We start from the raw sequence: 576,716 nt of genomic DNA, 5'->3' as shown, positions 1-576,716 counted from the left end.
ATTTTGGAATAGAGATTGGGGAATTAAATTCAAAGAGGAGAAAGAGATGGATTTCCTTTCAAGTGGCAAGAAGTGAAGAAAGGGTAAATGCTTTCCCACTGAACACAAAACCGCTAGTTTCCTGGCACTATGCTTGACAAGAAGTGATTTCTGACTCACTTGCTTAATTCTTTCGTATTTCAACAGAAAAGTCTTAGAGAAAGCCCAGGATCAAAAAAGCAAATAAACCAGGGAGCCAGAATGGGGTAGGTGAAGAAGGAATCTTAAGGCAGAAAAGTGAAGGTGTTGGAAAAGAAATGTTACATGAAATGAAAGTCACTTAGTCGTGTCTGACTCTTTGCGACCCCATGGACTGTACCCCATGGAATTCTGCAGGCCAGAATACTGGAGCGGGTAGTCTATCCCTTCTCCAGGGGATCTTCCCAACCTAGGGATCAAACCCCGGCCTCCTGCGTTGCAGCGGATTCTTTACCAGCTGAGCCACAAGGGAAGCCCATGTTACGTAGAAAATGTTATTTAGAAAATCTTATATGTAAAGTGAGAAATTCAGTAATACTGATCAGATTTTAGAGATCATCACTGGCTGAAAAGACAAAATGAGATGTGTCACTCCAAACTGAGTATTTGACTTCAAAAGTTAGCAGTAAAGAATGGAGGAATAAGCTACATTTGCAAAGATTAAGAAATTCCATTTCTACATTTTTTCAAACAGTTAATAAATTTGTAGGCTGGAAAAATACTCTGTCAATTTTGTCTTTGATCAGATAACCATCAAGAAAGGCTCCCAATTCAAGTTACATTGATTGAGACTTGAAACCTGAAAGGTTTCTTTTGCCTTTCTTTTGGGGGGGTGGTCCTTTTAATAATACAAAGGATTAGAAGTTAGGTATGACCCTCCAGAAAACTTTCTTTATGCTTTCATCAAATTCAAATATTTACTAAAATAAGTCACAAATGAAAAATGGTTAAAGGGGACTTCCCTAATGGTCCAGTGGTTAAGAATCCACTTACCAATGCGGGGGAAATGGGTTCGGCCCCTGGTCCAAGAACTAGGATCCCACATGCCGAAGGACAACTAAGCGCCCTAGAGCCCTAGGGCCTGTGGTCTGAAACGAGAGAAGCCACCACAATGAGAAGACCTGGCACTGCATCCAGAGAGTGGCCAAAAATAAAATTTTTGAAAAAATGTTAGAAGGTCAGCAGGTTCCTCTGAATACTTGTTTAAAGGGAATAATTCAGAGTAACACTGAGAATTAAAATCAATAAGAGGAAAAGATGTCAGATTCTGATAGCAACTGGCCTAATTATAAAGCATAGGGAGCCAGGCTGAGCAAAACCCCATTCAGGCTTCAGTTTATGGCAAGCCAAAGTTATAAAGTTTTATCCTTAACAAAAAACTAAGAAGATGCTTTTATTCCCCTTTTCCTACATCTGCCTGTTGTCTCAGGAACATGTTGTTGATCGATACTAATGAAAAAGCATAGCAGGAGCCTCTCCTACACCTTTAAGTGTGCTCTACAGGGCAAGAAAATTATTCTTCTAATTTCACACCCATCAACCTGTGTCCCTGTAAAGATCTGTGTGTTTTTTAATCTAGAAAAGTATCTGGGCTGCACAGGGAAGTCTGGGTGTGGCCTTGTCTGTTACCAGTTGTTGTTCAGTCGCTAAGTCATGTCTGACTCTTTGCAACCCATGGACTGCAGCACGCCAGGCTTCCCTGTCCTTCACTAACTCCTGGAGTTGGCTCAAACTCATGTCCATTGAGTCAGTGATGCCATCCAACTATCTCAACCTCTGTAGTCCCCTTCTCCTGTCCTCAATCTTCCCCAGCATCAAGCCTTTTCCAATGAGTTGGCTCTTTGCATCTGGTGGCCAAAGTATTGGAGCTTCAACTTCAGCATCAGTCCTTCCAATGAATATTCAGGGTTGATTTGCTTTAGGATTGACTGGTTTGATCTCTCTGCTGTCCACGGGACTCCAGCGGTGGCTCTTTAAAAGGAAATTGATCCGAGTGGAGATGAAAGCAGGAACAACTCTCAGGGACTGTACATTGGGGGATATTTTTTCAAATCCTGCATCAGCTTAAAAAAATCCGAGAACCAACCGGAATGGTAAAAGATGCTCCCCCCCCACCCCCGCCTTAAAGAACAGAAAATAATGTGTGATGGGAAGCAGGATTAGGCTACAACATCAAAGCATCCTACCCGCTCTAGTTGTCGAACATGGATTCACCATCACATGGTGGGTAGATAAGGAGACCTGCACCCTTAACACTCCTCTGATCTTCAGATGAGAATGGAATCTGGGCAGGTTTCATCTTGTTCAAGGATATGAAGAGAGATACATCTCCTCCCAAAGTCTGAAACTAGGATGGTTTTAAAAAATACTCTGGGACGACATACAAGGACAGCATTCAGATGATGAAGTGGGAGAAGTCTGAAGATTATCTCATGTCGAATCCATGTGAAAAATTCAGACAACTGTTTGGATTTCTCAACTTGCTTAAAGATGCCATAATCTCTACATAGTATCATAAAGAGAGAGAGCCTGAGATAAAAGGGGACTTGGGCCTGAGCAATGAAATTCAAGAAAGAGAAGATGGAATTGCTTTCAGGATGTTGAAACTGGGATGTAGAAGGTCTGCAAGAAATTAAAGACATGGTAGTAGAATTAAAATTAGCCTCAAAGGCAGGAGAAAGCAAAACAATGGCGCAGCAGCCAAGTTTGCGCATTTCCCAGAAAGGGCATGATCTGACGCCTACCTTCCTCTTTAGGCTCACTTTTTATCACTTGCCCCTCACTTCTTCAGCCACAGGTTTTGTTTTCTTTTTCTCAAATTCACCCACCTCTTTGCTTTCCGAGACAGCTGTTTCTTTGGGCCAGACTGAATACTGCCTTAGTCTTCACTTGGCTGAGTTCAAATCCCAGCCCAGTCTCCTCATCTGTAAATCTGATTGATAACAGAATCTTCTTTTCATTGTTGTCATGAGAGTTAAACGGACCATATATAGAACTTAACACAAAACTCAGTATGTAGCAAGTGTTCAATACACGTTAGGTAGTAGTAACACTAGTACAGGTATGGTGGAGTTTTCCTCCTCTATTAAGTTTCTTGCTTGAAAAGTGAAAGTGAAAGTGAAGTCGCTCAGTCGTGTCTGACTCTTTGCGGCCCCATGGACTGTAGCCCACCAGGCTTCTCTGTCCATGGGATTTTCCAGGCAAGAATATTGGAGTGGGTTGCCGTTTCTTGCTTACAAGACTATTAATAATAAATAGCTCCTTGAAAATAAAGATTTTGTTTTGTTTGTTTGTCCTCATCTAGCCTGCACCCAAAAGACATAGAAAATGATATAATAGGGTATTTCTTGAGTCCAAGAAGAGTTGTCTCTGCAGCATAAAGTTAACTGTATCCTACCTAAATTCACATTGAGACATACTCTAGAAAACTATTTGACTACCTAAATGAAGAAAATTTATCAAGCTTCTATATAAGGAAATAATAAGGAAAAAGTAACCTGTGGAAAATCCCATGGATGGAGGAGCCTGGTAGGCTGCAGTCCATGGGGTCGCTGAGAATCGGACACGACTGAGCGACTTCACTTTCACTTTTCACTTTCATGCATTGGAGAAGGAAATGGCAATCCACTCCAGTACTCTTGCCTGGAGAATCCCAGGGACAGGGGAGCCTGGTAGGCTGCCGTCTATGGGGTCGCACAGAGTCGGACACGACTGAAGCGACTTAGCAGCAGCAGCAGCAGCAACCTGTGAATAAACAACAAAGAATTACACTGGTGTCAAACTTCTTTAGGGCAACACTAAATGCCAAAAGGTGGTGAAGACCTCATAACAATTTTGAGAGAAAAGGTTGTGAATCAGGAATTTTATATCTTGTCAGTCTACCTTTTGTATGTGAAGGTAACAAAAATGCATCTTCAAATAGGAGAACTTAGAAAATATCAGCCATGTAAGCTTCATGGGAAAATGTCCCTTGAAGAAATAATTACCATCAATAGAAAGTCAGAATTAAATGTTTGAAGCTGGGAAAATAATTAATAAAAAATGATCAGCAATCTGCTCTGAAGTAAAATTAAGAGGGATCCAAATAATTGTAATGGTGGTGGTGGTTCAGTTGCTAAGTTGTGTCTGACTCTTGTGACCCCACGGACCGTAGCCTGCCAGGCTCCTCTGCCCATGGGATTTCCCAGGCAAGAATATTGGAGTTGGTTGCCGTTTGCTTCTCCAGGGGATTTTCCTGACCCAGGGGTCAAACGGGCGTCTCAAACCCATATTAACCTACACTACAGGTAAACTCTTTATTGCTGAGTCACCAGGAAAGCCCAATAATTGTAAACTTGTCCTGAAAGTGTTATAAATGAGAACTTTCTGCACAAAGGAAGATAAAACACTTTAATATAGAGTGATATGAATAATCTCCATCTATGAAACAACATTAACAGGGGCCATAATCTGAATGAAGGAAAAGAAATGGAAGTGTGTTAAACATTTTGCTTAAATTAGAGTAGCCAACAAATTACACTTCTTAATTCTAATAATTTCAAATTGTAGTTTAAAGAAAATATTTGAAAACTCAAAAGTAATTCATCAGAGAAAAGCAAAGTGGAAAAAAAGAAATGCTAACTTGGTTAGGAAAAAAAAAAAAGTAAAAAAAGGAGAGCTCAAGAAGGAAAAACAGAAAAAGGAAAGTAGACACAAACCAGAAAGAAAAACACCAATACAGTATACTAATGCATATATATGGAATTTGAAAGACGGTAATGATAACCCTATATGTGAGAAGAATAAGAGACACAGATGCATAGAACAGTCTTATGGACTCTAAGGGAGAAGGTGAGGGTGGGATGTTCTGAGAGAATAGCATTGAAACATGTATATTATCATATGTGAAACAGAACACCATTCCAGGTTCAATGCATGAGACAAATGCTCAGGGCTGGGGCAATGGGATGACCCAGAGGGATGGGATGGGGAGAGAGGTGGGAGGGGGTTCAGGATGGGGAACGCATGTAAACCCATGGCTGATTCATGTCAATGTATGGCAAAAACCACTACAATATTGTAAAGTAATTAGCCCCCAACTAAAATAAATAAATTTATTAAAAAATAAATAAATAAAATAAAGTAAACGTTTATATATTATAATTCTTATAATTTTTAATGTTTAACATAAATTTACATTGAAGGTGGTTTCAAAGAATTACTTAATAAAATACTTTGAAAAGCAAAAAAAAAAAAAAAAACAAAGAAAAAGGAAAGTAGACACAAACCAAATATAGTACTTGGAAGAGTGATTGTAAATGAGATAAATTCAGTTATTAAAGAGATCATGAAATTGATATGTAATGAAACCAAGTCCAGTTATCTACTGTTGACTAAAGACATACCTAAAATGAATCCAGGTAAAAAGTATAGCAAACACAAAAAGGAAAAAAAAGAGTTATAATATTAATAGGCTATATAGAATTTAATATAGCATCAAGTGGGACTATGAACAAAGACCACCATTTTTATTGTAAAAACTAAAAGATAATAGAGCACCAATTAACCTTTATGTTCCAAAATCAGTGGATCAAATAATGTGAAACTCACATTCTTAAAAATACATGGAGAAATTTACAGAAACATACCTATCTCAAAGTAGTTAAAGAGTAAATGATGATGTAGAAAAAATTAATAAAATGAGTAAGTTTATTTAAAAGGTACGTTTTGAACTATATTTCTACAATCTGAGTGTATGCCCTTTTCCAGGGAACATGGAACTTTAAGTATTATGTATTAAGCCACAAATAAAATCTCAAGTATCAAAACAAAGAAATAAAATAAATATAGAGGAAAAAAAGGCAATAGCTTTCCCAATTTATCACCAAGAAGCATTTAGAAAGTACAGTGGGAAAAGATCCTAATCACTAAAACAATCCTCAAATATAAACTGCCTGGGAATATGCTCCAAAATAAAAGTGCAGATGAAGAAAAAACATAAAAGTTCACTGAAGAATTTAAAATGGGATTTAAGTATATTGAGAATCAGATCCTGTTTGGAAGATCAGTTTAGTTCAGTCGCTCAGTCGCATCCGACTCTTTGCGACCCCACGGACTGCAGCACACCAGGCTTCCCTATCCGTCACCAACTCCTGGAGCTAACTCAAACTCATGTCCATTGAGTCAGTGATGCCATCCAACCATCTCATCCTCTGTCACCCACTTCTCCTCCCACCTTCAATCTTTCCCAGCATCAGGGTCTTTTCTAATGAGTCAGTTCTTTGCATCAGGTGGCCCAAGTATTGGAGTTTCAGCTTCAGCATCAGTCCTTCCAATGAAGATTCAGGATTGATTTCCTTTAGGATGGACTGGTTGGATCTCCTTGCTGTCCAAGGGACTCTCAAGAGTCTTCTCCAACTCCACAATTCAAAAGCATCAATTCTTCGGTGCTCAGCTTTCTTTATAGTCCAACTCTCCCTTCCATACAAGACTACTGGAAAAACCATACCTTTGACTAGATGGGCCTTTGTTGGCAAAGTAATGTCTGCTTTTTAATATGCTGTCTAGGTTTGTTATAACTTTTCTTCCAAGGAGCAAGCGTTTTTTAATTTCATGGCTGCAATCACCATCTGCAGTGATTTTGGAGCCCCCCAAAATAAAGTCTCTCACTGTTTCCACTGTTTCCCCATCTATTTGCCATGAAGTGATGGGACCAGAGGCCATAATCTTAGTTTTCTGAATGTTGAGTTTTAAGTCAACTTTTTCACCTCCTCTTAGAAGACATCTGTTTTTGCCTCAATAATCTGTAAGTCCAAAGCAATTTCAAAAAAACTACAATGAGATTTTGGGGGAACTTAAATGTCTTCTTTGGGGAAGAAAATGAGGAAAGAGCCAAGAAAATTGTGGAATCAAAGAGTAATTAGAAAGGAATAATGACAATGAGGATCACCCGTGCGTGGTAAGCTTAAGTATGTCCTGAGTGGAAATCAGAGGCAAGCTCAACAAGATGTGTAGGGAAGGAGTGAACCTTCAAGACACACAGTTCCAGGACCACACTTAGAGGACCATGGCCCCAGCCTGTGTTTCTCGAAGTGCCATTTCTGGGTCCTTATCCTGGCTTCCTTGGTGATTCAGATGGTAAAGAATCTGCCTGCAGTGCACAAGACCGAGGTTGGATCCCTGGGTTGGAAAGATCCCCTGGAGAAGGGAATGGAAACCCACTCCAGTATTCTTACCTGGAAAATCCCATGGACAGAGGAGCCTGGTGGGCTACAGTCCATGGGTTCTCAAGGAGTTGGGCACCACTGAGCAACTCACACACATGCACATCCTGTTACAGCATAGCCATGATCTTGCAATGTTAGAGGCTTCCCTGGTGGCTCAAATGGTAAAGAATCCACCTGCAGTGCAGTAGACCTGGGCTTGATCGCTGGATCAGGAAGATCCCCTGGAGAAAGGAATGGCAACCCATTCCAGTACTCTTGCCTGGAGAATCCCATGAACTAGAGGAGCCTGGCATCACAAAAAGAGTCCAACGCGACTGAGCGACTAACCCTGCACTACTCTCCTCCCCTTATCCTGATCTTTAATATGTAGCCATGACCTTGGATTACGCCATCTAGGCTTCTTCCCCCTGAGTCCAGATTCCTAAAATTGGACATCCAAGAAACTCCACTGTAGATGGGCAACTTTATTTATTGTATAACTTAGTTGCTATCTCAATACCTTATCTCTGCTGGTGGGAAACAGAACTTAGTCAATTCTCAGGAAACTCATTTCAGCATAAATCACCCAGTTCTAGATTTCACACCCTTCCTGTCTAGGCATCATTGAAGCTGGCTCAGCTACTATGAAAAACAACATGGAGGTTCCTGCCCAAAATAAAAATGAAACTACTATATCATCTAGCATTTCCATTTCTCCATATAAAGAGACATCTGCACTCCTGAAACAGAGTCACAGATGTAGAGAATGGACTTATGGACACAGTGGGAGAAAGAGGGTAGGGTGAATTGAGATAGTAGCACTGACATATATACACTACCTTGTAAAAAATAGCTAGTTAGTGGGGAACTGCTGTATAGCACAGGGAGCTCAGCTCACTGACCTGTGACAACCTAGAGGGATGGGAGGGAGGCTTAACAGGGAGGAGATATATGTATACTTGCAGCTGATTCATGTTCTTGCACAACAGAAACCGACACAACATTGTAAAGCAATTATCTTCCAATTAAAAATACATTTTAAAAGTAAATAAGTTACAAGAATGTATAGTGCAACACAGGGAAGATAGACAAGATTTTATAATAACTGTGATTGGAATATAACCTTTAAAAAGTGTGAATCACTAAGTTGTACACCTGAAACTTATATAATATTGTACATTAACTATACCTCAATAAAAATATATATTAAAAAGATAGAAATGCACTCCCATATTTATTGCAACATTATTCACAATAGCAAAGATATGGAGACACTCTAAGAGCCTGTCGATTAATGGGTTTAGAAGATGTGGCATACAAGCACAGTGGAGTCTTATTCGGCCATGAGAAGGAAGGAAAGCCTGCCACTGGCAACAACATGGATCGACCTTGAAAACAATATGCTAAGTGAGATAAGTCAGGCAGAAAAAGGCAAATGTTTGATATCACTTACCTGTGAAATTCAAAAAATGCCAGGCTTGTAAAAACAGAGTGGATTTGTGGTTACTAGGGGTTGTGAATGGGTGAATGGGAGAGACATTAAGGCTACAAACTAGCAACTGGCAGATAAATAAGTTCTAGAGCTCTAAAGTACAGTACAGTGGTTATAGACAACAATATTATAAATATCACTGTGGAGAGACCAGATCTTAACTATCCCCACCATGAGAAGAAATGATCATTATATATGTAGAGGTGTTAGCTAACGCTACAGTGGCCATTATACTGCAGTATGTAAATGTATCAGATCACATGTACACCTTAAACCTGATACAATGTTATATGCCAAATATACTTCAATTGAAAAACCTTCCCATCTTACTTTCTATTTTATGCGCTTTCTATTCCTCCTGTCTGTTTGCTTTTTTTTCCCCCTTCTTCTTGCCTTCTTTCAGGTTACTTTTTATTATTCCACTTTCATTCTTCTCTTACCTTGGAGATAAAAGTCAGAGGTTACGAGATATGAGATATATATCATATATATGTGATATGAGAATATGAAGGATATGAGAATATATCACATATTTATAATGTATCAAACACCTAATATTAGTTGATATTTTCACCCTCCTACTGAGAAAAGCAAAACCCATAGGACACTCTAAGTACTTGACTCCTTATCCATTGTTGATTCCATTCCATCTCGATTCTTTCTGTTTTAAAACTCACTAAGGGACTTGCCTGGTGGTCCAGTGGGTAAGACTTTGTGCTGCCAACATAGGGAGCCAGGGTTTGATCCCTGGTCAGGGAACTAGATCGCATCTGCTGCAACTAAGACCCAGTACAGCCAAATAAAAAATAAATAAATATTAAAAAAAATAAAACTCACTAAGGGACTCCCCCGGTGGTCAAGTGGCTAAGACTCCTCACTCCTAATGCAGGGGGCTCAGATTCCATCCCTGGTCAAGGAACTAGATCCCACATGCCACAACTAAAGATTCTACATGCCACAGCTAAAACCTGGCAAAGCCAAATAAATAAAATAAATATAAAAAAACCTTACTGAGACATTATCATTATTGATTTATAGAGTCAAAATTCATATAAATGTGCCCACATATTTATACACCTTTTATGTTTAAAAAAGGTTTCCGTATTTATATTCAAATAGCTACAAACCCAAGTTTTATGTTCCTTTGGGGTAAATGGATGAAGAAGAGTGTGACTTAAAAATCTTCAACTGTGTTTTGTAATCCTTTTGAATTTACAGCCTAGTCATTGTGAGCATTCCTGAGCCAAAATATAAAAGCCTGTAGTCTGACACATGGTGTGACAATGGGCCACCAAAGTAGTGATGAGGGTGACTCAGAAACTCAGGCACATAGGATGCTTTCATCTGGAATTGTGGGATTTTGTTTGAAGATGATCCTACTCTCCAGCACGTCATGCATCCTAATTAAAAATTAAATTCTAAAATTCTAAATTAAACTGATCTTCTTTTTGGATTCTGGAGAGTTTCTTTGAAATGCCCAGACAATCTCGAATATGACACATTCAAGGAAAGAATCACATAAATGAGATAAAGCAGTCAGCTCAAGGATCTGAGTGAAACACAACATTCTGCAGGCACTCGAGTGCTACCACCTGCTCACATTCAGCAGACGTTTAAAAAGGCAGGATTGGTAATGAAAAAGGTATGTGAGGGTACACAGTAGTCCATCTGTGAAATCAAGGAAGCATTTCTGATATTCTGCTAAATGTATTAATTCAGTTTAACATGGATGTCTTCATATTACTCTAGGCAACAGGCTTGAAGTTGCCAAGAGCATTAGAGGACCCAGCGCGTATGATCTAAAGATGTCTATAGATATCTGATACAGAAATGATGCTGTACACACTGCCTATCCTTTTAAGCCAATGGTAGTAGCAATGTTTTAGTGCAATGTGGTCCAATAGGCATGTAGTGTGGGCCTCACCTATAATTTAAATTTTCCTAGTAACCACTTTTAAAAAGTGAGAAAGAAATAGATGGAAACCATTTTAATTATGTATTTCCTTTAACTCAATTTATCCAAAATATTATAATTGCAACATCATTTCTTTATTGTCAAAAAGAAATCTCAAAATATTATATGTATTTTTCATATGGAATCTTCAAAATCTGGAGTGTATTATATATTTATCACACATCTCAAAGGAAAAAGTGTTAGTCGCTCAGTCATGTCTGACTCTTTGCAACCCCATGGACTGTGGCCTGCCAGACTCCTCTGTCCATGGAATTCTTCAGGCAAGAGTACTGGAGTGGGTAGCCAGTCCCTTCTCCAGAGGACTTTCCCGACCCAAGGATCGAACCTGCGTCTCCTGCATTGCTGGCAGATTCTTTACCATCTGAGCCACCTGGGAAGCCCTACACATCTCAAACTGATTACTAAATTTCACTAGAAATACTTGATTTTGTGTTTATAAAATTTGCAGTTGAAAAAGTAGATTCACATACTCAAGTTTTATCAAAATATATTTAAGGATTTTCCAAGAACTGAATTGAATACAGTTTTTTTGCACTTAAATTAACATTCAATAAAACAAAAAATTAAACTCTTCATTCCCTACCAGGCATATTTCAAGTACTCAACAGCCTCAGTCCAGGCCTGGACAGTCTTTGGAGCATCCAAAATCCTCTTAACCAAACAAGACTAATGAGACAAACCTACAAACAATGTTAGCCTTCTTGGGTCTGGGATCAACAGAGTGTACCAAGAAAAAGAAAGAAAGTGAAAGTCATTCAGTCATGTCCGACTCTTTGCAACCCCATGGAATAGTGCAGGGAATTCTCCAAGCCAGATTACTGGAGTAGGTAGCCTTTCCCTTCTCCAGGGGATCTTCCCAACCCAGGGATCAAACCCAGGTCTCCCACATTGCAAGCAGATTCTTAACCAGCTAAGCCACCAGGGAAGCCCAAGAATACTGGAGTGGGTAGCCATTCCCTTCTCCAGGGGATCTTACCCACCCAGGAATCGAACCAGGGTCTCCTGCATTGCAGGTGGATTCTTTACCCACTGAGCTACGAGGGAAGCCACAGAGTGTACTGATTGCCTGAAGTTCCTAATAATTCCCTTGTTACCACAGCACATCTATGAGTCGGCTTTTTTCCCCCCTCCCTGTGGCAAAATCAGATGATGTATGATGTGATTTTATTTAAAAACCTCTGCTGGAGCGCTAACACCATCCATGCTTTTTGAGCATCTTGCTTTTCCAGATTGCCTTGTGGATGATGTTTTAATTAGCAAAGCCCATTTGTAGATCCTCCTGCAAACATTAGGTCCTCTGCCATCTGAACCCATTTGAAAAGGCAAATGCCAGAACCTCCCCCACAGTCCAAACAGTTTGTGGACTCTGTCTAAATAGTCTGGTGTCCTAACCGCAACTGAGGAATTTGCTAGAGCATTAAAAGTACTGTAATGAAAATGTTGTCAGTCAGAGGCTGGGAGGGGAGGAGTGGAGTACTGCTAAGCCAGACGCTGGGGCTCTGGCAGGGCTGCAGGCAGTGTCAGGATCCTGGGATCAAAAGGTGATGGAGAGGCAGCTAATTGAAGAGCTCAACTCTGACATTTGTGGTTTCCTTTCTGTCCTTGGAATTTGGTACAGTCCTTTAGAACAGCTCCCTGGCCGGCTCTGGGGCCCTGCTGGAAGAGAGGGGGGGATTCCTGGAAGTTACAGAGGATAGGGGTTGGGTCCTTGTCTGCACATTTCTGGGGACCAGACTCATGACTTTTCATTGTCTTTACACCGGCCAATGCATGCTAACCAGTAGCTGGGCTCTCCCAGCCGAATTCAGTTTACACCTATGGTTAATGCAGATGCTTGGATAATTAAATAAGAAAAAAAGAGAGAGATGAAAGTGCACATAGAGGATGAAATAGCTGCGAAATGCTAAAATAACTGTAAACGTATTTCTCACCCAAATCACTTTACATAGTACTTGTGTTCTTGCTCATTCTGTTTGATGTATTATGTGAATGTTTCTCCTTATACCCTTCCTTGCACTTGATTCATTTCCCAGAGTCTGGATAAGATTTCACTCTTTGTTTTCTGGTCCTTAATATTATCATGCATAGAGGTGGTAGGGGCATTGAGAGGAAGAGACACTGCACGTGTGCTCAGTTGTGTAAGACTCTCTGCGGCCCCATGCACTATAGCCTTCCAGGCTCCTCTGTCCATGGGATTCTCCGGGCGAGGATATGAGAGTGGGTTGCCATTTCCTACTCCAGGGGATCTTCCCAAACCAGGGATCAAACCCACATCTCTTGTGTCTCCTTCATTGGCAGGCAGATTCTTAACTAGCACTATCTGGGAAGCCCAAAGAAGAGACAGAGAGGCTTATTTATGCCCAGGAAAGATGGAAGTCTTGATAGGGGGGAAACATTTGTTCCATTCCATTTTAATTGAGCACCTAATACATGAAATGGACAGAATGAAATGGACAGGGCAGGCAGAATGAAAACCACAATCACAGAAAACAAATCAAACTGACCACATGGACCACAGCTTTGTCTAACTCAATGAAACTATGAGCCATGCTGTGTAGGGCCACCCAAGATAGATGGGTCATGGTGGAGAGTTCTGACAAAACATGGTCCACTGGAGAAGGGAATGGCAAATCACTTCAGTATTCTTGCCTTGAGAACCCCATGAACAGTATGAAAGGGCAAAAGATATGACAGTGAAAGATGAACTCCCCAGGTCAGTAGATGCCCAATATGCTACTGGAGATGAGTGGAGAAATAACTCCAAAAAGAATGAAGAGACAGAGCCAAGGCAAAAACAACACCCAGTTGTGGATGTGACTGGTGATGGAAGAAAAGTCCAATGCTGTAAAGAACAATATTGCATAGGAATCTGGAATGTTAGGTCCATGAATCAAGGTAAATTAGAAATGGTCAAACAGGAGATGACAAGAATGAACATAAACATTTTAGGAATCAGTGACCTAAAATGGACTGGAATGGGCAAATTTAACTCAGATAACCATTATATCTACTATTGTGGGTAAGAATCCCCTAGAAGAAAGGGAGTAGCATTTATAGTCAACAAAAGAGTCTGAAATGCAGTACTTGGATGTAATCTCAAAAATGACAGAATGATCTCTGTTTGTTTCCAAGGCAAGCCATTCAATATCACAGTAATCCAAGTCTATGCCCCAACCAGTAATGCTGAAGAAACTGAAGTTGAATGATTCTATGAAGACCTACAAGACCTTCTAGAACTAACACCCCAAAAAGATGTCCTTTTCATCATAGGGGACTGGAATGCAAAAGTAGGAAGTCAAGAGATGCCTGGAGTAACAGGCAAGTTTGGCCTTGGAGTACAAAATGAAGCAGGGCAAAGGCTAACCGAGTTTTGCCAAGAGAATGCACTGGTCATAGCAGACACCCTCTTCCAACAACATAAGAGATGACTCTATACATGGACATCACCAGATGGTCAATACCAAAATCAGATTGATTACATTCTTTGCAGCCAAAGATGGAGAAGCTCTATACAGTCAGCAAAAACAAGACTGGGAGCTGACTGTGGCTCAGATCATGAACTCCTTATTGCCAAATTCAGACTAAAATTGAAGAAAGTGGGGAAAACCACTAGACCATTCAGGTATGACCTAAATCAAAACCCTTATGATTATACAGTGGAAGTGACAAATAGATTCAAGGGATTAGAGCTGATAGAGTGCCCGAAGAACTATGGACAGAGGTTCATGATATTGAACAGGAGGCAGGGATCAAGACCATCCTCAAGAGAAAGAAATGCTAAAAAGCAAAATGGTTATCTGAGGAGGCCTTACTAATAACTGAGAAAAGAAGAAAAGCTAAAGGCAAAGGAGAAAAGGAAAGATACACCCATTTGAATGCCGAGTTCCAAAAAATAATGAGAGATAAGAAAGGCTTCCTCAGTGATCAATGCAGAAAATAAAGGAAAACAAAAGAATGGGAAAGACTAGAGATCTCATCAAGAAAATTAGAGATACCAAGGGAACATTTCATGCAAAGATGGGCACAGTAAAGGACAGAAACAGTATAGACCTAACAGAAGCAGAAGATATTAAGAAGAAATAGCAAGAATACACAGAAGAACTGTATGAAAAAGATCTTCATGACCCAGATAATCATGATGGTGTGATCACTCACCTACAGCCAGGCATCCTGGAATGCGAAGTCAAGTGGGCCTTAGGAGCCATCACAATGAACAAAGCTAGTGGAGGTGATGGAATTCCAGTTGAGCTATTTTTAATCCTAAAAGATGCTGTGAAAGCGCTGCACTCAATATGCCAGCAAATTTGGAAAACTCAGCAGTAGCCACAGGACTGGAAAAGGTCAATTTTTATTCCAATACCAAAAAAGGTGATGCCAAAGAATGTTCAAACTACTGCACAATTGCATTCATCTCACATGCTAACAAAGTAATGCCCAAAATTCTGCAAGCCTGGCTTCAACAGTATGTGAACTGTGAACTTCCAGATGTCCAAGCTGGATTTAGAAAAGGCAGAGGAATCATAGATTAAATTGCCTACATCCATTGGATCATCAAGAAAGCAAGAGAGTTCCAGAAAAACATCTATTTCTGCTTTATTGACTACACCAAAGCCTTTGGCTGTGTGGATCACAACAAACTGGAAAATTCTTAAAGAGATGGAAGTACCAGACCACCTGACCTGCCTCCTGAGAAATCTGTATGCAGGTCAAGAAGCAACAGTTAGAACGGGACAATGGAACTTCAGACTGGTTCCAAATTGGGAAAGGAGTTTGTCAAGGCTGTATATTGTCACCCTGTTTATTTAACTTACATGCAGAGTACATCATGTGAAACATCAGACTGGATGAAGCACAAGCTGGAATCAAGATTGTTGGGAGAAATATCAATAACCTCAGATATGCAGATGACACCACCCTTATGGCAGAAAGCGAAGAAGAAGTTAAGAGCCTCTTATTGAAAGTGAATGAGGAGAGTGAAAAATTTGGCTTAAAACTCAACATTCAGAAAACTAAGATCATTGCATCTGGTCCCATCATTTTATAGCAAATAGATGGGGAAATAATGGAAACAGTGAGAGACTTTATTTTTTTGGGCTCCAAAATCACTGCAGATGGTATTGAAAGACGCTCCTTGGAAGAAAAGCTATGACCAACCTAGACAGCATATTAAAAAGCAGAGACATTACTTTGCCAACAAAGGTCCATCTAGTCAAAGCTATGGTTTTTCTGATAGTCACATATGGATATGAAAGTTGGAATATAAAGAAAGCTGAGCACTGAAGAAATGATGCTTTTGAACTGTAGTGTTGGAGAAAACTCTTGAGAGTCCTTTGGGCTGCAAGGAGATCCAACCAGTCAATCCTCAAGGAAATCAGTCCTGAATATTCACTGGAAGGACGGATGCTGAGGCTGAAACTCCAATACTTTGGCCACCTGATGTGAAGAACTGACTTATTTGAAACGACCCTGATACTGGGCAAGATTGAAGGCAGGAGGAGAAGGGGACGACAGAGGATGAGATGGTTGGGTGACATCACTGATTCGATGAACATGAGTTTGAGCAAGCTCTGGGAGTTGGTGATGAACAGGGAAGCCTGGCGTGCTGCAGTCCATGGGGTAGCAAAGAGTCGGACACGACTGAGTGACTGAACTGAACTGAATACATGGAACGTGAGAGGTACAAAAAGATACTGCTGCTGCTGCTAAGTCGCATCAGTCGTGTCCGACTCTGTGGAACCCCATAGATGGCAGCTCTCCAGGCTCCTCCATCCCTGGGATTCTCTAGGCAAGAACACTGGAGTGGGTTGCCATTTCCCTCTCCAATGCATGAAAGTGAAAAGTGAAAGTGAAGTCGCTCAGTCGTGTCCGACTCTTAGTGACCACATGGACTGCAGCCTACCAGGCACCTCTGTCCATGGGAGTTTCCAGGCAAGAGTACTGGAGTGGGTCCCCAGTGCCTTCTCCGACAGAAAGATAGGAGGTGATTTATCATTTGAGAGAGTCTTCAGCAGCCCACAAAATTCCGCCAACATTCAGAGTGAGTTCAAAAGCAGATTCTTCCCTAGTTAAGCTGCCAGATGAGAATGCTGGCTGACAGATACCTTGATTATTACCTTGTAAGCCTGAGCAAAGTTCACAGCTAGATGTGCCCAGATTCCTACCTGACAGAAACCATGAAATAAACCACCAGTGAGGGTGTGGTCATTTGTTTTGCAGCAATGAAAAACGAATGCTAAAGAAACTAAAACTTTGATGATTTCGAATTATCGTGCTGGAGAAGACTCTTAAGAGTACCTTGGACAGCATGGAGATCAAACCAGTCAATCCTAAAGGAAATCAACCCTGAATATTCATTGGAAGGACTGATGCTGAAACTGAAGCTCTAGTACTTTGGTCACCTGATGTGATTTGAATATTCATTGGATGGACTGATGCTGAAGCTGAAGCTCCAATACTTTGGTCACCTGATGTGATTCGAATATTCATTGGATGGACTGATGCTGAAGCTAAAGCTCCAATACCTTGGTCACCTAATACGAAGAGCCGATCCATTGGAAAAGACCCTGATGCTAAAAAAGATTGAGGGCAGGAGAAGAAGAGGGCAACAGAGGATGAGATGGTTGGACGGCATCATGGACATGAGTTTGAGCAAACTCCAGGAGACAGTGAAGGACAGGGAAGCCTGGCATGCTGCAGTCCATGAGGTCACAAAGAGTTGGACATGGCTTAACAACTGAACAACAACAAAGGAGGGTAGTTAGAAGACACTGAGCAAGACATTTCCTCTGCTCCTACCAGATCCCTTTCCAGTGTGCCACAGAACAGGCAGAGCAATGCCGCATTTTGTTTCTCCACGTGGGGTTGCTACATAATTTTATGACCTGTCCCTCCAGAAGCAACTGTGAGGCTCAGGCGTGCTACTAAGAAATGGTATCAGGCTACAATGAAGAGTGTTTATTCGCCAAGGTAAACGGGCTGTGGAATTTGTTGAATTATACTGAAGGAGAACTTGTGCTAGTTCTAACGAGTGTTTACCCACACTGCGATTCATAATAACCCCATGAGAAGTGTAAGCAAGTGACCTTCCATCGAAGATGAAAGAGGAAGTGGCTCCTCCAAGTGTCTTAGTCCATTCAGGCCGCTGTCGCAAAATACCTCAGACTTGGCAGCTTGTGAACGTGAGAAACTTCTCATAGTTCTGGAGGCTGGAAGTCTGAGATCAGGGTGCCAGCAGGGTTGGGTGAGCTACTGCATCTAAGTTGTGGATGTCTGTTGTATCCTCACCCGGGGGTCAGGGGCTGGGGAGCTCTCTAGAGTCTCATCCAAAAGGGTGTTAATGTCATTCATGGGAGCTTCACCTCCCATGGATTTGGCTGTGCCAGGTCTTAGCTGTGGCATGCACTCTTAGCTGTAGCGTGTGGGATCTAGTTCCCTGACCAGGGATTGAACCCAGACCCCCTGCTTTGGGAGCACGGAGTCTTAGCCACTGGACCAACAATACCTAATTTGTGTCAGTTTTTAAAAATAAAGCATAATTCACATAAAGTGCATATAATTTCAGTCTCTTTGACAAACGTATACAGCTGAGTGACCCTTACTCCTCCCAAGATGTCGTTTATTTGTTTTATTCCAGAGGAGCCCCACTGCCCCTTCCCAGTCATTCATCCTCAGAAAGAACCACTCATCTGGCTTTCCATTCAGCATAATGTTTTTAAGATTCATACATATGTATCATCAATAGTTCATTCCGTCTTACTACTGAGTAATATTCCATTGTATGATGATTCCATTCTTTGATTGATGATGGTGAGCAGTTTCAAGTCTAGGGCTACTGGGAATAAAGTTGCTTTGAACATCCTTGTACGAGGCTTTCTGTGGATGTATGTTTTCACTGCTTTTGGTAAATATCTAGAAATGAGATTTTTATCTCTTAAGGTAGAGATATGTTTCTAAGAAGTTCCCAGACAATTTTTAGTGACTATATGATTTGACTCTCCCACTAGCAGTACCTGTAGGAGAATCCCACTTGCTCCGCATCCTCTTCGGCATTGGGTGTGATCAATTATTTCCGTTTTAGCCATTTTACTGGTTGTGTGGTACCATCTTGTTGTGGTTTTCATTAGCATTTTCCAAATCACTAACAGTCTTGAGAGAACTTTTTCATGTACCTTTTTCCATTCTCTTGTCTTATTTTTCTCAGTATCTGTTCGAATCTTTTGCCCATTTTTATGAGGTCATTTGTGTTTTATTATTGAGCTGTAAAAGCTTTTATATATTGTGGATACAGACCCTTAGTGAAATATATGTGTTGTGAATATTTTCTTCCAATCTGTGGCTTGACCATTAATTTTCTTAATCGTTTCTTTGATGAGTCTAAGGTTTAAATTTTGGTGAAGTCCAATTTATCATTCTTTAATGGTTAGTGTTTTCTGTGTTCTCTCTTAAGAAATCTTTCCGTCTCTAGGTTGAGGAGAATTTTTTCCTTTTTTTTTTTTTTTAAGAAGCTTCAGAGTTCCAGTTTTTACCTTCAGATCTGTGATCCATCTTATATTAATTTGTGATATGTTGTGAGATAGGGATTAAGGTACTTTTTTATGATACAAAAGTCTGCTTGTTCCAGCCTCATTTGTTGAAGAGACTTTCCTTTTTTCATTGAATTGCTTTGGCCTTTTTGTCAAAAATGGTTTGACTGTGTACATGGACCTATTTGTGGGCTGTCGGTTCTGCTTCATCTGTCAGTCCTTTACATAATACTATGCTGTCTTGATTGTCATCAAGAGTAGAATCTTGAAGAGTGGAATAAGTGCTGCAACTCTTTTTTTTATAATTGTTTTCAGTAATTTGGCATGTCCGCAGAAATGTGGGGGCTTCCCAGGTGGCGCTAATGGTAAAGAATCCACCTGCCAATGCAGGAGATACAAGAGATGTGGGTTTGATCCCTGGGTTGGGAAGATCCCCTGGAGAAGGAAATGGCAACCCACTCCAGTATTCTTGCCTGGGAAATCCCACAGAAAGAGGAACCTGGAGGGCTGCAGCCCATGGGGATGCAAAGAGTCCAACACTACTGAGCGCATACACACACACATAGAAATTTTAGAGTTGCCTTCATTTCTACAAAATTTTTTTTTTTTTAAGTGTTTTCAGATACACAGGCTAGGTTTGGGAGAATTGCCATGTTACTGATATTGAGCCTTCCAATCCAAGCATACTATATCTTTCTAGTTATTTAGATTGTGTTTAATGCTTCTAGCAGTATTTTATATTTTATTTTATTGAATTACAGATGATTTATAATGTCTTAATTAAAATTTCTGCTGTAAAGCGAACTGATTCAGTTTTATATATTTTTAAAATTTATTTTATTTTAGTGCTCAGTTGTGTCCAGCTCTTTTTGATCCCATGAACTATAGCCTGCCAGGCTTGTGTGTCTGTGGGATTTTGCAGCCAAGAATACCGGAGTGGGTTGCCATTTCCTCCTCCAGGGGATTTTCCTGACCCAGGGATCAAACCTGGGTCTCCTGCATTAGAGGCAGATTCTTTACCATCTGAGCCACCAGAGAAGCCCATATATACATATATATTCTTTTTAATATTCTTTTCCATTGTGGTTTACCTCAGGATATTGAATGTAATTTCCTGCTTAACAGTGATTTATAGTTTTCCGGGTAGCAGTCTCTCACATCTTGTATTAAACTTATCTCTAGACATTGTACCTTTGGGGATATTTTGAAAATTATATTTTAACCCATTCTTTTATTTAGAATAGTTTCAGATGTATAGAAAAGTCACAAAGAAGGTACAAATTCCCTATGCCCTTGACTCCCTTTCTCTTACTGTTAACATCTTACATTTGTCACAGCCAAGAAACCAACACTGGGATATTATTGTGAACTAAACTCAGACTTTATTCAGATTTCATCCATTTTTCAACTAACAGCCTTTTTTCTGCTCCAGGTTACCATGTTACATTTACTTACAGATGTCTCTTCAATTTCTTTTCATTTTCAAAAATTTCTTAGTCTTTCTTTGTTTCTTGTGACCATGATAGTTTTAAAGAGTATTGGTTAGGTATTTAGCTGGATTTTCCTCAACTTGGGTGTGTCTGTTTTATGTTTGTTGGTTTTTTTCCCTCACTGTTAGACTGGGATTATAGGCTTTGAGGGGCTTCCAAGGTGGCTCAGTGATAAAGAAGCCACCTGCAAATGCAGGAGACTCTAGTTTGATCCCTGAGTTGGGAAGATCCCCTGGAGAAGGAGATGGCAACCCACCCCAGTATTCTTGCCTGGAGAATCCCATGGCCAGAGGAGCCTGGGTGGGCTACAGTCCATGGGGTTGCAAAAGAGTTGAACTTGACTAAACAACAACAATGGGCTTTTGGAAAGGAGGCTACAGGGGTAAAGCACTCTTCTCATCACATACCAGAGCCACATGTTATCAGTGAGACATCACTGGTGATGTCAACTTTGATCATCTAGCCAAAGAAGCCCCTGCCAAGCTCCTCCACTAAGTTACCTGCCTTTGCATGTGAAAGCACATTACCACTTTGAGGAGGCAGTACCTGCATAAATTATTGTGATTCTTCTGCAAAAAGAGATGTCTCTTCTCATTTATTTGTTTGTTTGTCCACTTATTAAGACCAGCATGGACTCATGGATCATTATTTTAGTTGGAGGGTTATAATCAAATCTTTACATTATTTTGTTATCAAATATTTCCAGCTTTGGCCACTGGGAGCTCTCTCAATATGGCTCCTGTGTCCTTGTCCTTTGTTTATTTTTTTTTAAGTATTTTCTTATTTTCTGGCCCTACAAGATTCCCTGGGATCTGCTATTTTCCCCCCAAGGAGGCTTGGTTCCTTTACCGGAGAAGAATAACTGGGTACTTTGTGTGCTCATGGCTACTCTGGTGATAACAGCCTCTAGGATCTCTCAGTGGACAGAGCTAAGAAATAACTGTAATCTTTTTCAGATTCTTTGCCCTTTTAGGTTATTACAAAATAATGAGTAGTTTCCTGTGCTAAGGATACTTTTATATGTATAACTGAGCTATATGTCTGAAACTCATACAGCTTCATAATCAACTGTACTTCAATTTTTAAAAAAGTATTCAGTCATTTTAAAATAAAAAATTCCGCATAAGACTAAAGGGTGATATAAAACATTAAGGTAAAACATGTGTTAGTGTTGCATTTGCATTTTTATGAAGTATGAATCACAAAGAAATAACATGTGCAGTTAAATTTCAGTTAACTCCCTTTTAAAAGTCTTGTTACCATGGCAATGCCAAGAGTGAGTTTTCACAGGATATAAGATATGGATTGTTTATTTTCACTTTTAAAAAATATTTTTACTGTAATGTTTTTGCACAGTGTAAGGCATATTTAAAATGCAATAACAAGGCCCTCACTTTACAGAAAGTGTTCAAGTAGGAAAGCAGAAGAAAACCAAATGATATTTAAAGCTGAAGGTTAAAATCATCTATTCTGCATTTGTTATGAGTTCTAGGTTTAAGATGCAGGTAGACACTTAAATGTTATCAATAACAAATGTGATAAAACAGTATTTTCAAGTTGAAATAGTATTTAGAGGTCCCAAATATGTCTTTTCTCAGTTCGGTTAGTTAGCTCCTAGGTTTGATATCTTAAAAGCAGTGGAAATAAAAACTACTAACAGGAAAAAAAAAAAGTAAGCACTCTGGAAATACACAGATCTGGAGACACACAGATCTAGAATCAATTCTGAATGCATCCATCTGTATCTATCTCGAGCTCAGCTGAGTTTGTAGCAGTGTCACCAACTCCAGGGCAGCACACTGGCTTCATTCTAGCTTGATTCCTTTGCTTTTTTAGACATTCCCTCTCCAACCGAGGGAAAATGGGCTCCAGCCAGCCACCAGCCACTGACTTATTTGTCCAGCCCAGTAGTCATGGAACACAATATCAGAGTTGGTAGCCAGCGTTAACCAGGAGAAACCACGTCCCCAACTGAAGTGTGGTGTTTGTGTACAGTTGTTTTGTCTTAGCCTCCCAGTTTTTAGTCAGAAGACTGTTTCCTGTTTGCAGGGCAGGAATAAAGATGCAGATGTAGAGAATGGATGTGTGGACGCAGCAGGGGAAGGGGAGGGTGAAATGAATTGGGAGAGTACCACTGACATATATATACTACCATGTGTAAAATAGATAGCTAGTGGGAACCTGCTGTTTAGCACAGGGAGCACAGCTTGGTGCTGTGATGACCCAGAAGGATGGGATGGGTAGGGGGGTTCAACAGCGAGGAGATAGATGTATACTTATGGCTGATTCACTTCATTGTACAGCAGAGACCAACACAACATTCTAAAGCAATTATACTTCAACTTTTTAAAATGTAAAAAAAAAGAAGACTGTTTTCCAAGGTTACTTATGTCCACCCCTTTTCCCCAGCCCCTTCAGTGAGGTTATGCTATACACTGATTCTCTGACTCCTATTTGATGTGTTGCTTAAAAGTTTTTGTTTTTGATTTTCATACATTAAAGTTCACTTTTTGTGTCATCAAGTTTGATGGGTTTTTTTTCATTTTTTAAGAAAAATTTAATTAAATGATAATTTCTTTACAGAATTTTGTGATTTTCTGTCATACATCAACAAGAATCAGCCATAGGTACACCCATGTCCCCTCCCTCCTGTCTCCCTCCCCATCCCACACTTCAACCTGTCAAGAGCCCCTGTTTGAGTTCCCTGAGTAATACAGCAAGTTCCCACTGACACAGATACATAGTGTCATTTAGTCACCACTGCAGAGCCATACATAATGATCCTTAAAAATTCCCCTAGGTGCCCCCTTTGTAATCAGCTGCTGCCTCTTTCCCCAAGGTCCTGGCACCCACTGATAGAGGGTTTTCCATCTGTGTAGTTTTGCCTTTTCCAGAATGTTGTATGAATGGACTCATGCATGGCCTGCCTTTCAGGCCGGTCGCTATATTGTGCACCTTGTAACATATAATATTGCATAGCAAATATGGTGGTTTAGTCGCTAAGTCATGTCCGGCTCTTGTGACCCCATGGACTGTAACCTGCCAGGCTCCTCCATCCATGGGATTCTCCAAGCAAGAATACTGGAGTGGGTTGCCATTTCCTTCTCCAATAGCAACTATGCTTCCATAAAAAAAAATAAACAAAAATGGTCTGGTTTACCTCTAATGGATTACAGGAGGATTAAATAAAATAATAACTTTGGGAAAAAAAAACACATGTTTAATATATACTGTTCATGGAGTTCTCGAGGCAAGAATACTGGAGTGGTTTGCCATTTCTTCTTCCAGTGGATCAGGTTTTGTCAGAACTCTCTACTATGACCTGTCCATCTTAGATGGCTCTGCACCACGTGGCTCATTGAGTTATACAAGCCCCTTCCACCACAGCAAGGCTGTGACCCATGAAGCGGGGGGCAGATACACGAAGTACAGCCACTGGCTCTAGTCTCTGACAGATTCACAGGAGGAAGCCAGTGGCCGCAGAGAACAGACCTCTCCCACTTACTGACCAACGGTCAGAGAACTGGATAGGGTGAGAGAACGGGGATGAGCTCTCCTTGTTGCTCAGTCACTCAGCCGTGTCCAGCTCTTTTGCAGCCTCGTGGACTGTAGCCCACCAGACTCCTCTGTCCCTGGAATTCTCCAGGCCAGAATCCTGGAGTGGGTAGCCATTCCCTTCCCCAGGGGATCTTCCTGACCTAGGGATTAAATCTAGGTCTCCCACATTGCAGGCATATTCTTTACCATCTGAGCCACTGGGGAAGCCCAATCAGATCTCTCTGGGACTTGGGAATTGATGTGATCCGTTTGCCTGGGTTCCATCTAGCTTCTTGCAGAGTCTTTTCTCTGCTGGGAGAATCTGACCACAGAGCTTATTAATTCTCTTCTTTTCCCTCCTGTGTCAATGATTCTTTGCCCACCATTCTACCTGCTGGGAATCTCTAACGAACCGCTGGCCTCATGAACTAATGGATTGTCCCCTTCTTATATCTCAGCTTCAAACTCATCCCCCCAGCAACCCGCTTTCCTGGGTAGTTGGTCTCTTGTTAACGCTGCCGATAGGTGGTGCTAGAGAGAGAATGAATTCCCAAGGAGGGAAGGGAGCTTCCGGCTTCCCCTCCTCTGAGCTGCTCTGACAGAACCTTCTTCTGCCTCAGAGCCATCGGCCCTGGCCGTGCCCCTGCCCCAGGGACCTGAGCATCTTTGCTTCTGCTGCCTGCACCTTCTTCCTTTGGCTTCATTCAGCTCAGGTGTGGAAGCTGCCTCCCCAACTGAGTGATCGATTTCTCTTAAAAATCCCATCCTTTGAAATTCCTTGTGTGAGCTCTGACTTCCTGACTGGATCCTGACAAGTAAAACTAGTTGAAAGCCCCCTCTTTCCCCCAAATCTCATTCCTTTAGCAGATGCCTCATCAGCACTTCAAAAGATTCTATATTTTAAGGAAAGATTTCTGTAAGTTTCATTATTATGTTTTGCTTTTAATTATTTTTTTATTGAAGTATATCTGCTTTACAATGTTGTGTTAGCTTTTGCAAAACAATGTTTTGTTAGTCAGCAAAGTGAACAAGCTCTACATACACACATGTCCCCTCTTTTTTGGATTTCCTTCCCATTTAGGTCACCATGGAGAACTGAGTAGAGGTCCCTGTGCTACACAGTAGGTTCTCGTTAGTTATCTGTTTTAGGCATAGTGTCAACAGTGTATATGTGTCAATAAAACACTTAATGCCTGTGATTCAGACCCGACAGTTTACCATGGGGTCAGCAATTTTCCTGTCTTTGGGAGCAGGGTACAAGTGGAAGGTGGCTATTTGGTTACCCTGAAGTGAACTTTCAGTTCTCTTTAATAACTATATCTCAGTCATGTCCACAAATAACACCATAAACTATAAAACAATATATGATAAATGTGTATTATAAACAGCCACTATTTTCCCCTAAAACATGGCAGAAAATAAATATAGATTAGTACATACATGCATGCATATGTAAATAATCATTTACAAATTCTTGGCTCCCTTCTCCTGACTCATGAATTTTATGTAATATATATAAACTTATATATATATATTATTTTTTGTATATATATTATGTATGTGTGTGTGTTAGTTATGTCTGACTCTTTGTGACCCCATGGACTGTAGCCCACCAGATTACTCTGTCCATGGGATTCTCCAGGCAAGAATACAGGAGTGGGTTGCCATTCCCTTCTCCAGGGGATCTTCCTGACCCAGGGATCGAACCCTGGTCTCCTGCATTGCAGGCAGAGTCTTTACCATCTGAGCCACCAGGGAAGCCCTTATATATTATATATATATATGTGTGTGTGTGTGTGTGTGTGTGTGTGTGTGTGTGTGTGTGTGTGTGTGTGTGTATACACACACACAAATAAACAAAAGCAAATAGACAGCAATAGCAACAAAATATGATTATTTCTATTTCCAGCTACTCCATTTTCTGGTATGCTTGGGGAATAAGGTTCAAGGTCATCATTTGATGCAGGAAGTTGACAAGACAGGCTCTGAGGCATCAGTGAGTTGCCCAGGTTACCCGGCTAGCAAGTGGTGGATGAGGCCGCCCGCCCCACCTCTGCACACACATTTCCTTGAAGCCCCGCTGCCCCTCCCCCCACCCGGCAGATTCCTGAGGTCTGGAGCATCCTTGAAAGAATGCATCTGCCCCTGACAGCCTGGAACCGGCGTTCAGCCTCCAGCTTAGTAACTCAGGACTTCGACCGTGAGTCTGGCCCTCTGTCCTTCGGCTTTCTCCCTCCCCTGAAGAGGAAAGCTATTTTCAACCCTCCATCTGTTTTGTGTTTAATGTGCAGAAAGGTTGCACACTTTCAGGGACCTTGTTCATAAGCAGTAGATTGTACAACGGTTTATTACACAAGCAGGGGTTTTTATTGCTGGCCTTTGTGGAATTGCCAACTGGGAGAACATAATGTGCTTAGCGGTCCCTATCAGGAAAAATGAGAAAGCATTAAATACCAGTCAGATTGTCAAGCATCAAAAAGTGGTAATCAAATCCAGAAACCCCCAGAGGATGGCTGGTGACAAGGATTTTTCTCATTAATAGTGTTTTTACATCCACAACCATTTCTCACAGCACTTACGTCACAGACAATATCCTATAGCAGTATACGAGATGTGTAACAATGGTGGAGTAAGTTTCAGACCTGGAATAACTCATGTGCTCTTCAAAATCAGACTCTGGTCAATGCAGAGCATCAAACTAGAATCCTGGAAAGAGCTCTGTCTGTCTGTCTGTCTCTCTCTCTCTATATATATATATATATGTATATATTTTATCACATCACAACGTTGGGAATGTCAGCTCTGTGGATAAGTGCTCAAGACTTAACCCCTGTCATATCCAGAGCCATACCCTCTGTATTCCTAGGATGGAATGTATCAAAATCATATATTTTACTACTGTTTTGTCCCCAACCACCTGATTGGGTAGAAAACTTATGCAAAGCATCCTAGAAAAATACTGTATCAGAATGGTCCCAGCTGTAACACTCCAGTGCCAGTGGTCATGGGTTACTTTTGCTCCTTTTCCTTAAAAGCTCAGACCATCACAGAGGTTTTTGCATAAAAGCTGATGGAGACCTCAGACTTGACATCAGAACTACTTAAAGAAGCCCCCCCCACCCCAGAGTAATTAGATAAGATCTGGAGATGGGCTAGAACATTGGCATACTTTTAAAATTCTCTCTGCGATTCTAATACAGAGCTCAGGTTGAGAACTGACCCAGCTACCTAATTTTACTGGGAGAGGAAATTGAGCCTGGAGGAGTTACCACCCCAAACAATGGATTTCCAGTACAGTGGTGGTTCTCTTGCTGTAGCACTATTGAACTTCATGTCCCAAATCTCATAACCCTTTATAAAAGCAACAGATCCAAATCTCTCCCCCTCCTCTCTTTCTTTTCCTGCAAATAGTTGTTGTTTAGTTACTAAGACGTGTCCAGCCCTATGGACTGCAACCCACCAGGCTCCAATCCTCTGTTGTGGGATTTCCCAGGCAAGAATACTGTGCGTTGCCATTTCCTTCTCCAGGGGATCTTCTCAACCCAGGGATTGAACCCGCGTCTCCTGCATCGGCAGGCCGATTCTTTACAACTGAGCCACCAAGGAAGCCCTCTTGCAAATAGACATGCTATAAATTGAGTTAGCAGCAGCCACTCAAGCCTCCCCCAGAATCCTCCAGGAGATGGAGGGGCCATAGAATCAGGGTGGAATTGTCAGGACCACAGGGAAAAGTGGCAAAAGGACTCATCTCTCTCCCCAGATGGAACGTGAAGAAGGGAGTGTTAAACATGAAGTAGATGCAGTCTTATTCTACATCTTTAGTCCATTATTAGAATCCTTGCCTGTTTGAACAAAACAGCCCTAGGTTATGCTTGAGTCCAGGCTTAGATATGAATGGTCAACCCCCCATCAGTTCCAAACATGTTCCAGATTGGACTTGACATGATCTGATCCCCTTATGCTCCAGATTGGTTCCACCAAAAGCCTTGTCCACACTTGCACCAACAGATCCTTTTTCAGGCTGAGGACCCCTAGCCTCTTCCCAAACCCACAGACCAGGCTCTGACTGCACTCCAGCTGCGTGTCGGCTAAACCGTGTGCTCCACCGATACACAGCTGATACCCAGGGGACGTTGTGTTGGTTGGTAGCCTTGGACTTCTCCGCTTAATCACCCCAGCTTTAATGCCACTTAAATCAGAATGTAAGCACTGCAGGAATCCCAGGAATCCAATGATAGAAACTGTATTTTTAGAGCCGTGAATGACTTGAGCGAGTGAAGCAGTGCAGTGACCGAAGCCTTCTCTGCAGTTTCCCATGATTTATCACAGGCGAGTTCATGGCAGGTTAAAATAATTGAATGCTGTGTTAGCCTACACACTGGCGCGGGTTACAGGGGGAGTCATTCGTAACATATTTGTCACAAAGCATAATTTGCCAAGATAGAACTCTGATCCACACGCCATTTTTTTTTTTTTCACCAAAACGACACAGTTGAAATACCTCCTTCGTGGAGGCTGGCTCCGTTTTCACAATGTCCGACCCCAAGCTACAGCTTCGGGGAAAAGGACGGAGGGAATGACTAGTCCGCCAAATAAAATGTAAGTATATCCTGACGGAGCACTCACTTGGACTGGGGGATGAAGGCAAATGCTCTTTCTGGGATGATTGTACCTTTGAGACTCTGCTAGGCAGTCTCTACCTGCCTCTGACTGTTCCTTCAATTTTCTTTTTCCTTCATGGTTTATTTTCCACTTTTCTCCTGCTCTGTTTTTTTCCTCTACTTATTAGCTGTGGCTCCCTGGGGAAGTAATGTTTGTACTCTGTAATCAAATGCTGTCCTGTGAAAGTGATAATTGCTCAGTCGTGTCCAACTCTTTGCGACCCCATGGACTATAGCCCACCGGGCCCCTCTGTCCATGGGATTCTTCAGGCAAGACTACCAGAGTGGGTTGCCATTCCCTTCTCCAGGTGATCTTCCCAACCCAGGGATTGAACCTATGTCTCCTGCATCGCAAGCAGATTCTTTACCATCTGAGGCACTAGGGAAGAACCTATCCTATGGGGAGAATAAAGATGAATTCTGTAGGATCAATGCAGCAGAGTGAGATCTTTTTCTTTTTTGTTGTTTTGGTTGTACATGTGGTGTGTGAGATCTTAATTCCCCAACCAGGGATCAAAGCTGCACTCCCTGAATTGGAAGTGTAGTGCCTTAACCACTGGACCACCAGAGAAGTCCCTAGAGCAAGATCTTGAACCCTTGGTGGGTCCACAGGGCCCCAGGTTCAGCTGTGTAAGAAGTGCAATGGTCCTTGTTTTTTGTTTTTATAAATGTACTGAATTTCTCTTCTGAGCTCCAGTATTTCTTAGTCATGGAGAGGCAACCTCAGTTGCCACAGTTTCTATCATTGGATTCCTGGGATTCCTGCAGTGCTTACATTCTGATTTAAATGGCATTAAAGCTGGGGTGATTAAGTGGAGAAGTCCAAGGCTACCAACCAACACAACGTCCCCTGGGTATCAGCTGTGTATCGGTGGAGCGCACAGTTTAGCCTCAGTCAAATCAGGGTGTTCTCAAGCAGGTCCGAGGGAGGCCAGGCTTCTGATTTGCCGTCTCCAGGACTGTCTGACTGCTACATCTCACCCCTCCTGGGGGATGCTGGGCTGCAGGGTGGTGGGAGGCCCCCGGGGCTCCTTTCCAGAGACCCCACCATCAGATCAGCTTCCCAGCTCCTCTAGCTCCCAGATCTGAAAAGTCTTATCAGGCCCAGATTAAGAGTTTCCCAGCTATCCATGTAGATTTCCCAATCTGGTTTATGCCGAAAGCCTGGGATTTGAGACTCGAAAGCTAAAAATATGACTCTTACGTTATCTCCACGTTGCTGGTTTTCCCTTCCCTGGAGCAGTGAAGACAGACAGCCTAGCTGCCCAGTGGGGAGAAAACACAGGGAATGCCACAGAAAACATGTGAGCACACGCCTCCTGGTGATTCCCCACCACAGTGACCAGGCACTGAGAGGCAGGCCTGGCATCCACAAAGGTGACCGCTGTCGACTCCAGGTACATTAGAGAAGCGATAAGAACACAGGCTGTGGAAGTCAGAGCCTGACTCCACGGTTTCCTGGCCCTGTGTCCTCGAACACGTTACCTAAGCTTTCTGAGTCTCTGCTTCCGCATCTACAAAACAGAGATTATAATAGCACCTACCTTACAAGGGACTCTGTGTATGCCTCACTCGTAAAATAATTCTGCTGTTATTACCACTGCTATGGACTCCTGTCTCTTAAAGCCATTGGAGTCAATGCCATCAACACAAGTCCCTGTTCACAGGGGAGGAAGGGGCTGCTGCTCCCCGGAGGTGGGATGGGGGCAGCGAGAGTCTTGGAAATGTAGCCCTTGGGGTAAAACCCGGGTAGTCCTCCGGGCTGGGTTCAGAAGGAATCTGCTGATGTCAGTCAAGCCTGGGCTGAGGTGCCGGCATGGAGAGGCAGATTCTCAGGGAGCAAGAGTTGGCATCAGAAGACGGATCCGTGCTTTCAGTGCAAGGGACATGAAAGAGACAGAGGGGGAGGGGGAGGCACAAAGTTGGAGGGAGGCTGGCCAAGTCTGTGCCAGGGGCTGTTCTGCTGACCTTGCTGGCAGCTGCTGGAGATCAGAACTCACCCTGCATCCCATCCCCAGCCCCCATCCCACCCCCGGAGATGTGAGTCGTGCAAGGGCTTTGCTGAGGGACGTGCTACTTGTGTGAGCCAGAACCAGATGGGAAACCAAGGGAGAGACAATGGTCCGGCAAGCGCCGTCTACGTAATATCATTCTGCAGCCCACCAAACTGATGAGAATGAAAAGATGGGGACCTCAGCCCTCCCACCTGCCCATCCCTGTGTCCCAGGGCCAGTCTGATCAGGACGACAGGACTGCAAGTCTGAAGTCAGGAGACCTGGACTGGAGATCCAGTCACATGGCCAGTGAGCCTCTGGCCTTGGACACACCCTTCACCACCTCTCTAGACCTGGGCACGGCCACCCACCCTCACCCCCCAGAAGGTGGGAGAGCTCTAGACAGCAGCTGCACTTGGGGAGAGCAATGTGACACTGTTAAAAGTGGGGCGCTTTGGAGCCAGAAGGATGTTAATGTGAATCCTGTCTTTGTCATTGACTAGATGTAAATATGGGCTTCCCTGGTGGCTCAAGATAGTAAAGAATCTGCCTGCAATGCCAGAGACCCAGATGGGTTTGATGCCTGGGTAGGGAAGCTCCCCCCAAAGAAGGGAGTGACTACCCACTCCAGTATTCTTGTAACTGTAAATATAGGACAGTTAATATATTTAATTTTTCAAAGCTTCACTTTCCTCATGCATAACAATGGGGATACTGATAATGCACTTCTGTGATTACTTAGAAAATTAAATTCAAGAATGTGTGCGAAGTGTTGGGTTCAGGACTGCTGAGACACTGAGGGCTTGATCATTCGTTGCCTGTATCAGTGTAGTAATCATTTAGAGGAACCATGGGTTCCTTCAGGGCTTCCCTGGTGGCTCAGACAAGAAAGAATCCATCTGCAATGTAGGAAACCCAGGTTCAATCCCTGTGTCAGGAAGATCCCCTAGAGAAGGGAATGGCAACCCAACCTGTATTGTTGCCTGGAGAATTCTAAGGACAGAGGAGCCTGACAGGCTACTACTGTCCATGGGGTCGCAAAGAGTTGGACATGACTGAGCGACTAACACTTTCACTTTCACACTTAGCTCAAGTTGGTGTGCCTGCTTCATTCACAGCCTCTTTGTGTCTGTGTTTTCTTTTTAATAAACATAAATGCTCCACACTAAAAAATAATGATGATACTATAAATCACTGGACTAGATCAAGGGTTGGCAAGTTTGCTGTAAAGAGCTGGATAGTAAGTAGCTTACACTTCCTGGGCCACATGTGGTCTCCATTGCATTTTCTTTTATTAGAGTTAATAAAAGAATAAAAGTTAATGCTTTTATTAGGGTTAGAGTAGAAGTAGGGTCAGACTCACACAGAGAATAAGAGTATTTGTTGGGATTGGGCAACAGTCACAACATAGAACATCTCAGTGGCTGAACACAGTTAGGAGGTATTTCTCAGGGGGGCTAACAGTAAAGAACCCACCTGCCAATGCAGGAGTTGTAAGAGACACAGGTTTGATCTCTGGGTTGGGAAGATCCCCTGGAGAAGGAAATGGCAACCCACTCCAGTATTCTTGCCTGGAGAATCCCATGGACAGAGGAGCCTGGTGGGCTACAGTCCATGGGGTCACAAAGAGTCGGACACGACTGAAAGTGACTTAGCACTGTCATGTCACAGTAAAACGTGAGTTGGGGGTCAGGGGGCATACACCACAAAGTCTTTTGGGGACCAAAAGTCCTTCCATCTTGTGGTTACCCATCCATCGGGAGGCCTCTGCAGGATGGAAGGGAAAGAGAGATGGACCCATATTAAGAGTGATTTAAAAATATACAAACCATTCTGTGCAGTGATGGACCTTGGCCTGATTCTACCCTGCAGGACATAGATCCCCCTCTCGTGGATTCGACCATCTATCTCTGAGTTTCCTTCTGAAGATGAAACAAACTTCTCTCTGATAAACCTTATTTTTCTCCATCCAAGTGGCCTAGCAACCACTCTATAAGGTCCCACACTCTCATGTGATCCTCATTTTCATACTTAGAACAGTCGTCAGGTTCAGCTTTTTTGTTAAATTTTATATGTAACATTACACAGAATTCTTTTGTGGACAGTTCTTAGTTGAGATGGTGTATTGTGTCCTGGAGAGTTGCTGTCACAAAGGACCACAAACTGAGTGACTTAAAATGATAGAAAATTATTCTCAGAGTTCTGGAGGCCAGGAGTCCAAAATCGGAGCATCGGCAGCATTGATTCCCTCTAGGGCTTCTGGGGGAGAGTCTGGTCCAGGCCTTTCTCCTAGCCCCCAGTGACACCAGCGGTCCTTGATGTCCTCCACTTGTAGATGCTTGACTCCAGTCTCTGCCTCCATCTCCACGTGGCTTTTCCCCGTGTCTCTGTGTTATCACAAGGCCATCTTCCTGTTAGATCAGGGCCCACTCTGACAGCCTCTTCTGGACTTGATGAAATCTGCAAAGACCCTGTTTCTGAATAAAATCATGTTCCCAGCTACTGGCGGTTAGCAGCTCAACGTATCTTTTTTGAAGTGTGGGGGTGTGGTGAACCATTCGGCCCATAGCAGGTGGCAATCAGCTCATGGTGGTGATCCATTCATATCTAAGAGCTATGAAATGTTAGAATGTTAGAAGCGGTGAGGATGGGCAAGGCTGCCCTGGTGTGTTTCAATATGAGAGGCCAAAAGGAGCTTCATTTTTTACCCTTCACTGTAAATTACAAAGAGAACAGTGCGATTAAAGCTGCCACCGTGGAGAGTGTAGAATTTTCCTTTTTGGAGTGTTTTTTTTTTTTTTTTTTATGGACATGGAACAATGAACTAGAAAATGTTGCACATTCTGTCCTCTCCTTCTATTTTCAACTTATAAAATGCTGTATTCAAAATACCGGAACAGTGAGGCTTGCGGTTACTAACAAAATTAAAAATAAAAGCAGAAAGCCCCACAGCGACCACGTCACCCCAAGAGGGAGGTGCAGGCTGGTGCCCTGGACAAGCAGTGGACTTTCTAGTGGATTCGCACCCCCTCCTGCAGAGGTCAGGATGGAAAGTCACGACCAGCTGGTTGTAATTCTGTCCTATTTTGAAACAGATGACAGAGACAACTAGCCCATTTCTCGGGTTGAGATTTATTTTCCTTCCTCAGTCTGAGTTCCAGAGACCCAACTTGCAAAGTAGAGAAGAGGGCAGAATATTTTCTTGGTGACCTCACCGCACTGCTGCCAGTGGAAAACCTACCCATATCCTAGAACTGGCCCGTGGGAATGGGTCCATACCATACCATCTTGAATATTCCAAAGCAGGACTTTTGTCTCTCTTCCAGAGTCTCATGCTCCCTTTTGTCTTTGCTCACCTTCGTGCATGCGTGCTATGTTGCTTCAGTTGTGTCCGGCTCTTTGAGACCCTGTGGACTGTAACCCTCCAGGCTCCTCCGTCTATGGGATTCTCCAGGCAAGAATACTGGAGTGGGTTGCCATTTCCTACTCCAGGAGATCTTCCTGACCAAGGAATCGAACCTGCATCTCTCCTTCACTGGCAGGCGGGTTCTTTAGCACTAGCGCTGCCAAGTCCACTTGCTCACCTTTAGTGGCACTTAAGACAGTCTTGTACTTACAAGTCACTTCTCTCCTCCTAAAGAGCACCCTCTTTAAATCTTGGTCTTATGACTCAAGAGGAAGAAGTCAGTGGAGAGAGGGAGACTTGAGGTGCTGGAGAAAAAGGAGAAGCTTAGGAATGGATCCTTCAGGAACCAGGAAGGACGGGGCAGAGGGCGAAGCTGGAATGTTCTCTGTCCTGCCCAGGACACCAAGCAGTAAGGAATCTCATGTCAGTTGCCCTGGAAGCCAGTTAACCCCTTCTATTGGGATGTAACCTCAGACCTAGAATACACCCGAGATGGCCCTCGCTACAGCTTCAGCTTCCCTGGTAGGTCGGATGGTAAGGAACCAGCCTGCAATGCAGGAGCCCCAAGTTTGACCCCTGGGTCGAGAAGATCCCCTGCAGAATGGGAATGACTACCCACTCCAGTCTGCTTGCCTGGAGAATTTCACAGCCAGAGCCTGAGCCTGGCAGGCTACAGTCCATGGGGTCACAAAGAATCAGACACGACCGAGTGACTTTCAGTCACTCTCACAGCTACCAGCGGGAGCGATGCACTTAACTTCTCTCTGCCTTAGGTTTCTCATCTGTTTGATGGGCTAAATAATAACCCTCATGCAATTGTTACTGGATCAAATATGATAAAGGATGGAGAGCACACAGCATGTAGCTAGCCTAGTGCAGTGGTTCCCAAACTTCCCAAATTCCCCCGCCTGAGAATTTTGATAGTGCAGATGCGGGTTGGAACCTGAGACTCTGTGTATTTGCCAAGCACAGAAATTCTTATATCCAGGGAAATTGGGGAAATGATGCTGTTACAATACCAGAAAGTCAATAAAGAGTACTTATTTTTACGGTACCATTTTCATCATCACAGGGTGATTCATTTAAACAAACAAGCTTATTATACATACAAGAAAGAATTAATAGACTAAGTCCTTAAGTTTTGGCAAGGATACATAAACCAGGGATTCTGATTCTGGCTCTAGCTGATAAAGTGCTCTGACCTTCAAAATGCTTTATCTCCACACCTCAGTTTCTTCATCTGTAAACTAGGTGGTTATTACTGGTTGCTGTTGTTGTTTAGTCACTCAGTGGCATCTGACTCTTTGTGACCCTGTGAACTGGAGCCCACCAGGCTCCCCTGTCCATGGGATTTCCCAGGCAAGGATACTGCAGTGGGTTGACATTTCCTTCTCCAGGGGATCTTCCCAATCCAGGGATCAAACCCAGGCCTCCTGCACTGCAGGCAGATTCTTTACCATCTGAGCTACAGGGAAGCTGAAAATAATGGATATACAGTAGCTGACACTCAGTAGGTCCCTCCCCTGTGAAAGATTTCCTTTCTTTTAAGCAATGGCTCAATTTCTTAAAAGAAAAAAAAAAAAAACTTTTAAAAACAGTTATCTAGGGACTTTCCTGGTCGTCCAGTAGTTAAGACATTTAGCTTCAAATGGAGGGATCATGGGTTCAATCCCTGGTCAGGGAACTGGAATGCTACAGGCCTTTTGGAGAGGTCAGAAATTAAAAAAAAAAGATTTTAAGAATTTTCAAGCAATTATCTAAACCCTTCCCTTCATTTAAACAGATGAAAGCAGAACTGTTTTGGTTCTCAGTTTGATGTGTATCTTTCTTCCCATCAAACTCCCCTACTAGCCCTTAAGTTACTTACTTCCATGGAGCTCTGTGCAACGTTTTAAAAAAAAAAATGCTGTCTTAAATAACAGAATGCTAACTGACCTTCAGCATTAAGATTTCTTGCTTTTCTCAAGTGTATCTTTTGGACACTGTATAAGCACAGTATAAGCCACTTAGGCTACCTACAGTGCACTCATATGATGGGGAGTCCTGCTGGAAGTCCTGGAGGAAAAGAAAGATCATTGAGCAATTTCTAGTTTGAGAAGAGTCTAGTTCGCTTGGACCCACCTTCAAGAACCCAGCCACAGGGCAAGCCAGAATTATAAACGAGTCACCTCGCAGTGTGCCTGGAAGGAAAGAGAAAAGGCGAACAACCTAGCCAGTCTCTATTACAGAGAGCAAGTACTTGTCCCCCAAACCTAGTGGCTCGATCTCTCTAGGCAGGAGAGAAAAGAGGGGCTTCACAAAGGGAAAATATAGGGCAATATGTGGACGAGGACAAAGAAAACTAATTCATGAAGGTCCTGAACCTCTGGTTTCCAGTGAAGGTGGCCCATCAGTGCCATGGAATCTGCATTATTAGCTGTTTTCCACCTTAGAAGAAAAGCAACAGAACTGGGAGGTTGTGGTTTTCGGGCAGAAAAAGTTCTGTCTTCAACTAGCAGACCATGTCTGGTTTCTCTCCGAATCTGTATTCTCATCCTCATTTCTCCCTGTTCCTAAATCTGTCTCTCCTATAGCACTCAGGCATAAGTTCCTAGGCAAAAACAAAAAATATGAGCCATGGCGTATTTACCATCACATTAAGAAGTATGAGTTTTCAAAGTATGATTTTTAATATTGTGATGGTTTTTCCCTGAGGAAGAGTATTTTCAAGTCAGATTATTTATCGCCAGGTGGTAAATAATAGTGAAAGTTAATGATACTTAACATTTCTCCTTCCTTCTTGCCAAGCCCCATTCTAAGTACCTTACCTATTAGGTCTTCTAACAACCTGTGCAGCAGGTCTCATTATTATTTTCCATATTTCACAGCCTTCGCAACTGAAACACAAGGAGGTTCAGTAGCTTAGCCAAGGTTGCACCACCATGACTGGAGCCAGAATTCCAACTAAAACGAGAACAAGTCTTAACCACGACAGTCAACAGTTTTGGGTGCCAAAAGCTGAACATCCCCTAAGAGTATTTCAGTGAGAAAGAGAGATAAGCCTGATTTTGCTCTCAATAATTGTTTTTTCTGTCAAAAATAGAACTTTGCAGTTTATTTGAACAGCAAAACATAATACTCCTGTTACCATGGCATTCCATTTTAGAAGATTTAGAGCGAGATATAAAAATACAAGTTCCTAGATACAAGTAAGCACCTTTTCCATGACAAGAAACCTTAACCCTTCCTTTCTACACTACTTGATACTAATTGAAAAAAAGTGTTTACTCATGTTCTCTTCAATGAGACATTTTAATCCCAATGACCTTTAGACTTTCTTTTTCTTGTGGAAACCTGCCATATTCCACTTTCTAAACTCTCAGAAAGTAATTTACCTCTTCTATCCTCCTCTTCCATCAACAGCCTCTTTAAAAGTGTAGTAGTCAACAGTGGCACCCCACTCCAGTACTCTTGCCTGGAAAATCCCATGGACGGAGGAGTCTGATAGGCTACAGTCCATGGGGTCGCTAAGAGTCGGACACGACTGAGCTTTCACTTTTCCCTTTCATGCACTGGAGAAGGAAATGGCAACCCACTGCAGTATTCTTGCCTGGAGAATCCTAGGCACGGCGGAGCCTGGTGGGCTGCCATCTATGGCGTCGCACAGAGTCGGACACGACTGAAGCGACTTAGCAGCAGCAGCAGCAGCAGCAGTCAACAGTGAATCCTCTGGAGTCAAATAGTCTTGAATGAAACAGCAGATCTATCACGTCCCAGTTATGTGACCTTGGGCTAGTTATGTGACCTCTGATTAGTTACCTCAACTGCAAAATAGAAATAATAGTTACTCATGGTTTGTGTTATCCCAGGTGGCGCTACTGGTAAAGAATCCACCCGCCAGTGAAGGAGACGTGGGTTCAGTCCTTGGGTTGGGAAGATCCCATGGAGCAGGAAATGGCTACCCACTCCAGTATTCTTGCCTGGGAAATCCCATGGACAGAGGAGCCTGGTGGGTTCCCATCCATGAGGTTGCAAAGAGTTGGACACAGTCAAGTGCATATACACACACTCTCTCTCTCTCTCTCTGTCTCTTATGGTATGATTGTCGTAAATCACTTGGAACAAATCCCTGGTACATACTGAGCTTTCAGTAAACTGTATCAGCAGCAGCAGCAGCATCCTTATCACCATCATCATCAGAACATATTGCTTAGACTTTACCAACAGAGACTTTCACGGAGCCCTTATCTATAATTCATTACCAACTACCCAGAGATATGCTAGCTGAATGGGAGGCAGAAATCACTTATAAAAGTAATCCTTCTTCTTGATAATTTTAAAGAAGAGAGTGAAAATACTGTTTGGACCACTAAGTCACCAGAATTGCCATTGTTCCCCAAACATGGTTCCAACCTTGGATTTTTAATACTTCATTTCTCATAGCAGTTTGAATCTGTCTCCCTTCATGAGCTTCTCTAGGATTGACTGACAGCAAGGCTGATTTCAACACAAGGAAGATGCTCATTAAATCGTAGAATAAGAGAGATAGAGAAAGATAAGAGTTGCAACTTCCAATAGTGAACTTTTTTTTGAGCCACACAACAGAAGGGTGTTACTGTTTGTTCAGTGTGAGATCAAGTAGGTACATACAACTCCAATGTGACCCCATTACTTTTATTAAATGCAGCATCTTAAAGAACTGCAAAAAGCCAAACCGTAAATCTGAGGACTCTGTCATTTTAAATTTGTGTTTGCAGCTGAAGTCAGCCACACCTCCTGGGGCTGGCCTTAAAATAATTCTTTTCTCAAAAAGTCACAGTATCCTGGCATTTAACAATAACACGAAAGAGCCCGAGCCTGGAGGAGTTGTTTGTTTTTGTAGGAGCAGAATCAACCCTCTTTTAATGAACACAAGGCTCGGCGCAGGTTCAGGGGTTTTATTCGGCTATTTTCTGAATCTCTCTCAAAGCTCAGCTTATGAAATTCTAGCGAGACCCTACCCACCACCCTCCCCAGCCGGGACACCCCTTCAGATTGCTGCTCACCCGCTCTGACTTCAGACAGACAGACAGAGACAGAGAGAGGGGCCGCGCTGACCAGAAGCGTCACCGCCTCTCACACTTGCTTTGTCCCCCGGCGCCCATGTCCTGGAAACAGCACACATGTCTCAGGCTCAGTGCCTACCTGATAGAACTTGAATGCTGAAGTGACAACAGCTCTGAGACAGAGCAGGGTCTGAGGCCCGCCCACCCCCTGTCTACTGAGGTGTAACAGATGCTTAAGCACCCCCTCCACTGCCGGAAGAAGGGGGTGGGGACAGAGAGACTGACAGGCAGGTGGCTGAGCATCACTCCAGGTGACCAGGCACTCAACCTGCATGCCCGGTTGGCACCAGGCCACCATCTCTACACTCTGTCCTCTTGGTTGACCCTGAAATGCTACTTTCCCAGCCAAGAATCTCGGCATGCCAGCCAGGCAGCCAGCAAACTGATGCCAAGGCTGTCCCTGGCAGAGGACTTGAAAAAGCGCAAACAACACCTTTGGACTCCCACCTGCTAGGCTCAGAGATACCTGTCCGTCCTACACCACCTGCGCCCTACACCAGGCATTATAGAGAGCGACAGAGAGGGGAGGGCTGGCCCCCCTCTGGCAGGTTCTAGTACATGAGATGGATGTTGAGAAATGGACAAGGATGATGAAACACCCCCTGCCATCTCAGTGCCCTGTGTGTCCCTGCTCTGGGCACAAAGTTAGCACAATTTAAGAGGTGTGGCTTTTCCTCCATGGCCTCTGGACCTCGCTGAATATTGAGGTCACCTGATACATAAGGGATCTCATGCTTCCTGAGCGTTAGGAAGGGAGTGGATGATTTCTGCCAATATGCAAGCTGCACTCCCAGGACCAGTTAAATCTCGGGGTTTACGATGACGTTCCTGCTGGCCAAGGGCCGGGTGGGGCCGGGAGCTGCATGGATTCCCCAGTTTGTATCCTGCTGCCTGGAACAGGATCCACCAGCGCTGTAGATTCAACAGACACCTGAAATGCCATTCCTCAGAATTGAGTCCACCACTCAAGTGGGGGCTTCCCAGACGGTACCCCCCAATTGCCACTTCAGGCCCCCCCCATCCTGAAGCAGTTCATCTTAGATCACTGGGATAAGGGTCCGCCTCTCAGAGGACAAATGAGAATGCTGGGAGGCAAAGCCCAGCACAGGAACAAGATCCCAGCTCAACAGGAAACATTTCTTAATTTTTTTAATACATTCTTTTTTAAAAAATATATTCTTTTCTATTATGTTTTATCATAGGATATTGAATATAGTTCCTTTTGCTATACATTAGGGCCTTGCTGTTTATCCATCCTATAAGTAATAGTTTGCATCTGCTAATCCCAGACTCCCAGTCCAGCCCTCTGCCTTCCCCCTACTCCCTCGGCAGCCATGAGTCTGTTCTCTGTGAGTCTGTTTCTGTTTTGTAGATAAGTTCATCTGTGTCACAGTTTAGATTCTACATATGAGTGATATCAAAAGGTGTCTGTCTTTCTCTTTCTGACTTACTTCACTTAGTATGATTAAATAGGAAGCAAATCCAAACGAGAGGGGATACATGTGTACGTGTGGCTGATTCATGTTGCTGTACAGCAGAAACTGACACAGCAGTGTAAAGCACTGCTTTATACTCCAATTTTTAAAAACATGTCATACGCATATGCCATGGAATACTTTTTGTTTAGTCACTGTTAGACTCTTTTGCAATCCCATGGACTGTAGCCCGTCAGGCTCCTCTGCCCATGGAATTCTCCAGACAAGAATACTGGGGTGGGTTGCCATTTCCTTCTCCAAGAGATCTTCCCCACCCAGGGATTGAACCCGGGGTCTCCTGCATTGCAGGCAGATTCTTTACCACTCAGCCACCAGGGAAGCCCAATGGAATACTACTCAGCTTTTTAAAAAAGGTAGGGGGATGAAATAATGCCATTTGCAGCCACATGGATGCTGTAGGAAGCGTTTCTTTATTCATTCCACTCCTGGACCTTAGGCAGGGGGTGCAGGTAGCAGATGGGGGCTGCTGCTCCTGGCAGCGTTGAGCATCTTGTCAGACCAGACCCCACAGAGTTGGATGTGGACCACAAGGTGTCTTTGCAGGTAAAGCACTGCTCTCTGTGGGAGTCACAGCCCGGCGGTGGGGGTGAAGAGCTCTCCAGGAGACGCAGGAAGGCGTGCTGCCCCCCTACAGGGCCCAGGACAGCACAGAGCTCCCCCTGACCTGCGTTCCCATCTGAGTGCTCTGAGGGCCCCTGAGGTTACTCCACTAATTCATGGAGGGCCATTAACCAGAGGTGACGCCTGACGCCACTGCAGAAGCAAAACAAGAATTCAGCTGCACCAAGCCCGTTGAAATGTTCAGACACACACAATTGCAAGAGCAAACGAGACCCCCAAATGCAGCAGTTCCGAGGGCAATTAGACTAAAAGCAAGAGATTAGGTTCGAATTTAGACTCTGCTGATTAGATATGAGAATGGAGCAAGTTGCCAGATAAAATACAGGAGGCCCTGTTAAACTTGAATTTCAAATAAATTTGAATAATCGTTTAAGGGTGCCCCACGTGATGTTTGCTAGATTTGGCCACCCTGGCACTCCAGAAGTTGAGGTTATCGGTTGTGAGGTAGATAATGGGGTGACCTTTGTCAGCGTTGATGTGACATCGAATAGAACTTTGGGCAGGTCTTTTCCTATGTGTGTGTCACTCCTGGAGACAGGAGCTATGTCCTTTGGAATTGTAACCCACAGTCCCTAATGCCCGGGCTATGAGCAGTGGTAGGTGAACTGTATGTTGAATTTGGTATAATGATTAAATGATGTTTAGGTGGCCTTTTGAGCAGGGCGCCTAAGGGGAAAAGTGGCTAAAAACAAGATTGCAAAGACTATGCAGCTCCCTGAAGGGTCTGCTCCTGGTTGTTCTCAGGAAGGAGTCCTGGGCTGGAATCAGACATGGCAGCAACGTGGAATCTGAACATTATCAGAGCAGAGGTGTGGGGGACGTTCACGATAGAGGATTAGTGATTAAGTGACAGTGTGACTCCCCTCCCCAGATTATGAAAATCATTTTTGTGTATTGGAAAACTGAAACAAAACAGTACAGAAAAATAGCGATTGAATTCATTCATAGCCTCACAACCTAGAGATAACCATAATTAACATGCAATTCTATGCTTACAGTATTTCTGGTAAGTATATACACATATAAGGACGTGTGTCCATATTTAGAAAATAAAACTCATACTTCATATATAATTTTTTATCTAGCCTTTTTCAAAATATTTTATTGTAAGCATTGTTCATGTCTTTAAATATTCTTTGAGTATGTAATAACCAAGTTTTCCAGTAACATTTACTAATTAATGCATCATTTCTCCAGTTTCTTGAACATTTTCTTCCATCATAGTCTTTTTTGTGGCTTTCTGTTCTCTCCTGTGGTGCTGTTTATCCTATGATATTACCAGGTTTTTCTGATGAGTGTAATCTTGTAAACAGTTTAGCCATGTCTCTGCATTGCTCCTCGTTTAAGTAAAATTGCCTGCATTTTTTCTTCTATGTTTTCAGATAATCTTCAGAATCACATTTCCAAGTTATAAAGTAATGTCATTTTGAAATCTGTTAGAAAAGCCTTAAAGTTACCTATTATTAGAGGGAAGAATTACATTTATAAAATAATATCTTTCCTTCTAGGAATAAAATTTTACTTTTCTTCCTTTCTTTACTACATTGTGATAAAGTTTGTTAATGTATTTTCTTACATAGACCCTTAATGTTTCTTTTACAATTCATTCCTAGCTATTCTGTGTATTTTTTATTCCTTTGAATAAATCTCTTTAAAAAAATGCTACTTGGGTTTTTGAAATTTTAAAATTGTCGTGGAGGCTTAGTTTGGGCTTCCCTTGTGGCTCAGCTGGTAAAGAATCTGCCCGTAGTGCGAGCGACCTGGGTTTGATCCCTGGGTTGGGAAGATCCCCTGGAGAAGGGAAAGGCTCCAGTATTTTGGCCTGGAGAATTCCATGGACTGTATAGTCCATGGGGTCGCAAAGAGTCGGGCACGACTGAGCGACTTCCACTTTGTGCTTATTTATTTTGTTTCACCCAGTGTTCTATGTAACTTTTTAGTCCGAGTAGATTTTTAGTAGATTCTCTTGATTTTCCAAGGAGAAAAATCCTTCATCACCTGGAAATGACAAGTTGGTCCTGTTGCCACTAAAGCTCACTCTCTTTTCAGTCATTGGTTTTATTGCTCTGGGTAGAACTTCCAAAAAATAGTGTGTTAATTGTGGTGACGGCAGATGTACCTGATTCCAATGAAAACTCCTCAGGTACTTCACCATTGCATGTAATCTCCACTGGGTTCAAACATATCCTTTTTTCTTACATCAAAAATTTTTTTGATTTGCTAATATTGGTATTTGATTCTATTTAATACGTTTTTTCTTATGATACTTAGAAGATTTCCACCCCCTGGCCTGTTTATGTAATATATTTTAATAGTAGCTTTAACACACCCTTTCATTTTTTAGAAGAAAATGCAGCTTGGCCTCGAATGTTATTTTTCGATGTCATATCAGACTCACATTCCTAATGTTTTCTCTCTGTACAATGGGAACAGAGTTTGTGTTTTTCTTCTCTCATGCTGTGGTTGTCAAGTTTTAGAACCAGGGTTAAGATAGCTTTACTAACTAGGAAGCTTCAGATCTTCTCCCCTTTCAAACAGTTTACAGAGTCCGAGAATTATCTGTTCTTAAAAGTTGGAAAAAATTGTTCATAAAAACATGTGAGTCAGGAGCCTTTTTTGGAGGTGAGCCTTTGACACTTTCAATTTCTTCCCTGTTTTTTTTTTTTTTTTTTTTTCTGTTCAGATCATCTGCGTTTATCCTGAGTCCCTTTTGGTCATTTCTGTTTTCCTAGAAAATCATTGATTTCATTGAGATTTTCAAATTGATTAGCATAGAGCAGTAACCTAGTGTTCTCTTACAATGCTTTTAAACTCTTGTCCATAACATCATTCCCTTGTGACTGATTTTGTACATTTATTTTTTCTCTCTTGTTTCATTAGCTGTGTTGTTTGTTCATGTTACTGGTCCAGTTACAATACTAATAAGGTCCAAATATTAGAACCATGGGTACAGATACTGACGAGGAGACTTGAGCATCTGTGGATTTTGGTCTCCACGGATGGTCATGGATCCAGTACCAAGGGATAGCTGTAGTTCAGAATACAGTTTTTCCCCTCAGAAGTACAACAGCTGTTTATACAATATCTTATCTTAATTTTATGAGATTGAGTTTGTGTTATTTTAACTGGCATTACTAATTTACAGGGTTGGTTGTTTTTTTTAAAGCATAGTATGGCTTTTTTAAATTATTTATTTATTTGGCTGTGCCAGTCTTAGTTGTGGCCTGGGAGATCTTTAGCTGTGGGATGTGGGATCTAGTTCCCTGACCAGGAATTGGACCAGGCCCCCTGCATTGAGACTGAGGACCACCAGGAAAGTCCCATAGTATGTTTAGATGATGTTATCCTAAAATTTCCACCTTGGGGAAGAAATGTACTAAGGTTGGCTAAATAAGTGTATCACCAGTTTGTATTAATATGTCATGAGCATTTTAAAATAAAGAGGATTCCCATCTTTAGGGCTCAAATTTGGTATGCTTATAATATCATTAATTTTAGTACTTAAATTCATTATAATCTTAATTATTTGTGACTTCCTTCATCTGTAAATGACCAAGAATAGTATATTATTGTGTTTCTATTCCTTTCTCCTTGTGTTTTTAATTGATGTTCTTTATTTGCTTTAATTTGATTTAATTTTCAGTTGTGTGTATGTGTTATATTTCATGGTGGAGCGTTCTTCTTGAAATATAGTAGGACATAATACTATTCCTTTTCTTCTGTGTAAAGTATTGCATCTTTCATTTTACTTCAGTATGAATATTTGCAATTATCTGTCTTTGTCAGTGTGGGTGAATCTTTCTCAGCTTTACTTTTAGCTGTTCTGAGTAATTTCACTTAAAATGCGTTGTCTTTAAGGAAATAGACTAATAATACCTCCTTCTTATAGCAGTTTTAAGGGTTCAGTGAGATAATACAATTAAAACTTGTGTAGTATTTGGCACATAGAAAATGCTCATGAAATACCAACTAATGCTAGCACTAAACAGCATACACTGAATTTTTCAAACAAAATGATAATTTAAGAATTGTAATCAAAGAGGATGGCCTATTTGATTTTATGGTCACATGGTTTATTTAGGCACTTAAAAAAATAAGTCTGTAACTTTTTAATAATTTTATTTATTTCTTTTTTTGGCTGTGCTAGGTCTTTGTTGCTGGGCTGGCTTTTCTCTAGTTGCAGAGAGCTGGGGCTATGCTCTAGTTTCTGTAGGAGGGCTTCTCATCGTCACGGCTTCTCTTGTTTCAGAGCACAGGCTCTAAGGGTGTGTGGGCTTCAGTAGTTGCAGCTCCTGGGCTCTAGAGCTCAGGCTCAGAAGTTGAGGCACACAGGCTTAGTTGCTCTGTGGCATGTGGGATCTTCCCAACCCAGGAACTGAACCCGTGTCTCTCGCATTGGCAGGAGGGTTCTTTACCACTGATCCACCAGGAAAGCCTTGTTTAGGCACTATTCCTGACATCTTTCTATTTTTTATACGCCCCTTGGTCTCTCCTTGCTTATTCACTTTACTTTCTCTCAAGTGTTCAGGTACTGTGATAAGTACTCTGAATGCTACTGTGAGCAAAATGTACTTGTCCTGACCTCAGGCAGCTTATACTCCAGCAGGCAGACACGGATGAAGTCATCCTTCAAACTACGTGAAATTCCAGCCACAGTTAGAGCTTCGATGTGCATCATGAAAGTAAAACCACAAGTGCCACCTTGGACTCGCGTAAACATTGGCAAGACACTTTTCATATATTACATCTCATGAGAGAGTGATGCTGGTAGAAGAGGTGTGTCTCAGTTGGGTGTGATGAAAGGATGGAGGGTTAATTCCTTCATGATAAACATCTATGCGTAAAATGTCACAGACAGCTCACTGCGATCTTTCATATTGGGATATAGAGAAATGTCGACTTCTGATGGATTTCACAATTTCCTGAATCTCCTTGGGAGTTTCAAAATTACATGAAGAAATTCCAGGATTGCCCTTGAGGGCCAAAGTGCCTTGCCTGGGAAATGTTGACCCTTGGGACTGCACAGCTGTTTGTAGGAGGACCGTCCTCTGCGTTGTGGAATGTCTAGTGACAATGCCAGACTCCTCTCACTAGACACCAGTAGCATCCACCCCCTCACAACCACAACCACTTCCAGGCATTGCTGTATTAACCATATCTTCTATTTTCTGTCGTTCTGATGCTTTGACCTCTGGGGTCTTGCTAACTCTGGAAATGTTCCTCCAAATACTGGTTAGCTAATTCTTATAAATAATAAACATGTCACCCACAGGCATACTTTTCAATTACAAATCCACCAAACCCGAGCCCACACTCCAACTACCTCTTGTATGGAATTCCCACACTTTAGGCCACTATCCATCTAGGTCTTCTCATTCCAGGACCAGGTATCAGACAATTAGGGACACCCCTGTGCCCCTAGAGTCTGGTGAAATGATTCACACTAAATCCAATTCTAAACCTGCTTACCCTGCCTCTCGTTCCTTCCCATGGAGACCCCAATAAAGGTACGACTCCATGGTTCCCCTTCTCCTTTTGTCCCCTGATTGACCCTGGTGCTTTCCCGATTGACCTCTCCCACCATGCTCTGCCCCCTCCCCTTGTGAACTGTGAGTAATAAACTGTCTTTTACAGACAATGTTTTCTGATCTTTTGGCCCTCTTGTACCTCAAATCTGCTATGAATGCATTAAATTTAAAGCAGTTCCCAAATGTCTTCTGGTGCAAAATTGCCCCAGGGTGAGAATGATTGGGTTAACTTGACACCTGAACAGCTGTATCTTTAAAAAAAAAAAAAAATTATCTAGGTGATATGAGAGCAACAAGTTTGGGGAAACTTAACCTTTAGAGTTTGTGGACAAAGCTTTGAGCTTGGCACTCAAAGCTCCATATAGCCTGACCCCTCCAGCATGAATTCTTTCTCCTCTTCTGTAAAACACTTTTCAGCTTTAGTCCTCTTGTTTTGTGACTGATCCTCAACTACATGCCGACGCCCTCACTTCCAAACTTTTGTCCTAAATACAGACCCCCACTTTTCTAAGACTTCTCAGACTTCTCATCTCATAGGTATTTTTAAAGTAGTGTTTGTTTATTGAGGGAATCAGCTCACCATGTCTTAATCTGGACACCTTTGAAACTGCTAAAACATTACTCTCATAATGCTTGATGAACCCTCATGCAAATGTTATTATCTTAACAGGTGGTGCTCGTGGTAAAGAACTCATCTGCAAGTGCAGGTGATGAGACACGGGATCAATCCCTGGGTCAGGAAGATCCCCTGGATGAGGGCATGGCAACCCATGCCAGTATTCTTGTCTGGAGAATCCCATGACAGAGGAGCCTGGGAGGCTACAGTTCATGGGGTACCAAAGAGTGAGACGTGACTGCAGTGACTTAGCACTTCGTGCAAATATGAGGCAGTCATTGCAAATTTGTACTCTCATCACACATGGCAAGCCACTTCTCACAGTTTACTAATTTTTAATAATTTAATTAATTTATTTATTTTTAATTTTTGGCTGCCTCACAGTTTAATTTTATGTCTGTATCTACGGTCATTTGATTCCTGTCTCCAGCATCAGACTGAAGGCTTCAAAGATGGAGTCTATTTTTGCATTATTTACCATGATGTCTGGCAGCAAACACTCAGTGATTAAATACAAGAATTGATTAATTAACCAATTAATTAATCACTACTTTATCTTGTCTTCTCAACATGATTTCAGACTCCTGCCGATTATTCCTTGGTTTCCACGCTTCCTTCCAACCTTATGAATATAGTTATGTTCAAATAGTACATATTGAAACAATAAATGGCAACTATTATCTAAACCACATTAGCGTTATCAGCTGTGCTTTACAGCAATGGTGCTACAGATGCCAACACTCATTTGTTTTATTTTTTTTAAATGGGCAAGCTCCCTTCAAACAACAACAAAAAAAACCCCAGCAATTGCATTTGAAAAGAGATATGATGTTATTTATGGCAGTTATGTCACTGCTTATCTAGAAAGGACAGGTTTAATTAAAACTGAGCATTGGTGCCTGAACCCAAAAACTATCCTCAAATTTGACAAATGTCTGTATTGTCAAGACACTTCCAAAAATTGAATGGAATTAGCAGAAAGTGTTCTCTGCTGTATTTATTTCTGTTTCCTACACAAAGATAGCCTGCACCCAAGGGGAAAAAAACAACATGTTTCCCCAGCTCCCTGTTTTTTCACCTCTCAGTGTGTGCATGCTCAGTCGAGTCCGACTCTTTGTGACCCCACGGACGGTAGCCCGCCAGGCTCCTCTGTCCATGGAATTCTCCAGGCAAGATTACTGGAGTAGGTTACCATTTCCTTCTCCAGGGTATCTTTACAACCCAGGGATCAAACTCGAATCTCTTGCATTTCCTGCATTGGCAGGCGGATTCTTTACCATGGTGCCACTGGGGAAGCCCCATATAGATATATGGGGGGCATGGATATAACTAGAGAGAAGGAAGAAAGAAACATACCAAACAAAAGCCAGATGGAGAATATACATCAGAAGAATTACTTTGCAAACAACAATACAAACAAACATTTATCCTCAGAGTCGAAGAATTTTTGATGGCATCTGTGAAGCTCAGAACTCGAAGAAGAGATACAGGATCAAAGGAGATGTGATGAGGCAACAGAGAGAGAAATAATGTGAGCTGAAAGAGTGCCAGGGAAAACGTGGACAAGAAAAAAAAAAAATCACTCCAGAAACCTTTTTGAAAAATCAGTTCAAAAACCCAGAATCTTCAGAGATCAAAATAAATATTGCTGAGTAAGACAGACATGAAGGACAGGCTTAGGAAAAGAAATGAACAAAATATGTGAAGAGGGCAGATAAAATGAGACATGGGGATAAATAAACAAGCACATGATGGGTGAATCCCCAAACGGAAACTAAACACATGAAGTAGATTTAAAATATTCAAATATACAAGAGAGGAACATTCTATAAAACAAAGGTAATTACGCATCTTATGATGGAAAGAGTATCCTGCGTCTCAAGAAGAATTGGTACAGGATAATCAACCAAAACATGCCTATTAAATCTGTTGTGCCTTGTTCATTACAGTTTCCTACAACATCCAGATCCTCGTCCATAGAGCTCTCCAACCCACCCTGAAAATAAATAAGCGAATAAAACACACATTTTTAAGAAGCTACCTACAGGTGTGAAAAAAAAATCTACCAGGGTTCAAAATCTCTACAGCAATGTATTTCTACAACTCCTCAGATACGAGAAAGGGCTATTCTTTGTGTTGTATAATGCATCTTGAGCCTAGCTTACACCTAATAGTTTGTACCTCTTACTCCGCACCCCTATATTACTCCATCTTTGGCAACCACTAGTTTGTTCTCTAAGTCCGTGAGTCTGCTGCCTTTTTGTTATAGCCACTAGTGTGTTGTATATGTTAGATTCCATATATAAGCAATGTCATATAGTATTTGTCTGTCTCTGACTTATTTCACTAAGCACAATACCGTCCAAGTCCATCCATGTTGTTGCAAGTGGTAAAATTTCATTCTTTGTATGGTTGAGTAGCATTCCATTGCGTATGTATACCACAGCTTCTTTATCCACTACACGGACACTTAGTTTGCTTTCACATCTTGGTAAATGTAAGTAGTGCCGCTACGAACATGGGAGTACTTGTATCTTTTCAAATTAGTGCCTTTGTGTTTTTAGATTTATACCTGGGAGTGGAACTGCTGTGTCATATGGTTGCTATATTTTTAGTTTTTTGAGACACCTCCATACTGTATTCCACAGTGGCTGAACCAGTGTACATTCCCACCAATAGTGTATGAGGGTTCCCTTTTCTCCACATCCTTGCCAATATGTGTTCTTTTTGATGATGGCAGGTATGAGATGACATCTCACTGTGGCTTTGATTTGTGTTTCTGTTTGGGTTTTCTTGTATGCACCTGTTGGTGTTTCTTAGTTACTGCTTTATTTTTTAATTCTAAGTATGGTATATATAAGGAAAAAAGAAAAACCTAGAGGATTCAGCACTGTGTTCTTCCTTGGATCTTCAGGTCCCAGCCAGTTTACCTTCTCTCATCTTTGACAGTCTTCTTGTGATTTTTTTATGTATAATCTCCAGGTCTTATCATTGTATTTGGCAGGGGGAATAGGAAAATGTACATCTATTCCATCTTCCTCAAAGTAGATGTCCAGGCTTTAATAGTTTACAAGTGTAAAATGTCAAAGTGTTCGACATCACAGAATAGTCAAGTAGAGAAAAACCATGTTCAGAAATCAGTAAGACTTCTTCAACAAATGTTTAATAATTACTTAACTAACTGGAAAAAGCAGAATTAGGCCTCTTCAGATATAATATTCCCAAATGAATTCCAGATAGATTAATTATATAGTTAGTTAATTAATTAATTATAAAACAAAGTCATATATAGGATAGAATAAAAGCACATTATATAATCAGGATAGGAATAAATTTGTAACATTTATACACAAATGATGGCTGTCTTTAAAATATAAATAATTCTTATAAATCACTAAGAAAAACATGAATACTCTAAGTAAAAAATTGTTAGAGAAAGTCCCAAAGAGATAATTTGCATAAAGGATACAAGTAGCTAACAAATACGAAAAAATACTCTTCTCAAATCAAGAAGGGGGTAATATCCAGAATATACAAACAGCTTGTACAGCTCCAAATCAGAAAAATAAGCAATCCAATCAAAAAATGGGCAGAAGACCTGAATAGACACTTTTCCAAAGAAGACATAGGACTTCCCTGTTGACTCGTAGTCAAGAATCTACCTGCCAGTGCAGGAGACATGAGTTCAATCCCTGGGTCAGAAAGATCCCTTGGCGAAGGGAATAACAACCCACTCCAGTATTCTTGCCTGGGAAATCCCATGGACAGAGGAGCCTGGTGGGCTACAGTCCATGGCGTCACAGAAGAGTTGGGCATGACTTAGCAACTAAACATCATAACAAAGAAGACATACAGATTAAAAGATACTCAACCTCACTAATTATTCAGTTCAGTTCAGTTGCTCAGTCATGGCTGACTCTTTGTGACCCCATGGACTGCAGGCTTCCTTGTCCATCACCAACTCCCAGAGCTTACTCAAACTCGTGTCCATCAAGTCGGTGATGTCATCCAACCATCTCATCATCTGTCACCCCCTTCTCTTCCCATCTTCAATCTTGCCCAGCATCAGGGTCTTTTCCAATGAGCCAGTTCTTCGCATCAGGTGGCCAAAGTATTGGAGTTTCAGCTTTAGCATCAGTCCTTCCAATGAATATTCAGGACTAATTTCCTTTAGGATTGACTGGTTGGATCTTCTTGCAGTCCAAGAGACTCTCAAGAGTCTTCTCCAACACCACAGTTCAAAGGCATCAGTTCTCCAGCACTCAGCTTTCTTTATAGTCCAACTCTCACATCCATACGTGATTACTGGAAAAACCATAGCTTTGACTAGATCGACCTTTGTTGGCAAAGTAATGTCTATGCTTTTTAATATGCTGTCTAGGTTGGTCATAGCTTTTCTTCCAAGAAGCAAGCGTCTTTTAATTTCATGGCTGCAGTCTCCATCTGCAGTGATTTTGGAGCCCCAAAGTAAAGTCTGTCCCTGTTTCTATTGTTTCCTCATCTATTTGCCATGAAGTGATGGGAACAGATGCCATGATCTTAGTTTTCTGAATGTTGAGTTTTAAGCCATCTTTTCCCTCTCCTCTTTCACTTTCATCAAGAGGCTCTTTAGTTCTTCTTTGCTTTCTGCCATAATGATGGTGTCATCTGCATATCTGATGTTATTGATATTTCTCCTGGCAATCTTGATTCCAGCTTGTGCTTCATCCAGTCCAGCATTTCACATGATGTACTCTGCATATAAGTTAAATAAACAGGGTGACAATATGCAGCCTTGATGTACTCCATTCCCAATTTGGAACCAGTCTGTTGTTCCATGTCCAGTTCTATCTGTTGCTTCTTGACCTGCATACAGATTTCTCAGGAGGCAGGTCAGGTGGTCTGGTATTCCCATCTCTTTAAGAATTTTCCACAGTTTGTTGTGATCCACACAGTCAAAGGCTTTGGTGTAGTCAATAAAGCAGAAGTAAATGTTTTTCTGGAACTCTTTTGCTTTCTCGATGATCCAGTGGATATTGGCAACTTGATCTATCGTTCTTTTGCCTTTTCTAAATCCAGCTTGAACATCTGAAAGTTCACGGTTCACATACTGTTGAAGCCTGGCTTGGAGAATTTTTAGCATTACTTTGCTAGCGTGTGAGATGAGTGCAATTGTGTTTGAGCATTCTTTAGCATTGCTTTTCTTTGGGATTGAAATGAAAGCTGACCTTTTCTGCCACTGCTGAGTTTTCCAAATTTTCTGGCATATTGAGTGCAGCACTTTCACAGCATCATCTTTTAGGATTTGAAATAGCTCAACTGGAATTCCTTCACCTCCACTAGCTTTGTTCGTAGTTAAGGCCCACTTGACTTTGCATTCCAGGATGTCTGGCTCTAGGTGAATGATCACACCATCGTGGTTATCTGGGTCATGAAGATCTTTTTTGTATAGCTCTTCTGTGTATTCTTGCCACCTCTTCTTAATAGCTTCTGCTTCTGTTAGGTCTAATTATTTCACTAATTATTATTAGAGAAATATAAATCAAAACAATAGCGAGATATCACCTCACACTAGTCAGAATGGTGATCAAAAAGTCTACAAATAACAAATGTTACCAAGGATATGGAGAAAAGGGAACCCTCATAATTAGCCCTTTAAATAAGATGAAAGTGACAAAACTTTAGATGAGTGCCCTATGCTGGGTACTAACTTCCAAATACAGTCATGGTAGGAACCACCTTAATACACTTTTTTGCAGAAACATTCCCAATAAGTGTCAAAAGTAACAAAGATCATTCCTTTTGACAGGATGATTCCACTTTGGGGAACTGACCCTAAAGAAAAGAAGATTAACGTAAAGATGAGTGGATAAGAGTGTTTATAATGTAAATATTAATAATGTAGGAAGTAGTGAAAAACTAGAGAATCCAATGATGAAAAATTGGTTAAAGAAACACTGGTATATTCACAGAAGAGAATACATTGGGGCTATTAAAAGCCATGTTATATAAGAATACTTAATGCCATGGGAAAACATTCATAATTCATCATGAAATAAAAAACAAAAAGTCAGTTACAAAGCAATTTAGACACTAATGCTATTTTAATAGGTTAAAAATGTCCAGAGAAATGCCAAATTGAGAAAATATATAAAATATCAGCATTTTAAAATTAGGTACTGCAGCTATGATTTTTATTCACCAGCTCTTTATATAGTTTCCTATTTCCAAAATATATTTTAATAGCATCCTTTTGTACTTAAAACAATCAATATATGTTAGAGATCTCTCATTCTTTGAGATGCTTAGTGGTGTCATCTGAGACATCAGCCTTTCTTAACTTTTGATACTGCTTTCTATAGCTTTTTGATTTTGATTTTTATGTTTGTTGCTTCATCACTACAAGATAGCTGTTGTACCTCCGGGCATCACACTAACACACCTGGTAGAAAGAAAGAGAAAGAGAGCCCACCTTCTGCCTCTCTACCTCATCCTCATCAGGACCGTTTCCCAGTAACCCCCTCAACAGACTTGTTTCCATCCCACATGCCAACAAAGGATGCTGATGAGAAAGTATTCAGTTTTCCAGACTGCAGAGTGAATGATGGCAAGAACGAAGAGGCTGGAAATGGATGCCATGTGAGCCAACTGCAGTTTTTCTACACAGTATTTTGTGTAGAAAATTAAAAGCATATTTTGCAGAGTGCGCTGATCGAATGCAGTGACAACCAAAAATGCAAGAAGTGTGTTTCGCAGGCCTTGGAAAGAGCATTTGTGACGTCGGACCATTAAAGAGAGTGAGGAGATGTACTTACAAATTATCCAGATTCTGATCCCTCTGTGGAGTGGGGGGAGGGTGCGACAGTGTATATTGGGTGTCTTTTTACTAAGAAAAGATGAGAAGGTTGATGTCAACCACATACGTCTGCACCATAAACTCTTCCACGGGCACTTTGTTGTAAGTGACAGGGAAAAGAGCTTTCAAGCTGTGTTTGGTTACATGAAACCTGAGTCAGCCATCCAGTGACTGCAAAAAAAAAGAAAAGTCATCGAAGAGTGGGATTGGTCGTAGGGCTGAAGGCAGCAAGCTGTCAGACAAAGAGGAAAGTCCGGAGGTCAGGAGATCTGAGGGATCCATCACCCTCTGCTGCTGTATAGCTGGGGTCCCTTGGACACATCATTTACTCTGACCAACTTCAGCCTCCTAATCTGTAAGATCAGAGAGTGGATGGAAAAGACCCCTCAAGCACTTTGAGCAGGAAATGACTGTTGTTGTTCAGTAGCTAAGTCATGTCCAACTCTTTGTGACCCCATGGAATGTAGCACATCAGGCTCCTCTCTTCTCCACTGTCTCCTGGAATTTGCTCAAGTTTATGTCCATTGAGTTGGTGATAATATCTAACCACCTCATATTATTCTGCCCTCTTCTGCTTTTGCTGTCAATCTTTCTCAGCATCAGGGTCTTTTCCAGTGAGTTAGCTCTTTGCATCAGGTAGCCAAAGTATTGGAGCCGCAGCTTCAGCATCAGTCCTTCCAATGAGTATTCAAGGTTGATTTCCCTTAGGATTGACTGATTTGGTCTCCTTGCAGGCCCAGAGACTCTCAAGAGTCTTCTCCAGCACCACCATTCGAAAGCATCAATTCTTTAGCGCTCAGCCTTCTTTATGGTCCAACTCTCACATCTGTACATGACAGAAACAGTAAAGACCTAATTGAAACAGAAAAGATTAAGAAGGGGTGGCAAGTATACACAGAACTGTACAAGATAGGAAATGACTAGATCCTATTCTAAATGATACCCTCTGAAAATGAATAACTACAAAGGTACTGAAGCACATAAAACTCCTCATTGTGAGCAGACAGGAGGAAACACAGAGAGGTCTGGAGAAAGAAATATGAGGAGTCATTGGCTCTGCTACATGGCACAATCCACAGGGGAAACAGAGCAGGTATAAAGCCTCAGAACGCAATAAAACTCTATAGATGTTATTTTTGTGCCATTGAAGAAATGGCTTAGCAGTGCAATCTATGGAAACCACACTCTAACTCAAGACTTGGCATCCTTGCAGATTTCATTTCACAAACTAGGAAAAAAAAAAAAACACGCTAAGAGTGAAACAAGTGATAATCAGGAAGTTATTACTGGTAGTTACTAAAATCTTTCAGTCTTGAAATCAGAGGCCATACAAGTAACCCGACATTGTCCCCATGGGAACATATCAACCTTCAGTTTTGAATAAAGGTGTTGGCCGTCAGTGTAGGCTGTGATAGAGTTGAAATTCTTCCTCCACTGCTTAGAACTGCGTTACTTAACCTCTCCGTACCTCCGGTTCTCACCTGTACAATGGGGAACAGCAATGGCACCCCCACCCACTGGGGAAAATTTAAAAATTTTAGTCTAATGCCTGGTCTCTAGATAGTTATTATCAGGTAGATTTTAATTCTTCAAATCAGTGAATTTGCAGCTAAGCTTATAAGCTGTTATGTACTTAGTAACTACTTGTGGCAGGCTTCTCAATTAGGGGAACAGAGTTTCTTCTCTGCAGAAAGGTACAGAAATGGCAGAAGTAGGCAGTTTACCATAAAGTTTGGGGAAGCTTTTAATAAAATTCATTCCAGAGCACATGTGCAGTTTTGCAAACAGTAGATGCCTAAGTCCTGAAAGTGTTAGTGGCTCAATCATGTCTGACTCTTTGCGACCCCATGGACTGTAGCCCACCAGGCTCCTCTGTCCATGGGATTCTCCAGGCAAGGGTACTGGAGTGGGTTGCCATGCCCTTCTCCAGGGGATCTTCCTAACTAAGGGATCGAACCTGGGTCTCCTGCATTGCAGGCAGACTTTTTACCATCTGAGCCACTAGGGAAGCCCTGCCTAAAATCCTCAGCTGCTCCCAAAGGCAGATATCTCTACCTCTGGGGAGAAGGCAGAGAACAAGAGAGAGATTCGGTCTGGAAAGAGCAGAAATAGAAATGTCCTTTTGGATTTGGCTTGGACTCTATCTTTTGGCAGACACTGACAATTTAACTGGAAATGGCCATAGAAACAAAATTGGAAGAGTTTCCAACTCTCATCTATTCCTGTTTTCCTTGTTGGAATCCTCTCTTGGGTGCTTAACAGGTGGTCTACTGCCAGACCCCAAATATGAGGTGTTAAAATAGACTTTCAAATCAGTGGGGGAAAGGCTGGGTTGTTCATTAAACAGTATTGAGACAGCTGGCGAACCATTTGGAAAAACAAAGTTAGAACCCGATCTCAAACCAAAATAAACCCCAAGCGGGTTAAATATTTAGAAATAAAGAGACATGAAAACATCAGAAGAAAATACAGGTGAATAACAACAGAGCAATATTATGGGAAAAGGCCTTATGACTATAATACTTAGCAGAAATTGTCACGGGAAACGTGATTGTTGAGTGCATAAAATATTTATAATATCCCTTTCTAAAAAAATACAGGTAAAATAAGGAAAACAGTAACTGAGGAACAAATAACTTCAAGATATCAACAACATAGAATCTCTCAGTACAGAATAAATTTTTTATAAATGAATTAGGAAGAGATGACCTGTCCCCTTCTCCTCCTACCCTAACGTGAGTGCTCAGTTGCCTCAGTCGTGTCTGACTCTTTGCAACCCAGTGGACTGCAGCTCACTAGGCTCCTCTGTCCTTGGGATTCTCCAGGCAAGAATACTGGAGTGGGTTGTCATTCCCGTCTCCAGAGGATCTTCCTGACCCAAAGATCAAACCTGGGTATCCTGCATTGCAGGCAGATTATTTACCGTCTGAGCCACTAGGGAAGACCAATGGCTGTAAAAAGAAGAAAGCCTTATGGCTAATAGACATGAAGAGAATTCAGCTGCACATGTAATCAGCTACTTTTCTTCTGTCAAGTTGTCCAAGCTTCAGGGCAACAACATTCTGTGTTGTTGATGAAAGCATCACTTGGTGACATGCAAGTGTACACATGGATGCTGGCAGGGTAAATAAAAACTTTGGAGACCTGGTGGGCCAATTAGATCATTTTTTTTTTTTAGAGAAAAGTCTTCGGCAACTTTTAATATTTATCCTTAGGAAACAATCAGGGACACACCTGGAAATTTAGATCAAAGATGTGCATTGCAGCAGAGTTGGCAATCGTAGTATAAAAAGTTAAGGAGATATCTGTCATTTAAGGTTGGCTAAGAATTAAGATTTAGTTTTCACAATGGAATATTCTGAAACTGTTTTTTGTTTTGTTTTGTTTTAGTGATGATAAAGGATGACATCCCAATTTAAAAATTATAAAACAGAAGTATAGTATGTCATATATATATATATGTCAACATTTTTATCTTGCTATATTTTAGGACATTAACGCACATAGTGGAAGAATATTGATGAACGATCCCTTATGGAATCTAAAAAGTAATGATACAAATGAACTTACTTACAAAACAGAAAGAGACTTGCAGACTTAAGAGAATGAATTTATGGTTGCCATGGGGGAACAATGTGGGGAAGGGACAGTTTGGGATGGACATGTACACACTGCTGCTATATTTTAAATGGACAACCATCAGAGACCTACTGTATCGCACAGGGAACCCTGCTCAATGTTATGTGGCAGCCTGGATGGGAGGGGAGTTTGGGGGAGAATGGATACATGTATATGTAAGGCTGAGTCCCTTCGCTATTCACCAAATCTATCACAACATTGTTTGTTAATCAGCTATACCCCAATAAAAAATAAAAAGTTTACAGTGAAAAAAAAAAACTCTACCCCTAAGACTCATTCTCCTCAGGATTGTCATGATCATGAAAAACAAGAAGGTGTCACAGACCAGGGGTGCCTGGGAGACACGACAACTACCCGACTACTACACTACACCCTGACCTGGATCCTGTAGCTGAAAGAGGACATCAGTGGGAAACTGATGAAATCCAAATAGAGCTTGGAGTTTAGTTAAGTGTAATTTATCAACATCAGGTTCTTGATTTTGACAAATGTACTGCAGTCATGGGATTCCCTGATAGCTCAGATGGTAAAGAATCTGCCTGCAAATAAAATTAAAAAAAAAAAAATCTGCCTGCAATGCAGGAGACCAGGGTTCAATCAATTCCTGGATCAGGAAGATCCCCTGGAGAAGGGAATGGCAGCCCACTCCAGTATTCTTGCCTGGGAGATCCCACGGACAGAGGAGCCTGGTGGGCTACAGTCCATGGACACAAATGAGCAACTTGACACACACATCAATATTGTATAATAAAGAATGATCACATTTAAAAATAAAGTGATATTATAGAAATTTATTTATGAACATGGAATACTGTGAAAAAAACAAATAATACAGCATAATTCTATTGAAATGGTTTTTACGTTGGTGGTTTGTTTTTGCTTAACTCTTATTTTCTAATTACAGAAATATGCATTATGTATAGGATACAGAATAAAGTTTAAAACATTCCTGACGGTGATCATGGGGTAGGTGCAGTTCTCAAACCTCTGGTCTCATGAGTTTGGATCCGGGGTTTTCTGGCCATGCACCTGCTCCTTGTAACTTTTGGGCCACAGAAAGTTCGTCTCTTCTGGTGATATATTTAAGTAAATATTCCATTATTCTAATTATGACCCAACATATCTTACCTTTGCTTAAGGCAGTCCATTCAAGACAGAAGGGTAAGGACCTCCCTGGCCGTCTAGTGGTTAGGACTCTAGCCAGGGGCCTGGGTTCCATCCATGGTCATAGGACTAAGATCCCCCAAGTCATGCGGCCAAAACAAAAACAAGATGGAAGGGTAAAATGTGAGTCTTGATGTAAGTAAAAAGAAAGAGAAAAAGCAGGAAACATTATTTCCTTCTGGGTTGGTTATTTATATGATTTTTCAGAGAAGATGACAACCAGCTGAATGAGAGAGAAAAAAAAAAGATCACTAAGCTCAAACACTGTTATTGGAAAACTGAAGACAAAAACGTAAATAACCATTTAGCCTATTTCATGTTGATCACATAATCACAGCCCTGCCATATTTGGAATAAATAGCCTACCATTTGAATGCAAATGTGACTGATAATTTATTACAATATTTTGGACATGGATCCATATCCTGCAATCTTTTCAGATGCTTGCCTTACCCAGAAATGAATTAGCTGGAGGGTTTCCAAGCTGTCATTTGGACTTAGAAGAATGTAAATACCACATGACAATTGAGTTCCCAGTAGCTTTTAAGTTCGTGGAAATCAGGCAACAGCAGATGAAAGTGTGTTCAGAAGCCCAGAGACCCATCTGCCCGCCTCCTACCCCCATGGGCCTCCCACTAGCATGGGCTGTGCTTCAAAATTAATTTCTGTGCATCTCTGAGACTTTATGGCTTTCAAGGGCTTTCTTCAGGAACACAATGGCTCATGTCTGCTTGGGGTTATAGACAAGCCACACCTATACAAGGCAGCCCTGGTGCCAGTAGACAGGTCAAGGAATGGAAAGAAGTGAATAGATTTGAGACACATTTAGAGACTAGACTCAGTGATTTTTTTGACTGCACATGGCATGCAGAACTTCCCCAGCCAGGGATCAAACCCATGCCCCCTGCTTTAGAAGCACGAAGTCTTAACCATTGGACCACCAGGGAAGTCCTAGACTCAGTGATTTTTGAAAATTGTTTGGATGCTACCAGTGAGAGAAAGGATAAAGGGTAAAGATGTTTTCAGTATTGGGCAATTGGGTGAGTAGGTGGGTACAGCTGCCAACTGCATATGAAACCGAGAAGGAAGAACTGGATTGGAGAGGATGATGGAGTCCACTTTGGCTTCAAGTGGACAAACCAAAGAAAGGTTGTCCAAGTGGAACTTTTCAATAGGGAATTGGTTGTGTGAAGACATAGAACTTTCACATGTGTCATGATTGAAAAATCACTTTTAAACAACAAGGGTTGGTAGGAACAGAAGGAATCTTATGTGGAAATAAGGAAAGAGCATAAGAGATGTCTTTAAAAGGGATAACCAATGAGGTCCTACTGTGTAGCACAGGGAACTCTGCTCAATGTTGTGTGGCAGCCTGGATGGAGGGGCATTGGGCAGAGAATGGATACATGTTTATGTACAGCTGAGCCCCTTCACTGTTCACCTAAAAACTCACAATATTGATAATCAGCTATAATCCAATATAAAACAGAAAGGTTTTTTTTTTAAAAAGAGAGCAGCCTAATAGAAAAATAAACATTATTTTTATCATCCAGACTCCTAAGCTCATTACAGGAATGAAGGGGCAAAGCAAGGTAAGTGGTATCACGGTTTCCTTCCCCTCTGCTGACCACCCCCTGGTTCCAGGCCAGTCAGTTCCTCACACCCATCTCCTGGAGGCTTGGGATGCTGAGTCCACCAGAGGACCTGGATTTCCCTTCAGATCAGTTGCTCAGTTGTGTCCGACTCTTTGTGACCCCATGGACTGCAGCACGCCAGGCTTCCCTGTCCATCACCAACTCCCGGAGCTTTCTCAAACTCATGTCCATCAAGTCGGTGATGTCATCCAACCATCTCATCATCTGTCGCCCCATTCTCCTCCCACCTTCAATCTTGCCCAGCATCAGAGTCTTTTCAGATGAGTCAGTTCTTCGCATCAGGTGGCCAAAGTATTGGAGTTTCAGCTTCAGCATCAGTCCTTCCAATGAATATTCAGGATTTCCCTACTCACCGGCAATTGCTAGGTACCTACAGTGTCTGTCCTATATCGTGCTAAGCTTCTGTTGGTCAATAGAAACCATCATATGGTTCCCCCTTCTCAGAACAGTCCAGATGCTTGGTCTGTTGCAAGGGCCCCTAGAACTGTAATTCTCCTGACAGCATGGAAGAACAAGACTGTCTTTGTTGAAAGCGTAGCTGAATTTGCTTCAAGAACACATGTAGATCTGGAAAAGATGGAAACAAGGCCACTCACTGTCCCTTCCCCTTTATTGTCACACATAATCAAGGCCCAACCATAAAGTCTCCGAGGGTGGTACTTTGCATTTGGCACCATCTGAGCTGAAGCTCAAATAGTGCCAGTTGTCACACACTTCTCAGATATCTTATTCAATAATAAGCCTGAATGCATTTGTCTACTTACTAGGAAGGCATGCATGCTCAGTTGCTAAGTCATGTCCAACTCTTTTGCGACCACGTGGGTTGTAGCCTACCAAACTCCTCTGTCCTTGGGATTTCCCAGACAAGAGTACTGGAATGGGTTGTCATTTCCTCTTCCAGGGGATCTTCCCAACCCAGGAATCAAACCCAAATCTTCTGTGTCCCCTGCATTGGCAGGCAGTGTCTTTACCACCGAGCCACCTGGGAAGCCCTACTTGTTAGGGAAAATGGAGTTAATAGTTAGACTTTGCAACAGGACAGGCAAGGACAGAAGAGGTTGCACAGCAACCACAGCTGACTGCTTGGTTTTGACACACCTGGGAAGAACCTCTTAGGGACCACTTGAAAGTAACTGATGAACAAAGGAGAGGAGGCTTTGTTCTTGCTTGAGCTCCAAGGATTAGAATTTGGGCACAGGTTGTTGTTGTTCAGTTGCCTAGTCATGTCTGACTCTTTGCGACCCCACGGGCTGCAGCACAGCAGGCCTCCCTGTCCCTCACCATCTCCCGAAGTTGTCCATTGCATCAGTGATGCCATCCAGCCATCTCATTCTCTGACGCCCTCTTCTCCTTCTGCCTTCAATCTTGTCCAACTTCAAAAACCCTATAACCAACCCGGGGCTGGTGAGGCCCAGAAACATTTGGACAACATGAGATAAGTAAACACATATTCAAATCCTTCTGGGAACCTGGGATAAGATCGTCTTGCTTTTGGGAAAAGAATACTTGTAACATGAAATAATCCTTGATGTTGATGTTTGACTTAAGATGACAATTTGATCAGCTTAGTAACTCCATCAAGAGCAAAAAATTCATATGCAGGAGATTATAGGAAAGCAGGAAGATTTAGTCTTTTGGCAGAAAGTATGGGAACCAGTCAGCCATGGCCGAGAAGTCAACAATCCCTAAGCAAGTTGTAAAATCAGTCTAAAAGCATGAGGAAATCTATGGACTATAGCACGCCAGGCATCCACTGTTTTCCACTACCTCCCCTAATTTGCTCAAATTCATCTCCATTGAGTCAGTGCTGATATCTAAGTCATACACAATTTAGCAGCTGAACAGCAGGAAGTCTTTGGTTATAGAGCTATAAAAGGTCTAACAAATTTATACCAAGTCAAGAAGAAGAAGATAAATTCACAAACTGAAATCAATTCTGGGAAGCATATCTATATAGATGGGTGTGCTAACACCCACTGTGCAACTGCTTTGTTTTCTCATGCTATAACAGAAATAAGCTGCCTAAAAAACAGCCAGATGGTTTTATTGAGTGCACCGAGCTTCTGCATCCAGTTACTACAAATCAGTTATGAGGAGGACAAAGCTGACTGTCAAAGGCACATTCTTAGTGGACAAATTCTTCTGCAACTCATCAAGCCCGAAAGTTTGTGCTTCTCAACTATAATGTGCCCTCAAATCATCTGAGGGGTATGGTTAAAATGCGGATTCTGATTCAGAAGGTCTGAAGCGGGACCTGAAATTTTATATCTCCAGATGATGCTGTTGGTTCATGTCACACACTAGCTAGTTGACGTTTCCTATAACTTCCCATAGATAGAGTAAAATCTCATTACCCTTTCCACTTCGAACTGTAAGGTGAAAATCAACAGCTATAGGGCAACAATTTCCCTTGTATTAGGCATGGATTTAATTCTAGGTCGCCTTCACATGAAGGATGAACCTTACCAATTATTACCAATTTAAATAAAATGAGATTGGTGTCAGCTGTTTGTCACCCCTGTAAAAAACCATGGTTTTTTACAACCATAACAGGTAACATGGTTGTAAATTGTTGTAACATGATTGTAAAACCTGTTGTGAGAGGCTGAATTTACTCAGACGTCCACAACTACCGGCACACTGTCCATGTTCAGCATTGAATTTCAGACCTGAAATTTCAAAACTCTGTGCCCTAGCAACTTGCAAAGTCAGATATACCCTTGGGAACCAAAATATAAACCTGAGACCAGTTTCTTTTTCTCTGTTAAATCACCAGATAGGAAGTTAGACTTAAGACTGAATTTGAATGAAAATCATTTGTGCACTCTTTTTTTCTATCTTCAAAAAATCAGATTTCTTACATCTTATATACTATCAGTTTCATGTCTGAAATACTTTTAAGTTTTTGTTAGATTTGAAATTCATTTGAATCTAGTGTTTTCATGATCATATAAGAATGATTCAGTTGGTTGCTGTTTCTTATTTCATCAGACTTCTAATCATGCCATGATACTGTTTTTAAGAATACCCAGGGGTTTCTACTACTGCCTTAGAGGGAAAGCTCAAATCTTCTCATTAAGGACTGCTTGTCACACACTAACTTACTTTTTTAGTCTCACATCTTTATGATCTAGAACCAGTTATAATCTTGAGTCACTGGTGGCCAAGTGCCTCGTTTGCTTTCTTCCTACTGTCCATTCATTTACCCTCCATACTATCTCGTTGGTGATGCTTTCCAGGCATGAGAGCCTCAGGCAGAATGAATCACCTTCCTCTACTCACAGAATCCTCTGCTCCCATCGTTGGCCCAGCAGAGATCTCACAGGTCCTCAAAAGTCATGGGTGTGACTGTCTTGTTGCAGGGACAGTGTTGATTGAGAATGAGAACAGGGACTATGCTTATTCCTCTTTCTAACTCTGGCATCTGAAGGAGAGCCTGGCATATATGCTTGAGAAATCTTTGGAAAAAAGGAGTTTTTAATAGTGAATTCTCAATGGCCTCTAGAAATGAGAGGACTGAGCATTCCTCTATGTGGTGGATCCGTCTTCTGTTTTAAATGTATAAGCTTATTTACTGGTTGTGAAATGAAGAGCACTGTAGTCTTTTAAAACTAAATCTTTCAACTTTAGAATGATTGGTTAAGCACGTGCCTTGTTCTGTTTTTTCTACATTTTTTAAATTTAATTACATATATATTTTTAACTTTTATTGAAATATTGTTGATTCACAGTGCTGAGTTAGTTTCAGCTGTAGAGCAAAGTGATTCAGTTATACACACACACACATACATATATATATTGTGTTGTGTGCTCGGTCGCCTTAGTTGTGACCAACTCTTTGCGACCCCAAGGACTGTAGCCCGCCAGGCTCCTCTGTCCATGGAATTCTCCAGACAAGAGTAGTGGAATGAGTAGCCATTCCCTTCTCCTGACCTAGCAAAAGCAAATTCTTTATCATCTGAGCCACTAGGGAATACACACACACACACACACACACACACACACACACACACACACACACACATATATTCTTTTCTTACATTATTTTCCATTGTTGCTTATTAGAAGATATTGAGTATAGTTCCCTGTGCTATACAGTAGGTCCTTGTTGTTTATTTTATATATAATAGTATGTACATTGTAATCCCAAACTCCTAATTTATCCGTCCCCCTTCTCCTCCCCTTTGGTAACCATGTTTGTGTTCTATGTCTCTGAATTTATTTCTGTTTTGTAAATAAGTTGATCACTATCATTTTTTTTTAGATTCCACATATAAGCTACATCATATGACACTTGTCTTTGTCTGGCTTACTTCATTGAGTTTGATGATCTCTAGGTCCATCCACATTGCTGCAGATGGCATTATTTCGTTCGTTCTTATGGCTGAGTAATATTCCATTGTGTATATGTCCCTCTCCCTGTCCAAATGTCCATAGAACCACCATTCTTCCATAAAGAAAAATTAGCAAAAAATAAGCATATACAGAAGGAGATTAACTGCGTGAAGGAAAAAAACCAACTCTGAGCACTTTCTGTTAAATGTAGTACTGACATATACTGAGATGGAGTTGATCCTTCTTATTTATGATTCCGTCTTTACGAATTTGCCTCCGAGCTAAAGTTTATTTGCATCCCCACCCCCCAATCAAGACTCAGGTGCTCTTACACTCACTGGAGGATGTGAGCAGATGTGAGGAGATGTCACCTGACAGGCGTGTTCCCCTGAGGTCAGCAGGGCAGCGTCCACCCTGTCCTCCTCTCTCAGCTCATTCTGTCAACAGTGCCCTGTTGCCATCCATTCAGTGCCACATGTTTGGCATCTGTGTGCCTTTTGCTTGTGACTTCATTGCTTAAAATGGTCCCCAAGCGTATGCCGAAGTGTCGTTCGGTGTCCCTAAGCACAGGAAAGCTGTGATGTGCGTTACAGGAAGAAGTAAGATAGGTTTCCTTCAGCCATGAGTTACGCCTCTGTTGGCCACAAGTTCAGTGTTAATGAATCCATGATATATAGGGTTCAGGTGTCTTTAAACAGATACACACAGTAAAACAAGGGAATGTACTAATTGTTTGACAAAAAGTTAGCAGCCACAGACTTTCAGGAACCTAACCCTGTACGTTTCCAAGAGCCATGGTTCAGTATTTGCTATTTTGGCATTCACTAGACTTTAAAAAACATCAGTACCATGAATGACAAGAATCAGCTGTCAACACAGATTAGCTGGTATGTGTCTGAAATTTGCCTCAAGATCATCCAGAAGAACAGAAGTAGTAATATAAATGAAACAGGTTATCTCTGAGTAACTCACTAAAGATGTCTGATAGATGTAAGAGGGTTCATTACACTATTCTCTCAGCTTTTGTATATATTTGAAATTGCCCATAACCAAAAGGTTTTATCCTTTAAAAAAAAAAGAGAAAGAGAGGGAAGAGCAGAAACCCAGGGGTGGCTTTTTCTTCAGGCATTAAAAAAAAGTCATTTCGTGTATTCTATAAAGAAATATAATTATTTAGAAGTAGGGTGAATTAAATTTCACATTCAGTATAAATGATCCAGGGCCACGTAAAGTTAATATATACAAATCCCCCAAAGCAAAAGACAGTGAACGAGTGTGGGCTTAATAAATTGTAAGTTAATATAGAAACTTCCATGAGGTTTTAGAAAGTGAAAAGAGAAAGGCAGGCGACATCTAAATAAAAGACCACCTTCTGCCATTTCATTGTACGAAAGCTTAGTTCCTAACCTTCACTCTTGTTTATCCTGTTAATAAACCTGCTTCAGGCTCCTGGGAGGGCTTTGGCCCCCTGCCCCAGCTTAGTCTCTGAAAGTTCAGAGCAGGTCAAGGGCAGGGACTAACACCCTGCTTTATCTCCACCAGTGTCCGCCGTGATGCCTCCGCTTGCGCTCAAGCCCCCTGACGCTAATTCAAATCACTTGTGCCAAGCTAAAGCCTCTCTATCATCCCATCCTTCCCCACCTCCTAACTGTGTTCTCCAAATGCATCCTGATGGTCTTCGAGCTCCAGGGACATTTCCCAGGATGAGGAAGGGCAGGGGAAACTAAAGGACCTCACAGCATAGACCCACACCACTTGTTGTAAAAAATGGAAGTATAGTTGATTTACAGTGTTGTGTTAATTTCTGCTGTACAGCAAAGTGATTCAGTTAGACTGAATATTCTGTTCCATTAATAGTTTATCAGAGGATATTGAATATGGTTCACTGTCCTATAGAGCAGGGCCTTGTTGTTTATCTGTTCTATATATACTAGTTTCCATCTGCTAACCTCAAAATTTCTCTTCTACCCTCTCCCAGCCCCCTCTCCGTTCACCACCAGTCTGTTCTCTATGTCCCTGATTCTGTTTCTATTTCTTAGATAAGTTCATTTGTGTCGTATTTTAGATTCCACATATGTGATAACATATGATATGTGTCTTTCTCTTTCTGACTTAACTTCCTGTAGTATGGTGATCTCTAATCCTTGGTTTTGTTTTGTTTTGCTGCACCACATGGCATATGAGATCCTAGTTCCCCCATCAGGGATTGAACCCACAGCCTATACATTGGAAGCATGTAGTGTTAACCACTGGACCGTCAGGAAAGTCCCAGTATGATGATCTCTAGTTGCATTTGTGTTGCTGCTAATGGCATTGTTTCATTCTTTTTATGGATGAGTAGTATTCCATTGTATATATGTACCACGTTTTCTTTATTCATTCATCTTTGATGGACATTTAGGTTATTTCCATGTCTTGGTTATTGTGAATAGTGCTGCTATGAACATAGGGGTGCATGTATGTTTTTTAATACAGTTTTTTCCAGATATATGCCCAGGAGCAGGATTGCTGGATCACATGGTAGTTCTATTTTCAGTTTTCTGAAGAACCTCTATACTGTTTCCTGTAGTGGCTGTACAAACTTACATTTCCACCAACAGCATAGGGGAGAACTACAGCACTTTTATCTGCTTTATAATTTGGATTTTGCACAAGATTTTGCAAGGGGGAAAATAATATTCTGCTTCTTAGGGAAAAAAAAAAAAAAAGAAAAGCCAAGCTTCTGAGTCCCATTATGTACTAAGGGCACCTGAGGGCTTGAACCTGGCTCAGTTCAGGTGAAAGACACACTTCCTTGGAATGTTTCATTCTATTTTCTTAGAGAAACCAGGCTCTTTTACAGTCCAGATTGGCATCAGGACCTGTGAGGTGCTTATCCTGATAGGTTTTTGGCCCAGAGCTGTATGTTCCAGGGTCTCCAGGCTGAGAAATATTTGGAGAATCTGAGACGTTTTTGATTCACCATGCTCGTTTCCATTTCTTGAGAGCCTTTTGTTTGCCCATCCTTGCACTAGTTTGTCATTGTTGTTCCGTCTCTAAGTAGTGTCTGGTTCATTGTGACCCCATAGACTACAGCACACCAGGCCTCCCTGTCCTCCACTATCTCTTGGAGTTTGCTCAAACTCATGTCCATTGAGTCGGTGATGCCAGTACTTCAATATCAGTACTTCTGAAAATATAAGACCCTAATAAGGCTTCTAGAAAAGGAAACAGACAATTAAATAATACCTAAGACCCTGATGTTGGGAAAGATTGAACGTAGGAGGAGAAGGGGATGACAGAGAATGAGATGATTGGATGGCATCACTGACTCAATGGACATGAGTTTGAGTAAACTCTGGGAGTTGGTGATGGACAGGGAGGCCTGGCCTGCTGCAGTCCATGGGGTCACAAAGAATCAGGCATGACTGATCGACTGAACTGAAATGAAATGAATATATGTTATATAGTATAGAATTTAGGAGCCCCAAGAATGCTGGAGTGAGTAGCCATTCCCTTCTCCAGAGGATCTTCCTGACCCAGGAATTGAACCCAGGTCTCCTGCATTGCAGACAGATTCTTTACCATCTGAGCCACCAGAGAAGCCCTAATATTTATGTTATAGAATATATAATTTATTATTCATTAATTTTGTTAAATGCATTAAAATACATAAAGTCAGGTAGTAAAAAGGTAAAGATAGAAAGAAATGCTGTCCAATAGAAGTTTTTGATTTCTACTAGCCAAATTTAAAAAGTAAGAGAAAAGTTGTGGGATTAATTCTAATAATTCATTTTAGAAGACCAAATATATCCAAAATATGGTCAACATGTCAAGATATTTTACACAATTATTTTCTCATATGAAATCACAAAGCCATTAAAAAAATTCTTTGAAACCCAACTATATTTGACAATTTCAGCATAATTCAGTGTGGATGCTAAATGTTCAATGGTTAAAGTGAAACTGGTAGTTCTACCAAATAATAAAATTGTTTAACAGGAAAATCATTTACACACCATCAGTTTTAAAATTTAAGTTAAAGACAATTAAAAATTCAGTGGCACTAGAAGCTGAAGCTCCAATACTTTGGCCACCTGCTGCAAAGAGCCAACTCACTGGAAAAGACCCTGATGCTAGGAAAGATTGAAGGCAGGAGGAGAAGGGGACGACAGAGGATGAGATGGTTGGATGGTACCACCGACTCAATGGACTTGAGTTTGAGCAAACTCCAGGAGATGGTGAAGGACGGGGAAGCCTGGCGTGCTGCAGTCCATGGAGTCACAAAGAGTAGGACATGACTTAGTGACTAAACAACAAAGTCGCATATCCAGTGCCCAGTAGCCATGTGTCTCCTGATCACCGCTTGGGACAGCAAAGCAGAAGAAGTTACCAGGTGGCTGGTGGGGCAGGGAGGCTGTTTCAGATAGAGAAGGCAGGAAGACCTTGTGTGGTGATGACACTCGCGCAGAGACGTGAATGGAATGGGAGAGTGAGTCTGCCGAGATGGGAGAGAACAGCATTCCAGGATAAGAGAAATAAAAATTGCAAAGGTCCTGAAAATGGAACCTTAAATCCTAACACATGTATAACCTCCAAGAGCACAATCTTAGGAATCTACTTGTTCTAAGAATGCCATCATGGTGCAATACCTCTTTGGTGCTTGGGGCACAGAGTTCCTGAAATATGCATTGTTTTCCCTTTCTGCGGTTCATTAGAACAAAACATGAGATTCATCTGTGTGATGAGAAGGAAGTGAACAGAGTCCAAGACCCTGTGTCTGGTCCCAGGACGGAGTCAGTCATCTCCCTCTGGCTTTGCGGTATGTGCCACTGAAGAGGAATCCAAAGAATGGACTTTCTGGTCACACCTGGCAGCGAGGTGCTGCTTGCTCTCAGCCCACCACTGTCCTTGAGAAGAGTTCCCAGTGGCCCTCTGCATTTAGCTAATCTCAGTGTTCTTTGCTCTCGGCAGTTTTCTGGACAGCTGACACCTTCAACAGTGATAATCAGAAGTAGGTTTCCAAACAGCGCTATTCATGGTCCATCCACTCAGAGCATCCGAGCCAATGGATGAAAGCCCTTCTTATCTCTGCTTTTTCTTAGGCAAGTTAGACAGAGGTGCATAAGCTGCTGAATAATCTCAACCAGGGACGAGAAGTCTAGAGGAACCAAAACACCAAGAGCTGAAAGGCCTCTCAAGTGGGGCCCATGCTCCAGGGCACGGAGCACACAGGGCTTAGGAGCAAAGTCAGGGAGCAGACTCTCTATCCACACTTCCTTATCCCTGTGCACAAAGCAAGATGCCTGAGTGTCTGCACAGTATTGCTGGAACAGATTAGAAAGATGGAAGGGTTTAAGATAGCAAAACTACATTTTCCATGGGTGATTGGTTGAAAGGTTTTTTTTTTCTTTTATCAAAATTGTATTTACTAATTAGTATTAATTAGAAGTTCAAAAACAGTGAAAAGAAGCTCAATATCACTAATTGTCAGGGAAAGGAAAAGCGAAACTAAATGAGGTGTGGCCTCACGCTTGTTAGAATGGCTTTCATTAAGAAGACCAGTGATAACAAGTGTTGGTGTGGATGTGGAGAAAAGGGGAGCCTGGGAACATTGCCAGTGGAAATGGAAACTGGTGCAACCTCTATGGAAACCAGAATGGAGCTTTCTCAAAAAATGAAAACTAGAACTACTGTATGATCCAGCAATCCCACCTCTGGGCATATGTCCAAAGGAAATAACATCATCCTCTCAAAGAGAGAGCTACACTCCCATGTTTCAGTTCAGTTCAGTTCAGTCGTTCAGTCGTGTCCGACTCTTTGCGACCCCATGAACTGCAGCACGCCAGGCCTCCCTGTCCATCACCAACTCCCTGAGTCCACCCAAACCCATGTCCATCGAGTCGGTGATGCCATCCAACCATCTCATCCTCTGTCATCCCCTTCTCCTCCTGCCCTCAATCTTCCCCAGCATCAGGGTCTTTTCAAATGAGTCAGCTCTTCGCATCAGGTGGCCAAAGTATTGGAGTTTCAGCTTCAACATCAGTCCTTCCAATGAACACCCAGGACTGATTTCCTTTAGGATGGACTGGTTGGATCTCCTTGCAGTCCAAGGGATTCTCAAAAGTCTTCTCCAACACCACAGTTCAAAAGCATCAATTCTTCGGCGCTCAGCTTTCTTTACAGCAGCACCTGTTCACAATAACCAACATGTGGACACAACCTAAGTGTCCATTGACAGGTAAATGGAAAGAAGTTGTGGTGCATATATACAATGGAATACTACTCAGCCAGAAAAAAGAAACAAAATTGGGTCATTTGTAGTGATGTGGATGCACCTAGAGTCTGTCATACAGAGTGAAGTCAGAATGAGAAAAATAAATATTGTATATTAACACATATGTATGGAATCTAGAAAAATTGTATGATGAACCTATTTGCTGGGCAGGAGTAAAGATGTAGACATAGAGAATGGAAATATGGACAGAGTGGGGGAAGGAGAGGGTGGGGTGAACTGGGAGAGTAGCTTTGACCTATATAGTGAAACTTAAAAGTGAAAGCGTTAGTCCCTCCGTCGTGTCTGACTCTTGGCAACTTCATGGACTGTAGCCCACCAGGCTCCTCTGTCCATAGAATTCTCCAGGCAATAATACTGGAGCGGTTGCCGTTCCCTTCTCCAGGGGATCATCCTGACCCAGGGATCGAACCCAGTTCTCCTGCATTGCAGGCAAATTCTTTACTGTCTGAGCCACCAATTAATGAATGGGCTAAAAGTCTGCCTGGTGATATTAAAGCCTGAGGATCTTAGTGAACATAGCAATAAATATAACAATGTGTATAACCCCATGGCTGCGAAATCTACTGGATACAGAACACTTTGCAGGGCTTGTGGTTTAAGGGGAGTCCTCAGGTTTGAGGAACAGAGATGATTAAGAGGAAGCAAGGCTGGAGGGAAGCATGTTTCAACACTGCATTTCCAAAGAGACCTTGAAACAGTCGTAAAATAGGACTAAGAAAGTTTCAAATTGTACCATTTTCTTTCATCTGGAGAGCTTTGGGGGATGTCTGGAATAGAACTGGGGGAGATAAAGCCGCCCCACTATATTGTCCCCACACTGTGCCATCCTCAAGCCACACCCCCAAGCTGGCACCGCCTGGGTTTGCTAAGGAATAACCATAGGACTGGGCACCTTTCTGAACAGCTGGAGGTCAAGTCCACATGCATGAAGGCCAGCCCAGAGGCCTTTGCCCCTGGGTTCCCAGATAGCGCGGATCTCTGTGACTTCACTCTGTATTGACCTACAGCAACCCAGCTGATATCATGCCAAGCCCTGCAGACCTACCAGGGTGACTCATTTAACGTTTGTAATCTTTGAAAGATGTAGTCTTTGAAAGAGGAGTTGCTCCATAAAGGAGTTAGAAAAGAACCAAGTCAGGAGTCCCTCTGGTCCCAACAATTTTATTATGGCCTGTGCTTTTACTTTCTTCCACTGGCTTCGTATCCACCCCCACACCTCCTCCCTGAGCTCCAAAAGTTAGACTCACACTGGAATAGTTTGCAAAACTCCAGTCTTTTCTGATTGGGTACATCTGAATGGAGCCGCCACCAGTGTCTTTACAAATGGCATTTCCATTAACATTTCTATTTCTGTCCATTCGGGGCACCTAAAGATTTCCCACCAAGATTTACATCGTCTATTTTAAGCAAGTGCTTTTAAAAAGCCAACGCACTGGCTAAGTTTAAATCTGACTTTCTCAAGGGATGCTTAAGAGAAATACACAAAGTTTTTTTTTTTTAAGAAAAAAAAAAAAAGAACCTTTGTAAGTTCAAAATAACATTCCAAAAGGAGTCACTAGAAAAACATTCAGGGGAAGAGAAAGAAAGATTTTTTTTTTTTCTCTTGTGTTTGGGGCAGTCCTGGCTTCATCCTCATGTTCTATGTTTGTTTTTTGATGCAGGAAAGTCAAATAGTCCTAAGAGTCAGATAATAATTGAAAGAAAAATGGGTTGTGCCTCTCATATCTAGGTTATGTACAACAGAGGGAGGAGTCAAGCCTGTCCGGACCCATTATTCAGTAGACCAGGTAGAAAGAGAAGATTTTGACAAACAGTGGATCAAAGGAAAGGCTTTGGAGAGTCTCTTAGATGTTAGATGACCAGCGTCAGAACCATTGCTCAACCATGCCAGCTGTAACTTTCCATCAGGCTGATGACCCACAATCTTCTGATGCCATCACCCTATGGAATGACTGATACACTTGGACAGCTGCCAGTCAGGAAGATCAGCCATGGATAATTCAGCAAAACTGAGAGCTGAGCTGATTGTTCTCCTAGGCATGGAGACAGACCTCAGCTAGCAAAGCAAGATGAATGGCATCTCAGTGAAAATTGAATTTTGCTGCTAAAACCAAAAAAGAAAAAAAACCTTTATAATTGTGGTCTAATCATAAAAAGTCTCAAAGTCTCAAAGAGGAGGTTTAGGGCTATATGGTGAGACCCTAGTGTCATCTTCCCTTCTCAAATGGTAAAGAATCTGGCTGCAGTGCAGGAGACCCAGGTTCCATCCCTGGGCTGGGAAGATCCCCTGGAGAAGGGAATGGCAACCCACTCCAGTATTCTTGCCCGGAGAAGTCCACGGGCAGAGAAGCCTGGCAGGCTACAGCCCATGGGGTCTCAAAGAGTCAGACACGACTGAGCAACAACACACACATACATACATATCGGTGTCATCGAGGTCCCAAGCTCTTAACTGTTTCCTCTGCCACCTTGAACACATGGTTTCCATTCTCCAGTTTACCTCATGGTCCCAGAGGCTGCCAGGTCACTATCCATCATGACTGCATTCCACATAGAAGGAGAAAGGAAACGGGGGTGGAGAGTGTGATCCCTTCTCTTTTAGATGTTCCAGGAGTCCCATGCAATGCTTCTATTGTGTGTTCTTGGCCGGTTTGGTCACATGGCCTTTAGGAGCCACAAAGGAGTTTCTACCTTGTAGTCTCTTCCATAAATAGAAACTAGGGTGAGTGCTCTCATATCTTCCAGGGGGTACCAACTTGCCTAAACTCAGTATTGTAGATTACAGAAGGCTTTTATGAATGTTGACTCACCCTCGGACATGAAAAAATAATCCAGAAATTTGAAAAGAAAGCCATTTTCCATGACCTATAATACATGGTAAATATTTAATCCTTAAAATAGTAGGCAAGAAGTATCTCCTGGGCTTCCTCCAGAAATGAATATGAAAAGATAGCCTGCGCTGTAGTCTAATAGAAATTGGGTGTCCAAAATTCACTTTTGAAGGAAAATGAGAAAACCACTGGCTTGTAGAGAAGCAGCCCATGTGCTAGCAGCATTCAGCCCCGGATACCCAGGTCTGCGTGATTCTACCCAGGATGGCTTAAGGGGTGCTAGTCTGGGTGGAAGTGAAAGGGTAAACAGAGATAGTAAAGCCTGTCCTGGGGGTGATTTTCATTAGCAAGCACGATGCCCCTAATTTGCTCAAAGTCTGTCGATTTCAAGCTGCGCCTTCCCCACTCCAATGGCAAGGCATGTTTGGAGGCAGTCTTGCTTTGGAAGCTTTTTCAGTGTTCCTACGCAACAAATGTCTACATGGCAGGTGCCACCGCCAGAGGCGGGCTGTATTCAGACACCTTTGCAAGAGTAATTTCTTCCCTGGATGTCTGCTCTAGGTTCTGAACTCTTGATTGAAAATACTCAGTGTGTCTTTTGGCTTTAATATTTCTTTTCATTTTAACACATGATACATACAAGGGTTCTTTCACACCAAAATATGTAATAATAAACATCAAGGACTTATTTGAGAATAACTGTATCCATTATTTATACACTATGGAAGGAAAAAAGAACATGGTCTTAAAACTATTATCTGCAATAAATATACCATTATCTGCAATAAATCCAGTAACTTGACTCTGATTGGAGTTTTTTAAAATATATTTTCCCATTTTTATTGAGATATGATTGACAAGATTGTAAGACATTCAAAGTGTAAATGTGATCATTTGATATACATATGCATTGTGAAAGGCTCCCCCTCATTGAGTAAATTAACCCATTCATCAGGTTTATATATTTATCTTTTTTTCTTTGGTGGTAGTGGGGGGCTTACATTTAAGTTCTATTTTGTAAAAGATTTTATTTATAGTTTGTTTGATTTTTGGCCACACTGGGTCTTTGTTGCTGTTCGGGCGTTCTCTAGTTGCAGAGAGCAAGGGCTACTCTTCATTGCAGTGCTCAGACTTCTCTCTCTGGTGGCCTCTCGTTCCAGAGCACAGGCTCTAGAACACAGGATCATAGTTGTGGTGCATGGACTTGGTTGCCCACAGAATGTGGGATCTTTCCTGGATCAGGGATTGAACCTGTGTCCCCTGCATTGGCAGGTGGATTCTTAACCACTGGACCACCAGGGACGTCCCTAAGTTTTACTCTTTTAGCAAATTTCAGTTACTCAGTACAGTGCTATCAACTGTAGTCACCATGTTATACATCAGGTCCTCAGACTCTATTCATCTTGTAACTAAAAGTTTGTACCTTTTACCATCTTTCCCCTATTTTCCCCACCCACCAGCCCCTGGCAACCACTTTTCTACTTTCTTTCTGGGTTCAAGTTTTTTGTTTTATGCTTTCAGGATCCTTATATTGACCCTCTGGTAGATAGATTTTTGATGTAATTGACAGGAAAGCCTCTCCATCTTGCTCTTTTCTGCCTCCTCCTCACTCCTCTGCCTAGAGGTCTGGTGCACATGAATAGGTTCAGGCACACAGTGAAATTGTGTGTCCAATTGTGTGTATTTGTGTGTTTGCATTGGGAGCAGGGTACCCATCAGACTCTCAGAGAGGTCTCTGGTGAACAGTGCAGACTTTCTCCAAGGCTAACCATGCAGGGTTGTCTCCTGTCTCCAAGTCTGCCGGGGACAGGAAGAGGAGGTATTTCAGATAGAGAAAGCAGCACTGTCTACCTGGTGGACTCCTGCTCAGCTTTAATATTCTAAAACAAAACTTGTCTTCTCTACAGAACCTTTTGACACCTCTAAGCAGATTTTGGGGGGGCGGTGCTGTGCTGTGCTGCCTGCACCTTATTTCATCATATCGTATTGTAATTACTTGTATGATTCTTCTTCCTATTTGTCTGTAAATTCTCTGAGGCTCAGATTGACTTTTCATGTTTGTATCAGCTAGTACGACAACCAGCCCGTTACAGTGTGTTCCCAGTGGGTGGCCAGGTGGGTGGTTGGATGAATGGTAAATGAGTGGGTGGGTGGGTGGATGAAGGATACATGGGTGGATGAATTGTGGGCATATGGGCAAATGAATGGATGGGTGGATGGATGGAAGAATGGATAAATAGGTGGATGGAGGGAGGGAGGGATGGGAAGCTGGCTAGATGAATGAATGGGTGGATAGATAGATGGATGGATGGAGTGAGTCTCTCCTTTTATTGCTAATTTTTCATTATTCATATATCCTAACCCTAACAGATCTGCCACTTCATTAACTCAGGGGTAACATTAATTGCAGTGCCTAATATTGCTGAATGTTCAGGCTTTAAAATAAACAATCCTGATTAATCAAACTTGGATTTCTGTTTTCTTTGGACAAATTCTAGAGCTGTAACTATATACATATTGTAAATGAGCCTCATTTGGTTCCTGAATAACAAAGGGAAGGGGGCTGCTATTCTCTTTGACTGGGGCTGTTTCATCCTTCTGCCTTTTTGGAGAAAGAAAACAACTTCCAGTCTCAGGCTTATTTGAATCTAGCACCATTTTTCACAAAATGTTTTTGTTTCGGCTACTTTACATGGCTCTCCATCAACTGTTGATACTCACTCCCCATCGTAATTGGATTTTAAAAACTGTCTGTCTCCATCCTGAGGTTTTGTTCATTTTTCAGCTTTGCAGTGCTGGCTTGCAGGTTGCAAATTTGTTTATGTCTAAGCTTTCTCCCAAGAGTTGATGAACTTTCCCTTCCCTGTTGATAAGCCGTGAAAGAGTGAAGAATTAGGAAAGGAAAGAGTTACCATCTCCCAAGCTGGGAGCTTGCCTGTCTAGCGTGGTGTTTGGATGAGGCTCCTTACTTGTGGAAATGGTGTGTTCCATGGGCAAAAATAGCTTTTTAAAAAAAGAACATCTTTGTACCCTCCTGAAGTCATCTCAGAATGAATTCAAGGTTTCTCATGAAACGGAAAAACCTTTATCACATCCAGAATGGGTCCTTGCATACTTGGCCATGCCACATTAAAGCCTAATCTCAGCAACATCAGGGTCCAGAAAAGGCTAATATAAGCTTAATGATGAGGTAATGAAAATGGAGGTCAGGGGCAGGATGCGGGCATGAGGAAGCAGGTCTAATATTTGGAACTACTTGATCATGGGGAAATCTCACTTGAGACCGTAAACTAACAAAAAGAAGCAAAAGAATGAAGTGAGCCTGAAAGAGAAAAAAATATTGTATATTAATGCACCTATGTGGTATACATAAAAATTGTTTAGATGATCTTATTTGCAAAGCAGAATAGACACACAGAGGTAGGAAGCAAATGTATGGATACCAAGGAGGGGGATGAACTGGGAGATTGGGATTAACATATACACACTACTATGTATAAAATAGATAACTGATGAGAACCTACTTTATAGCTTAGAGAACTCTTCTCAGTGCTCTGTGAGGACCTAAATGTGAAAGAAATAGGGAATACATGTATATGTATAACTGATTCATTTAGCTGTTCAGTAGAAACTAATATATTGTAAAGCAGTCATACTCCAATAAAAATTAATTAAAACATAAAATTAACAAGAACAAAAAACTGAAACAAATGAAAGGGCTGTTCCAACATGGGACCTTTCCCTTACTTGATTTTAAATTAAGCTCAAAGGAGACCACATTTTGAGTCTTAAATCAAAGCATGTTATGTTAGCTTCACATGAGAGTCAGCTAAAGAAAAGAGAAAGAGAAGGAAGGAAAAACAGAAAGAAGGGTGGTAAACAGAGGAGAAAAGTGAAAGTCGCTCAGTTATGTCCAGCTCTTTATGACCCCATGGACTGTGGGAAGAGAAGAGAAGTGAAAAGCAAAGGAGAAAAGGAAAGATATTCCCATCTGAATGCAGAGTTCCAAAGAATAGCAAGGAGAGATAAGAAAGCCTTCCTCAGCAATCAGTGCAAAGAAATAGAGGAAAACAACAGATTGGGAAAGACTAGAGATCTCTTCAAGAAAATTAGAGATGCCAAAGGAACATTTCATGCAAAGATAGGCTCGATAAAGGACAGAAATGGTATGGACCTAACAGAAGCAGAAGATATTAAGAAGAGGTGGCAAGAATACACAGAAGAACTGTACAAAAAAGATCTTCACGACCCAGATAATCACGATGGTGTGATCACTCACCTAGAGCCAGACATCCCGGAATGTGAAGTCAAGTGGGCCTTAGAAAGCATCACTATGAACAAAGCTAGTGGAGGTGATGGAATTCCATTGAGCTATTTCAAATCCTCAAGGGTGATGCTGTGAAAGTGCTGCACTCAATATGCCAGCAAATTTGGGAAACTCAGCAGTGGCCACAGGACTGGAAGAGGTCAGTCTTCATTCCAATCCCAAAGAAAGGCAATGCCAAAGAATGCTCAAACTACTGCACAATTGCACTCATCTCACATGCTAGTAAAGTAATGCTCAAAATTCTCCAAGCCAGGCTTCAGCAATACGTGAACCGTGAACTTCCAGATGTTCAAGCTTGTTTTAGAAAAGGCAGAGGAACCAGAGATCAAATTGCCAATATTTGCTGGATCATCGAAAAAGCAAGAGAGTTCCAGAAAAACATCTATTTCTGCTTTATTGACTATGCCAAAGCCTTTGACTGTGTGGATCACAATAAATTGTGGAAAATTCTGAAAGAGATGGGAATACCAGACCATCTGACCTGTCTCTTGAGAAACCTGTATGCAGGTCAGGAAGCAACAGTTCGAACTGGACATGGAACAACAGACTGGTTCCAAATAGGAAAAGGAGTCCGTCAAGGCTGTATATTGTCACCCTGCTTATTTAACTTATATGCAGAGTACATCATGAGAAACGCTGGGCTGGAAGAAACACAAGCTGGAATCAAGATTGCCGGGAGAAATATCAATAACCTCAGATATGCAGATGACACCACCCTTATGGCAGAAAGTGAAGAAGAACTAAAGAGCCTCTTGATGAAGGTGAAAGAGGAGAGTGAAAAAGTTGGCTTAAAGCTCAACGTTCAGAAAACTAAGATCATGGCATCTGGTCCCATCACTTCATAGGAAATAGATGGGGAAACAGTGGAAACAGTGTCAGACTTTATTTTGGGGGGCTCCAAAATCACTGCTGATGGTGATTGCAGCCATGAATTTAAAAGACGCTTACTCCTTGGAAGGAAGGTTATGGCCAACCTAGATAGCATATTGAAAAGCAGAGACATTACTTTGCCAACAAAAGTCTCTCTAGTCAAGGCTATGGTTTTTCCAGTGGTCATGTATGGATGTGAGAGTTGGACGGTGAAGAAAGCTGAGCGCCAAAGAATTGATGCTTTTGAAGTGTGGTGTTGGAGAAGACTCTTGAGAGTCCCTTGGACTGCAAGGAGATCCAATCAATCCATCCTAAAAGAGATCAATCCTGGGTGTTCATTGGAGGGTCTGATGTTGAAGCTGAAGCTCCAATACTTTGGGCACCTCATGCGAAGGGTTGACTCATTGGAAAAGACCCTAATGCTGGGTAGGATTGGGGGCGGGAGGAGAAGGGGACGACAGAGGATGAGATGGTGGGATGGCATAACCGACTCGATGGACATGGGTTTGGGTAGACTCCGGGAGTTGGTGATGGACAGAGAGGCCTGGCGTGCCTCAATTCATGGGGTCGCAAAGAGTCGGACACGACTGAGCAACTGAACTGAGCTGAACTGGACTGTGGCTGGGCAGACTCATCTATTCGTGGGATTCTCCAGGCAAGAATACTGGAGTGGGTTGCCATGCCCTTCTCCAAGGGATCTTCCCAATCTGGGGATGGAACCGGGGTCTCCTGCACCATAGGTGGACTCTCAGCCATCTGAGCTACAAGAGAAGCCCCCAAACAGAGAAGAGAAGATAAAGGAGAGAGAGGGAATTTCTGGACAAAAGAACCAGCACTTCCTTTGTTCCATGTTCTAGGCACTTCACTCATATTGGTTGTTTTAATCATAAATCCTCAAGGCCCGTGTTATTATTCTCTGTGAAGAAGTGATGCTCAGAGAGGTTGAGTAACTCACCCAGTCAACATAGCTAGCAGGAAGAGGAGCTTGGATTTGAACCTGAGCAGTCAGACTCCAGGGTCTGTGCCTTGTTGATGATGTGACTGCCCGTGTGGCTGAGGAGCCGGGAAAGCTGAGCTCTCCTGGCCCCAGGCTGACTGTTTACATCCCCACAACACTCATGTACTAAAACCTCACCCCCAGTGTGATGGTATTTGGAGGAGGGGCCTTGGGGGTGATGAGGTCATGAGGGTGGGGCCCTCACAAATGGGATTAGCGCCCTGATAAAAGAGACCCCAGGGAGCTCCTTCACCCCACTCCCCACATGAGAACAGTGGTTTATGGACCAGAAAGTGGGCTCTCACCAAATATACAATCTTCTGACACATTCATCCTGGACTTCCCAGCCTCCAGAACTGGGAGAAATAAATTTCTGTTGTTTGTGATCCACCTGGTCTGTGGTGACCTGTTACAGCAGCAGAAACAGACTGAGACATCATGGAATCCATCCCAAATCCCATTCAGAGTCCAGCCGCCTACATCCCTGCTGTGTACTCTCCACCCTCTTCTCACGCTGATGTCTCTTGATAACCCTTTTCTGATTTTCCAGGTCAGCTGGTCACCCCTCACCAACTATGAGCCCCACTTAAGTCTCCTGACCTATGTGACCTATCCTGTCCCCATGGGGCCTGATGCCCCTGCTGAGGCCACAAAATTCTCCATCCCACTGCTCATGCCTCCTACTCAGAGCAAGCCTGGCGTGAGCAGCTCACCTCCACATTTGTGTTAACTGATGGCATCCCATTGCTTCTCAGCCTTTTAGCTAAGATCAAGTGTAGTACCTAATGGAGTCCCAGAAAGAATGTAGCAAGATGAGTGTGTCTGAACTCTGAGCTGAGGACCCCAGAGTCCAACAGAAACCTAACCTTTGCAAGAACCTGGGGAAAATCTAATGCAATTGAGTTAGTTATCTGTGTGGATGTCCATGGTGGGGTTGGACGTGGATGCCGAATTGCATGGACACTTCCAATCTTGTGGCTGTCGAAAACTCAAGGTTTTGGCTACTCCAGTAAACTCTAGTCTTAGCAGTATTGATCATTGCAGTTGGACACGGCAGCACACAATACCTCCTTGAATAGACTATGAATATTCCCAGCCCTGAACATCTTCCTGGGCAAGACTATACTATATTGAAAATTTTTATTTTGTAGATAATCCTCTCTAAATAACTTTCCTCTCCTAAGAGTTCTAGTCTAATAATAGGCTTTCCTTCTAATTCAGAGGGCACAGTAGGGAAAGCCCTGGATTCCAGGTAAGTTGCTCTGGGATGGGGGTGTAGGGGTAGGGTAGTGGACATAGCAGTGTGATTCCCAAAGCCCCCAGATACTTGGAGTGGTGGGGGCTGATGCCTTTTACCTGAACCCCACTCAGAGATTTGGTCTCAGCCAAAGAGAATAACCTAAGGTCACATCCTCTTCATGGGCATCTCAGGTGGCTCAGTGGTAAAGAACCCTCCTGCCAATGCAGCCGATGTGGGTTCAATCCCTGGGTGGGGAAGATTCCCTGGAGAAGAAAATGGCAACCCACTCCAGTATTCTTGCCTGGAGAATCCCATGGACAGAAGAGCCTGGCAGGCTACAGTCCATGGGGTCGCAAAGAGTCGGACACAACTGAGCGACTAACACGCACACTCCTGGAGAAGGAAATGGCAACCCATCCCAATATTCTTGCCTGAGAAGTCCCACACACAGAGGAGTCTGGCGGGCTACAGCCCATGGGGCCTCAAAGAGTCAGACACAACTGAGCAAACACGCGCCCACACACTCACACACAAATACACACATGCCTTCTATGCCCAAACCTAACACTGTCAGAGTCTGTTTCCTGAGGATGCTGCCCCAGGACATGGAGACAGCAGGGTATAACAGCTTCTATGATGAGCAAGCTTGGAACTGAAGTTCAGCCCTGCAACTTTCTCAAAGCTTGATTCTGGGTGGGCGATGAAACCCCAGTAGCTCAGTTTTCCTCCAAAGTAAAACAAAAATAACGTCTGTTGTCGATTTGCTCATGGGTCACTGTGAAGAGTGAATGAGCTCATGTAGGTAAAGAATTTAGTCCAACAAAGAGCAGGTGTTCAGGAAACGTTCTTATCTTTTCTCCATTTCATCTCCACCTTTCCTGAAACAGACAAGACTGGGAGCCTCAGTTAAAAGGATGAGCCCTCGTGTCAATGGTTTTGTGAAATCAGCCTGGGTCCAAGCTCCTACGGCTAAATCAACGCTCCTTATCCTCAGGCTGCTGATAACCTGATCCGCTGCTTCCTGGTAGGATCCGTAACGCGGGAGGTCTTCTCTCTGGGTTGTCTCTGAACATCTGTGATTAGGGACAATTAGGGACCAGTGTGCCTGCCTGTCCTCTCCTTTCAGCTGAGGAGGAAGTCCTGATGGACTATTATCAGGGGCAAGACATCATCTGTCAGCCACAGTCTCAGGAATCCTCGGCTTGTTCAGACCCAGGACCAATCTCGCTACCTTTATCTGTGTTCCGAAAATGCCTCGGACTGTCTGCTTCCCACTGATACAAAATCTGGCATCTCCTTTTCTCAACAACCAGAAAAAGATTCTTCAAGAGCAAGAAAAACTAAGATAGGTGTTACAGAACGTTAAGGAAATCGGGAAAACCACATAGGGGACACAGTCGCCTCCAAGGAGCTTCCAAAATTCCAACAGGAAAGAGGGAATAAACATACATGTGAGAGACAAGCAAAACCCAAAACCATGGGCCTGTGATGGCTTGCACTCACCCTCCCTGCCAGCCACCCTCCCTGTCAGAACCCATCAGGACTCATGTGACACCTCCACAATTAAACATCCCTCTCTTCTCTGCCCGCTGCCTCCTGCCCTAGACAGAAGCAATTTCTTTACTATTTCCCTAGCAAATTGCAACATTATCACAACAGCATATATGTAACAGCTCACTGAAACACTCTGCTCTTTTCTAGATGCTTTGCTTTAAGTTTGGATGGCTGCATCCACTCTTGCATTTTTGGCTGGGGTGGGGGGGTTCTCTTCCACAGTGTTTTGTGCAAAATAGGTGCTCAGTCAATGTTTGCAAATGAGTGGCTGGGCTAGAAAAGACCAAGGGCCACAAGCAAAGGAAGGAAGGACAGATTTCCAGAGGAGGTGGGCTTTGTGAGACAGTTATTGAAGGAATGAGACAATATGTCCCTCCAGAGTAGGAGTTACAAACTGGAGTCCCAAGGGCCTGTTCAGCCCACCCATGAGTTTGCTGAGCCGGCATGCTTGCTGCTGTGAAATCTTCAAATCTGAAGGCCTGTGGTTAGTACGTGTATCCCCACTGAGCTGCAGTTCCCATCACTTCCTGTCTTCTCTCTGCATCTCTGGTATCTGCCCGGCTCCTAAGGCCATTAGAGTTTGTCTCCTGCTCTACAGCAGTCTGTCCATGATCGCTTTCCTCTTGGGAGCTAGGTCTTCCTGGCTAAAACACATGGAAGATGAAGGCAAGTGTGTGGTTCCCCTAATTTCTCTGCCATTCCCTTCAAGGTAGATTAAGATCTCTTCTTTCAGGGCCAAATACAGATCTGGAAAGAGAAGAGGCAAAGCAGTTACCGAGTCCCCCGGCCCCCACCTCCAATATAAGAAGGCTTTATTGCGTTTAATTCCCACAGCCATCTTCAAATTGGGTGTTCTTCAGAGACATCGCTTTGACAACAAAGGTCAGTCCAGTCAAAGCTATGGTTTTTCTAGTAGTCGTGTACGGATGTGAGAGTTGGACCATAAAGAAAGCTGAGCACTGAAGAACTGATGCTTTCAAAATGTGGTGCTGGAGAAGACTTTTGAGACTCCCTTTGACTGCAAGGAGATCAGACCAGTCAGTATTAAAGGAAATAAACCCTGAATATTCATTGGGAGGACTGATGCTGAAACTGGAGCTCCAATACTTTGGCCACCTGATGCAAAGAGCTGACTCATTGGAAAAGACACCGATACTGGGAGAGACTGAAGGCAGGAGGAGAAGGGGGCGACAGAGGATGAGATATTTGGAAGGCATCACCAGCTCAATGGACATGAGTTTGAACAAACTCCAGGAGATAGTGAAGGACAGGGGAACCTGGCATGCTGCAGTCCATTGGGTCACAAAGAGTCAGACATGACTGAGCGACTAAACAACAACAATGTCCCCATTTTATAGATGAAAAAACTGAGACTTGGAGATATTAAAAAAACTTGCTTGAAGCTACAGAGCTGGGACGTAGCCAAGCCAGAACTCAGACCTTGCACTGTGGGTCCCACATCCATCATCTAACCCCAGCTTGGAGGTGCCCAGGAGGAGCAGCAGCATAGAGCCTCCTTCATCACAGGCAGAGTCCTGGGAGGGAGCACGACATATGTCCTGAGCAACACAGGGTCTGCATGCAAGTAATTCCAGTTTATCTGCAGTAAGGCGGGTGAGCCATGGGCAGATAATCCAAAAATAGTTTCTCATTTTTCTTGGGATAAATATAACATTTTGGCAGCAAACACCCCTTTCAAAGTGTGTTTTGATTAGAGTTACACGAAAAGGCGCTTTTATTCTATGAGGATCTGCCAACTAACAGGCAAAAGGGGACCGAGGAGCGTGCCAGCCCGACCTTTCTCCTCCTGCCCACCAGCAGGAGGACTGTGTCCAGGACACAGAGCTGTCAGTGGAGGGACGCTGGGTGGATGTGGGCCACCTGGGCTTGGGCTGAGTCTGTGCCGCTCTTGAACTTGAAACCCAACTCAATCCTTCTCATTTCTTCAACACATTTCTTATTTTGATCCAGTTAGCAAGTGTCTTAGGAGAAGGCAATGGCACCCCACTCCAGTACTCTTGCCTGGAAAATCCCATGGATGGAGGAGCCTGGTAGGCTGCAGTTCATGGGGTCGCTAAGAGTCGGACACGACTGAGCGACTTCACTTTCACTTTTCACTTTCATGCACTGGAGAAGGAAATGGAAACCCACTCCAGTGTTCTTGCCTGGAGAATCCCAGGGACAGCAGAGCCTGGTGGGCTGCTATCTATGGGGTCGCACAGAGTCGGACACGACTGAGGTGACTTAGCAGTAGCAGCAAGTATCTTAGCCACAGCCCCAAGGCAAGTCTGGAGAGAACAGGATTTAGTCATCTAGAGCCCTTTGGTTTAAATATTAACCCTCCTCCTGATCAGAATTCCAGAGTCAGGAATTGAGATAATGAGATATTTGCCTATGAGTCAAGGTGTGCACCCAAAGCAGGAGGGACAGAAAGTGGTGGTGGGCAGTGTTCTATTTTAGCCTAGAAATTGGGTTTCCATGAATATGCTACTTCTGAAAATTAACAAGGATCTTGGAGACAATAGTGAGGCAATTTGAGTTGAGGGAACAGAGCTGAAGTTTGGAATCATGCAGACCTCTGTGATTTGGGACACCTCCCTTGGCTTTTCCTCGAATGCAAAATTCACTTATGGTGGGAACTCACAAAGGCAGCCAGCATGTAGGGAAGAATTGATTAAACAAGCGGTCTCCTTGAAGGTAGAGGGACCCTCCTGCTGTAGTACTTGTGGATGAATCTGGCTTTAAGATTTGTTGTTTAAGTTACTGATTTAGTGATGGACGGGTGGGTCTCTTTTCTTTCTTCCAAGTATCTGCAGTAGCTGAAAGAGAAATTAATAAACTGCCATGCAAAGAAAAGCAGGTTGTATCTTCCGAGCCCTTCGAACTCAAAACCCATGCTCTTCTGTCCCATTGTGAGATGTCGAGGCAAAAGTGATGACCAGCTGGGCAGAGAACACAGGGAGGGGAAGAGGCTGGAAGTGAGGCAGCCCCAGACCATCTGCTTCTGCGAGCACAGGCTCCACAGTTCGAGGTAACTGAAGTTGTCCAGTGCACACGAGACAGCCATTCTGCCTGTAGGAGCCAAACCAATGAGCACCATGTTTCTGTCTTTAAGATGAGATCTGAGCATTTACCATTAACATAATTATATTATTTTTAAATTTTATTTGTTTGACTGCATCAGGTCTTAGTTGTGTCATGTGGGCACTGTGGTTGTGGCATACAGGATCTAGTTCCCTAACCAGGGGTGAAACCTGGGCCCCCATTGGGAGCATGGAGTCTTAGCCACTGGACCACCAGGGAAGTCCCTAATATAGTCTTAGGGGAAGATTTATAGCCTTAGGAAGCCCCTAATTCTCACTTAGTAGTATTAGTGTTAGTCGCTCAATTATGTCTGACTCTGCAATCTCATGGACCATAGCCCTCCAGGATCCTCTGTCCATGGAATTCTTCAGGCAAGAATATTGGAGTGGGTTGCCATTCCCTTCTCACTTACTTGATCCTAATTGATACTCAGGAATAACTCAGCAATGGTCCAACAGGACTCAGTGATCCCATTTTACAGATAAGAAAAATTGAGATTCAGGAGAATCAAATGACTTTTCCAAGCACACCCAGTGTGTAACAATAGCGCCTCTCTGAGAATCTATTGTACTGAAAAGACGTATTCATATGCCTTGTACTTTCGTGAGGACAGAGGCTGTGTGTCTTATTCATGTTTGTGTCAAGCAGATGATACAGCTTTAGTAAGGATTTGTTGAAGGGATGGCTTTCCTATATATTATCCTCTGTGTGTGTGTGTGTGTGTGTGCGTGATCCTGCAGACTCAGTCTCTCAGTCATGTCTGACTCTGTAGCCCCATGGACTGTAGCCTACTATGCGTGTATTTGAAGAAGTCCAGTGTTGTGAATCACCATGCCTTCTCATCATTAGTAAGACAAATATTTATTTAGCTATATTAAAGAATCTTTTAGTACAAATGTTTCTACACAATCAGAATTCATCAATCATTTCAAAATCAATTGTTTTCTGACTTTCTAAATATAATTAAGAAGACTGAATTATAATTCTTTTTATTTTAATTAATTTGCATTGGAGTATAGTTGATTAACACTGTTGTATTAGCATTAGTTTCTGCTGTACTGCATAGCAAATCAGTTATACATATACATATATCCACACTTTTTTGGATTCTTTTCCTATATAGGCCATTACAGAGTATTGAGTTGAGTTCCCTGTGCTATACAGTAGGTTCTTATTAGTTATTTATTTTACATATAGTAGTATGTGTATGTCAATCCCAATCTCCCAATTTATCCCTCCCTTCTTTCCCCCTTGGTAACCATAGTTTGTTGTTTACATCTGTGATTCTGTTTCTGTTTTGTAAATAGGTTCATATGTACCATTTTTTAAGATTCCACATAAAGGTGATATCATTTTTTTTCTCTATCTGACTTACTTCCCTCAGCATGACAATCTCTAGGTCCATGATTCTTTGTAAGATATTGAAGTAACACCACCCAAAGGTCTATTTTGGCTTAAGCACACAGATTTAGGTGGGAATAAGATGAGATGTGGGTCAGCTGGGCACATCTTTGGAATTGAAGATGGCAGTTTCAGAATTTCATCTGTGAATAGTCCACCACTTCATAGTCCTCTAGGATAGTGTATTTTGGAAGAAGGAAGTTCTTTTCTGCCAAAAAAAAAAAATGTTCTGTGGTTCTTACATCAAGATAACTCTGTCAATCATCTTTAAACTCATCACCTTGATCTTTGGTTGTGTTCTCACCCATGTGCGATACTTTTGAATTGTGGTGCTGGAGAAAACTCTTGAGTCCCTTGGACTGCAAGGAGATCAAACCAGTCAATCCTAAAGGAAATCAACCCTGAATATTCCATTAGAAAGGACTGATGCTGAAGCTGAAGCTCTAATACCTTGGCCACCTGATTCAAAGAGACAACTCATTGGAAAAGACCCTGATACTGGGAAAGATTAAAGAAGGGGGCGGCTGAAGATGAGACGGTTAGATAGTGTCACCGACTCAATGGATAGAGTATGAGTAAACTCCAGGAGATGGTGAAGGACAGAGAAGCTTGGCATGCTGCAGTCCGTGGGGTCACAAAGAGTTGGACACAACTTAGCAACTGATCAACAACAACAAACAACAGCCTCATTTTAACTTAATCACCTCTTTAAAGACCCCTCTCTGGAGACAATCACATTCTGGTGTATGGACTGTTAAGGCTTCAACATATGAATGTTGAGAGGATACCATTCAGCCCATAACAGGAGAATATGTAAAAACGCCAAAATCAAGCTTCATTTTCATCACAAATTTTCTCAAGGCAGAGTTAGACATTAGACCCAGGAAAATGGAAAACTAAATACGTTTTCTAAAAAGCAGCCATATGCTGGTAAATGTTTAACTGCTATCTGTCATTGTGGTGGCATGATTTGTAGTATTTGACAGTGTCTGTGGTGTATATTCCTACTACCATCTATTTCAGTTAACACCGTGATGCCACTGAAGATGGAGTTGGGAAGATATGCATGCAAACAAACATCACAAACAGTCCGAGCTGACTCCAGCACACCTGCAGAGACTGGGATGGTGCAGGGATGTCATCTCATTGGGGCCAGGTTCCCTCTTCCACAGCTACCTCTGGTTTGAAGCCTCTCCTCATGCCCTACAATCTATTGGTTCTCTAATCTGTCAAACTGAAAATCTATGAATCAAAAGTTTTCCTTTCCCTCTCACCTGGACCCCAGATATTTTAATACCAATATACAAAATCCTTGATATAACTGATCTCAATTCTCCATACTGGGCAAATCACTAAATGGTCATGGAGGAAAAACAGATGTATAAGATTATTCCACAGTCTCCAAAAGGGAACCGATTTGTTAAGTCAGAAAAAATGCACCCCACTTCAATAACAGTCATTGAAGTAATTAGAGGTCACCTAATCTCTAATATGAATTTTCAACATTATTCAGGAAGATTTTATACTTATGGAGTTGGTCCTGAAAAGGAAGCAGTCAGAAAATACTTATTAGCAATTGAAAAATGACAGCTACATTTTAAAATTAATAAACGCAGCACATGTCAAATGGAACCTGTATAAAAACTGCATGATTTAATTATAGTACAAAATCAAGAAGTTTCCCTATTATTTGGGATATGAACACCAAGAAACACCTAAACTCAAATGACATTAAAGAGTTAAAATAAAAATATATAGAAAGATATCAGTTGCAGACAAAAACAAACGAAAAAATGCAGAGGTAGTAGTACTACCGACAAATAAAGACACAAGGTAAGAAGTGTTTAGTGACACAGATTATGTGCCAGTTACTGTTCCCTCAGCTATAAAATAGAGGAAATAATTAGTGATACTAAGAAAATAATGGAGAAAATAATAAGTTCTATTGGAATACTGAGATGATGCTTTAAAGTATTTAGTGCAATGCTCAGTTCAACAGCTCAATCGTGTCCGACTCTTTGCAACCTCATGGACTGCACCATGCCAGGCTTCCCTGTCCATCACCAACTCCCAGAGCTTGCTCAAACTCATGCCCATAGAGTCAGTGTTGCCATCCAACCATTTCATCATCTGTCATCCCCTTCTCCTCCTTCCTTCAGTCTTTCCCAGCATCAGGGTCTTTTCCAGGGAGTCAGCTGTTCGCATCAGGTGGCCAAAGTATTGGAGCTTCAGCTTCAGCATCAGTCCTTCCAATGAATATTCAGGACTGATTTCCTTTAGGACTGACAGGTTTGATCTCAGTTAGTATAATGCTACCTGGTACATAAAAAGAGTTAAATGACTGATGATTATGTGAAACAAGTGATATCATTGACCAATTTGTTCACAATTTATATCTCACCTTTGTTCTCCATTCCCATTTCTATGACCCTATCATAATCTCTCCTTAAATTTTTGATGGATTACAAAAGTAATCCACTATCTGCTCTCCTTGTCTCCAGTTTTACAAACTTCAATCCACCCTGCACAGATTAATCCTCTTAGAACACTATTTTTAGTATGCCATATTTTGGCTCAAAATTTATATACAAGATGAACTCCAAACTTTCCAGCTTTTTATTCAAAGCCCTTTAAAATCTTCCATGATCCCACCTTTATTTACAGGCTTATGCTGTGCTGCTTCCCTATATGAACTCTCCACCCCAGGAGTGTCTACATTTTCTACAGCCCTGAAACATAATTTAATCAGTTCTCTGTGTCTTTCTTTGTTCATATGTGTAGCCTTCCTCCACCTATTTCCATGTCAGCTGTCCCTGCTTCCACCCCTCCCTCCCAGCTAGATCTTCCTTTCTCCTCTTCGAATGCAGTCTAGCTCCTCCTACAAAGAAACGTTCCCCTTAGGATGTCCAAGGAATTAGGTGCTCTATTCTAATACTTAAATAAATCTCACTTTGTGTCATTATCATACATCATCAAATTCAAAAGTATTGATTGTAAGAGAAAATATCGTATGAACTACTAAGAAAGAGAAAAAACTTCCAAGTACGGTGTGATGTTTCGTTAGTTTTTTTTCTTTTCTTGGTTAAAGTATGGTTGATTTACAAATGTTGTGTTGGTTTCAGATGTTCAGCAGAGTGATTCAGATAGAGATAGAAATATTCCTTTTCAGATTCTTTTGCCTTCTAAGTTATTACAAAATCTTGAGCACAGTTCCCTGTGCTATCAGGGCTTCCCTGATAGCTCAGCTGGTAAAGAATCTGCTTGCAATGTGGGAGACCTGGGTTTCATCCCTGGGTTGGGAAGGTCCCCTGGAGAAGGGAAAGGCTACCCACTCCAGCATTCTGGCCTGGAGAATTCCATGGACTATACACTACATGGGGTAGCAACGAGTCAGACACAACTGATCGACTTTCACTCTCACTTTCCCTGTGCTATACAGTATGTCCTTGTTGGTTATTTATTTTATATAAAGTAGTAGTGTGTATATGTTAATCTCAAACTCTTAAGTTATACCTCCCCCTTTCCATTTTGCATTCCATTGATTTTTCTAATATTTGTTTATTTATTTATTTTTGGCTGTGTCAGGCCTTTGTTGTGGCACTAACTTCTCTCTGGTGATGGTGTGTGGGCTCAGTATTTGCCTTGAGGTATGTGGGATCTTAGTTTCCCAACCAGAGATCAAACCCGCATTCCCTGCATTGGAAGGCAGATTCTTAACCACTGGACCACTGGGGAAGTCCCTGCACCTCATTGATTCTTTAAGAGGTGTTATTTTTCGGGTGATGTGAAGCTGAAGCTCCAATACTTTGGCCACCTGATGTGAAGAGCTGACTCATTGGAAAAGATCCTGATGCTGGGAACAACTGAAGGCAAAAGGAGGAGGAGGCAGCAGAGGATGAGATGGTTAGATAACATCACTGATTCAATAGACATGAATCAGCAAACTCAGGGAGATAGTGAAGGACAGGGGAGCCTGGCGTGCTGCAGTCTGTGGGGTTGCAAAGAGTTGAACGCAACTGAATGACAGCAACAAAAGATAGAAAAATGTGCATCTTGGATTCAGTGAAATATAGTGGGAGATTCATACACACGTTCATTTACTCAGTACATATTTCCTGAGTAAATTTACTCAGTAAATATCACTACCATGTGCTCAGCACTGTACCAAGGATGTCCACAGACAATACAGACAAGGCATCTACATTCAAGCTCATACTTTGTTGTACCCATGCTTTTTACGGCCCTTACCCCCTAGAAAGGACGGTAAAGTTCTAAAGGTAGAAATTAATGGATTGCAATTTATGTCCCCTGGTAGGTAGTATTTCACATAATTTTGCACATAGTAGGCACTCTTAATATTTCAAGTGAGGTAATGAGTAAAAATGGGACAGTGGAGGACAAGGAGGCCTGGTGTGCTGCAGTCCATGGGGTCACAAAGAGTTGGACATGACTCAGTGACTGAACAACAAGGAGTAAAAATAGATGCGCATAATGTAATAAAGTCTGTTCTAAATTCAGACACAAGAGAATACACAGTCTGTTAAAGCTAATTAGCTTATAGGTCTTTCAGTGTGCATCTTTACAGGACTTCATTAGTCAGGAGGGAAAGATTCAAAAACTGGGTGAAGCAATCGTGTTGTATTGATGTGCCTGGGATCTGTCTCAAGGATTCACGGGGGTGGGAGGTGGAGTGCTGAGGAATACCAGAAAATTAGAATCAATGCATCATTCACACTGCTTTATGAAGTTACTTTCTCCCCAGTTATTTATAATAGCAAATCAGCGATCCTTGTTATTTGTTAATTTCAGAATTCTGGTTTTCGTTGTTTATGAGCCACCCTAGAGTCCACTATGTCTAGAAATTTGCCTTTGTCCTGGGGATTCAGTCACCTGGGCAGTCACCAAGCCAGGGGTGGGTGCAGGCTTTCCCCCAGCATCTCAGCCTCTCGTTACAGCTTTGTCCTTCTCCTCTTCAAGTTTCTTCAGGAACCTGAGGGTTCTCAGGTTTGTTAAGATACACCCCTTGAGAACAACCAGGGCCCACTGCAATCTTGATCAGCTGGGGATCCTCATTCTTGGAAGTTCTGAGCACACTCCTTGCAGCACTGAGCAAGGAGAGGACCGCGTAGGCTGCCAGCAATACTCCTTTATTCGATCAACAAACTTATAAAGAGGTTTACAATGTGCCTTAGTCTTAGGTGGCGATACACATACAGTGATGAATACACTGTCATGTGAATGTGATGCTTCCTTAAATGAGGACCATCCTTCAGAGAACCTTCATACTTTTCATTTAAAAAATTGATTTATGTTGTTTAGCTGGTAAAGAATCCGCCTGCCATGCGGGAGACCTGAGTTTGATCCCTGGGTTGAGAAGATCCCCTGGAAAAGGGAAAAGCTACCCACTCCAGTATTCTGGGCCTGGAGAATTCCATGGACTGTATAGTCCATGCACTTGCAAAGAGTCAGACACTACTGAGCGACTTTCACTTTCATGTGTTGTTTTTGGTTGTGCTGGGTCTTCATTGCTCCATGTGGGCTTTCTCTAGTTGGGGCGGGCACAGGGCTACTCTCTAGCTGTGGCGAGAGGGCTTCTCATTGCAGTGGCTTTTCTTGTTGCCAAGCATAGGCTCTGGGTGTGCTGGCTCAGTAGTTGCAGTGCATGGGCTTTCATGCCCCATAGCATGTGGGATCTTCCTGGACTAGGGATCGAACCCATGTCCCCTGCATTGACAGGCACATTATTAACCACTGGACCACCAAGGAAGTTCCTTACTTGGATTTTTGACCCTCCTAACCACCCAGTGTAACAGCCAGGAAACATCCCAGTCCCATTTCACAGATGAGAAAGGTGAGGCCCAGAGACATTCAGAGAACTGCCCAAACTCAGATGGCTACAGAGGCTTCCCAAACTAAAGCCTCTTGACTGTAAATCAAATGCTCTCTGCCAGATTATCATGTCAGGGATATCAGAGGGAATGGATGGAATTTCAGAGTAACTCCACAGAAGTCTTGGATGGCATTCTAGAAACATCACCCCCACCCCACAACGTCCAAACACAAAATCAGAGGATCACACCAAAGAGTGCCGGCTGAACTGGGCATCTGAAGGTCCAAGTGGCAATGACACACGGAAGGTTCTGTGCAAACCACATTAGTGATGGAAAGTGACTGGGAAATGTTCAATGTCCCTGAGAGTTTCATTCAAACCCTCTGCTCCTGTCTGTGGCTCAGCCTGACCAAAGAACTGCAGATGGCATGGACAGTGTCTGGGGCCAGTCTCGGGGTTGTGTTAAGACTGCAGGTTGGCCTCTCGCCACATTGGGCCTTGGCTCTGTCCTCCCGCAATGACCCTGGCCCATTTCGACTGGCTGAATTATTTAAATATTGTACATTGCTAGTTAATAGACACAACATATTGAAAGTTTTACAATCAAATATTTATGCTGCTCAAAAACATTTTCCATGATCTTTAAACAGCCATGTCATCTATTTATTTTCATTCTCTGATCTTTCTGTTTTGTATCAGAATCGGAGAATTTAGCCTATTTACCCAGAAGTAAATATTATGATGAAAACATGGGGCGGCTCAAAAGTAGACTTAGGAAAGTGCAGAAGTATTTTGTGTCAGTGTCAATTGCACAACAGCCCCTGCATGGTAATAAATTAAGACATTTCTTTGGGATGCTTGAAGAATGGAGATTAATGTTTCATGGCCGGACACTGCCTCCGTGATGGAGCAGCCTCCCCATCCTTTCTGTCCACTCACTCCTTTTGTAAAATGCAGAGAAAGTCTTCTGGGTCAGGGAGTGGCCATTTGGCGGTGACTTCAATCAATGAAATACACTGGATATGGAACCTGGGTCAGCAAGTAAGAGCTAACACTCAACCATCTGAAATCTTGTTTGGCAGCTGAAGGACATGCATCCCTCAGCTTGGTCCTCCTTTTTTTGCAGATACTCCTAACTTCTGAGTTCTTCTCCCTAACTCTGTCCTTGGTGATGCTTTATTAGGCCTGAAAGTTAGTCACCTTGTTTCAGGGGCAACTTCTCTCTGTCCTAGAGAGAGTCTAGCCAGTATCTCCTCATTACTGGGTTAGAGAGAAAGGCCCTCCTTGAATATCAGTGTCCTTTCCAAAAAATAGTCTTATAGATGCAAAGAAGGCACCAGAGAGTCAAAGGTCCAGGAACCATGGTCTCTGGGATGAGCCTCGAATCCCCATGTCTCACTTTGGGCTTAAAGTCTAATTTTGAGGGACTTCCCTGGTGGTCCAGTGGCTAAGACTCCTTGCTTCCAATGCAGGGGGTCTGGGTTTGATCCCTGGTCAGGGAACTAGATTCCCCGAGGCTGCAATTAGCAATCCCGAATGCTGCAACAAAGACTCGGTACAGCCAAATTTGAAAAAGAAAAAAATTTTAAAAAGATCTAATTTTGAACTTTTTGCTTGAAACTGGCTGCATATGCTCTCTATTTTGTGGGCTTCATTCCTCCACTAATATCTGACTTTTCCAAGCTCTGGCTAACCTCCCAATAAGCCTCTTACTTCTGTCTCACCCCTCTCTTCAAAGGGTTACCTGCAGCTCCCCATTCTGACTTACCAGGAATCTCATTAGACTTGGAGAAAGTAGTATACGGGGTTTAGTGAGGCAGACCCATGTCCTTACCCATCTCCTAACCTTGAATTTTGACTTCTGACCCTAAAAGAAGAAGATATAAGGTCAGACAATTGCCGTTAGAAATATATAAGAACTTACATAGATTATATGTAAAGTGCCTCATGCTATGTTTGGTCCAGACTGAGCGTTCATCAATTAAGTAGCAGTAACTATATTACTATTACTGTGTGAGGGACAGAGGCTCTGACTGCCTCCAAGATCTCCCAGATCTTGATTCCCCTAGTTACTTCCCAGTCCTAGCATGGCTTTTTTTCCAAGGATCTAAACATCAACTCTTAATCGGTGGCTCATAGCTACAAGAAAGCATAGAGATGGGACATAGGAAAGAAAGAGAACAAGAGAATAAAGAAAGATGGGAGGAGATGCAGGTTAGAGCATCCATCCTTTAGGAGAAATTACTCATTTTATTTAAAAAATCATAGTAAAGAGATGGTAAAGAAGAGAGGCCCCTTTCTTTTTTAAAAATAAAGTGTCATTTTAAATTTAAATGTATTTTTAATTGGGCGTCCCTGGTGGCTCAGACAGCAAAGAATCTGCCTGCAATGCAGGAGACCCAGGTTCAATCCCTGTGTTGGGAAGATCCTCTGGAGAAGGGAATGGCTACCGACTCCAGTATTCTTGCCTGGAAGAATTCCATGGACAGAGAAGCCTGGTGGGCTACACTCCATGAGGTTGCAAAGAGTCAGACAAGACTGAGCAACTAACACTTTCATGTTCACTTTATTTTTAATTGGAGGATAATTGCTTTGCAATACTATGTTGGTTTCTGCTGTGTCTCAACATGAATCAACCTTAAGTATACATATGTCCCCTCAGAGAGGAAAGATCTTTGTACAGAAAAAGTGGGATGAAAATGAGACAGGAGGGACCTTTCTGGGGGTCGTGGTTAAGACTTCACTTTCCAGTGCAGGTGGCACAGGGGTTTGATCCCTAGTCAGGGAGCTAAGATCCCACATGCAGCCTAAAAAACCATAATATAAAACAGAAACAATGTTGCAACAAATTCAATAAAGGCTTAAAAATATTTCACATCAAAACTCTTAAAAAAAAAAAAAAAGACTCAGGAACTTGAGAACAGAAAAGGCAGCCTGGGTCACGGAAGTCTTGGTTCCGTTCCCACTTGAGGGCCTGGACCGGGTCTGTTTCCACAGATCTCAGCTTCTTTGACTGTAAAATGAGATGGTGCCATTGCATTCATTCAACAGATGTTTAGCTTGGGGGCTTCCCAGGTGGCTTGGTGATAAAGAATCTGCCTGCCAATGCAGGAGACAGGAGATGCAGGTTTGATCCCTGGGTTGGGAAGATCCCCTGGAGGAGAGCATGGCAACCCACGCTAGTGTTCTTGCCTGGAGAATCCCATAGACAGAGGAGCCTGGTGGGCCACAGTCCAGGGGGTCGCAAAGCATCAGACACGACTGAGGGAGCATCAGTCTGAGTCAGTCAGTCATACTGAGCACCAGCTGTGGGCAAGGTGCAGTTCTAGGCACCAGGGTTGCAAAGAGGCACCGGAAAGACATGATTCCTGCTCAGGTGTTGGTAGCAGGGACGAAACAGATGCACAAACGGACAACCAGGTAACCAAATATGACCATTTCAATTAATGGTGAGGGACTGGAAAAAAGCAAAGCAGAGAAATTGATAGAGGCTGGGATGAGTGGGCTACCTAGGGGGAGATCAGAGAAGGACTTTGTATGGAGCTGATACCTGTGTGAGTGGAGTCCAGGCACGTGGAGACCCGGGAAAGGATGTTCCAGCCAGAAGGACACATCAGGCACTCCTAGTGCTGAAGAAAAAAGATGGAACGGTCAGCAGGGCCCACAGGAAGGAATCTTAATAGACAAGACTGCCTGTTGAGAGCTGTGGTCTTCACAGGGATGCTGCTGAGGTCATCAGACTCTGGGAAACAATAACCCCTCTCTCCCATCTCCCTGGAATCCATGCTAGAGCTCCACATTGGCCGGACACACCCAGAAGTCAAAGGACAAAGGAAATCTGTTAATGCCAGCCATGTTGGTTCACCTCCTGGACACTGCCTCCCCCCTGCACCCCACCCCAGAGTGGAGGGTTAGACAGTGGATGGAGGAGGAAGATCAGAGATGAAAAAACAAGGTATTAGAATATACCCAGAATGGCCATGATAAGGTGTGTGGTTTAATTCTGAGGACATTCGAAAGCCACTGGGGAGTTTTAAGTAAGGGCATACTATTTTTTTTTGTAAGATTTTTTTTTTTTTTGATGTGGACCGTTTTTAAAATCCTTACTGAATTTGTTACAATATTGCTTCTGTTTTATGTTTTGGTTTTGTGGCCTTGAGTCATGTGGCATCTTAACTCTCTGACCAGAGATCGAACCCACACCCCTTGCATTGGAAGGTGAAGTCTTGACCACTGGACCTCCAGGGAAGTCCCAGTAAAGGGGATGCTTTAAACTGATTTATGTTAAAAAGATTAATCCGGCTTCTGTGTGAGGAATCGACTTTTCATGGGCAAGACTAGAAGTTGGGAAGCTATTTACGAGGTTATTACACCATCAAAATAAAAATTTATGTTGGGGTGGTCTAGCGTGGTGGCTGAAGATAAAGAAAAATAAATAGATTCAGGAAATGTGCTGGAAAAAAAAAAAACATTTTAAAGGCAAGTTCTGCCATTGCCGTGAGATAAAGGAGACCCTTCTCCAACCCTGGTGGGAAATAAGAACATACATATACCCTCAGAGTTGCAAACGCTAGGACCTCAGCACTAGTGCCAAGTCATATGGCTTTTATAGTGCAAAGTGCATTGAGAGAAACGTGCCAGCTCTGTGCTGTCTTTATTTATAAGAAGGAGAGAGAAAATAAAGAATTTCCCGAGCCTGGCATGTAGAAAAATGATGTGTCTGGTGGACCTGATAAATAACAAATTGTAAAGTCTTCTAGTTTTATTGTTGGCATTGTCGTAAAGAACATGCTGTGCTTATTATCTGGTCAAAGGGATTTCATTCTTTGTGATGTTGAAGTGAGTTATAATCTTTACTAAACAAATAACGTCAGTAATTTTTAAATTCCACAGTCATGAATGTTTGTAGAATTTTTTTCCCCCTCTTTCTCTCTCTCTTTGATAGTTTTGTCAGATATCAGAAATGCTTTCACTGTGTTCCCAGATGTGGTATCATTTCCAGCTAAAGAGCTAAAATCCATCAGTGTCTCTAAAAACCCATCAGTGTCGCTTCAATCACAGGCTGTATCAGTGATGAGCAGCTTAAAGGCTGATGTCATAATACTGGATTGGCCAAAAAGTTTGTTTGGGTTTTTCCCAAAAGATATTACAAAAACCCGAACAAAGTTTTTGGCCAACCCAATACCAATCCCAAACCATTATTCATTCCTTGAGAAGTTCTGATGTTCCATAAATAGTCCTAGGTAGACTTAAATTTATATTCTTGTGGAAGACAGGCCTAGCATGTAGGTGGTCACAGATCAAAGAAAACTGTGGAAAGGTTTTTGGCTCATTTTGCAAATAACTTAGAACAAATGACTTAGGACAGTTGAGGGAACTGATCTTTTTTTTTTTTTTTTTGCAAAATGTATATATTCTAGTAGCTTTAAGAATAAAGAGTGTGTGAAGCACTTCAAGGCATAACTGAGGTCAAATCACAGCCTGCCTCTAAGTAACTGGATGGTCTTGGTCAAATCGCTTCACCTCTGAGCAGGACTGCTGGTACCCGGGTTTGATCCCTGGGTCAAGAAGATCTCTTAGAGAAGGGAATGATAACCCACTCCATTATTCTTGCCTGGAGAATTTCATGGACAGAGGAGCCTGGCAGGCTACAGTCCATGGGGTCACAAAGAGTTGGACACAACCGAGTGACTCTCTCTCCCTTTCACACACACACACACACACACACACACACACACACACACACACACACAGGTACATACACATGACTTTGTACACAGAAGTATGTATGTTGTACCCCAGATTCGGAAACCTTTCTGATGACAGTTGATCCCTCGGCATTTAGCACTTGGCTCTGTTCTCTGGCAGGTGCGGTGTGTGTTCAGCTTCAAGTCACCAGTCAGCCAACCCCACAGAGCAGCAGAAACAGTAAGGGGGACTCAAAACCCTTAGCGTTGTTAGTTGTAGCGTCACACATTTCCACGCAAGCAGATATTAATTTGCAGGGGTTTTTTTCCTTCTCAAACAGGGTAAGAAGAAAACTTCCAAAGTCTAAATGCCTCAAAACTGAATATTGTTCCCATTATTAGAATTCACTTAAGCATGGGTCATCCCACATTTGTATTTCCAGTGGAACCTTTAGAAAAAAAAAATCAGATACCGGCCAAGACAAACCTGCAACTCAAGGATCTGACTACAGCATCCCTGGCAATGGGTCCCCACCTGCCGGACCACAATCAGCTGTGAAGGAACAGTTTGGTCTGATGAAACCGGAGTTTAAAGGATGCTGAATTTTTCACTACTTGGGACTATCTCTGGCTAGTTTTTCCACAGAAAACAGTTATTCCAGAGTGACCGCGATTCACAGACTCTAATATGCAGCCTTTGTAGAGCACTATAATATGTGTGAGGTACTTCTCTGTACCTTAGTTTTGCCTATAAATGGGTTGGTCAATAAGGAATGCATGATTGTCAGTGTAGCCATCACCACCACCTTCATAGCCTTCTATGGGATGGGGGGACTCTCTTTATGGGGAAAATTGCCACTTGCCAGGCTCTGTCCTAAATGCTTTGTGTGTGTGTGTGTTAGTTGCTCAGTCATGTCCAACTCTTTGTGACCCTGTGGACCACAGCCACCAGGCTTCTCTGTCCATGGAATTCTCCAGGCAAGAATACTGGAGTGAGTAGCCATTCCCTCCTCCAGGGGGTCTTCCCAACCCAGGGATGGAACCCAGGTCTCCCGCATTGCAGGTGGATTCTTTATTGTTTGAGCCACCAGGGAAGCTCCCCGAGTGCTTTATATGTATCTATTTACTGATCAGATCTTTTCCATAACTTTTCGAACTGGATCTTCCTGTCTTACAGATGTGGACACTGAGGCACAGAGAACAGAGAGGTTAAGTAACTTGCTCGAAATCACACAGCTCGCAAAACATGGGGCCAAGGAATAACACTGAGGTATCCTACTCCAGAAGCCACATCTTTTGCCGTAACTAGCCCACGAGCCACTACCACCCCTGACACGAGGGAAAATGACACCGCCAGCAGCACCATGTCTCCATAACCTTTCCAAACCTAAACCTTGGCAGACGTGTAAATTTTACTGACTCTTCTGGGATTCACCTTTGGTCATTTTTAATAAATTTCATTTCAAACACACTGGAAGATACCCCAGCCTCATGTCACGAAAGGCTTCAACACACAGTTACCCTCCTTTAGCTTTAAAGGCTAATGTAACCAAATCCTGGGTTTTATGGATTTCTTTTTTTTGAAATGGGTCAGTACCAAGGTCAGTTCGTAATAAAGAATTTTCCAGAAGAAAAGCAGAAATTGGCAACGTACTGTAAGAAAATACTGCATGAGCCAGGAAGCAATGAAGAGATGTTTAAATTTTCCCTGACATGAATACTGACCACCCAGGGGAATAAAGAAAACACCTGTTGAAGCCCCGGGCATGTGGATACCCAGAGACTGAAACCGGAGCAGGCTTCTGAGTCACCTGTCAGACCAGAGACTACGTGAAAGAGGAGAGACACACAACTTAGAGAATGAACTTACGGTTGCTTGGGGAACCGTGTGGAGTGAGATGGGGGGAAGAGGGAGTTAGGGAGTTTGGGATGATCGTGTACACACTGCCGCTGTATTTAAATGGACGACCAACCAACAAGGGCCTACTGTATAGCTCAGGGAACTCTGATCAATGTTATTATGTGGCAGCCTGGATGGGCGGGGAGAATGAATACAGGTATATGTATGGCTGAGTCCCTTCCTATTAACGTGAAACTATCACAACATTGTTTGTTAAGGGGCTATACTCCAATACAAAATAAAAGTTTTTTTTTTTTTTTTTAAATTAAAGGCTGCATCAGCCAGTGAGAAGAACAGACACTCAGAAGCCTTGAGCCCCAAGCCCTGGTCTTGCCTCTACCTAGAGGGACAACTTCTTACGAACCAGAGACCCTCTTTTCTGCATCAATTATTTCAGCTGTCACAAAGTGTCTCAAATGACTCCCGGACTGTCTAAACTCAAGGGTTTTAAAAAGTGAAAAGTATATGTGTCCTTGGGGGGAAAGAAGCATGAAAATAGTGCAATTATAAGACAGGAAAATCTTATGGCAGGGAAGGGATGAAAAAGTGGAACACAGAGGATTTTTTATGGCAATGAAACTACTCTGTATGATGCTATAACGATGGGTCTGTGTCATCATGTTGTTGTTCAGTTGCTAAGTTGTGTCTGACTCTTTGTGACCCCATGAACTGCATCACACCAGGCTTCCCTGTCCTTCACTACCACCTGAAGTTTGCTCAAATTAATGTCCATTGAGTCAGTGATGATATCCAACTATCTCATCCTCTGTCACCCCCTTCTCCTCCTACCTTCAATCTTTCCCAGCATCAGGGTCTGTTCCAATGAGTCAACTCTTCACATCAGGTGGCCAAAGTATTGGAGCTTCAGCTTCAGCATCAGTCCTTCCAATGCATATTCAGGGTTGATTTCCTTTAGGATTGTGTCATTTCCTTTAGAACTGTGTCATTTGGGGCTTGTCCAAACCCTGAGAATGTACAACACCAAGGCTGAGCCCTCATGTGACCTGTAGACTCTGGGTTATAAGGATGATTCAATGGAGGGTCATCAGTAACAAACTGTAACAAATGCATCACTGTAGTGGAATGTTCAGGGGGAAAGCCATGTACATGAAGGAGCAAGGTGCTTACAGGAAATCTCGGTGCCATCCTCTTGATTTTACTGTGAACCACAAACTGCTCCAAAAAGTCTTCATAAAAACAAATCTTGCAAAAAGAAGACCACTGATGATCGCAGCCCCTGCCTGAACGTTGTGTGAGTTTTAGTCTGAGAGTTTCAGGAATCCATTGCTATCAAGCTAGTGTGCCTGTTCCAATCATATTCATAGGGCTTCCCTGGTGGCTCAGTGGGTAAGAATCCATCTGCCAATGCAGAAGACACAGGTTCAGTCCCTGGTTCAGGAAGATACCACATGCCTCGGAGCAACTAAGCCTGTGCACCTCCACTACTGAGCCTTTGCTCTAGAACCCAGGAGCCACAACTACTGAAGCCCCGTGCCCTGGAGCCTGTGCTCTGCAACAAGAGAAGCCACTGCAACGAGAAGCCCAAGACCACAACTAGAGAGAAGCCCGCACAACCCTGAAGGCCCAGCACAACCAAAAACAAATAAATCTTTTAAAAATCATCTTCATAAAGAGGAATTTTGTGGTAGAAGCATTTAGTGGATTTGAAAGTCCCTTGGCTATTTGCTGAAATGATTTGATTTCTTTTTTTAATTTCCTTTTACTGAGAGGAGCTGAAGATATTATGGGTTAATGAACCTCCCACCGTGAATGGTCTTGCCTATTGTCATCGCTGATTGCAACAGCGCTTGGGTTTCCCCCTTTTCAGACATTCTCACTTGGATCATACTGATTATAATAGTCAGATGTCAGTTCACCTGTTCCAACTTCCCGAGTAATATTTCTAAGGTGAGAGAAATGTCCTCCCTAGACTACATCCCTGAGAACTAAAAGCTCCCCTCCCTGATTCACAGCCCTGGAAACCAGGGATGAGATAGAGTTGAGGTTTGGAAAGCTCTTGACTGATTGGGGTCCAGGAGGAGTCCGTGCTGGCCCGCCCGCCCTGCCCTGCCCAGGTGGTGTGTCTCCGTTCCTTAGCCATGATAGGCGTCCAGGGTTAATGAGAGTAGACACGCATGATTTGTAAGGGCATCTGAAGCGGGTCAGGGATTTATGGACCTCCATTCTGTTTTCTGGGGAGCGGGGGAGATGGCAGGCAACTGAAGCAAAGGGAGGAGTTAGGAAACAGAATGTGACCAGTTGCAAAAAAAAAAAGATTTGGAAGAGAAAGCAGACTCCCACATCAGATCACACTTTATGAACCAGAAGCAGTTTCATCATCTCTGGAAAGTGTGTAAGGTTGTATCAGGCTCTGAATGGAGTGAATCAAAACCAAACAGTCCCTACACCAACCCCTGTTACAAAGACTACTTGAAAACCATCATTTAAGATGCCTTGGCAGAGATGAAGCCTCTCAGATATATCCAGAGCCCTCAAGAAATTCATAATATAGTTACAGAAGAGATGCTCAAAAACAAGAAACACTACTCTATAGACAATAATTCAGATACAAAGTATGTCAAAGAGCAGTTTATGACGACAGGAGTAATACAAGAAAATAGCAAAATAGAATGAAAGGAAAAATATTAGACAATGAGTTATAGATAAATGAAAATGACATTTCTGACCCCCAGTAGCTGAGAAACTAGAGAAGAGATTTTAATGTCAAAAACAATTGATAATACTCCTTGACAAATGCAACAACAGAGGTATAAGCAAGATACGAAAATAGCAAAGCAAAGGAGGGTGTGATTAATTCTGACTAGGACTGTCAGAGGTTTCCTGAATAAGGTAAAATTTGAATTTATTTTATTTTATGTTTTTTAGTTCTACCAGTTTATTGCTACCAACCCATCTCCCTCCACCCTCACGCACGCATGCTCAGTCATGTAACCCCATGGACTGCAGCCCACCAGGCTCCTCTGTCCATGGACTTTTCCAGGCAAGAATACTGGAGTGGGTTGCCATTTCCTTCTCCAATTTTTTTTTTAATTTTATTGGAGTATAATTGCCTTACAATATTGTATTAGTTTCTGCTATACAACAAGGTGAATCAGCTGCGTGTGTACATACATCCCCTCCCTCTTAAATCTCCCTCCCACCCACCCCCTCTCTCAGCCCTCTAGGTCATCACAGAGCACCAAGATGAGCTTTCTGTGGTAGACAGCAGGTTCCCACTGGCTATCTCTTACGCATGGTAGTGGATATATGTCAGTGCTACTCTCCCAGTTTGTCCATCCCACTCCTTCCCCCCTGCCTTGTCCACATGTCCATTCTCTACATCTATATCTCTATTCTTGCCCTGCAGATAGATTCATCAGCACCATTTTTCTAGATTCCTCATATATGCATTAATATACGATATTTGTTTTTCTCTTTCACTCTGTATGACAGACTCTAGGTCAATCCACATCACTACAAATGACCCAATTTCATTCCTTTTTATGGCTGAGTAGTATGTAGAATGTCTCTAGACAGAGAAAGGATTCTAGGCATTCTAGGTAATAGAGACAGGAAAGGAAGAAAGAGAGAAAAGACTCGGTGTTTTTAAAATCCTTTGTTACTGTGAGTGTACAGAGAATGAAGTAGGAAGAAAGGCAGGAAATAAAGTAAGAGTTAATGGGGACAGATTATGTGGGGTTTTCCATGTCATACTTAAGGGTGTGGACATTATCCTTTGGTGCTAGGGAGCCAAAGAAGGTTGTAGGTAGGAAACAGACTGATCCTGCTTATGACTTAGAAATATCACCTTAATGACAACATGGAGATGAATTGGAGCAGGGAAAGAGGAGAGGGACCACTCAAAAGACACTTGAAATATACCAGGAAAAAACCAAGGGGTGAGGGCTTGAAGTAAGGAAGAGACATGAGGAGCAAATTAAGGAGTAGATTAGGAGGTATTTAGGAGGAGAATGGAAAAAGCATGGTGAAAGATTGGGGGTGGGGAAAACACAGGGGTGTGGACGGTGAGCCATCACCCAAGCCAGAAACTCAGGGCTGGATCTGCCCTTCACTTGACAGGAACTGCCAGGAAAGGGATAGTTTTGTAGGGAAACTTGGCAAGAGGGAGTACAAGTTAGGTTTTGTACCTCTTATTTTCAAAGAAACCCCAGTGGAGAAGGCATTTGAATACATGAGAAAGGACCAACAATGCCTGATCCCTGAGAGAATCTATAGAGACAAAAACTGACAAGTGTCTATTGGACAAGTAGGTCATCACTTGTCATCTTGGTGCCCCTGCAGAATAGACAATTCAAAGGGGAATTGAAGAATTTGCACCATACCAATGGCACCCACCTAAGACTGAATGACGACCCTGAGTCCAGCTATGGGCAATGCGTTTCCATCCTCCATACCCTCCATGGCAAGCAAGTCACAGCAGTGCGACAGGCTCTTGCATATACCCTGGGCCAGGGACACCATCATGGCTTAAATTCAGCACCAACCAGCCTAATGGAGCTGAGATGACTGGAGAAGTTTGAGTCAAACACTGTTAGATGTACATTTTTTTTTAGAATTGAAGTATAGTTGTTGGCTTCCCTGGTAGGTCAGCTGGTAAAGAATCCACCTGCAATGCTAGAGACCCCGGTTTAATTCCTGGGTCGGGAAGATTCCCCTGGAGAAGGGATAGGCTGCCCACTCCAGTATTCTTGGGCTTCCCTGGTGACTCAGATGGTAAAGAGTCCACCTGCAATGCAGGAGACATGGGTTCGATCCCTGTGTTGGGAAGATCCCCTGGAGGAGGAAATGACAACCCTCTCCAGTATTCTTGCCTGGAGAATCCCCATGGACAGAGGAGCCTGGCAGGCTATATAGTCCATGACGTCTCAAAGAGTCAGACATGACTGAGCGACTAAGCACAGCACAGTTGATTTACAGAGTTGTGTTAATTTCTACTGTACAGCAAAGTGATTCAGCTACATATATATATATATATGTATGTATGTATGTATGTATATATACACATTCTTTTAATTTTTTTTCCATTATGGTTTATCATAGGATATTGAATATAGTTCCCCATGCTATACAATAGACCCTTGTTGTTTATACATTCCATGTATAATAACTTAACATCTGCTAAGCCCAAACCCCTCCCCCTTGGCAACCACAAGTCTGTTCTCTATATCTGTGAGTCTGTTTCTGCTTCATAGATACATCCATTTGTGTCCTATTTTAGATTCCACGTATAAGTGATATCATATAGTATTTATCTTTCTCTGTCTGACTTACTTCACTTAGTGTGATCATGTCTAGTTGCATTCATGCTGTTGCAAATGGCATTACTTTGTTCTTTTTATGGCTGCGTAATATTCCATTGTATATATACATCACATCTTCTTAATCCATTCATCTCTCAATGGACATTTATGTTGTTTCCATGTCCTCGCTGTTGTAAATCCTGCTGCTATGAATGTAGGGGAAGATGATGATGATGAGATGATGTTAGTTGTGATGTTAGATGATGTTAGATGATGTCACTCAGTTGTGTCCAACTTTGCAACCCCATGCACTGTAGCCCACCAGGCCCCTCTGTCCATGGCATTTCCCAAGCAAGAATACTGGAGTGGGTTGTCATTCCCTTCTCCAGGGGATCTTCCCGACTCAGGGATCAAACCTGAGTTTCCTGTATTGCAGGCTGATTCTTTACTGTCTGAGCCACCAGGGAAGCCCATAGGGGCCAGATGCACATTCTTTATTTCAGATCTATGCTCCTCCCCACCTCTTAAAGTGAGAGCAGCAAGGAAGAAGCATAAAAGGAGGCAAAACGCATATGCGTGACTTTTCAACACAGCGACCCTATTCTGCAAAAGTGCCCAACCCAGTTGCTCTAACTCTGAATTATCAAATTAGATTCCCTTGTCTTGGGCAGGGGTGAGACAGAGAAGGAAAGTTGAGAGGCATTGCTGGCAGGCAGAGGAAGAAGAAGGAGCTGTGACCGAAACTCTCAAATGAAACTACTTTCTTCATATTTGTTTAACTTAGAAGTTCTTCAGTCATGTCCAACTCTTTGCGACCCCATGGACTGTAGGCTGCCAGGTTCCTCCATCCATGGGATTTTCCAGGCAGGAACACTGGAATGGATTGCCATGTCCTTCTCCAATTGTTTAACTTAAAGTCTTTGTTTAAATCAGGCCAAAGTCCTTTTGTATTCACATTCATGAGAGAAAACAGGCTATGTTAATAGGGTGGTTCATATGAGTTCCATCTGAGATTTCATTACTGGTGTAATAATGACATGGGATTTCTGGTTTATTGGGAGTTTTGGGGGGTCCTGCCACTCTATTCCAGTCCTCAGAGATCCAGGATCATGTCTGCTTCATCTTTATAACCCCTAGAGTTCTAGAACACACTCTGTGCTTTATACACATTTCTGGAATTAAAACTGATAGGAAATTGAAAAATTGACAGGCAGAGGCTGAATTCCTTAAATAGGTCATTGGTAGTCCAGATTCATCCATCCCTTCTGGGATATACATAGAGACCCTTGGAGATCAGAGCACAGATGTCATCACAGGGGTTGCCAAGCAGAACCACACGAGTCTCCCTGAGCTCACACACGTTTTACTGGCCCCAGAGATTGATTTACCGGGAAGGCAATGGGGGTCCCCCAACTTGCACTGGAAGTATGGGTACCTAGAGGAGCTGGGAATTCTCTAGAGTTCCAGGTGGGAAAGGGAAGCCAGGTTGTAACTTGGAAACATTTCTGTGTTGCCATTTCTGGTCAGTTGACCGTGCATCTCAGAAGACTTGAATCACTCCAGGTCACAAAGGTAGCATAGATTCAAATGGAGATCTCCCTGGCAGCTCCTGTCTCTCCCTTACATCACATCACATCCCAGGCTCACTCCAGGCCTCAGGGGGAGAGCAAGTCGCCGGAGAAGTGCAGCCGCTGTGACCAAATTGCAAGACAGCCTTGGGGGCCTCCGGTGCTGTGTTAGACAGCCCGCTGCTCTCAAAACACGGCAGCCTGGAAGATCAGCTTCCCTCAGGACATCCCCTTTAAATTCCACCAAAAAAAATTTTTTTCTGTTTTGTTTCAGAAAAATTCTTGCATAGAAAGGGGGAAGGATGAGCTTCTATATGAGCATATTTATATCCATAGATATTCCATGCCATAGGCGGTATAAATCCCAGAGGGCAGGTGTCAGCAGCTCCACGCTCAGATGGGAAACTTAAGGAAGCCTATAGTTACTAGTATTTCTTAAACATACTCAAAAAAGAAACTACACTCCCAGACACACACACACACTCACACACATTCTCTCTCTCTTTTTCTCTCTCTTTCTCTCTGTCTCTCTCTCCCTCGCTCAGGCCTGAAGAGGAAAAACAATCTACTCCTGTCCAACTCATCTGGGTCAGGCAGACCCTTATCCCAACTTTCACTGCAAGAAGAGTTCTCTGCCAAGTTGCCATGTATCTCTCTTCAGCTCCACAACCCTCGGGATAAAAATCTGTTTGGCTTTTTTTTTTCTTTAATGTGCCTCAGAATAGTTTTTTCTCTACTCAGATAATTTAGCAACATTCCTTCTTCCACCAATCTCTCCCCTGTCGAGTACCTCCCTGCCACAGGCATCTCAAAGCTGGCCAGGGTTCTTCCAGGCCCTAGGGCATCTCTATTCCCAAATCTCCCTCCCCTTGACCTCTTTTCATTGACAATCAGGAGCCTGGGGTTCAACCAAGGACAAGAACATGCTGGTAGGGAAAGTGGTCACTTTGTGTCACAAGTAACATAATGCCACTATCCCCTATGTTCACATCTTAACCCTAGGAATCTGTATTTTCCATCACATGGCGAAGAAGAGTTAAAGAATGCATGTGGGGACTTCCCTTGCAGTCCAGTGGTTAAGACTCTGTGCTTCCAATGCATAGGGTGTGGGTTTGATCCCTGCTTGGGGAACTAAGTTCCCACATGCCACATGGCACAGCTGAAAAATGAAAAATAAATTTTTTGTTTGCTTCCATATTTGTTCCCTTTTAAAATGAATTATATTTGCATGCTCTTTACCTATTTTTTCTTTTTTCAAAAAAATATTTTTAATTGAAGGATGATTGCTTTACAATATTGTGTTGGCTTCCACCATACACCAGCATGAATCAGCCATAGGTATACATATGTCCCTTCTCTCCTAAACCTGCCTGCCACCTTCCACCCCATCCCAACCCTCTGGGTAAAATTAGCCAGTGGAAATGTACTGTATGACGCAGAAAGCTCAAATCCAGTGCACTACGATCACCTAAAAATATTTTTTTAATATTATAAAAAAAAAAGATGCAGGTGGAGTTAAGATTGATAATCAGCTGACCTTACCACAGGGTTTATCCAAGGTGGGCCCAGTATAATCCCAAGGTCCTTAAACATGGACGAGGGAGACAAAGGGGAGAGGGCAGGGCCATCTCACGTGAGAATAACTGGGCCCATCAAGATGACTTTGAACCTGAAGAAGCCACAAGACATAAAACATGGGCGCCCTCTAGAAGCTGGAAAGGGCAAGGAAACAGTTCTCCCCTAAATCTTCCGCAAGGGAAGGTGGGCCTGACAACACTGGGAGGTTAGTCAGGTGAGACCCACTGTGGACTTGGGACCACCGAAACTGCAAGATAATAAATCTGTGTTAAATGAAATTACTCAAGGTGTGATTTGTTCCAGCAAGACTAGGAGACTGAGGTCTTCTGCAGGAGCATGTTGCACAGAATCCGAGCTGCTCATGAGCTCATCCTCGGAAAACAGGCCTCTGGGGACAAAACTCTATCTCCAGGAGGAACAAAGACCCGACTGCTCTGCCTCTCTGATGTGTCAGGAGTCAGATGGTCTATTCCAGAAGACCTCAGTTATGCAAACTACTGGTCAGATCCCAAGGACCCTAGGATTTGGGCAAGGCCCAAACTCAGAGCATTACAGGTTGTCCCAGGAGCTATGGTCACATCAGGTCTTTATCTGTCACCCACTTATCTTGGAAGGGTTTCACACTCTAAGACAATAAGTAGGCATGTATGTAAATAACAGATGCTACTTCGAGGCCCACATGCATAGAACGTTGCAGATAAATTCAACCCAACGCTGTATGTGTATATAGTTTAGTTTTTATTTTCTGCGCTGCTAACAATTAAGCAAACTTCTTCAGGTCTTGAGAGCAGGTTTCGTTTACAGAGGCGCCTATCACACCTGGCACATTCTGGATGCGTAATCCCTCGGGGTCGGATTTTCCCGGAAGTGGATTTTCCCCTAAGGAAGGAGCGACTCCCTCCTGGGAAAAAAGTCAGTCTTTCCAACCCGAACCCAAGCCCAGCTCCGACATCCCTCTGCTCCCGAGACTCTCCCTCCTTCAACCCCGCCCAAGGGAAGGAAGCGCGCTTCAAAGGGCTTCCAACTCTTGCCTCTCCCCCTGGAGGGAGAGCGTTGAGCCCCGGCTGGATCTGCAGCCATTCTGACACAGGTTTGTCCAGAAAGAGCATATCCCAGAAAAATGAAAGCCGTTTCGTTTTCTCCGTGCACTTGTGTCCAGGGTTGATACCGGAACTGCGGGATGTTTGTTCTGTCTCTGCCTCTGCAGACAGGGAGAGAACGTGCGGACCCTGGGAACGCTGGGATCCTAGATTATTTGTCAGAGCGCCGCGCACCCCGAGAGCGCGGGAGCGCCCGTGTCCCCGTGGGGTGGGACACACCCACCGCCTACAGCTCCCCCCACCCCACCGCGTCCCCCAGGCTGCGAGCAAGGAAAGCCCCCTCTCTGGGGGCCCCCACCCTCCCACCTGTCCCGCCCACCTAAGCGCCCAGCGCCGCGCCCCTCCGCTCCCTTCCCCCACCAGCTCCGCCCCCCCGCCGCGCCCCCGCATCCCTGCCTCCTACCCGCGCGCAGCCAGAGTCCAGACCCGCTCCCGGGACTCCGGCGGCTGCGAGTCCCGGGCGCCGCTCGCTGCTCCTGATTGGTTGAGCTCCTGTCAGTAGTAAAAAAGGATCAGATAGCAAACTGGGGACCTTCATAAAGGCGTGGTGGGGATGCTCGAGGAGCGGGCAGCCTATGACATCAGCCGCGCACGCCTGGGATGCCCGCGGCGCCCGGCCCGACCCCGAGGAGGCGCAGGGTCCCGCCGGCCGAGAGCGCAGTAGCCCCGCTGCGGCGAGGGGGGAGCCGCCACTTTCCCGGGGACACGGGTTTCGGTCCCTGGCTGCCGCTGCACTCCTACCCAGGGGAGCTCGCGGAGAGTTGGATGAATTCTGGGTTGTTCACTGCGGTCAGCTGAGCTCCCGGGAGCCTGTTCCTGGTGGACATCAGGGGGCGTCTGGCTAAGGGACCAGCGGCTCTCTGAGACTCAACTCAACATGACACTCCTGGGGTCTGAGCACTCTTTGCTGATTAGGACCAAGTTCAGATCAGGTAGGGCAAAGACACCAAGCGTTCCTTCTTCAGCTCTTCCTCCTCTTCTACGTCTCAGCTGCACACTGCTTTCCAGTGCACGTTTCAGAGCCCGCCTTGGCTCCTGCACCTCTGTCCCCCAGAAGCACATTTGGGAAGTCAAGAATTTTATTAGCCTGGGGGGGTGGGGGGGTGGCTTTCATGTCTTCTGTTGTCAATGCTTTGAGCTGCAGAGCGTGGTTTGGTTTGTGAGAAGGCCAATCCTTTTATTTTTGTCTCTGTATCTGTGACTAGAAAAAAAAAATGGGGGAAGGGGGTGCATCCAAAAAGGAATAACCTTGAAAATGAGCTCATGGGGATTTCAGGTTTGAGAGCTGAGAAGTGTGAGAAGATGAACCTGGCACTGGGCATTACATACAGGAGCCACTTCAAATGTAGCTAATCCAAACAAATGTATTTCCCAAAAAAAGTCACTTGGGGAAAGTAAAAATAGCAAATTTGGAGCGTACCAAGTATTCAAAATGACATCACTGTAGGAAAAAAAAAAAAAGTCTAGTGCCACAGATATTTTTTCCCAAACCATCTGATATTTATAAATGGAGACTTTCCCCCCAAATTTCTGTCCCGATAGAGAAACTTCTCCGAGGACATTGAGGGAAGGTGAGTGGGGGAGGAGACGGGGCCTTGAACTGCCCCGCAAACAGGCTGGTGCGTGTACTCGCCCCTGAGAGATATTGGTGTGCGGGTCCGCACACTGAGACAGGGTCTTCAGTTCTTTCTCAGCAGCTCTGCGTAGAATATTGGTTTTAGAAAAGTGGTGACAAACTGCTCAATAAATGGTACAGCTTCTACCTAGAAGATACCATGTCTGCATGCTCAGTCGCTTCAGTCGTGACCGACTCTTTGCGACCCTGTGGACTATATCGTGCCAGGCTCCTCTGTCCATGGGATTCTCCAGGCAAGAATACTGGAGAGGGTTGCCATGCCCTCCTCCCAGGGATCTTCCTGACCCAGGGATGGACCCCGCACCTCCTGCATTGGGAGGCAGGTTCTTTACCACTACTGCCACCTGGGAAGCCCAGAAGATGCTGTGAGTTACTTTAAACTGTGATGTGAACATTTCCCATAACAGGTGTTATAAGGAAGCTGGCATAGTTTGCTAAGTTTTCCATAACCTTTCTACATGGGACCACTCAGCATGTCACTTGGAGGGAGGTTACAAAAAATGAGAAGAGTGGATGCTGTAAAGTAGGGCCCTCTGGGACCTCCTTAGGTGCCCCTGGCTTTTAGAAGTCTGTGGGATCCCATGGAGATTTTCTATGGCTCTGTACTGTCAAAGCAAGATAAAAACTTGAGAACTTAGGCTCAAGACAAAGTGCCCTGAAACAAGACTCAGCACCCTGAAGATCCGGGGCAAGTCTGCGAGGCACTAGGTTCTGCAGTGGGTTAATCCATCCTTTCCGTGGTGAGGTAAGGTGCTTGGTCCGTTAATCCACTAGAGGCACAGAGACACGGCCACCACTTCGCAATTTGGTCAGGACTGCAGGGCAACACTGCCACCTTTCTGAAGAACAGAGGATGTGAGTTTGTTCTGTGAGAAGCTCCACTCATTTCAGATGCACCCTCACCAGTTTCCTGTAGGGCCAGGGGAGGGCCTGGTTTGTCTCTGGATGGAATTGGGGATGTACTTGATAGTAGAATTTCAAAACAGGCTTGTCAAACGATGCTTCCTTCAGCTGCAGCGCAGAGGAGAATCAGATGGTTCTCCTAATTCCTGCCTTGGTGGGTTGGTGGAGTCCTGTGTCTCCCAGGCAGACCTTGCAGACCTGGACCCTGGAGCTTCTGAGAATTCCAATGGCAGCCTCATTTTTGTTGTTCTTGTTTTTTGTTTTTAACTTGGACAGGCTTTTGTGTCACTGAAAGGGCTGCTTTGGGAAAACGTGGTATCAAAGTAGACAAAGGCAGGCTTAGTCCTCTACCTTCGATAAACAGAGAAACAGAGGGTCTGAAAGTGGACAAAGTGGTTTGGTCGTCTGAGATGTAAGGAGTTGATGATGTCCTGAAAGATAGAGAAGAAGACAAACTGAATGGAAAACTAAGGAGACATAATTTTTATTATGTGATTATTCTTCCTGGAGATCGTTACCGCTGTAGCTGCAGGAACACAGAAGTCTGGCTGGCAGCATAAGAGCACAAGGGCCTCTTGAAGAGTCCTTGGTTTACTTTATGGCTAACAGTGGATCAAGAAGCCTCTTCTCTGTTTTGATTTCTCTCTCTCTCTTTCTCTCTTGTTTTCTTTTTTTTTCTTCTTCTTCTCCTTTTCTTTCACAAACTGCTCAAAATGTAAACTCATAAAACTCTATCTCACTGCTAATGTTTGCTTCCATAGTAGACTCTGGTGTATTTCATTGAAAATGTTTCAAAAAGCGAAGGAAACAAAATTGTTCTCTGATCATAGTAAGATGGTAGGACTGGTTTATAAGGGAGCAGATAACTGTTTCCACTCTGAAACTAACATTATGGTAACTGTTTCCAACTGACTTTCTATAAACTGTATTTGAGTGACCTTGTTATTGAACTGCAAAGTCTGCTACCAGAGCAGTAAGCTTGAAAGTTTACATGGACAAACATGTTTAGTGATCTAAATTCATCCTACTGAAATGCCAAACTCCCTGGGTTTTTAGCAGATACCTCTTCTTATCAGCTGCATAACCTGAAACCTCAGATAAATTATATAATTTTCTCTGCCTCAATTTGTTTCATTTGAATAATGAAAAGAATCATAGGATTGTTGTGACAAATGTAGTAATACAAGTAGAGCATTTTAAAAAAAATGCCTGGCACTTAGTAAGCCCACAAAAAGTACTGTTTTATTATTCATATTCATTTACAGGGTAGTCCTAGGTTTTTCAGTTTTTCTCTGTGACTCTTCGTTGCTTCATCTGTAAATGTCTAGATTGGGCTAGGTGATTTCTCCCACCCTTGAGAAACATTTTATGGTTCTGTGAAAATGCAAAGATTGGGAATAGGTAAAATTGTGATCAGGCTTTGTGTCAGTTGGGCATACATCACAGACAGTTTACTTAAGTGCCGTCATTTTAGTGTTGTTTTTGAATTAACCACATTTTATTGTATTTCATCTTCTAGTTGTTATGTCAATATCTGTAGTCAGTATCACTGTTGATAATTTTCCTCATTACCATAATCCTGTGCCAGTAAGACACAAGGACCCATATGTATGCACACACACACGCCATGCACAAAGGATCGAAAGGAGAGCGATAGGTCCATTAGTGGGTTTCCCTTTTAAAGAACTATTGTGTTTCTTTTGCTTTGTTCTCTTTTTCTCTTCTTCCCATTCAACCAGCTCATACAAAGGTGGACTCTGGTTTCTGCCATAACTTTAACTCTATCCCCCAGAAATTTAGGGTTGTCAAAATTTAGCAAATCAAAATGCAAGATGCCTAGTTGAATTTGAAATAAGCAAGGATTAATTTTTTAGCCTGTTGGCAATATGGAGCATATTTTCACCTAAACTGGACATTCTGCATTTTCTGTGGTAGCGGGGCTATAAAACTATGTATATTCACCAAGTTAAATTGGCCACTTCAGATCTCGTTTTTCTTCATCTACAAAATAGAGGATTCCAGTGGTTCATGTCTGCAGTTAGTTTTTATATTTTCCCAAATGAATAGCCCGAGTACTTTTGTAAAGTTTTGGTGACTATAAGCTTCATAAAAGCATCACTATGGCATTTTTTAACTGTCATATCCTTGGGGAACCAGACATAGAGTAGATGCTCAGTAAGTTTTTCTTGCGTGGATTGATGAAAAATTAACACCTGCCATCTTTATAATTTGTTGGTTTCGTTCAGTCACTAAATCGTGACTGACTCTTTTGTGACCCCACGGGCTGTAGCCTGCCAGGCTCCTCTGTCTATGGGATTTCCCAGGCAAGAATACTGGAGTAGGTTGCTATTTCCTTCTCCAGGGGATCTTCCCAATTCAGGGATAGAACCCACGTCTCCCGCTTTGGCAGGTGGGTTCTTTACCACTGAGCCACCAGGGAAGCCCTGACTTTATGATTAGCCCATTATTATTCTAAGATTATTCTGAAGGCAGTCTTTTCAATTGCTTCATATGTTCAGTGTTCTTTTCATAATTTGGTATTTTGCAAGAACAAAACACCATAGCCTGGGTAGCAAAACAACAGACATTTATTTTCTCTGGGGACTGAAAGTCCAACATTACCATCACGGTAATTTTCTGGTCAGAGTTCTCTCCCTGGCTTGCAGACGGTCGCTTTCTCACTGTGTCCTCACGTGGCAGAGAGAAAGACAGGCAGATAGACAGCGAGCTCTCTGATATCTTCGCACAAGGACCCTGATCTCATCACAAGGGCCCCACTATCGAGTCCTTGTCTAAACCTAATTATTCCCAAAGGCTTCATCTCCAAGGACATCCCTGGTGGTCCAGTGGTTAAGACTCCAGTCTCCCAATGCAGAGGATTCTGGTTTGATCCCTGGTCAGGAAACTAGATCCCGCATGCTGCAACTGAGACCCAGCCAGCCAAATAAGTAAAATAAATAAACCAAGTCTGTAAAAAAAAAATTTTTTTACTATCACATACAGAGGTTAGGGTTTCAGCATGTGAATTTGGTATGTGGTGGGTGGGTGGGGAGCACAGTTCAGTCCATAAGAACAGCTAAGGGTCACATACTTGTAGGTCCCAGAGGTTAGGATGTGGACATCTTTGGGGAAGGAGACATTATTCTGCCTGTGACAGTAGCAGCCACTATGCCATTCCTCACTGTAACCCCTCTACATGCGTCTATCCTACACACTGTGTTTTTCAGCCCTTTTCCCTGCATATGGATTATCCAGCCTTAATCCCATTGTTGTCTTCAGGGTGGTCCCCAGAAGACTCATTTCATAGTATGTTAAAGTTGTTCAGCAGGAAATTTGAGGGACCCAAGGACTTCCTTGGTGGTCCAGGCATTAAGACTTCACCTTCTAATGCAGGGGGTTCGCGTTCGATCCCTGGTTGGGGAACTACGATCCTACATGCCTCTCAGGCAAAAAAAACAAAACATAAGACAAAAGCAATATGGTAACAAACTCAATAAAGGCTTATAAAAAAAAATAACTCACATCAAAACAAAAAATGGAAAGAGGGAAGCAGAGTATAGTGAAAAATTAAATTGGATTTTTAATTGCAGAATTTCTGAAGACTTTACTATTTCTAATGTCAATTATGAGCTTCTAAAAGGCAGTGATTCCCAGCCATGTTTCACCTTTATTCATGCAGCACCTCAGAGGGTAAGTTTAGATGGACAGACATCATGGAAAATTTTTTCTGGACAGAGAGGCTCACAGTTTCTGAGCGTGATTTCTCTAATGGGGTTAATCTCTACACGTAGGTCACTGACAGGCCCTCTGCACCAGCCAAGTGTAAACTCTGATGCTTTTCCTTCCCCCATCTCACTCCTCAAACCTCTGTTATTTATTGTCACCAAGTGCCCCATCCCAGGAATATCCGTCAGAGGCTTATATATAATCCCTGTCCCCAAGGAGCTCACAGGCCACCTGGAAGGTGCTGAAAAATGCTATATGAGAGTTACATATTTATGCATTCATCCAACAGACATGCATGAATATCTCTTTCCTGTTGCCCTTGTAATGGAGACTGTGTTAGGAGCTGGGGGTCTGTTTGGGGAGCAAAAAAGACCTAGCCCATGTTCTCCGTGGGATGTTAGAGCCAACGTCTAATTCCCTGTGTGTGATTCCTTTAAGCTGTACCGTGTAAAAGCCCGTGTGACAACACAGTTAGCTGGATCCTAGAAGATGAGTGTATTTCAAGTCCTAAATAGGAATTTAAAATCTTTTATAAAAACTAGAGGAGGAGGACTTCCCTAATAGTCCAGTGGTTAAGAATTCGCCTTCCAATGCAGGGGAACGTAGGTTCAATCCCAGGTCAGGGAACTAAGATCCCACATGCTGCAGGCACCACAACCAGAGTGAAGCTGGTGCAATGCAGCCAAAAATAAGTAAATAAAATACAATTTTTTTAAAAGCTAGAGGAATATTCAGTCAGGCCACCTGCCTGAGACCATTACTTTCACCTCATATACTGGGGGGCGGTTGGCTTCCCTAGCATCTTCATTACCATGGCAACACCCCCAAATTCCCTTCCACACCAAACCTGCCTTATTATTGTCCATAGCTGTTACCACTACACCAGACACTAAACTTTTTACTTGGTCATTTGTTTATTTGTCCACGAGGGCAGGGATTTTTGTTTGTTCCTTCATTTTCACTGCTTTCTTCCCTGGCACCTAAAACAGTGATGGGCATAGATTAGGCACTGTTAAAAATGCCTTGAATGAATACGTTTTATTTTCCCACCAAAGACTATTCAGAAACAATAAAAGTAAACAGGGTATGTTTTTATATATTTTTAGGCATATTGGTGTCAAGGGTAGGGGCTTAAAACTAGAACAACAAAAGAAGAATGAGTGGCTATAAATACAGAATTCTGAAAAGTAGTTGTCTCTGGAGTGGGAGATGCAGGGAGAGTAGATACGGATGTGGTCCAAGGGAAGAGAAAGGTTATTGTGATGTTGGTTTTAGCTTGATTGGTGGTGACATGCATGCTGATTATTAAGCAAATGAATTAAGTTGAAAAATGCTTGCTTCTTGGAAGAAAAGCTATGACAAACCTAGACAGCGTATTAAAAAGCAGAGATATCACTTTGCCAACACAGGTCCTTATAGTCAAAGCTATGGTTTTTCCAGTAGTCATGTACAGATGTGAGAGTTAGTCCATAAAGAAGGCTGAGTGCTGAAGAATTGATGCTTTCAATTTGTGGTGCTGGAAAAGACTCTTGAGAGTCCCTTGGACTGCAAGAAGATCAAACCAGTCAATAGTAAAGGACATCAACCTTGAATATTCATTGGAAGGACTGATGCTAAAGCTGAAGCTCCATACTTTGGCCACCTGATGCGAAGAGCCAACTCACTGGAAAAGACCCTGATGCTAGGAAGGACTGGAGGCAAAAGGAGACGAGAACTGCAGAGGATGAGATGGTAAGATAGCATCACTGACTCAATGGACGTGAATCTGAGCAAACTCCGGGAGATAGTGAAGGACAGAGGAGCTGGGCATGCTGCAGTCCATGGAGTCAAAAAGAGTCAAACACAACTTAGTGGCTGAATGTTGTTACATTCATGGGTCAGTGGTGACAGTGTGACCTGTACTAAGGATAATAATGAATCCAAATTAGTGTACCTGGGATCTTTGGAAAAATAAAAATGTAAGTTTTTTAAGACCATAAAGAGTGGCCTTCCTCTTTTATCTGCTACAGTGCATGATAGACACAGTAAGATTTTGTCAAATTGGATTGAACCAGATTTGATGGTTTCTGATCTAATTGAGTTGAACCAGAGAATGAACAGAATTGCACAGCAGATGTCCAAGGCCTAAACTGGAGGGATAGGGTTTTATGTACCTCAGAAAAGCCGGACCTGAATAGGAGATGTTGGAGCATAAAGTAGTCTTTCATCTTCTTCATTCTCATGTGCCTAGCACGAGCTCAGTGGTCCTCTGTCAGATGCTGACCAGCTGTCTTGCATCTCTGCCCAGATCAGGAAGGTGAAGTCAGCAAGTGTATTTCCCAGGTACCAGCCTTTGAAGTCTCATGCCCGCTCTCCAGTGGGTAGAACTTAGAACTATGCAGGAGCCCACATACCCACTCTCTGACTCACAATCTTGGGAAAGTCAGCTCAGCTCACTGGGTACCTGTTTCCATGCTAGCAAGATGGTTCCTGCCATTTGTGAGGGAAAGACCTTTGTAGAACTATTGAGGCTTTCTTCTACATTCCTCATGTGAGAAGGGATTACTTGATCTGGTGGCTTGTGAACTGCGCAAGAGAGAGGCATGGAGTGGTGAGTTTGATAGACATAAATAGGATTTTTTTTAATTAGTTAATTTTTGGCTGCACTGGGTCTTTGTTGCTATGTACAGGCTTTCTCTAGTTGCAGCAAGTGGAGGCTACTCTCGAGTTGTGGTGGTGGGCTTCTCTTTGTGGTGGCTTCTCTCGTTGTGGAGCACAGGCTATAGAGCAAGGCTCAGTGGTCGCAGTGCATGGTCTTAGCTACTCCATGGCATGTGGAATCTTCCTGGACCAGGGATTGAACCCATGTCCCCAACATTAGCAGATGGATTCTTAACCACTGGACCACCAGGGAAGTCCTAAATATGATTTTTAAGACATCAGCAACAGCCATTAGCCAAATAACAGATTTTTGCAGTCTTATGATTTTAGTACTCGGATTTTCAGCTTTATTGAGCAGACAGCATTTGTTTAAATCAGCGATTTGCAGTCATTTCCATCCTGACATCATCCAGAATAGCTGATAACTCAAGCTTTACTTAACCAGGTTTGAACTGGTTTTTTAAAAAAAATTTTTTTTTTCAGTCACACTGCATGGCTTGTGGGATCTTAGTTCCCATACCTCCTTCAGTGAGAGTGCAGAATCCTGACTGCTGGACCACCAGAGAATTCTCTGAATTAGTATTTTTAGGTAAAACACAAGGGTCTCCAAATTTTGTTACAATAAGATGTATCGTTTATTCCCAGAAATTTAGAATAAATAAGGCTGATTCCTGACTTTAATTTTTACAGAGAGTAGCAAAGTGACCCCTGGAACCATTGAAGGAAGAATCATTTCTCTCTTTTCTCCTGTTAGTTGAAAGAAGATAAATTCTCCTATTCCCCTACAGATACTACTAAATACTTCTCTTACATTTCAGCCACTCCAGTTAATGTTTGCTGTATTCAGATAGCTTAGATCATTAGAGAAAGCGGTAGGATTCGAGCAGTAGAAGCAGTGGATTAAGCCACTGTAATATTGTAAAATGTATTTATTGGGGTCCCCCATCTAGAACCTCAGTCATCACTTGGTATGTGTAGCAATGGTCAGTGATTACAGCCTCTCAAATTCTCAGTATGTCTTGCCTGACATCTCAGTCTGAACTGCCACTCAAATAAGTTATCCAGCCCTCAATCTGCATCTCTTTCCCCTTGGACTCTTAAATGGTACAAAGTCATCAGTTCTTTCTCATTAAATATAGGCCAGTAGCTCCCAGGAATGTCCCTATTCCACAGATAATGACTTGAAAATACCGCATAAGCAGTTTTTTACTTTCCTATTTCCGGGAACTCTCCTTTCAGGGAGTCGTTCAATTTTTTTGTCCTCACGACTGGTTGGTCTGGCTTCTTATCTGAAGTAAAGTTCCACACGGAACTTTTTGATACTCAGTTTTACAGTGAGTAACTAATGAGGCATAAAATATTAGAAGACAATTTTCTTTAAATTTATTTATTTTTTAATTGAAGGGTAATTGCTTTATAGAATTGTTTTGGTTTCTGCCAAACATCAACATGAATCAACCATAGGTATATTTATGTCCCCTCCCTTTTCAACCTCCTTCCCACCTGTCTAGAAGACAGATTTAAATTTAGTGCCCTCCCCAAACACACAGAGAAATGTCAGTAAATGTTACATATTATCTCATTTCTTGATCAAATGGCAATTAAAAAGCATTCTTTTATTTTTTATATTTTTAAAATTTTTGTACCATTTTTAAGTTACTTTCCATTTATAGTTATTACAAAATACTGACTATATTCCTCCTGTTGTATAACACATCCTTGAGCCTGTTTTATACCCAGAAGTTTGTACCTCTTAATCCCCTACACCCATATATATGGCTTCTCCCCCTCTTCCCCACTGGCAACCACCAATTTGTTCTCTATATCTGTGAGTCTGCTTCTTTTTTTGTTATATTTTATGTATTATAGCTTGTTGTATTTTTTAGATCCCACATATCAGTGGTATCATACAGTATTTATCTTTCTCTGTATGACTTATTTCACTTAGCATAATACCCTCCAAGTCCATCCATGTTGCTGCAAGTGACAGATTTTCATTCTTCTTTATGGTTGAGTGATATTCCACTGTATGTAAATATCATGTCTTCTTCATCTATTTATCTTTATCCAGGTGTTGATGGACACTCTGGTTACTTCTGTATCTTGGCATTTATAGATAATAATATTGTGAATGTTGGGGTGTGTGTATCTTTTCATATTAGCATTTTGGGTTTTTTTAAATATATACCCAGGAGTGGAATTGCTGAATCATATGGTTGTTATATTTCTAGTGTTTTGAAGAACTTCCATACTATTTTCCACAGTGGAGGCACCAATTTATATTCCCACCAATAGTGCATGAGGGTTCCCTTTAAACAGAAACTACTTTGAAAGTTGAAATATTTTAAACTCAGCAAATTAGGGATCAAAACATACCACAAACTACCAGAAGTGTTCAAGCATAGAACAAAGTCTAAAAAGACCCATTCTCAGTGATGATCTCTGCATATCTAGACAATAAGTAATTTTTAATTTGTCTTATATTCTTTCTTATATTCCTATATTCCTTATTTTGATGATCTATTCAGTGTCTCCTGCATCTTCTGTAGTCATCAGGAATAACCTGGGTAATTCATAAATTAGCAGTGGGCTTTGCTTGCATGTTTATGTTTAAGCCATGGAGTCACAGGGGATAAAGATTCCTGATGGGAGGACCTGCTGAGTCAAGTTGGCTGAATACCTGGGAGGTTGAAGTTGTTATCAATTCCCACCAATCCAAGAGCATATTCACATTCAAACTACGACAGAGAAAACCTGGTCCCCAGCTGAGACTGAACACTGACAACCCCTCCGGTTAATTTATATTGGAAAATTCCAATATGTATGTTGTGATACACAGCCTGCCGTCTTGCTGACCTGGGTTCAGATTCTGGCTCCTCCGTTCCTGATCATGTGAACTGGAGCATGTTCTTCAAGCTCTCCACTTCTCCATCTGAGAACATGGGACCAAAAAATGTCTGCTCCATGGAAATTTTGTGTGGCTTTAGTGAAAAGGCCAATAAACAGCATTTGGTCTAGTACAAGGATGTGCTTATTGTTGTTGTTGTTCAGTTGCTAAGTCATGTCCGACTCTGCGACCCCAGGGGCTGCAGCACGCCAGGCTCCCCTACCCATGAGGTTGTCAAACTCATGTCCATTGAATGACTGATGCCATTCAACCATTTCTTCTTCTGCTGCCCCCTTCTCCTTTTGTCTTCACGTGCCTGTAGACTTCAACAAAGCTAGCAGTTTTATTCACAGATTAATATTCATGATTTTATCCTTACTTATACCCATATACTATAGGATGTTGTACAGTATTTTTAAATACCTTTAATATTATTATAAAATTTCATAGTGTTTCTAAATTACCAACCACTAGCCTCTGATGATTACGTCATAAGATTTGCTCTCCTCATTGCTTTCTTTTTTTAAGATATTTTTTAATGTGGACCATTTTTTAAATATTTATTTTTATTTGCTTGTTTATTTGTCTGTGCCGCATCTTAGTTACAGCATGTGGGATCTGGTTCCCTGACCAGGGATCGAACCCAGGCCCCTGTATTGAGAGTGTGGAGTTTTAGCCACTGGATCAACAGGGAAGTTCTTGGACCATTTTAATGTCTTTACTGAATTTGTTACAATATTGTTTCTGTCTTATGTTTTGGTTTTTTGGCTGTGAGTCATGTGGGATCTAAGCCCTGCCCCCACCCCCAGCTGGGAATCGAACCTGCACCATCTGCATTGGAAGATGAAGTCTTAACCCCTGGACAGCCAGGGAAGTCCTTCATTTCTTTTCAACCCCAGGTGGTGGTTGCGAGTAATACAGATAATCATTATCATTGTAGCATTTACAATATATTCTATAAATGTTTTATATACATACTATCACTTATTCCCTCTCTTTCAAAAAAAACTTTTTGAGGAAGACATTGTTATCATTTTCATTCTCCAGACAGAGGTGGTGGTTGTTCAGCTCAGGTCTTAATGTGTTTCTGGTGAGAGCCGGATCTTGTAAGGTTACCAGTCAGCTCTAAGGATGAGCATGGCTCATGGCTGTTCTTCCAGCTCCCCTGAGATCCCAGATCCTCCACCTTGACAACCGAAAATGTCATTCTGTCTAAAGCTGAAACCAAAGTGGAGAGCTCTGACCACAGGGAGCAGCGCCTGGGGTTCAGACAGCAGTCTGCTAAATTATAGCACCTTTTATTTTTATGGTGAATTAAACTCTCAAGTCGTTGTGCTTATATTTTCATAACAACTCTGTGAGATTGCAAAACTAGTCGTGCAGATGGAGGAGACCTGAGGATCAGGGGTGTTAAGAAATTTGCCCAACGTCACTTAGTAGATTTAGAACCAGAGCCTGGGCTCCGGGCTCCCAGAACCAAGTTGGCCACGTGATCCTCTGAGGAACGCACAGCCACGGGGAAGCACCGATGGTACAGAAATGGGTAGATTGCCTGGCTTTTTCAAAGCCAGTCACTGTCAACAAAATACATGGTCCTTCTGCTTAGAGCTGTTTTCGCATGAAGCAGCCATCTCCTCTGGCTTCAAGACAGAAAAGACTGAATTAGGAGAGGTGGAATTCAGCAAATTCTACTGAGAGGAGAGAGAACTGAATAGGCATAGAAACAAAGGAGCCTTTGGCTTTAGTAAAGCGCCACCCTCTGCAGAAGTTTCAGGTCTTAGCGCGTAGACTAGAACCCAGCACCATGGAATGTCCCAGAGACAGGAAATGTTCCAGCTAGAATACTGGAGTGGGTTGCCATTTCCTCCCCCAGGGGATCTTCCCAACCCAGGGATCAAACCTGCCTCTCTTACATCTCCTGCATTGGCAGCCATCTTCTTTACCACTTGTGCCACCAGGGAAGTCCTGAAATATTATGTTTGTTTCAAAACCTTGTTAAAAAAAAAAAAAAAAGCAGGGCCAAGATTATTTTCTAACATGTAAAAAAATTGTAATATACCTACATTTTATATTTTCCCTGTATCTCACAATGTTTTCCATGACGGGTGGGCACTGGCAGGCAGAAATGGGAGTTTCTTTCCTCCAGAACCCCCCCACCCCCAGCATCAGCTTTCAAGGAAAGCAGGTCAAACAGCAGGTGCTGGTCCACACAGGCCCCTCCCCGGGGCGTGAGTGCACTGTCTGCCTAATTCACTTGTGGCTGGAGGCCACGGAACACATAAACAGGCAGGGAAAGCCTCTGGGAGGAATCTTGATGCCCAAATGGAGCCATTTGTCTTCTGAAATGATTGTTTGAAATTGTTTATGTCAGTTGCTGAGTTGCTGTTCTGCGCTTCAGGGACCTGTTTGCGACAGAGGAAAAAATTTCCCCACGGCCGAGCGGGCAGAGCTCAGTGGGCAGTTCTGATGACATCGTGGCCCGAGGCCGGCTGGGCCTCCCCACACAGGGAGGACTTTGGGGACACGCACCACAGTCCTGTAGAGCCCCCCAAGAATGAGCTAGTGCTCACTGTTTACTGGGTACGGCTATTAGCACATCACATGTGTGTTATACTGAGTCCTCACAGCAGTCTGAGGGGGTGGTGCCTTGGCCCCCTGTCTGTCCCCCCACATTCACAGGTGGAGCACCCAGCCTCAAAGGACATCTCATAAAACTCCACGAGTAGTAAATGGAAAAGCTGGGACTTAGACACACCCACCTCTGGCTTCAGAGCCCACGTCTGTGACCCCTGCCCTGTACTGCTCTTCACAGGTATCTAGACCAGCCAGAGCTGGCTTCCTCATCCCATCCTCCCCCCACCGGAGAGCAGGTGAAGAGCGCCTTCTGTCCCCTTATTGACGTCGTCAGCCCCACGGGACGTCCACTCGAGGCCCGCGTTCCTCCTGTCTCTAGTGTCTTGAAATATTGTAACATAAAAAGCCTTCGGCTCTCAGACCTGGCAGCTGGCTGCGTGAAAGAGAATTCCTTTTGAGGCCTGAATTGGGCTTCTTCAAATGTTTTGACAAACTGAGAGCATGGTGCTTAGGGAAAGGGTGGCTTCGCAGTGTTTGTGTGAACGGACGTCATTCTCAAACAACTCGACTCTGTGCGTGAGGCTTAAGCATTGAAACAACCGTGTGGTCAGCCCAAGCTGGGGCTCTTGGCATGTGAACATGCCCATGGTTTTCTACCCGACACATGCCCAGTGCTGGAAGCTGACATGGATACCCGTGTGCCTCCTTCGTGTGTCTCGAAGGAAGCAGAGTCAGGACATCTTGTGAGGTGAAGAAAGAACTGTGGTGCCAGGTCCCCCCCTCTTCCCTGTGCTCATCCATGAGGACCGCTCAGGCTAGTCCAGGAGCCCCCAGGCCTCCCCTTCTCCGTCTGACCACAAAGGATTACTTCCATCACCTGATGGTCATTTTCTCCTCCTCTTTCTGGATGTCCCCAGACATGGATGGGTGGACGGTCCGCTTCTGTCCTTCTTGGTCACTGTGACCCCTTAGCTGCACATCAGTGTACAGAGTAACACGTGGCCAAGGGAACAGATATTATTGGTACCTGGACTCTGAAGATGAGGAGCAGGGTGTGCTCAGATGTCAACAGGACACAGGGAAATAATCCCTGGCTTTCAGCCTTGCTTGAGAAACTCGGCCAGGATTGGGGCAGTAACAGTGTAGACAACCTGGCCTAAAAGGCCACCTTCTCTCAGCTCTCATCAGCTTGTCTCCTCTGTACCAAATGGGTTGATGCCCGTGTACCCCAATCGAGACAACATCAGACCCACGAGTGATGCAGGCTGCTCCTGGGAGGGAAGTTTGTCCCAGAGTTGGAAAATACCAGGTCAGTTAGTTCAGTCACACACTCAGTTCAGTTCAGTTCAGTTCATTTCAGTCGCTCAGTCATGACCGACTCTTTGCGACCCTATGAATTGCAACACGCCAGGCCTCCCTGTCCATCACCAACTCCCGGAGTCCACCCAAACCCATGTCCATCGAGTCAATGATGCCATCCAACCATCTCATCCTCTGTCGTCCCCTTCTCCTCCTGCCTTCAATCTTTCATAGCATCAGGGTCTTTTCCAATGAGTCAGTTCTTCACATCAGGTGGCCAAAGTATTAGAGCTTCAACTTCAGCATCAGTCCTTCCTATAAATATTCAGTTCAGTTCAGTCACTCAGTCGTGTCTGACTCTTTGTGACCCCATGAACCGCAGCATGCCAGGCCTCCCTGTCCATCACCAACTCCCTGAGTCCACCCAAACCCATGTCCATCGAGTCGGTGATGCTATCTAGCCATCTCATCCTCTGTCGTCCCCTTCTCCTCCTGCCCTCAATCTTTCCCAGCATCAGGGTCTTTTCCAATGAGTCAGATCTTCACATTAGGTGGCCAAAGTATTGGAGTTTCAGCTTCAACATCAGTCCTTTCAATGAGCACCCAGGACTGATCTCCTTTAGGATGGACTGGTTGGATCTCCTTGCAGTCCAAGGGACTCTCAAGAGTCTTCTCCAACACCACATTTCAAAAGCGTCAATTCTTCAGCACTCAGCTTTCTTCACCGTCCAACTCTCATATCCATACATGACCACTGGAAAAACTTTATAGCCTTGACTAGACGGACCTTTGTTGGCAAAGTATTGTTTCTGCTTTTTAATATGCTATCTAGGTTGATCATAAATTTCCTTTCAAGGAGTAAGCGTCTTTTAATTTCATGGCTGCAATCACCATCTGCAGTGATTTTGGAGCCCCCCAAAATAAAGTCAGCCACTGTTTCTACTGTTTGCCCATCTATCTGCCATGAAGTGATGGGATTGGATGCCATGATCTTAGTTTTCTGAACGTTGAGCTTTAAGCCAACTTTTTCACTCTCCTCTTTCACTTTCATCAAGAGACTCTGTAGTTCTTCTTCACTTTCTGTCATAAGGGTGGTGTCATCTGCATATCTGAAGTTATTGATATTTCTCCCAGCAATCTTGATTCCAGCTTGTGCTTCCTCCAGCCCAGCGTTTCTCATGATGTACTCTGCATATAAGTTAAATAAGCAGGGTGACAATATACAGCCTTGATGTACTCCTTTTCCTATTTGGAACCAGTCTGTTGTTCCATGTCCAGTTCTAACTGTTGCTTCCTGACCTGCATACAGGTTTCTCAAGAGGCAGGTCAGGTGGTCTGGTATTCCCATCTCTTTCAGAATTTTCCAGTTTATTGTGATCCACACAGTCAAAGGCTTTGGCATAGTCACTAAAGCAGAAATAGATGTTTTTCTGGAACTCTCTTGCTTTCTCGATGATCCATCGGATGTTGGCAATTTGATCTCTGGTTCCTCTGCCTTTTCTAAAACCAGCTTGAACATCTGGAAGTTCACGGTTCATGTACTGCTGAAGCCTGGCTTGGAGAATTTTGAGCATTACTTTACTAGCGTGTGAGATGAGTGCAATTGTGCGGTAGTTTGAGCATTCTTTGGCATTGCCTTTCTTTGGGATTGGAATGAAAACTGACCTTTTCCAGTCCCGTGGCCACTGCTGAGTTTTCCATATTTGCTGGCGTATTGAGTGCAGCACTTTCACAGCATCATCTTTCAGGATTTGAAATAGCTCATCTGGAATTCCATCAGTTCCACTAGCTTTGTTCATAGTGATGCTTCCTAAGGCCCACTTGACTTCACATTCCAGGATTTCTGGCTCTAGGTGAGTGATCACACCATCGTGATTAACTGGGTCATGAAGAACTTTTTTGTTCAATTCTTCTGTGTATTCTTGCCACCTCTTCTTAATATCTTCTGCTTCTGTTAGGTCCCTACCATTTCTGTCCTTTATTGAGCCCATCTTTGCATGAAATGTTCCCTCGGTATCTCTAATTTTCTTGAAAAGATCTCTAGTCTTCCCCATTCTATTGTTTTCCTCTATTTCTTTGCATTGATCGCTGAAGAAGGCTTTCTTATCTCTCCTTGCTATTCTTTGGAACTCTGCATTCAAATGGGTATATCTTTCCTTTTCTCCTTTGCTTTTCGCTTCCCGTCTTTTCACAGCTATTTGTAAGGCCTCCTCAGACAGCCATTTTGCTTTTTTGCATTTCTTTTTCTTGGGGGTGGTCTTGATTCCTGTCTCCTGTACAATGTCACGAACCTCCATCCATAGTTCATCAGGCATTCTGTCTATCAGATCTAGTCCTTTAAATCTATTTCTCACTTCTACTGTATAGTCATAAAGGAACCCAGGTAAGACAGTAGGCACTGAAAGAGGGGATCAGGGGGCAGACAGGCTGAAATATTCAGGACTGATCACCTTTAGGATGGACTGGTTGGATCTCCTTGCAGTCCAAGGGACTCTCAAGAGTCTTCTCCAACACCACAGTTCAAAAGCATCAATTCTTCAGTGCTCAGCTTTCTTTACAGTCCAAGTGTCACATGCATACATGACTACTGGAAAACCATAGCTTTGACTAGATGGACCTTTGTTGGCAAAGTAATGTCTCTGCTTTTTAATATGCTGTCTAGGTTGGTCATAACTTTTCTTCCAAGGAGCAAGCATCTCTTAGTTTTATAGCTGCAGTCACCATCTGCAGTGATTTTGGAGCTCAAAAAAAATAAATTCTGTCAGTGTTTCCAATGTTTCCCCATCTATTTGCCATGTAGTGGCAGGTAGAGGAAAGGATTCTGTGGCAGGCCACCCATTGGGCAAGAAGAGAGCAGTTATTTCAACAGTCTATATCCGACAGTATCAGCTTCCAGCCCTGAACATCACTGAAACTTCCTGGAGTGGTCCTGCTTGTTACTTTCTTTCCTTTTTTTAAACATCTTATTTTTTTAAGTAAATATTTATTTATTTGACTGAGCCAGGTCTTAGTTGCAGCACGCGGGAATCTTTAGTTGCAGCATGCTAATTCTTAACTGAGGCATGTGGGATCTAGTTCCCTGACCAGGGATCGAACCTGGGCTCCCTGCATTGGGAGCCTGGAGTCTTAGCCACTGGACTACCAGAGAAGTCCCTTGCTTGTTACTTTCCACAAAACCCTCCACTAGCCTGTGTCCTTGAAGACAGTGATGTCAAAGTCAGGCGTTGTACCTGAAGGTCGGTTCCTTCAGGAATCGACCCAGCTAAACCCAGGGTGTGGTTGTTTTTTAGTTGCTCAGTCATGTCTGACTCGTTTCAACCCCATGGACTGTAGCCCCCCAGGCTCCTCTGTCCATGGGATTTCCCAGGCAAGAATCCTGGAGTGAGAAGCCATTTCCCCTCCAGCAGATCTTCCCAACCCAGGGATCAAACTCATGTCCCTGCATTGTGGGTGGATTCTTTCCTGCTGAGCCACCCAGGAAACCCAAAACCCAGGGCGGAGGTCAACAAAAAGAAGTTCAAGGCCTGCGTTACGGACAGATACGACTGCCCCTTCTGAGGGGAGAACCTGCAGCTGGCTGATGCTCTGCTATGTCCAGGGCTTGTGGTCCTTACCTGGCCCCACAGAGAGAAGATGCAACATTAACAACCCCTCAGAGATGTTTCCTGCAATATGCCTATCCCGGCTTCCTGGCTCTGCCAATGTCACGCTTTGCAGTATACGTTTCGACCACCTTTACAAACCCTGGGTCCGTACCTTAGGGATTTTGATTAGTGAACCAGGATTTAAAAATAGGTCCCAGAGTTCTGCTTGCTTGTCCTGGTAACTTTCCACCACCACCAGCTGTCCTTCTTCAATGCTAATCAGCAGGGAGCATCTTGGTTTGCAAACAGTAGAGAATTAAATAGAATTCTTGAACAAGCTTAAACAGAAAAGCTTATAAGCATACTGGGGTGTCTCATGGAACTCAGCAACAGGAATGTGGTTGATCCATAGAGGAGAATGGGCTGAAATTGGGGACTGGAACACCCTCCAACCCCACTCTCACTGGCTCTTTGCATCCCTGTCAGCCAGGTTCACCATCTGTCCAGTTCATGTGGTTGAAAATGGCCACTCCCCACAGCTCCAAAATAGACATCTGTCTCCCAGTCCTATTTCCAAAATTGCTAGGGAAAAACCCAGCCTGGCTGGGTGAGAGGCCATCCAGTGGGAACATCTTGGCTACACAAAACCCACCTCCTCCGTAGCAGATCAAAAGAGCATTGTCTTGTAATTCAGTGGAAAACCATTCAGAAGGCAACGGAAGGCAAGTATCACTTGCTTCTCATTTTCTCTTTTATCTTTCACTCTGTCAGAATCTCCCCCTTTCTCATCAGGGAAGCCAAGTCTTTTGGAAATGGAAATTACCCCTGCTCACATGTGGACATACACACATGCACGCGCGCGCACACAAACACACACACACACACACAAAGTAGGCTGTAGTTTAGTGAAATTGAAAGGTAGCGAATTAAGTGTCATGGGCTTAACAACTCCATTTATTTATTTGTTTAAGTTTCCTGGGAGAAAAGACCAGAAATGTCTCTCTAATTCAAAATGATGTGTCCCTTTCATCATATACCCGCAATTGTAATTGTTTAACATCTTTTCCCTCCTAGGCTATAAAATTTTCATAGGCAGAGCCTGTGACTGCTTTATTTGCAGCCGGATCTTTAATATCTAAAGTGGTATCTAGACGTTTAGGAAGAGATCAGTAAATATTGAGTGTATAAAATGAAGGATTGAACAATGTTAACCCACTCACCTTACTGCCAAGTTCTCGAATGAAAGCATTGCCTCAGAGGCCCCCGACAGCCCTACCAATTTTGCCACCAATAATTACAGTCACAATGCTTTATTTTTTGTCATTTTATTTTTATCTTTTTTTGCAAAAGCCTGGGGAAAGAAATTGTGACGTAAATTTGATTCAACTGTCTCTGTCTCTCCGTCTTCAATTAATTATCAAGACACAGTGATTCCTCTTTTCCATTTGTTTCTCAAATTTTACCTCTCCTCTCTGCTCTCACCACGTACATCTAAGTGAACTTTCTTACTTTGCTAATGGATCCTGATAAGGGTCTTCACACCAGCCCTGTCTCCCCCATTCATGTTATCACAAGATTATTTGTCCTAAAATCTCAATGTTACCAGATAACTCTGCTGCTCAAAAAATACCTTCTAGAACTATGGTATGACATCCCTTGTATGTAGAATCTGAAAAGAAATTATACAAATGAACTCACTTACAAAACAGAAAGAGACTCACAGACTTATGGTTGCCTACGCGGGGAGGGAAAGGCACAGTTAGGGCATTTGGAAAGGTCATGTATAGACTGCTCTATTTAAAATGAATAACCAACAAAGTGCTACTGTATAGCACATGGAACTCTACTCAATGTTATGTTAGCCTGGATGGGAGGAGCGTTTGGGGAAGAATGGATACATGTACAGGTATGGCTGAGACCCTTAGCTGTTCACGTGAAACTACTACACCATTGTTAATCAGCTGTACCCCAATACAAAATAAAAAGTTTAAAGTTTGAAAAAAATAGCCTTCTATCTTTCTACAGAATAAAGTCTGAGCAGTTCAGCATAGAATTCAAGGCTCTCTGTGCATGAACCCCACTTCCTTTTCCAGTCCCATCTCTTACCATCCCAAAGTAGGATCCCTCTCCTGGAACAAGGTGATATTCTGGGGTACACTCCATAGTGGGTGGAGCCTGATGCAGAAGTATAATGTGAGGCCCTTTGTTCAAAATGGTTACAATTTCAGGTGTTGACAGCACACTGTTCTAAGCACAGGGCCCTTCGTGGGATGCTGGTGGCAGGTGATACACCCACAAAGCTGGCCCTGGACAGCAGGCACCATGTTGATTCCATATTCTAGTTTTTAGTGCATGCTTCTTCCCTTGATCAGCAATTCCCTTTATCAGCCCTCTTTCTAGTAAGATTCTCCCTTGAAAAAGAAAAGGTTCTGTTCTTTTATCCTTGGTAGCCTCCTATGAATATGGATGCTTTAATCATGTGTTGCCTAACACTTTATTTCTCTGACTCATGTGTGGGTGTCTTCTCTTCCTCACTAGATTATTCACGCCTTAAATTACTGTGTATCACGGTCAGTGTCTGGAGACGCCTCAGCCAATAGCAAGGAACGACTGAATCCTTTTTGAGAGACTGAGTCGGTAGATTCATGCAAGAGAGCGTGATCCCCAAATTGGCCTGGGGCCCGTCAAGATTTCTGGGGTCTTTGTAAAGTGATAGGATTTGGGGTCACGTTTCCTTCTGGAGGTTCATTTCAAGACCCAGCATTTCACATCTGACTTCTTAAAACCATCGGTGGGGGACGGCTTTCTATCTTGCAGCCTTTTTCCTGCAGTTTGAACATAACGCTTAGAACTATTCCAAGACATGCCGCCTCATCTCATGGGGAAAACTCTTGAGATTAAGAAACATCTCAGCGGCTTGAATTTGGAGACATACAAAGACCCTGGTCAAAGATGAAGCCAAGGGTCATGAAATATTAACACTCCAAGGGACCTCCGGGATCACCAGCTCATCTTTCTTGTTTTAGTAGGAGGGAGCCGAGTTGTGGAGAGGTGAAGTATCTTTGACCGAGGTCACAGAGCTATTTCATGGGAAGAGCAGGGCCTGGTCCCCTGAACTCTCGTGTGACTTACAGGGGACATCCACTGATGTATTTCAGCAGACAGAGCTCTGGTGATCTTCTACTCGAAGTATTTTGCCTGTGTGCAAAGTAGAAGTTCAGTATAGATGCAAGTTAATTTTTGAATGCAGTTCATTTTGTTTTTCTCTGGGATTCTGGACTTTGACATCCATTAGCCAATATTCAAATGATTAAAAGAATTCGTGTTTAGACATAGGGCATGTTGCATATGCAGGACTTGAAAAAAGTATAGAGCAACGAGAGTAAAAGCAGCACTATGGGTCTCCGTCGATGAAAAGATGGCTCTCGGGGTTACCAAGGGATGCTGGTTGCTAAGTAGGGTTCAGAGGATTCTACTAGGAGCCAAGAGCCCATTGTAGGAAGATGATGCAGAAACAGAGCAACAGCCCACCACCATCTGCTGGTGAGAAAGGCTTCCTTCTGCTGCTGTTGCTAAGGAACCTGGGTGTGGTCCTCTGAATCCGAAGCTTTCCTGCATCTCCCGAGGCTTTATACCCCTGCAAGGAGGTTCAGTGGAGAAGGAAATGGCACCCCACTCCAGTCCTCTTGCCTGGAAAATCCCATGGACAGAGGAGCCTGGTAGGCTGCAGTCCATGGGGTCGCTAAGAGTCGGACACGACTGAGCGACTTCACTTTCACTTTTCACTTTCATGCATTGGAGAAGGAAATGGCAACCCACTCCAGTATTCTTGCCTGGAGAATCCCAGGGACGGGGCAGCCTGGTGGGCTACCGTCTATGGGGTCACACAGAGTCGGACACGACTGAAGTGACTTAGCAGCAGCAGCAGAAGAAAGATGGTTCTTTGGATAATGAATATATGGTTGGTTTAGTGAGTACCTGTCTTCTGTTTATCATTCAACTTCTTTGAGGTTTTTTTTTTTAATTTATTTCTCTTCCCACCCAAAAATAACTTATTAAATGTAAAATAAATACAAGTTAGGTTTTGATGTTTGTTATGTTTAAATACAAATTAATTTAAAATTTGGGGAAAAAGTCTTGTTAGTCCATGCATTCTGGGGTTCTTTTAGAAAATATGACCATTCTTAGAGGCTGTAGAGGTGATGGCAAGTTAGCTGCACAGAGACCATGGGTGAGGTGAGGCTAAGAGAGATTCACTTAAGAAAAATGGAGAATTTGGTAGGGAAAGAAAAAAAAGTTAAGTGGTGTAAGGGTAGAACAGAAAATCAATCAAATACCAATAATATGATGGTCTTAGGAAGCCATTGCTTCCATGGCAGCATAGGAATGGTGGGTAAGGATAAGGATGATGCTCTTTGTAATGATTTTTTTAGATGGACCAAATAAAAGTTTAATGCACAGATCCCAGCAATTTCTTTGGGATTCGTTGTGTGATACAACTGCATGGGCCCATGTCACATTCTGCTGCTGCTGCTGCTAAGTCACTTCAGTCGTGTCTGACTCTGTGCGACCCCATAGATGGCAGCTCACCAGGCTCCCCCATCCCTGGGATTCTCCAGGCAAGAACACTGGAGTGGGTTGCCATTTCCTTCTCCAATGCATGAAAGGAAAAGTGAAAGTGAAGTCGCTCAGTCGTGTCCGACTGTTCGCGACCCCATGGACTGCAGCCTACCAGGCTCCTCCGTCCATGGGCTTTTCCAGGTGAGAGTACTGGAGTGGGTTGCCATTGCCTTCTCCTATGTCACATTCTAGACAGAAAGTGATAAACAAGAATTCACAATTGCCAGAGAGTTGGGAGACACTAAGACACCAGGCCCATCTCTTGTTTCCTTTCTGGAGCAGGACCTCATATGCCCCTAACCTGACCTGTCTTTTACATTCTGCTAAATACATACGAACTGAGAGCCATCACTGGAGTACTCATACAGACACAAATACTCTTCTTAAAATAAAAAACTGAACCTCTGTCCTACTCTCTTTCTTCTTTACTTCCTCTTTCTACCTTTGGCCCATCTTTACTTTCTCTTCTTTTGTCTTCTCCCTTTTCTGATAACATGAGAAGTTCAGGACTGATTCAGACTCAGACTCCACTGGATTAAGCTTTCCCTGCCTGCCATCTGTAAACACGGCACTGTCTTGACTTGATATGTCACCTCTGCTGCTGATAGAAGCTACTGTTTTATTTTTCAATTCTTATTTTTTTAAATTGTGAAAGTATGAAGACACATTTACAGGAGACTTAGAAAATGCAGAACTATGTTATATATAGTTTCACTATATATTACAATTATTTATAAGTAGATAAAGTGAGATTTTTAGGTGGAATTTCAATATCAAACTCTCAAAAATTAATAGAATGAATATACAGAGAAGTAGAAGGATATGTGTGCAGGTGCTGCATAGTCGTGTTCAACTCTTTGCGACCCCATGGACGGTAGCGCGCCAGGCTCCTCTGTCCATGGGACTGTCCAGGCAAGAATACTGGAGTGGGTTGCCATGCCCTCCTCCAGGGGAGCTTCCCAACCCAGGGATCGAACCCGCATCTCTGACATCTCCTGCATTGGCAGGTGGATTCTTTACCACTAGCACCACATGGGAAGCCCAGAAGAATATAATAGACCTAAAAAGTTCTGTGAAGAAAAGCTTTTGTATACATATATATATATATATATATATATATATATATATATATAGTATATACAGTATAATATGTATGTATTTTAGAAATTTTATGAATTTTTGCCTAGCTAAAAAGTTTATGACATTCTGATTCCACTTGTTTGACTTAGTATGACCAGAATGTTAGATTTCTAATTTATGTTCACGCAAAACTTTGATACAGTTCCATGTATTTTGGCATCTAGTATTACTGCTGAAAGTCTAGAAAATGTATCCTTTTAGAAGCTACTTTTATTGTTTGAAACCCTGGACCCTTGTAATTACTTGGGAATCATTCTGAAGGCTTGGACTGGGTCATCTACACAAGTATTATGCAACTGGGGAGCTGAAGGTTTCCCAAATCAGACTCCCATGCCATACAAAATGTATATTTAAGTCAGAAATAAATCCAGCCTGTAAGCAAACAAAACAAAATATTGAAGTCAGACTATAAAGAAAGAGTAGAAACAGATTCAAAGGTATGTATGTAGTATATGACAAAATTGATATCTAAAATCCGTTTGATTAGAAATTATGTTAGAATAATTAGTTAACAATTTGTAAAAATAATGAAAACCTTTTTTAATACTATATACTAAATTTAATTCCAGATGCATTGCAAAGTCAGATACAAAACCCCAAATCTTAAAGATATAAGAACATTTAAATGAATATATAATCTGGAGATGAAAAGGATTTTCCGAAGTATACACCAAAGATAGAAATCATAAAAGAGCTTTTAAAAGGATTGTATATAGAAATGTTAAATGCAAAAAACCATTGCACTCAAAATTGAGTGGAAACTAAAACCCAGGGGAAATTTACAACATATGACTATGTTTAATGTGCTTCAGATAAAAATAGCTCTCCCAAAACTTATAAGAAAATGTAATGCCAATGGAAAACTTTGTAAAGAATGTTATCAGGTCATTCACAAAAGAAAAGATACTAATAATCAACAAATCTATGAAAATGTGTCTGACTTATTAAAAGGTATAATGGATACCAGTCAAATTAGTAAGGCTTTTTTTTTCTTTAATGGCATTAATAATAAGGATGTAATGAAATGGAAACCCTCCAATAGTCTCAGTACGAGTACAAATAGAATACATCACTTAGGCAGGAAGAAAAATTAAATGTACGATAAAAGGAGATTTGTTAAACAGATATTGGTGCATGACCAGATACTGTGCAGTCATTAAAAATGATGGTGTACAGATATACCCCTGACCCAAAAAAATGACAGTATATTACCAATGAAAAAGAAAGTCACAAAACAGTATGAAAATGTGGTCTTATTTTTTCACATAGTATATTTGCTTATTTCTATTTCTCAAACCTACTTTTTTCCTCAGAATTTCCTGGAATGTTTGTTAAAATATATTTCCTATATACTGCAGGACTATTGGACCATAGTCTCCAGGAAAGATCCCAAAGAGATACTGTTTTTTTTTTTTCCCCCCAGGCCCCAGGTGACTCTTGATATAAGATAAATCCTGATCTAAGCCAAGCTAATCTCTTCTTTTGCTTTGTATTAAACTGCGATCCAGAAAGATTCTGGAATCAGTCTAAACTACAGCTTCGTAGGAGCAGGGGATGGGGGTAGGAGTTGAAATTATATGTGCTACATTCCAGATGAGTAATCCTGTTTTAGAGCTCCAGGCTTGTTCAGACCAATATTATTAAATCAAATTCCCATCAGCCTCCTTCTATTTTGGTCGGACAGGTAACAGAACTTCCCTTCAGCTCCTCTGCTTCACATTCAGTAACAATCTTCCTTTGTTGATGGCAAATGGAAAGTTTTCCATTTCCACTGTTCCCTAGCAATGTGACATTTTCAAACAGTAGCACAAAACTCTTTAAATAGAAAAGATCCATTTCTACTCTATCGTGACTCAGTAACAGCCCCAGGATTCTTCTCAAACTTTCCTAAAAATGTCATCTTTGGGCTGGACTCAAGAGGAACATTTCAGCCAAGGAGACGCATTTTCCACTCTGTCAGGAATGAGCCAGCATGGGGTTGGAACATAAAGTGTTTTGTAATCCTCAGAAAAGCAATACTTCTCACCAAAACCATGGCAACAACTGTGTGATGCCGTCAGAGCCTGGGATCATTCAGGAGCCCCATCCTAACCAGAGACTCGGCTGAGCCATTCACCTGTGTTGGTGAGAATGGTACCCTACGTGACTGTTGCTATGGAGACACTATGGACAGTGATACTGAGCTGAAGGTCCCTTGTGCTGAGTTACTAAGAAAGCCGTGAGCATGAAACATGCCTCATGTTTTAGTGGCTTCTGATTCTTCATTTGAAAGGAAACCTTCCAGTGGAAGAAATACCTTAAAACATAGGGTTTAGTGTGGCAGAAGTTACCTTTTTATCATCCAGATTCTTTTATTTGAAATTTGCACCCATGAGGCTAAATTTTAGAGTCCAAAGTCTATGTGACAAGAGGAATGTCACTATATCCATCAATTTCTATATTTCCTTCCTCTTCTACCTGAAACTCTTGAGAGACGTGCCCAGCTGGACCTGGTCCTTCCCATCCCGGCTGGCTCTGCTCTGCTGGGCACAGACCACTGTCATGTTCTGGTTGCAACCCAGTGGTGTGTAGACATAGTCTAGCTACCATTTTAAAAAAATGTATTTTATTGAGGTATAGTTGATTTACAATGTGTTGATTTCTGCTCTCCAGCAAAGTGGATTCAGATATGTATATATATATGTAATATCTTCTTTTTCATACTGTTTCCCACAATGGTTTATCACAGGATATTGAATATAGTTCCCTGTGCTGTACAGTAGGACCTTGTTTTTTATCCATTCTTTATATACTAGTTTGCATCTACGAAGCCTAAAATCCCAATCCATCCCTTTCCTCAATACCCTTTGGCAACTGTCCTCTGTGTTTGGGAATCTGTTTCCTGTGTGTTTCCCCAACACATAGATGTGCTCATTTGTGTTGTATTTTAGATTCCACATATAAGTGATATCATATGCTATTTGCCTTTTTCTGACTGACTTCTCTCAGTGTGATAATCTCTAGGTCCACCCATGTTGCTGCAAATAGCAGTCTTTCGTTCTTTTTCATGGCTTAGTAATACTCCATTGTGTTTGTATACCACCGATTTATTTATCCGTTTATCTGTAGATGGTCCTTTAGGTTGTCTCCATATCTTGGCTACTGTGAATAGTACTTCTAGCTCCCATTCTTGAGTTGGGTGCCCAGTCTCAGTCCCAGCTGCATTCAGAGAACCTATTCCTGGTCTTGCACTATCCTTGACCCTGAAGTTTGTATATATTCTTTAATAATCTTAAACAGGATAACACTTCTCTGGCTGGTTAGGGTTCACACTTATAATTATAGAATATTAAAGGAATGTATCCCTTCTGCTTCCAGAGAGGTAGGTTCTTAAGGTGATGACAGAACTTGCTACTCACATCCTAAAATTCATTTGGGGGGTGGGTGGTGGGAAAGCAGGCTAGAGTAGTCAAGACACATTTATAAAAGAAGGTTGATATAAGATCCTCACTACCAGGCATGAAAATCTATGCTTAAGTCTAGAATAATTCAAATAATATAGAACTGGGACAGGAAAAGCCAGACAAATGAGAAAATCAGAATTGAGAGCCCAGAATTTCTGAATAAAGAAGCAACTTGACTAGTATAAACATCTGTGTTTGTACCAAGAAAACTAAGTTGGGCTAATTGTCAGTCTTGAAGAGAATTTAATATAGTAGAGCTGATATTTTTTATGATTAGATAAAAATCACTAAACTCAGTATTGTGTAGAAAGGAACAGCATGTACTGAGGATTCCTTCTTGTTCTAAACTTAATATCTTCTCAGATCTACTTATTGGTTCCTAGGCAATTTATGGAAATTTCTAGAATGACATAAATATTGCCTAACTCAAATTGGTCACAGTAATCACCATGCTTTATTTTAACATTCGGGGGACATATCACATTGTTTTTGATTATCTTGTTTTGTCCTTAAATGTAACATTGTAGAGATTTTTATTTTTTTAATAAAGAAACTTACTTAAAAAAAAAAAAAAGAAGCAACCTGAGTTAAACACAGGACTCTCAATTCTGATAACGATGACCAGAAGAATGCAAAACTAGAGAAAAAAATTGCTTTGTTTCTGAAAGCTGAGACAGATCAACACCTGAATGCCAGAACCATACAAGAACACATTGGGATGGTGTGGAAAAGACATCAAGCACTCCCTCCCTTTCATCTCCAAAGATAACCATATGGCCTCAAAGGAAGTGAAGAGAGAGCTCCATGGATACCTGTAGTGTGTAGCTGGTTGGATCTGGGAGCAGGAGTTAGGCTTGGACTGGAAAGCAATACTCTGGTCAGAGTATTTTTAGCTACAGTGGAGCAGTGGAGGTTTGCCAAGGGCTCTGGGGACACAGATGACCACAGCAAGCTGAAAGCAGGGAGGGCAGTGAAGCACGAAGAGACCGTCAGGGATGGAGGCCAGGCGGTAGCTAAGGACAGCTGTGTCCAGAGGTGCAGGCCACTGGTGGTACAGTTTTGGCCCCAGTGTCAAGACTCTCCCAGGTGCAGCAGGAAGCAGGCACAGAAAGGGATGTGGGCATTCAGTCTCCACCTCTAGCCTTGGAACTTTGCCAGACCTGGGGAAGAAGCCTCCCAGGGACAAATGCCACTGCCAGGATCATCCTGCCCTTGGCTGTCTGGTCTTTCCCTCTAGGCTTGGAGCGCTGAACCGACAGCCTGCCCACCAGTCCTTCACTGGAGAGAAGGACTACAGAAGCTCCCAGGTGACAAGAGGGGCAAAGCCAAGGGCGCTGGGTGACCAGCCATGCTTCGCTTAGCCAGTGAGAAGAACACGGTCCTTACAGTTTACCCAGCTAGTTACCATTTCTGATATACTCTAGTCGTTCTTGAATACCTTGATTTCCTTCTGATATCATTTCCCTTCAACCCGAAGAATTGCCCTAAGTATTTACTGTAGTCAAGTCTACTAGCAAACAAATTATCTGATTTTCTCCTTTACCTGAACTATCTTTATTTCACCTTCATTCCTAGAGGATATTCTATGTTCTGGGTTGATAGTTTTCTGTTTGGTTTTCATTTTGTTTTATTTTCTGGACTGTGATTTCTGCTGAGAAGTCTGTGGTTATTTAAATCAATGTTTTCCTTTATGTAATGTTTTGTTTTTCCTGGCTACTTTCAAGATTTTCTCCTTCTCTTTGGTTTTTAGCCATTGGATTATGATGAATCTAAGTGTGGTTTTTCTGTGACTATATCTGGTTTGGGGCTTGTTGAACTTTCTGAATCTGTAAATTTCTGTTTTTCACCAAATTTGGGGAGTTGTGGCAATTATTTATTTTTCTGCTCTCTTTCTGGGACTCTAATGAGCCGATTATTATATATAGATCAATTATATAGATCAAGTAGATCTAATGATCTAATTCATGCCTTTGAACTGTGGAGTTGAAGAAGGTTCTTAAGAGTCCCTTGGACTGCAAGGAGATCAAACCAGTCAATCCTAAAGTAAATCAATCCTGAATATTCATTGGAAGGGCTGAAGCTGAAGCTCCAGTACTTTGGCCACCTGATGTAAAGAGCTGACTCATTAGAAAAGGTGCTGGGAAAGATTGAAGGCAGGAGGAGAAGGAGATGACAGAGGATGAGATGGTTGGATGGCATCACTGACTCGACAGACATGAGTTTGAGCAAGCTCTGGGAGCTGGTGATGGACAGGGAAGCCTGGTGTGCTGCAGTCCATTTGGTTGCAAAGAGTCGGACACGACTGAGTGACTGAACTGAACTGAACTAAACTGAATGAGCTGATGTTGTTAACAGACTTTTTGATACTGGGGCGCAGGAACCTGAGGGTCTGACCACTTTTTTCATCATTTTCTCTCTCTCTTCTTCAGGGATGTGTTCAAGTGTACTGACTTGATATTCATTCTTTTTTTAGGCCTTTTGGTGAATCTTTTTACTTCAGATATTCTACTGTAAATCTTGTATTTCCATTTGATTCTGTTTTGTATGTTCAGTCCTAAGATGGAATCACATGAGACTGTTCAGTGAAGCACAGTCTAGCCTCCCAAAGGAACTGACAGCAATTCAGCAACATTGGTCTCTCCCATGAAGGTTGGCGAGAAGCCAATTCAAAACCCATAGCAACACCTTTAAACATTACCTGTCTTCATTACTCTTTTAGAATATCTTATTTTTTATGTTTATTTATTTATTTATTTTTGTGCTGGTCTTCCTTGTTGCATGGGCTTTTTCTCCAGTTGTGGCAAGTGGAGACTACTATTCCTTGCGGTGTGCAGGCTCCTCTTTGCAGTGGCTTCTCTTGTTGCGGAGCACAGGCTCTAGGGCTCTAGGGCTCAGTAGCTGCAACTCCCAGGCTCTAGAGCACAGGCTCAATAATTGAGGCACAGGCTTAGTTGCGCCACAGCACATGGGGTCTTCACAGATCAGAGACGGAACCTGTGTCTCCTGCATTGGCAGGCGAGTTCTTTACCACTGAGCCACCAGGGAAGCTTGTCTCAGCATATCTTATGACTGCATTTGCTCTAAAGCCTCACTGTGGAATAGTAAATGAACTTGGAAGAGCTGTATAGCCTTTCCATTTTTCTTCTCTCCATTCTAATTTTCTCTCCATAAAAGCAATGCTTGTTCTCTCTTTTCATTATAAGGTGATCAAACTAGTCTCTCTCTTTGAAAATTTCTGCTCTTTCCATTCTCATCCTGAACAGCTTAAACCCAGGAGTCAAGATGGCAAACTCTGAATCTCCCTGAGAAAATGTATATGTCCAAAGATAGATTCTTTTAGGGGGTTAAGTGAGAAGAGAAGAAGGAAATCATAAATATTACACTCATCTATCATATATGTAACTACTTACATACATAAATATATGTGATATATATGTAATCTACTTGTGCTGATAGTAACAGAAAGTTCCATAATTGATAGTTTGTACAATTTATAATGTTTTACATTTTCTAACCAAAACATGACTCTATTAGCCCTTCTCTGAATTTCCAGGTGAATTCCAGACTCTCATAATAGTACCATTTATTATTTTAATATTTATTTAACTTATTTATTTGGCTGTGCCAGGTCTTAGTTGTGGCACACGGGATCTTCCAGCTTCATTGTGACATATGAACTCTTAGTTGCAGCCTGAGGGATCTAGTTCCCTGAGCAGGGATCAAACCTGGGCTGCCAGTATTGGAAGCGTGGAGTCTTAGCCACTGGGCTTCCAGAAAAGTCCCAATACTACCATTTATTGATGATTTATGGTACCAGGCACTCTGCTAAACAACCTGCATACATGTTTTAATCAAACGATAGCAATCCCACAGGGCATTGTTCCCATTTACAACTGAAAAACCTGAGGATCAAAGAGGTTGAACAACTTGCCCAGAGTTATTCATCCAGGAAGGGGCAAGATGTGGCATTTGAACCCAGGTGACACTTTCGAGACCAAGCTTTCTTTACTCTGTCTCCTGTTTTGAAATCATGGCAGCATATGATGTTATGTATCTCCCAGGTAGCATAGCAGGGGGAGACAGAGTGTGATGCTGTGAAAATCATGTTCACTTCAAAGAGGAGACGAGACTTCTAGTCTCTGGTGGTCACTCACTTGCTGGAAAACCCTGCAACCCCTCAGCTTCTCTCATCCTTTCTTGTGCATGCCTACAACAAAATGCAAGTGTCCTTCACACACTTCAGACTTTCAAAACTGTTCTAGAAATAATATGAGAAGAGTGATCAGGCAAAAAAAGGTACGAGGCAAATAGAAGTGATCACAACCAGTCTTAGCCCAGCTCACATACTAACACTTTCTTTTCTAAGTTTTACAGTTACGACTCCAACAGAGAAGGACCCAAGAACAGCTGGCTAACCAAGGCATCGTACCACGTGAGTAGCTCTGTTTCTTATGGACTGGTCTATATGGGGGCGGCTGGGGGGTGGGGGCCGTGCGATTTGGGAGCTGGAAAGCACCTCACAGGTCATAATCCAATTTCAGGGATCAGGCTTCCCAGATCCTCACAGACTCTGGGTCAGCAGAAATCCAAGACCTTAGAGGCTTTGTCCCAAATGCTACTCACCTGCCAGGGCTTCCCTTTACTCATAGAGGTTTGTACCTAAAATTCCAGTGTAGTGGGTTTGATTACAGGAGAAACACAATTCTATGGGCCTCCATCCCCCTCTCCTATTTTTAGAATTGGATATAATCACTGTTCTTCCTGGAAGCATCACTTGTATCATCTTTCTCTCACCTCCTCGGTTTCACTTCTGTTTGAGTACTTGAGTCCACAATTAATTGAATATTATCAATTGCTTCCTTTCTGGAATAATGAGCAGCAATACCATTCTAGTATAAATGGTATAACGTTGAATTACTAGCCATCATTTGGGTCAAAGAAGAAGGATTATCCTATCTTTTAGAAGGTATATTTGAAATTTCCTACCTTGAAACATGAAAACTTCAAGTTTAGCAGTTGAAGCTACCTTCTGGTTAGCTATAAAAGCAGGAAAAGTACCAGATAAATGGAATTACAGTGTAAGCTCCTTTAGGTCATGCTTTCTAACTTCTTCCCACAGAAGTTAAATTTTTAAATTTTTTAATTAAAATTTTAAAAGTCAAAATCCATAATGACTCCTGCAGAAATCCAGGTCCTTGTCCAGACTGTGACTTCATAGTTAAGCATGCAACAAGCAAGCATTTGCCCTTGATTGAATGTCCTACAGTTAGTAACCTTGGTGCCCTGTGATCCAAAGTCTAAACATTTTAAGTATAGTCAGAAAAGAACTAAGAATATTTCAAGCTCTTTCCTTTGGGAATTCAGATGAAGTTCTTTGTTCATGGCTCAGCCCTACAAAGAATAAACAGCAGGTGACCTATGGCAGAACAACTTTTTTTAGTGATTTGCTAAACACAGAAGAAAGATCTCATCCTGCAACTGAGAGGCTGCTTCGATCAAATGTACAGTTAGAATGAGAAACCAAAGGCACTGTGTGGCCTGTTTCATCTTAGCCAGCCCAGCAAGGCAGGTGTTAAAACACAGGAGAGACCTGGAGTCTACAGGCTTCATGTCAGATAGACACATTGGTGCTCAAAGCCAAGCAGTCCTGTTGCAGATGTGTAAAATTGAGTTTCTTTAACCACCATCTCGAAGAATGATTCACTAACAGTGGAGTGTAGACAAGTGTCGATCCACCAGGATCCTCTCAGCAGACCACAGTCTCTACCACATGCCCTCAAATATAAGATGAATACGTCAGTTTCAGTGGGATTAAAATAATCAGTTCTTTCATGGGGGCTTCCCAGGTGGCTTAGAGGTAAAGAATCCACCTACCAGTGCAGGAGACTTGGGTTCGATCTCTGGGTCGAGAAGACCCTTTGGAAAGGAAATGGCAAGCCTCTCCAGTGTTCTTGCCTAGGAGATCCCAAGGACAGAGAAGCCTGGCTGGCCACAGTCCACGGGGTCCCACAGAGTTGGACACAACTTGGCAACTAAACAGTAACAACAGCAATCCTTCATGGGCATCTCTTTCCCTTAATTCTGGAAAGGCAATTGAAGTAGAGAGACCCAGTACCTTTACATCTGTTTGAGCTGTTCACAACCGATTTAAAGTTTAACCTACATGTTTAAATAATCCAAACCTGGGTCTTGCAGCTGCCATTTGGAGGAGAATAAAAAATTTTTTTGAGGTTTCTGGAGTTAAATTTCAGAAGTAAGACACCTAATAAAAACAGGAATGAATCCTATGGCACATTTTTACATAACACCCCTATGTAAGGCATACAAATTAAATGCCCATTTGCAGAGTAGGGTCCAATGAAGATAGAATATTTTGTTCTCCAGGATTTCCAGAATCAGGTAGTGTGAGGCTTCCCCAGTGGTTCAAATGGTAAAGAATCTGCCTGCAGAGCAGGAAAAATAGGTTCAATCCCTGGGTCAGGAAGATCCCCTGGAGAAGGGACTGGCAACTCACTCCAGTATTCTTGCCTGGAGACTCCCCATGGACAGAGCAGCCTGATGGGCTACAGTCCGTGGGATCCCAAAGAATTGGACACAACTAAGTGACTAACGCTTTCACTTTTTTTCACTTTTCTCCAGGATTTCCAGAATCAGATAGTGTATATATTAATGAAATACTGCTTAACAGAAATTTTGCACCCATAGCCCATTGTGTCTTGAAGACAGTTGCTGGGGAAAGTCCTATGAGTCATGCAGTAATGTTTCCTTTTTAATTCAGCAAAATGAGAATGGTATATTAAGCAGCATCAGTTTCCCATAGTCTTCAGCCACCTCCTCTCCAAGGGTGTCACTTCTGCGGTAGAAAATTGTCAAAGCTACAGCAGGTGCACCCAGCCCAGTGCAGGCCCAGCCCCTAGATCTCAGGGACTTAGCGCTCCTGGGGAAGCCGGACGCAGACAAGCCTCTGCACCTGCTGAGATGGGGAGCCCAGATGGTAGCCCCATCGACCCAGAGCCTAGGAAGCCGGACGCAGACAAGCCTCTGCACCTGCTGAGATGGGGAGCCCAGATGGTAGCCCCATCGACTCAGAGCTTAAACACCAGTCTCTTTACTCAGCCACCCCACCACCACCCGGCGCGCCAACGTGTGTAAAGGCAGTTGCTCCAGAGAAGGAAGCAAGAACTCACAGTCTCTGGGTCTTTTCTACTCAATCAGAGTCAACATATTTCATGATGACCCAGACTCTGTGCAGGGTGGTACGCTGGGCACTGTGGGGACCACTGTGAGCACGACTGTACTTTGTAGAGGCTCGAGATTTTAGGGGGAAAGATGACAAGAAACACAGAAGGTGGGACTATATTTCCCAAGAGAGCTTTTTATGTCTTCCTTCTATCATTTGAATTTTCTGAAGCGGAAGAAAAGAGGAAAGGAGAAAGAAAGGGAGTAAAACGGAGGGAAGCAAAGCCGATAGTCATTGGAGATCACCTAATTTGACGATTTTCGGGGTTTTTTAATAGTTAAATATATTGTCTGTTATGTGTGTATACACACACACACACACACACACACATATATATATATATATATACCGGCTGGAACAGGGTCCGGGGCCTCTGCCCCACTCACGCAGCCCCCCTCGCCCCTCTTAGATAACCCTGTTTCTCTTCCGCAGTGTCCTCTTCAAACAGAGTCTGAAAACCCTGCCCTAGTCCACGTCTCACTGTCTTTAACCCTCATGAAACAGAAATTGGAGAGGCCTCAGAGATGCTTCAAATATCCCAAAGCCAGAGCCCAAAGCGGTCGTATTTACAAACTTGAACCGCGAGACTTTAAATGCATGCACAGTAAAATGATAACACAGCCTCACGTTGTCCATAACACTGGAAATAACTGCAGTGCTCCCCCTGAATTTTCAAACTTGTTATAAAATGCTCAAGTGGAGAGCTGCTGGCCAGGTGAATTGTTCTTTGTCCTTCTGTTATTACCAGGTAGCCCTGCCAGTTTTAGTTTGTTCACAGAAACATCTGCTCTCCTTGGACAGAATTAGTCTTGAGCTGTACATAAGATTGACCCAAGGGCATTGCCCATTGCAAAAAGAAGAAATTGCAGTCCCCTCCTGTTGCAGCAGCTGAGGCCAAAACCTGCATCTCTTGATCCTGGAGTAGCAGCCAGCACAGAGCCCCTTTAAGCAGTACGAAAGTGCTCTCAGCCAGAAGTACACCCCCAGGCTGGCTTGTAAGATTGCTTTCACATTTATAGTATCAGTGGTGGAATTCACTTTTTCAAAAGAGTTGTGAAACCTGAGTGAACTAGCCTCTCGACATTAATGTAGAAATATTACTTTAAGAATTTATGATTCAGACTCCCTTCCAGAATCCCACCTCTGAATCTCAAGAGGAAAGTTTCAAATTGCCTACTTGTCACCATCAACTGGAATTCAGAAGCATGGCTCTGCCATTGTCCCCATCAGGCTCAAGGTTGCAAGAGGACATCAGGGTTCTCTTATTTTTTCTTGCTTTGGGACACAGCCCAACCTCCTATCCTTCCTGGACATCTGTGGGCAGGCTCAGGTCTGGTCATCATTTCTCATGCAGGTTTTCTCCACTACGTTCTTCTCTTTGGGCACCAGTCTCCTGGGTTGGAGTGTAAATGCTGTGGCACAGATGGTAAAAATCTGCCTGCAAAGCAGGAGTCGTGGGTTCGATCCCTGGGTGGGGAAGATCCCCTGGAGAAGGAAATGGCAACCCACTCCAATATTCTTGCCTGGAGAATCCAATGGACAGAGGAGCCTGGAGGGCTACAGTCCATGGGGTCACAAAAGAGTTGGACACGACTAACACATATCTCCTGAGTTGAATCTTAAATACTGTTTTATTCCACCCCCTTCAGAAGTCTTAGTGCAGAAAGAGAATCAGCTCTGAGTTTTCAATGAAAAAATAAAGTCATAGAGCAGTTCAGTAGATATTTTGACCATCTGTTGGGAGAAAAGCCCCATGGAACACAGAGGAGTTAGATGTGAATTCTATTTCAAAGAGCTTACTGTCTAGAATGTTCTCCCAATTCTCCTGCTTAGTTATGCCTGTTAGCAATATTAGACAATGTCTCACCACTACATGGAGTAGGTTTCTGGGAGACCTGAAGGAAAGAAATGACTTTCTCTCTCCTTCTGCTAGTACACTGGGGCTGATCTCTATGAATCCAGGGGAGAGAAGCAGGAACACTGAGTTGATTCTCCTGGAATCCAGCAAACAGCATTAGAGAACTGAAGTCGATTACAGAAGCCCAGGGGGTGCCCAAGAGGCTGCGACTTCTCCGCCAAGACTCAAAGAAAGCCCCGCTGGCCAGAAAGAAGCATCTGGGCAGCTTGGTTCCATGATCTGATGGATGTCGATGAATGGAAAGATACGATGAGCTGTGTGTGAATGGTCCTGCCTTTATTTGTTTTGCAGACTAATCCAGGCCTCCGCAGCCACATACTTAACGGCAAAGCCTTGGTAAATCCCTGAATTCTGTGGTCCTCCTCCTGAATAGCGAGAGGCGTCATGGGCTGGTTCCTGCACCCACAGCACACGCAGCTTCTTGATAGTTTTGAGAAGTTGGCGGGGCAGAGTCTTCCTTCCTTTCCTTGGTGCCTTCATCTGACTTGGCTTCTCCCCACAGCACCCACCTCCCCGGCCCCCCCACTGTTGGCTGTTTGAGCAGAACACGGCACAAGGGTTTCATCTTTCCCCCTTCCCTCCCTCCTAACATCTCAAATGTGGAGTGAGAAAAAAGCCTCCTCAGTTTTCATATCAAGCCCATTTGGGTCCAAAATCCTAACTTCTCTATTTCCCCCAACTCTTTCTTTCTATTTTCTAGTTCCTTGCTCCTTAGAAATTAGGGAACTAGTAATGCAGGCATCACGTGAATGTTATCTGTGGACCCTTCTGAGAAATTCCAGAGTATTCGTGTAGAAGGCATTGAATTCCCTAAGCATGCAAGCCAGGCTGTAATATTACAAAGTTCCATTGGGAAGAGGCAATCTTTTCAGACCCTCTAAGACTATCCTTTGGGTCCTGAATGGGCCATCTGTTGCCACCCTAAAGAGATGAGACAGTTTCCAAAGTATTAACCACACGTGCATAGCATGGATCCCATTTGTTGGAAGAAAAATACTCCTGGTCCAATTTGTCTTTAAAAGCAAAGCCAATGGACTTCCCTGGTGGTCCAGTGGTTAAGAATCTGCACTCCCAGTTCAGGAGGGTGCAGGTCTGATCCCTGGTTAGTGAGCTAAGATCTCCTATGCCACATAGCATGACCAAAAAAAAAAAAAGCTAAGTCAAGAGGACAAGCATTGCTGAACCTGTTTGTAAGTGGCAAACTGAGAACATGGGAAGACTCTCAGACTTGTTCAAGGCTGCACCAGAAATCGATGGCAAAGCACGGACAGAACCCAGAGGGATGGCTCCAAAACTTTAGTCACCAAAGACTTTTTTAATTATACCCATGACTGCTGTAGAGCTTGTATTTAAATCAGTTTTGTCTTCCTCCCCCCAAACCCCTATATATATGAATTATTATCCATATATCTGTCTTTGATTAATTAATGGCGTATAAACTTACCAACCAGTGCTTTTTGATGAGAACAAGCAGTTCTAAACCAAGTTGTTCTGCTTCTAGGGAGCAACTATCAAAAGCAGCAGTTTCATGAAACTAAGCAGCCTTTCTCTGGACAAACACACCCTTTTTCTTCAGCTTTTTGAAATACTGGGAAATTAGTCCTAGACATCAGGCACCCCTTTTTGAAGTCTCTGATTCCCATCTACAGATCAGGACCTACTAGCCATGGAAAGGCCTGAGAACCAGAATCCATCTAGGGGGCTTGTGCAAACACAGACCCCCTGTCCCTCCACCTCTCACCCAAGCTTTGGATTCTGTAGGTCTGGGTGGGGCCTGAAAATTAGTACTGTTGGCAGGTTTCCAGGTGATGCCAAAGATGCTGGTCCAGGGCCACACTTTGGGAACCACTGCCCCAGCTGCCACCCCAGATGCAGCCTCTTGGTCCTGACCCGCATACCAGAGGAGGAGCTGGGTTCTCCCCTCCAAGCCCAAGGGGAGAAGGCAGGCCCCGCCTCCATCATCAGAGCTGCCACCAGCCCCAGGCTCCTCTCCCTTACAGATTGTCAATGGCCCTCCAGCCTGTTTTCTCTTTTTTCCGGGTCCCTGTTGGAGGCAGGAGGTTAGAAGCAGGGGGCCACCGCAGGAGGTCTGTTCTTATCTTGGGATCTTTTCCTGAGCTCTAAGTAAGCAAATGTTTATACACACAGCTGACCCAAATTAGCTGGAGCTGCGGGGACAGAAATAGGAATAGCCCGTGACTAAACTCCTCATGGAGAACATGAATTCCCCTGTGAGAAGCGATTCATCTTCCTCCCAGGGGATGAGTGAGACGTGTGGCTGACTGAATTTACAACCGTATTTTAATTTGGAATCACATTGACTTATTTTTTTTTAATTTAGCAATCCAAATTCCTTTTTAAATCCTAAATGTCAATGTCCCTTAAATACAAAATGTTGCCATTTGATACTCCCAGGGCTGTCGGCAGAGGAGGTCCTTCGTGGATTTTCCAAAAAGTCAGTGTGGTGCGCGGGGATGCAGTTTGGCTTTCCTTGGCCCTTGAGGGGAGGGACTGAAACCCTCTTTTCTCTGGAATCCCAGAAAAGATACATGTCAATCACAGAGGCCATGGCAGGCCAAACCAGTGCCCCATGTAATATCCTTTAAGTCCTGGAAAGAAGAGCGTGGGGTACAACCCAGTGTGTGAATCTTTTTGGCTTCCTTCCCAAGTCCTTGCTGAATGGTCATAGCCTCTCTCACCCTGTGGCAGAAGGTTCCAGAAGACCATTATGCGCCTGGCATCAGAGAACTGGACTGTTCAGTCATTTCACAGGGGAATTGTTACCACCAAAGAGTGATGAATTGTAACTCCTCAGGCTAAGATACAAGAAATGCAGCATTTCATGGGAGAGTTAATAAGCTCCACTAACAAGAATCAAAAAGCCTCCGGGATAAGAGAAGCAGATAAATTCCCCCTAAACCCTAAGGCCAATTAAAACCAATTGAGTTTGGAATGTAAGAGCCATCTCAAGATAGATTCATGCTGTCCCTTTAGGGTTGCTTCTTAAGGAAAAAGTTGTGTCACTCTTTTTAACGACTTGGTAAGGAAGGCCACCCTAAAATCAACTCCTTTTCTGGATTATGGAAGGGATTAAGCCACATCAGTATATAATACCTAGGTGACCACCAGACTGTTGGACAGAGGTGAAGACCTATGGGTTCAGATGGTACAGACTCACCAGTTCCCAGTGGCCCTCAAGCAGATTTGTAGGATCTGGTGGCCTGGGGAAATGGTTTCAGAACTCCATCAGTATAAAGTGCAGCTGTGATCAAAGGCAAATAAAGACAAGCCTCCTGACTCAGGATGGGGGTCAGACCCAAGTCAGAGAAAATGTATGAGCAATGCAGCAGACCCGCACATTTTTCCAGAGCCACTGAGTCAGGGGACAAGGGAGGGGAAAGAGGCCTTTGAAAAGAGCAGAGTTGGCAGAGAGGTTCCTTTTAAGAGTGAAAAGCAGCAAAGAGAAACTGGAGGTGTTAGATCGATGGGAGATGTGGTGGTCAAGCAACAATTGATTTTTTTTCTCCTATAAAAAGGAAGCCCCTTAGTCTCTGGTCAAATTGAGGAGAAAAGGACTTGTCCAGTCCCCTTACCACAAGGCAGCCAGCTGGGACCAGTCTGCCTGTTCCGTTGGTCAACCCTGCAGTCGTTCAGGTGAGACAGGAAAGTCTAGAGAGAGATGCCTCAGTAGCTGCCCAACAACATCCTCAGGAGAGGATAATGGGCTTGACCAGCTGCCAGGACCAGAGTGGAGTCTCCCTTCTCTCCAACAAACCCGTCCAAGAGCTGGGTTCACATGTGGCGTGGTTTTGAGGCTGAATGAGACACACACTCACACGCATGCACATACTCACACGCATGCACATGCTCACACATTCACACACACAGCCCCAAGTGCCCATCTGGTTAAATATCTAATATTTTTTATGCCAGCCAAAGTTTGGAAGACTGTTTCCTTGCCTGCAGCTTGCGAGTTGACATCTGTTGAAGTAATATTAGAATTCTGGATCATGTGATCCACCCACTTGTCCAGACCTCCAGTCCAGGAGAATATTCGATGCAATTCTGCAACCACTGATCAACCTCATTACTTCTGATGAAAAGTTACCGTTTATGGCTCTGGGTTGTGATTGTTCCAGGGGATCAGGAAAGGCAACGAAAAGGCAGATTTTTGCAAAAGCTAAGTCAAAAGTTCATCACCGTGAGGCATTGCTGAGAGCTGGGAGGAGGAGAAGCAATAGGGTCATGGAGAGAAGGGAGGCTGGCGTCCGGTCCAGGTTATTTCTGGCTGCTGTGGACTATGATGGACCAATGCCCGTGTCTACTGGTTGTCAGTGTTTTGAGCATCACAACTGAAGAGAAGTTATATGGTCAGAGGATTTAGGCTCCTAGCCCTACCTGTGTGACCCTGGGCAAGTCAATCCCATTTCAGGGGCCTTAAGTTTCCCCATTATTTTACCATCTCCAAGGTCCCTTCCAGCCCTCAAAGTCTCATTCTGTGCTTCTCTCTCAACACTCTTTGGTTGCATGTTCTTGCCCGACCAGCCACCTACCTGACCCAAAAGGACAAGTCACCTCCCACAACATGGATCACAGCCCTTCCACTGACCTTGACCTCCACCCAGACTTCTGTGCTCAAGGGCAGGGCAAAGTCAAAGAGAGTGGTGGTCACCCCAGTCTCCCCATCTCCCTAAAACTAGAGCATCGCCTGTCCCCACCCCCGGGTCTGCCCCTCTTGGGATCTTGGAATGCCCTGTCTCTGCCACTTCTCTTTCTATCGCGTATTCTGCCCCCGCTGCTCCTCCTGTTTGAGGCTGACGTCCACCTTTTTCTGTGCCCTCCGGCCTCAGGGAAGCTGGTGACCTCCAGGCCTTTCCTCTTCAACTGCTTGTGGCCTGAAGAAGGCAATCACCTCCCCCCGGCCCCCGTGCACAGCTCAGCAAGCACACCAGCAAACACTGCCATGTTGCTCCGGGCCCCAAGGCCCCCTGCTTACTTCTATATCTTTCTGTTTCAGCCCTGAAAAGCCCACCTGAATTCCATGAACAAAGAAAACGTTTGGATAGTGACAAGGTAACTTTCTGCAAACTTCCCATCTTTCTGATCTCAGACTCCAGGCTGTGGATCTCCAGGTGCTAAGCTAGAGCGAATTTCTCCTACAATTGGCTGGTCCTCTCCCCCACACTGTGTGGAATCTTCCTCCTAGGCTCTGAAAACTGTGGAAATAGGATCAATGATGTTGGCTTTGAAACTGCTATTGGTGAGCTTTTTTAAAAAAGATGTCCCCAGTCTTTCTGATGTTGAATAGGGGCATCCCTGGAAGGAGTTTTCAGAGAGACGTGAAATGAGGTAGGTAAGGTGGGTTGGCAAGCTGGCCTCTCTTTCATGACAGGCATTTCTCAGTGACGATCAGATGGTTTTAAATCCAATTCAGTGGTAAGGTAAGGCCTGTAGATATGGGGCTTATTCAAGGCCATTTAAAGGCGAAAGTGTTTCCCTGGTGGCTCAGTGATAAAGAATCCTCCTGCCAGTGCAAGAGGTGCAGGTTCAATCCCTGGGTTGGGAAGATCCCCTGGAGAAGAAAATGACACCACACTCCAGCATTCTTGCCTGGAGAATCCCATGGTCAGAGGAGCCTGGTGGGCTACAGTCTGTGGGGTCGAATAAGTCAGATATGACTGAGTGACTAAACAACAACAGAAGGCTAAGGGAATTCTATTTATTTCTCTTTCTTTTAGCATTTGAGGGGGGAAATTAGCATGTACTCTGTACCCTCAGAGCAGGTCTCTGCAACTTGAATTTATCAATACTGTAAGTGCTAATTAGGGAGCATCAGCAGTGCACCAAAAGGAAGGCCAGCAGGTGCCCTTCTCCTGGGAGGTCACTGCTAGAGAATCCTAGCCTGGCAGCTAGTGAGGGGGTGGGGGAGCAGGAAGAGGGGCAGAGCCCCAGGACTCCCTAGAACTGCTCCTGGGAGGCTGTGCTTCCTGCCTGGAGGATAACTCCCTTTCATCAGAACTGGAGTGAGCCCCAGACCCCTCTTCGGGGGGCCAATTAAGAGACTCAATACAGTGAGATCAGAACCCAGAAATGAGGGCCCTGAAGTTCAGTTATGGCTCTGCCACAGCCCACACCGTCTCTGCAGACAACTCCATCACATAGTACGCCTGTAAGTGTCCTTGCAGCTTCAATGTGGGTCTCAATCTGCAGGATTCCCATTTTCACATCCTGAGAGAAAATGCAAGGGAGAAACAGGAGGAGAGCGTGTGTTGTCATGTTATACTGGATGGAATGAGGTTACATTTCATCTCTGACTCTAGTTAATTTGTGACTCTTTTACAAAATAAGATTGGCTATAATATAAGCAGCATGATGATATCAGTTTTATTAATATTTTATGAATAGGTACCTGTCTGCCCTTTAAGTTTGGAGCACTGAGATGGACCAAAGCTTTTGACCTCTTTATCTTATTTCTCCATCCTGAAATTACTAGAGAGGTTTTCATAAGTACTCCTTCATCAGAATATAGAACAGGGATATTTGCATGTTTCATTTGTAAGAAGGTAATACTTTTTCCTTTTGAGAGAAAAGGGGTTTTTTAAAGTTAAAATTAGATGATTCAGCTGTACGATACTGAGAGTTGAATTGATTCCACGATTGTGTCCGACAGGCTGAAGACACCCTGAAGCGCAAGGCAAGAAGCAGGTCTGACCGTGCAGCAGTGGTGAAAATGCACATACTCCAAGGTAGGGCTGCCCGAAATCATTAAACCAGTACCCGTCAGTGAGAAGGGAACACGGGCCATTGTTCAAGGTTCTTTGTCTCCGCACAGTGGCTGAGTCCACTTAGAAAGGAGCCCTTCCATTCTGAAGTGGTTTTTGAGCTGTCATCTAGTCATTCAAGGCCATGTAGATGGTCACATCGAGAAGCCATATGGTGGCCCAGAAGGTACCACACTTGGGGTCCAATCTGAGCTGCACCACTGCTCAGCTTTCTCTGAACACATAGGGAATGTTCAACATACATCAACTTTCTTTAAAATGTCCATCCTTCATACCAGTAATAAACATTTAGTTTCCAAAGGGTTTCCCTGGTGGCTCAGCAGTAAAGAATCTGCCTGCAAAGCAGGAGTCTCGGGTTCGATCCCTGGGTTGGGAAGATCCCCTGGAGGAGGGCATGGCAACTCACTCCAGTATTCTTGTCTGGAGAGTCCCATGGACAGAGGAGCCTGGCAGGCTACAGTCCATAGGGTCACAAGAGAGTCGAACACAATTGAAGCAACTGAGCATGCAAGTCTTACAAAATGATGTTTACTGAGGAGACCAGAAAACAAAACTATATTCACAGTCGAATTCAGGAAAGCAAAGTATATACATAAATTGTACTTATAGTCAGATTCTATGATGAGAAGATAAAGACCTAACAATAAATACTGTGTAAAGAATTAAGAAATACACCGAATTACTAAAAACAGTAGACTCTAAGTAGGGGAAATTTCCCAATGCTTTCATTTCTTTTGCATAATTTTTTAGCATTTTCTACACTTACAGCAATATATATATGTATAATAGTGCATAATCAAAAAAGGAATGTTATCTGTTGCATCATTACCGTCTTGAATTAAAATATCAGGCTATGAACCCCAAGAATCAGACACGACTGAGCAACTGAGCACACACACACATTAATAGGACAGTGGTACTGTGAGGTCTGGAAAGATCTCACCTAAATTTTCAGAGTTGAGCAGAAAGCGGCAAACTCTCATGGAACCCTAACTTCTGGTTCTGCCTTATTGCAACAACTGGCTTTCAAGACTCTCTTCCATGTTCTTGCACAGAAATAAGTCAGGGCCTCACCCAGAGAGGAGTAAAGAGTGATTTAGAGCTTGTCAGTGATCTTTCTCACCCTCCTAGTAATGAGAAGCTGAGCTGCCTGTTGGATATATTCATTTTTTTTAAATCTCTGTTTAATTAAATAACCGTTTTGTTGGATATATTCAATTTCTTAAATCCCTGTTTAATTAAATAACTGTTTCCCTCCAAAATTCTTCTCTTTTACAACCAGATCCGGACATTTGAATCAGTTAGTATCACAACCTCCACAGGTCTGAAGCCCTTAAGAAGTCATGCTATTGCAATTATTACAACTGGATTGGATTGTTTAGTCCCTTCAGTCATGTCTGACTCTTTTGCGACCCCATGGACTGTAGCCCACCAGGCTCCTCTATTCACGGGATTTCCCAGGCAAGAATACTGGAATGGGTTGCCATTTCCTTCTCCAGGGGCTCTTCTTGACCCAGGGATCAAACCTGTGTCTCCTGCATCTCCTATATTGCAGGCAGATTTTTTTTTTACCACTGAGCCACTAGGGAAGCCCCAATTATAACAACAGATAATATTTACTGCCAGCTCATCATGGGCCAGCCAGTACCCAGGACTCCTGCATTTCAGGTGGATTCTTTACCAGCTGAGCCACCAGGGAAGCCCATACAGACTGGATGGGCATGCAAATGCTATCTTTTAAAGTCAGTAAACAAGGCAGGCCCTGTGGACTGTTCGCTTACAGAATCGACAAATCACACGTTTTTCCCCCAAAATCCTCACAAAGCCAGTTCCTCTAACACTTCTATGCTCTTCAATTTGCCTTTATTTGGAAGTGTCTAGTCTTTGCTGCTAATCCATGTGAAATGAGGATGATTGCATCGAAAAATTATTAGGATGGTGGCCTACAATGTGTCAGAGTGTTTGGGTTACAGAAGCAAGAAACAGAATAAAAATAAAACCACAAAAATGACATCAAATTCTAGAGCCAATCCTCTTGATTTTAACCCCTCAGCCTCCACTGCAGAGAGATCAGTTCCAACTGCCCAGATGAAGCTGAAAAGAGCCCGTCTCGCAGATGACCTCAACGAAAAGATTGCTCTCCGGCCGGGGCCGCTGGAGCTGGTGGAGAAGAACATACTCCCTGTGGACTCCGCTGTGAAAGAGGCCATTAAAGGTAATTAGCACCAATGGCAGGCTTCCTCCGTGCTGGGATCTGAGGGCAGCCGTGGCTCTGAAGTGCTGGGGTTCTGGAGGGTGAAGGTGTCTCACTAAACAAGAGTCTATCCAGGGGTTACTGTTCCAGAATGTTCCCAGAAGTCCCAGGAACGAGGAAGAAATTCCTAGCCACCCACCTCCAACGTCAGGTTGACATAGACCAGAGTGGTTCTGGTTAAGCAGGTTGGGGAGCTGACTTGATTGTAAACCTCAGAACGTCTCCCGCATGGGGATCCATCACTCTGGATTCACGGCACTCCTTGGTTCCCTCTTTTAAAGGGGTGGAGACTGGCAGAATAGAAAGAGCACTGGACCTGAGTGGGAAGAACTGGGCGCTAAGCCCGGTTTGGGCTCTGTGGGCTGAAAAGTGTTAGTTCCTCAGTTGTGTCTGACTCTTTGCGACCGCATGGACTGTAGCCCGCCAGGCTCCTCTGTCCAGGGAATTGTCCAGACAAGAATACTGGAGTGGATAGCCATTTCCTTCTCCAGGGGATCTTCCCAACCCACGGATCGAACCCAGGTCTCCTACATTGCAAGCAGATTCTTTACTGTCTGAGTTACCAGGGAAGCCCCCCCCCCCAAAAAATATATATATACATAGATATATATATATACACACACACAAAATATATATTTAAAAAGCTGATCCTGTGTCACGAATATTACACATCCTTTTGTCCACATGTCCTTTACCTTTTTTTGTTTTGTTTCTGTCCTTTGTCTTTTGATTTTCTGTATAGTGTATTTTACCTGTAGCAGTTTTTAATTTCTGTATAGTTCAATCTCTTAATCTTTTTCTTTGGATTTCTGAATGTTATTGCTTACTGAAAACATTTCTTACCTCAAGAATGGAGTTATTCACCTATTCTGTTTTCTAACAGGTTTATACTTCATTTTTATATTTCAGTCTTTATGCTGAAATACGAAAGTATTTATACTTTTATATATGAGAGTGCATGGTTTAAGAGACAAGGTCTAGTTTTCTTTTTTCCACAATTTTAGTAGTTTATTTTATAATGTGTCTTGATCTCTGTCTTCACAAGGTTTTTTACATTGGCCTGATTTTTCTCATGTTTCTTGGCTACTCTTACAAGTTTCTGGTTGGTGAAATTTAGGATCAGTTTGTTATATGCCAACTTCAATCCTGTCAGAATGTTGTTCGGGATTGCAGTGAATTTATAGGTTAAGTTATAGTGAATTCATATGTTTAAATTATATGAACTCTTATGAGGCAAAAAGATAGTATCTCTTTTCACCTACACAAGCCTTTTTTCAAAAATTTCCCTTAGTAAGGTTTTCAAAAATAAATTCACATCAGTTATTGCTTGCATATGGGAAACCTATTAATTTTGCATATTTATTTTGTAACTGGAGCACTTGGAAGATTTTCTTAATAGTTGCATTTGAGCTTCTTTCTCTTTTCTAGGAACGTGGTACTACTGTCTTTCTTAATCATCCTTGTATTTCTGGAACTATTAAGAAAACTTTCTCATTTTATCTTAAATTGTTTGGTTATATAATCACATCATCTGCAAATAATGAAGATGTGCCTTTTGCTTTGTTTCTCCTTTCTGTCTGGAAGCACTGGCTGGTTGTTGAAAAGAAACATCATGGAATTATTAGTAAATTGCAAAATATTTTAAGTTACATGCAGTATATTCATAGCACAAATTATATATAATTTTGTTTATGAATTACCTATTTGTACTTGTAAATGATACATAAATGATAACAATCGAGTATATTATACAAGTCTAATAATATGTATATTTTATTATACATAAAATATACAGGTGTGTATCTAACCTATAAATTGTATGTATGTATTATATAAAGCACATATAATTTATATAACTTCACATTATGCAGTTTTATTATATAATTTAATAATTATTGATATATTACATAGTAGAAAATTATTATTATTGCTACATTGCCAGTGCTTCAAAAACAGTATTATAATGTTATATATTGGATTGGCCAAAAAGTTAGTCCAGTTTTATTTGTGATGTTGATGATAACACTTTTGTTTGAATCAGTGTTCCTTGGGAATTTCTCTTGTCATTCACCTCTAAATATGATACTGACTTTTGCTATAAACAGATATTCTAAGGAAGTGTTTGTTCTATTCCATTATTAAGAGTAGCTTGCAAGATGGATGCTTAGTTTTTAAAAATGCTTTCCACGTTCATGAAAAGATGACCATTTGAGTTTCTTTCTCTCTTCTAGGAATGTGGTACTACTATCTTTCTTGATCATCCTTGTATTTCTGGAAATAAATCCTACATGGATATTTTTCCCCTAGAAATTGCTAGCATTTTATTTGCAAATTTTACATCTCTTTTGTTATTAGTTGGGATAACAGAAGCTGCTAACAAAACCACAAAATTTCAGCTGCTTAACAACAGACGTTTATTTCTTATTTATAAACGGTCCAGAGAGGGTTTTCTTCTATGGCAAACCTTTCAGGCACACAGACTCCTTTGGTCTTGCTGCTCCATCATCCCCTAGCACAGAGGTGGCAAACTTAAAGAGCTAGGTAGTAAGCAAGCTCTCTGAGCTGTCACAGCGACTCAGCTCAGCCATCATAGTGGAAGAGGAGCCACAGGCAATACATAAACAAATGGGCATGGCTGTGTTCCAATAAAACTTTATTTAAAAAAACAGACAGCAGGCTCACCAGCTATAAATTTGCCAACCTTTGTCCTTCAGCCTTATCATCCTCCAAATCTAGCCAGAGAAGAGGAAAGAAAGGAACAGCAGTTTCACAGAAACATCTCTACACTATGGAAGGCGGAGGGGGATGCAAATTTTGATGAATAGCTTTTGGTCAAGAACCTGAACAAGAGTCATGCTGTGCGCACAGAAAAAAATAGCATCTGAGAGGCACTTGATATGCATCATTCGATACTGGTAGAATGTGTCAGTGTGGACAAAAGGAAGAGTCACAGATGACCAACCTCGGTTTCCCTGTTGGTTAGCTGGTTAAATGACAGCCATGTATCAAGATGGGGACTGTGAGCAGAGGAGCAGATCAGGGGAGAGAAGATGAATTCCTGTTTCATGTTGGAGCTGAGGGATCCACAGGAACTCAAGGGGCAGGGGTTCAGTAAGCAGGGGTTTCTACCGAACTAGACTGCAGAAGAAAGTCTTGGTCTAGAGCTACAGACTTAGAAGACTATGGGAATTTAAACTGGTGGACTTGCTGAGAGATCCCTTTCATGTATTCATTTCTTCATTTAATGTTTATGGAGCATCTTCTGTTTGTCAGGCACTATTCCAAGTGTTTGCGATGTATTAATGAACAAAACCTACAAAAATGTCTGCTCTAGCAGAGCTTATATTCTAGTACAGGAGACGTAAATGATCAGCAAAACCCGTAAATAATTATATATCCTAATAAAAAGTGGTAAATGCTGTGAAAATAGAAGTTGTGCAGGGTACAGAGTGCCCAGTAGAGGGTGGTTGCGGGGATGGAAGAAAGTATAAAAAGTGAAGAGAATAATGTATAAACAGAGGTAGGGATCTGTGAAGAATAAAGAGAAGGAAAAGCTAGAAAAAGATGGCAGATAAAGGTTCCTCATCATCAGCCTCTTTAGCGGCAGTCTTTCAACGTGCATGAATTTCTACCAGCAAGGCAGTGGCATCTTCAGTTCAGTTGCTCAGTCATGTCCGACTCTTTGCAACCCCATGGACCGCAGCATGCCAGGCTTCCCTGTCCATCACCAACTCCCAGAGCTTACTCAAACTCACGTCCATTGAGTCGGTGATGCCATCCAACCATCTCATCCTCTGTCATCCTCTTCTTCTCCCACCTTCAATCTTTCCCAGCATCAGGGTCTTTTCAAATTAGTGACATCTCATGACATCTTATGACAGGTCATAGGGACAGAGGAAGCTCCTCAGAGACCAGCTGTAGAAATAGCCCTCTGAGTAACCCTTCCAATGGCACTGATGGTCCCCACCCCCTCCTGGCTGTCACTTCTCTGGATCGCATCTTCCGCCCTCAGCAAAGCAGCAACTCAGGGTGGTGGTTTTCTGTGTATTGTTCTCCTGGCCTCTGTGTATTTTCCGTCCTTGGTCCACGCGCCTTTCCAGATGTGTTTACATTTTCCAGCTCCCTCCGCAGCTGTGCCTCTGTGTTTCTGCCAATCCCAGAGCGAAACTCTCACTGCTTTCCTCCCCACCATGTTTTATTCAAGGCCAATTTTTCTTCACCACGAAGATGAAATAAACTAGAACGTCTCGCAAGGAGGCTGTTGACAGGGAACCAGCCCCCACTGTGGGGTTTTTCTTCTCCTTGGCAGATGTCCCACCCTTGCCCTCAGCTGAGTGACTGTAGCAAATCTTCCCCCCTGCACCTTCCTCTCCTTTGGGGTGCCAGCCAACCATCACTCTTCCAGCCTGTAGGTTTATTTTCTGAGTCAGGTAGAAGTTTACAGATTCCAGCTGGAGGAAACTTAGGCTTGTGTGGGCTACAGGGATATGATGTGAAAGAAAAGGGGGCTTGTTTTTTATGTTCTTTTTTGTTTGTTTTGTTTTTTAATTTATTTATTTTTAGCTGGAGGATAATTGCTCTACAATACTGTGTTTTCTGCCGTACATCAACACGAATCAGCCAAAGGTATACATATGTCCCCCACTCCTTGGACCGTCCTCCCACCTCCTTCCCCATCCCACCCCTCTAGGTTGTCACAGAGCACCAGCTTTGGGTTCCCTGCATCATACAGCAAATTCCCACTGGCTATCTATTTTACATACGGTAATGTGTATGTTTCAGTGCTGCTCTCTCGATTTGTCCCACCCTCTCCTTCCCCCACTGTGTCCACAAGTCTGTTCTCTATGTCTACGTCTCCACTGCTGCCATGCAGATAAGTTCATCAGTACCATCTTTCTAGACTCCACATATATGCGTTAATATACAATATTTGTTTTTCTCTATCTGACTTACTTTACTCTATATAATTGGTTCTAGGTTCATCTACCTCATTAGAACTGACTCAAACGTGTTCCTTCTTTATGGCTGAGTAATATTCTACTGCATATAGGCACCACAGCTTCTTTATCCATTCATCTGTTGATGGACATCTAGGTTGCTTCCATGTCCTAGCTATGGTAAATACCAGGTTTTCTGATTTTACTGACACAAAAGGAGACTCGGGAGTGCCTCGTGGCTACATCTCACAGCCTACACCTGTTTTCCTATTTCTTCTACTTAGGCTCCACCAACAGCCTCTCTCTCTCTTAGGCCAGAACACTGAATGCAACAAATACGACATGATGAGGGAGTGATAACTTGTGAGACCAGAAGTTGTACACTGGCGTTGAGCCTGGCTTTGATCTGCTTATGTATGGTCATTGTCACTTCACACTCTCAGTTTGGAGAGCTCTTCTCCGAGCTTGTTAATCCTCTCTCTGGTCATCCGAGTATCTCCTTCGCTGCCAGAGCATCCCTTAGCTACCAAGGAAGCTGTTATTGTCCAGAGGCCTGGCTTCTGCTTGAGGAAACAAGAACTCTGGCTGGCTTTCCCAGCTATTTAGACAATAAAAGGGTCCTGGTGTCCTGCTCCAGTGGGCAAGCTCCTTCACTCTAGAGTGTCCTCATCTTTTCCTTGGATTCAGCCAGGCTTCCCGCCTGAGTGCCTGAATTCATTTTTTCAGGTGCTTTTAAAAAAATTGAACCTATGATTCAGAATGAAAAGAAAGTGAAAGTCACTCAGTCAGTCGTGCCTGACTCTTTGCGACCCCATGGACTGTAGCCCACCAAGCTCCTCTGTCCGTGGGATTCTCCAGGCATGAATACTGGAGTGGGTAGCCATTCCTTTCTCCAGGGGATCTTCCTGACCCAGGGATCGAACCTGGGTCTCGTGTATTACAGGTGGATTCTTTCATGATCTGAGCCATCATGGAAGCCTGATTCAGAATATACAGCCCCATTTTCAAAGATAAAGTCATTCTTTCTATCACTGTAACATTTCAGCACAGGAAGCAACATTTCTGTCCCTGGGGGATGGCCCAGAAATCATCCATTTACAAGTGTCATGTACATTTTTCTAAAAGATCCTACGATAGTCTTAGCTCACTTATAACCCCAAGGCTAAGACTTTATAATAAAACAAAACAAAAATTCTTGTTTACTAGAAATCCAGTCATTCTTCAGACTCTCTGGAAGTCTCAACACTCTCTAATAGTTAATTTTGAAGGCAAATAGACACTAACCATGGCCCGTAAACCAGATGGTGGGGTCATTTGTTTGGCAAAACTTTCTCATGACCAGAATCTATCATTCTATAATGAGAAAGGGTTTCCAAAGTGCAAATGATCCTCAGGGGAAAGAAACATGTGACAAATACTTTTCTGAGGAAGAGTCTAGAAAAGGTGGTGGGAAAAGAGAACCAGGAAGCCAGTAACTTTGGGGGTCGGGGATTGTCAGGGAGGAAATTTAGGGTGTTCTAAGATGATGCTAAAGTATCTTTACCCACCTAACAATCTTCTTTGTCCCTGGAGAATTGGTTTCGATAGTTGAGACAGGACAAGTGTTGATGTAGCTTATCTGTTTTTCCCAACTCCTGTAGTCCTTACCATCAGAGTCTGTCTAGAGACTTAAAGTCAATTTCTTTTTTTTTCCTTTTAAACTTTATTTTGTTTTGGAATATAGCCAGTTAACAATGTGGTAATAGTTTCAGGTAGACAGCAAAGGGATTCAGCCATATATACATATAATGAACATGTATACTGTAATATGTATGTATGTGAAGAGTCAGACACAACTGAGTGACTAAGCATATAGCACAGCACGCAGAAAGGAAAGTGTTGGTCTAGTCGCTCAGCCATGTCCTATTCTTTGCAACCCCATGCACTAGCCTGCCGGGTTCTTCTCTCCATGGGTTTTCCTAAGCAAGAATACTGGAGTGGGTTGCCATGCCCTTCTCCAGGGGATCTTCCTGACTCAGGGATGGAACCTGAGTCTCCCGCATTGCAGGCAGATTCTTTACCATCTGAGTCACAAGGGAAGTCCCTGGGTCAGGAAGATCCCCTGGAGAAGGGCATGGCAACCCACTGCAGTATTCTTGCCTGAAGAATCCCATGGATAGAGGAGCCTGATGGGCTACAGTCCATGGGGTCACAAAGAATCGGACATGACTGAACAACTAACACTTTCATTTTCATGTATATATATTCTCTCCCAATAAAGTCAATTTCTAAAGTGCCAGGAATTTGAGGTAAAGGAATGCTTGTTCCTCCAAAGTTCCATGTCCATCTATTCTCATCCTGAAGCCATCTGATCCCCTTCAAGAGCTTTGGGCTCCACGGTCTTTTTTGGACAGCTTAATCAGTCTCCTCCAGACTGTAGTAGCCTCAGTGTACAGGAACCTCTTTAGGCGGGAGCTGCATTTAAACTAGCTACTGGCACCTGACCACCTCCTCCTTCAGGAAGTGGATTTGGCTTCCGTCTCTTCCAGGAGGATGTTAGGAGAGGGTCTGACCGAGAATTAAAATAGCCGTCATGCGTGCACCAATCAGGCTTGCACACAGATAAGCGAGCGAGGTTCGTTCTCACGTTCCACCCCCTACATTCCAGCCCCTAGTGTGGGTCCAGAGGAAAGGTAACCAGGGCCCTGACTATCTTACTGTAATCTCGGAATTTTAAATGTTTATACAGAGGAAAGTCCAACTGACTCATTCATCTAATCACTTCCGAGAGAGAGAGAGAAAGAGGGGTAGGGGTGCGCCAAGGGGCCAGACTGAGATCCCCAAGAGGCCAGGCCTGGAGACAGCCCTGTGGGCATAGCTGGGGGGTGATGTCAGGACTTCCCGAAGCGAGTCCTTGTCATCACACGGCCCGACGTGTCTCCAGGGACAATAGCCAGCGCCCTACACTCCAGCAGCTCCCAGCGAGCCCCGGGAGATTGGAGCAGGGGCCCTGGGTCACAACACGGAGCCGATAGACTCTGCTTGTTCCTGCGGCAGCCAGATAAGGTGACCTCTGTCCCTCTTCACTGAGCCTGGCCTGAACCAGGCAGGAGAGGGGGACAGCGCACAGCCTTTCCTGTGATGTCCCTTGTGCTCTGGGGAAGGTCTACTTCACTTTCCCAGAATGAACCTCTCAGTGTTTCTGGCTCCAGAGTTGTGCTGACTTTTGCACAGCTAACCACAGGATCAACTGCCTCTTGGGTGGTCTTTTTTAAAATTTTTGATCATGGTGAACTTGAGACAAGCAGACACTCCTACCAAAACCAATAATAATAACAACAACAACAGCTAGAAATGATTGGACGCTTGTGTGTCAGGAACCTTGTGAGTAACATATAACATATGTCAAGCTCAATGCTTTTTTATTTTAAGAAAGCTATCTCATTGATTTTTTAAAATATCTATTTATTAATTTGGCTGCCCTGGATATTAGTTGTTGCATGCTGGGCTTCCCAGGTGGTGCTAGTAGTAAAGAATTTGCCTGCAATGCAGGAGACATAACAGACGTGTGTTCGATCCCTGGGTTGGGAAGATCCCCTGGAGGAGGGCTTGGCAATTGCCTGGAGAATCCCACGGACAGAGGAGCCTGGTGGGCTACAGCCCACGAGGTTGCAGAGTCAGACATGACTGAGTGTCTGAGCACGCACTCGCAGTGTCAGAGTGGAAAGGACATGCTGATTTATGACCACGACAGCAGGGCTCCACAGCCCTCCCACGCCTTCCCAGAGACAATGGCAACAAGACTGTCGTGATCCGCTGCCTCCTTTATTCTCACAGTCAGGGTGTCACGTTCGTTCCCTCAGACCTCAAAAACTCAAGCAAAAGATGTCATAAAGATGGAGCTGTCCTTAGCACACGTGTGGAAAAAGGGACACAGCTGATTTCTATGTCATCAGCCCCCCCTCACCCACCAACCTAGCAGGTCTTAACATGTTCCCGAAGCAACACACATCTGACCACCTCCCTGGAGGAAAATTGCTTTTGCCACCCCCTCTGCTGGGACTCTGAGCATCCGAAGGCTGGACCTGCAGTCTTAGCTCAATCTCTGGAGAACTGGGGCCAGCCTGGACCTTGTGATGACCTCCTCTACAAAACAGGGATGAGAGATTACAGTCCTTACTCCAACTTCCTGGGCCATTCTGAAGCCAAACACAAGTCGACCGTTTCTGTTACTGCTGCCACTGCTAAGCGGACTGCTGATTTGAACTACTATCTTGTGTGTTGAGGGGGGTGGTTGTTTGTTTTTTAGTGTTTGTTTATGTATTTGGCTGCGCTGGGCCTTAGTTGCACACAGGATCGTCGATCTTCATCACAGCACGAGGGATCTTTTTCATTGTGGCTTGTGAGATCTAGTTCCCTGACCAGGGATCAAGCCCAGGCCCCCTGCATCGGGAGCATGGAGTCTTAGCCACTGGACCACCCAGGGAATTCGCACAAACTACTATTTTCATCATTTGTTATCTTTCCACTTAAAATCATTGAAGGGGAGTAGTCACGGGGTAAGAGAAATTTTCTCTCTTTTTCCATCCCCACCCTTCTTAAAATATTTCTACGTGAGTTAGAACACTTGGACAACTTTGCGGTTTAGTTAATTCACTCTTGTTTGTATGAGTTTCGGATGTGATACTCTTGTGTGGGGTGGGGAGCTGGGAGGCAGGAGGTGAACTCTTTGTCACGTGAAGGGTCAGATCACACAGAGAAGATCTGTACCTGTTCAGACTGAAGGAAGTGGGGAGGGAATATAAGATGCTAAACTCGCCCATCGAGGGTCCTATTGGGCAGAGGAGGCTGACTGCCCCCGGGGGCTGGCACAGTCAGCGCTGGGCTCTCTGAGTCGGTGTGCACTCAGGCCCTGCACCAAGTAAACCCCAACAAAATGCTGTAATTTCTGGGGTTCAGTTCAGTTCAGTCGCTCAGTCGGTCTGACTCTTTGCGACCCCATGGACTGCAGCACGCCAGGCTCCCCTATCACCAACTCCCAGAGCTTGCTCAGACTCATGTCCATCAAGTCAGTGATGCCATCCAACCATCTCATCCTCTGTTGTCCCCTTGTCCTTCTGCCTTCAATCTTTCCCAGCATCAGGGTCTTTTCCAATGAGTCAGTTCTTCGCATCAGGTGGCCAAAGTATCAGAGCGTCAACTTCAGCATCAGTCCTTCTAATGAATATTCAGGACTGATTTCCTTTACAGTTGACTGGTTTGATCTCCTTGCTGCCCAAGGGACTCTTAAGAGTCTTCTCCAACTGTTCAAGAGTATCAATTCTTCGGCGCTCAGCCTTCTTTATGGTCCAACTCTCGCATCCATACATGGCTACTGGAAAGACCATAGCTTTGACTAGATGGACCTTTGGTGCAAAGGAATGTCCCTGCTTTTTAATTCACTATCTAAGTTGGTCATAGCTTTTCTTCCAAGGAGCAAGCCTCTTTTAATTTTATGGCTGCAATCACCATCTGCAGTGATTTTGGAGCCCAAGAAAATAAAGTCTGTCCCTGTATCTATTGTTTCCTCATCTATTTGCCATGAAGTGATGGGACCAGATACCATGATCTTCGTTTTTTGAATGTTGAGTTTTAAGCCAGTGAAGAAGGCTTAGTACCCACCCAACCCTGACTCCTGTGCCCAGCTGGTCCTGAATAACACATGCCATCTTTTAAACAGGGACAAAGCCTTCTTTAAAAAAGATACATGTATTTACTTCCTTGGCTGTGCCGGGTCTTGGTTGCAGCATGTGAGAGCTTCCATCTTTGTTGCAGGCACATGGGATTTGGTTCCTTGACCAGGGATCGAACCCAGGGCCCCTACACCAGGAGTGCAGAGTCTTAGCTACTGGACCACCAGGGAAGTCTCGGGACAAAGCTTTTGTTTAATTCCACCAATAGAAGTAGGAGTTGAAATGCCAGTGAAAACGTGGTTTCTAAAGTAAAGAAATTAACAATTGAGTTACAGTGGAAGCATATTCATAGAGGCTTCTGGAAGGACCTGCCTGGGAGGACCACAGAATCCCCTGGAGAATGGGAAAACGGTATAAAAATTCCTTCACATTGTGTGAAAACAACAAATTGAGCTTCTTTGCAGAACCCAGGGTTTGCCATGAGAAAAGAAGGGAGAGGGTGAGCTAACTCTGGACCCTTAAATAGAGGGTGGGGGCAGGGATGCGGTGGTCTGAGACCAAATGGGAGAGAAAAGTGACCCATGACTGCAAAGAAAAAGCGGACATTTGTCAAATAACCCTCTGTTAGAAAATGAATTGGTTTCTGATGCACATATAAAAAATATTGGCATGTATTTATTTCAGATAATACATGAACAGATGTTTTATATTCTTCTCTGCACTTTTCTATTATTTCATATTTTTATAGATACAAATAAGGGCCCTTTGGGGAATAAAAGTTGAAAACTAAAAGTTCCTATTAAGACAATGGAATACTGTGTAGCTGTTACCAAAAAATTGAGGCCGATCTCTATGTGTTCACATGCAAAGATCTCCAAGAAGCACTGTGGAGTTAAAAAAAATTTTTTTAAAAAGCAAGTTTCAGAACAGTCTATTTCACCCAGTCCTAACTGAATGAAGTGCTTTTCAAATCCGTGTGTGTCTTGCTATGTGGATAGAATTAAATCCAGAAGAAGAAATAAATCATTAATGAACGTGGGATTATTATATACCTTGTTATGTTCATTTCATATGGTATGAATTTTTATAAGTAAAAAAAATTACTTTTATAATCATAGAAAAGTGACATTGAGTTTTATAAGTAATCCTGGAAGCCGAGAAGCAGCAGTGCTGGTCCCCTAGCCTTTCCAGATTAGCAGGCTGCCCAGCGACTGGAGTTCTCACCTGCTCTGTGCTTGTCCGGTCTCCCTCCTGACTTGACGCTTGCGTGTCTGAGTGGGGGTCCGGGACACATGCCAGCAGCGGTGGCGATGACAAGCCCTAAACCACGTTTGTTCCATTACTTCCAGCTCCTTTCCAATCTCCCCAGTGAGAGCTCCTGTCTCTTATCTGCTCAGAGCTTGAGTCAAAAGTTCTTGTCAGTGTGATTGCGGAACACCGGGCTGGAAAACTTGCTGATAATACGTAAATTCCTTTCCAAGAGCTGTGCCTGCAAGCAGGTCAGGAGGGCTCTGGGGCCTCAGCACATTTTGTACTCTGCACTTGGATAATAAGAGAGGAGATCTGGCAACTAAGAAACGGGAGGGACATTCGAGGATGTTGCCACAGTTCCACCTGGTCTGGTAACCCCACTCCCCAAGCCCAGGCCTGGGTTCCCCTCCCGAGACCACGCAGGCTGCTGGGGAAGAATCTGAACATGTGCGAGTCACTGGGGATTTCCAAAATAGACACAAAGATAAGAGGAATAACAACAAAATCCAAAGAATAAAAAAAAAATTAATAAAGATCACGCTCCAGTTTCTGAGACACATTTACGGCTTTTTATAAACAGATATGCGTTTGTTGAATGGGGCTTCAGTACACCCTGGTGACATTAGGCCTCTTCTGACATTTAGAAATTTAAATTTAGGAGCTCCCCTGGCTTATCCTTAATAGCAAAGTTTGGAAAACATTTTGTGCCGGGTGCCTGCTTTGTATTTGAACACAATGCAAATGGCATGCTGTCACATCAACTTCACCTCTCCTCGTAAAGCCTGAGAGAGACAGGGGACCTTCTCCTCCAGTGGCCCACATTCTTTCCTTCATCTTCCCTGATTTAGCTTCAGAAAGATAGGGGTTCACATAACAAAATGTGCAGGAATGGATCAACACTAAGTAAATGTTGACAGGTGATAATAGACCTTTAGTATGTCACTCATTCCTCCCTGCGAAACATGCCACTTTTATAAATGCAAGGCCCCCTCTACGGAGTAAATCGAGGAGAGACCAAATCATTTAAAATATACCTTCACTCTTACCTTGGGCTTCCCTGGTGGCTCGGACAGTAAAGAATCTACCTGCAGTGCAGGAGACCTGGGTTCCTTAAACTGGGAACTCTGAAGGCAGCGGGTAGTGCTCTGAATGGGGGTAACTCCTGGAAGCACGTCTGCTGACCCAGTTCTTGGCTTCCCCTCCCTCAGGGAACCAGGTGACTTTCTCCAAGTCGGCAGATGCGTTTGCCTTTGAGGAGGACAGCAGCAGCGATGGGCTTTCTCCGGATCAGACTCGAGGGGAAGACCTCCAGGGCTCAGCGGTATCCCCCCCAGACACGAAAGCTACGGAGACCCCTTTGGCGGGTCCTCGCGGGACAGTCCAGGTAAACAAACCCCCTTCCAGCCTGCTTGTCTCTTCAGTCTTGAAATCATGGCTGCCGCGGCGGGTTTAGCCTAGAGACCCCAGAGATGTCTCTTCACGACGTATCGTCCTGTTGCTAACTCTCACCGTGTTCCGTTCAGGGTTCTGTGTGTGAGGGCAGGAGATTCCAGAAAACACCAAGGGAGAGAGTCCCCAGAAATGCGTCCTTCGACTTACATTTTCAGTATCTACTCGGCCAAGTAGATCTCTTTTATCTCTGTTTTTGCAGACAAGGTAGAAATGAGGCTCCCCAAGATTTGACAGTCCGTCGACAGTCTCCTGGAGAGAAAGGGCCACTGCAGGACTGGTTTCAAAGCCCACAGTCCTTCCTGTGATTGAGTTGCCCCTGTAGGATCTGGGGAGCAGGGGCAGGAGGTGGTGGTGGTGGTTGTTCAGTCGCTAAATCGTGTCCAACTCTTTGCGACCCCAAGAACTGCAGCACACCAGACTCCTCTGTCCTTCATTATCTCCAGAAGTTTGCTCAAATTCATGTCCACTGAGTCAGTGATGCTATTTAATTCATCTCATCCTCTGCTGCCCGCTTGTCCTCCTGCCCTCAATCTTTCCCAGCATCAGAATCTTTTCCAATGAGTTGGCTGTTCACATCAGGTGACCAAGTATTAGAGCTTCATCTTTAGCATCAGTCCTTCCAATGAATATTCAGGGTTGATTTCCTTTTAAGATTGACTGGTTTGACCTCCTTGCAGTCCAAGGCACTCTTAAGAGTATTCTCTAGCACCACAGTGGGAAAGCATTGATTCTTTGGTGCTCAGTCTTCTTTATGGTCCAAGTCTCACATCCATACTTGACTACTGGAAAAACTGATTGGCTAAAAAGCAGGAGCCCCAAGCTACTCCTGCCTTTAGCAGGCGTCCACCCGCCAAATCCTGCAAGGGCTGCCTCCAGCCCCAACCCAAACATAGCACTGCCCTCTTTCCGGACAAATCCACAGACTGTCCAGACATGATAAATATATGTTGTAAATACTATTAAAAGCACATTTATAAAGAACAGAATGATAGCTGTCAACAGCTACTGCCATGATTAAGCACTAGCTGTGTACTAGGACCAGTGCTAGGCACCTTGCAGGCATTTTCTATCAGATGTCACAGAGAAGGAACTGAGTTGGTGAGGCTGAGTAGCTGTGTGGCCCTGGGAGCACCACAGACCACCACCCCCCCAATCTCTGGAGCGGCCCCTCTAGAAGTCACACCCAGTCTTGATGGCACTCCCCTCTGCCTGGCAGGATGCTATTCCTGGAGCCCCCAGAGAAGATGAATGTGAGCGTCCACACAGGAGGTAGAGGAGGGGTCACATTCGTGTGACAGCGAGATGTGAATCTTCCACCACATCCCAGCTCTGGAGAGAATCCTCCACCCTCAGCCCCTTCCCTTCAGAAAGACCTCACTCCTCTTGGCCTCCAATTGTTCAATGACTTGAAATCAGATTATATATATATATATATATATGGCATATTTTTATTAACATGTATTATTTTATATGAGGCCTTCCTGGTTGCTCAGTGGTAAAGAACCTGCCTGCCAATGTAGGAGACAAAAGTGATGTGGGTTTAATCCCTGGGTCAGGAAGATCCCCTGGAGAAGGAAATGGTAACCCATTCCAGTATTCTTGCCTGGGAAATATCATGGATAAAGGAGCCTGATAGGCTACAGTCCATGAGGTTGAAAAAGAGTTGGGCGCAGCTTAACAACTGAGCATGCATTATTTTATATATTTTAATATATATATTGATATCTTATATCTTATTTTTATTATATATAGATATTTTGTATCTGTGTGCACTTTTAATTTTTAATTGAGGTATAATTGACATCTAACATTGTATTAATTTCAGGTGTTCACCACAACTGTTTGATACCATATATGTCATGAAATACACAATGTATACAGGATATACAATATCAAATGCAGGATATAATTGTTGGATATTATATCTAATGTATATATTGTGAAATATAACATATACATGTGACGTATAATAATACATGTGTGAATTATGTGTTTATTTCACAATATATATGATAGATACAATATATCATTGTGTGTATTGTGAAATGATCACCAGGATAACTCTAGTTAGCATCCATCTTCATATATAGTTACAAATTTTCTTTCTAGTGATGAGAGTCTTTAAGATCTAGTCTCTTAGGAACTTTCAAAGAGACCATGCAGTCTTGTTAACTGTGGTCATCATGCTGAACATAACACCCCCAGGATTTATTTATTGTATGTGTGTGTGTGTGTTAGTAGCTCAATCTGTCCAACTCTTTGCAACCCCATGGACTGTAGCCTGCCAGGCTCCTCAGTCCATGGAATGCTCCAGGCAAGAATACTGGAGTGGGCTGCCATTTCCTTTTCCAGAGGGTCTTCCATACCCAGGATTGAACCTGGGTCTCCTACATTGCAGACAGATTCTTTACTGCTGAGCCACCAGGAAAGTCCAGTTTATTGTATACCTGGATGTTTGTACTTTTTAAACCCATATTAGTTGAAAACATTTTTATACTGTAAAGCATGCAGGGATGAGAGACAGTTTCAGGAGTTATTTACCATGACCCTCTTTCCTGAAACTGCACTGTTACTGGTCACTGCCAGGCCCTTCTTCACTCCATCAGAGCAAATTCAAGGATGCCAGGAGGAAATGTGGACCGAGAGGGAGACAGAAGACAGAAAAAGCAGAGCCAAAAGAGCTGCATGTTTATTTTGCAAGAGTTCATAATCAAAGCATTCTTTCTTCCCTGCATCCCGAGCTTCTCTGCAGCCTAGCTTCTTTGATAACATCAAACAGTCCATCCGGCCATTTGTATTCTTATTGCTCTGATAGTAAATTCCTCAGCTTCTGATTTAAAGATGGTTTGGGGAGAAGACACACGCTTTTCTTTTTCCCCCTTGAAGTGGGGAAGAGGGGAATGAACACTGAGCAATGTCAGGCAAAATGCAAAAATCATTTTACATCAGTTAATCCAGCAGCCTCATGTGAGAAATGAGGGCATGGGCCCTGAGAGAAAAGGATGCTACAGACCTTTGACACATGCTCAGGCAAAGACTGGGCAGCTCAGGGGCCTTTTCTCAAAGTCATGGCATAGGATTGTTGGAGAGGAAGAGGATGCTGCGTTCATTCCAGCATCCTCTGCGTGTGGGAACGTGCCTCTCATGAAGGTTTTCCTGATGCTGCACAGATACACACATATATTTATATACACAGACATACACACAGACACACATGTATGCACACATAGACACACATGCAAAGGAATGTATATACGTACACATATGCACACATACATTACAGAGGCATACACAGAGACAGATATGTAGACACAGAGACACACATACACACACATGCCTACACACTTTCCTTCCATCTGCCAACCCCCTTCTCATCTAACCTTTTCATTGTCCTAACTTTCCCCCAAAATTCCTCCACTCATTCCTCCTGCTTCCTCTCTTTTTCAATCCCACTGTCAATTCCAACATTAGACCTCACTGCAGGTAGGTGGATCCCGCCCACAGGGTGACCAGAAGCCCCAGTTCGCCTAGACCAAGCCAGTTCTACACCTGTTGAATGGAATGATTGTTTACCATGCCTGCTTTCTCTCTTAAAAAGGGTCCTCAATTGGTTGAAAAATTATGTACTTGACTCCCCACCCACAGGGACAGAGTCTGAGGTTTTCCTCAGGTAAGAAGCTAGGGTTAACACGGCAGACCTGGGGGGTAAGGGTGGGTGCCTCCACTGCAACATTTCCATGTCACACAGTTTCTACTCCTGCCTCCTAATCAGGCTGAAATTTGGATTTTCAGGATCCAGAAAATGAGAGGAGTGACTCAGCCCCACAACCCAGCAACCAGCCAGACCCGGGCAAGCAGGGGCTTGGCTCCCTGGGCACCCCCATCCCTGTGCACACAGCCGTAAAGGTAGGATGGGCCAGCTTCCACGCCTGCCCGAGCACACAGCTCACGGGGCCAATGTGGGGCAGGGCGTGCTGAGTTAGGTCTGGCAACGGGGAGAGTCAGGTGACCGATAGATGGATCCAGTCCGCTGGGAGCATCGCTAGACAGGAAGTGGGCTATCAGTGTACATGGACCAAGATGCTCTTGCCCATCAGGGGTCTTCCTCATAGAAGAGAAGCGTCTGTGTCTCCTTTCTTTGGGCTCACAGTTCAGCCAGCAGGTTCCTGACTTGAAAGCCTTCAGTAGCTTAGCCTAGAGACAGACACTGGCTGCAATGCACACAGGGTTTGCACACACCATAACACACATATAGGACAGTGGCTTTTACACAAGGGAGGCCAGCCTGAAGGTCTTGCCTAAAGTAAAACCTCTGTCATTCAAGCCAGTCTCCCTGTGGACATAAAGATGAAGGGAGGGCTTACATTTGCAGGAGGCACAGAATAAGCAGGATCGCGTAGTTTGGGTTTAATTTTCTCAGCATTATATCTAACAGTTCACAAAGTACTTTCTCCTCAGTTAACTGGTAGTCATTTGACTTTTTTCATAATATTTTATCCCAAATAACTTCTCATTGACTTGGGGGCATATTAATATTTTCTCAGCTCTAAAGCTGGCACTTAATGCTGAGATGATTCTTAAGAATTACTTTTAAAAGCTTGTAAATTGAGTAAGAATCAGTGTTAAAGTAATGGCCCTACCATCCCCTCCACTGCATATACACAAAAGTGGTTTTCTTTTTTTTAATTTTATTTATTTATGGCTGTGCTGGTCTTCATTGCTGCATGGGATTTTCTCCAGTTGCGGAGAGTGAGAACTACTCTCTAGTTGCAGGGCGTGGGCTTCTCGTTGTGGTGGCTTCTCTTGTTGCAGCGCATGGGCTCTAGGGTGCTCAGGCTTCAGTAGGTGCAGCACGTGGGCTCAGTAGTTGTGACTCACAGGCTCTAGAGCACAGGCTCAATAGCCGTGGCCCTTGGGCTTAGTTGCTGTGGGATCTTCCTGGATCAGGGATCGAACCCATGTTTCCTGCACTGGCAGGCAGATTATTTACCACAGAGCCACCAAGGAAGCCCACAAAACTAGTTTTCATGTTCTGAATGGATGACAGGCATTTCTGATTCCCAAGAAAGCTCCCCAGACTGCAGTGGCTTAAACCCAGCCTACAATCCACTCTTCCCTGGTGGCTCAGCGGGGTAAAGTAATCCACCTGCCAATGCAGGAGACACAGGAGACCTAGGTTCGATCCCTGGGTTGGGAATATCCCCTGGAGAAGGGAACCCACTTCAGTATTCTGGCCTGGAGAATTCCATGGACTAGTCCATGGAGTCGCAAAGAGTCAGACATGACTGAGCAACTTTCACTTCACAACCCACTCAGCTCAACAGCTTTGAAATTATGTGGCTATTGGTGAATTTTGTTCATTACAGGTGGAGGGAGGAGACATATTGACTTGGGAGCGTATTAATATTTTAATATTAATATGATTCAGTGATTTCCACCATTGGGAGCAAAGAGAAATTATATTAATATTTCTACTGAGATGTTTAAATTTTGCCTAATGCAAATGAGTTGGAAAAAACCCTGATGCTGGGAAAGATTGAAGGCAGGAGGAGAAGGGGACGACAGAGGATGAGATGGTTGGATGGCATCACCAACTCAATAGACATGAGTTTGAGCAAGCTCCAGGAGTTGGTGATGGACAGGGAAGCCTGGTGTGCTGCAGTCCGTGGGGTTGCAAAGAGTCAGACGCAACTGAGTGAATGAACTGAACTGAATGCAAATGAGCAGAGCCTTCAGCCTCTTCGTACTAAGAAAGTGTAGTAATTGTCCTGAGAAAGGACAATCAATTTCAATGAAGAGTCATGTCAAAAATATGCAACTATACAGTTCCAGGTGTGCTTCTCATGTGGCGCTAGTGGTTAAAAAAAAAAACCCGTCTGCCAATGAAGGAGATGTAAGGGATGCAGGTTTGATTCTTGGGTTGGGAAGATCCCCTGGAGGAGGGCATGGCAGCCCACTCCAGTATTCTTGCCTGGAGAATCCCATGGACGGAGAATCCCATGGACAGGGAAGCCTGGCGGGCTCCAGTCCACGGGGTTGTATAGAGTCAGACATGACTGAGCAAATGAGCACAGCAGACATGAAAGTTCTGATGACTCAGAGTTCCGTGGGTTCAGTGGTCTATGCTCCTCACTATCCAGAGAAAATGGTCCGATTTACAATACTTTTGAATGCTCAGAGTCTCTGTGATAATAAGGCAACAAATAGAGAAGATGACTGAGCCCCTGATTTAGTTGCTTTAGACACAAGGCTGCAGCTTCCCCAGACAAGCAGGTCCTAGGAGGAGGGGGAGCAGGGCAGAGCTGACTGCAGGAGCTCGGGGGTAACTCTCCCAAGAACAGAAGGCTGACTCATTACCTGGAGCACTAACCCATCGATGAATGAGCAGGGAGGAGAGCCCATAGGAATCCTTGAGCTAAGTGTACAAGAAGAAGCCTTCCTGTGAAAACACACACACAAAAGGCTTTGGTGGACGGGCACGCTGAGTCAGAGAAAAGCAAATCCAATAGGTCGCCTTCAGATGTGTGTTTTGTGGTTAAAATGGGAAAGCTGCCCAGTGACAACCTGCCTGCCGGCTATTCAGGAGCTCCCTCTTCTGGACACTGCTGGTACCACACCTTCCCCCGCCAGCTTGTCCTCAGATCAAGACCCTTCCATCATCACATCCCTATTCATTTCAATCTTTTTTTTTTTGACAATCTTACTGCATTTTAATAATTTTTTAAATAAATTTATTTATTTTAGTTGGGGGCTAATTACTTTACAATATTGTAATAGTTTTTGCCATACATTGACATGAATCAGCCATGGGTTTACATGTGTTCCCCTTCCTGGACCCCCCACTCACCTCCCTCCCCATCCCATCCCTCTGGGTTATCCCATTGCCCCGGCCCTGAGCATTTGTCTCATGCATCGAACATGGAATGGTGTTCTGTTTCACATATGATAATATACATGTTTCAATGCTATTCTCCCAGAACGTCCCACCCTCACCTTCTCCCTCAGAGTCCATAAGACTGTTCTATGCATCTGTGTCTCTTATTCTGTCTCGCATATAGGGTTATCATTACACTTCCTAACACCATACACAAAAATAAACTCAAAATGGATTAAAGATCTAAACGTAAGACCAGAAACTATAAAACTCCTAGAGGAAAACATAGGCAAAACACTCTCCGACATAAATCACAGCAGGATCCTCCATGACCCACCTCCCAGAATATTGGAAATAAAAGCAAAAATAAACAAATGGGACCTAATTAAAATTAAAAGCTTTTGCACAACAAAGGAAACTATAAGCAAGGTGAAAAGACAGCCTTCAGAATGGGAGAAAATAATAGCAAATGAAGCTACAGACAAACAATTAATCTCAAAAATATACAAGCAACTTCTGCAGCTGAATTCCAGAAAAACAAATGACCCAATCAAAAAATGGGCCAAAGAGCTAAACAGACATTTCTCCAAAGAAGACATACAGATGGCCAACAAACACATGAAAAGATGCTCAACATCACTCATTATTAGAGAAATGCAAATCAAAACCACAATGAGGTATCATTTCACACCAGTCAAAATGGCTGCTATCCAAACGTCTACAAGCAATAAATGCTGGAGAGGGTGTGGAGAAAAGGGAACCCTCTTACACTGTTGGTGGGAATGCAAACTAGTACAGCCACTATGGAGAACAGTGTGGAGATTCCTTAAAAAACTGGGAATAGAACTGCCATATGACCCAGCAATCCCACTGCTGGGCATACACACCGAGGAAACCAGAATTGAAAGAGATGCGTGTACCCCAATGTTCATCGCAGCACTGTTTACAATAGCCAGGACATGGAAGCAACCTAGATGTCCATCAGCAGACGAATGGATAAGGAAGCTGTGGTACATATACACAATGGAATATTACTCAGCCATTAAAAAAAATACATTTGAATCGGCTCTATTGAGATGGATGAAACTGGAGCCCATTATACAGAGTGAAGTAAGCCAGAAAGAAAAACACCAATACAGTATACTAATGCATATATATGGAATTTGAAAGATGGTAACATTTCAATTTTCTATAATACAGTCAGGGATTGGAAATGTATTTTTTTTAACTGACTGAAACACAGACCTATTGCTTCTCAGTCTCTAGAGATCTTTGGATTTCAGGAACAGGTTATAAATATAATCACACTGTCCTTTGAAATCTTATTGTTCCAACAATATATTTTACCATCCTCCCATTGGTTACTGAGATCAAAAGTAGAGAACATTTTACCCAACTTGCAGGTCGGGGTCATTTAGATGTGGTAAAGTTGGATAACTATACCATGTTCAAAAATGTGTCTTCACTTCTAGGCCTCTGTCCTTAACTTTTTTCCAGGGTCCAAATCGTACACCATGATTGGTAACTTCTGGAAAGGTCTCAGCCTGGGCGATGTGTCCTTCCTGTAATCAGTAAAGAACATTTCGTTCAGAGGGTGTCACTTCCTGATCTTATATCAGGATTTGGTGGGAAGGGGAATTGATTTAGAAGCAACAAGAATCCACCTTTTGGGTTTTTAGACACAGCCTTAATTCCATCTTCTTTGATGTTGCTAATAAGTCAGATCATGAAGAGCTTCACTAAAGATGATGACACGTATACAGATGAAAGACCCTTCTTGGGACCTCCCTGGCGGCGCGATGGTTAGGACTTCCCCTTTCAACGTGGGGAGTGTGGGTTCAATCCCTGGTCGGGCAGCAAAGATCCCACATGCCTCACGACCAAAAAACCAAAACAGAAACAACAGTGCAACAGATTCAATAAAGACTTTAAAAATGGTCCACATCAAACTGCCTAAGGAGTGTCCGTCCTTTGCGATGTGTTTGCATGGATTTGTTTGTTAGGTATCTTAATGTCCAGGATCTCATTGTGCCTCCTGTCTTTGCTATATTGTGTGTCGGGGGTTCAAGAACATCCATCAGATAAAATCTAGAGATAATATTCCTGATGCCAAGCCATTCCCATCCACCACCTAAAAGCACATGCCGTCTCTCCATCCGCTTTGCAGTCCAAGTCCTTGAGCGACAACAAGAACCGCCACAAGAAGCCCAAGGACCCCAAGCCAAAGGTGAAGAAGCTCAAATACCACCAGTACATCCCCCCAGACCAGAAGGCAGAGAAGTCCCCTCCGCCCATGGACTCTGCCTATGCCCGGCTGCTCCAGCAGCAGCAGCTCTTCCTGCAGCTGCAGATCCTCAGCCAGCAGCAGCAGCACCGCTTCAGCTACCCCGGGCTGCACGCAGCTCCACTCAAGTAAGTCAGGCAAGCCCAGGGGGGTGGGGGGGCACCTGGGGATGGAGGCGGGGGGTGGGGGTGGTTGGTGCAGCACCTGGGGATGGAGGCTGGCTGTGGCTTCTCCATCAGAGGCCCCCAGGCCAGCCCCTGGGGCCCAGCGAGTCCCACACCACTCCACATCCCACACCACACCACGTCCAGCGAGTCTTCCCTACGCCACCAGACACCTCTCTGACACCAGCTGGTGGGGGAGGGGGTGTCTCACAGTTCAACTCAGTTCTGATGCCCTCTACCCAGAGACGGTGTTGGATTTCAGTCTCACAGCTTGAGGGCTTAGTCCCTCAAGACTGGCCCCTCGCCCTCCAGACACCAGTCACAAGTCCAAGTTGCCACCTGTCCTTCTGACAGACCAGCTATCGACTGGACATTCCAATAACCTCTTCCTTGGGTTCCAATTAATTTGCTAGAGTTGCTCACAGAACTCAGAGAAACATTTGACTTAGTAGACTACCAGTCTGTTGTAAAAACACATAACTCCTCATGGGAACAGCCAGATGGAAGAGAGGCTTGGGGCAGGGTACATGGAAGTCAGGCAGAGCATCCATGTCCCTCCAAATACACCACTCTCCCCAAATCTCCACCTGCTACACAACCCGGAAGCTCTCCGAACCCCATTCTTGTGGGTTTTTATAGAGGCTTCATTACATTATTGAGTAGATCATTGGCCATTGTGAATCAATTCAACCTCCAGCTTTTTCTCTTCCCTAGAGGTCAGGGGTGGGACTGAAAACTCCAACTCTCTAATCACATGGTTCAGTCTCCAGGCCACCAGCCTCCATGCATAAGTGGCTTCCAACAGTCACCTCGTTAGGATAACAACAGACAGCGTTTGTTCTCATGACTTAGGAAACCTCCACGGTTTTAGGAGCTGTGCCAGAAACCAGGATGAAGACCAAATATATACATTTCCTATTATAAATCCCAATGTCATATCCCCATACGTAAATTTGACTGTATTTTCAGTACCTCTTCTGTGTTTGTTTTACAGGGAACCAAATGAGCAGATGGCCAGAAATCCAAACGCTTCTTCAGCACCGTTGAGCAATACCCCTTTGTCTCCTGCCAAAAACAGCTTTTCTGGACAAACTGGTGTCTCTTCTCTCAAGCCAGGCCCACTCCCATCCAACCTAGATGATCTGAAGGTATAGGGTTTGGCATTATTTTGGTTTTTTAAAACAAATATTTTTAAAATATTTATGTGTTTATTTGGCTGTGCCGGGTCTTGGTTGCAGCATGCAGAATCTTTAGTTGCAGAGTGTGGGATCTAGTTCCCTGACCAGAGATGGAGCCCAGGTCCCCTGCATTGGGAGCACAGAGTCTTAGCCACTGGGCCATCAGGGAGGGCCCTGTTGTTCAGTCACTGAGTCGTGTGTGACCCTTTGTGACCCCATGAACTGTAGCACTCCAGGGTTCCCTGTCCTTCACCATCTCCCAGAGTTTGCTCAAACTCATCTCCATCGAGTTGGTGATGCCATCCAACATCTTATCCTCTGTCGTCCCCTTCTCCTCCTGCCCTCAACCTTTCCTAGCATCAGGGTCCTTTCCAATAGGTTGGCTCTTCACATCAGGTGGCCCAAAGTGTTAGAGTTTCATCTTCAGCATCAGTCCTTCCAGTGAATATTCAGGGTTGTTTTGTTTTAGGATTGGCTGGTTTGACTTAAAAATTCATCAATGATTAAAACACCAGTAAATGTATGAAAGAGGTGAATACAAATCTTTGTGCCAAGCAAGCCTGCACAGCATAATAGTCTGAAATTTAAAGTAAACTAGACTGAACAAGTATTCATTTTATTTTAGAATATGAGCTGCATTATTTAATAATGTAGTTTAAATTATTCAGTGCCAGAGCAGATTCTAAAAATAAATGTAGAACTCATTAATTTTAAGTAATTCTAAATTAAAACAATAACGAGTTGCCATTTTTCACTTTTTCAAACCAGTGAATATAAAAGAAAATGGTAAGACAACGCTAGCCAGGCTAAGGGGCTGAGAGCATATTTTATTGCTTGTGATATAGTCAGTAATTGCAATCCTTTTTAAGATAATTTTTTAAATAACTCTTAAGGTAATATATATTCACTGCTGAAATATGATAGTGTATAAAAAAGTATTTTAAAAGACAATTGACTCACAGATTCTATAGTATTTCCTTCTAGACTTAAAATATTTGTGAACATGTTTGGTTTTAAAATAATTATGTGAGTATACACTTCTGGCATGCTTTTCTATTTTATTTATCATGGACTTTTTCGTAACTTTTAATATTCAGTAAGGTTTTTCTTTTTAGTACTGGCATATCATTTTTCTACCTCATTGACCTCTGTCTATTGAAATTTTGCTTCCAAATTTTTGCTATTAAAAGTATAATTCGGGTACACATTTAATTTCTCTAATTATCTCCCCAGGCTGAATACACAGGAGTGGAACTCCTGAACCTAAACGCATGATTATTTTTGAAAGCTCTTAGTCCATGTTGCCACATTCCTGTCCTGAATGTTTGTGCCAATCTGTTCCCAGAAGGAGTGTGTTAGGGCAACACTCCTCAAGCCGGCACGTGCCCAGTGGTCCACCTGGGGCTCGTGGTCAAATGTAGATTCTGATTCGATAGGTGTGGCGAGGGCCCTGAGAGTCTGCATTTCTATCATAAGCTCCCAGATGCTGTCTGATGCTGCTGGGCCCACGGCCACACTCAGAATAGCAAGGTTTAAAAAGCTTTTTTTTTTTCATTAACATTTTTATGCAGTTATTTTTGCTGTTACTTCACTGACACAAAGTGTTATTATTCATTTCTTTGTCCATCTGGTGAACACAAAGCTATGTACATATTTATTTCTTGGAATACTAGCTAGTACTCAGATGTTATAGGTCATTTTTCTTTTAATTTTCTTAAAGTTTTTTTTTTTTTAATGTGGACCATTTTTCAGGTCTTTATTGAATTTGTTACAATATTGCTTCTGTTTTATCTTTTGGTGTTTTGGCCATGAGGCATGTGGCATCTTAGCCCCCCAACCAGGGATTGAACTTGCATTGGAAGGTGAAGTCTTAACCAATGTATTGCTAGGGAAGTCCCCATTTTTCTTTTAATTTTATCTTTTGTTTGTGAAGGGTTGGATCATGTCCATTACCCAGTTTTAGTTTGAGTGTCACTATTTTCCTTTGGATACACTGAACTTACTATTATTTTCCCTGTTTTTTTTTTTTAATGAGTTGGCTATTTGGATTTTCTCCCAGTATTTTTGACTTACAGTTTTCAGTTTTCTGGTCAGTATTTTTATTGTTAGTCTCTTAGCTTTGAGGTTCAAAGAGACCTTTTTGTACAAAACATCACAAGAATATCTCCCTATCGATTTCTGGCTGTTGTATGGAATTATTGACACTTAGGTATTTGATACATTTTCCATTTTGATTATAAAAGTAATATGCTGATGAGGGCTATTTTAGAAATGCAGATAAAGAGAACTGTTGTTAGAATTTTAGCCTATTTTTATCCAGACGTTTTCATCTGCAAGCAGAGGTTTAGATATATATACACATATACATATTTATAGGCTTCCCGTGGTAAAGAATCCACCTGCCAATGCATGAAACATGGATTTGATCCCTGGGACAGGAAGATCCCCTGGAGAAGGAAATGGCAACCCACTCCAGTATTCTTGCCTGGGAAATCCCATGGACAGAGGAGCCTGGTAGTCTACAGTCCGTGGGGTCGAAAAGAATAGGACACGACTGAGGTGACTAACACAACAGCAACAAACATTAATATATATAAATGTAGGGTTAAAATAATTACATGTGAATCCACATAATAATAAAGCAAGAACCTTGCACCAACAATTGCGAGGCCCTACTCCAAGCCCTTTACAAATCCTAAGCCATTTTCATCCCCACAAAAATGTGTAAGAGAGGTACTGTCACCCCACTTCACAGAGCCATCACTGAGCTGGGGGGGAGGTGGGGCCAGGATTTGAACTGACAGTCTCATCTCTGCACACACTTCTCTCAGTGTATGACTGTTATCCAGCCAGTCACTAAAATTAGGAGATTCATGGTAACGCAGAACCGTGATGCTCAAAGCCTGGTCCTGGCACCGACAGCATCCTCCAGGAATTTGTTCAAGACCCGGATTCTCAGTGCCCAGCCCAGACCTGCTGAATCAGGAACCCCATGGGGGGCATGGCTCTGCTCTAATGCGCTTGCCGGGTGTGCAGAAGATGGAGTGAGCAGGATGTTCACCAAGGGCACACAGGTCCTGGCATGTCAGGCTGCCCTGTGTTGTTGGTTGAGGGTTGATGTTTAAACCCAGGCAGGTACCAGCTTTCTCGCCTGTTAAGTGGGGGCAAGGACCAGGATGGGGGTTGCAAGGCAGTAGACCAGATAACCCCTGTGGTTCATCTGAGCTGGACATTTCTGTAATCTGAGACCATGAAAACATGGTGTATGATTTTTTTTTCAAATCATTAAAAATGTGCAAGATGATATCAAAATCGGAAACAAATAAGGGGACATGTTAGATTCCATTTGTGACATCTTAAAGCTGCCATAACAATACTTTAAAAAAGATTCTCACTAAGCAACACTAATGCCAGCCTGGTTCCTTCAGGTCTCTGAGTTAAGACAACAGCTTCGAATACGAGGTTTGCCCGTGTCTGGTACCAAGACGGCCCTCATGGACCGACTCCGGCCCTTCCAGGACTGCTCTGGGAACCCTGTGCCCAACTTTGGTGACATAACGACTGTCACCTTTCCGGTGACGCCCAGCAACGCGCTGCCCAGTTATCAGTCCTCCCCCTCCACGGGCGCCCTGTCCAACGGCTTCTACCACTTTGGCAGCACTAGCTCCAGCCCCCCGATCTCTCCCGCCTCATCTGACCTGTCGGTGGCGGGGTCCCTGCCGGACACCTTCAACGACGCCTCCCCATCCTTCGGCCTGCATCCCTCCCCGGTCCCCGCGTGCGCCGAGGAAACCCTCATGGGCAGTCTGAACGGCGGCTCCATGCTTCCGGAGCTGGACGGGCTGGACTCGGAGAAGGACAAGATGCTGGTGGAGAAGCAGAAGGTGATCAATGAGCTCACCTGGAAGCTCCAGCAGGAACAAAGGCAGGTGGAGGAGCTGAGGCTGCAGCTGCAGAAGCACAAGAGGAGCGGCTGTCCCGACAAGAAGCCGCCGCCCTTCCCGGGCGCCCCCATCAAGCAAGAAGACGCCATGTCCAGCTGTCCTTTCTCATCCCGGCAAACAGCCGTGAAAAGACAGAGCACCGGCTCGGAGGGCCAGCCGCCACCACCTCGCGAAGATGCTCAGCTCCTGCCCCTGGGGAGCACTCACTGTGCAGAGCCCTCGGGTCAGACCAACGTACTGTCTTCCACATTCCTCAGCCCGCAGTGCTCACCGCAGCATTCGCCCCTCGGGGCTGTGAAAAGCCCGCAGCACATCAGTTTGCCCCCATCGCCGAACAACCATTACTTCCTTCCCCCGTCATCAGGCGCCCAAGGAGAAGAACACAGGGTCTCCTCACCTGTCAGCAGCCAGGTGTGCACTGCACAGGTAAGAACTGGCCCCGTGCTCTTCCTGAAAGTGCGATGTGAATTTGCAACTGCTAAGGAGCTGACCTTGGAACTTTGCATGGGGAGGGTTTGCTAAAAGTCTGATAGTAACTCCCGGGCACCACGATCCACAAGCCTTTATGGTCGGACAAACTCACTTACGGGACAGGGATGGCAAACTTGTTCTGTAAAGAGCTAGATGATAAATGTTTTTTCTTTGTGGAATGTGCAATCTTTGTCACAGCCACTCAGCTCTACCTCTGGAACCCCAAAGCAGCCATAGATAACATGGTAAATGAATGTACATGGCCGTTCCAATAAAACTTTATTAACACAAACAAGCTGGGGTCCGGATTTGGCTCATGGGGCTGTTCCCAGGACCCCCTCAGTGTCAAGCTTTATTGTAGGCCAAACTAACTCATCAAGAGGGCCAAAGGGAAACTTGTCAGACCTTACTGTTCTCTCTGAGTAATGGTCTGTAAAGTGCAAATATTTACCTACTGTGTGCCAGGCTGTGTTCTAGTCTCTGGGCATTAGTGTTGAGCTAGCCAGACAAAAATCCCTATTCTCATGAGCAGATAGTAAGCAAAAGATCTAAGTAAAGTATTTAATGTATTAGAAGATGAAATATCTTACAGAGAAAAAGCAGAGAGGGGAGATGAGAAGTTTAGAAGTTTGAATAGAAGGCCCAGGGACATTTGAAGGGGGTAAAGGAGAAAACCTTGTAAGTGTTTGGGGTGAAGGCATTATAAGCAAAGGAGGAACAGCAAGTGCAAGGGCCCTGTTCTAGGAGCATGTGTGGGATAGTCCAGGACCAGAAAGAAGCTGGTGTGGCTGGGGCAGAATGAGGGGAGTTGTAGGGATGGCTCAGAAGAGTATCCGGTTCAAAGACTAGACCAAGGGGAGCATACAAGACTTCCTCTGTCCATGAAACCAAAGAATTATTAGGAAAGTCTAAGTGTCTTTGAGAAAGAAAATTCCGAAGGGAATAGGAAGAAGAATTAGTTGGATCCCTGCCATGTGCCAGGTATTAAGGGGCATGTACGGGACTTCCCTGGTGGTCCAGGGGCTAAGACTCCATGCTGCCAGTGCAGGAGGCTTGGGTTTGATCCCTGGTCAGTGAACTAGATCCCACAAGTTGCAACTACAAATCCCCTAGGCCACAACGAACATTGAAGATCTCACATGCTGAAACTAAGACCCAGAACAACAAAATCAATCTATCAATAAGTCAAAAAATAACAATAAGATAATCTTAAAAAAAAAAACACATTGTATTTTTTTAAAAAGAGTCAACTCATTAATTATGTGAATCAACTCATTAATTGTCAAAACAGCCTTACAAATTCCAATTTGTTATTCTTCACTATTGAGGAAAATAAGGCCCAGGGAGGTGAAGCCAGTTGCCCAAGGCCATGGCAACCAAGATTATCTGATACTATTAATAAAATGCACACCTCTTTCACATTGAATATTCTCTAGCCTGAGAATATGAGGCGTGATCATAGGTAATGCAGATACATTTTTGTGAACGCACCAGAGCAACACATTCACATGAAGGATGCTCACTCCTATGGCAGCACTCGGGGAGGAGCTGAAATTTAACATGGATTCTCATCCTCATGACAACAGGTGTCAATGTGGTGTCCACGGCATCAAAAGTAAAAATAGCTCTTGAAATACCTCTGGGCCAGAAGATGCTCAAGTGAAGGATATGGATTGTATCAAGAAGAACAACCATTTGTACAGTAATTGATGGCTTACAAAGCACTCTTTGAAGACATGAATGATTCCATGATAAAAAATAAATAAGTAAAAAGATAAAGAGCAATATAGGATAACATCACTGAGCAGCATGATGTTAAATGCTACACAGACCTTAGGGGAGTGGGTGTCGACCATGGAGGGCTAGAAGAGTCTGAGAGGACTTGCAAAGGGATTGGACTTGAGAAGAGGAATTGAAAGAGGAGAATCAGGAAAAGGTCATTGCATGTGAAAAAAGCATAAGCAAAATGTACAAGCTGTGACTGGATTAGCAGAATTTAAGTTCGCAGAGGGCTTCGCTGGTGGCCTAGTGGTAAATAATCCACCTACAATACAGGAGACGTGGGTTCGATCCCTGGGTTGGAAAGATCCCCTGAAGAAGGCCATGGCAACCCACTCCAGTATTCTTGCCTGGAGAATCCCATGCACAGAGGAGTCTGGTGGGCCACAGTCCATAGGGTCATAAAGAATCGAACCTGACTGAAGCAACTGAACACACACACGCAAGCTCACAGAGGGAAATGAATAATGCTTGACTGTGGAGGATCTTGAAGACTCACCCTGGTTAGATGTGGGGACCCTCCATTGTAGATGTGTGGAAACCATGGAGAGTTTGTGAGCAGGAGGTGAAATGTCCAAAGCCGTATTTGAGACCTTGGTGATAGCACTTAGGGAGGTTTGGAAAGATAAGACACCAGGGCAGGGATCAGCCATTTCATTTGTCCTTCTTCCTCTCCACAGAACTCAGGGGCACACGAGAGCCACCCTCCAAGCTTCTCTCCCCAGCCTCCCAGCCTTCACCCCCCTTTCTCTGGAGCCGCGGCAGACAGCAATCATGGTGCCGGGGGCAAACCTTCTCCCAAAAGCCCAGGTGTGCAGCAAAAGGTAGGAACCCAGGGAAAAGTTTAAGCTGGGAGCCAACTTGGCCTCTTCTCTCTCTGTGGCCCCTCTCCTCCCCGTGTTGAGGTTCAAACAGAAAGAAATGACATTTTGAATAGAAACAAGTCTACTTGAAAAGGACAGAAATGGATGTACAGATATAAGTGAGAGTATTCCAAGGCATCATTTCCTGGGTTCATCCCAGAAATTATGACAAGTAAAACGGCCTTGGTAGGTTTGCAAAAGAGCATGGCGAGCAGACCAAGTTCAGTGATGTTGAAGATTGGAGTCAGGGCGCATAGGGAAAAAAATGTGGAGAATGAGAGAAGCAGTGGATCCTTAGAAATGAATTGAGAGGTGCAGAAAGTTGGAGTCGCCGTGTAAAAGGGAGGAGATGACACTTGTCAGCAGGCGGGAGAATCAGAGAGGTAAAAGATGCAGGATATGGGGAATGCAAGGAGCAGTGGGAAGGTAATCAAAAAGGAGGCAGACTTTTATGTGGCAGCCTGGATGGGAAGGGGGCTTGGGAGAGAATGGATACATGTATATGTATGGCTGAGTCCCTTCACTGTTCACCTGAAACTATCACAGCATTGTCTGTTAATGAGTTATACCCCAATACAAAATAAAAAGTTCAAAAAAAATAAAATTAGTCTTAAAAAAAAAAAAGGTGGCAGACATGAGTTGACCATGACACAAAAGTGCTGCATGCCACAGGGCAGGGCATCCTTTGGGGACGGAGACTCTGTAATGTCCCAGGTACCCCCACAGAACACACTCACAGCACACAGGGCTGGCTTATGAAGAGACACTCCAGCAATATCTGCATATACACTCACTTAGGAATGAAACGGGCTTCCCTGGTGGCTTAGATGGTAAAGAATCTGCCATCAATCCGAGAGACCTAGGTTTGATCCCTAGTTTGGCAAGATCCCCTGGAGAAGGGAACGGCTACCCACTCCAGTATTCTTGCCTGGGAAATCTCCCATGGACAGAGGAGCCTGAAGGGCAACAGTCCATGGGGTGCAAAGAGTTGGATATGATTGAGCAACTAACACTTTCACTTAGGAATGACACAGGCTATTACTCTGGAAATGCCTGGGTTGATGGAGCTCTTTGTAGTTGGACTGGACAGACACTTTGCTTCATTTTCTTTTCTCATCTCGCTTTCTCCCAACAGACAGGGTGCACCTTAGAGGAGGGGAATGAATTTCTGAGGCTCTTATCCTGAGATGCCTCCAGCATTGCGTCCACAGTGATGTCCTGTTGTTGATATATATCTGTAACATATCTGTGATGTATATTTAAGCCCCAGCTCTTTTTTTCCCTTTAATCAATTTTTTCTACAGTTGAGTCTATAGTTTCTAAAACAGGAGCTATATACAATGTCTGATGCATGGATTGATCGTCTTTCTCTGAATTTTACTCACGCAGATGGCGGGTCTGCACTCTTCTGATAAGGCAGGGCCAAAGTTTCCAATTCCATCCCCAACTTTTTCCAAGTCCACTTCTGCAGTTTCAGAAATAACCCAGCCGCCATCCTACGAAGATGCAGTGAAGCAGGTAAGCGCACGATTTGATCTTCATGGAAGAACAGACTGACTCAGGGCATGTTGTTTTATATGATGTGGCTTCACGCATATAGATTCTGTTGCCTCCCCCCGCCGGAACAAACAGACTGTCCGGATGCTCACTGTGGAGAAGCGTGGTGTGTATAGAGACGCTGTGTGAGGCAGAGAGAGAAGAGGTTGACTTAGCACCCAAATGCCCAGACTTGGTGCCAGCTGCCACTGCCACAAACACTGGTCAAGAATTCAACTCCTCTTCTATGAAATGAAGACGATATCTACTGGATAAGGGTTCTAGATGACATAGCATTGATCACATTGTCCTGACACAAGATACATACTCAAACATTAATATATGAGAGTAATTGCTGGGATAACTGTTTCTAAGGCTCTTGCTAGCTTCAAAACTCAGTGATCCCAGGGACTGAGATCTGTGTATGCCTTTGTCCTCCTCATCCCCATCCCCTGGTCTCTGTAAACATCAAATGGATCCTTTGTGGTTTCAAAAGAAAAGAAGAGGGCCAGGCAAAGTGGACCTCCACAGACAGAGTTTACTTAACTCAGGTGAGCCAGAGGGGAAGATGTGTTCACTACAAGTGCAATGGGGAGCCAGAGAAACGGGAGCCACATCCTCAGCACCCAAACGGGAGGCAGGTCCAAGTCACTTCATTTCTTATTTTCTTTATTTGGGTCCTTTCTTCTTGGTGGGCCAAAGGTTTGCCAATTTTGTTCACTGAAAGAACCAGCTCTTGGATTTATTGATTTTTTTCTGTTGTTATTTCATCTCTATCTTATGTAATTCCTCTCTGATCTTTAATGTCCTTCCTTCTGCTGAGTTTAGGTTTTGTTTGCTCTATTTCTAATTGTTTTTTTTTTTTTTTTTCCCAGCCCCCTTCCTTAATTGCTTTTTTTTTGGCCATGCTGCATGGCATGAGAGATCTGATTCCCCAACCAGGGATAAGACCCACACCCTCTGTATTGGGAGTGCAGAGTCTTAACCGTTGGACCACCAGGGAAGTCCCTCTAACTGTTTCAGATGACAGGTTAGGTTGTTCATTTGAGATTCTTCTTATTCTGTTGAAGAATTTTGGTATCCCTATCGTTCTCTTAAGAACTGTTTTCGCTGCATCCCATAGATTTTGCATGCTTGTGTTTTTATTGACATTTGTCTCTCAGTTCAGTTCAGTCATGTCTGACTCTTTTTGACCCCATGGACTGCAACATGCCAGGCTTCCCTGTCCATCACCAACTCCCAGAGCTTGCTCAGACTCATGTCCATCAAGCCGGTGATGCCATCCAACCATCTCATCCTCTGTTGCCCTCTTCTCCCTCTGCCTTCAATCTTTCGCAGCATCAGGGTCTTTTCCAATGAGTCAGTTCTTTGCATCATGTGGCCAAAGTATTGGAATTTCAGCTTCAACATCCGTCCTTCCAATGAATATTCAGGACTGATTTCCTTTAGGATGGACTGGTTGGCTCTCCTTGCAGTCCAAGGGACTCTCAAGAGTCGTCTCCAACAACACAGTTCCAAAGCATCAATTCTTCAGCACTCAGCTTTCTTTATAGTCCAACTTTTAGACTAAGTCCAACTTTTCTTTGTCTCTAGGTATCTTTTAATTTCCTCTTTGATTTCATCACTGACCAATTCGTGTTTTAGTAGCATGTTGTTTAGCTTCCACATAAGCATTTTTTTTCATTGCTTTTCCTCTGATTAATTTCTAGTTTCATGCCATTGAGATCAGAAAAGATGCTTCATTGTTGAGACTTATTTTGTGTCCTAGCCAAGTCACTTCAAAGTGATAAATGATGGCCACACTATTTATATAATAAGGTGTCCATCTCCTGGAATGGAAACTTCTCAAACAACTGAATTTTCTCTGAATGACTCTGGGCTAGAGATCATTCTGCCTCCTTTCCCCCTCTTCTCTTGTTGTGGCAGATTGTTTTATTTAGTAGTTATCCTGTCCAAAAATGCATGCTACCAAAACCTTTAGCCAGTTATGTTCATATTCACGAAGGCCAAAAGGTGGAACCAACCCAAATGTTCATTGAAGGATGAATGGATAAAGGAAATATGTATTCTATACATACAATGAATATTGTGCCTGCATGCTAAGTTGCTTCAGTCATGTCTGACTCTGTGCAACCTCATAGACTATACCCTGCCAGCCTCCTCTGTCCATGGGATTCTCCAGGCAAGAATACTGGAGTGGGTTGCCATGCCCTCCTCCAGGGGATCTTCCCCATCCAGGGATTGAACCCAAGTCTTTTATAGTCTCCTGCATTGCCAGGTGGGTTCTTTATCACTAGGGCCACCTGGGAAGCCCCACAATGAATATTACTCGGAATTAATAAGGAAGGAGATTCTGAACCCTGCTGCAACATAGATGAACCTTGAAGACATTATACTAAGTAAGATAAGCCAGCCATAAAGGGAAAGACACTGTGAAAGTGAACGTGGCTCAGTCATGTCTGACTCTTTGTGACCCCATCGTGGTCTATACAGTCCATGGAATTCTCCAGCCCAGAATACTGGAGTGGGTAGCCTATGCCTTCTGCAGCAGATCTTCCCGACCCAGGAATCAAACCGGGGTGTCCTGCATTGCAGGTGGATTCTTTACCAACTGAGCTGTTAGGAAAGCCCCAAAGATACTGTATCAGTCCACTTATATGAGATATCTAGAGTCATCAAATCCAGTGACAGAAAACAGAACAGTGGTGTCCAGGAGCTGTAGGGATGAGGGGATGGGGAGTTAGTGTTTAATGGGGTCAGAGTTTCAGTTTTGCAAGATGAAAAAGTTCCAGAGCTGAACGGTGGTGCCAGTTGCACAACCACGTGAATGAACTTAATGCATTTGCATACTATACTCTGAAATGGTTAAGATGGTAAATTTTTATGTTGTTTGTAGTTTACCACAATTAAAAAAAAAAAGACACTGCTAACCAAACCTAATTCAAAAACCTGTCATACTGCTTCCAATGATTTCCTACAGAAGCAGTCACTACGTTTTAATTTCTCTGTTCTCCTTTGGTTAATTGGCAACAGCAAATGACCCGGAGCCAGCAGATGGATGAACTCCTGGATGTCCTCATTGAAAGTGGAGGTAAGATATCAGGATGCTCTGCCCCTGTATGCACTCTAGGGTGTGGACTCTTAGGGCCAAGGTCAGATGCTCATTGTGAGTTGGACCAAAGAGCCATGTTGGGGTGGAGCGTCCCTGCCTCTGAGCCTCCTGTCCATGTTTGGAGCAGATAAAAGAAGTCCTAGAGGGTGATCCCTCATCACCTTTGTCCCATTGTTCTCAGAAAACTTTTCAGCAATTGTTTTAACAGTTTTCATCTTTCAGCTTGGTCCTTGTTTTCCTAAATGTTTTTCCTGCTAAACCATTTCCCCTACTGTTCTAATCCCAATGTCCCTCTCCTCTTAATTATGAGAAGGAAGCAGGTAAAGCAAGTTTGTGCTACCTACTCAAAATGAATCTCCCACCGATGGGCCCTTCATGTTCACACATCATTCAAGCAGTGACAGTGATCAATGTGTTCTTTTTGGCCTCCTTTTAAGTCATTCATTTATTTCTTTTTAAACAGTTAGATAGTTGTGCCTAAAATTTGAAAGCACACAAGTGACTATGATCATGTGAGGAGAATGTGTGGATAGAAAGAAAAGACTCCATATTGGAGCCCTTAAGTTGTTGTTGTTTTTCAGTCCCTAAGTCGTGTCCAACTCTTTGCCATCCCATGGACTACAGGATGCCAGGCTTCCTTGTCCTTCACTCTCTCCCTGAGTTTGCTCAAACTCATGACCATTGAGTCAGTGATGCCATCCAATCATCTCATCCTCTATCATTTCCTTCTCTTCCTACCTTCAATCTTTCACAGCATCAAGGTCTTTTCCAATGAGTCAGCTCTTTGCATCAGGTGGCTGAAGAGCTTCAGCATCAGTCCTTCCAATGAGTATTCAGCGTTGATTTCCTTTAGGATTGGTTTGATCTCCTTGCTGTCCAGGGGGCTCTCAAGAGTCTTCTCTAACACCATAGTTCAAAAGCATCAATTCTTCAGTGCTGAGCACTTAAATGACAGCATTGAAAGTTTCAGAGAGAAAGTGGCCAGGCATCGGACTAGGTCCATCGCTGAACAAGGCAAAGTCTCCACCTTTGGGGGTTTGCTCCCTGGCAAGAGAGATGAGCACCATGCAAGGAAACAGGCAGTTCCTCCCTTGTAACAAGAGAGAAGAAGAAAAACATGGGCACAGGTGTCTGTACCGTTGTTAAGTTTCATGATGGAAAGATGAGCAGGTTCCTATCAGACACCATTATATTTTGTATTTAAACTTTTTATTTTGTATTGGGGTATAGCCGACTAACAACGTTGTGAAAGTTTCAGGTGAACAGCAAAGGGACTCAGCCATGGATATACATGTATCCATTCTCCCCCAAATTCCCCTCCCATCCTGGCTGCCACACGATAACACTGATCAGAGTTCCCTGTGCTATACAGTAGGTCCTTGTTGATTACCCACTTGAAATATAGCAGTGAAGACACCCTTATGTTTTTAATGAAGTATGTGGAAGGTCTGCAAACAGGGTGTGGGAGTGTAGCCTGGGAAATTCCAGGAAAGAAGAACAGTGATGAATGGATCACAAGAAGCAGTGGTAGGATCGCCCTCTCTCTGTGCCTGAGTGCATGCGTGCTAAGTCACGTCAGTCGTGTCTGACTCTTTGTGACCCTATGGACTGTAGCCCGCCAGGCTCCTCCAGGGGACCTTCCCGACCTAGGGATTCAACTGCGTCTTTTACATCTTACAACGGAGATGGCCGGTTCTTTACCACTAGCAGGTTCTTTACCACTAGCGCCACCTGGGAAGCCCCCTACTGGGCAGTATTAAGTGCTGACTCTAGGGTTGACATCATGAATTTAAAAATGAACTGGGCAACTTCATTGTGCAATTTTTTTCTTAAAAGTCCAGCCAATCCTGGAAGGACTCGGAGAAAACAGACAGTCAGATTCATCCAGGTGTGGGTTTGTTGCCAAGGGAGTACGGTGATGGAAGAAAAGGGCAGGGGGATTGAGGACGTATGTGAGAGCAATTAGAGAGGTGGATCAAGGGTACAGACTGCACAGGAAAAGAAGCGAAAGCCAGGAAATTGCCTGGTGCTCCAGTGGCCGTGATGCCCACTGCAGGGAAGGCAGGTTCGATCTCTGGTTCAGGGAACTAAGATCCCACATGCCGCATGTAGTGGCCAAAATAAATAAAAACCAGAAGGAGCTGATGGATAGTGATAAAATCATGGAGTCGGTAGACTGGAGTGACTCAAAATGGCTGAGAATTTGTTGTCATAGGGTCCTTATGAAGTGAACCTAAGGAGTGGGAGGCAATGGACAGGGAATTGGAAATGGTGATTGAAACTGAACTTTCAGAGGATGCAGTGTTTGGGGCCACAAAGTCCAGGGTGTGTCCAGCAGAGTGGCAATGGCTGCATCACTTGCATTGAGGGGGATGGGGTGTCAGGGAACGGAGAGGCCCCCATGGACTACATGTCACTTCCGGGATGCTGAAGTCACGGAGAATGACAGGAGTTGAAGTGGAAGAGAGGCAGTGAACCGAGGAGTAGTTTTTGGTGGATGAGGAGGAGGGACCAGGAGACGGGGGGCGGGGGCGGACACTGAGAGCAGGGTGACCTTCAAAACCACTGAAGAGTTATAAGGAGGAGGAGTAACGATCAGACGGTGGTGGCAAGAAAGGACCTGAGGACTCATCTGGCTGAGCAGAAAAGAGCCCCCAGTGAGGTTATAGTGAGGATGCAGTGTCTTCAGGGGCAGCCAAGTGTCAGTGAAGGAGCAGGTAAAAGCACCTGCTTTGAGCGTCTGATAATTGCAGAGTGGAATTTCCAGCAAGAGAGGGTTTGGGGAGAGACCCAAAGGAAGAACTTTCAATATACAGAGTGGTTTAGGGGTGAGACCAGGTGAAGAGCCACAACCCAAGAAGCATGGCCATCTCCTTCTGTAAGTCATTCATTCATTCCAAAGATTCATTTCAGTGAATGAGTCTTTGGTCAATTTTTGAATGATCAATTTTTGAATGATCACGATCGATTGGAAGCAATTGAACAATTCCCGTTGTGTTTTACCAACAGAAATGCCCGCTGATGCCAGAGAGGATCATTCATGTCTTCACAGAGTCCCAAAGATCCCTGGGTCTTCTCGAAGCCCCACTGGTGCCCTCCCCAAGTCCTCGGCAGCCTTTGAACCAGCGTCCACAGGAGGCCAGCTCTCCTTTGACCACTTCGGTGCTGACAGCGACGAGCACCTGGAAGTCTTATTAAATTCCCAGAGCCCCTTGGGGAAGGTGAGCGACACCACCCTTCTGAAAATCGGGAGTGAGGAGCCTCCTTTCGACGGGATGATGGATGGATTCTCAGGGAAGGCTGCGGAAGACCTCTTCAACGCACACGAGATCCTGCCAGGCCCCCTGTCCCCCATGCAGACTCAGTTTTCACCCTCCTCTGTGGACAGCAGTGGGCTGCCCTTAAGCTTCACAGAATCTCCTTGGGAAAGCATGGAATGGCTGGACCTCACGCCGCCCAGCTCCGCCCCAAGCTTCAGCTCCCTATCTACCGGGGGCCCCAGCATCTTCAACATTGATTTCCTGGATGTCACGGATCTCAATCTGAATTCCCCCATGGACCTCCACCTACAGCAGTGGTAAATGCCTGATGAAGTGCTAAGGAAGGCCAAGAGGAATCCCACTGGGGAAAGCACATGACCACAAATATTTAGATTCTCCCAAAGAAGGAGGAGCTGGAAGAGGAGGAGGAGGGGAAGAAGAGGGAGGAGGAAGAAGGGGAGGAGGAGCTGGAGAGAATGAAAAACAAGCATGGAGACTTTTGTAACAACCAGCAAGAACAAACAGGAGTCTTTTTTTTTAATAGATGGATAGTGTAATATTTGCCAACATTCAGTGACTGTTATTGATTTTAGCAATGCTTTCAAAATTATGTTTTTTCAGATCAAGAATGCAAAAAAAAATGTTTCTTCCAATGCCTTTCAAACACTAATCTTTTTTTCTAGCTTGTATTTTTTTCAGGCACTGTCGGGGCATAATCTCACTTTGTAAGCTTTTCTCATGAATCTGTTCCTCTTGCCGTGGAAAGAAGTTGTAAGCTCTCTGGGGAACACACAGAAGCCAGTCCTTCAAAGGTGATGGAAGTCGTACCCCTGGAGGCTGCTTCTCCTGTCTCCATCACCAGCCTTTCAAAATAGAGGTCAGGCCCAGTGTCAGGTTCTTAAGGCAGAACAGAGGGACAGGACCAATCCATTATCAGGGAAGTGGAGTGAACTCAGTATCCCTTGGCCACAAAGCTACAGTGACCCCAACCCTGTACCCAGGACTCCATGTGGTCACTGATAACAACCGACCTACCTTTGGCCCAAAGAACCCCACCTGAAATTTCGCTTTCTTAACCAGTGGCCGGATCACTGTCACTGTCTCTGTGGTGATGTGTGTGCTCGGTCGCTCAGGTGATTGCTTCCGACTCTATGTGACCCCCCAGGCTATAGCCCGCCAGACTCCTCCGTCCGTGGGATTTCCCAGGCAAGAATACTGGAGTGGGTTGCCATGTCCTCCTCCAGGGGATCTTCCCAACCCAGGGATCGAATTTGGGTCTCCTACATTGGCAGGTGGATTCTTTACCACTGAGCCACCTGGGAATCCCCACCATGGTGTTGAGCATTGTGAAACAGGAGAGACCCTAAAGCGAGAAGAGAGACAAAACCTCCTGCCGTTCTCCAGCACAACCTCCTTTAGTGTCAAAGACTAGAGACAACCATGTAAGCAAATCAGAAGTATCTCTCTGGTCTCAAGAAACTGTTATCAGGAATAATCCAGATAGCACATATGATGGGAATAAACACAGTGGGTTACTATTCATATAACACGGTGATTATTTATGGACGTTTGGCTTCTCTTTTTATTTTCTTATTGGAAGGAGGGGTCCACCTCCATTATCTTTCTCTCACTCTACTTTTCTTTCAAACTTTCCATCCTTTCTTTTTCCTCTTTTGAAGATCTTCCTTTCTCTGCCCCAACGTTGGGAGAAGAGGATTTCACCCATTTACCAGCTGTCGTACTGCTGATAAAACCATACGTTAAAAGGCTCAAAGTCAAGGTTCTCCCAGGTAACTCATTCTCCATCTGCATGATAACTTGCTGTAAAAGAAAGTCAAAAGAAAGAAATCAAAGGAAAGAAACCAATGATTCCGTCCATCAGTCATGAAGCTGTCCCTACCCTCATTTGGTTGGCAATCTCTGATTTGGGTTGCTCTGGGGAAAACCGGAAATCGTTACGTTGTAAAGGTAAATACAAAGTATAGTTCCAAGGAAAGAGTATTTTAGGTCTGGGTTTCTGAAAGAAAACACAATCGCACGTCGAAAAGGATGGAAGGAAAAAAAGACGATGGTCTTGTGTGCATTCCTCGCCACTTCCCCTGCTTTTGCTGGGAGTTGAAAACTTAAATTGCAGAATCGTCTCTAAGGCTCACTGTGGTTCTAATGCATGGATTCATAGTGTTGCATGCTGTAGAAGGTAGCTCTGGCTGTTTTTATTTTTTATTTAAATCACTAAGGCACTGTTTTCTTCTTTTGTAAAAAAAAAATGTTCACTGTGCACTTATGGAGAAAATAACCAAACATGTTGTGATTTTAGAAGTTCTCTTTTTGGAAAAAAAAAAAAAAAGATTTAGAAGTCATTCCATTGTTAACATGTTAACATGTGTGAACACAGAGTGTTTTTGGTGATTGCTACTCTGAAAGCTGCCGCATCTTACTGGGGGGGTGAGGAGGGGAGGAGGGGAATATATATATTATATATATATATATACACACACACATATGCATGTATGTATAGATATATACATATGTATATGTATGTGTGTCTATAGGTATGTGTGGATATGTGTATCCATATATACACATCCATATGAACATATACATACACATGTGTGTATGTGTGTGTATCTTCAAGGCAGTGCAACAGAGTTCTATACCAAAAGCCTTTAAGCCTCCATCTGCTGTGAAATGATCTTGGCCTTTCTCACTGCGAGTTCCCGATTCATCACCCAGACTACAAGTTGCTTCTATGTATGACTCAAGGCTCCAACCCAGTGACGCACAGTCACCTGCTTACGATGAACAAGCCCGTCTCGACAGTGACTGTGAGGTGAAAAGACAGAGAGCATTCACCTTTGGTCACTGGAAAGGTACTGCCTTCTCTCACAGAGAGCAGCGGTGGAAGACGACAGTCGTTTTACATTCCTTCATCTGCCTTGTGCTTTAAAAGAGCCACACGGTACATTTTCCACTTTGCTTTGATGTCTGTCATCAAAACCAAAGATCCTGAGGGGAAAATTGCCATCTCTTCTTTGATGATGAAGCTATGGGGAAGAAAACCTTCCTGACACATTCCTCACCTTTGTGTTCCTCAGACGTTGACATTTTTGGGGGATCTTGACAAAGCTCGCTGGTCAGTCCGTTTCTCATGTGCCAAGTTGTGTGAATTTTTTAATGTTATTTTTATCCCCCTTCCTTTGGAAAACAACCTCACAGCAATCTCTGAGACTCTGGTCTGAGTGTCAATTATTTTTTTCCCTTTGGGTATTTCTGTCTGAAGGGCTAGACTTGGCTAGGAGGCCTCTGTCTTTGTAAGACTATCCATTTTCATTGGGATATTTTTAGGCTGTTTTCTGGCACTGACATATACGCCTCACAGTTAACAAAAGATATTTGCTGCTACAAACCAGCACACAACCCAGAGCAGACTCCTGGATCATTGCTTTCAACCTCCACCCACAGCCCCCACCCACCACATTCACGCTCTCTTTCCATAGATCAGATGTGAGATTTGAAAGATAAAACTGAGGATAATTGGGAAAAGCTTGATGAAGCTGGTTGCTGCCTGATCATCTGTGTTAATTCATGTTTCCTATAAGGGATTTTTTTTTTTAAGTTCTTTTAAACTCTTAATTGTGTCTTCTATTCTGGTGACAAATTGGCCATGACTAAAAGAAGTACAGAGACTTAAGAAGATGGCCATGGTCAAGTTTCTTAAGGCTCTTAGGGCTTGAAACTGACCACATGTGGTCCTCTCAAGACCCCCAGGACTACCCTGTGGTAAAGCAGACCAGCAGACATTTGCAGCTGCTCCCAACTCTGGCACAGTCCTGTGGGTTCACCCTTATCCAATGGATTCAGGAAGTTCCTTTGTGCAAATACTTCCATTAAGCCTGTGCTCAGTAGAAGCCCTGCTTCTAACAGTGTTATTGCTGCTGCTGCTGCTAAGTCGCTATTGAGATGACGCATATTCTACTATAAGGAAAGGGAGAGGAAGGGGGAAAGGAAAGAAGGAAGGACGGAAAGAAGGAGGAAAGGAAGGAAGGTCAGGTCACAGCCTCTCAGTTCAGCTGAGACATTATGTTATGAAAAGGAAATCAAAAAGCTTGGGATGAGAGACCATTCTCTCCATGAAGTGATCGCCCCGACAGATAAGGAAAACAGGAGAGTCTTCAGTGGAACAGTCAAGGGTCTGTGAACTGGTGGCCTTTGCCATCCAGAAACATTTATTTCCAATCTGAAAAAAAGAGGGGGGATCAAAAACCTACCCCAAGCATTCAAGACAGTCTTTTCTAAAGACCTCTTGAAGAGGTGTCTATCACCTCTTCTAGAAACCAGTGCTGATTTGACCAAAAACTCCTGCGTCAGATTTACTCATCCAGTAGATAATAACTTGATTTCTCACCTGTGCAGAGCACATCCTCTGTCCCAGATGTCCAGTACCACGTAGACTCTGCACAGATGATTCCGATCTTGAGGGACTGGGAGGTTGCAAGAACACTGGTAATTTCCAAGTCTTCCAACCAGAATCCCTTTACCTATGATGACAAGGGATTCTTCGTTTTCCTAAAGGGGAGGGGGCTTTTTAGCTAAAACCTATGCTCATGCTGACATTTTTTTTCTTCTGTGATCAAACAGCAGCAACATATGACTTAGATGTCTTTCTACCACTTAAAACATCTGTTTGAGCTTTTAGGATTTGTCTTCATTGCCAGATACAGAAACCTTTTGAAAATCAGAGAAGGATAAAGGAAACATTATTATTATTATTATTTTGTCCCGTGCCTTCATCTTGATCTTCAGAACAAGCTCTCTGGACACAAGGGACACTTACAGTGTAGGGTGTCCATGGAGAGCCTCTATCTTTTAGGGAAAAAAAGCTGCAGGATTGTGAGGGCAGCTTGGCCCCCCTTTTGGGCTTGGCTGTGGTCCACAGATGCACCAAGTTTGCTGTCAGCTGTGAGAGAACTCAGAGTGAAAGAGTCTGGAGTCTTAAGTTTTCTTATAAATCCAGTGGAAACCAGCAGGGCGGTTGAGATGCAGAAACTTAACTAGCGCTTTATTAGATGATATTACTAGACACACAAGACAGTGCTGTAAGCTAGAGAGCTGCTCAGCATGGTGAGGAGCTGGGTTTGATTCTGGAATCCACATTTTCAGAGGAGCCCTGGCTAGGGTGAGACTATGCATTAGGAAATGATTTTAAGACAGGAAGAGATCCGAGAAAAATTTCTCTATTACCTCCCAGGGAAATTGCTGTAGACTCACTGGGTTCGATAACATGAAGAAGTTCCCTTCTGATGGTAGGAGTTGGTGGAATCTAAGTTTCTAGAGTTCTATGGATTAAGACAAACTCCTGGTGGTCTCTTGCACTTAACTTCAATCACCTCTGGCCTTGTGAGCTCCCTGTGTGTGCTTTAACAGCTCCGGAGGGTTTATGGGAGAAGGTCGTAGAATGATGGGGATTCTGGAGGCTGCTGTAACGTTTTCCAAAGGAAGAGAACCCACGCTGCTCCCCAGAGTTCTCTCCAACGTGCCTGCAGCGAGGAAAGAGGGCAGTGCACAGCTGGGTGCTTGAAATCCTGCCTCCTGGAAACACAAAGAGGCACTTTGCAAAGAAATCCAAAGAGCCAGCATATGTTCTCTGCAGGGACCCCGTGTGGTGGAGCTTTCACGTCGGCTCCTTCACTCAACTATACATAACTAGGAAGAAATGTGGGTGACCAGGAAGAGAAAAGAAGCAATGGCTAAATACCAAAGTTAGCATGTGTTCTTTTTTAAAAAATACGTGTATATTTTTAAATAAAATGTTTATTTTAGAGAGAGATGAAAGCTTTTTTTCTTGACTATGCAATGTACCAGGCATTGTGCTGTTACTTTGTAAAATCCCCACAATGGTACCATGAAACAGCATTATGATCACCCCCAGTTTACAGATGAAGAAACTGAGTCTGGAAAGGCTGAGTTAATCACTTAAGGTTACACATCTGAAACTTGGCAGAACCAGTGATCACACTTTACTTATCTGCAGTGCTTCTGATCTCATACACTGTACATCTCACTCACACTAACCAAATGAGGACATTAGTGAGCATACAGTTATGTATATGCTATTAAAATACACGCAGTAAGTTGTGAATTAGTTTGATAAATCACTGGTGCCCTCCTTATTCTACAGAAATAAGAACTTCAGGGGAAATTCAACATACTGAATTCGGTACAGAAGAAATGATGGGATGATGGTAGGGTTTGGAGTGAAAGTAGTAACTTAAGATTCCTTAATAAACCAGCCAAGTAGATGGTGACTCGACTAAGAACAACAGCTGTAGGAATAGAGAATAAGGTAGATTTGAAACATGTTAATAGAATGAAAAGTATGGGACTTTTCATTCTATCATGAGATGGGAACAGCAAAGGAGAGAGAGGTTTCAGGTCTGGGCGAGAGAGGTGGATGTCCATGTGTGCGTGCTAAGTTGCTTCAGTCATGTCTGACTCTTTGTGGCTCCATGGACTGTAACCCACCAGGCTCCTCTGTTCTGGGGTTCTCCAGGCAAGAATACTGGAGTGGATTGCCATGCCCTCCTCCAGGGGATCTTCCCCACCCAGGATCGAATCCACATCTCTTAAGTCTCCTGCATTGGCAGGCGGGTTTTTTTTTTATCACTAGCACCACCTGGAAAGCCCAGGTGAATGTCCAATGTGTGTTAATTCCATTCACAGAAGCAAAAGGCCGGAGTGAGTAACCTTAATACTAAAAATTGTGAATCTGAGTGTCTGTCGCCTATAGGACACTCAAGTCAAAAGCATTCACTAGAGAGGTCTGGAGCTCAGGGTCCTTTGCACAGAGATTTACAGATGGGAGATACCCGCATTCGGAAGATCACTGAAATCATGAGGATGGCTGTGACCTACACAACCTGTGGAGTGAAAAGGGGATGCCGAGGACCACCAACACGGTTCGCTATTGGCAGAGGGAAGGAAGGGGCGGGACTAGGAAACCAGGAAGAAGACCGGAAGAAGGAAGTATCCCAGGCTCCAAGGTGGGAGAAAGAGGGAGTCTTCAATGCTGCTTAGTGCTGCTGTTTCTGTAAGGTAAGGAACAAAGAGTACTGTTTGACTTAATAATAAGGAGGTGGTTGGTCGGTAACCAAGGTGAGAGCAACATGGGTGCAGTAGTAAAGCCAAATGGATGTGGACCAAGGAATTGAAAGGCAATGAAGAGGCCGTTCCCTGGTGGCCTAGTGGTTATGATTCCGGGCTTTCACTGCCTTGGTCGGGGAACTGTGACCCCACAGGTCATGTGCAGTGTGGCCAAAAAAAAAAAAAAATGGTGGGGGGGGATGAGAAAATGGAGACTGAATCCTGGCATCGCCTTTCAAGGGGCATGGCCATGTGAGGAAGAAGATGCACAAGACCACAGAGCAGACAGAAATTTAAAGGACTGATTTTTCAAGAGGAGAGCTATTTGAGCTAATTTTAAATAAGAATGAGAATTAGCTAGTACACACAAGAGAGAAAGTGGTAGGGATCCATGCACATCTGTATCACCTTTTATTTATCCACTCTACTGTTGATGGACACTTCAGTTGTTTCCAGTTTTTGACGATTGGAAATGTTGCTGATACAAACATCCTAGCACGTGTGTTTTGGTACAGACATTACCAAATTTTTTTTTTTTTAATTTGTTTTTTGGCTGAGTTTTGCATCATGTGGAATCTTAATTCCCCAACCAGGGATTGAACCCATGCCCCTTGCAGTGGAAGCACAGAGTCTTAATCACTGAATCACCAGGAAAGTCTCCTTACATTTTTGTTGAACAACTGTTGAATCATGGTGTTTGCCTACCATTAAGTCCTAGCCAATGATGTAAAAACAGCTTTCTGAGGGGCTTGTCCACATCCCCCTCCCATCAAAATACATGAGCTTCAGCTGAGCTATGTCCCCACCAACACTTGGTTTTGCCTGTCTTTTTCAGTTTTAGCCATGCTGTGGATGTGTTTTGGTATTCCCTGTAAAATCGCCTGGCATAGATTGGATGACTAATAGGTTCAGCAACTTTTCATATTTCTGTGGTAAGGTGACCGTTCAGGTCCCCTGTCCATTTTTCCTTTAAGTTTCCTGCCTTTTTCCTGTTGTATTGCAGAACTAACTCTTGACGTATTCTGGAGTTGAGTCTTTATATGGTTTTTGTAAGTAACTTCTCCCACTCTAAGGATTCCTTTTTTATTCTCTTTATGGTATTATCTCATAAACCAGTCTTTTATTGTTAAGTAATATGATTTATAATGATTTCCTTTAAGGAGAGAATTTTTGATATCATGTTTAAGGAATCCTTCCCTACCCCAAGATCCTATAGAAAATCTTCTCACTTGTTCTTTTTTTTGAGTTTTATTTCTCTTGGGAATAATAATTTTTTTAGAGAATGGGTGGCTGATAAAACTTTTCAGTTCATTGCAGGTTTAAAAACGCCTTATTTTTCACCCTTGTTTGTGAATGTTAGACCAGATGCAGTTTTTGAGTCCCATTTGAGTTACAACCTGTTTCCATTGAGCTCTGTAAATATTGCTCGGAATTTTATTACACTGTTGCAAAAAGGAAGCTTGAGGGAATCAGCTTTTCTTCAGAGAGAAACTTCTTTTCTCTGAACAGTACTTATATACATTTATATCTAGCTTCGTATTTGTATTGTTGTGGTGGTTTTATTTTAATTTGCTTATTGATGTATAGTGAGTTTACAGTGTGTAAGTTCCTGCTGTGTACAGCAAAGTGATTCACTTATACATATACTATATACACATTCTTTTTTACATTATTTTCCATTATGGTTTATCATAGGATACTGACTATACTTCCTTGTGAAATACAATAGGACCTTGTTGTTTATCCATTCCATATATAAAATCTTATATCTGCTAACCCCAGACTCCTACTCCACCCCTCACCCAATCACCGCTGCCACCCCTTGGCCTTGGTGGTTGTTTAGATTGAGGTGTAATTAACATATAATATTATATTAGTTTCAGGAGTACAGTGTAATGATGTGATGTTTGTACATACTGCAAAATGATCACCACAGTAAGTCTAGTTAACATCCATGCCACACAAATTACATTTATTTCCTATGATTAGAACTTTTAAGATCTACTGTCTTAGCAACTTTCAAATATACCATACTGTATGTATCTACCTGTGAAATTTAGAAATTTTACCCAGTTACTTCTGGGGCCCCCACCTCTACCTGCTGCAGTAGTAGTTTCTGGCACTTGATGAATGATTTCAAGTTTGATTTGGGCCTTTCTGCAGCTGTGCAAAATATCTTTTCAAGAATTTCCATGCTATTTTCTTCTTCCTCATCTACTCTGGAAATGCTATTACATATATATTTTTCAATGTTCTGAGAAAGATTCCACGTCTCTGCCTTTCCCCTTTCTTTCATGGAATTACCTCCTTCTTTCCTTTGAATTTTTGGAGATTTCTTCCAGCCCATCCTGGAATGGACCAGTCTGGCTTCGGGCAGTGGCAAATCTGTTATTTCCTGCTTTTATTGAGTTTCATTAGTTTAGAAGTCATGTGTTTCTTATCCAAGAACTCTTCCTTGTTTAAGATGGCTCTTTTTCATGGCAGCCCACTCCTGTCATATTAAAGCAGTGTTCTCTCTGTTCTCACCAGGAATACAAATTAGACTTTAAAAATATATTTCCCTTACTTCCTGCTTAACTTTTTCACTGGAGGACAGTTCTCTGAATTCTTAGATTAGCCTCCCTGTTTTATGGAGGTAATAACCTGTAATAACAGCACAAGCATTTGAACTAGAAAAACCTGGGTTGGCATCTCAGTGGTGATGCATGAATGACTCTTCACAGAAACCCTCTGAGCTTTGATTTAGTCGATGGGTGTAATAAAAGCCTCATCCTAAAGTTCTTTTAAGGATTAAATAAGATGATGTATGTTGAAAGAATCTGCCTGCAATGCAGGAGACCCCGGTTCTATTCCTGGGTTGGGAAGATCCCCTGCAGAAGGGATAGGCTACCCTACCCACTCCAGTATTCTTGGGCTTCCCTGGTGGCTCAGCTGGTAAAAACATCCACCTTCAATGCAGGAGACTTGAGTTCGATCCCTGGGTTAGGAAGATCTCCTGGAGAAGAGAATGGCTACCCACTCTAGTATTCGGGCCTGGAGAATTCCGGGGACTGTATAGACCACGACGGGGTCGCAAAGAGTCAGACATGACTGAGCTACTTTCACTTTCACTTTTAGCTATATGACTTATTGGGCTTTCCTGGTGGCTCAAATGACAAAGAATCTGCCTGCAATGCAGGAGACCTAGGTTTGATCCCTGGGTCAGGAAGATACCCTGAGTATAGAATGGCTATCCACTCCTATATTCTTGCCTGGAGAACTCCATGGACAGAGGAACCTGGCAGGCTACAATCCATGGGGTCACAAAGAGTTGGACATGAGTGAACAACTAATACTATATGATTTATTATTATTATTTTCATTGTATCTTGCCATCATCATTGTAGTCATCATCTTTATCATCATCTTCACTATTATATTTAATTACTGATTTTTTTCTGTTTGTTCATTCTCAGGTAGAGAGGGGTCTGATTAGTCAGGATTTGGTGGCTGAGATGGTGGGGGAGGTGGTCTATCAGAGATGATGTTGGTCTCCATTTAATTTCCCTCAAGAGGTTACCACATATAGTAACTTTTTCTTGGCCAGTTCTTCCCTGACTCAGAAATCACTGGTACCATTTTTTTTTCCTGTAAGAAAAAATTTATTATCATTAATATATTAAATAATAATGACCACTTCCTTAGTTTCAATGTAGCAAACATTTCACCTGTGTGCATTACTGTGTTTGTTTAATCTTCATAACAATCTTGCAAAGTAGGAACTGTGGGTGTAATGGTGACCAGCAGAGACAAGGTTCTTGCCTTCATTTTCCAGAGGAAGCAACTGAGTTACTAGGGAATTTGAGTTATTTGTCTTGGATCACTCAGTAAGTGACCAAGCCAAGACTGAGCCTGGGTTTGTTGGCCATGTTGTGTTGCTTCATTAAAATTTGACACGGTTGCCATGAGAACTTACTGCATAAGGTTCTCAATTCTTTCCATCTCAGTTTTCCATTTCCATTATACATATTCCTTATCATAATCAACACTTGTTGAACGTCTTCTATATACCAGGTCTTATTTTGGGCAAGAAGAGGTACAAGATGAAGTCTCTACTCTTAAGGTTGAGGTCTCCTATCTAATGACTGCTGCCATTTTCTGCCAAGATAGCAAGTGGGATCTTTCCCTAATTTCCATGAGTGAAATAGAATTTCTCTGATGTGTGTGTGTGTGTATTTGAGTTATTTCAAAAATGATATTGGAGGAAGAAATGAGTCAAAGCTACTGGCTCTAGTTAACTTTTTGGTCCCCCAAACTGAATTTAAAATTTACTCTAAATAAAGAGAATTAACAAATGAAGGAGCTTAGATGAAAATACAGTTGAATATTTCTACCCTTTGGGGATAGAGTAGGCTTTGTAAGCATTAAACTAGAGGCATAAAACATAAAGGAAAAGATGGATGGCTTTGACCATATTGAAAATGTAAAATTCCTAGAAGACAAAAATCAACATTAGAGATTTTAAAGGGGGAAGGTCAAACTAAAGGAAATATCTGACATAAGATAACAATAGCATTCGTGTAGTTAAGATAACTAAAGGGCTTTTTTAAATCAATAAGATAATATGGAGCCCCATAAGAGAAAACCAGGCTGAGGACATGCAGAAGTGAGCAGTTAACTGAAGAAGAAGTGCTCATAGCCTTGAAACGTGAGACACATTTTTACTATGATAAAGAAGAAAACCCCTGCAAATTAAAAGAGCACTATAATGCTATTTCTCAGCTATTCATCAGGCAAGATTATTAAAAGTGGTAATATCCCATGTAGGTCAGGGTGTAGGCAGAATAGGACATTTATGCGTGGTAGGTGGGCCTGCAAAATGTTTCCATTTTTTAATCTAGAGGATAATTTGGCAACACAAGAATAATTTGAAAACATGACACACTGTGATGCAGAAATTCTTTTTTTAAATTGAACCATAATTGATTAACAATGTTGTGTTAGTTTCAGGTGTACAGCAAAATGATTCCATTTTATATATGTGTGTGTGTATATATATATATATGTATATATGTATGTGTGTGTGTACTCAGTGGTATCTGACTCTTTGTGACCCCATGGACTGTAGCCTGCCAGGCTCCTCTATTCATGGAATTTTCCAGGCAAGATTATTGGAGAAGGTCACCTCCAGGGGATCTTCCCAACCCAGAGATTGAACCTATGTCTCTTGAATCTCCTGAATTGGCAGGCGGATTCTTTGCCACTATGCCCCCTGGGAAGCCCATATATATGTACACACACACACACACACATATTTTTTTCCGTTTCTTTTCCGTTATAGGTTATTACAGAATACTGAATATAGTTCCCTGTGCTATATAGGAGTTGATTCTCTATTTTATAGATGTGTGTATCTGCTAATCCCAAACTCCTAATTTATCCCTCCCCCACCCCCTTTCCCCTTTGATAACCACTAGTTTTTTCTCTGTTTCTGTGAGTCTGTTTCTGTTTTGTAGATAAGTTCATCTGTCTCATACTTTAGATTCCACATATAAGTGATATCATATGGTATTTTTGCCCTGTATTTTGAATTCTGTTCTCCAGACCAGTAGTGTCCAGTGGAACTGTCAGTGATGATGTAGCTGTTCTGTTTGACACTATCGAATATGGCAGACACTTGCTACGTGTGGTTTGGGGGTATTTGAAATGTGGCTAGTGTCACTGAGGAACTAAATTTCTAATTTCATTGAATTTAATTTAAATTTAAATAACCACATGTCTTTTGTGACTTCCGAGTTGGACAGGGCAGCTCCAGCCAATGCTGGGGCACAGAATGAAGTGCTAAAGCTAATTCAGGGGCTTCCAAGTGGAATATCAGATTTCAGAGGAAAGGGATCTCAGATAAATAGTACTACATTATTGAAGCAAGTAAGAAGCCCCTATTTTTGTTGGTCAAAGCAAGTCATGTGGTCACATTTAAGGTCCACAGGAGCAGGAAGTGTAACCCTTCCATAGATCAAAATCAGGGATATAAGAAGTAGAATGTTCTTTCTTTCTCTTCCCCTTCCTTCTTCTCCTTGTCCTTTCTTCCCTCCTCCCTCACCTTCCTCCCCCTTCCCCTCTCCTGCCTCCCTCTCTCCTTCTCCCCCTTTTTATCTTCTTCTTCAAATGCGCTTAATTGAAACTTTCAGTCCATTCTTCTGGTGGTAGAAATCAAATTTCAGGTAATTTGGGGCTTCTTCATTCAACACCTCAGCCATCGCTGCCTTCTCCTTATCTTTGTTGCCAACAGCATCACGTCCAGCTCTTTTGGTACCTTTGCAGGCCCTTGTAGCACACACGTTTACTGCACGTGGCACTGTGTTTTGGGCACTCCAGGTCCTCCATGTGGAGGGTCTCTGTGACCTTTGCTATATGACCCATAGCTATATAATCTACCTGTCTCCAACCTGCCTGGTCTCTACTTAAATTGTGACCCTGGAAAGGGCACAGGGCAAGTCGCTTTCTTAGAGATTCCTTCTGTAGTAGTCAGCTTAGACTCAGTGATGCTGCAGTAACAAACAGTCCACTAACCTCTGACTTACAACAACAAAGGTATTGTTTTTTCACTCCAAGTGGATCACCATGACTCTGATCCACAGCAGCTCCCAATTGCTCATTGCTGGTCTCATGGGAGTGTGAAGAAAGAAGAGGGTGGATCACAAAATGACTCTTAAAGCTTCTACTCTGAAGTGGCATAAATCTCCTCTGTGCATATTCTATGTCCCGGGAAAAAAATCATGTGATTGATCTTGACCTCAAAGAGAAGAGGAAGTAAAGTCCCTTCCTATGGAGATAGGCAGTGACATTTTTGAACAATAATAAAATCAGCACATTCATCATCTACTTTTCCTCTCCCTGTCTCCTCCCCCACTCCCCTATTGGCATCTTCAGTATCCCACAGCTTGGGGGTTCTTTCTCTAGAATATATGGGGTAGGATACTCTTCAAACGCTGCTATTTATGGCATAGACATAAACATTCCAAAGCCCGTAATCTTCAAACTCAAAAACCCCCTTTTTTAAAAAAAACTCTATTCTCTCACATGTGTTTCTGAAGTCTGCTTTGAGAGATGAAAAGATTTGACACTCCTTTCTCTTTTTTCTGCAGTGTCATCCCCTCCCTGGGGTAGGAAGCAGAAAAAGCCCTGGCTGCTTCTTGAATGGAGGAAAAGCTCATAGGAGAACAGAAACTTGTGAAGAAACCATCAGTTAATAACATATTATTAGACCACAGTCTAGCAGGGTAGGCTGTCTTTTGAGGAGAAGCAGATCAGAACTGAAATATCTCAGCCTTGAAGGCAGAGGCTGACATGATATTGGAGTTGTCTACCAGAGTTCTGGAGGACAAGTGCTGTCAACTAGAACTTTCTGAGATAATAGGAATCTTCTAATTCTGTGCTGTTCAACACAGCAACCCCCTTGTCACGTGGGGCTATGAAGCCCTTAAAATGTGGCTAGGGTGATGGAGGAACTAAATTTTATTGCTTTTAACTTTAAAATTTTTTAATTGGAGGATAGTATTTTTATTTTTTTAAAAAGACTTTTATTTTTGGCTGTTTGGGGTTGTTGTTGCTGCACGGTCTTTTCTCTATTGCCGGGAAGTGGGTACCACCCTTTGTTGTGTTGGGCACTATGCAGACTTCTCATTGCGATGGCAGAGCTCGGACTCTACCGGCCTCAGATTTCAGTAGTTGTGACACATGGGCTCAGTAGTTACAGCTCCCAGGCGCCAGAGCACAGGCTCAATGATTGTGGCAACAGGGCTTAGTTGTTCCGCAGTATGAGGGATCTTCCCAGATCAGGGATCAAACCTGTGATTCCTGCATTGGCAGGCAGATTCTTTACCATTGAGCCACCAGGGAAGCCCCAATGTTTTTCAGTTATTTTTTTCATTTTTAGGCTGCACCAGGTGGCTTGCAGGGATCTTAGTTCCCTGACCAGGTATCGAACTTGTGCCCCCTGCAGTGGAAGTACAGAGTCTTAACCACCGGACCACCAGGGAAGTCCTGAGGAATTCAATTTTAAATTTTAATTTCAATAGCCATGTGCTGCTGGTGACTACTATACTGGACACTGTAGACATTACGGGAGACAGTGCTACTATTAATAAAAGTCACCCAGTGTCCTTACTGCCTCACTATTATTTATACATATAAAAACGTGCTGTGACTTGGTTTTTAAAAAAATTCTCAAAATGGAAATAACTTTAGTTTGTAGAAAAATTATATTGACATTATAGGCATAACTCCGTTGGTTAAAAGCAAATAACTTTATTAATTGGCTAGAGCTGCTGACCTAATAAGCTGAGGCTAAATTCACAATTTAATTAAAGATTTCATGTTCATTCAGCCAAGACATGCCTCAAACCATCTTTTGTTCAGCTGGTCAGCAAGATACTTAAAACCGTATGTAGGACATCTTGCGACTATAATCAACCTATGCAAAATATCCCATTGCAAAAAAAAAGTTCTTTCATTTGTCAGACTAGTAATTCTGCTGTAGGAATAGCATTTTTCTCTATTGCACTCATGCTAATCTTATTTGTAGTAAATGAAGAGGACATAATGTACTATATAGAAATTTAGATGTTACTTGATGGTTGATAATTTAGCAAATAGATCTCTAACTTTGCTATCTCTCAAGCGGTATTATTTCTCTATTGGAGATGAGAAAGCTGACTTAGAGAGGGTATGTACTTTCTCCCTAAGGTTATATAACTGGTATTTGGAGTTCTAATAGATACTCATATCTCTTTGATCCAAAGACCCTCCCACCCAACACACTGCTCTTACTTGGTAGATGATGATAAAACCTAACTGAAGTCACCATTGTTTTCCAAAGGATAAAGGCTGCAGAAAGTCATGACCCCTTTTCAAAAGCCAACTGATGCTAATGTGCCGCCACCATGTGGGATGCTGCTGGTCAGCCACAGCTGATGGCACTTGGTCTTCAGCGGTAGAAGGGACATGAGGCTGGAGTCTAAGCCACACAAGAAAGTGATCCTGGTCAAACTGGAACCCGTGATCATGATGCCACTATCATTTTATTGGCTTCTGGTTACACTAGGTTTGTTGAAAAGCAAGCATCACATTTCTGGGATATATGCTACACCTGGTGCAAATCTGCCCGACACTCTTGCCCCAAGCTTAACCCTGGCCCTCAGTGTTAATCATCTGCAGCTTTATGAGCCATGTTCTTGCAGGCATGTCTTCCTCCTGGGAATTCAAAGCAGCAATGCCTCACGTTCTCTTAAAATACAAACAGGTAGTTGCCAGAAAGGAGGAGGGTGGGAGGCAGTGGGTGAAAGAGGTGAAGGGGATTAAAAGGCACAAATCTCCAGTTACATGTCAGTTGTTCAGTTGCTCAGTCCTGTTGGACTCTTTGCAACATAAGGGATATGGTCAGTAACATTGTAATAGCTTTGTGTGGAGACAGTTGGTTACTAGATTTATGGTGGTGATCGTTTCATAATGCATGCAAGTGTCAAATCATCATGTAAAACACCTGAAGTATTAGTCCCTCAGTCCTGTCTGACTCCTTGCGACCTGGTAGACTGCAGCCCACCAGGCACCTCTGTCCATGGAATTCTCCAGGCAAGAATACTGGAGTGGGTAGCCATTCCCTTCTCCAAGGAATATTCCCAACCCAGGGACTGAACCCAGGTCTCCTGCATTGCAGGCAGACTCTTTACCCTCTGAGCCACCAGGGAAGCCCAGTACACCTGAAACTGACATGTTATTGTACATGCCTGTATTTCATTAAAAAGAAAAAAGAAGGCAATGGATACTCCTTATTTGCTGTTGTATTCTCGGTTCCATTTTGCTATTTCTAAAGCAGGAAAACCTTTTCCTTCCTAGAACGCTGAAGAGCAGAGCCGCTGGCCCCACGTGGACACCCGGGACCGTGGCGAGGTGGGCGCCGGGCGCGGAACTACAAGCCCCAGAATGCACGGCGCCCTCCGCACAGGCGCAGCGGGACCCCCTCCCCCCCACCGCCCCGGGCCAGCCGGTCAGCGGCCAGCCTGCGGAGACCCGGGTCCCGCGCCGTAGCGGGGCTGGGGGCAGCGGCCGGGGCGGACCCGGCGGCGGCGCCCAGGGCGGCCCGGGCGTGGCCATGAGGGCTCCGCGGCTGCACGAGGAGTAGGCGGTGGAGCCCCCGGGAGGGAGCCGCGCGCGGGCCAGACGGCTCGGGAGGCTCCGCAGTGCCGCCGCCCGGGAGGCTCGGCGCGGGAGCCATGTAACCCTGCGGCGGGCTCCGGGCTGCTTCGTCCTTCCCAGCTCCGGGCTAGCGCGCCAGCGGGGCCACCATGAAGAAGCAGTTCAACCGCATGCGCCAGCTGGCCAACCAGACGGTGGGCAGGTAGGTCACCCGCGGGCCGGGCGCTCGGCGGAGCTGTATCCCCCCGCGCGCGCAGGTAGGTGATGGAGCGGGCGCGCCGGCCCCCGCCGGTCCTCTCTCCTCTAGCTCCGGGCTCCGCTCGCAGGCGCGACCTCTCCTCCCCGAACTTCTCTTGGACCCCCGAGCCATTCTGGAGCTCGGCCCGCCGCTCCGGGGCTCCGGTTGCCAAGCGCGAAGAATGACGCATCCTTTACCTGCGTCCCCATCTGCCCCTTCACCTCGTCCTCCCTGCCCCCCCCGTCCCCCCCCGCTGGGACTCCCTTCTCCCTCTGGCACCAGAGCGTCCTGGAAACAGGTGTTCGCTCTGATGGTGCTGGAGGCCGCCGACCCGCGGTCGCTCTTCGAAGATGCCCCTCCTGCTTCGAGTTCGGGGCTCCTCGAGGGGTCCGGGGGCGCGGGGAGGTGGGGAGTGTTGGGCCTGGTGGGTCGGCTTGACAGAGCTGAGCCTGCCTCTCCGGGGGCTCTGGCTGTGCGAGATGCTGAATCTCTTTTCCTGGCCGGGTTTGTCGAGGCGTTAGGTGTCGGGGAGAGACCGGTAGGGGTGGGGGCCGCGGGGCAGGGAAGGTGCTGGTGGAATGGCGCGGCAGTAGCTCGGTCCTGAGACTGATTTCAGTGGCGGTGGGGAGGAGGGTGGCGGTGAAGGCTGCAGAGGAGGAGGCCCAACTCCTCTGGAAGATGAGATAAGCAGAAGATCACAGCCAGGTGTGTGTGTGTGGGGACCCCGGGGGGGGGGGGAACCCCGGCCCCAGAGTTGGAAAGAACCGAATCCTAGGAAAGCGCAAGACCCCGCCGCCGGCTGTCATCACCAAGAAAATGGGCTACATTTGGGCTAGTGTCTCCTGAGGCCGCTGTGTGGGGTGCCGGCGTCTATTCCTGTTACATAAGGGTTCCGGTGGGTCTCTTCCCAAGCTCTGCACACAGACTGATTCGGTAGAGAGGGTTTTTCGTGAAACTTATGTCCCTGGAGAGAAATTTCCGTTGCTTCTGTGGCCAAGGAATTTGGGTGTGCTGTCTTAAGGCCTGTGAAAAGCAGAGAACCGAGTCTTGGGTGCATTTCAAGTAGAAGCTCAACACCTGGAGGGCCCTTCACTTGGTTTACCAAGAAACCGAATACCTTTCTTGGGTGGGAAATGGAGCCCCAACTGGCATCTGGCCAGTCGGGAGTGGGGACCTCCCTGGGGGACACTGAACACCCTTGTAAGCACACTGCCCTAATTACGGTGGGCATTTGAGGGCAGGGGGGTGCAGGCAGCTTGTTAGGCTTCCAGATGGCTCCCAAGCAACCATGTCTAAAATGGACTTGGATGCATTTTCCTTTTTCCCAAACACATGTGCTTTCACAAGGGGGAGAATTTATGAATAGCAGAGTCAGATTAGCCCAAATTTCTGGCATGGTATTGCCACAGATAGAGCCTCACGTGGGCTGCCTTTGAGTATGTTGGATGCAGACACTGTGTTTTCCTGTCTGGGTCATTTAGCAGATGACGGTCCAGTTGACCTGTCTGTAGTGATTGACTTCTGCATCACCCCAGGGGCTGGCATGGGTCTTCAGGTCTTCACACCAGACCAACCACGTGACCGGGGACCCATAACCTTAGACCTGGATCTCCCTTCTCACTTGGTCTTGAGGTTCCACTTCGGTCATCAAAGCAAAATGTTAGCAAGGTGTTCATGCTTTTTCCCCGGTACTCCTAAAACACAGCTGTCTCTTTTCAGGACTTGTTTCAAAGTAGGAAGATTTACTACAAACCTTGGGCATAAAACCTGATTTCCAGCCTCATCCATGGATGGAATGACCAAGGGAGAATGGAGGTTGGGTTTCAGAATAGGTACCAGGTGGTCTTACTAATTTGAAAGCATATTCTTGGAGCTCCAAGCAGCTGGTCACTAAGAGGTACTTTCCACTTGTGTATGGAGACGCTGGTGGTTGCTGGTGCGTGGATGAATTCTGACTCTTTATCAGGTGGCCTGGGGACCAGCCCGCTATTGTCTGCATCCGTTTTGATGACATTCTGAGTTGAGGGAACCTTTTAGGGCAAAAACTAGTTTGTGTTATTTTGCTGCTGGAAAGCGTCCAGTGGCCTTTCATTGCACTGAGTGCCCCAAATCTTTCCAGGGGCCTACAAGACCCAGCCAAACTTGACTCCCTCCTGGTCTTTTCATTCTCATTCTGTTCCGCCCACCCCTCCTACTCTGTGCTCCATCGACGGCAGCCTTCCTTGCGCCAGATGCACCAAGCTCATTTCTATCTGGGGATCTTGCTCCAGGTGTTTCCCACTTACCCTGCTTGGCTGAGGGTCTGCTCTTCCTGCATGCCTCTTCCTCTTCATCCAGGTCTTTGCTCAAAGACCTTTGAGAAGCCCCCCTCCCCTCTTCCCGCTCTGCCCATCATCTTGTTCATTTTTGTCACAGCACTCATCACTCTTTGAAATGCTCTTCTTTTTCATTTTTTTGATTTCTTACAAGCACAAAACTGTAGAATGTACGGACTGCCATTGTATGCTCAGTGTGTATAGTGCAATGCCTTCTAGGCAGTTGGTGCTCAGTTCATGGTATTGATTAATCTAGTTGACCGTGGGGTCCATGCAGGTAAATAAACGGGGGCAGCCTTCACTTTCTCTTCCGGAGAATGTACCAAGGCATGATCCTAACTCTGCCTCTTAATTTCTTGACTCGGTAGAAGCAGTGGGATTGGATGCTTGGAATTTAGGTGTGGGGTTGGTGGACCACCTATTGGTGATGCTTTAACAAGCCACTGGATGCTTGCCCTGTGTGTCTTTGAAAGGAGGACATTCTTGTCTTTGAGGGAGGGCTAAGAGATGGGTTGGACGGTGGTCCTACCTCTTGGTATCTCACCCGGCTTGCCTTCTGTAAGTTGTAAGTTCTGGATGTCTTCTGAATGTAAAACTGCCAGGGATCAAATCCAGTCTCTTTAACAATGAGGAAATGCTGTACTTACACATACCTTATGGAGTTAGCAGTATTTTCTCTTGAAGTGAGTACTTCTCCGTAGAGAGGGTGCCAGCAACTGGGAAAAGTTTCAAGCCCACTGCAGTTAACTAGGAAAAGTGTTGTCTCCTACTTGGTCTGCTTCTCCCATCTGTGCACACATTCCTTCTCCTCTCTGTTCACTTCAGCCCATCTTTTGGGAAGCATCTCTCGACTTTCCAGACTGTACCACCAAGTGCCTGGTGGTTCCAGGTAGCACTGGCTTTCGAGTGGGATGGATCTGGCTGGTTGGTTACTGACTACAGGATCTTGAGCTGGGCTCTGCTGCTTAGTTTCCTCATCTGCATAATGGGCATAATAAGGGTTGTGCTGAGGTGATGTAATAGGGAAGGACCTTGTGTATTCTATGACAAATTCATCACTAAAGGGATGTTGCCTGTAAGCTTAAATTACACATAAGGACCCATCTCTGGGAGTCCTGCCCCCCAGGTCATGAGCATTAAGCCAAAATACCTTTGTTTAGCTTCCAGGAAACTTCCTGATTAGGCCCACCTGTGAATGACTGCAGGGAGGAAGAAATTAACACATCCCCTCTAGAGGCTAACCCAAACCAAGAAATGTTTAACTTTACTGTCCCCCCTCTTTTTTTTTTTTTAAGTATTAATATAAAAGAAGCCTGAATTCTGACTCAGGTGAGATGGTTCTTTGGGACACGAGTCCACCATCTTCTTGGTTTGCTGGCTTTCCAAATAAAGTCACTATTCCTTGCTCCGACAGCTCATCTCTCCATTTATTGGCCTCTTGTGTGGCGAGCAGTACAAGCTTGGACTGAGTGCCAGTGATGTGGTGATTGTGGCAATGAGGTCATGGGATTACCCCCAGAAAGCACCCAGAACCATGCTCAGCCAGGGTATGCTTCATAAATAGTAGCCACAAGTACCTTTGGGCCAATGCTGTTCCTGGCTTGTATGCTCATTCTTTCATTAACCCAGTAAATGCCTATTGGATGACCGCTATTTGCCAGGCTCTGTGCTGGTTCATGAACTGTTGCCATGCAGAGTAAAACCCATTTCTCTTGTGTACTGTAATTTTTATCTTGTCTCATTTACCTTTCCCAGTAGACTTTAAGCTCCCTGCAGGCAGGGACACCTGTCCTAATGCCTGGCATATAGTCAGTTCTCTGAAATTCTTTGGCAACTGAATACATAAGTGAGTGAGAGATCCTGGTGTCATAGACAAGGATGCGAGAGGCTCCAGACATGGCCCCTCTCTCCTTTTGGGATGGTGATGGGTGTACCGATGCATAAGCACAGCTGCACTCCTGGGCTTTGGAAGGATGGAGCAGGAGTTACGGGAGGAATCAGTTCATGTTGACTTAGGATACCAGGTTTTTTACCTTCAGGAGAGTCTTGGTTGCTGGGGTGAGAGGCACTCTGAAAGACATAGAGTATTTTTTCTGCAAATGGAATGTGGTTTATGTTGGGTGGAAATAGAGCCCTGAGCTGAGATTTAGAGACCTGCTAGGTGACCCAGAAGATAGAAGTAAAACTAGCCTTCCTAGTGGCTCAGACGGTAAAGAAGCTGCCTGCAATGCAGGAAACCTGAGTTTGATCCCTGGGTCAAGAAGATCCCTATGGAGAAGAGAATGGCTACCCACTCCAGTATTCTTGCCTGAAGAATTCCATGGACAGAGGAGCCTGGCAGGCTACAGTTCATGGGGTCACAAAAGTGTTGGACACAACTGAGCAACTAACACACTAGGTGACTGAGAAAATGGAGGTAAAACTGGCACCTTGACTTGGTGAGGAGGAGGTTTCTTCAGTCTCCAGTGACGGGTGGTGGACATCATAGCAGCCCCTGCCTTAGATGTCTATTAAGAGTTAAAGGGAGCATGGTTTATGTCGAGTACCCAGGAAATGGTTGGTGAGGCTCCTTGTGCCCATTCAGTCCTCTGAAGACACTGGCTCCCGAGTGTAAAGGGCTCCTCAGACGCCCACAGCCACCGACCAGTGATGGCTGTCATTGGGCTCTGTGCTAAGTTGCATCAGTCGTGTCCAACTTTTTGTGACCCCATGAACCATAGCCCACCAGGCTCCTCTGTCCATGGGATTCTCCAGGCAAGAATACTGGAGTGGGTTGCCATTTCTTTCTCCAGGGGATCCTCCTGACCCAGGAATTGGACCCCCATCTCTTATATCTCCTGCATTGGCAGGTGCCACCTGGGAAGCCCTCAGTGCTCGTGTGCAAAACGGGGTGATGTTCAAGGGACTCGAGAGTAGACAAGGAACTCTGGAAGTGTGGGAGGGAGCAAGTCCAGTTGGGTTGGATTCTTTGGTTCTTGAAGCTCTGAGTTGGGGGAGTGGAAGGTCAAGTTTGGTCTGCACAGCCCCGTCTTCCACTCCTAGACTGCTCAGCCTGCCACCTTGAGCAGGCTTGGTTTCTGGTGCAGATCTGGGTGGGCTGAGCATCACTGCTGCTGTGCAGCTCTCAGGATGCCACTGCCGCTGCCAGTGGTACCCAGATAGATGCCGAGGATGCAGCCGCCTCCAGGAGCACTGGTGCTGCAGACATCTTGGCTTGAGCCAAAGCAGCCAAGACCAGCAAGGATCTTTTCCTTGAAGGTGTCTCTGAGACACTACTTTGCCCATCAGCAGGCCTTCTAAGAGCCATGGCCCAGTTGATAGGGTGTCACGGAAAAGTCAGAACCAACTCCAGGTTAGTCATCGGACTCTTTTGCTCCTGCTTATATTTCCCTGTGTCTTTCTGTTATGCAGCAGGGCTGGGCAGACCCAAACCTGTCCCCCAAGGAGCACTGTGCATGTTTGTAAGGTCTCAGAGTGAAGTTTTTCATTAATTTTATGGAAGCCTGTTGTCAGGCCACCTGCTGCGGTGTGTGTGTGACAGAGAAACAGAATGTACTCACCGACGGATGAGCAGGCTAGCAGATCTGGAACGTATTTTCTGCTTGAGTCTTCCAGGCTCCTCACTATGCAGACCTGCCAGCTTGCAGCCTCGGGCTGGGCTGCTCTGCGTTTTCAGGACTTCCTGCAGGACTCTGTTCTCCCAGACCTGCTAGTCATCGCCAGGGAACCATTCTTCTCAGCAGCAGATAATGACTCCCCCTCCCATTGTCTATCCAGCAAAGAAATGTATCATGATGGGTGATAAGGACTGTTTCTCCTCTAGACAAAGTGAATCAGTAGCTGAGCAAAATAGTCATTCAGTTGAAGGTTGTTTCTTTTAAAGGGGATTAGTAAGGAACTCTTGATCTCTTTTAATAATAATCAAGAGATTCAAATGCTATATTGATAATGACAACATGTATTTCCAATGCTATATTGATGACAATGGGAAATAATACAGTTAAGCTTCAACTCTGCATGGAGTTAGTGGTAGTTTGGAGAGAAGTGCCAGGAGACGGGTAGTAGGGGAGAGTTAGGGCCCTCCCGTTGGGTACAGAGAGTCCCAGCAAGCTGGCACCTGACACACCGCTGCCTTTGGGAAGTGTGTGGCTGTCTAGCAATTTTAAACTCTCCTTTCTGTCCAGGAAGCAGATGTTTTTGCTTTCATTTTCCAACTTCAGAGTTTATTTTTAGGATAAATGTTTATTTTCCCACAGAATTCAATTTACTTTTTTTTAAACTTTTTGGTTGTGTAGATGATACTTGTTTATTGTAGAAAAGTTACAAACTTGAGGGTGGGGAAAAAAAAAAATCATCAATTTCACTACCTGGAGCGACTTCATGGGTGGTGCAGTGGTTAAGACTCCCCACTTCCACTGCAGGGGGCTCGGGTTCAATCCCTGGTGGGGAGCTTAGATCCTGCCTGCCACGTGGTGTGGCCAGAAAACAGAACAGAAACCCCCCCAAACCGGTAATCTGACTACCTGGAGACCACAGTAAGATTTTGGATATAGTCTTCCAAGCTTTTAATTAGGTATATTTCTATTCTTAAAGACATAGAGACCATTGGCTGTGTACTTTTTGCAAACTGTCTTTTCCCCCTTTGTGTTACATTTTTAATATCATCCCATGTCAGTAGCTGTATTTACAGCATGATTTTTCAAAGCCATGTAATGTTATATTAGAGTCCACCGATTTCCTTTGATAATCATGTAGCAAATTTTTCCTATGGGTTTACTTTCCTAGGATGAAGCCTTAGGAATGGAATTTCTGGAGCAAAGAATAAGTGAGTTTTTAAGACTGTGTGAGTGTATGTTTCATATATATGAATCGCATACACATTTTCTGTTTTCATCCTCAGAAGAATTATTAATTTCTTCTCCCCAACTCTGTCAGTAACTAATTTTATGACTTTGTTAGTTACCTGAATAAAACCAAAACCTCTTTTTTCCCCTCAAATTTCTAGTGAGGCTGAGCATTTTGTATGTCTACTGGATGTTTGTGGCCTTTTCTGAGTTGTCTGCATAGGTCTTTGCCCCATTTCTTTACAGTCATGTTCATGACTATTTTTTATTGATTTTAAGGTCATTGCTAGTATATTAAGTATATACACTTTGTCTTATGCCATGCACTCTCCCTATAGCTTTCTCTGCCTTTGATATTTTGTTTTATGTCATTTTTAATATTTCATGACCTCAAGTATATCAATTTATGGTTTGTGCTTTAAATGTTATGCTTTGGAACCCTTTTCCTAGCCTAAGATTACATAAATATTGATACATTTTCATTACCATTTATATAATTTTATTTTGCCACCAGATCTTTTATTTGTCACATTCTGTGATTTTGGTGTGTGACATCACATGGGTGTCACGTTTAGTTTTTGTTTCTAAACAGTTGTTGTTGTTCAGTTGCTAAGTTGTTTCTGACTCTTGGCGATGCCATGAACTGCAGTATGCCAGGCTCCTCTGTCCTTCACTCTCTCCCAGAGTTCATGTCCATTGAATCAGTGATGCTATCTAACCTCTCATCCTCTCTTGTCCCCTTTTCCTCCTGCCCTCAGTGTTTTCCAGCATCAGGGTCTTTTCCAGTGAGTCAGCTCTTCACATCAGGTGGCCACAGTACTGGAGCTTCAGCAGCAGTCCTTCAATGAGTATTCAGGGTTGATTTCCTTTAGGATGGACTGGTTGGATCTCCTTGCAGTCCAAGGGACTCTCAAGAGTCTGCTGCTGCTGCTGCTGCTAAGTCGCTTCAGTCGTGTCCGACTCTGTGCGACCCCATAGATGGCAGCCCATCAGGCTCCACCGTCCCTGGAATTCTCCAGGCAAGAGTACTGGAGTGGGGTGCCATTGCCTTCTCCCAAGAGTCTTCTACAGCACCACAGTTCAAAAGCATCAATCCTTTGGCACTGAGCAGGGATTTAATGTGGGCTCTGCTGCCCAGGTGAACAGGAGTGGATGGGTACATCCCATCCTTTGGGCAGGAGTACAGTGGAGTTGGTCTGGGCCCCTCATCCTAGCTTCATCTGGGGCAACTCCTTGGCTTGACAATTAGGACTCAACAGCTTTGCCTAAAGATCTTGTGCCTTAATCACAGCTAATTACAAATAGCTTCCTTATTAAAAAAAATGTTGATTATATTCTTTTGGCATTGCTCACTGGTGTATTCTTAGTATGTTTTAAAATGTATGCATTTATATATGGAATCTGAAAGATGGTAACGATAACCCTATATGCGAGACAGAATGAGAGACACAGATGCATGGAACAATTTTATGGACTCTGAGGGAGAAGGTGAGGGTGGGTCGTTCTGGGAGAATGGCATTGAGACATGTGTATTGTCATATGTGAAACAGAGCACCATTCCATGTTCGATGCATGTGACAAGGGCTCGGGGCCGGGGCAGTGGGATGATCCAGAGGGATGGGAGGGGGAGGGAGGTGGGTGGGGGGTTCGGGAAGGGGAACACATGTAAACCCATGGCTGATTCTTGTCAATGTATGGCAAAAACTATTACAATATTGTAAAGTAATTAGCCCCCAAGTAAAATAAATAAATTTATAAAAAAAAAAAAAAGTATGCCTTAAGTTGGAGGAAATTGACAATTTTGCAGTATTTAGTATGATGACAATTCTTTCTGTCTGGGAATGACATGTTTATTCAAGTTTGTTTATGATCCTATCATCTAGTTTTTGTCTACAAAGGTCCTGAATAATCTTGCTTTTATGTTTAGGTAATTGTTATTGTCATTACTGTAGCCTTAATGGTTGGAGTCTTTTGTTAACTGATATTTTCTTACTCTTTATTATTGGGATGTAGGAAAGTTGTCAATTCTTGTATAAGTATCTTAATCACCTTCATCCAAACTTTCTCATTGTTTATAAGTACTTTAACAGAAATTGAGTGTATTGAGTTTTCCAAGTAGTAATCATATTTTCTACAAAGAGTAATTTTGTTTCTTCCTCTCCAGTATTATACTTATCATATTTTCTTGTCTGATTGCATTGTCTAGGACTTATAGAACAGTGTTAAACTACTGATGTATATATAGTGAAATGTGAACTTCCCTGTCTTATTATCTTTGGAAATGCATGATAATTGGTTTGAGAGACTTTGTTTTTTAATCATGTTACATGTGGCATAAATTTATTATTTTGAATTTTTCTTTGGCACTGAAGTTAAATTTGACTATATTGTCATGGTCTTTAGAGGTAATCATGTATTTTTCTCCTTTAATTTGTTACTATATTCACTCAATAATTTATGCCATAGATATGTATTGAGCACTTACTATGTTCCAGGCATTGTTTTCTGCGCTGGTGATTCACCAATGTTAGTTCCTCCAGTTCCTACACATGAAGACCTTGTGTTTTACATTCTTGAGCCTCAGTAGATTTTCTAGTATTGAGCTCTCCCTGCCTTCCCGCAACTGATCTTATTTGACTGTGTTTGCTAGTTATTTTCATACAATGCTAGGTTTAGTTGTTTAGGATTTGGGCATTCAGTATTCCTATGTGTTCTTTTGTTGCTAAGTCTTATCCAACTCTTTGTGACCCCAGGTACTGCAGGACTCCAGGCTCCTCTGTCTGTGGGATTTCCCAGGCAAGAATACTGGAGTTGGTTGCTGTTTCCTCCTCTAGGACATCTTCCCAACCTAGGAATCAAACACATGTCTCCCGCATTGGCCGGTGGATTCTTTACCACTGAGCCATAACATTGTTAAAACAGCCTATTCACTTCTTTTCCTGTGCAATAGTGGGGTAAGGAATTACTTGTTCTTTGAAGGTTGAAAACACCTTTCCAGGACAGTTTTTGGAGATGGCTCTTTGGCAGCTTTCCTAGTTTCTTCAGTGATCACTGGGCTGTTTATGTTTTCTGTCTTTTCCTGAGTCATTTTAGTAACCTGTGTTATAGAAAAGCATTCATTTTTTTAATGATTTTAAAACTCAATAGAATCTATGAGTATATAGTCATACCTCCTTTGTCAGCCAAATTTGCATTTCCCTCTTTTCATCTGGACTAGCTTTGCCAGGGGTTTTCCTTCTTCCCGTACCCCACATGCACCTCTGTGATGGTGGAGGATGTGATGAATCATGGTGATTCTTTATGGAGGTGACACATGTCACTTGCGCTCACAGCCAGTGGCTAGAGCAAATCACCTGCCCCACCCCACTAGAGCTGGGACAAGGAAAGGCAGTCCCTCATGGACCTGGAAAAGGAGAACCACAAAAGCCACAGCTCTGTCTCTTGTCACCAAGGACCGAGCAGTGTCTTTTATAGGCTTTATTTTTATTGACTCACGGCAGCAATACTTTGGCCATCTGATGTAAAGAGCTGACTCATTGGAAAAGACCCTGATGCTGGGAAAGATTGAGGGCAGGAGGAGAAGAGGGCAACAGAGGATGAGATGGTTGGATGGCATCACTGACTCAATGGACATGAGTTTGACCAAACTCCGGGAGATAGTGAAGGACAGGGAAGCCTGGCGTGCTGCAGTCCATGGGGTCGCAAAGAGTGGGACATGACTTAGCGATTGAACACAACAACATGGAAGCATGGCTAGAAATTGGGTGCTATTTGTAGTTCCATTTTGTGGAAGTAACAGACTAAGACAGGAGCAGACCACATCAGAGCTATGGCCTAAGTAGGTCAAGTGCAGGCAAATGCTCCCCTCTCATTTGCTCTCTCCTGAAGGTGGATCTCTGTAGCCTCTGGGTCCCTCCTGTTACTTCAGTTTAGGTGGCTCTGGAAATGCTAATGAACTGTTCTTGACATGAATAAAAATAACACTGTCACATTCATTCAAGGTATTCGAGTGTCTTGTTGGTAGCCATCCACAAAGAGCATACTATGAACATCTGCCAATAGAAAATTCTTCATTTTGTTTCCTGACTGCAGTTTTACCAGAAAGGATAAGGAGAGTGAGTGCCCTTTGAAAGTACTATTTTTTTAAAGCTCTGTATTGAAAGAAAACCAGTTTCTGTATCTGCAAAAGCCTCTACCAATTTCTACATGACAAATAAACTGGGCAGGGACCTTTACAAAACGAATGCTATAGAAAAGCATTCATTTTTTTATGATTTTAAAACTTAGTAGAATCTATGAGTATATAGTCATATCTTGTTTGTCATATCAGGGAAATGAAAAGCGGACCGAACATTTATTATTTTATCATTTGCTTATGGATACTGTTTTGGAGCTTCCCTGGTGGCTCAGATGGTAAAGAATCTGCCTGCAATGCAGGAGACATGGGTTCAATCCCTGGGACGGGAAGAACCCCCTCAGGAGGAAATGGCAACCACTCCAATATTCTTGCCTGGAGAATCCCATGGACAGAGGAGCCTGGTGGGCTGCAAAGAGTCAGACAAGACTGAAGCGACTTGGCATGGGATGGATACCGCTGGAATTGCAGACACAAGCTTTGTGTGCATAGCTGCTCTCCGTGGTGTGTGTCCTGTGTCTTGCAGCAGACACTTGAATGTACTTTACAGATGTTCCTGCTTCATCTTCACAACTCTTCAGAATAGTTACTGAAGTAGCAGGAGGGGCCCTGAGGCTGCAGAGATCCACCCTCAGGAGATACCCCCAGTGTTTGCACAAGTCTCCAAGCAGGTGAGCGTGTGATGCTTCTGGGTGCAGAGTTGGTAAGGAAGAACAGCAGTTCAGATTTGCTCCCGAATTTGCTGGTTATGACACTGATGTTCTTTATTGCTATACTTTGAGTCTGGGCTTCCCTGGTAGCTCAGACGGTAAAGAATCTGCCTGCAATACAGGAGACCCGGGTTCGATCTCTGCATCGGGAAGATCCCCTGGAGAAAGGAGTGGCTACCCACTCCAGTCTTCTTGCTTGGAGAATTCCATGGACAGAGGAGCCTGGTGGGCTACAGTCCATGGGGTCACAAAGAGTCAGATACTACTGAGGGACTAACACTTTAACTTTTCACTTTGAGTCTGCAGGAGGGAAAAAATTGGAAAACCTTTAAGTGTCTAACGTTAGTGGGATGACTAATTTCTGGCCCATCTATACAGTTGTAACAATCTTAGTGTTTCCCTAAAGTTCAAAAAAATGTAACGACTTGGGAGAAATGTTTAAGATAAGGAAACAGGATACAGAAGGCATACAGAGTTGAGACTGTACAGTTTTTTTTGTTTTTTGTTTTGTAAAGAGTACATAGGACAGACTGGAAGGAAATCAGGAAAGCCTGGACAGTTCAGCATGCAGTGTTTATCTCTGGGTAGGATTAGGAGTGGTTTGGTTTCTTGCTGCTTGCACTTTATAAAAATCTCCAAATTCTTTAAAAATAAACACTAAAAAAAAAAAAAAATCAAACCCTTTCAAAGTGCGCAAATGTAAAATGTAGCTGAAAATTCTCATGTGATACTGTTAAGTCTGGGGCCCTGGAAGGTCTGAATAGAAATGTTTGAAGTTCTTCTCAGCCTTGATTTTCAAACATGGGAAACATCTTATCTTCATACTCTGGAAGGGACCTGATGTCAGATCTCATTTTACAGAACAGAATAGTCATCTTTTAGGAAGTAATCGGCTAATAGCCTTTGCGCGTGGCTACTTTTGAAAGACACATCACATTTTGAAACTTGGTCTGCATGGCTTGGAACTGAAGTCTAGTGGATCCCTGTGACCAGTGGGGGTTCTCTGGTTGCGGCAGTAAGAAGAGCTAATTTAAGCCAAAATGAGGCTTTGGAAAGGAAAAGGGCAGCTCAGAAAATCAACGGAGTGACCAGGTGCAGGGGCCACAGGACAGCCCTGCAGAGGCCACCTTCGGAAAGGTTACTTCCCTGTAAATGAGCTTATTTACAAAACAGAAGCAGATCCACAGACTTAGCAAACAAACTGAAGGTTACCGAAAGGGAAAAAGGGAGGTGGATAAATTAGGGATTTGGGAAAAACATATACACATTACTATATTTAAAATAGGTAACCAATAAGGATCTACTGTATAGCGCAGAGAACTCTACTCAATATTTTGTAATAACCTATATGGGGAAAGAATCTAGAAAGTATATATATACACACACACGAATAGGGCTTCCCAGGTGGCACTAGTGGTAAATCCAGCCAATGCAGGATTGACCCAAGGTTCGATCCCTGGGTTGCGGAGATCCCCTGGAGGAGGGCATGGCAACCCATTCCACTATTCTTGCCTGGAGAATCCTATGGAAAGAGGAGCCTGGAGGGCTGCAGACCATGGAGTTCCAAAGAGTTGGACACAACTGAAGTGACTTAGCATGCCCATATACACACACACACACAGAGATATTAAACTATATAAATGTATAACTGAATCACTTTGCTGTACACCTGAAACTAACACAACATTGTTAATCAACTGTACTTCAATTTAAAAAATTTTTTTTAAAAAGAGGGTTAGTTCCCAGTTGTTTTCTGTCTGTCATTGGGCCACTCAGGATTCCATTGCAGAAGAGAGTCTGATTGGCTTGGTGTGGGTCATGTGACCTGGCCAACCCTTTGGGGACAGAGGAAGGGTAAGGAGTTGACTACATCACATCGCGTGTCCACACAGACCAACTGGGGAGAGGCAGTTCCCCAAAGGAAAACCAGAGGCTTCTACCCAAAGGATCAAGAAAGGATGGTGGCCATTCAGTCCACTCAGATGGTTGACTAGACTCTAATCAGTGACATCAAAGACTCAACCTCGGTCACTTCACCAGGGAACTGTGACCTTAGCAGTGACCTGGATAGCTTGTTTCCTGGTATTCTGGCATTCAAAGAGGTCATTCCTCACTCCTCCATGTCCAGTCAGTTCCTCCAAATTTCTTTGTGAATCAGAATTTATGTATGTTACTTCATTCCTGTATCTTTTTTTAAAACTTTTTATTTTAAATTGGAGTATAGCCGGTTAACAGTGTTGTGATAGTTTCAGGTGGACAGCAAAGGGACTCAGCTGTATGCATACATGTATCCATTCTTCCCCTAAACTCCCTTCCCATCCAGGCTGCCACATAACATGGAGCAGAATTCCCCGTGCTGTACAGTAGGTCCTTGTTGGTCATCCATTTTAAATACAGTGGTGTGTACATGTCCATCCCAACATTCCTGATTCTTCCTTGTCATCTGTGTTCCTACCGTTGCCTACTGCAGCATCCTCTTTATGTATATTCTCGCCTGGGATCTCTCCTCTCTGGCTTCCTGCAACACAGGACAGATAATATGTTTGAATTCATGGACAGAAGAATGTCTTTTTCCTTCTTTATCAAGTTTTGTTCTGTGGGAAAAAAAATCCCCGGACTGCAAGGAATGTGGCACGCTGTCGATTCTTCTTTGAGACTTACAATCCGTATTTCTATTTAAGGTTCTCAAGTTCCGCAGTAAAGAAAACTGGATCACTTGTATCACCTTGAGTGCTTTTCATTACAGTAGCAGATGTCAGTTCAGAGAGCCTTAGTAAGGAGACTTTGCTTCAGGTGAAGGTGTGTGCACAGGTAGGCACCCTGAGCACAGGGTCCCTGTGTCTTTCTCACCATTTCTCTTTGCTTTGCCTTCACCTGCATCTTGGCTTTTTTTCATGGTCAAAATACAGCTGCTAGCAGCAACTGAGGTGGTTTGTCTTCATGCTCATGAACCCACGAGAGGACATGGGAGAGAGATGCTTGGGTCTGAATGTTTGTGTTCCCCCCAAATTCATATTGAAGTCCTGACCCTCAAGGTGGTGGTTTGGGAGGTGGGGCCTTTTGAAGTTAATTAGATCATGAAGACAGAGCCACTGTGAATGGGATTAGTGCTCTTATAAAGGCATCCCTGGAGGGTCTTCCCTGATGGTCCAGTAGTTAAGACTCTTGAGTTTCCAGTGCAAAGGATGCAGATTCGATCCCTGATCAGGGAGCTGAGATCCTACATGCAATGTGGTGCAGCCAAAAGAATCCCCCGAAAGCTCCCTTGCCCCCTCCACCACATGAGGACTCAAGGAGAAGGCATCATCATAAAGCAGATCAGCTGTTGCCTTGACCATGGACTTGCCAGTTTCTAGAACTGGGAGACATTTCTACTGATGTGAAGCCATTTGAATCCCTAAGGCATCCTGTTTCAGCAGCCCCAAAATGATTAGAGACAAGTGGAGCAGTCCCAAGGGTCCCAGTCATGGGATAAGAGTCCTCTCCTCTTGCCTAAGGCAGTTTATATGCATGTGCTCAGTCCTGTCTGACTCCTTGTGACCCCATGGACCGTAGCCCGCCAGGTTCCTCTGTTTATGGGATTTCCCAGGCAAGAATACTGGAGTGGGTTGCCATTTCCTTCTCCAGGGGATCTTCCCAACCCAGGGATCGAACCCAGGTCTTCTGCATTGCAGGCGGATTCTTTACTGTCTGAGGCACTAGGGAAGCCCAAGAATACTGGAGTGGGTTGCCGTTTCCTCCTCCAGGGATTAAACCTGCATCTCCTATATCTCCTGCATTGACAGGCAAGTTCTTTTCCCTGAGCAGCCTGTGAAGCATATTTACATGTTTTCCATTGACTTACCATGTGCCTGAGGGAGGAGGTGCCGTGGGCTGGTGGGCTCAAGCCTGCATCTTTGACTTGGTCCCTAGCAGGGGAGGCAGGATTGTGATGACTAGTGTCACGGAGACCCCTGGGAGTAGAGATGGAGTGCCCCATGGGAGAGGGATGGGTACTTGTCCAGAAGGGAGGAGGGAGAGGGCATCTGGGTAGACACTCAGACTGCAGCTAGGTTGAACCCAGCATTTTGAATGTGAAAACCATTTTTTCAGGGGCCACCCATGCTTCAAACTAGAGTTTTTAGACTGTCGTTGGAAGTGGGGGTCAGAGAAGTTCAACTCTTAACCTTGGTGATGTTTTCGCCTTGAGTCAGAATGTTGTTGCTTCTGCTTTGTATTTGTCAGGGCCCTTCTTCCGTATTCCAGAGCTCTGGTTCGTATCGACATATGAAACATGGTGTACTGTATCAGCATGATAGTTCAGCTTATAGTCTGTGGACCCCAGCGCCATGTCTGGAATCTAGGAGGGGCTCAGAAGCTGGGAGGTTCATTCTCAGAGCTCAATTCGGATGCCACCCCGATCTGTCTCTCCCCACGATCGTGTCTTTGTGCTTCCACACGCTCTGCTTCTTCTGTACAAGTTCTCGCATCCTGCTCTGATCTCCAGTTGCTGTCAGTTCTGTTTATCTCACTGGACTGGACGCTATGCCTTTGCAGGGATCCAGGCTGATACCTCTTTGTCCGGAGCTGTCCCAGGTGCTGTGCAAACAGCAGGAGCAGGCGCTTCTCAACGAGGTGGCAGTGAGGCAGCATGTGCTTTTCTAACAGGTGTCAGAATGGAATTTTTGAGTCCCCTAAATTGAGATTTTCTATGCTAAATGTTTAGCCAGAGGCTTGTGGTTGTGCCTTCCTGATCGCCAGGATTTTACTCTGCAAGCAAAAAAATAGGACATGGCTTTAAAATTGGTCCCTAGTAAGTATAATGTCTTTAATTTGAAAGTATGATTTTCCATAAGCCAGACCCGGGCCATTGCGTTGTCATATTTGCAAAGAGGAATGTGTAGGCGTGGAAATGTATTGAGTAAAGAAGTCATTCGTTAAACAGACAACTATTGACTGCCTGCTGTCATGGTAGGTGACAGGTAGGTGACAGGTGGGTTCATGGGAAGCAGATACTGAGAGTAGCCCACAGAGTGGTTATTAGGAAGTGCTCTTAACATCAGCAGGTGTGGAGGAAGTGAATGCAAACAGGACTTGGCAGAGGAGAAATGAAGCCTTGATGCAGTCCCAGGAAAGGTCTCAGCTGAATTCCCCTGTTAGGTTGGTGTCTGGAGCTCGAGTGTCTCTTCAGAGTCGTCCTTGGTTGGGGGGAAGGCATTGAGCCATTTTTTATCGCTGTATTGATCAGTCATTGGAATCGCACCTTTCGCTGGAACACAGGGTGACTTTCAGCCCGAGCAGTGTCAGAGGGTAGACTGCTGAAGGTGGTCACGTGGCTGCATTCCTACGAGATGTGGAGTATAGCTTTCATTTTTGAAGAGGAGTCTGGTGTCCACTGTACCTACCAGGTGCCAGGTCCTCTGCTGGAAACATGAGCGTGAGGAGGAGAGCACTTAAACCAGGACAGTGGGTGGTGTCTTGGGTGACAGGTCAGTTGTTCATGGCATCCTGAGAACATAATGGTGTTTGGATGGAGTGAGGTTTGAAAGTATGTCGTGGAAGCTGAGACCTGAAGGACGAGGCATTTCTAGCAGGATAAGGGAGTGGAAATGCCAAGGGATGTAGAGTGTAGCACCGCAAGGAAGTCAAATAAATTCTCTGTGTTTGGAATGTCATTGGCAGTCGGAGTAAGGCTTAGACTGTCTAATTTACTGTCCAAACTGGGACACTTCTGAGACTGATTGCATAATTCAGTGCCAGGGACAGCAGGGCAAAGCCTGGGCACACATTGTATGGACATCCTACTTTTGTCATGACTCAACGAATTTGGATTTTATACAAGGACCAGAGGTAAATTGCTGAGTAAATTACCAAATCATTGGACCTCTTTCCACACTTCTGGGGTCATGACCAGGGTTCTGATGTCGAATTCCCACAGGTTTGGATCTTGCCTCCATCCCTTAACGATTTGTAAAATCTTGGACGTGTCACTTAGGCTCAGTCAGCCTCAATTGTCTTATTTGCAAAATGGGTATATTAATAATTGCCACGATATTTTATGATTTTTAAATGATAAAATATATTTTATGATATGATAAAATATGATGAAGTATGATATTTTAAATGAATTAGTAGACACACAGTACTTGAAATAGTTTCTGGGACAGTATAAGCCAGCAGTAAGTGCAAGATGCTGCTATTATTTTAAACATGGGAGGAGATTGGGTTTTAGGCTAATCGCTCTGGATGCAGGATGGGAAACCAAATGGAGAGGGGAGCAAGCCTAGGGCAGAGGGACCAGTGAGGAGATGACGCTATTGAACTTGGAGACCAGGTAAGTCATTCAAGCCAGGTGATGGCCACCTGGATCAGATCTGTGGTCATGAAGAGGGGAGATGTGGAGAGATTAGAAGTAGTTAAGTTGTTGACTTGGGGACCTTGGTAGAACTTGAGGGAGCAGCCGGAGATAAAGCTGCCCTGAGGTTTGGGATTGGGGCAAAGGGTGGGCAGTCCTGCCAGTCACTGAGAAACACAAGGGGAAGATGTTCCAGTGGGCATCTGGGTCTGGAGGTCAGGAGGAGGTCTAGTGGTGATGGAGTTAGGAGTCCTCAGCGGGTGGGTGGAATCGAAGTGTTGAATCTGGGTGGGGAGGTGGGGGGGGTGTTGCTAAGAAAGAGGGCTGCAGAGGAATGTCCTGAGGAACCTCAGGAAATAATAGATGGTGTGGGGGTGAAGGGATTACACTGGAGCCCCCATTTTAGCTCAGAGTTACAACGGAGAAAGTCTTGCTCCACCTACTTTGTCAGTTCTTATGGCTTCTGTAATCAATTATCACACACCCAGGTGGGAGGGGGGTTTAAAATAACAGATTGTTGTTTTCTGACAGTTCTAAAGGCTACTGAGTCAAAATCCAGGGTATAGTCAGGGCCATGCTCTCTCTGAAGGCTCTGGGGAGGATAGATCCCTTGCTGTGATGTAATGAAGAGTATCTCCTTTTCAGGGCTTCCCTGGTGGCCCACAGGTAAAGAACCTGCCTGCCAATGCAGGAGACTCGGGTTCCATCCCTGGGTCGGGAAGATCCCCTGGAGAAGGACGTGGCAACCTACTGCAGTATTCTTGTCTGGGAAATCCTGTGGACTGAGGAGCCTAGAGGGCTACAGTTATTGGGGTCGCAAAAGAATCGAATCCAACGTGACTTAGTGACTAAACCACCACCACCATCTCCTTTTCATCTGTTTCTGACAGGAAGCTTCAAAAATCCATGGAATTTCTTGAGTTAATCATTGTGCTTTCTTATGTTAATGAGGTGACCTTGATGGGCCCCTAGATGGCTTTCAGGATGAGGGCTGGTCTCCAGGAAGGCAAACCTTGTGATTGAAGGGTTGGAACATTGGGCCAGCACAACGTCTGGGGAGGAGAGAGGAGCTGGGGATCCAGTGCTGTGGCCAGTGACTCAATCCATCCTGTCTGTGTGATCAACTGCTGCTGCTGCAAAGTCGCTTCAGTCGTGTCCGACTCTGTGCGACCCCATAGACGGCAGCCCATCAGGCTCCACCGTCCCTGGGATTCTCCAGGCAAGAATACTGGAGTGGATTGCCATTTCCTTCTCCAGTGCATGAAAGGGAAAAGTGAAAGTGAAGTCGCTCAGTCGTGTCCGACTCTTAGCGACCCCATGGACTGTAGCCTACCAGGCTCCTCCGTCCATGGGATTTTCCAGGCAAGAGTACTGGAGTGGGGCTGTGTGATCAAACTCATGTATAATCTCTGGACAGTGGAGCTCAGTAGAGCTTCCTAGATGGGAACATATTGAGGTGCTGGGGGCACCTATTTCCACCAGAAGAGGACATGGAAACCCAGCATCTCCCCCCGTCCCACACCTTGCCCTGTGTACTCCTTTCATCTGGTTGTTCCCGAGTTGTATCCTTCTTTATTTTATTGAGCTATAGTTGATTTACAGTGTTGTGTGTTTAATTTCTGCTGTGCAGCAAAGTGACTCAGTTATACACATGTATATTCTTTTCCATGTTCTTTTCCATTATGGCTTATCCCAGGATATTGAATACGGTTCCCTGTGCTCTACAGTAGGGCCTTGTTATTTATTCATCCTATATGTAATAGTTTGCATCTGCTAATCCCAACTGAGTTGTTTCCATCATACATATACACAAAGCTGTAATCCTAAAAGGAACGCTTTCAGGGAGTTTCTGTGAGTCATTCTGAGAAATGATCCCACCTAAGGGAGATGGGGGAAGCCCTGAATTTGCAGCCAGCTGGGCAGATCATGGGTGGCTTGGGGACACCCAAAACTGGGGCTGGCACCGGAAGTAGGGGAAATCTTGTGTAGCCCTCTGTCCTTAATGTCTGGGGTCTGCTCTGACTTTGGGTAGTTAGCGTCAGAATGGAATTGAACTGCAGGACATCTGGTTGGTACCAGGGAGCAGTGTCACAACTTTCTCTTAACTTCTGGTGTTGCCAGCAATCCTTGGTGTTATTAATACTTGGGTTGTAGACACACTTCTCTAATTTCTACTGCTGTCATCACATGGCATTATCACTGACTCTGTCTCTTCTCATTTTCTTTTAAGTACACCAGTCATATTGGGTTAAGGGTCCACCTATCCCAGCACTCAGTCATTTTTGACTCTTTTCTTCTAAGTCTGTGTTTCTGTGTAGGCTTCTCTGGTAGCTCAGCTGGTAAAGAATCCGCCTGCAATGCAGGAGACCCTGGTTCAATTTCTGGGTCCAGAAGATCTGCTGGAGAAGGGGTAAGCTACCCACTTGAGTATTCTTGGGCTTCCCTTGTGGCCCAGCTGGTAAAAAGAATCTGCCTGCAATGTTTGATCCCTGGGTTGGGAAGATCCCCTGGAGAAGGGAATGGCTACTCATGCCAGTATTCTGGCCTGGAGAATTCCGTGGACTATATAGTCCACGGGGTCGCAAAGAATTGGACACGACTGAGCAACTTTCACTTTCACCATGGACTGTAACCCACCAGGCTCCTCTGTCCATGAAATTTCCCAGGCAAGAATACTGGAGTGGGTTGCCATTTCCTACTCCAGGGGATCTCCCTGACCCAAGGATCAAACCCACATCTCTTGTGTCTCCTGCATTGGCAGATGGATTCTTTACCACTAGCGCCACCTAGGAAGCCCATGAAAGTGAAAGAGAAGTCGCTCAGTGTCCGACTCTTTGTGACCCCATGGAGTGTAGCCTACCAGGCTCCTCTGTCCATGGGATTTTCCAGGCAAGAATACTGGAGTGAGTTGCCGTTTCCTTCTCCAGGGGATCTTCCCGACCCAGGGATCGAACCCAGGTCTCCCGCATTGTAGGCAAATGCTTTACCGTCTGAGCCACCAGGGAGCCCGTACCCCCAACATAGCCTCCTCTTAGGTGAATTACACCTACAACAACCCTATTCCCAGCTAAGGTCACATTCTGACTGTAACTTCTGCGGGGGTGGGGGTGGGGTTGTTTGTGACACAGTTCAGTCAACAAAACCAATGAAACACATATTTATCCTTCAACAAGGATAAAAAGGTTTAACCATATTTTTGTGCCAAGCTTAGTGGTGGGGGCAGTGAGCCCAACAAAGATGATACGTCTAGATGAACAGTGAGTTTCTCCAGCACCATTTATTAAAAAAAACCCTATCCTTTCCCCATTACATTGCAGTGTTCTCCTTGTCATAAATCAGTTGATAGTACATGTGGGTCTGGATTCGTCTGCTGGCCATAGTTTGTTGACCCTGCAGTAGGTTGTCATGGACTTCTAGCTTGGGAGGGAGAGTGGTGGCACCACTTTGGGTACCTGGGTTCACACTTCTGGGCCTCAGGGAGTTCAACGCCAGTAGGTGTGTGGAGCTCCAGTAAAACCATACTCTATTTAATAAACCATTATTGTTAATTATTCATGGAAAGAAACCAAGGTCTAGAATGCAAGCCATTTGCAAATCAGGATAGATTGTCTCATCACTTTATGTCTTGAGCAGAAGTGATGAGAGCTGACAGAAGTGATGAGAGCTGAACAAAGACAATTGGGTACAGCATTAGAGCCAGAGAAAAGATATCTTAGATATTAAAATACTGGTTTTCTTGGCCACCCTCCTTGCCTGGTGACTCCATCTTTCTCTTCCAAGGCACATCTGTGACTCAGAGGCTGGACTTAGGAAATGTTAGGTCTATGAAAGAGGCAGTTGTTCTGCACGAGGTAATGTCAAAGCCAATAAGAGGTGCTGGATCAATTGTGTTTTCTTAAAGTATCAGGAAGGCAGGTTACTGGGTAGACCTTTTTCCTGATCTGCTGTGCTGCATGGGTAGATTCTTCTTTCTAAATTCTTTCATCTGTATAGTCTCATAACTCAGAAATCTGCTGTGGTTCAGTACCAACTTAGTGTAGACTCTCTAGTTATAATGTTCTGTCTGGCACTTTTGACCCTGGAGATAAGCAGCAGCATTGGTTCCTTGGGAGGGCCTGATTGTCTTTATGATAATAGGAATCTTCAGAACTCCAGGCTTCTTTAATACTTCCAGTCAACTTGCAGACTATTGAACCCTCTTAAAGTATTTGCCGGAGAGCTCAGTGCCTGTAACTGAGGCAGTACACTCTGCCATCGTGGGTGACTCAACAAGGCCAGTTGGTACCTTATGCATTCTTTACTGTCCAACTTGAATGAGCCCCACGCGCACCACCCCCATGGCTCCCTCTGAATCCTGTTGTTATCAGATCAGTTTCTTCTGTCTTTCTCCAAAACAAGAGTACTTCATTTTTCTGTTTTCCTAAAACTGCCTCATCCCTAGCGCTTTCACTAATCTCACCTTCTACTTCCTATAGAAAGCTGATGCTCTATCAGATGAATAAGATGGCCATGACTTTCCACTGTGAAAGTCAAGACTTCCTCTGTCTGTAGCCTCTCTACCTTCTCACCTGTTCCAGCAGAGGAGGAACTCTTCTCATCTTCTTTCTGTCCTTGCATCTGTGCTTTGGGTCTCATCCCTAGAACCTTACTGTGTTATCAAGTCTCCCTTCTTTCCCCTGTATATTTAATTACTCTTTCAAATAGTTTGTTCCATCAACAATGAAGGTGTTCGATCCCTTCCATCTCAACAATAAAATTTCCCCTGATATTCCCTCCGCAATGACTTACCTCTTGTCTTTTAAAGCCAGACTTTTGGGAAAGATGCTTGTATTCACAGTCTCTGTTGCTTTGCCTCCTCTTTTTTGGTAATTATAAATAAATTTTTTTACTGAAGTATAGTTGATTTACAGTGTTGTGCCAGTCTCTGATGTACAGCTAAGTGTTATACACACATATACATTTTTTTTTACTTTCTTTCCATCATAGTTTATCATAGGATATTGAATATAGTTCCCTATGCTATACAGTAGGACCTTGTTTATCCATCCTATATATAATAGTTTGCATCTTCGAAAACTCCCAGTTCACCTTCTTACACCCTCTTCCCCCTCGGCAACCACAAGTCTGTTCTCTATGTATGTCTGTGAGTCTGTTGTTGTTTCATAGATAGGTTCATTTGTGGCATATTTTAAATTCCACATATCAGTAATATCATATGATAGTTGTCTTTTTCTGACTGACTTCACTCAGTATGATCATTTCTAGGTCCATCCATGATGCTGCAAACGCCTTTGCCCCCTCTTCACTGTGTATCCCTCTGCCTGGCCTCTGGTCCTGTTCCTTACCCACATCCCTCTGCCTGAACTCAGTGAGGTACCAAAAAGGTGCCAGACTCCATATGGCTAAATCCACTGACATCTCTGAGTCTTTACTATTTAACCTTTCAGCAGCCTTGGTTGATCACTTTTCCCTGAAGTGCTTTTTTTTCTCTCCCTTGGCTTCAGTGCTAGGATATTCTGCTGCGATTCTTCCTGTTTTTCTGGCCATTCCTTATCTGTCTCCATTGCAGGAAATAATGGATTTCCTCGTGGATTCTATGGTCTTTCCCTATGCAATTTCCTTCACACCCTTGGCTTCTGTGACCACTCTCTGCAGATGACTGAGTTCACGTAAGCCGTCTTGGAGCTGCCAGTGGTGAAGCCCCAGGTCCTTAATACACTGTGGAAAAGTTTGAATTTTGGGTGGAGGAATAATACAGTTTTATTGACATTTTTAAAAGATTAGTCTTTCTGATGTGTGCAGAATACTTAGTAGAGAGACACAAATGGAAGCAGGGAAACCTTTTAGGAAGCTAATATCCAGAAAAGAGGTCATGGGGGCCTCATTAGGTGTTCAGATGTGCCTTAAACACAACATTTCTAAGGCCTATTTCATGGTCTTCTTCCCAGGCCTCCATATTGTCATGTCTGCCATCACCATCCACCCAGTTGGGTGGGTTAGAGACATTGACCACACCTGTTTTGGTCTATTCCCAGCTACTAAAACAAAATACCATAGACTGGAGCTCTTATCAACAATAGACATTTACTTCTCATAGTTGTGGAGCATGAAAGTCCGAGATCACGGTAGTAGCATGGTCTGGTTCTGGTAAAACCCCTCTTCCTTTTCATAGCTGGCACCTTCTCTCTGTGTCCTCACATTGTGGAAGGAGCTCAGGGGTCTCTCTGGAGCTTCTTTTATAAGAACATTTATGTTGGGCATGGAGGCACTACTCTCATGACCAAATCAATTTCCAAAGATTTCATCCCCTGATACTATCATCTCTGAGAGTGAGGATTTAAACATTGAATTTTAGGGGTCAGTTCAGTTCAGTCGCTCAGTCGTGTCTAACACTTTGCGACCCCATGGGCTGCAGCACACCAGGCCTCCCTGTCCATCACCAACTCCCAGAGCTTGCTCAAACTCATGTCCATTGAGTTGGTGATGCCATCCAACCATCTCATCCTCTGTCGTCCCCTTCTCCTCCTGCCTTCAATCTTTCCCAGCATCAGGGTCTTTTCAAATGAGTCAGTTCTTCCCATCAGGTGGCCAAAGTATTGGAGTTTCATCTTCAGCATCAGTCCTTCCAATGAATATTTAGGACTGATTTCTTTTAGGATGGACTGGTTGGATCTCCTTGCTGTCCAAGGGACTCTCAAGAGTCTTCTCCAACACGACAGTTCAAAAGCATCAATTCTTCGGTGCTCACCTTTCTTTATACTCCAACTCTCACATCCATACATGACTACTGGAAAAACCATAGCTTTGACTAGATGGACCTTTGTTGGAAAAGTTAAAAGCTTTTTAATATGCTGTCTAGGTTGGTCATGGCATTTCTTCCAAGGAGGAAGCATCTTTTAATTTCATGGCTGCAGTCAGCATCTGCAGTGATTTTGGAGCCCCCCAAAATAGTCTCTCACTGTTTCCATTGTTTCCCCATCTGTTTGCCATGAAGTGATGGACCAGATGCCATGATCTTAGTTTTCTGAATGTTGAGTTTTAAGCCAAAAGTTTCTGAATGTTGAGTTTAAGCCCTCTTCCAATAACACAGAGAAGACTCTACACATGGACATCACCAGATGGTCAATACTGAAATCAGATCAATTATATTATTTGCAGCCAAAGATGTAGAAGCTCTATACAGTCAGCAAAAACAAGACCAGGAGCTGACTGTGGCTCAGATCATGAACTCCTTACTGCAAAATTCAGACTTAAATTGAAGAAAGTAGAGAAAACCACTAGACCATTCAGGTATGACCTAAATCAAATCCCTTATGATTATACAGTGGAAGTGGCAAATAGATTCAAGGTATTTGATTTGATAGAGTGCCTGAAGAACTATGGATGGAAGTTTGTGACATTGTTCAGGAGGCAGTGATCAAGACCATCCCCAAGAAAAAGAAGTGCACAAAGGCAAAATGGTTGTCTGAGGAGGCCTTCCAGATAGCTGAGAAAAGAAGAGAAGCCAAAGGCAAAAGAGAAAAGGAAAGATATGCCCATTTGAATGCAGAGTTCGAAAGAATAGCAAGGAGAGATAAGAAAGCCTTCCTCAGTGATGAATTTAGGGGTCGGTCAGTCAGTTCAGTCGCTCAGTCATGTCTAACTCTTTGCCACCCCATGAACCGCAGCACACCAGGCCTCCCTCTCCATCACCAACTCCTGGAGTCCACCCAAACCCATGTCCATTGAGTCAGTGATGCCATCCAACCATCTCATCCTCTGTCGTCCCCTTCTCCTCCTGCCCTCAATCTTTCCCAGCATCAGGGTCTTTTCAATTGAGTCAGCTCTTTGCATCAGGTGGCCAAAGTATTGGAGTTTCAGCTTCAACATCAGTCCTTCCAATGAACACCCAGGACTGATCTCCTTTAGGATGGACTGGTTGGATCTCCTTGCAGTCCAAGGGACTCTCAAGAGTCTTCTCCAACACCACAGTTCAAAAGCATCAATTCTTCGGTGCTCAGCTTTCTTTATAGTCCAACTCTTACATCCATACATGACCACTGGAAAAACCATAGTCTTGACTAGACGGACCTTTGTTGGCAAAGTAATGTCTCTGCTTTTTGATATGCTATCTAGGTTGGTCATAACATTCCTTCCAAGGAGTAAGCGTCTTTTAATTTCATGGCTGCAGTCACCATCTGCAGTGATTTTGGAGCCCACAAAAATAAAGTCAGCCACTGTTTCCCCATCTATCTGCCATGAAGTGATGGGACCGGATGCCATGATCTTAGTTTTCTGAATGTTGAGCTTTAAGCTACCATTTTCACTCTCCTCTTTCAGTTTCATCAAGAGGCTCTTTAGTTCTTCTTCACTTTCTGCCATAAGGGTGGTGTCATCTGCATATCTGAGGTTATTGATATTTCTCCCGGCAATCTTGATTCCAGCTTGTGCTTCCTCCAGCCCAGCGTTTTTCATGATGTACTCTGCATATAAGTTAAATAAGCGGGGTGACAATATACAGCCTTGACGTACTCCTTTTCCTATTTGGAACCAGTCTGTTTTTCCATGTCAAGTTCTAACTGTTGCTTCCTGACCTGCATACAGGTTTCCCAAGAGGCAGGTCAGGTGGTCTGGTATTCCCATCTCTTTCAGAATTTTCCAGTTTATTGTGATCCACACAGTCAAAGGCTTTGGTGTAGTCAATAAAGCAGAAATAGATGTTTTTCTGGAACTCTCTTGCCTTTTCGATGATCCATCGGATGTTGGCAATTTGATCTCTGGTTCCTCTGCCTTTTCTGAAACCGACATTCAAATCCTAGCATCACTTTCCCTTTCAATTCAGTTAGGCACTCTGACCCTCTTTCAGCCTGTTTCTTACAAGTAGCCTGAGTAATCTTCACAATGCACATCTGACGTCACCCCCACGCTGATTCCTTTCAGTGCTTTCCCACTGCTCTGAGAATAGTGAACCTCATACAAGGTTCTTCATGGTCTGGCCTTGATGTCCATTCCTGACGTCCTTTCCCACCTGCCTCCTTCTGCTTCTCCACCGCTCTGCCTTCCACCTGAGTCATTCTCTGCCAGCCCAACTACTGTTGCCTGTGTATCTCCTGTTCTTCCAGAATCTTGGCTAAAATACCACTTTTGGTGAAGACTTCCCATAAGATTTGACCCCAATTTAGGTCAATCGTCTTTTTTGTTAGTATAGAGTTTGATTTCTTTCCTTTTTGTAGGCTAATCTTAGTTTGCAAATATATGTTATTTATAGAGTCATTTGGGGCTTCCCCAGGAGCTCAGCTGGTAAAGAATCCGCCTGCAATGCAGGAGACCCCAGTTTGATTCTTGGGTCAGGAAGATCAACTGGAGACGGGATAGGCTACCCATTACAGTATTCTTGGGCTTCCCTGGTGGCTCAGCTGGTAAAGAATCTGCCTGCAATGTGAGAGACCTGTGTTCGATCCCTGGGTTGGGAAGATCCCCTAGAGAAGGGAACGGCTACTCACTCCAGTTTTCTGGCCTGGAGAAGTCCATGGACTGTATAGTCCCTGGGATTGCAAAGAGTCGGACATGACTGAGTGACTCTCACTTCATTTATAGAGTCATTTGATTGCTGTTTTTTTAATGACATTTTATGAACATGGCTATGTTCATTGGAGTTCTCCAGAGAAACAGAACCAATTGGATGTATATGTGTAGAAAAGAGAGAAATTTACTTTAAGGAATTGGCTAATGTGATTGTTGGATCTGGTAAGTCTGAAATCTGTGGGGCAGGGCAAATAAACTGGAGACCCAGGCAAAGGTTGATGTTGCCGTCTTGGGTCTGAAGACAGTCTGGGAGCAGAATTCATCCTTCCTCAGAGGAACTCAGGATTTTCTGTAAAGGCCCTCAATTCTGTAAAGGAGATGGCCTACTCACATTGGAGAGTGCTGTAGACTGAATGTGTCTTCCCCATATTCTTTTGTTTAAACTTATTTCTCAAAATGGTGATCTTTGAAATAGAAGCCTTTGGGAGGTGATTAGGTCATGAGGGTGAAGCCCTCATGAATGGGATGAGTGCTGTTATAAAAAGATCCCAGAGAAATCCTCCCCTTCTGTTGTGTGAGGACACAGGGAAAAGACAGCAGAACCACGAAGTGGGCTCTCTCCAGACATGGACTATGCCAGTACCTTGATCTTGGACTTCCCAGCCTCTAGAACTTTTAGAGATAAATTCCTGTTGTTTTTAAGCCACTTAGTTTAGGTTGTTCTGTTATAGCTGCCCAAATGGATTCAGAGGGTAATCTGCTTGGCTTCAAGTCTACCGATTTAAATTTTATTCACATCTTAAAAATACCTTCACTACAATACCTAGACTGTTGTTTAACCCAAAACTCAATACCATAGCCAAACCAAGTTGACACATAAAATTAACCATCACAGGGACCATGTCTGTTTGACCCCATCATTGCATCCTCATTGCCTGTCACAGTGCATGATATGTAGAAGGCATTCGATAAATATCAATTATGTAGCTTTGGGAGTGTTAGATTTCTAGATTTTCTACCTATAGCCAATGCCAGTGGGAGTGATGTCTTGTGGCTGCATGCACTGCTCTTTAGAGTAATTCTTTGTGTTCTTTCTAAAGTATATTATTGATAAACCCTTTCCTGATTCAACAGATCCCTTTAACAAATTTGCCTCTTTATAATTCATTTGTAATCCCCTCTTAGATTGTTTCTTTACCAGTTCTTTTAAAGAGTCTGATAAAGAAGTCCTGTCAGCCATTTGACTTAATTGTTTGATTTCCTCTTCTCTGGTCTTCCTCTTTCTGCCTTTTCTCTCTGTTCTTGAGTGCAGTAACCAGTGCACCAACTTCATTCCCAGTGTCATTGGACCGTGACTTGACTTAAGGATGTGGTTGCATTTAAATTTCCCAAGGCGCTTACATTTTATTGGCATTGTTGGCTACAGCAGCACATCATGCTGATTTTTCTGTTTCTAAAATCAAACTTGTCATTCTGGCCCTGTCTCCAGAGTTTTCTGTTTCCGTCAGGGGTGCCAGACACCAAGACGAGAAAGCTGGGAGTCATCCTTGTCTTTTCCACCCCCACTCTCCCCACTCACTTCCAAGATTCTTTGGATTCTTTCTTGATATGGTCCCTCAAAATGGTCCTTTTATTTTTCCGTGTCTTCTTGCGAGGATTCCTGGGCCTGTGCCATGGTAATAGATTTATCACTGGTGCTCCTCGCGCTGTTCTTTTCCCGCTTTCCATTGTAACCACCGGTGTCAGGTGAGCCTTCTGACGTATTAATATTACCTTGAATACGTTCTCTTCTCCCCAACTTTCAATACCCAGTCACTACCTTGAAACCTGTTGATTAGTCCTTCCTGCAAACTGTTTATGGAATACAAACTTTATTTCTTTTCTTTATTGGATGTTATAATCACACCAAAGTCTCCTCTCTTTAATTGAGGCTTTTGCACTATGTTTTTCCTCTCCCTGGAATGTTCTGCCTCCTCTGCAAGTATTTCCCTACATTTAGTAAAGCTTTGCCCACATGCCACCTTCTTGATAGAGCCTCTCTTGACCACGTCCTGCAATTGCAGTCCCAGTGCTGCAGCATTCATGCTAGCACTTATCACTTACTTACTCTACTTGTGTGTTATGTTTATTTTCTTTCTCTCCCCAACCCCACTCCTCACTGTCATATAAGGCCCTCAGAGGCAGAGATTTTGGTGTATTCATTCACTGATTATCTTGTTGTCTAAAAGTGTGCCTGTAAAATAGTTGGCACTCAATAAATATTAGAATAAATGAATAAAAGCAAATGTGTGTGTGTGTGCTTAGTCGCTCAGTCATGGCCAACTCTTGCAGCCTCATAGACTGTAACTTGCCAGGCTCCTCTGTCCATGGGATTATCCAGGCAAGAATACTGGAGTGGGTTGCCATTTCCTTGTCCAGGCGGTCTTCCCGACCCAGGAATTGAACCCAGATCTCCTGAATTTCAGGCAGATTCTTTACCAACTGAGTTACAAGGGTGCCAGCCTTTAAATGAAGAGCTTGCCCTACAATTTGGACCTCCTGTGTGGCAGCAAAGAAGTATTGGTTGTTTGGGCTGTGGGGGTTTGAGATTTTGAAGAGATTTGAAGTCTTTTCATAAGTATTTATTTGAATGCTTTCCTTCTTGACATCAAAGAGCAATGGGCCTTTTTGCTCTGATTGCTAAATTCTCATAGGCCAAGGAACTTATCTTATGTCTTGAGATGCTCTGCCAAGATGTTCAGCTTACATGCTGTCTGGTGCTGGTAACAGGAGTAGATGCTTCCTTTCCTTGATTCTCTGCTCTGAGCTCAGACTCTCAGCTCTGTCCCTCTTCAGTTTATTTAGGGATCGGCAAGATTCTTAAATCTTTACTTTTCACACTGTTTTGAACCTAATGTCTTGTAACTCAAATTTCTTGTCCTTATTGGTAATATTTCCCGGGTCTGAACACAGATGTAACACATCTTCCTTTATACTGTTACTGTGAGAAATCGACAAGGCATGGTTAAATTATCTTCTAGGTCTCGTCTCATTGCTAATTGCCTTGGGACCTTGGGCAAGTCACTTTACCTCTGGAGGCTTCAAGCTGCCCTCCTATATAATGCAGGAATCAAACTGAGTGCCCTGTAAATTCTTCTTTTTCCAGCAGCTAACCAAGAAAAAAAAAAAACCTATGAAATTTGTTATATTTTTTCCCCTTGGATAGGGAGCTATTCCAGACTGCTCTCATCTGGTGTTTTGCTTAATTTGCAGACAATGATTAATTTACACACAAGCTTAGCCTGTATCCCTTGGCGACACTTAGCAACCGGGAAAGAGGTTTGGTCAGGTTGTTTAAAGGGACATTATCCCATGTCTTAGAGCAGAGAATGGAGGGCAAAGTTGATTTATTTAGGGACACATCTTTTGACTTTACAGTGACTTTTCTTTCAATGTGTTATACGCCCCTGGCTTTGGTTTTCTGCCCCCACTGCCCCCTTCCCCCCAGCCCGGCTTGTCCAGTTTTAGTGAATCCTTCCAGAGGTTTATTTCTATTTGCTTTCTTAATTATTTGTTTAGCAGTTCTGATATTCCAGACATGGTCCTAAATTCATGCCATATCTTACTTCATTCTTTCACAGCTCTTGTGAGACAGGGCTAGTGTCTGCTTCTACACATTCAGGAAAGCATCTTGAGGTCACAGTCAGTGACCAAGCCCAGTGGGCAGAGCCTGGCTGACTGCGTGTTTACCTCTTGCATCATTTATTCCTTAATTTCACCAAAGTGAAGCGGTAAGGACAGATTTTAATCCATAAAGTTGAACAATAATCAGTATCAAGGCTGCAGAGAACAGAGAGCTTTATCTGGGGTCTTAAGAATTGTGATTGGGGGGGTATATAGATTTGGATAAAAAAATATTCTGAGGAAGAGGAGCAATCAGGGATTTATAAAGACAAAACCCATGAGGTTGTTCAAGAACTGTGATTGAGGGACTTCCCTGGTGGTCCAGAGGCTAAGACTCTGTGCTCCCACTGCAGGGGGCCAGGGTTTGATCCCTAGTCCGGGAACGCGATCCCACATGCCACAACTGAAGGACCCATGTGCTGCAACCAAGACCCAGTGCAGTCAGTCAAATAAATAAGTATTATAAAAAGAACTATAATTGACGTTGATGGAAAAGGGGAATATTTGTCCTTAAGGGCTTGGGTGTCAAGAGTTATTTTAGGGTTGTTGTTGTTTAGTCAGTAAGTTGTGTCCAACTCTTTGCGACCCATGGACCGCAGCACGCCAGGCTCCCCTGTCCTACACTGTCTCCCAGAGTTTGCTCAGATTCATGTCCATTGAGGTGGTAATGCTATCTAACCATCTTATCCTCTGTCACCCACTTCTTCTGCTCTCAATCTTTCCCAGCATCATGGTCCTTTCTAAGAAGTCAGCTCTTTGCATCAGGTAGCCGAAGTATTTAGAACTTCAGCTCCAGTATCAGTCCTTCCAGTGAATATTCAGGGTTGATTTCCTTTAGGATTGACGGGTTTGATCTCCTTGCTGTCCAGGGGACTCTCAAGAGTCTTCTCCAGCACCACAGTTTGAAAGCATCAATTCGTCAGCACTTGGCCTTCTTTATGGTCCAACTCGCACATCCATACGTGACTACTGGAAAAGCCATAACTTTGACTGTAGGGACCTTTGTCAGCAAAGTGATGGATCTGGTACATATCTGGGCAGGTGTTCTGGATGTCTAAAAAAGAAAGTGGTCACAGTTCAGATTCCATCTGGGCTGAGATGTGTGTAAGTTTTCCTTTCTCAGTGGCCTCCTGGGCATCATCACCTGGTCCTGTTCATCCTCTTTGACTTCTCATCCTCCTCACCTCCTTTGGAGGAGGTGGAAGCACTTACTAAACAGCCAGGGGCTGTTCATCCCCTGCCCACCAACTCTCAGCCACTCACTTCCTTACCTTGATCTTTTCCTCCTCTGTTCTTCCAAGTGTCTGACTGACAGTACGCTCCTAGGAACTAACCAAACATAGAGGTCAGGTTCACATTCTCTGCATGAAGAATAGAGCTGCTCTGAAGTGCTGCAGCATTGGACACTAGTCGTGCGAAACTAAAATCCTGCACCAGGTTGTGAATTTCACTTATTCATCCAACTAGTAGAGTGTCTGCTGTCTCTGGAGCTGGGTTGACCTTGAGAATACAATATAGTCTTTTCCCTCAAGGAATTTATTTTCTAGTAAAAGTGATCTTCTCAGAAGAGGTATAACATTTGGGTGTTTGAGACCAATTGAAATCAGTGAGAAATAGACAACTTGGGGAAACATCAAATACATTCTTTTTAAGTTTCTTTTATAATGCTGTGGTGTCCCTTTTTTAATAATCATGTAAATACATAATATATAATTTTGTTTTTTCCTATCATAATATTTGGTGTATTAGGTTTTATAAGTGTGGTTTATTCTAATCATTGAAGGTTTAATTGCTTCTAATTATTACAAATTTTTGGTTACTAAGGAGACTGAAAGGCAGGCTTGCTTAGAGGGTTGGAAATGTCTGAAAAATTAGATGCATTTTTCTTCATTCCAGATTATGGTGTGTGTGTGTGTTTGTGAGAGAGAGAGAAATTTATTATTAATTCATTCTGATCCGGAGAAAAGAGAACGTCCCACAGAAACCCTTCTGTCTTCCGGCTGTAGTCTTTTGCAAGTTTAATTTACAAAGAACTTACCAAAGCAGAGGAGATTTTCAGCTAACCTGTAAATGACCCATTGGTGGCAATCAGTATGAAAAAATTGGAAAAGCCCACACAAATCGTGATCATTTTATAATATATAGAAGTATTGAATCGCTATATCTTACACCAGGACCTAACAAAGCATTGTAGGTCATTTAACTTCAAAAACAAACTCATAGAAAGAGAGATCGGATTTGTGGTTACCAGAGGTAAGGGTGAGGGGAATTAAATGAAAATGATCAAAAGGTATAAACTTCCAGTTATAAATAAATACTAGGAATGTAATGTACAACATGGTAAAGATAATTAACACTACTGTGTTTTATATGAACATTGTTGAGAGTAAATCCTAAGAGTTCTCATCACAAGGAAAATTTTTCTTTTTTTGTTTTATTTTGTATCTATGAGATATAGATGTTCAGTAAACTTATTGTAATCACTTCACAATGTATGCAAGTGAAATCACTATGCTGCTGCTGCTGCTAAGTCACTTCAGTCGTGTCCGACTCTGTGCGACCCCATAGACGGCAGCCCATCAGGCTCTGCCGTCCCTGAGATTCTCCAGGCAAGAACACTGGAGTGGGTTGCCATTTCCTTCTCCAATGCATGAAAGTGAAAAGTGAAAGTGAAGTCGCTCAGTCGTGTCTGACTCTTCGGGACCCCATGGACTGCAGCCTACCAGGCTCCTCCATCCATGGGATTTTCCAGGCAAGAGTACTGGAGTGGGTTGCCATTGCCTTCTCCTATACACCTTAAACTTATATAGTGCTGTATGCCAATTATATCAATAAAACTGGAAGAAAAAAAAATTGAGTAGAGGCTTACTAAAACCCTTAAGAACAAGAAAAGAAAGCTGTGTGTGTGTGTGCTGAGGAGACTCCCAAGAGTCACTTGGACAGCAAGGAGATCAAACCAATCAATCTTAAGGGTAATCAACCCTGAATATTCATTGGAAGGACTGATGCTGAAACTGAAGCTCCAGTATTTGGTCACCTCTTACAAATAGCGGACTCAATGGAAAAGTCGCTGATGCTGGGAAAGATTGAGGGCAGAAGGAGAAGAGGGCATCAGAGAACGAGATGGCTGGACGGCATCATTGATGCAATGGACATGAACTTGGGCAAACTCCGGGAAATGGTGAGGGACAGGGAGGCCTGATGTGCTGCAGTCCATGGGGTTGCAAAGAGTCAGACACAACTGGGTGTAAATAAACTCATGAGGATGATGACATTGTTTACCTTGTTCATCACTTTGTGCTCTGTGCATCTTAATCTTTGTACATAATGGGCTCTCAAAGTGTTTTTTTTTCAGTTTATTGAGTTATAATTGACTTATTAAGTATTTATTAAGTTGATTAATGTGACATAGAACTCTCCTATTGAGTCACCAGATATTTATCCATCCCTGGGAATTGGTGATGGACAGAGAAGCCTGGCATGCTGCAGTCCATGGGGTCGCAAAGAGTCAGACACAACTTAGTGACTGAATTGAGGCTGCTTCAGTTTGTGACAACCTTATTTCTAAAGCTGTATAAGTACTCCTTTCAGTGTAGAAAATGTCAGTGGTGTATTTCCTCTGTGTAAGATATGAAACTAGCCCCTGGGTAGTGTGCAAGACCCAAGGTTCAGAGGATGGTTGGAAATAAATAGAAGACAGAGTCTCTGGATTTAAAAATCTATTTACAAAAAAACATATCTAAAAATAGGTTAGTGAAAACTTTTGACCTTGTTTCTAGGCTTGCTTTTTCACCCTTTTTTTCAGAGTCGTGGTGCAGGGAGATGGTGCAAGTTATTTGTAGGGAAAACCTTCAGCTGGCAAATGAATGGGTGAATTTTAGGACCTGTGGAGGCTTAACTAAAAGATTTCAGACTTAGATCTGTCTAGGTAGACATGAAAATCTTTACTGTTTTTCATTTACTAATTTTAAATTGAGAAGCAAATACATAAACTTGGTAACTTTTAAAAAAATGCAAAAAGAAAAATGTAAGCGTTTTCCCAACTGTTTGGCTCCCAGGTTCCCTTTTGCAGAGGCAGTAGCCCTTAACAGTACCCAGTTTGCCATAAACCTTTTTGAAAAGCATATGCATTCATGCTTTACACATATGTCTGTACATCCTTACATGTATTAGCCCATATCAGTGTGTTGTGCCTTTTTATGACTGTGTAGTATCTTGTTACGGGCTTCCCAGGTGGCTCTAGAGGTAAAGAATCCACCTGTCAATGCAGGAGACAGGGGTTCAGTCTTTGGCTGGGGAAGATCCCTGGAGGAGGGCTTGGTAACCCACTCCAGTATTCTTGCCTGGAGAATCCCATGGACAGAGGAGCCTGGTGGGCTACAGTCCATAGGGTCACAAAGAGTCAGACATGACTGGAGCGACTTAGCATGCACACAAGTATCTTATTACACAGATTATGTAATAGTGCATTTATTCAGTCTCCTATGGAAAAATATTTTAGGCTGAAAATAGAATTTATTTGAAATGGGAAAGATGTGTTTCAAAGAAGTAGTAATGTAAGTTATTTTTTTTGCAGTGTTTCTGGTTACCTTGACAACCGGAGACACCTTCAAATGCCATGCCATCTCTCCTAACGCCATGCTTGAATAGAAGTGACAGAAATAGAAGGAGTGAAAAGGCTAGACTGGGGTCTGCTTAAAATAATTTCAACAGGGGAACGTTTTTATGGTGTGTTTCCTATAGTGGTTTTAACTAGGCAGGTGTAATTCCTCATATTGTTGCTTATGCTACAAAGTAGTTTCATGTAATCTTCTCTCATTCAAGGGAGAACTTGTATCCTGCTAGAATGGATCTGAGAATTCTCTGTCATGGTCTTTTCAGGTTGTTTCAGGTTAACCCACGAGGTAATGCTGAGCTGACAGAGTCATCATTGAAGTGGCCCGCTGTGTTACCTGGGCTTTATCCCATTCTGAACTACATCTTTATTATCCAGCTTTAGCACAGTGTACTGCAGCACAGTTTGATTTATCTCATTGGATACAGGAAGTTCTTTAAAATAATACTAGGGAAACCAGTACCGACTGGTTTGCTACAAGGTATGCTTGGACATACCAGGGGGAAAAAAGTGAATTAGATCACAATTGGTGAGTGAAGGGGTGATGTCTGTAGAGTGTGGTTGTTGCACTGTTGCCAAGGCAGTTTTCCCAGCATGTTAATGATTTTTTGTAGTTGTTATTTTTATTTTTTAGTTTATTTTTTTATTGTAGAGTTGGTTTACAGTATAGTGTTGGTTTCAGGGATCCAGCACAGCAATTAAGTTATATATATATGTGTGTGTATAATTGAATTATATTTATATGTATTTATATATATAAATATGTACAGGGGTGTGTGTATTGTTTTTCAGATTCTTTTCCCTTATAGGTTATTACCAAATAGTTCCCTGTGCTATAAGTAAGTCCTTATAGTTGTTTATCTGTCTTTTATATAGTTCTTATATATAGTAGTGTGTATAAATTCATCCCAAACTCCTCATTTATCCCCTTTGGTATCCATAAGTTTGTTATCTATGTCTGTGAGTTTGTTTCTGATTTTTAAATAAGTTCATTTGTATCATTTTTTTTTTTTTAAGATTCCACATATAAGTAACTTTATATGATGTTTGTCTTCTCTCTCTGATTTAGTTCACTTAATATGACCATCTCTAGGACCATCCATATTGTTTCCAATGTCATTATCTCATTCTTTTTTATGGCAGAAGGTGATCTTGTATAAAGTCAGGTATCAGATTGCTTCTTGTTCCCTGCTGTGTGCAGTAAGAATAGAATGGAAAATGGGGAAACTCATATTCATGTTTTTTGAGGTACAGCCTAGAAATCTTTCTGTTCGATGTTATATTAATGGTAACTTTGAATCAAAGGGTAGAAGTGCCATTTTTTCAAGTAGCCATCTTCCCGGGCACTTCCTGTTCTGCCTTTTTTTGGGTGTCAATTTCCAGCCTTTGAAATGGTTTGTTATCTCTGCATGGAAACTCTCTGTGCTTCTTCAGTCACCTTGTCAGCAGCACCAACCCACTCATTTCTCACTTCTTATTAAATTTGTTGATTGGGTATGAAACATGAATATCCGTCAAGTATTCTTGCTAATACATTTTTCCTGCAGTTCCTGCCAAAGCTTGCCTTTTTTTTTTTTTTTTAAAGTCAGAAGCTACTTCTGGAAATTAATTACCAAGTTCTCTGGGAAAGTTACTCAAACCTGTATCAGCACACTTAGATGTCTCTGAAACCCTGGTGTGCTTCACCATCTCTACTAGATTCTGAGATCCATGAGGGCAGAGACAGTTCTACCTCTCTTTTTTTTTTTTAAATAAATATTTACTTATTTGTTTACTTGGCTGTGCCAGGTCTTAGTTGTGGCATGCGGAGTCTTCAGTTGTGGCATGTTTGATCTAGTTCCCTGACCAGGAATTGAACCCGGGCCCCGCTGCATTGGGAGCACAGAGTCTTAGCCATTGGACCACCAGAGAAGTCCCCAGAGATGGTTCTTATTGGGCAATATCCTATGTTTCTGGAAGGAACACAAAATACATGTTTGTTTATCAAAAATAAATGTTGACTGCATTCAGATTCTAGCCTGCAAAAGGACATTCAGAATCTAGGTGCAGAGAGCATTAAAAATACAGCTTTTATGTTGTCACGAGAATGAGTTATTTCTAGGGTTTGCAGGTCAGGGAACTTTCCCTGAGGTTTCTGTGCATGGACTTTTCATAGCCTGTCTCATGTGCTTTACAGAGTCCATTCGGAAGCGTTTGGGAGAAGAGAGCTGGGGGAGCCGGCACTCCCCCTGCCCCTGTGCCTTCTTCCTTGTTCTGTGCATCACCCACCTTTCCAGCCTGAGCTTGGTGCTCCCAGTGCTTGACACTCGGCACTGCTTCTAACCCTGCTTGGCTTGTTCCCCTGAATCTGATTTTCTGGTTTGAATCCTGGTTGCTGCCTGGAACCGGATCTCTCTGGCTTCTGATGTTAATTCAGTAACAGTCTTTCCTTCCAATTTTTGTTGTTTTTTGTTTTTAAGCCCTTGTGTTTTCACCTTGTCTGGCTCCAGTGAACCCTGAGTTGACTGATCATTAAGAAACAAACTCACAGACATAGAGAACGGATTTGTGGTTGGTGGGGAGGTGGGGGCGGGTGAAGGGATGGATTGGAAGTTTGGGGTTCGCAGATGCAAAGTTTTATAATATATATAGAATGAATAAATAACAGGGTCATATTGTACTGCACTGGGAACTATATTCAATATCCTGTAATAAACCATAATGGAAAAGAATATAAAAAAAGAATGTGTGTGTGTGTGTGTGTGTGTGTGTGTATAACTGAATCTCTTTGCACAGCAGAAATTAACACAGCATTGTAAATCAGCTACAATTAAAAAAGAGGGGGACTTCCCTGCCCGTCCAGTGGTTGAGACTCCGTGCTTCCACTGCAGGGGGCATGGATTTGAACCCTGGTGGAGAACTAGATTCCACATGCCAAGCACAACCAAGGGGAAAAAAAAGAGTTGCCCAAACCCAGGCTCTCAAAGGGTCTGATGATAACATTTAACTGTATTTGCCAGTTATTGGCTTTTGAAAATATTAATTCCTGCTATGTCCAAAAACATGATGATGGCACTTATAAATGATGTGCAACATTTTCTCATGTATTCCTTTGCTTCCTTTTTTCCAGGCAGCATTTGATGCTGCTTGATCAAGGATGACAAGCTTGTCCACAATGTGCTGGTATGAGCGTATGACTCTGAGATGATTCAGTGTGTCTGTTAGTGAAATGTTCCTTTTATCCAAGATGGAACAAAGTTGCCCATAAAAGAGCATTCAGATTGTCCTTATGCTTCGTCAAGGGACCATATTCACTTCTGCTTGCTAGGAAGGAAGTTGGTAAGCATTGCCAAAGTGAAATGTCATGGACATATAATGACTTGTCATGGGATAAGTCAAATATAAATATAAAATGATCCAATTGTGGAGTCAAGGAAGCTCAAGAGAATATGTTCCAGCCAGCTGTGTTTTAGAGTCAAGGGCATGAAGGCTTAGATGGTTGATAAGAGTTGCCCAAGACCCACCCCAGAGCTGACAGGCAAGGAGCCTGGCCTGAGTTGGGCTTTCATAATGACAGTTATGCATAGCCAGTTGCTTTTCACTGCTGTCTTATATGTTGATGGAATGTAAATAAGCCAGAGGCATGAGTAGAGCCCTGTTTTTTCTTTTAGAAAATTGCAGTTGTCTTAGTTTCACTGACCCGTTTGGGATCCTTTGCCTTCTCATATTGCAATATAGTCGATTAACAATATTGTGATAATTTCAGGTGGACAGCAAAGCAGCTCAGCCATACATATACATGTATCCATTCTCTCCCAAACACTGCTCCTATCCAGGCTGCCACATAACATTGAACAGAGTTCCCTATGCTATATGGTAGGTCCTTGTTGGTTATCCACTTTAAATATAAAAGTGTGTACATGGCCATCCGAGACTCCCTAACTATCCCTTCCCCAGATTCTGCCTCCTGGCTACCGTAAGTTCATTCTCTAAATTGGTGAGTCTGTTTCTATTTCATAAATGAGTTCACTTGTATCATTTCTTTTTAGATTCATCATATAAGGCATGTCATATTATATTTATGATATTTTTCCTTCTTGGTCTGACTTACTTCACTCAGCATGACCGTCTCTAAGAAGCTACTTCTAGTCGTTGAGACTCATGCATATCACAGAGAGCTTGGAACCTGGGTAGAAATCAGAGGAGCTGGATTTTATTTGCCACTTTGGCTTTTGAACACTTGTGATACGTGATTTTTAATAGGAAACATGCCTTTTGTCTTTGTTCCTAGAGCTTCTAAATATATATTTAGAACTCCTAAAACCATTGGACTTTCCCAGGTGGTAACAGTGGTAAAGGTGTCTGGATATTCAGAATAAGCCCCTTTCAACCACACCTGAGCTTATGTAAGTGAGGAGATTTTTGGAAAGCATCTGGAGCCTGGGGGCTGTTTGGCAGAGCAAAACCAGTCCTGTGATTGGAGGGTTAGAACTTTCTATCCCACCACCTTAACCTCCAGGGAGAGGAGAGGGGCTGGAGGTTGAATCCATTGCCTATGGCCAGTGGTTGACTCAGTCATGACAATGTAATGAAGCCTCCACGTTGCCCCAGAAGGACTGGGTTTGGACAGCCCCTGGGGTGGTGAACAGATGGGAGTGTTGGGAGGATGGCACCCTTAGAGAGGTCATGGAAGAAGCTCTGGGCTCTTCATACCTTGCCCTGTGCATTGCTTCCACTCTGCTGTTCCTGAGTTAAATACTCTAAACCAGCATCTAGTGAGTACAGGTGACCCTTGAACAATGAGTTCAAACTGTGTGGGTCCACTTACATGTGGACTCTTTCAATAAATACTCGAGTACTATACAGTCTACTCCTGCGACTGGTTGAATCCTCGGGGGCAGAGTTGCAGGTAAGATGGCCAACTCTGGGACTTGAGCATCCTCAGATTTGGGTCTCAGGGCAGGTCCTGGAACCAACCCCCTGTGTCGTTCAAGGGTCAACCATAAAATGTTTTCCTGAATTCTGCGAGCCCTCTAGCCAATTGATCGAACCTAAGGAGGGGATCATGGGATCCCTGGATCTGTAGCAGGTTGGTCCAAAGCAGGGGACAACCTGGACTTGGGGGTTGGCATCTGAAGTGGTGGCGGGGAGTGTTGGTAGTGCAGTGTCGTGGGACTGAGCCCTGCATCTGTGGGATCTGACATCATCTCCAAGTGTCAGAGTGGAGTTGTAGGAAACCTGGCTGGTGTTGCAGACGATTGCTTGGTGGAGTGGAAGGAACCCACGCATGCACATGGGAACTGGAATCAGCATTCTGCCAGTGCCTCAGCTTTTGTGAGTCATTTCCACTCTGCTCACGGGTAAAATGAGAGGGTTGGATGTGTCCCTCTGTAGGATCCCTCCCAGCTGTCTAGTTTCTGTGCTCAGGCATCCATGCAGGGTGAGCCCAAACAGCATCTCCAGCATCGCAGGAAGCACAGCCCTCAAGTCCTCAGGTCCCTCCCTTGAGGGTTTTCTCAGCTATGTGCATAGGCTGGTAGCTCCCCTATCTCCTCTCTCAGGGTCTCTCCTGCTCAACTGGCCATCAGAATCAGCTTGGGTTGCATGTAAGAGAGAAGTCTTAAATGGTAGAGCTTTAAACAAAATGGAAGCCTTGAAAAAGGCAGAAGCTTATTTATCTCCTGCAGAGAAGGCTAGAAGGTAGGGAGGACGTAAGCTCTCACCCCAGAACTCTTTCTCAGGGCTCCCTCATGCAGGTGATTGTTCTTACCTTCTAAACAGAAGAAGTTAATTCCTTTCTAAATAGATGAAGTCTATGGGAAAGAACTTCCCAGAAATCAGATTGTGCATCCTTTTTGTCTGCATCTCCTTGGCCTCAGATGGGCACCGTCTAAGTCAGAGGGCGGTGGTTGTTGTTCAGTCCTTTTGCCTTCAGTCTTTCCCAGCATCAGGGTCTTTTTCAATGAATCGGCTATTTGCATCAGGTGGCCAAACTCTTGGAGCTTCAGCATCAGTCCTTCCAATTCAGGGTTGATTTCCTTTAGGATTGACTGATTTGATCTCCTTGCAGTCCAGTAGACCACGTTTTGCCAGAACTCTCCCCTATGACCCGTCCATCTTGGGTGGTCCTGCACAGCACAAGCCCCTTTGCCACGACAAGGCTGTGATCCATGAAGAGACAGAGGGCTGTTAGGTAGTGTAATCTTTTAGGTGGGGTGGAGTGGAGTATGCCCTGCAGAAAATCTATGGTTATAAAGATGAGCTTGTCTTATCAGTTTCTTTGTGCTGCCTTTATTCGATTCTGGCTTCAAGGAAGGCATTGGGCCCTACTTCCGCTGTTCTTTGTAGGAGTTTGAGGAGATAGGATGGAAGTGGCCTGTGCTCAGCTTGCCTGCAAGATTATCTGAAATGTGTGAACTGTTTGCTTTATCTTAGGGGGCAGTGATCATGTGGAAGATAGATTTTACATTCTGGTTAAGTATATTTCACCAGCAAGTCTTTGCTTGTAGAGACTTTTTGTCTATTTGAGTGATTTTTATGTTTCTGGCAATTTTTTAAAACTCTCCATTTCCATTCACAGTATTTGTCATTTGCGTCTTTCTTGGTTTTTCTTGATGAGTTTTCCCAGGGGCTTGTCTGTTTCTTGTCTCTTCAAAGAACCCATATTAGCTTTGGTTAATTCCCTCTGTTGCTTATGTTATCTTTTTCCCTTTAAGTTTATATACATCATGATCATGACTGTCTTGGTGACCATGAAGGCACAACTGCAAGCTGACAGCTAACATTTAGCGTGTCTGCTCAGTTGGTCAGTTGTGTCTGACTCTTTGCAACCCCATGGACTGTAGCCCGCCAGGCTTCTCTGTCCACGGAATTTTCCAGGCAAGAATACTGGAGTGGGTTGCCATTTCCTTCTCCAGGCACAACTACAAGCCTACAGCTAAATATTTAGCATGTGTGCTTAGCTGCTCAGTCGTGTGTGACTCTTTGCAACCCCGTTGACTGTAGCCTGCCAGGCTTCTCTGTCCACAGAATTTTCCAGGCAAGAATACTGGAGTGGGTTGCCATTTCCTTCTCTAGGGGATATTCCCAACCCAGGGATTGAACCCGTGACTTTGGCATCTTCGGCATTGGCAGGCAGATTCTTTACCACTGCGCCACCTGGGAATCCCATTTATATACATATATATGTATATATAAACATATATAAATGTATTATTTATAAATATATATAATATATAAATTATATTAATTTATAATTATATAAACATATATGTGTATAATATACATAAATAGTGCTCAGTCTTGTCCGACTCTGCAACCCCATAAACTGTAGCCTGCCAGACTCCTCTGTCCATGGGATTTTCCAGGCAAGAATACTGGAGTGGGTTGCCGTTTCCTACGCCAGGGGATCTTCCTGACCCAGGGATTGAACCCGTGTCTCTAGTGTCTCCTGTATTGGCAGATGAATTCTTTACCCCTAGCACCATGAGGAAAGCATATAAGTTATTTATAATATATATTATTTATAAATACTTTTATATTCATATATATATTTATACATATAATAAATGTATACATATATACTTATAAGTAATACATTTGTGTATGTTTACATATACATCTATATATAATGCATTCATATTATATGTGTATTTTTCTCCATGCTGTTGGTCTCCTTCTGCTGTACTTGTTTATTTATTTTCTGGCTACAGGAGTGGGAGTTGTCACACTGTCTGTGGGGGCTGCCTCTGGAGCTGTTAGGGCAGATGAAACCCACAGTCTGTTAGACCTGGCAGGGAAATGTCCTTCCTCTCTGCTTCCCTGTAGGTAGCCTGAGAGCAATGATTTTCTGCTGTTTTTTGAAAAGCAGCCAGACTATATATAGAGCTCTCCCGGAAGTGGGTCCTGAGCAGTGGTGAAGTAGGCACAGTTTAGTTGTGCTTTCCCATCCCCTCTTCACTGTCTTCCACAGTCAATTCTTATTCAGAAGGTATTTTAGGGATCGCCAGGATCTTGAAACTTTTTAAAAAGCCGTGATGAAATAGAGGTCACGGAAGTGGGTTCTGAGCTCAGGCTGGGTTCATTATCTGCCTCTTCAAGCTTTGTGACCTTGGGCTGGTTCTCTGCACTCACTAACCCTCCATTTCCCCATCAATAAAATGATGTTATTAATAGTCCCCACCTCAGGGTTTGTTAGGAAAGTTAAACGAATGTCAAGTTTTAATATACTGCTCAGTCAGCTTCAGCTCTTTGCAACCCCATGGACTGTAGCCCACGAGGCTCCTCTGTCCATGGGATTCTCCAGGCAAGAATGCTGGAGTGGGTTGCCATTTCCTCTTCCAAGGCATCTTCCCAACCCAGGAATCAAACCTGGGTCTCCCGCATTGCAGGTGGATTCTTTACCATCTCAGCCACCAGGGAAGCACTTAGTGGGGACTTAATAAATGCCTGTTTGTTTTGGTGGTGGTGGTGTTTTTTTTTTAATGAATTAAGATATGATTATGCATTCTCTGCATTTTCTACATCTCTCTGTGCCTTCTGCAGACTTTGAGATTTACTTTCTGTAATTTGTATTCTGAAAATAACCTATCATTAGAAGTATAATGACGATACTCTTTTCAAGCAAATCTTCCTCTACTTCTTGCCAGACTTAAAAAAAGTTGCCTCACTTCTCTGAACCTCGTTGCCCTACTGCTCATTAGTAGCAAAGCCATTTCTCCAGAATCCTATGGAGACCTCTGTCCCCACTTCCTGCTTATTTTCCTGGAAGCTTGTTCTTATTCAGGGACCTGGTTAAGTCCTCCCTGAGGGAGCCCTGCAGTGACTAAGGATCTCTAGTAGAGGATAGTGTCTGAAGCCACCAAAGGATTGGATGTTTCATCGTGGTATTTTAGGCATCGCCCCCTCAGCATTTTGAAGGTGTAAGGAATGAACTGCCTTGAAATATCAAATGTCACCTCTGATGAAACTCAGGAGCTTAATGAAATGTGAATCCAGACCCCATCAGAAAAGGAAAGTTTATTCTTTTGAGAAGCCAGCATTAGCTTGAGCTTGGGAGGAGGAACAGGAGTAAGTCTTCCGCCAAGTCTGTAGTAAGCCTTTGACTGTATTAGCCCACAGTATGTGGGCACAGGGATCTCATGAATGGAAGGTTCTGAGCACTTCTGCTATTGTAAAAACACTGGAGTCAGCCAGATGGAGGAACTGTGTATACAGCAGCTGTATCTTACCCCCTTTCTTTTCCTGCCTTGCCCTCGGCTAGTTGTGACGGGGCTGTGAAATCCCCCAAGCAGAGCCCCCTCCTTCTCCACCACTTTGGTGCCCAGAAGGCAGGACTAGGAGTGTCCGTGTGGCACTGCATGGGGTGTAACTATTTCAGCGGGGATCCTGTAGGTGTGCAAGGATTCCTTTCACGGCTCTAGCATCGGGTCAAATAAAGCCGCCCTCCAGGCCCCTTTTCCATAGTTGGAGCTCTCAGCCTGTGATATTGTGATTTGTAATAAAAATATTTGTAATAAAGAATATAATATTTGTAATAAGAAATTTAGTCTTGGTTTTCTTTCTGGCACAGAACTTTTAAAACCCTTGGAATTTCCGAAATAATGAGAGCTGTAAAGGTATCTTCTCGCTTTTTTAGCTTGTTGTGTGAATGAGGTAACTTTGGGATGGCACCTGAGGATGGGGCTGGTTGCCAGGGGAACCAGCCCTGTGGTTAGAGGGTTGGAACTTTCAGCCCCACCCCTGACCTCTGGGGAAGAGAAGAGTCTGGAGGTAGTAGATCATCACTGGCCAACGAGCTAATCAGTCATGCCTGTGTAATGAAGTCTCCATAAAAACCCAAAAGGATGGGGTTGAGAGAGCTCCTGGGTTGGTGAACAGGTGGAGGTTCTGGGTGGGATAGCGAACTCAGAGTGTGCAAGCTCTGCATCCTTTCCTCACCTCTCCTGCACTTCTTCCATCTGGCTGCTCCTGAGTTCTGTCCTTTTATGGTAAACTGGTAATCTGGTGCAATTGGAAAGAAGGAGAAAGAGAAGAGATTACATTACCAAGAATAGGAATGAAACAGGAAATATAACTGAGAACGTCTGGGTTGATCCCCACAAGCAGTTTCATGGTTGTGTATTCCTCCGATGATGGGAATTCTTGTTTCTTCCTCTCCACCATCTCCTAATCCGTCACTTGCCTGCTAACCTCTCAGGCTCTCTTCAGTCCTTCCATCTGGGAAATGCTGGGGTTGGGTGGACAGCATGTTCTTTCTCTCGACACATGAACACTTATTAAAGGTCTGCAGAATGGTCGTGCTTGCAGAATTGCTTTAAAGGTCACTGAGTCCAATTTCCTCACTTAACAGATGAGGAAACTTGGAGAAGCTGAGATTCTTCCCTGGAGAACCAACAGCTTAGCCAGAAGCCAGGACCCCTGCTTTCGGATCCCATTACACCACGTTTCTGAAACTCCTTGACCTAGTTAAGTGAAATCACGCTTGTCATGCACAGGTATTTCCCCTGAAAATTTGTAAGCTCTAATGTCATTCACTGAGCCAACTCAAAATATTTGCATCTCAACCCGAGAACTGACATAACATTTACATGTCTTCTTCTGCTAAGTGTATTTGCATAAAATAGAATTATTATATTATGCCAGTTTCTTCCCATTTTACCTCTCATTGACAGTCATTTTAGTACCAAGAAAGTAGATGGTTCTAGAATCTTCTCAAAGCCATCTCTAAGACCAAGAAAGCTGGAGATACGTGAATCCTTGAAAACTATGGAAATTTTGCATTAAAATATAAATCCTTGGATAACCAGCAAGGACATGCAGTATAGCACATGAAACTCTACTCAGTGTTTTGTGGCAACATGGATGGGAGGGGAGTTTGGAGGAAAATGGTTACGTGTATATGTATGGCTGAGTCCCTTTGCTGTTCAGCTGAAACTATCACAAAATTGTTAATTGGCTATACCCCAATACAAAATAAAAAGTTTAAAGTTTGAAATTAAAATATATATATATATAAATGCTGGAGGATTCTAGAGAGAAGCCTATCTGAGTCCAGGTCCCTTATTTTTTATGTGGACTAGTATGGTGAAGTGGAGAAGGAAATGGCAACCCACTCCAGTATTCTTGCCTGGAGAATCCCAGGGACGGGGGAGCCTGGTGGGCTGCCGTCTATGGGGTCGCACAGAGTCGGACACGACTGGAGCGACTTAGCAGCACCAGCAGCAGCAATGACCTACTTAGTTCTTAGCACAGTAGGACATGACTGGGTGACTTCACTTTCACTTTTCACTTTCCTGTATTGGAGAAGGAAATGGCAACCCACTCCAGTATTCTTGCCTGGAGAATCCCAGGGACGGGGGAGCCTGGTGGGCTGCCGTCTATGGGGTCGCACAGAGTCGGACACGACTGAAGCGACTTAGCAGCAGCAGTATGGTGAAGCATGGTGACCATTCTGGTTATCTAGGAGTGTGGTATAACAAACCAGCCCCACTCTAGTGGTCTACAATGGCATGGCATGGCATGGCTCAGCTCATATGAAGCTGTGAGCCATGAGTCCTTCATTTGAAGGACTGTTGCTGAAGCTGCAGTTCTTTGGCCACCTGATATGAAGAGCCGACTCATTGGAAAAGACCCCAATGCTTGGAAGATTGAGGGCAAAAGGAGACGGGGGCAGCAAAGGATGAGATGATTAGATAGCATCACCGACCTAGTGAATTTGAGCAAACTCCAGGAGATAGTGGAGGATAGAGGAGCCTGGCGTGCTGCAGTCCATGGGGTCACAAAGAGTTGAACATGACTTAGAGACTGAACAAAGTAACAATGATGTTTTCTTCTTGCATCTGCTCTTGGGCAAGGCTCAGAGGGTTCAGCTCATTTCTGTTGCACTCAGTGTCAGCTGTGGCCATTCAGATGCTGAGGCCTGCTCACCTGTCCGGATGCCTTTGCTTGGAAAAGTACCCCCCCCACACATACACACCAACCCCTAACCTTGAGAGCATCATTGGAGCCCTTGTCTGCGTAGTTCACAGCATCAGCCTGGACCATGGTCTGCCTGGCTTCACTTATGGCTGCACCTCTACCCGGGACCCTTCACAGTGTGGCTTGGGAAGGACCCCAGAAGAGAGGCTACAGGCCCAAATATCAGTGTTTTGTCTGGATGGGCACACATTTGGAATACCACTGATCATGGCAAAATAATATCTTATTGGTCCTTCTAAGCCCTGCCTGACCAGCACTGCCAAGGGCAGGAGGCCAGGGAAGTGTAAACCCATGTTTGTGGCTCCGGTCCTCTCACTGTAGGGAATTGTGTCCAAAATCCTGCCCCCTGGACTCTGGGGCTGACCTCCCCATATAAAATCTGCCAGTCACACCAGAGCTGGGCACCAGGGTATTCTGTCATTTTCAGTGTCACATACTGGCCCCTTGGAGAGCGGTACTTCCAAGCCACTTTCCGTTGGACTGGACCACAGGTTTATTTTTAAAACCATGCCCAAACCGTAGACCAGAAAAAGACCTTGGCAAGTCATTGAGTCCAGGCTTTAACTTCAGAGAGAATCACACTTAAAGTCCACCCCAGAGAACCTTTCCGCAATGACAGGTATCCTGGAAATTGCCCCCATGGATGGCTTGGAATCTGTTCATCTTGAGCTGATAAATCCCTTCATGTTCAGGAAGCACATCAGGTCTTGTTCTGAACATCACTAGACCCTGGTCTCTGACAAACACAGACCCCAAACTGTGAGCAGAGGAGAGCATGAGAATCATACAGTGTTTGTTACTCTCTTCTGCAGCCCTGAGATCATGTTGTAATCCATCCTTAAAACCATGAAGGTCCACAGCACTCAGAGTTCAGTGACCATAAGGGGGTAAAGGTAGAAGATGCAGGATGGGCTCCCATGGGGTCTGCCAGGGCGGCTAAACCAAGTCACATCACCAGGGCACTTAACAATGGAAGTTTATTTTCTCCTAATTTCAGAGGCTAGAAGCCCCCAAATCATGGTGTCTGTGGAGTTGGTTCCTTCTGAGGCCCCTCTCCCTGGCTTGCAGACAGCCATCTCCTCCCTGTGTCCTCACATGGTCATCCCGTATGCAGATCAGCGGCATTAATCACACTCACAGTTTTGTGCTACCATCACCACCATCCATCCTTTCACGGAAGTCCTCATCTAGCAAAACTGAAACTCTGTATCCCTGAAACAGTAACTCCCTCGTAACCCCTGGTAACCACCTTTGCAATACATTTTACAATACTTACACTGTTCACTGTAGAAGAATTAGAATATTTAACACAAGGGAAGAACACAGGGCTCACAACACCTTGACATATACCTTAGCATATTCCTTTTGCCTCTGAGTTGGGGCTTCCTTGGTGGCTCAGTGGTAAAGAATCCACCTGCCGGTGCAGGAGATACATGTTTGATCTCTGGGTCAGGAAGATCCCCTGGAGAAGGAAATGGCAACCCACCCCAGTATTCTTGCCTGGGAAATCCTATGGAGAGAGGAGCCTGGTGGGCTACAGTCAGGGCAAGGAGTCGGACACGACTTAGTGACTAAACAACAGCATCCATATATGTATATATATGTGTTTCTTACTGCATGTACTGGTTTATAGCTTCTAACTTCTTGCTTAATATATCAATACCTTTGCATGTCAAATATGTCATCATTTTTAATACTTACCTGAAAGTCCATCCGTTTAAACAATCCCTTTTCATTTTGGGGGGCAATTCTTTGGATTTTTTCCAGTATATCCATGTTCCAAAGGGCCAGAGACAAAAAATTAAGTATAAACGTAGACCTCCATTCAGCAATGCTCTGATAACTTTCTTACAGCTCAGTGTTTGTCTACATCCTCAGTTATTTCTTGGGGAAGAGTTCCTCCTTTTAAGTTACCTGGAGAAACATTTTCTCTATGTTCAGGCTTTTAAAAGATATTGCTTATGACTGAGACGTTTTGCTGTGCACCTGAAACTAGCATATCATTGTTAATCAGCTGTGTTAGTGTGTTAGTTGCTCAGTTGTGTGTGACTCTGTGACCCCAGATTGCCTTCAGTGAAGATAGAACCATTTCGTGCTTACAACAGCTGTGGGTCGACACACCTGCATTCCCTGACTCAGGTAACCTTGTCCCTTAAAAACGAAAATCATAAGTGGATGTGGCTTCAAAAAATCAAGTTGTAGAGAAGGACTTATCACGAAAAGGTACCAGCCCTCTTACTCTGATCCCACGCCCAGGCCTGCTCTCTGAAGACAGTTTGGTTTGTTTTTTTTTTTTTAAATAACTTTTATTTTTGGCTGTGCTGGGTCTTGGTGTGTGCAAGCTTTCGCTAATTGTGGCAAGCAGGCTTCTCATTGCGGTGGCTTCTCTTGTTGAGGAGCACAGACTTCCGTAGCTGTGGTGCAAGGGCTTAGTCACCCCACAGCATATGGGATCTTCCCAGACCAGGGATTGAACCCTGCATTGGTAGGAGGATTCTTAACCACTGAGGCATCAGAGAAGGCCATGGAGACAGCTACTTTTAATGGCTTCTGTATTTAATTCCTAAGTCACTTGTCCCCACACCTGTAAATAACATGCTTGTACTGTTGGTTCTTTCTCATACATGTGCACACACACACAGTTTCCTTCCTATTGGGGAGATGAGGTTTTGATTCTATGAAACCACCTGCCTCCTCCTGCATTACCATTTTTTAAATTGTTATAACAAACCGCATTTTACTTATGTTTAAACCTCTGCAGGTGCCACAGTGGTGTGGTTTCTCTTGTATGGCTTTAGTGAACCTGATTTAGCTCTCTTTCTCAGCTCTTTTCTTCTCCCTCTTTTTCCTTTCTTTCCCTTCTTTCCTTCCTCTTTTTCTCTTTTTCACATCTCAAAGACTGATAAAATGTACATTCATTGTCTCCTGTAATCCCCATAATTACATACTCTATGCTTTGATCATGGGTTGAGTCTAAAAGTCAAGTCAAATACTTCTTTTGTAGCTACTTAAATATTGTTCTTGCAGAGCCCAGTAACATGTCGATATTTCATGCTCTGTGGTTCCAACAAAGTTATCTACTCAGATCAAGGAGACTTTGCCTAGTGCCAAGGTTAAATGAATACTCTTCTGTTATGTTTTACAAATGAGTTGATCATGCATCACTTTACTTCAATTCGTATTGTTTTTTTTGATTCATATTTGAATCCTGTCTTTCTTGGGCACTTTTCCTACAATTTTTTTGGGATTATCTTGTTTCTTCTTATTGGGAGAATCAAATGCCTTCATACCTTCCAACTTACTCATTCCATCTGTTATCCTGTTTGCTCTCTTAATCTTTGAGACCACTGAGTTATGACTTGGATTTACTGCTCACCAAGCTTCCTGAGGGTCTGACATCTGGGATTTCCTCTTGCTGGTCTCAAGTTTATTTCTATCATTTTTTGCTGGATTGAAGTTTTATCCTTATTTTTTTCCTGGAGTGCATCCTTAAGGAGTTTTCTCAGAAAGAGGTAACCTCCTTTTCTGGTTCTAAAAATGATTTTATTTTGCCTCTGTTCTTGACTGATAAGTTACCATAATAAAAATTTTTTTAGATTGAAATGGATTTTCACTCAGAACTTTGGAATTGGTCTGTGGTAGTCTATCATCAGTTATTTCTGATAAATTCTGCTGACGGTCTGATTGTTGCAACTCGATAGCTTCCTCTTCCCTGACAGCCTTTTAGGATCTCTTTGTTTTATTGTGTCCTTTACAGTCCAGGCACTAGTAGTTTGAGGGCTTGGGCGTCTCTTTCGCTCTAGGAATTTTCCTCTCTCTCTTTCTCTCTCACTAATTTCCCATTCTGTTGTTTCCATCGTTGTCCCCTGGGAACTTCTATAGGGCTTACTTCCAGAAATCTCTCGGGTGTTCTAATTGGTCTTATTTTCATAGCTTTCTATGTTTTTAATAGGTGTCTTTTTCTTCTTGAAGGTCTCAGAATAAACTAGTTAATAAAGTTTTTTCTTTCTCAATTTAAGCATTGTCTGTGCCTTGTTTTGAAAATACAGCTTTGTCCTGGCATTAGAATAACTTGGCCACATGTGTCTCCTCTCTCTTATTCCCAAGACATGATTTTCTTCTCGTTAACCTACTTCTCTTTATTTAGTTGCCTTTTCTTGGTGCAGAGGGAATGCCTTTCGTGGTTGCTCTGCCACTTTGGGCTGTCTCCCTTGTTTCTGTTGGGCAAATCCTACCCAACCGTCAGTACCTGCTGATGCTACCTCCTTTGGAAGTCTTTCTCAGTAATTCTCACACCACCACCCCCCACGTGTATTCATGTTCAGACTGGTAGTTAATGAAGATTCTCAGTGAAAAATTAATAATTGCTGTACTGATTTTAAGATGGAGGGGACTATGGACAATTTCAGGAATATCAAATAATTGTACTTTTAATCAGAATAAGCTATAGGATGAGACCCTCTGCAGCCAGTATGTTGAGCTGAGATTGTATTGAGCTTAGTAATATAAAAATCCACTTTGAATGGCTTTGAAAAGAGTTGATTTCTCTCAAAAATAAGTCCAAGTGTAAATGGTGGGTGGAGTTGTATCAGTGATTCAGTCATGTCAAGCCAGCATCTCTGCAGTTCTGACAATTCTCCACAGTTACGAAACAGCTGCTACCACTCCTGCCATCATGTCTGCATTCAAAGCAGGAAGAGGAGAAAGAGCTTGACAGCTGTACCCTCTTCATTCTTATCAGGAAAGTAGAGCTTTTCCAGATGACTCCAAAGCACACTTCTGCTTTTGTCTTATAGCCTAGAACCAGGACACATGGGTATTCCTAATTTCAGGAGAAACTGGGACAGTTTTGGCCTCCCACCTTCTTTGGTGACAGATAGCAAAGGAGCAGAGGTGGGGATGGGCTTTAGGAGAGAGCCAGTTAGCAGAGTCTGCCAGAAGGAGCAAGTCTGAGTAGGGAAAGCCACTGTGCCCGATTGTATCAAAGATGGCACTGCATTTTAATGAGCGTTTATAGAGCGCATGCTGTGCCTAAGTGCTTTGCTGGTGCTGAGCATGATAGGAGTCCCAGGGGTGCTTGTTTGGTGAACAAGTGAAAATTAGATGTGCCTGCAGCATAGAGTGTATCAGGCAGGCAGGGTTGGAAGGGATTGGTATGAAGAGCAGGAGATGCCTGGGCATGGAAGATGGGGGCAGTTTGGGGACCTTGAGGAGATAAATTTGTTGACTCAGCAGGATTTTCTAGAGGAGATGGGGGGCGACAGGATGAGATGGTTGGAGGGCATCACTGACTCAATGGACATGAGTTTGAGCAAACTCCGGGAGATAGTGCAGGACAGGGAAGCCTGGGGTCAGAGAGTCAGATACAACTTAGTGACTAACAGTATAATACACCAAAGCATAGTCCTGGACCCACAGTATCAGCATTACTTTCAAACTTGTTAGAAATGCCAATTCTCCACTCCCAGCCAGACCTGTTGAATTAGAACTTCTGGGAGTGAGCTCCAGCAATCTGCTTTAAGAAGCCCTCCAGGAGGAGGGAGCCAAGATGGTGCAGGAGGAAGTGGACGTGGAGTACATCTCTCTCTGTGGATTCATCAAGAATACATCTTCAGATGCAACAGTTTTGAAAGAACACCAGCTGAATGCTAGCAGGAGTGCTGCTGATACTGTGGGTGCAGGACTATGCTTTGGTGTTTTAGTACTGTTAGTCACTAAGTCATATCTGACTCTTTGCAACCCCGTGGACTGCAGCCCACCAGGCTCCTCTGTCCATTGGGTTTTCCAGGCAAGAATACTGGAACGGGTAGCCATTCCCTTCTCCAGGGGATCTTCCTGACCCAGGGACTGAACCCAGGTCTCCTGCATTGTAGGCAGATTCTTTACCATCTGAGCCACCAGGGGCTTCATATTATACTAAGATGATGACTTAATTTAGAGTTGACTTAATTTTAAAAAATTGGAGATAATAACATCTTCTGCCTTAAAAAAAAAAAAGTGATTGATTGTATTCACTATATTTTCTGTATACTTCATGACTGGGCATTTGAAGCCTCACTGTCTCAGGAGAGACTGCCCCTCCCAGGCCTGGCTGATTCCTGGAGAGAGCAGACAATTTGCCTGCAAGCACATCTTTGATAGGCAAACAACCAATCACGAATCCATACCTCCACTCACCTGTTTTCAGGCTCCTGTAGTCTGGACACTTCTCCTACCTCTGAATCACCGCAGGTTCAGGTACTGGACTGTTAGGGACCCTCCATAGCCCAACCCATGTGTGCTCAGTTGTGACCGACTCCTTGTGACCGCATGGACTGTAGCCCGCCAGGCTCCTCTGCTCATGGGATTTTGCAGGCAAGAGCGGGTTGCCATTTCCTCCTCCAGGGAATCTTTTCCGCTGAGCCACCAGGGAAGGCCTGTAATGAGACTATCCCTGCTTTAAAGGCAGCTTCACTCAGTGACTTCTGTAGTGACAGCTGAGAATCATTGCTTGGCTCTCTGTCCACTAAATGTCTCTCTGTGACGAGGCTGGAACTCCAAGGCAGCATGTCAGGGAAGATCTCCAACACATCCGTAGTGAACGTTTTCTTCACTGTCATACTCTGCACTCAGGGTGTGGTTGCAAACTGGTGTTATGTGAACTATATTTTTATAGATTTAGAAAATGAGAAGTTGGCTAAGCCATTTAATTTCCTACAGGATGTCTCAGAGCCTTTAATACTTTAGTAAGACTCTGTTAATGGATAATATAACCTTCAGTATTTCCTAACATTTTTTCCACAGAGACTTTTTCTTTGGAGTGTCTAATAACTATTTTTGCATAGAACACATTCTGTGACCTGACAAGCTCAAGTATGACACTGGCGACAGTCAGGATTTTTGTGGGTGGTGGTGATGATTCTCCTAAACCCCTAAGGAGAACAGTGCACCATTTTTAGATCCATTTGCCCAAGGCTCAGTTTTGCACTAGTCTCTTGATGTAAAAAATAAAAAGACGTGACTTGTACTCAGGTGTCACCTACACAGTGCCTATCACTCTGTAGAATGACTCACCCTCTGAAAACGGTAGTGTTCATTGTCTTAGTAGTGAACAATACTCTTTCGTTTACAAAGGTGAGACCCAAATTACCAGGCTTCCTAAAATTAGCATCACCTTTTAGCCCACCACCTTGCTTGAGTCAGTCTTGAGTGCTCTGTTGAAGTCCTTCATGTGTAATGGAGGAAGGCTCTGGCGAGTGGACAGTCCGGCTAAGCAACCTCCAATCAATTCAATATTGATCAGTCTTCCCAGGTCAGCACAGCATTCTAGGAGTTTCTTAAATGCTTTTGATTTCCAAATAAGTGTGTGACCCCACACTTTAAGAGCAAAATTTGTCTCCAGCACAAGATCCTTTTCTTTAAAGGAGTTTGCTGCTGGCTTATCAATTATGTACTTACATTGTTTTGATTGGTTTTTATTTTATGTGCAGTTGAACTGTGAGTAATTAGTTAGCAATCAAGATGCCCTAAAACTCAGCTCTTACTTTTAAAGAAAAAGTGGTAATATCTTTAAAGAAAATGTTTATAATGTCACAGTTTATGTATATTGCATGTATTATATATTTATTACATATAAAACATATGTATATATGAAGTGAAGTGAAAGTCTCTCTGTCATGTCCGACTCTTTGCAACCCCATGGACTGTAGCCCACCAGGCTCAGTCCATGGAATTCTTCAGGCAAGAATACTGGAGTGGGTTGCCATTCCCTTCTCCAGTATATGTATATAAACTTGCATAAATGAGTCCAATAATCCCAGAAGACTAAAAATAAACAAAAAATATCCATTAGATTCCCTATATTCTGGCTTAAATATATATGTGTGTGTATAATTATATATGTGTATGTATATAAATCATTTATGCAAGGAACCATTTATGCAAGTTTATGCTTAATACTTGGTGCTTAATTTTTTATATTATTTATTGTTTGATACATAGATTACCTGTATTTTCATATGTATATTCTGAAACATGTTAAAGCTATGAATGTACTATACAAATTCAGAACCAGAACACTAACAATTATGTTGGAGCTACCTGTTTATCCTTTTCAAATCCCACCCCTTTTCCTTTTCTAGAGATAACCACCATTTGAAATGCATTGTTTTTTGTTTTATTATATGTGTATTCATCCTATAACAATATGTCGTTTAGTAGTTTTTAGCTTTGAGCCTTATGAAAATCATATCAAAGTAGTCTTTTTTTTGCCCCAATCACTGTACTTATTAGATTCATCAATGTTGTTTTGGGTAAATTTTATTTAACTATTTTTATTAATGTATTAATATATAGTATAACATTATGTAAATATATGCCAGTTTTTTATTCTCTTCTTGATGACCTTTTCCCCCTAATTTTTTGTGTAACCAAAAAAAAAAGAAAAATCTGCTGAATATTTTGAAAATGTCTCCTGATAAACGCCCAGGGGTTTCTGTAGGACAGCATTTTTAAAAGGCAGAGTCCCAACCCGTAGCTGGTACGACAAAAATGGTATGGACCTAACAGAAGCAGAAGGTATTAAAAAGCGGTGGCAAGAATACACAGAAGAACTATACAAAAGAAATCTTCACAACCCACATAATCACGATGGTGTGATCACTCACCTAGAGCCAGACCTCCTGGAATGTGAAGTCATGTGGGCCTTAGGAAGCATCACTACAAATAAAGCTAGTGGAGGTGATGGGATTCCAATTGAGCTATTTCAAATCCTAAAAGATGATGCTGTGAAAATGCTGTAGTCAATATGCCAGCAAATTTGGAAAACTCAGCAGTGGCCACAGAACTGGAAAAGGTCAGTTTTCATTCCAATCCCAAAGAAAGGCGATGCCAAAGAATGCTCAAACTACCACACAATTGCACTCATCTCACATGCTAGCAGAATAATGCTCAAAATTCTCCGAGCTAGGCTTCAACAGTACGTGAACCATGAACTTCCAGATGTTCAAGCTGGTTTTAGAAAAGACAGAGGAGGAACCAGAGATCACATTACCACCATCTTTTGGATCAAGATGAAAAGCAAAAGAGTTCCAGAAAAACATCTGCTACTGCTTTATTGACTATGCCAAAGCCTTTGACTGTGTGGATAACAACAAACATGGAAAATTCTTCAAGAGATGGGAATACCAGACCACCTGACCTGCCTCCTAAGAAATCTATATTCAGGTCAGGAAGCAACAGTTAGAACTGGACATGGAATAACAGACTGGTTCCAAATCGGGAAAGGAGTATATCAAGGCTGTATATTGTCACCCGGCTTATTTAACTTACATGCAGAGTAGATCATGAGAAATGCTGGACTGGAGGAAGCACAAGCTGGAATCAAGATTGCCGGGAGAAATATCAATAACCTCAGATATTCAGATGGCACTACACTTATGGCAGAAAGCAAAGAAGAACTAAAGAGCCTCTTGATGAAGGTGAAAGAGGAGAGTGAAAAAGTTGGCTTAAAACTCAACATTCAGAAAACTAAGGTCATGGCATCTGGTCCCATCACTTCCTGGCAAATAGATGGGGAAACAGTGGAAACAGTGACAGACTTTATTTTTCTGGGCTCAGTGATTTTTCACTGCAGATGGTGACTGCAGCCATGATTTTAAAAGACGCTTGCTCCTTGGAAGAAAAGTTACGACCAACCTCAGTTCAGTTCAGTCGCTCAGTTGTGTCCGACTCTCTGCGACCCCATGAATTGCAGCACGCCAGGCCTCTCTGTCCATCACCAACTCCCGGAGTCTACCCAAACCCATGTTCATCGAGTCGGTGATGCCATCCAACCATCTCATCCTCTGTCGTCCCCTTCTCCTCCCGCACCCAATCCTACCCAGCATTAGGGTCTTTTCCAATGAGTCAACCCTTCACATGAGGTGACCAAAGTATTGAAGCTTCAGCTTCAACATCAGACCTTCCAATGAACACCCAGGATTGATCTCTTTTAGGATGGATTGATTGGATCTCCTTGCAGTCCAAGAAACTCTCAAGAGTCTTCTCCAACACCACAGTTCAAAAGCATCAATTCTGCGGCACTCAGCTTTCTTCACCGTCCAACTCTCACATCCATACATGACCACTGGAAAAACCATAGTCTTGACTAGATGGACTTTTGTTGGCAAAGTAATGTCTCTGCTCTTAAACGTGCTATCTAGGTTGGCCATAACCTTCCTTCCAAGTAGTAAGCGTCTTTTAATTTCATGGCTGCAGTCACCATCAGCAGTGATTCTGGAGCCCAAAAAAGTAAAGTCTGACACTGTTTCCACTGTTTCCCCATCTATTTCCCATGGAGTGATGGGACCAGATGCCATGATCTTAGTTTTCTGAACGTTGAGCTTTAAGCCAACTTTTTCACTCTTCTCCTTCACCTTCATCAAGAGGCTCTTTAGTTCTTCTTCACTTTCTGCCATAAGGGTGGTGTCATCCGCATATCTGAGGTTATTGATATTTCTCCCGGCAATCTTGATTCCAGCTTGTGTTTCTTCCAGCCCAGCGTTTCTCATGATGTACTCTGCATGTAAGTTAAATAAGCAGGGTGACAATATACAGCCTTGACGTACTCCTTTTCCTATTTGGAACCAGTCTGTTGTTCCATGTCCAGTTCTAACTGTTGCTTCCTGACCTGCATACAGGTTCCTCAAGAGACAGGTCAGATGGTCTGGTATTCCCATCTCTTTCAGAATTTTCCACAGTTTATTGTGATCCACACAGTCAAAGGCTTTGGCATAGTCAATAAAGCAGAAATAGATGTTTTTCTGGAACTCTCTTGCTTTTTCGATGATCCAGCGGATATTGGCAATTTGATCTCTGGTTCCTCTGCCTTTTCTAAAACCAGCTTGAACATCTGGAAGTTCACGGTTCACGTATTGCTGAAGCCTGGCTTGGAGAATTTTGAGCATTACTTTACTAGCATGTGAGATGAGTGCAATTGTGCGGTAGTTTGAGCATTCTTTGGCATTGCCTTTCTTTGGGATTGGAACGAAGACTGACCTCTTCCAGTCCTGTGGCCACTGCTGAGTTTTCCAAATTTGCTGGCATATCAAGTGCAGCACTTTCACAGCATCACCTTTTAGGATTTGAAATAGCTCAACTGGAATTCCATCACCTCCACTAGCTTTGTTCGTAGTGATGCTTTCTAAGGCCCACTTGACTTCACATTCCAAGATGTCTGGCTCTAGGTGAGTGATTACACCATCATGATTATCTGTGTCGTGAAGATCTTTTTTGTACAGTTCTTCTGTGTATTCTTGCCACCTCTTCTTAATATCTTCTGCTTCTGTTAGGTCCATACCATTTCTGTCCTTTTTCGAGCCTATCTTTGCATGAAATGTTCCCTTGGTATCTCTAATTTTCTTGAAGAGGTCTCTAGTCTTTCCCAATCTGTTGTTTTCCTCTATTTCTTTGCACTGATCGCTGAGGAAGGCTTTCTTATCTCTCCTTGCTATTCTTTGGAACTCTGCATTCAGATGAGAATATCTTTCCTTTTCTCCTTTGCTTTTCGCTTCTCTTCTCTTCCCAGCTATCTGTAAGGCCTCCTCAGACAGCCATTTTGCTTTTTTGCATTTCTTTTCCATGGGGATTTTCTTGATCCCTGTCTCCTGTACAATGTCACGAACCTCTGTCCATAGTTCATCAGGCATTCTGTCTATCAGGTCTAGTCCCTTAAATCTATTTGTCACTTCCACTGTATACTCATAAGGGATTTGATCTAGGTCATACCTGAATGGTCTAGTGGTTTTCCCTACTTTCTTCAATTTAAGTCTGAATTTGGCAATAAGCAGTTCATGATCTGAGCCACAGTCTGCTCCCGGTCTTGTTTTTGCTGACTGTATAGAGCTTCTCCATCTTTGGCTGCAAAGAATATAATCAATCTGATTTTGGTGTTGACCATCTGGTGATGTCCACGTGTAGAGTCTTCTCTTGTGTTGTTGGAATAGGGTGTTTGCTATGACCAGTGCTTTCTCGTGGCAAAACTCTATTAGCCTTTGCCCTGCTTCATTCTGTACTCCAAGGCCAAACCTGCCTGTTACGCCAGGTGTTTCTTGACTTCCTACTTTTGCATTCCAGTCCCCTATAATGAAAAGGACATCTTTTTTGGGTGTTAGTCCTAGAAGGTCTTGTAGGTCTTCATAGAATTGTTCAACTTCAGCTTCTTCGGCGTTACTGGTCGGGGCATAGACTTGGATTACCGTGATATTGAATGGTTTGCCTTGGAAGCGAACAGAAATCATTCTGTCGTTTTTGAGATTGCATCCAAGTACTGCATTTTGGACTCTTTTGTTGACCATGATGGCTACTCCATTTCTTCTAAGGGATTCTTGCCCACAGTAGTAGATATAATGGTCATCTGAGTTAAATTCACCCATTCCAGTCCATCTTAGTTCACTGATTCCTAGAATGTCAACGTTCACTCTTGCCATCTCCTGTTTGACCACTTCCAGTTTGCCTTGATTCATGGACCTAACATTCCAGGTTCCTATGCTTATTAAAAACCAGAGATATTACTTTGCCAACAAAGGTCTGTCTAGTCAAAGATATGATTTTTCCAGTAGTCATGTATGGATGTGAGAGTTCGACTATAAAGAAAGCTGAGCTCTGAAGAATTAATGCTTTTGAACTATGGTGTTGGAGAAGACTCTTGAGAGTCCCTTGGACAGCAAGGAGATCCAACCAGTCCATCCTAAAGGAAATCAGTCCTGAGCATTCATTGGAAGGACTGATGCTGAAGCTGAAATTCCAATACTTTGGCCACCAGATGCAAAGAACTGACTCATTTGAGAAGATCCTGATGCTGGGAAAGATTGAAGGCAGGAGGAGAAGGGGACGACAGAGGATAAGATGGTTGGATGGCATCCCCGACTCAATGGACATGAGTTTGAGTAAATTCTGGGAGTTAGTGATGGACAGGAAGGCCTGGCGTGCTGCAGTCTATGGGATTGCAAAGAGTTGGACATGACTGAGCAACTGAACTGAACTGAACCCATTAGTGATAGTGAAGTTAATATAGTGAACACAGTAGAAAATATTAGAAAATATTTTAGCAGAACAATGCTTACTAAAATATTATTGTAATAGGCATTGTTCTGTTAAAAGATGTTTCATTTGGGTACCAGATAAGGGCACGTGGCCTTTTTCACTGAGCATAATGTCTTTAAATACCTATCCATGTGTCAATAGATCCACTTGTGTCAATAGATCCTTCCTACTTATTGTTGAGTGTTTGTTGTTGTTCAGTTGCTAAGTTGTGTCTGACTCTTTGCAACCCCATAAACTGCAGGACTACCTGGCTTCCTTATCCTTCACTATCTCCTGGAGTTTGCTCAAATTCATGTCCATTGAGTTGGTGATGCTATCTAACCATCTCATCCTTTGCTTCCCTCTTCTCCTTTTGCCGTCAAACTTTCCCAGCATCAACCTTTCCCACTCGGCTTCCCTCATATCTCAGTTGGTGAGGAATCCACCTGCAACCCAGGAGACCCTGGTTCAGTTCTGGGTTGGGAAGATCCACTGGAGAAGCAATAGGCTACCCACTCCAGTATTCTTGGGCTTCCCTTGTGGCTTAGCTGGTAAAGAATCCGCCTGCAAGGCGGGAGACCTGGGTTTGATCCCTGGGTTGGGGAGATCCCCTGGAGAAGGGAAAGGATACCCACTCTATTCTGTGCCTGGAGAATTCCATGGACTGTATTGTCCATGGGGTCACAAAGAGTCGGACACAACTGAGTGACTTTCACTCACTTTTCCCAGCATTGAAGTCTTTTCCATTGAGTCATCTCTTCACATCAGGTGACCAAAGTATTGGAACTTCATCATCAGTCCTTCCAATGATATTCAAGATTGATTTCCTTTAGGATTGACTGAGTATTTTACAAATTGTTGAGTGTGTTCCTTTATTAATCCACTCACCAGATGAAGGACATTTAGGATGTTTGCTTGTTACACATAAAGTGTCTATGAACGTTTATGAGGGTTTTTTAGGGGGGAACATAAATTTCATTTCTATAGAATGGGATTGCTGGGTCATGTGGCAAGTGTATGTTCAAGTTCATAAAAAACTACTAAGCTGTTTTCCACAGTGACTGTTCCGTTTTCCATTGCCCTACCCTCAGCTATGTGAAAGGATTCCAGTTGTTCCACATCTTCTCCAGAACTTGATATAGTCAGGTTTTTGCATTTTTTGTTATTATTTTGTTAGATTGATTGTGTTATCTCATTGAATGTTAATTTGCATTTTCCTAGTGCATACTGATGTTGAACAATTTTTCTTGTGCTTATTTGCCATTTATTCATCTCCTTTGATAAAGTTTCTGTTCAAAAATTCTGTAAAGCAATTATCCTTCAACTAAAAAATAAATTTAAAAAAGTTTCTGTTTGGATATTTTTGCCCATTTTGTAACAGGATTTTTTTTACTGTTGAATTGGAGAGTTCTGCATATATTCTGGATACAGTTCCTTTGTGTGAACTACAAATGTTGAAATATTTCTTCTTTCAGTGGATTGTCTTTTCATTTTTTAGAAGTGCCTTTCACAGAGCAGAAGCTTTTAATTTAGATGCAGTCTAATGTATCCTTTTTTTTTTCTGTTATGGATCATGCTTTTGATATTTCTAAGAACTCATCGCCTAACCCCAAGGTCAAAGATACTTTCTCATGTTTTCTTCAAAAGTTTTAAGTCTCTTGTTTTGTATTTATGTCTGTGAACCTTTATGAATTTTTATATATGATGTGATGTATGGGACAAAGGTCATATTTTTTTATATGAATGTCCAATTTTACCAGCATAGTTTGTTAAAAAGAGTCTTCTTCCTCTTTACATCTTTGTCAGAAATCAGTTGCTTATATCATCTAGGTCCATTTTCCTTATTCTGTCCCATTGATCTGTTTTTCTGTCCTTTCACTACCATATTCTTTTGATTACTTAGTTTTATAGTAAGTCTTAAAATTGAATGAGTACTGCAAATTTATTCTTTCTAAAAATTGTTTTGTATATTTTACTTCCTTTGCAGTTTCGTATTGATTTTAGATTGTTTGTATCTACAACAAATCCTTTTGGAATTTTGATTTGGATTGTATTTAATCATAACTAATTTTGTGAATATTGATATCTTTATTGTGTTGAGTGTTCCAGTCCACAAACACAGTATTTCTCCCTTGATGTAGATTTTTTATTTCTTTCATAAGTATTTTATAGTTTTCAACATGTACTTTCTGTGCCTATATATTTATAAATTTATACCTAAGTATTTTATTTTTCAAAGCAGTTGTTAATAGTATTTTATTTTTAATACTAATGTATATTCATTGCTAGTATATAGAAATAAAACTTATTTTTGTTTGTTTACTTTCTGTCCTATAACCTTGCTGAATTCATTGGCTCTAGGAATTTTTTTTTTCTTGGTAAATTCCTTGGTATTTTCTACATAAACAAACATGTCATCTGCAAATAGGGACATTTTAACTTGTTCCTTTCATATCTGTATGTTTTTTATTTCCTTTATTGCGCTAAGCAAAACTTCTAGCACTATACTGAATGAGTATTGAGTACAAACTTGGATCAAGGCATCTATATCATGAGGAATACTGGTTTATAGTTAGCTGGGTTTTTTTTGTTTTTTTTGTTTTTTTTTTCCTGTTTTTTGTGTCTGGTTTTGGTATCAAAGGAATATTACCTTCATAAAATCAGTTGGGAAGTATTTTCTCCTCTTCTGTATTCTGGAAGAGATTATGTAGAATCAGTGCTAATTCTTCATTAAATATTTAGTAAAGTTCTCTTGTGAAGTCTCTGGATCTGAATTTTTTTCCAAGATTTTTAATAGTACAGATTCAATTTCTTAATAGTTACAGGGCTATTTAGATTATTTCTTTCACATTGAGTGTATTGTAATTTGTTTTTAAGTACATTAGTCCATTTCATGTAACTTGTCAAATTTACGTGTATGTGGTTAATTGTTCAAAGGCATCCTTTTGAAATCTACAGGATTTTGTAGTGATATTTCCTGTTTCATTCCTATTCTGTCTTCTCTTTCTTACTGTTTTCAGTTGTGCTAGAGGTTTTTTCAGCTGTATTCTCAAAGAACCAGTGCTTTGTTTCTTGGTTTTCTCTGTTACTATTTGGTTTTAGACTTCTTTATTTCTGCCCTTTATGATTTCATTCCTTCTGCTTGCTCTGGGCTTATTTTTGGTCTTCTTTTATAAGTTGTTGCATTAGAGGTTGCTCATTTGAAAATGTTTCTCTTTTCTAATGTATTATTTTAGTGCTATAAAATTTCCTCCCAGCACTGCTTTGGCTGTGTCTGCCATTTTAATATATTACATTTTCATTTTTATTCAGTTCGTTAGTTTTTTTCCTTTGAGACTTTCTCTGTTCCAGGAATTATTTAGAAACATTCTGTTTAGTGTCTGAGTGTTTGGATATTTTCTTCTTATCCTTCTGTTAGTGATAAGAGAATATGCTGTATATGATTCCAGTTCTTTCAGACTAGTAATGTTATGAACCCAGATGTTGTGTATCTTGGTATATGTACTGGAAAAGAATATTCTGCTGACGTTGGTTGGAGTGTTCTTCTATAAGTGTCTAATTCTTTTGTGGCGGTTGTGGTTTAGTCTCTAAGTTGTGTCCGACTCTTGTGACCTATGGACTGTAGCCTGCCAGACTCCTCTGTCCATGGGATTTTCCAGGCAAGTATACTGGAGTGAAAGAAAAGTGAAAGTCATTTAGTCGTATCTGACTCTTTGCAACCCCGTGGACTATACAGTCCATGGAATTCTCCAGGCCAGAATACTGGAGTGGGTAGCCTTTCCCTCCTCCCTAACCCAGGGATTGAGCCCAGGTCTCCTGCATTGCAGGCAGGAGCCACAAGGGAATCCCAAGAATACTGGAGTGGGTAGCCTATCCCTTCTCCAGCAGATCTTCCAGACCCAGGAATCAAACCAGGGTCTCCTGCATTGCAGACAGATTCTTTACTGACTGAACTACCAGGGAAGCCCCTGGAATTATGTTCATATATACTCTTGCTGATTTTTTTTTTTCCTAGATGGTCAGTTGTTGAGAGAAGAAATATTGAAGTAAGCCCCTGGAATTATGTTCATATATACTCTTGCTGATTTTTTTTTTCTAGATGGTCAGTTGTTGAGAGAAGAAATATTGAAGTCTCTACGTGCGTTTGTACTTTCCTTCTCATATTTTGCAGCTTTGTAGTTTAGTGCATACACATTCAAGATGCTGTGTCTTCTTGTGGATTAATGCTTTTATCATTATATTCTCCTCTATATTTCTGGTCATTTTCTGTATTCTGAATCTACTTTATCTGCTATTAATACTGCCACTTTTGCTTTCTTTTGATCAATGTTTGCATGATATCTTTTCCTATCCTTTTACCTTCAGCCTACCCATATCATATTTGAAATGAGATTCTTGTGGCCCACATGATTTCTTTCAGTCTACTCTTGTCACTGTCTTTTGATTGGCATATTTATTAGGCCATTTGCATTTAATATAATTATGAATATGTTAAGGCTTAAGCCTGCCATTTAATTTTTTGTATTATGTCTGTCCTTTTTGTTTGTTTGTTTTAATTGTTTTGTGTTCTTTTTCTTTCTTTTCTGTGGGTTAGTTTATATTTTGATTTTTTTGAGTGTGCTTCTTTGTGCTTTGCTCCAGGAAGATTTGCATTTTCCCCTGATGCTGAGACAGGGATTGCTAACAGGTTGGGACACTCCAACCAGCATCCAGGTTCTTTCCCCGAAAGTGTTAACCTCTGGTTTCAGCTCCCCACTTTCTGGGGCGGGGGGTGCCTCATACTAGTGGCCAGATCTCAGTGGTGACATTTGCATTTGTCACCAGGACGCAGCGCTTCCTCTGTCTTTGCTGTTGATCAATCTGTGCCACGTTTGCTTGTTTGGGGGAGACCAAGGGGAATGGGTGGGGAAACCTACTTAATTCTTTTAACTGAAAGAAGAATACCTGGAGGCAGAAAAGGTGTGTTTGTTGTGCTTCATCTAGGTTTCCACACAGTAGCGGGAGACCCCTCAGAGCCTCGTTTACCATGTTTTTGCTGGAAATGCTGGTTACTTGATGTTCCTTGTCAATCCCAGTACTGCCTACATTTTCTCTTGTTAGAAATCATTGCTGTTGATGCAAGCTGGTGTATCCAGGATGGAGAGACAACAAGGTCCTACTGTGTGGCACCAGAAACTGTGTTCAGTATCCTGTAATAAACCACAAGTGGAGAGGAATATGAAAGAATGTGCATAGATGTATAACTGAATCACTTGATAAGTGGAGAGGGCGGGGAGTAATTATGAGACCATATTCCTAGGTCTTGTTTTTTAACTGATATGTGTCTCCATTTTCGCTTTAGGGCCGAGAAGACTGAAGTTCTGAGCGAAGACCTTCTTCAGGTAAGGTTGTCACTGGCCCGTAACTCATAGATGTCAAAGACATCTTCCCTTTTACAGCCAAACCCTTCCCGATGTTGTTCAGACTCTCCACTGCTCCTCTCCCAGTCTGTTTAGAGATGCAGCTTTTTCTCTTTACGATAACACCCTGCATGGTGCACAGCAGTCTCAGTGGGACTTTTCAGGAGACATGTGAAGGCATTTCACCGCACGGTTAGCAGAGCGTATCCGAGTCTGTGATCCCCTCCTTTCCTCTCCCGCATTGGACGTTGTCTCTGCAGAAACAAGGCTCAGTCTTGTCCCTGGACTATCCAGACCCACGACCCCACTTCTAACCTCACCTCACCCGGGGGCCATGCCCCCCGCTCTGTCCGCAGGTAGAGAAGCGGCTGGAGCTGGTGAAGCAGGTCTCCCACAGCACACACAAGAAGCTCACGGCATGTCTGCAGGGCCAGCAAGGGGCCGAGGCTGACAAGCGCTCTGTAAGTGCCTTCCCAGCCCCAGGGGAGGTGGAATTTGCCTGCTGACTGCCCGGCCAGTGTTTGAGAATCAGACCCCTGCCTGAAGCACCTCCACCCTCACTAAGATGTGGTCCCCATCCTTGTCCTCCCCAGACTGGGGCAGCCCCCGAGGAGAGCAGGACGGGCTTAGATCCCACTGCTAAGGAGGCTGCCACCTTTCCCTTACCCCTGCTGCTCATCTACAGGTTCCATTTGCCTCCATAGTATCTTAAGAGCGCGTGGAAAAAAAAATTACACTGTGATTTTGGGGGTTATAAGGGACCTATAAAGGTTCTTGTGAAGACCATTTTTGCTGCAATGATGCAGTCAGGATAACATGATGCACAACAGGGCTCCAGGGTCTCTGTCTAGAACCTGCACTAGTGCTGAAGGCATAGCATCATGCAGCTCCACTGGGCAGTCCTTGGGGTAGGTGATCCTGAAGGTTCACTTCCCTCTTGACCCCTACCTCCCTCAAATCCAACAGAGATGAAAAGATACTCTTTTTTTAAAAAAAAAAATCTTATTAATATTAGTTTGTTTTTTGTTTGTCTACTGTGCTCAGTTGCTCTTTGAGACCTCATGGACTGTCACCCACCAGGCTCCTCTGTCTGGGGTATCCCAGGCAAGAATACTGGGTTGCCATTTCCTACTCTGGGGGATCTTCCCAACCCAGGAATCTAACCTGCATCTCCTGCATTGGCAGACAGGTTCTTTACCACTGAGCCACCAGGGAATCCCCCCAAAAAGATATTCATAAGTGTTCACTTGGCTTTGTTCCAGGGGAGGGACAGTCTAGGGGGCTTCTTTCCTCCTTAAGTTGACGATCAATGTGTCTGGTGTCTGTCTGATTTTCTCTGATTGGGAATTCTTATTGACGTCTCTTCCTGGTGGTTGCCCTGAGCCCCCCAGCTCTGTTGACCTTGCCTCTCTTGGCTATCCTGATGCGTCCTCCCAGCTCACACTGCAGACCACTCTGCTTGCTCCTTCAATCATTCCATCTTCTCCTCCCAGCCCTGGTTTCTTCTTTCTTAACTTTCCCAGCAGGAACCACTGATGTGTGGTAGAAATAAAATGTTTACAGCTTTGCAGAGTGTCTATGGAAGTAATTCGATGTGTATTGGGGATTTCAGCAAGGGGAGCCTGACAGTCGTCCCCCTTGTCAACCGCCAGTCTGTTCTCTGTCCACAAGTCTGTTTTTGTGTCCTCTTTTAGACTCCACATTTAAGTGATATAGCATATGGTATTTGTCTTCCTCTGTCTGACTTCACGAAGAGTGATAAACTCTAGGTCCATCCATGGTGCTACAGATGGTGTAACTTTCCTCTTTTATGACTGATTGGTATTCCTTTGTATATATGTACCACGTCTTGATCTATTGTCTGTTGATGGACATTTAGATTGTTTCCATGTCCTGGCTACTGCGGCTAGCCAGGCCAGCAGCATCTTACTGTTTGATTCTCAGCTCAGATGCCACCTTCTCAGTGCAGCTTCTCCCACCATCTGATGTGTTTGCTCCCTCCCCAAGTCATACCCCCTGATTCCACGTTCTTCCTAGCACATGTTATTCTCTAAAATCGCTGTGCTCCTTCATCTTCTCCCGTGTCTGTTCCCAGTCCTGGTATGTGAGCTCCATAGGAGCAGGGATCTTCTCTTCCCATCACGGCTGCATCCTTAATGACTCTAATGGGGCCTGCCACGTGGAGGCAGCACTAAAAATAGATGTGTGACGACTGGATGGCCCATGAGTATTTTAGGCACAGGACTTGCCCAACGCATCAAGCCAATTTGAATCTTTCCTATTCTTTTCGTTTAAAACCTTTATTTAATTTGTTACAGTATTGCTTCTGCTTTATGTTTTGGTTTTTTGGCTCCAAGGCATGTGGGATCTTAGTTCCCTGATCAAGGATCAAACCTACATGCCCTGCATTGGAAGGTGGATTCTTAACCACTGGACCACCAGGCAAGTCCCAAATCTTTCCTGTTCTTCACAGAAGCAATTTAGGTTGATGGTTCTGAGTTTAAGTGCAAGGATATGACTCTCTGAGCCTGAAGCCCAGCTCTGCTGTTTCCAAATTTTGCCTGACAGTAAGGAAGTCAGTTACCTCTATAAGCCTTGGTTTTCTCACTTGGAAAATGGTAGTAACAGTGAATCCCTACCCAGTAAGATTGTTTGAGAGTTCTGTGAGATCATTCATGTAAATGCTTAGCATGGTGCTTGACCTAAGTACATAGTAAAGAAACAGCTGTTATTATGGCCCCGTCGTTGGTCCAGAATCACCACTGAGAACTGCTGAGCCCCAGGAAACAAGTGTGCCTGGATTAGAGGATAGTAGACAGCAGTTTTCAGAGATGGGGCTGTGTGTGAGCATGTGTGTGTATGTTTGGGAAGCAGGGTAGATATTAGAATGAGACTTTTTGTCTCTGAGTCATCCTACAAACTGCTGCTTCTGCCCAAGATAATTTTGGAGAGAACAGTCTTCTCAGACAAGTCAGATCGACTGCTTGCAAACCCTGGAACGTTCTGTGTCCCCTTCTTTAACTCTTAAGCATCTCTTGGCACTCCAGAATCAGGAGGAAGTGTATTTTAATAGCTTCCCTTTGACCTGGAAAGCCACTGGTCAGGGTGAAGCTTGCTAAGATCTCTTTCAGTTCAGTTCAGTCGCTCAGTCGTGTCTGACTCTTTGTGACGACATGAACCGCAGCACGCCAGGCCTCCCTGTCCATCACTAACTCCCTAGGTCCACCCAAACCCATGTCCATCGAGTCGGTGATGCCATCCAGCCATCTCATCCTCTGTAGTCCCCTTCTCCTCCTTCCCTCAATCTTTCCCAGCATCAGGGTCTTTTCCAATGAGTCAGCTCTTTGCATCAGGTGGCCAAAGTATTTGAGTTTCAGCTTCAACATCAGTCCTTCCAATGAACACCCAGGATTGATCTTTAGGATGGACTGGTTGGATTTCCTTGCAGTCCAAGGGACTCTCAAGAGTCTTCTCCAACACCACAGTTCAAAAGCATCAATTCTTCAGCACTCAGCTTTCTTTATAGTACAACTTTCACATCCATACATGACCACTGAAAAAACCATAGCCTTGACTAGACGGACCTTTGTTGGCAAAGTAATGTCTCTGCTTTTTAATATGCTATCTAGGTTGGTCATAACTTTCCTTCCAAGGAGTAAGCTTCTTTTAATTTCATGGCAGCAGTCACCATCTGCAGTGATTTTGGAGCCCAGAAAAAGAAAGTCAGCCACTGTTTCCACTGTTTCCCCATCTATCTGTCATGAAGTGATGGGACCCGATGCCATGATCTTAGTTTTCTGAATGTTGAGCTTTAAGCCACCATTTTCACTCTCCTCTTTCAGTTTCATCAAGAGGCTTTTTAGTTCTTCTTCACTTTCTGCCATAAAGGTGGAGTCATCTGCATATCTGAGGTTACTGATATTTCTCCTGGCAATCTTGATTCCAGCTTGTGATTCCTCCAGCCCAGCGTTTCTCATGATGTACTCTGCATATAAGTTAAATAAGCAGGGTGACAATATACAGCCTTGACGGACTCCTTTTCCTATTTGGAACCAGTCTGTTGTTCCATGTCCAGTTCTAACTGTTGCTTCCCGACCTGCATACAGATTTCTCAAGAGGCAGGTCAGGTGGTCTGGTATTCCCATCTTTCAGAATTCTCCACAGTTTATCGTGATCCACACAGTCAAAGGCTTTGGCATAGTCAATGAAGCAGATATAGATGTTTTTCTGGTACTCTCTTGCTTTTTTGATGATCCATCGGATGTTGGCAATTTGATCTCTGGTTCCTCTGCCCTTTCTAAAACCAGCTTGAACATCTGGAAGTTCACGGTTCACGTATTGCTGAAGCCTGGCTTGGAGAATTTTAAGCATTACTTTACTAGTGTGTGAGATGAGTGCAATTGTGCAGTAGTTTGAGCATTCTTTGGCATTGCCTTTCTTTGGGATTGGAATGAAAACTGACCTTTTCCAGTCCTGTGGCCACTGCTGAGTTTTCCATGTTTGCTGGCATATTGAGTGCAGCACTTTCACAGCATCATCTTTTAGGATTTGAAATAGCTCAACTGGAACTCCATGACCTCCACTAGCTTTGTTCGTAGTGATGCTTCCTAAGGCCCACTTGACTTCACATTCCAGGATTTCTGGCTCTAGGTGAGTGATCACACCATCGTGATTGTCTGGGTCATGAAGAACTTTTTTGTTCAATTCTTCTGTGTATTCTTGCCACCTCTTTTTAATGTCTTCTGCTTCTGTTAGGTCCCTACCATTTCTGTCCTTTATTGAGCCCATCTTTGCATGAAATGTTCCCTCGGTATCTCTAATTTTCTTGAAAAGATCTCTAGTCTTTCCCATTCTATTGTTTTCCTCTATTTCTTTGCATTGATCGCTGAGGAAGACTTTCTTATCTCTCCTTGCTATTCTTTGGAACTCTGCATTCAAATGGGTATATCTTTCCTTTTCTCCTTTGCTTTTTGGTTCTCTTCTTTTCGCAGGTATTTGTACGGCCTCCTCAGACAGCCATTTTGCTTTTTTACATTTCTTTTTCTTGGGGATGGTCTTGATTCTTGTCTCCTGTACAATGTCACAAACCTCCATCCATAGTTCATCAGGTATTCTGTCTATCATATCTAGTCCTTTAAATCTATTTCTCATTTCTACTGTGTAGTCATAAGGGATTTGATTTAGATTATACCTGAATGGTCTAGTGGTTTTCTCCACTTTCTTCAATTTCAGTCTGAATTTGGCAATAAGGAGTTCATGATCTGAGCCACAGTCCGCTCCCAGTCTTGTTTTTGCTGACTGTACAGAGCTTCTCCATCTTTGCCTGCAAAGAATATAATCAGTCTGATTTTGATGTTGAACGTCTGGTGATGTCCATGTGTAGAGTCTTCTTTTGTGTTGTTGGAAGAGGGTGTTTGCTATGACCAATGCGTTCTCTTGGCAAAACTCGATTAGCCTTTGCCCTGCTTCATTCTGTACTTCAAGGCCAAATTTGCCTGTTATTCCAGGTGTTTCTTGAGTTCCTACTTTTGCATTCCAGTCCCCTATGATGAAAAGGACATCTTTTTTGGGTGTTAGTTCTAGAAGGTCTTGTAGGTCTTCATAGAACTGTTCAACTTCAGCTTCTTCAGTGTTACTGGTCGGGGCATAGACTTGAATTACTGTGATATTGAATGGTTTGCCTTGAAAATGAACAGAGATCATTCTGCCATTTTTGAGATTGCATCCAAATACTGCATTTTGGACTCTTTTGTTGACTATGATGGCTACTCCATTTCTTCTAAGCAATTCCTGCCCACAATACTAGATATAATGGTCATCTAAGTTAAATTCACCCATTCCAGTCCATCTTAGTTCACTGATTCCTAGAATGTCGATGTTCACTCTTGTCATCTCTTGTTTGACCACTTCCAATTTGCCCTGATTCATGGACTTAACATTCCAGGTTCCTGTGCAATATTACTCTTCACAGCATCGAATCTTGCTTCTATCACCAGTCCCATTCACAACTGCATGTTGTTTTTGCTTTGGCTCCATCCCTTCATTCTTTCTGGACTTATTTCTCCACCGATCTCCAGTAGCATATTGGGCTCCTACTGACCTGCGGAGTTCATCTTTCAGTGTCCTATCTTTTTGCCTTTTCATACTGTTCATGGGGTTCTCAAGGCAAGAATACTGAAGTGGTTTGCCATTCCCTTCTACAGTGGACCACATTCTGTCAGACCTCTTCACCATGACCCGTCCGTCTTGGGTGGCCCCACGTGGCGTGGCTTAGTTTCATTGAGTTAGACAAGGCTGTAGTCCATGTGATCAGATTGGCTAGTTGTCCGTGACTGTAGTTTCAGCCTGTCTGCCCCCTGATCCCCTCTCTCAGTGCCCACCGTCTTACCTTGGTTTCTCCTACCTTGGACACGGGGTCTCTCTTCATGGCTGCTCCAATAAAGCCCGGCCGCTGCCCCTTACCTTGGACTCGCAGTAGCTCCTCTTGACCGCCGCCCCTGACTTCGGGCGTGGGGTAGCTCCTCTCGGCTGCTGCCCCTGACCTCCGGCCCAGGGTAGCTCCTCTCTGCTGCCACCCCTGACCTCCGGCCTGGGGTAGCTCCTCTCAGCCACGCTTAAGATCTCACCTGGGCACTAATGGTCCCTGGTGGCTCAGATGGTAAAGATTCTGCCTATAATGCAGGAGACAAAAGAGATGCAGTTTTGATATCCGGGTCGGGAAGATACCCCGGAGAAGGGATTGACAACCCACTCCAGTATTCTTGCCTGGAGAATTCCATGGACAGAGGAGCTTGGTGGGCTACAGTCTATGGGGTCACAAAGAGTTGGACACAACTGAGCGACTAACACAGTAGTCCCTGGAATATTATGTGGTTCTTTCAACCTGGATCTTTGTCAGCCAGAGAATGGTGGCTTTTCTAGACATACGGACAGTTGGATCCTTCAAAGTCTCAATATCCTTCTAAGTGAAGCGAGGGTGAGCAGAGGTTGGGAAAGAGAGCAAGTAATATCTCAGAAACAGGTAGGCATTAGGGTAAATTAATCAGCACGGTGCCCTGTGTCTACTGAGCCCTCAGCTTTTCCTTTTGTCTTAGAAAATTTCTTTAGGAATAGAAGTAATAATTTGGAGTCTGTTGTGAGTTGTAGTCCATTAACGTCTTCTGTTCACCGGCCTTTGGTTATAGATTGTCACTTACTCATTTTTGACATGAAGAAATAACCCATTTCTTCTTTTCTTTGTTTTCTTTTGGTAGCTTCCTTTTAATTTCTTGATTCTTTTCTTCTCTTAGCTTCTGGACTCTTACAGCACCTACACAAGCAAAATCTCACTAATTGAGGTTTTACCCCTTCAACACCAGTGCCCTTGAAATCCACGCGCCCACAAGGCCCTCAGTGTCTCCTCCACAGCAAATCCTTTCTTAGGAGCATCACCTGGTCCACAGACACAGACCCTGTCTTGTGACCATTACACCATCAGTACAAGACTTGTTTAAATGTTGTCATCATCATTCAATGATCTGTGTAGCTGTTAAAAGAAAAAAAAACCAGGATGAGGAAGTTCTGTCTACATCTTGATAGGAAATGACATGAACGATATCTATATGTGAAAAGGAAAATGAAGTGTAGGGTTGGGTATATCGTGTGCTGACAGTGTGAGGGGAAAAATGTGTCCATTAAAAACGGAGACACACTCACATACATAATTGGATCTTCTTAGAACACTTATGGAAGGAGACACAGAAAGCTGATCACTGTCATGATTTCTGGAGACAGATACCAAGTGGCTGAGGGTTAAGGATGGAAGAAGACGTTCTGCTTTTCTTTCTTTTCTTTTTTAACCATTTTAGACATTTCTCTAAAATGTGCTCTAAGTAACTTCTTTTGAACGGTGAGGGGGGGAGCAGATTCTCTCCAAAGATACTGTTACTGTGCCTTTAATTAAATCTCTGGAAACCTGGACCCAATAGCTTTGTAGGACAGCTACAAAGTGGTATTTAAGTTTGGACATATTAGTTCTTGGTTGCCTGGTCTCATTTTTACCCAGAAGAATCTCTCATTTTATGTGAAATGGTGGGGTAACAGGATTATTCCTCGAGTGAAAGGCATCTGACTGGGAAGTGGTACCTGGGTAGGTAGGCACCCCATTCACGGAGGTTAGATGTCCTCTCTGAGGGCAGGGAGGGAACTGTGGCTTGGACCCATCCAGGGTATCCTGGATTTTCCTGGGCTGGAGAGCAATAATCTCTCAGGTGTCCTGGTCTCTCCTCCTCCTGGAGCCCCAGGAACTCCATCCCATTCTTGGGGTCGACCTGTCTCCTGTGATTTTTCCCTGGAGGTACCTAGAGCCTGCCAGTATCCTGGGAATGTTCAAACCAGACTCCTAAAAATCCACCTCCATCTTGGTTCCTCTCTCATGTCATCCAGTTTCCTGTTTCAGGATTGAGTTATTTTAAACAGATCATGCTGTTCTTAAACAAGCCCCCAGTGAATCCCCTGGAATCCAACTCCAGTGCCTACCTCCGGCTAGTGAGGACCTGCACAATCTAGCCTCCACCTCCTCCCTGACTGCTCCCCCATCACTCACTTAGCTCCAGTCATGCTGATCTCCTGGGGATAGATGCTGAGCTGGCCAGGTAGCCCACGCCCAGACCTTTGCACCTGCCATTTCTTTGCCTGGAATGTTCTGTCCCAGGTCATCTGGAGGCTTGGTTGACTTTCTCTCCCTTCAGGGTGCTTTGTAAAGGCACCCTCTCTGGGGGTGGGTCTTTTCTCATCACCGCTCCCTCGCCACAGCTGTCCACTCTGCTTGTTGTCCTGCTTTCTGTTGCCCGCACAGCACTTCCAACTCGTGAAACAGTCTCCTTCATAGTGTCTGTGTTTAGTATTTGTCTCCCTGCCCTGGGATGTAAGCTCTGTGAAAGCAGCGTCTGGTCTCAGTCATCACAGCTGTGGTACCCAGGTAGGTAGGCACCCTGTTCACTCTGGGGAGGAAGTGAGTGACAGCTGAGGGTCTCTGGGTCCTGAGGCAAAGGCTGTGGGATGGGAGGGGGTCTGTGTGGCGGTGTGGACTGGAAGATCTAAGGAGATCCAGTTGTTCTCACCTTGTTGTTCTCAGCGTGTGCTGGATGGTTTAGGCTCAGGAAGGACAGGGCTTGTCCACACTTAGTAAGGAGGGAAGATGTATCATTCTGTGATCATAGATTGTTCTGCCTTTCTGCCTCCCTCCTCCTCTCTCTCCATCGCTTCCCACGTAACATAAAACTTACCATTTTAACTATTTTAAGTGACATTTAGTGCAGGGACAGGATTGCGCAGCTACCACCATGATCTACTTCCAGAGCATTTCTGTCTCCCCAAAAGGAAACCCCGCAGTCATCAATTAATCCCCTCCCCCGCAGCTCTTCAGGTCAGTTCAGTTGCTCAGTCGTGTCTGACTCTTTGCGACCCCATGGACTGCAGCACACCAGGCCTCCTTGTCCACCACCAACTCCCAGAGTTTACTCAAAGTCATGTCCATTGAGTCAGTGATACCATCCAACCATCTCATCCTCTGTCGTCCCCTTCTCCTCCTGCCTTCAATCTTTCCCAGCATCAGGGACTTTTCAAATGAGTCAGTTCTTCACATCAAGTGGCCAAAGTATTGGAGTTCCCCACCCCAGCTCTTAACCACAAATCTAGCTCCTGTCCCTATGAATTTGTTTATTCTGGCGATCTTATATAAATAGAATCATACATCGTGTGCCCATATTGTCTGGCGATGCCTTCAGGGTTCATCCACATTGTAGCCTGTGTCAGGACTTCATTCTCTTTTTACGGCTGTGTAATAGTTCCTTTGCATGGATAGACTGCATTGTGTTTCTTTACTCACCCGTTGATGGACATTGGTGCTGTTTCTACCTTTTGGCTATTGTGCATTGGGCTGCTCTTCACATCATGCATGTTTTTATTCAGCCATCTGTTTCAGAGTATTTTGGGTACATACCCAAGAGTGGAATTGCCGGGCCATATGGTAATTTTGTTTAACTTATTGAAATACTGCCAAACTGTTCCCCAGTGCTGGACTGTTTTACATCTCTTCCGGCAAAGCATGAAGGTTCCAATTTCTCCACATGCTCACCAATATTTATTTTATGTATCCAAAAATATATATTATTAATATTATGATAGCCATCCTAGTGGGAGTGAGGTGGTATCTCACTGCAGCTTTCATTTGGTTTCCTTAATGACTAATGATGTTGAGCATCTTTTCATGTGCTTATTGGCCATTTTATATATTCTTTGGAGTCTGCCTTATTTTGATGATTACTTTGTTTGCATTGTAATTCAAGGTGAACATTTTCTCTCTTTCTTGACCATAAGCTGCCTTGTTTATAAATTAGGGCTAATATACTTCTTAAGAAAGAGATTGATTTCTAATTAAAGCATGGCTCAAGTCTTTAGCATAATTTTGAAATCTTCCCTGTTTTTCCCTGTTGCTATCCTACTAGATTTTAAAATGCAGCATGTAAACCTTAGCCTTATTTTCCAAATTAGCAAATTTTGTTTTAATTTTCTGAATTTTCACATCTCTGAGCCTAACTCACCTTTGTATCCTCTGAATTTTTAGGTTTTATACATATTTTAAAGTCAATTTGTTTCTTAGCTAACAGAGTATCTAGGCAAGTATTTGACTTCTCACTATTTTCGTGTAAGTGGGTGACTGTTGAAGTCATTTTCATTACCACATTCTTTTTTCCTTTTCAGAAAAAATTGCCTTTGACAACACTGGCTCAGTGTCTGATGGAAGGGTCAGCTATCCTGGGAGATGACACACTTCTTGGGTAAGGAGATACCACGCATGGGTTCGTGCCAAATCTGGGAAAGTCCCTGTCCTTAAAGAGGGGACGAGCACATCTCAGCAAGGCACTGAGGACACTGAAGCCTGGCTGGGGGCTGGATGGGAAAGAAGGAACGGTGGCCAGTGAGAAATTGAGCCCCTGGGCCCCGGAGTCATAGTGTCTGGGCAGGAGGCAGCTCCCAAGGGGAAAAACTAACATAAAACTGTAGGGACTTCCCTGGCTGCCCAGTGGTTAGGACTCCATGCTTCCACTGCAGGGGGCGTAGGTTTGATCCCCAGTTGGGGAACCAAGACCCCATGTGCCATGAGGCGTGGCCAAAAAAAAAAAAGGTTGAAGGGCACTCGAAATCCCTCGGGCCCCAGCAGAAGCAATATGAAATCTCTCTGTGTCAGATGTCAGAACTTATAGGATTCCCAGAAGAACAACCCTTGCTGATTTTGAGCTCACAATAAAAACAAACTAAAAATAGAAGCATCGTGAGAGAGGGTCAGCAGGCACAGCTGATGGGAGAATCGGACCCTAAGAGCTAAAAATACTCGGACGGCATGAAAGGAAATGGACAGTAATTACATTTAAAGTGAAATTTAAAAATTTAATAAACACAAATTCTTGACCAAAAAAAATCAAATAATACAAGGGGAAAAAAGAAGAGGCAGAATCAAAGGAAACCAAATAGAACTTTCAAAAATTCAAATCATGTTTATTATACTTTAAAAACTTACTTGAGAGAAACTGGAAGTTGCACACAGATATGGAAACTGGTGACCTTGAAAACATATCTGGAGTCACCACGAGAATGACCAGAATAAAGTACAGTTCCTTTGGGTTTTCCTGTAAGAGCTTACAGAAAATCCTGAATGAAAGTCTTGGCCGACCCAATAGAAGCACTAAGGATCCAGGCAACATTAAGTGGAGAAACTCAAGTGGCAGGTTATAAATATAGAGCATTAATGTATAGTAGTTGCTCCTGAAGAAGAAAATAGAAGGGTAAGTTTATGGTTGAATTTTCCTTTTAAAGATTTGAAGAAAAGCATGAGTCTTCAGATTGAAGGAGCACAAAAAGTCCTGACTGCTGCTGCTACTGCTGCTAAGTCGCTTCAGTAGTGTCCGACTCTGTGCGACCCCATAGACAGCAGCCCACCAGGCTCCCCTCTCCCTGGGATTCTCCAGGCAAGAATACTGGAGTGGGTTGCCATTGCCTTCTCCAGTGAAAAGTCCTGACAGAGATCCACAAAAAGAAATCCATCCCTGGGCACCCCATTGTAAAACTACACACCATTGACACAAAAGAGAGATTTAAAGTCGAACAGAGAAAGCTTGTTGTTGTTCAGTCACCAAGTATGTATACAAGGGCACTTAGGCTGATAACTGACTATTTATGAGCCAAAATAAATGCCAGGAAATAAGGGAGGAATATCTTCAAGTAGTGAGTGAAAAATGTGAGAAATCTAGATTCAGTGATGAACTAAATCGTCATTCAAGAATAAGGGGAAGGGACTTCCCTGGTGGTCCAGTGGTTAAGAATCCTCCTTGTAATGCAAGAAACAGTGAGTTCCACCCCTGGCTGGAGACCTGAGATCCCACATGGCATGGGCCAGCAAAGCCCACGTGTTGCAGCTACTGAGCCAACGTGTGCCACAACTAAGACCTGACAGCCAAATAAGCAAATATGTTTTAAAAAATCTTAAGGAATAAGAGGGAAATAGGATATCTTCAGGCACAAATTTAGAGGAATTACTATTTGCATGTTCTCACTGAAAAACTAGTTAAGGTTGTGTGAGGTAGATTATGTCCAGAAGAAAAGAATGAAATGCAAATAGCAAGAAAGCATTAAAAAAAAAAAAAAAAAAGTATGCTGGGAAAGATTGAGGGCAGGAGGAGAAGGGGGCGACAGAGGATAAGATGATTGGATGGCATCACCGACTCGATGGACATGAGTTTGAGCAAACTCCTGGAGGTAGTGAAGGACAGGGAAGCCTGGCATGCTGCAGTCCATGGGGTTGCAAAGAGTCAGACATGACTTTGTGACTGAACAACAACAAACAACAAAGTGAATGTGCTGGAGAGGATGAAGAAATTCTTTTTCCCTCTTCCCATCTTAGGCCCCTTCACAGGCCCTACAAATAAAACTGACAAAGGACAGATGAATAAGGGAAAAAGCATACATGTCTGATTATCATACACATCGGAGAACTCAGTGATGAGTAACTCAAAGGGGTGGCTTGAACTTGGGCCTATGTAGCATTTTTAACAAAAGAGCAGTGATTTTTAGAGCTGGGACAAGACAAAGAAAAAGAAATGTTAGTCTCTAGGGCAGCAAATTGTGGGAAGGTAAATATATGGGGAACTAGTAGAAGACAAGAGTGAGTAAAGTTTGTAATGTGGAGTCCACTGGGGCCGTCTCTGGGCGGATAAGGGTCTGGAATTGTCTCTGGTGATTAGCATCTGGTAGAGATGGGAAGGGGACCCCTTTACAGATTCATATCCTGCTTTTAGGGTTCCCTCATAGGTCAGTTGGTAAAGAATCTGCCTGCAATGCAGGAGACCCTGGTTTGATTCCTGGGTTGGGAAGATCCGCTGGAGAAAGGATAGGCTACCAACTCCAGTATTCTTGGGCTTCCCTGGTGGCTCAGCTGGTAAAGAATCTGCCTGCAATGGGGGAGACCTGGGTTCGATCCCTGGGTTGGAAGATCCCCTGGAGAAGGGAAAGGCTACCCACTTCAGTATTCTGGCCTGGAGAATTCCATGGACTGTATCGTCCAGGGGGTCGCAGAGAGTTGGACTCGACTGAGAGACTTTCACTTTAGGCAAACGGGAAGAGGAGAGAGCTGCTTTTTTTTTTTTTTTCCTTTAAATATTTATTTGGCCTTGCCAGGTCTTGGGTGCAGCACACAGGATCTTTCGTTGCAGCATACAGGATCTTAGTTCCCCAACCAGGGAGCGAACCCCGGCCCCCTGCATTGGAAGGTGAAGTCTCAACCACTTGACCACCCCAGGGAAGCCCCTCTATATCTCTCTCAATTCCCCACAGACCCCCTTTTAGCCCAGACACATAGTAGGTACTCAGCATCCTTTAGAAGGTAGACAGTTTCAGAAACAAAACTTCATGGAGCAAGTTTTTCTCAAGGGTGTTTACCTGGCTGGCAGGTGACGGCATTAGGACATGGGTCACGTCTTTCTCCTCAGAGTGCTCAGGATGGTTTTCCTCCCCTTCTGTTGCAGGAAGATGCTGAAACTCTGTGGCGAGACAGAGGACAAGCTGGCTCAGGAGCTGATTCATTTCGAACTGCAGGTCGAGAGGGATGTGATCGAGCCGCTGTTCTTGCTGGCTGAGGTCAGAAGTGGGAGCAAGGCTGGACCCATGTGATTGGGGTGGGCAGAGAGGTGGTCCCTGGGGTCCTTTGGCTCCAGCCTCAGAGTTGTTTCTGCCCCTTACCCACTCCATGACACAGTGTCTCACCAGGGATTGTTACTACCCAACTGCAGGAGGTTCCCCAGAGTGGGAGCCCTTTGAGCCGAAGGCTGCCCCCTTCTCCCACCTGTGCCATCCTTGAGGGTGAAGCTGCAAGTCTGGTGGCATCACTTCACCCCCCACAGGGTCTCCATCCCATCCTCCTCCCTGCCCTCCACCCATCTCCAGTCTTCAGTGAAATGGCAGTGAAATCTCAAATAGGACACAAATGAACCTATCTGTGAAACAGAAACAGACTCGCAGACATAGAGAGCAGACTGGTGGTTGTCAAGGGGGAGGGGATATAGGAGGGATGGATTGGGGGTTTGGGATTAGCACACAAGCTAGTGTATATAGGATGGATAAACACAGCAAGGTCCTTCTCTATAGTGCAGAGAACTAAATCCAATCTCCTGTGCTAAATCGTTATGGACAAGACTATTTTAAAAAGTGTATACATATATATATATGTATGTATGTAAGTGAATCACTTTGCTGTTTAGCAGTAATTAACACAACATTGTAAATCAACTGTACTTCAATTAAAAAAAATTTTAAAAATGTACAGCAGCCCCTATTCACAAGCCCCCGTTCTTGGACTTGGGGGCTCATGTCCAAGAGACTCTGTGCAGCCCCCTTGCTGTCTCTGTTTAGACAGAGCCCTTCTCTGCCTACTTTAAAGGACACTAAAGCAAACTGGCTTTTTAAGAAGAAGCCTTAATGTGTAGGTGACGGTTTTGCTAGCTTCAACCAAGTGAAATTTTATCAAGTAAGAGAGAAAATGGTTGGGGGATGTTATTTGCTGTGAGCCCTGGCCCTCTTCGCATCCCCTTTAATTAGTCCTACAAACCTCCCCGGTGCTGGAGATGTTTCCAGTCTACGCTGCTTGACTGCTGAGCTCTTGAAATGTGTGTATTGCGCCTAGGTGGCGCTAGTAGTGAAGAACCCGCCTGCCAATGCAGGAGACGTAAGAGGCTCAGGTTTGCTCCCTGGGAAGGTGGGAGGATGAATTAGGAGATCAGGAGAGATGTACACACTCTACTATGTATAAAATAGACAACCAACAAAGACCTACTGTCTAGCACAAAGAACTGTGCTCAATATCTTATAATAACCTATAAGTTCGTCTATAATGGGAGACTAACTTGAAAAATATATATATATATATAATTGAATCACTTTGCTGTAAACCTGAAACATTGGAAATTCAACTATACTTCAATCTTTAAAATTTTTTTAAAAAATCGGTCATTGGACTTCAAATCAACTGTGTTTTCTTTGTTTGTTTGTTTCCTGTACCCACAGGTAGAAATCCCAAATATCCAAAAACAGAGGAAACACTTAGCCAAGCTGGTGCTGGACATGGACTCTTCACGAACAAGGTATGGTGGGTTTTCTTTGCTTCCATTTCTGCTTCTTTGAAGAGCAGCGATCCTAGTTGGAAGGCAGTGGCTTGTGTGTGTGTGTGTGTGTTCATCCACTGAGTGTTTCTTACCTCTGCTGTCAGCTGGGCGCTGGAGTACAGGGGCCTTGCTCTTAGAGAAGCTGTGGCCTGATTTGGGAGTTTGATGCTGGACAAGAGAACACACACACGCACAAGGCCATTTCAGCAACCATAAGGGCTTTCAGGAAGACACCACAGTGTAAGTTTGGAAGTGGCTCTGGAGAAGCAGGCCATGGCATAAACAGTGAAACAGAGAAGACTTTTTTTGGAGAAGATGACACTTGATCTGATAAGAAGGAAACAGCTATGCAGAGATCCATTGCGAAGCTGTCCATGACAATGGGAACAGCAAAGGCCCTGTGGGTGGAAATAAAGGTGACGTATTCAGGATGAAGAATGAAGGCGGGCATGGTGGGGGTGGAAGGGAACAGGGGAGAGTGGTAGGAACAGAGATCAGAGAGGAGGTTGGGTGATGTGTAGTGTCTGTAATAAGAGGAGATTTTCTGGGAATTCCATGGTTGTCCAGTGGTTAGGACTTGGTGCTTTCAGTGCCAGGACTCCATCCCTAGATGGGAAACCAAGATCCTGCGAGCCACGTGGCTGAGCCAAAAAAAGAAAAGAGGAGAATTTCTGAATCTGGGGACTTGGTCACCTTTTCCTGCTTCTGATAGTGTAGATTTCTCTTCTGTAGTCCCACTTTGGGGAGTCACATAAGAAATTAGAAGACGCTTGCTCCTTGGAAAAAATGCTATGACAAACCTAGACAGCATATTAAAAAGCAGAGACATTACTTTGCTAACAAAGGTCCGTCTAGTCAAAGCTATGGTTTTTCCAGGAGTCATGTATGGATGTGAGAGTTGGACCATAAAGAAAGCTGAGCGCTGAAGAATTGATGCTTTTGAACTGTGGTGCTGGAGAAGACTCTTCAGAGTCCCTTGGACTGCAAGGAGATCAAACCAGTCAGTCCTAAAGGAAATCAACCCTGAATGTTGATTGGAAGGACTGATACTGAAGCTCCAGTACTTTGGCCACCTGATGCAAAGAGCTAATTGGAAAAGACCCTGATGCTGAGAAAGATTGAAAGCCTAAGGAGAAGGGGCAACAGAGGATGAAATGGTTGGATAGCATCACCGCCTCAATGGACACGAACTTGGGCAATCTCCGGGAGACAGTGAAGGACAGGGAAGCCTGGCATGCTGTGGTCCACGGGGTCACAAAGAGTCGGACACGACTGAGCTTCTGAACAACACCACGAGATGATTGTAGACATGCTGTTTGTCACACTGTCAGGATAATGGTGGACACTGTACTCCTGGGTTTGCAGAGTGATTTCCTCCTCTGAGGACCTGGGTTTTAGCTCTGGGGTCTTTTCTCTGCTTCTGTAAGGAAAACCTGAACTTTCAGCTTCTGCTCAGAGCTGGATGTTAGCAGCAAAGCTTGTCCTTGCCTTGTCCACTTACATTTCTTCATTCAGCTTCCTTAAAGGAGAATTTCTTCTGGGTAACAGCCGTGGTCCATCTAATTCTGTCTCATGTTTTTAATGGTGACACCAGGGGTGGCTTGTAGATTTTGAAACCATAGAGAAGTGTCATCAGGGACCTCTCTTCCAGTATTTAATGAATGTTTTCATGTCTCCAGCTTATGGTCTCTTGGGTATTGGGATTGGTAAGGCAATATCTACCACCCCATCCAAATTTCTGTGCTTTTCACCTTGAACTTAGACCCTTGATAGCCTTTCAGAAGCCAGCTTCCCCCAACTTCTTGCCCTTCCCTCTAACCCTTCACCCTGAGTCAGCACCAGAACTCTTTGCCAAGATAGAGTAGAGAGTGAGACCTGGTTCTGTGCTATGGAAACGCAGACATCACCAGCTGCTCTTGGGGAGCAGGTGGGTTCTCACTGCCACCGCCTCTGCCCCACTCCACTTCCGCATTTGGTCAGTCTGTACTCATTAGGATCTGTTCCTCGCAGCTTCCTCCTCCTGGGCCCTCAGAGAATGGAGGATGCCAGTGGTAGAGGAGCAGAGAAGATGGGGCAGATGAAACAACACATGTCCCCCTAACGCAGCTTTCCCCTTTCCTTCCAGAACTTCTTCTGGACTCCCTGTCACCCTGAAGTCGTCTTGACTTTGCCTTCTATACCCTTCTCCTGGTCTCTGAAACGTCTTACCCTTATTTCCATTTTTCTTTCCATTAGTCTTTCCTGAAGGTTTTGTTGCTTCTCTAAACATTTATTTATTTGGCTGCATCAGGTCTTAGTTGCGGCCTGCAGGATCTTTCCTTACCTTGGCTCTTCGTTGCAGCACTCAGACATCTCTCTAGTCTCTGCGCGCGGGTCTCAGTAGTTGCAGTGCTCAGGCTAAGTTGCCCCGTGGCATGTGGGATCTTAGCTTCCTGACCAGGGGTGGAGCCCATATCCTCTGCTTTGGAAGGTGAGCCCATATCCTCTGCCTTGGAAGGTGAGCCTATATTCTCTGCATTGGAAGGTGCATTCTTAACCACTGACCACCAGAGAAGTCCCTCCTTAAACCTTGTATTCTATCTTTATCATCTCCAAATCATCAGTTCAGTTCAGTTCAGTCACTCAGTTGTGTCCGACTCTTTGCAACCCCATGGACTGCAGCATGCCAGGCTTCCCTGTCCATCACCAACTCCCAGAGCTTACTCAAACTCATGTCCTTCGCATTGGTGATGCCATCCAACCATCTCGTCCTCTGTCGTCCCCTTCTCCTTCTGCCTTCGATCTTTCCCAGCGTCAGGGTCTTTTCCAGTGAATCAGTTCTTCACATCATGTAGCCAAAGTATTGGAGTTTCAGCTTCAACATCAGTCCTTCCAGTGAATATTCAGGACTGATTTCCTTTAGGATTGACAGGTTGGATCTCCTTGCAGTCCAAGGGACTCTGAAGAGTTTTCTCCAACACCACAGTTCAAGAGCATCAGTTCTTCAGCACTCAGCTTTCTTTAAATCATAGTGATAGCATCTTTCCCAGAGAATGTGGATCACCTCAGCTCTCTTAGTGGGAAGAAATGAACTTTCTCCTCTTCCAGCTTCAAAGCTCAAACTCTTCTTGGACAAGAATCCTTATTTCTCCCCTTAACAGAGCAGGACACTTGTCGAGTTTATTTATAGAGCCTTTGGCTGAGATATCATCATTCCTTGAAATTTATGATTTTTTAAAAAATATTTCAAGTTTATCAGAGTATAGATGTTTACAGTGTTGTGTTAGTTTCAGGTGTACAGCAGAGTGATTCGGTTATGCATATACATGTATTCATTCTGTTTCAGATTCTTTTCTCATATAGGTTATCACAGAATAGTGAGTAGAGTTCCCTGCAGGTCCTTGTTGGTCATCTATCTTATATATACTAGTGTGTGTCAGTTCATCCCAAGCTCCTGATTTATAACCCACCTCATGTTTCTGCTTGGTAGCCATAAGTTTGTTTTTGATATCTGTTAAGTCTGTTTCTGTTTTGTATGTAAGTTCACTTGCATCTTTTTTTAAAATTCAATCAGTTTAGTTGCTCAGTTGTGTCTGACTCTTTGTGACCCCATGGACTGCAGCACATCAGGCTTCCCTGTTTTTTAAAATTAGATTCCACATATGAGTGATATCACATGCTATTTGTCTTTGTCTGACTTACTTCACTTAGTATGATAGCCTCTCGGTTCATCCATGTTGCCGCAAACGGCGCTATTTCATTTCATTTTATGGCTGAGTCACATTCCATGTATATATGAACCGTATCTTCTGTATCCATTCCTCTGTCGATTGGCATTTATGTTGCCTCCATGTCTTGGCTTCCGTGAATAGTGCTGCTGTGAACAGTGGGGTGCGTGTCTCCGTTCAGATTATGGTTTTCTCTGGATATGTGCTTAGAAGTGGCATTGCTGGATCATATGGTTGTTTTAAGTTTCTTAAGGAGCCTCCGTACTGTTCCCCATAGTGGCTGCATCAGTTTACATTCCCACCCATAGTGCAGAAGGGTTCCCTTCTCTCCATACCCTCTCCAGCATCTACTGTTCATCGAGATTCATGATTAGTGGCACTTCTCCTAACAAATTACTACCTATACAAAATGTTTCCTAGTTTTCCTTGATATTGTGCTGTTCAGTTTCCACAAAGGGACCATTTGGTGGGTATTTATAATGTCAGAATAGATAACTTATCCATTACAAGTAAAATTCCCTATAAAGGGAGAGGAAAGGTATATGCTCTTAAAGTACCAGGCGAGAATTGTGGGGAAAAATAATGTCTTCATTTTAATATACGTATATTAAATGTAATTTGGGGTTTAAAAAAAGACCTAATCCAGATCTATAATACCCTAAAAATCAGTTTATTATTTATGGCCACTGTATTTTTTACGCTTATTTATTGGTTACTTTCTTTTTTTCAGGCAGGATGAGTCAGATGGTGGTTGTAGGTCTGTCCCATAATCTATTATGGAAGTACACTCATTATCTGAGATCCAAATTACATCCATGACATTCCATATTTTATTTGACTGTGGCTTGGAGATATTAATTAAATAGATCATTTCTGTTGGACTTCCCCGGTGGTACAGTGGATAAGAATCCCCCCACCAATGCAGGGGACATGGATTTGATCCTTGGTCCGGGAGATCCCAGATGCCACAGAGCAACCAAGCCCTCGTGCATGTCCTGAGCCCACGTGCTCCACCTGCTGGAGCCTGTGCGCTGCAACAAGAGAAGCCACCACCAATCAGAAGCCTGTCAACAACGAACAGAAGCCCCCACTTGCCGCTACTAGAGAAAGCCCACATACAGCTATGAAGACCGAGCACAGCCAGAACTTTAATTAGTTAACTCATTTTAGAAACAGAAATAATAAATACATCATTTCTGTAGGGCAAGCCATTATAAGAAAGAATTGCCCAGGCATTTTTACTAATCCTTACCTGTTAGCTTAGATTTTTTTTTTTTTTTTTTGACATTTTAGAGTAGAATATTTGCTTTCTAATTTTTCCTGAATTCTTATCATGAGTAAGGAATCTTTCTCAGGACACATGTGATCATCGCTGTAGCTTCAAGCCAGCTTGATGTCCCAAAGCCTTTCAAAGTAATTCTCCCATGGGTGCACTTTGTTTAGTGACAGAGGATTCTTCATTTTGCTACTTTTTGCTAATAGCAAAGAGAACTGATTTCCTCTTTTTTGGTATTGTGATACAGCTCCACTGTCTTAATTTTTTTCTTGCACATAACACAATAAGAAAGAATTGTGCAGAGAAAACACTTAGTCTATTATTGATTCTCAAAATGAGGATAAGGCTGTAGTTTTTGCCTCCACGTTGGGTGAATGGTCCAGGAGCCAGATGGAGCTGGCAGGGCTCTCTGGTTTGTCCCATCCACCATGGGCCTGCATGGTGTGTGAGGACACTATTTAATCTGTTGCCACATTTCATCTGATGAGTTCACTTGACACTTGCCAGCTTGTCCATGAAAACATCCAGCTCCCCAAGGCCCAGGCTCCTGCTTGGGCCCCATCAGCACCCCCACCCCGAGTGAGTCCCTCCCGACTTCCCAAGACGGTAGCCAGGCATCAGCTGCCTTTTCCACCCTGATGACTCAGTTATTTTCCTTAAAGCTGAGAAGCAACTTATATCATGTCCCTGTTACAAGGAGGAAATAAAGGATTCGGTGGATGAGTTTTTAAGATAATGACCCATTTGACTTATTTTTCCCACTTGCTGGGGCCTATAGACTGTTGAGTTTACTGCCACAGTGAGAGAGGCCCCACTGCTATTCCCTGCTACAGCTACTAGTAACTTAGTGTAATTAGAACCTTCTGTCAGGGCCTCCTTTTGGTAATTCTTTGCTAATAACTCAGCAACCGGAAATAGCTTTTTAAATTTATTTTTTAATAGGAGGAGCAACCAGAAATATTTGTGCTTCCCCTTGAAAGTTTCCCAAGGGGCCTCCTTAGGAGGCCCGTATTCTCTGCCCGGAGATAAATATTTAAGAAAATATACATGAGATATCAAAATGTTGATCCAAGGCTGCTTAGTGCTTCTTGCTGCTGCTAAGTCACCTCAGTCGTGTCTAACTCTGTGCGACCCCATAGATGGCAGCCCACCAGGCTCCGCCATCCCTGGGATTCTCCAGGCAAGAACACTGGAGTGGGTTGCCATTTCCTTCTCCAATGCATGAAAGTGAAAAGTGAAAGTGAAGTTGCTCAGTCGTGTCCGACTCTTCGGGACCCCATGGACTGCAGCCTACCAGGCTCCTCCATCCATGGGATTTTCCAGGCAAGAGTACCTAGTGGAGATTTTGACTTTCACACTTGTTTTCATCTTACCCATTTATCCTCTCACTTAGCATCCATGGTTGACTTTGGCCAAGTAGGTGAAGGTTTCCCAACTCAATGCCTGCAGGATGGGCAGGGAACTAAAAGGAACGGCCTGGACCGGGCTTCAGAGAAAGTAGCAGTGATGTCATTTGGCCTTAGGGTTCAGGAGACAGTAGGGAAGGTGTTGCAAATTGGAGAACACTTGCTCTGTCTGAAGGGGCCACTGTCCTCAGCCTCTCTCAGTCCTGCCATGTGGACACTGGGGCCCACTTTCTCCTGGTCTGGTACTTGGTATCTTTTCCTGATCTCTTCTTGGCAATGAGGCTGTGTCATTCCCTGGGTGATACCCGTAACCAGCTGTTTCCCTGCCTCCCACAGTGTCCCCAGGGTTTTCTCTACCTGTTTCACGTGCGTGCATGCATGCATGCTCAGTTGTGTCCAACACTTTGTGACCTCATGAACTATAGCCTGCCAGGCTCCTCTCTCCATGGGATTTCCCAGGCAAGAATACTGGAGCGGGTTGTCATTTCCTTCTCCAGTGGTCTTCCCAACCTAGGGATTGAACCCACGTCTCCTGCACTGGCAGGTGGATTGTTGACCACTGAGTCACTTGGGAAGCCCTGTCAGGGTTGATAAGGCATCAGATTACACACACTACATGGAAAATGTTCTTTGCCAAAAATTATCATTGAGTCCAATTCACCATGCATTTTCCCTTTCTAATCCCAGAGTGTTTGCTTTCACTGCCATTCTAACTTGTCACTAAAAGACACTGAAATTATGAAGGTGCACAGGGAAAAAGCTTGGAGCCTCGTGCATCAGTGGCAAAGGGGTGGGAGCCCTAAAGAGCTAAGGGTGTGTGTTTTTGACTGTTTTGTATGTGCACAAACTCCAATTTGTAAGGCTCATCAACTTAGATGTAGAATGTCTGAAAATGCTAAAAGAAAAAAAAAAAAAAACACCTACACTATACTGAAATTCAACTTATATTTATGCCTAATCTGACTAGAATCTAAGTTCCTCGAAGGCAGGGACCAAGTTCTATTCACATCTCTCTTTTTCTCCTGTTTTCTCATCAGGTGGCAGCAGACATCCAAGTCTTCGGGTTTGTCCAGCAGCTCACAGCCTGCGGGTGCCAAAGCCGATGCCCTCAGGGAGGAGATGGAGGAGGCTGCCAACAGAGTGGAGATTTGCAGGGTACCCCCTTTCTGTGCTCCTCTCCACCGAGAAAAATAGGAGGCCCTCGAGGAGGATCCTTTGGTTTGCTAGAGGTCTATGAAAACCCTAATAGTGAGCTTCTGGTTGAGTCTGTGTCCCCAAGCTTGTCAGCTGGCATGTCTAAAGAGCCCAGGACGAACCCTAAGAGCTGGGGCTTTCAGTATTCATCATACATTTAAAAAATTCCTGGCCTGATAATTTCAACATTCTTGACATCTCTGACTGTGGTTCTGATGCTTGTTCACTTTCTTCAAGCTATGTTTTTGCCTTTTAGTATGCCTTGCAATTTTTGTCAAAAGGTGGACATGAAGGATTGGGTAAAGGGACCTGTGGTGCATGGACGTTTGGTGATGTAGTGGTCAGGTGTGGGAGCAGGGGAAGCCCCTGTAGCCCTGTGACTGGGCGTGAGTCTTGTGGGTAAGCCTGTGACCCTGCACTGTGAACTTCAGTGCTTCTCTGTTGTTGTCTTTCATTCTGTTTCCAGCTTCTGGGTTTTCGTTTTTGGTAGGAGAGGATGGCTAGAGGATGCTAGAGCTGATTAATTCTCTTTCTCAATGTGAGGAAGGCTAGAGTCTGCTAAAAGCAAGTGTTTAGTAGGGCTCTGATATAACCCCAGCAGGCTGTTGTTGCTCAGTTGCTAAGTTATGTCTGACTCTTCGCAACCCCATGGACTGCAGCACACCAGGCTCCTCTGTCCTTCACTGTCTTCCTGGAGTTTGCTCAAATTCATGTCCATTGAGTTGATGATGCCATCCAACTGTCTCATCCTTTGCCGACCCCTTCCCTTGTTGCCTTCAATCTTTCCCAGCATCAGGGCCTTTTTCAGTGAGTTGGCTCTTCACATCAGGTGGCCAAAGTCTTGGAGCTTCAGCATCAGTCCTTCCAATGACCATTCACAGGTGATTTCCTTTGAGGTTGGCTGGTTTGATCTCCTTGCAGTCCAAGGGACTCTCAAGAGTCTTCTGCAGCACCACAATTGGCAAGCATCCCAGCAGGTCCTACTGGGATAAGATAATTTATCCTTGAAGCTTCCTGGCAGTCCAGTGGTTAGGACTTGACACTTTTACTGTGGTCCCTTGTTCAGTCCCTGGTTGGTGAACTAAGGTCCCACAAGCTGCATGGCACAGCCAGGAATAAAAGAAAAATTCTCCTGAGGTTAGGTCTTATTAAGAGTAGAATGCTCTAGTGCATTTCAAAATGGCAGTCTTTTCCCTTCCCCTTGGGAAAAACGAGAGAGGACTTTTCTCTGCTGTTCACTGTAAGAACTTGGTAATACTCCAGGAGGAAAAACTCAGCAGAAGTGTAGGGGCTCCCTACACTTTATTTAAATATTGAATTATATTGATAATGTTTATGAATAAAATATTTAATAATGTTAAATTATGAATATTTCGACAAATGAAAATTTGATTTAGAGTTTCTGCTTTTATTTCTCACTTGTGTGGCTTACTTGGAATCTATATTGTTAACTTTATAAGACGGTGATGTGATTGTACCTTCAGAAAATCCCTTCATGTTCCTGAGGCCATACTCTGTTGGGCTGGCTTTACGGAGATCGTCTGCTGAGTGGTTGAAGGTGATTTGATGTGGCATCAATAGACATGAGTTTGAGCAAGCTCTGGGAGTTGGGACTCGGACACAACTAAGCAACTGCACTGAACTGAACTGATGTGGCATTTAGTCCTTCCCAAGGCTCCCTTCCTTACCTCTGTCTACTGAGTCATTTTTTTTTTTTTATCACCCTACCCTTTGTCTTTCCCTGACTTGAACTATCTCCCTCACACTTGTCAGGCTGGTGATAGATGCTTCCAGACCAAGGCTGCTGAGGCCATGGCAGGCAAGGTTGAGTTCCAACAAAACCACTTTCTCTAGCACCTTTGACAGGTCCGGCAGCCTCACAGAGGCATTCGTTGTAAAGGATGCTGAAGTGGAGAGGACCTGAGGTGGGTGGTCCTAGAGCCCATTTTATTCTTTGGGTAAAATACCTTGAACTTTTGGTAGTTAGTCATGTGAAATTGGTGTCTTGGTTCTATCATCTTGTGCGCAAGAACGCTTTAAGGATGTTTGCCTGTTGAGGATACTGGAAAAGGAAACAGATTACTCCTCCCATCCCCCTGCTCACAGAGGACAGTTTGATCAGCAGCTGGAGGGGCTGCTGAGGTTATCGGGGTCTGTGCAGAATGCTTGAGGTCCCTTGTATATCAGACTCGTCCTGAATTATGCAGTTGTCTGCTGTAATTCCTTCAGCATTCAGGTCAGCTTTCCTGTGCTTTTTTTCCTTTTTATTGAGATATAGTCAACATACAATACCATGTTTGTATCTGATGTGGTACATGATGACTTGATATTTGCATAGATTATGAAATGATCACCATGATGAATCTGGTAACCATCTGTCCCCATGCAAAGATATTGCAGTATAATTGACTGTCTTCCTTGTGCTGTATCCCCGTTGCTTAATTATTAAGTAAACTGGAGGTTTGTGCCTCTTAATCCCCCTCAGCTATTTTGCCCATCCCCCCATCCCCTCCCCTTATGGCAACTATTGTTCGTTCTATGAATCTATGAGTCTGTTTTTGTTTCATCTCGTGTTTTAGATTGCATATGTGAAATCATGAGGTATTTGTCTTTCTCTGACTTATTTCACTTAGCATAATACCCTCTAGGTCCATCCACTGTTACACACGGCAAGAGTTTATTTTATTTTTTATGATTGAGTAGTATTCCATTGTCTATACACCTCATCTTCTTTATCCATTCATCCGTCAGTGGACACTTGGGTTGCTTCCATATCTTGGCAATTGGGAATAGTGCTGCTATAAGCGTTAGGGTGGTGTTTTCCTATTTACTCCAACCTGAACGTGATAGATACTTCTTCTCTTAACTTAGCACCTCTTCTGAAGCTCTGCCTCAAAGGCTACCAAACAGGGAGGGATGTCAGAGATCACATGACTTGTACAAACACGTTTAGAGAATGTGACATACTCAAAGATACAGTCAGTGTGACAGAGTCTACATCTGCTCGAATGCACTTCTGCTGCACTGTGCTGGGGGTGTTTCCGTGAAACTGACCACTGTCCTCCTTGAAGGGAACACGATCCAGACATAGCATTCAGCCACTATTCTCAGCCCCTCGGGGAGCTGAGTGGTGAAGGGCTTTTCACACTGAGATTCATGTACGATATTGGATGAGTCCAGGTTTTTTTTTTTTGCCAAGTTTGGAATCAGTGGTCCGTCCCCTGCCCACCTGTCTTAACCATCTTCCCTCAACTTGGTGTGTTTGCCTCTCTTTCCCTGATGATCAACCAATCAAAATGGAGATGAAGGGAGCAAGGCAATAGCATCATCAAGGGGAAGAAGCAGCAGGGGGAGGCAAGCAGAAGCACAGTGTGTACCTGGTGGGGCTGCTGCAGTCAGCAGGGCACGCCTCAGAGATGCAAGGAAGCAATTTGCCCGTCATTCCTCTGCATCAGCTTTCCTAACTCTGCACGTGACCCACGTTAAAAGCCCTAGGAAAACACTGGCATAGGTGTTCTTTCCCCACTTCATCATCCTTTAGAACCGTGGTTGGGAAACAGAATGTCCACAGGCAAAGTTTGTAATCTGCCTAGTATTATGAAAAATGAGGTTAAACCATGGTTACACTTCTTTCCTCTGATGTGTGGATTCCTACTGTCTATCCTTCTGTGTTTTGCCCCCACAGGACCAGCTGTCGGCTGACATGTACAGTTTTGTGGCCAAAGAAATTGACTATGCAAACTACTTTCAGACGGTAAGCGTCCAGAAAAGTGAGGCTGCTTGGAGTCTGTTAGCAGGTGTCACAGTGCGGACGGGAAGAAACATGGGCCTCGAATCAAGGATCCCTCAGTCGAGCATGTCCTGAGAACAGAAGGGGCTTTGACTGTCCGACCTGTGAATAAATCCTGCTTTCTAGTCCCTTTTGTATGGATTTCTCCAAAACCCCGAGAATAAAATTCAGCCTCACCCATGAAGATGTTTGTACCTCTGTGATCTATGGCAATGGTTCTCAACCAGGGGTGATTCTGTCGTCTCCCAGCAGATGATTGGCTGTGTCTGGAGACATTTGAGGGGGGCTTCCCAGGTGGAACTAGCGGTAAAGACCCCACCTGCCACTGCAGGAGACTTAAGAGATGCAGGGTCGATCCCTGGTTCGGGAAGATCCCCTGGAGAGGGGCACGGCAACCCATTCCAATACTCTTGCTGGAGAATTCCATGGACAGAGGAGCCTGGAAGGCTACAGTCCATAGGGTCGCAAAGTGTCAGACACAATTGAAGTCACTTAGCAGAGATGTTTTTGGCCGCCACTATCAGAGGGAGGTGCTACAGGTACTCAGAAGGTGGAGGTCAGGTTTGTTGCTAAACATCCCGCAGTGCACAGGACGGCGGCTCCCACGACAGGGTGATCCAGCCCCAGATGTCAGTAGGGCCACGGTTGCAAAACCTGAGTCTGTCATCAGGAAGCAACTTGGGAAGAAGCAGCTAGCCGCACCCCAGCATCTGTTGGTTATTGATGGAGATTTTTTTTGTCCCAGATGGTGACAAGTTGGTAAATGAGAGTTGATGCCTGTTTACTGCCTCTCCTCTATGGGAACAGATTTACAGAGTAGAGACACAGGATCTGAGTCATCCATACTTGAATCATCTGGCCCAAATAATTAGGGCCCTGAAATGAAAAATAATGTTGGGAATAAAACTCAAAGCTTCTCTTTGGGTCAAGGAAGTGATACAGAGACAGGGAAAGAAGATAAAGGGAAGAGAGAAGAGGAATCCTGAGAAGCTGGATGCTTTGATAAGCGTGAGGTGTAACTGGGAGCAGTCAGTGTTCCCCTACATGCACAACATCAATGGCCAAGAAGTCCAGAGTTTCTTCCCCGCCGAGAGAGAGCTGATACATAGTCCTTCCAACTTGAAATGTTTACTTTAAAATAGTAGGATTCTTTTCAAGTCTATTCCATCAGTTTTATTTGTGAAGATAATATTTCATTTTAAAATCTCTAAAACAAATGATTGTTGACATTCCAAGCATTATTGGACTACCTAATTGTCTTTGGGTACCACTTATTTCAACACTATGACTTAAAAAAAGAAAAAAATTCCCTTTTAGTTTTCCTTGGGCATAATAGCTACTCATCACACCAGACTTTTGAGCAAAGTGCCTCCCTCTCCTTTTTCCTCCTACATACCCAAGTTTCTTTTTTCTTCTTTGGAGTGGGGAGAGATTTAGAAAATAAATGAAGTGCCAGTTACTCACTGCTTTTCCTCTGCTGTTTTTACCATTTCAGCAGCTTTTTCAGTAGTGGGAGGGGCAGAATAGAGCATCTTGAAGGACTTTGTCCTTTGAATCACATCACGATAAAGCAGTTTTGCCTCCGAAGGTGGAAGAGGATTGTGGATTGAGCACATGTTTTCCCACCAGTTGTATCTTGAACAGTTTTTGAGGGGAATCAAGATACACTGAGGCTCATGGCATTGAGCGCCCTCTCATGGGCACCTGGATTTCTGAATGTGTTCTCTGTTTATAGCCTTTTTATTGTTGCACCCCTTTGGTGCCTTTTGCTGTGAAAACTGGGGACAGGGTGCTCCCAGCTGGGGTGGCAGTGAAGGCAGGCTCAACTCTGGAGAGTCCCCTTCACCTCCTCCCCGAGTCTCCCACCTCCAAAACTTCCCTTTAAGGTCACCTCCTCTGCTGCAGAGGCTGAGGGGATGAATGCCCGTAGTTGCAGATAGGTGGAGGAGGGGGCAGGGCACCAGTGGTGTGGCAGCCCATGCCCTCCATCCTCCGGCAAAGGCTGATGCTCCTTGTGTTCCCTCAGCTCATCGAAGTGCAGGCCGAGTACCACAGGAAGTCCCTGACGCTCCTGCAGGCCGTGTTGCCTCTGATAAAAGCACAACAGGGTGAGTGTCAAGCCTGCCTGGGGCGGGGAGGGCGGGGAGCCTGCCGTCCAGGGCCCTGTGCTTGGTTCACCTGCTCCTCCCCCAGCAGGGCCGCCTTCACATGAGCTCTGGGCCTCCACCTGCGGGCACCTTGACCAGTGGCAGGAAAGCAGAGCACATACACACGCCCACACTACCCCAGCGGGGATGAGACGGGTGTGCACGGGCGTGTGTGTAGGTGCGTGTGTAACAGGAAGCCCAGCAGCTCTGCTCACAGCGGGCTGGCTTCCGCCACCTCCCCCAGTTTCTCCCCGTCACCCCCGAAACTGCAGGAATGGCGATGCTGCAGTTGGACAGTGCTTCTATGGACATTGTTGGACAATGCTTCAATGGACAACACCTCCATGTCCACTGCTCCGTGTCCCTGGGACACTTAGGAGAAGCAGTGTGACCGGAGGAAAGGAAGGTTCCCACAGGGGTGACCTGCACTGACCCCTCTCTTGCTCCACCCGCGCCCCCCCCCCCAGAGGCCTGGGTGGAGAAGCCTTCCTTTGGGAAGCCCCTGGAGGAGCACCTCACGATCAGCGGCCGGGAGATCGCCTTCCCCATCGAGGCGTGCGTGACGATGCTGCTGGAATGCGGGATGCAGGAGGAGGTGCGTCCGGGCGCAGCCGAGCTCAGCCGTGAGCGGGTCTCCTTGCCCGCGGGATGGAGCTTCTAGGGTCTCTCCTCCTCTGTTACCATCCTCACCCGGCCCCACAAACCCAAACCTGGGAAGACGCAGTACAAGCCCCCTGTGCTCAAACTGGTCCTGCTTCTCCCATGAGCCTTCACTCTCCAGGGACAGTGGAGGATTGTGGGACCTGATACTCCGGCCCTGAGGACCATATAGCCCCACTCTGGCCCTTCTTTCTGCATATGTAATGAGATTGGGGCTTTCTCCTCCTTCTCCTCACCCCATTCTCCACCTCCTCTCTCCCTAATTTAAAAGATAGACCTTTTAACCTTTAGATCATAACTTTTTTAATAGACATCCTGAAAATTGATACAGACATTAGAAAGCACTGCTTACAAGCCACATGTTAAAAAAAAAAATCCAATGAGACAATGGCAACCATTGTTTTTATTGCTGTGTCAGTGGTCTCCTGGGAGGTAGACCTCATCTTTAGTTTCTTATGCAGGCAGTTTAAAAATCATGACTCCACTTTCCTGTGATCTGATCAACCAATCAATATTTATCTATGTTATTTATTAATAAGCAAGGTACAAAAGAGTGAGATGGAGGCTTATGAGCTTATGGAGCAGATAAGTGTAGTGTCTGTCAAATAAGCCTGATTTATTCAAAACAGGTTTTTTTGACCCCGTTTTAAATGCCAGGCATCTTCTTGTATAATACCAAAGGAAAATGAGGTCTTTTTAGTCCCTGAGGGAAAGTTTCATGGAGGGAAGTGAATGAGGCCTTTTCTTTCCTCATTTTTTAAAAACTTTTTATTTTGTATTGGAGTATAGCCAATTAACAATGCTGTGATAGTTTCAGATGAACAGCGAAGAGACTCAACCATACATACAGATGTATCCATTGTCCCCCAAACACCCCTCGCATTCAAGCTGCCACATAACGTTGAGTTGAGTTCCATGTGCTATACAGTAGGTCCTTGTTGATTATCCGGTTTAAATATAGCAATGTGTACGTGTCCATCCAAACTCCCTAACTGTTCCTTCCTCCAGCCTTCCCCTGGCAACCATCAGTTCAGTAAGTTTGTTCTCTAAATCTGTGAAACTCTTTGTATTTTGTAAGTAAGCTCATTTGTATCATTTCTTTTTAGATTCCACAAATAAGGGATGTCATACAATATTTCTCCTTCTGTCTTACTTCACTTAGTATGATAATCTCTAGGTCCATCCTTGTTGCTGCAAATGGCAAAATTTTCATTCATTTTTATGGCTGAGTAGTATTCCATTTTATAGACCTACCATATCTTTTTTAATCCATTCATCTGCTGATGGACACTTAGGTTGCTTCCATGTCCTGGTAATTGTAAATAATGCTGCTGTGGACGTGGGGGTATGTGTATCTTTTCAAGTTTTTGTTTTTCCAAAATATATCTTAAATACACAAGAACGGGACATTGAAGTGCCCAGGGTTCATTTAGTCAAGAACGTACTGAACCAGAACGCCGGGTCACCCTGTACTCGGTGCTGAGGCCACAGCCAGGGATGAGGTCCAGGTCCTGCTGCCCCAGTGTTGACACATGGTGATGGGAAGGAGGCCCCTGGGAGATCGTGGAGGAAAGGGCTGGGGAGACTGCCTGCCGTCGGTCTTGCTGTTGTGCCCTCAAGGTGCAGGCTGTCTGGTGACCCCTGTCCTGCCGGCAGGGCCTCTTCCGAGTAGCCCCATCTGCCTCCAAGCTGAAGAAGCTCAAGGCGGCCCTGGATTGCTGTGTGGTGGACGTACAGGAGTGCTCGGCAGACCCCCATGCCATCGCAGGTGGGCCCCGCAGCTGGAGGGGCTCCGGGGGAGGGGATGGGCGTGGAAGATGTACAGCCACATGTCAGAGATACTCGAGCCCCTGGCTCCCTGCCATGCTCTGGACACGTCCACTCAGGGCCCCACTTTAGGCCTGGTTGCTGTGCCCTTGAAGGAAGGCCCCTGAAGGAAGGAGGGGGTGATAGTGGTAACACAAGAGGGGAGGCCCTCACGGCCACACCAGAGCCTTGGATCCAGGCATGTGGCAGCCACGTGACCTGGTCACAAGGGTCGGGGAACCTTCCCCAAACGTGGCCCCCATGGTGACGCTGGCTGGTAGCAGGTGTCTGCCGCTTCCCGGCAGCTCACGGCCCATACGGGCCCATACGGTGTTCACGTCCAGGAGCTCTCAAGTCTTACCTCCGGGAGCTGCCAGAACCTCTGATGACCTTTGAACTCTACGACGAGTGGATTCAGGCTTCCAAGTGAGTACGGCGGGTCTCTGCGTGTCCTGTGGGTGTGGATTATGTGGAGCCTTAACTGAAACTGTGCAAGCATGCCACCTGGGATCCAGCGAGTCTGTATCTTGGTGTGTGTCATGGGGAGAGGCTTGTACACGTGCCCGGAGAGCCAGGTCCCAGGGTGTGGATCGCAGGCTGGAGCCACCAGAGTGGCCCAGAGCCCCAGCTGGGCCTTTGAGAGGACTCAGGGAGGCTCCAGGCTCCCGTCGCCACTCAGACCCCTCCTTCTTCACGCTGGCCATTCCCTGCCATGCAACAGGTTTTGGTTCCCCAAAACCTCTGCCTCGTAGGCTCCTTCTGACTCTTTGGGTCCCACCCCGAGGGTCACCTCAGAGAGGCCTCCTTCCTGATAGCTGGTGCCCAGTAGCTGGCAGTCAGAGTCTGCCCCGTCCCCTGGGTTCTCTGCAGGGAGTGATCAAATCAAGGCTATATTTGTGTGGCTGGTTGGATTGTGAGCTGATGGGGGGCTGGGAGGGATGACCGTCTCTTCTGACTGCCTCCCACTCCCTAACCCCTGTAACAGTGCCTGATAAACCGGAGACCCTCAGTATGTGGGTGTTGATTTTTTTTTTTTGCCTGTTTTTTTTTTTTTTTTTTTTGCTATGCTTGGCATGTGGCATCTTAGTTCCCTGAATAGGGATCAAACCTGTGCCCCCTGTATTGAGAGCGTGTAGTCTTAACCACTGGACCACGAGGAAAGTCCCATATGGATGTTGATTTTTTATTGAAGGAAAGACCTTGGCAGCATCTGCCTTTTGACCTTAAAGAGGATTGATGACCAGAAAAGGGAGTTTTTCTCGCCTTGGTCAGGATGGAATAAGGGACTTCTGGGGGCCCCGCGATGGCCATTCCTTACCTTGGGTCTTGAGTCAGGGGGTCAGAGATGAGCCTCCCGGCGGTTCAGTTTTTTTTGTTAAAAGGTTCTTTGAGCATAAGGTCTTCCTAACCCTGTAAACCTTGATGTAGGTTTTCATAAAAATGTATATTTAAAAATGTAGTCCTAACAAAAATAAAAAAAAATACAGACCTTTCAGTAATCTCTTTTAATCCTTAGACGATCTATCAATAAAGAAACCCTTCGAGCAAGTCTCTCTGTAGAATGGAGAATCCTTTGGTTATGGAAACTATCCATCTCTGAGTTGTGTCTTCAAGGGTCAGATATCCTTATGTCTATAGGAGTTCATGTCGTTTACTTGTTCAGAAGGTGTTTATTGAGCATCCGTTATATTGCACATGCCGAGAAGCTTAGTGTGCATTAAACTATCTATGGGACTGGCCACTTGGCTGCCTTGGTGGCGTGAAGGTGGAGTTGACCTGTTTCTGGTGTCCTGTTCTGTGCCAGAACCAACCTCCTGATGACATCACAGCCCCGTCCACTCAGGTGCAGTTGTCTGCCCTTCACCCTCACCTGCTGCCCCAGTACACATTGACCTGGGCCATGTGATGTGTGCAGGGGAAGTTTTGTTAAAACAGCACAGGCAAGACCGAAAGATTATCAAGGGGGAAATAGTAAGAACCAAAGATGTGAATGATAATAGTTTACTGATATGGCCACTGACAACGGCTGGTTCCTTTTTCTCAAATATTTCGATGGCTGGTGAGTCTGAGTGCCGGTAAGACTTCATTGATCTGTACTCAGCCAGGCTTTTCCTGTTAATTTTCCAGCATCCAGGACCAGGACAAGAGGCTCCAGGCGCTGTGGAACGCGTGTGAGAAGTTGCCCAAAGCCAATCACAACAACATCCGGTGAGTGGACGCTGGAGACGCCGGGTCAAGGTTATTTAAGCCTCAGACACACGTTTCCGGGCCAAAAGGCGTGGTCACTGGCAAGCTTGGCATTACACGGTGTCCAAAGCATGTTTAACATGCAGGGTCTCTCTTCAACTTCAAGCAATCCTGGGAGGTTGTGAATTACCATCCTGCAGACGACGAAACAGACTGTATGGGGCTGTGGAACGTTGCAGGCTACCTGACCAGCTGATGCAGGCTGATGCAGTTCTTTGGTTTGCAAGGAGCAAGGCTGAATGCAGGCTGCTTTCAGATACCAGGGTTTATTGTAAGGATAGGTGCCTGTGGATCCCAGGGGCGACGCTGGCCATACCCTGAGCTGGAGTTGGCAGTTGTGTCCTGGAGCCAGGCTTCAGGAAGAAGAGGCTGCGAGAATGTTCTCTCGTTTCCACTTGTCACCAGCAATTTTCCACGTGTCTGTCTCTTACTTTTCTCACGCTCACCCGGGTTTCACTTCCCACTGCTCTGCGCATCTTTTCCCTCCCGGGCTTCTGCTCTTTTCCACTTTCTGCTTCCTCATCACTTTGCACCAGCATCGCTCCTGGCCCTCCCCTATCCTCCTTGGAGCTTCCTTAGATGCATATTTTCAGCTTCAGCTCCTACTGCCATCTGCCTGATTATTTCTGTTTCCCTGTTAAAAATCCCAGGAGTGACTTCTCATGGCGGGTCCTCAGACAAACGTAGGATTCCTGTAGGACCCAGCAGTTCCACTTCTGGGTGTATTTCCAAAAGGTCTGAAAGTAGGGACTTGATTTTGTACACCTACGTTCATGCCAGTGTTATTCACAATAACCAAGAGGTGGAAACAGCCCCCATGTCCAGCAATGGATAAATATAGGTGAACAAAAATTACATACAATGCAGTATTCAGCCTCAAACAGAAGAGACTTTCTCATTCTTGCTACAATATGGATGAACCTTGAAGGCTGTATGCTAAATGAAAGAAGCCAAACACAAAAGGGGAAATTCTGAACAATTCCACTCAAAAGCAGTGCATACAGTAGTCAATTCATAAAGATGGAAAGTAGAATGGTGGTTGCCAGAATGTAGAATGGTGGCTAGGGTAAGGGGGGAGGGGTCAGGAGCAGCAGGTGGGCTGTCATTTCATGGGTGTCAAGTTTTAGTTTGGGGTAATGAAAAATTCTGGGGATGGATGGTGGTGATGGTTGCATCACAGTCAAAGTAATGCTAGTGAACTGCACGCTGTAAAATGCTTCAAGTGTTAAATATATACAAAATTGAAAGAAAGCATCCCACGAGCAAGAATCAGATCAAGAGCAAGAATGATTCTTCAAGTGATGCTAGGCCACTGGCCAGCCCGTGGATTGACTGCTCAGCTCAGGCCCCATGTCCTGGTCAAGGCATGTGTGGCCTCTTGGAGGGTGTGATGTGACAGGATGTGGGTGGAGGTGGCCCATCAGTAGCTTAGGGTCTTTGTGCTCTGTGGGCAATAGTTGCTGAGGAGCCGCTTCGCTGTGGTCCAGGCAGCGTGGGGCTGGACCCACTGTCTATATAACCAAGAGCCCGGGAAGAGATGGGCTTTGGAGTCTGGGGCCTGTGCGGGACCAGGCAGGTTTGGTGTGGTTTGGGAGAGCTCTTTTTGTGCTTCATTTGTGCACAGCTACTCACTCACTGATTTGTTTTTTAAATAATAGCTTTATTGACATAACAATTCATATGCCATTGTCCCCTTTTAAAAGTGTGCAATTAAGTGGGTTTTTGTAAATCTGCAGAGTTGTGCAGCTATGACCACTGTGTAATTTGAAAACATTTTCATCACCCCACAAAGAAATGCTGTTTCCATCAGCAGTCACTCCCCATTTCTGCTTACCCAGCCCCTGGCAAACTCTCATCTATGTTCTGTCTCTGTCGATTTGCCTGCACCAGGCCTTTCATACAGATGGAGTCATTCACCCTGGGGTCTCTGTGTCTGGCTTTTCTCCATTGGCATCAAGTTTCCGAGGTTCATCCATGCAGTAGCCTGTGTCAGTATTTCATTCCTTTTCAGGGCTGAGTAGTACTCCGCTATAGGGATGGGACTACGTTTTATTCATCTGTTCATCCCTTAATGGATATTTGGGTGGTTTCTCCTTTTCAGCTATGATGAATAATGCTGCTGGGAGCATTTGTGTCCACATTTTTGTGTGGACGTATTTCTCTAGGAGTGGAATTGCTGGGCCATGTGCTAAGTCTAGGTCTAACGTTTTCTTCATTGGCTCTCATAGCCCCACTGAGACACTGCTCCTAGCATGAAAATGTCCCCACTAGTGACACCTACACACTACTTCTCACCTCTGCACACAGGGAAGACAGGAGGTGACAGAGGTTTGAAAAGAAGGAGGGAATTTCTGGCATTATGCACTGAGTCAAAAGGAAAGATGGAGAATTTTTTTCTGGCCACAGTTCATTGAAGCAGACATTGACAACTAGCCCAGGAAGAGCTCTGTCTGTTTTTGGAGCATTCTTGTGTCCTGACACGTGACACATCTTGATTATATTGTAGGATGTATGAGTCTTGTCAGTAAGAGATGTTTCCAGCTGGTGTTAGGGGACCATGGCTGGTATCGAGCCCTCGTTAAACCTGGCCCTTCTCACTTCCTTTCAGATACTTGATCAAGTTTTTATCCAAGCTCTCAGAATACCAAGATGTCAACAAGATGACACCCAGTAACATGGCCATTGTATTAGGACCCAACCTGCTGTGGCCACAAGCAGAAGGGTGAGTCCAGGGAGGAAGGGGTGTGTGGGTCACACTGGGGGCTGTGGGGGCCTGGGTGGGATGGTCAGGGCCCCAGATAACCACTAGCCCCTTATTTATGTGTCAGGTCATATGCCTGTCTTGAGCTGGTCATTCTTTAGACTCAGGAGGAGGCCCAGAATTCTTCAGATCGTTCCTGTTGATAGTCTCAGAGCCAGGCCTGTAGCCAAGGTCTTTTCTGAGCTCATCTGGGTCAGCATCAGGTCTGGCAAGCTCTTCCAGGCCCCTGGGCCCTCTATGGAGAGCACATCCCAGCATTGGGATACAGAAGGACAGAGTGCTGTCTTGACAGAGAGAACAGAGCTGGAAAAGGATGTCTGGCAGTTGTGAGAATCAGTCCTCAGACTTGGCGATTCCATATGTGTCACTCATTCGTCTCCTGTAGGGCGGACTTCTGGGGATGTCTCCATGCTATAGACATGGGGAGAGGTTCAGAAAGGTGACGTGCCCTCCCCAAGGGGACACACGCTCTCAGACCCAAGCGTGCAGGCTTCTGGTCCAGGGCCCCCTCCCTGCCTCGGCCGCTCACCCCACCTGCCCTCATCTGCCCTGTGCCCTCAGGAACATCACGGAGATGATGACCACGGTCTCGCTGCAGATCGTCGGGATCATCGAGCCCATCATCCAGCACGCAGACTGGTTCTTCCCTGGGGGTACGTGGCAACATCTGATGTGGGAGTAGGCTTCTGGGGGGAACGGGAGGTTACTATGAGTTCTGAATCTTTGAAATCGAGTACCACTGGCCAAAGGGGTGTGTGTGTGTGTGTGTTTGTTTTTAAGCCCCCGGTGCATACATACCCACTCACCCACCTTTGGCCAGTAGTAGGAAATCAAGGTAACGAAACAAAGGAGGTAGGAGCTCAAGGTAAAATTCTGTAGGTTCTGTGGCTGAGCTCATCAGCACTGCAGATAAATCGGCTGTAGTCAGGAGGGGATGAGATGAGACTCCATTTGAGAGCCTGCAGTCTTAGTGAGATCTCTTTCTGTTCCTAATCCTGTAAATTTTTTTTCTCTTTGGTTTTCTAAAACGGCATCCCACCATCATCGTCTACAGAGAGTAATATCGCCTGTTATTTTCTTGACTAATTCCATTGGCTAGCACTTCAACAATATCAGATAACAGTGTTGAGAATGGGCATTGCCTTTTTTCCTGATTTGATTTAGACCGCTCTGGCATTTATTTCAATCTTAAATGTGAGGACTGAGATAGATGATTCTGCCTTTTTTTTTTTTCCAGAAAGAAAATACCCATCTGTTCCTGTTTGACTGAATTTGTTTTGCAAATCACAGATGAAAAAGTGCTTTATTAAGTCCCTATTCTATTACATGCTAGGAGAGTGTGTGGGCTCACCTGGTAATAGGATGAAACATAATAAGATGAGTTAATATCAACAGATGATCTAACATTGAACCATGGGATGAGATTTTCAGGGGTAACACATAGAAGAGTGGCCATTTCTCTACTGGTTTCCCTCCTGCCCAGGAAGGGCTTGGCCGACTCACAGACCATGTGTATCTATTCTGTCTTCCCCGCAGAGATAGAGTTCAACATCACGGGCAATTACGGGAGTCCAGTGCATGTGAACCACAACGCCAACTACAGCTCAATGCCCTCCCCAGACATGGACCCCGCCGACCGGCGCCAGCCCGAGCAGGCCCGCCGGCCCCTCAGTGTGGCCACAGATAACATGATGCTGGAGTTTTACAAAAAGGATGGGTATGAACTCGCGTCCCTTTCTCAGCTTTGGGGGAGGGAGGGGTTGACTGAGATGAATAACAGGAGGCTGCATTTAACCAGCAGCAGTTTAAGAGGCCCTGTCACCTCATTCCTGATGCCAGAAAATGCTTTGGAATTTGTCTTTTAAACGTGGTTTTTAAGCGATTCGGTTCCTGTGTGAGATGTCTCTAGCTGGGTGGATACCCTGGAGGGTCAGTTGTGCTCCTTCGCTCCCAGATGTCTCTGTATCAGAGCTGGGCTCCCCGTCTTCCCAGCCAGACCTCGTCTGACTCCCAGTCCCCTCTGCCATCCCAGATGACCTCTACGAGAAAGTTGTCACTGTGGCATCTCAGGGCATTCAGCATCCACTGGCCCCTATAGCATGGTCTTCTGAGTATAAACAGCCAGGGTCATCAGGATTTCTGTGGATAGAGAGCCATCTCTCTGGGACCTCAGGGTCTGCAGGCAGTTTTGCAGGTGCTGCTGGAGCCTTAGGGGTACAGAGGCTAAAACTACACAAGTCAAGCCACCACAGCTAATGCTATGTGGATTAGTCGATCTGACCCTGCCAAGTTCTGTCAGAATTGTGGATTTGTGGCCTGGATCGATACGCTACTAAATTTTGAGGGTGGTTTGTTATGCAACAAAAGAGAATCAGAACAAGCTTTCTTAAAAAAACAAAAAAAAGACACTGGGGACTTCGCTGGTTGTCAGGTTAGGTTAGGACTCAGAGCTTCCATGCAGGGCTGCAGGTTCAATCCGTGGTCAGGGAACTAAGATCCCACATGCCATGCAGTGTGCCACAAAAAGGAAAAGGATGCTGATGTCGTGCACCCCATGCAGCTCTGTGTAGCTGCTCTTTCCAGTCCTACTTGACGTGCCTGTAGCAATATCACTTCTGTTCTGATCCTCAGAGGGCCTCACCAGGTCAGCTGACAGTGGCACCTGAATCCATGAGTATGTCCACACAGAGACCTTATCCTGGAGGTCTTGTAATTTGGAATGTTGTTATTTAGTTGCTAAGTCATGTCTGACTCTTTGCGAACCTACGGACAATAGCCCTCTGTCCTTGGAATTTCCCAGACAAGAATACTGGAATGGGTTGCCATTTCCTCCTCCAGGGGATCTTCCTGACCCAGGGATGGAACCCATGTCTCCTGCACTGGCAGACAGATTCTTTACCCCTGAGCCAGCAGGGAAGCCTGTAATTTGGAATAAGCACGTGTAATTGAGAAGTTCAGGAACGACCTGAGGTACTCTACGGAACACAGATTCCACTGATGCTTGGTTATGGTGGGGCAGGGGGCAGGACATAGACACCCAGGTTTCGTGAATTCATGAGACAACACATTGAAGCCACTTTCCTGAATGTATGAGTTTGTGGGGTCTTTTACATGCTGTGATCTGTCACGTATCTTCACAGGGGGCTGTGGCATCCTTTCCCAAGTTTATTACATCATAAAGCCTGTTGTCACGAGATAGAACTCGTGTTCCAAGGAGCTTGTTGTTGTGATTGTGGATACTGGGGTCCTCTGAAGACCAAGTAGAAGGATGGAGAATCCCAAATGCAGCTACTCTGAACAGGGTTGCAGAGCAGTGAGAGGGTGCAGGAATTTTTCTTCAGAGAGAGCTTGAGGTTCTGGGTACCATGGAAACTTTGACTCATATCTGGGGCTTGGATTGTCAGCTCGGCCTTCGGGAGGTGCGTTCTTGGCCCAGGCCCCATCTCTGCTTCCACATTTCCTCAATTCACACATTTGTGGGTGCTGACACCAGGTCTGTGAAATGTTGCCTGGTGCCTCCAGCTGTTTTTTGTCCTGGGGAGGTGAAGAAACTGTTATGCATTTAGGAGAGGAATGATCTCTAGAGGAGCTTGAAATACTTGATTCTGGCCTTCCTAGGGGAGTGTGGGCAAGGCTGAGCCAGGATCTTTAGGATCCTTCCTACTCATCTCTCATGTTGGCACCCACTGTGCCATTGCTGCCCAGCCTCCAAGTTCATCTTAAATGGTCCAGGAACTCCCAAAACTCCTGTGGATTTTGCGGGAGATACCAGGCTTTCTTGCTTCCTTTCTCTCAGCAAGTTTTTGCCAAATGTAACTGATCTTCAGAACAAAAATTGAAACCTTCCAGATCAGTATAGACTTGTTCTTGTTCAGTTGCTAAGTCATGTCCAACTCGTTGTGACCACATGGACTGCAACACACGAGGCCTCCCTATCCTTCACCGTCTCCCAGAGTTTGTTCATTGAGTCGGTGATGCCATCCAACCATCTCATTCTCTGTCGCCCCTTGTCCTCCTGCCTTCCATCTTTCCCAGCATCAGGGTCTTTTCCAGTGATTCCAAATGTAACCAATCTCTAGATGAAAAATCAAGGCCTATCCAACCTCTGTAGACTTACATACCTCAAATCCATACACTGGCCAACATCTCTGGGTAAGACCGTTTCTGACCAAGATTCAAAAACAGCGTGACGGGGATTTCCCTGGTGATCCAGTGGTCAAGGCGCCACGCTTCCACTGTAGGGGTCGTGGGTTTGATCCCTGGTTGGGGAACTAAGATCCCTCATGCCACGTGATGTGGCCAAAGATAAAAAATAAAATAAAAACAGCACGACAGATGTCTATCCTACAGAGGTCAAAAAGAAATAGAGCTGCTAACCCCTGACAACTCATCACTTAGAAGGGTCCAGAGCAAACTTCTGTTCTCAATGATAAATGTGTTCTTTCTGTAGACACCTGTTCTTATGCTGAAATTTCCAACTTTTAGATTTTTTTTTTCTGAGGCAGGCCTTTGTCACCTAATTTTTAAGGTCCTGCATCTTATCTTTTCCCTGTGTGGCCTGCCAGGTTATAGTCTGCAGTGTTAGTCACTCAGTCATGTCTGACTCTTTTTTGTGACCCTATGGACTATAGCCCGCCAGGCTTCTCTGTCCTTGGGATTCTCCAGGCAAGACTACTGGAGTGAGTAGCCATTCCCTTCTCCATGGGAGCTTCCTGACCCCAGGGGGTCGAACTTGGGTTTCCTGCATTGGCAGGCACATTCTTAAGCTTCTGAGCCACCAGGGAAGCCCAGCATAGGATAAGCTACACTGCAATATGAGGTCCCCATAGGCTGGGAGGAGTGAAGCAGGGAAGAGTAGCCGTCAGTGGAGCCGCCTTGCCAGCCAGCCTGCCCCATGTGAATCCCAAGGGGGAGCAGATGAGAACCCTGAACGGGTCCCCTCCTGGACACTTGCCACATCATCCCGCTTTCTGCTAAATGCTCTCCAAGCCCTTTGCTTCTCAGGCGTTCTTCATGGCCTCTGGCTTCTCACCTCTGCCGTGATTCAACTATAAAGGGATCCAAAAATCAAGTTCTTCTGATTCTCACTGGAAGCAGTGGCTGTAGGGAATCTTTGACATCCATAAGTGATATGGGTATCTGTGAAGTTTCTAAGGAAGTTGGTTGTTTTCGATGGATTGAATCTGGTGTTTTTTTTTTAAAACAACACAAAGTTATTTGATTCTTGCGGCTATTACTTCTTTGTGTGACAAAACAATGAGTAGAAACTTGTGACCTGCTTCTGTGACCTTTTGATTGTATTCTTGTACCTCTGAGTAGTTCCCTTGCTCTTGGCAACATGCCAAGCAATTTTATAAATTTTGTCTTTGGGTAGAGTTCTAGCTAGACATTCGGACACTTCAATCTGCCGATGTCCCAAGCAAATTTTCATTAGCCTCTGAAGGTAAACATGCTCTGACACCTCCAAGATTGTCACTGTTGTCATTGTGATTCATTGGTCTATAAAGATTTTTATTGCCTTTTGAAGACATCCGTGAACCTTTGATGCCAGTTCCCTGGGCACAGGGCACGCTGCCTGCCCCACGGAAGTCACTTCAGCTGGGAGAGTCGTGACGACAGGCAGCTTAGCTGTTTATGAAAGCAGGCGCGTGCATTCACCTCTCGATTCTTGGTTGCTGATGCTTTGCTGCTGATATTTAGTGGGTCTCATTGGTCCTCCCTCCGCCGCCTCCCCGTGGTGAACCAGGAGATGATCACCAGGTAGCCTGGTGTCTGGGGTCCATGGTGCTGGGAGATGTGGTTGATAATAGAAGGTGACCCCCACCAGCCCAGATCCCAAAGCGCACACCTCCCATCTCAAATGGGGAAAGTCTTTCTAAGTGAAAGAGAGTGTGATAAGAAAGAAAACCCATGAGTGTGAGACCGCCTCCTTTAGGGCTCTTCTAGGACAGGGAACAGCATTACCAACCATTGCAACAAAGTGGCGTCAGTTCACTTTCCCAAGTGGAACATTAAGCTTTTTGCTCTTTTTCATCCTGATAAATTTAGAAGCCCAAAGAGCACAGTTTGATACTTGCCCACAGCTTACTTTTACTACCAGGGGATGCCACTGGACCCTGCCACAGAGTTTTGAGGGACCTCCGGGGGTGACTGGATCCCTTGTAGAAGGTGCCTGTTTATTGATGGGGACGTCCTCAGAGCCAAGACGACTTGCAAGCTGGTGGGTAGTGGATCCCAGAGAGAGACCAGCTGCACCCAAAATGCCTTGGAGAAGAGAACTGTTAACACATTATTGACCAGATATGTATTAATACCACAAGCGTTAGCTTCCACAAAAATGCCCTGGTCAATAATGTGTTAACAGTGACACTAGACAGGGGCGGGGGGCGGGGGGGTGTCTCCCCTCCGGGGGGGTCTTCCTCTGCCCTCCCCAGGGGAAAGTGTGTCAGAAGCTGTCCCTTTCTGTGTGCACGGCTGTAGTGCCATTCTCCTCTGTGCCCCTCACGGAGGCACCCTCCCCGCACATTTCTGTGAAGGACCACATCCCACCTGTTGCAACCAATCCCCAACCTTGAACCTTTGGTTTGAATCTTGCTGCACCTCTGCAAGGTGGGCAGACTGTCATGGTGTGGTAGCTCAGTGCTCCTGGCCAGCGTGGGTGACAGTAAGCAAGGGGCAACCCTCTGCTTATCTCCGGTGGAGACGGGGGACTGGCCGATGTTCTCCCTGCGTGAGCATCTGCATCTCCCTTAACACTGGCAGTATTAGCTCTTGCCATAGTCAGTGAAGGCTTTGACTACGTGTCATGGAACCAGTCACCTCCTAGACCAAAGGAAAGGAGATTGACCACCTTCTAAATCATATAACTTAGAAAAGAGCGGATGGCTGCTTCTGTGGATTTTTTTCCCTTCCTTGTGACATGCCCCCAACCCCCACTGCAAGCACCAGTGTCAACTCTTCAGCTTCTTTGTTCACCTGTGAGCTTGGTAGGATGCTCTTCACCTGTGCAGACAGAAAAGTCACTTTAACTGGAGAGACGGACTAAATAAACAATTTCGAGGCTCAGCAGAAGGCCCAGGCTTAGCCCCTGACCCTGACAGAGAGCCGCTGTGTGTCCAGAGGCAGGTGCAGTGTTTGCCACACTAATGTCTGTGTGTTTCTGTCCCTGCAGCCTTAGGAAAATCCAAAGGTACAGTATCCTCGGGTAGCCATGAGGCCACGTGCAGTCCATGGGAATAGCAAGCGGTGCCTTAGTGAGCTCTGCAGGGGTGAATGTGCGTGTTTGGTTGCTTTGGCCGATGTACTCAGAGCTGTGTTCCCCCTTCTTGAAGTGTAATCAGGGGCTGGGACTGACCAGAGCATGATCAGCCCCGCCCTGCTCTGTAGACCCTGCAGAGGTTGTAAGCCAGCCAGCGTCCTGGGGCTGGCCTGGGAGTCCTGAGTTGGTCCTGTGCTCCCGGACCCCCAGGTGACAAAAAGAAGGATGGATGTTCAGGTGTCCCTGCTGGTCGGTGCTCTGTTCTAGTCTGATGCTGCCCGCCCCCCTCCTGCGCCCCGCCTCGCCTCCACCCTCCACTTGGGAGGAGTGGTTGGCCCCCCTCCCCCAGCGAAGGCGCTCTCTGCTCGGAGGGAAGCTTGGGTTCCGGGGAGCTTGTCGGGCGCGCCGTGGTCCTAAGGCCAGCGGTGCCCGGGTCGCCCCAGCCTGGAGCTGCGGGACATGCTCCGCGGAGCACGGCCGCCACCTCGCTTCCTTGGTCCAGGAGATGCTGGGGGCTGTGCTGCTGGCCGCTTCGTGGGGCGGGAGCCTGGCGCCTTGGGCGTGCGGCTAAGCCTGGGTGTCTCTGTGTCCCCGGCCAGCATGGGCGTGAGGGTCATGGACACGTCGTGGGTGGCTCGAAGAGGCTCCTCGGCCGGCCGGAAGGCATCCTGCGCCCCCCCTGCCATGCAGCCCCCCGCCCCGCCTGCCGAGCTCACCCCGCCCTTGCCGTCGCCCCTCCCGGAGCAGTCCCCTGAGGGCCCTGCGGCGCCGGCGCTCTCTCCATCCGGCCTCAGCCTCCAGCCTGCGGCTGAACGGACCAGGTAAGCCCGGGGCGCTGCCCTCGACCCGACCCCCCAGGTAGGCTAGCCTGCGGTGCACGTGAATGAGGAGTTTCCGGTTTGCTGCACACACGCTCAGAGCCTCGTGCAGTTGGTCATGTCCCCCGTCCCCTTTCTAAGCATCCTGGTTTGGCTTCTGCTTCATGCTGGCAGCAGGTAGGGATTCACAGCCCCTATGTGATCAGAGGGAGCCCAGGCTTTTTGAGAATAGCATCCCAGGCGCACATGTAAGGTGGCAGCTTGCCAAAGCAGGCGAGGAAGCTGAGTTCCCAGCTCCTCTGTTCCCTCCTGTACTGTTACAGCTTGTTGCCTGTTTCAAAATTTAGAATTTCAATGGTTCTCCTCTCCACTCCTCTTGCTTTAGATGCATGGGGGCCATTTTTACTGCTAAAATGGGTGCAAGTCAGGTGAAGAATGGAGGTGACAAGGTCATGCATTTCATTCTCGTGAAGGAAGAAAAGAGTTAGGGAGCCTGCTCGTTCCATTGCTGGTTTCATGAGCTTTTATGGAGAAAGGCCCTTGTCCCTCCAAAGATGGAAAGTGTGATCTGAGCTGGCACAGGGTCACAGGTCCCCAGGGGTGTGGATGAGGAGGCCCTCCTGGCCCCCCTTGAGAGGGGCATGGTCAGAGGGAATTCTACAAGTGGAGTTGCACAGACCCCTTGGCCATGTGTCTCTGTTCTGAACAACAATTCAGAAAATTAGGAAAGCCACTTCACCAGGCCCACTGTGCATTCTGTTAGGAATTGGAAAAATTTTGGCAACTCTGGAAATCTGAACCTTTCAAGCCAGTCTTTGCATGCGCTGGTGTGTGTGCTCACATGCACACAGATACCAATCCCCTAAGTGAAGGGGTTGCAGGATTTTTTTTTTTCTTTAATGTATAGAAAGTTATTTTCCTTGTGAGATGGAAAATGACAGAGTTGGCAGGGACTGGAGATGACCCTGGATGGCGTGGTCGCTGATGGCTCCACCAGAGAGGACAAGGGGTTGCTGACCCTGGCCATGGAATCATGGGCTTTGGTTCTGTTCCAGGATGCACGAGGGGGGAGAGAGGTCAGCAGGAAGCAGGGGCTGCTGGCTGCCAGCCGGAAGAGGAAACTGACAAAGAGGAGATTTGCTGGGATGGTCTGCTGGGGAGACGGCTGAGGCCAGGAAAGGGAGCTGGCCGTAAGAGGGCCACCTGGAGATGGAATGGCGCTCAGGCCCTCAGAGCCCCCAGGAGAGGCTGGTCACTTCCACAGGCATCTCTGAAGGCCTTAAGAAGGGCTGAGAGGACCACGCCTGCCCAGAGAACATATATTCAGTTCACGATTCTGATGCTGAAGCTGCCTGAGTTCAGGGACTGACTCTGTTTTGTAACTCTCTCGTGTTATAGCGCTTCTAAAAGCAAAGAACTTTCTCCAGGATCAGGGCAGAAGGGAAGTCCGGGTTCTAGCCAGGGGACACCCAGTGCAGGCACGCAGCCCGGGGCACAGCTGGGCACGAGTCTGGGCCAGCCACCTGCGGACCAGAGCCCTCACACCCTCCGGAAAGGTACGTCACCGCCACCCTCATCACTAAATAGAGAAAAGAAGGCAGTGTGGGGACTTCCCCAGGGGTCTGGTGGTTAAGACTCTGCTTTCACTGCAGGTGGACGGGTTCAATCCTTGGTCATCGCCGAACTAAGATCCTGAGTCAAAAAAAGTAAAAAGAGGGAAAAAAGTAAAAAGAGGGCAGTGCAGAGGAGTCAGGGCAGTGGTACACTTAGAACAATGCAGATCTGTCCACATCTGCACCTGGGATTCTTAAAGGGAAAACACCTCCAGGGCAAGTACACAGGACTGGGGGCTAGGACAGGGGAAACACAGGCTGAGTGTTGGAGGCTCTGGGCCTGTGTGGCCAGAGGACTGGGTCAGAGGTCACTGTTATGGCATCCCAGAGCTATTGGAGGTTCAGCCGGAAGAGCTTCCTGCCCCAAGGACAGTCGCTTTGTCTAGGGTCCAGTGTCTAGGTCGATCTCTAGTCGTCCCCTCCTGGACAATGCATCCTCAACTCCCACCTTCTCCGAGCCACCGTGATACTTGTACCACTGTGAAGCAATGGGGGACCCTGAACTAAGCCGCTGCCTGGGGGTGGGACGTGTGTTCTCCTGTTTGGCTTGGGGGGGAGGAGGGGTATGTGTGTGTGTGTGCATGCGCACCAATCACAGCAGGAATCCAGAGAAGAGGAGGAGACATTAGTGAACAGGTGGGCAGATATGAAAACCTATCGTTCTTGGTGAATTTTAAAAAATTGCATCAGCTGCCCTCAGAGTGGCAGGAGCTGGGTGTGGGGGCACTGGTGGTGAGGGGTCAGGGAAAGTTGTGCTCACAGCCACACGGATGGATGGTGAGTGCCACCTAACAACCCTGTGTGCTGATTCGTCTTTCAGTTTCCAAGAAGCTGGCACCCATTCCGCCCAAGGTCCCCTTTGGCCAGCCGGGGCCCCTGCCTGAGCAGCCTGCTGGCCAGCCGTCCCCACTCAGCCTGTCCCCCACGCCCCCCAGCACCCCGTCGCCCTATGGACTCAGCTATCCCCCGGGCTACTCCCTGGCCTCCGGCCAGCTCTCCCCCGCGGCCCCGGTGCCCCCACTGGCCTCCCCCTCCGGCTTCACGGGCGCCCTAAGCAAGTCACGGCCCACCCCGAAGCCCCGGCAGAGGCCCACCCTGCCGCCGCCCCAGCCACCCACCATCAGCCTCGCCGCCTCCAGCCCGCAGTCCTCAGAGCATCCTGCGCTGGACGGTGTGTCCCCTGGGGAGAGCATGTCGACAGGTAACCTTGGCACGTGTGGTTATGCCTTAGCATGGAGGGATACTGGGGACTTTGCAGGAGGTGGGCCCTGTTTGCCAGGAATGACCATGCTGGAGCCACCTGTGGCATATGGGGTGGTCTCCTTAGAAGCCCGCCTGAGGCCGTGGACAGCCCCGGGTCAGTTGTCCTGCAGAGAGGGGGCTCCCTAGGGGATTTCTCCCAATTGAACACCCACCAGCCTGGGTTCTGATACTGCATCTGGGGACCGAGTGCCCTGTGTCCTAGGAAGAGGGGGCTTCAGGAGGGGCTGGACTGTGATGGCAGAAAGCAGGATCATAGCACAGGTGTGTCTGGGGCTTTGCTTGGCTCAGCACTGGCAGTTCAGGTACCAGTTTTCACTGTGAGAACAGAGGCTGAGAGACAAAGACGTATTTTCCTATTAACTAAACAGCCTTATGGGCTTTCCTGATAGCTCACTTGGTAAAGAATCCACCTGTAGTGCAGGAGACCCCGGTTTGATTCCTGGGTCGGGAAGATACCCCTGGAGAAGGGATAGGCTACCCACTCCAGTATTGTTGGGCTTCCCTGGTGGCTCAGATGGTAAAGAATCTGCCTGCAATGCGGGAGACCTGGGTTCAAGCCCTGGGTTGGGAAGATCCCCTGGAAAAGGGAACAGCTACCCACTCCAGAATTCTGGCCTGGAGAATTCCATGAGTCCATGGGGTCACAAAGAGACACAACTGAGTGACTTTCACTTCACTTCACTTCAAACAAGCCTTATTAGAAAAAGGTTCTTTTCCTAGCAAAATATATTTAGAAAGGGCTCAGTAAAGAACCTGCTTGCCAATGCAGATGTGAGAGAGAACGGGTTTGATCCCTGGGTCAGGAAAATCCCCTGGAGACAAGCATGACAACCCACTCCAGTATTCTTGCCTAGAGAATCCCATGGACAAAGGAGCCTGGAGGGCTACAGTCCATGGGATCGCAAAGAGTTGGACACGACTGAAGTGACTGAGCATGCAATTTCAGAAAAGATCCTGTATGTCTGGTTCTTTGAGGGGCTTCGTGGGACAGGCCCATGACAACTAAAGTTAGTTTTAAATTTAACATCAAAGGTGGAGCTATTTTTCCTCTAGGAAAATGTGTAACCATAACCCACACACACCACACAGATACATGCATGCAAGCATGCTCGCACGCACTCGTACCACAGATGCACATACATCACACACAGATACAACATGTATACACCTACTGTATACACACGCCACACACCCACTGGGGGGCGCGGTCTGGCCCTGGGTCCCGACTGCACCAGGTTGTGCTTTTATTCATCCCCACGTCCGTCCTCGGGAGTGAGGGTTCCCTTGACCAGACGGAAGGTGAGCCTGTGGGTTTAGTGCTTTGCTGCCTAGAAGACACCAGTCCAGTGCACGTGCCTGGGGTGGGGAGAGCAGGTGTATATACCATGGGGAGCGGCCGTCTGGCGATCTGGCTTTCTTTGGATGTGATTAATAGTGAAGGCCCAGCTGCTGTATCCACCCTGAGGCTTTTAAGACATTAAGGAGAACCCTCCCTGGAGAACCGCAGTGAGCACCACCTCCCTCCCGCTGGTGGTTCTGGAAGAGTCCCTGATGGATGGAGGGGGTCCCAGCCACCCCTGGTTCAGAGCTGCTGCCCTTGAGCAGTCATCTGGGCCCCGTGTGTCCCATCCTGATGTCCCCTGGGGGGCGGCAGCCCGGCCCCTCATCCCGCAGGGCAGTGGTCTGAGCGGCGTGGTCGTCGTGGTTTGCTGCGGCCCCTCTGACTGTGATGTTGGGCGTGCTCTGTGTCCCGTTGTCGTCTCATCGTATTTCTTCCTCTCTCCGACTCCTGTCACTGTGTTCTCGCAGCTGTGTGACACGGGGGACGCGGTTGTGGACACGTGAGGGGGATTGCAGGGTAAGCGGTCCCGGCCTCACCTCTCCCGCCCGCAGCCAGGCCGCACCCCGCACTCTGCATGCGCTCCGGCCCGCACGGCAGCCTCCCACAGCCTGGGGCTCACCGGCCGCCTCCTCGCTTTTCGCAGGAGAAAGAGGCTGCACTCAGCTTCTCCCTCACTGTCCCCCTCCAGGGTCACCCAGCCCCAGCTGCTTCCCACATGGGCTTAGAAGGAAGGGGTGACAGCTCCCCCCCACCCCAGGTCTGTGTCACTGGATGACCCGCTGACGACATGTGCCCAGTGTTGGGGGAGGCATAAGCACCCGGGGTTTAGGGAAGGGCCCCCCAGGGAGAGGACCCGCCTGGTCCTCCGGGATGGCCAGCACGTTCTAGAGAACCCCTAGTGTCCGTTCTAGAATTCACCGCGAGTTCATGTTGTCCCAGGCATGCAGCTAGTCGGGGCCTTTCTGTCCAATTCAATGAACTACTCTGGGAGCCCGCCTGGCAGTTTCTGCCAGGCCTCCTGCTCCTGTAAAGGACAGAAGCTTGTAAGGAAAGCGGAGGCAAGAATAGGCAGGAAGCATGTATTGGGGCCTGAGTCAGATGGGGCAGCCAGAGTGAAGCAAGGGGTCCCCTCCACCCGCTAAGAAAGCTGCACATTCTGGACTGGAGTGGCTTTGGGGTGTCCGCCACCCACACAGGCCCCCTGACAGCCCTCCTGGGGCCTCTGTCCCAAGGATGGGCCTCTCCTTTCTCGGCGGTCTGCAGGGGCTTCTCACCCACTGCGTCCCAGCTGCCTGAGTTACCTTCCTGCTCAGTGTGGCTTAAGGGGGTGGCTCTCCTCCGGCTGCGCGTCCTTTACCTGCTTCGCCTGTGGGCACTTTCCCACCTGTGTCACCCTAGTGACTGCCAGGCCCAGGCGGGGTCAGAAGGCACCCAAGGTCACACTCTGCCTGGGGACAGAGGCAGGGCTTTGAGTCCAAGCCGCAGGGTGTGCCACACCTTACAAGCCAGGCCGGTAGGAGGAGGAGCACAGCCTAGCCGCGGACCCCCACCCCCAGTCTCTGCTCGGTCAGGCCAGGGGCTGTTGGGGGGTGGGGGGCGCGGGGTCAGGGGAGAGGAGGACCTTTGTCCCAGAGCTTCCATGTTTGTGTGTCTTTGAAGACGGTGTCCACGCGTCTGTCTGTCCACTTGCCGTGGTCTTCCTTGGATGGAATGTTTGATAAAAACGAGAAGCCCCACCCTGGTCTGCTCCCCGGTGGTGTGGGTCCTCAGTCCCCCGCCCAGGGATGGTGAGGCTGAGTGGAGGCCAGAGCTCAGCAGGCCCGGAGGGAGTGACAGGTCCCCTTAGCCCCACGGCCCCAGGAGTCAGGGCGCTGCCATCCGATGCCCACCCCACCGGGCCCCCCAGCCCCGAGCTGCCCGCTGAGGTCTGGACAGACACTGCATTTGTTGCCTTGGGGACCGCCCTCTTCCTGGTCTTTTTCCAGGAAGTGACCTCTCAGTGCCCAAGCAGAGGCATAACTGGAGGTGAGCGGGATGGGGGTGGGGGTGGCAGTGCCAGAGGGAGCAGCTTGCCCCCCTTACTCCTGGGGTCCTGAGGGAGACCCTCACCCCTGGACCTGATCCCTGCAGACTCCAGGGGTCTAATGCAGCCCTGACATCCCCAATCCGCTGTCACCTGGCCTGGCCAGGGGGCGTCCTCTTTATGCAGAGTCTGATTCCCAGGGGTAAGGATCCGGTGGGCCTGAACCATAGGTAGGAATCTGGACGTCCACGCCCATGGGCGGAGCGGCCCCTCGAGAGGTTGCTTCAAGGGACCCCCCGCACCAGCTGGCCCTTCCATGACATCCCAGGCCCCCAGCACTGCCTGGGCCGCAGCCTCTCAGCCTGCCCCCCGCCCCTGCCGCCTTGCAGATCTGGTCCACTTCGACGTGCCCTCCATCCACGTAGAGCTGGGGTCGGTGCTGCGCCTCGGGCCCCTGGAGCACGTGCGGCGACACTCGGTGGCTGAGAAGAGAGACTCGGAGGAGGAGTCAGAGAGCACAGCCCTGTGAGCAGCGCCGCGCACGCATGTGCACATGGCCCTGGGAGCAGCGCCGCGCATGCGTGTGCACATGGCTGTGAGCAGCACCGTGCACGCGTGTGCACATGGCCCGTGCCACTGCCGCCGCTGCCAGGTGGGAATCCTGCGGATGGCCACATGGCAGGTTTCCATGGTGCGGATTTTTTTCGTCCCCTCCGGGTGGTGACTCTGGCCTTTTGTTTGATCTTTGCCTTTTGACTTTGTGCCTATTTTGATCCACTTTCGGCCTCCCTCCCTACCCGAGGGCTTGTGTCAGAAATGTCCTCTGCAGGGTGGGTGTGCCCGGCTCGGTGGTGGTCAGCCTAGGGCTGCCTGTCACCTGTGCTGACGGCCACCGTGAGTCCTGAGAGGTCCGCCTGATGGTGCAGAGCGGGGAGGGGATGGGGTCGGGGGTGGGGGGTCTCGCTCTCAGGAGCCTGGAAGCCTGGGGCCCTGGCCAGCCTTCCGCTTCACAGCGAGGAGCCAGCCGGGGCGGACCTTCATCCATGGGCTTGGATGTAAATGGCTGAAGACGAAATTTAACAGTTTTACTCCTTCACGCTGTGGAATGAAGCTCCCTTTACTATCTTATGGTTTTCTATTTCTGAATTTTAAAAACGATCTTGAGTGTGTCTGGGGGACCCAAATGTAGCTCCCCAGGCACCCCCCAAAAACTTGAGACGTGTCTCAGTAATTGCAGCCCTCCAGGGTCCCCCAGCTCACTAAGAAATGGGGTCATTTTCTGGAGGTCAGAAGTGAATAGCAATAATCCCATCACCCAAAGCCCAGAGGGGAAGGGGGCATGGCCCGTGGAGCTCCCAGGCCCACACCCCCAGCCGCCCCTGGGGAGGAGACCCCAGGAGCTCTGGTCACACCTGGGATGGAGGGAGAGAGAAGCGGATTCCGGTCATGCATGCAGAGTCCAACCTTACAGTTTTATCCTTTTAAAATAGATATACCTAAACTGGATATAATATTTGTATATATGAAATCTATATTTGTTTAATTTGAGCCATTCAATCTAAACCCATGTACAGGTGTACAATGAGAGATTTAAATGCTTCGTTATTTTTCCCAACAAAGTGTAAAGTAACCCTCCTCCAACAGTGGGACTTGCTGATTTCTGATGTTCCCAGCTTTGCTCGCTTCCTGGCAGGGCAGCTCAGTACCCAATTTGTAATGGAGCCCGGGGGTTGACAATTACCTTTCAATACGTGTACAAATAGTTGTCAAAAGTAATGTTATTAAAATAGATTTATTATCCCTGAGCATGGCCTATCTTCCTGTCTTAACAAGCTTGAGGGGACGCGGGAGGCGATGCCAGGGACCCCGAGGTCATGGTGAGTCCAGTCCTTGGTCTCTGTCTCAGCACCTGTGTCTCTCTAATGCTCTCCCTCTCCTCCTGGGTGGTAAAAACACATGAATACTAGAGGCGTCTGTGAAAATCTACCCCCTTTTCACACACTGACCTCAGTGCTGTCCAGCCCTAAGGGGAGGCCCGGCCGCCAGCCCCACGCGGTGTCGCTCCACACTCCGGTGAGTCTGTTTACGCAGCAAGAACGGCAGCCCGTCTCTGCGTTCCTGGAACCACTGCACACCTGCCCGTGCTGGCTCCCCGGGGATGGACTCCGAAGGTCCTTGCCAAGATCAAGCTGCTTCTGGGCACCCGCAGTGCAGAGCTGTGCCCCGAGACCCTGCTCAGCCGCAGCACAGGGACAGAGCACTCAGGGTCCAGACGCCACCTTCAGTGTCCCGCCCTTGGAGACGCCGTTCCTGAGGCTGCGTCCCCAGCCCAGCGCTTGTGCACGGCCTCCTTCCATGCGCTCCCCAGCCCCGCGTCTACTGGGCCCTGGCCTTCTTGCTCTGCGGGCTCAGGAGCTGCTCTGCAGGGGCGCGTTTCTGCTGTGGCTCCACATCCTCCCCGGCGAGCAGGGCTGCCCGCACCTGCCGCAGCTCCCGGCGCTCCCGGCGCCCCTCCATCTCCTCCAGGTCCCCGGCGAACAGGGCTTTCAACGGCGCTGTCAGCCTGGGCACCGTCGGGAGGTCCCCCAGGCTGACCTACAAGGCAAGACGAGGCCATCATGGCTCGCAGGCACCGGCCACCCTCACAGGCAGACTCGGGAGGAAGACGGGCCCGGCCGTGGGGAGAGGAAGCCAGGCTCCCGAGGCCCAGCTTTACTGCTCAGAGAATGCCAACCCCCGGGCCCGCGTGGAGGGCGGCTCGCGTGTCATCACTCTGGGGACCAGCTGGGCCTCCACGAGGCTCTTGGGGGCCTGTGCCCTGAGGCTCTGTGCCGGCTGTGGTGGGCACCTGGCCAAGCCAGGCCATCCCCACCGATGGGAGGTGCCTCTCCCTGCCCTGCCCCATCCAAGGGGTCCCCGCACCTTCATGTGGTCGAAGGCGATGCCCACTTTCTCATTGAAGTCGGGGCTAAAGAGCGGGATTTTGGCATAGCGCTGGCTGAAGTGGGTCAGCATGATGAAGGCCGCGCTCATCCGCATGCCCACGCCGATGGCCTGGGAGGTGGTGCTGCACACATGGGGTGACGGGAGGATGGAGGGGCGGGCCGCGCAGACCCTGGCCCAGACCCGGCCCGCCTGGGCACCTGGGGGCCACAGGCTGACACAAAGCCACCACAGAGCCCGTCTTCCCACCTCCCCCAGTGCAGCCCAGGCTCTGCGCTGTGGGACCGCCCACCAGTGAGGGCCTCAGGGGAACAGGGGCCTACCACTTGGGGCAACACACTCCTCCCTTAGATCACCCCATGACCCTGCCCCAGCCCCCTTCCCTGGCTTTAGCGTAGTTCCATTTCTTTCCTGAGCCACACCTCCTCCAGAGCCTTGCCTTAGAGGTGCCACAGAAATAAAAGGGCAGACTTGGGAGACAGCCGCTCGGGGTCAGAAGCCTCCTCAGCCCTTGTTGGGACGCAGGCCGGCCCAGCATCACCTGGGGAGCCAAAGAGGCTGGCACTCTGTACCTGTGTGTCTTCTCCACGGCTTCCTCTTCCAGACCGTCTTCCAAGGTGGCCTCGTGGATCAGGAGGGTGGCATCCTTCCCTGAAGCAGCAGCACAGAGAATAAGCCTGGGGACCGCAGGGACCTGGGGACCGCACGGAACGCGCTCCTACTCACCCATCTGGACCAGAGCTTCGCAGGGCATGGTGTCCCCCGAGTAGACCACCTTCCAGCCAGACATGTGGACCAGTGCACAGCCAAAGGCGTGCTTGCAGTGCCGGACCAGGCAGGTCTGGAACTGGAGGAGGGGTGGTGGGCTCACGGCCAGCCACACGCTTCCGTGGCCCCCTCCTGCCTGCCCGCACCCAGGCCTCCCCCTACCTCCTCCAGGCCACAGGTTTCCAGCAGCAAATTTATCAACCTCTCCACCTCGGGGCTGGAGACCTCAGCTCCCTTCTGAAGGCATTTGGCAGGAATAACACTGAGAAGATAAAACATTTAAGAAAAAGAACATTTAATTTGATGTTGAAGCCTCTGACTAGAGAGCCCCACTATTACAAAGAAACAATTCAGTGCTGTCACTGAGGAAGCCGAGTGCTAGACCTGGGAACCGTTTCACGGAGAAGTGTTGGCAGAGATCTAGACTCGGGGATGGAAGTGAAGAAGGCCGGGAGAAACCGAAAGCAAAGGGCCTTTGTAAGTGGGAACCACCCGAGGGTTTCATCCCTCCCCGGCTCTGCCGCCCAGCCCGCACCCACCTGACGTGGTGCAGCAGCGGCTGGCACTGGTTATGGTACTGCTGGAGCCAGGTCCGGAGCTGGGTGGGGGCGACCACGAGCAGGGGGTGGCAGGGTCTGCCCAGCGATGCCTGCAGCGGGGAGAGCAGAGTGCCGCCAGCACAGCAGACGTTTCAGCAGCAACGGTGTGGAGTGGGAAGAGGTATGTGTGTGTGTGTGTGTGTGTGTGTGATCCCAGGAAACACAAGGGAGCAATACAGTCCTGTGGACTCACCAGAGCACGCTCTCTCTGTAGCAAGATGTTCAACAAGCCCTGGGAGGAGGAGGGGACACGATCAGCTTTGTGCAGACCTGACCTCCCTCCCAAGTTGGGTCCTGGGACCCCGGCTTGCAGTCCCTGGTCTCCGTCAGCCACCCCCCTCCGATGCCCACCACCCGGCTGCCACCTGCCTCTGGCTGAAGGTGGCTCTGATCAGCCGCCTGGCCAGGGGAGACCCCGTGGCCTCGAGATTAGGCCACCGGGCTTTCCTCAGACACACCAGGTGGGAGGCACAGGGCCCGAGGAGGGAGCCCACTCACTGTATGGTGGTCGGCATGCAGGTGGGACACGAACACGGCGGCCAGGGAGCCCAGGACCCAGTCCACGCCGTCCCCATAGTGGCGGCACAGCTGCCCAAAGGTGCCTTCCCCGCAGTCCAGCAGCAGGGACGTGTCAGGGCTGTGGGGGACCGGGGTGGGGGCAATCACTCAGGGAGGAGGGCAGGGCGATACCTCAGCCCCACCTGGGGTGAAGGCGACCTCACAACTGTCCTCATATTCAGAGGAAATCCCAACGCCCCGGGACATACGCGAGTGTCCCCGGAGTCGCACAGACGCTGGGCACCCAAGAGAGGGTCTATGTGGGAAGTGGAGCCTGGGGGCAGGTGCACCAACGATGCTGGTGGGGGCGGTTAGTGACTAGTTCACAGGAGGAGCTGAGAGCCTGGTGAGACTGCGTCTCAGCCAGGTGACCAGGTGATAGCTCACAGCACATCACCTGCTTCATCCAAAGATGCACTGGGCATCCAACTGCACTGACCCCAGACATCCAAGTCAGCTACCCGGACCACCTATCACCTTACTGCCCGACCCCTCCCCGGGCACACCAGACAAGACTGGCCTCCAGGATTAAAGGCTGAACTTTCCAATTCACTTGGAAGTGGGGCAGGGCCCCCTGTGGGCGGTGCCTCCCTTCAGGGGTTCATACCTGATATTGACGAGCATGGAGCTCACATTCCGGATCTTCATTGGGATCGCGGACCCTGTTCCCAGGAAGACCACTTCTGGGTACTGGCTGCAAGTCTCTATGGAAAAACACATCGTGAGCCAGCCCTGGGGTTAAGTCCAGATCCCCAGGAGGGGCTGGTGGTCAGACCAGAAGGGATGGAAAGAAGAGCAATTACGCAGGCCCAAGTCTCCTGGTGGTGAAAGTCGCTCAGTCCATGGAACTCTCCAGGCCAGAATACTGGACTGGGTAGCCTTTCCCTTCTCCAAGGGATCTTCCCAACCCAGGGATCGAACCCAGGTCTCCCACAATGGCAGATTCTTTACCAGCTGAGCCACAAAGGAGGCCCAAGAATACTGGAGTAGGGAACCTATCCATTTTCCACTGGGTCTTCCCGATCCAGGAATCGAACCGGGGTCTCCAGCACTGCAGGCGGATTCTTTACCAACTGAGCTATCAGGGAAGCCCCCAAGTCTCCTACTTGATGATGTAACAGGGGGCTCCTTTCCGGGCTGTGAATCAGCTCAGACCTTGAAGGCTAAGCCCACCTGGCACAGGTCCCGCCCTGCTGGGAGGGGCTCAGGGGGGTCCACTCTCCAGAAGAGGCACAGCCTCCTGGATTCTGAAGCCTGGGGCCCCGCAAGGCCTCACCCGGCCAGACAGGCCCCGTGTGCACGCGTGCAAGCAATGATACAAATGGAGCTTTAACGTGCGAACCAGAAACCTACCCCGGCAAGCGCAGCCAGGGAGGCATATTCCTGAAACTCCAGCCTGGTGCACTGACTGGGTTGAACCTGACCCCGCCTTCTAGCCCAGCCTCCTTTCTCCACTTCAGTTGTGAGCCGAGAACACCACCACTGAGGAAACCAACTACTGGAGAGAGGCCACGGAGTTTCCCAAACTGTCTTCCCACTGGGGCAGGGGAAGCCCGACACAGTGAGTGATGGGGCCAGAGTCCTCCCGTGGACCCTTATGAGCAAAGCTGGGACCAGACCCCAGGTTCTGCCCAAGGCCTCACCCGAGGTCCCAGGACCCTCACGCTCGGCTTGCGTGGGCCTCATCACCTAACCTCCGACCTGACTGGTCTGGGTGGGGGCAGGCACTGGTAGTAAACAGACCAGAAGGCCCTGGGGTTAAATGGTGTCAGGCTGACCTTGCGCTCTGTGCTGCATGAATGCCCTTGGGAGGGCAAGCCCAGGAGGGGCTGGCCCCTGGTCTGCCTCACCCTCTGGGCTGTCCTGGGCCGTCTTCCTATACTCCTGCACGCTCTCCTGGAAGTTGGGGAGCTCCAGAGCTTCGGCGATGAACTCCTCGGGGTCACAGGTCAGGATGGCATCCCTGCAAGGAGGTGGAATCGGGACAGAAGGGCGCTGTGGCCTTGAATGAGACCTGATGTCCAGCATAGACCCTGCGGACTGTCTGCAAGTGCTTCCACCTCTCAGTGACGGCGTGGCAGACCCTCCTCAGCCCCGTGGGCCTCACAGCTCCAGTCCTCACAACCTCCCAGCTCAAAGTGGGCCAGGCTGGCCCTGGCAGCACTGATATATGGGGCAGGGGCCTCCCTGACCTCTACTCACTAGACCCCAGTAGTGCCAGGCATCCCCCTGGGGGAGGGGGAGGGGGGCTCTTAAAGGGCCCCAACTATTCAACACAATGGTGCCCAGGGTCCAGCTACCTTTCCAAATGTGGTCCACTTGGACCACATTGGTATGCACAGGACACTTCAAATTTTTAAAAACTGAAGACAGAGTCCAATAAGCACCTCTCACGTGACTGGCTGCAGGGTAAGCTGGGTTCACCAGGTGCTTCAGGCAGGGCCGCCCTCTGACCCAGTACACCCCTCCCACCCCCCGCCGCTTAAGAATTTTCCAAGGAAACCCTGTTCCACCCAAGGATTTTTAATGGAAGGCACTTGTTTCATTAACGTAGCAGGAGGACTGCAGTGCCTCCAATGAACAAGCACCCCTACCTGGAAACCTGACAACCTTGTTCTGAAGACTCTATCATGACCTGGGAAAAGCCCGACGGTGTATCAGGCCCTAAAACTACAGTATAAACACACACCTTAACATGCCCCCACACACCCGGTCAGAAATCACAAACTGGTAACAGGCAGTGTTTCAGGGTGATGAGATGGCAGGTGATTGACTTTCCTGCTCGGGGGCAGAGACCACGTGGCTTCAGACCTGAGACACTGACCATCCCCCCCACCCCGAGACCACACTGACCTCTGCCACTCCCGCCGGGGCCGGAGCTGGTACTTAAGGAGACACTGGCCTCGGACTACGGGCACACCCTGGGTAGCACTGCCTTCCTGCAAGAGATGGAGCTGTGACCCATGGGGGTGTGGGACAACAGGGACAGAGGCGAGCCACTACCTGAGGGCGGGGGCCGGCGAGTGGAGGGGAGGGGTTACCTGAGGGCGGGGGCTGGGGGCCGGAGAATGGAGTGGGGGGGGTTACCTGAGGGCGGGGGCGGAGAGTGGAGTGGGGGGGGTTACCTGAGGGCGGGGGCGGAGAGTGGAGTGGGGGGGTTACCTGAGGGCGGGGGCAGAGTGGAGTGGGGGGGGTTACCTGAGGGCGGGGGCCGGCAAGTGGAGTGGGGGGGGGCGGTTACCTGAGGGCCGGGGCTGGGGGCTGGCGAGTGGAGTGGGGGGGTTACCTGAGGGCGGGGGCCGGCAAGCGGGGGGAAGATGCCGGGGTGGATAAGGCCGAGCTGGGTCTGGATCTTATGGCTGCGCAGGTTGTGGACCGACTCACAGTTCTCGTTCAGAACCAGGTGCTGGGTGTCGGGCCCAAACCTAAGATGGATGGACACACGGTCGTCATGGTGTCTTTCTGGGGGCACTCCCGCCCACAGGGTGGTCATGTACTGGGAGTGCTCAAGAGGGCGAGTGACCTGTCCCGAGGTCACCCCGAGTGACCAGACACAGCCCAGCTCCTCCTCAGAGCCCAGTGTCCAAGGCCTTTGGGAAACCAGGAACAGTTCCAGGGCTGGGGACTCAGGAACACGGGGATGAGGGGAGGAAAGGAAGATGGTGATGGACGCCAACACTCAGACCCCGAGGGGCAGAGGACCAGGGGCGCCAGCGGGAGAGGAGTCACCACACGCCCCAGTCCAACCCCAGCGAAGTCCCTCCACCCGGCCCTCAGGTGGGCGGTGGGGAAGAGCAGGAAGGTGCCCGGCGTGGATAAAGCGAAGCTTCACGTCAATAAAGTGAGACTGCTACTTTATCCTCCACATCTCTTATTTAGGAAACACACACGTGATCGTCAACACAGGCAGGGTTCTTTGCGAGGTGAGGGTGTGGAGGGTGCAGGCAGGAAACCAGCCTTAGGACAGCGGACGTGTGCCCGCAGCGCCCCCTCGTGGGGGCTGTTTTCACAGCATGGACGCCCCCCCCAGCATCCAGGGAGGGCAGGAACCCGGGGGCCCTCATACCTCTCCATCCACTGCTGGTATCTGCTGTCCAGAAGCACGTGCTCCGGGGCCATGTGGACCACCAGGGCTACGGGGGCGTCGGCCTTCCCGTGGTAACTGGGAGGAAGCAAGCAGAGGCTCTGCTGGGTCCAGTGAGGCACAGAGTGCAGACCTCGGACTGGGCGGCGGGAGCCCGGCCTGGCTCTTCCGAGCAATGTCGGTTCTCACCTCCCACCCGGAGAGCCCTCCTCACCTCCTGAAGGCAGTGTTCTCACAGAGCGGCTGGATGAACCCTTCGTCTGGGCATTCTACCACGATGAAGGTGATCCCGGGGTCCGGAGGAGTGCAGATCTCTTCAGGCAGAATCTGTCAAGTCTCCGGGGTCACCGTGTGCCCCCAGGGCAGGCCCCCAAGTCCCCAGTGACAGCGCAGCCCCCTCGGGGAGCGCTCACACCTGCGGCCCTCTCTCTGCTGACACCAGACGGCGCTGGCCCGCAGGAGAGGGCGTTTCACACTCGGCTCTCAGAGGTCTCGCCCTCACATCTTCCCACCTTGGTGAGGATGTCACTCCTTGGGGCCATATGCCTGAAGTCCACCCTGAGGGGGTCTCCTCTGAACCCAGGGACAGGGACAGCCCCCATCCTATCAGGACCCCCAAATCCTAAAGGGAAACCCCCAGAAGTGCCCCCAAGCGGCCAGCACTAACGTGCAGGGCAAGCCTAGACAAGCTCGGCTCAGTGATGAAACCCAAGCTGCTCACTCCCTTGCAAGTGGGGCCCGAACCAGACAGTGACTGTCTAGCGTCCGGCCCGGCTTGTGGCTGCCGAGACCACACCCACCTCTCTCCCTTCGTAGGTGACACTCTTCCCGTCCTTGACGGCAGCAATAATGGGGGCGATGGCGGCTGTTCCGCTGAAATGACAGGTAAGGCCTTGGTGAGGGCGGGGCCCCGGGGGTGCCCTGTGCCCAGCGAGGCCCCCCGCAGACACCCCGCCACTCACACTGGGAGACCCAGCTCCTTTGCTTTGAGCACCAAGAAGTTTCCCTTCTTCATGTGGAGCTGTGAGGAAGAGGACACCATGTGAGGCCAGGACCTGACAGAGAAGCTCGGTTTCCACCATCAGTTTTGGAATCGGTTTAGCACTGGAAACTGAATGATTTAAAACTGAGCTGTTTACTTCCCCAACCTTGTTAACTCCTTGTACATCTAATAAAATGCCATCTATTCCCATCCCACATGCTAGCAAAGTAATGCTCAAAATTCTCCAAGCCAGGCTTCAGCACTATGTGAACCGTGAATTTCCAGATGTTCAAGCTGGTTTTAGAAAAGGCAGAGGAACCAGAGATCAAATTGCCAATATCCGCTGGATCATCGAAAAAGCAAGAGAGTTCCAGAAAAACATCTATTTCTGCTTTATTGACTATGCCAAAGCCTTTGACTGTGTGGATCACAATAAACTGTGGAAAATTCTGAAAGAGATGGGAGTACCAGACCATCTGACCTGTCTCTTGAGAAACCTGTATGCAGGTCAGGAAGCAACAGTTAGAACTGGACATGGAACAACAGACTGGTTCCAAATAGGAAAAGGAGTACGTCAAGGCTGTATATTGTCACCCTGCTTATTTAACTTCTATGCAGAGTACATCATGAGAAACGCTGGGCTGGAAGAAACACAAGCTGGAATCAAGATTGCCGGGAGAAATATCAATAACCTCAGATATGCAGATGACACCACCCTTATGGCAGAAAGTGAAGAACTAAAGAGCCTCTTGATGAAGGTGAAGGAGGAGAGTGAAAAAGTTGGCTTAAAGCTCAACCTTCAGAAAACTAAGATCATGGCATCTGGTCCCATCACTCCATGGGAAATAGATGGGGAAACAGTGGAAACAGTGTCAGACTTTACTTTTTTGGGCTCCAGAATCACTGCTGATGGTGATTGCAGCCATGAAATTAAAAGACGCTTACTCCTTGGAAGGAAGGTTATGGCCAACCTAGATAGCATGTTTAAAAGCAGAGACATTACTTTGCCAACAAAAGTCCGTCTAGTCAAGGCTATGGTTTTTCCAGTGGTCATGTATGGATGTGAGAGTTGGACGGTGAAGAAAGCTGAGCGCCGCAGAATTGATGCTTTTGAACTGTGGTGTTGGAGAAGACTCTTGAGAGTCCCTTGGACTGCAAGGAGATCCAATCAATCCATCCTAAAAAAGATCAATCCTGGGTGTTCATTGGAAGGTCTGATGTTGAAGCTGAAGCTCCAATACTTTGGCCACCTCATGCGAAGGGTTGACTCATTGGAAAAGACCCTAATGCTGGGTAGGATTAGGGGCGGGAGGAGAAGGGGACGACAGAGGATGAGATGGTTGGATGGCATCACCGACTCGATGAACATGGGTTTGGGTAGACTCCGGGAGTTGGTGATGGACAGAGAGGCCTGGCGTGCTGCAATTCATGGGGTCGCAGAGAGTCGGACACGACTGAGCGACTGAACTGAACTGAACTGATTCCCATCCCAAGTAAGAAGCGTCCTCCAAGCACCTGGAGGAGAGACGCTAGTTTTGTTATCCTGCGCTGGTCAAACGACGGCCAACGAAGCATCACCAGAACACAGTCCAACAGAAACGGTCACGGATCCACCGTGTGATACGGCACTCCAGGGACAAGGAAACTGTGGGGGGTTTTTCTCGTCGACTTTTCACATATGTGGCAGAACTGTGCTACTGCTTTTATACCAGAGAGAAGTTACAATAAAAAACTCCCAGTATTCTCTTATTATGTTAAAACAGAAAAAAATCCTATCATAAAACCTCATAATCATCATTCTGACTTAAAAGCTCGTACAACTAGAGGGGCCCCCGCTCACAACTCGAGGAGCCTCTGCTCACAACTAGAGAAAGCCCATGCAGCAGTGAAGACCCAGCACCGCCAGAAATAAACAAACTTAATAATGATTAAAAAAGAAAACCTCTTACCAAAGTGGGTATAGAGAGAACACATCTCCAGATAATAAAAGCTATTAATTGAGCCCAGAAATAAATCCACACACCTACAGTCAATTGATCTTCAACAAAGGTGGCAAGAATATATTAACACAATGGGGAAAAAGACTGGTTCTTCAGCAAGTGATGCTGGGAAAGTTGGACAGATCCATGTAAGTCAGCGAAGTTAGAACACTCCCTCACACCATACACAAAAATAAACTCAAGTGGCTTAAAGACTTTAATGTAAGACACAACACCATAAAACTCCTGCAAGAGAACACAGGCAAAACATTCTGACATAAATCATACCAATGTGTTCTTAGGTCAGTCTCCCAAAGTAACAGAAATAAAAATAAACAAATGGGACCTAATCAAACTCACAGCTTTAGCAGAGCAAAGGAAACCATAAACAAAATGAAAAGACAACCTACACAATGGTAGAAATATTTGCAAATGATGCAACTGAAAGGGTTTAATTTCCAAAATAACAAGAAAGCAACCTAATGCAACAATGGGCAGAAGACCAAAATAGACATTTCTCCAAACAAGATATACGGATAGCCAATAGCGATGCACATGAAAAGATGCTCAACATTGCTAATTATTTAGGGAAATGCATATCAAAACTCCAATGAAGTACCATCTCACACCAATCAGAATGGCCATCATTAAAAAGTCTACAAAACATTAAATGCTGGAAAGGACATTAAATGCTCCTACACTGTTGGTGGGAATGTAAGTTGGTGTAGCCACTGTGGAAAACAGTATTAAGGTTCCTCAGAAAAGTAAAAACAGAATTACCATGCAATCCAGCAATCCCACTCCTGGGTATATATCAGGAGAAAACCATAATTTAAAAAGATACATGCACCCCAATGTGCATTGCAATACTGTTTACAACAGCCAGGACATAGAAGCAACCCAAACATCCATTGATGGAGGAATGGATAAAAAAGATGTGGTATATAAATATATATATGTGTGTATATATATATATATAAAATAGAATATTACTCAACCATAAAAAAATGAAGTGCCATTTGCAGCAACACAGATGGACCTCCAGATTATCATATTAAGTGAAGTCAGAGAAAGACAAATAGCATATGCTATCACTTACACGTCCAATCTAGAACAGGATACAAATGAACCTAGCCGAGAAAAAGACTGTGGTCACCAAGTGGGAAGTCCAGGGTCGGGGAGGGTAGGGGAGGATTAGGAGCTTGGGCTTAGCAAATGCAAACTATTACATACAGAATGGATATAAGGTCCTACCGTATAGCACAAGAAAATATCCTGTGATAAACCATAATGGAAAAGAATATTTTTAAAAAGAGTATACAACATACACACGCGTATAACTGAATCACTCTGCTGTACCGCAGTAATTAACCCTGTAAATCAACTCTATTTCCATTGACTTCAGAAACTTAACCTTTCACTATTTCTGAAGTTCAAGAGTGAGGCGCACAGCCAACTATGATACATGTCTCTGAAGACTGACTCTGGTTGGAAGACAATCTGGACACATACACGAGCACAGGCGGTTTACTGGGAACCAGGGTGAGTTTTCTCTGATCACAGAGAAAGCTGCTACCTTCAGATCACCAAAAACCCTCAGGTCCCCAGACAACATGCTCACCTTACAGACGAAAGCGACCACCAAGGAGGTGTCCCTGCCATGTGCTTTCCGGCCAACACCTGAGAAGAGACAGTCCGACCGGGACAAAGTGAATGGCGAGGCTTCCAGGTGTCACAGGTCCGTGGTCATCTGACACCTAATCTGGTGCCCCACAAATTTAAACGGAAGGAACTTTGGATACACACACACCCTTGTTTTTCCCTCAAGCAGAACTTTCTCTTTTTCTAACTCATGTTGAGATTCGAGTAAACAAAAATGCAAAAACTCAAACCAGAAAAGAGCAAGTGAAGTGTTTTAAAATGTTTTATGTTTTACCTAGAAGTGGAGATGAGAGGAAAAAATAAGCTGTAATGTGCTTTATCAATAACTCTGTGAGAAATAACATAAAAGCGGAAAGGCCTGCAAAAATGATGTGGGTGTCAGCCCTCACTCATGCCATCCAAGAAAGACAGTTCACAGGGCTGGGGGTCCTCGGTCCTCAGACAGGCGTGGCCTCAGGGCAGAGGCGGGAACTTATCAAGCTTGCCCATCCCTGGACCACAGTGTCCTCAAGCAGCCCAATTCCTCTGGTAGGTCTCACCCTGGAATTTTGATCCTGTTTCCCAGTGGGCTGTCATTCTGGAAGAAGAGGCACAAAGCCACTCTTTGACTGCTTTGTCAGCTTGGCTGTTAGGTTCTGCATTTACAAAAATTAACTGGCATTACTGCTGTCTCAATGAGACACAAACAGTTCATCGAGCCTCCTCCATCTGCTGACACCAACAGTGTCAGAGCAGTGTTCCTGTGTGTGCAGTTTTGCAAACATGACAGGTACACAAGCAAATACTGATTTGCTACACATGAAATGAGAATTCAAAAAAATCCAAAGACTCTGTAATGAACTGTAAAGACTTAATGAACAATCTGTACTGTATAATGAAATATATTAACAATGTAATTTTGTACCAGAAAATGGGAAATACAAAAGCCTCTGTACAAATCATTTGCCAGGCCCTGCTCTCCTCTGGGTAAACTGGACCCGAAGCTTGGGCCCCCACCCTCTGGCTGCAGACTGGCCCTTAAGGCTCCGTGTGGCCACCTTTACGACAGCCTTCTCACCTGCCCACAGATGTCCTAACGTGACAAGGAAAAAGTGTCTGTTCTGCACAGAGAGCTTCCTTAGGACAAAAACTTGACTGGAGGGCAGAAGGAAGCAATGGACTAAAATAGACCCCACGTCCACCCCAGCCCCCTCGACAGCGCAGTGCTGACCGAGCACCATTACCGTCCGGCCGCTGCTCCCCATCAGCTGGTTCCACGTGTGGAGGCGGCTGTGGACTCAGCCGCTCTGGACTCTGCGTGGGCGGCTGCTGACCACTCGTCTGCTTGCCTGGTCGGTAGGGGAAATGAGCAGATGACACAGCCCTCGGGCGAGCTCACAGCCAGTTGCCCACCATGCTGGCATGTCCTCCACTGGCCACCAGTAGTTTCTCCCATCCCCTCCCCTTCCTCAACTAGGACCCACCTCCTCCCGCTCCAAGAAAATGTGGCTTTCTAAATTTTTGCCTGTGCAGCTCAGCTTGCAGGATCTTACTTCCCTGACCAGGGATTGAACCTGGGCCCCGGTGGTGAAAGTGCAGAGCCCTAACCACTGGACCACCATGGGTCCCCACCGTGTGGCTTCGTACTTACAGTGGATGGGGATCTGGAACACTGTCATGGTCTCGTCCTTATATTCTGGCGCCGAGTGGGGCCGCACAGCTGTGGGGAAAAGACCACAGGACAGTGACCGGGGCAGCAGAAAAGGGTATGAGAATTACCTTCACATCACCACCCATGAGCAACGCAAGTGCTTTGGAATTTTGCAGAAATCTGCATTAAACCGAGAATTTCTAAGTAAATGAAAATATTTAGGGAAGCAGCAAAAACACATCTTCAGCCATTAACGTTTAGCACAGCCACGTGAGAGGACCTATGAGGATCACTGGGGATGAAGATGAAGCCGATGGTTAAGTGTAAGAGACACAGGCTGACACTCAGCACTGCCAGGCCAGGGAACCTATGCTCTCAACTGTGAGAGCCAAGACACGTTCTGAAATAAAACATCAGGGTTCTTCTACAGAAGAACCAACCCAGAGATGCCCCTGGCCCGGCCGGTACCTCGGTCAGGCCTCTTCCCATCAACCGGCCATGTGCTCCCAGAAAAACTGCTCCCAGCCCCTCTCTCTGTGAGGGATCCAAGGCCACTCAATGGTGAGACACACCCACAGGGCCAAGAAGGAGCCTCAGGGCCCCAAGGGCGACCCCATCCTGCACACACCCCATACCTGGCAGCTTTTGACTCACTCCTGCCTTCCCGCCGTGTTTAAGGGGATGAGGTAGAGGCAGAGAAAGTGCAGTTGGCAATAGGTTCAAAATACATCTCACGTGGATGAAGCATTTGATTTTTAAGGTTTACTCTGGTCAGCTTTTAGGGATTCTGATTTGAGAGAAGGGGGCATATGAGTTGTTATCAAGGACTTACCCAGGTCTATTCCTTTCAGTGGACCGGAAAATATTTTGATAGCTTCCAGGTACTTTTCCTAAGAAAGAAAAAAGAAGAGGACACAACACATGTTCACGCGTCAATACAAGAGAAGCGCCGGAGGCAGCAACGTAAAACATAATAAAACACACTTCAGAGAGAGCTTTCAACTTCCTCACTGAGTGTCCACCACAGGTTAGATGCCTGGGGGTCAGCAATGAGAAGATGGGGTACCTGCCCTCACAGAACTTAGAAACCAGGGGAGGAGACAGAAATCATACAAATAACAACGAGCCGCTGTGGGGCTGAGACCGGGATCCAACCAGTCTGCACAGTCATTGGCCGGGGGAGGTGGCATCCTGAGGCAAAGCCCTTGAGCTGAGCCTTGAAGTTCAGGAGGACACAGGAGGGAGAAAATTATCTTGGCCTGAGACAGGCGGGGGCTTTGTGAAGAGCTCAGAGCTGGCCCCGCAGCCTCACCGTGTGGCCGGGCATAGATGCCGGGTAGTGAGGGCCGGGACCAGTGGGACCTGGGGGCCACGTGAGGGTATCTGGACTATGTTTACAGAGACCTGTGAAGGGTTTTAGGACAAGGTGACCCGCCTTCCGTTCCACTTGAGAGGGATCCCTGTGGCCGCAGTGCTGGACAGTCACCGGGGTGGAGGAAGTGATGGCAGGAGACCATGGTGGGACACAGCTAACGAGGAGGACAGAGTGACGGCTGCAAGGCATTATTCTGGAGACAGATGTTATAGGCAAGGGTGGTGTCTGGCTGCCTTTTACCTTAGGACCTGCGAAGTGAAGTGAACCCTTCTACTAATAATGTGTTTATAACCTCTCAACAGTGTTGTAAGCTGGCTTGAAAGGTACAACGGAGATGTCTGAAATTTAATAAATAAGAATAAAAGCTATTCATGTTGAGGTTTGACAGAAAATCACAAAATTCTGTAAAGCAATTATCCTTCAATTAAAAAATAAATAAATTTTTTAAAAAAAGAATAAAAGCTGACATCTTGTGGCCACACGGTGTGAAACAAAGTGACCAAGTGCTCTGTGTTACCTCGTTTAATTCTTAACACCTGCGAGCCCTTTCACAGATACAGACACTGAGGCTCCAGGAGGGAACGTGACCCGAGCCCAGTCAGAGAGTCAATAATGCCTGGACTCAGGTTATCTTTAGCTTGAAACGCAAAGTGTTTCCGCTGCTATGAGTTTTCTCTGGAGGGCAGAGGACCGATGTGTAAAACTGGAAATTCCTGTTGCAGTTGAAATGGAAGGCTCAGCCTTGATCGCTGAGTGAGAAGAGGCTCACCAGTTGTGGAGGTCCAGAAAGCACACACTTTGGAACCCCGGTTTCCTTTAAAGTGAGGATCATTCCTAAAAAAGAGAATGAATAAGCTCAGATCCCTCACAGCCCTGACTCACAGTCACCGCCAGGAGGCGCACTCCTGACTTAACTGGCTGCTTTTTCTACTTGTTCTCATTGCAGAGTTAACAGGGAACACGTGCAGAGCAGACTCGCTGCTGGCTAGAGGTTCAAGGGATGCTTCCTCAGGACCTGACACTAGAATGAGGCACCTTGGGGGCAAAAATCCACTGAGTCAAAGGAAGGCACCAATTTTGCACCCTGGGCGCGTCCTCGCCTCATCTGAGTCTCAGCCCTGGGGGATGAGACGGTTCACGCCTCTACTCCTTCCTACCTGCTCCACAATGTTACAGAACATGGCAGCAAAACAATCTCGATATCTCTAATTGATGAGCAGAAACAAGTGGGTAATCGGGATATTGGGCTTTCCTGGTGGCTCAGTGGTAAAGAAGCCGCCTGCCAATGCTGGAGACTCGGGTTCGATCCCTGGGTGGGGACGATCCCCTGGGAAAGGAAATGGCAACCCACTCCAGTATTCTTGCATGGAAAACTCCATGGACAGAGGAGCCTAGCGGGCTACAGTGCACGGGCTCACAAAGGAGTTGGACACTTCTTAGCGACTAAACAACAAATCTGGATACCGAGTCTGTGTAGCTGGTGGTCCCAGTGGCAGACATAACGAGTTGGCCAAAAAGTCTGCTACACAAAGACCGAAACCAACTTCTTGGCCAACCCAGTATTTACTGTGATCCGCATCACCACACACTCCAGTCGGCCCTGCACCTCCAGTCCAGCAACTCAATAAATGAGGTGGGTGGTTAACACCTAAAGGCAGCCACCACATTAACACCTATTCTTCTGAGCCACACTTTTTGATGCTTCCTGCTATAGCTGACCAGGGGCTGGCATAAAAAGAATTCCAGCTCCCCTGGACTCCCAGCGATGGGCAAAAAAAAAAAGGGGGGGGGGCAGGTTAAAATCCCAGAGACCTTACTCCAGCCTCTGACCAAAAAGGTACTCTGGACGAGAATGGACTCACCGCACAACCCGCCAACATTAGACCAGTGCATTCGGGTCAGGAATATGTTGTCCAAACGGGACACCTTCAGCCTAAGAAAAAGAAAGCGCTGGAGCAGGACACAACACACTGGCCAGGGACCCTCTTTTTCTGCTGACCCCCCTGTCAAAGCCGCACAGTCATCCCCGCCCCGCAGGAAGAGGGCTGGCTCACTTGTGCTCCTGCATGAGTCGCTGGACGCCTTCCCCGCAGTTGAAGAGATACCTAGAAGACGAACATCGCACCAAAGAGTCCGAGTCTGTAAAGCTGCTTCCGCCGATCGGATGCTCTGTTGTACACGGGGCGCGGGGGGGGGGGACCTGAAAACCCATGTGGTGCTACCGGCCGAGTGTCTGCTATTAGGACGCTGGGTTCTGAACGCTCCTTGGCAGACGCGAGGGGGGGCTAGCGCGGGCCGGTGCTGGGGTCCTCTCCCATCACCTCCTCCGCACACCTGCCCACCTCACACACGGACTAAGAGGCCCCGGCCATGGGGCAGACGCGAGGGGGCTCTGCCTAAGGGTCAGGGGCGCCTTTCGCAGCCGCACGGACGGGGCACTACGGGGTGCGGGCTCTCGCATCCACACTGACAACCGGGTGACCAAGCCCAGGGCGCGGCCACCCGATGACCGGCGGGGCTCGGCCAGGGGGCACCCCCGCCCCCCTCGCCATCGGGCCCCGGCGCAGCGCACGGACCGGTTGAATTCGGAGAAGACGTAGAGGGCGGCGCCCGCATCCCGGCCGCCGGCTGCTACCACCTGCAGGTACACGTTGTTCGGGCCCCCGGGCCCCCATGACGGGCTGCGCTTCTCCCGCGTGCGCAGGTGCCGCAGCGGGTCCTTGGGCGGCCGCGGGCGGCGCGCCGGCCCCTGCGACATGGTGCGCCCGGCCGCGCACCGCAGCCCCAGCAGCGAACGGAGCGCCCACATGCGCAGCCTCCTCTTCCCGAACCCGAGCGCAGCCAGCGGCCTCCGTCCGCCTGCCCCGAGAGCACCGCCCCTCCACCCGCGTGGCGCCCCAGCCAATCAGCGCGCCGCCAGCCGAGCTGCCCGCCTACGCGAGGCCGCACGTCCAATAGGGAGGGACCTCTCCACACTGCGCTTGTCAATTGGAGGTGGACATAGAGAGGAAGAATGCTAGAGCGCCCTGAACAGCCCCCGCCCCTGGTCTCTTTCCGGTTTCCCCTGGCCGTTCTTTCCGGAAATCTCCCTCGTCTGGGCGGGACTTCCGCGGGCGCGGGGTGAGGCTTCCAGGGGCACAGGACCGGAAAAGGAGATGCGGGTGGAGGAGTGAGTTTTTGGAGTGGGCTTAGGCTCAGGTCCTGGAGACCGGTTCCCACCTATTCTGAGCAATAGCTCTAAGGGGTTAGACAAGTCAACCCCTTGTGGTGGTTGTTAGGATTAGATTTGAGGAGATAAACTATATAGAGCTTTACCGTAGGAGTTTTGCTAATTTTTACCTTGTAATTCGTATGAATACACGTTTCAGATGTTTTTACTGGCTTTTGGAAAGAAAAGCGAGACTAGAAGTTAAGAGAACAATCTCCGGAAAAAGAGATCCTAGGTCTTTTATTAACCGAGTGATCTTGATCTCTCTGAGCCCGTTTCCTTAACTGTAAAGTGGGGACAGTCAGTTTTTACTTCGTAAGGTTTTATTTTTTAATATTTTTTTTTTTTGTATTTATTTGGCTATGCCAATTCTCAGCTGTAGCGCGCAGGATCTTTAGCTACAACATGTGTGATGTAATTGCTTGACCAGGGAATCAAACCTTGGCCCCTTGCATTGGGAGCATAAGAGTCTTAGCCACTGAACCATGAGGAAGTCCCACACTTCATAAGGTTTTAGAATTAAATCCCCTAATGATATATTAACAGCTTTGAGTGGCACTGTCATGGACCAGGCACTCAATGAATGGTAGTAAAAACTGGAAAAGAAATAAAGTGTTTCAACCGACATAAAACAATATTTTAAAAAGCTATGGTGGTTAAAGAAATGTTGCCCAGCGACAGTCACCGGGTAGATGGCCCAATAGAGACTTTTTAAAAAGCAAAACAAGACCTAGCTCCCCTTGCAAAGCCCCTAAGAGATCTCAATTAAACCATTTGGAATACAAGGAACTTCCTTAAATGGGAACGACCCTTTACCTGGAAGTTCTAATCAAATATGAAACTGGTTCTGTGGAAGAATACCACACATTTGTGTAAAAACATTTTGTACTTGAAGCAACCTTTGCTGAAAGGGTCAGGAAAACTGCATTTCTGCTATTTTAAACATTTCCAGGGCTTAAATCCTGAAACGATGATGACACTATCATTCCCAAAAGTATTCAAAAGAAACATTTGACCAAGAAAATCAAAGGCAGCCTATGGAGTGGGAGAAAAATATCAATCACTATGTGCCAGTCATCTGATAAGTGGTTAATATCCAACATACATAAGGAACTCATACAACTAAATAGCAAAAAACTCATAAAATTTTGAAATGAGTGATAGACCCGAATAGACATTTTTCCCAAAGAAGATATAGAAATGCCCATCAGGTATATGAATGACTGCTCAACATCACTAATCATTAGGGAAATACAAATCAAAATCTCAATGAGATGTCACCACACACTGGTCAGACTGGTTATTAACAAAAAGACAAGCCATAACAGGTATTGGTCAGGATGCGGAGAAAAGGGAAATCTGTGCACTGTTGGTGGGAATGTAAATTGGTGCAGCCACTATGGAAAACAGTTTGGAGTTTCCTCAAAAAAAATTAAATATGGAACTACTATATGATTCAGAAATTCCACTTCTGGGTATATATCCTAAGGAAATGAAATCACTATCTCAGAGATATCTACAACCCTATGTTAATTGCAGCATGATTTACAATAGCCAAGACATGGACACAACCAAGACAAGGACACAACCTAATAGATGAATGGGTAAAATACGGTAAGTGTATAAAATGCAATAGTACTCAGCCATAAAAAAGATTTGCAACATCATGGATGAAACTTGAGGGCATTATGCCAAGTGAAATAAGTCAGAGAAAGACAAATACTATATGATCTCACTTAGAGAATCTTAAAGGAATTCATAGAAACAGACAGGAAATTAGTGATTACCAGAGGCTTGGGAGCATGGGAAAATAGGTAGAGGTGGTCAAACTGTACAAACTTCTGGTTGCAAGATGAATAGGCTCTGGAGATGTAATGTACAGTAACTGTAGTTAGCAATACTATATTGTATACTTGAAAGTATACTAAGAAAGTAGATCACACACACAAAGGTTACTTTGTATGGTGATGGATATATTAACTAACCTTATGGTGGTAATCATTTTGCAATATGTACTCATATCAAGTCATTACACTGTAAACCTTCAACTTACACAATGTTACATGTCAATCAAAGCTCAATAAGGCTGGGTGGAAAACAGAAACAATACCAAACCACTGGCCCACCAGGGAAATCCCTTCATTCATCATTAGGTGCTCAGCATTAAGCACAGTCCCTTAGTGACTGAACAACAACAACTGAGACCTGGAGAGAACCCAGTACATGTTTGCTGAGGGCACAGAGGATCTTCCCAGTATTAGTTTGCTCGGGCTGCCATAACAACAGCACAGACCAGGGGGCTTAACAAACAAATTAATTTGCTCACAGTTCTGGAGGCTGGAAGTCCAGGCTCACAGTGTCAGCAGGGCTGGTTTCTCCTGAAGCCTCTCTCCTTGGCTTGCAGATGGCCACCTCCTCCCTGCTTCCTCCCCTGGCTTCTCTTCTGTGCATCCCTGGTGGTCCTCTGTGTGTCTGAATTTCTTGGCACCCGTCTCATCGGACTACGGGCCACCACCATGGCCTCATTTTAACTTAATCACATATTTAAAGGCCCTCTCTTCAGATTCAGTCACATGTTGAGGTCCTGGGAGTTAGGACCTCAACACATGAATTCAGGGAAGGAACACAATTCAGCCCCTAACAGCTTACTCCTGCTCTCCTCTCCCCCGCGCCCTTCTATTCAGGACACCTCAGCGTTTGTGTGTCTACTGCCCCTCGACCTTGAAAGGGAGAATGTTTTGGTCCCTCTTTTCCTATGAGCCCAGCTAGTAGCTCTGAACCTGGTCTGAAATGAGGGTCTCACAGTCTCTTGCCTGAAACAGGCTGTGAGGCTGCGCCTCTCCACCTGATGGGAATATTCCTCTCAGTGGCAGGGGAGCGAGCTCCTCCCCTCAGGCAGCAGGTGCTCACAAGTGGAGCCAGACTGGAGCAGTTAAGTCTTCTAGATCCTGATTCAAAATTATAAATCAACTATTACTTCAATTAAAAAAAAACACAACAAAACCTTCTAGATCCTCAGCACACATTCAGAGCCGTCCCACATCCTCCGCGGAGCATGTTCTGGGTGACTCCTACCATGTGCCTGCCCTGTGGCCCTGGCTGCCCAGGACCGCAGGTCAGACCTGGAGGACTGGTCCCATTCAGACTGGTCCCCGCGCGGGGTCAGGGCTCAGGGCAAGTCCAGAAGGGTGCAACGCGCGCCATCACCACTAGAGGGCGCGGTGGCTCCTACCCTCAGTGTTAGCTCCTTGTAACTTTATTTCCAGCGCTACCAAGTGCTTAGCACACTGCTGCCAGTAAGAAAAACGTGCGCTATTTTACCGAAGGGTTTACGGACTGGTGGGAGGCTGGCAAATGTGAACTGTAATATTTCCCCCCTTCAGTATATACTGAAAAATATTTCAAGTGTTCATTGAACACCCACAAGTGGTGCTGGGCTTGCCTGATGGCTCATCTGGTAAACAATCCGCCTGCAATGCAGGAGACCTGGGTTGGATTCCTGGGTTGGCAAGATCCCCTGGAAAAGGGAAAGGCTACCCACTCCAGTATTCTAGCCTGGGGAATTCCATGGGCTGTATAATCCGTGGGGCGGCAACGAGTCGGACACGACCGAGCGACTTTCACTTCACTCAGACGGTGCTACTGGTAAAGAACCCGCCTGGCGATGCAGGAGACACAAGAGATGCAGGTTCAATCCCTGGGTCAGGAAGATCCCCTGGAGAAGGGAATGGCAACCTTCTCCAGTATGCTGGCCTGGAGAATCCCATGGACAGAGGAGCCTGGCAGGATACAGTCCATGGGGTCACAAAGAGTCAGACATGATTGAGTAACTAACCCTTTCTTTTCTTTCCATTCATTATGAACTTCCCTGAGTTCCAAAGGGCAGATTGCTAGTCAAGGGAGGAGAAACCACCTGAGGCAAGATTAAAGGGACTAGAGAAGTTCATAAAGGTTAGGAGATGGACCACCTGAGACTAAGGGCATGCAAGCCCTGCTCACTCCTTGATCCTGTCAGACCCCACCTTTGACCCACTGTTATGAAAACCCTCATCAAGTTTTCTAGAGTAGTCACATAGTTTTCAAGGCAGAAGCCTGGTATGTCTCCCTTTGCTTGGCAAGGCAATAAAGCTATCCTTTTCTACTTCACCCCAAACCTTGTCTGTGGGATTTGATTCAGCACCAGTGTTCAGAGAGGTTGAGCTTTTGGTAACGTTATGGACTGAATTGTGCCCGACCCCACCCCACCCCACTCCCGCCACCCTGGCAAAGTGTTAGTCACTCAGTCGTGTCCAACTCTTTGTGACCCCGAGGACTGTAGCCCGCCAGGCTCCTCTGTCCATGGGATTCTCCAGGCAAGAATACTGGAGTGGGTTGCCATTCCCTTCTCCAGGAGATATTCCCAACCCAGGAGTCAAACCGGGGTCTCCTGCACTGCAGGCAGGTTCTTTACCATCTGAGTCACCAGGGAAGCCCCATCCCCTCAGAATTCTTGTGTTAAATCCTAACTCCCAGTACTCTGTATTCAGAGAAAGGGCGTTTAAATGGGTAATTAAGTCAAAATGAGCCCTTAGGGTCCTAATCCAATCCTCCTGTTGTCCTTATAAGAAAAAGAGATTAAGACTCAAAAGAAACACCAAGGATGCTCCAGGAGAGAGGAGAACCCTAGTGAGGGCATCAGGGGATGACAGCCATCTGCAAGCCAAGGAAAGAGGCTTCTCACAAAACCCAACTTTGATCTCCCTCTCCCAGCCCCCAGAACTGTGAGAAAACATGTTCCTGTTGTTTAAGCTGCTCTGTCTGTGGTATTTTAGTACAGAAATCAGCCTAGAAAGTTGACACACCCCACTTCCAGGAAGCTGACATGGCCCCTGGGGAGCCTGGGGACTCACAAACCGTGAGGTCTGAGTTTTCTGCCAACCCAGCAAAGCGGCTTAAAACAGAAATATGTGAGGGTAGGAACTTCCCTGGTGGTCCAGTGGCTAAGTCTCTGCACTCCCAACGCCGGGGGCCTGGGTTTGATTCCTGGTCAGGGAATTAGATCCCGCAGGCTGCCACTAAGATGTCGTAGGCCACAACCAAAGATCTCATGTGCGGCAACTAAGATTGCGTGCAGCCAAATAAATATTTTTAAAAGGATGAAGAAATATGTGAAGGTAGAAGAACTCTAGCTATGGCTTTCTACACAGTCGTCTTTTTTTTTTTTTTCGCTGATAGCATAAGCATGTGTGTTAGTGATGGCTATTTTCTGGGCACAGTGGATAACGTCAGGGAAGTCTCACAGAACACAAGGCATGCTTGGGATTTTGGAAAATTAACAGGAAATTTCTAGGATGGCAAGATGAGGAAAGTTATTCCAGCCAGAGGGAACAGCAAGGAGATATGAAAGATGGGGATGTATCCAGTGAGTGTCTACTCTGTGATGGGCATGCCTCTATGAATTGAAATGTGTGCCTCATCTAGTCCTCACCACAGTCCTGCTGCTTCTAGCCTATTATTATCCCATTTCAGAGATGAGAAAACCAAGGCAGACAGGGATTAATTCACCCAAGATTACAAACCTCATAGGTAATGGAGAGATTTATTCTAATTTTTCACCTATTCTGCTTTTCAGTCCACCAGGGTAGGGGTAGGGCCATGAGGAAAAGATATATTTATGTGTATTCTGTAATGCTTTTGTGGAATCACTGTATTAGTCAGAGTTCTTCAGAGAGCCAATAGGATGTACACACACGTGTGTGTGTGTGTGTGTGTTGAAAGAAGATTTTAAGAAATTGGCTCGTGTGGTTGCAGCTCCTTGCTGTCACTGCAGAGGGTGTGGGTTCATCCTTTGGTCCCTGGTCAGGGGACTAAGATCCTGCAAGCCATGCTGTGTGGCCAAATTAAAAACAAAAAAATCTGCAGGGCAACCTAGCAGGTTGGAGACCCAGGAGAGTTGTAGTTGAGTCCAAACTCCATCTGCTGGCAAAATTCCACCTTCCTCCAGGGTGGTCAGTCTCAAGTGCCTTCAACTGATTAGATGAAGCCCACCCAGATTATAGAGGGGTCATCTACTAAGTCGATGATTAAAATGTTAATCTTATGTTAAAAAAAAATACACAGAGACAACTTAGAATGATGTTTGACCAAATATCTAGGTACCATGGCCTATCTATGGGCTTCCCTCATAGCTCAGTTGGTAAAATATCTGTCTGCAAATGCAGGAGATCCTGATTCGATTCCTGGGTCAGGAAGATCCACTGGAGAAGGGATAGGCTACCCACTCCAGTATTCTTGGGCTTCCCTTATGGCTCAGCTGGTAAAGAATCTGCCCGCAATGCGGAAGACCTGGGTTCAATCCCTGGGTTGGCAAGATCCCCTGCAGAAGGGAAAGGCTACCCACCCCAGTATTCTGGCCTAGAGAATTCCATGGATTGTATAGTCCATGGGGTCACAAAGAGCCGGACACGACTGTGACTTTCACGTGGCCTATCCAAGTTGACATATAAAATTCATCACCTATTGGTTTAGAGCTCATTTAGGAAACTGAATTAAAAGTAGTCTTGTCTGATAGGAGGAGAAAAGAAAGATGCCAGGGTTGTTGGGGTGGGGGTGGGGGGACCTCCGCTAGCTGTCCCTTGCTGAGCAAGCATCCCACAGGGAGCTGGCTTTGGTGATTTTAGAGGCATTGGAAACACGAGCACCCACACAAAAGCAGCGTCAGCTGTAGGTTTTTGAGCTCATCCTCTGGACTTGTTAAGTTCTTCTCCTTGGGAAGCTCCCTGGCCCCTACTGGCCAGATGCTGCACGCAGCCACACCCTGTCTGGGCTCTGCTGCTTTCCCGGGACTCTGACCCAGGAAATCAGCTGCAGAAACTTCCTCTGCAACCCACCTGAAGTCCTGCTCCCAGATCCACAGATTGGGGGATATTTTCCAGAGGGACGTTGAAGCAGGAATTCCTCCTCTCCTTCAGGAGCCTGAAACCACCGTCCAGAAAATTTCTTCATTCTCTGCTCTCTACTTGGCCCAATTCGTCCCGTCAGTGGGCCTGGCTCTTTGCGTCCCAGGGTAGAGGGGAATCCTGGGGGGGAAAGTCAGTTACAATTTAACGACATTATCCCACCTGATTCGTGACCATCAGTCGCATCCCCCTGTATTTTACTCTCTTCTCCTCTGCTTCCCTAGCACCCACACTTCGTGACGTCACAAAGAAGAGGAGGATGCGTCCTGAGGTCTGGAAACACCTGCCTGTTACTGACTCAACACCACAAGCTCTTACTTTATAAGAGAAAAAAAAAATCATAAAAGACCTTGAATGCTGCTTTTTGTTCATAAGCATTTTCCTTCTCTCTCTCGTCTTTTCCTCTCTCCATAACTTAAAGGAGCTGGTAGCAACTCCTCTGCTTTGCAGCTCAGCTGGTAAAACGCCTGGAAAGCAGCCAGTGGCCTGGGTTCAATCTACTGATAAGTCATCAATTTCTTTCTCACCTAAAACATCTGGTTTCGGATCCTGAGTTATGAGCTAATATTAAATATAAAAGTTTATAGCATCACATATATAATACTGCTGATTAGAAACATCAAGAAAAGCAACTGACTGGAGGGGACTCAGTGTGACCAGCTGGTTGAACATCTGGATGGGATCCAAGAGGCTTCAGTTGAATAATTCCCGATCTGTCCATTCTTTCTTGGTCAGTAATATCTGGTCTGGGATCTTTAAAAAAGAGTTCGACTCTCTTCCTTGGATACCACTTTCGCCCAGTGTTTTATACACAAGAAATGGGCACGTGTGTTCACTGGGAAAGACTAAAATAATTATAGTTTTTATCCTCTCTTGCATCCGTTCTTGGGGCCTTTATTGGTTTTCATTATTTCCTTATCCGCGGGGTGTTACCAGCCGTGACCACTGGGTGGCAGCGAACCCTCGTCTTTCGCCCACGGGCTGAGGTTGGGGGGAAATGCCCAGACCCAGCCTCCTCCATCTGGCTGGCAGCTGAGCCTCCCCGGGAGGCAGAAGAGTTCCTGCCAGTCTGGGCTTTGTTCTCAGGGGGCTTCGCTTGACATCTGTGACTCAGTTCTCCACAGAATTCCTTTGCCGACTGCATCCATGTGACCAACAACCTGAGGTTAAGGCTTTTGGTGGCACTGTGTTCTGTTAGCGTAGCCCCTCCCCCATCCCCGTCATGGATTTCTGTCTCTCCTGATGTTGCGTTTGGGTCCAGGATTTAAGGAGAGCAGTGGTTTCTCGAATCTCTTCTCAACAAGCTTCTTTCCAGGACATTAGGCAGAGAGCAGGCGCATCTCGGACTGTCTGACGGTGGCTGCTCTAACCCCACCTAAGTCCAGGCTCAGTGAGCAGGAATTTGAGGCTTGATCACCCAGATTTGCCACTTTCACTTCACGATGTGATTGGGAAGGGGGGCCCGTAGTAGGGGGACATGCTGGATACAGAGTAGCATCCTGATACAGGACCCAAGGAATGTCCCACAAGGTGTGCGTGCTTAGTCGTGTTTGTGTTCAACTCTTTGTGACCCCATGGACTGTAGCCTGTCACGCTCCTCTGTCCATGGGATTCTCCAGGTGGGAATACTAGAGTGGATTGCCCTTTCCTCCTCCAGGGGATCTTCCCAACCCAGGGATCGAACCCAGGTCTCCTGCGTTGGCAGCCATGTTCTTTACCACTAGCACCACCTGGGAAGCCACTGGATACAGAGTAGCATCTTAATCTGATCTCCTACTCCTTCCACTTCTTTTTTCTTGCCTTTTGTGTCCAGAGCATTATTGCTTGAGGCAGAAGGGCAGTGGGCTTGCCTCAGGACACACAGGAACCCACTCCTCTGCTTCAGGCAGGAGGAAATCACCGTAGCAGCCCTCTTCCTCCAGAGTCCGGCAGGCAGGGGGAGCAAAAGCCCCCCGTGTGTGTCAGTCTTTATTGAGTGCCTGCTAAATTCTAAAATAGAAAGACAAGGGTGAGCGAATTATTAAAAATCTGTAAACTATTTCTGGAAACTTATCTTTTGAAAAAGAGCCACCAAGAGCAGAAGTTCTCAAAAATGTGGCTCCTGGGCCAATAGCATGAACACTGCCCCAAAACTTACTACAAATGCAGGCTGTCAAGCCCACCCAGATCTACTGAATCTGAAACTCTGGGGTGGAGGGGTGGGAGGGGGCACCAGTGGCCTGGGGCTATAGCCACTGCTCTAGGGAGGGGATTCTTGGGTTCTTACTTTTTTGACATGTAATTTGCCTACCATAAAATTCATTTTATTATTATTATTATTTAAAACATTTATTTGGCTACATCAGGTCTTAGGTGCGGCATGTGGGGTCTTTGTTTTAGTTGTGGCATGCGGAATTTTTAGTTGCCGTATGCAAACTCTTAGTTGGGGCATGTGGGATCTTGACCAGGGATTGAACCTGGGTCCCCTGCATTGGGAGCTCTGAGTCGTAGCCACTGGACCACCAGGGAAGTCTCAGGGAGGGGATGCTGATGCCCACTCGGGCTTGAGAACCAGGGTGTTTGAGTACACCCTCCCCCACATTACCTGCTTCCCAGGTGGCGCTAGTGGTAAAGAACCTGCCTGCCAATGCAGGAGACAGAAGAGACGCGGTTTTGATTCCTGGGTCGGGAACATCTCCTGGAGGAGGTCATGGCAACCCACTCCAGCATTCTTGCCTAGAGAATTCCATGGACAGAGGAGCCTGGTGGGCTAGCGTTCATAGCGTCCCACAGGGTCCAACATGACTGAAGGGACTTAGCACTCATATCTTCTTCCCCTACCTTCTTTCTATTGTTGAATTCCTTTGAAGAGCCAGGTACAGGATTATCTTGGTCCCTGCCCTTGGAGAATTTACAGATTAATGGGAGAGACAGTAAAAATCTGGGCCCATGATCATAACAGTAGGAAACCTCTCGTGTGCTGTGGGCACAAGTTAGAGGCCCCTCACAGCTTTGAGCAGCAGTGAAAGGAGGTTGCAGACAGTAAGACCTGAGTCAGGAGTAAAACTGTTGTTGTTCAGTCACTGAGTCATGTATAACTCTTTGCAACCCAGTGGACTGCAGCACGAGGCTTCCCTGTCCTTCGCCATCTCCCAGAGTTTGCTCAAACTCATGTCCATTGAATCGGTGATGCTATCCTATTATATATTCTATGCTATACCATCTCATCCTCTGTCGTCCCCTTCTCCTCCTGCCTTCAGTCTTTCCCAGGTCTTTTCCAATGAGTCAGCTCTTTGCATCAGGAGGCCAGAGTATTGGAGCTTAAGCTCCAGCATCAGTCCTTCCAATGAATAATCAGGGTTGATTTCCTTTAGGATTGACTGGTTTGCTCTCCTTGCTGTCCAAGGGACTCTCAAGAGTCATCTCCAGCACCACAGTTTGAAAACATCAATTCTTTGGCTCTCAGCCTTCTTTATGGTCCCACTCTCACCTCTGTACATGACTACTGGAAGAACCATAGCTTAGACTATACAGACCTTTGTTGGAAAAGTGATGGATGTCTCTGCTTTTTAACATGCTGTATAGGTTTTTCATAGCTCTTCTTCCAAGAAGCAAGTGTCTTTTAATTTCATGGCTGTGGTCACCAACAGAAAAATATATACAAGCACTTCTCAACCCTCAATAGGCTGCTCTGAGTCAGCAATGGTCTAAAAAAACACCTACATGCCTCACCAGACAATCCCTTAGGTGGTTTTGAGGCCACTGGGTGGCAGACTCTTAGCCTGCAGAACCAGGCAGGTGGCACGAGTGAGCGATCAACAGGACGAGGGGAGAACGGGCAAACCCTGCCCGGGTGCTCCGCGTGGGAGTGATGCTCTGCCCAGAGCAAGCCTTGGTTCCCCAAGAGACGCAGGACCGGATGATGCCAGATCCTGGGACTGTTTTTCAAGTGAGCCTGGAACACTAGATTTTTATGCAAAATTTCCTGAGAACATATATAAACACTTTGTGGGTCAAAAAGGAGAGGCATGGAAGCCAAACGTAGGCCCCCTAGGCTGGTCGCCCTATTTGAGCATTTGCTTCCACGATCGCCACCTAGCGATGATCGGGGGTTGCTGCACCCTTTGCTTTTCTAGCCACAGAAGCAATGGATTTCTTCCCTCTCTTCTTTTTTCCTCTCTCTCTGTTTTAATTTATTTATTTCAGTTGGAGGTTAATTACTTTACAATATTGTAGTGGTTTTTGCCATGCATTGATATGAATCAGCCACGGGTTTACGTGTGTTCCCCATCCTGAACCCCCCTCCCACCTCCCTCCCCATCCCATCCCTCTGGGTCATCCCAGTGCACCAGCCCTGAGCACCTGTCTCATGCATCGGACCTGGACTGGCGATCTGTTTCACATATGATAACATACATGTTTCAATGCTATTCTCTCAGATCATCCCACCCTTGCCTTCTCCCACAGAGTCCAAAGAACTGTTCTATACATCTGTGTCTCTTTTGCTGTCTCGCATATAGGGTCATCGTTACCATCTTTCTAAATTTCATACATATGCGTTAGTATACTGTATTTGTGTTTTTCTTTCTGGCTTACTTCACTCTGTATAATAGGCTCCAGTTTCATCCACCTCATTAGAACTGATTCAAATGTATTCTTTTTAATGGTTGGGTAATATTCCAAATTAGGGTTATGATTTCCAAAAGTCTATTGTTATGAAAAGGTTTAGAGTGACACCCGAGGGGCTGTTCTGCTTCTCCTTTTGGAAATGGATTAAACTGAGGGGGGGCGGGGGTGGGGTTGAGACGGTACTTTGAGGCCCCTGAGGTGTGGGGGAAGGGAGGTAACCCCCCAGGTCTGTGTCCCTACTTTGCCACTGGGATCTTTGCGAGGTGATGCTCATTCGCCTTGGAAATAGGAGAGTGGGATGGCTCAGCAATTGGGGACAGGACACGGGGACCACGAAGGTGCTGGGTTTGCAGGAACAGGGCAGTATGTCACTGAGGGGACAGGGTCCCCCTGCCCTTCGTGGGTGTCCCAGCATCAGAGGACAGAGAGAAGCAGACCCCTGGGTGGGAAGCAAAATCCTCACCCAGCTCCGTGTCTGCTGGGGCAGAGCTGAGGTGTGACGCAGGGGCAAGTCACTTCCTGTCCCTGAGCCTCTGAATCCACATCTGCACAGTGCGGACATGGGACACGATTCCCCAGTAAAGATCAGAATCCAGCGATCGGTCTTGCTTTCTTCCTTAGTAGGAAGAATTAGAGAAACTAAGAAATTGAAGGAATATTTCTTTTTTCCTTTTTTAAAAAAAATGTATTTATTTTTGGCTTAGTTATGGCACGTAGGATGTTTTGTTGCAGAATGCGGACTTCTGTCTAGTTATGTCCCGTGGGCTCTGTAGCTGCGGCCTGCAGGCTTAGTTGCCCTGTCAAATGTAGGATCCTAGTTCCTTCACCAGGGATTAAACCCACGTCCCCTGCATTGGAAGGTGGATTCTTAACCACTGGACCACCAGGGAAGTCCCTGGAATATTTCTCTTTGAAAACATTTGCTTTGAAGTCAACTGAGGTGTAATTCTAGCCAATATTATTTCTTCATTAACTATATGCCAGGGCTTGCCTGGTGGCTCAGCTCTAGCGCCTGCAATGCAGGAGATGCAGGTTTGATCCTTGGGTCAGGCAGATCCCCTGGAAGAGGACATGGCAACCCACTCCAGTATTCTTGACTGGGAAAATCTTGTGGACTGAGAAGCCTGGACGGCTATGGTCCATGCGGTCACAAAGAGTCAGAAATGACTGAAGTGACTGAGCACGCACACACACAGGCCCTTTCCTAAGCCCTTCATATACCCTAACTCACTTAATCCTTGCAGCAAATGTAGGAGGCGAATGTCGTTTTTATTCCTGTTTTACACTTGAGGAAACTGAGACACAAGAAGTATAAGGAACCATCCCAGGTCACCCAGCTAGATGGCAGAGCAGGGATTAACTCTAGAATGAAGGAGGCTGCCTGCCTCCTGACAAACACAACACATTCTCCACTGCCTCCAGAGTCCATGTTCAGATTTGCAGAGACCTGCGCTTGGGACCAGTTTCCTCTGTGCTTGCGAAGGGGATCAGGATAACCACCCCAACTTTTTGGTGACAAAAAACAACTTAAAGAATTAATCAAAAAAGGACAATCACTAGCTCAACTGACTGCAAAGTCCAGTGGTAGATCTGGTAAGATGTCTTCAGGTTCTGCTGGATCCAGGTGCTCTCAAGTCATCCCCAGGAATCTGTCCTGCTCTCTGCCTCTGAGCTTCCTGCTTCTCTTTATTGGCCTCATCCTCAGATGGACTCTACCCAGGAAAGAGCAGATGGGCATCCACAGTTCCAGAAAGATGGTCTATTATCTTAGCAACTCCAGCAGAAAAAGGCTGCCAGGGGTTAGGGACGCTTCACTCTTCTCTGCCAAGACTGGTCAACTTGCCCACATACAGAGTGAAGGGAGAGGGTCAGTCCATCTGAACCTCAGAAACTGATGGTGGCAAAGGAATGATGGTCCTCTAAAGGAAAATTGGAATGATGTTACCTTAGCCAGGGCTGCCTACAATGCAGGAGACGCTAGGAATGTGGGTTCGATTCCTGGGTCAGAAGATTCCCTGGAGAAGGAAATGGCAACCTGTTCCAGTGTTCTTGCCTGGAGAATCCCAGGACAGAGGAGCCTGACAGGCTGCAGTCCATGGGGTCGCAAAGAGTCAGACAATACTGAGCATGCATGCTCTGCCCTTCCATAGCCAGTGGACTCTGGGCATCCAAAAACGACAGATGGTTCTTCACACCCTCTCCTTGGGGCTGGTCATTCTGGAGACCTGTTGTGCTCTCTGGGTTGAGCTTTGATACATTTCTTCTGCCAGAGGACTTTGCTACATCTTCCTGCTGGGAGGCTGTGTTTCTCTTCTTCTGTCTGAATTCTGTGTGTTTACAGCAGTGGAGTCACATGGGCTGAATTTGGTCCAGCCTTGGTAAAAACGTGTCCTGCAGCTCATCAGTGTTCAGGCCAGACAACTCACCAGGAAGCCATACTCAGGTTTGGAGCCGAATGTCAGCAGGAATATGGAGTCAAGCTGAACACAGGTCTGTGTTAAATCCTGGCGTGCAGTGTCCAGCTGCCCTTCACAAGGCCTAGGCACCCATCTCCTAGGTCCTGGGAATATTGCTTGTGGGAATGATGGGTCATAGCTATGTCCTTCACTGAGCATTGTCCACATCTGTGCTACAGGGCCCTCCTTCAGCCAAGGATACACACCCTCCTAAGGTCCAGCCCACAGTCAATGAAATGAAGTTAACCACCGAAATGCAGAGCTCCCCACTGGACTAGCCGGGGCCTCAGTTGCATCCACACTGCATCCTGCCCATTCCTGCCTCCTCCACGTCCTTACAGGCAACCTTCCTGAGAGCTCTTCCTGAAAACCCTTCTGCACACAACTCCCATCTCAATGTCTGTTTCCAGAGACCCAGTCTAAGACATCTGGTTTTCTCTCCTTGTGGTCCGTGGACATGCTGCCCCCAGGGAGATGTGTATCCCCCCCCTTTTTTTCCTAAATAACTTTATATATTTATCTACTGGCTGTGCTGGGTCCTTGTTGCCATGCAGGCTTTTCTCTAGTTGTAGCAACTGGGGGCTACTCTCTAGTTGTGCGTGGGCTCCTCATTGCCGTGGCTGCTTCTTGTTGTGGAGCACCGGCTCTAGTGCTCAGGCCTCGGTAGTTGCGGCTCCTGGGCTCTAGAACACAGGCTCAATTGTTGTGGCGCACGGGCTTAGATGCTCCGAGGCATGTGGGATCTTCCTAGGTCAGGGATCAAACCCATGTCCCCTGCATTGGCAGGCAGGTTCTTTACCGTCTGAGCCACCAGGGAAGCCCCCAGGGTTGGAGTTAGGTGCTCATGTTAAGAAATAGGGTGAGAGGGACTTTCCTGGCGGTCCAGTGGTTAATAATCTACTTTGTAATGCAGGGGACTTGGCTTTGATCCCTGGTCAGGTAACTAAGGTCCACATGCCACAGAGCAACTAAGCCCATGCTCCACAACTACAGAGTCCATGGTCCATCACAAAAGATCCCATGTGCCACAACTAAGACCAGACACAACTGAATCAATAAATAAATGTTTAAAAAAAAGAGAGAGAGAATAGGGCGATAAAGAAAGAAGCATATTTGTTGTTCCAGCTGAGAGTCCTTGTCTGGTAACAAAGATGCTCTCCTTGACCAGATTCTCTGAGACCTTTTCCACCAAGGCTTTAACTTTGGGACTTGCATGTTCATTTCCGCATTGTCCAGTTTTAGCAAGAACCCAGCTAAGTCAGTTTAGCCAGCATCCCAATCCTCCACACTTGATCATCCTCCACAACCAAGAGCCTCATCCTCTGCCATCCCCCAGGTCATGTCTGACCACCCGCCTTCCTTCAGAGAGAATCCTGTTGGTCAGTTTACCAGAATCCCTGCTACCCAGGCACTTTTTTATTGTTGTTGTTGATACACAAAGTAACCCATTTATTATAGGCTAGCAATGTTATCAAATGATGGTGCGTCTAGTGGTCCTTCAGTCCTGGGGTCTTCTGATGGCGGACTTCACAGTGACAACAGAAGTAGTGCCGTAGGTCCAGGTACCACCGGCTACCGTTTTTCATGCAGGAACCACAACGCCAAATGCCCACTGCTTGTCTCCATCTTGGTCTTGCCACAAAAGGAGCAGGTGTACTTGGCTTGCCGGCTGATTTAAATTATCTTCACCATTTTCCCGGGGCGGGGGAGCACCATAACGGGTCGCATATTTGCCCACAATTCCAACATTCTGGGTGCGTTTTGCCATGCTGCCACAGCCCAGGTGTGAGCCCAGGCTCTCTCTTCCACTGCAAAACCTTGTTGCAGCTATCCAGCTGCCTATCACGGTTGTTCCCCTTGAAAAAACCCCTCCTTACCATTTTTTAACAAGTGACATGAATACTTTTTTCTTGTACACTGCTGGGGGTCTGCTCATCATTTGAGACCTCATTCAGGGTTATTTCTTATAAGAAGCCTTTCCTGCCTGTTAATGTCACTTCCTGTCTGGGCTTTCTTTGTAGGTTTTACATTTTTTAGTAGAACCGCTAGCGTCAGTCTCTCAGTTGTGTCTGACTCTTTGTGACCTGTGGACTGTAGCCACGAGGCTCCTCTGTCCATGGGATTTCCCAGGCAAGAATACTGGAGTGTGTTTCCACCTCCTTCTCCAGGAGATCTTCCCAACCCAGGGATCGAACCTGGGTCTTCCGCATTGCAGGCAGATTCTTTACCGTCCAAGCCACCAGGGACATGGACACAAGTCATTATAAATACTGTCTAATATTTCTTCTAGTAAAGTGTTTTTCAAGATTTAAAAAAAAATTACAGAATACAGGATTCATGATAGGAATCAAACCCTTCACGTTGTAGAAGGAACCGGGGGAGTGAAGTTTCCCTGGGGTCCCTTATGCCTCAGGCAGTCTCCAATACAGAAGTGAACTTCCACTGTAAGTTCATGGAATATATGAGTGCGAGAATGAATGAATGAAGCTGTCTGATTTGGGGTATGGTCCTCTTTGGCTCTGGTTTCAGTTTTATGAATCTAGCTAGGGACAATCAGACTTAATTACTGTAAATTTGTTCCTCAGAATCAAGCAAGTCTCACCTCCTGGAATATTCACTTTTTATTTCACCATGGGAACCATTTGAGGCGGGAGTCCTGAGATCAGTCAGTGGGGTCGTTTGCTTGTCAAGTACAGAACGACTCAAAGGGCATTGGTTGTTTTTTATTTCTCTCAAGGTGGGGCACCTAGATGAACTGACCTCAGTGTTGAGATGTTTTTCTCAGAACACCACCTGCCAGGGCACCTCCCACCAGTTCTGAGAGCGTCAGGATAATCACTGCTCTGTGTTCCTTAAAGCTCATTGTCCTTGAACACCTCTGAAGACCTCAGGGGTGTCCATTGTTAGGTGGAGATTCAGGGCACACCCCAGACTCATCTGCAGCACATTGCCAAAGGGCGGTTTCCTCCTGCAGATGGCTAATTGCTTCAATTTCACGTTACTTCTTATTAGCTTCAGCTTGGAAAGGTGACATTGCCTGACCTTGCTCTGAAATCCTGAGGCTGAACCCTGTCTGAAGCCTGATGACCCTTCTGCACTGAATATACACAATAAATAGTTGCTGGATGATTGAACTGATATTATCAACCTAAGTTTTGATTTGTGGCTGACCCAGTCTGACCTGCCACGTCCTGGTCCTGAAGCCTGTTGGGATAGTCAGTGGGGTTGTCTCCATCCCTGATTCGTGAAGACTGCGTTCCCCACTAGGTCTGAACCTCCAGCCAATTCCAGCTTCATACGATGCTCGGCACAGATTTCCTGAAACAGACGACAAATGCATGAAACACACCCCTATTGGTTTTCCATGTGGAACCCATAAAAAAAAGGGGGGCTTCCTTCCCTCTTGCAAAGACTCTTTCACCCATCTGGTTTAAATTTGTGTGGATCGCTGCCTGCCTAGAAAAGGGTTAATGACACCAGGGAGGGAGAGCTCTGTTTACTTGGCCGGGCTTTGCAGGAGTCCAGTTTCTCCCAGAAGTTGAGTCCAATCAAAACCAACCTAGGGGGCCAAGGAGGACTTCCGGTTTGCCCCGACAGGACTTAAAGGGGCTGGACGAATGTGGCACCAAGACCCTGGCAGCAGCAGCAATAACCGTGCTGCATAGGCAGATGGTCTGCAGAGAGCATGGCTGGAGTAGCAACAACTTACACTCTAACAACATAATGCAGATCACATTTCCGTAACTGTATAATACACAGGCCCAGCACTGTAACATTGCTGGTCTAAATGTGATACAAATCAGACGCAGAAGCTGGGGCCCTTTGGTAAATGCTACCCAGGGATGCTCTTCAGAGAGACTTTTACTTCTGACCAGACTTCAGTCTCAGGAAGCTGGGCTCATTTTTCCGATGGCCAGTTCTGTAAATGAGCACCTTCAAGTTACCCTTTCTGGTCCTCCTGAAGGTTTCCAAGAATGTGACATCTTCCCAAACAAAGAGGAATACTTGGATGTGTGGTTGGCTGGGGGACTTCCAATAATTACTTCCTTAAGGGTTGATGTTAGAAAGGAATTCACATGAGGCCCAAAAGAACACTTTTTCAAAAGGCCCGCTCTCCGGGGACGTTTTATTCAGAAAGATGGCCAAGGGTGAATTAAGCCAGACTTGTATAAATCTCACTGTTATGATATTAAGAAAATGAGCTGGACTTTGATCTCTTTATGTTTTATGTCAATGCTGTTGGGATAATACAATATTTCCTTTGGCTGTAAGGGCCATTATCATCCTGTAAGAAGGATAATAAAATGGGGGTGGTGTGTTAAGATGCAGTTTGAGAGAGTGGCACCATGTGTGACAGTGAAAAAGTTGGCTGCTTTCTATATAAGAAGCTATTTTATTTTTAAACTTTTATTTTACTCTTTTAGCCATGCTGAGAAGCATGCAGGATCTTAGTTCCTCGACCAGGGATTGAATCCATGCCCCTTGCATTGGGAGTGCAGAGTCTTAACCACTGGGCCACCAGGGAAGTCCTTAAGAAGGCTATTTTACATCCCATATTTGTTAATCCTCCCGGAGTCCAAAGGGGGTTGTCAATGTTACCATTTGAAACTACATTGGAAATTTTCCAAATTTTCCCTAATTTCATTTCCTAAGCAGCCCTGTTAGGGTAAGTAAGACAGTCACTGTTCCCGTCCATTTGTCTGGTGGTTAACGACTCCCTCAGCACCCACTAGCGATGGGGCAAAGTTAACACTCAAATGCCATCAACTTCTGATTCCAAGGGTCCAACCCATCGCGTTGGGTGTCATTTCATATAATTCACTTCTGCTTTCAGTATAACCCAGAAATGCCCCCAAAATGACATGCATGACCCTGAAGTTTAACATGACCATGGGCAGCCACTGCACAAGTAAAATCCATTTGCATTAAACCATCACTAAGACGAGAGTCATACATTTAACTTTGTGCTCCGTGTCCCCAGGGATGACCCAGAATAACAGTGCGCAGCTGCTCTGGTTTCAATACTTTCCTGTCATCCTTTACAACTGTGTCACTCAAGGTACGGTTTGCAGACCTGCAGCCTCAGCATCGCCTGAGAGCGTGTCCAAAAAGCAGCAGCTCAGGCGCCATCCCAGACCCGCTGAATGAGAGCAGAGTGTACGTTTCAACAAGATCCCCAGGTGATACAGAGCCTGTTGGGTTGTGGAGTCCAGAGATCCGGCTTTTGCTCTTTTATGTAGTGGGCTCTGCGGGAGGCGAGGAGGAGGACTAGGCAGGATATACCCACCTAACTGCCCATCTTCTTGAAGGAGTAGTTCGACTGGAGATGAGTGACAGCTGTGGAAGGAAGAAGCTGGGAAGGAGTTTGGAGACAGAAAGGAACTTGCCAGTAGCTGCCTGCAGACATCTGGTTTGAGGTCTCAAGGAAACAGACAGCGATTCTGACTTTTTTTTTTTTTGAAATGACAGGCCCTCCACAGGCCTCTTGCTCATGGGCACTTCAGGAAACAGTGTTTGAGAAACTCTGGTTTGCTCCTGAAGGGGAGCACAACCAGGTTCACCATTCCTGCAGGCTATGACCCAATGGGCTCTGGGCTGGAGCGAAGCCCAGACTCTAAATTTCTTCCAATCGCACCCAGGCTCCTCCCCTGTGGTCCCAGACGCAGGTGTGAGCCCGAGGGCTCCCCTGGCCCAGCATCAGGACCTCCCCGAGGCTCGGCTCACTTGGCTGCAGCTGGAAGCCCAGAATGCACGCAGCCCTAGCCCCAACTCCTTCCCAGGTGGGGCTGAGCCCCCCACCCCTCTTCCCAGCCGACATCTCCGCATCTTTGCAGGAGCTGCCAAATGTCAAATGGCCCCTTTCTCTGTGACTTCAGGATCCCAGCAAATGTCCACGAAGGGAAGGACTGTAACCATAGAGATGCAGCTTGAATACAGGGTCCTGGGTTCAGTTGTGGGCACATTTGCTGATCGATTCGAAATGACTCTTCCAGGAGCTGGTTGTCAAATTTCTGGTGTGTTCAGGAAATGGCTGCCACATTTTACATCAACATCTTCGAACTGTGAGTGAATGAAGTGTTGAATTGTAACAACAAGTGAATGGAATGAATGGATCATGGTGCCAACAGCGAACAGGCTCAGGTAACAAAGCAACTTGTTTTTTAATTAAAAAAAAATTCCTGAGATGGATGAAACTGGAGCCCATTATACAGAGTGAAGTAAGCCAGAAAGAAAAACAACAATACAGTATACTAATGCATATATATGGAATTTTAAAGATGGTAACGATAACCCTATATGCGAGACAGAATAAGAGACACAGATGCATGGAACAATTTTATGGACTCTGAGGGAGAAGGTGAGGGTGGGACGTTCTGGGAGAATAGCATTGAAACATGTATATTATCATATGTGAAACAGAACACCATTCCATGTTCGATGCATGAGACAAGGGCTCAGGGCCGGGGCAATGGGATGATCCAGAAGGATGGGATGGGGAGGGAGGTGGGTGGGGGGTCCAGGAGGGGGAACACATGTAAACCCATGGCTGATTCATGTCAATGTATGGCAAAAACTATTGCAATGTTGTGAAGTGATTGGCCCCCAACTAAAATAAATAAATTTATTAAAAAAAAAAAAAAAAAATTCCTTGCTGTGGTGCCCCTTTCTGGTGTTTGGCTGCAGGGATGATAAATGTTGCCCTCATGCCTTGCAGAGCCACACCACACTGAAGACTTTATACACGGATTACAGTGGAAAGAGTTGGGGGCCTTTTGGCTTCCAGCCATCACTCATATTTCAAGGATCAGACAGATGGAAGTCAATCAAAATATACTTCAATATGCCTGCAATTGCTCCTGGACTCAGGAGCCAAGGGTTTGCTACTCAAGGGCTCAAAGCATCTATGTGACTATCACTTTGACTCCCAGATGATTTTCATCCCATTCACATTAACTTCCTGCCAGAGGCCTCCACCCCAGATGAGCTCAGGCTCTTTCTTCCTTCTGCCACATCTTGCCCAGCTGGCAAAGATCATCGTGGACCAGCAGCAAGGGTCCTCACCCATCGGCTCACTTATATTCATCCTCCCTGTTAATCCGCCCAACACAGGAGCTTAGTTCAAGATCAGGCAGCTCTCAAGGGCGGACCAGGCTCTGTACTTTTGCGTCCATAGCAATGGTTCTTAAAGTGGGATCCCCCGGAGCAGCAGCATTACCTGGGACCTTGTTAGAAATGGAAGTTCTCAGCCCCCACCCCAGACTTTCTGAAACAGACCCTCTCCAGGTGGGCGCAGCATATACATCAAAAATAAAACACAGGAGGGCCCTATGTTTTAACATCCCCGCCTGAGGACTCAGGTGCAGGCTCAATTTAGAAAATCACTCTTCTCTACTAAGTACAGGGTCCTGCGTTGTGTGTTATTGCAGCCACTAGACTGAAAACTCCCTGAGGCAGGACTTCTGCCTCCTTCATCTCTGAGCAGGGCTCTGTATGAAATCTAATACTAGTGAAAGGAAACCCTTTGGCCTATGGTCCTCCCCTCATCCCATGTCCTCCACCTGCCTTTTGTCTGGGGAAAAACTTTAATCAAAGAATAAGTTTAATCAGAGAAGTGAGAAAATGCAGAAGCAAGAGAAAACAGTCCTAGAAGACAGAAGAATAGTTCAGTCAGTAAGCAAAGAAAGGACCTTTAGTTCCTCCTCAAGGGCTATAGATAATGTTGTTGTTGTTGTAGGTGCTGTGCTTAGTCGCTCAGTCGTGTCCAACTCTTTGCGACCCCATGGACTGCAGCCCACCAGGCTCCTCTGTCCATGGGATTTCCCAGGCAAGAATACTGGAGTGGTTTGCCATTCCCTTCTGCAAGGGATCTTCCCAGACTAGGAATTGAACCGAGTCCCCTACTCTGGCAGGCAGATTCTTTTACCACTGAGCCAGGGAAGCTGGAGCCATATCCTATGAGCTGTCTTGCAGATACTGAAACCCTCACCAAGTGGAAGAAGTTAACTACATAATGACCAGACTGTAGCCATGACGTAAGCTGCCACAATTCTGAGAACTGGCCTCAAGGAAATGGGAACAAACCAACCCTGGAACTGAAGACTAACTTTACTTAAAACAATCAAGATGATGCTGGTCAGACCACCGGTGACCAATTTCAAGATGACTGTCAGAGCTGACTGTGCAGTTTCTGCACGTAGCCCCTCCCTGTATCTATAAAAGCTCTTGCCCACTGGTTGTCCAGAAAGGGGAGCCGACTTTTGGACAGGAGTCCACCCCCTGACTTCCAAACACCATTTGCTGGCCTCCAAAATAAAGCAAACTTTCCACCAAGCTTGCCTCTTGGTTGCAGAGCGGCAAGCAGCCGGACCTCACTTTTGCTAAGAATGAGAGCAAACACTATTGAGCTCTTACTGTAACAGCAACAGCAAACTTTATTGAGCTCTTGCGGTATGCCAGGGGGGCATCCGTCTCATTCTACCCTCAAAAGGAGCCTCAGAGGCAGTACTGTTATTATCACCTGTCTTTTACAGATGAGGACACAGGAGAGGGGAGATGAAGCCACTTGCTTAGAATCTGTGCTACCTCCTGCGGGAGCCAGGATGTGACCCCTGGGGTCTGACCAAGGTCTTCCTCCCCAGGCCCTCCGACTCAGCACTTGCTTACTGAATTGACTAGAACCACCTGGACCCTCCTGTGCACCACCTGGGGGAAAAGGCTAAAATGTAAACGAGTCTATGTACAGAGCAGCTTAGGAGGAGAGGGAAGGCACAAAAGAAGGCATGGTTTTCTTAGGGAAGCAAAACTGAATTATTAAACCCACTTCATTTCATTCCTCACAGATCCAGGTATCTTGACCTCTGACACAGGGATGGTGCGAAATCTACTCAGGACTCTTGGTTCTAAAGGGTTCTAAAGATACCTGCATGTCTTGAATTCCTGCATCAGAAGGTGCAGGCTTCAGGGGAGTCAGGGGCAGGGGGAGAGGGGTGAAGAGAGACATTTCCATGGGTTAGGGCTCAGGTACAAGCAGAGCTTGGAGAGATTTTGGGGTCAGTTCCAGGCCACTTCAAAAAACAGAATATCAAGATAGAGCAAGTGGCATGAATGTTTTGGTTTCCCAATACATATTAAAGTGATATTAACTGTAGATTGTTATGTATACAATAGCATTATGTCTAAAAAAAAAAAACAGTGTATGTACCTTAATTTAAAAATGCTCTATTGCTAAAAAATGCTAACCCATCATCTGACAGTGCAGGGTAGCTACACACCTTCAATCTGTTTTTTAAAAATAAGTATCTGTGAAGCACAGTAAGAGGAGATCTACCTGTAGAGATGCCTGAACTCAAACCACCTGGTCCAGGTCGTGACCGTGCTGCTTGGGATCCATGTAACACGTTGGCCACAAGCCATGTTCCCTCTCTGGGCCTCAGTCCCTTCATCTGTAAAGTGGGGATAATGAAAATAGTTGTTTGATCTGTGCGTGGTAGGGAGAAGGCGGTGGCTGTGAGAGGTGCCTGTTCTTTGCTGTGACTAGTGCAGCAAAAACACATGAGTGAACAGCCTTTGGCACATACCACTCAACCATTCCGACAAGAATTAAACAATCTAGGTTATTCCTTAGCCGTTGTGTGTGTGTGTGAGCTAAGTCGCTTCAGTTGTGTCTGACTCTGTGTGATCCAGGCTCCTCTGTCTATGGGATTCTCCAGGCCAGAATACTGGAGCGGGTTGCCATGCCCTTCTCCAGGGGATCTTCTCGACCTGAGGAAGCGAACCTGCATCTACTTACGTCTCCTGCATTGACAGGAAGGTTCTTTACCACTAGTGCCACCTGGAAAGCCCTCTTTAACTGTTACTACTAACAGACACTTGTAGCTGGACTCACCCTCCACAAAGCTGATTACTCTGACTCCATATAGATTACACTCTGCACCTGGCATTCTTCGTCCCCCTACTCTCTCATAGTATAATGTCTTTCAGAAAGAATGTCATGGGTTGATAACTTCAGGTTCACTAGACCCAGTTACTGAGCTGCCTGATCCAGCTATGGTTGTTTTGAAACTTTGCAAAAGAAAAAAAAAAAAGCAAGACCTTCAGGAGGATATAAAACCTCTCCCTATTCCTGAGAAACAGGGGCACAGTCCTTGAGGCACTATCCTGCTGGGTTTCCCTGTTTCCTTTTCCATTTCCTCCAGCTCAGTCTCTGTATTTCTATTTGGCATGGGCAGACAGGGAGTCAAGATTTTGGCAACATGACCAGCACATGTGTGGAGGAGGTACCCACCTGCATGAGATTCTTCCCTGCCTGCGCTCCCTTCCCGGGAACCAAGGAGGGTTATTTTTCAGCACCCAGTCAATGCAGCCCACGGGCCTGATTCTCTGAGCCTGGAAACCAGTCCTCGGTCCTTTGATAACAGGAACTTTCTAAAGAGGAAGGGTGCTGACCGGGGAGGAGCAGAGGGTCCCCCAAGGATGCCATGCTATTTTGCATCCCAACCCTCAAAATAATGATCTTCTAAGACTTCTCTGGCCATCTGGTAGTTGAGACTCCAAGTTCCCAATGCATGGGGTGTGGGTTTGACCCCTGGTCGAGGAACTAACGTCCCTCATGCCATTCAGGCAAAAAAACAAACAAACAAATACAAAACAAAAGCAAACAATGACCTTCTCAGTCTGAACTTCTAGAATTCCAACGTCCCTCATGCCATTCAGGCAAAAAAACAAACAAACAAATACAAAACAAAAGCAAACAATGACCTTCTCAGTCTGAACTTCTAGAATTCCGTTTACATATCGGGGTTCTGCCACTGAACAGCCTCCGCCCCCTCCATTCTTCTCCAGGCATCAAAGTCCTTCTAAAATGTCTTCACCTTTCACGGGACACCAGCACGCAAATCCCCCATTCCAAATAAATGAGAAAGAAACCCCTTCCCGCCAGGTTTTGCTGGTGCCCTGGGCCGCCCGAAGCCAGGATACAATTTCTAGGCGGGGGCGCACGTGTGTGTAATTGCTTCCTGAGAGGAAGACCGTGAGAACCTCATTGCAAATGAGGTGTTAATGATGAGAGCCACAGGATCTGTTACTGTAGCCAAGTCCCACATGATGGACTACATTAAATCACTTTTTATGTGGTCCCGAGCAGAACCCCTTCCCCTTTGTGAGGGAGCCTCCCACATGAGGGAAGCAGAATGAATAAAACACACCCCACCCACCTCGCTTTGTGGTGGAACACTGCCGGTGGACCCGCAGATCCTGTGATCTGTCAAGGCAGGGGGTTTCCTTAGAGGGGAAGGGCTTGGAGATGCTCGTGGATGCATTGTTCTGAACGTCACAACTGGGCACCTGCTGTGGATGCCGTGTCTGTTGCTGAGCCTGAAATCTGAGGTTCAGAGGAGACTGAGTAACTTGAACAAAAATTCTGAAAGATCTATGATGATCAGGTTGTTCACCTGTAGAACAGGTTTGTCATCTCATTTTAACCTTACAAACACCAAGGTGACGGCTCAGGTCCATAGAGCGAGAGCATGAAAAGCAACTGTAGTTCGAGGTAACGTCCTGATTCCTCCTTTTGTTAGCGAGCAGACAGGAACTCGGAGGAGCAAAGCTCTCCGTCCAAGGACACAAATTGCTCAGGGGTCGAAGGACGCCCAGAAACATGGTCTTCCAACTTTGAGGGAGATTGGTTGGTGACTCTTATTTTGGGCTAAAATAGAACTTCGTTCATTCCCAATCCTTCCCTTTGCAAATGACTATTTTATTTAAAAATGTTTTGGCCATGCAGCATGGGGGACTTTAGTTTTCCCTGACCAGGGATGGAACCCACAACCTCTGCAGTGGAAGCATGGACTCCTAATCATTGGACCTCCAGGGATGCCCCCCCTTCACAAATGAAGTTTGTGTCCTCTGCCTAAGAAGCAAAGTGATTTGGCCGAGTGTGGCTGATGCCCTGGAATTCTCCACTGACTTCTGCATTCACCACACCTGTTCTAGTCACTCACATGGCCACCTAACAAGCCATCCTACTGCCTACAGACATGGCCTGGGGGACCCTAGCCAGCCAGCAAAAGCATCCTTGGTCCCTTCTGCCAGTAAAACCAGTGCCTGGAATGCGATGCAAGTACACTGAACTAGCTGAAATCAAAGTAGAGTTCTGAATGTCCTCAACCATGATGTTTTATTTAATTTCTCCCGTATGAAGATTGGCCAACAGTTGTTGTTTAGTTGCTAAGTTGTGTCCAACTCTTTTGCAACATCATAGACTGTAGCCCACCAGCCTTCTCTGTCCATGGGGATTTTCCAGGCCAGAATACTGGAGAGGGTTGCCATTTCCTTCTCCAAGGGAACTTCTTGACCAAGGGATTGAACCCATGTCTCCTACATTGGCAAGGGGATTCTTTACCACTGAGCCACTGGGGAAGTCCCAATAGGGCAATTAACTACCTAAAAATGGAAATATAGTTTTCATGTTTGGGGGTCTCTGATACCACCAGCAAAGGGACAGGTTTGGTGATGTTGTTGTTCAGTTGGTAAGTTGTGTCTGACTTTTTGCAACCCCATGGACTGCAGCGTGCCAGGCTTCCCTGTCCTTCACCATCTCCCAGAATTTGTTCAAACTCATGTCCGTTGAGTTGATGATGCTCTCGAACCATCTCATCCCCTGCCGCCCCCTTCTCCTCTTGCCCTCAAGCTTTTCCAGCATCAGGGTCTTTTCCAATGAGTCCGCTCTTCGCATCAGGTGGCCAAAGTGTTGGAGCTTCAGCTTCAGCATCATTCCTTCCAATTCTCTAGGCAAGAATACTGGAATGGGTAGCCAATCCCTTCTCCAGGGGATCTTCGTGACCCAGCGATTGAACCCGGGTCTTCTGCATTGCAGGCAGATTCTTTACCATCTGAGCCCCTAGGAAAGCCCAATCTTTGATAATGTAGGTCCCCCCAAAGTAGTATTTCTGGTTCAGACTTGGAATTCACTTCAACCAACCGACTTTGCCCAAATAAATACAAGTTTCTTTTATCTCGTTAAAAGGCAAAACAAGACTTCTAGAATGTTTGCCGGATGGAGCCAATGGGAGATGTTAATATTTTCTAAATGCTCTCAGGAAACAACTGGTGTTCACGGCTGTTCATCTTTATTCAGAGGAGGATTTGGCTGTGGAGCGTTGTAGTGAACACAATTGGATATGTTTCATTAAGACTGTACCTCCGTCTTTTAATTAACTTCTTGTTCCTGTCTTTGCTGCGATATTAATTATTTTTTAATCATCACTGGGAGGCACTTTAAGGAGAAGCAGCTGGAATTATCCAACCTTCGTTTCATTATACAGATAGGTGTTATAATAATTAACTTAATTAGCTTGTCACTGCTTGCATAAAATATGACTGTATTTGGAGAACAGATAGTGCTTTGCTGATCCAAGGTTAATTAAAACATGGAGTGTGTGAGAGGTCACGTTCCATGGAGATGGTATCTGGCCAGCGTGATGGAGAATGTTCCCACAGTGGGCTGGCCCGGAAACTGGCCATGGCAGAGTCCTAAATCCATCCTTGGGGAACCTCAACATCATCAGATCTGTGGCTGCAGCCCATCTGTGACGTTGTCTTCTGATTCTGGGGTCCGTGAGCCTCCACAGGTTAGAGGGGGAAGTCAATGAGACACTTGCTTTAAGTGGAGGGTGTTCTGTGTGATCCTCTGTGTTAAAACCAGGAAAGAATATTCTGTGTGTGGGGCTTCCTTGGTGGTCCCAATGCAAGGGGGCCAGAGTTCAATCCCTGGTCAGGGAACTAGATCCCACATGCTACAACTAAGACCTGGTACAGCCAAATAAATTTTAATTTTTGTCTTACCACTGTTTTGTTTTTAAATTTAAATGATTTATTTTTAATTGTAGGATAATTTCTTTACAATATTGTGGTGTAAGTTTCTGCTATTTATCAATATGAATCAGCCATAGGTATACTTATGTCTCCACCCTCTTGAACCTCTCTCCCACCCCACAAATAAATGAATATATTCTTTTAAAAAAGAATATTCTGTGCAGGATATAGTTGACATTTACCGAATGCTCCCCTCATGCAGTTACCGAGCTGAGTCCCATGAACGACTCAATCTTTACCCGAATCCTGTGAGGCACACAGTATTATCCCTATTTTGGAGCTGAGGAAACTGAGTTAATTTCTTGAGTTATCTTTAGGGTCTTAGAAGTAAAGAGAAGGGAGAGACCAGTGGCTGTATTTCAGATCATCATTCATGAAATGGGCCAGGCCAGAATGTGAGATCTGGATCCTAGAAGTTCCTGCCATTGGCTGAGTGACCCACATTTGTTTTCTACATAGATTGTGATCCTGTGTTATCTTTCTTTCTTCTTCCCAAGTTTATGTAGACATTGGCATGGAATGCAGTTCTTCCCCCCCTCCCCCGAGGTTTGATCTTTTTTTCTGATTGCTTGACTGTTTCTAATATTCTGTTGTGTTCTCAGAACCCATCTTCCTTGTACATGCAAATTGTATTTTGCTAAGTGAAACTGTTATCCATTAAATGATTGTCAACTTTAAAGCATAAAAAAGATCAAAACCCTTGTTCAAGGTCACACAGCTATTTAGTCATCCAGCCAGGGTTTGAATCCAGGTCGTTTGTTTCCAGAAGCCCAAATTCTCAGTCACTCATCCTCAACAGTTGCTTTTGAATGAAATATTACTATACAATGATGCATCATCCACACCATCATAAAATAAGTACTGTTTCTTGGGGGAAAGGAAAAATGGGTAAAACACAGAGTCATTCCTGCAGCAGCAGGATCCCTCACCCATGAGAAAGCCAAGACCAAACCAGAATGTTCCAACTTCATGAAAACACCGAGGAACTGGTATGGGTCTGAAAGAAGCATTGCACTCACTCCTCGTCAATATGTAGGGGAGTCGAATGTGTGTAACTGTTTTTGTTTTGTAATTATGCCGTAGCCCATTAAAGGTTAATTTGCCTCTACAATCAGTCCAGCCTTCTAACAGCTCATTCAGAGGAGTAAATGGACATCATGAAGAAATTTACAGCTTCGGAGACATTGAGATAAGCATGCATCACATCCCTTGAAAATGACTCATCCAGTGAGGGCTGGGCTGCCTGGAAACAATGGAAATCTTGAACTGCGCTGGTTACAAACCGTGGTTGGTATCAACCCTGAAATGTTAACAAGGGGACTCGAAGGGAATTTCATGTTCAACAGATGCTACCTGCATTATGGACTAGGGCAGGCTATGCTTGACTGGGAAGGCTTGTCCACGTTTCTGAGAAAATGCCCTTAAAATCATTTGCTCCGATTCCTCTCAGACTGCTGGGTTTGATTTTGCATGATGGTTTACTGACTTTCTCCATCGGAATGACTTAAGCTCATTTTAAATGTAACTCTCTGCTCAATGCTGCTATTATTTTACTTGAGGCTGTTATTAATTTGCCCTAGAGTGACGTGTGGTTTGGATTGGGTTGTGCTGATGTGGTTTGTCGTATTTGATGCGAAATGTAGGACAGAAGCTTGGAAAGAAGGAAAATGAGAATGTGGAAAAAGAGTCAGTGAATGTGACTGTGGCTTTGAGGAATGTGTCATAGGCTGCTACCTTTTGGATGGGTTTTGCCCATTTTTTAAGGTGATACGGTCCAAAAAGTGGGATAAAACAGAGAAATGGGGCTTCCCAGGTGGCTCAGTGGTAAAGAATCTGCCTGCCAGTGCAGGAGATGTGGGTTCAATCCCTGGGTCGAAAAGATCCCCGGAGGAGGAAATGGCAACCCACTCCAGTATTCTTGCCTGGAAAACCCCATGGACAGAGGAGCCTGGTGGGCTACAGTCCATAGGGTTGCAAGAGTCAGGCACGACTGAGAGCATGCGCACACACACACACACACACACACACACACGGGAATAGTCAGCTGGCCTGTATCAAGCTGCATCTTCATGACACAGTTCCACTTAGAAGAGGCTGTGGGCTTGGAGGCACCATGGTAATCCTGTCTACTACAATATCCTCTAGTTAGGAAACGATACAGGACATAACACAACAAAATGCTAAATTTTGTTAATATATAAGTGCCAAGAACTATAAAGAATCTGGGAGTCTATCCTACTTGTAGGCTCTTAGGCAAACCCATTATTAGTTCATGGATGTTGGCAGAAGACACAAGATTCTTGAGTCAGAGACAAAGGTCTTAACCATAGTATAGCAAGCAGCATGCCTTCCTGTCATGTCCATTTCCCTGGCTCCCCAGTCCCGTGGGAGGGTCACATTGATGAACCTAGATGGATGCCTTCGTAGCCAGTGGGTTGCATAAAAGAAGAGGAACCCTGAGCTTGGTGTGAATGGTAAGCATGGTCGCTCTCTGGCCAGGAGGGATTGGTACTTCATTGCTCAAGCTTGCCTGTTGTAAACACAACCTTGAGAAATGGATTAGCAGGCAGAGAGTGGCCAGGATGCTGCTTTTTGGGTAGACACAGTTAGAGCATGCAGGAACACTCAGAGTCCAGGGAATGGTAAATTGCCTCCCCCAGAAAGAAATCACCCTCAGCCAGTGCAGAAATAATGGAGAATGTGGGAATTACCTGGCCATCCAGTGGTTAAGACTTCATGCTTCCAGGGCAGGGGGCACTGGTTCCATCCCTGGTTGGGGAGCTAAGATCCCATATGCCACGTGATGAGGAAAAAGAGAGAGAGGATATAGTCAAACAAGAACGAGTGTCAATAAATAAATAATCTCTGCTTTGTACCCCAAAGTGTTACTAGGAACTTCATCATTATAAGATTAAAAGGTTAAAGAGCTCCCACTTTTTTCCCACTCTCCAGCCAGCCCAACTCCCTCTGGAGCAAAAAATATTTTGGCTAACCATAAGATTGCAGTGACTGGTGGGCATGGGATGGCATACTGTCAAACGTCAGATTTTCTGGGAGAAGGTTCATCTTCCTGTTGTGAGGCAGGAGCCTAGAGAGGAAGCAATGGTTCATTGTGCTCATCCAGTGAGAGCTGACAATAACCCAAGAGCACCTACCCCAGGACGGTGTCTGCATATCATACACACCTCCAAGCATACTGGATCTCCTTTTACTCCTGGGGTCCCAGGCTTGATCTCCCCAAGGTCACAAGGCAGACCCGATCATGTCAGCATGAACCTGAAAGATGACTCGAGTCTAAGAAGCGACCTTCTTCTTGATCCAGGATCAAATCCCAGTCCTTCTCTTCTGGGTGATTTCTCAGTCTTCTATGGAATGTACTTGGCGATTCCAGGTGCAAAGATCATCTTCCTCGGCTGGAAGGCAGGTCGCTTTCCAGGGGTTGCTCTCGAATTGGACTGGTGATAGAGCTTTCCTGCGTGCACGCGTGTGTGCTAAGTCGCTTCAGTCATGTTTGACTCTTTGTGGCCGCATGGACTGTAGCCCACCAGGTTCCTTTGTCAATGGGAGTCTCCAGGCAAGAATTCTGGAGTGGGTTGCCATTCCCTTCTCCAGGGGATCGTCCCGACACAGGGATCAAACCCATGTCTCTTATGCCTCCTGCATTGGTAGGTGGGTTGTTTACCACCTGGGAAATGCCACCTGGGAAGCCCACTGTATGCCCAGCAGTTTGCTAAATATGATTTTGTTTCCACAACAACTCTGTGAGAGAGATAATGTGATTATCCATTTTCTGCAGCGAGGGTAACTGAGGCTCATAGAAGCTGGAGAATTTCTCAGGTTCACACAACTAGCAAGTGGTGAAGGAAAATTGTGAACCCAGTGCTAGAGGCTAACCAACTCCTCACCACCTTCCTGGTTTACTCTTGGATGTGGACAGCCCTGGGGGTCTTGGGGACTTTCCTGCTGCCGTCTGAATGGAGTTGCAGTGCAATGTTTAGAGTCACATGATCCAGACAAAATGTACCAACCTAGCAATCTGCGTGTCATCAAGGCTATGGCTTTTCCAGTAGTCATGTAGGATGTGAGAGTTGGACCATAAAGAAGGCTGAGTGCCAAAGAATTGATGCTTTCGAACTATGGTGTTGGAGGAGACTCTTGAGAGTCCCTTGGAGATCAAACCAGTCCATCAGCAAGGAGATCAAACCAGTCCATCCTAAAGGAAATCAACCCTGAATAATCATTGGAAGGACTGATGCTGAAGCTGAAGCTCCAATACTTTGGCCAGATGATGCCAAGAGCTGGCTCACTGAAAAGACCCTGATGCTGGGAAAGACTGAAAGCAGGAGAAGAAGGGGACAAAAGAGGATGAGAAGGTTGGATGGCATCACCGACTTAATGGACATGAGTTTGAGCAAGCTCTGGGAGATGGTGAAGGACAGGGAAGCCAGTGTGCTACAGTCCATGGGGTTCCAAAGAGTCAGACGTGACTTAGCTGAACAACAACAAGAGATGTGCACAAGAGTGCCTTATAAACCTATGGCAGGCTATACATATAACGCAATAGTAAATTACTATTTGCTCTCAAATGCCCCAAAATATGGGTTTTCCAGGTGGTACAGTGGTAAAGAATCTGTCTGTCAATGCAGGAGACACAGGAGATGAGGGTTCAATCACTGGATGGGGAAGATCCCCTGGAGTAGGACATGGCAACCCACTCCAGTATTCTTGCCTGGAAAATGTCATGGACAGAGGAGCCTGGTGGGCTATGGGTCCATGGGGTCACAAAGAGTCGACACAACTGAGCAACTGAGCATGCATACACACAATATAGACTCTGGCTTCCACAGGGGCTCTACTATTGCTGAACAATCATATAACAAACTTTAACTTGGTGAAGGGGGTCAAATGGCTTTGTTTTTGTATGATGGGTGAAGACTGTCCTCTGTCAAGAAGGATGCTGAGGCCTCGTTGGACTCAGCAGAGGAGGGTACAGTGACTGTAAATGAAACAGGAGAGCGGAGGGAGGTTATAGTCATGCCTAATTGTTCCATGCTGGTGTTGGGGGGCAGGAGAGACACATGAAGACAAAATGAGTATCCTGTGATGGCTCTCAAGAGTTCTGGAGGAGGGACCACCCTGGTGGTCTAGTGGTTAAGAATCCTCCTTGCAGTGTAGGGTACACGGATTCGATCCCTGTCAGGGAACTAAGATGCCACATACTGAGGAGCAACTAAGCCCCAACTAGAGAGTCTATGTGCTGCAACAACAGATCCTGGATGGTGCAACTAAGACCCGATGCAGCCAAATAAATAAATGAGTAGTTAAAAAAATAAAAGTTCTATAGGAGCCCACGGCATGAACTACCCAGTGATACTTCCTTCAGCACCAGAGGGGTTCTTAAGTGTATCGAGGTGCCTGTAGTGGGAGAATTAGTCCTCCCACTGTACCAGCAGCTTGGGTAATCTTTCATCCTGGAGGCATGCCTGGACCTGCCTCCTGGGATGGAGAATGGGGCTGGGGGCCATAATGAGAAGCAAATCTCGAAGGATCCAGACCCGTGATGTGATGAAAAGCTCTGACAGTGGATGAGATAAGAAGTGCTGAGTGGAAGCATGCACAGCTGATCCCACAACTTCTATTAAAACCAGGCCTCCTACGCCGTCACTCACACTAGTTTGCCTTTCTCTCTGCCCATCAGTTAAGAAAACTGTTAGGAAAGTAACATTGACCAAAGCCCAGGGCCATGACGCTGGGGAAGTGATCCTTAGTGTGTCAGGATACAGGGCAGTGACATCTAGAATGGTCTTTGGGGAAAAAACTGGGAGCTCCAGTGAAATATGACTTAGCCTGGGTGGCCAGGCAAACCCGTGGGGGACCCATGAGGTAGACCCAGGGTTTTCACCACTCTCTGCACAGAAAAGTGTTTTCAAAGCAGTTCCTAGCACCTTGTACTCCCATTTGGGACATAACTTCCCACCCCCATATTAAAGCAAATTTAATCATATTTAAACAAATAAAACACCCACAGTCACAGTCTTCAGGGATAACCATGGCTTACATTTTGGTGGACATCTTTCTGATATTATTACTGCACGTATTCCTCCATGGCTCAGTGGGTGAAGAATCTACCTGCAATACAGGAGACACAGGAGACAGGGGTTTGATTCCTGGGTCTGAAAGATCCCCTGGAGGAGGAAATGGCAACCCACTCCAGTATTCTTGCCTGAAAAATCCCATGCACAAAGGAGCCTGGCGGACTACAGTCCAAAGTGTTGCAAAGAGTTGGACGTGACCAATCACAAGCACTTCAAAATGATGTAAAAAGTGAAAGTGATAATTGCTCAGTTATGTCCAACTCTCTTTGATTCCATTTACTTAGTCTGCCAGGCTCCTTTGTCCATGGAATTCTCCAGGCAAGAATACTGGAGTGGGTTGACATTCCCTTCTCCAGGGGATCTTCCCAACCTAGGGATCGAACCCACGTCTCCTGTATTGCAGGCAGATTCTTTAGCGTCTGAGCTACAAGCAAAATGGTATATGTAGATAAAAATATGATCACACTGTAGATCTGACCATCCATTATGGCAGCCAATAGCCACATGTGGCCACTCAAATTAGAATTAATTAAATAAAAACAAAAACTCAGTTTCTCAGTTACACTGGTCACATTTCAAATACTCAAAAGCCACAAGTAGTCATTCGGCAGTGCAGATAAAGAACATTTCCATCCACACAGAAAACTCTGCGGTATGGCACTGCTCAAATATACAGTCCTGTAAGCTTTTCTCACTGACTGAATGTCTTGTGATAAAATATGACTGTACATTAGCCTTTTCCATGACTGCATAGTACTCCTTTGTGTCCACAATCAACCACTTTTTAAAACAGTGTATTTGGCTTCACCAGGTCTTAGTTGTGGCATGTGGGATCTAGTTCCCTGACCAAGGATGTAACCTGGGCTCCCTGCATTCAGAGTGCAGAGTCTTAGCCAATGGACCACCAGAGAAGTCCCTACTGAGTCACTTTTTAAACCATTTCTCTAATGTTCAAAATTCAATACATTTCTGGTTTGTCCCTGTGATTGAATAAACTTGCTAAATGCTAAATGTTGATTGCTATGTGTGGTTACTTTCTTACTTTTTCTTCCAAAGCAGACTGCAGGATTTTTAGGTCATTTTCATACCTATGACAAAATTAACTTCTGGAAAAGTGAGGGTGTTAGTCACTCAGACCCAGTGGACTGTAGCCTGCCAGGAATTCTCCATGGAATTCTCCAGGCAAGAATACTGGAGTGGGTTGACATTCCCTTCCACAGACGATCTTCCCAACCCAGGGATCAAACCCACGTCTCCTGTATTGCAGGCAGATTCTTTACTGTCTGAGCTACCAGCTCATAGAATTCTCCAGGTAAGAATATTGGAGTGGGTAGTCATTCCCTCTCCAGGGGATCTTTCCAACCCAGGGATTGAACCTGCATTTCATGAATTGTGGGCACTTTACCAGGGAAGCCCCAGTTTCCAGAAAGACAGCATAAATTTATACTCCTCCTGAGCAGGATACAAAAGCACTTCTTACTCTAATCTAATCAATAATTTAAAAAATTATTGCCACTTCGATAATAATTTTTTAAAATCAAAGCCACAATATCTCAAAGGTGCTTTACTTTGCAGTTCTTGGATTTCTAGTGTTTACTTGAATTTAAAACTACCTGCATTTCTTTTGTGACCTGCTTTTGCTGAGCCTTTTTTTTAGCTGCATCACACAGCATGCAGGATCTTAGTTCCCCGATAAAGGATTGAACTCTTGAACCCTGCATTGGAAGCACAGTCTTAACGAGTGAACTGCCAGGGAAGTCCCCTTGCTGAGCTTTTAATTGAAATATTTATACATTTCTAGTTGATTCATACAAGATCTTTATATGTGGAGGAATTAAGTTTCTTACCATAGAACTTACCTCTTAACCATATAACTTACCAAAGGCTTGCTTTGATTTCTTGTTCGTTTGTCAATTCTTTTCCTTTCTCTTACAAATATTATAAAACTGCATTTAGTCAAATCTCTCAGTTTTTTTTCTTACATTTCTACTTTTGATAAGACACTTAGATATACCCTGCTAAAAATTATGTATAAATATTTGCTATATTTTATAGTTTACCTTTTAAAAATGCCTAAAACTTTAGTACATCTGGAATTTATTTAGGGTGTAATGTGAGTTTGATATTTACATTTACTTTCTAAATGGCTAGCTACTCAAACCACTTATTGAATTATTATTCTTTTTCTTTAACTGATTTTAAATTTCACCTTTATCAAATATTACATTTATATACATATTTGGGTCTGCTGTTATGTTTCCTATTCTAGTCTATTACTCTTTCTAATTTGGTACAAATAACATATTGATTTAATTATTATGCTATATATTACATGTTAATATTTGTGTGGTAAATCCTTCTTGTAACTTTTCTTTTCTAAAATATTTTTGGCTTTTCTAGTTCACATGTTCTCCAATATGAATGTTGAAACTATTTTGTGAAATGTCAGACAATAGTCCCGTCAGAGTTTTTATTGGCATTGTTTATATAAAACTAAATTTGTGAAAATTAGACTTTTGATCAATATTGAGTCTTCTCATCTAGGAATATGGTATATCTTTTAATTTATTCTCATTCTTGTATGTCACTTTTTGAAGTTTATCAGTTGTTTTCTTTCTCCCAGTCTTGAACATTGCTTGTAAATTTCACTCCCTCCTTGCCAAAAACTTGGCCCTCGTTTCTGGAGTGGTGCTGGAAAATAAGGGTGAATTGGACTGGGAGCCATGCTAGAAAGCAAATTTCCTGGACTGGGGCACTCGATGTAATATTTTAATTTTTTAAAAAATGGTTGGTTTGAATGAGACCTTTATTTTTTTTCAAATATCATATGTTATTACTTATATGTGGAATCTAAAAAAAAATAATACAAATGAACTTGTTTACAAAACAGAAATAGATTCACACACATAGAAAATAAGCTTATGGTTACCAAAGGGAATGGAGGAGAAGGGAGAGAGGTCTTTCAATTCCATTATATTTTGCAATATTACAATCGTTTTTAGATTGGTTATCTTGGGCTTGGCAAAGAGATGATCGTTTTATTTGCAATAAATATTTGTCAATATTTAGAGTTTTGACTTTTTTTTCTTATTCTAGATCAATATAGTTTAGTACTTAAAAAAAAGAAGAAGCATCACTGTTTCAGACTGACAGACCTGGGTAAATTCCTATTGCACTGCCTACTAACTCAAACCTTCTGCCTTTTACCCAGTTTCTGAGGCTGTTTCCTCAGTTGTAAAAAGGGATAATGATACCTACTTTATAGGAATCTTCTGAGGATTAAATGAAATATTGTCCATAAGGCACACAGCCTAGTACCTGGCACATACACAGTCTATTACTGCTTGCCTGATTGCTGTTGGCTGGAGCTCCCAGAACCTTGACTATTAACTGTAATGGTGGACATCAGGCTTTGATGGCAAGAGGTTTGTTGCTAAATAGAAATACCAGGCACTGCTGATGACAATGTTGATGATGATGGTGATGATGATGGTGATGATGATGGTGGTGATGATGACTAACATTTATTCAGCATTTGTGCCCCAGCCAGCACATATGCTATAAAGACAATGGCAGGAAATGACTCCAACATCTTCCAAACTTGCCCCTAATAAAATTGCTTTTATTCATTCTTTCCATCATTCAATTAATTTATTCAACAACCATTTGTTGAGCATGCACCAAAACTCTCACTTAACACACCTCAGTTCTTACTATAGTCATTTTGAAGTGAGTGTGACTCGTCGGATGATGAGCGAAGAAACAAATAAATAAACAGATGATGGAAGGTAAGGGCACCTATGCTCCATGTACAGACCACCTATAGAACCACACGCATGCACAGATGATGGTACAGTGACCATTACCCAGGATCTTTCCTGTCCATTATGTATGGACCGTCCTCACTGAGAGCAAAAGATGAGGGGCAAGATTCATAATGAGATAAAGAATGGGGCTAGCTGGGACTTTCCTCGCGGTGCAGTGGTTAAGACTCTGCTTTCCAACCCAGAAGGCACAGGTTTGGACCCTGGTTGGGGAACTAAGATCCCATATGCCATGGGGTGTGGCTGAAAATTTTTAAAAACATGGGGCAGACTGGCTTTCCTCTGATGAAAGCTTACTCATTTAACCATCATTTGCTGGTGCTAATGATAAAAAACATGAATAAGAGGAGAATCTTGCCATTGAGTCACTCATAGTTGAGAAATTCAGATGGGTAAGGACATCACGGAATATTCATTGGAAGGACTGATGCTGAAGCTGAAGTTCAAATACTTTGGCCACCTGATGCGAAGAACTGACTCACTGGAAAAGACCCTGAGGATGGGAAAGTCTGAGGACTGGAGGAGAAGGGGGTGATAGAGGATGAGACAGTTGGATGGCATCACCGACTCAATGGACAGGAGTTTGGAGAAACTCCAGGAGATAATAGAGGACAGGAGGGCCTGGTGTGCTGTAGTCCATGGGGGTCACAAAGAGTTGGACACGACTGAGTGACTGAACAACAACAAAGGACATCACACCAGCAGAAGTACAGATATTAATGAGAACATAGCGAAGTGTTTGTGCAGGGAAGCCGGGGCTTGCCCGCTTGCTGTGGGGTGGGAAGGAGACAGAGCTACAGAGCAGGGGGGTGGGAGTCGGGACTGGGTGAGTCGTGAGACTAGGTGGGTAAGGCAGCAAAGCAGGCGAACTGTGGGCACAGCTTATGCAAATGCACACAAGCATTCTGGAGCCGACTGCTCAACCTGCCTAACGGTCTGTTTTGCAGTGAACTTAAACTGAAAGGAGGTGGACTTTGTGATTAAATTCAATTTGAAGACTGCAAAATTAGAGCTTATCTTATATGGTTTAATGAGGTCAGCAGAAGGCAAACAAATTGTGCCTTGTCAATATTCCGAGTCAAGAGATATGCCAGGGCAAAGCAAAATAATGGGAAGAGTCTGGGGACAAAATGAGGAACAGAAGCAATCTACTGCTTTTGGGAGATGTTCATTGTCTTTGGATTAGCTCAGTGTCTCCACTCCTCTTTCTGTCCTTATCACTTTCTTCTCCTAGACCTCATTCAGCAGCAGGTTTCTAGGCTGGCTGGATTTCTTACAATACTGGTGAGGAACATTAGCTAGAGGTAGAAGGAGACGATTCAAATTTCTCCCTAAAGTCGTGCATAAACGGTGCACACAGGAAGGACGTATCCCCGTTGGCCTCTATTGTCTGCTGACGATACAGAATACAGAATTTGGGGTTTGATTCATTCGCCCTCTACAGTCAACTTCTCCTTTTCCTCTCACTCTATCCTGTTTCCTTCCCAGGTATTTGGGTTTGGCAGGCTATTATTGGGTGGAACCCACAGACACAAGGAAGTGATTTTATGGACTTTCTTCTGGGCTCATGTATAATTTTTAAAAATTCCTTTTGATCCTCTAAGATCCCAGAAGCCAGCTCTGGTTAACATCAAGAAGCTAGCTACACCCGGGGCTGTCCTAGGAGCGAGGCTTCTCCTGTGCCAAGCTGCAGGCAATTCGGCCTCCTGGCCTGGAACCAGAGGCGTCTTGAGAAGATGCAAACAGAAGTGGCCAGTCAGATCATTAACATGTGAATTTGATCAATGTTTACATCTGTGCAAAGCATTTCATACCAAATAAATCTCTTAGAAATTCCACTGCCATCTTCCCCATCTCTAGGTTGAATAGCTTAACCCTCAGTTCTTTTATTTAAATTTCCTGATTCAGTGCCTAGTAAGGGTTTAAGGTTGATCTTGTTCTGAAATTGTAGCTTATTCTCCGCAAATTCCTAAACATTATTGGATCAGAACTGCTACCAGGGCACATTGAGGTATTGAGAGAACTGGGTGGAAAGGAGAAAACTGGAGAGAGACCAGTACTCAGATTATCAAGAGACTTTCAACTCTAACTATTCCTATGGCTTCCCAGGTGGTGCTAGTGGTAAAGATCCCACCTGTCAGTGCAAGAGACACAGGAGACTCAGGTTCGATCCCTGGGTCGGGAAGATCCCCTGGAGTAGGAAATGGCAACCCACTTCAGTATTCTTGCCTGGAAAGTTCCATGAACGGAGGAGCCTGGTGAGCTATAGTCCAGGGAATCATGAAGAGTTGGACATGACTGAAACCACTGAGACTATTCCTGTGAACCAGACCACAATCAGTGCCTAAAAATGCCTGAGGCCAGGCTGTTAACCCAACCCATTGTCTGGCTTTTGATCAGACCTGCCTGCCTGACTTTTGATGGCATTGGGAGCACTTACAGATAGAAATGACCATACAGATAAAATACAGTAAAATACAGATAAAGTTGTTTGTTATGCATGTGGTACCAGAATGAACCCATTCATTTTTAAAATTGTTGCTGTTGTTCAGTCTCTCAGTCACATCTGACTCTGTGATTTTTTTTTTTAATAAATTTATTTATTTTAGTTGGGGGCTAATTATTTTACAATATTGTGGTGGTTTTTGCTGGATTTTTAAAATATAGAAAGCAGAGTGCTGAAGAATTGATGCTTTTGAACTGTGGTGTTGGAGAAGACTCCTGAGTGTCCCTTGGACTTCAAGGAGATCCAAATCAGTCAATCCTAAAGGGAATCAACCCAGAATAATCATTGGAAGGACTGATGCTGAAGCTGAAACTCAAATACTTTGGCCACCTGATGCGAAGAACTAACTCAATGGGAAAGACCCTGATGCTGGGAAAGATTCAAGGCAAGAGGAGAAGGGGATGACAGAGGATGAGATGGTTGGATGTCATCACTGACTCAATGGACAGGAGTTTGAGCAAACTCCGGGAGTTGTTGATGAACAAGGAAGCCTGGCGTGCTGCGACTGAACTGAACTGATTATTTGCTGCGACTGAACTGAACTGATTATTTACTTGGCTGTGCCAGGTTTTAGTTGCATTCGGGAATTAGTTCCCTGACTAGAGATTGAACCTGAACCCCTTTCATTGGTAGCACAGAATCTTAGCCACTGGGCTACAAGGGAAGTCCTGGTGCCCATTCATTTTTTGATGGGATTGCTAGACTGGATCTATCAAGGAAGTACAGCAATCCTAGAGCATCTTTTATTTATATTTGCATTTTTGTTATTGTTGTTCTGGCTTCTCTCCCTCAACCCCAGTTTTACTGATATAATTGAAACATAACATTCTATAAGTTTAACGTGTACAATGTGATGATTGGATACAGGTGTATATTACAAAATGATTACCACAATAAGCTTAGTTATTGCTCATCACTTCACATAGCTACCAATTTTCTTCCTTGGATGAGAACTTTTAAGATTTACTCTCTTAGCACCTTTCAAATATACAATATAGTATTATTAGCTACAGTCATAATGTTGTACATGACATCCCCAGAACTTCTCTTATAAGTGAACGTTTGTGCCTCTTAACTACCTTCACCCTTCTTGCCTGGAAAATTCCATGGACAGAGGAACCTGACAAGCTACAGTCCATGGTATCGCAAAGAGTCAGACAGGACTGAGTGCGCGCTCGCGCACACACACACACACACACACACACACCCCTCCCCCTACCTCCCAATTCCTGCTTAACTAATTCACTGAATTTGAGTTAAGGTATTAGAGCTGTGCTTTCCTAGTGTCTCCATATACACAGAAGACAGCAACTTGAATGACAAAATAATTAGGAAGAATTGCACCTTGTTGAGTATCTGGGTCTGAAAGATGAAGAACAAAGATCAGCCTCAAGCTGGGAGATCGTCTCTAATGATGACATATAGGGCTCTACCCTGGGGTACGTTTTTACTTATGGCAAGTTTTCAGGGGATCTTAGGCTCATTAAACTTGTGGATAACACAGTAGAAAGCTCACTCCTCAGATGGCACTAGTGGTAAAGAACCCTCCTGCCAATGCAGGATACGTAAGAGAGGCAGGTTCAGTCCCTGGCTTGGGAAGACACCCTGGAGGAGGGCATGGCAACCCACTCCAGTATTCTTGCCTGGAGAATCCCCACAGATAGAGGAGCCTGGCAGGCTACGGTCCATAGGGTCACAAAGAGTCGGACATGACTGGAGCGACCTAGCACAGCACAGTAGAAACATGAAATAATGGAACTGAGCCCACCCAGTGGGCTCAAACAGTGGGTCAGATGGTTGTGGGCAGGGAACAGTGGAAGCTGGCCAGCTGATTTCTTCTTCCTCCCCCTCCTCCACCACCCCCTCCTCATTCATCTTTGTGGCATGTAAAAGTTGGTAAACACACCCAGGGCTATTGAGAGATTGAATGAGGTGAAGGGAAATGGGTGAGGTACCATCATTCCATACATTCTAAGTGGTACCAGTGGGAGCAGAACTCAAACCCGAGCTCCCCCTTTTTTTTTCTTTTTTTTTTTGGCAGTGCTGGGTCTTTGTTGCTGCATGGGCTTTTCTCTAGTTGCAGTAAGTGGGGGCTACTCTCTAGTTGCGGCTCCCAGCCCTAGGGCATGTGGAGTCAATAGTTGTGGTGCCCAGGCTTAGCTGCTCTGCAGCATGCGGGATCTTCCTGGGTCAGGGATCGAACCCGTGTGTCTCCTGCATTGGCAGGTGGGTTCTTTACCACTGCATCACCAGGAAAGCCCTGAGCTTCCCTTCTTTTCAAATTATGCTGACGTCTCTAGGAATATTCTTCGGGAATGACCACGCCTGACTTTGTGAACATGAGTGTTCTGTGCAGTAACACGGTGGTTATGGAGATCTGTACATGCTTGCTGTGTTCTTTTAATCAGGCAGCTGGGCCCAGGGTAAAGCAACTGCTGCTAACACGTGCTTCTGCTGAGGCCAACACATCAAAAAGACCACCCATGCTAAAAACAGACTGGACAGCAGATACGTTCAGACCACAAGATCCAGAACCAGCATTTTAGACGAGCTACCAAATATGCTGAAAATAATGAACATTTTAGAGCTAAGGGGGACTGTAAGAAATCACATGACCTAACTTCCCTCTTGGCGATGGAGAACCCTGGGCAGAGAGAGGTCAGCTGATATGCCCAAAACCGCCTGGTTAATTATGGGTGCGCTTGGTTTCTTGATGCCTGGTCCAAAGTTTCCTCTACTCTATTACATTCTTCTGGTCTAACAATGATAATGATAATAATAGTAATATTTGTGGTGACTTAATCTTTGTATAATTTTTTATAGCTTAAAAATCTTGGATGGTTTAATGGGGTCAGCAGAATAGACAAGGAAAACCATTGTGCCCTGTTCAATATTCATATTCATGCTACTTACTGGGGCAAAACAAGGATAAATATAGCTTTCTCTGGGGAAAGAGTGGGGACAAAATGAGGAACTGAAAGGTTCTACTGCCTCTATGTAAAAACAATGGGATATTAACTTTGAATTTGCTCAGTTTTTCCATTTCTCTACCCACCCTTGTCCTCCACTCCCAGAATCTCATTCAGCAGCAGGTTTCTGTCATGGAGCAGAGCCCTGTGGGGCCTTCCCAAAACAGATCTCCCTCCCCGCCCACCCCACCACGTCCTCTGCCTGCCCTTGCCAAAGAATAAATTTAATCAGAGAAATGAAAAAGCATACAAAGGCAAAGAAAAGCAGTCAAGCAGGACAAAATATTGGGTTAGCCAAAACGTTCATTTGGGTTTTCCATAAGATCTTACTGAAAAACCAGATGAACTTTTTGGCCAACTCAATAATAATAAAGTCATTAAACAAAGTCAAAGACCTTTAGTTCCTCCTCATAGGCTGTAGACAATATTCTGAGCTGTGTCACTAAGTCTGTGGTAGTTTGTCACAGTATGCTATAGCCATCCTTCTGGGACAGGGGGACCCCCCACCCAAAATCTGGTTCAGATGTTGAGACTGAGGATGCCACACAAACAACAAAAGGACATGAAAAAATCTGTTAGTACATAATGAAGCTTTCAGGGTGGCTCCCAAGCAGGTCCCAAGACAGTTTGAGAAAGTGGGAAAAGAAGACTGGGTGGAGGTTTGGTGGTGGGTAGGAAGTGGGGACAGGGTGAATTTCCTATCCCATTAATACCAATTCTTACCTACTTTCTCAGATGTGGGGCAGAAAGAGAATAGTGTGGGGTGATGCTTACATGCTGTCAGCAGTCAAATATCAAAAACTGGAATCAGACTTTATTACTCAACAATAGAAGATCAATGCACCAATCTTCCTCTAGCTCCATCTAAGTAACCATCCATCTATCCATCCATCCATCCATCCTTCCATATATCTGGCCATCCATCCTTCATTCCATCCACCCATCCATTCATCCATCCTTCCATCTACCCATCCAACCATCCATCCATCCTACCATCCACCTATTCATCCATCCTTCCATATATCTGTCCATCCATCCCTCTACCCATCCATTCATCCATACGTCCTTCCATCCATCCATCCATTCTTCTATCCATCCATCCATCCATCCTCCCATCCATCCATCCATCCATCCATCCATCCTTCCATATATCTGGCCATCCATCCTTCGTTCCATCCACCCATCCATTCATCCATCCTTCCACCCACCCATCCAACCATCCATCCATCCTTCCATCCACTATTCATCCATCCATTCATCCATCTATCCATCCATCCTCTCGTCCATCCATCCTCCCATCCATCCATCCATCCATCCATTCTTCCATCCATCCATCCATCCATCCATTCTTCCATCCATCCATCCATCCAGCCAGCCAGCCAGCCAGCCAACCTTCCATCCATCCAGCCTTCCATCCATCCATCCTTCCATCTACCCACCTATTCATTCAATATTTTACTTCATATCCATTGTGTATCAGCCACAACTAGAGATTATGGCTACAGTAATATTACTGAAATAATTTTTCCTTTCATTGTGCTCACTACCTGGTAGGAGTGACCACTGAATTGATTTTTAAATATTTGATTATTTGTCAAGTATCACAATTGTGCTATACGGAGAAGGCTAAGACAGCACAACAGAGAAAGATTTTTCCTTCTAGGAATTTTAGAGGAATTTTCCCTGAGAAGGCAACAGTCTGTGCTGCTCTTAAATAACACCAGGAGTTCAACTAGCAGAGACAGAAGTGTAAGCATTTTAGGTCCTAAAAGGAACACAACTGACAACAGTTACAGAGGTGAGATGTCTTATCTCTGTGACAGTGAATGGGATTAGCAGATGAGGGTTTTCCCATCTTGATCTCATATGGATTCAGGATTGGGGAATGGTATGATTTCATGAGATAATTTGGAACAAAAAGCTAGAATAGTGGGATGAAGCAGCTTTAAAGATGGCCGGTAGCAGGTTATCTCCAGGTTGACCTTTTTTTTGGCTGTGCCGGGTCTTAGCTGCAGCATGTGGGATCTAGTTCCCTGCCTAGGGATTGAACCGGGCCCCCTGCATTGGGAGTATGGAGTCTTAGCCACTGAACCACCAGTGAAGTCCCAAGCTTGACCTAATTTAATGATGGGCTTTCACAAAATTTTTTTAGCCTGAAGCCATTGACTCACACCTGGATTAATATATATGAGGGAAAACATATGAGACCTGTAGCATGGACAAGACTGGGAAGGGATGGTTTCATGTAAAGGGAATTCATAATGAGACTTTCTGGCATAGACAACATTTTTTTTTCCTCAATCATGGTCCAAGTAAATGAAGCATCGATTATGTAGAATTACAGGACAGTTGATTGTGGGGAGCGTGGATCTGTAGGGCTGGCAGAGGAATAAAGCTGCTCATCTCGTTTCAGAATGGGTCTCCTCCCCCTCAGGTCCTCCTCTTTGTGACATCCTAGAACATCCCAGGACACTGCTGGTCTTTGAACTCCACCCTCTCATCCCAGAGGTCTGGCAGCCTCAGTAGCAGCCTCCACCCTCGTGTGGGTATCAACTGGGGCAGCCTGGATTTTTATGAGTTCCAACATTAATGACTAGGTTCTGCTGGAAAGAGACAAGTCTTTTCTCTCATTCCTACCCTCCCCCCTTCAAGCTGCATCCCCACTTCTCTGTTTCATATTTTAGATTCAAGAGGATCTTTCATATATATAACAAGTCCTTGCTTTGAACTTAAAAATAAACAGTATGAAAGAAAAAATAGATGGTCCAATCTTACTTGAAGTGCTCAAATATGATTAGTATTAGACTGTGAAATACCTCTGCCTTATCTCTAGTTGCCAGCTGTTGGGAACATTTTGAGAGATCGGGCTGGTTGTTGTGATGTGATTTTTTTTAAACAAAACATAAGCCCCAAGTGATCTGTGTATAGACTCTCCACAAAATCCCCTTTGTCAAAAACTCAATCTTTCTAATTTTTATTCCCCCATCATTTGGCCTGATCCCAGTTTATGGAAGTCAGTGTGGGAGTAAAATAGAATCCAATCCCGATCCAATTCCTTCTCTGTATTTCTGCTTTTCTCTTTTCTAAATTTGCCTGGCTACATCTAAGGATTTCCCAGTTGAAGAAACAAATTATTTGGGTCACACAGGCCACCGTTGCTGTTTATGAGCCAAAAATTGCTGCCTGGCATTTTGAAAAATTATTTCTGAACCCGCACAGGGCCATCCTGCATGTCAACAACTTCAAATTATGGGTAACAGATTTGCATCTTCCATAATTTTATGGCATCATTCAATGGGACTTAAAAAAAAAAAAAGGCTAAATGATAAAATGGTTTCTTTTCCTCCTCAAATCTCTTTTTGAAAAAGCTGCCTACCTCTTTCATCAAATAGAAAAACAAAAAAATATGTTTGTCTTAATTCACTGACGAGTTTAGCTTTAAAGCACAAGACAAGTTTAAATCCATGAATTACTGTGTGTATGATATATGAGCCAATTATAGAAAGAATAGGAAACAGCTAACCATTTCATCTCAATCTCCAGCTAAACTATGTTCAGGAAAATTAATTTAGAATTCAGTCAAAGAAGGAGCTAACATTAAGTTCCTTCTGAACACACTACTCTGGAAGAATATTTAAGGGGCACCAAAAGTAAAAGATAATGAATATTTATCTTCAGTGAATATGTACTTTTGGAGGGAGACAAGACTTCAGAAGTTGTGTGTTGAATTGAAAAGGTTTCTAGCGGGGCTTCCATGGCGGCCCAGTGGTGGATTCCCCCTGCCAATGCAGGGGACCCGGGTTTGATCCCTGGTCCGAGAAGATCCTGCATGCTGCAGGGCAACTGAGCCTGTGTGCCACAACTACTGAGCCAGCACTCTAGAGGCCAGGAGCCACAACTACTGAAGCCTGTGCACCCCAGAGACTGTGCCCTGTGACAAGAGAAGCCACTGAAATAAGAAGCCCCACACACCTCAACTAGAGGGTAGTCCCTGCTCACCACAACTAGAGAAAAAGCCTGCTCAGCGATGAAGACCCAGCACAACCAAAAATAAATAAATAAATACATTACAAATTTTTTTTTTCTAGCAATTTACTCGGAAGATTTCCCTGATGGTCCAGTGATTAAGTGATTAAAACTCTGAACTTTCAATGAAGGAATGGGAGTTTGATTCCTGATTGGGAAACTAAGATCCCACATGCTTTGTGGTGCAGTAAAAAAAAAAAAATTACTCCCAATAAAGGCCAAGTAAGAGAGGATCATTTATTAGTAAATCAGCAATAAGTTAATAGGTGCCACCAGTTGATGGCAATGGGGCATTCCCATAGGACTGGGGAGGTCTGGGAGGATTTCAAGCAAAAGATGAAATTTTTTTTCCCCTGAACTTCAGATATAACTGAAATCCTGTGTGTGTGTGTGTGTGTGTGCGCTCCATCGTGTCCGACACTTTGTGACCCCATGGACTGCACCCTGCCAGGCTCCTCTGTCCATGGGATTTCCCAGGCAAGAATACTAGAGTGGGTTGTTATTTCCTTCTTCAGGGGATCTTCCTGACCCAGGGATCTAATCTGCATCTCCTACTGAAATCCTAGAAGGTAGGAAAAACAAAAAGGATATCATCTCAGAAGGCCCGGAAAAGGAGCTTTCCTGGTGGTCCAGTGGCTAAGACTCTGCTCCCAATGCAGGAGGCCTGGGTTCAATCCCTATTCAGGGAACTAAGTCCCACATGCCACTACTAAGACTCAGCACAGCCAAATAAATAAATATTCAAAAAAAAAAACCAAGACCTGAAAAGGACATCTCAGAGATTCTCAGGCACCAATGAATAGAGCTGTTTCATTGGTTTGGAGAACTCATGGGGAGCTGTGATTCAAAAGAGTATGTTTTAAAAAATCAAATACCTAGGAAATGACCAAAGAAAGATATTCAAGACTTGTACGCAAAAAACTACGCATAATGACTGACAGTAAATGGAAGGAAATACCATGTTCATGGATTGGACGATTCAATCTTGTTACATTATGTTCTTTTCTTGACATCAATTTATATATCACTGGCATCTCAATTAAAACCTCAACAGATTTAATTTTTGTGGAAATTGACAAACTGGTTCTGAAATTCATATGGGAAAAGAAAAGGATAAGAAGAGCTGTGATAGAAGAAGAATCAAGATGATTATATTTTATGATTTATGAAAAAGCTGTAGTAATGAAGATTGTGGTTTTTCTAATATACGAATAGGCACATTGATCAGTGAAGTGGAATAGACATAAGACATATGTGACTGATACATATTCAGTCACATGACCTAAACAAGGTTACCACTTATGTCACTGGGGACAGTGTAAACTGGATCACCATCTTTGGAGAACTGTTTGATCGTATCTCATAAGACTGTTGTTGTTCAGTCGCTCCAGTCATGTCCGACTCTTTGTGACCCCATGGACTGCAGCACACCAGGCTGCCCTGCTCTTCACTATCTCTGGGAGTTTGCTCAAACTCATGTCCATCGAGTCAGTGATCCAACCATCTCATCCTCTGTCATCCCCATCTCCTCCTGCCCTCTATCTTTTCCAGCAGCAAGGTCTTTTCCAATGAGCTGGCTTTCATATCAGGTGGCCAAAGTAGTGAGGCTTCAGCTTCAGTGTCAATCATTCCAATGAATATTCCAGGTTGATTTCCTTTAGGGTTGACTGGTTTGATCTCCTTAGATACATGAATATTCAATGACAGCTCCATATTTAGGTATATCAACAGAAATGTGTACGTAAGTGCAAGAATATACATGAGATCACTGTTTATTATTTATTACTGCTGCCAATTGGAAACAAATTAAATGCCTATCAGCAATTGAATGGATAATAAATTATAGCTCATTCATACTTATTTACAGAACAGAAATGGACTCACAGACTCAGAGAACGAGCTTAGGGTTGTCGGGGGCGGGGGCAGGGGAAGGCTGGGGGATGGGATAGTTAGAGAGTTTGGGATGGACACGTATGTACACACTGCTGTATTTAAAGTGGATAACCAACAAGGACCTACTGTATAGCACAGGGAACTCTGCTGAATGTTACATGGCAGCCTGGATGGGAGGGGAGTTTGGGGGAGAATGGATACATGTATATGTAGGGCTGAGTCCCTCTGCTGTGCACCTGAAACTGTCACAACATTGTTAACTGGCTATGTTTGTTGTTGTTCAGTCACTAAGTTGCGTCCGACTTAACTGGCTATTGGAAGTGGTCAAACAGGAGATGGCAAGAGTGAACGTCGACATTCTAGGAATCAGCGAACTAAGATGGACTGGAATGGGTGAATTTAACTCAGATGACCATTATATCTACTACTGTGGGCAAGAATCCCTTAGAAAAAATGGAGTAGCCATCATGGTCAACAAAAGAGTCCGAAATGCAGTACTTGGATGCAATCTCAAAAACAATAGAATGATCTCTGTTCGTTTCCAAAGCAAACCATTCAATATCACGGTAATCCAAGTCTATGCCCCAACCAGTAATGCCGAAGAAGCTAAAGTTGAACGATTCTATGAAGACCTGCAAGACCTTTTAGAACTAACACCCAAAATAGATGTCCTTTTCATTATAGGGGACTGGAATGCAAAAGTAGGAAGTCAAGAAACACCTGGCGTAACAGGCAAGTTTGGCCTTGGAGTACAGAATGAAGCAAAGGCTAATAGAGTTTTGCCACGAGAACACACTGGTAATAGCAAACACCCTATTCCAACAACACAAGAGAAGACTCTACACGTGGACATCACCAGATGGTCAACACCAAAATCAGATTGATTATATTCTTTGCAGCCAAAGATGGAGAAGCTCTATACAGTCAGCAAAAACAAGACCGGGAGCAGACTGTGGCTCGGATCATGAACTGCTTATTGCCAAATTCAGACTTAAATTGAAGAAAGTAGGGAAAACCACTAGACCATTCAGGTATGACCTAGATCAAATCCCTTATGAGTATACCGTGGAAGTGACAAATAGATTTAAGGGTCTAGACCTGATAGACAGAGTGCCTGATGAACTATGGACAGAGGTTCGTGACATTGTACAGGAGACAGGGATCAAGAAAATCCCCATGGAAAAGAAATGCAAAAAAGCAAAATGGCTGTCTGAGGAGGCCTTACAGATAGCTGGGAAGAGAAGAGAAGCGAAAAGCAAAGGAGAAAAGGAAAGATATTCCCATCTGAATGCAGAGTTCCAAAGAATAGCAAGGAGAGATAAGAAAGCCTTCCTCAGCGATCAGTGCAAAGAAATAGAGGAAAACAACAGATTGGGAAAGACTAGAGATCTCTTCAAGAAAATTAGAGATACCAAGGGAACATTTCATGCAAAGATAGGCTCGATAAAGGACAGAAATGGTATGGACCTAACAGAAGCAGAAGATATTAAGAAGAGGTGGCAAGAATACACAGAAGAACTGTACAAAAAACATCTTCACGACCCAGATAATCACGATGGTGTGATCACTCACCTAGAGCCAGACATCCTGGAATGTGAAGTCAAGTGGGCCTTAGAAAGCATCACTACGAACAAAGCTAGTGGAGGTGATGGAATTCCAGTTGAGCTATTTCAAATCCTAAAAGGTGATGCTGTGAAAGTGCTGCACTCGATATGCCAGCAAATTTGGAAAACTCAGCAGTGGCCACAGGACTGGAAGAGGTCAGCCTTCGTTCCAATCCCAAAGAAAGGCAATGCCAAAGAATGCTCAAACTACCGCACAATTGCACTCATCTCACACGCTAGTAAAGTAATGCTCAAAATTCTCCAAGCCAGGCTTCAGCAATACGTGAACCGTGAACTTCCAGATGTTCAAGCTGGTTTTAGAAAAGGCAGAGGAACCAGAGATCAAATTGCCAATATCTGCTGGATCATCGAAAAAGCAAGAGAGTTCCAGAAAAACATCTATTTCTACTTTATTGACTATGCCAAAGCCTTTGACTGTGTGGATCACAATAAACTGTGGAAAATTCTGAAAGAGATGGGAATACCAGACCATCTGACCTGACTCTTGAGAAACCTGTATGCAGGTCAGGAAGCAACAGTTAGAACTGGACATGGAACAACAGATTGGTTCCAAATAGGAAAAGGAGTACGTCAAGGCTGTATATTGTCACTCTGCTTATTTAACTTATATGCAGAGTACATCATGAGAAACGCTGGGCTGGAAGAAACACAAGCTGGAATCAAGATTGCCGGGAGAAATATCAATAACCTCAGATATGCGGATGACACCACCCTTATGGCAGAAAGTGAAGAAGAACTAAAGAGCCTCTTGATGAAGGTGAAAGAGGAGAGTGAAAAAATTGGCTTAAAGCTCAACGTTCAGAAAACTAAGATCATGGCATCTGGTCCCATCACTTCATGGGAAATAGATGGGGAAACAGTGGAAACAGTGTTAGACTTTATTTTTGGGGGCTCCAAAATCACTGCTGATGGTGATTGCAGCCATGAAATTAAAAGACGCTTACTCCTTGGAAGGAAGGATATGGCCAACCTAGATAGCATATTTAAAAGCAGAGACGTTACTTTGCCAACAAAAGTCCGTCTAGTCAAGGCTATGGTTTTTCCAGTGGTCATGTATGGATGTGAGAGTTGGACGGTGAAGAAAGCTGAGCGCCGAAGAATTGATGCTTTTGAAGTGTGGTGTTGGAGAAGACTCTTGAGAGTCCCTTGGACTGCAAGGAGATCCAATCAATCCATCCTAAAAGAGATCAATCCTGGGTGTTCATTGGAAGGTCTGATGTTGAAGCTGAAACTCCAATACTTTGGCCACCTCATGCGAAGGGTTGACTCATTGGAAAAGACCCTGATGCTGGGTAGGATTGGGGGCGTGAGGAGAAGGGGATGACAGAGGATGAGATGGTTGGATGGCATCACCGACTCGATGGACATGGGTTTGGGTAGAGTCCGGGAGTTGGTGATGGACAGAGAGGCCTGGCGTGCTGCAATTCATGGGGTCGGAAAGAGTTGGACACGACTGAGCGACTAAACTGAACTAATTGGCTATACTCCGATACAAAACAAGAAGTGGACAAAAAAATGATAGTTCAAAAAATTAAAAGCTTTTGCACAACAAAGGAAACTATAAGCAAGGTGAAAAGACAGCCTTCAGAATGGGAGAAAATAATAGCAAATGAAGCAACAGACAAACAATTAATCTCAAAAATATACAAGCAACTTCTGCAGCTGAATTCCAGAAAAATAAACGACCCAATCAAAAAAATGGGCCAAAGAACTAAACAGACATTTCTCCAAAGACATACAGATGGCTAACAAACACATGAAAAGATGCTCAACATCACTCATTATTAGAGAAATGCAAATCAAAACCTCAATGAGGTATCATTTCACACCAGTCAGAATGGCTGCTATCCAAAAGTCTACAAGCAATAAATGCTGGAGAGGGTGTGGAGAAAACGGAACCCTCTTACACTGTTGGTGGGAATGCAAACTAGTACAGCCACTATGGAGAACAGTGTGGAGATTCCTTAAAAAACTGGGAATAGAACTGCCATATGACCCAGCAATCCCACTGCTGGGCATATACACCGAGGAAACCAGAATTGAAAGAGACACGTGTACCCCAATGTTCATCGCAGCACTGTTTACAATAGCCAGGACATGGAAGCAACCTAGATGTCCATCAGCAGACGAGTGGATAAGGAAGCTGTGGTACATATACACAATGGAATATTACTCAGCCATTAAAAAAAATACATTTGAATCGGTTCTACTGAGATGGATGAAACTGGAGCCCATTATACAGAGTGAAGTAAGCCAGAAAGAAAAACAACAATACAGTATACTAATGCATATATATGGAATTTGAAAGATGGTAACGATAACCCTATATGCGAGTCAGAATAAGAGACACAGATGCATGGAGCAATTTTATGGACTCTGAGGGAGAAGGTGAGGGTGGGACGTTCTGGGAGAATAGCATTGAAACATGTATATTATCGTATGTGAAACACAACACCATTCCATGTTCGATGCATGAGACAAGGGCTCAGGGCCGGGGCAATGGGATGACCCAGAGGGATGGGATGGGGAGGGAGGTGGGTGGGGGGTCCAGGAAGGGGAACACATGTAAACCCATGGCTGATTCGTGTCAATGTATGGCAAAAACTATTACAATATTGTAAAGTAATTAGCCCCCAACTAAAATAAATAAATTTATTAAAAAAAAAAAAATGATAGTTCATGTGTACCATGGAACACTGTATAGCATGTTTGGGCTGCTACAGCAATATACCGCAGACAGACAGCTTATAAACCACAGCACATATTTCTTACAGCTCTGGAGGCTGGGACATCCAGAATCAAGGCACTGGCAGGCTCTGTCTTCGGGGACGACTACCTTCCTAGGCAGCTATGCATTGAACCTTGTGTCTGTAAAGGTCAGAGAGTAAATATTTTAGGATTTGCTGGACATACTGCCTCTGACACAAGCCCTCACCTCTGCTGTCCTAGTGTGAAAGTAGCCACAGACAACGCACAAATGCATGAGCGTGGCTGTGCCTCTAGAATCTTATTTACGGACAGTGAAATTTGAATTTCATATAATCTTCACATTGCAAAATGTTACCCATTTGTTTTCAACCATTAAAAATTATACAGACTCTTCTTAGCGTGTAGGCTGTACAAAAACATTTTCTCTCCTTGGGAATGAAATGAAGAGAAATTAGGGGACTTCCCTGGTGGTCCAGTGGCTGAAACTCTACTCTCTGAATGCAGGAGGCCTGGGTTCAATTCCTGGTCAGGAAACTAGATCCCACATGCTGTAACTAGAAGTTCACATGCTGCGGTCAAAAAAGATCTCACATGCCACAACTAAGACCTGAAGCAGCCAAATAGATAAATAAATATTTTTTAAAAAAGAAATGAAGAGAAATTAACCACCGCTACACACTCGACAGTATAGATGAACTTCACAGATTATAGTGTCGAGTGAAGAAAGACTGAACAAAAAGAAGCATGGATTTTATGACTCCACTTAAATAAAGCTCAGAACCAGGCAAAACTAACTTAGGGTGATAAAGGTCAAACCGGTGGTTACCTGAAGTAGTGTAATAGGCAGGCTTCTGAGCTGCCGCTAACGTTCTATTTTGTGATTTGAATGGTGGCTATTGAGCCGTGTTCACTTTATAAAACTCCTTAAGCTGTGCTGTAAATTTGCTGTATTTTCTACAGGATGATTTAAACAATTATTAACCTAGGTTCACTTAAGAGCACTGTGGGCTAGCTAAGCACTTGGAGTCTGTAGAAAGACTGCTGGTCTAAACCTCAGTTCTATCACTAGCTGGGTGACCTCGGGTGAGTTGCTTCACCTTTCTGTTCCTTAGTTTTTCTCAGTTGTGAAAAAGGGGGTAACTATGGTTCTCATGTCATAGGATTTCTGTAAGAATTCTGAGTTATTTCTTATAAAGCTGCCTAGAACAATGCTGGCATACCCAAAGCACTCAATAAATGTTAGCTAGTATTACTGTGGCCAATAACTTTTTTTTGCTTTGGGTCTTATGTTCCAGCCTGTTAAGATGTTTATAAACTTTTGATTCTGCCATATATTATGTTTACTTTTAGATTCAGTCTTGGGTCAGGAGCACAAAGAAGTCTTTCTACCTCACATGTGGTCCAGCCTGACTCACCAGGAATACGAGTCTGGAGAAGAGCCTGGGAGTATAGGCTTGTGGTCATAAATAATATAAATATCCCTCGTCTTATTTAGAACGTTCATACTGCCTGTGAAAAGCAGCAGTGTCAGTAGGTGCTAGTTGAAGACTCTGAGATCTGGGATTCCAAACAAATATACATTTCCATTCTGAACTAATCATTTTTATAGGAAACAGAAGGGGCTTGTTGGAAGGGTGTATGAACAATATATTTTGTTGCTTGTCCGTTCTCCAGGCCTGGGTCTTTGCACTGAAGGAGTGCCTGAGGCAAAGCCTTTTGCCCTCCAGGAACTTTATAAGGTGTAACCCCCCACTCACCCACTTTAAATCTTTTCCTAGAAAAAAAAAAGGCTGAAAATAAATAAAGACAGAAATAAACATATTCTAGAGGCTATGATCTCGTTAGGTGCTATAAATGACCATTCTCCCATGCTGGAAGGTATAATGTTCCATAGCTTTCAAACAGTGAAGCCAATAGTGTTTTTTTTTTTTGGCTGACTATAAACATTCACTTCCTGTTCAATCATTCAACAGATTTTCAATCATTCAACAGTTTTTATCGAGTACTTCATATCTGTGGCATAAAAGTCCAATGAAATACCGGTTGAAAGAAACCTTTTTAACTCTTCTTTTGTTTAAGGTGATGCTTCTTTAAAATTGTTGACCACGGAATGTCATAACCTCCTCCTCCTCCTTCTTTTTTTTTTCTTTCTCCCAGTCATACCTATTTATATCACAGAACATACTTCGGGAAATGCTGAGTTAACCAGTCCTTTATTGCTGAATCCTGAGCTTTCCCAAGTTTTGCTGCCATAAATAACACCGCGGTGAACATTCTTATACCTACAGCTTTGCACACATGTTAGATTATCTCTTTAGGATAAATTCCTAGGAGTGGAATTGTTGAGCTAAAAGCTCTGTTTCTTTTTACGTACATAAAAGACCGTGGTGTCAGTTTTACAAATCTTAGGTAATGGTAGACTCATAAAACATCAAAGTGGGAAGGGATCTTGGAGAGCAGCTTATCAAGCCCTCCTGCTGGGCTGGGAAGACCGCGGCTAGAAGCCAGGTCCGTCCACAGACGCTTCTCCAGGCGCTATGTGGGCTCTGGGGACAGCTGTGCCACAGAAGACAGACAGATTGGAGGGAGTCAGTGAGGCATCGCTGAACTCCACTAGGAGCCTGTCTCCTTGCTAGTGAGCTTTCTTCTTTAAGCTAGAGGACCTATGTGCCATGATGGACCATTTACCGAGAATAAAATGCCAGGGGAGCTAAGATCCAATTTAGCACCAACTCTTCCCATTAAAGGATAGCCAAGATTCCCAAGAAGTCCACAAAGGGTGCAGTGTGTGCATGTATGTGTGTGTACTCTAGTCGTAATGAGATGCACACAGGACAGCATGTGATGTTAATTTCCCAGCAGCTCAGCCGTGACCCTGCCGCTTAGGTTGCCTTAAGAAAGGACTAAGCTGGAAGTTGTGTGAATTATTTTCTAGACTTGTCTCCTGGCTGCTATGTGCTGAGCACATGGGGTTTTGTTTGTTTTTTGGCTGCACTGGGTCTTCATTGCTGCACACGAGCTTTCTCTAGTTGCAGTGAACAGGGACTACTCTGTAGCTGCTGTGTGTGGGCTTCTTATTGCAGTGGCTTCTCTAGTTTTGGAGCAAAGGCTCCAGAGCACAGGCTCAGTAGTTGTGGCACATGGCCTCAGTGGCTCTGTGGTGGGTGGAATCTTCCAGGGATCACACTCATGTCTCCTGCATTGAAAGCTGGATTCTTTTTTTTTTAATTTTATTTTTAATTGGAAGATAACTGCTTTACAATATTGTGCTGGTTTCATAGTCAGCATAAATCAGCCATAGATTTACATATGTCCCCTCCCTCTTGAACCTCCCTTCCACCTCCCACCCCATCTCATCCCTCTAGGTTGTCACAGAGCACCAGGCCTGAGCTCCCTGCATCATACAGCAAATTCCCACTAGCTGCCTATTTTACATATGGTAATGTATATGTTTCCGGGCCACTCTCTCAATTCGTCCCACCCTCTTCTTCCCCTCCTGTGTCCTCAAGTCTGTCCTCTATGTCTGTGTCTCCATTGCTGCCCTCAGGTAGGTCCATCAGTACCATCTTTTTTGATTTCATATATATGCATTAATATATGATATTTGTTTTTCTGACTTACTTCACTCTGTATAATAGGCTCTAGGTTCATCCACCTCATTAGAACTGACTGAAATTTGTTCCTTTTTATGGCTGCGTAATATCACATTGTATATATGTACCAAACCTTTTCATCCTTTTATTGGTTGATGGACATCTAGGTTGCTTCCGTGTCCTAGCTATTGTAAATAATGCTGCAATGAAGACTGGAATACATGTGTCTTTTTCAGTTAGGGTTTCCTCAGGATATATGCCCAGTAGTGGCATTATAGGGTCATAAGGTAGATTTATTCCTAGCTTTTTTTTTTTTTTAAGGCATCTCCATACTGTTCTCCATAGTGGCTGTATCAGTTTACATGCCTGGCAGGTGGATTTTTAACCACTGGACCACCAGGGAAGTCCCTAGGTAGTCCTTTTAACTTTACATATAAACTGACTACTAAGTCACTGGTCGTTTAAAGTTCTGGGTTTAGCCCATAGATTTTTAGCCAAGGAGACCTCCTGCTGTCAGTTCCCATGATCATTCCCAGGCCTCAATTTTCCTGTCTCTAAAATAGGTGTGTCCATGGATAATACCCTTGAATAGGTGAATGGACCTGGGAGAACATGTGTCTGGTACAAGGGGGTCTTGGGCTCTCAAGTGCCTCACAGCCCAGGCATTTCACCACCCCTCCCCGCAGCTCTGTTCTTTTCTCGTCTTATGAGCTGTAAATCATCAAGGACTCAGCACTTGCCATCACAATTCACCCTGTGTGCCCCTGCTGAGATCCCGCTTTTCCTCCTTAATTCTTCCTTAATTCATAGACTTTTATGTAAAGAAGTTATAAACAAACGAATGTTTCTGGATGACATTCCATTATTTAAATCAAACTTCAGGCAGCAGCAGTATCACGTGAGTAAAGATAATTCTCCCCATGCGGTGAGGGGTGGATTCAGAGGAGATGAAGTTTTGTATGTGATGAGCCGTCCTCTGCCTCCCCAAGTTATTTAAAAGCAACATGAAGAAGACCCAGGGCATATCCAGGGTATGTAGGAGTTTTTGCAAAACCAAAAACAAACAGGGACTTTACTGGTTGTCCATTGGTTAAGACTTTGCTTCCAATGCAGGGAGTATAGGTTCAATCCCTGGTCAGGGAGCTAGCATTCCATATGCCTCATGGCCAAAAAACCAAAACATAAAATAGAAGCAATATTGTAACAAATTCAATAAAAACTTTAAAAATGGTCCACATCAAAAAAAAAAAAAAATCTTAAGAAAAAAACAAACAAAACCCAAGGTAATCAAACATCAAAAGATTAATGTTGATTAGAGAAATCAACCTCAAAAGAAATCAACCCTGAATATACATTGGAAGGGCTGCCACTGAAGCTGAAGCTCCAATACTTTGGCCACCTGATGTGAAGAGATGACTCATTGGAAAAGACCCTGATACTGGGAAAGATTGAGGGCAGGAGAAATGGACAAGAAGGTTGGCTGGCATCACTGACTCAGTGGACGTGAGTTTAAGCAAACTCTGGGAGATAGCAAAGGACAGGGAAGCCTGACATGCTGCAGTCCATGGGGTCGCAAAGAGTCAGACACTTTTACTGAATAACAACAACTCAATCTCCTATCTTCCCACTAAAACCACATTTTCTCAGCCTGCAGAAGACTCTATCCCAAATTGCCTTAAAAACACATTTGGTTTTCTTTTTTTCCCTTCTTTTTAAATTTTTATTTAAATTTATTTCGGTGTGTTGGGTCTTATTGTGACACGAGGGTTTAGTTGCCCTACATAATGTAGGATCTTAGTTCCCAGACCAGGGATTGAATCTGAGTCCTTTGCATTGGAAGGCAGATTCTTAACCACTTGATCACCAGATAAGTCTCTGTTTGTTTTTGTTTTCTGATCTGCTAAATGGCTGAGAGTCCCTTGGACAGAAAGGAGATCAAACCAGTCAATCCTATAGGAAATCAACTCTGAATATTCATTGGAAAGGCTGATGCTGAAGCTCCAACACTTTGGCCACCTGATGTGAAGAGCTGACTCATTGGAAAAGACCCTGATTCTGGGAAAGATTGAAGGCAAAAGGAGAAGGGGGCAGCAGAGGAAGAGATGGTTGGATGGCATCACTGATTCAATGGATATGAATTTGAGCAAACTAAGAGAGAGAGTGAAGGACAGAGAAGCCTGGTGTGCTGCAGTCCATGGGGTCTGAAAGAGCTGGACATGACTTAGCAACTGAACAACAGCAACAACGAAAATGGGTGACACTTCTTTTATGCAAATCCACTCCAGGAAACCCTGGGTCTCGGCATTCCTCTCTGAAAATTAGAGGGAAGCAAATGGCCTGTACCCTAGCCCACTATGATCATCAACAGAATTGCAGAGTTGGAGACCAAGAGGGAGCAAGACTCCACCCTCTTCCTCCTGCTCCAGCCAGGGGGCCCCTGGTCTTGAGGGAGCCTTGCTCTCTGGCCCATTCCCTCGAAGAAACGGTCGTTCCTGGAAATCCACTCCAAGCCTCCCCCAGCCTTCCAACAACGTGTGTTTATGGCTGCAGCACCGCAGCTGGGAACCATAAGGCATGAATGAACGTGTGTCCATACTTTGGAACCGATTTTCGTCAGAAATGTACTAAACACTTCGTAAATTAAGTCCTTGGCTGTCAAGCTCCTCTGATATTAGGTTAGTCATTGCTCGCCATTCCCTGAACAAAACCCAGGGGACGGCCGCACCGGATGGTGCCAGAGGTTTTTCCTTTTTTTTTTTTGGTTAATGGAAAATGTGTGGGGAGGAATAAGTTACCTTGTCCCCTGCTACACAATCACAGATGTGAGTGATGGACATTCCGGCTGGTTTTCCCAGCGCTGCAGCCTTTCTGTCCTCCCCCCAGCATGGCCCAAGTGCAGACAGGCTTTTGGTGGAGGGCGAGGAGTTGGCTCAGACCTTAGATGCCTAGATTTCCCTCAGGTTTTGTGAGTGCCAGGCACTGATGTCAACACTTGATGCATTTAGAGGAATCAGTCCTCCTGGATGATCTCATGATGAGACAGTGTTATTATCCCCCACTTGACTGCTTAAAAAGCTGAAGTACATGACTGAATAACTCATCCAAGGACACATAGCTGTGTGCAGCTGAGCTGAGGTTCGTGAACATGCCTTTCCCTTAACCACCTGCTGCATGGCTGCTGCTCCATGGGTGTCAGACCCGAGTCAGAGCTACTCTGCTGGCAGAATAGGGCAGAAGCATGAATGTCAGCCCTCCTGTGTGTGTGCGCACTTAGTTGTGTCTGACTCTTTGGAACCCCATAGATTGTGTAGCATGCCAGGCTCCTCTGTCCATGGGACTTCTCAGGCAAGAATGCTGGAAAGTGAAAGTGAAGGCGTTTGTTGCTCAGTTGTGTCTGACTCTTTGAAACTCCATGGACTGTAGCCTGACAGGTTCCTCTGTCCATGGGACTCTTCTGGTAAGAACACTGGAATGGGTTGCCATTCCCTTCTCCTGGGATCTTCCCAACTCAGGGATTGAACCTGGGTCTTCTGCATTGCAGGCAGATTCTTTATCATCCGAGCCACCAGGGAAGCCCAAGAATACTGGAATGGGTGCCATTCCCTTCTCCAGGGCATGTTCCCAACTCAGGGGATCAAATGCGGGTCTCCTGCAGTTCCTCCATTGGCAGGCAGATTCTTTACCACTGAGCCACCTGGGAAACGCTCAGCCCTGCACGCCTGTCTTTGTTTATTTATGCAGTAAAGATGTTCTTAGGATCTACTGCCCTAGATGGTCTTAGGAAATTTTCCTTTGTAATATTTTGTTTGGGCTTCCCTGATAACTCAGTTCATAAAGAATCCGCCTGCAATGTAGGAGACCCTGGTTCAATTCCTGGGATGGGAAGGTCCCCTGGAGAAGGAATAGGTTACCCACTCCAGTATTTTTGGGCTTCCCTTGTGGCTCAGCTGGTAAAGAATCCATCTGCAATGCAGGAGACCTGGGTTCGATCCCTGGGTGGGCCTAGGGAACTACTAGGGAACTACTACTAGTAGGGAACTACTTAGATCTACTTAGTAGTTCTGCTGCTGAGTCACGTCAGTCATGTCCGACTCTGTGCGACCCCATAGACGGCAGCCCACCAGGCTCCACCATCCCTGGGATTCTCGAGGCAAGAATACTGGAGTGGGTTGCCATTTCCTTCTCCAATGCATGAAAAGTGAAAGTTAAGTCGCTCAGTCATATCCGACTCTTAGCGACCCCATGGACTGCAACCTACCAGGCTCCTCTGTCCATGGGATTTTCCAGGCAAGAGTACTGGAGTGGGGTGCCATTGCCTTCTCCGACTTAGTAGTTCTACTAAGGATCTATTTAGTAAATCTTAGGAGCTACTGCCCTAGAGGGTCTTAGGAAATTTTCTTTTTTAATATTTCATTTATTTGACTTCGTTAGGTTTTAGTTGCATATTCAGGATCTTTCATTGCAGCTCACAGACTCTAGTTGTGGCAAACAACAGTAGTTGCTCTCCAGTATATGGGATCTTAGTTCCCTGACCAGGAATCGAACCTGTGTCCCCTACATTGGAAGGCAGATTCTTAACCACTAGATCATTAGGGAAGTCCTTAGATGGATTTACTTTAAAAATCAGTCCCCCTTTGAGAGAATTTGCAATTCTAGCATTCCCTGCTAGAGGAGTGAGGCAAATTTGGGGGTCTTAAAGAAATTTTAAAAATCAATTTTCCTAAAGACACTTTTACTACATTTAATGTTTTTAACAAGGTTTTTTTTTTTTCTTTTTTTTAAGAAAAAGAGATGTTCATGATTTTTTCCCACTGGGGGATAATATCAGTTGCCTGAGCTCTGCCTGTGGGGTAGGGATATTGATGCTAACAGACACTCCACACGCGGACCTTCACAAGACCCTCTGGGGCATCACATTTTACCCCACCTTTCCCCACTCGGGGGTCTCCGTCTGCTCAGAACCGCTCACTTTGGGCTCCAGGCTGCCACTTTCAGCTACGTTGTTGGTCTGCTTCACCTGTCAATACTCTCATATCCCTTCTATTACATACATCTTCTGGAAATCTGTGGCCACTGATAGTTTTCCCCTCCTGTTACTTTAATTGGCTCCCCTGGTAGCTCAGCTGGTAAGGAATCCACCTGCAAGGCAGGAGACCTCGGTTCAATTCCTGGGTTGGGAAGATCCGCTGGAGAAGGAATAGGCTACCCACTCCAGTATTCGTGGGTTTCCCTGGGGGGCTCGGGTGGTAAAGAATCTGCCTGCAATATGGGAGGCATGTTATTTTAAATGCTCCGATCCCAGTGCTTTCTGAACTTCTCTGTTTTTTATTTCAGAGGAATCATGGGAAGGCTGTGCAGATCTTGAGTTGGAAGTTTGTCTTCTTGGGTTTTGGAGAGAGGAGAAGTGCTCTGAGGGAGACAGACTCACAGAATCTAACCCGACGTGGATTGGGGAGGGGTCTTTGAAGAGGACGCCCGTGGCCCTCAGGTCAATAACTGTGGTTCGGATCGCGTCTGAGAACTGTGATGCAGGCCAACCAAATGGGGCAGCGAAGTCTCTTCTTCACGTGGACCAGGCCCTAGGAAGGCAGTAGCCTTGGCACTGGAGTTTGGAGAGACTCCAAGGCAGGCAGAGGAGTGGAGGAGTCACAGAGGGTGGAAGAGAAGGCTCAGGGCTGCCCTGATGGTAGCTGTTTGGCTTAGGGAGGGGAGAGGCTAGGGGTAGGCTGACTAGAAGCGAGATGTCCTGTGTGCCTGGTTAGGGTTCAAAGAAAGTGTGAATATCTTGCCGAAGATCAGACACCTCGAGAGGAACAGAGTGAACATGCAAACCCAGGTTCTGATTCTGTCCAAGCTCACCCATCCCACCACCCCGTGAGACATCCCTTCTGAGTTGCTGAGGAAACAGGCTGCTCTGGTTACCAGATCAGGGAGCACATTTGCCTTCACTGTGGCTCTCCTGTCTGTGTGCTCCCGAGGGCTTTCCACAAATCCACAGCGAGGTCTAGCTCTCTCTTCACCCATTTAAAAAAAATATCTTTTGCATTTCAAAAACTGTGCTGAAGGGCCTTCCCTGGTGGCTCAGTGGTAAAGAGTTTCTTTACCACTCTGTTGAGTGGTACTCTGTTCACCCCCCCCAACCCCCACTTCGTCTCCTGGCAGCCCCTAATCTGCTCTCTGCCTCTATGGATTCGCCTATCCAGGGTGCTTCATATACATATATTATATAATATATAATAAGAGGGCTTTTGTGCCTAGCTGCCTTCACTGAGCAGAATGTTTTCAAGGTTCATCCATATTACAGCTTGTAAAGCACCTCGTTCCTTTTAAAGGCCAAGTCTTCCACTGCATGGACAGATTACCTTTTGTTTATCCACTCACCCACTGATGGGCGTTTGGGCTCTGTCCACCTTTGCTGCTGTGGAGGCCACGGCTGTGGACATTCGTGGGTGGGGTTTTATCTGGACTCTGAGCACCCCTGCTCCACTCGGCTGCCTGGGCAATGCTCCCCTGGCGCTTGTCCTGAGCCTCGAATTCCACCCCAGCTCAGTCCACCCTCTGGAGCCAGCCAGAGGCAGGCAGAGGGACAAGGAGAGCTGTCCAGAATGCCAAATGGGAACTCCATGGCCGTGCCCCTCCCGGGACCAAAAGCCATAGTCTGCAAGCCACTCAGGACAGAAACTTCTTTAGACCTGCCTGCACACAAAATGTTTCCTTAGGCTGAATGTCCTACTCCTTTTCCTACCTGTCCAACTGCTAGTCCTCTTTCATATCTAATTTAACTGTCACCTCTGACTTATGTTCAAGTGGTGTTCTTTAGTGTATAAACTACTGAAAGAAAAGGCCTGGTATATCCTATATCCATTCCCAGGTCCCCCAGGATGGGAGCTGCACAACTATTCAGACTGTACTCTAGAGCCTGAGAATCACAGCCACTGAAGCCCACATGCCCCAGAGCCCTTGCTCTGCAACAAGAGAAGCCCCAGCAATGAGAAGCCTGCTCACCACCACAAGAGAGAAGCCCCCCTTTGCCGCAACTAAGAAAAGCCCCACAGCAACGCAGACCCAGCACAGACAAAAATAAATAAATCAGTAAAATTACTTATTTTTAAAAGATAGCCTGAAGATGCCCAGCATAGGGAATATAGCCAATATTTTGTAATAACTATAAATGGAAAGTAACCTTTAAAATTGTATAAAAGTAAAATATTAAAAAGAAATATATAGTACATAGGAGGATGTGTGTAGGCTATATGCAAGTACCACACCCTTTTATGTGAGACTTGGGCACTTATGGATCTTGGGATCTGTGGAGTCCTGAAACTAACTCCCCGCAGGTACCGAGGAACAACGCGGCTCTCTGTCCGCTTCGTCCCCACTGGATTCTTCCAGCTGCAGGCCTGTGTGGCTGGCTCTGTTTCGATGTGGTCAAGTCCTATCTTCCCAGCAAGACCTAAACCTCTTTTGGGGGAAGGACTGGGTCCAGCCCCACCCTACCCATCAGCAGCCCACCGTGTGTGAGGCTGCTCAGCAACCAGAGGAAATTCCTCACCCTCTCCAAGCTTCAGTGTTTCCATCTGCAAATGGGGGTGATAGGCTTTTTACTGCCTTGTCACCAAGGTCACGTGAGATGATGCTCTGGGGCCCTCATCAGAGTCTGCAGAACCAGGCTCGTGGGAAGCAGCCAATCCGTGCTGGTGGTACTATCGTGGTTTCCCTGCAGGACCATGAAGAGGGACACAGCTCTGTTCTCCTCCATCATGAAATTTTAACCTTAAATACAAGAGCTGGGGAAGAAAAAACATCTAAGGGGCCAGTTTGAGAAAGAGAGTGATGATTTGTTTCTCAGAGGGCAGAGCCTCCCCTGAGCTTGGGCAGGAAAGTCCCGGGGTCACATTTAGAACAACCTAGTAACATATTAAAACTCAGGGGGCGTCTGAGTTACTCAGAGCACTGAGTGAGCTATTGTGGGCACTTTAGCAACAGTAACAAACGTCTCTGTAGTGGAACAAAATGTGTCCTTTCTCTGGGTTGCAATTCCCAAATTCAAGGTTTAAAGGGATCTGACTTTATTGTTATTTTCTTTAGCAGAAGACCCTGAGGTGTGAATCGAAGCTGCGGTGCTCCCTGGAGTCTGATGCTGCCTGGCCCGGCCGCCACCAGCACCCTGAAATGAATGGGCATATTATGCTTTCCATTAAAAGTTGTGGCTCTTAATTAAAAACCTGATCGTGGGTCTTTATGGAGACATTGTTTAGGTTTTCTTTAGCTGTTAACAGGTAATAAATCATTTTAAAAGGACCTTTCCCCAGATTGCTTAATGGTTAGTGTATTTTTAAAAAGCAATTCGAAAATAAAGCTGGGATTAAATTTAGTGTTTGACAAGGTGCTAAGGGGCTCACCACCTCGCTGGGCTAAGACAAGCGGGCTTTGCTTGATCTGCTACTGACGGTTCTCGTCTCACCAGCTTCGACCTGGCTTCCCCATTGGAAACAGCAGGGTGCCTTGGGTGTCAAAAGTTTAAATGGTGGGTATAGGGGAAAAGTGCAGCCAGCCCACTCTTTCATCCGAGCTTCTTTTTACTGTCTTATTATTGCAAAACATGCAACTCTGCTGAGAAGAAAAGCCTGTTTCTTTTATGAACTCTCCTGTGATGCCATAAAGCAGGGGAGGTGTGGGTCACGTGTGGGTGCCTGTGAATAATCCATAAATCCCCAAACCTGGGCTTCATTTCTTCTTCCTGGTGCAGCCTCCTGCACCAGGGTGGAGTAAACAGGAAGTGCCCTTCGGTTCCAGTCCATTCGAGGGTTCTGTACTTACAGATGTAGGAATCACTGTGAATCTGAGGGGCAGTCACAAACAGTTTCTGATTTACTGGGCTGTTCTTAGGGCCTCTGGGTTGGATGGTACAGCAGAGATAAAACTAAAGGGCATGCCTGGAATTGATACGGGACCTTAGTCATGCATCGTTGTCACGCTTTAGGGGTGCCGTGTTTTCTGTGAAGGAGGAAAATAGTAATTGCTAGGGGTATGATCAGATGACAAATGTCAGTGTTTGCAAACTACCTGTCACCAGGCAAATAAAAGATTATGATGATGATTCTAACCCAGTTTTACAATCATTTAAAAATAAATCATTTCTTTGCAAAATTTCTTGTTGGCTGTGAAGATGGTTTCAGTTTGTTTCCTCTTCCCTAATGGAATTTCCTGATAGAGGAAGGTGTTACCTTGTTTGCTACTGGCCAAGAAGCTTGCTGTCCAAGTTTTCCTGGCTTTCAGGTGCCCATCTCCAAGCCAGGGCTCAGCCTCCAAGTGGCAGTCCCCCCAGGACACCAGTAGAGGGGGTGCTGCCCCCTGCTCTCAGCACCTGGGGTGCAGTGGCCGCTGGGTTTCCCTTTCACTGTCCTGGCTGTGACCTTGACTCCTGTGTGCCACAGAGACCACACACATGGCCGACAGTGGTTTTCATCTTGTTTACTGAAGGGAAAGGGAATTTAACTGGGATTCTTCAGAAATTACAAAATGCCAGACGTCGCATTCCTGGTTACCGTCCGTTCCAAAGTTTATCCCTGATTCAACTTAAGGTCCATCTGGCTCGGAGTGTCTCCACCTGCGTGGGGCAGCTTTCCCCTGAATTGGTCTGTCTGTCTGCCTCCCCTGTTCTCATTTTCAATCCTGGCTCTACACTCCCCCCTCCCCCTACCCTCAGATTTTGATGAAGAAAGTAGCTTTCACCCAAGTATGAAGGATCCCAGCAAAACTCATGACATCAGCATATTGTACTTTTCCTACTGTATTTTTTAAAAAGAGTTGCAGTCTGTGGTTGACATTAGTTTACTCCTTGATTAACAGATATGTATGTGTGTGTGTGTATCTGTTCTTTTGGGTGTTGTCTCTATACAGATTTGTTGTTCAGTTATGTCTGACTCTTTGCGACCCCATGGACTGCAGCACGCTAGGCTTCCCTGTCCTTCACCATCTCCTGGAGCTTGCTCAAACTCATGTCCATCAAGTCAGTGATACCACTGAACTATGTCATCCTCTGTCACCCTCTTTTGCCTTCAATCCTTCCTAGCATCAGGGTCTTTTCCAGTGAGTTGGCTCTTTGCATCAGGTGGCCAAAGTATTGGAGCTTCAGCTTCAACTCCAGTCCTTCCAATGAATATCCAGGGTTCACTTCCTTTAGGATTGACTGATTTGATCTCCTTGATGTCCAAGGGACTCTCAAGCGTCTTCTCCTACACCACAGTTAGAGTACATTTAGGCTACCAATTCCAGATGAATCTACTCTAATCAGCTTTTTTTTTTTTTAAATATTTATTTGCCTATGTTGGGTCTTGCAGCATGTAGGATCTTGGTTGCAGTGCATAGGCTCTCTAGTTGTGGTCCGTGGCCTCTCTAGCTGTGGTCTGTGGACTCTCTAGTTGTGGTCCATGGCCTCTCTAGTTGAGGTGTGTGGACTCTCTAGATGTGGCATGGAGGCTCAGTTGCTCTGCCACATGTGGCATCTTAGTTCCCTGACCAGGGATTGAACCTGCATTCCCTGCATTGCAAGGTGGATTCTTAACCATTGGACCACCAGGGAAGTCCCTTAATTCACTCTAATTGTTAACTGTTGCCTTTCAGTTTGATAGATAAGAATTTTTGTCACCTTTATCACCAGCAATCCTATCTCCTACATGTAGTGTATGGCTAGCATCACCCAGATCCTTCTTTAGTCACACCTACATATTGAATGTTATCCTTTGATCTCCATTTCTTTTTCTAGAAACCCCAAGATATCTTCATTCCATACTGGCAATTTTCTTCCCCCATACTTCACCAGTGCTCCCATCTATCTCCTCAACTTTATGCACAAAAACTTTATGCTTCCATCATCAAGGTTTATAGAGTTTACATTTTGTTATGTAAGCAAGTTTGCCACCCATGAAGGCTAGAGTTGGTTCTAAAAGTTGAAAACTCAGCCACAGCATTTATCCTTTTTTAGATAATGTAACAACTCTTCTTTGCAGAACCAAGCAATAATCTATGATTACATTTCCGTTAATGTGTAAATATCAGAGTTCTTTCTTTACCTGGAAAATAATTTTCCAAGCTCAAGAAACATTTTTAAATGGGGATTCCTCCTTCTCTCCTCCTCCAGATCACATAATAATCCTAGACGGTCAACTGTTGAGGTCATTGCGGTGGCCGGGGGTGTGGAGTCTCTCTCTTCTTATTCCCACCCTGGTGATGGTTGGGATGTAGTCTGGCACCTCAACTGGGATTGTTCTTCCTGGAGGCTGGGAACCTTCTTGGGCCACCTCTGAGTCATTCCACTGTGATCCTGCCACATCCTGTCCCCAGGGACTGAGGGTGGCCCTGCTCAAGGGAGCAAGCAACCAACCACAGTCTGGGGAAAATCTCTCCTTTATGCCTCTGATGGCCTTCAAAGCCTCTCTCTCTTACATACATGCATATACCTCTTCTCTCTGAACCTCAAGCATGCAATCTTTTCAATGAACCCAGGCTCCTAAAATATAGGAGAAACTGTTGACTTGGGCAGCTTCTATTTTCAGCTCTGCAAACATCTCTAAGACAAGAAACGATGAAGGGAAATAGATGGAAGCAAGACTGTAAGGAAGGCTGAATGGGCACCACCTTGGGGAGCTGTTTGGCCGTAGGGAATGGTGTCAAAGATGACCCACTGGGGGAAGAGGTGGCAGTTTCTCCGGTGCACAAGGGCCCTCACTCCCTTTTGCATCGTCTGCATTCGTGCTCCAGGAGCTGAGCTGAGTAACTTTGATTGAGACCTAAAATACTAAAATAATTCCTATGTGTTGTGCTGACCTCTGCTCTAGACGAGCAATTCCACTTCTAGGTCTGGAAGCGTAACTCCCCCAGATGGAGGCTGGAAGACATGGCCCTGCTGACATTGTTTGTAATCAGAAAACCTGGAAACAGCAAATGTCTGTCAGTGGGGGGAGGGGGGGCGGTGATGAATACCCCGTGGTGACTCATGTACCAGGTTCCACAAAGCAAGAGCAGTGAGGGAACTCGGGTGTTGGGGGGGATGAATGCATGTATTTATTTACATTTCAGTAAAACCAGAGAGCATTATATATATTGTTTATCTATCTCTATCTACCCATCTATCTTTGTCTGTCTGCCCATTCGTCCCTCCATCTAGCCATTCTTCCATTTATCTATGGTTTATCTATATATGTACATATATACACACACATATAGACACATACATATATGTATATATGTGTGTATATATATATATATGGAGAGAGAAAGAAAGTAAGGGAGAGAGAGGAATGTGAACTACAGTACCTTTATACAGCTTTCAAAAACCCACAAAACATTATAATATTGTTCATACATACATATCTGTGCTTGTATAGAGGGCGGCAGAGGATGAGATGGTTGGATAGCATCACCAACTCAATGGACATGAACCTGAGCAAACTCTGGGAGATGGGACAGGGGAGCCTGGTGTGCTGCAGTCCATGGGGTGCAAAGAGTTGGACACAACATAGCGACTGAATAACAACAACAACAACAACAACAATGGTCCCTTTAATCCACAAAGGATGAAATGCTCTCAAAAATTAAATTCTGACAATATAATTATGAAAGATTTTTTTGATGAAGAAGAAAAGGGGGGACATCTATAAAAAATCAATGTGGCTAGACTTTCTGATTAGTTCACAGTTTAAAAGAACACATACAAGAGATATAAGGAGAGACATAAAACAAAGGGCACACGAAAAAGAGAGGCTGGTATGAATGTGTAAAAATAGAAAAATGCTGAGACTTGAAAATAACACCAAGAAGACTGGGGTTTCCTAAGATGCATCCAGAACAAGAATTACAAGGAATATATAAGGCCTCTCCCCAGGGCAAGTGATATAACAGGTTACAAGAGAATATAGTAAAACAAGAATGACTCAAATATTTTTAAAATTTATTTTTATTCTGTTTTCTATATTTTGCAATCTCTAAATTTAAAAGAAACTGAAGAAAATTCTACAAGTGGGAAGCAAAGCTCTATGAGATAGTAATTATATTGCATATGTAAGATGAACACTTTCATTTTTATACTTTACCAAATTTATGTCATCAGAAACATTCTCATTTCAGAAAATGAGTTGATAAATTTTCTATATTTTTCCATGCCCTTAATAGTTTAATTGACACGAGAGTTCAATATTCTTTGAACATTTGAAAAAACTCTAATAAAACTAAAGACTATTGTTCTTTTTGTTTAGGTTTTTAACAATTTTTAAAAAACCATTTCTTCCATTGTTATTAGGCTTTTTAAATTTCCTATGTCAATTTTCATAATTTATGTTTTCCTGGAATATTTTCCGCTCATTAAAATGAAAGGTTAATGCACAACATTTGTTTAGGATTTTAAAAATTGTCTCTCTATCCATGGATATAAATGGTAATATCCCTTTCTTTGACTCTAGATTGTGTACTTATGTTTTCTCTTTTGATTCATTTAGCTTTAGTCTGTTTTTCTTTTTTTCAGCTTATTGATACTTGCTCTTGTAATTTTTCCTTTCTTCTTTTATAAATGTACAGCTATCTGTGTATAGTTTTAAAGTTTTTGAATGAAAAATGTTTAATTCTTTTACTTCCAGTCTTTCTTTCTAATAATAAAAGTCATTTAAGGGATTTCCCTGGTGGCCCAGTGGTTAAGAATCTATGCTTCCACTGCAGGTGGCATGGGTTCGATCCCTGGTGGAGGAACTAATATCCTGCATGCCTCATGGTGTGGCAAAAACAAAAGCCACTGAAGAATAGGGATTTCTGTTTGAGTTTAGCATTGGTTGCAAAGTATAACTTTAAATATTATTGTTATTTTCTTAAGAGCCCGTCATTACATTTTTTAAGTTTTTATTTTGAAACATTTTGAGATTTACAGAAAAGTTAACAAAATTAGTACTGAGTTCCTCAGCTTTCTTTAATGGAATGTATGTGCATGGTACAGTTGTCAAAGCTAAGACATTCAAACTGGTATCATACTGTTAGGTTAAACAATAGATTTTATTCATCTTTTACAATGTTTTGACTAATGTGTACCAATCCAGGGCCTCACACTGTGTTCAGTTCTCAAGTGTCGTTGGCCTTCTCTAACCTGGACTCTTCCTTAGTTTTTAGGACCTTAATGCTTTTGGGTGATACTGGTCAGTCATTTTAGAATGCCCTCGATTTTGGGTTTGTCTAGTGCTTTCTCAGGTTCTACTGAGGTTATGAACACTTGGCAAGACTACGACAGAAATTAGTGTCCTGTGCTTTGGTATTAGTGTTCACTTAATAGCTAAAGAAGATATCCTAATTAAATCCCCACTCTCACAGGGTTTTAGAGCCATGAGAATTCTCCTTTTTCAAAGCAGATTTTCATGATCCATCATCTCCACCTCCTCACAGCTCCATCCAGCCTACAACCACTTCCTGCCTTACCATCAATAAAAGCCTGGTCTCAGGAAGGGCCACAAGTGTCTGTTTTCACTTTCAGCACTCTGCCTGTCACCTAAAGGGGAAAGGTCCCTACAACTGCACATCGGTGAGCTATCCTAACAGCATCTTCCGAGGGAGTGTTTCATAATATTTCCCAACCACCCGGGGTCTAGTCTAAGACAGGCAATATTGGGGATCTCTAGGTGTCTCCAAGCTTTCTCTCAGAGCCAATAACTCCATGAAATGTGAAAGGAGAGGTCGGTTTCTGCAAGTCTTTGCTTTCAAGTTTTACTGCAACTCATTGCAGAGAAAGTAAAAACACCTGTTTTAGAACGGTTTGATCATTTTCTGAAAATTTCTGTCTTTTCATCAATCAAGCATACTATATTTTTCTCTACTTGGCAGGCGTATAACTGTTTGAAAACTGGAATTGTAGGATCTTAGAGTTATATGGAATAATCCAGTCCTGTATTGCTCACTGTAAGAATTTCTTTAAGAGCATTTCAGGTGGCTCTAGATTTGGAGGGCTCAGTGCTTCATAAAACAGACTATCTAACCTAAGGTTTATTTCTATTGTTAGAAACCTTTTTCTTTTTGTTGTGGCAAAATGTGACCAGTGATCTCCTGATTTTTCTACCTAACCATCTGTAGGGAGAATTTTGTCTCCCGTGAGCTTCACCCCTCAGTGTTAATCTGATAAATATGCTATACTGCATGGCCAAGGGACTTTGCAGGTGTGATTACAGTTACTAATCAAATTGGGAGATTATCCTGGGTTGTTGAATGGGCTTAATCAAATCACATGAGCCCTTAAAAGTAGAAATCCTTCTCTAGCTGGTAATATAAGGGTAAGTAAGGAATTTGAGGCAGGAAAAGGTAGAATGTACTGTTTTGGCTGGAAGATGAAGAAAATTCTGTGCCAAGGAGACTGGGACTTCAGTCCCACAACCACAAGGAAGATAATTCTTCCAACAGCTTGAAAAAGCATAGACCATTTGATCTCAGCCTTGTGAGAGCCTGAGCAGAAGACTCAGCTGAGCCACTCTGTGCCCAGACTTCTGACTTGTGGAACTATGAGATAATAAGTGGGCATTCTTGCTACTTGAGACAGGATTCCCCCCACCCCTGAGTCATGAATGATCCCTTCCTGCTTCATAGCTAAATGTTAATCATGACCCATCCATTCTAGTTGGAGTAGCTCATGGAACAGCCCCTCTTCCCCCTCTCAAATCCCTCCTAAGTGCTACCTACTATACCAAAGCCCCTTCCTGAGCCTATAAGCCTATTCTTACTACCTGTTCCTCTTTTCCAACACTCTACAGGCATCCACCATGACAGATGGGTGATGCTATCCAGTTTTCCCAAGACAGAGGGATTTCCCAGGATATGGAGCTTCCAGTTTTAAAATAAGGAAAGCTCTGGTTTAAAACCAGGATGAGATGGTCAACCTACTGGGCTTGCCTGCTTAGGATAGAGGTTTCCCCTTAACATAAAAGCTGACCATACCAGACATTTGTTTCTTCAGCTTTATTTGCAGCTTGGGTTTGAGTGTATGGTCTAATGTAGGTCAGTGGGATCAAAGGGAAATACACAGGGAAGCTTCTGGGAAGTCAATTAACAGAGATGAACAAAAAGTAACAGCCTTTCTTATTGTCTTTGAATGCCTCTGGATGAAGATATGATGCCTGGAACAGTAAGCAGCCATCTTGTGATCATGAGCCAGTAAGCTTAAGGACCAGATCCATAGGCTGATGGAGGAGAAAGATGAAAGGAGCCTGATCCTTGAAGCCATGGTTGGCCCACTGTACTAACTCTGCAGCCACATTCTTCTGGACATCTTATCATGGGAGACAATATTGTCAGAGCCACTTTTGGTCAAGTATTTTGTTTCTGGCAGTTCAGAACATTCTTATGGATACAATACCATGTTTACTGTTCATTCTGCTTCCCGAACACCTGTTCGTAGAACTGTGGACACTATAGCACAGCCTCTGAAGCACTTCTATCACATTTCATTGTGAGGATGAGTCCCAATTTCTGCTAATTTGAAACTTATAAAGATTAGGGTCCCTCAAACACAAGAGTAGGAGGTAAAGTAGATAGCAGAATGACATAGAGATCTTGGCAAGGAAGCTTAGGAGAGATAAAAACAGCTGAAGGAAAGCACGTTGGGAATTGAGAATCATTTCCTTACTTCTTTGAGGCACAGAGCACTGGGAGATGTGGAGATGCATGATGTCTGATGAGCTGACAGTGTGTGACACTATCCAGGGCAGTGCCTGGGTAACATAACCCAGCACACTGTGGAAGGAGGGGTGGAGAAAGACTGTCTGACATTGGGTAACTTATGTTTATATATTTGATTTCTAACTTGTCTACTCTGGGTCCTAGAGACAAGTAGAGTCAAAGGAGGAGGGATTCTGCAACTCTGAGCCATAAATTCAGAGTTATTGAATGTTTAGATGCAGAACTAGTGCTGAAGGAAGAAGATGCAGCCCAGCCCATCAGTATGAAAGCAAAGTGAATCTACACCCAGACGTGTGCCAGGTACACAGGGGGATCTGAGTTCATCTGACTCACATTCCCACCTTTTTTTTTTTTAAGTAGGTGTTTTGTCCCTGTCTTTTTTTTTAAAGGATTTATTTATTTTATTTTATTGGCTTTGCGGGTCTTTGTTGCTATGCGCAGACTTTCTCTAGTTGTAGCAAGTGGTGCATGGCTTCATTGTGGTGCATGGCTTCATTGTGGTGCATGGCTTTCTCATTATGGTGGCTTCTTTTGGTGTGGAGCACAGGCTCTAGGCATGCGAGCTTCAGCAGTTGTGGTTCCCTGGGCTCTAGAGAGCAGGCTCAGTAGTTGTGGCACAGGGGCCTAGTTGCTCCACGGCATGTGAGATCTTCCCAGACCAGGGATTGAACCATGTCTCTTGCATTGCAAAGTGGATTCTTAACCACTAGATCATCAGGGAAGCCCCTACATCCCATTTTTTAAAATAGGTTTTGCTGAGTCCTGACCACGCTGGTCTTGCCACACAAAAACACCTCTTTGAATAAAAAATTTTACTGTCAGTCCTCAAGTTGGGAAAGTTTTGTTTTTCACGATGTGGTTGTCTTATTTTGTCCCTGGAAGGAGGCTGAGTGAAGCTGCAGAGCCCAGTCTGAGTTGAGCACTACATATTCTAATGCAATATGGTGAATGAAGGATCCATGGGCATCAGGAGATTTGCTAAGCGTTACTGAACAGATCTCAATAGTATGAAGTTTTGCATTTTCTCCCATTCTAACCTCTTGGTGCCCACATTTGAAAGCTGCCAGGATGTGGTTAAAGCTGGCCTCTGGCAGAGTATATGGATATAAGCACCCTTTTGTTCACAGGTCTTGCAATGGAAGTGCATCATTTTAGCCAGGTGATCTCAGTGGCCTCCTAAACTTTGAGAACTGCTCTGTTGGATCCACAGAAATGCCACCTTTTGATGAAACAAGCACCAGGCATGCATTCCTCTTTCTTCTCCTAAACTGTGTGTGTGCAGCATCTGTGTTTTGTGTGTGGCATTGCATGTTGTACCCCTGAGCGTAGTGTTGTGTGTGTTGGGTGTTTGCATTGCTCTAGTTGGTGTGTGTGCACTGGTGGCTGAGAAAGAATGGTGCAGGAGGAAGGAATTTGCCTTCTCTCTAGGAATGGCAGGGATGTTGAAAAATCTTCTCTAAATCCCTAATCTCTTCACCCAAGATTAAGCAAATAAAATTGTTGGCTTGAAGAAGTCAGATTCTTGATGACTCCAAAGAGACAGCAGCAAAGTGAGTCAAGAAGCTTAGCTTCATATCAGCAAAGAGATAAAGGGGCTTGAGTTCTGAATGACAGCTTGAGCAATATACACTAATCCGATTATCAGGGAATTCGGTGTCACTCCATATTAACAGTGGATTTAAAAATGGCCCCTAAAGACTTAGCGTTCATCATCCGAAGGCTGCAGTTATTCCTGAGGATAAAATAACCCTGACCTGAAACACCAGGCTAAGGGGCCAGAGACTGGGATGCTCCTGGGATGAGGGGAAGCTGAGACTCATCTCTCATAAAGGTCCTTTGTTCACCCAGGGCCCTGTGGGGGCTGTCACTTCTCCTTTTCCCAAGAGAGAGAATGGGGATGGAACTGACGGGGTGGTTAAAATCCTTAGCTTTTATATTTCACAGCTGATGACTGTAAGGCTCAGTGAAAGTAAGTGAATTGATCAGGCTCATCTATATACTTAGTAGGTTTCTCTGGTGACTCAGTGGTAAAGAATCCACCTGCTAATGCAGGAGAGATGGCTTCGATCCCTGGGTTGGGAAGATCTCCTGGAGAAAGAAATGGCAACCCACTCCAGTATTGTTGCTTGAGAAATCCCATGGACAGGGGAGCCTGGTGGGCTACCGTCCATGGGATCACAGAAGAGTCAGATATGACTCAGTGACTAAACAACAGCAATGACATATACTTAGGAGCATGGTTGAGTGACTAACACATGTACACACACTTAGGAGCAGAAGCAAGTTTCAAACAGCTTTATCAGACCACAAAGTACATGGTCTCTCTACTACATCCTGCCTACAAGTAAGGAGGAAATGAGGTGTTCCATGGTTCCTCTTGTTTAGATGGTCATCAAACCGAGTGTTGTCTTCTTGCAACCTTCCCATGTTTGTTGTGGCTGTGATTTCAGATCACCCCAGGATGGAAAGGTGTCTTTCCATTTGGCAAACACATCCTTGACCATCACTGAGCATAAAATCAGAGGTCGTGGGCCACCGGAGTTCTTGGCTAAAGCCTAGCCCACTGGAACATGCTGCTGTTCATATTTTTATTTGTGATTTGCTAATTTTCTCATCATGAATGAAAGATTATTTGGGACTACCCTCAGTGAAGAAACAAGGATGCTTGATTGAGAAAGAAAACCTCTTCCCTCCTTTTGCAGTTAAATGTTGACATGTGGTCAACCACTTTAAAAAGGGGTGAAGTGGGACTTCACTGGTGGTCCAGAAGTTAAGACTCCATGCTCCCAATGAAGGGGGCCTGGGTTCCATCTCTGGTTGGGGAACTGGGGGAACTAAGATCCCTCATGACTAAAGCAAAGCAGGGTGGAGAAGGGGGTAATCATGGGTGCAGCTTTGATCGTTTCTTCTTTTTTTTGCTGCGCAGCTTTTGGGATCTTAATTTTCTGACCAAGGCTTGAACCCATGTCCACTGTAGTGGAAGCTCAGAGTCTTACCCACTGGACCACCAGGGAATTCCTTGGGTACAGCTTTTTTTTTTTTTAATTTTAAACTTTTCATTTTGTACTGGGGTATTGCCGATGAACAATGCTGTGATTTCAGGTGAAGAGTGAAGGGACTCAGCCATACAGATACTTGTATCCATTCTCCCCCAAACTCTCCTCCCATCCAGGCCGCGACATAACAGAGCTCCCTGTGCTACACAGTAGGTCCTTGTTGATTATCCATTTTAAATATAGCACTGTGTACATGTCCATCCCAATTCTCTAACTATCCCTCTCCCTTAGCAGTCATAGTTTCGTTTTCTAAGTCTGTGAGTCTCTTTCTATTTTGTGAGTGAATTTGTATCATTTTTTTTTAGGTTCCACATATAAGGGATGCCATATATTTCTCCTTCTCTGTCTAACTTATTAATACTTCATGGACTATGACAATCTCTCATTCATCCATGTTGCTGCAAATGGCAGTCTCATTCTTTTTAATGGCTAAGTAATATTCCATCGTATATATGTCCCACATCTTCTTTATCCATTCCTCTATTGATGGACATTTATGTTGCTTCCACGTCTTGGCTATTGTAGTGCTGCAATGAATATTGCGGTGCATGTCTCCTTTCGGATCATGTTTTTCTCGGGATAAATGCCCAGGAGTGGGATTGCAGGGTCATACGGTAGCTCTATTTTTAGTTTTTTAAGGAACCTCCATCCTGCTCTTCATAGTGGCTGTGCCAATTTACATATGCACATGTAGTGTAGGAGGGTTCCCTTCTCTCCCTGGGTACAGCTTTTGATATGAGAATTTTTTCCTCCCTGCCTGTCTCTGGGGGATAGAAAGGCAAGAGCTCCATGTTTGAAGGAACAGTAGTTTTACTCTATCATCTTCAGAAAACTATATACATATAAAAAAAAACCTTAAAAAAATAGGAGCATTGCTTTTCTTTCTTTCTATAAAGAAAAGAAAAGAGCGTAGCTAAGGCACAGCCCATAGATGTCAGTAGAATCAAAAGGATCTGGCCCACAGGAAGCCAAATTCCAAACTGCTGCCACCAAGAAGAAAAAGACTTTATTGACTCTGCGTCTGTCCTTTGTCTACACACAGGCTGCAGAAGCCCACTCAACAGGAACCTCGCCCTCTGGATTTCCACATCAAAGACGGGCTGAGGTTCTCTGCCAGGCTGGGTGGCAGTTTGACAGCCAATATCCACCTCAGATCAATGCTCCCTGCCAGTCACTACTGCAAGGGATATTTCCTAAACTGTTTGTTCTGAGAAATGTATTCTTTTTAAATGATTTGTGAGGGAAATCTCAGGGAAACTCAACAGCCTTTGGGCTCTGGAGGTGAGATGAGACCCTGTTATCAGAACAGCTCAGCTTTCTCTGTTTTCTCTTGGCTCCAGAATTAAGTGGGATCTAGAGTGAAACACTCTGAAATAAGATATGTAGATATTTTCAGCTTCCACCTTTGTTTCCAACTCTCCTAGGGATTTTGTCGCTGTTTCGGTTTAGTCGCTGAGTCATGTCTGACTCTTTTTGACCCCATGAACTGTAGCCACGAGACTCCTCTGTCCATGGAAGATTTCTCAGGCAAGAATACTGGAGTGGGTTGCCATTTCCTTCTCCAGGGGATCTTCCTGATCCAGGGTTTGAACCCACGTCTCCTGCATTGACAGGCAGACTCTTTACCACTGAGCCACCAAAGGATTTTACAAAACTGATGGGGATAAATTATTCTAGCCACTGTCTTTTCCCAGTGTCTTGTAACTTGGGACACAGAGAACAAGATCCATTCTGGTGGTGAAAGATAAAGCAGGTGAGACATGGGACCTGAGGAATACCATACTTCAAACCAGGTGGAGGAACCCAAGTTATAGTGACAGACACTGATGATCAAAGCAAACAAGAGTTGGTTCGAGACCACCAGTGTTCAGGACCTGACTCCAGGAGACTCGTGGTGGAGAGGCTCCTAGCTGCCCTTGACTTTCCCTGACAGCTCCTGGGACCAAAGGACTGAAGGTCACGTGGGCTACTAAATGTCCTTCCAAAACAGTCTATTTTGCCCAATTTCTTTCAGAATGATTTCAGTCATTTGCAACCAAAGCAATCCTGAGTAACATACTGATCATTAACGAAATGTAAAATGGCTATTGATTTTCACATATTCTGTCACAAGTGACCAAAGCAAGATCTTTTATTAATGTCAATGGTTTTTCAATAGGTTTTTCAGATTTCCAAAATGGATTCATGAATTTAATTTGTGAATGATGATAATGTTGTTCCATAATTCCAACATATTTATGTGTATATATTCATATATATACACATGTAAATATATGCATATACACATACATATACATATTCCTTTCTGACTATGTTGGCAAGGAATTCCAAATTCACTTTGAATAATACCAGTTACTGGCAATCTATGCCACGCCTGATTTTAATAAGAATGCTCCTGGACTCCCAGAGTTAAGAGTAATATTTGCTGTTGGTTTCAGATAGATATAATGTATCACATTAATTGAATATCCTATTTTTATTTGACAAAGAACCATACTTTCAAAGAGGTTAGGAGCCAATCTTCCATTTCAAAAATCTTTTCAGCAACTCTGAGGATGATTATATGCTTTAGAAAAATCTCCTTGGATCCATTAATATAGTTAATTATGTTCATAGATTTTTCTAAGAACTGATTCATTTTTGCAACTCTGGAGAAGGACTTGTGCTTTTTCATTGCATGTGATTTATTTACTATGATTTAGATTTGCTTTGCTAATATTTTACAGCTTTCCTCTACACCAACAAATAAAAATTTGACTAAGTTTTTTTTTTAAGGCAATGTTTTTCAGATTATTACATCAGGATTATGCTAGCTTTCTGTCCGTATACTTGATCGTGAACCATTAAAATATCGTATGAATTCTTTCTCTCTCTCTCTCTCTCGCTTTGGCTGTCCCCATGCAGCTTGTGGGGTCTCAGTTCTCTGACCAGAGATTGAAACTGAGCCCTCGAAGTGCAAGCATGGAGTCCTAAAGACTGGACTGCCAGGAAATTCCCTTGTTTTCCTTTTATTAACTTCTTTTGTTGTATGTTTAGATAATTTATTTTCAATATATCTGGTTTACAGTAAAACAATTTAAAGCTTGAGTTTTCTGAGAATTCAAATTTGCTTTTACTCAATAAGTATTGATGCTTAATATTACTATGACCTCAGTGTGTATTTTCTCTTTAAAGTAGGAGTTATGTATCACAGGAGTTATATATGGAGGAGGGCATGGCAACCCACTTCAGTATTTTTGCCTGGAGAATTCCTTGGACAGAGGAGCCTGGAGGGCTACAGTCCATACAGTCCATGGGGTTGCAAAGAGTTGGACATGACTGAAATTACTTAGCACGCATGCATGCATGTATCACAGTAGTTTACTATTTCAAGGTGGTTGAGTTTTTCACTTGAAATTTCATTAAATTTTTTTGTTTTTAACACCCAGTTTTAATAAATTAGGGGCGAAAGACTATGGCATGAACCATTTGGTTTTGGAGGAATTTATTTACATTTTCTTTGATCTAAAATATGGTTACTAGTGCTTATTAAAGCAACTAAAAGCTGACTTTATCCATCTCTTAATTTAGACTTATTTATTATTCATATCTTCTGTGCTTTTGGGAAGGGACTAATTAAGAGAACTACTTAATTATACAAAGACTTAGACAGTTGGATTACAGTTCTTTACTTCAATTTTTTTGGCCAATTTTTCCAAATATTACAAATGTTTTTCCCTTTATATATTTCAGTACACCTCATCTATAAAGATTCAGATCATAACTTTTCTATCAATTTAAAGCTTTATGAATATAAAATGAGTCTTCTTTTCTTATGTCATAGTTTTGCTTTGAACTTTACTATGCTTGATTCTAAGTTTGTCACTTTTTTTTTTTTTTTTTGAGTATAATCATCACTGGGCTTCCCAGGTGACACTAGTGGTAAAGAACCTGCCCGCCAATGCAGGAAACATAGAGCTTAATGTTATTTTTTTTGAGGGCCTTTGTCAAGTATGATACAAATCAGCAACAAGTAGTCTTTGGCAATCATGCGTCTGGGATTTTCAGTGGAAAAATTTGAGCATGACAGACTTCAGTGCAATGGGTGTTGGTAAGCTGTGTGCACAGCTCCTGCAGGCAACACTTTCCTCAAGTTTGTGCAAAGGATCTGATGTGAGAGCAAGATTTGATGAGGGACATGTGCTAGTGGGAGTTTTTAAATGAAAAAACAAATACAGAAGAGAATTCTGCACCTTTAAATTCTAATGGGGAAAAAGAGTATAGAATGCAGGGTTGAAATGTGAGGTGAGAAAGATGGTAATTGATAGAATTAAGTCCCCAAAGATACTGTTGGGAATGAGATCCAGATCATAAGTAGGAGGACTAGTTTTAGGTTAAGAGGAGATCCCTCGCCCATCTTTCTATATGGAAGGTGAATGTGACCTGTAGGGAGACTTATGAGTTTGCAGATGAGACGCAGGAAAGTAGAGAGTGTTTCCATCTTATCACTTCTATTTTACAGAGATGTGGGAAGCCGGGAGTCTGTTGAAAAAGAGATGGGGTGTGGCAACGCACAGATTTTCTATGACGTAGGTTTGAAATAGTGACCACGAAAAACAGGAGATAAATTCGATGAGAGAAACACAGAAAAATTGTCATAGCGTACTGAAGACTCAGGAGAAGTTTCTTGTGGATTTGAGATCCTACCATTTCATGAGGTTGTGTGATTTCTTCACTGTTGCTTTTTTAAAAAATTTATTATTTTTTTTTCTTTTGAACTTTTTATTCTGTATTGGAGTATAGCCTGTTAACAATGTTGTGATAGTTTCAGGTGAGCAGTGAAGGGACTCAGCCATACATATATGTGTATCCATTCTCCCCCAAACTCCCCGCCTATCCAGGCTTCCATGTAACATTTAGCAACGTTCTATGTGCTGTACATAATTTATTTATTTTTAATTGGAGAACAATTGTGTTACTTTTCTTTTTTTTTAAAGCATGTATTTATTTGGCTCTGTCAGGTCTTATTTGCAGCACTTGGGATCTTTCCTTGCAGTGCATGGACTCTAGTTGTAGCGCTCGGGCTTAGTTGCCCTGCGGCAAGTGGGATCTTAGTTCCCTGATCAGGGATCAAACCCACATCTTGCGCATTTCAAGGCAGATTCTTAACCACTGGGCCACCAGGGAAGTCCCTGTCCTTCACTATTTAAAGGTGAGAAGTAGAAATAGAGAAAGTGAAAGTTAAGCTGCTGTGAGCGGCTGGAGTGGCCGAGTGAATGATTTCTGTGCTTTTTTTGTCAAGGGGTGCTTTATGGTCCAGAATGTGCTCTAGCTGAGTGAATATTCCACATAAGCTTGAGAAGAATGTGTGTTCTGTTGTTGTTGGATGAAGTGGCCGATAGATGTCCTTTGTATCCAGTTGATTGATGATACTACTGAGTTTGACTATGTCTTTATTGATTTTCTGGCTACTGGACATGTCTATTTCTGATAGAGTCATGTTGAAGTCTTCAACTATAGTAGTGGATTTATCTATTTCCTCTTACAACAATACCAGTTTTTGCCTCATGAGTTTTGATACTCCATCAAATTAACAATTAAGGATTGTTATGTCTTCTTGGAGAACTGGCCCTTTAAGCATTATGAAATGCCCCTCTTTAACCCTAATAATTTTCCTTGCTCAGAAGTCTGCTCTGTTTGAAATTAATATAGCTACTTCAACTTCCTTTTGGTTAGTGTTAGCAAGGCATATCTTTCTCCTTTCCTCTACTTTTAATTTTAATGTATCTTTATATTTTAAATGGGATTCTTGCAGACAACATATAGTTGGGTCTTGTTTTTTCATCCACTGACTTTAGTCTTTTAATTGGTATATTGAAACAAATTACTTTTGACATGATTATTGATATTATTGGATTCATATCTACCATGTTGCGACTTTCCTGGCTGTCCGGGGGTTAATAGTTCACCTTCCAATGTCAGGGGGCGCAGGTTTGATCCCTGGTCAGGAAGTTAAGATCCCACAAGCCTTGTGGCCAAAATCCAAGACAGAAAACAGAAGCAATATTGTAACAAACTCAATAAAGACTTTAAAAATGATCCACATTAAAAAAAATCTTTAAAAATCTTTACCGTGTTTATTACTGTTTCCTATTTATTGTCCTTGTTCTTTTTTTTTTGTCTTTCCCTTTTTTTCTGCCTTTTGTGGTTTTAATTAATCATTCAGTTTTCTCTTCTTTCTTTGCATATCAATTATATATATATATATTTTTTTTACTTTTAAGTGTTGGCCCTAGAGTTTGCAGTACACATTTACAACAAATCCAAGTCTATTTTCAAGTAACCCCACTCCATTTCACGAACAGTTCAAGTACCATATAATAATGGAATAGTCCTGATTCCTCCTCTTGTTCCTTGTATCATTCCTGTCATTTCCACTTTTGTGTAAGTTACAATTATTAACTATGTTGTTGCTATTATTTTGAACAAACAGCAAATTGTTATCTGTTAGAATAAGAAAAATAAAAGTTTTGTCTTCACTTATTCCTTCTCTCATGCTCTTCCTTCTTTTATGTAGATCACGTTTCTGACCTATATCATTTTCTTTTCATCTAAAGAACTTATTTTAATTTTTATCGAAGGCAGGTCTAATTGTCATATGATCACTTAATTTTTGTTCATCCAAAAAAGTCTATGTCTTCCTCACTTTAGAAAGATAATTTCTCAGGATATAGAATCCTGGTTAGTAGTTTTGCTTTGTTTTTCCTCTCAAAGCTTTAAATATTTCATTCTGCTTTATTCTTGCTTGCATGGTTTCTGAGATGAAGTCAGAGGTAATTCTTATCTTTCCTACTCTTTTAAGTAAGGTTTTAATTTCTTCCCTTCTGATTTCTTTCAGGATTATTATTCTTTTTTTTTTGATTTTTCACAGTTTGAATAGGATACACATAAGGTGTCATTTTTTTTCTCTTGTGTTTATCTTGCTTAATGTTCTCCGAGTTTCCCTTATCTGTGGTTTGGTGTCTGATATTATTGCTTGGGAGAAATTCTCAGTCATATTGTTTCAAATCGTTCTGCTGGTTTCTCCCCCCCAACCCCCTATTCCCCCTATGCATATGTCATACCTTGTGCACTTGTCTTCATAGTTCTTTGATACTCTGGCTTTCTTTTCCAGTCTTTTTTCTCTTTGCAGTTTCATTTTGAAAGTTCCTATTGACACATCCTCAAGCTCAGAGATCTTTCTTCAGCCAAGCCCTGTCTACCAATAAACCCATCAAAGGCGTCCTTGTTTATGTTACAGTGTCTTGATCTCTAGCATTTCTTTCTGAGTCCTCCTTAGAGTTTTCATCTCCCTGCTTACATTGTCCCCTTCTCCCTGTTCTCCCACAATGGCCACTTTATCCATTAGAGCTCTTAGCACAGTAATCACTGTTCAGCTGCTAAGTTGTGTCCCACGCCGGATCTTTGTTGTGTCCTGCAGTGAGTGGGCTCTGGAGGGCACGGGCTTGGTAGTTGCGGTACTTGTGCCTGCTTGCTCTGTGGCATGTGGGATCTTAGTTCCTTGGTCAGGAATTAAACCTGGATCCCCTGCATTGAGAGGCGAATTCTTAACCACTGGACCACCAGGGAAGGCCTGACTTTCCTTCTGACTACAAGGCTTTATGTGTTAAGTGTTTATTCAGGATTAAATAATCATCATAATTCTTACCAAGTAACTGCTCAAATAAGATATTTGCTTATTAATAAGATATATTCCATATCAAATAAGATGTATTGCACATTTTGATAAATAATTATTAATCAAAGTAAAAATTTCTGACTTAAAGTTTGTTAACCCAATCATTCATCATTAATCTTCTTAATTTCTAGGTTCAATAAAATGTCTACTGAATCTTATCAAATGATATTAATTTTACTTGCTACTCTTGTACTGATAGTCACCTTTTATTAAAGCTAAAACTAGACAAATCAGAGCTAAATTGTCCCTATGAAATTTGAAATCTCACATTTTTGTATTTTCTTAAAATAAGTTGTGAACAATGAGCTGTTTATTCATCTCAAAGTTTTATTTTTCATATTATCTCAAGATATCTTTATAAATGACAGTCAGACACTTGAGAATTTATACACATAACACACACATGCTATCAAGTTCATTTCATGGTTGAAAACAATTTGACAGAATTAGAGTAATATAAAATTTGAGGAGGTGGAAGTAATTCAAATTAAACAAAGGTGTTTTCTAAATTGTAGCCGCCTCCCCAACATGCATCAGTTAGATTGTATACTGGAATGCTTCGTCTATACATCCATACATTAATAATTGTTCTCATTTTGAAGGAGGAGTTTAATGAACTTGTAGAAATAAATTGCAAATAAACAAGAGACAATTCGAGGCTGCTAGTTAGCTAGTAGTTGAGGAGCTTATAACAGGCACTTTAATGGTCCTGTTGTGAAGCATTATGTTAATATATACATATATATATATATAATATGGGCTTCCCTGGTGGCTCAGATGGTAAAGAATCTGCCTGCAATGCAGGAGACCTGGGTTTGATCCTTGTGTCAGGAAGATCCTCTGGAGAATATTCCAATTATGCTAATAGAGACCTGAGAAGTACATAATCAACGTGGAGAAAGGAGGAGGTGTTGGAAAACACAGCAGAAGATGTGTTGCCAGTGAAAGGTAAATATAGATTTCCAACAGCCAACTGGTAAAAGTTAATGAAATCATTTCTTCCATGGGCTGAGTAAATAATCAAAAAATCAAACAGTCAATCCTAAAGGAAATCAACCCTGAATATCCACTGAAAGGACTGATGCTGAAGCTGAAGCTCCAATCCTTTGGCCACCTGATACAAAGAGCCCACTCATTGGAAAAGACTGATTCTGGGAAAGATTAAAGGCAAAAGGAGAAGGGGGTAGCAGAGGATGAGAGGTTGGACAGCATCACTGACTCTATAGACATAAAATTGTGGAGGACAGAGGAGCCTGGTGGGCTGCAGTCCATGGGGTGGCACAGAGTTGGACATGACTTGGCAACTGAACAACAACAACAAATGATCAAGAAGATATAAAATTCTTTCTTTCTTCTGATCTATTCTCCTTTTCCTCCAAGTCACAGCGTTGATCTGTTGGAAAAACAGGGCTAGAGGGAGGAGTTTTTACTTCCTCCTACTTGAAATGAAATAAAATATGCACCTGACACTCATTTGACTTTTTACTTTTCCTGAGAATGGTGAAAATGCAGAGAAGACGTGCTTGCAGCAGACGGTTCTTCCCCTGATGTATGTGTGTATGTGTATCTGCGTGTGTAAATCCTGACTGTTGTAATAGCACGACAGACAGATAAAAAGATAAGGCAGGGACCCTTGCCCTCGGTTTGTGGCTGTGTTAAAGTGAAGTTCCACTGCTTCCAGTATTTCACACTGACAGCTCCTTTGCTTTGCTCTCAGCAGACTCTCCCTAAGGGGTGATGACTACAGGACTGTAGTCGGGGCGCAGAAGAGGTAAAGCCATTAAGTTCCCATTCCCATCCGTCCTGCCACCTCAATCTACAGTGTGTCTGGATTTAGAGTGTCTCAACCTAGGGGGAATCACTACGCTTTGACCTTAATAGAAGTATCACCAATATGGGAAATGACTCAGCCCTCAGATGGAGGTTATAGTGGCTTGATTAAAAGAAGTTTCTCAGACACTGACATTTGGAATGGTCTGTCCCCTGGGACATTTTCACAGCCTGGGGTAGTGCAGTACAGTCAGGTTCAGGATGGAGGAGAGGTACATCTTTCCCTTTAAAAGTGGGTGAAGGGGGACACCACAAGGGAGAGAGAGAGAAGAGATCTACATGCAGCTCTACCACAGCACGATTTTAGGCAGAGCAGTTTCAGGAAGGAGTACTAGCATAAATCAGGGGCTTCTCTGGTGGCTCAGATGGTAAAGAACCCGCCTGCCAGTGCAGGGGAGGTGGGTTAGATCCCTGGGTCGGGAGGATCCCCTGGAGAAGGAAATGGCAACCCACTCCAGTATTCTTGCCTGGGAAATCCTGTGGACAGAGGAGACTGGTGGGCTACAGGCCATGGGGTTGCAAAGAGCCAGACACAGCTTAACGACTAAACAACAACAACAGACAACTAGTGTAAAACAACCCCTTTAAAATATTTTTTTATTTGACTGCCGGGGCTAAGCTGTGGCATGTGGGATCTAGTTCCCTGACCAGAGATTGAATCCAGGCCCACAACTGCATTGGGAGTACAGAGTCTTAGCCACTGTACCAGTAGGGAATTCACAAAACAACTACTTTATTTTTAAATTTATATTTTATTTATTTATTTTTCTGTGCAGGGTCTTAGTTGTAGCACATAGCATCTTTGATCTTCATTGGGGCATGTGGGATTTTTAGTTGCTACATGGGGATCTAATTCCATGTTTGTGTGCTCAGTTGTGTCCGACTCTTGTGACCCTGTGGACTGTACCCCTCCAGGCTGCCCTGTCCATGGAATTTCCCAGGCAAGAAAACAGAAGTGAGTTGCCATTTCCTTCTCCAGGGGAATCTTCCCAACCCCAGGATCGAACTGGAATCTTCCGCATTTCCTGCGTTGGCAAGCAGATTCTTTACCACTGAGCCACCTGGGAAGCCCCCTAGTTCCCCAACCAGGGCTCAAACCCAGGCTCCCTGCCTTGAGAGCTCAGGGTCTTAGCCACTGGACCACCAGGAAAGTCCCAAAGCAACATTAATGTACCTATGTTAGTTCCTATGTTAGTTTCCTGTCACTGCTGTTAACAAATTTCCCCACCCTTGGTGGCTTAAAATAACAGGATTATATTCTTTCAGTGTTTGGGAGGCCAAAAGTCAGAAATTCATTTCACTAGGCCAAAATCAGGGTGTCAGCTGGGCTGTATTCCCTCTGGAGGTTGTGGTCAAGATCCATGTCTTGCCTCTTCCAGTTCCTGGAGACTACTGTGCTTTTCTGGCTGCTTTCCTGCAGCCATGCTGCCTTCTCCTCTCTTCTGTGTCAAATCTCCCACTGCTTTTGTTGTATAAGGACACTGGTGGCTGTATCAAAGGCCCATCCAGATGATCCAGGATAATCTCACTGACTCCTGACCCTTTACTTAATCACACCTACAAAGATCCTTTTTCTCTATCAGGTAACATTTATAGGTTCTGGGAAATAGGACCTGGTATTTTTGTGGGGTGGGCTTCCGAGTTGGTGATAGTGGCCCACCTGCCAATGCAGGAGATGGAGGAGACTTGGGTTTGATCTCTAAATCAGGAAGATCCCCTGGAGGAGGGCATGGCAATTCATTCCAGTATTCTTGCCTGGAGAATCCCATGGACAGAGGAGCCTGGTGGGCTACAATCCATAGGGTCACAAAGAGACGGACATGACTGAAGCGACTTAGCACACACACACACACACACACACACGCATCTTTGCGGGGCATTATTCAGCCTACTAGGTGTGTGTGTGTGCATGCTCAGGTGCTCAGTGGTGTTCGACTCTTTGTGACCCCACAGGCTATAGCCTGCCAGGGTCCTCTGTCCATGGGATTCTCCTGGCAAGAATACTGGAGTGGGTTGCCATTTCTTCCTCCAAGGGATCTTTCTGACCCAGGAATCAAACCTGTGTCTCTTGTGTCTCCTGCATTCCAGGAGGATTCTTTCTTGTTGAGCCACTGGCGAAGCCCCTCAGCCTACTAAGGTACTTAGTAAATATTTTCCATCTACTTTCAGGAGTTTTCTGCTGTACTTATAGCACAGAGATGGTGTATAATAAAAGAGGATAATTCTAGTTCCTTAAGTTCCAACAGTGGTGAATTCTTTTGGGTTCTGTGAAAATATTGCTGGTTGGTCTTCATTTTTATAGTAGTTATGAATTTCAGAGTATGTATCTGTGCCTGCACACATGTTCTTATAAAATTTTTTAATGATTTCTGGCTGCGTTCGTCTTCGTTGCTGTGTGGGCTTTCTCTAGTTGAGGCCAGTGGGGGCTACTCTCTAGGTGCACAGGCTTCTCATTGCCGAGATTTCTCTTGTTGCAGAGCATGGGCCAAGTAGTTGTGACACATGGGCTTGGTTGCTCCATGGCATGTGGGATTTTCCTGGACCAGGGATTGAACCGGTGTCCCCTGCATTGGCAGGCAGATTCTTAACCACTGGACCACCGGGGAAGCCCACATTATGTTCTTATGGTATACTGACCAATGCAACATTATGATATCAGGTGCTCTGTAAAATTTTGGAGGGAAATCAAGTGGGCCATCCCAATAAGAGAGCCAACACCCGTCAAGTTGATCTCCTAGTTTCCAACTTCCTCAGAAACTTGAACACCGAATTGTATCTTCTGATGCCCAGATTGCTTTCCGAGACAGGCTGATTCACTCCCTCCATAATCTCGTAAATCCCAATAAGTATCAGTGATCCCCAGATGCCCTCGATCCATGTCTTGTTTTTCCCTGGGTTATTGTAACCATAGATACTTGGCACCACCTGGCTCTAAATTTTGGGAGTTGGGGGTGGGTTCAGAGCCATTTACCACATAAAGATCACATATTCCAAAGAAAGTGAGCCCTCCAATACACAGCGATGATAAAACCAAAATGAAAGCATTATTTCGGCAGGAAGTCCTCTGCATGGCAGATAAAGCACGGTAATGGTATCTCCAGCACATGGGCCCAGGGCCGACTATAAATGATCCATTCAAGTCCCTCTGAGTGCATGTGTTAAAGGACTTCCAGATGTCCTCATGGGCAGGCCCTTTCTTCTGTGATCTGGGTCTCACCCACCATAAGGAGCTGATTTGGTGTCGTGATAGAGTGATGCAAGATGAAACGCCAGCTGCTCTGCTAGCTACAGAAGAGTTGGAAAATTGTTTAAGGCCTCATCATTCATCGAGTTGGAGGTCCCCACGGCAAATGCCTCCGGATTTCTGTGGGATAAGGAGATGTGGGGCACACTCTAAGGACAGGTTCTCTGTAAAACATATAAATGATTATGTCAGTGCCCTGGAAAGACCCCATGTATTCTGGAATCTTATCAGAGTCCTCAGACCATGGCCAGAAGTTTGGGGCGAGGTTGGAGATGTGAGATGCAAAGCAGGGGTAAGAATCCTCTGTGTGGTGTCCTCCTTGGGTTTTATTTCATAACCGGAGGTGCCCACGCCTCTTGGTTACAGCCAATGGCCGCTCCCATGGCAGCTTTCAGTGACACTTGGAGAGCCAGAGAGAATTAGGATGACATGAGGGTGTTTTGTTGTTGTTCAGTTGCTTAGTCATGTCCGACTCTTTGTGACCCCATGGACTGCAGCACGCCAGGCTTCCCTGTCCTTGACTATCTCCCGGAGTTTGCTCAAACTCACGTCCACTGAGTCGGTGATGCTATCTAACGATCTCATCTTGTGTTGCTCTCTTTTCCTTTTGCCCTCAGTCTTTCCTAGCATGAAGGTCTTTTCCAATGAGTCGGCTCTTTGCATCAGGTGGCTGAAGTATTGGAGTGTGTTTAGAGAACGTTTATTTCGACTCTATTTTTTCAAGTAAGAAAAAGGCAAGGGTACGTAATTCATCTGTTATTCATATCTTAGGGTCTCTGCCTCCCAATTCCTTTTTGATGTATATAATATTTATGTTAATTTGCTACATACATATGTATATACATGCTTACATATGTAATATGGAGATACACAATAAGCCAACTCCTGATTATCTACCACTGTTCTCTCTTTTATCCAGGTTTTTCATCCGAGAATGGCTTATTCCTCTTACCAAGTATAGTTCTGCAATCACCACTTGGTCTGTGTTTATGGAAAGTAATTATATCGTAATTGCCATTCTCTTCAACTCAACCCCTGAAGAATGCTTGCAGAAGAAAAGAACAAAAATTTCTAACCCAAGTGCCAAAATATTTATGCTGAAGTGAGATAAAAATGAAGTTTGTAGAGATGTGCCATTTCAACTTCTTTGCATCTTCTTGATTATTGGTACTTGCTATAGACTGAATGTTTGTGTCCCCCAAAATTTGTATGTTGAAATCCTAATCCCTCAATGTAATAGTACCAGGAAGTGGGGCCTTTGGGAGGTGATTAGGTCATGAGCATAGAGCCCCCGGGAATGAAATTGGTGCCCTTACAAAAGAGACTTCATGTGACTGCCTCCCGATTTCTGATCCAATGCCCTTTCTGCACACGTGGATGGCCTCTCTGTAATGGGTGTCATCTTAAACAAGGTTGTCTTGATTTGAAAATCAAAGGGAAGTCCACTGCATTGAAATGCCTGGATCAGAAGCTGCTGGCAGGTTGAGTTGGATTTGAGTATTGGGAGGAAAACCCAGAGCCACCTGTTACCAAAATCTTGTCCGCTTTTCTGACCTTCTGTAACAGTAGTTCTCATCAAATTTCACTGTCAGTTTCACTGCCACTGTGTGGCAGGTAGATACAAAACATAATCAAGCTTCATATGCATAAACATACTCAGAGATAAGGTACACAAAGATAAATTGGTACCCAGCGTCATGAAATATAGATGTTTCGGCAAATACACATATAGATGTTTTGGCAAATACAAGGATGCATTCATGCTCAGTCACTTCAGTTGTGTCTGACTCTTTGCAACCCCGTGGATTGTGGCCTGCCAGGCTTGTCAGTCCATGGGGTTCTTGAAGCAAGAATACTGGAGTGGGTTGCTGTGCCCTCCTCCAGGGGATCTTCCTGACCCAGGGATCGAATCTGTGTCTCCTGCATATCCTGCATTGCAGATTCCTTACTGCTGAGCCATTGGGGAAGCCCCACGTGGATGTACTATGGCTTAATCTTTATATCATTTTTTCTTTTCCTGGTTACTAGCTATCAAAAACAGTAATTAATGTTCTGACCCATCTGCATGCCTCCAGTCACTTACTCTTTCTGCCTTTTTTCACATTTCCACCAAAAATAATGTCCTTTGTATATCAGTCGTCTGCCTCAAAAGCCATCAATAGCTTCCTGTTGCCTGTTGAGTAATGACCAAGCCTTGTCTTAAGCCCTGCACCAAAACTGGTGAGTAGGTTTCAATTACTGCACCCACCCTGATGGATTTTGTCCTCCCTGCCTGGAGCCTCTTGTTGAAAAGGGATCTGATGCTACATCTGAATTCAATGAGAAGGTGCGCCATGATTGATAGGGGATGTCTGCCATGATGTGGTATCCGGGAGTGAAGGCCCAAGGCAACATATTTCCCAGCCCTGCCAGACAGGATCCGGTCTCATCCGTCACTCTATCTCTATCCCAGCTCTTTGCTTTAGCAACTCCAGGTTGTCTTATGTTCAGTTAAGGGAGGATAAAAGAGTGCAGCAATGTCTTCCTCATTAGATTGTCAGATATTTAGAAACACCCAATCTATTCCACCTCTTAAAACCTTCTGTATCCAGCCCCTCCATGCCATGCTCTCTGCCTCTGCCTTAGTTCAGACCCTCGTCAGCTCTCACCTGGCCTATTTGATTATTCTCCTGTCTGATCATCATTTTATTGTGTATTAAACTCTTCAGTGGCTCTCATTTCAATCGCTTTTACTTGGCTTCTAACCACTCACCCTCCCAATGTTTTAACTAATGCTAACCCAACAGTATCTCTACCATACCTTTAAATGCAACCTGTGATTTTTTTTTTTTAATGTAGACCATTTTTTAAGGTCTTTATTGAATTTGTTACAATATTGCTTCTGTTTTTTGTTTTGGTTTTTAGGCTGTGAGGCACGTGGGACTGTAGCTCTCCAACCAGGGATCCCACGCCTCTTCATTGGAAGGCAAAGTCTTAACCACTGGACACCCAGGGACAGGAAGTCCCTCAACTTGTGATTAAGGTCAACTTTACCTGTAAGTTCCTTGAGACCAGGGTCCATGTCTTATTCATCTTTGTAACCCACATCATCTATTATTTTGTTTACAATACTGTTGACATTAGATCAACATTTGAATGAATGGATTAATGAGTGAATAAAGATTTGAGGCTGTTGTGAATGTGAAAAAAAGTGCTTAAAGTATTCTAGCACCTCAGAGACTTGGGAGTGGAGGGCATTTTGAGAACTGTGACCCACAGAGATCTACTCGTCAGAGGGGACTGAAGTTCTCCAAAGATTACCTGGCTCTGGAAGCCAGCCCCAGTCATGGCAGCCCAAGGAGCTCTAACCTCTTGGAGGAAGGCTCAGCTTTCAGACTTTTGTAAGGCTAGCTTCCTCCCTTCACTAAGCTCTTGGGTCAAATGTCCCCTCCTGCCACCCATTGCATCACCCTATTTATTTTCTTCAAGGGACTTTTCATTTATCTTTCTTATATTTTTTCCTATGAACACATTTTCCATCTTCTCAATATTCTATGAGCTACATGAAAGCACTGTTATTTTATCAGGATGTCCTTAGGTGGTACTAGTGATAAAGAATCTGCCTGCCAATGCAGCAGACACAGGTTCAATCCCTGGATTGGGAAGATCCCTGGAGGAGGAAATGGCAACCCACTCCAGTATTCTTCCCTGGAGAATTCCATGGAGAGAGGAACTTGGTGAGCTATAGTTCATGGGGTCACAAAGAGTCAGACACTTTTGAACGACTAACACACACAGCTCCTAAGACAGTGTCTGCTGCTATTCAGTTTGTTGAATAATTGAATCAATGAATTCTCAGTACTAGTATCCACTCAGATAAGAGGGGCAAATGGGTAATATAGGTGGTGGCCCAAAACTTGGGGCAGGTGTCAAGGGAATGAGTTAGTATGCACTTGACCCTATCCTCAGGAAAGAGGGTTGGCAGTAACTAGAAAACTACCTATCAACCTAATGGGTGGTATAGTCATTTTCACAATATTGATTCTTTCAATCCAAGAACATGGTGTCTCTCTCCATCTGTTGGTGTCGTCTGATTTCTTTCATCAGTATCTTATAGTTTTTTGCATACATGTCTTTTGTCTCCTTAAGTAGGCTTATTTCTGGGTATTTTATTCTTTCTGGTGCAATGATAATTGGGATTATTTGTTTAATTTCTTTTTCTGATGTTTCACTGTTAGTGTATAGTAATATAAAAGATTTCTGTGTATTAATTTTGTAACTCGTGACTTTATTAAATTCATTGATTAGCTCTAATAGTTTTCTGGTGGCCAATCAACTTTAGAGTTTGGAGAAGGGCATGGATTGGAACGCTATAAAGAGAAAGCAGTAAAAACTCCAGTGGATAAGCAACCATGGCAGGGGGTGGAGGGGGTTGGAAAGGGAATGATTCTGGGTCAACTTGGTGGTCTAGAAGAATCCTGGGGCTGGATCCTAGACCTAGTAGAGTGATTTCACTCCAAAACAATGAGTTTGGTGGGGAATTTTAAGTCCTGATGTTGATGGTCTTCAATTAGGAATTGGGGGAAACTAAGTCCACAAATCCCAGGTGGCTCAGTGGTAAAGAATCTGCCTGCCAATGAAGGAGATGCAAGAGATGCAGGTTTGATCCCTGGGTGGGTCAGATCCCCCGGAGGAGGAAATGTCAACTCACTCCAGTATTCTTGCCTGGGAAATCCCATGGACAGAGGACCCTGGTGGGCTCCAGTTCATGGAGTTGCAAAGAGTCAGGCAGGACTGAGTTTCTGAGCACTAAGTCTACAAATAGAGCCATGTGTATTCAAGCTTAAGGACCTCAGAAAGGCTTAGGAAGGAAAAAAAGAGGGGATGAAGTTCGGGGAAGAAGCCTTGTCATTTTTAGAGGCCTATAACATGCCAGTCACTGGTCCTTGTCGCTTACATGAACATCCCATTTAATCCACTCCAACCCTACAAGACAGTTATTACCAACTTCATTTATAGATGAAGAAACTAGGCCTCAGTGAAAGTAAGAAAGCTCCCAAAGATTACACAAGTCATGGAGAAGCCAGGGTTAAATTGTTGCATTTCCTCTTCCTGCCAGAGTGGTTTTCTATAAAGCACTGGTTCCCCACCCTCTTTCTTCTCTGATATGTAAGAAAGATGATCTCACAGTGATTTTGTATGTGCACTCAGTTGCTAGGTTGTGTCTGACTCTTTGTGATCCCCTGGACTGTAGCCCACCAGGCTCCCCTGTCCATGGGATTTCTCAGGCAAGAACATAGGAGTGGGTTGCCATTTCCTCCTCCAGGCGATCTTCCCGATCCAGGCATTGAGCCCTCGTCTCCTGCATTGTTAGTTGGACTCTTTACCCCTGAGTCACCTGGGAAGCTCCACACAAGGACACACTTCTGTATAAAGATCAACAATTTTGAGGTGTCTCTTTTTTCCCACTGGGAAAAGCATATCAGAATGTGACTGTGGGGATACACTAAATTTGGGGTTAAAAAGCAAATGATTACTAGATTTCTAAACTTCTGTGAAAACTGGCTGTGAGACACAGAGTAGGGATGGACCACGGCTGAAAATGGGATATTTATTGATAATTTGTTCAAATCTTCTTGGATTTCCCATCTAGGTATGGAGTTAAATTTTCAAAAGGAGCTTGGAAAGTGCATTTTGCTATCATTAAACTCCATTTAAAAAGGCTCAGTGAAAAGGAAAATTAATCTGAATTTGGAACTCAGCCTGATAAAGCTGTTGTTGTCCTAGATCAATAAGTGGGAAATGAGCTGAACTGAATCCACAATTTGGAAGATTAGTGGAATATATCATGGACTTAGAATAAAGGCAGGATTCATTTTGATATAAGAATGTGAAAACAGACTCATATTGACTCTCTTGGTCTAGCTTAGAATATCTCTAGCTGCTAGAAATTGAACTTAGTTATGAGTGCAAAGGGGCTTCCCTGGTGACTCAGCCAATAAAAAATCTGTCTGCAATGCAAGAGACCTGGGTTCGATCCCTGGGTGGGGAAGATCCCCTGGAGGAGAAAATGGAAACCCCCTCCAGTGTTCTTGCCTGGAGAATTCCATGGACAGAGGAGCCTGGAAGACTACAGTCTATGAGGGTCTCAAAGAGTTGGACACGACTGAATGACTAACACACACACGAGTGCAAAAATCTAGAGATTAGCAGGGACTTCCCTGGTGGTCCAGTTGTTAAGAGTCTGAGCTCCCAATGTAGGGGGCAGAGGTTCCATCCCTGGTTGGGGAACTAAGATCCTGCATGTTGCAAGGCATGGCCAACAAAGTAAGTCCAGAGATTAGTTGATTTTGTAGATGGCCACAGCAGGAATGTCACTTAGTTTCTTTGGACTGCCATACCAAATTCTCACAAACTTGGTGACTTCAAAGGACAGAAATTTATTCTCTTATAGTCCTGGAGACCAGGAGTCCAAAGTCAAGCTGTTGGCAGGGCCACGCTCCCTCTGAAGGTTCAAGATGGAGAATCCTTCCTTGCATCTTCTAGATTCTGGAGGCTGCAGACAGTCCTTGGCTTGCGGCTGCCTAACCCCCATCTTTGCCTACATCTTCATGGCATTCACTTCTGTGTCTGTCATCTCACCTTCTGTGTCTTATAAGGACACTTGTCATTGGTATCAGGTCCCAGTGGATAATCTAGGATGATTTCTATCTCAAGACCATCGACTTCATTACATCTACAAAGTTGCTTTTTCAAAATAAGGTCATATGCACAGAGTCTGGGGCTCAAGAGGTGGATATATCTTTTGTTGGGGCCACATTCAACTCCCTGTGGTCATATTTTACTAGGTAGGGGACATTAGAATGCAAGTGAAAATGGCACAGGACTTATAATACATCAGACAGAATTACAAGACAAGATCATACAGGAAACATCGCTCTGTTTGTTTTGGTTTTGTTTGTTTTTTGGTAATGCTGAGTATACTAAAGCAGAGAGTAAGTGCCACAGGTGAGCATCAAGACAACTCAGGTGGCTGTAGATGCCTGCAAGTAGAGCTCTACCATGAATAAGATGATGAATGGCCAATCTGGTTTTCAAAGCAACTGGACCACTTTACATCCCCACCACAAGTGTACGAGGGTTCTGATTTCCCTACATCTTACCTGACTTTTTGATTTGACTCGTTCTAGTAGGTGAGAAGTGGTATCTCATTGGGGTCTCGATTTACATTTCCCTGCTGACTAATTACATTGAGCATCTTTTCATGTGCTTGTTGGCCATTTTTATATCCTCCCTAGAGAAATGTCTACTCATATTCTTTGTCCATATTTTACACATCCAAGAAATTTAAACCAAAGAACTCTCAAAAAGCAAGACTACGGTGAAGGAAACTGGGAAGAGATCAATGAATCTAATGAAGGTGTATCCTAGACTATGGGGCAGTTAGTGTGCAGGAGAAAACTGAAAAATAAGATACCTGGGAAGAGTCCCCTAAGAGCAGAACAAATATAAATTATTTGAAAATTAAACATAAACACAATGAATATTTTGATACATATTTACATGACCAGTGTTTTAGCCATCTCTTGTTCTAATATCTTGCCACTGGTATTTTCCTTGAGAATGTACTTTTCAACGTGATTTAATCTTTAAAATTATCTTAAACATTGGTAAGTTTTGGCAAGCACAGCTTCTATTTCAATTAATATCATGTCATGGCTTTGAATTCAGTTTTGCAATGAACCATGAACCAGTGAAGTTGCTGTCATGTCTAACTCTTTGTGACCCCATGGACTGTAGCCTACCAGGCTCCTCTATCCACGGAAGGAGTGGGTTGCCATTTCCTTCTCCAGGGGATCTTCTCGACTCAGGGATTGAACCCAGGTCTCCCGCATTACAGGCAGATGCTTTACTGTCTGAGCCACCAGGGAAGCCCAGTTTTGCAATGATGTGTACATCAAAGATATTTTCAAGTGCGTTTCTGTTTCTAGATTTCTTAATTTAGTAAAAACATTATTTTTTACCATGGTCCTATGCACCACCTTAATTTGTTTTCCATATAATCACTGTAAGCTAAATTGTTTTATGTTAAATACTTACCTTTTAAATTTAATTTAAATAGAATTTATAATAATGTCAGATATTTCATTTTTGACAGAGGGAACTTTTAAAAGCTTTGCTCTGATGTTATTTTTATGTAACTCATTACACTACTCATAGATAATCAGATTTGAGTCTTTTCTTTTACTTTCTTGTGTTTTATTTTTTGCACTGTCAGGGACTTTCTGAGCAGTAATATAGGGCATCTTTGCCTTGTTTCTGACTTCAGTGGGGATGCTTCGGGTATTTCACTATTAAAACTGTGCTTACTTTCAATTTCAAGAAAATCTTTTTTTAAGTACAAGGAATGCCCATTTATCCTAAGTTAAGATTTAAGTCAGGAATGAATACTGAATTTTATCAAATGTCAAACTTGTATTATAACATTGTGGACAATCTTTAAGTGAATTCCCTCCAGTGATACATGAATACTCAGTTTTCATAAGTACATGGAGCAAAAAGCTAGAAAATCTTTGTTACTGTTGCTAAGGTGGGACCAGAAGAAACCTCTATGATATTGCATCTATTCTCAAGTTTCTAAGGAAAGAGAAACTCTCATGCATTCTAGTGGGAGTGTCATCTTGAACAATTTAATGGATGGCAATCATTAGGTCAGATATCTGTCAAAATTATGAATACAAGAACTCATTGACTAAGAAAATTCTGTTCCATGAATTTATCCTGTCAACATATTCTCAAATGTCTAATATGACACATATATGAGATTATTCATTTCAGCACACAGAATGGTAGCCAAAATTCAGAAAGCAATCCAAATATCCATCAGTATAAGGCTGCTTAAATAAATTATGGCAACACTCTTATGATGGAATAAAGCATAAGCATAAGAAGATGAGAAAGCTCTTCATTTACTCAAGTGGAAAAATTTGCCAAGATACATTATGAAACCTAAAAGGCTGTTTGAGAACAATATACCTTGATGCTACATATTTGGGTTAGAAAGGGACAGGGGAATAAATTCAGAGCTGCTCTACCTTCAAAGGGGTTTCCCTCATAGCTAGTTGGTAAACAATCTGCCTGCAATGCAGGAGACCCGGGTTTGATTCCTGGGTCAGGAAGATCCCCTGGAGAAGGAAACGGCAGCCCACTCCTGTATTCTTGCCTGGAGAATCCCATGGACAGAGGAGCCTGGCAGGCTACAGTCCATGGGGTCGCAAAGGTTGGACACAACTTAGCAATGAAACCACCACCACCCACCTTCAAAATATATTTGGGATATGACTTGTTGTTACCAACCTCATTGCCACCACCTGGGTCCACATCTCCCTCATCTCCTGTGGGGTGACCGAGATGGTTCTCCAGATGAGTCACTGCTTCTGTATTTGCTTCTGGGTCGTCTGTTGTCAACACAGGGCTATTCTTCTTAAAAGGTGTCTCTTCTGCCCTTCAAGGATTTCCCGTCTTCTTCAGAGACCTAAAGGTGACCTAAAGAACCACGGCTCCTCTACTTTCACTCCCATTCACTTTGCTCCAGCCATAGGAATTGGCATCGCTCACGAGCATCTTTTCTCTTCCAGGTTTTTTTTTGCCGTTGGTCCCTTCCTGGAGGGCTCCTCTCAGGACACCCACATAGGCAGCTCATCCCGTTTCTTCAAGTCTTGACTCAAAAGTTGTTTTCTTAAGAGAAGGCTATCCTGACCTCCATTTCTAATATTTCAAGCCACCCCCACATTAATATTTCAAACCCATTTTTTCTGATATTTTTCCTTTGTAATACTTGTTATTCACATTTTTTTACATTTTAATTCCCCCCATCTTTCCAAATAGAATGAAAAAACCTATGATGGCAAAGTTATTTTGAGGAAATCTATATGACCAAATCCTTAGTATTTTGCTCATAGTAAGTGCTCAAGTGTTTTTTTTTTTTTAAATAAATAAGAGAATCAATGGCTATAATTAAAATATTTATGGAATATTACTTGGAAATTGGTAACATAGTTAGCTTTCAACAATAAGTTGCTGAAAACACATCCTTTTCTCTCATGCTTAAGTGTAACAGGCAGTTTTGAAGCCTTATTCTATTGACGACGCTCACAGCTACAGCAGCAGTGACACCACCAATAACAGCACTGACAGCACTTGCTCGGCATCCTGATTCCTTTTGTCATACTTATTTTAGTGAAAAATAACTTGTGACATATTTTATATCTAATATAATTTTTCTATCTAACAGCAGAGTGTTGGGAGGTTGAAAGTGTTAGTTGCTCAGTCGTGTCCAGTTCTTTGTGACCCTACTGACTATAGCCTGCCCAGCTCCTGTTTCTGTGAAACTCCCTAGGCAAGAATACTGAGCAGGTTGCCATTCCTTCCTCCGGAAGATCTTCTCGACCCAGGAATTGAACCTGGGTCTCCTGCATTGCATGCAGATTCTTTACCATCTAAGCCACCGGGGAAGCTATACCCAAGATTTGTTGTCCTGAAAGCTGTGTTCAGGGCTATGGAAATGTAGCCTAATGGTATTAGGCACCATACATAACACCTCATTAGCAGTGTTAAGCCTGTTCTATAGATTAGAGTCAGATAGGACTGAGCGACTAAACTGAACTATACTGATAGATTAGAGTACAAAATTAAGGGATATTTACTAAATATTATATTTAGCAAAGAACTCATTGCCAGAATAATAAATAAAGAAAAATAAATCCTGTAAACCAAAAATAAAGAATCCCAATTAAAAATATGCAAAAACCCTTAATCTAACTGTAGGCAAAGAAGGTACACAAATTGTCAAAAGATATTCTCACAAAACCAGTTCAAAGCAGCTCTGTTTTAAAAGCCTAAACTCAACAACCCAAACATCCAGCAATAGGAGAGTGAACTATTACACATTTGTACAAAATAATATTACTCATTAATAAAAAGAATGAACTACTGTTACACTCAGCAACACACATGAATCTCAGTCACTACATTGAGTGAAAGAAGCCCAGGCTCTAAAGATTGTGTGTTGTGTGAGGCCAGCAGAGGCACAAGTAATCCATGGTCATCAAAATTTGAATAGTGGTTAGTTTTGGGGGAGGATTGGTGAGAAAGGACTCAAGGAAATTTCTGGGGAGATGGAAATATTTTCTGTCTTGCTCTGTGCTGTGGTAACATTTGTTACTACTTGTTAATTATGCCAATTAAAAACAAAAAGACTAAAGGAGAGGGGGGAAAAGCAATTTATCAAGTTATGTCCCAAGACTATAGGGCACCTGGTAGACCTGGCTTTCTCATCAGAGCTGACAGGTTCCCTGAGATCACCGCAGGCTCCAGGGCTTGCTCCCTGGCCCTGCTGGTAGGTGTCATAGCTCTATAAATCCATGTAGTCTAGGTGCACATAACTGCTTCCTGGTCCTCAATAGGCTGAGGCGGGTGATGGATGCCATCAAACCCAGTCACTGCCTGAGGAGCTGGGCTGCTTCCGAGGCAGAGGGACAGAAGGGTGCATCAAAAAGTCACTGCAATGCACTTCACCCAAAATTAAGTGCTAAGGGATGATAATGGGGCTTTTATGCCACATGCATGTTTTCCTTTCCATTAAATCTCAGATACACTGTTTGCTTTGGTATCCTTAGTGCAGGCGGCTTTGAAATCCATAGGGGGAAAGAAACCCGTCATTAAGTCCAGCAGCCCAGCCCAGCAATGCAGTGATGCTTTTATTTGGTTTTCCTTCTGTAAATATTTGTGCTCTCTCAGGCTAAGGAGTGGCCTGTGCTGAGACTAAAATATCTCCACTTATAAATCTTCCAGGTGCAGCAGGGAAAGCCTGACCCATCACCCTGCCCCTGCAATGACCCCAACCTCACTCTCGCAGACCACCCTCCAGGCTGCCCTCAATGCAGACCCGTGATCACCTCTGCAGGAGAGGATGAACCTGAAATCAAGCGGTTATTGCAAACCCGATTTTTTCAGTCCAAAGGTGAAGGTTACTTTGCATCTCGTCACTGCCCTTAAGCTTGTTAATGAAAAGATGGAAAAACAATATTGATAACAGTGAAGTCCAATTTGTCCAGAAATGAAGGCTGATTCATCACAGAAATAAAACAGAAGACAAATGGAAAAGTGAGATATACAGTAAGACCAATAATAAAAAGAAAATTGTAAAAGACTTAAATATTTCTTTTTCTACTGGGTGTATTTATCTGGGTTTTCAAATTTCTGCTTTTCACAAGAGGCTCATGATGTGAATACTAATCCCAAATAAGAGGTCAGACTGAGGCTTAATTATCTTCCACTGCTAAACCCAACTGATTTAACAGCTAAGGGAATTTTGTCCATTCATTCAATAACATTTATTGAACTGCATAGTATTCCAGATGTTGGACTTATTCATTTACTTTTTTAAACTTTCCATTTTTACACATCTCTATAAATTCACTTCCTTTTTTTCCCCTAAATTCTTATCAAGCTAATTCTTGTCAAAGCTGTGATATTCTATGCATTTCTAAGTTTTATCTTATATAAATTGCCCTATCTGGCTTATGATAAGTCCATGATAAGGAGCAAATGAAGTAATCTTGATAAAAGCATATGAAAATATTTTTCATCTTAAATACATTTCAAAGAATAATCGGAGTCTTAGACTTTTGTTGGAAAAGGAAAACATCAAAGTAAATCTTTGTGATTTTAATAACCTTATAAAAATGGAAACAGAACAAAACCTAGGGAATGAAAACTGACATGAGATCAGAAATTTTTCTAGTAAAAAACAGGATTGCTGAATTTAAAAATGCAGTAGAGAAAAAATATTTATGGCAAAACCCCAAACCTCTACCCTCGTTAAGAAAAAGGCAAACTACAGATAGTCTACAGGGTCAGTTCTTCATTTTTGTGAAATAGTTATTTATGTTACAAAGCAAGCCAAATCTTTAGAAAGAAATGAAAAAAATTCGTATCTTTGATCATAGAGCCTAACATATATAGGATAAAAAATGAAATATAGAGACTGATTCGTATGCAAAATCAAATATCCTAAATAAAATGCCAACAAATCAAATATACCAGTACACACACACACACACACACACACACACATTAAGTGGTAAAGAACCTGTCTGCCAATGCAAGAAACACAGGTTTGATCCCTAAGTTGGGAAGATCCTCTGGAGAAGGGAATGTCTGTCCACTCCAGTACTCTTGCCTGGAGAATCCCATGGACAGAGGAGCCTAGTGGGCTTCAGTCCATAGGGTCGCAAAGAATCAGACACAACTGAGGCAACTTAGCATGCATATGAGAAATAAAATTCATATTTTATGGCAAGACAAAAATAATTCAAATATATGAAATTTGCTTTGCCCTTTGGCCTCTCCTCTGCCCACTGTGCACTGTGTCTGCATTAGGTATTGACCAAACCTCCCTCACTGGCAGAAACACCTGCTGAACCATAAAGAGCAACATTCTCGTCACACCAACAACACAACTTAAAAAGATAACACTCCTTCTGTTCTTATAAGGGATCATGATGACCAACCACTTTGTACTTGCAGATCTGAATCATGTAAACTGACAATAATACATCAGTTAATGCTCAACCTTCCGTCTCAAAAAAACTTCTATAACTGTGCCTGGATTTCTAATGCACAGAACAGTTCCTCAGCGCTCTGAGATGCTCTCCCCGGGTTAATCCACAAACATGACTTGAATAAAATCTTCCATTTCTTTCTTAGAGCAACTAATTAATTTTTCATTGACATATATATTCTACTATATATACCCGTTTCTGTGGATAGCAGGATTGAACATGTGACAAGTTTGTGGCTCAGATGATAAACATTCTGCCTACAGTGCAGGAGACCTGGGTTTGATCCCTGGGTTGGGAAGATCCCCTGGAGAATGGAATGGCTATCCACTCCAGTATTTTTGCCTGGAGAATCCCATGGACAGAGGGGCTGACAGGCTATAGTCCACGGGGGTCACAAAGAGTTGGAAACAACTGAATGACTAACACACACACACACACACACACACACACACACACATACACACACGTTTTTACGGTAGCCACTGGGTTCAAGTATAAACTTGACCTGACATTCTGAGGATAGTCATCCTGTTCCCTTAGAACTTACTAAAGCCTGGACCCAGAGTGGAGTCCATACAGTGATCAGCTGAGCAAACGTTCACTTTCCAGCCTCCTTAGTGGGGTTGTAGTAGCTGCTACCACCCATAGGAAGACATCATTCCTTATCAGTTGATGTGATTGTTTAGGGAAACAAGCTACCACCTAAGTAAGGGGCCTCAGTTTTTGAGCTAACACCGGAGGGCTATTCCCCTTCTCTTTTTCTTTTTTTTTTTTTGTGTGTGTGTTTCAAGTAGAGGATAATTACTTTATAACATTGTGATGGCTTCGGCCACACATCAACATGAATCAGCCAAAGGTATACATATGTCCCCCACTCCTTCAACCCTCCTCCCACCTCCTTCCCCATCCCACCCCTCTAGGTTGTCACAGAGCACCAGCTTTGGGTTCCCTGCATCACACAGCAAATTCCCACTGGCTATCTATTTTACATATGATAATGTGTATGTTTCAATGTTATTCTCTCAATTCATCCCACCCTTTCCTTCACCCACTGAATCCTAATACGTGAAAAGATGCTCAACATCGCTCATTACTGGAGAAATGCAAATCAAAACTACAATGAGGTATCATCTCACACTGGTCAGAATGGCCATCATCAAAAAAATCTACAAATAATTAAGGCTGGAGAGGATGTAGAGAAAAGAGAACCATCTTGCACTGTTGGGAATGCAAATTGAGATAGCCACTATGGAGAACAATATGAAGATTTCTTAAAAAAATAAAAAACAATTCTAGAATAAAACTATCATATGACCCAGCAATCTCACTACTGAGTATACCCCAAGGAAACCATAATTGAAAAAGACACACGTACCCCAATGTTCACTGCACCATTATTTCCAATAGCTGGGTCATGGAGGCAACCTAGATGTCCATCAGCAGATAAATAGATAAGGAAGTTGTAGTACATATCAGTTCAGTCGCTCAGTCGTGTCCAACTCTTTGTGACCCCATGGACTGCAGCACGCCAGGCCTCCCTGTCCATCACCAACTCCCGTAGTTACTCAAACTCATGTCCATTGAGTCGGTGATGCCATCCAACCATCTCATCCTCTGTCATCCCCTTCTCCTGCCTTCAATCTTTCCCAGCATCAGGAACTTTTCTAATGAGTCAGTTTTTCACATCAGGTGGCCAAAGGATTGGAGTTTCAGCTTCAGCATCAGTCCTTCTAATGAATATTCAGGACTGATTTCCTTTAGGATGAACTGGTTGGATCTCCTTGCTGTCCAAGGGACTCTCAAGAGTCTTCTCCAACACCACACTTCAAAAGCATCAATACTTCGGCACTCAGCTTTCTTTATAGTCCAACTCTCACATCCATACATGACTACTGGGAAAACCATGGCTTTGACTAGATGGACCTTTGTTGGCAAAGTAATGTCTCTGCTTTTTAATATGCTGTCTAGGTTGGTCATAGCTTTTCTTCCAAAGAGCAAGCGTCTTTTAATTTCATGGCTGCAATCACCATCTGCAGTGATTCTGGAGTCCCCCAAAATAAAGTCTGTCACTGTTTCCACTGTTTCCCTATCTATTTGCCATGAAGTGATGGGACCAGATGCCATGATCTTAGTTTTCTGAATGTTGAGTTTTAAGCCAACTTTTTTACTCTCTTCTTTCACTTTTATCAAGAGTCTCTTTAGTTCTTCTTCACTTTCTGCCATAAGGGTGGTGTCATCTGCATATCTGAAGTTATTGATATTTCTCCTGGCAATCTTGATTCCAGCTTGTGCTTCATCCAGCCCAGCATTTCTCATTATGTACTCTGCATATAAGTTAAATAAGCAGGGTGACAACATGCAGCCTTGACGTACTCCTTTCCCGATTTAGAACCAGTTTGTTGTTCCATGTCCAGTTCTAACTGTTGCTTCTTGACCTGCATACAGATTTCTCAAGAGGCAGGTCAGGTGGTCTGGTATTCCCCTCTCTTTAAGAATTTTCCACAGTTTGTTGTGATCCACACAGTCAAAGGCTTTGGCATAGTCAATGAAGCAGAGGTAGATGTTTTTCTGGAACTCTCTTGCTTTCTCAATGATCTAATGGATGTTGGCAATTTGATCTCTGGTTCCTCTGCCTTTTCTAAATCCAGCTTGAACATCTGGAAGTTCACGATTCACATACTGCTGAAGCCTGGCTTGGAGAATTTTGAGCATTACTTTGCTAGTGTGTGAGATGAGTGCAATTGTGCAGTAGTTTGAGTATTCTTTGGCATTACCTTTCTTTGGGATTGGAATGAAAACTGATCTTTTCCAGTCCTGTGGAATGGAATATTACTCAGCCATAAGAAGGAATGCATTTGAGTCAGTTCTAGTGAGGTGGATGAACCTGGAGCCTATTATACAGAGTGAAGTAAATCAGAAAGAGACAAAGATCATATATTAACACATATGAAGACAGTAATGATGATCCCATTCTCTCTTGAATGTAAAGGTCAAAGGGTTTAGCTCCATCTGGGAGGGCCAGCGTGAGGCCTGATATAATTGCTTTTTCAATTCTCCACAGGCCCCTTTGCATTCTGAATTCTATTCAAAAGGATCATCATCCTTTCCTTTCAACTTGCCACCTAGAGACCCAGCTATTAGGCCATAGTTACAGACCCAGATGCTCAGGACCCAGCACTCCCAGGACACCCCTAGGCTGTCTTCCATTTTTAGGAGGAGTGAGGCTACAAATGGATTGGTTCCTTTCTGGGGTGGCTTCTCCCACTTTCCATGAGGATGAAGCCAAGGTGGGTCACCTAAGTTTGCTACCCACTGCCAGGTCCACCTTCTCATCTACCAGTCAGTCTGGGGCCCTGGCTGTACCACACAGAATGGTAAGATGCTTCTTCCTGATGGACCCTAATAGGCGGCCCTCCAGCTCAGTGGACCCTTGGACCATCCCTTAGATGCTCTGTGTTGGATTTGTTTTCAAAGGCCAAGGGGGCCAGTTGGAGTGACCTGTTTTCACACAAATGCCATAAGATTTGATCCGAAGATTTCTGGCTTGGGAAATTTGGACCCAGCAGCAAACAGTTAATAGATTCCTCAAAAGACCCACATAGGAGGTATCCAAATGGCATGAACTCTGATGTAACTGGGGTCCCCCTATTTGTAATGGTCGGAGCTTGAGGTAGTCAGCCCTTCCTCAATCAGAACATCCCAGCCAGAGAGGACTGGCCTCTATAGCTCCTGACCAGCTTGGTCCCTTAGGGGGTGGCACTGCTCTCAGATGGGGGTGAGGGAGTGGGGTGGTTCTTCTCTTTCCTCCTTTAGGTCAAAAAGGAGAAGTTTTCAGACCTCTTGCCAGGTGAGAGCTAAAGGCACGAGGTGGGGTGGGGGTTCCCCTTGGTACTCACCTGATCACTAGGGCGGCTGGGATCCTCCTGTTTTTATCCCTGGAGGAGAGCCCAGGAACCTTGGCTGATGAGTGTTTCCTGTTCTTGCCAGCAGCTCCCTGGACTTCCCTCCTGAGTGTGGGGTTCCTGGCCTTCTGAGGGGCTCTCAGGGCCCCCAGCTCAATTCTGAGAAACCAGCACTGCCTGGGTGGGGCTACCTCATGGGTCTGTACCCACCTTGGGACCCTTTGCCCTGGGCATCCCCTGTCCCTTCCTGAACTCAGATCAATAGTCCTTATTCCGTTTTGTCAGGTGTCCCCATTACCTGGGCCTTTTCCTGGTTTTGCCTCTCAGCTCTCCGGTTGTCCCATCCTTCACCAAACCGGAAGTGACCATGGAGGATGCTACCGTTGACCCCTGGAGGTGAGCAAAGAGGGCACAACGCACTGGTGCGGCATAGAGAGGTAGAGACTGCCACACTCCCGGCGATACTGCAGGCGAGGCTGCCCTGTCTCCCTCTTGCCCTTGGTTCCCTGCGTCCCTGGGGTTGACACCACGGGAAGGCCAGCCAGAGGCAGTGGCAGTCATGTCATTTTCAGTCTCCAACCCCAAATATGCCACAATGTGGTCCCCTCAAGGGGGGCTGGGGTCTAAGGCGTGTGTGCTCCACACCCCAGCATCAGGTTCCTGGGCAGAGCTGCTCCGGATTTGGCCCCAGGCAGCCGCATTCCACTCAGTCAGTGTCCTCAGAGATCAGAGGAAGCTCCCAAAGCCTCTGCTATCTTCCCTGCTGGAGTCAGGGTGGGCCTGGAACCTCGGGAGCAGTGCAGGTGAATAAGGTCAGCCTATCCCATCTAGGGTATCAGCACTTTGCTACTGACCCTCCCCAGTCGGTTATACACAAGGGTCTTTCTGCCAGTCAGCTGGGAGAGGCGATTGGGTTCTCGCGAGGTGGGGCGAGATCTCAGTGCCAAGGAAAGCGTCTCTGCACCCGGCCCGTGGCCGCCATCTTGGATGGACATTTGTGGGCGGAGCTTCTGCACACGCCCCAGCCCCGTAGCTAAGGTGCGGGTGTAGCCTGTTTTGCACCAGGAACTCTGGACTGAAGACCCGGATCGGAGGCCTCTGCTGCGCTCTGCCCGCGGTGAGCCAGAGAGACTAGACTCCGCTCGGAGGAAAAGAACGATAAGACTTTATTTTATTACCCAGCTTCTATGTTTATTTCTCATGAATTATTCGTGGGCTTGGCCAGTGATGAGGTCGGAGGAGGAGCATTTACTGTGGGACTCCAGGAGCCGGGAGCTAGAGCATTTCCTAGCAGCCAGGGGCCTACTCCTGGGAGGTCAGAAATGAGGAGGTTTTTGAAGTCCTTTCGGAAATCATGGTGGATGACCATCGTGAGAAGAATCTCGGGGTGTTTTTTTTTTTTTTTTACCTATTTTAAAACTTCTTTTTTCTTTTTAAATTGAAGTATAATCGATTTACAACGTTGTGTTAATTTCTGGTGTTAACAAAGTGATTTCGTGGGGAAAAATCTCCTTTTAAGTATGTTAAACAGTGAATGAGAGGTGAATAGGTGGTAGCCATTGCAGACTGCAGACAGTTCTCACCAAAGGTGGTTTTGTTTTGTTTTGTTTTTCAATTTTTATTGGAGTATTTGTTGTTTAGTCGCTAAGTCATGTCCGACCCTTCACGACCCCAGGGACTGTACCTGCCAGGGTCCTCTGTCCATGGAATTTCCCAGGCAAGAATACCGGAGTAGGTTGCTGATTCCTTCTCCATTATTGGAGTATAGTTGATTTACAATGTTGAGTTAGTTTCAGGTGTACAGCAAAGTGAAGTAGTTATATGTATACATATATCTACTCTTTTTTTAGAGTCTTTTCCCATATAGGCCATTACAGAGTACTGAGCAGAGTTCTCTGGGATTATATAGTAGGTTCTTGTTAGGTATCTATTTTATATATAGACGTGTATATATGTCAGTCCCAATCTCCCAATTTATCCCTCCCTCCATCCCCAAGTAACCAAAGTTTGTTTTCTACATCTGAGACTCTACCCCAAAGATTTTAATGTGCAAGGAAAGAGAGATATGAGAGTGTGGAGTTTGGGATAATTTTTTTTTTCCCCAAGGAAGATAGAAAGTAGATTGTGTTTATTTGCTGATTAAAATAATCCAGGAAGGGGTCAATTACTTATGCTGGAGAGAGGAGCTTATTGCTGGGGGAAAATATTTGAAGATGAAGAAGAGAAGAGATCCTTCATAAATGGTTAGAAAACTTAGATAACAGGATCTGTAAATATGCTTTGTCATCTCCAAGTGAACCTTTGCAATTAAAAAGTAGTTTTTCATTAAAATGTTATCATTTAATATGTTGAATTTGACCAAATTGAATGCCTAAGAAGAACTGGGATGGTTTTGAAAAATAACAGTCATGAGGAGGGAGTTGTTCAATCATATAAAGTTTCTGTAATTTTCTATGATGAGGAATACACAAAGTGGCCAGTGGAGCAGAATACAATATCAGGAGTAAGCCTTCCTGGTGGCTCAGACAGTAAAGAATCTGCTCACAATGCAGGAGACCTGGGTTCGATCTCTGGGGTGGGTAGATCCCCTGGAAAAGGGAATGGCAACCCACGCCAGTATTCTTGCCTAGAGAATTCCACGGGTAGAGGAGCCTGGTGGGCTACAGTTCATAGGGTCACAAAGAGTTGGACATGACTGAGCGGCTAACTCACTTTCAGGAGTAAGCCTAAAAACATAAATCAGAAGTTAGTATGTGTCAAACTAGTGGAGAAAGCGTCCTTCATTAAAAAGTCATCTCACAACTTGTTGACTCATAACTACTGAGCCATTTGGGGGAGGGAAGATTAGATCATGCTGCCAAATCATATATTAAAATAAATTCCAGGTGGATTAACACTCTAACAGACCAGACACCATAAAATACTAAAAGAAAGCGTAATGGACTTCTAAGCATATTTTCAAAGGTAAATAGATATGTAAATAGACCAATGGAGGGATTAGTAAAAATTAAAATCCTCATGGTAAGATCCAAAGATGAAAAACTCTATGTGGTTATGAAAACATGCTGTAGATGAGAATTTAATGAGAAAGGAAAATAATCACTAAATGTCACATTATTAAGCCCTAAACTAAAAAATTGTAGAGGATCTTACAATCCTTACTTTGCAATAAAAATATTTATACATGGAAAGAGTGGAGGAGCAAAGAGTGGAGGAAAAATGAATTAACTGTGTATTTCAAGGCATAGAAATCACCTATAGTGTCAATTTTTATTTTTTTAGAGCTTTTCTGTAGTTCTCAATACACATGTCATAAACATAGGGGAAAAAAGTAGTACTTTTTTCAAGTTTGAGCCACTACTGGCTATTTTAGGTAGTTTATATTAAAGTCGAAATCTTAAATACCAAATAGCTTTATAAGATTATACTTACTTTCTATTTGCAAAAATTTGGGAAAAAAATCCTTATAATGTACATTAAGCATTGGATGCTCATACATATATTTCTTGTCATAGCTGGAATTGAATAGCCTTGCCCTTGAACAACATACAGGTATTGGATAATTTCGTGTCTGTTCTGCTGGGTGCTTGGGTAAGGAAGGCATTTTTCTTGAAGTGGTACATCTTGTTTCTGTTTCAATGACTGTTTTACCTGTATTCACTATATTCAATACACTGTCTGCAGTAACATATTACCACAAACTTAGTATCTTAAAACAACAGACATTTATATTCTCACTGATTTGGAAGCTGGAAGTCTGAAATCGATATCTCGGGGCTGAAATCAAGGTGTCAGAAGGGCCACCCTCCCTCAGGGACTTTAAGGAACAATCTGTTTATCATCTCTTCCGGCTGCTGGTGGTTGGTAGTGGTTGTTCCTTGGTTTGTGGAAACATCTCTCCCATCTCTGCTTCTGTTGTCACATGCATTCCCCTCTTCTGTGCTGTAATCTCTTTCTGCTTCCCCTTTATAGTGCATTTAGGGCCCACCCCTAAATCCTCTTAATCCAGGATAATCTGGTCATATCAAGATATTTAATAGCATCTGCAAAATCCTTTTTCTTCCATGTTGTTGTTGTTTAGTGGCTAAGTGTGTCCAACTCTCTGCGATCCCATGGACTGCGGCGTGCCAGGCTCTGCTGTCCTTCACAATCTCCCAGAGTTTGCTCAAATTCATGTCCATTGAGTTGGTGATGCTATCTAACCATCTCATCCTCTGTTGCCCCCCTTCTCCTTTTGCCATCAATTGTTTCCTGCATAAGGGTCTCTTTCAGAGAGTCATCTCTTCACATCAGGTGGCCAAAGTACTGGAGCTTCAGCTTCAGCATCAGTCCTTCCATTGAATATTCAGGGTTGATCTCTTCTAGGATTGACTGGTTTGATCTCTTTGCTGTCCAAGGGACTCTCAAGAGTCTTTTTTGCCATATGAGGTGACTTTCCCAGGTTCCAGGGATTAGGATGGGGTTCTCTTTTCAGGGCAGAGGGTAGTGTTCATTGATCCACAGTCACTCAGAGATGTGCTCAGTCCTGGGACAAGACCTTCAGACTGGGATCAGGAGTAGCTTCGTACTCTAGGCACAAGGATGGTAATTCAGGGAGACCACCATCTTTAACTCTCTGCTAGAAGCCGAGGGAGGGGTGTGTCAGTCAACAACTCCAGGGAAGCAGTTTCTGGGCAGCTCTCTCCAGGATCATGAACTCTGACTTCCAGCTCCACTGATGGGTGGTCTAGGCAATTGAAACTCAAGTTTGGACTCAAGGAGACAGTGGGGACTCCTCAATGGTCTCGGACAGAAGGTAATTGGCTCATCAGAGGGTCATTCTCCTGGGGTGGTCATCAGCCTAGAATAAGCAGTGAAGTTAAAAGAAAGCCAAAGTGAAGAAACCTAAACGCAGTGTTTTGAAATCCCTGACAGCAAAAGATCAGAAATAGCTAGGGTTCCATTTGAATGAGGTCAGTTTTACCTCATTGGCTGGCAGGAACCCATGCCTTCTAATACAATCCCATTTGAGAAAGTTGAGGGTGTAGATTTATTGTGTATCTCTCTTTTCTGATGATTTTATTTATTTATTTATTTATTTTTTATTTTTCATATAAAAGTGTTTTATTACTTTTAATGTAAAATTTTAGTGTCTTAGGCTTGAATCTTGGAACACAAACACTGGATTTTAAGTATTTTAGAAATGGGAAACTGAAACACTTTCTATGTCTATGCATCAGCTTTACTAAGAATCAAAAATGGTAGGAAACCAGCCTAGAGAAAGACTATGTCTTAGTGAGCAGGCGTCTTCACTTTCTTCCTTCTGTGCCTCATGGGCATGTATGCACCCAGGGTAGTTGTGACAGTTGGCTGCCCACTTGAAGCTAGTGGATCTGAAGAGAGGTGAACAAAGGGACTCCCAGATTTTTATTATCTACCCTGTTGGAATAGCCACACCAGGACCTAGACATAGTTTGTTACCATGGTGATTTTGCTGCTCAGAACATGATGTCACCCAAGGCTCACGTCTGGGTCTCAAGTCATTAAATACTTGGTGATTCATATTTATGGGACTACAATTTTCTGTGTCTGTACAAGTTATGATATTTCTCTTTGTGCCTGTTTCAGGACCTAGGAATTTCTCAAGTATATCACTTGAGGGCTTTCCATGTGCAGGCGTGGCCAGGGGTTTACCAGTGTCTGACCTCTAGCCTCAAGCTACATCTAACTCCATTCTCATATTTACTGACTGCTTGTTTGACATTTATGGCAGGTTGTTCTGCCATGACTTCAATCTTGATACACTTTTCCCTAACAAGATTATCTATTCATCTCAATATTTCTACGTTCATCAAAACTTTCTACTATTCATTTTGCAGCAAAGCTCAATATCTTGGCATCACATCTGATTATTCTGTTTGTTGTCCTTTGTTTCCAAGCAGTTGCCCTTTGCAGTTGTTTGTTTAAAGTATCTCCTGCCTTTGACTCCCACTTCCTAAAGTTTAGTCTAGAATCTCACTAGGCCCCCATAAGTAGTATTAACATACTTTGTGCTTCTGTTTTTCCTATTCCCCTAACTAAGGCTGTGTGTACTCAGGCAGGCACATCTTAAGGACACAGAGGAAGATCCCATACTCCCCAGCTCAGTTGGCTGCAAAGGTTATCATTGAGGGTCTATTCCATTGATACTTGTCTATAAAATCATTTCTGTAATCAACATTAACTTAAAAAGATATGAGGCAACTATTCTGGCAAGCTCAACATGAAAAAATACTCAAAAAAAAACTGGACGAATTGAGGGACGGAGGACTTCACCTTACATGGTCTGGGAATGTCATGGTCTGAAAATCACTGATTTCATACTTTGTTCCAACTTCAAAGGCCTCAACACATTTAACTTTATCAGTCATTTACATTTTAGAGTAAATGGATGCCTTAGCTTCTTTGAAGGAGCCAGTCATAATAAGGTGGAGGATAAAAGTAATTAAAATTTAGTGTTGGAGAGGAGTAATCATACACCAAAAAAAGAATTCAAAGAAGGAGGGAGTGTAAAAAAACAGGCATTTCCTTCTTAACTATTTTGAATGCCTACGATAAATCTTAAATACTGTATCCTGTTCATTCAGTAAGGATCTGATGAGACCACAGATATTATGTGTCCATCTCTGTAGTAGAAACTGGACACAGAGAGGTAGGCAAAATGGACAACTTTTTACTTGCTTATGTCCTAGTAAGAGAGAAAAGCAATAGACATGTAAGCAAACAAAATTCACAAACAAGTCAATAAAGTGATGCTTGCTATGATGAATTAAAACAGGGTGCTCTGATAGTGATTGAAAGTGGCTGCCACTCAGATTGGATGGTCAAGGAAGACCTCTTGGTGGAGTTTATCGTTGATCTGAGACCCAAATGATAAGATACCAGCCAACAGAAGATTCGAGAGAAAAGTGTTCCAAAGAGAGAGAAGATAGCCTGTAGAGACCCAACTATAAGAAGCTCATTGTATTCAAGGAATGGCCAGTGTGACCGGAAGACAACAAAGAACCATGCAAGATGAAATCTGAGGTGGTCAAGCCTTTCAAAGTTTTGAGGGTGATGGTGGCAGTTTGTATATATTTTAAAGGAGCTGGGAGCTTCCACTGAAGGGCTTTAAGTACAGGTGTAACATGATATGATTTATACTCTATAGAGATCACTCAGGCTGCTGTGCAGAGAATAAATGGGTTGTGAAGGGAAAGAAGGCACCTCCTGAGCATCTCTCTAAATGAGAGATGATGATGGCTTGGCTTGGATTGTGGTAGTGGGATTGGCTTATTATGGTTGAATTTAAGATAAAATTTGAATTGAGGGTGTCACTGCTTCTGGATTAGATAGATGTTGGTTGAGAGAGAAAGAGCAATTAAGGATGGCTTGATATCTTTGCTTGAGCAGCTGGATCACTTATGGTACCATATTGAGATGAGAGATGCATAGGACAAGTTCTCTTGAGATGTCCATTTGACATCCTAGTGGAAGTTTTAGATCAGCTGTGGGTCATATGAGTCTAGAGCTCCAGGTGGAGTTCAAGTCTAGACATGTCAGTTAGAGCCCTACCAACTTATTTAACAACAAGAGACTGAGAGACTACACCTGATTTCCTAGGAAGAGAGTGGAAAGAGAGAGATGGAGAATCAGAGTTCACAATCACTTTAATCTTCTAAAAATACTCTTTTACTGGCTGTTTTCCTGCTTTCTTGCTCAACAATTCTAAATTTTTTTTTATTTTTTATTAACATGTAATTCACTTTAATGTTTAAAGTACTGAACGAAATTTCTATATCCTTTCTAATTACTCCAGTCCACCCTGATCTTTCCATAGTCGAATTTCTGTACCTTTCTGGTTAAGAAGAGTTAACCTTATCCAAAGGGGTGTCTGGCCTTTGTCCTCAACTATTGGAAAGTGATCTTTGGGCATCTGGAATATCCTGCCTCATGGAAGTATCTTTGTTTGCCTGGGCGCTCTGGCCACTGGACAGCCTTAATAATGTGATTCATGTTGAGGCCTTATGTGGCGTCAGCTCCAGCCCCTGTAGGGGCTGGAGACCAAAGGGAGTGACCCCACCTCAGGGAGAAGCTGGGTAGTAAAGGTCAGTCATGTAGGTGGCATGGGATTGAGTCACGGTAAAAACTCTGGACACCAAAGGCTGAGGTGAGCATGCTAGGTTGGTTGTACACCCGGCATATTATCACACACAGCAACTGGGAGGATTTGACTCCATCCACAAGTGCACAATCATCACTGCAGATGGAGATTGCAACCATGAAATTCAAAGACGCTTATTCCTTGGAAGAAAAGTTATGACCAACCTAGATAGCATATAAGACATTACTTTGTCAACAAATGTCCATCTAGTCAAGGCTATGGTTTTTCCAGTAGTCATGTATGGATGTGAGAGTTGGACTATAAAGAAAGCTGAGTGCAGAAGAATTGATGCTTTTGAACTGTGGTGTTGGAGAAGAGTCTTGAGAGTCCCTTGGACTGCAAGGAGATCCAACCAGTCCATCCTAAAGGAGATTCATTGGAAGGACTGATGTTGAAGCTGAAACTCCAATATTTTGGTCACCTGATGTGAAGAGCTGACTCGTTTGAAAAGACCCTGACTTTGGGAAAGATTGAAGGCAGGAGGAGAAGTGAATGACAGAGGATGAGATGGTTAGACAGCATCACTGACTCAATGGACATGAGTTTGAGTAAACTCTGGGAGTTGGTGATGGACAGGGAGGCCTGGCGTGCTGTGGTTCATGGGATTGCAAAGACTCAGACATAACTTAGTGACTGAACAACAACAAAGCATGATTTTGGAAACCCCCTGTTATAGACTGAATGTTTTTATCTCTCTCCAATCCATAGGTTGAGATCCTAACCCCCAAAGTGATGGCATTTGGAGGTTGGGCATTTGGAGATAAAGTCATAAGGGTGGAGTCCTCATGAATGGGATGAGTGCTCTTAGAAAAGGGACCCCAGGGACCTCACCCACCCCTTCTGCCACTTGAGGACACAGTGAGAAGGCAGCTGCCTATGAACCAGTAAGTGGGTTCTCACTAAACAATCTGCTGGAGCCTTGACCTTCCAGCCTCCAGAACTGTGAGAAATAAATGTTTGTTGTTTAAATTACCCAGTCTGTGGCATTTTTATTTTAGCAGCATGAACTATGATATGCTCTGAATTTGCAGTTGGTGTCCAACTGCATGGTCTGTTTGGTTTGTTTCTTCTAACTTGGTCATTGGCTCTACCCATCTTCATTTTGGCGGCTAATCACATGCTTATCTCCTTGTTATCCAACTTTTTCCTGTTTCTATGTCCCCCTCAACCAAGAATAGATCTCCTAGAGAGCTTTCATTTCTTTTGTATCCTTAACACTTAGCATAATTTGGGGGGGCTCTTAGGAAGTTCTCAGGGCTTCCCTGGTGGCTCAGCGATAAAGAATCTACCTGTTAATGCTGGAGACATGAGTTTGATCCCTGAATCAGGACGATTCCCTGGAGAAGGGCATGGCAACTCACGCCAGTATTCTTGCCTGGAGAATCCCATGGACAGAGGAGCCTGGCGGGGCACAGTCCATGGGGTTGCAAAGGGTCATACACAACTTAGTGATTAAACAATGACAACAAATTCTCAATATATGTGTTAAATTTAATCATTATGTTAAGTCACTAAAAGTTTGGGAATGATAGCAATACCTTAGAATAACCAGCTAAGAACTCACCTTCAACACATCAACTACTCTAATACTTAATAAAGATGGAAACTTCAAAAGTGTTGAATTTTTTCCTTTTTAAGTTTTTCTAAAAATGTTTTAGAGCCAAGTGGAGATTGTGTGCGCCAAGATTTGTTGAAAAGAACTTATTATTGCAAAGTTACCAGCTCTGAGAATTTGGTCCTCATAAAGAGGTCTCCATAACCTTCCATGAAACATCAGGAAGGGGCCAGTTTAATAATGACCCTACCTGTGTTATAGGTCACAACTAATGAGAATCTCTTTAATGGGGGAGGGTGGGGCCAAAATTGAGAATTTAAGCTAGATCTCCAGGTATTAATGTATGAATTCTTTTAATGACTTCTTTAGAGTCTGGCTCCTTGTTTTGTCAGAAACTCTTTAAATGGTTGCCAGTTTCATAAAGGGATGTAGCTATTTTATTTTTCTGACGGTATTAGAAAATGTAGAGACAGTGCCATGGTTTTTTCATAACCACAATGACTTTGTGCAAAAGTCTAAAATCCATTACCAGATAACCAGAAGATGGTACACTGGACCCGGGCAGGCTTGGATGCTCTGCACAGATCTCTCTTGCGGTGCAGGTCATTACTTCTTTTTGGGTGGTTATCAAGGGTGAGAGGTCCTAACCCTATCAAACACAGCTAGTTTAATAATGTCCCCTTTGAAAAGCAGTTTAGTCTCTCAAAATAGATTTTTAAAGACTTCTAGTGAAAGGCATCAAAAGAAAGAAAGATATCTTTTAACCATAATTTAGTAATTCTCCAACCTTGATTTTTGGCTTTCCTTGCTGCCTAAGTGGTCATATATTTTATAAGCCTTGCTAATTTGCTGTTAAATTTGCTATTTATATGATCCTAGATGATTTGCTGGACTTCATTGAACAGAAAAGAATTTTATTAGCAGCCAGTGCTTTAAAAGAGGTTTTTTTTTTCTTTTTTTTTTCACACCATCAAGGCCACTTTCTCAACTTATTGACAGCTTTATGAGTGTAGCTGGATAAAGAACAGTTTCCTGTGTCCAAAGCTGTCTTGCATTCCATGGGGCAAAAGCTCGGACTTTTAATTAGGATATAAGAGCTTTCCTTTCTCTCCCCGCATTCTCTGGGGGCATGGAGCAGTTATACTTGCATTTAGATAGTTAATCACTTTTCCAGACTTCAGTCAACTGAAATTAGGGAGGTCTTCAGGGCCCATGTTTACCTGGATCTGGGCCAGCCCAAGATGGTATTTATTTCTGCACATCTGCAGTTTGTATATGTGCACACATGGTTTTGCCTTTCTAATTAATTGAAGGTATTTTGCCTACTGCAAAAATTGTCAAATGAATTCTGTTTAGAATCTTCTCTGAGCCCTCTATTGGATATTTTTCACAAGAGAATGAAATATGCCCGAGACTTTTCCTGGATGAGTTTCGTCTCTGCATCGAGTACCTGGCAAATTCTCCTCATTCCTTTCTCTCTTTTGTCTTGACCTCAGTATCCAGCAGATTTATAGGAGTTTTAAGGTTTTATGTTCCTGTTAAAATTTTCCTTATTGTTATAATCCTACCCAGCAAATTCTCTTTTCAACATGGTGTTAAGGCTTTGATTATGAAAATGAGACACCAAAGAGTGAACGAATATTGGGGGCTCACAGTGGTAGCTGGGTCGATATATTTTGCTAGTATTTGATGTCTTTTGAAGAAAGCGTTTACTTTCAGCATATTCCAGCTGGCTGTCTCTGGCCCCTTGCTCAGTCTTCACAGACACACACTGTCAGCAGTCACTGTGAATGGACTTCTGCCAAGGGTGTGAAGAAGCTTGGTCTCCAGGGTCTTTACTTGATGGTGTGACTCCAATAACGGCAATACTAGGACCACCTGAAACCTATTCACTTATTTAAGTAACCAGCAGGCTGTGGATAGGAAGATGCTCTTCAGGGAATTTTTCTGAATTGCCCTTTTTTTTTTTTTTTTTAATTTTGTAACCATGTCAAGAAGACCTATTTCTTCTTTTTTTTTAGCCACAGGCTCTTTTTATTTAGTTTTATTTGTTTTTAGTTGTGCAGGATCTTCGTTGGTGTCCCTGGGCTTTCCTCTAGTTGCGCTGAGCAGGGACTACTCTTTAGTTGCGCTGTGCAGGCTTCTCGTTGCAGTGTCTTTTCTTGCTGTGGAGTGCAGGCTTCAGTAGTTACGAATGTGGGCTCAGTAGTTGTGGGTCCCTGGCTCTAGGGCACAGTTGCCATAGTTGACGGCACATGCTCTTAGCTGCTCCGCATCATGTGGGATCTTCCTGGACCAGAGATTGAACTTGTGTCTCCTGCATTGGCAGGAGGATTCTTTACCACTGAGCCCCCAGGCAGGCCCAAGAAGAAAGTTAAGAGTTTACGTTTTATTCAGCGGGAATTCTTAGAACGTCAAGCCCAGGAGGCAGCATCTCAGGTAGCCCTGAGAAATTGCTCTGTGGAGGTGGGGAGAAGTCAGGTTATATAGAAGTTTGCAGCAAGGGGCAGATAGTCTGAATATCAAAATATTACTGTTAATTAGGGAAAACCAGATATCTCAAATTAAAGCACTTAGCCCTCTTCTGTGTATGGGAAAATGCAAGCCTCTGGGTTTATTGAAATCATTTCTTTTCATTTGCATCTCAGCTACTTGGGCCAGCATCCTGTGTTTTTACATTTCCCCCCACCCCCTCCTACACCTGTCTGTAGGGAGTGTCTGTAGGGACTGTAGCCTGCTAGCAGGTCCTTCTTGAATTCCCCTAGGACTCACTGGCTTACATGTGGAGGGCCAGAATCACAGATAGCTGTGACATCCTTGTTTATCGATATGGCAGGAGGTATTCCATTTCACAGTACCAAACAGTTTCATAAGAAGACCTATTTCTTGACTCATAAATGAACATAAACAAACAATAAAAGCTTAGATTTTGATCCATGGCTCAGAAATCTGGCAGCTTAGCAATGCTGTTGGTAAACGTCAACCAAATCTCATTGTTTGGGACTGCAGCATCGAGGGCTATTGTATTAATCTCAAGTTCAAGATCTGCCTGCATCCATCGGTAAGTTTTCTATTCTTTGTAATCTTCATCTTGTCCTCGAGGAACTCATACATATATAAGCATTTGCAAACATCTACACAATTTACGAACTGCGAAGAACAGACTCATTTGAAAAGACCCTGATGCTGGGAAAGATTGAAGGCAGAAGGAGAAGGGGATGACAGAGGATGAGATGGTTGGATGGCATCACTGACTCAATGGACATGAGTTTGAGTAAACTCTGAGAGTTGGTGGTGAACAGGGAGGCCTGGCATGCTGCAGTCCATGGGGTCTTGAAGAGTCGGACACGACTGAGCGTCTGAACTGACTGACTGACACAATTTACACCTAGCAACCTAACCCTAATAAATCCTGAATATGCTGCCCTGTGAGCCATTTGCTTAGAACGTGCTGACAACTTCCTTGAAGTCATAACCAAGTCACAGAATGCACTAAGCACCCAGGACTCATTCCAAACTGGGGTTTGCTGTATCAATTATTTGCATCATTTCCAGAATATCAATACTTGTAGCTGATGGCAACTAATGCTAAAATGTAATCTCTTTGTTTCCTTAACAGATTGCAGAGAAAATCAGTTCTCTTTGAACTTGTGCAAAATGAGCATTTACATTATGGGTGCTTTCTACTAGTAATTCTGTAGCCTGAGATCTAGCGTCTCTGGGCAAACCTATCCTGCTGCTATACTCTTGCTTGAATCAGTAGAATAGTAAAATTGAGTTTTAATAACTTCTCTTTCCATCTGGTAATTCTGGCAACTATGTTTCTTTTCCTAATCTAGGCGGTCACTCTGCTTGCCATTTTTAGCAAGTGCTCTCCTGAGGTTCCTTTTGCTGCTCAAAATTTCTTTCTTTCTTTTGTTTTTTTTTTACAAATCAGTGATCTCGATCTAGAGATTCTGTGCAAAGTAAATCAGCCTGGGGGCTGGGGAACCTCTAGTTAGCTCTTACCCCTAGGCTTCCCTGGTGGCTCAGACAGTAAAAAATCTGCCTGCAGTACAGGAGACTTGGGTTTGATCCTTGGGTTGGGAAGATCCCCTAGAGAAGGGAAGGGCAGCCCACTCCAGTATTCTTGCCTGGAGAATTTCCTAGACAAGGGAGACTGGTGAGCTACAGTCCCTGGGGTCACAAAGAATTAGCGATTAACACTCACTAGCTCTGAGAACTTGGCTATTATCACTTCACCTCTCTGAATCTTTGCTTATCCAATGAATAGGACCAAATGCTCCCCTGAGGCCCTTCCCAGTTTGATTTTGCTGTCTCCAAAAGGCAGCTTTATCCAAGGGCATTCTCAGTGCAGAAATATACCTCAAGGAGCAAAACATTTAGTCTCGTTTCAATGCTTCCCTTTCCACCTTTTTGCTGACAGTGCCTAGGAGATTGCAGTACCAATTCAATGCATGTGATGTATGGAATATTTCAGAAAATATATCTTAAACTTTCATCTATGAATTTTAGCTGAGATCTTGAGTGCTGTGGTCTTCGTTATCAAACAGGGTACGATTTTCTTTCTTCCTTCTCTCCTCCCCTTTTTTTCTCCCTCCCTTCTCCTGTGGCAGGACAAACAGGAGACAAAGCTCCTCTCTTTTACGGAAAGATGTCCCTTGACTGATTTTCCATTGCCCACACTCATACACTCAGCTATGTTCTCCAACTGATCTGCATGCCCTGTGGATAATATGGACAGGCAAGGGCAATGGATTTTCCTAAGGCTTCAGAGTGAATGATAGAATCAAATGGGAAACTTGAATGTATCCCATAGATGAGAGTATGCTTCTTAATTGGCTTCCCAGTGGTGTTGGTGGTAAAGAACCTTCTTGCTGATGTAAGAGATAGGGGTTCGATCCCTGGGTCAGAAAGATCTGGAGGAGGGCATGGTGACCCACTCCAGTATTCTTGCCTGGAGAATCCCATTGACAGAGAAGCCTGGCGGGCTACAGTCCATGGAGTCACAGAAGAGTTGGACATCACTGAAGTAACTGAGCGCTCAGGCATGCATACTTCTTATGTGGGTCCATTTGTCCCATATTTTCTCCTCTTTGAGGTTTTATATCAACCACACCCATATTTAATTAAGAAATAAGTAATTTTCTTGAGAAGCTACTTAGATTTTCTTATTTTTTATAAAGACGTTTAATTCCTTCCATCCTCCCTTCTTTTCACTTTTTCTTTTTCTAACTTCTCTTCCTTCCTCCCTCCCCATTTCTTCTTCTTTTTCTCCCTCCCTTCCTTCCTATGCCTAAACTCTTCTCTCCTTCAGTTTATCCCTTGAGGCCGTGGCATTTCTTTTTTTTTTTTTAATTAATTATTTTAATAGAATAATTATTTTACAATATTGTGGTGGTTTTGGCCATACATTAACATGAATCAGCCACAGGTGTACATGTGTCCCCCTGTCCTGAACCCTCCCCCCACCTCCCTCCCCATCCCATCCCTCTGGGTTGTCTCAGTGCACCAGGTTTGAGTGCCCTGTTTCATGAATGGAACTTAGACTGATCATCTGTTTTACATATGGTAATATACATGTTTTTCAATGCTGTTCTCTCAATTCACCCCACCCTCACCTTCTCCCAGAGTCCAAAAGTCTGTTCTTTATATCTGTGTCTCCTTTGCTGTCTTGCATATAGGGTCATCGTTACTATTTTTCTAAACTTCATATATATGCGTTAATATACTGTATTGGTGTTTTTCTTTCCGACTTACTTCACTCTGTATAATGCTCCAGTTTCATCCACCTCATTAGAACTGATTCAAATGCGTTCTTTTTAATAGCTGAGTAATATTCCATTGTATATATATATCACAGCTTTCTTATCCATTTGTCTGCTGATGGACATCTAGGTTGCTTCCATGTCCTAGCTATTGTAAACAGTACTGCAATGAACATTGGGGTACATGTGTCTCTTTCAATTCTGGTTTCCTCAGCGTGTATGCCCAGCAGTGGGATTGCTGGGTCATATGGCAGTTCTATTTCCAGTTTTTTAAGGAATCTCCACACTGTTCTCCATAGTGGCTGTACTAGTTTGCATTCCCACCAACAGTGTAAGAGGGTTCCCTTTCCTCCACACCCTCTTCAGCATATATTGTTTGTAGGCTTTTCGATAGCAGCCATTCTGACCAGCATGAGATGGTACCTCATTGTGGTTTTGATTTGCATTTCTCTGATAATGAGTGATGTTGAGCATCTTTTCATGTGTTTGTTATCCATCTGTCTGTCTTCTTTGGAGAAATGTCTGTTTAGTTTTTTGGCTCATTTTTTGATTGCGTCATATATTTTCCTGGTATTGAGCTGCATGAGCTGCTTGTATATTTTGGGGGTTAATTCTTTGTCAGTTGCTTCGTTTGCTATTCTTTTCTCCCATTCTGAAGGCTGTCTTTTCACGTAGCTTATAGTTTCCTTTGTTGTGCAAAAACTTTTATGTTTAATTGGTCCCATTTGTTTATTTTTGCTTTTATTTCCATTACCTTGGGAGGTGGGTCATATAGGATCTTGCTGTGACTTATGTCAGATAGTTTTTTGCCTATGTTTTCCTCTAGGAGTTTTATATTTTCTGGTCTTACATTTAGATCTTTAATCCATTTTGAGTTTATTTTTGTGTATAGTGTTAGAAAGTGTTCTAGTTTCATTCTTTTACAGGTGGTTGACCAGTTTTCCCAGCACCACTTGTTAAACAGATTGTCTTTTCTCCATTGTATGTTTTTTCCTCCTTTGTCAAAGATAAGATGTCCATAGGTGTGTGGATTTATCTCTGGGCTTTCTATTTTGTTCCATTGGTCTATATTTCTGTCTTTGTGCCAGTACCGTACTGTCTTGATGACTGTAGCTTTGTAATATAGTCTGAAGTCAGGCAGATTGAGTCCTCCAGTTCCATTCTTCTTTCTCAAGATTGCTTTGGGTATTCAAGGTTTTTTGTATTTCTATACAAATTGTGAAATTATCTGTTACTAGTTCTGTGAAAAATACTGTTGGTAGCTTGATAGGGATTGCATTGAATCTATAGATTGCTTTGGGTAATATCCTCATTTTCACTACATTGATTCCTCTGATCCATGAACATGGTATATTTCTCCATTTATTTGTGTCATCTTTGATTTCTTTCATCAGTGTTTTATAGTTTTCTATATATAGGTCTTTTGTTTCTTTAGGTAGATTTATTCTTAAGTATTTTATTCTTTTCATCACAATGGTGAATGGGATTATTTTCTCAATTTCTCGTTCTGGTTTCTCATAGTTAGCATATAGGAATGCAAGGGATTTCTGTGTATTAATTTTATATCCTGAAACTTTACTGTATTCATTGATTTGCTCTAGTAATTTTCTGGTGGTGTTTTTAGGGTTTTCTGTGTAGAGAATCATGTCATCTGCAAACAGTGAGAGTTTTACTTCTTCTTTTCCAATCTGGATTCCTTTTATTCCTTTTTCTTTTCTGATTGCTGTGGCTAAAACTTCCAAAACTATGTTGAATAGTAGTGGTGACAGTGGGCACCCTTTTCTTGTTCCTGACTTTAGGGGAAATGCTTTCAATTTTTTGCCATTGAGGATAATGTTTGCTGTGATTTTTATCATATATGGTTTTATTATGTTGAGGTATGTTTCTTCTGTGCCTGCTTTCTGGGAAGTTTTATCATAAATGAGTGTTGAATTTTGTCAAAGGCTTTCTCTGCATCTATTGAGATAATCATATGGCTTTTATCTTCAGTTTGTTAACGTGGTGTATCACATTGATTGATTTGTGAATATTGAAGAATTCTTGCATCTCTGAGATAAAGCCCACTTGGTCATGACATATGATCTTTTTAATATGTTGTTGGATTCTGTTTGCTAGAATTTTATTGAGAATTTTTGCATCTGTGTTCATCAGTGATGTTTGGCATTTCTATTCAATAGTGTGTTATTTCCCTAGGCATTTCTTTAAGAATTTCTTTACAATGCAGGAGATCCGGGTTCGATCCCTGGGTCAGGAAGATCCCCTGGAGAAGGAAATAGCAACCCACTCCAGTACTCTTGCCTGGAAAACCCCATGGACAGAAGAGCCGGGTAGGCTACAGTCCATGGGTTTGCAAAGAGTCAGACACGACTGAGCAACTTCACTTTTTCTTTAAGAATAGAACATCGGTGTGTGTGGGGGGGGTTGTGGTGGTGGTGGTGGAGAGTATAGTAAAATCACAACTACTTGGCCCACTAGTTATTCAGGCCATTTATCTTCAAGTCCTGCTCAGAAACTCCTCCTGAAATGAAGCTTGTTTAGTTCTACTTCATCTTATACTATCTTTGCACAGCCACAGCCCCGCACTTCATTCATTCCATAAGTATTGATGGAACACCTGCTGTATGCTAGGTACCAACACTGAGACAGTTCTGAGCTCTGCTCCTAGGGGGTTTGGAATGTACTGAGGCAAACATGAAAATCAAAGTGAAAACAAATATAACATTGATGAATGTGATAAATGATTGACACCATAGAGAAATGTGTTGTGGGGAAGAACCCGGAGGAAGGTGCTGCATATAGACAGGTTAACTGGGGAAGGTCCTTATAGTTCAGTTGGTAAAGAATCCGCATGTGATGCAGGAGACTCCAGTTTGATTCCTGGGTCGGGAAGATCCACTAGAGAAGGAATAGGCTACCCACTCCAGCATTCTTGGGCTTCCCTTGTGGCTCAGCTGGTAAAGAATCTGCTTGCAATGTGGGAGACCCGTGTTCGATCCCTGGGTTGGGTAGATTCCCTGGAGAAGGGAAAGGCTACCCACTCCAGTATTCTGGTCTAGAGAATTCCATGGACTGTATAGTCCACAGGGTCGCAAAGAGTCAGACACAACTGAGCGACTTTCACTTCACTCCCTGTGCTATACAGTAGGTCATTGTCAGTTACCTATTTTAAATATAGCAGTGTGTACATGTCAATCGCAAACTCTCCAACTTTCTACCCCCAGTCTTTCCCCTATCCCCAATAATCGAAAGTTCATTCTGTAATGGGGAAGGTTCTCTTTTTAAGAAAAAAAATGAATTAAAAAATACAAAATTAGATATAAAAGTGAATATGTGTTTAGAAGGAGAAAGAAAGCACAACAAATTACAAATTTTAAAATGCTAAGAAAAATAATGAAAACCGAGAAAATGACATATTTTATTAATTTACTGCCAACACACTTCCGTAAAAGATTGCCCCTGATGTTAGCAGAATTCAACCTTTGGTTCACTTCTTCACATGACAGTAATTTTGTTTTATCACTTCCTATTGACAGAAAGATAATTTAGTTTATCCTCCAGCATGGTTAATGGAAATTTTATTTATTATTAAGAGTTTAAAAGTTCCTTTCATCTTTACAATTTACTGGTGATCTTATATAAGTTTCTAGGTTTGTTTATCAAATCTGAGCAAACCTCTCAAGGTTATGTCATATTATGAGCCTTATGATTTTGACATGGCATATCAGATTTTCTTGTGTGGTTATACTCTTTGAATGGGTGACTAATTATTCAGCTTTTCTTTGATGGCTTTATGTCAGGATGCTAGAACAGTGGGCACAGAGATAGTAGTAGTATTGATATTTCTGGAAGTCATTCTTATTTGAGAACCATAAACAATCACTTACCTCTATGGGGAAGTGACTATAAAGCATATACGTGTATCTAACTAAACTCCAAGTGTAGTTCCAGCTTAACTTCTCCTTGGTTCAATGCCCAAATCCACCTGAAACAAAAGGAAGTGTGATGGAGGAGAAGTGGGGAGGAATGTCAACAGTCTTAACCACTTGTGGTTACAGCACCTTACTTTCACAAAATTTTACAAAGCACATGGCTGATGGACATACTACCAGGGCTCTTTCCAAGTCTTGGCAGAGGCTGGTGCAAATGAGGGACCACAAAACAAGCCTTATCAGCCTTAGGGAACATCTGCTGCAAGGTGACCAAGGTGAAAGCAGGCTGAAGGGATCCTGCCTGGGAGACACAGACTCCTCGGTGGGGCTCTGACCTAAGGTGGGTCCCTGAGAATGAAAACAAAGGCATATCTGATTTTTATATCTCTTATTTTTTTAATTAACATCTTTTTATTGAAGTATAGTAGATTTGCAATGTTGTGTTACTTTCAGGTATATAGCATAGCAATTCAGATATACATTATATTCAGTTCAGTTCAGTTCAGTTGCTCAGTCGTGTCCAACTCTTTGAGACCCCATGAGCTGCAGCACGCCAGGCCTCCCTGTCCAACACCAACTCCCGGAGCCCACCCAAACTCATGCCTATTGAGTCGGTGATGCCATCCAACCATCTCATCCTCTGTTGTCCCCTTCTCCTCCTGCCCTCAGTCTTTCCCAGCATCAGGGTCTTTTCAAATGAGTCAGCTCTTCGCATCATATAATTCTTTTGCAGATTCTTTTCCCTTATAGGTTATTACAAGATGTTGAGTGTAGTTCCTTGTGCTATATAGTAGGTCCTTGTTGGTTATCTATTTTATGTATTGCACTAAGGAGTTTGGAATTAACATATATACAGTACTTTATATCTCTCCTTTAAGGGGGAACATAATTGATAGGTTTTGGTGATTTCTATTTAGGGGAAGGGGGAAAAGTATGAAAGATGGATGGTTCAACTTTCTGACTTGAGTAACTGGAGGAGATTGTCATTGAGATGGAAACATGATTAGGAGATAGACTTGTGAATGTGATTGAGTTGAGAAGGGCCCAGTGATAACTGAGTTGGCAACATTGGTCTGAAGAGAAACCTGGGAGGTAGTGGGGGCAGCGATGGGATTGGGAGGTTGGTGGTGCTGACCATCAGTGGAATGTTGGAGCTGGAGCCAGGCAGTGGCCACTGCTGCAGCCAGAACAGCCCTCGAGTTGGGTAGTAAACCAGGTTAACAACCTTAGCAGGTCACTGCAAGCTTGGCTTGAACCAAACCCTTCTCTTCCATATACACTGGCTTAGGTGTCTCACTCAGTGTTTTCACGAAGCCTTCCCTTCAACTTAATTTGGCATGTTTTGTGGTGAAAGTTCCTGGGCCCAAACTTTATAAGTCTTTAGTAGAATAGCTCTTTCAGTCACTCAGTCATGTCCTACTCTTTGCGCCCCTATGGATTGCAGCAAGCCAGGCCTCCTTGTCCATCACCAACTCCTGGAATTTACCCAAACTCATGTCCATTGAGTCGGTGATACCATCCAACCATCTCATCCTCTGTCATCCCCTTCTCCTCCCACCTTCAATCTTTCCCAGCATCAGCGTTTTTCCAAAGGAGTCAGTTCTTTGTATCAGGTGGCCAAAGTTTTGGAGTTTCAACTTCAACATCAGTCCTTCCAATGAACACTCAGGGCTGATCTCCTTTAGGATGGACTGGTTGGATCTCCTTGCAGTCCAAGGGATTCTCAAAAGTCTTCTCCAACACCACAGTTCAAAAGCATCAATTATTTGGCACTCAGCTTTCTTTATAGTCCAACTCTCACATCCCTACATGACCACTGGAAAAACCATAGCCTTGACTAGATGGACCTTTGTTGGCAAAGTAATGTCTCTGCTTTTTATGCTGTCTAGGTTGGTCATAACTTTCCTTCCAAGGAGTAAACGTCTGTTAATTTCATGGCTGCAAGTCATGATCTGCAGTGATTTTGGAGCCCCAAAACATTAAGTCTGCCACTGTTTCCACTGTTTCTCCATCTATTTGCCATGAAGTGATGGGACCGAATGCCATGATCTTAGTTTTCTGAAGGTTGAGCTTTAAGCCAACTTTTTCATTCTCCTCTTTCACTTTCATCAAGAGGCTCTTTAGTTCTTCTTTACTTTCTGCCATAAGGGTGGTGTCATCAGCATATCTGAGGTTATTGATATTTCTTCCGGCAATCTTGATTCCAGCTTGTGCTTCCTCCAGCCCAGAGTTTCTCATGATGTACTCTACATATAAGTTAAATAAGCAGAGTGACAATATACAGCCTTGACATACTCCTTTTCCTATTTGGAACCAGTCTGTTGTTCCATGTCCGGTTCTAACTGTTGCTTCCTGACCTGCATACAGCTTTCTCAAGTGACAGGTCAGATAGTCTGGTATTCCTATCTCTTTCAGAATTTTCCACAGTTTGTTGTGATCCACAAGAAGGCTTTGGCATAGTCAATAAAGCAGAAGTAGATGTTTTTCTGGAACTCTCTTGCTTTTTTGATGATGCAGTGGATGTTGGCAATTTGATCTCTGGTTCCTCTGCCTAGCTGAACATCTGGAAGTTCATGGTTCACATACTGTTGAAGACTGGCTTGGAGAATTTTGAGCATTACTTTATCAGCATGTGAGATGAGTGCAATTGTACAGTAGTTTGAGCATTCTTTGGCATTGCCTTTCTTTGGGATTGGAATGAAAACTGACCTTTTCCAGTCCTGTGGCCACTGCTGAGTTTTCCAAATTTGCTGGTATATTGAGTGCAGCACTTTCACAGCATTATTTTTTAGGATTTGAAATAGCTCAACTGGAATTCCATCACTTCCACTAGCTTTGTTCATAGTGATGCTTCCTAAGGCCCACTTGATTTCACATTCCAGGAATCTGGCTCTAGGTGAGTGATCACACTGTCGTGATTATCTTGGTCATGAAGATCCTTTCTGTACAGTTCTCCTGTGTATTCTTACCACCTCTTCTTAATATCTTTTGCTTCTGTCAAGTCCATACCATTTCTGTCCTTTATTGAGCCCATCTTTGCATGAAATGTTCCCTTGGTATCTCTAATTTTCTTGAAGAGATCTTTCAGTTCAGTCGCTCAGTCATGTCTGACTCTTTGCGACCCCATGAATTGCAGCACGCCAGGCCTCTCTGTCCATCACCAACTCCCAGAGTCTACCCAAACCCATGTCCATCGAGTCGGTGATGCCATCCAACCATCTCATCCTCTGTCGTCCCCTTCTCCTCCCGCCCCCAACCCTACCCAGCATTAGGGTCTTTTCCAATGAGTCAACCTTTCGCATGAGGTGGCCAAAGTATTGGAGTTTCAGCTTCAACATCAGTCCTTCCAGTGAACACACAGGATTGATCTCATTTAGGATGGATTGATTGGATCTCCTTGCAGTCCAAGGGACTCTCAAGAGTCTTCTCCAACACCACAGTTCAAAAGCATCAATTCTGCGGCACTCAGCTTTCTTCACCATCCAACTCTCACATCCATACATGACCACTGGAAAAACCATAGCTTTGACTAGACGGACTTTTGTTGGCAAAGTAATGTCTCTGCTTTTAAATATGCTATCTAGGTTGGCCATAACCTTCCTTCCAAGGAGTAAGCGTCTTTTAATTTCATGGCTGCAATCACCATCAGCAGTGATTTTGGAGCCCAGAAAAATAAAGTCTGACACTGTTTCCACTGTTTCCCCATCTATTCCCATGAAGTGATGGGACCAGATGCCATGATCTTAGTTTTCTGAAGGTTGAGCTTTAAGCCAACTTGTTCACTCTCCTCTTTCACTTTCATCAAGAGGCTCTTTAGTTCTTCTTCACTTTCTGCCATAAGGGTGGTGTCATCTGCATATCTGAGGTTATTGATATTTCTCCCGGCAATCTTGATTCCAGCTTGTGTTTCTTCCAGCCCAGCGTTTCTCATGATGTACTCTGCATATAAGTTAAATAAGCAGAGTGACAATATACAGCCTTGACGTACTCCTTTTCCTATTTGGAACCAGTCTGTTGTTCCATGTCCAGTTCTAACTGTTGCTTCCTGACCTGCATACAGCTTTCTCAAGTGACAGGTCAGATGGTCTGGTATTCCCATCTCTTTAAGAATTTTCCTCAGTTTATTGTGATCCACACAGTCAAAGGCTTTAGCATAGTCAATAGTCTTTCCCATTCTATTATTTTCCTGTATTTCTTTGCATTGATCACTGAGGAAGGTTTTCTTATCTCTCCAAGTTATTCTTTGAACTTTCCATTCAAAATGGGTATATCTTTCCTTTTCTCCTTTGTTTTTCGCTTCTCTTCTTTTCTCAGCTATTTGTAAGGCCTCCTCAGACAGCTGTTTTGCTTTTTTGCATTTCTTTTTCTTGGGGATGGTCTTGTTCCCTGTCAGTTCACAACGAAGTAACAATCAGGACTTCACCACCCCCCCACACACCCCCTTATATAAGTTCTATTGTTGTTTTAGTCACTAAGTTGTATCCAACACTTTTATGACCCCATAAAAGGGACTGGACTATAGCCTACCAGACTCCTCTGTCCATGGGATTTCCTGGACAAGATACGGAGTGGCTTGCCATTTCCTTCTCCAGGGGATCTTCCTGACCCAGGGACTGAACCTGCCTCTTCTGCACTGGCAGGCAGATTCTTGACTGCTGAGCCACCAGGGAAGCCCCTATATAAGTCCTAGCTGTTTCTTTTTATAAGCCTTATTCTGGTCATTGTTGGTAATCTTTTCTTTCTTACTCATATTTTTTTTATTCCAATTTTATTTCTACAATCATTTAAAATATTCTTATTTATACCTAATAAAAACAACCTCTGAAGTCCTTTTTTTAAGTAGCTTTTTTTGCATTTAAATAGAATTTATTTTAACCACATCTTGAATTTGAAAATATTTTTTAATGCAATCATAACTTTTTTGTTTATGTTATTTTCTTCCAGTTTCACTGAGGTATATATGACATACAGTGCTGTATATGTTTAAGGTGTACAGCCTAGTAACTTGACATACATACATTTTGCAAAATGATCACCACAATAGGTTTAGCTAATATTGTCATCTCACATAGTTACCGTTTTTTTTCTTGTGATGAGAGCTTTTAGGATTTACTCTCCTAGCAATTTTCAAATGTACCATGTAACATGGTCAGCCATAGTCATCATATTGTACATTACATCCCCAGTAGTTATTTATCTTACTGTTGGAAGTTTGTCCTTTGTGGCTGCCTTCATCCAGCTCTCCTATCTGAAGTCTTTTCAGATATAATTCTATTCTTTGTTATATTGACTTATTCTCACTCATGGTATCTTTTTCCTTGTATGGTCTGTCATTATGTATTATTTTGTTTTTATTCTGGACTTGTACTCATTGCAAATTTATCAGTAGGACAGTGAGAATTCTTAAGGACAATTTCTTTGAAAAAGATTGCTCTCGATCCTGCCTGCAGGCATTATAAATTCCTGGAATTGTTTTAAACTAACTTCTTAGCTTATTATTTACTTTACCTGCTTTTATAATAATCCTACAACATAAATGTGGGCCTCAAATCCATATAAAAGCCAGCTCATGGTTGCAAATTATGAAGAAAGATTTTTGTTTTCATTTCACCCAGAGATAAGGAGTTGATAGGAAATTTTCTTTGGTATCTGCTTTAGTGGGTATATTTCAGTATTTCTGCCCACCTCCCACACCACTTCTCTTTCTCACTGAAGATGTCCTATATTCACAGGAATTTTTGTATGTAGTTGTTTACTTTGTCTGGCAAGAGACATTTTCTGGGAAGGAACATTCCTAGACGTTGTCTTCTTTCCCTGGGCAGTTGTTAAAAGCAGGTATTTTGGTAACAGAATAATGCGGGTGCCCTTTGGGTAGTCAACAGCTTCAAAGCTCACGTTGCTGGATTCATGCATTTGCTCTGTAATTGGCCTCTGAGGGTTTTCCTTATTTTCTTGCCAGCTCAGGCACACATGTTAAATAATCAGTTTTTGATATTTTGTTGCTAGATGGTTGTTCAGGTTATTGCTGAAACTGAAAGCCAACCATGACTTTCTTAAACAGTTCCCAGCCCTGCAACACAGTTTCTAATTTGCCTTTCTTTTCTCTTGTTGACAAGAGAATGGTGTGTGTTTACCATATTCTCAAATTATGTAGCCTATCTATATGGAACCTGCTTCCTTCATAGCAATTCCCCAGAGATTCCCCAAACCTTTTGCTTCTCTACAGATCACAGATTCATCAGCTGCCATCCTGAGATCACCCATCTCTTCTTGCTAGAGTAAACCTACTACTTTTCAGATCCAGTGGCTTCCGATTTTTATTTCTGTACTTTATCTTCTCATGAAAGAACTCCTCAATTATTGGACATTTCTCAGTTGATTCACATCTAAAAATGTCTTTATGTAGTTCTCAAACTTGACTGATTGTTTGCTTCAGTTCAGTTCAGTCACTCGGTTGTGTTTGCCTCTGTGATCTCATGAATTACAGCACACCAGGCTTCCCTGTCCATCCCCAACTCCCAGAGCTTGCTCAAACTCATGTCCATAGAGTTGGTGATTCCATCCAGCCATCTCATTCTCTGTAGTCCCCTTCTCCTCCTGCCTTTCCCAGCATCAGTGTCTTTTCTAAAGAGTCAGTTCTTCACATCAGATGGCCAAAGAATTGGAGCTTCAGCTTTAGCATAAGTCCTTCCAGTGAATATTCAGGACTGATTTCTTTTAAGATTGACTGGTTTGATCTCCTTGCAGTCTAAGGGACTCTCAAGAGTCTTCTCCAACACCACAGTTCAAAAGCATCAATTCTTCAGTGCTCAGTTTTCTTTATAGTCCAACTCTCACATCCATACATGATTACTGGAAAAACCATAACTTTGGCTATATGGACCTTTGTTGGCAAAGTAATGTCTCTTCTTTTTAATATGCTGTCTAGGTTTGTCATAGCTTTTCTTCCAAGGAGCAAGCATCTTTTAATTTCATGGCGGCAGTCACCATTTGGTTTGCTTAGATATTGAACATAGCTTCAAAATAAATGATCCAGACTTCTGGTTTCAATTCCAAAATTTAAAGAGCTTGGAGGTCATCATTCTTGTCCTTATAACAGGAAAAGAGCTGAAACACTGAAAATCATGCTTTTATCAGGCCCATTAGAATTGAGGTCTCAGGGCAGATTGCTCTTCCTGAATCTGGAGGGAATGGTGAATCCAGAGCTAACATCTGTTTCCATAGAGCAGGAGTCACTGGAGCCTTAAACTGGTAGAAACAATGGCATGGTAATTTTGATGATTTGCTGGAGACAATGTAGAATAGCATGAAGTGGAAACCTCCTAGAGCCTGCAGTCTGGCATGTCCTCCTCCACAATCATGGATTTTACTTCCAGGGACCCCACCAGGTGCTCATCATGAAGAGCTAAGAAAGATCCCTTGGTGACCGGCAGAGGGAGGGAAAAGCAAACTTTGAAAGATGCCCAAAGCTGTCTCTATAACAAAGACCTACTATCCAAGGGGAACCTTATAAAACCTAGGTGAAAGGCATTTACACACTCCCACCCCCACTAGTCTATCTGTTTCACCTAAGAGGGAAAGGACAATACTAACAAACATTTGTGAAAGTCACAACCCAGGGACAGGCCACTGAAAGACAGATTTCATCATAAGAGTTACAGAATGCTTTTGTTCCCCCACATCTGACCACCACATCAGTAGTGGCTCTAGTATAATGACAATGTATTAGAACTGAAAGAGCTGCAAGATACAGACTTTATTTAAGGAGGAGTGCTTAGGGGAACCTTAGGACAACAGGGGAGTATTCATCTATTAGAATGACTAAAGTCCAAAGCACTGACAATACCAAATTCTGGAAAGGATACAGAGAAACTAGAAATGTAGAATGATACAGGCTACTTTGGAAGACAGTTTGGCAGTTTCTTACAAAGTTACAGTTTTACAATATAATCCAGCATTGCATGAAAATGTTTATGGTAGTTTTTTTCTTAATAATCTATAAAAACTAGAAGCAATAAAGATGTCCTTCAGTATGGATAAAGAAACTGTGGGTCATCCATACAGCAAAATATTATTTAGTGTATTTACTGAATAATTAAACAAAATGATCTATCATTTTCTATTTTTCCCATTAAATATTAGAAATGCTTTATTTAGCTGTAAGAATACATTGAGGAATCTTAATGATATATTGCTATGTGGAAATAAGTCAGTCTGGAAAGATTACATATTGTATGATTTTAGCTACTTGTCACACTAGAAAATGAAAAACTACAGAGATAGTAATAAGATTACTGTTTTCCAGATGTTTAGGGGGAAGTGAGGAAGGTTGAATAGGTGAAGCACAAGAAATAATTTTTTAGGGTGGTGAACTATTTTGAATGATCCTGTAAGGGGGAATAGAAGACATTATGCATTTGTCAAAACCATGGACTCTTATAGTACAGAGTGAATATTCATGTACGCAAATGAAAGAACAATTCAACCAGAGGAAAAGGTATTGATTTAAGTAACTCTGGAAGTGAGTGGAGTCTGCAAACCTCAAGGCAAAAGGAACTGCATGGAAGTACTATATCCTAACTGTTAAAGTTCTTTCCCATGAAGGTATGATTGAACAATCCTGATACTGTATATGTATGCATATACTGGAATTGAACAATTAAGTGGATGAATGGAAGGTGGGAGAAGTCAAGTTTCTTACTGTGAGAGTGGTATTTTACAGATAAGCAAGGGAAGGGGGCTAGAATAATCCATATGGTAATGGGTTATGTTTGGAGACATAGGTATGTATTCATGTTCAGTCTAACCTAGACCCAGATATTTACATATAGAAATATTTATAAATATATGTGTACATATGTGTTAGTAAACACACTCATATTTACTTGAGTGAAAGTCGCTTAGTCGTGTCTGACTCTTTGTGACCCTGTGGACTATACTGTCCATGGAATTCTCTAGGCCAGAATACTGGAGTGGGCAGCCTTTCCCTTCTCCAGGGAATCTTCCCAATCCAGGGATTGAACTGGGGTCTCCTGCATTATGGGTACATTTTTTTTTACTAACTGAGCTATCAGGGAAGCCCTATTTATAAGTATGTGTATACATATGTATTAGTAAACACACTCATATTTCCTTGCCTTGTCAGCTCAAAGAGCCAAGAAGCAGTGACATCTCAGTATCTATGAATACACTTCTCACTCAGATTTTGGTTTCTAATACCATTTCCAAAAAAGGGGGTGTTGGAGAAATAGTGGACTCTAGGACTTGGGCAGAAGATATACAAAGATGGGCCTGGAACATCTTATAGTGACACAAAGTTAGGAAGAACTCAAAAAATACAAAAATAAAACCACAGCCCATCCACATTATGTTGAAGGATACAGTAGCTAAGTGAAAGAGCTTCTATGCCCAAAACTGGAACAATGCAAGCCACAAAATAAAGTGAATTATAACTCAAAGTACAAAATAAGCATCCATCTTGACAGGTACACACTGTTTTATTTAAAATGGATAACCAACCAGGACCTACTATATAGCACAGGGAACTCTGCTCAGTGTCATGTGGCAGCCTGAATGGGAGAGGAGTTTGAGGGAGAGTGGATACATGTGTATGTATGACAGTCTCTTTGCTGTGTACCTGAAACTCTCACAATGTTGTTAATTGGCTATATTCCAATATAAAACAAAAGGTTGAAAAAAAGCATGCATGAATCCATAGTGATATAAAGAAATTATCGATTGATGGAGAGGAAGAGACAAACCCCCCATGCAGAAACATTCCAAAAAATAGTACGGATATTCTGCTTTCATAAGCCCCCACTCCTGAAATATGAGTTGTGCACAGGACAGTATGGAAAGCAGGAAGACCAACTTTACACTAGAAAAATGTGGCAAGCATTACCTCAGCACATGATCAAAGCCAACATCAATGGTGATAAATCATGCTGATGGTATTCACCCTTGCTGTGATGAGACTGGCACTTTATTCTGTGATCTTCCTCCCTGGAACACCTAACTGCAGTCTAGCAGAATAACAGCAAATGAGTTCCAATAAAGGGACATTCTACAAAATACCGATCAGAGCTCCTCAAAACTGTTCCCATCATCAGAAACAAGAGAAGCCTGAGAAACCATCACAGTCAAAAGTAACCTAAAGAGGAAGTTCCCTGGTTGTCCAGTGGTTAAGACTTTGCCTTCCAATGCAGGGGGTGCAGGTTCGATTCCTGGTTGGGGAACTAATATACAACATGCCTCATGGCCAAAAAGCCAAAAACAGCAGCAATATTGTAATAAAGACTTTAAAAAGGGTCCGCATCAAAAAAAAAAAAAAAAAAGTGAAAAAGAAAAAAAAAGTTGCCTAAAGAGACAGGACAGCTACAGGTGATGTCATACCCTGAGTGGAATCCCAGAACAGGACATTATCTAGAAACTAAGCCAATCTGAATAAGAATGTATCAAGACTGGTTGATTAATTCTAACAATGTACCATATTGATGTAAGATGATTTATGGGAACTGCCTATACTATTTTCTCAGTTCTGTATATCTACAAGAATTCTGAAATATACAGTGTTGTTTTTTCTTTTTTTAATTACCCCCAGAAGCTGGAAGGTGGTATCTTATAACCAGGGGTCTTCATGAGAAATCAGATTGTTGTTCCTTTGAGGAGATAAGATTTTTTCCCCCTCCTCAGGAAGCTTTCAGACTTTATTTATTTTGTTAAATCCAGACTGTTCTTAAGTTTCATGACAATCTTTTAGATGTGGTCTTCTGTCATTTATCTTGATCATCACACTATAGCCTTTTTATTCTGAAGAATGTTGTGTTTTTTCATATCTGAATTTTTTTCATTCTGTATTTGTTACTTTTCTCTGCATTCTCTGATCTCCTTTTTAGTGACTTCCATCAGGAAAATGCTGGACCACATGGAACCTACTTGTGACTGTTTTCTTCATTCTGTCTACCTTTATCATTCTGACCTATGTTTAGAAGAGGTATCCTACTGTATCTTCCAGTCCTTCTATTGACTTTTTTTATTTTGGCAATGTTATTCTTAATTTCTAAGAACTCATATTTTCTGATTACCTTCTCAACATCTTATTTCCTAATAGATAATTTTCCTCTCAAATTAGAGTTTAAAAAAATGTCTATCTTATTTGTTATCTTTTTTCTCATCTGATTCATTGGTTGCTATTTTTTTCTTGCTGATTTTTTTTATCATATCTCTTATGGTTCTTGATTATCTCTTTATATTTAAGGATGAAGACCATGTTGATGGTTGCTAGAGTTGATGTGAGATTCTTGCGTACTTTTGCAGGCTCTGAGAAGAAGCAGGCTGGCTTCCCTTCAAGGTGCCTTCAAAGGGAGATGACTACCTGTGAGATTAAAGGTCATTCAAATGCAGCATCAGATGGGTTATACTCTGTACCAGGAACACCCAGTAATGCAAGCTCTTTCTTGGCAATTTGCTTTATTTATTTGCAGGGGAGACTTGTATATTTTTTACTGCAGGAGGAAAGGAGATTTCCTAGGCTCAGGGCGAGGGTGGGGCAAGTGGCACTGCCAATCTCGCTTAAACCTCCGGGTCATCCCCATCTTTCCTTGTGTGCCACTCCAGCATCCGTACCTGCCCCCTCCACACTGGGAGCCTGCCATGCATCTCTCTGTCAATCAGGCTCTCCCTTACCTCGAAGCTTTCTCCTTAGCACAGTCCCATCTGTTTCCGACATCTGAAACCATCCGGGACATCCCTTGATAACTTCCATTTCCCTTCTCTCTCTGGTTGAGATTTTTTTTCTTGGAGTAAATTCTATCCACATTTCCCCAAGCTTTGAGAGAGAAAGGGAAGAAGAGGCATATTACAGATCTGCTCCTCTGAAATGAAAGCATCAAGTCACTTTTTAAATAGGAAGACTTTATAAATAACACGCTCACATCACAAAATAGTACACCTGCTAATTTAAGTTGTCTTTATTATCTGATTGATAAATAGATGGGAAATCATTTGAGGACTGCATTTGTAATTCTTAGTCACCTCCTTGTATAAATCATTTTGTGTAATTGTTCTTCTCTATAAATACACAAGACCAGGGCTCTGAGCAAAGAGCCCTTAACTGACTCAGGTCTTTAGATTTTGGAATGAGATGGGTCCAGTTTGGGTTCTGGTGTTCTCACAGGCTGGGGGGTTCTGAGCAGGTACTGAATTTCTCTAAGACCCAGTTCTCTCATGTATAAAATGAGAAAACAGAACATGGGTCGTGGAGTTGATGTGAGGATAGAATGAGATTATACAGCCCTCAGCATGGGGCTTTAAATGATCTAGCCTAATAAATATTGCCATTATCATTGATTATAATTATCATCTAGGTTGACACTACTTGCATACTCAGTAAACTACTATTTGTTTTTGTGGTTAATAATGATCACGTAATTTAACATCCTTTCTTTTTTTTCAAAATTTATTATTTTATTAACAATATATTTTTTTAATTGGACTGTAGTTGCCTTACAATGAATGTTGTGTTGGTTTCTGCTATACAGCAAAGTGAACCAGCCACACATATACATATTAATTTGATATCCTTTCATCCTTTCACTTTGTCACATGATAAGTGATGCAAATTGTAAAAGGGAAGGGAGAAAGGAGTTTAACTTTGTTAGGAAGAAAGTTCAAGAGGGAAAATAAGTGCTACAATGAGAAAAAAAAATATATATATATATATATAAAACCAAAAATATGAGAAGTAGAGGGCCCATCAGCAGCACTTGTGATCCACATGTGTTTTACCTCAGAAGTTGGTTTACAAATAACTTTTGTCAATGATGGTTATAAAGAATAACATTGAAATGTTTGACTCCAGCAGAATCTGGAATTAGACCTAGAAGGGACCAGACTGAAGCAGATACACTGGTTTTTGCTTTATTGGATGGGAGGAAAAGAAAAATCAGGAGGCATTTTACTTTTCATTATGGGTTTCAATAATATTGCAATTATACAAACAGTCTTCTGAGCACAGAAAACAAAACACACACAACTTCTGTGTGGGAAACAAAAGAATCTTTTGAAAGCATCCAAGGGAATGGGAGATGAAGCCATCAGAGCCAGGGCAGAGAGTGGGGTCTTGGGAAAGGTTGTATTTAACTCCAGTATCCAAACCCAAAGATTAATTCCATGGTTCTGATTCAGGGGAGTGGGAGTGGTGTGGGAAAGAGACAGCAGGTTCCCTCTGCTCAGCGCGGTATTAATTTTAGAGGCTCTCTCAGTTGAGTGTGCACTTTTCTCATGTTTGACCAATGCAGTCAGGGAGCAAGGAGACTCCTCCTGGCATATATTTGCCCACTTACCAGGGTCCCTGTTTACCCTGATCACACACCGTCCTGCATGAGCTGCTCTGTCTGTTGACCCCACACGGCTGCTAATTAGCAGGTCACTTGCAGGTTAGAGGTGTGCTTGTGTTGTGCTTCTCGGCTTGCTGTTGTGTTATTATAACAACTGTAAATGCCGTATGCAGCTGCCATACGGGGTGTGCTCAGCAGGCTGCTTGTATAATTACAGGCATTAGCCAGAGATGGAGCCTGCCAGCTGACATTCAAGAGGCAATAATAACTTAATTTCCTTCACAACAAATTGGCTCTCTAATAGGGAATTTAGTTACACTCTGAACTCAGGGATGGCTTGAGAATTCCAGCAAGCACATTTCTGTCCAGTTATTAGCATCAGAGGTGGGGTAGGCGCAGATATACCAAACTCCGTCTCCTTGGCTGCCTAAAGATAAACCAAAGGTTGTTATTATTCCACACTTTTAATATTTCCAAAGAAAGGATGTATTGTCAGAGAAGCCAGCTGGCCTCAATGAAGGATCTGTCACATTATGTACAGTCTTAAGTGCGTTGTGAAAGGTTTTTGCACTTTTTGCCCACCTGGTGTCTCTTACTGAGCACTGTTCAGGAACCACTTTGCTTTGTCATGGTGTTTGGAAATAAATGGACTAAAGATTTCATCTGGGGATAAATTCCCTGGGACTGAACTTCACTGGGTCTTTGCTCATGTTTTCCTTTAGCCCAAATATTTCTCCTCTCATTCCCCACCCATCGAACATCTGTGCAAAGCCATTCCCTCTGTGATAACTTTCTTGATCCTTCTCTCTACTTCCAGAGGGTATGGTTGCTTTCTTCTTGCTTTTCTAGCATTTGGTATAATAATTATAACACTTTATCTCTCAGAAGTCTTTGTGCCCACACCTGTCTCAGAGTTGACCGAGAGCCCCTGGCAGCATCTGTTTTTGATCCATCTTGGTAACACCTAAAATGCCTTTTCCCCAGCAGGTGCCAAAAGCAGTTAGATGGGTTTAAAATATATTGAAAAGGCTACAGTCATTCTGTATTTTAAAATATGCATAGAACTTTAATCACAAGGACAAATGGACACTATAAAAGATTAATGGCTTGATTATTTAAAGTAAAGCCTAGCTTTACACAGTATATGTAAACAGATTTGTCTCTATATACATATATTAAATAATATTTATATTTTGTACCTATATATTTATACATGTATGTCCTCATATACGCATACATGATGATCTTTGCACCTATATCTGCATCTATTATTTTGCTGTTCTATGCCATTTAACTGAGATTGCATCAAGCATTTACAGTGTATATGGCAATAAGTGTATATGATAAGGTTAAATAGTAATGGATCCGATTATAATTGTAGAAATAAAAATTATAGCTCTAAGATTATGGAAGAAGGTTTACCTACTTGTAAGTTTGGATTAAACATTCTATGAAACATATATATTTAAATAAATTAAAAATCTTGCCTTTTGAGTCTTTTACTAAAAAAAAAAAGAGATTGTAAACTTTTCATGACCTGGAAAGACTTGATGTCCTCTGAAATGATAAAAGAAAATTAAAAATTGTTATATACATTTGGAATGTAGATTTATATGAGATAATCTAGTGATAAATATTCATGCACCTAAAGTCCAGGAAGATATGCATACATAATAATATTGAATACATAGCAGGATTTGGATTACTTTTGATTTATTTATTTTGCTAATCTGTATTTCCTAAAATGTTTATGAGTTCAGGATAAAATGGTTATTAATGTGTAATTTTATTAATATATTTTCAAAGGTTTATAAGAGGAAGGATTTTGGCACCTCTAAATTCTCATTAAATAATGTCCACAAGTGAGGTCTGCAAGTGGTGGGGTTTTTTTATGCTTAAGAAGTAGGCGTAATTTATTTTGTATGAATTAAGTGTTTGAGGGTTAAGATAGATAATGTGCTTCTGGGTTCACAGGTGCGATGCAGGTGAGGCAGGAAATTAAGACATTTTGAGGTGAAAAACACGTCAGTGCTGGGGCTGAAATAATATTAAATTCAACATGCACTTAATTTAGTTATTTGTTTATTTTGTGTTTATTTTGTAAGAAGTTCAAAGTAGTTGGATTGGGCAGTGACAAAGGAACAATTCGTTAAAACTTGCTGCTGTTGTTTAACCGCTAAGTTGCGTCTGACTCTTTGCAACCCCAGGGACTGTAGCCCATCAGGCTCCTCTGTCCATGGGATTTCCCTGGCAAGAATACTGGAATGGGTTGTCACTTCCTTCTCCAGGGGATCTTCCCAACCCAAGGATCAAACCTGTGCTTCTCCTACATTGTCAGGCAGGTTCTTTACCACTGAGCCACCAGGGAAGCCCCAAAGCTTGCTGATCTTGTACCAAATTCAACTAATAGGCTATTTATATTGATAACACAATCTCTCTCTCTCTCTCTTTAACTTTTTAGATCAGAGTATAGTTGATTAACAATGTTGTTTTCTATATCTATGACTATTTCTGTTTTGTAAGTAAGTTCATTCATACCACTTTTCTAGATTCTACATATAAGCAATATCATATGACATTTGACATTTGGCTTTGAGAGATTGCATTTTCTGAAGTTTATTTCTATGTGTTTTATTTATTTTGTTTCTGTAAATGAGTATTTTATTCTAGAGGAGTGATGGTTGCATCAACCTCTGGGTGCCAGGAAGGTGGAAGACAGAAAGAATACAGCCAGGTTGCTGGCTCAAGCTGTCTATGTCCTACCCTGTGGATTAAGCCAACCTGTAATTTTCAGGGAAATTGTCTTGGATGATTTAAATGACTTGAAAACTGATATATGAGGGATGCAGTCTGATTTCTTTATGTGTTCATTCATTTGACAACCATTTATTGAGTGCCAACTCTATCCCCCAAAGTCAAAAGGGTTATGTATTACAGAGAGGGTCCAAGTTCATGGAGACTGTTCTCAGACCCTCACGTATCTTGAGTTTATTGTTCTGGAGATGAATCATGGGTCCACACAGCATTCTCTGTGGGAGGCTGTTAGGCTGGGAACAACAACCATCTCAGTGCAGACAGACAGTAAGTTGTGCTGGGCTGGGCCTTAGGGGCTGGATGCTGCTGTTGCTGCTACTAAGTCGCTTCAGTCATGTCCGACTCTTTGCGACCCCATAGATGGCAGCCCACCAGGCTCCCCCGTCCCTGGGATTCTCCAGGTAAGAACACTGGAGTGGGTTGCCATTTCCTTCTCCAATGCATGAAAGGGAAAAGGAAAAGTGAAGTCGCTCAGTCATGTCCGACTCTTCGCGACCTCATGGACTGTAGCCTACCAGGCTCCTCCGTCCATGGGATTTTCCAGGCAAGAGTACTGGAGTGGGGTGCCGTTGCCTTCTCCGAGGGGCCGGATGAAGACTTGAGTAAGGAGCCTGGAGAAGCTGGGTAGGGGTCAGGCTGTAAATACAGTCTGATTTAGACAGTGTCCACCTTGTGTCTGGCACATTGCTTTACAAATGTTATTTTATTTAATCAGCATAACAGATAGGTATTATTCTAACCCGACATTAGCACATCAAGCGTCTACTTTTAATTCCAGCCAGGGCCAAGAAGCTTGGAAAACAGAAGTGATCGCAGCAGGCAGCCGCGCCGGGCATGAGAAGACCTCACAAAGAAAATGTAGGTCCCAAGTCTGAAGTGTCAGTTATGTTTCTAACAATTGCATATGGACTTCATTAACCAGCTAGCTAAATTGTCCTTATTTTAGCATCTCGCCAGCTGGAGGGGTTTCCAGGAGGAAACGTGAGAAGGGAAAAAGTCTAGGAATCTCGGGTTCCCCAGGGCCTTCTGGAATTCTAACAGATTAAGCAAGATAAGGTCCGCTCTGAACTCCCCTCTCTTCTTCCTGCACCCCTCTGTGCAGTCACCTCATGGATGAATAAGACCAGAGCACCTGTATCTGTCCGGGGGTCCAGAGCTGTTTTATTTGCATCCCTTTGGGCCTCCGAAGCTGCATTCCCCTCGGGGAGGCGAGGCAGAAGCAGAAAGACTTCATTCAGCACCAGCTCTCTGTGGGAAACTTGTGTCTCTCTGACACGAGGGCTCTTTATTATATGTTTTCTATTACATCTTTAACACAGCTTTGTGTTGGTTTTTTCCCATAGGTTAAATATAATGACAGGTAACCTAATCCTGAAGGTAACAGAATCATCTTCGAAGACACAAGGCTCTATTTAATTCTTGCCAAATGACAGAATATACTCAGACTTGAACAGACCTCTACAGAACCCCAGTAAGTTTTTGTGTCTTGCCGAGCTTAGAGCCAGATCGTCCCTTTCTTTTCTTTCTCCCGCTCCCAGGCTGGATCCGATTTCATACCCATCGATCCGTAAGAGGATAATGGTATCACCGTTCAAGACAGGCAACCATGGAGAATTGTTTTATGTGTTTCTGATACTCAAGAAGTTTCGGTGGCCTGGGCTACGTCTCACTTTTCAAGGAGAGTCAATTCCAGGGCAGAAGACAGTGTGGCAAAGAAAAAACAAATGGGCTTTGGAATCAGGTGGACATGGGTGGGAAGCACAGCTCTGCCTCTTATTAGCAATGATCTTAGTCAGTGCTGGGGCCTCAGTTTCCTAATTAGTAAAATGATGATAAACCCATACCCATCTTGTAGAAATTTTGCAGGGACAGAATTAAGGCAATATGTGAATATACATTTCAAGGACAAATCATTTGTGTGTGTGTGTTTAAATGTTTATATTTTATTTATTTATTTATTTTCAGCTGTGCTGGGCTGTCGTTGCTGTATGGGCTTTTCTGTAATTGTGCAGAGTGGGGGCTGCTCACTAGTTGTGGGCTTCTCATTGTGGCAGCTTCCCTTCTTACTCCTGGGCTCTGGAGCACAGGCTCCGTGGTTGTGGCTCGTGGGCTTAGCTGCTCCACAGCATGTGAGATCTTTCTGGACCAAGGATCGAGCCTGTTTCCCACGTTGGCAGGTGGATTCTTTAACACTGAGCCACCAGGTAAGCCCTGTTGTGTGTGTGTGTGTGTTTTAATACTTATTTATTTGGCTGTGTCGAGTCTTAGTTACGGCACTTGGGATCTTTGTTCCATCATACTGGATCCAGAACACAGACACTCTAATGGTGACGTGAGGGCTCAGTAATGGCTTAGTTTATCCACAGCAAGTGGAATCTTAGTTCCCAGACCAGGGATCACACCCACATTCCCTGCATTGCAAGGCAAATGCTTAACCACTGGACCACCAGGGGAGTCCCTCACTTGTTCCCACTTTGAAGATCATTTGAAAATCCTGCAGAGTGTTGTCTCCCTCCCTGAGAGTATGTGCCATGCTGTCCTCTGCATGGCCCATAGTTACAGAGCTTGATGTTGGGACAGTAACTGGCGTTAATGTTGGGGGAAACCCAGATTCTCTGCCTGGACTCTATATTTGCGGAAAGCACTACCAAGGGCCTTTGATAGAGTGAGATGGGTATTGTTTTAGGTTGAGAATGACGTAAAGAAACACATGCTCCCTGCTCCTTGGACCAGCAGCAGAGCCCAGGACCTCTACAGGGCCTGAAGGATGCTAGAGTTTCAGGGAGTTCACAAAGAAGGTTAGCATTGATTCTGTCAGGGATAAGGAAGAATGAGGACAGGCATCCGAGAGGGAGTGATCCTTGAGCTGAGATCTGAGGCTGAGTAGGTGTTTTTCAAGGCCTTCCCAGGTGGCTTCGTGGTAAAGAATCTGCCTGTCAATACAGGAGACACAAGAGACATGCGTTCGATCCCTGAGTCGGGAAGATCCCCTGGAGTATATACTTTTAATTGAAGTATAGTTGCTGTACAATACTATTGAAGTGACAAGTGTACAATATAGTGATTCATACTTTTCAAAGGTTATACTCCATTTACAGTTATTATAAAATATTAACTATATTCCCCATGTTGTACAATATATCCTTGTAGCTTATTTTATACCTAATAGTTTGTACCTCTTAATCCCTGACCCTTATACTGCCCTCCCTCCCCACTCTCCACACTGGTAGCCACTAGTTTGTTCTCTATATCTGTGAGTCTGCTTCTTTTTCATTATATTCACTGCTGCTGCTAAGTTGCTTCAGTTGTGTCCGACTCTGTGCGACCCCATAGACGGCAGCCCACCAGGCTCCGCTGTCCCTGGGATTCTCCAGGCAAGAACACTGGAGTGGGTTGCCATTTCCTTCTCCAATGCATGAAAGTGAAAAGTGAAAGTGAAGTCGCTCAGTCATGTCCGACTCTGCGCGACCCCAAGGACTGTAGCCTACCAGGCTCCTCCGTCCATGGGATTTTCCAGGCAAGAGTACTGGAGTGGGGTGCCATTGCCTTCTCCGCTCGTCTGTTGCATTTTTTAGATTCCACATATAAATGACATCACACAGTATTTGTCTTTCTCTGTCTCCCCTCCAAGTCCATTCCTCCTTTAGAAAACACCTGTGTGTGTGCGTACTCAGTCGTGTCCAACTCTTTGCAACCTCATGGATTGTATCCCACCAGGCTCCTCTGTCCATGGGATTCTCTGGGCAAGAATGCTGGAGTGGGTTGCCATGTCCTCCACCAGAGGATCTTCCTGACCCAGGTATCAAACCCACGTCTCCTGCACTCTTGCATTGGCAGGCAGATTCTTTACCACTGAGCCACCAGGGAAAAGTGAAAGATTAAGAAATGGTTAAAACTTCAGTGGCTGGAGCATAGAGCTGGGGAGAGTAGACAGAGAGGGATAAAGAGATGACTGGGCCCAGGTTTTGCACAATAAAGCCAGAATGAGATACCACGGCATACATATCAGAATGGCTAACATAGAACACTGCCAACATCACAGCCTGGTTAGTGTGTAGAGGAACTATCTCTCATGCATCGTGGGTGAGAATGTAAAACGGTATTGCCACTCTGGCAAACAGTTGAGCTGTTTCTTATAAAACTAAACAGAATGATTATCCAACCCAGAGACTACACTCTTGAGCATTTATCCCAGAAAAATGACAACTGATGTTTATGTACAAAATGATGCGCATTGAAAGACTGCAGCAGTTTTATCTGTAATATTCCCAAAGTGGAAACGACCCAGGTGTCCTTCAGCAGGTGAATGATTAAAATGTGGTCCATCCATACCGTGAAATATAACACTACTCGGCAGGAAAAAACAGAGACTATTGACTTGCGCAAATCATGAGTGTCTGGGGCTTGATGCTTAGCGAAAAGAGCCAGTACCAAAAAGATTACTGGCTGTTTGGTTGTTAGTATCCTGGTCATGATGTTGTACTGTAGTTTTGCAAAAGCTATCTGTAGGGGAAACTGGGTGAAGAGTAGAAGAGATCTCTCTACATTATTTCTTAAAGCTTTAGGTGAGTCTATAATGATATGAAATTAAAATTTAGTGAAAACCAACAAAACAACAATGAAATCATGCCACTCAGAATTCTACAAGTTTTTAAAACTTGTTGTTATTTTTTTAATTTTGCCATGCCGAGTCTGTTTTGCAACATATGGGATCTTCACTGTGGCACACAAGGTCTGTAACCGCGGCATGGGAAGTCTTAGGTGTGGCGTGTGGGATCTATTCCCTGACCAGGGATTGAAGCCGGTCCCCTCTGCATTGGGAGTGTGGGGTCTTAACCCACACTGGACCACGAGGGAAGTCCCCCCCCCCCACCCAAATATCATTTTTTTGTGTATTTTGTTACACACGCATTTTTTAAAAATCGAAAAGCACATTTTTAAGCAACTATTTTATGTTCTGCTATGCAAGAATAATATATACAATTTGAGGTTTCTATTTGTAGATGAAATAATCCTCAATGCTTTCTTTAAGCAGAAGCATTTATTAAAGGATTTTAAGTAGTTTTGAGACTCTCCAGGAGAGCCAGAGTCTGTCTTATGAAAGGTATGAAAATACATAACTCCAGGCTGAATGCCAAGAGTCCTAGGACTGCTGTCTGGAGGAGCTGGACACACTGCATCATGCCTGCTAGGACGCGACTGCATGGGCATCACTTTTGACTTTTCTTGAAATTGCTTCTGGCTTCCGAGGTCGTCTTCATGATTTTAATTGGTAAAACCTAGACCCCTTACCCCATCTGCCATCTGTATCCTTGCCACAAATTTAGGTGAAGATGCAAGTATTCTGGATTCTACCTTAGGCATATTGCTTAGTGTGAAAAATAAGCCAAAACTAGGATGCATGTTCAAAGATGCTGGATAGACATAAATTGCAAATTACACTATCGCCCACCTTTTGGTTTACATTTCCAAAAAAGAACAAAGCTTCTATAGACCTATAATGCAAACAAATCCGATTTTCCTTCCTGAACAGTAGATTTTAAAATATTTTCACTGATGCACTGTCCTCCTCCCAGGCCACCATTATCCCCTTTGTCCTAATTGTTGTTTATTTGCTAAGTTTTTTCAAACTCTTTGCGACCCCATGGACTGTAGCCTGTCAGGCTCCTTTGTCCATGGGATTCTTCAGGCAAGAATACTGGAGAGGGTTGCCATTTCCTCCTCCAGGGCATCTTCCTGGACCTGGGGATCGAACCCACATCTGCTGTGTCTTCTGCATTGGCAAATGGGTTCTTTACCACTGAACTACCTGAGAAGTCCTTTCTCCTGACTAAATTCTTTCAATCCATAAGACAGATCTTAGAAAAAAAATGCCCTTTAGTAAATGTGTTACTGTTAATGCCTATGAAAATATCTAGTGTAGATTTTTGCACATACTCAGTAAAATTTAGTTGCTTTGGCTCTTCCATTCCTTAGTTATTGCATGAAGATTTCGCAATCCTTTCTTTTGAAATCAATTGCTCTTTCTTCTCTTCTACCTTTGTAACAACTATCACTTATCACTTATCTGAAGGTGTCTGGTTCATTTTACTGAATATGTACACTTTAGTGATATGTAATTTTTTACTATTTTGAAAATGAAACCTAAATCCTCTCACCTAGTTATTTATTTCCAGTTTTACTCAAATATATGTGTTTGAAATCTGATTTGATTGTTAGTTTTCTATGCTACATGTGCTAAGTATATTTATTTTTTTCTGCCTTCAAGGACATTTCTTCCTTTTTCTTCCCTTCCTTCCTTCTTCTCTCCCTCCCCCAAGTATTTGGGTTTTCTTGCTTAAGAATTCTTAAGTGTATTGTGTGGTGTGTCTATCTGTGTGCAGGGGAGTTGGGATGGGAAGAGACGAGGGATTTCATCACCACCTAATGAGCCAGGCATGGCTGTCACATTCTTTGTAACCAACACAGATGTCCAGAGAACCATCACTAACTACTGTCAAGGGCTACCTGAACTTCTAGCATGAGTATGATAAAAATTTCCAATAACGATTTAAGGAAATAATTGTTCACTTGGCAACTATAAACTTATGTTAAGTTTTCTTGTGTTTAAGAAAAAGATATAGCTCTCGAGAAACACAAAACTCAGAAGCCAAATAAAGATAGAACTGGAGGTCCAGAACTGATTTCCACTGGGAATTATTAAACTGTAAAATATCAAGAGTACCTATGCATGCATACTCAGTCATATCCAACTCTTTACGACCCTGTTGATTATAGCCCCCAGGCTCTTCTGTCCATGGGATTTTTCAGGCAAGAATACTGGAGTGCGTTGCTATTTCCCCTCTTCCTCACTCAGGGATTGAACCCATGTCTGCTGTGTCACCTGGATTGGCAAGCAGTTTCTTTACCAATGAGCCACCTGCAAAGCCCATGTTTACCTCAGTCCCCCCAAAAGAGAATTCCCCAGTTCGCCTCAGAGACCTCATAAAACTGTGTTTTCTTCTACGACAGAAATTATTCTCTTTGTCTTCATGGCTCCTGAAGGCAATCATGGGTTTTTTTTAAACCGCAAAGAAATCTAGTGTAACGTTATGGCACAGTATCCTTTCTACCTTGCCTAAGGTTTGTTTTTTGTTTTTTTTTCAATGCTGTCCCCAACTTTTGATCAGAATCAAAACCCCAAAACTGAAACCCCCAACATGGCCCTGGTAGGTAGTTGCACAAACTCCATTTTTCATGACAGCAGTATCCAAATGCCGAATTTAAAGTATTTGGGAACTTCCCTGGTGATGCAGTGGATAATAATCTGGCTGCCAATGCAGGGGGCACAGGTTCAGTCCCTAGTCTTGGAATATCCCACATATTCTAAGGAGCCGCTAAGCCCACATGTCACAGCCGCTGAAGCTGGTGTGCCTAGAGTCTGTTCTCTGCAACAACAGAAGCCCACGCACCACAGTTAGAGGGTAGCCCCCACTCTCTGCAACTAGAGAAAGCCCGTGTGCAGCAGCGAAAACCTAGCACAACCAAACATGAAAGAAAGAAAGAAGGAAAGGATTAAAAAAGTATTCATATTTGGTAACAGCATGAAATTCTTGATGTATCTTCTATTTCCACAAAGGTACATTTGCGAATGGCACCTTGGAGATCGCCATAGGGAACTACTGACTGATCTCCAAGGTAAATGTAAAACTGTAGCTCTCTAAACGATGATTTGTGGCATGTGTTTGGAAAACGAAGTGTTTAGGCACTGGCCCAAATTTTAAGTGGAAATCGGTGCTGCAAGGCAGATGTTTACCATCCCTAAACAAATGGACCGCAGGACTCCATGAGTCTCCCAGCTGTTGATATGCTCTAGTTTCAGCAAGAAGAGAGTCATTTAAAATGAAATCCCTTTGCCTTTGTAGAAACACAGTTGTGGGTGAAAATGTCATTTTATTTCAGAAACATAATCTGCTGATGACTTGTTTAGAAATACATGGAGTCCATGCAGGATGAATGTAGGCAGTGGCCCAGGATAAACATGGTGACCAATGGTGAAAAAGTCTCAGAAAGTAAAACCCGCTTGATAAGGGGTTGGCCATCTGGTGTTCTGATCAGTATGGCCCTGAATTTCCAATCTGTTTGCAGGAGGACTGTGCTTTATGTGGAAAAGCCAGCACTTGTCTTTCTCAATTCAGTTCTTCATAGTTAAAGAATAATCCTTCAAGTTTCAAGCATTGTGTTGCTTATAGATTTCAGACATCCTGTTTCTCGTCAATTTTAGTATGGTTGCAAATTTTATTTCTGAGTTTTCAGTTATTTTGGTGGGTTCTCTTAGAATATTATTTCAAATTGAAAATCTCAAGAAATGCTTACTGAATAGTGATTCTAAAAGTAACACATCATTAACCTCTTTTATCTAAAATGTAAATCAGAAAAGAGGGGAAAGAAAGAGAGGCACAAAGTTAGTCTTAGAGTATTATTTTGAATAATATGGTAACTTTTTCACTTATCATGGAGTTATTACCAAAGGTGGGGGTGGGGGAGGGTAGAATTAATTTCCTCTAAAATATTTCTTACTTTGATTTTTTTAAGTACCAGTGAACTAGGCTACAAATTCATTCCACCAACATTCAGAGCTCTTTGCTCTCACAACTGTCCTGCTGGAATCAATAAGCTGTTGATTAAAAACCTTGTTACTTAATACATTTAGTAAGCTTAATCTGTTTTTTAGAAACCTAAGCACTTTCATGTCACTAGCTGCAGGGGTAGAGACAAAAGCTGTGGCTAATTATTAACAACTTCACAAAGCTGATATTGAATTTCTAATGTATCCCAAATGCCCCTTCCTCCCACCCCCACCCCCATTAGTTCCTGTGTCCCACCAGCTCACACATTGTAAGCTTGGGGAACACTTTCAGTTTAAGATCCTAAAAGTTTTAGAAAAACTTGAAACAATAACAAATTCTCTGGTCATTTTGAAACAGTCATGTATTGCAGCAACATCTGGATACAAAGGGGAGTAATTGCTGGCTGGAAGAGGACCAATGGCATCCTTCCGCTCCACCTGCTTCAAGATGGTTGACTCCCAGCTGCTGAGTAAAGAGGAGGAACGGGGTCAGGATGGCCTTGTAAAACAGTCCAACCTGGGTTAGACGTGTTTCAACTCTCAGATCTCTATTCTTTGCCCTGCAACCTCTCCTGAGCTTCAGAATTGCATTTCCAACTGCCAAATATACAAACATTTCCTGAATTGCAGAAGACAAGAGCTAAAGACTATGCTGAGAGTTGGGGACCAGAGACTGAGATTTCAAACCGAAAACTAGTCCCTGGGGGTGTGTCCTGGTAGGGAAGGTGACATAATTAGGCATCCAATGAGGCTGGGGCTTAGTCTGTGGGGTCACAGCGAGTCGGACACGACTGAAATGACTTAGCAATGAAGCTGGCATTTATTGGTGAGGGCTCTGACTTCTGCATAGCTTGCCTTGTACGCCATATAACGTTATACTTAGAACATGCTGGAATCATTATGTATCAGACACGAGTCTCACTGGTAGAACAACGTCTAAGACCAGGACAATAAGATCATTTTCCCCTGAAATCTGCCTATCTCATTAGCCTTTTCATGGGTGATATAACTTCTCCTTTCCTCCAAACACGCAAGGGTCCCCTGACTATCACTGCTAAGCATGCCATTTCCATTATGGTTATAAATTATATGCCTGGTCCTCAGAGGTTCTGGTCGCACATTACAGATACTTATTGAAGATGAACTATTATATGACAGCACAAGGAAAAATGAACTTTAGGAAGTAAAACTAACAGATTTTTTTTTATAAACCGTTAATCCATCTAGCAAGTGTGATATAGATAATTTCCATAAAGTAGAATGTATAGTTCACATGGATTGTTCCTGAAATTATAACACACACACACGCACACACAGTCTTTACAAATAACACCATCAGTTTAATATTCTAACTTTTATTAATGATTTAGCTTGATTCTTCTTTTCTACTTTTTTCAATCAAATTTCTGAGTCATATTTACTTTTATAATTATTGTTAGTTGTTGTTTTTCTTTTGTTTAGGATCTGAAATGCAAGAAAGAGCTAAGCGTGGACACTGTAGGTTATATAACAAAAATGTTGTGAAATTATATTCTCATACATTTCTCTAGATATACAACGTCTCTGAGGGACCTAGTTGAAAATCTATGCCTGAAGCCAAACCTATCTTTGGGCATTTTCTTCCCATGAGTAAATATATACCCTTTGTCATTTAAGTGCATTTTCTATTATTTGCTGTCATAAGTACTCTGTCTGATAAAATGACTATACCTTAATATCTAAGCTCTGGGTCATAGAATCTTAGATCAGAAAGGGTGAGAAGGGGAACTTGTTTTTCCAGACAGTGTTACTGGGTTTGTCTCTCATAAGTGTGACTGCAAAATTGTGGGCTGAGTGAATTTACTCAAAACTAAAACCAAGTATTTTGGACATATTTTTAGGTGGTAGACTTGGGAAATGGTAAGGATTACACATCTATTTATTACCTTATGGATGATGAATAGTTTTTAGACCTTGTCTATTTGGCATCTGACTGTCTGGTGCCTGGTTCTCCGGAATATTAATAAATATTTGTTTAATCAGTGAACAAATGGATGAAAGGAGATAGCACAAGAGAAAGGGGAATGGGAGAGAGGGTATTTCAATATCATTGCTATATCAACATGGTTTAATCCAATCTTCCACCTCGGGTTCAACAGCAACCCTTAGAGTGATTTATTCAAGAGCTGGAGATCTGTTTATTGAGTCTGATCCTTTCCTCTTATAAACAAAAGGCCCATTTGCCTCAGAAATTTCCCATTTGGTTCTCTAGCCGTATGTACTACGTGAGCTCACACACTCAAACAAAACTTTTAAATCGTATTTAAAAAAGAAGACCACACAGGTGCCACTGGATATGAAGATAAAGTTACAATTGTAAAGCACATGATGATGGTTTCCCAAAACACCAAGCCCTAAATTTAAAGTCTCAGGAGAAGGAGAGGGATATATTGAATTATACACATTAACTGAAACTTTGGTATCACTAAAACAAAAGTGAAGAAAATTTTAGAGCATTTGGTCCTTTTTCTTCACAGAAGCTATGTCCTGATATCTTACCTATCATTTTCATTTTGTCTTCCAGAAAGAGAAACACAATGCTCCACTATCCATTCTTGCCAAGGGTTCAAATGAAGTGTTTTTGAAATGTTTAAAAAAAAAAAAAAAGTGAGTCCAATATAAACTTGGTATGAATACAAATACTTTCTTTCCTTAGAATGACCCCTTTAACTTACATGATCTCATCTCACTTTATAGCATTGCATGATAGGATATCATGTAATGAGGTTATAAAACTCAGAAGAGTCACGTTTCAGCTAAAAGTGGAAGTTGGTAATAAACAAAGATGGCCACTTTCACTGGGAATGGAGCAATATACTAAAATGTAAACACTCTATAAACTGAGCCTGGGGAGAAGACTTGGAAATGTTCTAACACAAAGACGGTGACTCTCCCACCCTTCCACTGGAAAGAGGGTGAAGCCCCTGATTTTCTGATGATACGTGATACCCCCAGAATGAGCATCACTGACACCACAAGTGCCACTCACCTTGGAATGACCAGACTTGGCCACCTGGCTTCTACAGAATGGGCGAAACACCATTTTGGGGTTTTATTTTGCAGCCGCTAGAAACTCAGGGGAAGATGCCAATCCCAATTGAAATCCAAGAAGAAGGAAGAGAAGAAATGAGATCTCAGCTATAAACGGTTCATCATCCATTCCGGAGGGGAGATGCTGGCAGGGGTCACGCAGGTCAACAGAGAGCGAATCCTTCATCCCTGAAAGAAATCTGCTGGCTGCCTCATGTTAGGGTGCTGCAAACACAAAGCCTTAAACCTTCTATCAGTAGCACCTGGTCTGCTCCTGATGGGCAAGAAGGAATAATTAAAGGTGCAGAACTTTCTGGAAGAAATCCAGGTGACAAAATTCTCTGGGGTAAATACAAAAGGGAAAAAGCCTAGGAACTTGCTTTCACTTTATGTCTGTCTCCTCGTCTCCTGGGGAATATGCAATCCTTTGAGAATTGCTCATGATGGCAAGGATGAGAGTGGGCTGGAAGCCTAGGGAGCAGAAGTGCCTGGATAGGGCCTCTTACCCACAGCCCACCATCTTTCCACATCTCTAAGGCTTGCATCCCCTCAGACAAGACACGGTGTATACAAGCTGTGAGAGGGGAGGGGTGAGGCTGGGTAGGTCATCTTTAAACCAAAACAAGTCACTTTATTGCCTGAGAAATATCAACAACCTTAGATATGCGTATGATACTACCCCAATGGCAGAAAGCCAGGAGGCACTAAAGAGCCTTTTGATGAGGATAAAAGAGGAAAGTGAAAACGCTGGCTTAAAACTCAACTTTCAAAAAACGAAGATCATGGCATCCGGTCTCACCACTTCATGGCCAATCAGTTCAGTTGAGTTCAGTTGCTCAGTCATGTCCGACTCTTGGCACCCCCATGGACTGCAGCATGCCAGGCCTCTCTGTCCATCACCAACTCCTGGAGTTTACCCAAACTCATGGCCATTGAGTCAGTGATGCCATCCAACCATCTCTTCCTCTGTCGACCCCTTCTCCTCCCTCTTTCAATCTTTCTCAGCATCAGGGTCTTTTCAAATGAGTCAGTTCTTCACATCAGGTGGCCAAAGTATTGGAGTTTCAGCTTCAACATCAGTCCTTCCAATGAACACTCAGGACCAATCTCCTTTAGGATGAACTAGTTGGATCTCCCTGCAGTCCAAGGGACTCTCAAAAGTCTTCTCCAACACACAGTTTAAAAGCATCAATTCTTTGGTACTCAGCTTTCTTTATAGGCCAACTCTCACATCCCTACATGACTACTGGAAAAACCATATCCTTGACTAGACGGACCTTTGTTGGCAAAGTAATGTCCCTGCTTTTTAATATGCTGTCTAGTTTGGTTATAACTTTCCTTCCAAGGAGTAAGCTTCTTTTAATTTCATGGCTTCAGCCACCATCTGCGGTGATTTTGGAGCTCAAAAAAGAAAGTCAGCCACTGTTTCCACTGTTTCCCATCTATTTGCCTTGAAGTGATGGGACCAGATGCCATGATCTTAGTTTTCTGAATGTTGAGCTTTAAGCCAACTTTTTCACTCTCCTCTTTCACTTTCATCAAGAGGCCCTTTAGTTCTTCACTTTCTGCCATAAGGGTGGTGTCATCTGCATATCTGAGGTTATTGATATTTCTCCTGGAAATCTTGATTCCAGCTTGTGCTTCCTCCAGCCCAGCATTTCTCATGATGTACTCTGCATATAAGTTATATAAGCAGGGTGACAATATACAGCCTTGATGTACTCCTTTTCCTATTTGGAACCAGTCTGTTGTTCCATGTCCATTTCTAACTGTTACTTCCCGACCTGCATACAGATATCTCAAGAGGCAGGTCAGGTGGTCTGGTATTCCCACCTCTTTCAGAATTTTCCACAGTTTATTGTGATCCACACAGTCAAAGGCTGTGGCATAGTCAATAATGCAGAAAAAGATGTTTTTCTGGAACTCTCTTGCTTTTTCACTCATTGGAAAAGACCCTAATGCTGGGTAGGATTGGGGGCGGGAGGAGAAGGGGACGACAGAGGATGAGATGGTTGGATGGCATAACCGACTCGATGGACATGGGTTTGGGTAGACTCCGGGAGTTGGTGATGGACAGGGGCCTGGCGTGCTGCAATTCATGGGGTCGCAAAGAGTCGGACACGACTGAGCGACTGAACTGAACTGAACTGAACTTGCTTTTTCAATGATCCAGTGGATGTTGGCAATTTGATCTCTGGCTCCTCTGCCTTTTCTAAATCCAGCTTGAACATCTTGAAGTTCATGGCTCATGTATTGTTGAAGCCTGGCTTGGAGAATTTTGAGCATTGCTTTACTAGCGTGTGAGATGAGTGCAATTGTGCGGTAGTTTGAGCATTCTTTGGCATTGCCTTTCTTTGGGATTGGAATGAAAAACTGACCATTTCCAGTCCTGTGAAAACTGCTTGCTTCTTGGAAAGAAAACTGTGACAGACCTAGATAGAAGGTATTAAGAAGCAGAGACATCACTTTGCTGACAAAGGTACGTATAGTCACAGCTATGGTTTTTCCAGTAATCATGTATGGATGTGAGAGTTGGATCATAAAGAAGGCTGAGCGCTGAAGAACTGATGCTTTTGAACTGTGGTATTGGAGAAGACTCTTGAGAATCCCTTGGACAGCAAGATCAAACCAGTCAATTCTAAAGGAAATCAACTCTGAATATTCATTGGAAGGGCTGATGCTGAAGCTGAAACTCCAATACTTTGGCAACCTGATGCAAAGAGCTGACTCACTGAAAAAGACCCTTATGCTGGGGAAGATTGAAGGCAGGAGATAGGAACAACAGAGGACGAGATGATTGGATAGCATCACTGACTCAATGGACATGAGTTGAGCAAACTCCAGGAGATAGTGAAGGACAGGAAAGGCCAATGTGCTGCAGTCCATGGGGCTGTAAAGAGTTGGATACGACTTAGTGACTGAGCAACAACTTTATGTCTGAAGTTGAAAGCAGCCGGCATTACCAAGCACAGTCTGATTTAGACCTGCCAATTCTTAAACTCGACAACTATCAGGAGGTGAGGAGAGACTGTAATCTCTTGACCTTTAAAGAGACTGCTTTCTGTGGATGAGGGAACACTTGATAAGTGGTGAGGGTGACATGCCTGAGGGCATGTTCAAGCTGCCTTTCAAGAGGGCGTGCTCCATGAACTGCAGAATTTTGTCTTCCTGCAGAAAGATTGTATCTACTAAGCAGAAGACACTTCTCAGCAGATAGGTCCTTCTAGCCGTTCCCCCTCACACTGCTCAGGCTCTTCTCTAAACAGACATTGAACAAATATTAAATGATATGGCTTGAAAGGGTGCCATATTGGTGGTCCTGAATACCCACCTCTTTCTCTGTCACTCTCCCTCCACCCAGAAGGAAAGGTGTGCACCTCATGTCACAGAAGGACACAGCATGAAAACAAAGAAGCAAGCAAATAAACACATTTAACAACCAAAAATGGTGGGGGGCTTTACAGGATAAGGCTGTGAAGACATTCTGGCCCCAGAGAGTCTCTCTCTACATGAAGGAACCAGAAGGCAGAGGAAGTCCTACTTCAGCAACACTTGAAAGCCTAGACTCATCCGATGGTAGATGAGGAAGAGGCTGGAAAGTCTTCAATCTGGTGTTTTGGAAACATTTCTTAATAGAGCCTCTCCTACTCAGTGTTTTCACTGCCAGCGGCTGGGTTCAGTCAGTAGTCAGGGAACTTACATGCTGCAAGCTGCGTGGTTTAGCCAAAAAAATAAGAAAGGAGTAAAACCAATAACTGAAGGCAAAGAGGCCAGCCAACTCCTTAAGTATTTTCACCATTTTCAGTTAAGCAACCGACACAACAGGAGAGTATATGGAGTACACAGAATAACATCAGTACACAAATCCCAAACCAATACTTGCAACATGCCACACGTGTATACAGGATAATAAAGATGCAATATTTTTTCTTTTTTAAATTTGAGGTGTAGTTGATGTACAATATTAAACATTTCAGGTGTACAACATAGTGATTCACAATTTTTAAAAGTTATATTCCATTTGTAATTATTATAAAATTTTAGCTGTAAAAAATAGAGCCCCTTTTGTTTCATTTTTGAAACTAATCATGAACCGTAGGACTTGGAAGTTAAGGAGGAGATTGGGGTCTTGCCAGGTGAGTCCTTCTGGGTGACCCTTGGTAGTGGAACTCTTTTGTAACACATTATTAATAACTTTAAACTGTAAGTTATTTTCAACTGTTTTTCTTAAAGTCCTCAAAGTTATCTAGAAAGTTTTTCTCACTGAAACTCACACTGAAGTTTTTTTCACACGGAACCTGTATTTAGTAAAATTTTTTAAAAGAAAATATTTTCAAATTTTATGAAAATGTTTCATGTATTTCAGATATCAAAGTAGATAAACATACTTTTTAAAAAGCAAAAAAAAAAAAAAAAAGTGGAATTCCAGAAGACCCATAGCTCAGTTGGTAAAGAATCCGCCTGCAGTTGAGGAGACCTCAGTTCAATTCCTAGGTCAGAAAGATCCGCTGGAGAGGGGATAGGCTACCCACTCCAGTATTCTTGGGCTTCCCTAGTGACTCAGCTGGTAAAGAATCTGCCTACAATGTGGGAGACCTGGGGTTTGATCCCTGGGTTGGGAAGATCCCCTGGAGAAGGGAAAGGCTACTCACGCCAGTATTCTGTGCTGGAGAATTCCATGGACTGTATAGTCCATGGGGTCACAAAGAGTCAGACACAACTGAGCAACTTTCACTTCACTTCCAGAAAACTGGAGCTTTGGAGGAGCACAATTTGAGCACATTTCTAGATGAGGAAAAAGTGTCTCAGGGACCTTATTCATACAAGGTCATCGATTTATTAAATAAAAGTGAAACAAGCAGGAAAAAAAATCAAATCCTATCTAGTGTATTGGGATTTTTTCCAAGAGACATCATATGTGGATCCTGGCTTCAGGAAGCTCTTTAAGGAGGGAAAGATGTGTATGGAGACATAATACAAGCTACATGGTGATATCAACCATGAGAGAAGCAAATAAGATGCTTTGAAGGCTTGTACTGGAGAGGATTTTCATTCCACCCTGGAGATTCTCAAGGTGACCCTTAAACAGGGTCTGATATCTTGGGACTGTTGAGGGTATAGGGAAGTTTGGAAGCCAGGTGGAGGAGGATCCAGCAGAAGAAGCAAGGAACAGAAACTCAGACTGTGTACAGCCTTCAGGAAGCAGTTGGAACTTACATAACATATACAGGAATTCTCAGGAGGTGAGAAACTTGGGTTTAAGTGATAGTCAGATCTGCTGTGTGTTCTCAGTTGTGTCCGACTCTTTGTGATCCCATAACCTGCCAGGCTCCTCTGTCCTTGGGATTTTCCAGGCAAGAATACTGGAGTGGGCTGCCATTCCCTTCTCCAGGGGATCTTCCCAGCCCAGGGATTGAACCTGCATGTTTTGAGTCCCCCGCATTGGCAGGCAGGTTCTTTATCACTAGTGCCATTGAGGCACACATTAGACTTACTAAGAATGTCAGCACAGCCACCAAAGAGCTTGAAATGGCAGGCGAGCCCTTCTGAGCCCTGGAGGCTACGGCTGCCTAATGGCCGTTGGCATGAAGTCCTTTCAGGGAGAGCAAAAGAGGTGGCTCCTTCTTGGGTCGTTGGCCAGTCTGGCTTGGAACTGAACAGTTATGAGGATGAAGAGGACAGTGAGAGAACCATGTCAGCTGCAGCAGAGAAAAGATTTCTTGCTCAGAGGGTTGACCAGACGCTCCAGGAAAAGGGATGGCGTCCCTGAGGTGTAATGATGCGAGGAGCCCAGCCTCTTCCGAGGCTGGGAAGAGGTGAACTGGCAAACCGGCCAATGTGGCATCACCTGACACTGGACCTCAGTGACACCTCCAGGTTCAGTGCCATGGACATCTGCTCACACCTGTGAGATCCACTTCATTCCTCACAGCACGTGTGCACACTGAACACTTCCCTCTATGGCCAGATCAAGTCTTTTGTGCTCCTGCCCTTTCTTCATCTCTGTGGTCTTTTAAGTATTTGCCCTGTGATTATTGAAGAATTATTTTACATTCAGTCTTCTGGGAACACGGGAAAAAAAAAACGCACTTGAAATTCTGTTGTCTGAACTTAAGTTAGAATCATTGAAAACCTAAATGTGTTAAAATGCAACCAGTATCACCACTGTTTGTTCCTTGTGATGTGGAGCAAATAGCTTTATCTAAACCCCATATCTGACATCCTTACACACCGTTATTTGTTTCTATTTATTATTAAAATATTTCCCTGCTGTGTCATATGGAACAACTTTCAAAGATTCCTGTGAGCCACAGCTGGGAAATTCCTTCTTTGAAGTGCCCCATTTATTCATCTTTAGTCAATGGCAGGCTCTTTATGCTCGGACATTTTATACTTTTCACAGTTATTTCAGAATCTATTTCATTTGACGGAGAGTCCATTTATCATTCTGCACACACTCCCATTTCTCATTTTCCTCATTTCTCTCACTTTGGCATTCTGTTAAGTTCATCAGAGCATTTTTTTTCTTTCTTTCTTCCTTTCCTTTCAGGCTGAACTATGAAGTCGAGAAAGACACTAAAGTCCATTGCCTTGGAATAATCATACCTCCAGTTTTTCCTTGGACTCCAGCTACGCCTAGAGATTACAAAAGTTGGAGACTGCAACTCATGAATCTGCCTAATAATAAGATCAACAGCTCTCAGACAGAAATCTGAAAGTGGGTGGTTCATTGGAGAATATCAGCTTGACTCCACTTAGAATCAAAAAGAGCTTTTGTCCATCTGGTTGCTAAATCTCATTCTCCCAAGGTTTCTCAGTGGACCAGTTCTGCACATGGGCAGAATTTATATCAATTTGCCTAGGTGCAAAAGAAAACAAGGGGATGATCCTGTGGTTCTGAGATCGTTTCAATTTCAGCACTGTGTTCCCTTGAAGTTGATACACAAAAGGGCTTTTCCGCTACCTAGACTCATTTTAGCTGAGTGTTATTACTTTCATTTGACTTAATCAGGAAAAAAGGCAGTTTGCCATGCTGGAAATCCAGATAGTTGATATCTTGGATCCTTCTCTTGGTATGATAATGTAGTGTAACTTAGCAAAAAATTGCTTACCTGCTCACTGACTTATGGCTACTAGCAATACAAACGACACCAAAGTTGTGTAAATCTTAAGAAGTAATGTCCTCATTGTGGTGTGTGCATATCAGAACTCTTTGGGCTATTTCATTTTGGAAATCTTGTAAGAGACTCATTGGCAAGAAAGAAAGAAGGGAAGAAAGGAAAGAGGGGAGGAAAAAAGAGGGAGAGGAAGCGAGGAAGCAAGGAAAGAAGAAGAGGAAGGAAGAGAGGGGAAAACACACCCAGAAAAGGAGACTTTATACAATGACTTGAAATATAGAACCTGAAAACTGAGTGATTTCTATGGATCGCTGCCTTCACGTATTTGTATCTTTTAAATATAAAAATTCATTCTCCAAAGTATTTTTCTGATTCTTGACATTATACTGTTATTTATAAGTTAACTCAGAAAAGAATATAAAGGAAAAATAACAATCAATCTTAATCCCTTTACAGTATTTTTATAAAAATGGAATTACATTGCATATACAGGTCTTTTGACTAATCCCAACTATTTTTACCTTGTACAAATAAAATACATGGTTACTATCCAATGAAAATATTGTAGCCAAATAGACTACAGGAATCGAAATTTCCCCGTATTCTGGCATCCCTAACATAAGCACTGCTCGCAAATTTTGGGATCACTTCCTGAAGTCTTATGATATATTGATTTGTCAATTCCTTTGATGTTCATTTCCCTACACTGGAAGCTCTGTGAAGGTAGGGTTTTATTTGGTTTTCCTCTTCAGACCTCAGTGTGTATCTGTTAGTCCCAAGCTCCTAATTTATCCTCCCCTCACTCTTTTTCCCTTTTGGTAACCATAAGTTTGTTTTCTGTCTGTGAGTTTATTTCTGTTTTGTAAATAAGTTCATTTGTACATTTTTTTTTTTAGATTCCACATAAAAGTGATATGCATCCTGCAGTCCATGAGGCCCCAGAGACTTAGACATAATTTAGTGACTGAACAATATAAATGATAGCATGTGATATTTCTCTTTCTCTGTCTGTCTCAGTACGATAATCTCCAGGTCCCTCCATGTTGCTGCAAATGGCATTGTTTTATTCTCTCTTACGGCTGAGTAATATTCCATTGTATATATGTACCACGTCTTTATCCATTCACCTGCCAATGGGTGTTTAGTTTGCTTCCATGTCTTACTATTGTAAATACTGCTGCTATGAACACTAGGGTGTATGTATCTTTTTGAAAAAGAGTTTTATCTGGACATATGTCCAGGAGTGGGATTGCTGGATCATATGGTAACTCTACTTTTAGTTTTTAAAGAAACCTCCATATGTTCTCCACAGTGGCCGTACCAACTTACATTCCCACCAACAGTGTAGGAGGGTTCTCTTTTTTCCACACTCTATCCAGCATTTGTTATTTGTAAACTTTCTGATGATGGCCACTCTGACTGGTGTGAGATGGTGCCTTATTGTAGTTTTAATTTGCATTGCTTCATCAGTCTTAAATATGCTCCATTGCATATTAAAAAACAAAGATATCACTTTTCCAACAAAGGTCCATCTAGTTAAAGCTATGGTTTTTCCAGTAGGCATGTACCAGTGTGAGAGGTGGACCATAAAGAAGACTGAGTGCTGAAGAATTGATGCTTTTGAGTTGTGCTGCGGAGAAGACTCTTCAGAGTCCCTTGAATTGCAAGGAGATCAAACTAGTCAATCCTAAAAAAAATCAACCCTGAATATTTATTAGAAGGACTGATGCTGAAGCTGAAGCTCTTATAATTTAGCCACCTGATGCGAAGAGCCAACTCATTGGAAAAGACCCTGATTCTGGGAAAATTGAAGGCAAAAAGAGAAGCAGGTGGCAGAGGATGAGATGGTTGTATGGCATCACTGACTCAATGGATATGAGTTTGAGCCAACTCCAGGAGATAGTGAAGGACAGGGAAGTGCTGCAGTCCATTGGGTGACAAAGAGCTGGACACAACTTAATGACTGAACATCTATTGATCTTAAATTTAGTAGAAGCTTCCCTAGAAATGCTTTCCAAATTTTCATGGTTTGTTAGAAAATAGATGTATATTTGAATAGGATAGAGCATGCCTATAGGATCCAAGAATGAAAGTATTTGTATCAGGTGGCAGGATGTTATGGAAACAGCAACTAGGCCTAAATGCAGGGATTAAAACCCTCTTAGAACTCAGTGGAAAATCACCTTTTTATCTTTAGAGTGGGGAAAGTAATCCATTTAGTCTGTACATGGAATGAATTAGAATTTGAAAGGTTGGTATGCTGGCTAAGCTTCCCTCAGCAGTACTCTGTAATTACGGAAGTCTAAATTTCTAATTGGAGAAGGCAATGGCACCCCACTCCACTACTCTTGACTGGAAAATCCCATGGACGGAGGAGCCTGGTGGGCTGCTGTCTATGGGGTCACACAGAGTCAGACACGACTGAAGTGACTTAGCAGCAGCAGCAGCAAATTTCTAATTGGTGTGAAGGTGAAACCCTGTTTCCCCACTGTAACTAAAAAGAGTTTTGCTCTTATGATCTGGGTCACTATTTGGAAAGAAAATTAAATGGTGAGACTGTGTTCCCTGGAGTTAGCATCAGAGTGGTAGGTAACCCTTGAGTTATGTGAGCATTTTAATCACCTGCTACAGGACTTACAAAATTCTGACCTCCACCAAATACTTTTCCTTAGACCAAAAGCCTTAACAATTCCCTTACTCCTATCAATACTGTAAGCCTATTGCCATTACTCTCTAGAAATACTCCAATTTCTCTTTTCTAACCCAGAACTTCCCCAAATGACAGATCTATCAAAAGAACATCTGAGTAGAAAGCCAATCATCTATCAAAGGAGACTCAACCGAAACCGAGATGAAAATGAAGCACGAGTCGTTCTCATTTCAGAGGCGATCAGATCTGGAGACAGTCTTAACATTGGTATTTGAGATATTTGGGCAATTCCCATTCTTTTCTTCAGCCTTCGCACAGTCAGGTTGGAGGTCTGCTTGGTGCATACAGCATCTACCGTCCATACCAAAGGAAGCCCCCGTTCTTTGCAGTACTTTGAGAAGAAAGCTATCATCTTGACACGCTATTTGTTACAATGAAAAGCCTTCGTACAACCATCTGTTTCTTATAAATGTGTTTATTTGTTCACCCCCGAGGAGCAGGGTCTTGGTTAAATGGTCCCAAGTCACACAAGGAGAGTTGTGATTAACATCAGGATCCTCAAGGGCTGATAATGAAAGTCATGCTGTTCAGTTTCTTCACTGTATAAATCAAGACACGTTCATCTCACTAAATGTTTGTTCAATGATTCATGTCCCTGTATTCAACGTCTTCGATTTTTTTCAGTCTCCTAAAGGTCCAAAGATGAAAACACGGATATTTTTTAACGTAGTCTGTATCTGTGCATTATCAAAATAACCAATTTAAAAGTGAAGATTAAAAACACCTACTCAAGGCCAGGGCACAAGGGCATGGTCTTCTCAAACATTGTCTTGGGGACAGTGAATAGGTTTGGCATTTGAGGAAATTAATCTAGTGATATCAACAAAAAAATTACTCATTCTTTGACACAGGTTTCTACTTATGCACATTTAGTCTACAGAAATAAGACTTAGGACTAAAAATTTAACAGGGTGGTATTGAGGGGGGCAAGTAATTTTTTCCAAAGATTAAAACTAAGTTGAGATAAAAAGACTAAGTACTCCCATTTTCTGTTTAATGTTGGCATTTCCCTAGAGACACCACTGCTTTCAGTATTGGGGTCTGGGGTTGGGTGGTGGGGAGGAAGCAGAGCTTTGACTCAGATGTAAAATTCAAGTTTTAAAACAAGTGAGATTGAATTTTCTGGATGCCAATGAGGCTATTTTATCAAAGAAAAGCTATCAAATTCTGATGGGTTTATGGAAAGTTGGATTTGATAGAGCATAGTTGGAATCATTTATAGTAAAAACAAAATTCTTTCATGTTTATATCTTGACAATTGATATATCACATTTATGATTATTATATTGAAATCTACATACATATTTTGGGGAATAAAATATTTTTTATTTATATATTTTGGTCATTTCCATGGCTGCAGGACATTGGTAATTTTTTTTAACTTTTAAAAATTAAGCAAAAAAAGATATACTAAATTTGGACAAACACACAAAATTAATCAGGAATATGGAGAACATGAATATAAAAATCAGAATGAACTGGAAAAGAGGCACAAAATATGACTTTGTTAGTTTGGGGTGTTTATTTGTAAATGGTTTAAGTAAATGTTTATGGAGTATTTGCTATGTGCCACAAGCTCGTCAGACGTTTTCACATTTATCTCGTTTAATACACCAGGTGCAGTCAGTGGCGTTACTTGATTCCGTGGCTCTTTGTAGACAGTTTTCAGTGATTGCAAAGAAGAGAATTTGGAACATGTGATGTCCTAAAATTTTAAAACTGGTTTCTGTGAATTTCCAGAACAGAGTTAAAAAAAAAAAATACGGACAGGAAGGAGACAAAATATACGTCAAAGAAAGTTGGGAGCTGAGAAATGAAGGTTGGTAAAGCCTGAAGACTCATTTTTAAAATATTAACATATTTTAAATAAAATCTCTGAACAGGGCTGCTTGCGACATATTGCCAATGGTCAGTTATATCACTTGAAGATTATCCAAATTCTTTACCAACTTTTCTTCTCCCTGTCCTTGAATGCTCACCTCAAAGTGAGGTTATTTCCCTTAAAAAAACAAACAAAAAATGACTAAGCAGTCATGATCATACAGTTTGAATTGACATGGGCTCATTAATAAATATTCTACTTTAGGACATAAACATTCTTGTTTGTCCCCAGTATCAAGGCTCCATAAGGCCAAGTCTGAATTGCCAACTTGAATTGCCAACTGGCTTTGTTAATCCAGGGGTCCAGTTTTAACATTCTGGGCAACAATGGAACATGATCAGAGGTCATGGAGTTACTGAATCTGATGAGACAGACCAGACTGGAGGCTGATAATGTTTCATCTTTCATCTCACCTCGGCCAAGGACTCCCTGCAGTGAGAATACTTTTTCTCCACCCTGGTCATCAGGTCTACCCTTTCCCCAACAGCTTGGGGAATCCAAGTATGTGTTACCTGGATATTCTCAAGCTCCAGCTTTCTCTTGTCACCCTTTATTTAAATCAGTGGTCCCCAACCTTTTTGGTACCAGGGACCAGTTTCCTGGAAGACAGTTTTTCCATGGACCAGATGGGGACAGGAATGGTTTCCGGATGATTCAAACACATTACATTTATTGTGCATTTTATTTATATTATTATTATCAGCTCCACCTCAGATCATTAGGCATTAGATCACAGAGATTGGGGACCCCTGCTTTAAATGCTAAAATGTTTGAATAATTATGCCTTTGTCTATGGGGCTTCCTAGGTGGTGCTAATGGTTAAGAATTCACTTGCCAATGCAGAACTAAGAGATGTGGGTTCCATCCCTGGATTGGGGAGATGCCCTGGAGGAGGAAATGGCAACACACTCCAGTATTCTTGCCTGGAGAATCCCATGGACAGAGGAGCATGGCAGGCTTCAGTCCATAGGATTGCAAAGAGTCATGCATGACTGAAATGACTTTGCAAGCAAGCACGCATGACCGAAATGACTTTGCAAGCAAGCACACATGACCTGGTATATGTCAGTGTTTTCCCAGAATCTCTAGAATTAGGATGGGAGTGGAGGTTGTCATATTTTCAAATCCACTTCCTGAGTCCCTGATCCTCTGAATTCCCAGTTATCATTCTTAAATCCCAGCCCCTACTCTGGGGCCCCACGTCTGCATGGTTCTGACCCCCACTATTCTGAAGAGCCCCACTCTCATGGGGCTACTGTGTGAGTGAACGTGGGAGAGTTTTGATGATGTTTTGAGGGTTGTTCATGAAATTCGATTACATTACAGAAAAGGAAACAATTTCCAGTTGAACGCCAGACACAATAGTTCTGTAAATGTAGTGGCTTTAACTTATAGTGTAGTGATTTTATATAAATTAACTTATAGTGGCTTTATAACGTAGTGGATTTAACATATTTAACTTATATGCAGAGTACATCATGTGAAATACCAGGCTGGATGAAGCACAAGCTGGAATCAAGATTGCCGGGAAAAATATCAATAACTTCAGATACGCAGATGACACCACTCTTATGGCAGAAATCAAAGAAGAACTAAAGAACCTCTTGATGAAAGTGAAAGAGGAGAGTGAAAAACCTGGCTTAAAACTCAACATTCAAAAAACAAAGATCATGGCATCCAGTCCCATCACTTCATGGCAAATAGATGGGGAAACAATGGAAACAGTGAGAGACTTTATTTTCTCGGGCTCCAAAATCACTGCATATGGTAACTGCAGCCATGAAATTAAAAGATGCTTGCTCCTTGGAAGAAAAGCTATGACCAACATAGACAGCATATTCAAAAGCAGAGACATTATTTTGCAGACAAAGGTCCGTCTAGTCAAAGCTATGGTTTTTCCAGTAATCATGTATGGATGTGCAAGTTGGACCATAAAGAAAGCTGAACACCAAAGAATTGATGCTTTTGAACTGTGATGCTGGAGAAGACTCTCGAGAGTCCCTTGGATGGCAAAGAGATCCAACCAGTCAATCCTAAAGGAAATCAGTCCTGAATATTAATTGGAAGGACTGATGCTGAAGCTGAAGCTCCAATACTTTGGCCACCTGATGCAAAGAACTGACTCATTGGAAAAGACCCTGATGCTGGGAAAGATTGAAGGCAGGAGAAGGGGGTGACAGAGGATGAGATGGTTGGATGGCATCACTGACTCAATGGACATGAGTTTGAGTAAACTCCGGGAGTTGGTGATGGACAGAGAGGCCTGACGTGCTGCAGTCCATGGGGTCGTAAAGAGTCAGACATGACTGAGCGACTGAACTGAACTGAAATGTAATGACCACTTACTAGAACAGGGACACTCTTACTGGCTGTTTCCCTCTGTGGAGCCTTCTGCTGAGGTCTTTCTATGCCTGTGGTTCTCAGTCTTGACTCTGTTAGAATCATCTGCAGATCTCTGCCAAGTCCCCATGCCCAGGCTTTACTCTGGAACAAGTGAAATAAGACTCTTGGGATGAGATGACATTGAAGGCTCCTGGATTGGTTCTGGCACTCAGCAAAGTGTGAAGACCACTGCTCTAGGTAGTCAAAATTATAATTAATTATCGTAATTAATAATTCCCTCTCACCTCTTCTCAGACCCTGGGGTCTTCTCTCTCAGGGTTCCCCAAGGAAACCACAATTTTCTCTCATTTCATTAGGAGCAATTCAGGTATTTTATCTATGGATCTATGTATGCGTGAACATGGGCATATATATATGTGCGTGTAAGTGTGTGTATGTTAGTATGTATGTATGTGTGTATGTTTATAGGTATGTGTATATGCAAGTATGTATGTAAATATGTGTATGTGTATAAGTATGTATGTGTGTCTATAAGTATTATGTATGTGTATGTAAGCATGTATGTGTCTAAGCACATAACCACATATGTATGTAAGTATGTATGCATGTGTTTGTGTAGGTATGTGTGTATATGTGTGTAAGTACATGTGAGTGAGTATGTGTGTGTGTGCGTGTGTGTGTGCGTGTGTGTGCGCGCATGTGTATGGACATCCATATTTTTGTCTATTGACTCATCCATGCTGTCCTGAGTCCTTTTTTCTCCACAGGATGTCTCTACAACAGGTTGAAATGAAAGAGCCCTTTTCCCCAAAGACAAGTTACGTCACTGGCTGAGAAAGCAGACCCATATGCAGTTGATTTTTGTTTAAATGGTATTTGTTTCCTTAACAGTGTACATAGAAACAGTTTTCTGAGTCCCTTGAAAACAAAGGACTTTGCACATCCAGAGACTCCTTCTGTGTTTATGGTGCCCAGCTCCCCTTCCTCAGGGACTAGAACTTCCTTCTGCCCACGCACTGTACTCTCAGAGAAAGCTGCTCTCACCCCAAACTCACAAAACCAGACCCTCCAACATGAGACCCAGGCATGCCTGCCTTGGTGTCTGGGGCTGGATCCAATGAACTGTTAAGTCTTTTTGATCTTTAACTCCCAAGAGCCTGATTTCTCGCACGTGGGAGGAGAACCCGGTGCGAGCTGACCCACGGGTGTGAACCTGACTCACCTCTGCTCCCCACATCTGTTCTCTTTGCAGTGGTGCTATTTGGCATTTTAATGGACACTTTTATTGAGAATCGGAAGAGAACAGATGCCAGTGAGCAAGTATGCTTTTTTTATAGCCTCATCTCTCCAGGCTTGCCCCATCACCCAAGATCTGGCCTTTCCAGAACAAACAATATCTTCAGCCTTGATACCCAGGTGCTCTGGAGGTCTCATAAAGATGCTGGAGAGTGGCTGTATTTGTAATTTTGGAAAGCTCATCACTAAAGTGGTTAGGAGCCTTAGTCAATGGGACCCCCTGCACCTTCCACATTGGCAATATAAGTGGTCCTCTAAAATCTCAGAAGGAATGCCTACTTTTCTTTTATTTATAAACCACCAATTCTCAGCTCTGGAGAACCAAAATACCATTGCCTTTGTTAACTCTTTCATGTGTCATTAATAATTGTGTTTGCATGTCAATATGTGTGATCATTTACTTTCTAAAAATATATTTGAGCAGATTGGAGGTTCTTCCCATATTAAGAAATCTGTCTCTCATTTAGATTCCAATATGCTTCCCTGAGCCTGACACAAAGGCATGGACTCACAGAGCATGCAGGATTCCTGCATGACTCGGAGTGTGCCCATGGTAATGGGTCACACATGACATCCATCAGGTGTGGGGGAGGAAGGTCGGAGCTGTTGGGATAATTAATGGGGTAATAAGCAGTTAAGTTCAAGACGACTTCAGTGGAAATTACATGAGTGATCACCTTCTCTCCACCACAAGCTGTTTCCTTTGCTTGGGTTAGAATTTCTGTGCCTAGGAAATCGTATGCTTTGTCTTCTCAGTTTGATAGTCATTTATCCACCATCCTTTCAGATGATAATTGACTTTTCTGTGGGGCTTGGGCATGGCTCTAAAATAAAACCACTGATGAGATTCTCCCAGGGTTTAATGGATAATCAGGTCAATTTTCTCTGGTCAGAGCCGTACGGCCAGTAGGAAAGGGCTTTGCCCATTTTGGATGTAAATATTTGTTGATGGAATAACTAAATGAAATCACCTATGACATATATAAAAAGTAGCAGGTGGAGGTTACAGTTTTCTGAAGGCAGTGTATTCTTTTTTTCCTTTTCATCTTCCCTGCCTCCTCCCCTAACTCCTTGGGTCAGTTTTCTTACATTTCTCCTGTTCTCAGAGAAGAAAGAGAGATGTTTTGATGAACTGCTAGGTGACATGGCAAAGGCAAATCTCTGCTGTCAACCTGGGGAAAGCTGCTTTGGCACTGCAGGTGGGAGTGACCCCAGCCCAGCCTTGAGTGCGTGTAGGTCAGTCAGGTCGCCTGTGGGTTCCTGCGTGCCAGAGCATCCCAGCCAGCACAGGGGCCGTTCTTGCAAAGCCCAGTGTTGGTCCGCTCCTGTGCATCGCAGATTCTCCTCCTCGACTTCTCTGAGGCTGTAAGGCTTTCAAGCTTCCCTCTTTAATCTCACCGCCACTGCTTTCAGGACCCTCACTCCCTTCTCTGACTTGTCCTGTGCCCCACGCTGGTTTCTCTCTCCCTGCTCCCTGCTCTGAGAAGTCCCCGCGGTTGTGTTCTCAGCCTTCTGCTGTGCCTCTGCTTTTTCTCTCAGAAGCCCCATGGCTCTTTCCTCATCCTCCTTCTTTATCTTGGTGCCTAAGATGCCTAAACTAGTACCAACAGCTCTTCTGTCCTGGAGTCTCAGTCTGCCATGTCCAGATGGACACTTTTGGAAGATTCAAAATTTGTGATTTTACTTTTATTTTTTTCTCTCTCTTTTTTAAATTAAAAAAAAAAAAGTTTGATTTTGTATCAGGGTACAGCCAATTAACAACACTGTGGTAGTTCAGGTGAACCGCAAAGAGATGCAGCCATGGATACACATGTATCCATTGTCCTCCAAACTCCCCTCCCATCCAGGTTGCCACATAACATTGAGCAGTGTTCCCTGTGCCCGGTAGGTCTGTGCTGGTTATCCAGTTTAAACATAGCAGTGTGCACATGTCCATCCCAATCTCCCTAACTATCCCTTCCTCTTGTCCTTTCCCCTAGCAACTGTAAGTTCATTCTCTAAGTCTCTCACTGTGATTTTAAAACCAACTCACCGTGATTGGAGGTGACCACCTGCCACAGCAGCAGTTTGGCTGAGCACATCACCCAGGTTCTGTTGGAGAAGCTGAGGCACTAGGCAGGGATGGGAGAAGGGGTTCATTACGGGGATTTGACTTCAATACATGGTGAAAGCTAGGTGAGCAGTTTGCAGAGTTGCTTCTGTCTCTCGTGTTGGAGCTTGAACTCAGTAGCAAGCAGCTGGGAAGGAAGGATGGGTGGGAAGTGTGAGAAAGAGAAGGCAGCCATGTGGCTGACATGTGGGAGCCCTATGCTATGGAGCTAGGCACACAGCTGCCCAGCACTTGGAGAAGTGACCACATGCATTCAGCTGATAGAAGTCCCTGAAGCAGCTGGTCATATACATGGAAGCTGTATCAGATCTCACTTAGGACTCTCTTGTGGCGTCTACTGGGAGAATTCTGCGACATGGAGTTCTAGCTTAGTCTTGTTGACAAAGTGCAAACACCCCACCTAGGGCTCTTACTGTCCCTTCTGTATTATTTCACACACTTCTATCAAGTTGATTTTTTGGAATGCTGTTTTTATTTAACCACCATGCTATCTAAAAGGGCTTCCCTGTGGCTCAGATGGTAAAGAAACTGCCTGCAATGCAGGAGACCTGGGTTTGATTCCTGGATTGGGAAGATCCCCTGGAGAAAAGAATGACTACCAGCTCTGTTATTCTTGCCTGGAGAATTCCGTGGACAGAGGAGTCTGCGGGCTACAGTCCATGGGGTTGCAAAGAGTCGGACATGACTGAAGTGACTTAACAGGCACACTATTCAGAAACGTCCAAAGGTGTGGCACTGATCAGAGTGGTGTTTCCCTTTTAAGGGTTTTTGGGTGTTCTGGGGTAGGATCACTGAGGGGGGAGGGTTTTCTCAGCAGAGTCAGCCCTGGGTCCTCACCCCAGCTTCAACCAGAACATTTGCCTTTACCTGCTGTAAGTATTGCGCTCCCCAGCAAAATTGCATTCATGGAGAACCTACCTATTGATTTTAAAGAAAAAAGAGAGGGGGGGAAGAAAGAAGAAAAGAAAGAAAGAAGGAAAGAAGGAAGGGAGAAAGAAACTGCTGAAAAGCCTAGAGGTTCACATCCTAATCCTCCAACTGTAATACAATTCTCCTTATTTGCCCATCTTTATCTCCTGCTACTAACCTCAATGGGAACCACCTTCTTTAATGTGATACTGGGTCCCTTAGCCATCTCTCAATGAACTATTCATCAAACATATGGATACCAAAGGAGGAAGGGGTGTGTGGGATGGATTGGGAGATTGGGGTTGAGAAACAGACTATTATGTGTGAAATAGATAACCAATGAGAACCTAGTGTATAGCACAGGGAACTCTAATCAATAATCTGTGATGACGTAAATGGGAAGGAAATCCCAGGGAGAGGGGGTGTATGCATATGTATCGTTGATTGATTTTGTTGTACAGCAAAACCTACCACAACATTGTAAAGCAACTATACACCAATAAAAAAGAAAAGAGAAAACATTTATTTGTCAAAAAAAGAAAAAGATTGTGTTCATTGCCAGTTTTATGCCCTGAAGTGTGAAAGTGTTAGTTGCTCAGTTATGTCCAACTCTTTGCAACGCCATGGACTATAGCCTGCCAGGCTCCTCTGTCCATGGGATTTCCCAGGTAAGAATACTGAAGTGGGTTGCCATTTCCTTCTCCAGGGGATCTTCCTGACCCAGGGATCGAACCCACGTCTCCTGCATTGCAGGTAGATTCTTTACCATCTAAGCCACCAGAGAAGCCTTGACCCCATCCCTTTTTTAATTAGAATCACTCAAATCTCTTGGTTTTTCCTTCAGCAACTATAGACCAATGACATCTCTGAATCAAGACAGAGATGTGCAGACTTGTCTCCTAGAAAAAAGGGGAGAATGATGATGGGGGTGCCATTTTACTTAAACACACACATAGGCACTGTGTATCAGTATATAATTTGTTTTAAGTATTTTGTGTAAATGACTATAAATTTACATGTAAGTGACTATGTCATCAAACTAGGTAAAGATAAATGTATATAAAAAAACCATTTAGAAGAAAATAGTAATGTTTGCAACATCTATGAAGTGCCTCCTACATACTAGGTCTCATCATTTTCCTCTCATTTAATTTTCTAGGCGACCATAAGATGTAGGAGTTATGGGCCTCAGACAACCAGTTTATTGAGGACTTTAAGGTCTTTGTGGGACAAGCATGAAACAGTTTTATTTTTCCCTAATAACCTCCCCAACCACAATCTCTATTCTGGGCGGTAAGGATGCTTAATGACATCTCAGCTAGATTCCATGTCTTTTCAGCCCCTTTTGGTTTTTTGCAGTGTCTCATTTAAGTTCTGTAGAATCAGTCCTGTTTATTTAAAGCCTTCAATCTAATGCCTACTAAGCTCTGTCTTTGCCTCCTGCCTGGGTGGGCTAAGCCTGGGGGTTGCAGAGGCTCTGGAAGGAGAAGGGGTGGGCTGGGTGGTCTGCTCTCATATGGCTTCCCTTCCTTCTCTTTCCCCTGCCTTCCTCCTTCCTCTCCAGTTGTGGTTGGAAGAAAAGAGAGAAAAAAGAAGTCTTTTTTTACTGAACACTCTTAATGAGGTCATAGTCCCTCTCTTGGAGAATTATATATGCTGCTTTAACTCATTTCTTTGGACTCTACATTTATGAATGATGGCTCCAACATGCCTATTTGACAAAGAACTCGTCCCAGGAAATTCTTTTATATATTTATGGTTCCTTCTAAGATCTTGCTTCTAATTGAGAAAAAGGGGGATGTGGTGAGCTATTGGCATTTACTAACCTTTATAACAGCATACCACTGGGTCAATGATGGAGTTTACAGAGTCATTTAACAAATATTCATTACACATCTAAATATATATATAATATTATATATAAATTGTATTATATATATGTGTGTGTGTGTGTGTGTATATATAGTATATCAGCAATCCCTAATCTTTTTGGCACTAGGGACAATTTTTCCATGGACTTGGAGGGGATGGTTTCAGGATGACTCAAGAACATTATATTTATTGTGCCCTTCATTTCTATTTTTATTACATCAGCTCCACCTCAGATGATCAGGTATTAGATCTCAGAAGTTGGGGACCCCTGATATATACCATTATGCTATCAGGTGTTAATGATGCCAAAATAAAAACCTTACATGTATGCAGAGAGGTAGAAAATTTAAAAAGCCCACTGCTCAGATTTCAGACTTTCATAAAAAGGTAGCATTTTGTTTTCCCTAACTGATAGGCTTTCCTACCTGCTGTCTGTTGGCTGGAGGCAGAGGGCGGTATCTAAACCTACCAGTTAATATTGCAGTATTTGGGGACTTGACATCTTTTTGTACTTATGAGATCTTTGGGGGATAAATTCTTAGTCTGTAGGTTTTATCTCTCCCCTCCCCTACTTCTTTCTGTCCATACACATGGGGACACTTATGTGCCCTCCTGGCAATGACAGGAGGGAACTGAGAGCCACTGCTGACCTCGTTCCAGGCCAGTCTAGTCTGTTGGTGAAGACTGGCCATTTGTGGTACCTCATGGGTACCCATAGCTGCAGCCTGTGATCTTGGTTCTGAACCTCTGGTGACTAATTCCCGATGTTTTGTGTCTTCATAGCCAGTGGACATCAGTTCCCTGGTGCTTCTATCATGTTGGCACCATCACTGGGGAGGCAGAAACATCTGATTCCCTGCCCGCTTTATCTGGTACCTGGACCACTTTCAACAGTAGCTCAAGTAGCTCAAGTCCATTCTTCTAGTTGTCTCCATCCATCCATGCTGCTCCTTTGATGATCGCTCCCCTAGAAGCTTATTATTTTCTGCTCCCCTAGAAGCTTATGATTTTCTTCAGGGTGCTGATCTTGACCTTCAGTGATTCCTCACAGTTGTATGGGCATTTCTACAACCTCCCTTCCTTATGAATCAATCAGTCCCAAGGGCATGAAAGACAGGCTTTATGCCTCATCTCGTTGCTCTTTTTTCTTCCCTTACTCCTGGGCTTCCCAGGTGGTTCAGTGGTAAAGAATCTGCCTGCCATTGCAGGAGACACAAGAGACAGGGATTTGATCCTTGGGTTGGGAAGATCCCCTGGAGTAGGAAACAGCAACTCATTCCAGTATTCTTGCCTAGAATGGACAGAGGAGCCTGGCGGGCTACTGTCCACGGGGCTCACAGAGAGTCAAATGGGACTGAGCACACATGCTCACTCCTATTCCACATCCATCTTCTTCCTGGGGACAGTGGGCTTCAGGGCTCAGCAAGATGGTGCAGTATAGGAAGAGAGATCTGCTTGCTAATGAAGAGGGACAGGTTAGCTGAGACTTTTAAAAATGTTGCTCTTATTTCTTATTATAAAGAGCTTTTCATGTATGATCTCATCGGCAGGTCTTTAAGACAATATCAATGAGTTTAATAAAATGAATTTTGGAAAGGAAGACAAATTTAAAACTCTGTAAATTCTGTTGTTCTAACATTCAGCCACTCCTAGGGAAGACCTAATTTCAAACCAGCAAAGCATTAAGTTTGATGTGTTGCTTCTTCCTGAGCCCCAGACACAGGCACTTACACACTCTTAGAGCAGAAGTCTATCCTGAGATACATTTTGGCAACCCACTTCAGCATTCTTGCCCAGACAATCCCATGGACAGAGGAGCCTGGTGAGCTACAGTTCATGGGGTTGCAAAGAGGCGAACATGACCGAGCGACAAATACTTTCATTTTCTTTTCAAAATTAAAATTTACAGGTGGTACAATTAGCATTCCAATGAAGAACAAATTCTAGAGATTGTATAGCAGGAATTCAAAGTACACCCTTAGGTAGTAAATGCTTAAATAAAGGCATAGTTTTCTTTTCATATGTGAGTTAGAGATAGAAATCCATTATTACGCTATTCCTGTTAGACAACAGTTAAGATTATGGATTGAAACTGAGGGATGGAAAATTCATTTTTAAAGATTTACATGATTCACAAGACTAGGATTAGGAGATGGATAATGAGCCAAGATGAACAAACTCCAGAAAATTGACGTCTCAGTGAATTTACATGCTCAAAGGAGTAAGAATCACTTATTCTTTGTAAGTATATCCATTACTTACAAAGGTGTGGTTTGCTTATGGCTGGAAGGAGTTTAGTTAAATGATGAGATCAGCTTCCTTACCAACACTGGAGTAAATCTTATAAATGCAAATGCTTCTGTGTAGCTTTATTCTGTCTGTAATAGTATTTGCCTTGTGTTGCCACAGTACCTGTCCTCAAAGAATTTCTGAACGTAAGGAAGAGACAAGTCATTCAACCAAGAAATCGTTAAATCATAAGCTTTGACTGTTGCACATCTCATGCTGGTTTCTGAGGGTTTGATGGCAGTGGTCCCCAACCTTTTTGGCACCAGGGACCAGTTTCAAGGAAGACAGTTTTTCCATGAAACAGGGAGGGAGAGTTGGTTTCAGGATGCTTCAAGCACATTGCATTTATTGTGCACTTTATTTATATTATTGTTACATCAAATCCACCTCAGATCATTAGGCATTAGATCTCGGAGGTTGGGGACCCTTGTTCTATGGGGTTGAGTCATCAAGGGCTTCCACATCTTAGATTAATTAAGAGCAAGTCTTGTTTAGAGCTTCCCAAGTGATGCAGTGGAAAAGAATCCGCCTGCCAATGCAGGAGATGCAGGTTCCAGCCCTGGGTTAGGAAGATTCCCTGAAGTAGGGTATGGCAACCCACTCCAGTATTCTTGTCTGGAGAATCCCATAGATAGAGGAGCCTGGTGGGCTACAGTCCTTGGGGCCGCAAAGAGTCGGACACAACTGAGCACACATAATTACTTATCACTTAAGGCTTGTTTGTGAGAAATTATTCTAGATTGCTCTTTTATTAAGGGACATAAAACTGCCTGCTAAAAAGGGGAGATGGTAGAGCTGAGTTCCAATGTTTTGTGTCAGTGAATGAAAGAGGAGGAAGGCATGAAGATCCTCCCCTGTGATGATCACACTGGATAGGAACAAGGAGAAAGCTTCAAAGAATACACACACTGCAATGGGCAGTGTGATGGGCCAGTGGAGAGAAGCTCTGCAGTGGAGGTCAGTATCTATCATAGTGTCTATTTGACACATCAAAGGCATTCTAAAGGAAAAATAAAACAGCAGAGCCAGCAATTAAATGGCTGGAAACATGCTACTATTTTTCATGTAGAGTTTGTCACAGATTCCACCAATTTTCATGCAAAAGTTTTTTGATCTCAAATTTTTTCTCTTCTGGGTACTACCAATTTCAATAAAAGGAACACTAGTCAAAAGTATGAAAATCTAACTAGAAATGTCATGTGGTTCTTAGCAGGAATGTTGACTGGTCTGGGGGGAGTTTGGTCACAGCTGAGATGAGCCAAGGGATAAACTGGGGGTATTTCAAAGGCAAAGTGGTAGATCTTAGGGAGAAAATAGGGGATAAAGCAAGCATATTGAGTTATGGAATAGCACTATAATTTCAAAGTGGTGTGAAAGGCAGAAGAGAAAGAAAATTGGGGTTGTGGAACAGATTTCAGGGGGAAGAGAAAGTGAGCTGCCTGGGACTTTTAGAAAATACTTATTATTTATTTATTTGGCTCCTCTGGATCTTAGTTGCATGTGGGATCTAGTTTCCCTATCAGGTATGAAACCTGAGCTACCTGCATTGGGAGCGTGGAGTCTCAGCCACTGGATCACCAGGGAAGTCACTGGGACTTTTTATACGAAATGATGTCACAGTGAATTTGAGATGTATGGTTGATGGAAGGGAAGGGTCAGAACCAGAGACAGAGATTTGAGTTCTCAGCACTTTGGTAGGCTGAATAATGACCCTGAAGATGTTAACATCTTCATCCCTACAACCTGAGAACGTTACTTTCTGTGGCAAAAGGGACTTTACAGGTGGGATTAATTTAAAGGTCTTGAGATGCTTTGTCCTATGGGCCCAATATAATTATAGGTGCCCTTTGATGTGGTTGTTGTCTAGTCGCTAAGTCATAGCTGACTCTTTGAGTCCCCATGGACTGCAGCACGCCAGGTTTCCCTGTTCTTCACTCTTTCCTGGAATTTGCTCAAATTCATGTCTAGTAAGTCAGTGATGCCATCCAACCATCTCATCCTCTGTCACCTGCTTCCCCTCCTGCCCTCAGTCTTCCCCAGCATCAGGGTCTTTTCCAATGAGTTGGCTCTTTGCATCAGGTGGCCAAAGTGTCGGAGCTTCAGCTTCAGCATCAGTCCTTCCAGTGAATGTTCAGGGTTGATTTCCTTTAGAATTGACTGGCTTGATCTCCTTGCAGTCCTTACAAGGGGAATAAAGGTGATGAAAGGGAAGCAAGAGAGAAATGATGGAAGCAAAAGTGGACACACATGAGGGAGGGGTCAGAAGATAATGAATGCAGGCAGCCTTGAGAATGCGACAATGGCAAGGACACGGATTCCCTCTTAAATCCTCCAGAAGAAACCAGCCTTGTTAATGTCTTGACTTTAGCTCTGTGAAACAGATTTCAGTCTTCTGACCTCCAGAACTGTAAAGTAATACATTTATGTTGTTTTAAGCCACCAAGTTTGTGGTCATTTGTTAGAGCAGCCACAGGAAACTAAAACAAGCTCCTAGTGAACACTAGAAGAAGACCCTACAGCTGAAAAATGTACTTGCAGAATCTTTTGGTTCTGTTTCAAAATGTAGTGGGTACCATGTAATCCCACTAATTGGCCCAAAGACAGAACCACACACAGGCTTCCTAAGAGCACAGATGATCTGCTATGTCCCTCTTATTTTTTTTCCTTGACCCTCTTTCTCCTTTTGGAGATCATGGCAGTCCTTAAAAAGTCCCTGTTATGGTATCTGCTATATAAGAAACAAAAAGAAGGCTGTGCTCAATTATGTCCGACTCTTTGTGGCCCCATGGACTGTAGCCCACCAGGCCCCTCTGTCCATGGGATTCTCCAGGCAAGAATACTGGAGTGGGTTGCCATTTCCTTCTCCAGGGGATCTTCCCAACCCAGGGACTGAACATGTGTCTCTTGTGTCTCCTGCATTGGCAGACGGATCCTTTACTACTAGCACTGCCTGGGAAGCCGTTTCTCAAACTAAAGAGAATGTTTCACATTTCATGTTCTCCATTTCATAAAAATATCAGAAAATATTTTACCCACTTAAAAAATGAAAGTTATTTCTATTTTGATGATTCTATAAGATATTTTCATAGGGTAAGATTTTAGGTTCTCAAGCCTGTGTTTTCTGAACTTGTCCATATATCCCTGGATATGTCTGTGGGCATATTCTTGGGAATTTGAAAAACGTTTATACATTACTCAGGTTTGAAGGACACTGAAATACGCATGTGTTGAATGAAGAAAGGGCCGAAGAATACATGTTTCCGAAACAATCAATCAGATAGAGAATTCAGTGGGAATAAATGTAAAGCGAGTTGTCTGGGGATGGGGAAATCAAAGACATAATGGGCATGTTTAGGTTTTTCCATTTCAAACTGTGGCAATTATGTAGCCGTGGCCTTGTAACACTTTTTCCCCCTATTTAGAGGCTCTGACTATACAAAGTTCAGGGCAGCTGCAAGAACGAATATCCCAGCACAGGAGACATCTTGCTCCTATTATCTGCCCGGCTGACAGTAACGAGTGAGCAGTGGCATTCCCCTTCAGACCTCTAATAGATAGCACAGCACTGTGTGAGAACACCTGAAAGAATGTGGGTGCCTCACCCCCCACCTGACAAGGCAGGGGTGGCGGGCCCAGGAATAATTGCTGTGTCACTGGCATGTGATTTATTGCAATGCTTAATTATGTCTACAGGGCACCATCTGGAGACCCAATTTGGGTTCTTTACGAAAAATTAAAGTCAAAATGCACCTTCTTCTGAGCTCAACTAAGTCCCACTTTGGACTTCTCACACCTGGAGGATATTATTAAGACCCTACGCTTAGTCCCCAAACCACATCCTGACTGTTCCAGTTCAGAGGGTTTCAGCTACACAGAGCAGTTCTCACTGTGTAGACCATGTGTTTCCCTTCCTTAGACCATGCTATCCAAGGGATGAACATGCAGAATGTTCTGTATCATACCCCAAACTCAACAGTTTTCTGAGTGGTTACTGACCATCAGCCAAAAACAGTACTGTCGCATTTACTGACATTTGATTTTCTTTTTCTAGTGACCTGGGTTCGATCCCTGGGTTGGGAAGATCCCCTGGAGAAGGGAAAGGCTACACACTCCAGTATTCTGGCCTGGAGAATTCCATGGACTGTATAGTCCTTGGGGTTGCAAGAAGTCAGGCATGACTGAGCAACTTTCACTTCACTTTCAGTGATCCACTGGCTGGTGATTGTCCCCAAACTGTTTCTTTAAAAAGGATGCCAACATGTCAATACTCAGTGAAGATTCTTTTTAAAAATATTACCCAGGTTTCAAACAAATGTTTAATCTACTCTAGGAGTCTTTTTTTTTTTAACATATCACTGTGAAGAGTTGATTTAAGAAATGCTTATTCCTTTCAATTAAAACCCAGAGCATTAATCAAATGTTTGACACTATAAATGTTTCCAATTAACAACTAGCTTAAAACCACATGTGTTTCAAGTGAAATTCAAAAGATCTATCTGTACAGGTGACCTCAGAGAAACCATTAACACATGGCTGGAGACAGCAAGAAATATTCTCCATTTGTAAGACTGAGATAAAGCATCAGGTTATGACTGACTGTGACTTCAAACGCCCTTTTCAGGCATGGGCTCCCTCAACTACAAGTTGGGTATTTCTCACGGTGTCAAAAAGAAGTAAAAATATGTGTGTGAGTGTATGTATACAGAGAGAGGAAGAGAGACAGACAGAGACAGGGAGAAATGAGATTAGAAACAACCCCACAGTCCAATCTGGATGAATAACTGGTAGTTCCAACCTTAGCAAAGACAGTGGTTGGTCATAACACAAACATCATCTGTAATCTTAGGGCCAAGAGAAATTTTCCAAGCAGTTCTTCTTCACTCTCTGCTGCAGAGATAGCAAGCTCAAATATTTCCAGAGCCGAAGCAGAGAGTGCAAATGGAAGAAATAGTGGGTAGAGTTGTAGTGGCGACCCCAGTAATCTAGAGGGCATGCGTCCATGTGTGTGTGTGTGTATGTGTGTGTGTGTGTGCGTGCATACGCGTGTGTATGCGTGCTCAGTCCCTCAATCATGTCTCTTTGCCACCCCATGGACTGTAGACCACCAGGCTCCTCTGTCCTTGGAATTTCCCAGGCAAGAATACTGGAATGGGTTGCCATTTCCTTCCCCAGAGGATCTTCCCCACACAGGGATTGAACACATGTCTGCTATGTCTCTTGAATTGGCAGGTGGATTCTTTACCACTGAGCCATGTGGGAAGCCCTCTAGAGGACAGTGCCTCCAACTAAACGTGAGAGCTGCTACCCAGTTCCTGTGAAGCACTGTCCCAGGCTAATGGAAGCCCAGGTGGTCCCAACATACTGATATTTCAAGAGAAGCCAGGATGTAAGTTTTAAATAAGACTTAACTAAGTTTTAAATAAGAACTTATGAATCTTACATGATGGTAATTAGTTCAGTTGACGACAACAACATAGACCTCTTTGCAGCCAATCTGTGACCTGTGTCTGCTGCATGAAGAATCAGGGGTTGGGAGAGAAAAGGGGGCACAGTTGGGAGGGAAGTGAATCCTTTTCAGATATATGTCAGCACATCACCAGCCTTGAGAGTGGGTTCTGGCTGGCTAGCTCACTGCTGAATCCGCCAGCTCCGTACACAGAGAGCACATACTTTCCAAATAATTCCTCAACTGATCGGTCAGACTTGGTTAAATTATTCCAGGTGTGCAATGCAGGGGGTTATTATAACCATAAGGAAAATGGTAACATTAAGACATGCCCATTTGCCCAGTGTCCTGATGAATCGCATTCTCTCTCCGTCTCCCTGCAGCCTATCAACAGCTGGGCTTGTCAGTCGAACTGTGAGGGCTGCAGGCAGACACCTAGGGCCAGTCTGCGGTGGATGGAAAGGTACGTGTTTTTCTCTCTTTTTTGTTCCTCAAATATTTTTCCAAAAGAAAAAAAAAAAAAGCAGGAAGCATTTATAATAAGATAAATGCCTGGCAGTTCACAGAATAAAATATTTGACACTCAGAAACAATTTCAAGACCTAAAGAGCTGTTACATTCATGTTTGTGCACTGATTTTTTTTTCGCTATAAAACATAAAACCAAGGTTTGTATGTCTTTGAGGGAAACTGTTCAATGGCTTTAGAAGTAAAAAAAGATGATAATTTTAGCTTATCGAGGAGACAATTCAGTTTGTAACCAGAGCCAGAAGGCATGGGTTCTAGTTCTTTGTTTTGCTTACTAACTAGTTACCTGACTTGAGTAATTGGCATTGAAAGGATCCAGAATAAGCACTGTGGCATAGAAATTATTTTGAACTGAAGGCGTTTGAATTTCTGAAATCCCTTTATCTGCCTAAAAGCAGAGACCCCCCAAAAGAGCTCAATTATCATAAATCCCCTTTTTGGGGAGCAAGTTGAATTTTCTCTTCTCTGAGAGAGGAAGTCAGTATCACAGCCAAACAGACATCGTTTGAAAACCAACATATCGTCCACCTATTCCCTTAAGGGCTCTTTTATTTTCCCCAAGTGTCATTTGTTTTCCCGTAAGTGCCCTTCTCACCCTCTTCCTAACGTTGAGATGGTACCCAAGCCCCCAGTTCCAGCTGCGCCTTTGAGTCCCCATTTTCTGCGTACTGCTGCATTTACATGTATATGAATAAAAATGTCTTCTCCCTTGCCAGTCTATATTTTGTCTATTTACAGGACTCCAAGGACCAATCTAAGAGGATAGAGGAAACTTTTTTCCTCTCCAAACAGCACCATTTTTCCTCGTCATGGTTTTGATACACATTTCCTAGTGATTAGTAATGTTAAGCATCCTCTCACATGGCTCATTGGTCATTTGCCTATCTTCTTTGGAGAAACAGCTATTCAAATATTATGCTTATTTTTAATTGGGCTATTTGTCTTTTTATTGTAAGAGTTCTTTATATATTCTGGATGCTAGACCCTTATTAAAGACATGATTTACAAATATTTTGTCCTATTATTTGGGTTGTCCTTTCACTTTCTCGATGGCCTTCTTTGAAGCGTGAAAGTTTTTATTGTGGATGAGGTTGTTGGGAGGAAAACTTTTCTTCTTCCAACTTGGGTCCTGTGGTCCCGGGTGTGCAAATTAAATAACAGTAAACAGATTAGCAAGACGGAAAATAAAATTTTATCGTGTGCTTTCAGTGGAGAGTAACTCCCTCTATAGCCAGATATTAAAGTGTTATATGCAAAATTTAACAAAGAGTTTTTTGTTTGTTTTTGCTTTTAGGACTCCAGTGGGAAGGTATGAAAAATTCTATTGGACTTTTTGGTGCTAATGGAATGGGGTAGTCTGTCTCCATCTCAGCTGAATTCACAGAAAATGCCCTAAGCATGGGTGAATGGCAGCTGTATTTTCTGAGGCTCCACTTCAGTCAGATAAGGTAAGATCAGATAAATTTCTTTCTGCATCTTCTTTAGCTCAAATGTGTTCATTTAAAAGAATCTTTATGCTATGAGTGGATCCCCACGAGGTTTATCTTTTTTTAATTTATTTTTATTTTTCAGTTGCTTGTGCTTTTGGTGTGATGTTTTTGATGTGATTTTGTTATTGAACCAAGCTTGGGTCCCTTCTCCTATGGGCAGCAAAGCCCATCTACTGACACTGGGTTGTGGTAAAGGTAAGTGCAGTGTTTACTGCAGGCACCAAGAAAGGAGTCCAGGCAGCTAATGCTCAAAAGACCTGGCAGTGGCCCCAGTGCTTTTGATTTTGTGGTAAAGGTAAACTTGCATTGGCAAGCTGAGATGTCTCTGGTAAGTAATGGAACTCCTCTGTGATGATGCCAGGTCATTCTTCCCTAGTGTATTGGCTTTGCCTACAATGGAGCATCGTTGACTGTCTTCTTTTTGTACCCAAGTTGGTCATTTGGCTTTGTCTCTGATGGGGCATTGGCTGGAAGGCTAGGGAACTGTGACCCTGACAGATGGTTTTGCATTGCATTGGTTTGTTTGTTTGATATTCGACAGCATGGGCTGTGAATAATTAAGTATGGGTGATCAGAGCTCTGTTCTACCACGTAGTACCCTATGGTGTATTTTACAGAACTGGTTAATTTTCAGCTGTGTTTCAGTGAAAAGAAAGAAATATGGATCTGAGTTAAGTCTAGGTCTCCCATCTTCCCAATATGTGCCTCCTTGACTAGTAAACTGTTCTCTGCTCTAAACTGTGATGTTTCGATTTGTCTGATCTCACCATGTCTTGAGCACACAAACTTGGGTTTGACAACAATGAAACCATTGCTTAATCCAAGATTTGCACCTATGTTTTCTTACAAGACTTTTACAATTTTAGCTCTTACGTTTAGGTCTTTGATCTCTTTTTAGTTAACTTTTGCATATGGTGTGAAGTAGGGGTTCAGCTTCATTTCTTTGGTTGTACAGACTATTCTTTCCTCATTGAATTATCTTAAGGGCATTGTTTAAACCACGTAATCATAAAAGCATGAGTTTATTTCTGGACTCTTCAGTCTATTCCACTGATCTCTAGGTCAAGCTTTATGCCACTGCCACACAGTACTGTTTATTCTCTCTTTCTACTTATATTTTCAAATATTGCTTCAGTGAACATTTGCAATAAAAACTCTAAAAGTAGTTATAATAATACAGTGAGTCTCTTGAAATACGTTAGTTCAGAAAGAAGTAGCATAACAGAGCTTTCCTTTTGAAAGAGCTACCAGCTGGGAAAATCATCAGGTAAGTTGTTCTACAGGACAGGCTTCAGTCTGAGAAGGAAGTAGATTTTGAGAAGCCCTTTATGTTCATGGACAGTGTTGTTCACTCAGGGGTGCTTTACTTCTTTCCTCACCTAAGCCAAGCATGCCCACCTTCTGCTTAAGTAGACTGATTTCTCAGCCAGGAACACAAGGGTATATTTAAAAGATGACACCAGTCCTTAGAATGAGACTTTGGTGGGTTTTCAGAGAATGTGTAATTTTGACCCCATGTACTGTAGCCCACCAGGATCCTCCATTCATGAGATTTTTCAGGCAAGAATACTGGAGTGGGTAGCCATTTCCTTCTGCAGGGGATCTTTCCAACCCAGGGATCAAACCCAGGTCTCCTGCATTGCAGGCAGATTCTTTACTGTCTGAGCCATCAGGGAAGCTCTAATTGATATTGTACAGCTAGTGACATTTGAGTGGGGTGATGACTTATGAGAGATTCTTCAAAGGTTTAACTACACAAATGGCAATAATTCTGATGGGAGGAAAACAGAAGGGTGTCTAAAGAAATAAATGTCCAAGTATAGTTTTCAATTTTGTAAGGACAGTGACCAGATTCATCTTGCCTGTCACTGTATTTTTATGGCTAGCAGGGACCCTGGCATAGAATTGGTGCTGATAAGCATTTGTTAAATAAATAAGCTTGTGTTTTAATAAAATACTCTATGTCTATATAATTAAATGGAAAGAAACGAGTGTAAAAAGGAAATGGAAAGAGAAGGCATTGATTAATTGGAAGGAAATAACCCAGAACAAGATACTAGAAAATATTAAATGAAAACTGAATAAGTTGAAAACAGAAGACTATCACAAAAGAAGTGGTCCCACTCATACTACACATTGGTCATGAGTGAATAGGCATTTTGCTCCATACAGTCACTCAGGGACCCAGGCTGATGGAGGCTTACCATCTTACACCTGCCTTACCTGGACCATGCAGCCTCATCAGTCACTGTGCCCGTAAGAGACAGCTGGAGACCTGCGTGCAGGCTCCTGAAGGCTTCTGCTCAGCAATGAAACATGAATCCACTGAACTGCAAGGAGCTGGGAAATAGGAGCAAGGACCCACAGTCTAAAATTTAATCTTTTATACATTGCCAATTCTTAAACGTCACGATGCTTTATCTTCAACCTAAAGGATAATATCTAGGAAATCATGGATTTGGTCTTCTATTATATTTTCTCTAATACATATGAGCATGAATGACTTTTAGAAATAGGGAAGTCCATTGACCTAGAATTATTTCACATGTTACAAAACGTGTCATTTTTATAGACAGACGAACTTGGGACGCAATCAACTTCAAAAAAGAGAAAAAGGGAACGAAGCTTGTATGGTAGGGGCAGCACACAGAGGCTGTGACACCTTGTGGGGTTCACGAGAGCATCAAGCAGAGCAGTGATGACAATGGTGTCCCCAGACTGGGCAGTGACTCTAACTTGGGAACGTTGAACAAGATGGAAATGCCCAAGAATGAAGTCATGGAAGATCCATAATAATAGTAGTAAAGAAATGCAATAGGAAAATGAGTTATAAAAGTTGAGTTTTGACTTTCCACATTTTTTTTTTTTTGGATGGCTTGTTTTAGTCATTTTACAAGGCTGGGTAAAGTGTGAAGGAAAAGTAAACTGGTTCACTTCAAAATCACTTTGCTTTGATAATAACAATCCTGGTATTGTAACCACCTGCAGTGCTCACTGTTTTGCTCACCTTATCTCACTTGATCTGTTCAAAAACCATATAAATTGGATTCTATTAATAGCCCCACTTTAAAGATGAGACATCTGAGGCTAATTTACATTAAGATACTTGACCCAGATCACAGAGCTAAAATTGAAACCCACGTCTTTGTCTAAAACCCAAACCTTTGAAAGAAGTTCTTATTTACCAGGTGGTTTTAGGGTCCTTCTTTTCAATTTTTCCATCATTGCTTTGTCTCTTACTCTTCTTTGTAGAGGTAGCGAGGTGTAATAAACAGTAGTTCAAAGACGATTGTTATTTGTAGATTTTTTGAGTGGTTACTCTGTCTCGTTTCATTTTCTTACTTTCATATTTTTTTTTTCATTCCTTTTTCTTCTTTTTAACATCTTTCCCAGTCCAGAGGCCAGAATCAACAGGATCAAAAATCAAACAAAAATCTTGAGCTTCCCTAAGGACACACATGGGGGATTTGGGAATCTCAGCTGTACAAATATGACGCCATCTTTAGACAAACCATATAGAAGGATGGGGAGGGGGGACCAGCCCCTGTGCATTGCATGCAGATGTCATGTCACCACGCCTCCAGCCAGCTTTATTATCTGACAGATACGGAGCACAAATATTGACTTTTGCTATTTTTACTGTAACTGCGGCCATAAATGTTGATTACTGCTGGAGAGAGCAGACTGGGAAGAAAGCAGCAGTGTCTTCACAGCCCAAGAGAGCTTTTGTCTTTGCCTCAGGACAGAAAAAAGTAGGATATGAACAAGGTCCTCATGGAATGATTCACTACAGGAATAATAAAGTGGTGATGATGTGAAAGATCCCATGGATTTGACAGACTTGGGGAGAGAAAAATTCCCTATTGATTCTGAATTGTCACCTGTGTTCATTTAGCCCAAGCAAGTTCTGAATGTAGGAAACACAGGAACTTAACAGAACTCAGCCCCTCTCCCCATCTAGTGGGACTTCTTTCTCTTCCCAAGGCAACACACAATCATTGATAACTGAATTTTCCAATTTCTTCCCATCCATACCCCAACATGGCATGGCAAGGGAAGTAATCCATCAAGATGTAGAGTTTCGTTGGTCTTCTGTAGGAAATGAAGGGATTCCTCTTTTGGTGGCAATCTATTCATTTGGCAAATGTATAAAAGCAAGGGAATTTTCCCATTTAGAGCTTTTTGTTTTTCAGATCCACGTTTAAGATTTAGATCACCAGTGTAGAGTAATTCAGATATCCTGTTTGATTAGATCTGTTATGTTCTGTGTGAGCTTTGTGCGTGCAGGCATGCTCAGTCATATCCGACTCTTTGTGACCCCATGGACTGTAGCCAGGCTCCTCTGTCCATGGGATTTCCCAGGCAAGAATACTGGAGCAAGTTGCCATTTCCTCCTCCAGAGAATTTTCCTGACCCAGGGATCATAGCCTCATCTCTAGTGTCTCCTGCATTGGCAGACAGATTCTTTACCACTGCTCCACCTGGGAAGCCCTCAGCTTCAGAAACTAGCAAGATCAGAGTTCTCCTTCAAGACATTGACATGATGGAGGGACAGGCTGCTCTAAACCTGGGAGTGGGTCTCCAGATAACTGGCTCCTAGAGGCAAGAAAATAGACTCGGCAGCTCAGCCAGGTACCCAGCCTTGGTACCCAGCCTCGGCATGGTTCAAGGCTGTAGAATCTCTACCTCAAGGTCCATCTATCTCTGGCCAGCATCTAACTTCAGGCACCAACCAGCCCAGAGCAAAGAGATCTGCACCTTCTTGAGAGGTTCAGGGAGTAGGAATAAGATCCACTGAGCCACCATCAGGGTCAAAAAGCACTCAGACAGATGAAGAGAAACACAGTAACAACTGTGGTCTGGAGGAGAAAGGGTGCCTGTGTGTTGAAGGTGGGAGTCTGCATCTGTGCACACTAAGGACAGATGAAGTCCTAGTTTTCCTTTAGATTCACTGTCAGGAGACCTAACACATTAGTTCATTGCATCAGTGGCTTCTGTGGTCAAAGGCTGCTGATATCTTCCTTGAAAGAGTCATTCATTGAATTGACTTAATAAGTTCCATTTAGGGGTTTCTACCCAAGAGAGGTGGGATGGAACACATGAACATATCATATCAGGGAAAAAAATGTGGTTTCAGAGTCAAGCAGAATTGGATGCAATTCTAGGTCCAGACACGTACACTTTGTGTGATTTTATAAAAGTTTCTTGGTGTTTTTTCTGAGCATCATTTTCATTTTCTATAAAAGAGAAAAATGACATGGTTATTGCAAGGCTGAAAATAAATGATATCTGTACAATGTTTACCATACATGGACTTCCCTTGTGGGTGTCTCAGTGGTAAAGAACCCACCTGCCAATGCAGGAGACACGGGATCAATCTCTGATCCAGGAGGATCCCACACTCAGTGGGACAACTAAGCCTCTCACCTCTGTACACGGCTATTGGAACAACATTAGCTTTTACTCAACAGACCTTTGTCGGCAAAGTGATGTCTCTGCTTTTCAATACGCTATCTAGGCCTGTCATAGCTTTTCTTCCAAGGAGCAAGCATCTTGGAGACTGGGAGAAATCCATATACACCTTTCTTTGGCTCACTCACGAGTCATTTTCCCCCAATAAGCAAAAATCTCACCTAAAACAAATTAGATCCTTTTGCTTTACTTAACAACACGTCACAGATTTTCTTCCCCTCTTTCCCATGTTCTGTCAATCATGAGACATGATCTTGCAGAGACCCTGACAAGGCTGAACTCACAGCAGAACTAGCCTGACCCAGTAAGCTGACCTGGAAACCTCGTGGGAGAATCTTCCTGAAACATCACAGCCCCATTTCAGGGCCTTTGTGGTCAATCTTCAGATGACAGTCTCAGCTCCTTACAGCGTGTCCACCACCTCATCTACAATGTTTGCCATTTTTAGTTTGTGTTGAACTCTACAGAGTTGAGAAAATAAAAAAATTTCAGGCAAGCAGTTCAGAAGTCAAGGTGATTGGTGACTTCCATTCTTTCCTACATGACATTCCAGATAAGTCAACTCAAAGTAGCAACGTCCTCAAACAGAAAATCAAACCATCCCAGCCCCCTTGCCGTGCTGTCTGAGTCACCATGGGGAATCTTGTAGGATTTTCCCATTAATTCTCAAGAATGGCCCACTGCAGCCTTTGTGATGAGTTTATCAGTCTGCGTTTTATTAGCAGGTCTGTTATGCGTTTTCCAGGATGTATGATTATCACCATATGTGGGATATACATCTCTAGTCACCTCTGAAATGGCAAGTAGGATACTCCCCAGGGATGTCTTGCCACTGGGTGAAAGGGGCCCCCCTATCTGGAGGGATAGCCGTCTGCTGTGCCCAACCAGAGGGGCCGGGGAGGAGCAGTGAATGGAGGGGGCGGGAAGTATAGGCTGAAAGATGTATTTCATGCTGTAATGGCGTATTTGTTTACATTTGTAGTAATTATTTTAAAATCTCAACACTAAAAAAAGTGTTTCAGTGTCTTAATTCATAATGGAATGATTACTAAGACCAGGGTACTAGACACACTCAAAGTCTTTTTTTCTTTGACCATTTCTGAATGAATGCCCCACAGAGGCATCCTCCAGATTTCTAAATATGCCGTGAAAGAGCCTGAAGGTGAACCCTCCACTGTATTCACAGTAGTCACCTCCTTAGGGGAAGAAGACTTAAGAGAAGTTTATTTTTAGACGATTGGACTATTTGTTCAATATTATCCTATTAGAATGTTTTCATGTATTACCATCAGAAATTGAATATTAACAACATTTAAAAAATTATGCAATAATACAGATAAGATAAGCTCACAGTAGTGCTAAGCCTGCCTAGTTGAGCAATTTAGGACATTTCCTCAAGGTTTCTGGACCCAGTTTCTCATCAGAAGGAGATGGTACTTGGTCAAGATTAAGAAATCCTTTTTAGTCTGTCGTTCCCCCTGGGTGTCAGCCAAGACTCCCTTTCTGGGAAGAGAGAGATGAGGAAACAGAGAATGGCGAGAGAGAAAACTGAGTGTGTGTGAGTGTGTGTGTGTGTGTGTGTGTGTGTGTGTGTGTGTGTATGTGTGGCAATTGTTCTCCAAGACCCCAGCCCATTCAAATAGCCCCCAAGAGGAATTCTTGGATGTCCTTCTACATTAAACCAAGTTTGAAAAATTCAGGGCTAAATAATTCACTACTAATAATTCTAGTTCTACAAAAAGTCCAAACCAAACCAGAGCAGCCAGGAAGAGGAGCTTCTGGATCCACAAGTCGTGAGCTCTGAGCTGAAAGGTACAGTATACCTGGAAGCCCCTGGAAGCCCTCAGCTCCCACCTCTGCCATGTCCTGCCTGTTGAAGGAGGCGGCAAAGAAAGTGAAGGGAACCTCCACATCCAGCCCTCCTTCTGCATGGTACTTTGGGTCTCGGGGCTAGGGTTGCTTCTGCAGGTCTCATCCTGACCTGACATGTTATGATCCTTTAGTTTTTTTCTTTATGTGTATTGTTATTGGAGTGCAATTGCTTTACAACGTTGTGTTAGTTTCTGCTATACAACAATGTGAATCAGCTGTAAGTTTACATATAGTCTCCTCCCTCTTGAACTTCCCTCCCATCCCCACCACTCCATTTCACCCCTCTACGTCATCACAGTGCACCAAGCAGAGCTCCCTATGCTGTATAGCAGCTTCTCCCTAGCTATCTATTTGACACATGGTAGTGTATATATGTCAATGCTACTCTCTCAGTTCATCCCACCCTTCCCTTCCCCTCTTGGGTCCACATTTCCTTCTTCTACATCTGCATCTCTATTCTTTCCCTGCAAATAGGTTCATTTGTACCATTTTTCTAGATTCCACACATATGTGTTAATATGCGATATTTATTTTTCTCTTTCTGACTTACTTGACTCTGTATGACACACTCTAGGTCTGTCCACATCTCTGCAAAAGTGACTCTTTAGTTTTGAAATTCAAACTAAGCACTGTTATTTATCAGTCAGAACTCTTCCTATGGTGAGTGATGGACAATCTGATGAAGTTCACAAAAAATAAAAGGGATGGTATTTTTTCATGTACCGAGAGCTGAGAGCTTTAAGCTTAGATGGATCCCGTGCATCAAGTGATACAACTGGTGTCGTCTCTTCTCATCCTGTCTCCCCCATTGTCCTGTTCTCAGGTTCCAGGTGGTGACCGGGTGGTTGCCTTCAGCTGCTATCCAGAATAAGGTGGAACATTCCTTTCTGGTCATCTTTCTCTGCTCACTTCCATGAAAGTCCAGGATTTACTCACTAGGCAACTGTAGTCCTTTGTCCTCTAGATCCCAATCATGGGCGAGGGAAGAATTGGAGTTCTGATTTAGAGCACAATTTCCTGCTGTGTAGAAAAAACAGTAGGTCCACTAGGAACACCCCTATTGGCTCTTCTGACTACTTTTACAAAAAGTTCGAAAAACAGGAAACTGGGTGGCCTGGGTGCCCACTCCTGTAGCCTCCTCTGTCTTCTGTGAGTCCAAAGAAAGAATCAGGGGACTTCCCTGGTCCTCCAGTGGTAAAGACTTCTCCTTCCAATGCTGGGGTTATGGGTTCAATCCATGGTCTGGGAATAAGATCCCACATGCCTCTGGCCAAAAAACCAAAACATAAAATAGAAGCAATATTGTAACAAATTCAAGAAAGACTTTGGAAATGGTACATATCAAAAAAAAAAATCTTAGAAAACATAATCAGAGACAATGTTACCTCTCTGAAGCTTAAGTTTTCTAACATAACTTACTTGTAACGAAGATTTTTTATAAAGCAATATACCTTTTAATTTAAATGTCAAATATTTTCAAATTATGGTGAAATGTATCAATACTCCAGAGAAGGCAATGGCACCCCACTCCAGTACTCTTGCCTGGAAAATCCCATGGATGAAGGAGCCTGGTAGGCTGCAGTCCATGGGGTCGCACAGAGTCGGACACGACTGAGCAACTTCACTTTCACTTTTCACTTTCATGCACTGGAGAAGGAAATGGCAACCCACTCCAGTGTTCTTGCCTTGAGAATCCCAGGGACGGGAGAGTCTGGTGGGCTGCTGTCTATGGGGTAGCACAGAATCAGACACAACTGAAGCGACTTAGCAGCAGCAGCAGCAGCATATCAATACTCTCTTAAGCAGAACTACATAAGCAATCCCTGAAGAGGGAAGTCCACAGACTGAGTCTCAAGTAGATTAAGCAGAGAATCAGAGACTGAGGGTGTTGTTGCATGAAAAATAGTAACTAAGCCAGATTATATACAACGGAGACTTCTAAGTTATCTTTAAAAAAATGATCTTGTTAACCAAAGCCAATCTCTGTTTAGCATGAGAAAAACATTATTTTAGTTCATATTAATAATTCTCAAAGTGTCTTCTTTAATATTTTGACAGTCATTTCAAATGGAAACACTTTCATATGCACACAGAAATGACTATTTAAAAAGTGGGCTTCCCACGTGGCTCAGTGGTAAAGAATCCACCAGCCAATGCAGGAGACTTGGGTTCAATCCCTGGGTTGGGAAGATCCCCTGGAGAAGGAAATGGCAATCCACTCCAGTATTCTTGCCTGGAGAATCCCATGGACAGAGGAGCCTGGCTATCTACAGTCCTTGGGTCCCAATGAACCAGACACAACTGAGTGACTATACAACAATGATGTATATATACACTCACTTGTACACACATAATTATTATTACTAATTGTAATAATAGCTGAGGTAATGAGGAAAGAAAAGGTCAAACTTCCAAAGACAAAATGTGTGGATGTTGAGAGCACCATTAGCTGAAAGGAAAAAACAAATTTATTCTCATATTTTCATCAAGTTTTTTAGAGTCTTGAATAGCAGAAACCATTCTTATAGATTAAATTTCATAATTCTGAATTTGATCAAATCATAAAACACCCATCAGACTGCAGTTTTTATAACCTTTATAGATAATAAGGGGAAAATGGAATTAGTGGGGGGTCACTGAGTAGTCAATTATCCCAGCTCTATCTTGTTAAGAAAAATTAGAAATTGTGCACGCATGTGTGCGTTTGCAATCACAGGAAGCATTTCTTCTAAACTCACAGAAGCTGTTTCCAGCTCTCTATGGCAGCATCTTACAGGCGAGCAGCAGATACTCTTTTATGGACACTTGCTCATCTCGAGCCAGACATCCTGGAATGTGAAGTCAAGTGGGCCTTAGAAAGCATCACTACGAACAAAGCTAGTGGAGGTGATGGAATTCCAGTGGAGCTATTTCAGATCCTGAAAGATGTCGCTGTGAAAGTGCTGCACTCAATATGCCAGCAAATATGGAAAACTCAGCAGTGGCCACAGGACTGGAAAAGGTCAATTTTCATTCCAATCCCAAAGAAAGGCAATGCCAAAGAATGTTCAAACTACCGCACAATTGCACTCATCTCACACACTAGTAAAGTAATGCTCAAAATTCTCCAAGCCAGGCTTCAGCAATACGTGAACCGTGAAATTCCAGATGTTCAAGCTGGTTTTAGAAAACGCAGAGGAACCAGAGATCAAATTGCCAACATCCAATGGATCATCAAAAAAGCAAGAGAGTTCCAGAAAAACATCTATTTCTGCTTTATTGACTATGCCAAAGCCTTTGACTGTGTGTATCACAATAAACTGTGCAAAATTTTGAAAGATATGGGCATACCAGACCACCTTATCTGCCTCCTGAGAAACCTGTATGCAGGTCAGGAAGCAACAGTTAGAACTGGACATGGAACAACAGACTGGTTCCAAATAGGAAAAGGAGTACGTCAAGGCTGTATATTGTCACCCTGCTTATTTAACTTATATGCAGAATACATCATGAGAAACACAGGGCTGGATGAAGCACAAGCTGGAATCAAGATTGCCAGGAGAAATATCAATAACCTCAGATATGCGGATGACACCACCCTTATGGCAGAAAGTGAAGAAGAACTAAAGAGCCTCTTGATGAAAGTGAAAGGGGAGAGTGAAAAAGTTGGCTTAAAGCTCAACATTCAGAAAACTAAGATCATGGCATCCGGTTCCATCACTTCATGGCAGACAGATGGGGAAACAGTGGAAACAGTGGTTGACTTTATTTTTCTGGGCTCCAAAATCACTGAAGATGGTGATTGCAGCCATGAAATTAAAAGACACTTACTCCTTGGAAGGGAAGTTATGACAAACCTAGGCAGCATATTAAAAAGCAGAGACATTACTTTGCCAACAAAGGTCCGTTTACTCAAGGCTATGGTTTTTCCAGTAGTCATGTATGGATGTGAGAGTTGGACGGTGAAGAAAGCTGAGCGCCGAAGAATTGATGCTTTTGAACTGTGGTGTTGGAGAAGACTCTTGAGAGTCCCTTGGACTGCAAGAAGATCCAACCAGTTCATCCTAAAGGAGATCAGTCCTGGGTGTTCATTGGAAGGACTGATGTTGAAGCTGAAACTCCAATACTTTGGCCACCTGATGCAAAGAACTGACTCATTGGAAAAGACACTGGTGCTGGGAAAGATTGAGGGCAGGAGGAGAAGGGTATGACAGAGGATGAGATGGCTGGATGGCATCATCAACTCGATGACCACAGGTTTGAGCAAGCTCCAGGAGATGGTGAAGGACAGGGAAGCCTGGCGTGCTGCAGTCCATGGGGTCACAAAGAGTTGGACACAACTGAGCGACTGAACAACAATAACAACAACAACATGGACACGTGTCCTCTAGAAGCACAGGGTCGTGTTTCTCTGTGGACTCTTCCAAGAGTCCAAAACAAGCCAAGACCTTCATCACATCCCTGGGCTCAGATCTGAAGAGTCTCTCTGAAGTGCAGATACGGTGCTCCGATTCCTGCTGCTAGTCTCCTGAGAAATGCTAAATACTTGCTAGGAGTTTAAATTAACCAGCTCAGAGTTGTCTGGCTCCAGCTGAAAATGTCTCCACTTTACTCAAACTTCATCAGCCTGTTGTAGAACCAGCAGGGGGAGCCATAACATTAAAGTGTTTTAGGGAATTCAGACTTTAGAAAATTGAAGTATTGTTGATTGTTTCTTTGGATGGGTGATATTCACAGCACAGGTTTCGTAACTCGTGGCACACCACAAATGAAATCAGCACTAATGACATGAGATTCTGGAAGGAACGCTGGGGGAAAGGTGGCTATCTTTACATTCCCATTTATGTGACCAAGAATGAATACAGAAAAATCTTTACCAATCTTAGAAACTACTGATGGTTGCCTTCACTATGTCAGAAATTTTAAGGCACTTTCACAGCACAGATTGGAGAGGAGAAGTTATCGGTCCATGGGCTTCACTATTTGCAGCCTGGCTGAAGATGATGCTAGAGCTCCCTGCACATATGCTAAGTTGCTGCAGTTGTGTCTGACTCTCTGAGACCCAATGGATCGTAACCTGCCAGGCTCCTCAGTCCATGGGATTTCCCAGGGAAGAACACTGGAGTGGGTTGCCATGCCCTCCTCCAGGGGATCCTCCTGATTCAGGGATTGAACCTGTATCTCTTATGTCTCCCACATTGGCATGTGGATTCTTTACCACTAGCACCACCTGGGAAGCCCCAGAGCTTCCTGAAAGGACCCCCATATATCTAGGAGTGATGTGCTCATCATCTAGGACAGGTAGGCATCTGAGAAAGGTGAGCTTTGTTTCTACCTGTGGTGAGCTCAAAGCACCTGAAATCATACAGGGCAGAGAAACCAGCTGTGACCATTGTTCTCGACCTACAGTAGTAGCAGGGATGGTACCACCATGAAGACAGGTGCCGGCCCAGCTGATTTCTTGTTCTACCACAAACCCAGAAGTACCACCTGAGGCCCAAAGGCCGTGTTGCACTGGCTGTTTCCTCCTTACGGAAAAGTGGACCTTAACTTCAGCAAAGCAAAACTAGATTTTTCATTCTTCCTTTTCCTAACTCTGAAAGATTTAAAATATTATAGTTAAAGTGATTTAAACTTAGCCCCTTTTAGGTAGATTCAGCTCTATGCTGCTGCTGCTGCTGCTAAGTCGCTTCAGTCGTGTTCGACTCTGTGCGACCCCATAGACGGCAGCCCACCAGGCTCCCCCGTCCCTGGGATTCTCCAGGCAAGAACAACGGAGTGGGTTGCCATTTCCTTCTCCAATGCATGAAAGAGAAAAGTGAAAGGGAAGTCGCTCAGTCGTGTCCGACTCTGTGCTACCCCATGGACTGCAGCCTACCAGGCTCCTCCGTCCATGGGATTCTCCAGCCAAGAGTACTGGAGTGGGCTGCCATTGCCTTCTCCGGATTCAGCTCTATAAATGTCAGCAAACAGAGGGAAGCACACACACAGAAAAGATTCTGCCAAAGAAGAGAAACAATACGAAAAATCAGACTGTGAGATGAAATTCCTACAGGAGTTAGCACAAAGTAAATGAAAATCTCTAATTTGTATTGTGTTTTTAAGTCTTTCTTGAATTTGTTACAATATTGCCTCTGTTTTATGTTTTTGTTTTTTGCGGGTTTTTTTTTTTTTTTTTTGGCCCTGAGGCATATGGGTTCTTAGTTCCCTGACCAGGGATCAAACCCACAACCCCAGCATTGAAAGGTGAAGTCTTTACCACGACCACCAGGAAAGTTCCTCTTATGGGTATTCTGATAAGTTTGAGAAGAGGTGGCATCAGTGGATACACAGTCATGAAAAGGTACAAATTTGAGGTCAGATGGATTGTTTATAGATGAAAAGCCAATGGGTTAAAATTTAAAACCTTGTGCAAGAAGTGGGTGGAAAAACAGAAGTTGTGTGGCAAATGATCTTATTGTCTGTATGAATCACTTTAACCCCTATGCTAGGACTAAAGTGAAAGTGAGAGTTGCTCAGTTGTATGCAACTGTTTGTGACCCCATGGACTGTACAGTCCATGGAATTCTCTAGGCCAGAATACTGGAGTGGTAGCCTTTCCCTTCTCCAGGGGATCTTCCCAGCCCAGGGATCGAACCTAGGTCTCCTGCATTGCAGGTGGATTCTTTACCAGCTGAGCCACAAAGGAAGCCCAAAAATACTGGAGTGGGTAGCCTATCCCTTCTCCAGCAGATCTTCCTGACCCAGGAATCGAACTGGGGTCTTCTGTATTGCAGGCAGATTCTTTACCAACTAAACTATCAGGGAAGCCCTAAGATAAGGATTTCCAGTAATGATTGCGTGTGTATTTTCAAAAGAGTTCTCTAGTGATAAGGTGGGCCTTCCTTGATGGCTCAGAAGGTAAAGAATCTGCCTGCAATGCAGGAGACACAGAAAATGCGTTCAATTCCTGGGTCAGTAAGATCCCTTGGAGGAGGAAATGATAACCCACTCCAGTATTCTTGCCTGGAAAATTCCATGGACAGAGGAGCCTGGAGGGCTACAGTCCATGAATGCAAGGAGATCAAACCAGTCAATTCAAAAGGAAATCAACCCTGAATATCCATTGGAAGGACTGATGCTGAAGTTGAAACTCCAGTACTTTGACCACCTGATGCAAAGACCCGACTCATTGGAAAAGACCCTGATGCTGGGAAAGGTTGAGAGCAGGAGGAAAAGAGGGCAGCAGAGGGTGAGATGGTTGGATGGCATCACCAACTCAATGGACATGGGTCTGAGCAGGCTCCAGGAGATAGTGAAGGCTTCCTCCAGAAGACAAGGAAGCCTGGCATGCTGCATCCCTTGGGGTTGCAAAGAGTCAGCATGACTTAGCAAGTGAACAACAGCAAAGCTGTCAGGATGTGGTTGAAAAACTGAGGCTTTAAATGGCATGTAGGAAATTTGCTTCCCTCCTCCCTCTCCAAATATTTGGAAAAACAGCAAGGAGTGTTCTAAGGGGAACTGCATTTTTAAAATGTCAAGAAGGTGGAGTGACAGAGGATTTAGGAGAGTCAATTTTTCATTGAATAGGAGCTTCAGTTGACAGAGTAGAAATTCCTTTGAAGAAAGTGGAGAGATTTAAGAGAAATTATAAAGAAGAACGTAGCACAGAGATGATTAATGAATGACAAAGTGTTACGTCTCATGCATTGAGAAATGATATGAGATAGACATGATGGAGTAAAATAAGAACCACATTGAGTTATAGTCTAGATTTTTTTTTTTTTTTTTTTGCCACATGGCATGTGGGCTCTTAGTTCCTGGCCAGGGATTGAACCTGTGCCCCTCGCATCAGAAACTGGAATTCTTAATCACTGGACCACCAGGGAAGTTCTCTTCTAGATATAACTTTTTAAATGTCATTTTTAGTGGAAAAAAAAATACACTAAGTACCGAAGCAGAAGGAGATCAACAACTTAAATGGGAGCTAAAAGCACTTTGTTGCCAGATGGTGACTCCAAATATCAGACACCAGAGGGGCAACACTGTTATCCATTTTGAGGTTGAAAGATTGTGAGACTGGAATTTTATACCCAGCTGTTGTTTATGTGATAGGGTGCTGAAAATTCTCAGAAATGTAAGGACACATAAAATACAGCAATCAGCATACACTTCTTATACATGTGCCTTGAGAACTTGAGTAAATGAAGAAATGTTAGGAACATAGCTTTTATATCAAGATGGGACATTAAGCACATATATACCTCTGTTTTCTCTTCAAATCTCAGGAAAACGACTAAAGAAGGATAAGAATGAGATTAAGTCTTCAGCAGTCCTGGAAAACAGATGATTTTATCTGCAGACTTTTTTTTTTCTGTCTGCAGAAATTTTAAGGAATTTTGAAAAATTGTGAAGTAGACTGGTTTGACCAGGAAAATAGAGCCAAGACAATCACAAACAAACAGAGACGCCTGCAATGGATCACTGAAGAAGCAAGTACCAGTCTTCCCCGCAGAGCCCTGGAAAAAGTCCAAGATAATCAGCAAGAGCTGGAAATATTTGTTGAATGATGTTGAATGAATGGGAAGACTGTGTGGCAATTAGTAGCCTAATTAATTGAAGGGTTGCCAACCCAGCTGGACTGGTCCTCAGCTCTGGTACACAGAAGGCTGGCTATGTCATTTTCTCCTATGATATAGCAGATGAGATGAATTCTGTAAATAAAGGGGAGGCTCTGCTTCCCAGAAAGGGAAAAATAATAGGAGAGCAGCTCTGTAGATGAGGGAAATGTCCTAAAACTCTCTGCTCCCAGAGGAATATTTGCTTGGCTTGCTCCAACTCATTGAGATGAGCTCTTAACCTGCACATGTACTCTCTGCTTGCCCAACCTGAAAAGAAGTCTGTTTGTAGCAATACCCCCACCCATCCACCCAAAGAGGACTGAAGCATGCTCCCATTTTTGGCGGGGATCTGGGGTAGGAATGGTACCTTCCACAATTGCTGGGGAGTCAGTAGAGTGACCAACAGTGATCACTCTCATCTTTCAATCATACTTATAGATGGACAAGCAGGCTTTGAGGAAAAGCAAACCATTAAAAAGAAACATCTACATAGACAGTGGAGCAGATGAGCTCTGAGATATTAACAAAGGCACAAGAGGATAACTTAACAACTCAAGTAGAATCAGCAAAAATACATGATGAATAGTGAATAAATAGATCAATAGATAGATGATGGATGATAGACGAATAGGTAGATGGATATAAAGATAGATAGGAAAGCTTATTTTGAAAATGAATCAAATGATAGAATCAGAAATTTAAAAATTGCTTAAATTGTTAGTCATGGGAATACTACTTAGAGCTGAACTTAGTAAACTCTGATAATTTTCCTTTCCTGCACAAGTTTTCACACTGCCTGGAAGCAATAATTTTCTTTTTGTTCATTTTTTTTTTTTGCTCAGTTTTCCACATATTTATTGCCAGTTTAATCCATATTCTCCAGCAATGATCTGGATCTCTTCTCAATAAATTTCTACATATTAGGCATTGTAATGCTTTCATTATTTTGGAGAAATTTCTCCATGACTTGTTGCAGTGTGGAAAGATTATCTTCTGCAAGGGTTATCCTAGCTTCTTTGATCTTCTTCACCCTCCTGGAGATTTTTCTTCACTTTTCTCTTGCTGGATACTCCATTTCTTCAGTCCCATGTCTTCTTTCTGGGTTTACTCCTTTGTTTTGGTGGAGCACGTCCTCCGGTGACTTTCCTTGGAAGGATGTATAAGAGATAAATGTTTTGAGACCTTCAGTTTCTGAAACTGTTTATATTTTTACCTGACACTTGATTGACAGTTGAGCTAGGTTTCTAGTTTTAAGGATAGAAATAGGAATTGGAAAATATTGTTTGCTCTTCTTCTAGTTTTCAATATTTGCTATTAAGAAATCTGAAATCACTGGGATTCTTGATCTTTGGTATCAGTTCAGTTCAGTCGCTCAGTCGTGTCCGACTCTTTGCGACCCCATGAACCGCAGCACACCAGGCCTCCCTGTCCATCACCAACTCCTGGAGTCTACCCAAACCCATGTCCATCGAGTCAGTGATGCCATCCAGCCATTTCATGTTCTGTTGTCCTCTTCTCCTCCTGCCCCCAATCCTACCCAGCATTAGGGTCTTTTCCAATGAGTCAACTCTTCGCATGACGTGGCCAAAGTATTGGAGTTTCAGCTTCAACATCAGTCCTTCCAATGAGCACCCAGGACTGATCTCCTTTAGGATGGACTGGTTGGATCTTCTTGCAGTCCAAGGGACTCTCAAGAGTCTTCTCCAACACCACAGTTCAAAAGTATGAATTCTTCTACACTTAGCTTTCTTCACTGTCCAACTCTCACATCCATACATGACTACTGGAAAAACCATAGCCTTGACTAGATGGACCTTTGTTGGCAAAGTAATGTCTCTGCTTTTAAATATGCTATCTAGGTTGGTCATAACCTTCCTTCCAAGGAGTAAGTTTCTTTTAATTTCATGGCTGCAATCACCATCAGCAGTGATTTTGGAGCCCAAAAAAATAAAGTCTGACACTGCTTGCACTGTTTCCCCATCTATTTCCCATAAAGTGATGGGACAGATGCCATGATCTTAGTTTTCTGAATGTTGAGCTTTAAGCCAACTTTTTCACTCTCCTCTTTCACTTTCATCAAGAGGTTCTTTAGTTCTTCTTCGCTTTCTGCCATAAGCATGGTGTCATCTACATATCTGAGGTTATTGATATTTCTCCCAGCAATCTTGATTCCAGCTTGTGTTTCTTCCAGCCCAGCGTTTCTCATGATGTACTCTGCATATAAGTTAAATAAACAGGGTGACAATATACAGCCTTGACATACTCCTTTTCCTATTTGGAACCACTCTGTTGTTCCATGTCCAGTTCTAACTGTTGCTTCCTGACCTGCATACAGGTTTCTCAAGAGACAGGTCAGATGGTCTGGTATTCCCATCTCTTTCAGAATTTTCCACAGTTTATTGTGATCCACACAGTCAAAGGCTTTGGTGTAGTCAATAAAGCAGAAATAGATGTTTTTCTGGAATTCTCTTGCTTTTTCGATGATCCATCGGATGTTGGCAATTTGATCTCTGGTTCCTCTGCCTTTTCTAAAACCAGCTTGAACATTTGGAAGTTCACAGTGCACGTATTCCTAAAGCCTGGCTTGGAGAATTTTGAGCATTACTTTACTAGCATGTGAGATGAGTGCAATTGTGTGGTAGTTCGAGCATTCTTTGGCATTGCCTTTCTTTGAGATTGGAATAAAAACTAACCTTTTCCAGTCCTGTGGCCACTGCTGAGTTTTCCAGATTTGCTGGCATATCGAGTGCAGCACTTTCACAGCATCATCTTTCAGAATTTGAAATAGCTCAACTGGAATTCCATCACCTCCACTAGCTTTGTTCGTAGTGATGCTTCCTAAGGCCCACTTGACTTCACATTCCAGGATGTCTGGCTCTAGGTGAGTGGTCACACCATCGTGATTATCTTTGGTATAAAACTGGTATTTTATTTTCTTCCTGTCTAGGAGACTGTAGGGTGTCTTCTTTGTTCCCAATCTTTTGAGACCACACAGTGAAAAGCTTGAAGTGTGTCTCTCTTCATTCTTTCTCTTAGTCACTCAGACAATAGGTCTTTGAATCTGGAAGTTCATGTATTCTGTCCTGCCAGATATTCTTTAATTATCTTGATCATTTCCTCCCCTCCATTTTATTTGTTCTTTCTTTCTAGAATTCTCATGATATGATTATTGGACCTCTTGGATTGTTTTTTCTCAATTTCTCAGAGTCCCTTCCTCAGAGTAGGAAGTGCAGTGACAGAATTCTTACACTAAAGGCTAAGCTTGAAAAATCCTAACACTAAGTCCCAAACCTTTCCTCCAATACTACCCCACCCTTTTTCCACAGGGAGACATACCATTAGCAGAGGGTGGGACAAATTGAGAGAGTAACATGGAAACGTATACATTACCATATGTAAAATTAGATAGCCAGTGGAAATTTACTGTATGACACAGTAAAATCCACTGTTCTGTGATAGCCTACATGGGTGGGATGGGGTAGGAGGTGGGAGGGAGGTTCAAGGGAGGGGACATATGTATACCTATGGCTGATTCATGTTGATATATGACAGAGGCCAACACAATATTGTAAAGCGATTATTCTTCATAAATAAATTGAAAAAAACGTGAAGGCAACATACGAAATGGGAGAAAAGATTTGCAAATCGTGTACCTGATAAAGACTGAAATCTAGAATATATAAAAGAAGTCAAAAGGAGAAAGATAATCCTTTTCAAAAAGAAAATACAAGAAAAAGTGTTTATGGAAATAAATGAAAGCAGCTAGTGAGGGTAAGACAGAACACTGCAGAAGCCTAGTCATGGAGAAGATACAAAGGTTTCATGTAGGAATTTCATGACCAACTGTGATGCCACTGTGATTATGTTGGTAGGAACTTTGATTCAATGGAGTGAAGGCTCAAGAGCTTTGTGTCTTGTGCATGCTGCTTTCAAAGAAAGCAATGGGTCCATTTCTGCAAGCAGGAATTGCTTCACCATGAAATAAACACCATGTAATTTCAAACAATGTACAATAAATGGGAATTTTTCTTATTGGTGTTGCTAAACTCATTTTCTTTCAACAAACATCATCTTAGAGGCAATAATCAAGCTTCTAAATGTATGGAGGGTAAAAGATGAAATCTTAAAATTCTGAAATACAGAAATTTAGGGAAAATGACAAGAGGAAAGATTTCTACAATGTCAGCCAACTTTCCCCACTCCCACAGAGCTCCTTAGCATATCCTGACAATCTTTAATATTTACTCACTTCTCATCCCCCATCAATTATAACAAGCACCAGAGTGTGGGGCAAAACCCTCATTAAATATAACCTTAGATTATAAGATGCTTTAAATTCAAGGTCAGAAATCTTATAAGAAAATGTCAATATAAGATAGAATGAAGCATATTAAATGGGCTTCCCTGATAGTTTAGCTGGTAAAGAATCTGCCTGCAATGGAGGAGACCCCAGTTTGATTCCTGGGTTGGGGAGATATGCTAAAGAATGGATAGGCTACCCACTCCAGTATTCTTGGGTTTCCCTGGTGGCTCAGCTGGTAAAGAATCTGCCTGCAATGTGGGAGACCTGGGTTTGATCCCTAGGTCAGGAAGATCCCCTGGAAAAGGAAATGGCAACCCACTCCAGTATTCTTGCCTGGAGAATCCCCATGGACTGAGGAGCCCGGTGGGCTACAGTTCATGGGGTTGCAAAGAGTGATACAACTGAGCAATTTTCACTTATGACCAATACTGGGAGGTATTGATCAGTTGATTAATGGGGGGGGCAGAGAGATATTTTGAGACAATGTAGAATGGAAAATGCTCCTGGATCATCAAGACCTATAGATCAACAGGGATCTATTCTCCTGGGTAGACAGAAGATGTTGTAGGAGTGAAAGAATTATTTCTGCAGAAGCTGGGGGTGAACTTGGAGACTTAAGCAAATGGGTTCTCAAGTGTAGCCCAGAAGGCAGGGGCTGGAGGAGACTGACTGTCCCTTCAGTCAGAACAGGATTTTGACTAGGGTTTAAAATATGATATGAAAAAGATATCTTGTTCCAAGGCCGCGTAAGTCCAGTTTGCCCATAAGTCCAACACAATTGGCTATGTAGTGCTGTACTGTAATAGGTTGATAATACTTATCACATAAATAATACAAGGAAAAACACAAAATACAGAAAACATTTTTAATCTTATAGCACAGCCCCTTGAAAAGCACAGTAGGAGAGCACAACAGCTGGCACACAGGGGCTGGCATCAAGTGAACAGGCAGGAAGAGCTACTGATGGAGGAGGGAGAGGAGGTGGGAGATGGTAGAGCTGAAGAGCCATCAGCAATAGGAGATGGAGGGCAAGCTTCAATTTCCCTCATGCCTGATGTTGATGGAACACACACATTTGCATCTTTGAAAGCTCATAAGACTTGTATGTAGGGGACTTACTGTAGTTTCTTTTTGTAGCAAGAGCCCTGATTCTGGAGTGGATTACTGGTCACTTGCCATGAAAAGGGTAGGAGATGAGAGGGAAAGGACTACTTCTTTACAATGTAATCCTGTGAAGATGTGCAAGGCTTTGGGGGTGGTTCCAGCAGGGTCTTTGGAGAGCTCCCTTGTCCTGCCCACTCTCTTCCCCACTCGCAATCATGTTAGAGGCAAGGAGGTCAGCTCTGGTCCCTCTTGAATTTTACTGAGTAGTAAGTGTATGAAAGAGATCCAAAGACCTGCTGATATAAACGCAGGTGACAATAATTTTTCTGTTTTACCATGAAACCAATTAATGTCTGTGACAGCATTTCAGATACTTTAAGTCTCTGCTCAAGAGTGAGGTGAAGAAGTGATTTTTCTACATCTCTCTTTCAAAGGCCTGACTCCACGGTTGGTCTCAATCATACGTCCATCCTAAATTAATGTTCCTTTCTTATTCTAGTTTGGTAAGGTACTGACAAAGCCAGCACTGTGATTTTAGCAAGCCATTGTAACTGCATAAGGATCAGATCTTTGGAAGATCCTGGCTTAGATAGCTGACGGATAATGTCTGGAAGAGTGACTCTCCAGCTAAGACTGAAAAATCTTTGGGGTTCACACAACCTAGGAGTGGGATGGAGAAGTAGCCCCTGATCTACCACTAACCCACATTCACAGCTGGACCTCAATACAGTATTATTGCGAGCTCATCTGATGCTCACAGCAGGCCATTTGGTTTTCCTGCAGCACAGAGTTTTATGGAACACCAACCTCAGGCAAGGTTACTTTGTTGTTGTTGTTTAGTCTCTAAGTTGAGTCCAACTCTTTTTGTCCCCTGGACTGTAGACTGCCAGGCTTATCCATCCATGAGATTCTCCAGGCAAGAATACTGGAGTGGGTTGACATTTCCTTCTCCAGAGCATCTTGCCAACCTAGGGACCGAACCCGAGTCTCCTGCATTGGCAGGCAGATTCTTTACCCTTGAACTACCAGGGAAGCCTAGACCGTGATAAAAAGAAACAAAACAAGGCCAGTGTGTAATTTTGTCTTGCTTGCTTGCTTGCTAAGTTACTTCAGTCATGTCCGACTCTTTGTGACACTATGGACCAAGTCATAGCCTGCCAGGCTCCTCTGTCCATGGGATTCTCCAGGCAAGAATACTGAAATAGGTTGCCGTGCCCTCCTCCAGGAGATCTTCACAACCCAGGGATCGAACTCACGTCTCTTGTGTCTTCTGCACTGGGAGGCTAGTTCTTTACCACTAGAGCCACCCAAGTGCCTATAAAAGCAAGGTCTCGGTGACACTCATAAAATACCCAATCATAGAATTGCCCACTATCTGGCAACATCCAAACCAGTGGGAATCCCTGAATCTTTAGACTGTTCCCCAAATCACCCAACCAAAGCTCAATTCCTATACTGGGCTCTTTCTAACTCCCCTCTACTGAGATACCTCCAGTTTTCTGTAGCGTGTGTTCTCACTTGTGTAGTTAGAAATAAACCCAATTCTTTCAACTCCAGGTGCTATCTCATTGGGCTTGGCTTAGGGCACTGATGAACCTCATCATTAACCCATAGCCCCACCACTGCTGAACCAGAGTAACTGAGTCTCCTGCTTCTCATGATCCTTTATCCCCCTCCAATGCCTGTGCTATTCATAGGTAGAAGGGTTGAGAAGGGGGGCTTACAATTTCTTCTGTGCTCCCAAGGACAGCAGTTTGTGGCATTCTGTGGGTCATCTTGAACCTTTTCAAGCAGACAGATGGTCAAGTGCCTTGCTTACCCATGTGGAATGTGAGGCTCCTCTCAGAGTACTCTCGTGGTGGGGGCGGTGGTGGTGGGGGCTTGAGAATCACCTTCATTCCAGAAGCTCCCTCTAGACTCCACAATGAAGGGTGTATACAGAGCTGGCTAGTGGAATAATGGGATACAGGCTGTCCAGACGCTTCACACGTGTAAATATGTGTCATTGGGCTCAGGGTCAGAAATTCAGTCCCTGCAGGGGTGAAGCTGCAAGCATGTACTGAAGTGAGACAGGCCAAGTTTAGTGCATTCCAAAGTCATGGAGTGTTTGGCAAAGTGGCAAGAGTATGCTCTTTATCATGAGGGGACAATTTAATTGCTGATCATTGTTGCCGAAAGGCAGTGAAGTCCCAGTGATCAGATCTTTTGATTTGTCACACGAAATGAAGATTTTGTAATGCAAAATTACGAAGTCTCCTGATTTTCTGATGCTGGTATTAAATTCAAATGTTTAAAAACACTACAAGTATTTTAAAAACTATATAGCAAAGCAAGTTCAGCTTATTTGTTTCTGGCTTATGACACTGCTATATCACTTTCTCCTCATTGACAGACTGAGAATAATGCATAATAACTTGAATGGCTAGTCTTACCAAGTCTATTGGATTGGCCAAAAAGTTTGTTTGTATTTTTCTCTAATAGCTTAATTCTTCTTTTTCTCTTCTTTCTTTCTCCCCTCCCCCCTCCCCTTTTTTTGCTACAGAAGTAAGTTATTCTTTGTGGGCTTTCCTAGGAATATAGAATTTTAAATATTTGATTTTCCTTGTAAATATATACAATTCTTAATGATAATTACTTCCATCAGGCTAATCTCCATTATCAATTCTATGATAACAAGCTGGGAGCTCAGGGAAGTGAGCAGAATCACTACTTCTTAGATTGGAGAATGTACTTTGAACTTGTGGTGAATTATATCCAAAGGGATATACTTTGTCTTCAAAATATTAAAAATATCAAAATCACATTCTTTGTTCAATCAGATCCTTTAATAAAGTTATTTGTTTCACAAGAATAAATCCTGTTTATTTACAAAACATAAACTTAAATAAAAGGAAACTATAACAAGGGTTCGATGGTTGGGAAAATCCCCTGGAAAAGGAAAAGGCAACCCACTCGAGTATTCTTACCTGGATAATCCCATGGACAGAGGAGCCTGGCGAGCTACAGTCCATGGGGTTGCAAAGAGCCAGACATGACTGACTAACATACACAAAAATCATTATCTTATAGTATTACATTAAAAATTTTTTGTGTGTGTGTGCTCACAGGGATTCTCCAGGCAAGAATACTAGAGTGGGTTGCCATTCCCTTCTCCAGGGAATCTTCCCGACCCTGGGTCTCCTGCATTGCAGGCAGATTCTTTACTATCTGAGCTACAGAGTATCTCATATATTAAAATACAGCAAAAGAGATCTTTTTCTGTTCCACCTGTCATGATGTTTATCTCTTAAGGTTAATATGCTTTCTGATGATGAGTCGAGATTTTGCTGACTTGATTGACAAATGTTATAATCTTCCTCTCATATTTGTGTTAGGAGTTTCTCTTTTCTATTTGGAACTAATTGTTTAAAACTTGGCAAAACTTCCATGCCCCAAGGATTCAAGGAAAAACAATCTAGCCATAAATATCAACATGCTCTGTTAAATACTTAAACTGGGGATGATTCTCTGGAATATAAAAATACATTACATAGCACTGGCCCTTTAAAGGCTTATAATTAAGACTCAAAACAATCATAGAAACAGAACAGCTGTAACAGCCATTAAGTTCAACTCCAAGGTTTGAGCAACTCTCACCCTATCTATTCTTAGATCCTTCCAGTAACAGAGAACAAACAAATCCCAACCCTAGTTTATCTTAAATAGCTATACTAGAAAGTCCTTTCTTTCTAGTGGATTGACATATCTCATTATTTTGACCTAGTTTTTTACTTGAGTCATAAAACTTAAGTACGATCCTCCTTCCATACAGCCACCCTGTTAAACTTTTGAAAAGATGTTTTATATTCTCGCTTGGCTAAACAAAATATAGACTTCTACAGCGTCTTGGCATCATGCTTCGTTCAAACATATGCCCTGTTCTTACCATTCTGGTCATCCTTCATTCTTTGTGCTTCAGCAATGATGAGACCAATACAGAGTCAGACTATGGTTGCAATTTTACTTCTATATACACGGTATATATATATATATATATACATTTATTTATTTAATTTAATAAATAAATAACTATTATTTATTTATTTTGGCCACACTATAGAGCATGTGGAATCTTAGTTCCCCAACCAAAGATTGAACCCATGCCCCTGGCAGTGAAAGCAAGGAGTCTTAACCACTGGACCACTATGGAAGTCTCAACTCTACTTCTATATATCCAGCATGCATGCTTGCATGTATGCCAAGTTGCTTCAGTCATGTCTGATTCTTTGCAACCCCATGAACTGTGGCCCGCAGACTCCTCTATCCATGGAATTCTCCAGGCAAGAATACTGGAGTGGGTTGCCATGTCCTCCTCCAGGGGATCTTCCTGACCCAGGGATCACAGCTGAGTCTCATGTCTCCTGCATCCCTGGTAGCTCAGCTGGTAAAGAATCTGCCTGCAATGCAGGACACCCCGGTTTGATTCCTGGGTCTGGAAGATCTGCTGGAGAAGGGATAGGCTACCCTCTCCAGTATTCTTGGGCTTCCCTTGTGGCTTAACTGGTAAAGAATCTGCCTGCAATGTGGGAGACCTGGGTTCTATCCCTGGGTTGGGAAGATCCCCTGGAGAAGGAAAAGGCTACCACTCCAGTATTCTGGCCTGGAGAATTCCATGGACTGTATAGTCCATGGGGTCGCAAAGAGTCGGACACGACTGAGTGACTTTCACTTTTTCTTTACCACTGGCACCACCTGGGAAGCCCTATATCCAGCATAAGGTTGTATTAACTGTTTTCACACCACTCAGCAAGTGGTTGAAACTTACTGTTGACTAAAACTCACTTGAATTTCCACTTTTGTTCCATTTCCAAGACATGCTGAAATGATGCTGCATTTGTAAAACAAGTGCCTTGCATTCAAAGATGGGAGCTTAGCTCTCCCCTGGTGAGTTTCATCTTGTCAGTCTCCAGTACAGCCAGAAGTCTGCTTGGAGGTGACGTAGAGCTTTGTCCTCAGAAGGAATATAATCTCATGCTAGAAATTAATTCCTTTATGACACCTCCTCTTTTGAACCACCTAAATTTTTTTTGAAACTTTATCTTTTGTATTGAGGTATAGCTGATGAATACTTTTGTGATAGTTTCAGGTGAATAGCAAAAGGACTCAGCCATACATATACATGTATCCATTCTCCCCCCAAACTCCCAACCAGGCTGCCAGATAACATTGAGCAGAGTTCCATGTGCTATACAGTAGGTCCTTGTTGGTTATACATTTTAAATATAGTACATGACCTTCCCAAACTCCCTAACTATCCCTTTCTGCTGGCAACCATAATTTCGTTATCTAAGTCTCATCCAATTTCTTCACACTCTTACTATTTTTCTCTTTTTGCTCATCTTACACGTTTATCTTGCATCCAGAATTAAGAGAAATTCTTTTAAAAACTTCCATGAGTCTCTCTTTAAGTATTGAAGGTCCAGATAAAGACAGTCGGGAAGTTCAGATTTCTGCTAGCTTTGCCAGATTAGAGAATCGTCTGTGTGTCGGGAGTCAGGATGAAGCCCCAGCTGGAGCCGGCTGTGGGGTGTCACCTGAGTGGCAAGTAGTTGATTTCCTTTGTTTGTTGTGGCAACATGCAGTGAGCTGGGACAGTGGCCCTGGTTGCTAACCCGCAGCACTTCCAGGGATTCACAAACATCCCACGGCCTGTGAGAGTATCCAGGATCCTAGTGCTCTCTGCATCAATGCGGACCTTCTCATATTTCTAGAAAGCCCTCTCGGGTGTTTGTCCTTAGTCCCACTGGGTCTCCACTTTGGCCTGGAAGAACTCTCACTTGAGCCTCTGAAAACCTTTTATTTCTTGAGTTCTCAGAGTCAGGTTCTGTAGACACAGAGAACGGACGTGTGGACACAGAAGAGTAAAGGCAAGGCAGGACGAACTGGGAGATTAGGATTGACATACACACATTACCCGGGGCTTCCCTGGTGGCTCAGACAGCAAAGAATCTTCCTGCCATGTGGGAGACCCGCGTTTGCTCCCTGGGCCAGGAAGATCCCCTGCAGAAGGAAATGGCAACGCACCCCAGTGTTCTTTCCTGGAGAATCCCACGGACAGAGGAGCCTGGTGGGCTAAACTCCATGGGGTTGCAAAGAGTCGGATACGACTGAGTGACTTATCACTTTTTTTTTTTCATACACATTGTTGTTGTTCAGTTACTAGGTCGTGTCTGACTCTTTGTGTCCCTATGGACTGCAGCACACCAGGCTTCCCTGTCCTTCACTATCTTTATGTCCATTGAGTTGGTGATGCCATCCAACCATCTCATCCTCTGTCACACCCTTTTCTCCTTGCCCTCAATCTTTCCCAGCATCAGGGTCTTTGAATAAGACTGCTATATATTGTGACAGAATTTCTGAGAGATTCCCAGAAGGTTCTCCTTAAAAACTATACCTCTAAATAACCCTAGCACACATTAAAATCCAACCATGGGCCTGGAAAATAATGTATACACTCTAATTGAATATATGTGGTTCAATACCATAAGATGAACAGAAGTTTATTCAACTTTCCATCCTAAGTCCCTAAGCCCTTTTGAAGGTATATATTCAAATGCACTTTATAGCCACATGACAGATTCGACCCAAGAAATGCCACAGAATTTTTATAAATTTCTGAATTCATTGCCCTGCTTCCCCAAAGCAGTCTCTTACAGGTTTGTATTTTGTTCTTGCTTTCAAAATGCTGATATTCTGCATGCAAACATCAACATAGTTACAAGACTGGCATCAAAGAGTTTCTTTTCTTTCTTTTTTTTTTAACAAATTTATTTATTTTAGTTGGGGGCTAATTACTTTACAATATTGTAGTAGTTTTTGCCATACATTGACCAAAGAGTTTCTAAAGATATCTTGAAGCAATCTAATTATAGAGTCTTTCCTATAGTGCCTCTTTTTTTTTTTTTTTAATTTATTTGGCTGCATTGGGTCTTGGTTGAGGCACTCAGAATCTTTTAGTTTAAAATAAACTTATTTTTCACTATTCATGATCTAGTTCCCTGACCAGGGATGGAACACGGGCCCCCTGCCTTGGAAACATAGAGTCTTAGCCACTGGAATACCAGGGAAGTCCTTCTAATACTTCTCGATGTGTCCTGGTCACTGGATGCACCCTAGCCCTGTGAAAGAAGGTGACAGCACCACCCCCTTCCTTGCCCTAGAAGAACCCTGAGTTGATCTCAGTGTTTGGGTGTCCCCACTCTATCTGTCACCCCCTTCATCCCCTGACAAACTCATGTGAATTAATGTCAACTCCTTTCTTGGGGTTGTAGAAAAGAAAATGTGACCCAAATGAATAATGTATTGCAAATGTCAAAATAAATTTCAGCTAAGAATGATATTTTTCAAGGAGATCTAATGAGAAAACTGTTCAAAAGACAGAGTTAGAGTTTCCTGGTTCCACATTTAATTAACTCAATCTGACTTTTATTATGCTTTGTATTATGTGTTTCCCTGTTCGGTAAACAAACAGCAGAAAATTAAACTAGGGCAACTGCCAGCGAGCAGTAAATTTAATTGAAAAATAATGAATTGCCATGGGGTACCATAGTTTTGTAAAGATAAACTTATTTTTCCTGGAAGGTTTCCACTTGCATTTGTCACAATTTGATGTGTAAAAGGAACAAAAGAAGTGAACTGTGGTGCTTGGTGGTAGATACACGAGAGTGGAATGGCCTCGGAGAATAATTCATAGGCTGGTTTCTAGGATTTTCAACAGATGAGCCGTGATTTCTCCTGAAACACAGAGTGGGCTCCCTGGGGGGGGGGGGGCGGTTCTAACTCTGTCCTTGGGATCTGCAGAACCTGCCAAAACTCTACCCCTATCAACTTGCTGTCAAAGGAAGCTCACCGCAGAAGAAGCAGGGTGACCCTGAAAATAAGACGTGTACATGATTTAGGGAAAAGGGAGACTTTAGACAAAAAAAGGATACTCCCAAATAGTTCTGTCCCACGTGACCAATAACTGCTTAAGTCTTTCAAGCTTGATATGAATCAAAGGTATTTCTAAACATCTGGCTATTTATTTTATTTCCTTGATATCTTTTCCTCATGTATTGGTACTTTTCTAATGATTCTCTGAGTTTACATCCAGGCAAGAGAAGGTTTGAATTAAATCAGGAGAAAAACGGGGTCTTTCTGAGTGATATGGAAACGTTCACATCTGGTTCTTGGTCTCACAGTGTGAAGGGAAGGTGTCTGTTTATCTGCTTATAGATTCAATCTTCCAGGTTCAAGTGCTGGGAATCGAACACAACTCCCCCTCAACTCCCCAGCCCCCACGCCCGCCCCATCCTCTGAGCAGGATGAAACCACTGGGTTCTCCACATGTATAATCTTTCCCATTTTCTCTCTTGCTGATGAAGATATTACTCAGTTATTCCCTGAAGTCTGCAGCAACAGTTCCCACCATGAACTATGATCTTTTGCTGGGGAGCTTCTCTTGGAGGCTGTTTGGCACAAAAGAATCCACTGTTTGGGGTTAGATACTCGTTTTGGACTCCATACCCACACCTAACTGGTTAAATAGACTTGAAGAGTCATTTGTTTAGTAAATATTTTCTGAGCACTGACTATGTGACTGCACTATGCTAGCTACTGGGGCTTTAAAAACAAAACAAACCAAAACAAAAAAATCCCTGGCTTCATGAAACTGACATCTTTGCGGGGAGAAGGACAGGCAGAATCAGTGAGTGTGTCATAAAGTGATGTTTCCTAAGGAGAGAGAGATACAGAGTGCCAGAAGGCAGAAGCTGGTTACAGTGAACCTCCTGGTGAAGATAGTGTTGAGAAAAGACTTGAAGAAACAGAGAGCATGACTTGAGGATATCTGAGGGCAGAATGCTCGAGCAGAAGAGGACAACTGGTAGCACCTTGACAACATTCTGGGCAGGGGCATGCCAGGGGTGTCCTTGGAAATGCACAGAGGCTGGTGCAGCTGTAACGGGAGTGCCAGGAGACAGGTCAGAGAGAGACAACAGGGGCTGAGTGGTGCAGGCTCTTTGCAGCCACTGTCCAAATTCCTAACTCTAGGTGACAAGCTGCAAGAGGGCCTTGGGTAGAAGTGACAAGACCTCACTCTGACTAACGTGGAAAGAAACTAGAGGAGGCAAAAGAGGACACAGGCAAACCTGTTAGACTCTGCAACTGTGCAAGGGAGCCAGGGTGGCTTGGATCTGGTGTTGATCTGGGAAGTGAAGAGCTTCTGCAACAACCTACCAACATCTTTAGCCAATTTGGCCAATGAGGAGACAAAACTTGTACGTGATTATCTTAAAAACTTAAATAATGCAGGTCAGTGTCTACTGCCATATAATAGAGGATTCATAATGTTCATTCTTTTCTATTTCAAGGCTTCTGACCTAAAAAGTGGTGCATGAAACCAGGTTTTGCAAATGTTGTAACTTCAACTCAAAGAAAGAGTTGGGAGCTGTAATATGTAATTCATATATGGTTTTTTAAAAACATCCATAAGAAACAGTACTCACAGCCATAGGGGTCTTAATGGACATATTATGTACATGAAGTTATAATAGTGTTGGAGTTTATAAAGTAGACTTATGATCATTGTTGGTAAGTAAAGAAAGGAAACAGATGAGAGATAGTGTTTAAAAGGAATGATACCTTTTTCTTTATCTTGAAAACAACCAAGAGAAAAATATTAATAGTTGTTAAGTCTAGGTGGTATTAACAAGAGTATTTTTTATTAATTTTGCTTTATTCATAATATCTAAAACCTTTAAAATTTTCATTGTAGTTTAAACAACAAAGTAGAAGAAGGTAAGGAGGAAAGTAAAGAGAAGGAAAAGAGGAAAGAGAGAGAGGGACAGAACAGAGAATTAATCAGATTTTCCATAATCTACTCTCAGTTCAGTTCAGTTCAGTCACTCAGTCATGTCTGACTCTTTGCAACCCCATGGACTGCAGCATGCCAGGCCTCCCTGTCCATCACCAGCTCCTGGAGTTTACTCAAACTCATGTCCATTGAGTCAGTGATGCCATCCAACCATCTCATCCTCTGTCGTCCCCTTCTCCTCTTGCCTTCAATCTTTCCCAGCATCAGAGTCTTTTCAAATGAGTCAGCTCTTCGCATCAGGTAGCTAAAGTAATGGAGTTTCAGCTTCAACATCAGTCCTTCCAATGAACATTCGGGGCTGATTTCCTTTAGGATGGACTGGTTGGATCTCTTTGCTGTCCAAGGGACTCTCAAGGGTCTTCTCCAACACCACAGTTCAAAAGCATCAATTCTTCAGCGCTCAGCTTTCTTTATAGTCCAATTCTCACACCCATACATGACTACTGGATAAACCATAGCCTTGACTAGATGGATCTTTGTTGACGAAGTAATGTCTCTGCTTTTTAATATGCTGTCTAGGTTGGTCATAACTTTTCTTCCAAAGAGTAAGCATCCTTTAATTTCATTGCTGCAATCACCATCTTCAGTGATTTTGGAGCTCAAGAAAATAAAGCCTGACACTGTTTCCACTGTTTCTCCATCTATTTGCCATGAAGCGATGGGACCGGATGCCATGATCTTAGTTTTCTGAATGTTGAGCTTTAAGCCAACTTTTTCACTCTCCTCTTTCACTTTCATCAAGAGGCTCTTTAGTTCTTCTTCACTCTCTGCCATAAGGGTGGTGTCATCTGCATATCTGAGGTTATTGATATTTCTCCCATCAATCTTGATTCCAGCTTGTGCTTCATCCAGCCCAGCGTTTCTCATGATGTACTCTGCATATAAGTTAAATAAGCAGGGTGACAATATACAGCCCTGATGTACTCCATTTCCTATTTGGAACCAGTCTGTTGTTCCATGTCCAGTTCTAACTGTTGCTTCCTGACCTGCATACAGATTTCTCAAGAGGCAGGTCGTGTGGTCTGGTATTCCCATCTCTTTCAGAATTTTCCACAGTTTATTGTGATCCACACAGTCAAAGGCTTTGGAATAGTCAATAAAGCAGATGTTTTTCTGGAACTCTCTTGCTTTTTCAGTGATCCAACAGATGTTGGATTAATCTACTTTAAGCAGATTTTATTTGAGCTTGAAATATGGCTTTTAAAGCCTTCATCACCAGGCTTCCCTGGTGGCTGAGTGGTGAAGAATCCTCCTGCCAATTCAAGAGACACGGGTTTGATCCCTGATGCAGGAACATCCTTCATGCCTCAGAGAAACTAAGCCCATGCACCACAACTATTGAGTCTGTGCTGTAGAGCCCAGGAGACACAACTACTTACTGTTGTCTTAAGCCTCCATAAACATGTAATTGTGACTTTTCAATATCATAATAATTTTTTTCTTTTTATTCTGGGAGGAACATATGGATTCTATTTTCTCTCTAAAACCCCAAACAGTGAGGGAAAGTGAATCACTCCCATGTTTTTCTGGCACGTCTTCCGGAGCTCTGTGACCTCTCTCTCAAGACCAGTGACCTTGGAGGCGACTGTTGATCCCTGTGAACCCATTTCTGTACAAGTTTATACATTTGTACCTTGAGAGAGATAATTTTATTTTGTTTTTGATATTAGGAGGATGAAATTATATCTCACCCTGTAATAAGTAATTCTGAGTTGTTCCGATATTAGGAGGATGAAATTATATCTCATCCTGTAATAAGTAATTCTGAGTTTTTCTGAGTTATTTTCCAGAATAACTAAACTAATGGTAATACTATATATGAACTGATTGTTTGACATCCACCAATATTGGCTATTAATGGTCCCTTTTATTTTACCAATCTAAGAAGGAGAAAATTCCATGCTATTTTAAGCTGTGTTCCCTGAATTACAAGAGAAATTGAGCATCTTTTTCTGTGTGCATTGGCTGTTTGCATTCCCTCTTCTTTTTCCTTTATTAATTTGTCTTTTTTTTACTGCAGATTTTCTATATTTATCTGGTTATTAATTCTTTATGTTTAAATGTTTCAAGTATTTTTTCAGTCTTTCTTTGCCTCTTAACACTTCTTATTGTATCTTTTCTCATGTAAACAAATTTTGCATGTTAATAGAGTTAGATTTTCCATACATGCATTCTCTTTGAGTCAAGTTTTAGAAGACCACCCCTATCTAGAAATTAATAAGCACATTTATACTTATATGTGATTTTGCTTTTACATTTAGTTCCTTAACTGAACTTACAATTTATTTCTGTGGAAACTCAAAACTCTATTTTCTAAACAGAAATACTGTAATTTTAGAGCTGTTTAGTCAAAAGCCCACACTTTCTTCAGTGATGTAAGTTGCTGGCTAAATTATTCTATACAAAATCCTCATATAAATGGAATCTATTATGTGCTGTAATCCATTTTTGAATTGGTACATGTAGGCTGGCATATTTTAGAATTTATTTGTTGAGTTACATGAAAAATCCTATGCATTTGAAAACTCAAGCAACTAAGATTGTGGAACTAATAAATACTTCAGTTCTTCTTTCACTTATATCCTCCTGCCCCATCTGTAGGCTCTTCCTAAGAGAAAGCCACTATTATTGCTGTTTATTTCTCAGACCCTTTTCAGTCTTAAATTTAAGTGCTAAACAATATATGAATAGATTCTTTCTGTAAAAAAATAAAATGCTGAGAAAGTACACCAGGTGACTTTCATAACCCTTTGCAACACCAATCCCCTCCTTTGCAGTGACTACTATGAGCAATTTAGATACTTTCTTCTAGACCATTTTAAAAAATGTTTTATTGGAGTATAGTTTATTTAAAATGCTGCGTTACACTGCATTTGAATATCCATTTAAAATGGATAACCAGCAAAGATCTACTGCATACACAGAGAACTCTACTCAGTGTTATGTACCATCCTTGGTGGGAGGTGGATTTGGGGAAGAATGTGTGTGCTACGTCACTTCAGTCGTGTCCAACACTTTGGGATCCTATAGACTGTAGCCTGCCAGGGTCCTCTGTCCATGGGATTCTCCAGGCAAGAATACTAGAGTGGGTTGCCATGCCCTCCTCCAGGGGATCTTCCTGACAGAGGGTTTGAAGCCCAACCCTAGAACATAGAAGTTTGAGACTTCTAAGTCTCCTGCATTGGTAGGAAGGTTTGGGAAGCCACTTTGGGGAGAATGAAAGTGAAAGTGAAAGTCACTCAGTTGTGTCCGACTCTTTGCGACCCCATGAACTATACAGTCCTTGGAATTCTCTAGGCCAGAATACTGGAGTGAGTAGCCTTTCCCTTCTCCAGGGGGATCTTCCCAACTCAGGAATCAAACCTAGGTCTCCTGCATTGCGAGTGGAGTCTTTACCAACTGAGCCACAAGTGAAGCCCAAGAATACTGGAGTGAGTAGCCTATCCCTTCTCCAGCGGATCTTCCCAACCCAGGAATCCGACAGGGGTATCCTGCATTGCAGATGGATTCTTTACCAACTGAGCTATCCAGGGAACTCTGGGGGAGAATGGATACATGTATATGTATGGCTGAGTCCCTTTGCTGTTCACCTGAAACTATCACAACACTGTTAATTAACTATACTCTAATACAAAATAAAACATTTAATTTAGAAAAAAAATGCTGTTAGTTTCTCCTGTATAGCAAAGTGAATCAGTTATGTATACATATACACATATCCACTCTTTTTTCAATTTCTTTTCCTATCTAAACAGAGTCATTACAGAGGATTGAGTAGAGTTCCCTGAACCATACTGTAGTTTCTTATTGTGCTATACTATTAGTTACCTACTTTATAGATAGTTGTGTGTTTATGTCAATCATAATATACCATTGTTAATATGCATTTACCTGTTGTTGGTTTCCCTGTTGGCTCAGATGGTAAAGAATCTGCCAGCAATGTTTGATCCCTGGGTCAGGAAGATCTCGTGGAGAAGGAAATGGCAACCCATTCCGATATTCTTGCCTGGTGAATCCTATGGACACTGGAGCCTGGCGGGCTACAGTTCATAGAGTCGCAAATAGTCGGAGATGACTAAAGTGACTTAGCATGCACTCTCTTTTAAGCTCTCTTCCTCCCTCTTTCACTACTAGCATACCTCATACCTTTTTGTTTTTGCATTTTTTTGCATCTACAATATTGATGTTCTACAAATTTTGTTATCTCTCCCTCTCTTCTGAACCTGTACAATTTTCTTTGATAACCTCACACCTATAGCTCTGTTAGTCTCTGTTAATGACTCTTAGATGCTTATCTCTAGTTCAGTTAGGAAGGTAATTGTATCATTTTGATCTTCCTTCTTCTCTGTTTTATGATTATATGACTTCTACAAAATCAATTATTACTTGCAGTTGGTTCACTGTTATCAAAAATCTTCATTCTTTATAAGAAGATGAGCTAGCTTCACCTCCAGTCTGCTACCTCAGGTCTCACAGTCTATTCAGATCTAGAGGAATAAAATATACTGAATCTCACACTTTTCAGTCTGTCACAAAAGCCAACAACGTGTTTATGTCAGTGCTAAGATGAGATTGCAAGTATGAGGATAGCCTGGGGGAACTAATTTCCTAAGAGGAGTATGGAAAAGAAGGAAGCCTGTCCCCCTCATTGTTGTCATCATCATCATCTTCAGTACGACAGAAAATCTTACTTATATGTTATCACAGTCTTTTGCTACCCAGTGGGTGGAGCGTTTAAGAAAGATTGGGTCCAGTTGAAGGACCAAAGAAACTCCATTTTCTTTGCCTATTTGAATCATAGCTTGAATCATTCTGTGATCCGGCTACCTGAAGAGCCTGCCTAGGAGACAACAGAAGCAGAGTATAGCTTGTAATTGGCATCACACACTGATTACAAACTTAAAAGACTAAAATTAAAGAGACAAGGTTTATTGAGACTGGGGCAGGATGGAGAGAGAGAGAGAGCAAGAGAGAGATAATTTGTAGAGGCAAATATAGAAAAGGCATTGGATAAAAGGGCAGGAGGGGACAAGGAAAGGTATCATTTAGACCCCATGGCCTCTGCAGTTTTGGAAAAGTAAAAAGCCTGGTTCCTTTCTGAGAGTAGCCATCCTGCTCTCTTTCTGTATTGACGCCCCCTGATCCCATTGACCCTGCTGTAAGATAGGGTCCAGGTAGTGACTGAGCTTCTGCATAGACTTCCCTCTGAAGCCACAGGGACTAGAGAAAAGAGCAGAAAACTCAGCTAATCCAGTAGGAGTCCTTCCTTGAGATCTTTTGAACTGCACAAGGTAGCATCTTTTCAAGGTGAAGCTAGTTCGAATAGCATCCTCGACCCCTCCAGCCACCATTCAGCCATCCCTGGGAACACCAGGAGTCTGTCCTTCCTGTAGCTTAGCTACATGAATCAATACATTTTCCTGTTAAACTCGATTAATTTTAGTGTGATTTGCTTGCGATTAAGAGTTCTTAATGTCCATTGACAGATAAATGGATAAAGAAGATGTGGTACATATATGCAATGGAATATTACTCAGCCATTAAAAGGAATGAAATTGAGTCAGTTGAAGTGATGTGGATGAACCTAGAGCTGGTCATACAGACTGACATAAGTCAGAAAAAGAAAAATGAATATTGTATATTAATGCACATATATATGGAATCTAGGGGGCTTCGCTGGTGCCTCATATGGAAAAGACTCCTCCTGCAATGCAGGAGACCTGGGTTCAATCTCTGGGTTGGGAAGATCCCCTGGAGAAGGGAATGGCAACCCACTTCAGTATTCTTGCCTGGAGAATCCCCATGGACAAAGGGGCCTGGTGGGCTATACAGTCCACAGGGTTGCAAAGGATCAGACATGCTGCTGCTGCTGCTAAGTCGCTTCAGTCGTGTCCGACTCTGTGCGACCCCATAGACAGTAGCCCACCAGGCTCCCCCGTCCCTGGGATTCTCCAGGCAAGAGTACTGGAGTGGGCTGCCATTGCCTTCTCCAGGATCAGACATGACTGAGAGACTAAGTACACACAGCACACGGAATCTAGAAAAATGGTACAGATGAACTCACTTGCAGGGCAGGAATAGAGGCACAGATGTAGAGAACGCACTTGTGGACACAGGCAGGGGAAGGAGAGAGCGGGAATGAATTGAGAGAGTAACACAGACATAAATCCATTACCACGTGTAAAATAGATAGCTAGTGGGCAGCACAGCCCCGGAAGCTCAGCTCGATGCTCTGAGATGACCCAGCGGTGGACTGGGGGGGTGGAAGGAGGGAAGTTCATGAGGGAAGGGATATATGTATGCATATGGCTGATTCACGATGTTGTACAACTGAAACTAGCAACACTGTAAAGCAATTATATCCCAATAAAAAATAAAATTAAAAAAAGGGCTCTGACCATGTGGTGCTCTTGTATCTGAATTAGAACAGTAATGAATGAAACCCTCTCTCTCTCTCCATCCTGCAATATCATATCAAAGTATTCCTAATACATTCAGATGCTTCCTAGGGAAGAGTTTGCAATGTTGGCCCCCGTGTTAAAAATTTTAAATAGCCTTTTCTTCAACATCACTTTGCAAGCAACACAAAGTCCCTTCCGGATGAACTGACAGAAGGAGGAACAGCTCTTCACAGACATGAGATGCGGTGATGTAACTTGTCTGGCCTTTATGTCGGGAATGATTTTGCTGCATTTCTATTTGTTTTTCAGTGGTCAGATAAGAAAAAAACACAGTATTTTCCTCTTTCGTGTGTTATAAATTAATATAATTGCCAAAAATTCAACCAAGACTTCTGATGTAAACGTGTATTAATTTTAGCTAAGCCCCTTCAAATGCCACTGCATGCCTAAGGACCTGGGTATAAGGATCTATTTTCACAGTTCTTTCCAATTCTAATGAGCAATGAAGAAGTTTATTTCAAAATAATCCTTCTGTATTAAGCACTGGCTTATTGACAGGTCCCCTTTTATCATAATTGTATGAAGTTTATTTTCTAAATGAAGGTTTATTTTCGCATGGAATTCTGAGGTTTTGCATTGTGTATGTGAGGCAATTAGTTTGGGATTTTTGGAATTTATTTTAGACCAGACAGATGTCTTCAATTTACACACTCCAGGAGGTGACAAACCCTATTAAGATTCAAAAACTATCAATTTGCTTTATCTTTGTTCTTCAGCATTCTCAGCTATGATCCAAGATAACTCTCTTTTTGTTTTCTTGATTTTGTGGTCGTGTGTTTTTATGTAGACAGAAGCAGAAATTTAAGGAAAAGATGAAAGATAGCTTTTGTAATTATATCACTGTCAAAATCAGGTGGGTCACTTTAAGAGCCATGAATTTTACCTTCATTAGGAATGCATTTTTGCTAACTAAAATGCTACCCTCTTAGCAGTCATGGTTTGTGCATATACACACACACGCTAGCTGCTTATCTTTACTCATGTTATTCTTTACCTTGTTGGTGGCCCTGAGTTAAATATGATACTGTGTTTGCCTACATTTTCTGTTTTTAGTTATTGGCTGTTGTTACACAGGTAACATAAACGCATCTCTAAATTGTATTTGCTAAAGCATCAATCCGGTTATCCTTCTATTCGTTGATCAAATCCCTTGCAGATCAAAAGCAATGGCATGCCTATTGTGTGCCAAGTCCTGGACTGTTGATGTGGGACAGACTAGGGGGGGCGATGGGGGCGGAGGGATGTTGTTCCATTCATTTTTCCTTTTCAGTATTTTTTTTTTTGGTTGGAGGATAATAGCTTTACAATAGTGTGTTAGTTTCTGCTGTACAACAACACGAATCAGCTATTTGTACACCTATATCCCCTCCTTGTTGAGCCTCCTTCCCCACCCCCCATCCCACCCCCCAGGTCGTCACAGAGCAAGGAGCTAAGCTCCCGAGGCTGTACAGCAGCTTCCCACTGGCTGTCTGTTTTACACGTGGTAGTGGATACATGTCAGTGCTACTCTCTCAGTTCGTCCCACCCTCTCCTTCCTCCCTGTGTCCACAAGTCTGTTCTCTATGTCTGAGTCTCTGTTCCTGTCATTTTTCTTCTGAAATTGAAGACTGCACCGCTGTTCACATCAGGTGCTCTCTGCAGCCACTAGATGGCTCAGTAGATATGCTCAGGTCTTTCCCAGAGTAATTATTTCAAAATGTAACAACCTACTCATTTCTCACATTGAAGTCCAAAATTGCACCCGGATTGTGATGACTATAGGATTAAAGAAATGAGGGCATGACAGCCCCAGGACTCCATCTGAATAAACCCAGCCCACCGTGGGACAAGCTTGTTTACATGTTTGCCTTTTATTATGGTCGCCATATTCTGTTTGTGGTGAACGCGGGGTGTGTTCTGGCTGGCAAGGAGATTATGAACTAACAGATGTCATCGGAGGTGTCAGATCTAGATCAAATGTAGAATGATTATACATCCTGACACAGTTGTTATTGAAATCAAGGGTAATCTGTTATGTACAGGATGTCTGACTGGTCTTGGTGACATGGTACTTGACTTTGAACTCATGTTGTTTCCTTTATCTTGGATTAAGTTATTTACCTGTGAGTCCAATCGAGCTAAAACACTTGGAACTAAGATCAGAAGGTTACTTCCTTAACCTAACTACTTCAAACCACTTCAAATGTATATACTGAAATATACTTTAGGATGAAATATCATAGGCATTTCTATTAAAATAAACAAGCTCAGTATGCTGACCATCATAATTTAAAAGATTTTTTTTTTTTCCTGGACATTCTAGGTAATATAGCAAGTCAAGAAAAATAGAAATGATATTACTATTGGAAAAAGAGAGACAAAAACATTGTTGGGTGTAAATCATGTTATTTTCCACCTAAAAGTAGAAGGTTTTGAAAAGGAAGTTTTAATAAATGGGTCAGTTACTGAAAAATTGTACAAAAATCATTACATTAAAAATTAACTGTAAAAATCAACTTTCTTTTATGTAGCAATTAGCGACAAAATATACTCCATTTACAATAACATACAGGAATGCTTAAAAAACACGCGTATGGCAAATACTACAAACCTTTCTTGAATGACATAAAAATATATTAAAAAAGAAAAGATTACTTTCCTCCTGGATGGGGACAAAAATACATTAAATGTATTAGTTCTTCCCCTAATTAAGTAAAAATTTTCTTTTTAATTTTAATAATAGTTTAACAAGTGTCATGCCAGGGTAATTTTCTTTCCAAATTTGAAGACTAAGTGGAAGAAAAGAGGCAAGAAAATAAGAATGAGAGACTCTTCATTGTTAAGTACTCTGTTTATAATTTATCATGAACCTACAGTAATTACAAAAGGATAGCACTAACTACTCAAGGAGGGTAATAAGAATTCATATATAATATATTATTAACTAAATATTAATGTGTGTGTGTGTGCTCAGTCGTGTCCAACTCTGGGACCCTGTGGACTGTAGCCCGCCAGGCTGCTCTGTCCATGGGGATTCTCCAGGCAAGAATACTGGAGTGGGTTGCTGTGCCCTCTTCCAGGGGATCTTCCTGACCCAGGGACTGAATTCGTGTCTGTTGCGTCTCCTGCATTGGCAGATGGGTTCTTTACCACTAGCACCACTTGGAAAGCCCTAAAATATTAATACATATGCTGTATTATTTATATATTCATATATAATATGATATTATTTTATATATGAATTAGTATTTAATAAGCTAGATCTCTAAGTTATAGGATAAAGAATGGATTTACCCCCCAAATTATGTTTATTTAATATTTCTTTAAAAATTAACATAGTTTCCTACAATGAACTCTATTGCAAAATATAATACAGGTAGATTATAGACAGAAATGATGAAACATAAATATGTAAGAAAACCAAAAATATCAACTTAAACATTTACATAATAATAGCATAAAGAAAGCTTTTAAGCAATTGAAAGGGGAAGTATTCATTTACATGATTGAAAGTGAAAGTGACACTTTCAATCTGTGACACCTTCAAGTCTGTGTTACACTCCGTTTTCTCAGTCACCCAGTGTGTTAGTCACTCAGTTGTGTCCGACTCTTTGTGACCCCATGGACTGTA

General features: G+C 43.8%; 4 protein-coding genes, 1 long non-coding RNA gene, 1 other non-coding gene and 1 pseudogene across 32 annotated transcripts; 3 read left to right on the top strand and 4 right to left on the bottom strand.

Annotated features, from left to right (window-relative positions):
- Positions 1 to 41,105: 41,105 nt before the first annotated feature.
- TRNAC-GCA (transfer RNA cysteine (anticodon GCA)) lies at positions 41,106 to 41,177 on the bottom strand. Its single transcript has one exon. It is a non-coding gene; the product is annotated as a tRNA-Cys (tRNA).
- Positions 41,178 to 111,316: 70,139 nt separating this feature from the next.
- On the top strand, positions 111,317 to 196,812 carry MYOCD (myocardin). 6 transcript variants are annotated; one of them, XM_081580662.1, is made up of 15 exons: positions 111,317 to 111,689; positions 143,576 to 143,641; positions 148,659 to 148,703; positions 153,385 to 153,440; positions 155,038 to 155,113; positions 157,203 to 157,364; positions 170,451 to 170,626; positions 174,487 to 174,600; positions 179,736 to 179,980; positions 181,011 to 181,164; positions 184,623 to 185,564; positions 188,069 to 188,212; positions 189,641 to 189,769; positions 192,821 to 192,878; positions 195,909 to 196,812. In XM_081580662.1, the coding sequence occupies exons 5-15, from the start codon at positions 155,098 to 155,100 to the stop codon at positions 196,478 to 196,480; spliced, it is 2,712 nt and encodes a 903-aa protein (XP_081436788.1). In that variant the 5' UTR covers positions 111,317 to 111,689; positions 143,576 to 143,641; positions 148,659 to 148,703; positions 153,385 to 153,440; positions 155,038 to 155,097; the 3' UTR covers positions 196,481 to 196,812. The 6 variants fall into 6 exon arrangements, with proteins under 6 accessions (XP_081436788.1, XP_081436789.1, XP_081436785.1 ...); XM_081580663.1 differs by having other exon boundaries at positions 148,383 to 148,703; XM_081580659.1 differs by lacking the exon at positions 148,659 to 148,703.
- A 6,360-nt stretch (positions 196,813 to 203,172) lies between these two features.
- ARHGAP44 (Rho GTPase activating protein 44) lies at positions 203,173 to 333,039 on the top strand. Of its 9 annotated transcripts, none has more exons than XM_081580665.1 (22): positions 203,173 to 203,251; positions 213,176 to 213,229; positions 280,174 to 280,213; positions 280,588 to 280,692; positions 290,975 to 291,051; positions 294,292 to 294,403; positions 295,826 to 295,902; positions 303,350 to 303,467; positions 307,192 to 307,260; positions 309,323 to 309,404; positions 309,911 to 310,038; positions 311,760 to 311,871; positions 312,254 to 312,335; positions 314,037 to 314,117; positions 316,765 to 316,878; positions 317,479 to 317,570; positions 318,454 to 318,634; positions 324,089 to 324,106; positions 324,775 to 324,996; positions 326,392 to 326,549; positions 327,427 to 327,807; positions 331,624 to 333,039. In XM_081580665.1, exons 1-22 carry the CDS (start codon positions 203,223 to 203,225, stop codon positions 331,761 to 331,763), a joined length of 2,472 nt encoding a protein of 823 aa, XP_081436791.1. In that variant the 5' UTR covers positions 203,173 to 203,222; the 3' UTR covers positions 331,764 to 333,039. The 9 variants fall into 9 exon arrangements, with proteins under 9 accessions (XP_081436791.1, XP_081436793.1, XP_081436794.1 ...); XM_081580667.1 differs by lacking the exons at positions 203,173 to 203,251; positions 213,176 to 213,229 and adding exons at positions 213,317 to 213,677; positions 329,679 to 329,727 and having other exon boundaries at positions 294,292 to 294,410; positions 295,830 to 295,902; XM_081580669.1 differs by lacking the exons at positions 203,173 to 203,251; positions 213,176 to 213,229 and adding exons at positions 213,326 to 213,677; positions 329,524 to 329,727 and having other exon boundaries at positions 280,592 to 280,692.
- ELAC2 (elaC ribonuclease Z 2) lies at positions 333,011 to 350,680 on the bottom strand. Of its 5 annotated transcripts, none has more exons than XM_081580676.1 (24): positions 350,391 to 350,680; positions 349,869 to 349,983; positions 349,677 to 349,747; positions 348,584 to 348,648; positions 347,272 to 347,329; positions 346,440 to 346,508; positions 346,033 to 346,137; positions 344,769 to 344,827; positions 341,149 to 341,207; positions 340,987 to 341,059; positions 340,401 to 340,513; positions 340,169 to 340,264; positions 339,389 to 339,527; positions 338,956 to 339,041; positions 337,881 to 338,065; positions 336,710 to 336,806; positions 336,043 to 336,181; positions 335,738 to 335,776; positions 335,485 to 335,594; positions 335,108 to 335,207; positions 334,904 to 335,024; positions 334,750 to 334,828; positions 334,157 to 334,301; positions 333,011 to 333,829 (listed from the first exon to the last, which is right to left on the bottom strand). In XM_081580676.1, the coding sequence occupies exons 1-24, from the start codon at positions 350,428 to 350,430 to the stop codon at positions 333,611 to 333,613; spliced, it is 2,382 nt and encodes a 793-aa protein (XP_081436802.1). In that variant the 5' UTR covers positions 350,431 to 350,680; the 3' UTR covers positions 333,011 to 333,610. The 5 variants fall into 5 exon arrangements, with proteins under 5 accessions (XP_081436802.1, XP_081436805.1, XP_081436800.1 ...); XM_081580679.1 differs by having other exon boundaries at positions 337,953 to 338,065; XM_081580674.1 differs by having other exon boundaries at positions 349,869 to 349,919.
- A 15,842-nt stretch (positions 350,681 to 366,522) lies between these two features.
- LOC145540974 (large ribosomal subunit protein eL43 pseudogene) lies at positions 366,523 to 366,792 on the bottom strand (annotated as a pseudogene).
- Positions 366,793 to 455,044: 88,252 nt separating this feature from the next.
- On the bottom strand, positions 455,045 to 459,097 carry LOC145542243 (uncharacterized). The gene is made up of 2 exons (XR_014079721.1): positions 458,185 to 459,097; positions 455,045 to 457,179 (listed from the first exon to the last, which is right to left on the bottom strand). It is a non-coding gene; the product is annotated as an uncharacterized LOC145542243 (long non-coding RNA).
- Positions 459,098 to 459,253: 156 nt separating this feature from the next.
- On the top strand, positions 459,254 to 536,161 carry LOC145542241 (uncharacterized). Of its 10 annotated transcripts, XM_081580657.1 has the most exons (12): positions 459,254 to 459,307; positions 494,533 to 494,612; positions 495,098 to 495,114; positions 495,293 to 495,495; positions 495,720 to 495,958; positions 511,982 to 512,149; positions 517,000 to 517,078; positions 518,612 to 519,721; positions 533,190 to 533,346; positions 533,790 to 533,869; positions 535,228 to 535,381; positions 535,506 to 536,161. In XM_081580657.1, exons 2-6 carry the CDS (start codon positions 494,589 to 494,591, stop codon positions 511,991 to 511,993), a joined length of 495 nt encoding a protein of 164 aa, XP_081436783.1. In that variant the 5' UTR covers positions 459,254 to 459,307; positions 494,533 to 494,588; the 3' UTR covers positions 511,994 to 512,149; positions 517,000 to 517,078; positions 518,612 to 519,721; positions 533,190 to 533,346; positions 533,790 to 533,869; positions 535,228 to 535,381; positions 535,506 to 536,161. The 10 variants fall into 10 exon arrangements, 1 of the variants encoding a protein (XP_081436783.1); XR_014079717.1 differs by lacking the exons at positions 495,293 to 495,495; positions 495,720 to 495,958; positions 533,190 to 533,346; ... (1 more) ...; positions 535,228 to 535,381; positions 535,506 to 536,161 and adding exons at positions 502,721 to 502,883; positions 520,737 to 521,231 and having other exon boundaries at positions 495,098 to 495,225; positions 516,877 to 517,078; XR_014079713.1 differs by lacking the exons at positions 495,293 to 495,495; positions 517,000 to 517,078; positions 518,612 to 519,721; ... (2 more) ...; positions 535,228 to 535,381; positions 535,506 to 536,161 and adding exons at positions 502,721 to 502,883; positions 504,926 to 505,008 and having other exon boundaries at positions 495,098 to 495,225; positions 511,982 to 512,909.
- Positions 536,162 to 576,716: the final 40,555 nt, after the last annotated feature.

The sequence above is a fragment of the Giraffa tippelskirchi genome, chromosome 3, assembly GCF_054371585.1.
Source record: "Giraffa tippelskirchi isolate mGirTip1 chromosome 3, T2T-mGirTip1v1.2.pri, whole genome shotgun sequence".
Classification (NCBI taxonomy): domain Eukaryota; kingdom Metazoa; phylum Chordata; class Mammalia; order Artiodactyla; family Giraffidae; genus Giraffa; species Giraffa tippelskirchi.
The sequence above is the reverse complement of the archived record's forward strand: the minus strand, read 5'-3'. Positions and strand labels throughout refer to the sequence as shown.

Coding starts and splice junctions, on each gene's coding strand:
- MYOCD (XM_081580659.1), top strand. CDS start 111,635: ATGACACTCCTGGGGTCTGAGCACTCTTTGCTGATTAGGACCAAGTTC. Junction 153,441..155,037: donor AACGTTTGGATAGTGACAAG/GTAACTTTCTGC, acceptor TGTGTCCGACAG/GCTGAAGACACCCTGAAGCG. Junction 185,565..188,068: donor GCCAGGTGTGCACTGCACAG/GTAAGAACTGGC, acceptor TCCTCTCCACAG/AACTCAGGGGCACACGAGAG.
- ELAC2 (XM_081580674.1), bottom strand. CDS start 350,623: ATGTGGGCGCTCCGTTCGCTGCTGGGGCTGCGGTGCGCGGCCGGGCGC. Junction 338,066..338,955: donor CCCCGGCGGGAGTGGCAGAG/GTCAGTGTGGTC, acceptor ACCTCCTTGCAG/GGATGCCATCCTGACCTGTG. Junction 335,208..335,484: donor CCGCTGCTGCACCACGTCAG/GTGGGTGCGGGC, acceptor TTATCTTCTCAG/TGTTATTCCTGCCAAATGCC.
- ARHGAP44 (XM_081580665.1), top strand. CDS start 203,223: ATGCTGCTTAGTGCTGCTGTTTCTGTAAG. Junction 307,261..309,322: donor ATGCAAACTACTTTCAGACG/GTAAGCGTCCAG, acceptor GTGTTCCCTCAG/CTCATCGAAGTGCAGGCCGA. Junction 324,997..326,391: donor CCTGCGGCTGAACGGACCAG/GTAAGCCCGGGG, acceptor CTCGTGTTATAG/CGCTTCTAAAAGCAAAGAAC.
- LOC145542241 (XM_081580657.1), top strand. CDS start 494,589: ATGAGAAGACCTCACAAAGAAAAT. Junction 495,496..495,719: donor CAAATGGGCTTTGGAATCAG/GTGGACATGGGT, acceptor ATTTATTTTCAG/CTGTGCTGGGCTGTCGTTGC.